Source organism: Atractosteus spatula, chromosome 27, assembly GCF_055471065.1.
Source record: "Atractosteus spatula isolate fAtrSpa1 chromosome 27, fAtrSpa1.hap1, whole genome shotgun sequence".
NCBI classification, from domain to species: domain Eukaryota; kingdom Metazoa; phylum Chordata; class Actinopteri; order Semionotiformes; family Lepisosteidae; genus Atractosteus; species Atractosteus spatula.
The window spans coordinates 7,206,345-7,783,060 of NC_142732.1; the positions used below are offsets into that span (position 1 = coordinate 7,206,345).

A 576,716-nucleotide genomic window follows, 5' to 3' on the forward strand; every position below is an offset into this window, starting at 1 on the left:
TGCTCCATGCCTCATGAACTCCCTGTGTTTTCCTGTCTTGTGGTTTCCTGTAATGTAGAAAGAATCAGATCTTGCCAGGGGGAGGAAACTAAAAGAGACATTCTTAGCACTGCAATTGCTCAGGAACGAAGAGGAAGTCTGTTTCCAAAAGCAGCTTTTGTCAAGTGCTGGCCTTTGTATCTGGGCTCCCTCAATTTTGGGATTTGCTGTCAATAGCATTGAAAAAGTCACACCAAAATCCATGGAGCTCAAACATAGTTTATCTCCCCTTTTCCGAATATACAGACATGGAAATTGTTCATTTTGACTTCCAAATGAAGTAAGTGCAGTAGACCTATAGGAGTATGTGTTTGCACATCTGATATAGATGTATGTATTGAAGCTGTTATGCATTGCTTAAAGTGTACCAACTACACAATTTTGAATTAAATGCAAACGTGAACATGTGTTCAAATACACCATTATTAAAAGTATGTGTTTGGTGAAACATAGCCCTGAAATTGAATGACCTATATGCTTGTGCTAAATTAAATGCAGGGTGTGTGGTGGGATCCTGAGATTGCTTAATGCAAATGTGTGTATCATGGCGGAAAAATGAATGAAAGTAAAGAAAGAATATGGGGCATGTATGATAACAAAGAACACATAAAGAATAAAAAGCACCACACACATGACCAGATTCCAAAGCAGTTCGGAATGCTAATGGAAGGAAGCTCTTTGTTGTTGGAAGAGCATCTTCTCTCTGTGCTGTAGTGCAGTTTCCTGCTCTGCAGTCTGCCTTTGTTCCAGCAGTGCCAATACTCCTCCCACAGAAAAAACCCTTCATTAAGAGGCTCACTGACACCAGGGCCTGGCAGTGGTACCTGACATATGCGGACTGATCGTGAGACACTAGCCAGATCCTGCTGGAAATGAATGAGTTTTCTTTGTGCACCATGAACTCCATCAGCACTGGTTGGATTATCAGTAACTGGACACATGTGGTCTAGTGCAGATTGTGTCAGCACAGCCTTACTGTTCCAACCCTCTCTGAACCTTGCTTCTCTAGAATTCCTTTACAGAGCACAGAGCTACAGAAATCCTCTGTGTATAAAGCTGACCTCCGTTCCGTGAAGGAGAGATCACAGTCCTTCTCACTCTGGTGTTTCAACTGTATCTGATCTTGGAGTCTGGCAGGAATTTAAGTCCAGATCCAAGAGCAAAAGCCATTCACTCACCCAGCGCTCAGCCCCTGCCCCTGATGTGTGGTATTACCCCGAAATCAGAAGGCCTCGGTGTCAGAGGGAAAGATTAGTATCTGGTATCTTATTTGAACCTTCAAACAAAAAACTTCTCCCGTGCATCTTCAAGCTCAGGTTTATCCTTGCTGTGAAACCCTTGTTGCAGAATTAGTGTTTTTCATACACTTTGACATTTATCCTCTCCACAGTTAGTGCTGTTTTGGGACAATCTGTGTGGTGTGTAAAACCCAAATAAATCTCCCAGTAGGCCTCTGAGAGAGCACAAACTGGGCTTTGTCTAAATACTCAGACACTCTGTTGTAGTTTCTTTTAGATTAAGCACGTTCACCATGGACACTTTGCTTGCCGAAGCTGTCTGATAAGAAAAGACTACGCTTGTTCTTTTTTCCCTGTGGGCTGTTCTGTAATGCAACCACAGTTCAGCAAACGCTTTTAGATGAGCCATGTGCTGTATGCACTCATCCCAAAGCAAGGCACTGTGGATGTTCCTCTCCCCATGGCTGAGAGTAAGGAAGTATCACAGGACTTCTTAGGAAACATCACTTGTCGATAACATAATAATTATCATTATGGTCCAGGTCAGGATCCCTTGTACTTTCATCTACATAGTTTGCACTTTGTTTAGGAGTCACAGAAACAAAATAACGTCTTTGCTTCTAAGACGTTATTGGGAATCCTAGGACTTTCACTCCTGCTCTGCACATCCTTTTAAAAAAAACTCCAGTACATTGAAATACTTTCATGTATCCTGGAAACTCCCTGAAATGTTTTCCCCATTTCATCCCTGTTGAAACGACTTGTTGTTTCCTGCTGTAATGCTGACCAGGCTATGTGGTCTTTTATTAGTTTGTTAGAGGGGGATTTGGGGACATTCCACCCTCCAGAGGCCTTAGAGGTAACAGAGATGCAAGGCCATCTTCAAAGGTCTTATCAGGTTTTCCATGGCTAATGTTGAATTAAGTGCAGCAGAGCATAGAGAAGCCAAGGCAAAGGCATATTGAACCACAGAGGGGTGTGATCAGACATTGTTCGGCAGGCGTCCACGGAAGAGCAAAGTAATTTACTGTGTAACTATTCAGTCCCCTATCTCTCCTACAGCCCCTCTGGCCCTCTCCTCCTCCACTTTCTGTACCCCCTCCCTACTCCCACACTTTCCGAGTGTCCTTCTGCCCCTTCGCTCCTCACTTTTGGAATGAACTGCCCCCAGAAATCAGACCTGCTCAGGCCGCGACCCCTGCGCCACCTGCTGTGTTTAGACAGTTCCTGTGGACTCTCAGGTGCCGTCTCCTGCATTTCCTGGGCTGGCTGTGGGGCTTGTTCGTTACGCCCGTTGGCTGTAGACGCAGAGCTCAGGCCCCCAGGCTGCCTCCACGCTGTCTGAGTGCTGTTTCTTTTTTGCCTGGAACAGCGCTCGCACAACTCCCCCAGGTTGTGTCGGCTATCTTTTTCATCGCGTTTGCTTGTCATATACTGTATACACGATCCTTACAGTACATTTCATACGTATTTTGTAAGCTGTCATGGATAAGGGTTAGGGCTGCATTGCAAATAAATAAGACCGATGATGATACCAGCAACAACAGTTAAATGTAATTCATGCATGACGTCACCCAGTGAGGAAATGCACTTGTGCTTGAGTATTGAGGAGTTGGGCAAAAAAAGCTTTGGCTTCACTTGCTAAGCTGAGGACTGACCCCCAGGCCGGAGCAGGAGGAAGTCAGGACCCCCCTGGAGAGGGAGGAGTTACCCAGGGGGCAGCGGCACAGGTGGAGACGGAGAGGAGGAGGGAAGCAGAATGATGACTGCGAGGAAGAGGGCGGGGCTTCCTGTGGTATTTAAAGAGTTTTCAGGAAGTGATGTCATGGAGAATTCCAAGTTAAGAGTAGAAGTGGTCGCTGTCATCCCTCCTGACTGCCAGTTAAAAAGCCCACTGGCAATAGCACAACCATGAGAAAGCACTGCGCAGATTGACCATGGTCGCGTTAAAGGATGCCCAGTGCTCCTGGAGAAAGGTGTTTTTCAGTTCAGCTGCTGGCTGAGAGGGTTGGTTCTTAGGCCTGGGCGTGCAGAATGACATTACCCTGTGGAAAAGCCCTACAACACAAGGGATGCAGTCGAGGGCTTTAAATTGTTAGTCAACATTATAATAATAGCATATCTGCCAGATTGAGCAGATGTGTGTAGGAGGGTATCAAAGCAGTGTCTACAAGGCACAAGGCATTGTGGTTCTCCAGCAATTTCAGTAGGTGTATTGTGAGTGTTTTGGCTGGAATCGATCCTTAAAAGACAGCTGCAGCACGCCGACCACGAATTCTTGCTATGGGGCAGGAATTCCAGATTAATCCTGGGCTCTCCGCATTCTGCAAGCATCGTGCTAGAGGATTTATGTTTATTGAGGGATCTAAAAGATTAGACAGTAGATATTTTCTTACAGATTTACAAGGTCATCGACGCAAACAGCAAGAGGGGGGCTGGCAGAATCAGGGGCTGCAAGTGTGGCTGTTAGATGTCAACGGTTTTGCCCAGTCGGCTGTATTAAAGCAGATCTTTTATCGCCTTTATGTAAAGGCGGGAGGTTTGCCAAATCTCCCTACCGTTTAAAAACAGGTCCATCTTACAATCTCTTGGTCATTTTAAACTGGATATTTCGGTGAATTAAAAAAAAAAATATATGTACTGCCTGCATTTTGGCATTATATCTCTGCAGCCTGTCACTTTTTCTTTCTAAACGTGTAAGTTTAAATATACACGGAGTTGTGAAAGGGTGATAATTGAACTGAAACCCAAGGCGATGACGCAGCATGAGGATTGTAATTAGAAACCTAATACGCACAAGCGCCTGGATTTCCAACCCAGTGATCGCATGCAGCCGAACTTGCACAGCTGATCATTATTCAGTTATATAGTCTTCTGTAAGACTTTCTTTGAGCTTACTACCACCGTGAAAACAAAATCTTTGCAGTATGCAAATTCGGTCAAAAGTCACCCACTGTCTTCGTCTGTGATTTTGTTATCCTTAATAAGAATATACTTCTTTTCAACTCGACTGCAAAATGAAATTGAAGTAGAATTCGGGGGGAAAAAAGGTGAAAATTTGTGAGCAATACTAATTGTATAAAATCCTTTGTGATGGTAATAGAATACGGGCGTTCTAACTCTAAATAAAGCGTTTATTCATTTGGTTTATTACATTTATTAAATAAACCAAAATTTATTTGGTTTCTATCTTGGTTTTTAAAAAAAATATTTTTCACTTCTACATTCGCTCCAAAGCTCCAAAAGAGGGAGACCCCCAAAAACTACATCTCCCAGAGTCCAACGGGAGGCATTATCTTAGCAACAGCTGACAGACGGTAAAAGCCGAAGTGAAAAGCTGCCAGCGAGAGAGCGGAGTCAGCAGGGCGGCTGAGCTTCGCTGCTGCTGTCAAACTAACATACACAGCAGGACTTGGGGGCTTTTTTTTTTGCTTGGACGCTCGTGTTTGGCTATTTCCACCTTCAAGTTGATGATACATGTAAACATTTCTTCGACTTTAATTCGGGCATGTGATTAAGCCAGGGAATTATTTTTTAACCATTTGTGTGTGTGCGTGCGGGGGGAAATTATTCCATTTTTCGTCTCTCTAACCCCCCAAACTACCCCCCCCACCCCTCCTCCTCCTCCTCCCCCCCCCGCCACACGCACACACACACCCCACCCCCCGCAAGCCGTGCCCAAATGCCGAGGAATGGACACCGAGTCTGGCAAAGAGGGGAACATGGTGGAGAGTGACGAGGTGCCGGAGAGGGCGAGTGGCCGTGACGAGGCGATGGCCGCGCTACAGCAGTGCGAGCTCATCCAGGACATGATCGAGATCTCCATCTCCAGCTTGCAGGGGCTCCGGACCAAGTGCGCCGCGTCCAACGACCTTACCCAGCAAGAAATACGCACTTTGGAGGTAATGAGCGAAGCCGCAGACCTTTACGCACAGCAGTTACAGTGTAGAGCCCAGTGCGCTCTCCTGCAGGAGCTGTCTCATCGCTTCATAGTCTCGCCTCGCCTGGCTCGGGGCTTTGCGCTGCAGTGTTTCAGTAATGTTGTGCAAGGTGATCGAAGATGTACGTTGAGCTGTACTTTGTGATCTTTCCGCCCTCCAAAGGGAAAACAAATCCACTTTAAAGCACGTCATCTCGGCGACTTTGTGTGTGGTAGAGAGAGAGAGATAGGATAGGTGATTGTTGGTGGATCTGAAATAAAATACCAGAAGAAGGAGAAAAAAAAAGAATGCGCTTCGAAAATATAGCGTCCCTGCGAAGTTGAGTCTTCTGTTTTGTTTTTGTGTGACAAGATGAAGATTGCGCATCTCTGCCACTGCACAGTCATTTGTCAGTTCGGTTCTTTTGCGCAAAAGACTTGCCCCGCTTTCATAAATAAAAATCGCTTCTTCTGTAAATGAAAACCCGCCCGGTCATAAACTGTAGAGTTGGCTTGTGCAAGGGGCTCCACTCTGAACGCGTTAAGAGGGAATATTAAATTCTCCGGCTATCATCAACTCTCAGAAGCCGTCCGGTAATCTTTAATTGAAGGAGATATTCTTTTATTTAAATTCGTGACATTTAGGCCCGCAGAGTCAATATCAAAGGTCTCTCCGGTTTTAATTTATTAATGTAGCTGCTCTTGTAGCAATAACCTATTAATTTAGATACTGGAGAAGCCTCTCAGGAGGAAACTATGTAAATATGTCAGGGCAGATGTACTGTAGGGGAGGTGGCGGTGGTCGGGGCAGGTGCTGGCTTGGATCAGGACAATTGCTGTATCACAGTCGGCGCAGTTGAGCTATACGTGATCTTGGCCATTACATAGGCTTAGTAAGTACGTGCAGTTTGGACCTTGGTGAAATGCGGCGCCGGTTCGTTTTTATCATCGTGATGTTATGTCTTTGTTGTATAAGGTCTCGAGGAGTCAAGTGGAACAGTTTGTTAGCTGGTTAATTTCTGCTGTAATTGTTGTTGTAATTGTGTATGGACGTCTTGATGGTCTGAAATGGGCTGAACCTCAGGGTTTTACTGGTATTTATGTCTTGCCCAGTGTTTTTGGGGTAGACCTGCTGCAGAAAAAAAAATTTGCTTCAATCAAAAGTAGTTTTGTGTAAAATCAAGCCATAGGGATTAATTCTACAGCACTGCTGTCCAGGAAATATATGCAGGTATTCTTTCAGATGTGAGTTCATTTATTAACCCTCTACCTGCTTTCTGAGCATAAGGGAGTCGACAGCAATTTTTGCAATTGTTTTAGAGTACTGCATGAGTGCGAACACCCCCGCGCACGCACACAAACACAAAATAACAAACTATTTCGACACACCGTGGTCACAGCTGACCGAGCCTCACAGAAAGTCCCAAACGAGGTGGATAAATCCCTGAAATATCCGCAAAGATCATTCCAGGAGCGCCCCCCCCGCCCACACACACACACACCGGACTCCAGGACCAGAGCCCGTTCTGAGCCTGCTCAGCAGAGGCAGGAGCAGGCCGGTGGAGAGGAGAGAACGGGCGAGTGAAACACGGCCCTGTGGCGACTGCTGTTTCACGGAGATGTTTCAAAGGCAAATGAGAGAAATTCCTCAGACGAACAAGCCCGCGGCAGTGGGAGAGCACGGTCAGTGTAACCTCTCCGTTTACGCTCAGCTCTAGAGAGGTTACGCCTGTCTTTAAATACCCGTTGCTGAGGTTTGCGGAGGAAACAGTGGGGTTCATCGTCCCGGAAAGCAGTAGGGTATCCGCAGGGGACCGGACAGCCAGTCCTCAGGGCTTCTCCAGCTGCCGCGGTGCTGTTCCCACCAGGGCGAACCTTAACTCGCGTCTGTCGGCTGGGCAGCACCCCAAAAATATTGATGTCGGTTGGCCGCAACGCTGCTCAAACAGAAACGGTTAAAATTGGGTGGGTGGCCTTGAGCTGGTCTGAAAACGCCGTCATTAGTAGCGGTGAGCCCACCTGGGGCGGGCAGACGGGAGGGGGTCATCTCCGTGGGACCTGCCTGCGCCCAGGTAACTGCAGTAGTCCCTCCAGAAACTCCCGACGCCCTCCTCGAGCACTGGTGTTGTTCCAACGGTCCTCATTGCCCCCATGCCAGAAAAGCCAGACATGGCTCTAGACAATCGAAACAATTTTTCACCCCATCTCCAACTTACCCTTGCAAAAAATCTAGAATGTGCTGTTAAAAATTCAGTGAAATAACTACCTCATTGAAAATAATCTTTTTGAACCCCTCCAGTCTGGCTTCCGACAATGTCATAGCACAGAAACTGTCCTGGTCAAAGTCACTAACAGACTTCTAATAGCTTCTGATTCTGGTTCTCTTAAGCGCTTTGAGAAGCCACCTTTAAAGGCGCTATATAAGTAAAGTCTATTTTTATTATAATAAGTGGTTCCCACTGTGTCGGTGTTGGGGCTGGCTCAGAAATGCCACTAGGGTGTGTTGAGGGTGCTGAGATACTGGGGCATTGAAAAAACATAAGAGCATTCCTTCATAACAGAAGTCTGCAGCTCCCAACAGATATTCCTCTAACAGCAAGGCCAGGCCAGTTACAGGGAGAGACTAAATATTTAGGCATTTAAGTGTGATACTAATTTATGGTTCTAAATTCTCTTCCATTCCCAAGATGCATTGAGCTTGAAAGTGACAATGTTGAGGTGGGCTTTACTTTGGCAACACTAATGCCTCATTTGGCTTTACTGTACAAGAAAAATGTTCGTTTAGGAATAAAAGGAGAAAGTAGTCAGAATAAAGATCTGATGAAAGGGCTACTTTTTTTAAATGGTTGGCACTAAGACATATTTCAGATATACTGCAAAGTCACATTAATTAGCAACTTAGGAATATCAAGAGTGGGTGTTTGTGCTTTGCTGTCTTCCCAGAATGTCTGTCCCATTTTCTGATTTGACGTAATGTAAACCTGAAGCTAGATTATTAGGAAGAATTTAGTTTTCTTGAAGTGTTCTTACATGAAAACGGGGAGAGAAAGTGTCACAGTGATTTCCTGCAAAGTGTGCCTAAGCAGATTTTTCCCAGTGGGTTTAGTGAAGGAGTGATTTGGCCTAAATCTTCGAACAGTTTTAGAATTAAACTGTAAAATAAAACATGTTTTTCAGCATAACCTGGATTTTGCCACATTGATACATAGGAGAAAGTTGGAAACTGGGATTTACCATGTAAAACTTGGGTTATGAAAGCTAAACACCAAAGCACCTTATGCTTTACATTTCTGAAGTAGACCAATTGTAAGAACATCATATTTAAAACCATTCCAATTGTATTCTTCAGTATAAAGTATGCTTGTTTCTTTTAGATATGCCTAAAAATGCACTGAAGCGCCACCAGAAACTCAGCTGTCTGTATTTATCTAAGAATTGGTCAGGTGGGGTTTGTTTGTCCCTGTACTCGTTTTGTATCTGTGTTGAAAAAAGATCAAACCTAACCTCTCACTTTATTTGTTTTGCCTGGTTTGTTGCTTCATAGAGGTCCCAACATAGCACTTAAGGCATTGAAGAGCAGGTGTCACGTTGCCTGGTGGAAAGCGAGATTTGTCGTAAGGAAATGGCTAGCGGCTGTGTCACTTCCAGGACATTACAGATGGTTCTTTCTGCCAGAACTGTAATTCATTGCCTATGAATTAGCCTGTTTCCCTTGCTGCTGAGAATCGTATGAGGAGACAGGAGGATCAGCAGCACCAAAGGCTTTGCAATGGAAGAATGGAACGGAAGGGTTAAGGCTTACAATTGCTGTCAAAAAGTTCCAGCCAATGGGCTTCGGCCAAGAAGCACATGGCCACACAGAGAGTGGGTCAGCCTAGCTTGTCCTTCAGTCTCTTGTCAGCGCAGACCTTCTGAAAGAGCGATCAGTGACCCTTGGTCTAGTCTGTGTGTGTTTACATGCTGTGTTGGCTATGTTGGTCTTGCCATAAATCGTGGCTCTTGTGGATCAAGCTGAGTTGGAACACTGTACTTCAAACTTGAATTGAAAGTCTGTTAGGCTGCTTTTACCTGCACCAGTGAGCCTTCATGCGATGCTGCAAGGCTCAGCTGAGCATACACCAATTCTTCCTTGTCTTGTAAGGACTACCTACATGCTGAACCATAATGGTTGTTAGAATAAAGAAGACAACATACAGTACAAATAAGTTATTTTTGGAGTTCTTTGTTCAAGAAGAGATGTTTAATGGACATTAGGGGAATACTTGTTTAGCTAAGGTGTCCCTTTTGTTTGCCCTAGGATTGTCATGTACGAACATGACTAGTAATAGACAGATGACTTCTTGTTAAAGGAAAGTCTTTGCCTCTTTATGATCTGGCCTGGTGGCATTTCTGGGGATGTGCAATTGGAGGAGACCCATATATGCTCACTCTCTTGGCTCATTTTGCTTTAGGGGACGAAATGAATGGGGTTGCAGTGGCAAAGAGAGATAGTTACACAAAGGCAAAACTGTTACTGAAGCATCGACCTTGCAGAAGGAACACTTTCTGTGAGGGGGCTGTTCTTGTCACAGGCGTGACGAAAGGTCTCGCTGTTCCTCGTCCTGAAGATGTCACTTTCACTTCTGCTTCCTGTTCGTGCAGGAAGTCCATCTCTTACCTGCATTCCAGAGCCCACCCCACAGGGAAATTCCTGCTTTTAGAGACAGGAAGTGATGTGGGCAGTGCTGTAGAGGGATGTGCAAGTCAGCCTCCTGGCTTGACAGTCAAGCTGAATTGAATTCTGCATTAAACCTGCCACTGTCAGCCGCAGTGTGTTACAAAATTGTAGGCCGAACCATCCCGCCCGACCTGAATATGCAACTCTTGCTTCAGAGCTCTTGTGCAACTGATCACTGCTTTCACCACCTGTATATGTCACTGAAATGCAATGCCGCACTGAAAGCAGAGTCAACAGTTAATTACTGTGTTTCTCCAGGTTCTGCCTGCTCCAAGTTGCTGGGCTGGGGAATTTACAATCAGGATTTTCCGTAATGTTTTGACACCTGTACTGGAAGAGGAGTTCCCCTCGACAGAATATATTCATGTGTTTCCTTTTAATGGATACTGCTTTACAAATCGACAGGATCCAGACCTGCTCGAGAGGTGTGTCGTAAAGTGAGGAGCCCAGAGGCAGTGTTCAGTGAGCAGGGTTTAAACAGGTGTATCCTTTTGTTAAGTGCTATAAGCAGGACATTTAAAAAATTCAAACTCCTCATAATTTAAGCTGCAATATATTGAAAAGTGTACAACTGCTTTGTACTATTAAACTACAGTATACAATCTAAAAATAGAAGTGCAGTTTGTTGTGTTGTGCATTATAATGTAAACTTTCCTCTTGGTGGTGTTCATTCTTTTTGTCTGAGAGGGTACAGACTGGTAACGGAATGCAAGTCAACAGGTGTCCCACATACATGCAACACAATGAGATCTAATTCCCCAAAAGAACACCAGACAGAATGAAGGTGGAGAACAGCAGCCAGCTGTTGATTCACGTCTGGTTTTATTGCTTTGAATTGGGCCTATTTGTTTGAGAGTGCTCTTCAGTGCACTGAAGAGAGGCTTGAACCTGCATTAAAATCTCACCAAAGGGGATTTGTTATGGCACTTTACATTCACAGTGGTGCCCTGCCTGCTGTTGCAGTGAAAGATAATTGTGCCCTTGCTCTTGAAGTGAAGTGCTACATTGTAGCTCTTCAGTTTTCAACCTTTAATCCTCCTCTAGTGGGAACATCTCTACAACTCTCCATTCCACTAAACACACTCTCTTTGTCTCTCTGTAATCGCTCAGCCTGCATCTTCCTATTGCCTCTGTGGTATCTGGTCCACTGTACATAGTGATTTTACAGGTGGACCAGGACCTGTGGGCACTGTTGAGAAACCAGGAGAAAGTGATTAGTTGGCGCCTGTGGACCAGGATGTTGTCTTCTTGTGCTAGCGTTCTTTTCAAGGTTATCGTCTGATTATGTGTGCAGTTCCAAGTGCTGTATTTATTTAAGTCCTTTCAGACCTGAGTGATGCTTTAGATCCTAATGGTGACCATCCCTGGGCATTGTAATGAAAGATGGAAAGATGGAAAAATTTTGGTTTGAACACTTAGGTTGTGCTTCTAAGCCTTTTAGAGATCTCTTGAAATGAAAGTGTCAAGACACTGTAGCTCTAGTGGGACACGGTAGATCATTCCCAACTTCATTGAGTCAATCAAAACTCACATGTGTTCCGAGTCTTTACCAATTGACTATTTAGGGGTGACCTATGACGTATGCTGGATTGTGGCTCTCTGGCACCACAGTAGGCCGCCCATGCTGTACAACATTACTTTATTTAATTAATCTTCTTAAAGAATGAGCAACTCTGGAATTGTCAACAGACAGTACTTCTTTGTATCCAAATTAGCTCATAGTATGTGTGGTGCGCTTCAGGACTCTGTTCTTGGGTCTGTCATTATATGTGTTACCGTTAGGTGAGCTTGTTTGTAGACGTGAGGGGGTGTCTTATTGTTGTGCATACACAGTCATATCTCCGTTAAACAGGCTCACATCAGTGCTTCTTACGTTTCAGGTACCCTGCTAATATTAAAATTTGGATGTCTCGGACGTAATCAAAACAGAATAAAATCCAAACCTGTAAAAAAGACGGTCAGCATTTTTACAAAAGCTTTTTTTATTTATTGTTGTTGCTTTTAAAGATTTTATTGAGTGTCAATAAGTGCCTTTTTAACCATTCGTTAATTTAAAATACAGTTCCTTTGTTAGGTGCTTTGAGTTTCTTTCGACTTGAAAATTGCCATAACATGGCCTTTTCACCTTTAACTAACCTAACCTCCTGAAGGAGGAGCAGTTTAGACATTTTGTAGATTAATATTCTGCAATCAAGATGTTTTCTGAAGTGTTGTTTGGCTATTTTTAAAAATTAAGTTCATAATTGAGTGCCCAAATGATGAAATTCCCAGCATTCCTTGCAAGCTCGGTTCACCACATGGAGCACCTGATGTATCTGCTCCTCAAGGGCTGTTGTACAGTATTTTCTAAACCAGAGTGCTTTTAATTTAACTTTTCTGCACTACGTGCAAAACTTTAACTTGTTTTACCACTACTCTACTTTTTTTCATGTTGCAATAGAAATCTGGCTTAAACCCAACCTGAACAACAGTTAAAAAACCTGACTTTTTTAATTTGGGAGTCATAAAAAAGGGATAGAGGGACGTTTAACCACTTGAGTTCTGTTTGTAGTTCTGCCCATTGAATCCACTCAGTGTGTCTTAAAGGCTGTTTTTCTTGCTTTTGCACAGACTCTTCTTTTGGATTGTTTAAGAGCCGTGATCAGTAGATGAAAATGTCTTATTATCAGTGTGTCTTCTCTGGGTGTTGAAAAGAGATTGCTGTGCGCTTGCAGTGTGGTATTGTGGCTGCGTCTATATTTAGACATGTTTCCTCCTACGCATTTTCAGGGTTCGTTGTTAAATAAAATCAAATGACGCGCACGGGGAGAGCAAGAAAGAAGGAAGAAGAGGCGAAAGTAAAAGACAGCCTTCGAGACTGTTTTTTTTTTTTCTTCTCACACATAAACAGCCTGCAGTTGTGGAAGCGCTCTGGCTGTACTGCTCAATTGCTCTCAGACTGTATAGCGAACAACAGGATGACAGGAGACACTGCATCTCCTTTCTGTCTTTATGTTTGCACCAGCGATAGGTTCAATGAACCTGCTGCCGCAAGTTAATATTTCAGAGGATTGAATTGGTGAGCTCTCTGAATAGATCCTCAAGGTTGTGTTATGGATATCAGTGAATGCATTATTCGTCTCAATGAGGCTCCTTTCTGACAAGCTAGAGTGACGAAGGACTGGCACAATAGTGCTAGATTGTGTGTTTTCTATGTGTCAGGTTGGAAATAAATTCTTATGCCCACTGGGTGGGGAATTTACCACAGTTCCAGCCTGGTAGGTACTGTGTCGCTCATGTGTTGCCCATTTATTGATATAATACTTCATAAATAACAGGACATTTGTTTTCAGGTGCCTGCAAGAAAAAAGAAGAATGATTAAAATTTACATTGAAGTCATGCAGTTCTATGTTGAAACCCACATAGAGTGCACTGAGCTAACCTTGCAATGTTTCTCCAACAGACGCTGTTGCAAAGTCGTCATTTCGGGCCAAAATGGTCTGTTTATTATTGCGCGCCATCAGGTCGCAGGTGGTAAGAGGAACGTCATTTTTGAATGTGCGTTTTGTATAAGGAAATGGCTTGTGCTTCTGAGTTTTCATGGTTTATTTGGTGCACAATGTCTGTACACAAACAAGTAATGGAAATGATTTGTGTGCTGAGGGGCTGGGCCTGTCAGGAATTTGAATGTCAGTTACTCCGCAGAAACTCCTGTCGTCACACAGGTTTGCTTGCATAAGCGGTGTCTGTCATGGGGAGTCCATGATGCCTTCCTTTCTCCATCTTGTGTCAGTGCAGTGCTGCAGCGTGTAACGATTCTGCTCTCCTCGCAGAAGTTTGCAGTGTGCAGAAACCTTATTTTAAATAAAAGACAAACCTATTACAGAAAAAGGAGTTCATTTAGAAGTGAGTTTTAGCAAACCACTCATATTCAGTTGCATACAAATGTAACGACTAGTGTTTTTACAGTGCTTACAGTCTACTCTGAGCTTTTATCCCATGAAAGTCAATTTCGTCTGGTCTGCCCCCACAGTAAGAAATGGTACAGTCCCGGTCCATACCATCTCATCCATCTTATGGGAGGGGGGTGGGAGTTGTTTCTTATTCATTTTGCCTTCACTAGCAGGTGGGGTCCTTCAGCGCTACCATGACGTGGGCTGTGTGCGCACAGTGGTCATGGTGACCACCCTGGAGAGGATGCCACACTCTCATTTATGTCTGCTTATCTCTGCTAAGTTGCACAGCCTGCAACCAGTTACCTGGGGAGACTCAGCGGGTCTCATCTGGTTAATCCAGTTGGTTTGGTTGTGCTGTAGCTCTGCTGACAATCTGTCTTCACCCTCTTCTGTGTGTTTCCCAAGAATGGAGCTGATAGCTCCTCTCCTGATGGCTTTCCACCAGCTTTAGTTTTTATTTTATTTGTATGCTTTCCATGAGTTTGTTTCGTTTTGATTTCCCCTGTAATGCATTAGAGCAGGGACTAGGGCATTTACTTTACAATGCCTTTGGGATCCATTACAATATGCTCTTGTCTGTGAATAAATCAGGTTTTCTGTGCCAGTATGGATGTACTGTACTGTACATAGACAGCCACCAAGTCTCCGCTTTCCAAACAGTGCAGGATTGTTCTGCAGGCAGGTTTGTGGATCTGCACTGCTGGCAGGTTCCCCGCTGTCCTTTCCTCCCTTCCTACATTGTTTATTCTTAAGTCAGTAGCCCTTATCAGGCTCATGGTTTCTCCTTCAAGCTTCAACTTCCTTTTTGCTTTGATGGCACAGGATGTCGAGTTTCGTAATGCTTTGTCTAAAAAAAAGAGTCATCTGTGCCTTTTCTCTGCAGCGCACAGCAGTGTAAAAAGAGAAAGAGTCTTTTGATTGTTAAATCAACACACAAAAAAAGTCTGCCCTGGAATGCGGTCCTCTTTTATTGTATCCCAAAGCTTGCACGGCACTCTAAATTTGCACCATTTTCACTTCGTTGAGAAAGGCTGTGTCTGTGTCACATGTGCTTGAGATCCCCAGAGCTATCGATGCAGAATCCCCTGGCCTCTTGTCAGCCTGTAGCCTGTGCATATCGGCATTCTTTGCAGGGAGCGTCAGAGTTAGCTGCAGTGTGCTCTCAGGGAGTTTACCGATGGTATTTTTGCAAGTTATCAGTCATTTTAAAAACATGGTTTCTGCACATGGAGAACGGCAAATATTGTGTACAGAAGATCAAATTAAACGAGTGGACTTTCTGCACCAGCTTAGTTTTAAGTGGCTTCACTGGTCGCAGCTAAAGGGGTTAGAACTAGTTAGGATTTGATTTACCTCCATCAGTCGTAGTATTGTTGTATAACTTAACAGCAATCCAGTTATTGCCGTGCTTAAGGATAACTAGTAATGTATCTTCCTAGCTCTAGAATGCTTGTATCTTCTTTTTACAGGAACTTTCGTGTGTGTATGACATTTAATTTCTGCTGGTTTAAATGGCAGCAGTATTGCAGTCCTGCAAAATGTCTTTTAAATACAGACACCGCTGTGGCAAACAACAGAACTGTCCAGTACAGTTGCCTCAGGGGATAGGAAGTGTTTTATACATTCTGGAGAAGCTGGAAGATTACAGTCTTAAAGTTTAGGCCTAAAGCATGGAGATGCAGCAGAAACTGAAGTGTATAATACTGGTACAGCAGACGTCTGAAAACTGGGACATTTACTCCAATTTAAAATTATTTACATTTGACAGGTTCATTAAGTTTGGTATATTAAATGAACTGGAAAGGGAGTGAGGATCTGTTGATTGGGAGGGGAGATTAACATAAACATAAATAAATGGCTATGTAGCGTCTTGGAAAACCAGGAAAGGCCATGGGAAATTAACCATCTATTAATCTCACTGTTCACTTTACACTGCCCCATTATCAACCAGTAAGACCAAACTACGTGTACAGATGAATAGCAAATGATTTGAAAAGTTACGCTTGAAAGCCTGCTTCATACTGGAAAACCGCTGTCACATGTTCCCCTCTGCTATATAGTGATGGTGCAGAATCAGAACACAGAAACAGCTCTAACATGTGACCACTGCTATAACACTGCTGCAGAATACAGAGACCATTGATTGATTCTCACTTTCTTATTCAACTATACAGTCTTCTGTGATCTGCACCATTGGTCTGTTTGAACTCTCCTTAAACATGCAGCCTCACAGACTGCGTGTTAATGTTTAGGTACATTACAAGGCCTCTGCAGACCTAATCTTTCTAATCTGCCTAATCAACCTCCACTGCTGCCCTTTGGTTTACAATCTACTGATTAAGTACACTGCACAGTGACAATGTCAGCCTGACTCCTGTTCACCAGGAACATGGAGATTTTATCCAACATTGCTTGAATTACCTACATCTGAAGAATTCATCCAGATACGCCATGTGTGTGTGACTCTGGTCATGTGAAGTTGTGAAGTCTGTGAAGTTGCTTTAATAGGGAAATGACAGGGTCTTAAAACACTCTTTAATATTCATTAATTGACACACCTGAAGAAGGCTCCACGGCCGAAACGTTGTGTTCTCTTTCTTCTTTTTTTCAGCATGGAATAAACCTATTAAATATTCATTAATGTCAGACAATTATAAAAAATGCAATATAATTCACTTTTATTAACAAAGAAGCAGATATAATCCACAATTTCCAAACCTCCATCACACTTCCCCAAAACCCACAAAATCATTGAAATACATTCAGCTGATGAACCAATTTATAGTACATGATCTCAAAATGAACCTGTCAAGATACCAGCACCTTAAAAACTGCTACAGGTACAGTGCACCTCTCTGTGTTCTTTCAGCTCTTTACAATCATCTCAGCATGACCCTCAATGAATTTTACAAAGATTCCTTCCCCCCAGAGACAAGGACAGTATTACTGAACAAAATCCCCAACCTAGAGAAAAAGGTCATTCAGGGCGCAGAAGAGAGGCTTCGATCTTGGACAGTGAGGGAAACAATTCGGTATGCATCTGTCAGTCCAGGCTCATGCACAGAAAGGAATTAATCGTCATGACAGTGTTTTGAACTTTCTGCTGTCATGACAATTATTTCCTTTCTGCGCAATAATTAGATCACCCACACTCTCCTGCATAATACTTCACATGATAAAAATCACAATGCTTTTTCTTAAACACTAGAAATTAGAGACATGACAGCACTTTTGCTGAAAAGAGAGATCGCTGTTTTGTGGCACAGCGGTGAATGTCTCGCATTCATGTGCATGTGTTCCACAAAAAAAGGGATTGATCCATCGTTGTACAAGAGGATCTGTAATTTGCATGCATTCTCCCATAGACATTTAAACAGGAACAACCTCCCTCAAACTGAGAGAGAGCAGACCAGAGAAAATGACAAGAATTTCAATACTTGGCTATCTAGTCAGAGGGAACCTTGGTCTGATGCCTTTGTCCCTGATTGTGCCCATTGTGCTGGCAGAGGAGGGGCAGACACTGCAGGGAAACGGTGCAGCCCTCAGGGGATTGAAGGTAAGTGCATTAGGAGCATGAGCAAGGTCACAATTGAAGACGCCAGGTGACACATGACACAGCCCTGGAGAGGAATGCTAGCAAGGCAGGTCTGTCTCTTTTGTTGCTGCTGCAATTAAACAAACCTGCAAAAAATGAGGATCCATCCACACCCTGCCCTGATGGAGCTAGAATAATTGAGCTGGGTGTTTTGTTTTTTTTTTAAATGTTGAGGAGGGCTATTCAAAGAACACGCATACAGTATGTGAGATGGTTTTTTTTTACCCAGCAAAAACCAATCAATAAATAATGGTAAAATGCAAGAATTATACCAATAGGGGAGCAGAAAAAAAATCTGGAGTAATTCCCAAGGCAAAGGGCTGACATGGTTTCAGAAGGGAAAGGGTGATTGCGTGTCCTGTCTTAGTGTGGGTTCCAAGGTTTTAAATGGTTAGAGCTTGAGATTGTGTGAAACACTGGCCTGTCTTGTCCAAAGACCTTCTTTTCAGAGATTCGGTGCTACTCTAATGCAGCTCAGTCAGGCTTTGGACTTTGGGGTGAGCTGCTGCCCTTTCTGTTTCTTGAAGAGCGCTGCAGTTAGCTGCCCGCTGATGACTGTCCCATGCAGCACTCCTGCGGAGCTGGAACACCGGGTGCTGGATGTAGTCGCTCATCAGTTCAGGTTAGGTAGCATTATTTGGTTCTGCGTGCGATTTTCCAGAAGAACAGCCCCACGGGATCAGTGTGTTTTCCAGGCGTTACGATTAAAAAAGTTCTTGATTTGTCTTAAGGTTGACCTTTTTTATTTTGTTTTAATTTATATTGCGTAAATCAGTGCTATTTTAAAGATAGGGTCTTTGCTGGAGTATTACAGTAATCATGGGGAGAAGGCAGGTCCCTATGAACTGAACAGCCAGGGTTCAAATCCCAGGTGAGGTACCAGTGAGCAAGGTTCTTCACCCGAATTGCTCCATTGAAATACCCAGCTGTACAAATGGGTGCAAATATAAGTCAGACTGGATAGGAGTGCAAGCCAAAGAAATGACTCAGACGTTGAGGTTGAGAGGGGAATAATAAGAAGGTTCTGTTCTTCACTCTGGCCTCCTGTCTCTTCTTAACACTTCTGTCTCGCACAGGGGCTATAGGATGAGCAGGGATATTTCTGTCCAAAGCATACCACTGACAAAGCTAAATAGAAATAGGACGTCTTGCTGCAATCTTTTAGTATCCTTTGTAAAAGGGTTTTACTGATACTGTGTGAAACTGGTTTCTCTTTCTGTTTCACGATGCGTACTTATGCCGATGGGGAGTGATAGCCCTTACGGGTGTCTTTCAGCGTTGTAATTCTTTCTTCTGATTTGCCGACACGGTCCATAAGCTTATGGGTCTAAGCAGCGTCTTGTGGCTCAAAAAAACGGCAGCAGTCTAGAGTCCCATCTAAACTACTTGTGGTGCTGTAGGCGCCGAATCTTTTTGGCCTTGGAACAAAGAAGACGATGAAGGGATCTGATATGAGCATTCGAAATCCTCCAAGGCTTTGAGAGAGTCAGCCCTGTGGATTTCTTCAGAATCGACAGAGAAATAAGAGCTGGAGGATCCTGCGCAATAGTCAGGCTCTTTTTAAGAAACGGCAGGATGAGATACTTGGATCAATCAGCTGCTACCTATCAAACAGGATTAGATGGGCCAAACAGCCTCCTTTCATTTGTAAAAAAGTATTTGGCGGACCAGAAAAATATAACAGCTTTTTAGCATAATGGATTGAGCGCTCAGGGGATGTTGTCACTGGAGCGATCCTGGACAGGGTGCTGAAATTTCGCCTTAATCTCTGGTAGCTCAAAATAATACAACGTGCAGGGAGATTTTTTTTCTTTCTTATTTATTAAGTTTTAGGAGCTGTGTTGCCCTCCTCATTTGAACACATATTTTTAGCATTGAAATACTAAGCATGGGAAACATAAGATGCATGAGATGCTTTTTCGCATCCTCTTAGATGTATCCAACTGAGCCCTGCTCTCTGAGGCTGTCTGTGTGGCGCAGAGGGATATTACTTCTGCGATCTTATCTTGGACAGCTTCTGAGAGATCAAGGACCATTCCCGAACTTATTCGGGCTAACAGCTTTTCCTGTTCGTCTTTTTTCACGTTGCGATGCAGCAGTTGACCACGAGGTTTCAACACCTGGTCCGCGGGAGTCGAGGGCGCCGCTCTGGTTGTGTGAGAAAGGTCTGTTTCGCTCTGCGCTTCATCCATCAGGATGTTGGGCTCAGCCTTAGGAGGTTTGTTGTGCTTTGTTGTTCAAGCGAGGAGGGCCCTTTAATTCTCATTTCTGTAAGTTATTTATGACGGGCTTGCTCCCAGCTCGCCCTGCTCTGGCGGAATGCCATGCTTTGGTCTGAACGGACTTTGTCTAAATGGGCTGCCGTGCAAACCTGGCTGTCAGGGGTTGCTTTGTGCTTCCGTCGTTGGGAGGCTGATCACCTTTCCAGCCAGACGGGCAGGGAGAGGACACGAGCGGTAAGGCCCGCTGGATAAAACTCTTCCCTCTTTCTCATGCGGCGGATAACCACTAGAGGAAAGCCACAGTCCGCCCTGCTTTGGGCTGAGCGTGATCTGCCGTCGATCGAGACTGTCACTTTTTCATTTCTGCTGTGCTTGTTTGCGCCCGGGCACGGCCCTGGATCACTGCCTCACTGACGTGTACTTTGAACATCAGGGAGTGCACCGTCACTCTTTCTGGGTCGAGTGCACTTTCTGTGCTGTGCACTTTCCATGCTTTTAAGGACACCCTTATAAGATGGAGCTTTTGTCCTTAATCCCCCCCCAGAAAAACTGATTTTGTGACCTTGGGTTGCTTCTTGGCATTTTTGCCCATGCTGATCATGTGTCTGAATTCCAGAAATGCTATTCCCTCCTGGTCTTTGGGAGTGGTTGCTTGAGATGAGATGGGGAGTGTGGCCGTGCTGTTTCTGTGTGTAACATGCCATACACAAGATTGTCTCAGCTGTGTCAAAAAAAACCCACACCCACTTATTGATAGGCACCCTATTGCTAAAAGTGAGAACTCTGGGGAACAGAACAGCAAAGCCATCTAATTTAATTGAATGGTTTCTTTTCTGACATTTTCAAGTTTTAGAGACCGAAAGAGACACAGAAAGGTGTGAGTAACACTTTTCGCCCTGAGGTTTAGTGACTCCTGTTTGCACAGTGCTACTGGCGTACAGAGCTGAGCACTTCACAGACGGGCTGGTATTTTTAACAGAGATGCAAAAGCTGTGGTTGTGCGCTTCACAATTTAAAAAACTGGTGCTGTTTCCGAGGCAGAAATCGCTGGCGTCTCTGGCAGCAGGGCAACTGCACTGCTGGGGAGGGGGCTGTGTGTGAAGGGGCTTGAGTTCCCAGCTCCTGCCAAGCCTCATAACTGCTACACAGAAGCTACTGTTGTTTATTGGAGTCTTCCTGTTCTGCTGCTGGCAGGGATAATACAGTATTACTACAGCAACACATTCTGCTCCCCGGCCAAAACTGGCCGAAGACCAAGGAAAAAAGAGCAAGAGGGAGAGGGGGGGGAGAAGAGAGAAAAGGGAGAAAAACAGGATGTTGTAACTCTGTTGCTGTTCCTGTGGAGTCCCGAGAAAGAGTCATGGCAGAAAAGGAGTCTGCCTTTGTAGAGCTGGCCCCGTTTCTTCAGCGTGGCAAGATCTGCCTTTTCGTTTTGAGAAGTTTTGTTTTTTTTGCGCCTGTGTGTTGCTCCTTTGGGCCTGCTCGTTTCAGGAGCGAATTTGATCTCCCTCCTGCTGACTGCGCTATAACGACGAGAAGCAGCCGGGCTTCTGTGCTGTCTGTGTCCCCTGTGTGAGTTTTTGAGCAGGACAATGTTGTTGGAACCATGACTGGGGGGGGAGGGAGTTGCAGCGTGTCACACTTCCTCTGTGGATTTAAAAAAAAAAAAGATTACAAATGATTAAAAAATACCGCTCGAGTCCATTTTTTTTAATTTCTCACTGATTTCCCCCCCCCCCCCCCCTTCTACATGGGTGTGTTTGTGTGGGTGGGGCGGGGGACTGGCTGAGGTTTCCAAACTGTGACCAGCAGGAGAGGGGAAGAAAAAAAAGGAAAAGCTGTAAAAATGGTTGAGTGACCCAAGGAAATTAGTTTGAGATAAGAATGCTTAGAATCTACCCCCCCCCCAGCCTAGGCAGGCTTGAATCCAACACAGAATTTTGACTGATTCTGAGGACTTCATTAGGCATTAACATTAGGTCAGTGAAAGGTCATTTGATGGAATTTTGTTGCTTCATTTGTAGCCAAGTCCTACGTATTGAGTGGTATTGATGATAGTAAGAATCTGTGACTCATGTTCTTCTTCTGGTTTCATGAGCCTGTGAACTTGTCATGGTGTGGACCTGCATTGCTTGCTAAGGTCCTCACGCCTTTCGTGGGGAACTGGGAGGATCTTCCGTGAGGGACCTTAAAAACACAAAGGCCGACGGGTAATTGCGTCCTCGGCGGGCACTCGGGTGAGTTACAAACGCTCGCTTCTGCTGAAAATATCTGCTGTTCCTCAGGAGACGCGGTGTAGCTTTATGCTGCCAATTGAAAAGAAACGCCCTGGTTGAGAAAAAAGCCTTTTCTACCTGCCTGAACAGGGGAAAAAACATTAATAAACACTGATGTCAAGAGACTTCACCTCTTTTTTTCATCCAAACAGCCAAACTGTGCTGTGACGGGTGAGGTGACTGATGTGCTGCAGATTGCTCTTGATGGGGAAACTTGGCACCTAGCATGAGACTGATGTTCCAGTCCTATCTGATAACTGCTCTGTCATGAACCCCACTGTAGCTAGGGCATGCCCTTAGCCGTGTAGAAAGGCCCCCTTTTCTGTCCCTGGCATGGCAGTGGCTGACGTGGGTGAGTTTTTGGCGCTTTGAGCAGCTGCCTAATCGCAGGCCGCCTGGGAATCGATAGCTGGGCCGCTCATCCTTTCCTCCTGTGCCTCCCCAGCTGTTGTGAAGCTTGTTGTCCTCTGGGCTCTTTTGTTCTCTCTGGGCTCTGAACGTGAAGGACAAAGCGGTTGAACTGCGGGCTGCTTTGGCAGAGATCATGGAAAAAGACTGCCTGGCCTTGGCGTTTGTCAGGCAGTGGGGGTGACCGATTTGGTTAAATCGCTGCCTCCCAGTTGTCTGGGCTGCATGCACAGAAATCTCGTTTTCTCATCGTTTTTAAACCGGTGTCTATAATTGTGTTTTTTTAGATTGCTGCTTTTACAGAACCTGATTTGTTGGTTGGCCTTCCAACCTTGTAAGAAGAAGCGGTTTATAATTTATGGTTTTTTTACGTCCTTTTCCTGAAACTGAAACGTTCTGTTGCAGATGGTGTGTGGCAGCAGTTACAGCTCACACTGAATTACATTCGGCCTGGACTGCAGGAATGAACGGTTCATTGCAAACATCGTTGAGTTAAAACTTTCAACTAATATAATCTTGCTCTGTCTGTTTGACACACGGGTTCCAGGCTGCTGTTAGTCACTCCTGCCCTCAGCCTTCACACCCTACATGGGCCTCCTAAGACACGGCATTGTTATTTTATTTCAGTGATGGCGAGATAGAAGGCAGGTGAAAGATGCTGATGCTAATGAAATGAGTGAATAACTGCTCCTGTGGGGATCTGTGCCACGTCAGCTTTTTTTCCCCCACCTCCTGACACCCCCATGGGCCTGCTGATGCCCTGAACCGCGCTAATGGAGTCTGATTGTGCAGCTGAGCTGAGCCGAGCCGAGATCCGCGTCAGGGGGGGCTTGCTGTGTCCATCGTGACGTGTTTCTGCTCACTCCAGGCTCTTACGATATAATTCAATCAGTCCACTGATGTTATACATCGACACCGTTTTCAGGTCTGTAGCATTTCACCCTTAAAAAGGAATCTGCTGCACTCTTCTAACCCGTAAGTAAATTTAAAGGTACACCTGTGAAAAATCCAGGACCACACTTGGGTTATCACCACTGCAGACTGACCTGTGGCTCTAGACCTGAAAGCAATACTTGTGTTTTCCAATAAAGCAGTCAGTAGGTTTGGTGCACAAGTGCTGAAACAGAGAAGAAAGAGCTACTGTTGTGGCCTTAGGACACCGGATTCGGACACCACTGGAGAAACGGTGGGTGGCCCAACTGTACCTTCCCATCTCAGTACATAAAGAAATAAACTAAGCTAGCTTGTAAGTCCTTTAGGTTTGGTTTACAATGTACTGTGCTCTTTAATCAACATTAATTCAATTGTTCGGAAATTTACAGTAAGCACCTATGTTTCAATATGCTGATCCTCTCTTACGGGGGATGTATTTGGTTAATTAATTACTTAATCTAAATGTCTTAACAAAGACCAGTTAAAGATCTCGTGAGAATGTAAGCCTTTGAGTATAAACGGCAAAGAAGACTGACAGGCTCCTAGTGGTTGCGATTGTCTGGGCAGAACTGATTGATCTTTAATGACAGAGGCTTCGGTTCGTAAGAAAGATTTCATCAATGTGTGCAGTCAATAATAGATCACTCCGTATGCTTCTTTGCTTGTTTTTTTATCATCAGTTTTGGAAACTGAAGCTCTGCTGAAGCGTTATAAATGGACCCTTGTAATATTGGTTTATTTGCTGGAAATCCCCGTGTGGTTTGAGAATTAGCCCCGAACAATTTTTCTTGCTTCATTTTCCTCTCTCTTGCAGCGTGACCTTTTCAGCCACTTTCTTCTTCAGCTTTGTCGTCTCTCATATCCAGACACAGACCAGCGAAAGCATTTTTTGGGCCTAAAAATACCTCTTACTTACGCACAAACGGGCACATGTCCTGAGTGCACAACAATATTTTCCACGTTTGCAATGACATACTAAGAAGCCTGCTGTTTATTAATAGCAGGCCAGGTTGAGAATTCATCTTGGAGAACTGCTGAGAGCTCCCGCTGTAGAAGCAGTCTCTATATAGTTTTTTTGTGTGCCGCTCAAACCAGTACTTAGTGTATTTTGCTTGCCATTTATCCTGTGAAGTATGTATTGACTGTCCTTTCCATTTCGTCAGCAGACCTGCAAATGTAAAAACTCTGAGTACCTTTCCTGATGTGTAGTATACCGCCTGTCTTTCCTGTTTAAATATAGACACACAAGCATGACATAATAAATTGGTCTAACTACGTCTTAATGGAAGCTGAACAGAAGCTATTAATTTTGAATGTAAGTGCCCATGCATGTGCTTCTGCGAGAGTGCCTGTTCGCAGCAGATGAAGGCTGGGCTGGCAGAATTAGTCTTGGCGTTGTGCCTCAGCCCCCCTGCCTTGCAGGACATTGCATCTGTGTGCGAGTGGGAGGGAGTGGGAGCAAAGCACAGCCTCCAAAGTTGGTTTGGTGCTGCCTCGTGCTCAGATCTCCGAAACGACGTGCCCCTGCAGGTACTTCACGCTGTAGCCCGGCTGTAGGAAGCTGGGGGCGTCCTGCGGTTGAAATAAGGGCCAGGCGCAGGACAGGTGGGACCTCGCCTGTGATCACACAGGGGCTGCTGCCTGCTAGCAATGCATTGTGGAGAAGCGTCTGCCATTCCTCGCTGAGCTAATTGTTCCGCGGCCAGCTCATCACTGGGGAAAGTAAAATATTGATTGTGTGTGCTCCTCTGACTTCTCGGCTAGAGAGCTGTCGGGCTATCAGCTGGGAGGGAAAGATGCTCTAAACTTTATTACAGCGGTTAGTATGACAATAGTGCATCTTAAGAGTCTTTGCCTTTAACATTTCGTCTGCTGTGCTGTGCTCGGTGGGTTTCACCTGTGTCGCCTGCGCATGGCCGCACTAGACCTCTGTCCTCTGCCAGTTTCTTTGAATGCTGTTGTTTCACCAGAAGACCACACACAGAATGCTCTGGTGGTGCGAGTTCCTGTCCTAGGGTGAAACATCTCTGAGGAAGGCTGTGCGCTGTCATTCAGATTCAAGAAAACGGGCTCTTGAGCCTACTTTAAAGACAGCAGTTCTTGACCGGTGTACTGTAATGAATCTGCAAGTGGTGAGAAGGATTTTGTCATCAGGTCTAGAAGCTACATCCATCATAATCCATGAATAATGACTTTATAGGATCTCACGTATAGAAAGAATAATCCCTACAGATTCATTTTTATGTATTGGCTTCTTAATACATGCTTTATGGTTTATTATGGGTTGTAAAGGGAATAAGCATGTTCTGTTCATCCTGTCCGAGACCGGGTCCAGGACTGCAGGGCTACCAGAGCTTCTTTCTACAGTTGATCAGAGAAAGAGCCGCTCAGACAGCGTCTAAATTTAGTAAGATTTAAAAAAAAAATATTCCGATATAATCTGAAAGCTAAAATAAAAACCAGTGTACACGTGGAGTTTTTTTTTCTGTGAAGCCTCACCAAGGGTGACAGGAGGTGTCAGGAAAGTGTGAGTCAGACCCTTGAGCTGCTCACCGCAACAGGCAGATACCGCCGGGCTGTCTCCTCTCCATCTGAAGCCAGGGTGATGTCACTTTGCATAGGAAAGAGTACTTTTCTACACACGTGGGGCTTCGTTTTTTTCCCCCCTCCAAGGTCAGGGCGACTTTGTCCTGAGAACCAAAAAATTACTCCAAGCAGTTAGTGAAGATCTGGGGCATCCTAGTCTGCCAAAGTCTTCAGTTTTGCTACAACTTCACTACTTTATTGATCCAAACAAACACCACTTACAGGCCTTTGAGCAGCACGGATCTGGAAGGAGACTTGTAAATCCAGCAGGAATGTGTCTCTCGAGATCCTGGCTTAAACAAAACTAGTATCGGGGCCTCTCGTTCATAAAGGGCTTTGGCATTTTAATACCTTTGACACCTAAACCCTAGAACAAAGATTTGCATTTTATAGCTGAGCGGTCAGGTGCAGAACAGTCCTAATTGCTTGAATGACCAATGCTTACATTGCATACAGAGTTGAATCAGGAAAGCACTGTTACAAAGTATCCCAGTCTGAGCCTATAGAGCAGTTAACAAGGTACATTTTTGTGCTCGCGTTAGTCCCTAAATATTTTTAAATGCTAGTATTTTTAGAAAGTTTATACTGAGCTTAACAGTCTCCGTCACCTTTTAAGATTTGCCGAGAGTCATACCATTTGGTACTTGTCCCAACACCTGCTGTGTGAAGTAACTCGTGACATCTCTTTATCCCTAAATAAAAACAATATTTATATTAAAAGCTGATTTAAAGCACTGTGTTGTATTTGTCTAGAGAAGCCGAGTAGGTGTTAGAATCTGGAAGATGCCAAACCAGAGCATTTAGGTGTCCATTGTATGCCTGCAAATTGTAAGCAGTCTGAAAATGGTTTTGCAGTTTTGTTTTCAGTAAGTTAGCCAATGGAAAGGAATGGACTTCGTGTCTGGGTGGTGGGCTTGCGTAACTGTGCAGATTCAAATGTCAAGAACAATATTCAAGACGGAGCTCTAATCTGATTATCTGTGAGCTATGCGGCGTGCCGAGATTTGGGGATTTTTTTTCTTCCTGGAGGTGGGGTGGGGAGGTTGTATACCAAATTTTATTAGAAATTTTAGTTCCCCCTAGTAAACCAGTTTCTGTGGGTAAGGTTGCCTGAACCCAACCCAACCTCAGCTCCACCCCCTTTCCATTCATTTAACAATCCATTTCTGGAAGGGGGAGAGGGCAGCATGCAGAGAATTGCATAAGGATATTTTTTCCCCCAATTTTGTGTGTAAGTGATTCACACAAAAGCAATCCAAGTAATGGGATTGTGCATCACCTTTTTTTGCACAGACGTTACAGAATAATGATCCGTGTTTAAAATCTCTGTTCTTATATGAGGTATAATATACGTTGGCAGGTCCCTGGCTGTCTGAAAGGTGACTATGAGGTCTGCTGTGTTGCAGGAGTGCAGTAAGGGTTCTTCTCCTTACTGCTAAGACTGGAGTGACCTGAGAGCACCTCGAAAAGCCCAGTGGAATCAGTCAGGGGCGGAGGGCGTACTTACCTTTGTACCATCACATACAAAGGCTCTTGGTGAATTGCACCAGGTGCAGTGTTTGCAGACAACCCCCGCCTCCTGGTCACACCCACTCTACCCCCCCTTCCAGAACCCAGTTCAGGAGGCGCTGAGGAGAGTGCAGAGTACAGAGCTCAGTGATGATCTGTTTCTCCTGCTCACTCGCTCCAGTAGCTTTATAGAACACATTACTGCACGCAGCCAGGGAACTGTCTGCTGTATCTGTCAGTCTGCACCAAAGGCAGCAGGCAACTTGCAGACTGAGTGAACAGATAGGGTTAGATACTAAGCAATCATCTCGCAGTCCGATGGCACTCCTAAGGTTTTTTTTTCTCCTCTGAGCAAGCACAGGTCTTTTTAATCCGAAAATGGGCTACCACTGTTAATGCATTTTCAAAAGTGAGAAATGAATCCGATATCCTGCCTAGTGCTTCCTGGGATAGGCTCCGGCTCCCCCGCCACCCTGTTTTGGATAAAGGGGTTTGAAAACGGATGGATCCTGCTCGGAGTTTCCAGGTGGCACCCCCTGAAGTGCGAACCGCCATCCCTGTTTTTCCCAAAACGGGCTTTTCTGCTCCTTGCGAAGGAAAAAGAGTTTTCCTTGTCCCGTCAGCTTGTTTGCGGCTTCTGCGACTGAGTGTTACAGGCTTCACGGCGCTTTGAGGTTTTTGCAGTAGCTCATGTTTCCTCATCCCGCCTTCCCGTGTCCCCCGGTTACCTAGAGACAGCGGTTGCACCTCTTTACTGTGCACAGCCAGTGAGCTCATCTCCAGCTCCACGGCTACCCGCGATGCCACAGTTTTTGCGCGCCGTGGGCTGCGGCTTTCGACTCGGGGCTGCTTGCATCGATGGGGCTTTTGCTTTCAGCGTCACACGGTCACGCTGAGAAAAGGCCGTTAGTCAAGCTCGATTGTGAGAACTGGTGTATGATGATTTAAAAAAAAAAAACCAACAACTGAACAAAGCAGACCTGGAGCGAGAGGCACTAGAGTTCACCTCTGCGGCCATATGACGTGATGCTCAAATGAGGAACTTAACTGTAAACTGAGGTACAGCGCTCTAAGAAGATGGCTCTCCTCAATGCACTAGAGAAATTTCTCTCTAAGGACTTCCATGTTAGTGGGATAAATACCAGCTCCCTGCAGTACTTGCCTGCATGATGCACCAGGCCCGGCTGCTATGTGCACGAAGTGTATGTCATTGCTCCTCACTGTTCTTGGTGTTGTGTGGCACAAACACATCTGTATCAAGGCAGGACTCTGCTAAATAAAGTTGCCTGTCTTAAATTTCTCTATAGTACGCAATACATGAAGAGGTTGTTATTATGTGGTTGTTTATTATTTGGTTATTAGTTATTAAGTGGTTGTTAATACTGCTTTTGTTAAAACTGTGCAATGACGCAGTGCCAATGATGTTTTTTTGCACATGCTTGTTGTAGTCATTTGCACTCACCCCACCCAGATCTGAATTGATATCGGAAGGAAAGTCCCTTATTTCCTGTCCTCCATCCACTACAGGGTAGGAGAGCCAAGCATTCCCAGAGCACTGATGAAATTAGACCGAGGCCTCTCATTAAGTGGCGCAGAAGAATGCATTGAGGACGGGACCTCTGAAGGGCCTGTGTGGCCTCGAGCCCTTGGTTAGCGATCTGCGTCACTGAACTGTTGAACTGACGGTTTGGAAAGAACAGTCCCAGCGGGCAAAGTCTGTCGGGCCTGGCTGCTCTCTGCACTGACCCCCTGTGCGTCATCACGCTGAGCAGCCATTGAAGGCAGGGGTGTGGGGCAGCACAGAGCGTCCTCAGCAGAGGCTGCCAAGCAGAGCGCTTTAGGTGCTTAACCACCTTCCTCCTTCAGAGAGTGGAGATTTCTCCGTGTGTGACCGGCACTAGTGAGTCCCCAGTTCGGCTCTTGAAACCGTACTGCAGTTCACCTGCTCCCTTCACCCCTGAGGTTGTGCATCAACCAGCAAGATCTACTTAACACTCTTTAAAAGTGTTAATAGTAACACTCGACCCGCCGCATTGTTCTAACGTTTTTTTTTAGCGGAGATATTTGCTCAGCTATTTTTTTTTTAATTGCAAGGCTAGGCTAGCTCCACAAAGAAGAACAAAGGGGCTGACGTGGTGTATTGCGATCAGGCAGTTTACAAAAGGTTTCAGATGAAAGCAAAGGAAACAAAGGAAAAAGGGGGACATCTGCGTATCACTGTGGTGCTCTGGCTTTGATTTTCGGCCCGGCAGTGAAACAAAGGGGCGAGTTGGGGGGTGGTCTCTGGTCAGTGCAGAGCGGTCCTCTTGTCTCCTAGCCTCGCGCTGAACTTTGCAGCTCCCGGGGCAGCCGATGATGTCACAATGGCCTGCCTTCAGCAGCAGTGTTCCAGTGACACTCGGTTGCCATGCCAGCCACGCAGACGCCCCCCTGAGAAGGCTGCAGCTCGCTGTTCTTCTTCGAATAATCAGGGCTATTTTTAGAGAGCGCCGTTTGCTTGAGGGGAAAGTGGAGAACAAAAAGAGAGCAGGATTCCTGGCAGCTCGTGTTAAGATGTGTTTTATTGTCCTGCCTCCCGTTTACAACTTAGAAGTTGAAATGCGGTTAAAATAAAAAGCCATTTAGGCTGGGCATAAGTGTATCTGCGTGCTGAAGGCAGCCCTGGAAATTGGGCTTTTGGCAGAGGAATGAAAATAACCTGTCTGTCTTCTTGGGTGTTGTGTAACTGCAGCTTATTTCTTTTTTTTAGGATTGTACAGATGGCTGAGTGTGTGAAGGTGTAGATGGAAGGTGGCAGTAATTCAGAGACAAATAACAGCTCAAAAACATGTCTCTGGTTTCTGATATTCAGGCTTCAGTGAGCTTGTAAAAAATGTGTTTTGAGACAAGAGAGGCTTTTGCATTGTCGGGTATTTTTGTTTCTATTACTAGTTTTACTGCTAATATGCAGTAGTATAGGACAGAGAGAAATGTGTCGGCACCCTCTGCACCCTGGCTGGCCTTAACAAGCACTTTGATGTCTCCTTCTTCAATGCAGAGTAGTAGGAGAACATGAAATGTGTCTTAATTTCTCATTCCTTTTTTCTGCTGTCATTGTGTAGGTGAGAATTATAGGTCCCATTAAAAGCAATTAACTTGGTATTTTGAATAGAAATTGCTCTTGCTGTGCCCTGGGAGTGTTGATGCAGGGATGGAATTGTTTTTCAGGACGGAAAGGGCTGCTGCGTTGAGCCTTCTTCAGTCACGTTAAGGTGGGGTGAGCCGTAGGGTGGTTTCTCTGTGGGGCTCACGGCTCACCTGCGGTCCCCCCTCAACTCTGTCACTGCAGTGGGCTCTGTGGCTCATCTGTTCCTGCCCAACGGTCTCCGCTCCTGTAGCAGTCAGTCGGCTCACCCATGTGACTCGTCGCCCTTCAAAGCCCCCACCCTCTCTGAGAGGCTGTGCGTTCACACGCAGGAGTTCAGCTCTGGGGAGGCTGGGGGGGTTTCCTCTGCCGACTGAATTTAAAGTCAGGGGAAATTAAAATGTTGCTTTTTCTGGTAGAAAGAATTTGCATTGACCAGAAAAGCGTGCTAAGAATGCCGCAGCTTGCATTCTTGAAGAGGCGAGCGCTTGACGCGAGGGCGAGAGGGCAAGACCGCAGTGGCTCATGGACCACGGTATCCCAGCGGCCATTACTCGCATCTGCCCCAGCTCCTCGTAGTGTGGTTTCTGCTGTGAGTGGTTGACCAGTAAGGGACACTCTTCCCTCCAGATCAGACTTTCCCACCAGTCCCCCAGTATGGCGGTCAGAAACACTGCCATCCTTCTGAGGAGAAGTTGAGCAGAGGTCCTGGCTGCTTGGTCATTAGAGATCCCTTTGCACTGTTCGTAAGAGTAGGGGGGTTAACCTTGGTGTTCTGCTAAACACAGCCTGGGCTTGTGCTGGCTGGCCTCCTTAAAACATCCCTTTAGTGCAACTGGTGAAACAGTGTCTCACTTCATCACTTAGTGCAGTGGTGGATAAAGTGTAGTCCCTCCAAAATGTGATGTACTTTGGGGTGAGAAGCACTATAGAACTGCAAGGAATTCTTCTCTTTGATAGGGTACCTTTTTTTCCTTTAGCGAAGCAGTTGATTTTGAACAGCAGTTTTGAAGTGGCAGGCATAGTCAGTTTGTGCCCAAAAGCTGATCTGATCTGCTGCTTCTGCAGATTTCTGTAATTGTGAGCCATGTAGAACACATATTTTGGTCAATCTTGGGGTCAGTGTCAAACTTGGGGTCTGTATGCTGACAAACCACCTGGTCTGTCATTTTAAATGTTATCTATCTCACATTTAGTCAATAGACCATTCATGGCTGATGTTAATTTTTAACACAAAGCTTCGCATTTCTTGTTTAACTGGTCTTAATATTGTGCAACTCCTCTTTTGCTAGATATGAAGCCTCTTCTAGTTGACATTAGCACCTTTTATTGCTTTGTTGTTACATTTAACTTTTCTCTACATGAATGATACCAATATTACCTGCATGGTCTCCATCCCTACCTGAAGCTCTTGGGTATCTTAGGTGCAACATCCTTAAGTGTCCAAATGTTGTTATGAAAAGCTGACCCTGTTATCCTTTGTCTCCCCCTGCAGGTAAAGCTGGTGAAGTACATTTGCAAGCAACTGCTGTGCAAGCAAAAAGTGCCTGCGAGTGAAAGGTCCCAAGCTCTGGACAGCTACCCACGGCTCAGGGACTGGCTGAGAACCATCAACCTGCGTTCTGAAGTCATACAGGTGTGTGTGTTGGGGGGGGGGCTGCTGGAGGCATGTGGGCTCGTGTAGACGTCTCCATTCTTGTGCAAGTACAGGTGAACTCAGGTGGTAGTGTTTCTGCTGGCCCCTGTACATCGTGCCTGATCCCTTCCAAGGGGGGAGAAAGCTTAGCAGGTATTTTGGAGGTTCAGATCTCTCGTGACTGAAGAACCCATAGAACTTCCACTTGCTGGTTGCCCCGAGGATGAAAGGGTCATTTTGAAAAGTGAGAGAAAAGAACGCTGGAGGTATAAGACGCCAGCAGCCATGTCATCCTGCAACTCACAATTGGCAGTCCGCTGAAGCCCAGCAGGTGTGAGCCTGGTCAGTACCTGGATGGGAGACCTCCTGGGAAAGACTAAGGGTGCTGCTGGAAGAGGTGTTAGTGGGACCAGTAGGGGGCGCTCATTCTGTGGTCTCTGTGGGTCCTAATGCCCCAGTGTAGTGACAGGGACATTATGCTGTAAAAAGGTGCCGTCCTTCGGGTGAGATGCAAAACAAAGATCCTGACTTTCTGTGGTCATTAAAAATCTTAGGGCGTTTCTTGAAAAGAGCAGGGGTGTTGTCCCCGGCATCCTGGCCAAATTTCCCATTTCCCTTTACCAATCATGGCCTCCTAATAATCCCTATCTCTGAACTGGCTTCATCATCTCCTCCCCACTGAGAGCTTGTGTGGGGTGTGTACTGGTGCACTATGGCTGCTGTTGCATCATCCAGGTGGGGGCTGCACACTGGTGGTGGAGGGGAGTCTTCATTACATTTAAAGGGCTTTGAGTGGAGTGTCCAGAAAAGCGCTATATAAGTGTATGGAATTATTATTATAAGAAAGGAAAAACAGAATCGGCTCTAAAAAAAAAAGAAAAACGAAGCAAGTATAAAAGGGAGTTGGGATTGTTTTGCGTTATGGTGACAGATGGGGGAATCGATTGCTTATGTCTGTTTGCTCTCAGTGCAAAACAGGAAGCGGCTGTTTGAATTTCCTGTGGTCAAATGAATGGGCTGCTCAGTGTGGGTCACAAACACTTCTGCTGTCTCTGAAATAGGATGCGTTTATACCATTAATGGACAAGGGCAGGCAGTGGTGAAGAACGTAAAACGTGGGTTACTCAGTGCTTGTCCTCAGGGTTTTCTGTTTCTGTTTTGGCAACATCCATTTTCCATTTGCATCAATCATACTCTTATTTGTGTCTTTTCCGCAGTCTTTGGCTCTCAGGACGTTCCAGATTTTAAGTGAGGTGTCTTGAAAAGTGAGACGAGGTAGAAGTTTAAAAAACAAATCTTAAGATCACCCAACTGTTCAGGACAGTTAAAGGACTTTAACCTGCAAATCAAACACTTTGCTTATGTAATGCAGATCCCAGCTGGAGTGCAAAACAGAAAATACTGGGATAATGTGAGGAACAGTCCTGGGACATGTCACACAGTATACGGAAGAAGAAAAACATTTTTTTGCTTCTGTGTAAAATCAGAGTCATTGTTTTTTTCCCCGTTTTTAAAGGGGCTCTCTCAGCATGCAGACTGAGCCCTGTGTGCTCAGATGTTGCGGGTTGGGACCTGTGTCACGTCACTGGCAGACTGACTGTGATCCCCCCCAACCAGCAGAGCACAGGGGGGAGTTATTCACCAAAATAGCTTTTGGCAAAACGAGGACTCCTTGCCTGGCGCTGGCAGCCATGGAAGAGTGTGCCAATCCTCTAACGTGTCCCAATCTGCGTTAACGCTCCTGTAAGTCACGTTGGACACTCACTCAGACTGGCATGTGGCAGAGCAGGTCTGCCCGTCCTCATTCTTCCCACAGAGTTTGTTCCTGCTAGGCTGTCTCTTCATTACTTGGCAAAGGCAAACTGGCAGGATATGTAATCATAACAAAAACGGTAACTGCAAATTAAAAAACAGAAATCCAGCGTGATTTGCCTCTTGCAAGATTTGGCAGTGGGCTTTCAACAGTTGCCGTCAGAAACAGTGGTGCAAATTTTGCTGTGGAGCAGAACGGAGAGATGTTATCATGAAGATCATAGGATCCTCCTTTCTCTAGAGCACTCAGGCTGGTTTACCTGCTGTGTTACAGGGGAAGGTCTTGCCCTGGGCTTGTATTATTGGCACTGAACTGCAGGGAATACAGTCATCAGTACAGGCAGTAATCAGTGAAACAGTACAGACAGTTTCAGGGAAACAAAGCATATTCCCACTCCAGGAAATGGTTTACTGGAAAGTTATGTTTGTCTTGGTTAAAAGCGCAATTACGATATGAATCATGGGATGTGTCCAGAAAGAGAACTTTGCAAACCAGAGATTAAAATGAGGGATGTGACGGGATTAGTGACTCTGATGATCTGAGACACCGCAGAGGACTAGGACTTGAGTAATCTTTGAAATAAATGAATGTGAAATTGAAGGTGGAATGAAAATGAATGTATATGACTGTTCTCGCCGTATTGATTATGTAGCCATCATTTCTATCACATTTCCAACATTGTGACTGCATCAGAAAGTCCTTATCCTGGTGTGACTCGCCTCACCCCCCTTTCGCATAGACAGTCTCGGAGACAGGCATTCTTTGCTGACTCAGCAGCTCCGGGCTCCCTGCCAGACCTGCAGAGAGAGGCACAGATAGGCCTCTCTCCAGAATAGCAGGCCAGCTGTTCACTGTAGGGGGCTGCAGGGCTTGTGAGATCTGGGGGGGGTTTATCCCTCTGTCTCTGCTTCAGTAAGGACTGCAAAATCCAGCGTTGGGTAAGCAGTAGAAATCTAGGTGAGTAAGGCTAGAAACAGCAGTTTTGTCTTTCGTACATTTAGGCTGTGTGCTCTATTTTGTTTTGTTTGCAGCACAAAGTATCTGCCGGCGCGGTTTTGTTAGGGCAATCAGGGGGAGAGCAGCGGTGCAGGAGAGGATTAAGCTGGAAGTCAGTGAAGTGGAAGTCTGAGTCCCTGGCGGGCTTGCCTTGGACTCCTCTCTGGGTTATGCCGAGTTGTGTAATGATTTCTGAAAGCTGGGTGTCTGTGGTCTCGGGCCATTCTTTCTGAGTCTTATGGCATCCCTCAGGGGTGACAGCACTGGTGCAAAGAGAGGTTTTTTGCTTCTGCTGCGCTTATATAAATAATTATACCGCATAAGCTGCCTTGTCATCTTCCATTTGGCTGGTTCTGTACCGTGACCAATCCAATGACGTTTGCCCGGGAGCAGTGAGTCACACTGAGATCATGCCCTGCCAGTACCCCCCTGTGCACTTGGAGAAAGCGAACACCCCACCTCCTCAGCTCTCCTAGCAGGACGCCGTCTGGGCCCGCTGGGGCTCCTGGACGTCTGACCCGTGGCAGTGAGGGTTTCCGATGCCAGCCCGCTGTCCTGTGCCTGCCTCCGCCCTGCCCCTCCCTCCCGATTTCGCGCCCGCCGACCTGATCTAGCAGCAGTGGCGAGCATTGTGTTCTGGGTGCCCCCCAGACCCCCCCGGAGACCGCGCCACTGGCGAACGTGAGCAGCGCCACCGCGGAATGTGCTGACTCGGGAGCCTCGCTGTCCTCCTCCCAACCCCGGGGGGCCTGAGCGCCGCCGCCCCCGTGATCAGCTGCCGAAGGAGCAGAGGAGGCCGGCTCTCCCAGGCGCGAGCTCTTCTGCCCGGGCTGGTCTGGGCTGCGCCAGGAGGGGGAGGGGCTCTGATACCGGTGACGGAGGGGAGCTTTCTGACGAGGAGACCTCCCAGGTCTGGCGAGTGTGTGAGAGGTACAACACCACCTGCAGCTGGTGCTTCCCCCAGGGACGGCGCTGTCTGAACCCCTGGGCTCTTTCCTGGTGCGGAGCTAGGCCTCTTGTGTCCCCCTGTCTGTGTCTCGTGAGAAAGCACAGCCCTCAGCTCCCCTCTGCCTGTTTAGGAGCTTGCTGGCTTTGACGGCGTCATACAAAATCAATTGATTTTACAATGTTTGATTCTGAACCATGCTGGGCAGTGCGACTTCCTTCTTTTAAGTTCCTGGGAAAACCCGGAACATTTTTTTTCTTTTTCTCTATATGACTAAAGTGGAGCTGTTCTTTCTTTGTAGTAGTCTTAAGAGAGGGAATTTAAAAACAAAAGCTTCCTGAATGAGAAGCCTTGATGGCTTCTGTCTGCTCCCCCCCCCCCCCTTTTTAAAAATAAAAATTCTGGAACAGAGATGCACAGGCTGCTGGCCAGACAGCGAGGCGTCTCATGCAGTCAGCCAGCTTCTTTAAGGTGGGTCAGAGGGGGCCGATGAGCACGGCCAGGGGAGATTCGACAGAGCCGAGCAGCTGCGAACCTAAAAAAAAAGAAACTGTCAAATCAAGAAAAAATCTCATGACAGATCTTGATGCTTCTTAAAACCACTTCCTGCCCTGTCCATCTCGCAATCATACATGGCACACAATGTCCTTGGTATGGGATCGTTATGCGTTATTATATCATTGTCTTTTTCACACTGGCATCATCAGAAGTCTTATTTGTGGTAAGGGTGCTGGCAGCCTAGACCCTAATTCAGAAACACAGAGAGCAAAGAAGGGCATAATCCCGGCAGGGATGCCACACGATTGCTGGGCATGCACATACACACTACAACAGTACAGTGTTGCAAGTTAGTGTCTTAGTTGGCAAGTTTTAGGGAGGCTGCGAAAAGCTGGAGTATCCAGTAAAAACCCACACAAATTCTGCAGGGAATTGAACTCAGGACCCAAGAGCTGTGAGGATCCAGTGCTACCTGGTTGCGTTTCATTCTCACCTGGTCTTTGTTAGATCAGCAAGGCAGACATGTTTAATTACACTGCACGCTGTTCTTGCACGAGATGAAAACAAAATTGCTGAGACAGTCAAGGGAAAAAATGCCAGCTTTTTTCTTTTGTATAATATTCCACTTCACAGAAACAACTCATTGAGCTGTATGAGCAATGTATGAGTTTGTGTATGACTACTGATGCATTTAAAGGGGTTGAACAGGTTGGACTGCAGTCTAATCCCTGATGACACACAGCTTCTCTGCTCAGAGGTGTACGGTTTAGGCTACCCACACCTACAGCAGGTTTAGAGTAGTTTCATCCTGATGTGTTCAGGCAGAAATGCTGTTGCAGTGAAAATGTAGCGTGACTGAGCAGCTAAGCTGGGCAGGTAGATGGGTCTCTCACCACACTGGCTCAGCTAGTTCTGTCTAACATCTGGTCAGAAGGTTTAAACCTGCAGAGTTTGATCTCCATGCCAGCAGATGGGCTTGATCAGTGTCAAGGTGAACTTTGACGTCATCCTTGTCCTTAATAGAGGGGACCTGTCATCCTCTATTGCTTTTTTTTTCTCTCAGCACTGTTGTGTAAGGACAATAGTTTGTATTCTGTGTGTACTGTGAGGTGTAGGTCATGAGGAGGTGATTGCTTTTAATTGCATGGTGTGTGCTGGAGCAGTGGCTGGAGTTCTGGGACACCGTGATCTAAAAATTCAAGATGGCAATTGACACCAGTATTCTTCAAATGAAGAGGAGTAACTGGGGACGATTTACCAATTTGTTTAAAGTAATGTAAAACAGTTACCTTTACTGGTGGCATTTTTACACTTTGCAAGTACATTTTATCTGCTATTCTTTTGTTTCTTTTGTGGTTTTATGGTCTTAATTGAGTTTAAAGTTAGTTTTATGTTGCTTACTTCTTTTTTGACCACTTAGACTTCATGCCTCTCGTTATGGTAAAGCTTTTCATTGGAGATCTCTGTTAATTACTAGGGATAATGTTGGTCACTGCTGAAGCAATGTTGTCCATGAGATTTTAGATTTAAATTTAAGGAAACGTTATTAAGAACCCGGATGCAGAGCAGTTTAATTCACCTAAGGTTTTACAAGATGCAGGGTCTTGTGAATAAGCCATCTCTAAGTTCTGGCCAGTAGACCTACATGCTTCTGAGCCTTTTGATGAAGATGCACATGAAATCTTACAGCTTTGTTTTTCTGTTTGCGCCATAGTACTCGTCGGTAAGCTCAAAACAACAGAACTGGACCGAATTGTACTGTATTTTCATCCTTGACACTGCATGTGGCCTCTGCAATATCTTTTTTTTTATATTGTGGTGACCAAAATTGTGCACTATTTTAAATGAGGTCTTACACTTGATTTTAATTCTGAGCATTTATATCTATATAATTAGGATATATACACATATATCCTAACATTCTGTATGAATTTTTAATTGTTACCTCACATTGTCTAGAAGATGGAGATGATGCCACCATTAACACCTGTCTTTTTCATAAATTTAAAATTAAAATGAATTCTCACAGAACGTGATACTTTTGACACTTCTCTTGGAGACAGGGATCCAAGTTTCCTTTTCACCTCTTATATCTTGGTTTCTTCTGCTCCACCAACCACCTTTAAAATAATAAGTTAAAAAAAGGTTTTAGCAGTGGACACAACAGTTCGGCATGTACAAGTACATGTAGAAAGCATAACATGACCACAAATAATATTGGAGTCCACTTGTAGCCTATAATCACTCGTGTGTTCAAAACCATTAACATTCAACCACTGGTTCCTTCAGTCAAATTACATTGACTGCAGTCCCCTCTGGATAGTTAAAAGACAATTATATTTGCTAGTCGAAGCAATAACAGTACTTTTCCTCTGCTGGCGTTTTCAGTAATTTTCCTCATAGCACAAGGCCGGACTTGGTCAGGTGAACTAGCTCTCCGATCATTAGCCAAGATGATGCAGCACGCTGTCACTCTTTGGCCAGAAAGAAAGAAAAAACAAACCCAGCTGAATTCTGGGTTTCATGCCTGGTGTGTTATGTCATGACTCATAACGTGCCTTGCCGTTGGAGCGGTAGATGAACTTGCAGGCTCCAGCTGTAGTTTATTCTTCACCGCTGCGCTGGCTGAGAACCAGGAAGCTCGTGTTATCATCTGCCCGGGCCTGCGCCGCAAGTCAGCACAGAGAGAGGGAGGGAGGGACAGAGAGAGAACTAGCTGTGGAATTCTCTCAGCGTGACTTGCTCCAGAAACGCCAGCTGTCACGCTTCGCTGTCTCGTTGGGGTATGCAAAGACCAGCGAAGCCTTTTCGAGACTCGGAATCCTCCTAATGGTATGTAGAATCTTTCAAAGAAAGCTCCTTCTACGCTGGGCTTGCTGGTTTCCTATGGTTTTGTCTGGGGGGTTTCTTCTGAGTTTTCTAAGAAGTTTTCTCAGTTTTCTTCTGAGTTTGTTTTCCACAGTGGAATACAAGAGTCCGAAGCTGCTCTGCTGGCGTTGCCTCTTTCCACTTGGCTCCTGCCTCTCGTTTGTGTCGGTTCAGTTTTCCGAAATAAATCTTCCTGCCCGATTGAAGTTGCAGTTGCTGAGGAAAAGTCCTATTTACATCGCGTGTAAATGTACCGAACCGTCACTCGAACAGCTGTCCGCCTCCGAGCCACCACCAGTGACGTTACAGATTCTCTTTCACTGCTGTTTTTTTGTTGCGGGTGGTGTTTTAGGCAGGGGTTCGGACATAGACCTTTTCTGGCAGTTGGACGGTGAGGTGTGGAGACAGGCCTACAGGTTACAGGTGAGTGAGTTTGGCTGTTAGCACAGAAAGGCGATACGCTGTAAGTTAAGCCAGACCCCGAGTCGTGGTTGAGAGAACAGGGTGAAGTTTTGCCTCGGCGTACTGAGTCATCTGCTCTCATTTCTTGATTTACGTCAGACGTTTTTCAAGGCCCGATAGGCTGCCTGGTGTCAGGAGCTGAGATCTAGACAAGTCCAGACAGTGCTGTAGGTATCAGTATGTGTCACCAGTTAAACTGCCAGGCCTGCTGCCTGCTTCTCTCCCCCCCCCGACGCACTCGCACACCTGTGCCGGTGTCAGCTGGGATCGTGTGCACGTGCCCGCGCCAGGCTGGCGCGTCTTCCGGTTCACACGTGTCCTTCACTGGCTGGCGTGCTCGGACTGGCTGTGATCTTTGGTACGCTTTCTTGGTAAAAATAAAAGAGAGAGAAAAGAGAAATCTGTTGGAGCAGCCATTAAAAAAAAAGGATTTCAAGGAAAAAAAAAGTGCTGCTTGCGCCGGTCGTCATCTAATCGTTGTTTCACGTTGACATTTTGTGTGTCGTTCGTGGGAATGGAGTTGCGCTTGGTTTGTCGGCCAGTGTTGTGTACCGAGTTCCAGCTTGTGAAGTTTATTGATTGGCAAAGATGACTTATCTGTCAGAGTGGAGAGTTCTAGGCAGACATTATTCAGGGTTAAATTTTTGCTTGTGCTGTCAAGCCACCTGCTGCCTTGCGAGAGCAGTTTTGTTTTGGTTACCTCACTTTTTGTGGCTGGCTCCAGATAAAGGGTAAAGGTTCCTTTTAAACAAGTATGATAAGCAGTAGTGTTTTATTGCTTTTACTTTTTGACGCCCCTTGCACAGGCGTGAAAGATTTTGCCACCTTCTGTAGAAATTGGGGCTATGGTGTTAAACTGGTGCTGTAGTGAAACTTGCGTTTTAAAATAGAATCAGTGCACTATAACGAAATCTGTCCTCACTTGATATCCCCCCCCCCCCCCGCCTGCTTATCCTCTGTGGACATTTTTTCCACTCTCCACTCCCCTTTTTTGTCTGTTTCCATGTGCTATCTGATGTGTGACCTCATAGCACCGAGTGTGTGTGGTTTTTTCTCCTCAGTGCTTTCTTGTTGTCGTGTCACTCTGGCATGATCCGTTCTCCCTGTTAAAGAACAGTGCTGTTCACATTACCTGAAACTTACTGTTAGACCTGGCAGTGATTCACTGACGTCTTCTTCCGGTGCCATCAGCGCTCATGGCCGCGTGTGTGGGAAAACTAAAGCTGGTTCAGCCTTCTGCAGTGCTGGCAACGCAGTAGGGAAATTCCTGATCCACTGCCTTGCCACCTAACCCAAGCCCTGAGCAAATACCAGGCGTACCAGTCAGTTCAGTTGCTGGTTGATGGAGATTGTCTTGTTTGTTGTTGCATCGCTTGACGATGAGCTCGGCCTTTTGACGATCATCGAAAGTGGAACGCCGAAAGTCTGGTAACTGAGCCTTTCTGAGTTGTTCTGAGTTTGCCATCTGCACTCATTTTAGGCTCCCCCCCCTGTGGGAGTTCAGTGTGTTCTGCAGCAGGTGTGCAGAGGTAATACCGCCGGGAGGCTCTCGGGCCTCGCTCCGGGTCCACAGCCTGACGGCTTCTTTGGGGAATGATTGAGTAGCTGTCAACAGAATATAAAAATAAATAATTTTTGGACACTGCACTCAAAGCGTTTTACAGGTCATGGGGACTCCCACCCACCACCCATGTGCAGCCCCCACCTGGATGATGCTCCTGTCCGTTCCCCACAAACCAGCTCTCAGTGGGGAGGAGAGCAGAGTGATGAAGCCAGTTCAGAGATGGGGATTATTATGGGAATAAGGCCAGGGGGAAATTTGGCCAGGACGCCGGGGTAACACCCCTACTCTTTTGGAGAAACGCCCTGGGATTTTTAATGACCACCCGAGAGTCAGGACCTCGGTTTTACGTCTCATCGGAAAGTTGGTGCCCTTTTACGGTAGAATGTCCCCGTCACAGTATCGGTCTGTTGCACCAGCTTGGAAGCGTCCAAGACCCCCTTCGCATCCTGGCCCTTTGCAAAACATCGAGCATCGTGGGGTTGGCATTTTTCATCTTTGCTTTCCTTCAAAGTGGATTCCTTGCTGTTTTTTTAACTAATGGCATGAGCTAGCTTTGGCTCCAAGGAATGACCACTGGCAGGCCACCTGAGATCTTATGTCCTTCAATTAGCAAAAGTTCCACCCAGTGTTTTCATTAAACCTAGTCCTGTAAGAGCTGCAGTTAAGCAGCGCTTGGCAGACTGAAGATGCCCAGCTCTGGTTCCTCATCTCGATGGCCATTATCTTAAGTCCTGCTGGTGACAGAGGGACTCGTCCTGAAAGTGGACCTTATCTGCGCTGATCCAGAGCTGTCCGGCGAATGTCATTGCATTGTCGACCTCTTCCCCGACACCGCTGGAAGAACGAGGAGGAGGTGCCCTGACAGATCAGACTAATGTTTTTGACCCTTTGTGCATGTGTGACACACTTAGAAGTGAGAACCTGCCCTTTCCTGATTGGCCAGATTCAGCTTGTGGCTTTCCTGGGGGGTCGTGTCTGGCCTGGTCTCCTGCAGTGAAAGGCCTTGAACTTTTTAAGACTCCTCCACCCCTGCCATGTGCCAGCACTCGCCAGGAGCAGGTGTAACAGCAGCAGAAGAAAAGTTGCAAATGAGGAGAGATCTTTTGGCCCATTAAGCTCCTTCTGGGTCATGCAGATTTTTGATCTAAGAATTTCGTCAGGACACTTCTTGAAAAAAGCCATTAGCTTCGACAACACGACTGGGTAGACTGTTGCACACCTCCTCAACCCTTTGTGTAAAGAGATGCCTCCTGTTTTCAGTTTTAAATGCACTTTCAAGTTCTAAATTTGCTTCATCATGCGTCCTCTGATTTGTGTTTCCCTCTTGGTGAAAGTGCAGAGGGTTGACAGTACAGTTTCTGAAAGCTTGAATCAGGTTATTGCTTCTATTTATGTTTTTTATCTCCTCATCCAGGCATGGCTTTAGATTTAGACTCTTGGGGGGGAAAAACTTCTCTAGCCAAGTAGTCTCAATCTATTGGCTCTTTACTGGCAGGCTTTTGAATGTAACTGCTGAAGTAATATTGTGCAGGCTCCAGACATAAGTAGGAACATTCTGTTTCCATATTATTTTGGTTTTATTGGATTAATTTCTGGACACTTAAAAACACTTTTCCAACATTTATAGACAATGAGACAGAAGGTGGCTGCTATTTGAATTTGTCCCTGGAGGCTTATGAGAAAACGTGGTGCTTTCTGTCAAAACGGAGCACTCTGATTAATTTTACTGCGTGGGATAACATGCTGAGAACATGTCATGCTTGGATTTTCGATAGATAATTATCTCCTGAATAGATTACTTTTTTTTGCAGTTACCTTAGATGCCTTACTCCATGAAAATCTCTTTAAAAGATTAGGCTTCCTGCAGTGCCTAGTATCGATGATGTGGATTATTCTGTGTGTGTGCTCGTGCACTGGCATGGATTGGGTTATGACTGGGTTCTGCTATATAAAGAATTATGAAGTGTATGTCTGTAGGAGGGGGTCAGCAGTAAGTGATCCACTGCTTGTATAGTCCTGGCTTTGAAGAGAGGCCATAGAAGAGAATGAGTGCTGACAGTGACACAAAGCTGGGTAGCTATCTATTAGGCTGCACAAACAGGTCACATGTCTTTGTTCGTGCGGCTGGATCTTCAATTCTGAAAACAATGCATTAAGGGACAATGGCCTTGCTGTCAAACCTATCCCCCTGACAGATGGGGACAGATGCTCAGGAGATGAGCTGGCTTGTAATTCATTTGTTGTTTCTATTGAAGGGGAATAGAGCCTTTGATTAAAGCTCATGCCTGCACCCCCCCCCCCTCCTCTTTCCACGCCCTGCAGACTCTCTGTCCTGAGCTGTGGCCCAGAATGCGAACGTTATTGAATTCTAGGAAGTTAAAACATTGATGTTGGCTGTACTCGCACCTGGGTAACTCTCTCTTAAAACAAAAAACGTCATTTTCCCTCAAAGTCTAGGCCGGATGGTTTCTATTTAAGGGTCATTCAAACAATGCTTCTGAGTGTGCGCCTTTTCATTGTATTATACACATGTGGATGTGTGTTAGGACTTTTCAGACAATCAAAACAGCATGCACATCTGTAATTGGACAAGCGGTTAAGAAGCCATTGCAGTGATTAAGGTAAATAAAAGAGAATTTGCTCTTTTCTTATGTGCCCTGATTTATTTTTTCATGACTCGATTCTGAGCTCGGCTCAGGTGACACTGTTACACTTCAACATGGCTTACAGCTGCCTGCACATCTGGCACTCCCATCCGAGATGAAATTTTCAGCGTAGGAAAGGACAGTTAAACTGTGCACTTGTTGAAACTGGGATGAAGTGAGCTGCATGGTGGTGTGACAATTCAGCACTGCCCCCCTCATGGCTCTCCCGGGTTCGAATCATTTCATTGTGTTTCCGGTGGCTGTGTTGTTTTTGTGCCCCAGTTTCCTTTTACAGTCCAAAGACCTGCTGTCTTGGATAATTGGAATCTCTGAAAATTGTCACCTACATGTGTGCATGTACAGTATGTGTGCCAAGTGATATGCTATCTTCCATCCTGAGTGTATCCTGCCTGGCTCCTGCTGTCTCCTGGGACAGACTGGCCCACCGCAGCTCTGTACTGGACTAAGCAGCTATGGAGAATTGATGATTCCAGTCCTTTAAATGTTTTTTTATGTTATGTTTTCAGAAAACCAACAGTCCTTCTATTACTAGACTGTTAGTTCTGTTAGTCTAATTCTATTACTAGACTGTTTCCCGTGTGCTGCTCTGAAATTCAAACATCTCGAAATGTTGATTTTCTTTTTACCTCCAGACAGCCACAGTTGCAAAGGTATTACTGTGATCAGTGAATCAATATGAGGACTTAAACAGTTGTATTAAAAAAAAAAAGTTTCTGCTATGTGGGCAAGAATGAGGAGAGTTTTCCATGTGTGGTCGGAGTTGGACTACGCTGGCAGCCTGTGTTGATTAAGATGTTTTTCGAGCTTCGTGCAGTTGAGGCTGTTAGAATTCAGGGGTGTGTTGCAACAGTGCTTGTTTGTTTTCGGCAAGAGTGAAGTAACTTAAAATCCTAATTAGGAGCCTGGGCCTGAGGCGAGCGATGTGCATCTGCATGCAGGCAGCACAGCAGTGAGCTCACAGTGGTGAATATGGTGAGTCTGATAGTACAGTGTGTGTGATGCTGGGGACTGGTCTTCTGGGGAAGTAGATTTCAGTTCTGTTTGGGTTCAGCCTCGCTCCAGAGTGTGTCTGGAATAGTGCTTTGAATCCAGCATCTGCGCGTGCAATATAGATCACCAGCTTCCCATAAATGCCTGAACACAAATTAATTCCCCTAGTTGCCTAATATTGGTTACTGCCAGTCCAGTTTTGTGTTTTCTGAGTTTCATTACGAGTTGCTTTAAGTCCCAGAATATTTGGGAGTTTTGAATTCAGTGTAATTCAGAAACTCAGAAAGAAATGAAGTGCTTGTTGGAATAAAGTCCAGGATCATTCATCTCTAAAGCTATGATAAGGAAGCACTAGCCTACTAGTAGCCCACTTCTAGTCAACTGAGACTTATTTTTTCTCAGCGCATTGTAAAGCTGCTTTTTGTTTCAATGCAGCCCGTGTTTGCTGAGCATACAATCACACACATTGCAGTAACAGTGAAAACGCAGTCATTTAGAGAAAGTTACCCTTTTGGATTCCTGATGAAGCTCAACCATTTGTTGCAGGATACCTTGCTCTCTACAAAGAGCAATCCCTTTCCCTGGCATGCCATTTTCTTCTTTAGTTCTTTTCACCTCTCTCCCCAAGCTCCTGCGTCTGTACTGGGAAATTCGTAGCTACAGTTTCACCTCGCGGTGTCGGCCTGCATCTCACCGTCACTCTCTCTGTTTGTGTGTACAGGCAGTGCCGGTCAAGCTCTCCCTGGATGCCTTGCTGCAGATGTCAAGCTCTCAGGTTCGAGAGACCATGAAGAGACTAGGCTCCAGCTCAGAGGAGTGCTCCCGTCTCAGTGCTGCCCTCTCCTGTCTGAAGAGAGCCAGTGAGTCAGGTCAGCTCCCGCGCCGTTTGCACGGGCTGCTGTCAGCTTTCCTGGCCGGCCTCGCAACATTACAGCCGGTCCAGGGACCTGCACAGGGTCTAGTGCCAGCTCAGCAGGCTTGATACTTGCAGCAAAGGCAGTGTACTGCTAATGTTATGATGTGCAGAGGACTCCTGATGGGATCGACCAGTAATCTCAGCGATCATGGGTTCGAGCCAGGGTCAAGTCCTTAGCCAGCTCTGACTGGTATTCCCCCAAGCAGTGATGACGGGGGCTGCAGAGGGTTGGGGTGGGATTAATGGGCCGGAGCGGTCTCGGCTCTTAGCTACACCCCCTGTGGCCTCACAGGCACTTGCAGTAACGCGGGGCTGTTTTGTGACGGGCGCACCTCTCCTCCAATCAGCTCCGAGTCTCCTGCATGGGTCGGGGCTGGCTGTGACAAATTAAAAGCCAAGTAGCTCGAAGGTGGGCGGGTCAGGGGAGTCCGCCTGCACTTCCTTATTCCCCCCCTGTGTGGGGTCCCTGGGTTTGTAGCTGCAAACCGAGACATGAAAAACATACAACCGGCTGCTCCAAACCGGGCGGGTGGAAGAAAAATAATAACTGGCAAGCCTAAATTGGCAAGCCAATTCCAGAATGAAACCTTTAAATGTATTCAATATTGCTGGTGTTGATCATCAGAACTAAGGCATTCACAATAACAGAATTCAATCCAAAATCAGTGGTTAAGTGGGTTCCTGCATCCTGAAAGAGCAGGACTTGTTTAGGAGCGCAGAATTTGCATTCTAAATGAGGCAAGTTTTAGTTTGGACCTAATTTATAGGTGGATGAGCTGTTGCACAAGGCTTGAAAGTGCACTGTGCGCGTCAACTCTTGGTAGTTATTCGTGTAGGAATGAGTGTCTAACTCATCACCTGTCTGTCGCCCTGTAGGTGGCGAGCTGAAGGAGGACCTTGGGCCCTGGATTTCGGAGCCCACGAGGAGAGACAGTAGTACGACTCCTCCCACAGAGCAGCTGCCCTGCCCTGGGGGGCACCTGCGTCCCCACAGCCCCTCGCCACTGGCTCGGCCCCCGTGCACAGCGCCCGCCCCCGGGGCCCAGCCCCGCTCCATCTCGGCATCAGCCGTGCCCTCCTCGGACTGCCTGGCTCACCCCCTCTTCGCCGACGGCCTGGCCGACCCCTTCCCACCCTCCCCGCGGCCCGGGCGCTCGGGCCTCGCCAGCACGCCGCCCGTCACGCCGCCCTCCAAGAGGAAGAGCAGGCTGAAGCCCCCCCGCACGCCACCCCCGCCCTCGCGCAAGGTGCTGCACCTGCTGCCCACCATCACCACCCTCACCCGCAGCAAGTCCCACGAGTCGCAGCTGGGCAACCGCATCGACGACGCGCCCACCAGCAAGTAAGTCAAGCGGCCGGAAGACCGCGGTCTCAGCAGCGCCCTCCGTCTCCTCCTCCTGCTCTCTCTGTCCCCCTCTGTCACTCTGGCTCGCTTCCTGTGTCTCGTCAAAGACACAATACCCTGTCCTGAACAGCTCGAGAATCTGCAGGTCACAGCATCGCTGTTTTCTGTTTAAGCTAACAACTGACTCTAAAATCAAACAGGATCCTTCAGTTACCACCTCGAGTCCAAAAATTAAAGTTCCTCACAAGGACTTTCATCTCTTTGATTTGTTATTTGGAAAGAAATAAGGCTGGAAACGTAGTGTGGTGGTAGATGTTTCGTGAATCGGGCAGTTGCTCACTGTTGCACCCCTGAGCGATGTGTTAAATCGAGCGTGCGTTTTTCATTAGCATTGCACTCACTTAAAGTTTATGTTCTGCGGTAACAGTGGAACTTGATTCTGTTTTTGTTTTGCTTAATTTTTTGTGCCCTTTTACCTTTTTACATGGCTGGGTAATCTGGAGCAATCTGAGTGGAATATTTTATTCAAGGGTACGACAACCACCTGGGGATCTGAACCAGTTACAAGTCCACGGTCCCATTAGTAAACAGAAATTAGATTTCCACCAGAGAAATGGGAGCTCCGATCACTTTTGTATTAATCGTGATAATAATGGTGATAAGTATAATAGTAATAATAAACTGGTATTATTATTTTGTTTTATGATGACTACAATGGCGTAGTGGTTAGAATTGCTGTCTCGCAGGGCTGGGGCTCTGGGTTCAATTCCTGGGGTGCTGTCTGCATGGTGTTTTTGTGTTTTGTGATTGCATGGGTTTCCTCCTAGTACTCTGATGTCCTCCCGTAGCCCAAAGACATACTGGTAGGTTACCTGGCTTCTGTGAATTGGCCCTGGGAGTGACACTGTGTGTCCTTGTGTCTGTCCTACGGTGACTTGTGCCCCAGGGTGTGCCCTGCCTTGTGCCCATTGCTTGCTGGGATAGGCTCCGGCCCCCCTTCCCCCACGACCCTGAATTGAATAAGGAGGTTGGGAAAAAGATTTTGGTAGATTTTGTGTCGTCATCGCTTATGCAGGATGGGGAGAAGTGGGGGGAGGAGACGCGTGACATTGCAAAGTTTAATTTCGAGGAGTATTTATTATTTGGTTTGAGCCCGAGGCCTGGCACAGCCCTCTGAACTACAGCCCGGCCCAGGTGCTCGTCAGCCTGATGCTGGATTGGACTTGACTCTGTGCCAGCAGACCTGCCTTGCCAGCTGGGCTTGAGGCCATCTGTCTCCGGTGGGTCCTGCGCTGTCTTGTGGCAGGGGGTGTGAGGGTGCAGCGGTGAAGGCGTTGAATCCACTGCAGACTCGTACCCTGGTCACAGCACTGTTAATACAATACTAAAGATTTGACCAAACGGGCCTGATGGGCTGAATTACTTTTTCTTGTTTGTAATCCTTCTAACGTACTTGTGTACTGTGTGCACTTCAGCTCCCTTTTTATTTTTCAGACAGTGCCCAGTAGCCAGGGCAGTGGAAACAACCTCCCCCTTCACGTACACACACATCCTTTTGTTTTGTTTCCTTCGGATCTTTTCCAAGGTCCGGGACTTTAGCTATGAAGTATAAAGATTGTGTAAAAGCGTAGGTCGGAGGCCCTGACTTCCGGGAGCTTTTGAAATCTGCGCGCCACACACAAGTGGAAAAATACTCTGGCTCGTTTCAGTTTTCTTTTTTTTTTTTTGCTTGTAAGCCGCATCAAGCTACTAAAAAAAACAACAGAGCCTTAGCGCGCGTGCGCACGCGTGTGTGTGTATGTGTGTGTGTGTGGAGCTTGAAAGTGTCTGTGGTCTGTGTGCGCGCTCCCTGCAGGTGTGGGAAGAAGAGCAAGCTGTTCCTCAACGTGCACATGAACGGCAGCGGGAACAGTTCTGAGGACTCCCCCTCCCGGTCGCCCCTGATCTCTGCGAGGACTCCCGGCGCCTCCCCCGCTGCCTTTGGCCTGCCGGGCACCCCCACGCTTCTCGAAGAGCACATCATCAAGAGTGAGTCCCCTCCCCCCCAGCCGCCCCCTCTCCGGTCTTTATTACCAAGATGACATAGATCTGGACGTAGCGCTGAAGGCAAGTGGGCGAGGGTACCCCTCCTCAGGAGACGGGCTACAGAGGTGAAGCGATCAGCGGGCCTTTATTCAAGGTGATGTTAAGGCACAATTGCATGAGAGGAAAAGAACATTTCTTTCTCTTTTTCTTGCTCTTTCAGTTTCCCCTGGCAGAGCTCTCTTTATAGCCAGTGGTTAGAATTGCTGCCTCGCAGGGCTGGGGCTCTGGGTTCAATTCCTGGGGTGCTGTCTGCGTGGAGTTTTTGTGTTCTCCCTGTGATCGCATGGGTTTCCTCCTAGTACCCTGATTTCCTCCCGTAGCCCAAAGACCTACTGGTAGGTTAACTGGCTTCTGTAAATAACAGGAGTCACAGGAGTCGCAATTCTCACAGCCCCCCCCCCCTCATCCAGCAGCTGGATGACTATCCATGCACGCCTTGCTAAGAACATCTTGTTTTCTTTAAGAGCTGCTTGCGGTCTATGTGCTGTGTCAGAATTACAAGGACATACTTATTGTTAACAAAAGAAGCATTTTAAACACACTCAAATGTGAGATCTTCGGTGCTTCGGATCACTACTAGGTTACACAAGAGAGAACAGGCATGAGATTGCATGATTACAAAGATTTTGCGATTATCATGGTGTTACAGAGAAGATATATAAAAACAGCTGCACAGCATGCAGGGAAGTGAAGCTGGCCCTCCTGTGTCCAGCCCCAATATCCTAGTGTCCCACAACACACCTGTCTCTCCTGCCTCCTTATTGACTGCTGAAGGAGAGAGAGGGTGCAGGTCTGCTACAGAGTTTAAAACCTTTGCTTGTTTCTTAATTCCTTGCAAGACACAGACACGGGGGAGCAGAAGTGAGAAGAAATGTTGGACTTGGCTTGGGGGAGGGGTCAGGGGGTATCAGAAGAAACCAAACCAGTTATCCTAACAGACTTTAAGAATTTGTTAGACGGGTGTTAAAATTCCCAAACGGTATGTCAATTAAAACAAGAGCCCCGTTTGCAGATTTCTTGCGAGGGGGATGGCCGCAGAAGGATCTCCCTGATGTGCGAGCCCATGAGAGGGAATTTGGCGCAGTGCCGGTCGGTCGAGTCTGGACAGAAAGTGGGGAAAATATTCCAACTTTGTCTTCCCAGCCTCAGTGTTAATCCCGTACATTTTCAAACTCTCAACTAAACTCTCGGCTCCATCCCCCCAAATGGATCCAGCAACCTCCTGTCTTGGTTAGAAAGAGGTGTAAAAAAAACACCCACTGACTCTGTAGGTCTGTGGTCATGGTGAAATGTGGAAGGTCTATATATCACACTGACACATAAGTACAAGAGCAGTTCCCAAGCGTTCCTTTCTGGTGATGTCATCCGGGAAAGACACAGATCTTGCTACAGACAGCCTGTTGATGCTGTAGAAAATGAATTGCATGAGAGGGTCTGTTTCTTTCCCCAAGATAGTGAATCTGTCCCTGCACATCTGCAAATTAATTAACTTCTGCTGATGTCCCGAGATGACTTGATAGCTGCAAGATACGGACTGTTGCATTTCCTGTGTGGGTGTTCTTCTGTGTGAAAATCATAGTGTTACTGTAAATGATGTTCTCTGTTAAAATACACAGTAATCCCCAGATCTGTCTTTTTTTAAGAAGACACTATATCTGATTGCAAATACATATGAAAAATGGTTAGTTGCATCTGTCATCCTTGTTATCCCTGCAAATTCTCTTCTTTTTCCCTGTAACAGGCTTGTGTGTTAAAAACATGACTCGTCATTTACTTGCGTAGGAACACTTGTAATCCCTGGAACATTACTGCTGGCTCTTGGCTCACTCCTGCTCTGTCTCCCTTGTCCTAGATAATGTAGCTGTCCATCGAGGGTCTCCGCAGGCTGTCAGAAGGGATATTGGTTTAGCCATCACGCACAGGTGAGATGTGCTATTCATTTCCATTGGCAGAGATTTTTGGGGAGAAAATCTGTACTCGGTTTCTTTGGAAAACGAGCATATTCCCGCAAGGGGTTGCATTCCACCGGCTCATTCCACTAATTTGGGCTGATGATCCCATCCACCCTCGTACAATAAACGGGCGCTTCCATCATCAGGACCACAAACATTCAAACCCTGCTTTGCCCCTGATCTGGTGCTCTGTCATTGAGCTACCACAGACCAAGGTAGTGCAGTTAGCAGTACTAACCTGTAATGCCGAAGGATTCTCTGCCTGATACTGCCTGAAGGAGTCCTAGTCCGTCCTGAACTTGTTTTGCCTGTCAGCAGTCACTCTCCTGCCTAGCACTGTGCCAGTGGCTCTGATCTCTGCTAGTATCCTGCACGGCAGCACAATACCTCTGTCTGCTTGGACCCTGATATCTGTGCTCTCATCCAGCCCTGTCCAGATCCCAATCGCCATTTTACTTCCATAATCCCTGTCTGTCTCTGCCAGCCTCTGATTCACGCTGAACCCACTGAGCACCTAGCACTTGGATTCCCAGTCTGTCGGCAAGACGCAGCTGCCTGTTTCAGCAAGCTGTGTCGTAACACCTGGTGCTCAAGCCATGCCTGGGCAAGTGCCTTTACCAATTGAGCCACTCATTTACTTCGCAAAGCCATAAACCCAGAATTACTCCTCTTTTTCTTATGAGAAAACACTGTGTTTTGTTCTCCTGGGGCCCACATCTTTTAGAGCAATCCACTGAAATCGCCCAGTGCAACTGTAGCTTAATTCCATTGACTTTTCCTTTCCATCCCTAGTTAGCAAAGCCATCCCTGGCCCCAGACGCAGTTAGCATGAAGGTCAATGAAGTCGGAAGCCTGCTGGGCGAATGGAAAGTTCCATGGAGACACGGCCATTCTGAAGCAACAGTGACGTCTCTGATCATCGCATTGTTTTTATTCTTCCGACAGGTTCTCCACAAAGTCGTGGCTGTCGCAGACGTGCCAGGTGTGCCAGAGGAACATGATGTTCGGCGTTAAGTGCAAACACTGCAAGTACGTTCCGGACCCGAGCCCCAAGGCAGGATGTTTCTGGGGCACACTCTTGAGTTTCCCTGGTGTTTCTGCCTGCGGGTATTATGACTGAGTGCGTTTTCTGCCCATTCTTGCAGGTTGAAGTGCCATAACAAATGTACAAAAGAAGCCCCTTCCTGCCGAATATCGTTTCTCCCAAGTGAGTGCTGTCGCCTCTCGCCGCCTGTCCTTTCGCTTGAGTACAAGGGGGATTATGATATTGTCATCGTGCCGCCTGCTGTCCCGTTGTTTTGCAGTCGCAAAGATCCGCAGGACGGAGTCGGTGCCATCGGACATCAACAACCCCGTGGACCGGCCGGCGGAGGCGCCGCAGTTCGGCACCCTCCCGAAGGCCATAACCAAAAAGGTGAGGCCGCCGCAGGCACCGTCTGAGAGGCAGCGGGGTGCGCCAGGGCTGGGCGTTGGGCGCCCCTGCGGTTCTTCCAGGTCCGGGCTCAGTGGGCTCTCCCTTTCTCTCTCCGCAGGATCACGCGCCGGTGCTGAACCAGCTGGACTCCAGCAGCAACCCCTCCTCCACCACCTCTTCCACTCCTTCGTCCCCGGCCCCCTTCCAGCAGAGCAACCCCCCCAGCGCCACGCCGCCCCCCAACCCCTCGCCCAAGGGGCCCCGAGACAGCCGCTTCAACTTCCCCGGTGAGTCTCGGAGCACGCCTCTCGCCCGCTCACAGACATGGCTCGTTTTACTGGCATGGACTGATGCTTGCTTGAATTCATTGCCCTTTGAGCGGTGTTTGAATGAAGCCATGCTGAGGAGTAGAAGGGGCCTGTTTCAGACAGCGGCACAGTTTGAAAACTGCAATCGAAAATGATCTTTTTCCTCGTCGCTGTCAGCGTTTTAACCAGACTAACCCGAGGCTCACTGGGAAGGGGGGGGGGGTATGTATGGGAAGATTTCTAACAGCTTCTCTAATCCCATGTGTCTCTTTCTCCATGCCTGGGGGCTTCCCTTTGTTTTCAAGCTGCCTGCTACTTTCAGCATAGACAGCAGTTTATCTTCCCTGGTGAGTTCACATTCTCCCTCTCTCGGAGTGGTGCTGCATAGACCTGTCCTGTCCCTCTTGCTTCAGCCCTGTTCCTTCTGTTCCCACTGGATCATTCTGTGCTTTGGATAACCTTGCCGAATGATTTTGTAATGCTTTGGTTTATCGCCTCACCTGCAAGCTGTTTGTTTTTTTTTTAACCGTTTTGGAGATTCAGATGTGTCTGAGCATGGCCAGGCTCGGGAGTTTTCAGCTTGCTTGGCGTCAGGGCTGAGGTGTTCACTTCTGGTCCCGGAGGGCATCTATGTCTGTAGGTTTTCGCTCCAATGCTGCCCCTGACGGGCCTCGTTCCACTGACTGCGGCTTGAATTTGAGTTGGTTTTACGGCTTTTCCCTATTCACGTGTTAATCGTTAACAGAACTAGAAAACTTGATGGACTGCAGGACTTCAGGATCAAAATTGGACACCTTGGCCAGTAGTGTGTTATTTGTATGGCTTCTTGTGGAGATTGTCAGTAAAGCTGTAAAGTAGGTACATCTCTGATTTGCACGGTACATGTGTGACCTCTTGTGGACAAATCCAGAAGTGCACTGTCTTGCCAGCAGGCGTCAGTCCAGACATGTTTACCTGTCCGTGCAGTTATTTGAGCAACTCTTTTGCAAAACTATAGGTAAAGAAAAGAGCAGAGGCTCTACTATACTCTACAGGCTGAACGTCTTGTCTTTGAGAAGAACATCTGACTCTAATCTAAACCAGATTATCCTTGTTTCCATCTAGATGTGCCCAGTTCACCACAACCAGTGATCCTACACCCTGAAGGGATACAAGACAATGTGTAAGATTGCCTGATATATGAAAAGATTGGTGCATATAAAATCTTGATCTAATTACCCACTTTTATAGATAATTAGTGGTTTGAAAATGTGCATTTTTTCCCCCACTGTTACTTAACTGCATGCGTTGACACTTTGTTTTAGTGAAACACCACATTGTTAAACTGAATCGGCATGTTTTTTCAGTAGTTCAGGTGGGTAGCTGCTTCAGTATGCGTATACTGCAAAAGAAGAAGTAATAGGTTTATTCCATGCTGAAAAGAGAGGAGAGAAAACACATCGTTTCGGCTGTGAAGCCTTCTTCAGGTGTGAGAAAGACAAGGCAGACAGCAAAGATGAAATAGCACAGAAGAACATAAGCTGGGAGAGGGGAGAGGCAGAGAGGCCACTCAGGAAGTGCAGAGTTGAGAAGGGTGAAGAAAGGTGTGAAGTCAAAACCTGCATGAGAATAGAGAAGATCACACGAAAATAAGTCTGTCATTGAGAGAAGAGGGACAGTGCGGACCTAGTTTCAGGATGAGTTTCATTTCTGTCGTTTTCCTGCTATGGGAGATGAGAAACCCTTCTTTGAGAACAGAAACAGAGAGATCAGGGTGTTCATGGCCGTCTGAGGTGAAATGAGAAACTATGGGCTTGGAGAAATCTTTGATCTTCACAGCCCTAACATGTTCTCTGAAGCGGTCTCCTAGTCTCCTTCCGGTTTCCCCAACGTAGATAGCTGGGCATTTTTTGCAGGAGATACAGTACATGAGGATGCTGGAGGTACAGGATGTCAGTCCAACCATTTGCCCTTGTCAGCACATCATGGGCTTAAATCACAACTGGTCAGTGTACTGCGCATCCAAAATATTGCTGGAATAGGCCAAAATTTTGAAAATTTTAAATGGTGTCTCACTTTTTGTACGAGAGCAACGTCACAGGTGTGGCCTTTATGTACTATAATTTGCATGGAAAATAAGTGTTTCACGAGCCACAATACCCTTCACCAGCACAAATGACTCTCACCCGCACTTGTCATTGAGCAGGCTTGTGTAAACTGCTCTCTGCCTCTCCGTTTCACCCTGCAGTGAGATGGATCCCACAGGAAAAGAGGATAGCGAGTCTCAGAGGTCCGGAGAGCAGGATGCAGGGGTACGTTGTCCGTGAGGTGGCCGAGAGATCTCGGAGCAAAGGATGAAGTGTTTTGTATTGATCTGCAAAGCCAACATTGCAGTAGAAGGAAACATTCCCACTGTGTTTTATATTAATTGTTCTGTATGAATACTCTGCCCCCTACATGGGCTTGAATAGATTTTGTAGTTTCCTGCAGATCTGATCGGCCACTTTTGTCCCGCATGACTGAGTGATCTGGTTTTGATGTTGATGATGATGTCATCCCTGACGAGTGAGCATGTCGTTTTGTGCACGCTGCCTTGCAGGAAAACGAGGAGGCCGAGGAGGAGGAGGGGGAGGAAGAGGAGGAGGAAGGGGAGGGGGACGAAGAGGGAGGGGGGAAGGGAGGCTCGGAAGGCGAGTACGAGGCCGACGAGCTGGATGACCTGCCCAGCCAGTGGAGCCACTGGAAGGGCCCCATCTCCCGCAAGGCCAGCCAGACCAGCGTGTACCTGCAGGAGTGGGACATCCCGTACGAGCAGCTGGAGCTGGGCGAGCTCATCGGCAAGGGCCGCTGGGGGAAAGTGCACAAGGGCCGCTGGCACGGGGAGGTGGCCGTGCGCCTGCTGGAGATCGACGGCAACAACCAGGACCACCTCAAGCTCTTCAAGAAGGAGGTGATGAACTACAGGCAGACGCGGCACGAGAACGTGGTGCTGTTCATGGGCGCCTGCATGAACCCGCCCCACCTGGCCATCATCACCAGGTGAGGCAGGCGGCGCGATGGAGAGAAAGTCCCATGCTTCAGGGAGAGAGGGCGGGGGCAGAGCGACTGCGAGCAGGAGAGGTTGAGGGTGGGGAGGATCTGGAAAGAAGAAAGAGAAAGGGCGTGAGACCCCTCGCCAAGCCGAACAGCGACAGACAGGGAGAAGTGCTGAGATCAACATTGCACAAGCGGTGTTGCCGGCATTCACTTATGACGGAGAGACTTTTACAGCTTTGACCACAGTGACGTGATGAGCCGGCCTTTAAGCCAAGGTTGTTAACGGAGGCTCTGCTTGAATTCTCCCCAGCTTCTGTAAAGGACGGACGCTGTACTCTGTTGTGAGAGATGCCAAAAACACACTGGACATCAACAAGACGAGACAGATTGCTCAGGAAATTGTAAAGGTGAATGTTTTTCTTTTCTCTTTTGTCGAAAGAAATTCTTGCTTCTCTGTGACTTCAAGGGGGCGTCCCTTTACACATGTCTTAGTCCTGACCCCTCTGCTGTTTTTGTCCTCCAGGGAATGGGCTACCTTCATGCAAAAGGCATTGTGCACAAGGACTTGAAGTCCAAGAACGTCTTTTATGACTCGAACAAAGTGGTCATCACAGATTTCGGGCTTTTCGGAATGTCTGGAGTTGTCCAGGAAGGGAGGTAATATCACCCTTGTTAACTCTTTGCTTTATTTATTTTGAAATTTTCTGGATGACGTTAATTCTGAGTTGGGACACATGGAGAACAACTGCTCGTCACAATTAAGGATTGATCATGATGTAGAAAGGCCAAGAAATACAGGCAAGATGTGGTGTCTTATTGTGGTAGAATCTGAGGAGCAGGGAGAAAGCTCATTTTATTGACTTTCCTGGATATCCGGAAATTAATTTCTGAGCTCTCGAGTCCCCAGTGGGATTGAGTTGAGAGGTGCTGTGGCTGTGTTGTGCATGGTCTGCAGTGGTGTGTCCTGTGTTGCAGGAGGGACAATGAGCTGAAGGTGCCTCATGGCTGGATCTGCTACCTGGCTCCCGAGATTGTGCGCAGGATGTCCCCAGGAGGGGATGAGGACCGCTTGCCCTTCTCCAACGCGGCCGATGTCTACGCTTTTGGGTACGAGCTTCACCCCTGGGTGGTGGTGGGTGGTGGGGGGGGGGTTTGTTGAGCATGATCTGCCACGCCTGCGTCTCACCTGCTCGGACCAGAACGCTTTTCCTGCAGTGGCGTGACCGCTGTCTCTCTCCCGTTTCCTGTGTAGCACTATCTGGTACGAGCTGCAGGCTCGGGACTGGCCCATCAAGAGCCAGCCCGTGGAGGCCACCATCTGGCAGGTGGGCAGCGGAGAAGGAATCAGGAAGGTCTTATCGGAAATCAGCCTCGGAAAGGAAGTCACGGTAGGATCGCCGACTGTATTCCCTGTACAATAAAGGAGAGTGGGGCCAGAGGCATGAAAGGCTCAATAAGAGACGCAAGTCTATACAGAATACACCCTAAATGCGTACAGCATGTTCGATAAGACCTCAAGAGGAAACGGGAAACGTTGTCCTCCATGTATAAACTAGCGGAATTATAACGTGTAAGCAACACGCCGGAAGACAAACCAACACCTGTCCTGTCTTTCTCTTTCCGTGTTAGGAGATCCTGTCGGCCTGCTGGTCCTATGAGCTGAGAGAACGCCCCACCTTCACCCTGCTCGCAGACATGCTTGAAAAACTGCCAAAACTCAACAGAAGACTGTCCCACCCGGGGCACTTCTGGAAATCTGCAGAGTATGTATCCTAGAGAGGCGTGTGGAGCCAGACGCTCGCGCCCTCCCCCCCCTCCTGCACGTGCTCTTTAAAATGGACCGCATCATGACCCAAAGAATACTCGGGATGGACAGGGAAGTCCTGGCTTGCTTGCAGTGGTTTGGATCCCTATATATAGCTTGAGCGCTCCGCTGTGTGTACAGGACTTCTAACATAGGGGAAGCCGCAGCCTAATGCTGGACACTCCAGGGTAGATAGAGCCACCCGAAAGGTCTTTGCAGTGATGCATAATAACATGCGGAATGCAGGTGTCCAGTGCCCCCCTTGAGTGGGCTTACAGGGATACTTGCAGCCGGAAGTAGACAAAAACCACTTGGAACCCTTAGCTGCAGGCGGTGAGGACCCCAGGAGGGTTCGCCTTAGTTGAGCCCCAGCCATGGCATCACACCGTGCAATGATCAGGACCTTGTGGCCAGGGAGATCTGCATTGGCAGCAAAGGAGCCCGAAGGCGGAGCCATGTTAGGATGAGCAGGAGGCCGGGATGGACCTGCTGCTCTGCTCCTGGCTCATGTGGTGTCCTTGGGAACAGAGGAACTCTTGGGGAATCCCTTGGGAAAATCATGTACTAAGTACTCTTGAGCATAGAATGGGTTTCTCATTCTAGTTCCTGCAGCCCTGCTTTGATCTTCTAGTATACTCAGCCATGAACTGTTCCCTCATGTGGAGGGCTCTGTCAGTATCATTAATTCAGAAAAACTCTTCCGATCATCAGAATTGTTCTGAAAGAGAAGAGGCTGTTAGGTCCATCTAGCCTGATTGGTAATGAGTAAATTGATCCAGTGATCTCATCCAGCCATTTCTTGAGAGAAGCCAGTGTACTGGCTTCAACAACATGGCTGGCTAGCTTGTTCCATACTCCCACAGAAGTGCCCCCTGTCCTAAACTCAGTCTCAGACCACACGTACAAGGGAACAGCAGGATTCATGACAGCTGCTCGCGAACAGCTCCCGAGTTGGAGTGGTGTACTGAGGGATCGGCTTAGTGGTTCTTGTGCGAGTTATGCTTGGGCCCACAGTCCCTAAGCTTGTCTTAATGAAAAACTCCTTATGGGGACAGGGATAGAGGGGTGACTAGAATCCCAGGAGTTCAGAGATGTGATAGTTAATGGTTTTCCATCAAATACCCATCCATCCTGAAGTCTGCTCTGTACCTCCTGGGTGTTTCCAGGCTCCTCTCCTCCATCTGTGCATGTCCACATAAAAGCTCACCAGCCCTCAACTGCTTTTTAACTCATTGTGTTTTTTTTAACTGATTAATCAGTTGGTTATGGTGGAATGATAGATGGACTGTATCCATACTCACCTATACTCAAAACATTATTTTAGCATTTGTTTTTTGTTTCCTATCTTTTGATTTCTGATTTATTTTTCTCCTCCCTTTTCTTTTCATTTCTGATTTGCCTCTTCTGTCTCTTTCTCAAAATTTCCCACCGGCTTTCCTCTCCCTGGGCTGGGAAATGGGATGCTGCGTTCTGGCCTCCTGGTGCCATCCTGTGCCCCTGCCTCCTGTGGACCCTGATTCGTCCTGCCTCTCTCTCTCTCTCCAAACCCTGCATTCCCCTGCTCCCCCTGCTCCCCCTGCCTCAACTTGCGCTCTTGTAAATTCTTGTTCTCCACTGGCTCCCCTGCACGTTTTCGGTCTCCCCTTGCTTCACAAACCCTGATCATCTGAAGTCGATGGCATGACTCCTGCCTGAGGGGGCACTGTTGCCAGGGACTTCATCTCTACTGTCCTGTCATTTACAAATAACTCTGTGTGAGGTGTGATCAGTGCTGCGCACCCAGACCCCAGGGATGTGGACACCTCAGTGTCTCCTGTCCCCGTTGTCCCCTGTAAACTCGGGGTGACTTTGGACTAGGCTATAACATGTCTTAATAGGTACAGTATTGGTGTCGTGCGCACCTTTTAAATCAGCTGTAAATACGTCTTACACACAGGAGTATAGATCAAGATTCAATTAAACATTTGAGTATGCTTATTTGAAAGGAAAACCAGAAGACCCTGTGGCCACCTGAGACTCTGAGATCTTAAGATCTGACATCCCCTTTCTGGACCTGAGCTGTCTTAGCCCAAAGCCCAGAATGCCAGGGTTACTGGCATTGAAGCCCAGTTCTAAATGGCAGCGATGCAGCCTATACTGTCTGTGACAAGTCTGTCCCCAGATAGCACAGGGGTATAGGCAGGATGCAGTCAAGCTTTAGTCTGATTAAGAAGGTTTCATACAGTTTTGCAGGGCATGCTGGCACATAGGGAATTTCCACTGCCCAGTGCAGAGACAGGAATTCTGTTTCTTTCGACATCTGTACCTACAGTACACTGATCACTGATCAGGCTCTCGTACCTCTTGCTCTGTCGTTTGACCAGCTGTGACCTATCTAACACAATCTAACCACTGGCTTTCCTTCTGTTTTTCTTCTTAATATAGGTTGTAGCTGTCGGTGCAAAACCTGGGTCTGCCTTGCATGCTTTCAAATCCTTAATTCTTTAAAAAAAAAAAAAGAAAAGCACTGCAACAGCTCCGCCTGAGACAGAAGCTGCTTCCACTAATCCAAAAGCCTGATCTTCCATCTGTAACTTTTGGACATGACAACAATGGCATTGTTTTTTTTCTTCTTTCGCTGCTGCTTTCTCTCCGCCTTTGGTTTTTTGAGTCACAAGCTCTTTGGCAAGTGTCTATGCTGACAATTGTAATACTGTTCTAATAACTGACCTATAATAGTTATTGTTTGTTTTTTTTGTACTAAATCCTTTGCTCTGGATTTCACCTGCTGAGGAGTAATCAAAAAAAACTAGGCCAGAAGTCTTGATCGTACATGTTGTTTTTTTTATTTCTGTTTTTCGATCAAAAAAATCTTCTCCTCCCTTCCTCATTTGGAAAAAATCCTCTTTCCCTTTTGCTAAAAGTTTGGCCCAGTCAGAGGAACACATAGCAGCTTCAGGCCTGCCTGCCTCCTTGCCTTCAAACGAATGATTCTGGGGCGCTTTTGAGTTCCCACCAAAATGGGAGCTGTGCACCTCGAGTTCCAGATGCGACATACGAGTCCGTCCGTCAGGGGACCGCAAAATTACAGAGCACCTGGTTTCTTTTTTAAAAAGCACATCTTCATCGTCTCCGGGATGTTTTTGGGATGTCAGTACTGGGAGAAAATCGCTCTTGTCATCTGCGTCTCTTACGAGCCGTAAGAAGCTTTGTGCACCTGAGATAGAAAAAGAGCACTACACGGGGATTTGTACAGCTGTGGTGGTTGCAGTTATCGATCGTGCTTCGATACTTGAACTCCGTCGGAGTGCAGCGCATCTTCTATTTCAAGGAAGCGGACAGGCTGTGCTCTCAGCCCACATTCTCTGGTGGCATGTGAAAATCATGTTGGACATGCTGTGGGATCAGAATGGGACTGATTTCGTATCAAATCAAATTTGCACCTTTTTTTCAAAGCTCAAGGCTTGTAGTACTTTGTACTAGGATGTAATTGCTTATGCACTCTTTAGGCAAGAGGGAATGCAGTTTCGTTTTTCTTTTTACAGTTCATCACTTCAGTGGGGACTTTATCTGTGTTCAACCATGGTTTGGCAAAACAGCTTTTTGCGCGAAGAAATGGTTTGTCAACAAAACTGGCCAACGTCATGACAGTAATAGTGTGTGCAACAGGTTTTGAGTGTGTACTTCAGAAAATCTCTCCTGCATCTAAGCAAAATCCAGGCCTGGCCTGGCTGTGTTTAATAGGTAACTTATTTTAAAAAATATTACCTCTTTTGTGTGTGAGTGTGAAAGTGTTTGTGTGGGTGAGAAAGTTGGTGAAGAGGATGCTTAGGGGTTAATTCTGTGAAAAATAGCAGTAATTGAGTTTTATTGAAATATCAACATTATATATATTTTTGTTTTATTTAATGTACAGCTAACATAATTCTTTTAATATTTGTATAAACATTTTATATTATACTGTACGTCATAACATTTTTAATAGGTACTGCTCCCCTCTTAATGTACAGTCTTTATATATATTTTTTTCATGTACAAAATGCTGTTGAAGATGTATTGTACATTTTTTTTTTAGAATGGGTCAATCCATGTTTTTTATGTCATGTAAGAATTCATATTTTTGTATTGCATGTAGCTACCATCCTGTAAACTATTTTGTTTTGGGTTTTCATCCTTTCAAAGACAATAAAACCAACCTTCAGACACGCTACATACTTTTGGTTTAGTAGAAGATGGCAGGTGCTTTTTTTTTTTGGGTTTAGTTTTGAAGAGAAAGTGAGGGTTTGTTTCTCTAGATTGAAAGTAGGAGAAAAAAAAATACGATGCACTGACTTCATTGATTTTACATTCTGGTGCCATCTCAGTTCAAAGCTGGCCTGACACACATGCTCTCTTACCCAGGGTACCCAGGGGGGTAGGAGTGGGATATTCAGATTAATATCCATCTGAAAATGAAGCACTTGGAAAAGAGGCACCCAAATTATCTTGGCATTGTATGGGGTAGAATGTCTTTCAGGTACAATTAGAGACAGTGAATGCTTTTTGTATGCCTTGGCTCTCAGTGATGCTTGGATGCAGAACAGGGAGAATGAGGATGTGCAGGTAGGGTTGGGATTAGTGCCTGACACATCCACCAGCCGAGCTGTTCCTCTCTGAACACACTGTAAGCGGAGGAGTGGGTCGTACGAGCCAGTGTAAGCCACCTCATTTCTCTCTGCGTCAGTACTCGGTACTGGGCTTGGCACTGTGAGTTGAGATGCACAGACGTACTGTAATTGGCAGTTCCAAATTCTGTGGGTATATAGTAAAAAAAAAAACCCTGATGATTCTAACTTGCCATTTTCCCAAGTGCTTCATAGTTCACTAATGAATGAAGTCTTTAATATACTTTAATCATCGCTGACCGACAAGTGCAGTATACGAAACTGCTACACATCAGCTGTAGGGCACCAGTAAGTCTGTTTGCATGTCTTTGCTTCCTCAAAAGAAGAAATCTCAGTAAACGGAATTTAACTTTTTGAAGCCATCCATTTCCTCAGTTTCATTTTTATTTTATTTTTATGAAGGCTTTATTGCTGCCTTTTAAATGCACTTTTATTCTATCCAGAAATTGTAAAGAGTTGAAATCTAACTGAATGGGCTGGTATCTCAAAATGTACACCTGTACAATCCACAGGCCTTATTCTAAATGTGTGTTAAACAGATGAGGACTTCAGGATTACAGACAGAGCCAGGTTTAGCTGGCTGCAGTGCCAAAGTAAAGCTTTTTGTACTTAGTATGTTGATTTTTGTGATTATTCATCAGTGCAAATCGAAGTTAAAAGGCTTTCAGACTTGAAAAAGGCTAAGCGTGGGTTTGTTCTCTTCGACATTTGGTTTTTGGGAAATGGGGTTTATTGGAATTCGGAAGTGAGATGCAGTGACGCCTGGGAGGCTCTCTGGAATTAGAGTTTAGAGGACTGCAGCAAAGTCAGTGAGCCAGGTGATATAAGACGGCTTCATCCTAAATACAGTTACGGTTTCCCTCAAGCATTCCACACGTTTGAACAAAGTGAATATGTAGATAGATAGATAAGACTTTATTAATCCTAAAGGGAAATTGATGATAGGGGAATTGATATAGGGGAAAATCTATCCATGAGCATCATATCTAAAACCTAAGGCAGTTCATTCTTAGCTCAGATGTTTCTAAGAACATTGCAGAAGACATGCTGAATGCTGCTTCATGTCATGGCACAGAGGAAGGGAGAGATGTTATGAACTGCGTCCCCCAGAAAACGTTCTACCTTGACCTTGCTTGTTTGTTTTAGATTTCCCTTCTTACTACCCACTCTTTAGAGCTGAACTATGTCAGACGCGCTGTATGGCTTAGAAAAGGGTCTTGGAAGTCTATCTCCCTGGCATCTGCCGCTGTCACTGCTCTTCCTCGTCGCCCCCGAGCTGGGATACGGGCCTACAGCCCAGCAGGTTTGAGATGGACAACGTGTGTGGATTTTCAACTCTACACAAACCTGCCCCGATGTCGGTGCAGACCCCAAACAAATTCAGCTTCAGTTCATTTATGTTGTTTGTGAAAGCGAATAGCTTAGCTGAGCATAGTCTAGCAGAAACTAAGCAGAGACCAAATTGTCACTTGGGTCCTCCTTGTCAAGGAATGGTGTATGCAAACCCCAGCGTCAAGCTCTGAGGCGTGGCCGCTGTATTTCTAATAGTTGGGGGTTTCGTCAGTGCTTCTTAAAACCATTAAAAAGGAGACGTGGTATCTGATCGAAATCGCCAGGGAGGTCTCTCCAGCTTACATTTCCTCCTCCTGTGAAGTACAATATGCAAAAATAATTCTAGGAGACCATGATGTGAATAATGTTTCTATTTAAAAAAACTTTCCCAGCAAGATTTTTTTTTGTGTGGTCTGCCGGGAAAGGTGGAGTTTGTTTGGCACAGGAGCAAAGGCGTTGTGCCAAACCGCGTAAATTCCAAAGGCAGTACAAGGGCACAGGGTTACAACAGCATCTGACTGAACAGACCCCCCGCCACCCCCCACCCCTCCTCTCCAGAGTCTCCCTGCTACTGCACAACCTCATGTAATAAAATTGAAGTAATGGGGCTTTTTAAAAATCAATTACGATGGTGTGAGGCATTACGTCAGCTGGGGTCGACATAGGAAAGGCGTCTTATTCCTGTATCCCAAATCTCCTTACACTCCCTTCCACGATATCTCACTGACGATGAGAATGGAGCTTGGAGAACCAGGGCTGTTAGCACCCGTCTTCTGAAGAAAACGCGGAGGATGTTTTTATTAAATAGGGGGAGGATGGGTGAACTGGTTTGGCGAATCTCCTGTTTTTAGAATCGTTGTCTTGGAGCCACACATCGGAGTGGGTGGGAGACCTCGCCTTGACCCAGGGGACATCGACAGGTTCTGTCACGTCCGGAAATACAGCTGTCATGTGACAGCAGCAGCTCTGAGGGAGCAGCAGTCTTTTCCTTCAGCTACAGCTGACACATGGGTGAAATGTCAGCGTACACTTGATGATCACAAGCATTATACATGAAGTTTCAATCTCCACGTGACATTCTCCGTTCTTCACCTGCAGAAGGCAGGTTGTGTCTGCTGAATGCAGATTTACAGTAACAGCCATCACAGCAAAAAAAAATGGAAATATTACTTTCTCAAACTCTTTAAGTGCAATCTTTCACAAGATTTGTGAATGTACAGTTTTCTATATGTAGTGTAGATTGAAGAATTTATTGGCACACATATATGTGGTGTATTTTTTTTACAGTTAAAGGAAAACACTTTTTTTTCCCAGAAAATGGTGTGTGAAAGGCAGGTCAGGCGTTGGAACGTTTTTGAACCCTTAACACTGAAATTCGGTGGGAGGTGATTTGAGATTGTTTAAACGTTTTTTTTTTCTTGTTTTCTGTCCGGTCATCACACGCCTTGAAACAAGGTGTTAATGTGACCTTTAAAAGAAGCAAAATGCAGTCGTGCAAAGAGATTTCTTTGTATTTTGTTTTGCAGTCATTTTTCCCAGAGCGAGTGAGTGGAATTGGCCCGTTCGTTGATGATTTTGATTTGCTTTCTGTGGTCATTTCGTGTCTTTAGAGCAGGGTGTTGCTGATCCAGTCTCCTGTGCAAGCTGTGGTTGTTTATCTGACTGTGGTAGGAAACACGCCTATAGACACCCAAAACAAATCCAGATCTGTTTGCAGTGTGCTGTTCGTACGGCACGACCGCAGAGGGGCTATCCTTCAGCGTTGATTTTGTAAATTGTAAAATTCTTTTCTGTATTTTTGTTTTCATTGTTTCTTGCTGAATGTGGTGTAAACTTTGTACAGTATAAAAATTCTATTTTCTATAATGCAGAAGTTTGTCATTCAGGTATTGACGATGTCTCATTTATATAAGACTATCAGAATTACTCTAAGTTTGTCCATGCAGCCTTGTGGAGTGCACTGTCTGAGTGGAGTTTGTACTGTACGTGTTCAGGCCACCTCTCCTGCCCCTCTCCCGCACCAATAAAAGTCACCCTGGACACCCCACCTCACCTTGCCTGGCGTCTTTTGTGCTTGGTGCTCTCCGGTGTGATAATGTAGAGTGGAAATATGATAGCTCGTCCCTCTCTGCTGAGCCAATATTGAGACAAATGGCTCACCCTCTGACTCGGTGTGACTGCCTAGTTATGATTTACAGTATATTTTCAGTTCTTTTTCTTCATCAGAGCAGCCAAGAGCTTGACTCCTGATTCTCAGACTCCCCTATCGGACTGACTTGCTTTTCCTATCCTCCTCTCCAAGGGAATTTATTATCTTAGAAGATTGTAAATCTTCATATTGGATCTGTTCTCACCTGTTGCATTTTTTAGTGCCTCTTGGTATGTGGAATGTATTCCCTATGTGTTTCCATAATCTTTTGTGTAATTTTTTTTTTTTGTGTGTGTTTAGGATGGATAACACAAACTGAAGTCTGAATATCTATAAAATTGCTATAGCCACCAAAAAACACCAACACTGCACAGAATAATGTTCAAATAACAACGGGATCTGAGCTGTGCACTGGTTAGCTCTTGCCAGAGGTGTTCCTGTAACAAGCTGGTTTCTGAGCAACAAGTCTGGAAAGAAGGGTGGGAGGAACTTCACCAAGCATGTGTGTCTTTTGGTCTGTGTTCATTTAGACTAGAGTTTCATGTGAGTCTTGACTAAAAATCCAGCTTCACCTAAATGGCACTCTTGTTCTCAGCGCTGCAGAAGGATCTGTCCTATGTTCTACAGCACACTCGCCAGAATGGACATAGTAGCACTTTGATGATCCTGGTGTGGATGTAGTCTGTTTATATTTGAAGTTGAGCTTCAATGTTCTCATACATGGGATTTGTAGCTTACAAGCACGCAGTCTGAGCAAACCAGACTTTTGCCCTGCTTCATTCAGTGAAAGAGGATGCTTTGTTTTTTAATTAAAAGAATTTGAGAGCTCAAAACATGTCAGAAGGTCAAGAGGATAGGGAGAAATAAGCAAATAGGTGCAGATATATTATGGAGAGGGGAATGTTTCACAGCATGCATCTGTAACACAGTATGTGCAGTATTACAGCATGTACATATAGTCTACTTTCCAAGCAAATGTGGTCAATTGAAATGCAATATTGCCTGTAAATAAAAAAAACATCTTCTGGAGCTGAAAAAACTGATCTAGGTCTTAAGCATTTGCAGAAGGCTTGTCTTCTTAGTGGCTCTTTAAAAATAGAACCATCACTGAGTGTGTACAAATACACTGTATGATAAAAATATCTCCATGTACTAGAAATGTACGTTGAAACTCTGTGTAAGGCGTCAGCTGCATGGGTGTGTCCTATGTACATAGAGTGCCTTTGACTTGTGTTTATATACTCCTTCAACAAATAGACATTAGTGCTTTGGTTTGGAAAACTACATTCACCTCTAAAAGGAAGCTGTAGATAACTGATTTTAGTTCTTTATCCAAAAAGTGACACGATGTGATGTATTCTTTCACAGAATTTCATAATCACACAGTCATATCCTTTCTCAACAATGATTAATGTACGTACAGTATCTCCCCACGGCTCTGCGCTGCTTCCTGCACAGTGAACGGGAAGATTTCTCCCTGTCAGGCACCAAATGGAGGCCCTGCTGCTTCCCTCAAAGTGAAAGTGAAACTGGTTTTCAGCCAGCGAGATTTCCCTCAGTGCCCCCACTCCTCTCACTGCAAGCTCCATTTTGGCACACAAAGTAAAACAAACTTTTTATTTACATTGCATTTACCCTTGAAGCTTCTTTTGACCTGTTACATACAAGGAAATATACCTCCTTCGAGCATTGCACTGCTGTTACACTGGACAATAAGATCTGCTTTCACACCAGCTTTGATTCTCCTTGTTAACATCAGCTGTAGTAAATGATGGTAAAAGCACTTTGCAGCATTACACCACAGTGAATGAATGGTAAAGCAAAATAAAAGCATGATGTGCTCGTGGTAAAAACTGAAAAATGTTTGCAAGGGTGATCAAACCTTTTCCATACCGTATGTGGTACGAACCTGCCAGCACTCAGATAGTCTCATTGCAGGTTTCACACCTCGCTGTAATAAGATAAGATCTGTGTTGGTGCACTGTGTTCCAAAACCCTCAGAGGGTTCAACACCACATACTGGACTAGCTTATTTGCTATGCCAAGATGTATATTCCTTGAGCCAAATTGCGTGTTACAGGAACACATTACAGAACACTGCAAGGTCTCCAGTTAGAGGAGAGGCTCTGTCACTATGTGTCTGATTTTCTGGTTGTCTGCTTGGTCACAGTTAAAGGTTTTGAAAGATAGTCTGCCAGTCATTCCGTGTTATGGAATTGGAAAAGGTGGGCCAATGTATTCGATTCAGAAGAGAATAGCAGTGCAGCTCTTAGCAAACGATTATGACAAGATCTGTCTTTCTAATAAATGTTAAGCTAACTGCTGCTTAAAACTTAGAAGTGGAAAGTCTTGGCCCACAAAATACTTCCACCAGAGGTCTGGCTGAGGACTCGTCTTTCAGGACTTGTCAGGCAGAATCTCTTGCTGAGAAGAACTTTTCCTGTGCACACCAGAACCCCCTGGACCTTCTGGTACTGTCCTGTCCCCCCAGGCTGTGATAAGGCGCCCATAGCGAGAAGGAGACAGAGTGTCTGAGTTAGTCCGTTTAAAATAGTTGAATTTATTCAGAGATGCCACACAGAACCACATCTCATGTATGTGACTCTGAGGCACATTAATTCCCTGTTGTTGATGGTGTTAAATCAAAGATCTGTTGCAAGATCAAACGTTTCTGAGCTCTGTGAAGTGCTGGATATAAACTTTGAACGTCTTGCCATGTCAATCGTGGTTTGGAGGCAAACGTTTTAGAAAATGGTGCCCGGAGGAGAGGTGGGTGGGTTAACTAAGACAGCCCACTCGCTCGAGTGGGTATGACTCGAGGTCGTGGAAATATCAATAACGGAAATATCAAAAATAACGAGACAAAAAAAATTAATACAGGAAATAAAAAAATAAGTACCATCAGTCCGGTGGATGGAACATATCACCTGATTTGCCTCGTGAACAACACATTTTTAAATATTCTTATCACCACCCTTTAATCCCTGTATCGGTGGAGATTTATTGCAGCTGGGGAAACGAAACTTAAGATAATAGGCTCGATCTTGCATAAATACACCCACTTGCTCTGGTGGAACTTCGCCGGACAGCAGCGCACCAACTGGATCCGATGGCTTTCTATAACCAACAGCCCTTCCTCAGCCCGGTATGTAAATCCTAACCTATCCCAAACGTTCCACAAAAACAGGAGTCGCTGGAAAATGTCCTTACTCAATTTTTATAGCCTGCGTCGTTTCTTACATGTAGAGGCAGAGCGGAAAACCCGTTGGAACTGTGCTCTGATACGTATATGTAACTGAGTAAATAACTGTGATACTGAAATATTACACTGTCCTGCTAATTAATTGAATTAGAAACGACATGTCTTCAGGGGGTTTATAAATAGGGACATCTTAAAAATGATTTTGTTTTACTAATAATGTATATTAGCTTTATTTAAAATAGCTTCCTCTTAAGTTACTTTTCTAAAAGGATACAATAAGAAGCACATGTAGAAGTGATTTATAAAGTATAATTTGTGTTGGATGCCTGTCTGGGTTAAAATTATGATATGGACATAAGAACCTTTCTCATGTTTTTACCGTGATTTCGTACTCTTTTAAGCTTGTTATATATAAAATGCACTATTATTTTAAAAACTATATCGAATGAAAAGTGTTCTAGTTATTTTAATCAAGCTTTGAAAAAATTATAGTTCTTATTCTGCATCCTTTTAAAAATCAAGTCGTTGATGTGAATTGTACTTCGGCGTATCAATATAATGCAAAATTTGTCACCGAGAATAAAGACAGTTTAAACTGCAACAAAAGCTGTTTCCTTATATTAGATATTTTTGTTTTAGCATGTCGTATTTTACATCTTTGCATAATACATTAGACCAGTCAACCGCGTTGAGGTTTCCGATCTGAAGTCTGTCACGATTTTTGGTTTTGTTAGTACAACTATAACTAATAAAACGTTTTTATTATACTTGTTACGATGGCACAGATAGCGTTTTCCCAAGCCGATTTTTTCAGGAAATGGCGTTTGGTGTTTTTTTAATTTGAGGGTGGGGAGGTTGGGGGTGTAGGTTTTGAGTGGGGGGGGGGGGGGGGGGGGGTACCATAAACAGGAAGTCGGTATGGGGGAGTCAGTTGGGGCCGGTTTTTAAATTAATTAATTTAAATTAATCTTTAATCTTTCTGTTAACCACGTGAACAAAACCAGTTACTTCTTGTTTTTAGCTTTGTGTGTCTAAGAGGGGAGAGATAAATACACGGGAACTAGTAGTAAGTAATAAGTTAATAAGTTAACAAGTAATATGAACAAGTAAATTCAACGTTTCGGCTGTGGAGCCTTCTTCAGACCCTCACCCCTGAAGAAGGCTCCACATCCGAAACATTATGTTTTCTTTCTTCTCTTTTCAGCATGGAATAAACCTATTACTTGTTCCTTTGCAGTCTACGCATGCTGACACAGCTACCCACCTGAGATTAATACACATTCTTCTTTCATTTTTTGAATAAAAAAATAACATCCTTATTTCGAAGAGGATCTTTCATATAACTGTTACAATTTATAAACCTTCCTTATGGAACATGGGCTTAATTAGGGTCCTCCTGCGAGTTATATTGCGTTTCGTAAGTTCGGCTTTGCAAAACAGATCTATGCAACATTTGTTGAAATCTGCATTTCACATGGTTTTACAATTAACAAAAGCAACAGTCAACAGTATTAGGGAACTTTTTAGAGTAATATGGTACTGCTATCTCAGCAAGAACATACTGTACTAACACAATCCATTTCTGACAATGGATAGCTTGTGAGAAATATTAGCGGTTGCATACTGAGCACTTTCAATGGGACCTTCACTGCCACAGAGTTTACTGGAAGTGGGTACTGATATGCTTTGTGGCACCAAAGAATTCTGCCTTTTCTGTTTGCATTATTTGTTGTGCAAACAGCATGGAGTTCCTTTCTTTAGGTTGTCAAGTGGAATGCATAATGCTTATTTGCAATAAAGTGAATTGTCATGAAAAGGACTCCTAATTTGCTGCACTGTGAAGCACACTGCTGTGTGTCTGGTTTTAGTGGGATTGCTGTGCTTTTAGGATTGCAGATCTCTTGGATGTGATATATCACAGTGGCTCTTCTGCTGTTAAGTGGTATTGATGTCTTTCACCTGCAGGAGTCCATTTGCTAATTGTGCCCTCTTTCCTGGATGTGATCTGACAGCCTCTTAACTCTGGTAGCAAACACTGAAGCATCTGACATTGTACATATGCCACTTCCTGGCCAGCGAGAATGACAACACAGACAACTAAACTCACTGAAGTGCCTTGATATTGCTCTGCTCTGAAGGGTGCCATACTGGTTGTTTGAAACTGGGGTGGCATGGTGGTGCAGTGTAGTTTGCATTGCTGCTACACAGCACTGAGGCCCTGGGTTCAATGCCTGGGGAACTATATGTGTGGAGTTTGAATGTTCGCCCCATGTTCGTGTTTCCTCTGGGTGCTCCGGTTTCCTCCCACAGTCCAAAGACTTGCTGGTAGGTGAGTTGTCTGTGTGCCCCGCCCAGGATGTACCCTGCCTTGCGCCCCTTGCTTGTCGGAATAAACTCCCGCTCCCCAGCAGCCCTGAGCTGGGAGAAGAGGTTAGAAAATGGATGGGTGGATGGTGGAAAACAGATTGACCAGCCTGTCCTTGATCAGTAGCTGCTGGTTCACGCTCTTCTCTCCTGCCTGTGTGTTTCCTCAGAAAATCCCCTTCACGGGCTCTATCCAGGGGGGCCTGCAGGAAGGGAAGACGATCACGGTGACGGGACGAGTCCTGCCCGGGGCCGAGAGGTGGGTCCCTCTCTCGGGGGGTTTTTTCCCATTGACACACGCCAGCAGGCGTTCGACACACAAACGCAAAGTTGTAAAGGACCAACTGGGCGAGCAAAACCACAGCCCGAGCAAATGGGCCATTTGCAGTTGCCTCTGTGCGGGAAGGGAGAAGGGGGTTTACCGTCTACTGGATCTGGAGGCAGCAGCTGGGGCCCCGGAGCTTTTAGGGTTCGGGGGTCCCGCAGTGTCACAGTCCCTGTGGGTGCGTGAGGTGGCAGCTCGAGACCGCTCCTTGGATTGGCTGCTTGGGGGACAGAAGCCCCGATCTCAGCAGGAAGTATCCCTGGAAGGGGAGAAATTAACAACAGTTAATCCTGCAGGGGATTACAGTGCTGGTGAGCAAGAGGTCTCTGCCCTCTGTTGCCCACAAATTGACAATAATTCCTAAAAGTGGATTCAAGAGACTGATAAACAGCTGTAGGAAACATCACTGCAGGTGAAGAAGGTGCCACAAGTAACTGAATGTGTATGAATGGTTTACATACAATACATATTTACATGAGGATATTTACTGAGGGATCGTTTTGTTAAGTATTCCCAGTAAAAATCCTGAGTGTGCCAGTTATAATCACGCCATCTTTAAGATTTTCACGATGATCTAATTACGTTTCAGATCTTAAATATACAAGAATGTGGGCCAACCCAGAGGCCTGAGAGACGCTTCCTCTGCGCTGTGTGTAACACACCCTGCAGTGTTAGACTAGAATATCCCTCTGTGTCAGTTTAATGCGGTTCCTCAGCCCGCCTGGCCCTGGAAGAGCTCTGGGAGAGTTCCTCCATGTTGCCTCTGCCCCTTCGACAGGTTCCACGTGAATCTGCAGTGCGGCTCCCACAAGAACCCGCGCGCCGACATCGCCTTCCACTTCAACCCGCGCTACGAGGGCTTCCAGGACTACGTGGTCTGCAACACTCTGCAGAACCAGTCGTGGGGAGCAGAGGAGCGCAAGTACGAGATGCCCCTGGCCAGGGGTACCCCCTTCACCCTCATGATCATGGTCAACCGTGACACCTACTTGGTGAGGAGAGGATCTTACAGTTCGTTCATCTTCCTGCCCGTTTATTAACTTGTGACTTTGGTCATACTGTAATATCTGGCTACATGGTGAGAGAAGTATCTTATTGTTCGTTATGTGTTATTAAATGTCTATGTTATGTCCATGTTAACCTATTTTAAATATGCTTATTTATTGTTCTGTGGGTTCTGTTATACTGTACTTTATATGGCTGGGCAGGTGTCTGTAGTATTGGTCTGAAGCTTCTAACTTTTGATGCTGTAATTGATGTTTTTATTGAACAGGATTTGGAAAACTATGATCTGAAAGATGAAATGAAATTCTATGTATTATGTAATAGAATAACATCATAGATCATAACCTTTTCTTTCACGGGGTTTTTTTTTTGTAAATGTTCTGTCTGAGCCAGACAGAGGGAAGTTTGGGCGTCGAGATGTCAGTTCTCCTCCTTTTTGCCGACTCAAGTTTCCTCTTCTTTTCCCGGTCCTTCCTCTTTGCGTGCTGTGGCTCCTCCCCCTGCTTCTGTCCCACCGGCTGAACCAGGTGGCTGTCAACGGAAGCCACTTCCTGGACTTCAAGCACAGGATCCCCATCGGCAGTGTGGACACCATCTCGGTGGAGGGCGGCGTGGAGGTGAACTCCATTGCATTCCAGAACCCCATGGTGAGCAGCACGCAGCCCTGCTGAGGGCCCGAGGGGCCTCCCCCCCTCCCCGGTCTCCTGGCCGCTGCAGTGTGGAGTATGGAGTGTGGCCGGGCTTTATACAGTACCTGCTACCTGTAGTCCATCTCGTACTTCACTCTTACCTGCTGCTTCAGGGTTGTGTGCTGAGAGGGCTTCTCGTCTGTCTGTGTAACAGTCAAGAGCACTGTAAACCGGCCAGGAGAGGTCAGGGGTCATTGAAGGGCGAGAATATGCAGTACGTGACAGCTCTGTGCTTTGCCCTTGGGATGGCCGTTGGTGAGAGGCAGTGGAAGCCCTCTGGAAGATCGAATGTTAGAAGCTGTGGGGATGTGTGACGTAAGGGACCGTATTAATTACTGTCGATAAATACAGTTATTGAGTCTAATCATTTGAACCTGTGGACATTCTGAAGGCACAGAAAGTAGGGCCAAGCTAATTGTTCTTTTTGTGTCCCTAGCCTCAGTTTGCTGCTCAGCCTTCCTTCGCAGTAAGTACATACAATTATATTGACGTCACTAAGATGGCACTGAAGGTGCTTGGCTCACATAGGCTTGTGCTTCCACTGAAGCACATCTAGCGGGGCTTTTAGTCACAGGGCTAGCTCTGATGGCACATACCCATGTCTGCTGTGCTGCTCCAGTACTGTTCACTACGTCTTTTTAATTTGCTTTGTGTTTTTGGTCCACAGTGCTGGCTGAAGGGTCAACTTGACTTGACTGTTACAAGAGCTACCACAGTGCTAGCCCCAGCGAACTGTTGTGTCTCCTGGGATCATTTTAAAATGTTGTTGTTTAGCATTCGATTTGTTATTTTTAGTGAATACCTTATATGTTTCATGCAGGTAGTTGGCTCTGGTTATGATCACACCAGCACAGACTGTTAGAATTTTCTCATTGGCCACCACGTAGAGCAAAGGCAAGAGCCAGCCTGATTGTACTGTGAACTGGCCCTGTCAGTCCGCCAGCGTGTGGAGAAATGAAGCAGTGCTTCGTGTGTAGCCAGTGGGGATTTTATTAAGTGTGCAATTTTACTTACAGGTGCTGCAGGGCAGAAACCAACCTAGAAACCGATCTAGAAACCAACCTAGAAACCGATCACATCTCAGACAATTAAGTACAATAAGGTTACTTTGTCAAAAGAGCTACTCATCTGATGTCCCTTTCGGTTCACTTGATTGCAGTACTTTGATATGACCTGCTTCCCAGTTGCTATACTGATTAAGGGGGCAGATAAATACTTAAGACATTTTCTGCATGGGAGTGGATGTGAAGTGTCACAGGCCTGAGTAGCTCTGCTGAGTCTAAGCATTCATTACATTCGGTGGAGGATTCTCAGGGACACTACGGTATACTTCCGAAATCTCACTTTTAAAGTCTGGTGGAGGTGTAAGCAATTTCATCTACTGGCCAGCATTCCAGTGGAGCGCTTGGGATACCTGGTAATAGCTCCTGCATGAAGCAGAGATCGGGGTTGTTATTGCGGATGATGGTTTGGGTTTTTTTTAACTAAAATTTCAAGGAAAGTAAAGCAATCGAAAATCATGTTCAACACAGAACTGGGCCTTGGGATTGATTTCTTACTTGATCTCTAGCTTTTCTAAAAAAAATGCATTTGTATTGATTGTTTTTTTTTACCTGTAATTAATTGATTACACCTTTTTTTCATTTTAGGTTTCCCCTGCATATGCTATGCCGGCTTATGGAATGGTTAGTATGAATTTATGAATAAAAAGACATTTAGTACTTTGTGTCACTTGTTTTTATTTTCCAGAACAGGAATCTGGAATTCTCAAAAAAACAAAACTTCTCAGTATTCAGTCCCTCCTCTACACAATACAGGTTTCTAACTTTCACGTGCGAATAGATCAAGATGTAAGTGCACAGTTGCTAATTTTGCTTTTACTAACGAGATGTTATCTGTCACCGGAAAGTATTTGAAGTTGTTTCCCTTTTGGTTTGCCTGAGCTGTTTTTTATTTTTCTTGTTTTGTCGAAGGTTGTGGGCTTCTAACGAAGAGCAAAACTCTTCTGCAGGTTTTCTGTGTCTGTCCCTGTGGTTAACTAGTAAATGTTTGTGTTGCAGGAATGACCAGAATTTTATAGAAAAACAGTTCTCGTATTTAATGTCCTTGGCTTACCATGAAGGAAGAGACTTGTGTCACCTACTGTAGCTCTTTCTTCAACAGCTTTAATTGACTGCGGTAATAAAGATACAGTAATGAGTTCTTCCTTCTCCATTGCAGCCACCTCCTGCCTACACTCCTCCACAGACCTACGTGAGTACCATTTCTGTGTTAAGCGCAGTGCCAGTTTGAGATTTTGAGGAGGGTTACCAGTTTTTACAAATGAAAAACTGGACATGTCTATTTTTCTGTAAATAACCCTGTACCAACTGGAAACAGCCAGGATCACTGCAAAAGAGCAAATGTGACCGGCAAGGTGGATCAGCTGTGTGCACTCATGCCTCACAGCTTTTGGGTCCTGGGCTTCGATTCTGTCCTTCTGTGGGGAGGCTGCATGTTCCCTGTGTGTCTGTGTGAGTTTTCTCCACACCTCCCACAGACACACTGGCGTGGATAATTCTGTCTTGTGTTACTGAATCTGAAGGTTCACATACTTATTTACACAAGGATATTAGCTGTTGTGTTAATAAACCAAATTTAGTTATTTAAAAAGACGTAATCAGGTCTTTCTTAAATTTTTTATTAAGATTTTTATGATGATCTTATTATATTTTAGTTATTCGATATATCTTATGCGTGTGGGGAGCACAAATATTTGTAACGCCCCAAGTGCTGTCTCTGACTAATCTAAAATACAGGGGAGGCACCTTTGCAATTCAAAACTCTGTATAAATGCCAGGCTTATGATAATTACTCTATATCACACCAGTACTTTGTTTTGTAAGACACAAATAAATAAGGAAGATTTCAGTGTTTTTACAGTCTCTGACCTCCAGTGTGTTCTTCTGAAATGTCTGTATTGTCAGGTTTTGGGGAAGCAGGTTTGTTGAAATACTATTGTTCAGTTGTCTGAAGGCAATGGAAAGGAGCAGTGAAAAACTCTAACATGTAGAGTAAAGAGCAACAAGAGCACTGTCTCAGGGCAGTTCCTCTGTTGAATCAGTGACTTGGACTCCACAAATTGGGAATAAGCTAGATGTTTCATTTAGAAACTCTGACTTGTTTAACATGAGAAGGAAATTACAAAATGTTTAAGGAATGAAAATGTTTGCTAAGCTGCATTGTGAAATCTTACTGAGCTGGGATCATTCAGAGGTCAGCCTGGTGCAACTGTGACAGAATGAATTTGTGAAGAACTGTGGTGAACCCTGACAATTCAAAAGAGAAACACCAGGATGATTGTTGTCCTTAGCAATACTCATGAGACAAGTTGTAAAAATATCTATAGTAGAGGGGAGCTGTACTCCAGTAATGGACGGAGCCAATCTGATCACCCCCTGTAACGCCTTCTGGCCAGACAACGAGCTGCTGCCAGACCACACTCTCAATAGCGCACCTGTAAAATGTAGTAAGAAGAAGTTAACAGCTGTCTGAGGAAGTAAAGGCGCTGCTGTGCCTTCATTGTAGCTCCAGTTATATGCTAGGACCACATTAAATCATTAGTAATGAAGGAACCCAGGAACATGAAGCTGCTCACCATCTCCACAGCCACAGCCTCCCCATGGATGTGAACACATCTTGTGGATCGGCCTGTTTCAGTGCTGTGGTTTTAACCCTGCTCGTAAGAGACACTCGTCTCTTCTGGCCTGAGGGCTTCATTCCCTTCATTTAAAATAATTACTGGCTCATTTACACCATTTCCAGTGTTTTCAGCTCTCGACACGGAGAGAGGGTTCAGGCAGGTGTTTGAATCCATGACTGACAGCTGGGCTAGAGAGGAGACCCTGAGAGACAGGGGTCTTTCAGCCCCTGTGGTAATGTTCTGTGTGTCCCCAGGCTGTGCCGTATAAGACCTTCATTCCCGGAGGCCTCTGTCCTGGCAAGACCATCACCATCCAGGGGCGCGTCAAGCCTCACGCCAGCAGGTCTTGTACCTTTTGTGTTCTTTTTTGTCCGGTGTGCAGAAGTGGCCTTGTGACCTCAGACACACGGCAGTAGCTGAAGAATTGAATTCTTATTGAAGTGGAGGACATTTAGCAGGTTTGACACAGTAACTGGATTTCAACATCCTGGTTAGCACTTGTGCTCTTGGTGAAAGCTTTTAGGGTATTCTCCTCTCCCGTGTTGCCTGTTCTAGAGGAGGGGGCTGTGTTGTACCTGTCCCACACATGTCCTGTCTCATACCCATCTCACACCTGTCCCGTACCTGTCCTTCACCTGTCCCACACATGTCCTGTCTCATACCCATCTAACACCTGTCTCCTTCCTGTCCCGTACCTGTCCTTTACCTGTCTCCTTCCTGTCCCATACCTGTCCTTCACCTGTCCCACACATGTCTTGTCTCATACTCATCTCACACCTGTCTCCTTCCTGTCCTGTACCTGTCCTTCACCTGTCCCATACCTGTCCCACACATGTCCTGTCTCATACACGTCCCGTACCCAGCAGGTCATGGCCTAGAAAGCCAGCATGGCCTGCTGCTCTCAGTCCACCGCTGACCACTACCTTCCTCTTCGCCAGGTTCCACATCAACCTGCGCTTCCAGTATGGGATCGCCCTCCACTTCAACCCCCGGTTCGACGAGAAGAAGGTGGTGAGGAACACCCAGCTGATGGAGACGTGGGGACTGGAGGAGCGTAGCGGGAGCATGCCCTTCGTACCAGGCCACAACTTCCTGGTACAGCTCTTGTCCTGAGCCTTTCTTACACGGAGCAGGGCTGCGGCTCCGAATGACCTGTTCCGGTAACCCTGGAGCAAGAAGGGCAGGGGGCTTGCACTGGGGCAGGCCAGGAGAGTGAGGTGTCTTCAGGCTTCAAACCGTATTTCCACAGCTCGTCCCTTTGATGTGGAAGAACAACATGAATTTAAAGTCCCAACTCAAACCAGTTTTGTTTATTGACCACTCGTGGTTTCACTGGTCTGGGAGATAACACAAAGCATTTAGCACAGCAAGACACGGGGAATATCTTTTTACTAAAACATACTGATGGGCATTAAAACCACAACAGAGAAGTACTGATACCCTCTGTATGTACTGGGTTGTAATGCCTCTTGATATATACCTTTAAGAGATATAATTTTTTATATAGCTATTATTGGGTCGGAAAAAAAAAAGGAAATTACAGTATGAGTGGATGGCAAGATGCTTCTGTTTTTTTTGTTCCCTCTCAGAAAGTAAAAGACATTCAGTTTTTCTGTTTCTCAGGTGTAAAACCAAGACTTATCCAAGCGCCTGTATTATTGTGTTAAGTTAGAGAGAAGACTCTTTTCCCTTGTGTTGCTCTGCCCTGCTCCTGTAGCGATGGAGGGCAGCCAGCGCTGAGCTGAGGCCTGTGTTCTGTCTCGCAGGTGCTGATTGTGTGCGATAGTCAGTGCTTCTCTGTGGCAGTGAACAGCAGTCAGGTGTTCAACTACCGCCATCGCTTCTCCGAGCTGCAGCAGATCGACATCTTGGAGGTGGCTGGCGACGTGGACCTGACCTCTGTGACGTTCTGATACCAGACTCCCTGAGCTACGGGCCACACCCCCGCAGCAAGATCAGCAAGACAGCGCTCACCGATTTCTGCAAGCAGCCACAATTATGGTATTTTTCATGCTGTATTTGTTTTGTTTGTGCTTACCTTTCTATAGTAAATCTACCAGGCTCGGCGGATTTTTGCCTTCTTCAGCTGAATAAAAGTGAAAGAACAGTTGTCCAGCTGTATACCATGGTACAGTTTTCTTTTTGACTTTTCATGTCCCAAAAAGGCACTGATCGGATGTGGGTATTTCCAATTATGGCTAGATCAGCAACTTGATATCAATGCTTGCCTCTAGGTTTTGGGATAATAATCGCGATTAAGTATGTAAACTGCATTTTGTTTCCCCCCTGATCCAGGACTGTATCCTGTTTAAAAACTAGAGCCAATGAATTTATTTTCCCAGAAAATTCATACACCGCAATACCTCAGCAGTACTCCATGCATCCTACTGGGCCAAAGGCACACAGGTCCTAGCGTTGGCCAGTTTTTAACTTTAGGGCACAGCGCCACTTACTGGCTCCAATGTGCAGTGCCTTGTCATTTGTGCTGAATCTGAATTGCAAAAAGTCTTGTCGCTATTTTTACCCTTTCTGCAGTACTATTTGGAGAGCCAGCACTTCACCCTGTGCTGAAACTGATGAGTCAGCCACAGCTGAAGCGCATGACTTCATATTCCAGTGAACAGAACAGATGGGTCTATGAGGCTGGATAAGTTAGTGATAAATAAGGTAACCACTGAGGAGGGTACAACACAACTTTATTATATCAATAGCTAATAAACATCTTTTAAGTGTACGAAAGATCAGATCTGAAAATAATCATGAAAGTACAACAATCACACACAGAACCTTCACACATTTTTTTTTTTGGAGACGTTATAGGAAATTAAAATGTTTTAATTCTGTCTCATTTATTTCATCCAGGAAATAAGTTTAGGCATTAAATCTCTGCATCTTCTTCAAAATGATTTTTTTTTCTAATTATAATTTCTAATTCCAGTTTTGTAAAAAAAAACAATCTATAGTGTCCCATTTTTTTCAGGATGCAGTCTTGTCAGTTCTTGAGTAAATGCTTAAAAACAAACTCGCAAAGAACACCCTTCTGGTTGCCATTTCGACTGTAAACAAGCGTTCTGTCTGTGGCAAGATGCTAAACTGGCTTAATCTAATATCAGTACACATGAAGCGCAAAGATAAACAGGAGGTTTTTGGAGTTGAAACGCACTGCTTGCTGTGCCAGGGGATCTATCCACTTAATGAGTGTACCTGACCCGTGTCTGAGGTTTAACTGAAGTAGTCATCGACAACCAAGGGATTTCACAGGTCACATAGGGACCGTCCCAGGATCAACTCCAGCACAAACACCTGGATTCATTACTTATTCCGTTCAGTTGTAAGAAATGATGACCCCCAATCAAACCAGTCTTGTTTTCACGGACTATACTATACGGCATAAAAGTGGTCAGTAAAGACAACCTCTGTTTAGAACAGTGACTCCCAGCCCTGTTCCTGGTGGATGCCTGTATCTGTTTTTTTGCTCCGTTTTCTGGGGCTGTAGCACAGCGGTCGAATTTGGGCTGAATAACCAGGTCTAAGCCGCCAGACGGCGACGGAGCACCAATGATCGAAATGCATACCTTTCATTCTCACGAGGAATCAGCAAACCGCCTGCACCTGCGGACGCCAGATCCCTATATAAGGATTGACTGGCGGCCGAGTCTCGTCTAGCATGACCCTCACGGTCACCTGGAGGAGTGGGGCTGCGAGTTTTAAATATCCCAGAGAGAGCTAGAGTTTTTTTTTTTGGAGGAGGGTTGTTTAGAAGTCTGAAATACTCCAATGAGGGAGTAAACGAGTTTAGACTTTTCCTGTTCAGTAGCAGCTTCGGTCGCTTTCCGTGTCGGGTCGCCGGTAAGAAGGAAGACGGTTAAAGAGCGTCCCCGGCCAAACGGAATCGACCGAGAGAGGGAATTGCCCACTGCTACTGGTTTAGGGTACACCTAGAATTTCTATTCTATTACGTTAAAAAAACTAACTTCGAAGTTACTAGGCCTATATAAGATAGGGAAGTGAGCGTAAAATCGGGCTGGTTCCCTGGATTAATTTCTTTCGCTAGGTTTTTACCGTGCCGGACCCCCTGCTGCGCTAACTTTAAAGGGTGGATCTGCCAGTGACCCATTTTTGAATTGGCTTTCGGGCCTAAAAAAAAGTTTAAAGGGATTTGAAATTGCAGAACAGCCCAGCATTGATACCATGGCGTGCTGCCTGGAAAGTATCCAACTGGAGCACTGCAAACGGCACAAATATCGTAGACTAATTGGTGCTGGGACAGTAACACTAGAGTATGCACAGTATTTTGTAAACCAAGGATGGAGTAGGGAAGTAAATGGGGCTTAATGAGCGAGTAGCTCAATGAAAGATTAATTGGCACCAGTGATTGAGTCAGTTGGAACAAAAATCAGACAGATCCCCAGCTCCAAGCCAGGGGCTGAGAATGCCCAATTTAGATGATGCAATACTGAGTGTTACACAGGCTAGTTGTAGTCCTGTTGGCTTGTACACATCCATGCTATACAGTACAACTGAATCTATAGCTGGAACTGAACTCTTGAGTTTCAATTGGACATGGATAGATGTAACTGATTTAAACCAACAACGTTGGACAGTGAAACCTACATTGTGGTGTTTAGTCCATTCAAACTGGATGTAGTAATTCATGGCTCTACATGCTAGCTGAAAAATGGAGACGGAGCTTGACAAATTCACACAGCTCCATCCTGAGCAGAGTAGGTGCTTTACAAAATGTATTTTCTTACGTTTTGCCAAGTGGACATTCCAGGTTGGTGGTTTATATTTATGTCCTTGTGCTGCTTGTACCCAATGGTGAACAAAACCATTACCAACAAAGGAGAGAGAAATTCCCTGAGAGGATACGTTTACCTACAATGTTGCATGGTGGCTAATTATTCCTATTATAATATAAAAACATCTAACTTCCACATAAAAACCCTGTCCATGCAGGCAAGGCTTTGTTAATGCTGCCCACTACAGGATTCACATAAAAACTGCATGTGTGTTTTCCACGCAAACCCAGGCTGAACAGCTGAAGTAGCCCGCAAGATTTAAGATGTGGCTCTGCTGTTCCACAAAGCAGTACCATTAGGCAATCGTGCTTGTCGCTGGTATTCCACAATCCACACAGGATTCCCAAACTCAAGGGATGCACTTGCTAATTTTTTTTTTTAAAACTGAATGGAATTTGCTAGTGTTTCAGCCCATCAAAGACAATGACCACCGTAGAGATGTTCGAGACTGTGTTAAAAAGAAATCACTCATGATCAGACATGCATGCAGTATCTGAACTGGTACCGAACGTCATATCCTCGGATGCCGGCGTAATACAAGAATTGGTTCAAATGAGAGACCGGTTGTTCGGCTCATTTAATTCAATTTTAATTAAAATAAAAATATCGGGTCCGATCACAGGAACTGCAGAGACTTTATCCCAGGTACAAACAAACATAGACGCCCTGGAAATGGGGGCTGAAGTTCTGCACGTTAAAATCGGCACAAAGTCCGTCTCACTTGAATGTTTTTTTTTCTGGCCTTTGCTTCCATCTCAGAGGATGACAGACCCACTGAATGTTCTCTACTGGTCTGGTGCCATTTTTCCAGAAATGCAGTACACAATGCACACTGGGACTGGTTGGTACAATAAGCACCATACTTAAAATTTAACTTCTGCCTGTGTGTTGGGGAGGAAAAAAATGTCCTACCTTAAAAGGTAGGACATTAAAAGGTGTGGGCTGTTACAAAATAAAGTTCACACTCATCCCATGGTGAAGTAGTCATATAAGAACTCTGTACCTTTAAACTCAGTATATAAAGTACTAACAATTGTTTAAACAATTAAAGGAAGCTTATCACAACACATTAGATACAGTTGTCTCAGTATTAACACTTGGGACAGCTAATAGTAATAGTGTCCATTTACAGAGCTGTTTTTACATGAATAAAAAAGTTCTCAGCCATCAGAATAGTGTGACAGGTCAATCTAGATCCAGTTCACTTGACAGGGCAGATACAAACAGGCCCCTGACTTCAAGATCACAATCTGGGCTACAGAATAAGAGTAATAAACAGAAGACGCTGAAGATCAGCTCCACTTTTGCTGTTACCAGCTGACAAAATACATACATGCCCTCACACAGACAACAGACAAATCTTTTGAAGACTATACAGGACGTGTGATGTGCTGCCCTGTGCCACCTGTGATTTAGTAGCTGAGTTGTGGTGAATGTCTTTGATATGGAAGACATTTTCCCCATCACCTGAGACTGAGAGCAGAAAAGACCCAGCTTCAGGTGAGGAGTCAGCACCATTAAGGACATCCTATGATGAGAGGGGTCTGGTATCAGAAATCACTGAATCATTCTGGAAGATGTAAAAAATAAACAGTCATTCAGCACCTCAGCATACTCTACAAAAGGCAACCAAACACATCTCAAATTGGCAAAGGTTTCCACCAATTTCTCAAGCCAAAAACTAAAACGGCAACCAGAAATGAGAAGCTATCGATGTAACCTTCCCAGGGACAGAGAAATCTATGATAGGCTGACCCTGGTATTATTCTGAAGAAGGAGATCCAGCAACAAACGGCAGACCCATTAATATCTGCTCTTTTGGTTAGGTGTGTCCCAAAAAAAAGCTGGAATAAAAAAAGCTTTCTGGACGGCTTTGCAAGCACCCGGCAGCTAGGAGGTAGATGTGCCTGCTTAAGAGAACCTGACTGCCTGCTCTTCCAACTGGCCCAATTTCATCGCCTTTCCTGTGCCAGTGATGTGAATGTTTTCGGCAACAAATTGCAAAGAGCCAGTCCTGATGACCGGAGTGACTGTAGCTTTGGGTTTGAGGGGTTGGGCGCACAGTAATGCCTCTGCATGCTGGGGGCCAGAGGCACACAACTTTGTTTCTCAGGGTTTAGCATACCACAGTGCACAAAGAAGGCAGAGCTCCACTGCATGCCACCCGACTAGAGCTACAGAGGCATTGCACACTCTAGTGTGCTTCTTTCCAGCTTGTAACAGCAATGCACAAGAGCTCTACGATATATCATTACGCTGGTGGCCAGTAAGGAAGCCTCATTCCAGCATGGTGCTGGGCCCTAGCCTCTCCACACACAGTGGAACACACACCTCACAGCACATCCATTTATGGGGTATGAATTTCAGGCTCTCTACAAGAGAACCTGCTACATCAGAGTCTGTTTGTTGTGCTTGGTACTGCGTTGCACACACACAATCCCCATCCTGTGCATTCAGTGCCTTAAAGAGTCTGCAGTGAAAACAAGACAGCAATATCTTTTTTATATTTTCACTTCATTCCTCTTTCCTTAGGATGGTGGGGGAGAGGGGTGCCACAGAGCATTCAGCCACATGAAACCAGCTCCTTCCTGTACAGTGTCTCGTTCAAAAGCCATTTTTTAAGTGACACTAACCTGGTTTTGCAGATACATCAAACTGTATCTTATTCATATTCACACTGCAGTCCTCACAGAGGCATGGCTCAAAGATTGGAAAGCTTTCTCCTGTCTTCTCATTTTCAGCTGAGAAATTCTTTGTTCGACTACAGAAAATGCACAGCTGTCAGTTAATAGTATTACTGGCTTTGAGCTAAAAATATAACTAGTAATTACAATTCTAACAACAATAAAAATACTTGCTTCTGTCTAATGGAACATCTCTCTCTGGTGATAATGTTGTTTTAATGATATGAAAGCTACACTTAAAAACTGTCCAGGAATATTGAGGATATGACAATGCTATTTCATCTTAATATGTTGAGTTCAACGAGTGTTATTTAGAGTGCTGGACAGGAACCTGGGACCAGCCTGCAAAAATACGTCAAAAGTGTAGATTAATGAAACTTGCACGGACCGATAGAAACACAATTTCCCCTAAACATGAGAGAGCTTTAGCTATGTTGGAATTTTAATGTACATTGCAAACAGGTGTATGGCATCTCAAGATACTTCTAAGCAGGATCCAATCTCTGACCTGTCAGATGTCATTTTGTTATTAAAATTAGATTCAGAACAGCACCTGTAGTACAGTGGCACACCAGGAGTTGAGTTTTCACCTGTGTGTAGACAGTGTCTGGCTCCAACAAAGTCAGTATCTCCCTGGTTTTGCCATCGGAATCAATCCATCTTCACAATGTTAAAAGCCAGACAAAAGATTAGTGGAACCTCACTGAATGTTACAAACTCTTGTATGAGTTTCAGCACTGATGCAGAGTGCATGGCTGCATGCATTTAATGAAAAACAATGAGAATTTACTGTCTCATTAACTTGGGCATCTGGAACACTCCCCAGATAGCCAAGGATTAAGGCTATCCCAGTAACATCCAGGCAGATTCCTGTAGAGCCTTTCTGGTGTTTAAATATGGGGTAATAACACAATTCTATGACATGGTAAGGAGTTTGCTTGATTTATATTTCAAAATCAAAGAGGATTTAAAGCATAAAAAAAGGAAAATGAAGGTATTAGTCCAGAACCAGAGAGATGCTCTGCTAGCCCAGTGCAGGGGGCTGTGGTGTTCCTTCCACTGTAGGTGTGGTAGGAAGGGTATATAATCCCATGAGGTTGCCCACGATTGGCTGGCCAGCATACAGGAGGAGGAGGCAAGTGAGCTGCCATGTCACTGCTCATAGGTCATTTTGCTGTCACCATGGAAACCCTGAAGTGGCCAGGTCAGGAAAGATCTGAAAGCAATAAGCGCAGGAAGAACCTGGGTCAGCCAGACGAGCAGAGCTTAATGCAACTACAACCAGTAGATCTTTCAGAACAGGGCCCATTTCCCTACTGCAGCATTTTAATACAGCACTGGTCGCTCTTTACTGTACAAGGGAGTGCTTTACTCATTCCTTTGAAAACGCACCATGAAGCAAAAAAGTGTAACAACACTTTTTACTTTTACCTCTAATGCTGCCTATTTACTGAGCTGTTGTATGATCATTCCACTAGTTTTGCAGGTAACTTTCAGATTTTATACGAAAAAAACCTTCGAAAAAGTGTGAAAGAGCTTCAAAGCCAAAGCTCAGTTCCCTCTGGACACCGCACCTGGACGATGCGAAGACAGCCAGAGAGCACCAGTACGCTCACCACGCCCCAACTAACAGTGGGGAGGAGAGCAGTGATGAAACCAGTTCAGACAAGGAGATTATTAGGAGGCCATAGCTGGTCAAGGCCAGGAGAAAGTTGGCCAGGGTGAACACCCCTACTCTTTTTGAGAAATTCCCTGGGATTTTTAATGGCCATGGAGAGTCAGGACCTCGGTTTTACATCTCACTTGAAAGATGGCGCCTTTTTTACTGCCCGTCACTATACTGGGGCATTAGGGCCCACTCAGACTGCAGGGTGAGCGCCTCCCTAGTGGCCAGCAGCAACTTTAGCTTTCCCAGGAGGTCTCCCATCAGGTACTGACCAGGCTCACACCTGCTGAGCTGCAGTGGGCTGCCAGTTGCGAGTTGCAGGGTGATATGCAGTAGCTGCTGATAACTGTTAAACGTAGAAATTGGTTTAATGCAGTAGCGGGCATACCTTTTCCCAAATGTGTTCACTGTCAAGCCCACCCCACAGTCCAGAGTGATGAACTGTCTGGTGTGTGTATGTGTATATGCTAATCAACATCATGGCGCCACAGATTAACCACATGAACTGACTGAAATGGGTCACCCGATCCTCAAAGTGGATCTCAAGGAGCCAGTGATGAATCAGTGCAATCGCTGCAGATGGATTAAGGAATCTGAGCTATGTCTCACCATGACAATGCTTCCTTGTGAAGCTGCTCCTCTTCCTGAGCGACTTGACGTCTTTGCTGGCCCTCTTCTTCTGGGATACAGACAGAGAGACGGGGTGTTCGGGTTAAACTCGGACCTGCAGACTAACACTTAGCTCTGCTGGCCTCCAGGGGCACAGTGGTATAGTAATGTAGTGCTACACTCTGGGTTTAGCTTTAAACAATGTAAATTGCACTGAATTCAAACGTACCAAGTTAATATTTCCCCCCCCATTTTCTCCTTGTATCCTATTTCAGATTAAACCTTACGAACAGAGAGCGCTGCATGAACTGCCCCTTGCACAAACTATAAAGAATGCTATAAATGTTTTCGGCAACACTTCGTTGACTGTTTTTGCTTTCAGCATTACCACGATGGCGATAGAAGTGGTTTAAAAGAGCCGTAGCTCAGCATTTTACCACAGGAGTTTCCTTCAACGTCGTCTAAAAGGTTTGCAGTGGAGGCTGCTGTGCCCAGCCTGAGAGTGGCGGTTAAAGACAAAAACAAAGTCAAGACAACTGACCGCTGAACATTTTCTGGTATAAACAAAGGCCATTTTAAGTGTGTCAATATGCAATACTATGACTGGCCTTCCAAAAAAAACACTATGGGCTTGGAAGGACTTTTGGAGGTCCTGATGCTCCCAGATTATAACAATGATGTTAAGATTGGCTATGAGAGCTGAAGAAAATGTGATGTGATGCATCTGATACGGTTTCAGCCAAGCAAACCTACTTCTCTTCAGTGAAGTCTACTGCTTCCATACAGTGGCTATGTGTTCTATAACTAAAATTTCAACCAGAACTGGGCTGCAACATCTGGGCAGGTAGAACTCTCTTTCAGCGCACCATCACTCTCAAAGGCAAGTTTCAGGAAGCCCCGGTCCAGCCCGAGGAGAGGAAGGAACAAGGATACGATTGGTGTTTCAGAGTTCTTCTCTTTGTCTTCCTCCTTTTGGTCTTCTCGGAGAAAGCCCTCGCGATTTCAAAAAGCTTCTTCCTGGTAGCTGCAGAGCAGAGCATTCGGTCAGACACTTTGGAGGCAATGACGGAACAGGACCAAACAGACCTCTCCTAATTGCAGACTATCCTGAAGGCACAGGCAGTATCATTTTCTCTGTAGAATTCGGTCATGCTCAGCTCTTGTGTTTAAGAGAGTTGGCAGGCAGGACACCTGTGCGACTCTGGCTTTGATTGCTCTGTGTTTAGGCTAAACATGTTTGACAGCTGGACTTGTGATGTTTTCAATGTCCAGATCTATCTATTCTGTGTCTTTCCTGTAAAACAATGTTCACGGTAACACAGGAGCCCCCTCATGCTGTATCTGCGTTATACAAAGTATGCGGAAATGGCCTACGCTTTCAGAGGTGGTCTCTGAGAGAATGACGGGGTCTCTCTGCTAAACTCTCTGGGAGGCCATTTGAAATAAAACTGATTTTAAAATTCACTGAACCCCAAAATTAACTTCCTGCACCCCTATATCTCCTTCTTGTATGACCTGTGATTGTATCCTGTAAATGTTGCGAGTGTTTGTCCACACATTTCTACTCATGATGACACAGGAGATGCGCAGTGCAATATTTTACAGGTCAAGAAAGGCTGAATTTAAAAGCACAACACAAACTGGATACTGCTTTCCTGCTGTGGGGTCCACAATCCCTCTTGAAAGCTTGACTCCTGTCCTTTCAGCCTCTTGCCGATGCAACTCGCATTTGACCAAATACATATATAAAAAAAGCAAGAAAGGAAAACTAAACCAGTGTAAGCAACCTCTCGCTAGCAAATGATTCACAACCAGAATGAAATGCTCAGGGGACTCTAGGATAAGCAGAAATAGAAAAGGAATGCATTCAGTCTCCAGACCCCAAAAAAGGACACTTACATTTTCCCATGTGCTTGAGCTTGTCTCGGAACAAGGCATCATCCGAGACGGCGGTACAGGCCTCCCCGGATCCCGAGGCACAAAGATCACCTGCAACAAACACACTAATGTGATGCAGAAATGGGGTAACAAGACACACAGGCCTGGACAACGTCAGGTGCATTTCTAGCTTTAACTCCCCATGTGTGACTGCAGGCAGCAGGAGATGTAACCCAGGTGCTGAGTGCAGGATCATTATGATGTCATAATAGCTCCCACTGGAGTCAGTTACAGAACTGGTGATCTGAGTATAAGCGGCACAGAAAAGCATTTTCCTCCTCTGAGCAAACTTTTGGTCTGCCGAGACGGTATTGACCAATAAGAATCCAGATGGAGTTGCTCCCCAGATCAGACATTCTCCAGCTGAAGTGATTTTAAAACCCGGTACATTATCAGGACAGTGAAAATGGAAGGCTGTAAAAGAGTGCATAATGAGAGCCTGGTTTGAAAATCTTTAACTGAGAAGTTCACAGGCTTAAAGATTTAGCAATTCAGGGCCGTGTTTATTGAGCTTGCTCAGCATTTATGGTTGTTAACTTTGTAAAATACATCATATAAAGTTACCTAAGCTCTATGTACTGTTTTTACTTCTGATTCAACAGTACCATGGTATGTTACACAGTCTGTGTTACAGACATAATTCAGACTCTTCCTCTTTATTTGGCGGAACTCACTAGTCTAAGGAATTAGCAACCTGACCCTAAGGATGAGGCATAGGACCCCCTGTCTCTGCAAGGAATGAATCCGGGAGCCGCTACAAGGGTGAATAGGGGGGTCAAGGGGAAGATGCACGAAGGTGGGGCCTTTGCAAAAGTTTGCAACAAATTCCTAATGGTGCTTTGCAGTAGTGAGATGCCTTTGAGACCATATTTGAACCAACTTCAGTGTGAACATGAAATACCCTCCTATTGCATGGGTCTCCTTGCCAAGCAGCATGATCTTAGATCATAAAGGTTACAAAGAGAGGAGGCCTTCCAACCCATCATTAATATCCCTCAGATCTAATGACTTTATCCACTAGTGTTTTCTTGAAGGAAGCCAAGGTATCAACTTCAACAACCGGGCTGGGAAAGCCTGTCCCACACTCCCATAGCCCTTTGGGTTAAGAAGTGCCTCCTGTCCTCATACATATCTTATGTAATGCAGTGACCAAATTGGCACAGTTCTCTAAACAAGTCTTGCCAGTGAACTGTTCTACACTTGACCCACTGAAGGTCTCTTAGAAGACCATGCAGGTGTCCTGTGAAATCAAAATGAACAATGGCAAACCCTGTGTCCCAGCTCTTTCAAGTCTTTAGCTATACCTTTATTCCACCCTTAACAGTCACAAAAGGTATGAAATCTTTAATGGTTGCACGCTAATTGCATCGGCACGACAAACACATGATGGTCCTCACAGGCCTGGGAATTGGTAAGCTTGGAAGAAATCTTAGCACACAGCGGAACACAAAAATGGGTTGTGGTACATCAGACGAAGACTACTGTGACTTATTTCTTTAAGATTTGTGCACTGGATTCTGAAAAAGGCCACCACACAATTTGGCCCAATGATCATTTAACTTTTAATATGCAAAAACTTGATATACTTGATGCGTAATAAACGTTCATATGCAGAAGCTGTGCTGCGTTTAAGATCACAGGAAGTACAGGCACTGGCGTGACACTGCAGTTTATTTGGAAAATAAAGTATCTGAGCTGCAGCGAGGCTGGGTGGTGGGCTGGAGAATTAAATGATATCTACCTGCTGTGGAATTCTCCATGCTAGCTGATGAATGATTGGATCGGGATTTCTTTGATTCATACTTCAGCCGATCTAAAACAGAGAGAATGGATGTTATGATGGCAATGACAGAACAAGACAGTGGGCAGCAGAGTCAGCAGCTCCAGGCTTTATTTTGTGACCAGGTTACAACTACGTCTGGGATCTCTGCCCCAAACGGCGCCCGTTAAAAGTGTGGAAGCTGGGTAACTGGACACCAGCGATAACGTTTCAGAAGCGGCTGTGAGTTGTCCTGCCAAAAGCGAAAGCGTTGGTCAATTTGCAACGAGAAAACGCCAGCTTAACGAAACATCAAAGCAGACAATTCGGCAATGACACTGCTGACTGCAAAATCGAATTTTTACATTTTTACTACGCAGGACGTTGAAGTGATGGGAAAGACAGACGAGACTGAAGCAGAAGGCTTGTGCGATGATGTAAACAAGACTGAACCGTCATTGCCCACTGCCTCACATCAGTAAAGAGGGCTCTCAAGCACCTGGGCTGACTCTTCTCTATTGCCAAACACCCTAAAGACAGTACATGGCAAGATGGAGCTCTGATGGGCTCAGGTTACACAGGGTGGTCCCCCACCCTGCCAGAAACCAGTGCTGCGCTCGGGGGCCCACCCCACCTCTCTCCAGCGCGATGAGGAACTCGCGGTTGCGCTGCAGCTCCCTCATGAACTCCTCGTTCTGCAGGAAGAGGGCGATGCGCTCGTCCTCCAGGTACTGCTTCAGCTTCCTCTCCTGCTCTGTAGCCACGGCCACCGGCGCCAACTGCTGTGTTACCGACGACGACGACGACGACGAAGATGACGAGGCCGGCGGTGGGAGGCCCCCCTGAGACTTCTGGGAGGGGACAGACATGAGAACTTCTCAAACGCTGGTCGAACCTCCGGCACTGTTGGCCACTGCATCACTCGCCAAACACCAAGCATGCTGCTGGTAAAATAAACCCTCTTGGATAAAAGAAAAGTTATTCAATCCTTGAGTTAGTTCTGATCAGAATCCATTTTAAGGGTTTTGCCCAAATTGGGAAAGCTTGCTCTTGTTAGTCCGACAGTATCTACTGACAGCTTCCCCTTGCACAAGAAAGAAAAAATGGCAACAATTTAGTAACGACTTTCCAACAGATGAAAAGGTACAAAGTAACAAACAAGAAGAGACCATTCAGCCATCTAGCCATTTTTTGTAAATGAGACAATTTGGGCCGAAGGATCCAGAGATTTAAAGGAGTCGCACATATCAGGAATGGCACATGCAAAGACAGCTGCAAGAGGTCTCTGGCTTTATGGAGAAGTTCTGGATGCCCCAGGCATAGAGGGTATTTACTGGAGCAAGATGAATCAAATACCTTGTTTAAGGGTATAATAGCAGCACTCCACCTTAGACTCGAATCTGCATCTCTCTGGTCCAGATTCCTAGCCAGTACACCACAATGCCTTCCGATGCATCAAAAAGCGTATTGCTCCCTGCAGAGGAGCGAAGGAACGTGGACGACTGGTACCTGCACACTGTCCATCTGCTGGGGGAGGATGCGCAGAAAGTCATCTGGCAGGTTGCCGAGCAACGGAGGATTCCAGTTCCTGTAGCTGCGCTGGGGCCGCGTGGCTGTTGGGGGCAGAGCGTCAAACCTGTGGGGAAGCAAAAGGTGTCGCTGGGGTCTCGCTACCTCTCGCTGCCTAGCAGGAGGAAGCCTCCCTGGCATTACCCTGAGCACATCGGGCTTGAACACAATTAACCCGCACTCATCACCAGGTTCTGCTTTCCCCTTAACCCCACTGCTGGGGCCTGCTCTCAGACTGCCTTCTCCCTCCCATCCTTGAACCCACTGCTGAAACAGCAGATACCTATGAGAAGGGAGTACAGATGTGGTCAGCTCTCCTCTGCAACCGTGTGATCTAGAGCTTCATTACCTGTCAGGTCCGGTGACTCATAGTGGTTATCTCTGTCACTGACAGGGCCCTCCCAGCCAGGAGAACAGGAGCTGTAATTGCCCCAAACTAACACCAGATGGTGCCATAAACAAAACTGACCTATCTCTTGGTAAATCTGCAGAGAACTAGAATATAGTTTTAAACGTCTGTTACTACTCGCTCCCTAAATACATTTTTATTATGTCTTTTTAGTACGCGTTATAATTAACATTTACATGGCCTAGTTCTGCAGTATGCAGCTTCAACATTGCACAAAGATTTGGCTAATAAGCCCATTAAGCAAAGTGAATGAAGTTCAAAATTTAAACCTCTGTTTCAGCCTTTTTCATTTCCCGCCCCCACTCTTTCTTTGCTCTAGGCCTTGGAAATGAACCTCTCTTATTCAGTTATTAATATTTCTTCCCTGCCAGCTGCCCTTCAAACTCCCTCTCCTCAGCACCTCATGGCTGTAAGCCCGCCCCTTCCTGTTTACCTGGGAGGTGGGGTGGGTGGGGCCTCAGGGTACTTCCTGTCATAGATGTGCATGTCGTAGGTGGGTGGGGAGTAAACTGGGGGGGGCTCCTCGTCAGAGCTGTCTGGCTCTAGAGTGCGCTCCAGAATCTGGAAAACATGAGAGGCACATAAGGAGAGGAAGAGTCTGATGAAGGCGGGATCGAAGAGTGAATCGAATGAGATGACACAGCGTGCTTGTCTCCAGACTGGGTGGCAGAAAGAGCTTTAGAAGCTTCAACTGGATTAGAATGAATATACTCCACAGTGCAAGCCTACAAACAAGAGACCAGGTTCAGATAAACAGCAGAGAAACAGATCCTAAGTTTACATCATATATTGATTTCTACTATTAAGAGACATGATTGACTTGAGTCTTGGGAGTGAAATGTTCCTCGCCTGTTCTGGGGAATCTCCTGAGTTTCTTTGTGGATCCCAAAGGGGCTCACAAGATAACCATCCCTGAACAGATGACTTCCGATTTACAGCCTTATAATGCTGACCTGGAACACGCATCTCTGCACATTCCGCTGCAGTGAAATCAAGGCAGAGGACAACATTCTATTTACACAGGGCCTTCAGAAGTGAGTCAACAGTGCAAACATTAAAACTGGAGGCCAAGGCAGGAAGGCAAAACCAATGCCTGGCATCTAAAGCAGTGAAGTAAGTTTCATGCCTGACTTGCGATCAAATCAATTTATTATGAACAGCCCCGCATCTCCACTCGGAGGCTCATGAAACTCGAGATTAATGCTTTGCATTAGAGTGACGTTCAGTTGTCAGGCTCCAAGAATATCCCAGAATACCTCATAATAAGCGGAGGTTGAAGGGGCTGGAGCTATGTCAGTGGATTCTTGTATCTGCAGGTATTCACAGTTGCAGACCCAGATCATCCTCATCAACTGTTTCTGTTCATGTCTCAAAGCATCGCAAGTCACGAGTTCTGTATCAATTCTCTACATTCTGCAACGTAATGTTTCATAATTAATGCAAAGGTGAACGGTTGTACATAAACACAATATTTTTTTTCTCCTGGAAAGGATCATAAATTCCTACACTGCTTCCCCCCATAACACCCAGTTTTTTCCATGTCTGCTCAGGATTGTACATGAAACAAGCTAGCTAATTAAAATTGTGTACAAAAAACCTGTAAAGGCCATCAACCAAAACATTTCACCCACCCCGAATCACCACTAACAAATAAAATGAATTGTTCCACACTGATGTTCCTGAATGAACTAATGAACAGATAGAGACAGATGGGACGCTCAGAGGAGTAGGATGGACAGCACAGCCAACTCCTGGGATAAGTCCTGAACTTTGAAATTTGGGATTTAGAACCAGAAGGAGTAGTCGGGACGTTCCACACTTTTGAATAAAACAATTAAAAACAAAACCAAAGGAACGGGTGAAGTTTCATTCCATGCTGAAAAGAAAAGAGTCTTCATCAGCCAAAATGCTGTCTCTTTTCTGTCCAGCATGGATGGGACTGAACTTTATACCTGTTCCTTAGCAGCCCACGCATTCTGACGCAGCTTCCTCGTAAACAAAGCCAGGCCGTCTTTAGGCCTCCCTCACCTCGGGGGGGATGCTGTCCTCGGAGTCGGAGCTGTCCGTCGAGCCCGGCCCGTCAATGCTCATCTGCAGCAGCTGGTCGATGGTGGCGTCCACCGCGCCGTTGTTGGCCCGGAGGACACACTCGATGACCTCGTAGTCCATGCTGGGGAACATGGTCTTGAAGTCCTCCATGGCCTGGTTGAACTCCAGGCGCCTGACCTGCCGGGCGGGCCGGCTGTTGTTGAGCTCCCCGGCGGGCGCCGCGCCGCCCCTGGAGCCCCCGCCATTGGCGCTGCCCCCGCCACCGCCGCTGCTGCTGCTGCTGCTGCTGCGCCGGAACAGGCTGGTCATCCTGAACAGCGTCAGCCACAGATCCCCTCGCCTGCTCCGCCTCCTCCTGCGCGCCGCCTGCGAAAACGTGGCGCCGAGTCCTCCCGGCCCCTCTCCCGCTCCCCTCTGGTGTCTCGTCGCGCTTCGGTCCCCCCCCCCCCAGCTCCGGCCCCGTCACCCCGTCATCCTCGCCGCACGGGCCTGCTCACCCGCTGGGAACACCGGCAAGCGCTCGCTCGCTCGCTCGCTCGCTCTCTCCCTCCCCTGTCGCGCTGGTGAGGGAAAACCACAAGCTCTTTTTTTTTACCCTCGGATTCTGCCTCTTATTTTTGTCCCTTCTTAAAAAAGGCTCCTTCTACCCGCCAAGGGAATATCGCACGGCAGGTGACCGGCCTAGTTCCATGACGTTGACTCGATCCGTTCGGTCCCCCCCCCCCCAGGCCACGCGCTTAGTAGGAGAGCGCTGCGCTTTCTGGGATACGTCCCTGGTGCTTTTGGAGGGGAAAAGATCTTCAGGCCCGAGGAAGCGTCTCTGGCTCACCCACCATCTCAGTCCGACACCCCAGCTCCTGTAAAAACAAACAAGGCCTTGGTAAAGCCAGATTCTGACACAGCAAGAGCTTTCTGTAACAGAAAAGACCTGCATCAGGGCAGAAGACAAAGGCCTCATCTTTAACCTCTGCCTGAGGACATTCTAAGAGTCTTGATGTGACCAAAAGCCACGTATCTTTTAAGACCCTTACACCATGTAGGTGATCACTGGATCCCTGCATGGTTCTGTCCCAAAGCCAACCGTGTTTTCTTCTATGGCACTACACTCCAGTCCCCCTTGTCACAGGAACCAGAAGAGGACTTTTTAAAGCTGGGAGGCTGCCTCAGCATGGTACGGTGTACAGCTTCTCACACAAAGGCATGCGGCTCAGCTGATGCAAAGAATTTGAAAGAAAAGCCGAGAAGACCTGAAAGAACTTGGGCTTTCATTCAGAAGCGGCGCCGAAGACCAGCATGCGCCGCAGGCAAGACAACCCCCGGCTCCCGAGGCAGGCTTCGCGTTCGTCTTGAGACGACTTGCGATTCGCGTCCCAAACGCGAAGCTTTCACAAACGAAGCTGGCTGGGTTTCGTGCGTGGCACAGGTGTGTGTGAAAAGTGAGCTCCAGAAAAATGACAGAAGGGGGCTGCTGCATGAATGGTTAATGCACATAAAGGGAAAAAGCAACCAGACATTCTGGAGCTGAAAGGAATGTCCTACATAGACAGGACGAAGGAACTCAACCTTCTCAGTCTTGAACAGAGAACACCATGAGGGCACCTGACTCACATATTCAAAACCCTCGAGGACACTGACAAAGTCAAACCTACTCCTGTGGGCTTCTTCAGAATCAACTGTTTAAAACAAACTTGAGAAAACAAATGGAAACTACACAGAAGAGAACTGGAGGCACTTTTTTTTCTTTTACCCCACGGTTTGTTTGAGTCTGGAGCTACTCTGTCGTCTTTAACCGTCCTGATGTCGAAGGCCGCTGCTCGGGAACCGCTGCTGGATCTCGGCGGGAGCAGGAGGGGAGCTCTCGATGGCGGAGCGCGCCGTCTGCTCAGTTTACCGTCACGCCCTCGCCTTGCGAGCGCCTGCTTCCCTAGCGCCCTGGTTTCCATGGAGACGTTTCGATCTCTGGGCACAACAAACCTCCTGCCAACACCAGCCAGGCAGAGACAAGGAGACGGGCACTGCCACTCATACAGCAGCCAGAGTGGCAGCTAAACGCAGCTCTCAGGCAGGTTATGGGCAGTAGTTTTCACGCTAAAAACGACAAGATGATTATGACCCATTATCATAAGCTGTTTTAAACATCTAGATCACTCTGACAGAAGCCATTGGGAATGGACTTAAGACCACCTTAATTTCACAACATCAAACCTTGATTTCAGTTTCTTTAGGTGGAAAAATAGGAAGTTTATTTAAACAGCAGAGTCCGCAAGAATCTGTTCCTCCTTTCTCTTTGGTAGTTATAAAAGCAGGAAAAGAGACTTTTGTCCTATACTGCCCATATTAAATTGCTCTCCCTTTTGAGAACTTTTTTTTTAGATCTGTTTTGCATCATGCTGTGCCCATCCCACTGTATTTTGTTTTTTATTTTTTGATTAGGAAAAAAAAAGCGTCCATACATACCGGGACTGCATGAAAGGTGCAAGGTACAGGCAGTGACAAATCATTACCACACCCTCCCAGTCCCAACAAGCGCTCTGTCAGCAGTTAGTCACTAACTGATCTGAGGATCTCATCCAGACATTTTTAAAAGAAACCAGAGTATCAGCTTCAACAACATGGCTGGAGATTTCAGATTTACTGAAGTCCTTCTTTCAATTCCAATTTTATGCAAGTGAGAGAAAAAGGCCATACACAACGCAACACTTTATGATTTAAGGACAAAAAACTCTGGGAAAGTTTTCCACTTCTATTATTGTCCATGGCTGATATTACTTAAATGAGCACTTATAACGATACAAATAGCTTAGCACACAAAGGTTTCCTCTGGTAATATTCATGAATAATTCAATGTATTCAAAGCTGCCAAATGGCGTTCATCACTGACATTAAGAAGCCTGCCGAACAGATCTCCCCAGCGTACACGAACATTCAGTGGGTATTTTCAGACCCAATTTTCAAAAATGAAATTCATCAGGGGAAATAAAAACTCCTGTAGACACACTTTTACAAAAACCACACACACAAGCTCCGTCTGCACACAAGACGCAAGTTAAATCATTTTTGCTTATGGTTTAACCAAGCACGTTATTAATGAGAGGTAGAAATGTTAATGGCCAATCGGATTGATCTCCCCCTCCACATACAAAACATCGATCAGTAATTCTGAAATATATTACAGCCTTCTTTATTCCCAACCTCTCCAGTACACAGAAGGATCTGGGGCGTCTCTGCTCTGGCTGGTGCTATGCTCCTTCAGAAAACATGAAACTGCGTGGAAATGTTACGCATATTTTACTGTCATAAAAACGGCATTTCATCCACATGAGACAGGTAGTGGTCTAAGTAATCGATTACCTCTGGAACAGAGGATAGACCAGCAAACAAGAGCGAAGATAAGGCTGCCCATCCTGGGAGGAGAGGAAGGCACAGGCCACTGTCACTGTCTGCAGTGTCTTCATGAAACAGGCCAAAAAATGGTGGGAAGAAAAAGCATTTGACCAGACAGCTTAGATGCAGAGCCACTCAGCGCTGCAGTGTGATGCGAATGGTACGTCCTTCAGCCATGCCCACATGGCACTGCCAGGGTCCAGCTGAGAAGACAGCAGCCAGCCTGCATCTGATTAGCACGGAATGAGGTTCCCTCACAAAGACCAGTGCTGAATGCTGATCAAGTCCAACACAATGGGCCGTGGAGAGTTGCGACTTTTCGTTTAATGGATGACTTCATTCTTTCTGCACTGTATATATGCTTTTAGGCCTTTCGGAACTGATCAGAATAAACCAACTTGGGATTTTACGTGACGGCAGAGTGAGACAAAAAATGCAGTGTAAGAGAACGATGCCACTGGACGAGACTGCATTTCAGAGTGTTTAGTAAGACGCTGTCTAGAGGGGAACTGCAACTCAAAGGCCTATGGTTTAGGATGAAACCTGGTGGGTTTTTATGGTTTTTGCTCTTAGTATGGACCTATGATCAGCGGATGATTTCCAGGATCTCTTTCGAATGAAAGCGTGCCCTTTTTAAGAAAGGCTTCTGAAACGCCCCGTCCCTAGGCCTTGCATCCAGGATAAACCCAGACCACAGACAGGCTGTCTTATTTCGTGGATGACGGCTGCCCAACTCGGATGCTCCAGCCCAGCCAGAGAGCTCGCCTGCGATTGGCCCAGATCTGCCTGCTGCGAGCGGCTGCGAGAGGCCTGCACTGGCAGCCATGGGTAATCGCTTTCATGCTTGGATGGATGCCGCCAAGCGGACTCGCAGTGCCCCCCTGTGAGGAGCTGTCGCCTGCGACGGGCCAGCCTGGGCGCTCTTCCACTTCGGAACAGGGCCATTGAGCCGGCAGCGGCAGCTGCAGAAGAGTCTTTGACTTTACTTATGGCAAACGCCAATCAAACACCCCACAACACGGAGCAGCACACTTTGGATTTAAGGCCTCTGCGTCTGTGATCACAATAGGTACAAAAGCACATGATCTAAAAGGAGAATTTACTTTTAAGTTCTCTTGAGTGGTTGTAGTTTGCCGTTTTCTTTTGGTTGGCTCCCTCCAGAAAACAGCACTTAATCAGTTTCGTGTGAGAGGATGAGGATATCAAAATGAACGAGCCGCACTTGGTGATTTTGGTATAATCGAACAAAGCACCCCTCCTCACGCTTGGCAGTTCAAATCTTTGATTATGAAAGAAGTGCAGTGTTTGATTTTCATTCTGAAGGCGAAGAGAATGCCTTTTGTTTGCACTAACTGTAGAGAATGTATCTGGTTACCATTTCAAACACCAAAGCATAATGGGTAATTCAATACTCTGAAAAGGATGTAAATACTCTGAGCTTTTGACCTGAAACCATGCCACTGTACAATACTGTATGAATTCTTCTAAGGGCTGGGGCTAAATTTTAAAAAATCATAGCATTAGGCCTCCAAAAGGGGTCTCTCGTTGTTGTTAGAAAACTCAATACTGCGGTTTTATTGAAGCTGAATCTGGATGGGTCTTCAATATTTAATTTACCCTTCTTGACGCAAACCACATTACATCTCTCCACGCTGAGCAGGAATTTACTGGTGTGGCCTACATCCTTTCCCTGACAATAATAAATCTGTCTCCCACATGTACCGTTAATGTGCATTACGCTGAATGCAGTTTCTCCTTCTCCTAAGAAGTGAAGAAATAATTGCATCTTTCAAAGGAGGAGCTGCAGAAGTTCAAAGATCAAGGCTTTCAGAGCCATTAACACTTTTCAGGTGTGTACTTGACCAAGAGTAATTGAGAAATGCATTTTAGTTCCTGCAACACAGCACTGCCTGTGTATCAAATTAACCCTTTGTTGTTTTGCCTGAGTGCACAGAATGTCCAACTAATGCCTGCACCACTGGTAGGTGATTCCGATCTGCAATGAAGTACAGTGTAAGCTATGATCAAAGTGCTTCAGAGCATGGAGTCCACCAGCTGTGGTAGGGGTGCAGCAATACGGAGGTTAAGATTGCCCCAGGGGGCTCTATTCTCGAATGGTGAATCAGCTAAACAGCTCTCAGGCTGCAGTTACCCATGCAATTTGTATCATAACCACAGCACTGCATAGCACAGGGGCTGATGGGAGAGGGCCAGCTATGCATTCTTCATTGGAACAATACACAGAATAGAAATACCCGCCACTTAAGAACATGTGGCAGCAGGAATGCAACAGCTCCCATTGAAGAAGGGTAATACTTAATGGCAGGGCACAAATCCATTCCTGTCCAACCACCTCCTGCACACCAGGGTACTTGTATTATTCGGAGCACAAGCAGGGCCACGCCTGTTCACATACAGCACAAAGACATTGAGAGCCCATTTTGCGTCTCCCTGGCATTACAGGCAGGGTGCATGTTAACCGAGAGATGCGATTCCTTAGAGTACAGCTGGAGGTGACCTGGTTAAAGCAGGCTGCTGTACCACATGACTGCACAAGAGTAACAGCAGCATGTTATCACAACAAAATAGGGGCTTCGTGCCTCACGCTCACATCTGCCCCACCATCTGAAAACTGACCTGGAGTTCTTTTTACTGATAAAGATAATGTGCTGCCAAAGAGTTATGGGACAGCTACATATATAGTATGCACAGTGTCCAGGTTGCATTCCATTATTCAGCACTGGGTGACCCTGGAACATGGGATATAGTCAGTCAGATCAATGCTGAATGAGGATAAAAGTCTGAAGGCTAAGCTCCAAATAGGAGGACATTTTGCTCACTACAGAGATTTGCAGTCACAGGCCTTGAGTCTCTACAATATGGGAACTGGTTTTATCAATGAGATGGAACCGTGTTTCAGTCTCTGAGGGGAAAGACAACACAGTACAACATAATTTAGTCTCAGTAATGTGTTCATGTAGGCCTTAATAATATTCTCCATAGACTTCAAGAATTAAATTAACTCCACTGCTTCTGCTGTCTGCACTGACGGACAACATCAAAACTCCTTGTTTTGTGAGTCATCACTCACTCATTAGATGCTTCAGGGGACAAAAAGATCGCAAAAGATGTTGAGAACTAAAGTGAATCTGTGTCCAATTGGCAGAACAAAAAATATTAAGATTTTGCACATAGAATATATAGTTGTGCAGATATGTCTTCATAATATTTGTTAACAAGTGATTCATAGTAACAGTAAACAGATGTTCTTTAATATTCCCTTTGCTCACAACTTCAGTGTTAATATTTAAACAACTGTAAGCTGTGCTTTAACATCAAAGTGCTTCCTGTTGAGAACAGAAAACTTTACTTCCTGCTCTCATTCTTTTCTTGTCCGCAGCTCAACAAGAGGACTTCAAAATAATAAAACGCAAAAGGACGTTTAATAGTTGACACAAAAGCAATCTCTGTTGGAGGAAGAAAAGACCTTTGTCGCACACTAACAAATGCTTTAGGCAGGGAGCTTTTCACTTGTTAAAAAAACTGCAGATTCCTTAGTTAAGAGCACTACGGCATTAAATCCAAAGAACTGAAACCTTGCACATACTGCTCCAGCAGCAGCCCTGCTTTGTAATTTCTACAATGCCATATTAATCTGTACCTATGATCGCGCTATATTTAGCAGCAGAATCTGAAGCTCTTTGTCCTGTGGACAAGACTATAGCTGCTTACCCACACAGAAGGACAGCAAGCTGGGCTGCCCTTGCAGAGCGTGTGGTGCAGAAGGTTATATCAATCGCCTTTATTCAACCCTACAGATAAAAGGCTGTATCCAGCTGTGAGGCTAAACAGAGATCCTATTGCCACAGGTCTCTCTGGCTTGCCTTCTGTCCTGGCCTCCAATTTATTCTCTCCAAGCTTGGATCAATATTCCTGTGTCCTGTACAATTTGTAAGGGAAAAAGACACGGAAATTGTCTGGGGAAAAAACGTCTAAAGTAGTAGTGATAGGCAGCTCTGAAACAAGCAATGGTGCGTAATGCGTTTCGTTTAAAAAAAAAACTGAGTCTCTTCATCCCCATGGTGACCTGCTCCAGTGGACAGTGTAGAGACTCTTGATCGCCTTTGCTTTTCCTTTACCAAGCACAGCTGTAGTACCCCTTTTCTGGGGGAAGAGGCTCCCCCTGGGGTAGTGCCCATTATTGCCCCCACCTCTTCCATCCCCTGTTTTCACATGACTCTTCTGAGCAAGAGGTAAGCGAATCTGGTTGCTAGGAGACGTGGCTGCGGAAGAAATTGGCGTTTTTGGTGATGGCGGACATTACCTACATAAATCTACTTGAAGCAAATCACTGTGGAAGCCTGCATCGTACAAGGAAAATGAGACGCGGCACACTGCAACAGAGGCTATTTTTCCTGATCACAGCACTGGCCGACACTCATGATTAAAGTTTAACACCTCCCCAAGAAAAATCCCTTGTCCAGGAGTGAAGGGTCACACTCAATAACAGCTGCTCTACACAGAGAGGAGGGGTGAGAGCTTCCCCCAGGAGTTCCTCCCAGAACACTAGAACATTGTTGACACAGAGGAGACACATCAGTAACCCACAGTAAATGGACATGTGGACAAAGTCCGAGTGAGGGTACCCTCTCCAGGCCTCTGCAGCAGACTGGGGGGATCCCTCAGAGAGTGACCCCTCCATTCTGCCACGTGTTCCAGGGCTGTGTGAAGACGGGCACCATACAGTATATCTCTTTTATCGTCCTCTTCTTGTATTCTGTAGATCAGAGATTCTGTCACAGCGAGTCAAAGGGAAAAAGGTCAGTGTATTTAACAGCTGATCAATCCACTTGACCAAAAACCCATTTAGAGGTGTGTTGCTGAACTAAGAAAGAAACCAGTATTATGTTTTCCTATGATTTAAGTTATGTATGTGTGTAGATGCAACTTGCAAAAAAAACTATCAATGTAGAACCTACTGTGTTCGTACTTATGATTCTGGGAATTCCACTCAGGAAATGCCATCATCCAAGCTCAGGGTCATGCGTTTAAGCCCCATGTTGGGAACCACCCATTCGGGCAGCATGGTGCGGGAGTGGCTTCCACTTACACTAGGCTAGTAAGTGGAAAGCCAAATCAAAGGATGGGCATTGCTGTTACCACGGAATGCTTCATTCCGACTGCGTGCTTGATTAAGATGGCCAGATGTGGAAATGGATAAAACAAAAGTTGCTTGGATAAATGCATCGGCCAAATAATCAAAGAAGAATAATAAAAAAACATAACCCTCTCAAAGCACTGATCGTATTTGATTGCAATGTGCAATGTGCTCGGCCAGATTTCTTCTGGCATGCGTGCATGAATTACTGGAATTCTGCTTTGTGCTGTTATCGACCTCTTCGCATGCTCCGTGTGGCCGTTTGTAATTTGATTGTTTATTGTTGTAAATGTTTATATGGCTGTGCTCTGTGTTAAATGCGTTAACGTGTCGTGGAGCCCCAGTCATGTCTTGCGCTGTCTGTTCTGCCAGCTTGTGTCAGGTTACAGAACCTGCAGCCTCCCCCTGTTAAATAAAGACAGATGAACCTGTGTCTCTGTCACACTTCCCAGCTCAGTCTAGTAAGACCACTGGCCTGATCATCAGACTTACATAAGAAATGCATCCACCTGGCTCATGCCCTAAACGCAGAAGCTCCTCATCCTTAACTGAATGAACTCTGCCGGGATCACAGCAGACAGGCTCAATGAAGTCAGGGGAAGGGCAGGCATGTCTCCACCACAAACTACAGCACTCAGTCAGAAATGCTACCCTGCATTTTCCATTACGGGCAAATTGCCCGGCTCCATAGTAAATGAATGACACTGGAGAGCCAGGGTTAAATCAATCCCTACGTGAAATGTAGCATTTTCTTCTTGCTTTCCTGTTTGATAGCGAATTGCTTGATAGACACCAAATTCAGACTTTTCATCAGACCTCTCTCAATTAAAAGGTTTTGAGACATCTAACATTGAAGTACACAGGAACACATCTTCTACACACAAGTGAGAATTTTTGGATAGCAACTTTGGATATTCTGCGCGGACAAAAGAAGGGAATTAAGAGAACACACTCAGCAGTCACATGTCGGCTCGCTCCATTATTACAACAGTATCCCTTGACAGGCTTTGAGGAAGTCACGGTAATTAGGAACGTCATTAGCATGCAAGAACCAGGCCTGGATCTTTGTCCAAAGCACAGTGTAACCTTTGATATTCATTGGAAGTCATACAGGGCATAAAGGCTTTTTTCTTCTCCAACTTGTATCCAGTGTCGAGAAATTAAGCAGCCGACCACAAAGCTTCCGTCCATGACAAGAATAAAAATGAGAAAAGGGGGGAAAAACATCATAACAGCCCACTCTTTGGCTGCAAGCCAGGAGACAACTAATGGAAAGTCCTGCTAAGCCAGATGTTACAGCTGTTTACCAAGGACATTAAAGCACCATGACACTTCTTCCACTGACAACCTCTCCACAAACCCTGAATGTAATAAAAATACACTGTGGGTGCATTTCAACAGTTCCCACTTTGCGCACACATGAAAAACTGGTTACAAATGCAGACTCAGAGGTATGTATTAACAGTGCAAAAGCATACACCTGCTATTAGAACAGCACAATGGTCAAGCACAAGCTTAATGCTTTACAATTCACCTGCTGGGTGTGCCATGCTTCATGAAAGATCAATCTTCCAATTACACAAACTTATTCCCCCTTTCAAAGAAGAGCCGGAGAAGGCGAAGAGCACAATTCAGGAGCTCTCCTCCAAACAATACTGTATCAACAGCTCAGCTGCCTAACTCGCTGGGTTTGTCAGTGGGGCTGCAAACAGCATTGCAATGGGCTCCAGTACTCAGCGGGTCAGTCTTGGCGCTGCGATCCCTGGAACAGGGGGGTCTCGTCTGGGTGTTAAGTGCCCGAAATGTGCAGCATGGGAAAACAGAGTTAACACTTCGCCAAACAGTCAGAACTGCGGGGTTTTGACTTTGAACTGTCAGCAGGAATGAAATACTGAATAAAAGGAGGAACCACAACCTGTATATGTAAAAATGCATTTTATTTTTCTACCAGCCTGATATAATGCCTGAAGGCAGTGGACAGAACCAAATTTCTCAGACAATTTGGCCTGGCCTTAAAGCTGATTTCTATTTCTCAGCAACCTACTTGGGGAGTCTTCTGGGAGGAAGTATTTCATGCAATGGATGTAGAGAATCATGCATGTTTGGAGTTTACCTCTCTAGAGTCTTGCACGTTCCTCTGTACTGGAGTTCCGACTGTCAGACGTGCACTGTTATTACACTAACCAGCTGTAAAGCAGCTCAGTGCCACGCCTGCCAGACCCTACCTGCTCTCCTTCAGGCCACATTGTTCTGGGGGATTATCCAAAGCCTTTCAAAGATTCCCATGTGGCTTTAAAGCCGGAGACAAAGGGCTGAGCCTGTGATCTTGCAGCAGCCTGCCACTGAAGATGAGCCATTTTAAATCATCTCTCGTTCAGACAGCAGTGGAAGGTCAGAGAGGGCCTCTGGGGTTCACTTGAACACACCAGACAAAGGCGTTTTTCGTTCTGCATTTCCAAAACAACGTGTCACCTCACATTACAGGAAGGACCATTGTGGACTCTTTGCGCCATTAATTAACATCTGCTCAGATGCACCTCTAAACATGAAAGAGGCACTTGAAACATGAATCTATAGGAGAAGCATGCAATTATGAATGTAAAACAGATGTATAAAGATGGACTCCATTTTTCTAAAGAAGATACGCATTCATTACATTGGAAACCAGAACTATAGCAGATCCACAATATTTTATAATGGCATACAATATGTTCTTTCTATGAATCTTGCCCTGGGCTGGAATCAGAGATTCCTCACTCCAGGGTTGTTAAAGCTAGACACCTATAGGAGCCCACTGGAGGTTGGAGGTAGATCAAGGACTGATGGGAATGAGTGTGAGTAACCACAGTAGCCCCGGCCTGTTTCCTCTGTATTTTACAAGCCATTGCAAGCCTTAGGGCACCTTCCGAATATTAATTCTGGGGCTACATATGCTCTGCAAGCACAAAGATACAACAAGGAAGACCTAAAGAGAGAGAAATCCCTTTGCCATCAGTGTAGGGGCTATCCGGTCTGTACCATGGTTTCCAGTTCAGTGCTCAGTAGGAAAATGTTCAAATCCCACCTAAAATAACCATATCAGTCCAGTACCAAATACCCCAAAACAGCTCAGACAGGAAGAACTAGGAAAACATCATTTATTTTTTACTATATCTACAAGGATTAAAATCTACTACAATCTTCTTCATTAATACACTCCTGAAAACTGCACATTCCTTAAAACTCAACGTATCAAGGAATATGTTTTATGTCATTTCACCCCCTTTTTTCACTGTCTGAAGCAGTTCTTACTGCATTCTTCTCTGTCGTGTTCTGACACCGACTTGGGCTAATTGCTGCTCCAATCTCCAGCTCAAACCCGCTCCCTCGAGTCTCCGCCAGAGCTGACTATAAGAATGTGACATGGGGGAAGTGTATTAGGGCAGGGGTTAGGATTCTGGAGTCCAGACCAAAGAGCTGTGGGTTTAAATCCCAGGTGTGACACTGCTGTTACACCCTTAGACAGATTACTTCACCCAGACCCACTAGTATACATAGTCTGGGTTTCCTGATTGTCACTGTAAATGAGAAGGTGTTTTCAGGTTGACCTAACTGGTTAAAATAAAGGAACGAAGGTCACCCACTGCCCTGAAGTCACTGATATTCTTCCACTCCTAGGACTGTGTCAGACAATCTCAGTCAAAACAGCAGCTAAGGACTATCAGTAAGATTACACACAATGTAATGGGAAGTTTCAAATCAGAATAACAGGGCAAAAAATCTTACTTCAATTACACCAGTCCTTAATCTAAGCGGACTGAAGAGGCAAGACATGAGACAGGATGCAAGACAGAAGAACTGAGCACAGCAGGGAAGTTCCTCAAATAAAAGCTTTATCACCCTGCAATGGGAAAACCTTCATCAGAAATTTGCTTTGCCTTCTAATTCTAAAGCTTCCTTCTTTTGGTAAATGCTGAATGTTCAGCTGCACTGCAGGATATAGACATTTCGCACACCAGAATTTCAGGCACTCTATTTCAGACCGGTTCTTCCCCAAAAATCTTCACTTAACCACTCAAAAATATTAGAGCTGACCTTTTTCAAAACGCAAGCAAAAAGATTTCATTTTGCTTACGTGCTTCAAAAGCCCTTTGGGGAGAAAAAAAAGAAATATGCAGCTCTCATCGCTCTGTGCGAGTAGCACTTTGGCAGCACACTGTAGGATAAGACCTAGCTTTCCGGACCCTCAAACGCGATACTATACAGTACATGTGCACTGAATCCTAACACTCTTGCGAGAGGAGTTAACAAACAGACCAGTGTCCAAGCTGAAGATGAAACATACTGGGACGTCTGCTGGCAATAATTCCAGCAGAAGGAAAGCGGCTTGACAAACAGTTGTAAACAAGCACGTTTGGGTGAAAACTGACAATCTGCCTGCCAAGACAATTTTGCATCTCCGAGCGGTGAAGCCAACTTTGGGCTTTGGCAAAAAAAAAAAACAGCCATCCAATTCAGAGCAAGAGCCAGGGTAGCGGTTTGATCAATCAATACAGGCTGCAAGTCTTGCAACGTCCACGTTAGTGCTCTCAGAGCTGCGCTGGGATAAAGGAGTGGGAAGCGTCTGCAACCCAGAGGGTTTCTAAAAGCTCAGTGGTTTGTACCTGGGTATCTAAGCCAGATCTGCATGTGCGCGGGGCTGTTTAATCTGAGGTGTGCCCCTGTTACTGTGGACACACAATTGCAGGATTGCATTCCCTGTTGCTGGGCTTCAATCAAAAATGCACTGAACCAGTTTCTGTAACTGCATGCAGAAACACTAACTTCACAAATGCATCCAGATTGTAGAGAGATGCTTTTCAATAAGGCTTAGGACTCCCTGTTCGGGCAGTATGTGTAATACTCTGGACATCTCACAGGCCTGTGTTTTAATGTTGAATATCTGAGAAAAGTTAGAAGCACAGAGAACATGTTCAAATATTTATATTTTCTAAACAACACCCCCCTCAGCATGATTTAATCACATGACAGTTCTACCAAGTATAGAAATGTACGTTGCTATGGACTGGAGAAAGTAATCTTTCATGCATATTCTTTGCAAGATAAACCACTGATGAAAAGCTTTGATACAAGTGGTCTAACAAGCAGCATCCAAAATAAAGAGGAAAAAAAAGTTTAATATTTTGTAACTCCAAGGACGGGTCTGCAATGCAAAGATGAACGACTGGAACATCTGATTTCTAAACACACAAGAGCCACCAAGATAAATACTGTTTTTAACCCTTCATTCAAAATGTATTGGGGAGAACAAAGTGGAAGTTAATAATGAGTAACATCAGTAAAGTAATTAGTAAGGTTATTGGTTACACATGCTTTCCTTTTCATAGTAAAATCCTGCAGAAACAACAGCTACAGCGTTTGCCAGCGAGATTTTTTTTAACCAAATAATATGTAGAGCATTTACTTCCTGGACAGCATTTGTTTTGCGTTAATGTAGAGCTACAGGACACACAATGTAAAAGACACAAACCGATCACTTGCATGAATTGGTCCTACAAACTGCTCTCTAGATTCCCAAGCGTCCTGCATATTGCTTTGGTCTCCGGGGATGTGGAAGATCAAGCCACTGCAAATCGCATCCCGTTCAGAAACTGGGGGAGGCACACCGTCCCCCCACACAATCCCTCAAACCAGAGGAAGAAAGGAAGGAAGTCGACAGCTCAAGTACATGAGCGGCGAATACCGGAGTGATTCAGGATATGCACCGCCACTTAAAATACAAGGTGCAGCAGCGCGTTCTTCCACGTGCAGAACAAAACGCCAGCCGCAAAACAAGAAACAAAAGGGAAAAGGTTTGACAACCTTCCGAAATCATCTGGTTAAAAAGAAACAGGAAACTGGCTGTGCCAGGAACACTGGAAACCCCCTCCTCTCCACATCCTGACTTACAGTAACTCCCAGGTGCCGGGGGATCAAGGCTCTGGACACAACCTACCCAAGAAAACAAGGGAAATGGCTCCTTCTGCCCCTCGGGCATTCAAACCCACGCGCAAGGCGGAAAAGGGGAAAACCGCTGCCTCTGTGGAAGAAATGAGTCGAACATGCTCCTTGACTTATCCCTCCTCTGAGCAGAAGCCAATCTCACAGCTGCTCTCAGCTCTCCTGCAACTAGACCTGCAAGCACTCCCTTTACGGTCACAGTGCTTGACACTCACAACAAGGGCTTTTCTAATCCAAGTCAAGCTGGAGTACTAAATGCCCGGCCTCTCTCCGTTTGGTACGCCAACCTTCTTTGGCAATACTCTGACAAGAAGTTAAAGGAATTCATTTCAACTCATTCAGCAAGCACGTGGAATGAGGGAAGCTGACAGGAAGGCGAAGTCAGCAACAGCTTCAGTGGATAAGGGCTGGGGCTTTATCTGCGCGGAGCTGAACCGAAGCTTGCAGACAGTGGAACATTGCAATATCTCGTGCTCGGCCCCAGCGTAGGAAAGTGCAGAGCACATGGAGGACAAACAGGAGCCCGGCATGGGAGAGCTTCACTCACCTGCAGAGCTTCTCTGGCCCGGCGATGATCCACAGCAGAAACCGGACGGCCACGGACGTCAAGGCCAGCACAGAGGGGAAAGGGAATTCGGGGAGGGAATGGAGCTAAGGCTGCGTTGCAAATCAAATAAAATGCATTAGTGGAAGAGGGGGCGACCTGCCAGAAGCCCCACTGGCGGCATTCGATTCAAGCACTGAAGGAGTTTCCAGGAAAGCAAGACAAAGCAAGCTGGGAAAAACAGAAGCGAAAAATAAAAACAGAGGGAGCCCATGTGGCTCAGCTGAGGATCTGCGCTGTTATGACCATGCAGGACAGCTGCATCTGGGAAGGCTGGATCGCCACTGTCTCTGCCACCTCCCCCCCACTACCCAAAAGCCTTGCCTTCCCTCAACCCACTCCCCTCCCCCCCCCCCCCCATATCCCCAGGATAAAGGAAGGAGTTCCTGGAGGCGTCACATGCCTGCTGATTACTGCATGGGAGGGGGGCAGGGGGATGAGAGGGAAATTCAGCCAGATGGGAGGCAGTGAGCCCGCCGCCTTCCCATCATCCTCCAGGACAGCAGAATAGCAGGTCACGAAGCCATATGCAAATGACGGAGCTTTAAAGGGGAGGGGAGTGGCACCAGCTGTCCGGGACAAGCAGCTGTAATTAAAGGGATGGGGTCTTCCATTAACAGACCTCCTATATCATCATTACGTGCGATCGAGGTGTTCAAATATCCACATCACAGCTCTAATGCCACTGTTGTTTAAACTGTTACAAGGATGCCCCGGGCATTATTTACTGCAATAAGACATACCTAGATTTTCAGCGGTTACACTGCAGGATTATATTAAAGCTGATTTAGTGCACATCGGTAAAAGCAAACCTGTTCTTCTTTGCTGTACTAAAACAAGCTGGGATACTTCGGCTCATCAGTCAATGCAGACAGAATGCTTGCCCACCAGTCCTGGTTTCTAGAGTTGATTTGCATTTATTTAAAAAACATGACTTCAGGCCTTTCAGTAATGCTGGAGAGGGGATTAATCTGGAGGGCCGAGAGCAAGGGGTCTGTCCTCTCACACGTTACCCCTCTCGGCATGCTGGGGCAGAGATCTAGTGCCCGCACCTAGTGAACACAGCTGAGCAGGGAGAGGAGGGGTCTGCAATAGGGTGTGCAAGCCTTCTGCTCCTGCTCCAAAGCCCCAGGGCAATGTCCCATGAGCTTGCTAATCCATTATTCAGCATGCAAACTGCCTATGGGAGCTCCCCTTTCTGTACTGCGCATGTACAGATCCAGCAATCCATCTTTTTTAATTCTCCGCTTTCCTGCAAGCACTATTCGATGGCTGGGGGTTATATGGAGATTGGCATGAGAGACCCTAGACCTGGTGGACACTCCAAAGTGAGTTAATTCATGGTCTGGGATTGTGCCTGTGCTCAGGTAGAGATATTGTTAATATGCAGCAAAGAGGGTAAAGAACTGAGGTAAGGAATAGGCACGATTCCTTTCCACATCCCAGCCCAGGGCTGAATACAGTGTTTGAACCAGGAAGATTTTACATGAAAAGGCTGAGATTTTAGAGCCACGTCATTTATGGAGCATCCTTACCTACGGTTTAATATATCTGGAAACAACATTAATGTTATGCCTTCCGTTCTCATCTCTCGATGCGGTTAGTGCATCTTCCACATTTTAAAGCAAAAAAGAAGTGAGGGTTTTGCTCTCTGAGACAGGAATACTGCTGCTATTAGAACATGTCAAGAGAAATAAAGCTTTCTCACTCAGATCCTAATCTGAGATTGCAACCTTCCACTGTTCCTCAAGCAAGCGGCCCCACAGCAGTGGGAAAAATCAAAGTGCTGTCAGCATGCTTCTGTACATGCACATCACTTTAGGGTCCACAAACATTCTTTTATTTTACCAGGTAAGTGAAATGAAAATAATTCTCATTTACAACGGTGACATGGAGATTATACTGTACGCATTGGGACATTTACTGGAGCAGTAGGAGGGAAGAGTCAAGCTCAAGAGAGCAACACCACCACCCCAGGGATTTGAACCTGCAACTCTCTGGTATGGTCCTCAGGCCGGAGCCCTGGGGTTTTTCGCTGTTATACAGGAAAGGTTCAATGCATTGGTAATAAATTCCTGTTAAAGGACAAGTGTAATCTCACAAGATGTGCTACAATCTCAAAAATTCACCACAATTACAGACTTTTCAACAAGGGATTATAACTCATTAATTAAAGGCCATTAGTGGCTTATCTCTGTCACAGACCAAGATGAACTTGCAGCATGGTCCCTAGAAAGCCACAAACTTGTCAAACAGCATCCTCTGTTCGCTCACTCATCAGCACAGGAGCCTGGAAAACAGCCCTACCAACCAACAAGTTCTGACTTCAGCCTTAATCAAACAAGAAAAACTGCAACCAGAAACGCTGTACGTCGTGTCAGGTCGTGGCAGCAAGCATAACGAGCAGGTCTGTATTGACGAGCTGCACGCTTGGCGGAGGAGGAAGGGTTGCGAAAAAGCCAGCAATGTTGAGGGCACACTGGGGCCAAGACCACAGAGAGGGTGAGAAATGAATACCGCAGTGAAGGCGATTGGTTTACACTGATCTTCAAGTCGCTGGCCCGAAAAGGCCTAGATGAATGACAGAAGTGTTCAGCAGTTCATCCAGGAAATATCCGTGCTCCATCATGCCTCACTGAGCACAACACACGCAGGCAAAAGATCTCCCCACTAAATTCCACTGATTCTCAAGGCAGCTGCTACAGCGGTGCACATTCCCTGCACGCGAGTGTTGAACTGCAGTTTGCTACAGCATGACCTACCGTAAAAGCAAGGTGTTTGCAGGATGCTTTCCAACTCTGGTGTGTTGTACAGCATGTGGGAAATTTCATTAAACCTTAATACTTTGCTCAATTATTTTGGAGCTGTAAACGGAACAGATCTGCAACGTGACTCCCGTTTGACCATAAGGAAATTCAGACACTCGCCACTGAACATAATCGGATGAATATAAATAACACATCGGTCAGCAGTCAATTGAGGACTGTTAATTGAGGAAAAAAACTACAGTACATCATACTATCCTTTTCAATTGTTTCAAAACAGACCTCAGATTAACTAAAAAAAACAGTTCATTTTTTTCTCCATTATGGTCTTTGTAAGAGGGGAGAAGCTTTTTTTTTATCTGGAAAAACATTGCAAACGCTCCACCTTTACTTCAGAAAGCAAAAAATGCTTTCCCAAAACAGATGTTCTCTTCAGACACTTCTCCCTTTGACAAACCTCCCGGTCATTTTAAGTTTCAGCTTCGGGAAAAACAACCCAAACCACAACCATTGTCAGCGATGACACACTCACACTCATGTGAAGAGGGAGAAAACAGTTTGAGAGTCATGGCAGCAGAAAAGACAGAAGTGAAAAAAATGTCCAACAGAGAAGCAGGCACTAGCACAACAGCCAAGACGCTCCAAGTCAGAACAGCGGACTCAGCGAGCAGTTTCTTCTCATATAGAAACTGTGACTGAAGTAAAAAGAAGACGAAGGTGGCACTGCTTGCCATATGCCTAAGAACTTTACAAACCCCGAAATAAGGACAGTAATTACCTATAGTCTGTCAGACCCCGTAAGGAGTCCAAAATCTGTTGTGAACTTTGGGAGAATCCTGAATAAAAATTCATGAAGTCAACAGAACCCTCCGAAACACTGGCCCACAGACGAAGGTTCACCACAAGTGTCTGTATCCTGTACTCCTAAAGCCCCCCAGCACTGCTGTGCTTTCAGCAACTGAATAGGATTGATTGAATTGAATTAACCTTTATTTCCCTGATTTGTCTTGCACATCAAGAGATCATAACCTTATGTGACAATACTACCGTACAGCAACAGTACAATACCGTGAACATTTAACCACATCGCTCAGTCAGAGCTCAATCCGCTATCATAAGATTAAAAACCCACAATTAGCTGGCAGGGTGTCAAAAACAGTTAAGTGTCTAAAAGCTGCCAGCACTTTAATGGGGACAGGATTTGAGTGTTACGGTCGGGAAGGAAACAAATGGTACTGCCTCCCAACTCACAGCAAAACAAGAGTAACTGTAAAAAAAACAAACAAAGAACGGTTCATTTCCCTGCCCCTTTCACGGAAGCTATCAGAATAATAACAATAATAATCTGTCATGGTCTTGCTCTTACCAAAGCGTTGGTGAGCACTTAAAAGAAGAATAAGTGCTCTTAGCTGATGGCACAGACCAGCACAATTAAGCTGCCAATCCATGTCAGTACTTGTCAAAGGCACAGGAGAAGGCAGGCAGCGACCCCCCCAAAAACATCCAGGATCCAAAATCCTGCTGCATGTGGACAGGCCTACACTTCCCAAGGATCCTGGGATTGACCACAGTGCACCCCCACAGACTGCCCCCCCCCAGAGCCAGATCCCCCAATTTACAGATTCACACCACTCTGGACTCGGGGCTCAAGGGACAACGGCATGACTCGGCAGCAGAGAGGAAAGGGCACGGGTTCAGTTCAGTTTATTTGTCCTGTGCACAAGTGCAACGAAAGGCTTGTTTGCACGTATGCATGCTCCAATACAAAGACATTAAAGGAATCGCCAAAAAAACAGAGACGCAGAAAAGCAGCAACAACAAGTTCAATAACATAAAACTTAAAAGTCAGACAAGCAATGGGAGAGAAAAAAAACGCGAGTCAGTGGCAGGGGTAGAGTTCAGTAATCTGACAGTTTGTGTCTCTGAATCAGGAAGTTCGTGCCTTTATGCTCCTATAACGCTTACCAGAGGGAAGGATGGAGAAAAGTAGTGATCTTTGGGAATATTTAGATTTAAACTTCTCTGACGTATCAGATAAACACGTCCTTTTACTGCAGCCCAGTTGGAGGAACAAGAGCGATTATCAGCGTTACTGAACCACAGAGGGACACTACGTGTTACAGTTGCGCCGAATAACAAAAGAGGCGTTTTTTTCCTCTTTTCCCTCAAAGGGGCAGTGGGTATAGGACACACTTCCTATAATAAGTGGTCAGTGCTATGGCTGAGGGTTCAAACCCCAGCTAAGACACGGTACTTCACTCGGGTTGCTTCAGTAATGAGGCCAGCAGTACAAACGAGCCTCAGCCGAATGACCCGTCTTCCATCCGTGCCAGAAATAGCAGGCGGAAACAGCTTTTGTAGCGATACTCGGATACACTGTCCCGTCCGAGTTCGTGCAACTCGCATTAATGGATGTTTTATAACAACAAAGCCACTCCGTGGTGGCGGACAGGCTTTGTTGCGCGACATAAATATTGCGATGTGAAACCTACCCAGATGGACGCAGGACCGTGGCCCAGACCCCGACGCGTCGGGTTTTTGTTATGAAAATATCACCTCATGTTACAACCTTTATTGTGGGCAAACATCGCAGGGAAACACGACGCCGGTGCGCTTCTGGCCAACAGAAGGGATGAAGAATATAAAAAAATGACCGAATTCAATACCATATGGAAAACGAGGACCTGCAAAATGTTGAAGACACAAAACTACTGACAGCATTAAAATCAATACTGCGAACCACACTCGGCAAACGTCTTTTGAAACGGTCAGTATTAAAACCAATTACCTAAGGGATAAAAAAAAGCACACCGTCTTTACAAAAAAAAGTCACAATTTTTCCGTTGCAATTCAAACATTTTAATTTTGCTGCTGACGATAGGCTATAATAGTATTATAGGAACCTCTTATTAGAAACTGTAAGTGGTCTACAGTAACCTCCCGTTACACTGCTGTGGAATCGAAATAAAATGTAGCAGTACTGTCAATAATTAACGGAGTATATGTAAAGCACAGAAGTAGGACGCAAGACGTTACAAATTACTTTATATATCACATTGGAAATACCGACTTAAAAATAGAAAACCACGCTGCGAATATCCATGATATATTGTTCCGTTTTGCATAACATTTATTCATACATGACATTCATAAAAAAAAACCGAAGGTATCCCAGGTTTGTCTTTTTTGTTTTTTACACTTCCAATAGACCTCGGCAAATACTAAAACCCAACGCCGGACTCTGCTGTCGTGGCCCCCGGAGGGGTCGCCGATACTCGGACGCCATCCCGAGCACACACCGCTGGAACAGCACAGGACACCGAAGGCCTCACCGATTCTGCACATTCCACCATTTAAAAAACCCCCCGGCACGACACATGAAGTCGGGCACGGCTCTCTTGCGGTGTGAAAAGATTATATATCCCCGCCTTTCTGTATAGGGATAAGCAAGAGAAAACCCCGCATTGTATCAAACGGGGTGAACTATCCGGAGCCGAGGTCTTTAACGCTAGTCCTGGTTCGATTTGGAGACGTGCATATTTTCAATTTGTGAATGGGGAGGGAAGGCGGAGGGGAACGTGAAATCTAAGGTACTTACCCAGGCGGAATGCAGAACACGGTCACTTTGCTAAAAGGGTACTTCGTGTCCTATATAGTCCACCATGACCCGGGTGAAAATGGAGGGTCCGGCACGGCTACTGGAAGGCAAACTGTTCTGGGGGACAGCGGAGACGGCGCTCGGCTCTCAAGTTTCGAGGGAGCGCTTCACCGCCGCTGTGTAAAAACCAAGGCGATCCCAAGTCCCGTCGGTCTGACTCGCGCAGGCACAGCCAGGGAAGGAAAAAAAACACAGAATAACAAAAAAGACCCAGACAGCTTCCTAGTGGAGAGATGAGGGAAATACAGATACAGCTGTTGTGAACAGGCAATGCATTTTGAAACCCAGTAAAAAAGCTGGATTAACCAGACAGGCAGGCAATTGGAAAAATAGGGGGAAAAGCAATCCGAAGGTTAGCGCTTGCTGCTGTTAAAGCGCCAGATAATGCAGATTATCTTGAAGTGTTTTCCCTTCTGTCCTGAAAAGGCGCTGTCAAAGTCAACTGCAATTATCTGAACTGGTATCATCCCTTTGTAGAACCATCCAGCGGTGGGACATTGTGCCCTGAACTACATAGAGAAAATTGGGTCCTGGCGCCTTTAAAGAGTTTTTAATCGTAACATACAGTTAGTCACCCCCCCAAATTTCCCTGGAAGGCGAACATGATGCGTCAACATACTGTAAAAACCTGTTTTGCCCATAGGTAGCTTCTTCAACATCAGCTCTCAATGTATTTGTAGTCTGCTGCTGCTGCCCGCAGGCGAGGACCAGCGCTCGTCTAAATTAAATGTCACCCTATTTGCATCCCTTCTGTTGCTTGATCAGACTGCACAAGCGAGTTAAGAGCGCGTTATTCACACCCCCCAGTAACAGTCACTGCGCAAGTTGGCACTACAAGTTGTGACGGCTTTGATCACCTTGACTTTTTGAGATTTTATCTGAATCCGGTTGAAGGTATGAAGTGTCACTCCTGCATTGTTTTCCTTCGCCGAATAAATGAGAGGCTGCTATTACGTGGTAGATCTTGCGCATTTGTCACGTACTGCCTGCATAACGTGAGTTTTATATCTAAAGACAATCCAAATCCCCCAACAGACACAATTTCCCCCCACTCAGGACATATTTATTGAACAATCCAATAATATAAAGCATATATAGAGTGAATAATATAATTTACAGCACAGAAATAAATGCAGAAGCACTTTGTTTGAAATCGGTATTTATTCCTTGAATTGGAATAACATTACAGGTGTGACGCTGAAAACGATCCATTTTTTTGTCATTTGCGATGGCGGAGCGCATCTTGACAGAGATGAAACGCTCCTTTTGGGGGGGAAAAATCTCATTTTAAATACAGACCAAAACTTCAGTTAAACACTTCAAATTGAAATTAAACATTAAAAACGTCTAAGGAATAGGGTTGCAGATTTTTTTTTAAAAAAAGGAGGAGACTGGAGTGGACGTTTAATTGAGTGAATAGGCAAGAAAAAACAGGATTTGACACAGGTCTATTGTCTCTCCAGCGAATAATTTATTCGTCGCTCTCTCTTAATCCGTGATCCTCAGGCCACATCTTGACAGAATTATCTGTGAAGAATTAGTGGAGCTGCGTGTCTTTGCCAGTACCTCGGTGACGTAGCCTCGGTGTTATAATCTGAAGCAGCTGTTCTCTGAAGGGTGAAAGGTCAACCGCATACTTTCAGAAAATAAATCCAACGTCAGAATGCGCCCGATATCCAGTACCCGCAAAAATAATATTAAAAACGATCCCACCGCTACTGAGAATTTATGATCTTAAAGCGAAATCGCCTATACTTCACATTTCTTTGATTTCGAAAAATCATACTTGCATCCTGCAAAAAAAAAAAAAAGCAGTGTCCACGCTGCAATTTTACTGGGTTACTTAAGAGACGCGGTCATCGCGTTTGTGCTGATTTTTGGAGGCAACTGCACACCCCGCTTGCTTTTGTATGCCGCGGTTTGAGCTCCCACTCCCGCCGGCGAGCTGCGAAGAGGATTGGCTGTGGGTGAATGGTGCCATTATTCCACACGTCACTGGCGTTCCGCAAGCTGTGAAGAGGAACAGCAGCTGCCCGCCTTTCACATTCCTGAGAGCTGGAGACTGGCGCAGTATGTCGGCCACCGAGCGCCGAGAACAGCCAGGAGGAAAGCAACACTTCACTAACGGCTCAGCCTGCGGGACCTCCAGATTTCTGACGTGTCTGCAGCATAGTGGGACATTAAATAAACACATCAAAGCAAAACGAAAAAAAAATAAATATTCTGCTTACTCATTTTAATTGCCTCCAGTATTTGGTGCCCCACTGTCTTATTTTCCTTCCCCGCACCTGTGTGACATCCATTCAGTCCTTAAATCAGCACACATTTCCTCTGCAAAGCAAGAGGCATGTGTTGGTGGTTTTTTTTTTTTGCCAAGGATACTTTCAAACCCCTTCGTGCTTCACGGATATTAATCGGACAATGTCGTGACAATGAGGATTGTTCTGGGGAGAGGCACCAGCATTTCCACACAGCAATGGCAAACTGCACAAATTATACCGAATGTGCATCAATCCGTTTTCTTAAGACCAGTTTGGTAAATGCATCCATTCCTGTGTTTTTTTTAGAGAATTCCTGGCACAATGTAACCAGGGAGTTATCTTTGGGTGGCAGACTGAAGTCTGAGGTCTTTTGTGGCCTCTGTTGTGTACAATACACAATTCGTCAGCTAGGCTGCTGTCCTCAACACCCTAAGCTACAAGAGGGAAAGCTTCGTTTTGCTTTTTATTATAAGAATTTTCACCTAAGGAACCCTTTTTTTTTTTTACAGTGCACATATAAGACCTCCCTTGAATTAGTTGGGTTTCGTTCTCGGTGCTGTTAAAGGCATTAGGACTTTGGAATCATGGATTGAACACAACATGGACAGAATAGTGTTTAGCTCTCTTTTCCCAAAGGGCTTCCCTGGAAGTTGTCCAGAGGCAAGAATTGAGAGCACGCTGCATTCTCCCCACCAGCCCAATCTCAGCCACTGCCTTCAACCGCTACCAATAAACAAATTACAGCTTTCCAACAGGACTTCTAGTTTGCAAGCAAGCAGGAAATAAACGCATACCTATTAGTCATTTCTAAAAATGTATGAAGTACCGTAGCATATCAGATTCACTTCACTTTGGTGGTATATGAATATTACATTTAATACACATCTTGAAACACTGCAACACCCATGAGAAACTTTGGTTAAACTGACATTGGCTCCAAGTATAATTGCAAAAATATATACAGGATTCCTTCTCATATTAAAACTATAAGGTATAAAGATGTTTTTGGCTCAATCTAACCATAATATTTCTATTCCCTCTTGGCACTTAACAGGCACTGATTATAAAGCATGACAATGCTCTAAGGACAGAGGTTTGAAGATCTGCACATGCACACCCAGAGTACAGACTCTTTACACACAGGAGTGTGAGCAATGAGGCACATCACACTCTCTTTTAATCCATTCTCCTGCATGTCAAACACATTACATTATCTAAACCCTCCTGCACTGAATCATGAACAACCCACAGTCACGTTTTATAGTTTTCTTTTATTTAGACAACCCAAATAAAAGGCACATAAAACATTGGGCATATGTTTACATAATTATTTTGACAAACATACATTTAAAAAAAATGTAGGAATGTTTTACCTTTCTGCTAATCAGAAAGCCTAGTCTTCATATATACAAAAATTACCATTGTTAATGTTCTAATACAAAAGATTTATAAAAGGTTATCTTACTTTTTTTATCTTGCACATGTGTCTATCATAACTACCACGTCCTCAGAACTAAATGGTTTTGTACAAAGATATACATTCATCTGCCTTCACAAGGAGTCCAAGATCAGCCAATTGAAAAGAGTCTGATGGGAACTGACGCAGAAGAGTGCATCATTTTTAGTCCTCCAAACTGCAGTAAGTGATCAGTTTTCTTTGTAAATAGATCGTAAAAACAAAAGTTAAAAAAATAGCCAATTTTTGTTTTTCAAAGCAAACTGCAAATGCAGAAGGAAAACATACACACAATGTATCCATCAATCCATTCTCTCTCAAGCAGAGACCTGGTGAGACAGCTCTCAATCGCAAAACATTGCTGTTGTGTCCCTTCTTAGCAGGACTGTCTTGGTTACAGCAGTGTCGAATGTATGCAGGGGAGCCTTATGAACCAACTGCACTACGACAAGTGGAGACTTCTAGTATAAGATTATATTCTGCTCATTACCCTCCCCAGTCTTTATTCACTGCAAAGACGAGTACAGGTGTGAGCCTTCAAGACCAGTGAGGGATCTTCAATGCTTTCCTGTGCCCTTCCAGCCATAAGGCATCCCTTTACAGAGTACATGATCAATTCCTATAACACCATGCAACCAGTTAATCATGACTTCACCACAGCAGTTGACATTTTGATACTTCTAGGTTTTCATATCTTCCTGACTGAAGCATTTTAGTGTTTTTTTTTTATTCTTCAACCATTATTGCCATTTAACTTCTTGAGGTTTCCCCCCCCCACCCCCAAAATACAGGCTCCTTCAAAAGCTACGCCCTAATTAGCGATCTGATACCGTTTCGTCTGCCCTGCCGAGCACAGGGCATTGTTGCAGCCATGCGAACAGCAAGCGTGACCCCATCTGCATCCTACCCCAGGGCACAAAGACCAGTACCATTTTGCCCAGGTGTCCGAATGGGGGATCTAACAAACTGACGAGGATGGACCCCTGTCCCCCCTCCTCCCTCTTGCTGTCAGAAGCTGCCCACAAGGAGGCTAATCCAGGGTTACTCTCACCCCCTTTCCAGGAGCGCTCTGTGTGACCACAAGACAAGTGCATCAGGAAATCCACTGGGGTGAATGACCAGCCAGTCACAAGCGCCGTCGGGGACGAGCAACACCACCCCATTTAACTCCGGACAGGGTTTCTTTAGTGGAGCGACCTGCTTTTCGATGGGGTTACAGTCTTTCTTTAGCTGGTAGGTGCGTACACTGTTTATTTCGGTGGGTTGATTACCAGGCATGGGTAGAAAAAGCAGTTTCTGGTACGAGAACCAGTTTGAGTTGGACGACCAGCAAGGAATGGAGCTAACAAAGCAAGATATTCAGTTTTCCCGTGTTCTTTTTTTCGTTGCTTTTCTCACATGGACGGCGGAATTAGAAGTTCTTGGATCCCTGTCCTGTGAAGGGCTTCTATTTTTCATTTCAGCAAAAGTATATGGTGTTAAATATTTACAAAGTAACGTTAAAAAGTCCAAGATAAAGTTACGTGTTAGACATTTTAGACAACCAGATTACAGGGCTACTCTCAGCAAAGTTCCTGAGTGTAAGGTCCATACTAGCAGGGTCCTCAAATTAAAAAAATAAAATAAAATAAAACAAGGGTATAAAATAACTAGCAAATCTCTACAATCCATCACCGACATGTTGATGAAAACAGGTGAACTTTGGGAGCAACCTCTCAGCAAGATTGAATTCTAGCCACTAGATGGCACTGTAATCTACAGCAAAGACTTGTTACCTAAACAAGTGAACACTCAGAATTTGATCTTTGATAATACTGCTGTTCTCAGAAAAATTACACATGGGATATGCGTTCAGTGCAAGACTCTTATTCCTCGATCAATTCCTGTAAAAAGACCAACGTCCATTTACAAATATGTAAAGGGAGCACATTCGCGCTATCCCAAATATTTTTTTTTTCATTTGTACTGTAGACAATTCTGAAAAGCAATCACCTTCGACCGTTACCAGAATTGTACTCTTTAGAAAAATAAAAATATAGCTACAGTTGTGGGTGTTCCGAAATAATTAATTATCACAGGCAACGAAGGTACAACGACTGTACCTTCATCGCAGAATTTCTCTCGTATATTTAAAAGTTTTCATGCTTGACAGTTAAAATCTTCTTCCCTCCCATTAGAAGCCTTTGTCCCTTTTATCTTTTTTTTAAAAAAACGCTTAAAACATTATTAAATACTGATTAGCAGGCTATAGTTAAAAAAAAACTACTAAAAAAAGAAAACACTGCTCCGTGTAGTCTCAGAGAACCTTTGAAACATGGAAACCAGCAAATGCACACTTATTGCAATGTGTCTTTCTCTCTGTTTTTTTTTTCCTTTTCCAACCCCGAAAAGAAAAGTCCGGGTATTGAGATGCTAAAAGCGGAGACTCGCGGCTTCATACGTGAGGGGCTTTTCTTCGCAAACTGTAACGTTGCGCCACTTGACGCACAGACTCGGGGCAGGGTGGGGTGGGGGGGGTAGGGGCAGGAGAGGAGGGGAGGGGCCCGCAAGTCCTTCAGAGAGAGGAAAAAAACAAAACAAAACCAAAACAAAAATCCCTAACTAACTCCTACAGAATTCATTATTTCATTCTTTTACGCAAAAATGCAGTCGTGCTGCAGCCAAGCAAAGGAGCAACCTTCCTCCTTGTCCCTCGGTACTAAGTAAACGTTAATATCTGGGTGGAGGACTCGGATGGGGCGCTGGGGGGTGATGATGATGATGATGATGATGATGATGACGATGGGGCGTTTTACCAGGGCGGGGAGGAAGGCAGGACTTGGGAGAGGAAGGGCATGCTCTCCATGGGCCGCATGGCTATGTTGAGGGGGCCCGTTATATTCATGGCAGTGGAGATGGGCATGGGCGTGGTGATAGCCACGGGGTGGGCGATATTCATGGGCGCGGTGGCGGGGATGTTGACCGAGGCGATGTTGACCGGGGCGGTGATGGTCACCGGGTGCGGGATGTTGACCGGCGAGGTGATGTTGACCGTGTTGGTCGTAATGTTCATTTGCGCCGCGATGGTGACGGGGTTGCTGCTGATGTTGTTGCCGCGGTTCATCGCCGTGGTGATGGGGGCGGAGGCCGTGACGGGCGTCGCCGAGGCCGAGTTGCACACCTCGCTAGTGTCTGGAAAACAAAACAAGGGTGGGGGGGGGGAGAGAAGGAGGAGGGGGGGGAAACACCCATGTGATTACGGATCACAGGTCAGAGGCACAACAGCACACTGAGGAGCTTGAGCCCACATGGGCTAGATTGTTTAAAAAAATGGACAAGAAGCTCAAGGAATCATGCCCCTTTAAACTAGTCAGATCCACAGTTTCAGCCTCTGCTCTGCCTTCATTTGAGACAGCTGTGGGCAATGTTAAAAACTAGCCAGTCCTCTGTCATTGCCGAAAATGAATTATTCAAGTCAAACAGGACCCAGGCAGCAGCCACTACAACAGGCAACGCACTGATGCCACTGGGAGACCTGATAAGCAAGAGCATCAGGATAAATGAGACAAGCGATGGCCAGTTCCAAGCTTGTGACTTATTGACACAGAAAGCACCCTTACAGTAAAGGGCTCAGCTGTCCCTTGCAATTAATACCTAAACCTTTAAATGTTACTTAGTCACAACCTCAAGCTTAACAAATGCTGCAGACACTCCATAAAAATTATGGCCTACAAATTGACAGGTTTAATATTTGGTATTCTTTTAAAATGACAAAGTCCAAATTAGGGGCCCAAGGAAAGCATTTTTGGCCCAGACAGAACATTTGAGAATTTCGGCAATGTGGAGAATACACAAATGAGACCAGATTTTTTTGGAAAACTAACAAACATGGAATGTCACTTCAGCAACTTGCAAACATTGCATTCCGTAGATTACATATGAAACTGCAGTTACAAGCACCACATGACGTTTAACTTGGGATGCCTTTTGTATATGTGACCAACAGCTGGTTGTATAAACGCAAGTGGAAGATTTTTTTCTTTCTGGTAAACAGGTAACCAAGCACAGAACCTTGCTTTATTATGCAAAATAAAATTCTGATTTCTGTTTAAAGCCACCTTTTCGTGTTTTCATTGACTCGAATTTTAAAAAGATCATGGTCTTAGGCAGTATATAAAACCCTTTTTTTTTCACATGATGTGGATTCTATACTATACCCAAGTTCTAATCCTATACCCAAACCCGAGTGAATCCCAGGGATCGCTGCAGCACTGTTCCTTAAAAATGATCACATTATTATAAAGTGCATAGGTTTTGCATTCGTGGTGAATTTAGACCTGTGTATTTATTTATTGCAACTGTTTAAGCCTGAACATAACTTGATATGCGCATGCACCTATAATTTGTATCTTCAGCTGAGTTACCCACTCACTAAAGTGACTCAGCTTTAGAATTCAATTTTAATCAAGGACACGGAATTTATTAAAGACTAGAATGCAGCTCTTTAAATAGCAGAATACTGGTTACTAACCCCGGTCCCTGCTTCGCTGGGATCACTTCCCTTACAAACAAAGCCACACTGCTTGCTATGCAAATCGCCACCCGCTGACCTTTTTGTCAGAATACAGGCCGTGTAATTACATCACACTGTAACTGCAATTCCAGTTACAGGGCCTTATTGCTGTGTAAGGCCCTGTAACTCGCACACCGTCAAGCTGCACTCCAAACGGAAGAGTTAAGGGGTGTCAGAGCAGTGACTTCGGGGAAAGCCTGGGAGAAAACGGTCAGCTTAATACAACATGAAGAACACGCCGAGACACACTGAGGCACCACCTGTCCTAAGACAGCACGCCGCACCTCAGGCGCTTAGGCTCTGTTCAAATCGAGCTACAATATTACCTTTGTGTCCCCCTGTGGTGCTCCACTGCCAGGCCCCTAGCCCTATTCAGAAATACAGACACACAGGGTTATCATTCCACTCCCCAGGCAGGGAGGGCGAGACGCTACTGCACCCCACCTCTTGAGGGCCTCGTCTTCCGAGGGGACTCAAGGCAAGGGATTGCAGACGGCAAGCCATTACCAATGGCGAGCTCCGAGAGACAGGAACACACAGCACAGTGCAAGGAATTCCTAGAACCTTGGCTTCTCTAAATTGTCATTAGCATGGTGAATGGAGAGAGAGAGAGAGTCTTCCCCCCCCTCCTCCAGTATTTACCTAATTTAGCACAGCTCAGGTGCAGAGGATAGTTGTCAAATTTTGTGTTCGTGTTTAAATACCACAGTTAAGAGTCAGGGCAGGAGACGTTTCGGAGGAAACCCAATTGCTGTCACTGGCTCTTTGGTCATTTCGTAACGCAGTTATTTCGGACCAGATCGCCGGTCACGCTCATAGGTGTAGTGTTTCCATGCAGAGCTGGGCTGGGTTTCCCAGCCAGCCGAAGACGTCCACATGAGATGTGAAAACAAGGCTGTAAAACCAGACAGAGACACAACCAGAAACCGTGCAGCGAGGTTCAGGGCTCACACAAAGTGGGCTTCGGTCATTTTGTCACTTTTGCGGGCTGAAAAAATAAACACGACATGGAAATCAAATTGGAAAAATCAGGATTATTTGGGGAATTCAGCCCATAAGTAGCACTCAGGGCAGATGAAGGACCTGCTGACAAATCTAAGGCATTTCAGGAATAAACAGTGAAAATTAAGACATAGGGCACAGCAGCCCACAGAAATCTATTCTCTTATCAAAAGGCAATTTAGAAGTATATTGAAAACTTAGATACTTTAACACTCAGTATGCTATTTCTAGGACATGATACTTGAGTGGGAACTCCGTAGGAGTGAGGTATCATAGAACAACAGATTCTTGTTAACATGAGTTGGACTGAATGACTTATGGAATAGCAGTGGGAACACTCCATTTAAGAACATTATAACCTCAATGGCTCCTCTGTGGGCACTGCATTTAAACACAATAAATGCAGGTGGAAGTGAAGCAGATTTGGATGGATCAAATACTTGCATGCACCAAAAAAAAAGAATTAAACAGTTTAAAATTCAGAACGCCGCAGCAGAGGTCTGTGCTACAGGCAGCAATGATACGCCTCATGAGAATCCCCCTCTTGTGGCACAAACCTCTGTTAAGGTAAGGAATCTCCCTCCATACCACTCGGTGTGCTAAAACTGGAAAAGATCCTGAAATACCAAAATGCACTTGCACATCCCCCTCATGGCAAAAATCTGCCATTAACTTTGCTGCAATTATCTAAACAGCAAGGGGAAACAAAATTAGACGTCTCAATTCTGATTATCGTGGAAACCGAAAGATCACCTTATGCAGACCCAGATGGAAAGAATAAGTTTCTCTTGATTCCCAGCAGATCCTGCTGAATATTCAGGACTGGATTTAGTTTCAAGAACAGCTGCATTCAGTTTGCAAGGGGCCTCCAGCCGGATTCTGAGCAGCATGTTCAGTTTTAAGCAGAATGAAGAGGTTCTGCATGCAGGCACGCGGCCTTATCTGCAAGAAATCTGCCGTACCTCTGAGGTCCCAAGCAAGAAGCGGGCAGCAGCTATGGGAAATCTCAAGAGCCCACCGGCAGTCGGCCATCAGACTGGGGCCTGGAAGAAACCTGACCTCCCAAGCTAGGAGGGCTATAGGTACACAGGTGATAGGAAACCTGCTCCCTGCCTGGCTCTGCAGTTCCTCTCTGCCCACAGAAGGAGAGTCAGTTCCTTGGAACTTAAAGGCTTTCATGGAGAGCACCATAGCTAGCCCACTGCAAGTCCTGATCTCGGTGGACTACCCCACCACCAGCTGTGGTGCGATTATGGAACAGGTTGTTGTCTTGCGAGAAGAGAGTGCCAGGGCATGCCGTCTCAGTACGCCCACATTTTGCCAGAATGCCCATCCTGTGCCCAAGGGGCTGCTCTCTGAGCGAACCTGGAACGAGCGCAGCCGAGAAGTGCTCAAGAGAATCTCCATTCCACCACTAACAACACACCCGAAACAAGCAGGAATACAAGAATGTCGACAGGAACAGATCCCGGGCAAAATACTACCCATTCAAGGGCTGCACGTTTTCCTCTATCTTCAAGGCAATTTCTCTCTGCTGAGGCTGCTTCGTATTGCATTAGAAATCTGCGCAAAGGATGACAAAATGACAAAAGACCAGAAAAAAAGCTCCTCCCTTCTCAGTTCTTTTGTAAAAAAAATGGCAGAAATGTCAGTGATCAAACTCAGCTAGCAACTGGTGGGCGTGACTCTGTAAGCAATTTAGCCGTTCAAGAATGTGTTTTGTCTTAATTCTAGACTCAAGTGAGCCAACCACCTCTGCCGGGAGAATCTTCACCTAACACCAGGGTCATGTCAGGACAACGCCAGGCAGGGTAGGGCTGTGCGGTTCACACACCTTTGTTACAGGAAGTGTTGAAGTTGGTTTGCCCATGCGTCTTTAGATGGCTGGTGATGTACGCTGCGCTGAGCATCTTGCCACAGATATTGCAGGTCACTTTCCCTTCATGTCGAATCATGTGCGAGCGCAGTCTGTCTTTGGTAGCGAAAGCAGCTGTGCAGGCCTGAAAAGCAGAGACACGAGCATGAACGACTGTCAGGTGCAGTAACACGACACTGCAGGATACTGAACTGAACCTTGGCCATGATCTGCACTGAAGTGTGGATAGAGGAAACGACATCTGATAAGGAAGGGAAGGTGCAGACCTGAGTAAATGTTAGTAAATGTTACATACCCTCATAAATCTTTTAACAAACCGCCTTGAAACACTGAAGAAAAAAGATTTCAGCAATAACCTGCCCAAGTAGACTCCTTAAACTCATATGCTGCCAAAACCTTGGCATAAAAATTTTCTTCTATAAACTGCACTTCACACTTTATCATTAAAATCCACTCACACACACACACTTCATCACCCTCCTGCAATATCTAACACCATCACAGGGCATTAAAAAAAAAGTAGCTCTTTTGAAACGGCAGCTTAATTTCGGAAACTACCGTACCTAATTTTTTTGTTACAAAAAGGCAGACATTTAATTCTGGCGTGCACTGCACCCTTGATCTCCGGTAAGGGAGCAAACCGAGGCGCCACAGCCCCTGCACATCGCTCAAAATCTGGAACTAACAGATGACTGGTTTCCTCACGAAAGGAGGGAGGACAGGAAGAGAATATGAGAAGCAAGATTTAAGCTCGAGTTTGTGGCACACATCATCCTCTCAATGTGGCACATCGCAGGTTATTTTATTCTAAAAAAAATCGACACTGGCAGAGTCAGGTTGCTAGCTCGGGTCAAAAGATCCCATCGAACACTGGAGACATCTCTGCTACTTGCTATGCTCGAAGCACTATTTCTGACAGCTTCTTTAGAAAGGCATTTATAGATTTGGAAAAAAAAACTGAAAACACTAATAGTCGAACACGCACAATAAGTTGCTATGGTTATTATATCACATCTTACTGTAACTTGGCATTTGAAGGGTCTTTCTGTGGAATGAACATGTTTCACATGACAGCTTAGATGATCAGGCCTAGAAGAAAAGAGAAAACTGAATGAACAACTTATAATTACGCTGCAGCAGTGAAACCTCTGCTGCAGTAACAGAAGGGCCACGATATGACTGCATCTCCAGTGCAGCAGTATTTACACATTCCACATGCTGCAAGAGAAGAGAGTCTTCTAAAGGATCCATTCATAGCATCCAGCGTTCCGTTTAGCAATTGTGAAACCCGAAAGACGTACACGTCTGACAAGCCACAAAACTGGATTTCCCATGCAAATTCTTCCGCTCTGATGTCATCAAGCCAGGTCAACAGAAGATAAGCGACACAGGCAGAGCAAGAAGTCCTTGCTTACTATTTTCAGGCAGCGCTGGCGGAAGCTGAACGCGATTTGTTTAGCACAAAAGTAACGGGAATAATAATTATAGTCCATTCTTCACAGGAAAGCACGGCATTAAAAGTCACGTTTACAGCTGGGAACTCTCTCTAGGATCCCTGGGATGGAGTTAAATCTTCACTGAGCTCCACCAGGACCTCAGCAAGAGTAAATAAGATTCCCTCCGCTCAGTAATGCCCATGCATACAGCTAGCTGTTTTTAAGGGATTGCTGCTAACTCTGAAAGCAACCCTGTTGAAACAGTGGAAAGGTGCCTATGCAAGGGGGGAGTTTTTGCTATTGTTCAAGCTGAAATTAAAATACTGCACATAGTTCTGCTTATAATTTAGAGAAATAAAGGTCTAAGTCTTCTGACAGGAAATGGCATGCTTATTCCAGTTGAGGGCTAAATGTGCACTGTCTCACTCTTCTCTGGGATGTACACCAGCTCCAGGCTCCAGACACCTACCACGCACTTTCAGCAGGACTCCCGTTCCTCTCTCAGAGCAGCTCTTCAGCGACTGCCGACTCCCACGCGAATAAGAGGAAACACCTCCCCTCCCCTCCCTCCCAGACTGGTACATTTCAACCGGCAAATCTTCCCGCTGGAGCAGAATCCCTCCAGGAAGTACGAGCGCACTTCAGGCACACAGCCACACAGAGATCAAAGAGAGCGACCGCGCCGCGCTGGCTGAGACTGCAGCGGCAGGCGGAACCCCAGGCTCTCTTGCGACAAAGACAGGACAATTCTCGGGACCGAAATCTCGCGCCGGGTCACCACGTCTTCCAATTCCCCGGGGGACTGGAGCAGGGCTGTCCCATGCCCCCGAGAGAGATTTCCCTTCAAGCCTCTGCCTTCGCAGATAGCACTCCTGCCGCGGCCGGAGTTCTGCCTACAAGGAGCGGGGAAGGGGGGGGGGGGGGGGGATTTCAGGAATAGGGATTTCAAATAGACGTAAAAAAGGCCAGCCCTGGCCAGGAGAATCTGCCAGTGCCTGGAGCGGGAAAACCTGCAGTCCTACAACAGCCAATCACCGAGGCCGTAGCCCACCCCAACCCATCCGCCCTGCCCTACCGCCCTCCCGGAGAAAGGGGCCCTTACCTGGAGAAGCCCTTCCCGCACACAGAGCAGATGTAGGGCTTGTTGATTCCTCCCTCGTGGGAGCGCACGTGGTAGGTCATGCGGTCCTTGCGCTTGAAGCGCTGCTGGCAGATGGGGCACTCGAAGGGCTTCTCGTCCGAGTGGGACAGCTTGTGCCTGTTCAGGTGGTAGACGTCGCGGAAGGCCTTGCCGCACATCTCGCAGCCGTGGTTCTTCTTGACCGGCTTGGCGGGCTTCTTGGGGGCGGCCTGCTGCTGGGCCTGCTGCTGCTGGGCTTGCTGCTGCTGCTGCTGCTGCTGCACGTTGGGCATGGAGGTGGGCGACATGATGCTGGAGCCCGTGGAGACCGAGGTGGTGGCGGTGGTGAGGATGCCGGCGATGGTGGAGACGTAGGAGGGGTTGGTGCTGTTCTCGCGGGGCACGGTGGAGATGAGCGGCACCATGGTGGGCGCCGTCTGCGCCGTCTTCTTTGGCCTCGACACCATCTTGACGCCCGTGTGGCACGACTCGTGCCGCCGCAGGTGGTAGCTGTCCCTGAAGGCTTTGTTGCAGTAGCCGCAGATGAAGGGCGTTTTGGTTTTCTGCTCCTTTTTCACCACCGGCACTGGGCCGCCCCCTCCGGCGCCGGTGCCGCCACCTCCCCCGCCGCCTCCTCCTCCACCTCCCCCGCCTGCTCCCGCGCCGCCGCCCGTCCCGCTGGCCACATTATCCTTGAGGAGCTCGGCCGCGCTCGCCGGGGGCTTCTGGTCCAGGGGGATGGGCAGAACTGGCTTCTGGTCCTGCTGGTCCGCCCCAGAGTTCAAGAGCGGCAGCAGGCTGTTCTGCGCCACCTGGTGCTGGTGATGCAACGCTTCGTTAGCCTGCGGGACAGACAGAAGACCGAGCTGAAAGGACCGGGCCAATCCCAGCCGGACGGGAGCGCGTTCAAGAGGCGGCCTGTCCCCCAGCAGGACTGTGGGGTAGCTCTCGCACACCAGCCGCCACGCTCAAGGCTCAAGAGGCCGGTTAGACCGCCTCAGAGGCGACCTGGCTCCTCCGCTGGCACTGCAACAGGAGCTGCGCTGCAAAACGAACACACAGATTGGCTCCAGAGCTGTGCTAACTTAAACCCCTATCGGATAACATCTGGACAGGGCCAGCTGTCTCATTTAACCCTGCTCTTTCAACGCAAGAGCCAGCTTATTTACCAAGTTGGCCATTTTGCATAATCAAGTCCTTCTACACACCACCACGTATGGCCCCATTGTCTTATCTTGGCTGCTCTTTTTACTGTATTTAGAATTCCTCAAGTCTCATACCTGACCCAACTCGGAGGAGCACTTCATAAACACTGCAAAATGCAAAAGACAATTCACTGAACCCACTGCAAACAAAGAACCTGAACCTGTGAAAGAACCATTAAACACATACATTACAAAGGCTGTGCCAGGCCTTGCCGTTCTTGTGACTGCTAATACTGGCTTTGACATCAACCTGTGTCAGAGGTAGCCTCATATGTAAGGGTGATTTTTTTTTTTAAAAAAAAAGGTACGATTTCTGCCAGGCCTCTTGTGCTACTAAAATGCCTCAAGATTAAACACTGCCAGCACTGCCAGCTGCGTGCTCATTTCACAATGTAACTCTGGCATGATTTTCTGCGTCGAGGGCTGTTCAGATCAAAGCTCTCACAGACTCTGCCGAACACTAAAAGGGAACTGAGGGGTTTACCAAAGTGACAGTGCTATAACCGAGCAAAAATAGAAAATGACTCACTTTCAGTGCCTTTGTGTTCTTTAAGACAACAATGCAGATCTGACTGCAGCCTGAAAGCACTTTAGCAGTAGCAGAAGTCAGCTGCTACTGCAAGCCTCCCTATGAGTAATAAGGCACAAGAGGAGGAGGAGGAGGGAAAACTTCATGTTCAAAATGTTTCTGAAAGGGAAAATGTAAGTGCACATTAAGGTAGGTAGTGAAATGTGCTGGAGAGATATCAATGAAAAACAAACTTCTGAAAGAAAAAGGGAAAATTACCAAAACTGTTTCAGGCCTGGGAACACAGAGCTCACACCCACATCCTCAACCCTGTGAAACTCTTTACAGACCTTTTATTTTTAATTTATTTGCCGTTACCTTGGAAGATTATAGCAAATGCAGCTCGATGTATTTTAGCTGAACAATGCCCATGTATTAAGGAGCTTTAGCCCTGCGCGGCTGCAGAGACATTGTTAGAAAGCTACAGGCTGCTGTGCAGAGTGTAGGCAAAGAGATCGCTCTGCTCTTCTGTCCTGTGAGCGAAAGACGCCTTAATTTCCTTTAGCCAGGGAGAGGACGTGACTGGGACATGCACACAGCGCGCTGCCACTCAAGACTCTAAATCCGTGGTGTGTAAACTGATCTCTCGCCGGGACGAAGACGGTTCTACATGTGACTGCGGGCAGACACGCTCTGCAGGAGGCCTGGCGATACGAGGTGGGGGGTGGTGGGACATGCCAGGAAATAAACCAGACCAGAACCCTTCAAGACCTGGGGACACTGGCAGATCACAGAACGGGCAAAAACGGGCTGGAGTTCAGGAGGAATGACACTTTTGAAACTCTAAGCCTGCCGGTTCGGATCTGGGAACGCACAAAGGGCAACAAGCCAAGAAGTTCAGGACAACACCGAGAGAAGCAAACCACATGCAGTCAGGAGAGTCACAGTGACTCATTCCTTAAGCAGGCCCTGCGTTTTTAGCATCCTATACACCCAACAGTGAGATCACTGGATTCAATCCCAATAATCCAAGGCACCTGGAAAAGCAGCGCTGATAAACTCTTCGCATTACGACACATGAACATGCAACAGCACTCTGCTCAGGCCTGACTACAACTTTAATCAGCCAGCAGGGCTTCCAGCAACACGCTGCTGACTGTCCATGAACTCCACCAGCTCCGGAAGGCATGAGGGCAGCCAGGGGCAGAAAACTAACTTCTCAGCCCTCAAAGGTCCCAACAATAAAACAAGAAACACGGCCCTTGACACGGGCTGGGGTTTAAAGTGCCAAGTCTGTGCCTGGCCCTGCAGGGAGCAAATCGAGAGAACGGATTTGGCTTGATCAGGAACTGTCTTGTCACGTTCTTTTTTTTTTTGGCAAAGAAAATCGCTGCCAGGCTGGCGTCCCGTCGTACGGGCCTGGCAAAGAGAGCGGCCACGCCGAGGGAGGCAGTCCGAGCCGCTGCAGGGAGCAGGAAACACCGGCCTCGGCAGAAAGAGCAGAATACCACAGTCTGCGTTTCAGAGCAAATCGAACTCTCCTCTGCAACGGGGCCCGTTTCTATCCAGAGGAGATTAAGAGAGGAGCTTAGTTTCCCACAGGCTGATCTTTTCAGAAACGCACTTTAAAGAGAAGGGGGCCGGAAAAAGCAAAACGCAGAGCTCAGACTCGCCGGAGAGGGATCTGACTCTTTCTTCTTCAAAGAACGGACGAGAAACACTTTCACTTTCTGTCAGTTCAACAACCGCTCCTCTCTCTTTTTTTTCCCCTTTCCCTGGATTAAGCAGCTGTTAGAAATCGAAGCTAAGTGACCACACTGCAGCACCAGGTCTGTACACACACACACACGCAATCTGGGAGCAACAGAAAACTACTGTGGGGGGGGTGGAGATTGACTGTTACTTCTGCTGCCATCTCAGGAGCAGAGAGGCAGCGAACCTCCATGCAGTTAAGGAGCACTCTGCCAGTTCTGATGTCAACAGTAACATTACCTCCTCATCACAAAGTGAAATGCGACTCCTGCAGCTTCTTAAGATGGCTCATGGCACACATCTTACGACACCGCTATTAATATCCCTTTCAAAACAATTCCACACTTTATTCAGGGTGGGAGGGAGATGGGAGACAGCTCCTGCACCCGGGCTGATCAGGTACATCCTCAAACCCCATCGTCCGTAAACCCCACCCCAGACTGAAAGCCCCCCCCAAACGTATTCACTGGGCTCATCTGGGAAAAGGCAAGGCTGATCAAAGCCACAGGTTGGAGCTAAATACAAAGGCAACAGTGACAGCAAGAGAGCTTCAGATTTGACTTAATGTGTGGAACACATTCCCAACAGAGGCGTTTCATCTTCAGGGGTCAATGGGCACATACTACCAGCAATAGGTGTAGAAATAAGATGCAAGAGATCTATAAAGCTCTAAATTCAAGACGAGGTTAATGTGTACATAACACAGCCAGCTCTGGCTTTCATTAAACGAAAAGAAAAACGCGCAGGCCGTGTCCAGGAGCAGAGACAGCTGCACTTAGGTGCAATAAAACGTCTTTTTTCAGATACAGAAGCTCCGAGTTATCATAGTCAAGCCCCCCCCCCCCACCCCCAGCAACAGAAAAACACCAAGTTTCACACAGAGTCTACGACTACGCATTAACAGGAACATTAAAAAACAAAGCACGTCAGGCTGAAGTCTAATTGTACAGGGCACATAATCACAGGAGAAGCAACAAAGAGAAGGTTCAGACGTCCCAGTTACACATTATGACAGGAGACAGGATTAACTTGATATTTCAGCTATTGATGTCAACATAAAAAACAGAGAGACTGGCGTGCCCCAGCGCCACGGTTAAGGAACGGAGCGGAGGATCTCCATTTCCACCCGACCGCGTCTGCCTGGCTCCCCACGGACATCCGGCGCGCTAATGGGCGAGACCTGAGCAATTAAAACAAAATCTCCGGCTCTCGTCGCGGCACGCAGGGTTCAAGACCCGACCCCTTCCCCATTCAAGATCGGCCACCTATCCAGCCGGCCTGTAGGGGCTATTTTATGTATAGCGGGGGGGGGGGGGAGAAAAAATCAACTCTGCTTCTTTTCCGTATCTTATGCGCGCCATTAAGACACAAATCCAAGCAGCGATGCACTTAAGCCCCTACAGGGGGTCTTTGTGAGACGCTCCAGGCGGATTGTGCCCCAGCCATTCACGGGGGCTGCGTTTGTGCAGACTGCGAGCGGACAGGGGACCCGGAGACTGGCCGCGGGCATTTAACTCCCCTTTGTCACAGCACCTGCCCCGCGCTCTCTCCCCCCCCCCGCGGTCCGGGGAGAAGGGGGAAATACCCTCACTCTCGGCCAGGATGGGGCGCGGCGCAGGCCCGCGGTTAAGATGCGCGTGGCAGGCCGGGGCCGGAGCTGGGGGGGGGGGGGCCCAAGGGACAGGAGCCTGCTGTGCGTTCATGCCGCTCCGCCGGTTTTGATCCAAATCGACTCTGAAGGCTGAGGTCATTCCAAGATAAATAACACCAAAACAGGGGAGAGGAGGAACAAGAAGCAGCAGCAGCAGCAGCAGCAAACCCCCCCCCCCAAAAAAACGCCTCCTCGAACTCGCAGATGCAACCCGGGGAATGGGTTTCGCTGCAGAGGAGCGTTAAAAAAAAAAAGGCCAGAAAGAGAAACGAAAAATGCAAGTCAAAAAGAAATCCTGCGTTGCAAAAGCATGAATAGAGAGCAATGCGACAGCACTAACACACCCGTCAGAAGACCGCCATTTCATCAGACGAGGTGTACGTGCGCTGTATTAGGACCTGGAAGGTGTTTATTGATTAAATTCTAATGTATTCAGGGGTTAAGCATCAAAGGGACACCTGCAAGCACGTGCTTTTGGTCTGCTGAGCCCTAGATCATAAAACTTTAAATATTAGCGCCAAACACTCCACCTCTTGTCCGTCCCGAGCTCCTGTGCGAGATGCTCAATGGGCAAGGTTCGGAGCTCGGGCTGTTAATGACCGAGAAACGTTACAACTGGATAGCTGGCATCCAAGATGCTCGTGGGAGGAGCAGTCGCCATGCAAGATGTGGGATCTACTTCTTGAGGCAAAAAGAAATGCAGGTATATTATTGTGATAAGTCTCTGCCTTCGACAGGAGCAATTTAGCGACTGTCCACTGCACTGCCTTTCAATAGCCTGGTGGAGCACTGTAAAGTGGCAGTCATTAATAAACAAGCCGGACTCCTTCCTTTCATATTTCCTGCAGCTGATACAACACTATATACATCCAGTACTGCAGCAATGGAACAGCTTGTCAAAACCTGTCATGAGAGCACGTCAGCCGAGTCTTACAGTGTGAGCAGGACTGCTGCACAAGGGTTTAAGTCTTTAGCCTCTTATTATTGCACCATTGTAGTGCCCGTGCCCTGAAGAGAATTCAATAAGACTGCAGACAAGTGAGGATCCATCCTGCCGAAATGAGCATGAGTCATGGGGAATGCATTACTGTGCCGTTTTAAACAAGATTTCGTGGATTTTAACAGAGTTCTTCCCTCCTTTGAAACAGCCAATCAGACATTACTTGTGCACCGATCTTAACATTAAACATACAAATGAGCTGTTCACGGTAGTGTCCGCGCAATCCAAATACTTCCAGTTTATCTGTATTGGAGGAGGGACTTAAAGTAAGATTTTGCCTTGCACACAGTACAGCTCCCTCTTTTCTATAATTTCACAGGATAGGCCCTGTAAGCCGTGTCAGTTATTTATTGCATGCAAGTTATGAATTTCAGGCAAGTCCAACCTCTGGCTGAAACTTTCCAAGTCTTTAACAGCATGACCTCATTCATGGGTTATATTCGTGGGGCCTGTAGGATCAGCCTTAAAAACCACACAGAACAGCACAGACTGGTCCATCTGAGCCTCTCAGCCTCTCTTACACGAGTTCTCTGCAGTCGAGTTCTCGCCCAAGATGACATGGCTTTTCATCGTCTGCCTTTCGGCTTCCCTTCAATATCATGGCATTCTACTGTGAAGGAGTCATAACGATCGGGTTTCTTCCACTACATCGGATTTCTGGACGGGACATCCACTTTCTCTGTAGCAATGCACCAAAATGACATCTGAGGTTCCTTTTCTTCTACACGACACACGAAACAAGAAGTGTGAACTTCTTAAACCAAAACTATTTCAATTATCAACCCTTAAGAATACAGGCCCCACTGATTTTTCTGAGCCTCATATCTCTGATGTACCTCAGACGCCTACAGGACAATAAACCACGTTCACGCAGGACTGTAACCTCGTCAAATACTGTCCTATTGATTCAATGCAAGCACTGAAATGAAAAAAAAATGGAACCCTTTCCCCACCCCCCTTCACTGCTCTTCAATTTCCGCCCAGGTGGTTATGAAATGCAAGTATCATGGGCACTTTGCTGGTGCCAATTAGCTGGTAACAGCTGCAGTTCCTCAGCAAGCAGGGAATAGTTTTACCTGCAGATTGTACTGCAGTCCGTAAGTATAATTAAAAGGGGGGGGGGGGGGGTGAGTGAGGACAGATATTAAAGTAGCACGCCCCCCCCAGGCAGTAACTTGCACCACCCAAAAGCTCTGAATAATCTGATTTGATGAATAATTCAAACAGAATGAAGGGTGGAAAACTTCGGAAGATACCGTCAACTTCAACACCCAGAGATAAACAGAGCCGAGACTAGATCAGCTTTAATATCTGGCTTCAGGGCTGCTGCAGGATGAAATTATCCTCCTCCTCAAAGACCACGATATTCCTATCAGCTCAATCGCAGGGCTCGTCTTTTCCAACCACGCTGCAGGTGTCAAGAGATGGAGGTTGATACTTCAGCTGTCCTCGGGGCTGGTAATAGAATTTCAGCTAAGACAGCTCACCCACTGCTTCTTGTTCTATGGGAACGCCGAGTTGCCACAACTGATATTTCTTCTGAAATATTTGCTTAATTTGTAATGCAGCAGGAATAAAAGACGCCCCCCCCCCACACCCCCATAATAAACACTCGTCCATGAGAATGAGGATCAGGGCCACTGAAATTGCATTTTCCTGCTAAAATCCTGAGTGGGTAATTCAGCTGCAGTTTCAAACAAGTAAAAAAAAAAACCCATGAAACCTATTCTTGAAGTTCCCTGGCATTTCTTTAACAATCCATCAGCGATGATTGATTGCGCTTGCGTTATATGGAAAACAAAAGTCTTTTAAAATTCATCGTTTCATGCGCCGACTGCTCTGGCAGCAGATCTCCGCCAAGGACACGCAGTGCAGAGAACTGCACCCCACCCAGCCCCACGTTATTGGGGTGTCAGAAGATTCAACATTAGTTGACGTTAATATTGATTCAAGTGTAATTGAGTTTTAAGGTCAACTGATCCAGCTTTTTATGAATCAAGGACTGGGCAGCACAAAACAATTCATGGGATTCTAACAGACCTACTGCTAGCGAAAAAAATCATTCTGAGCATTTTCTTCTTGTCATTTTACCCACCGAGGGCATTTACACGAAATCGCTGCTCACTACCTACTTAACAGCTCTAAGGTCAACTCAACATGGCGACCCAACTGTGGCTTCACAATATCTCTCACTTTCTCCACTTACAATATCACCCACAGGCACTGTTAAGATTTTTGTTTTATTGTAACTGGAAACAAACTGGGAACTAGGGTAGAATTTGTATCATATAGACTACAACAGTCCAAAATCCATCACAAGATCTATTATCCTATAGGTGTATGGACAACTACATAAGAAAAAAAATGCAAGACAGGCTGGAATTTGGGATTTAAAAATAAAACGGTGTCTTCTTTAGACTGCTGATGCTCACAGGAGAGACAGAGAAGATAGTACAGTGATAAATGCATCCAAATTTTATAATCCGAGTCCAGGCTGATGATGAAACCGTGCCCTGGGCCTGGTACAACCAGGGATAGCCCACCTGCAGTCGCGTTTTGAAAGCAAAAAAAGTTTACACCCTCCCCCCCAAAAAAATAAAAATTTACGCACACAAAGTACAGACCCGGCGGCTGCCGAAACTGGTCAACCCCTGACCAGCCCACCCGACTTTTAAAGTCTCCTCTGGGGTACCTCGACGAGTGCAATCTGCCCTCGCCTCCTTCTCCGGAGCACGTAGTCGTGAGTCATCTTCGGCAGCTACAGGCGGGCTTGGATTTCACAATGCCGCTACGGCATTTTTAACAGGCGCCTGGCACTCGCTCCAGATGTTGGGGAAAAAGGATTTCCCCCCCGCTTCATTTTTTTTCCCCCCTCGAAAACGACGAGTGCGGACTGCCCGTCTGGTTACCGGGGCAGGAGAAAGGTGGCGGAGCCGCGCTCCTCTCTCTTTCCCATGATCAAGAACTTGCCCAATTCCCGTTTCCCAGTCGCACAGATCAAAAAAAAAAACCGATCACCGGGGAACACCATGTAACCATGTCGCTGTCCGCACATCAAAAGCGCGCAGCGCTCAACTCCCATTTTGAAATCTGAACGAAGTTTTTTTTTTTTGGTTTGTTTGTTTGACAAAATTATCGTAGGGACGTGCAAAACCAATCCCGCTCTTATTTAAAAAAAAAAAAGGACAATCTGCCCAGGCCGATGCATAGTATTAGCTCCTTTACTGAAATTAATTTTAACCACCCCCCCTACACCATTAAGTAACACCATTATCACACTAAACAGATTAACCACAAACGAGCTTGTTACTCAGTTTGGCATCTTTTTGTTGTTGTTGTTGTTGTTGCTGCTGCTGCTGCAAAGAGCAGACAAAATAGCGGCTCTCCGCTCGCTGTTCAGGGACCAGCGTGAGCTCGCAGGGCAACTTCTCGTCCCGTTTCCGAGCCCGATTCTCTCTCATGTGGCCGCGTCAACCCGAAGGCGCCCAGGCCGCGTTTTTTGTAACAGCCCCCCGCTCACCCGCAAGCACATCTCCGCTAAAATTACAGCGCCGGACGCATAGTTTGAATTCCTCCGCTAACCCGCGGTTACATATTTCAATGAACCCGTGCAAAAGGAGGGGGGCAAAAAAGTTAAAAAGATTCGGAAGTGCGGGCTCTCCTCCACACCACCCCCCCTTCCCCTCCCCGTCATTGCACTGATTTTATTTTGGTTAGGGAAGATGCATTTTTTAAAGGGAGGGGGGAAAGAGAGAGAGAGAGAGGCGGCATTCAACCCGATCAGACAAAACCAGACCAACGGTTATGAAGGAGAAAAAAAAAAAAGAAGCGGAGAGTACTGTAGCTAGCGGCTGCCGTTGGTGGCGGCGGCGGAGAGAGAGATCATGTTTACCTTTGATCTGCAAAATAAACGCCAATACCTCCGATATTCGACTCATTTGAGCTAGATTCACGAGTACTGCAGTCTTAACAATATCAACGAAGGGCCAAAAAAACCCGAGAAAAGAACGGAGTCCAGATTTTTTTTTCCAAGCGTCATGCCCTACACCTCACAGCTGGAAACCAGGGATTGATGTACCATTGTTTTGCTTGGATAGCTTTACCTAAAATTAAACCTTTTAAAAACCAACGCGGACCGCGGGACTCGCGGGGTTTGGCTCCCGGTTAATTTACAGGGGTTCTTCCGCGCTTCGATGAGCCAGCTTACCTGAAATAAAAATGTACTCCAGCTCGGTTCCATTGCAACACTTAAAAAAAAATCTGCAGGAAACCTACAAGAAATCTACAACAAAGCAGCTAAACATGGCAGCTGCTACAACTTCCTGTAACCCTTGGGGCGAACCATTCCAAACGGATTTTGGGGGAGACGGTGCAGCTATTCCATCACACGTCTAAGGAAAACGTTTATTTTCCTCAATGAGTTCAGTCTTAAACGGCTATTTCTGAATTTATAGTACATACTATGTGGATAAATGCTGGCGTGTGGAAATATTTATTTTGAATTGGGGTTTTAAGTTACCGAAGCTCCCCTTTTTGCCCATGTTTCAGTGGTCCGGCAGGGGGCATTCGAAACATGGCAAAGAGTTAATCATTTTCAATTTGCTGTTGGGAAGGATCCTCGAAATGTTTTGGGGGTTTCGTTATTAGAAAATACGTCGAATATGTCCCCCTCTTTATCGTTTATGTATCTATTTAAATACAGAGCAAAAAAAAAAGGCCGCGTTCCCACAGTTTGCGTGACTAATGCTAAAGTTAGTCCGTGGTGACCGTTGTTTGCTGGGCCAAATTGTTTTTTTAAGGCGCGACTTGTCGGATTAGCTAAATACGTGAATATAATATAATAGGAAATACTTGGCAATTTTTAAATTTATGTTATGGAAATCAAAATGTTGTTTTGTGTAAATCGAATTAGGTTTAAAATAGTAGATGAGAGAAGATCGTTCTAATCGATAGGGGGATTTCTCTTGCACAGACGTGCAAGCGTCTATTTTAAGCGGTCTGCTTATTACAATAAATCAGTTGGCAATTTGGAGGACTGTATTCCGACATTAAAACACGGTAGAAAACTGCTGACAAAACTACGTTTTGTTAATAATTGGAGCCCTTCCGAGGTTTTTAAAGATTTTAAAATAAAAATATATAACTTTAAATCAAATTTGGAAACTGCCGCTATTTCTCTCTCCCATGTATAAACTCGGAAGTGTGTCCTATCTGAGCAGCTGTTAGTCCTTGGCTGTTCACTTTTTTCTCAGAATATAAGCATTATTTTTTTATACTCCCTGTAAAGCCATCATCGCCAAGCCTTGCACAAATAATTAATTCAGTCTGTTTGAACGCAAAAAAACCTTGCAGGTGCCTAAAAAATACATTTTCTTCCAACAGGAATTTGGGGCTAACCCGTTTTGATGTAGGTTGAAAGTAAATAAACTCTCCTTATTGTTTATTGGGAGGAGGTATAGAACAGAAGGATAGGAGCCTAGGACAGGTCATTTTCATCTCTACATTTTAATTTAAAGGAACCTAGTTGATTGCCTTTCTAAAGTTTTTTTTCCTCTCTCCTGTGAAACAGATCCCCAAAGCTGGGCAGAATTTCCAGCTCTCTTTAATTCTTCGGCAGCTCAAGATCAATAAAGATTTAAATTCATGCAGTTAAGGTTTAATGGACTTGTGGCCTTGAGGGAGCAGAGATTGGTGACTGTGTTCCCAAAGAAACCACCTGCCCAACAACATATTGTGGTTTTTGGTAACAATTCACCTCTGAAAGAGGTTTTTAGTGAATTTTACTTGGGGAAAAAATGAGCTAAAGAGATTGCCCCTGGCTTTGGTAATGATGTCAGTCTGGGCACTGTGGTGGTTCTGTGGCTAAGGATCTGCGCCTGCTGCTGGTTCAAATCCCGTGGCTGGCAGAGGAAGCCTACTCTGTTGGGGCCCTGAGCAAGATCCTTAACCCCAACTGCTCCAGGGGTGCTGTATAAATGGCTGACCCTGCGCTGTGACCCCAAGCTTCTCTCCCTGTCTGTGTGTCTCATGGAGAGCAAGTTGGGGTATGTGAAAAAAGACAAATTCTTAATACAAGAGATTGTATATGGCTAATAAAGTGATCTTATTCAGCAGAAAGAAAGGACACTTAATCACTGTGCAGTGTTTTTCCTGTAAGGACTGTGCTCCTGTCTGGACATTCATTCCCCATGTCCTGCATCACAGCCAACAGGCCCGATAATCAACAGGAGATTCGAGATGAAATCTCTCGCACTCCATTTTGTTGAGTCACTTGTATTTACCCTTTTCATGATCACATTTTTCCTTGTTACACACGACTAACAATTAAAAAATAATAATAGTGATAATTAACTTTATACATATTCCAAACCCAAGGATGCTGTACATGGTGGTAAAGGTGAAAAGTTTTTAAAAAGTCAGTAAGATGAAACAAGAACATATAGAATAAAATGGAAGGCAATCACACTTGGGCCCTTGTGAAAGGTTGAGTTTTAAGTTGAGATTTGAAACAAGTCAAACAATTTGTTGCTCAAAGACTCGGAGGAAAGGCATTCAATATCAATGGATCGGTAACAGAATAAGCACGGTCACCAAGAGCTCTAGATTTAATCCTTGATAAAGAGTGCAAAAGATCAGCCTAAAATGAACGGTATCTACAGGAGGGGGTGTACACATGGAGGAGTTCAGCACCTAATGGAGCTGGATTATTTACAGCCTTAAAAGTCAAGATCAAGATCATTTATTGAATGCATGACTTTATAGGCAACCCAATGTAGAGCTGTAAGTGGAGGAGTGATTTGCTACCAGGGTCTGATGTGAGTTAGACATCTAGCTACAGAGCTTTGGACGTATTGCAACGTACTGAGAAGAGTGATAGGGAGCCCATAGATGAAAGAGTTGCAGAAATCAAGCCTTGATGCTATGAATGCATGAATCAAGCACTCAGCATCGAACATTGATAGTAACCGCCTAATTTGGGCAATGTGTCTGAGGCGAAAAAAGGATTTAAATCACTTTTTTCACATGGGGCTCAAAGGACAGGAGAGGATCAAGTGTGGTTCCCTGATTCCCGACTACAGCTGACGCCTTTTCCATTCATGCCCTGGTAGAGTGACATCAGTTTTTTTCTGAAGTGAAGAGGCTATTGCGTTAACTTTAACTGTGAGTGCAGCCCTATAGTATTCATACTGTATCCACACGCAATATCATGAACTGTGATGAAATGACAGTAACTAGAAAAAAAAACAGCCATTAGCAATCTAAAAATCACATCGTTTCATAGCTGAGCAGCTCTTTAGATTTGGTGTCGTACATGTTTATTAAGAATGTAAGAAAGGTTGTTTCTCGAAAGACGTCAGGATATCAGCTTCAGCCCTGCTCCAGTAAAAAAACATTTCTGTAACTTCTGTTCTTTTAACTCGTCAGTTCAGGCAAATTGGCTCAAAACAAGGTCAGAAACAGTGAGGAGGCAGCGTCAAATGTTGTCTCGTGTGGAAGATCTTAAGGAGCAGGATTACGGTGCTAACACATGGTGTGCCAGCCATATCTATTCCTTGAGTGACCAAGAATAAAAACACAAGCAAAGTCAATTTTGCTGCACGCTTGGTCTGTTCCTTTTGGGTTAATTGAATTTCCCAGAAATACAAATAGAAAGCCTTGAAGGAAGCCAGATCACCAGCTTCCACAACATGGCCAGGTGACTTGTTCAATACTCACAAAACCCTTTATGTAAGGAAAAGCCTCCCTTTAGAGGAAGCACTTGTTTCATGTCACAGAGTTGATTCTTAGGAAGTCCATGGAGGTGCCCTGGAGGATTTTGAATACTTGAGGCCTTCTCTGTTCGAAGCTAAAGAGATTCAGTCCTCTTACCCTATCAGTGCAGGATATTCCTTTCAGCCACACACTATTTTCCTCTGGTTTCATTCCAGAGCAGCAGATATTTTTCTTAAGGAGGCGACCAAACCAAAATCATATATAATCATAGACAATTTTCTAAATATTGTTTTCTAAATTGTTGTTTTATATTGACTAGAGGGTCATACAAGTTTAACATCAGTGTCAAATGTCACCAGTCATGTGGAGTTTAATTCCTTTGGTACACCTGTCCAGCTTAAGCATTCATCCCTCATCTGTACTCTGGGTTTACCGTCCTTTAACCAGCTCTCAAACCAGATAGATACATTACCCAGGATGCTCTTTGCCTTCAGCTTAAGAATTCATCTTGTATGCTGAACATTATTAAAGCCTTCTGAAAATCTAATTGTACCACATCACATGTTCCTCTGGAACCCATTACTGCTGTTGCTTTTTTTCAAAGAAAGCTTACAATTTAATTGAATCCTGCCTTTTCTAACTTTTAACTAAATTGACTATCTCCTAGAATCCTATTTCCATGAGACCACAGATGATCCCCTAATTTAGTTCTAAAGACTGTCACAGGTCTCAGTAACTTTACATGTAATAGAAACAAGACCTGAAACAATCCTGTTGGTCTATAATTGCAGTCCTTGGTTCAATTTTTTCTTTTAATGGAAGGGTGATCCAGGTCAATATGTACCCCTGTCCTGAGTGACTGTTGACAAATCCTTTTTTTTTGTTATTATTGCATGTAACAAAAAATGTATTCCCAGCCCTTGGGGCTTTGAGACTTTGATCTTCTCAGATTATAAAATGATATGTTTGTTCCTTACATTGTACATCTCAGTTAAAGCAACAACAGTAATGTTGAGGAAGACCTCAAAAAGCAAATAAATGTTTCTATTTTCAAATACAGTTACATTTGGCATAAGAGGAAATCCTATACATAAATAATACAAAACATAATTAAAAATATTACATTCTCAAATAAAGGATCAGATACAATGAGTTGTTACAGTAACACATTTTAGGCCCCAGGTGTTCAAGAAGGGTTTAGTAAAACCTTTCATATTGATTGATTACTTTGATGCACTTACAGTATATAGTGCTTTTCACCCAAAGCATTTGTGTATGTTTAATAACATAATGAAATATTATTAAATACTATTCAAATAAGAAAATATTCCAGTATGATTCTAAGACAGTTTAGTCTACCAATATATTCTTGTGCCCTGCTGTTTGTAGCATTTGCTATTTTCATTCATGTCAGCTTTAAAAAGTTTTATAGTTACCCACACTTTTAATCATATTGAATTCCATAGCTTCAGTACTTGAGTTCTATAGCCTGTTTACAATTGTATGTTTAATTCTATGTTTAATCTCCCACATTGTCAACGATCTCAAATCTTCAAAAAAAAATCGTTGATCTAAATATTTTAACACGTGATTTGGTCTTACAGGTGCTTTCACGAAGTCAGTTTGCTGTTTTTTGTTTCACTTTCTTTTTACTTCTGATGTACGCTGCTTGTGCTGTTGTATAGCACACTTAGAACGCCTCTTGCAAAGCACTTGTCAGAGAAATTGTTATTATTAAGATTTTCAGTAACTGATGGATTAGAAGATTTGGGTCTCTGGTGTTTAGACTTTGAGTCAATTGCCTGTAGGAAGAAGCTGCAAGAAGCAATTCTAAGAAGGTGCAGAGGATCTCCAGGAAGGAACCATGAATTCAGATTCTGATCTGAAAAAAAGCAGAACGTATTACATACATGCACATTTCGATAGTCATTCTATGTTCCCATAATGGCTACATATACTTTTTTTTAATTTAAATCACAGCCATGTACAGGTGTGAAGAAGAAAGGATATTTCTTTCTTGCACCTACACATCCTAGACCAGGAGCTGCAAAGTCCAGAAGTGTAATATCTTGGAAATTACCTGTCATTAATTTCAGCTTCTAGCCAGACCCAAAACAGTGATTTAAGATGAGGTGACTTGAATGTCCTCCACATTATATAAAGGGATAAATGTAAATCACCCAGTAAAATGGCATGCATGAATCCTGTGAAGGATTCCTGAGCTTTTTCAGTGACACACCATTCGCAACATGACTTAGCATTTTGTGTCACATACCCATAACATCGCTGCATTAAGTCCTTCCTATATCAGACCTGAAATTAGCTGCCCTTCACACTTCACACTCTGAAGCAGCTGGTCTCTGAGTAGAGTGTGATAAATTGACTGTCTGAGCACATTGGCCTACAGACCTACGATCTTTAGGGCCTCTGTTCTTTGTACTGCAGCTTTCCAAATACCTGTCAATCCACCGTGCCCACCACCAAGACCAGAAGTGTAATATCTTAGAAATTAGAAGTAATTGATTTCAGCTTTTAGTAAGACCCAAAAAGCAGTGGTTTAATATGAGGTGACTTGCATATCCTCCACATTACAAACGTGTAAATCACCCAGTATAACGTTTTCTTACACTGAGTGCTGCAGATCTGCTAGATTAGATTTAACTTGAACAGGTCCTGCAGTGGAGGCAATATTTCACTAGAGGTCACTGTTATGCTCAACAACATGTCACTGACCTGGATTTGCTCCAGGCTACATGTCAGACTCATGTTTTTTTACATTGTAGATGTGCAGAGCATGTGGAGAATAATAGCTCACCAGGTCAGTCCTCCAGACACCACATTCTGCTACATTTATAGGTCAACAGCCATTGATTAAGACCTCTGGGAAAATTTAACACAATGCAAAAAGTCATTTTATTGTTAAGTTGACAATATTTCATATGGCAAAGAGTTGAGATTCCTTTCATGGGCACTGATCAGATTCAGTATAAAGCATGAATAACATGGGGCCAGTCCAAAAGGCATAGAAAAATAATCTTCTGCTCCCCAAAATATATCCTCAAAAGTTACTGTCTGGACCTCAGCCTTTTCTGTTCCTTTGAAATTGTTTTAAAACAGAAAGGGGATTTGGAAAGAAGTTGGTTGGTGGTGTGGTCCCACAGTGCCTTACAGCTTTTGGGTCCTGGGTTCAATATTGAACTGGGGCTCTTCCTGTGTGGACTCTGCGTGTTCTTCTTGCGTTTGCTGTGGGTTTTCCCTGGTCGCCATGGTTTCCTTCCACCTTTTAGAAGACATGCTTCCCTTGTAGGATGATCTAAATTGGTCCTGTGGTTAGCACTGCTGCCTCACAGTACTGGAGCCCCGGGTTCAATTCCTGGAGTGCGATCTGTGTGGAGTTTGCATGTTCTCCCCATGTGTGTGTGGGTTTCCAGCAGGGACCCTGCTTTCTTCCCACAGGCTGGGATGGGCTCCTGCTCCCCTCTAGTGGATAAAGCAGGATTTTCCTGTATGCCTGCTTGTATGTTTCTTTTTTTTACCTTTTATATCAAACTTGAAAATTGTCCGGCAAAGGACTCGCATCTTTTCTCCATAAAAAAAGATGCATTTAACATTAATTGACAATAAAAGAAGCATTTAACAATAATTAAAATAACTCAATCTGGAGTCAGGGCCTTCTTATTGGGGTGCCCTTTTTACATTTTGACTGCTTTGCTCTGCTTTGCCAACTGTTAGGTGTTTAGAAAACAGCTGCTTAACTAATTAGTGTAATAATTTAAAGGTTGGTTGGAGTGCAGTCTGGGGCTTGGAGAATTAGGCAAGAGGGTCTTTCTTCCTCTAATCGAGGTGTGTTAGCAGGCACGCGAAAGGAGACGAGGACAACGCGAATATTACTCTGTCGCCGCCACGCTGGGGAGATGGATTTTTACAGGGATGTGCGTGTGAAGTAAACCAGACCAGAAGAGCTCCGATTTGCAGGAGAGACAGAACAGAGAAAGCTGGAGCCCCAGGCGAGTTCTTGCACAACCGTGAAGACCACAGGGGTTATATTACACCAGGGGATTAAGGCGTGCTCTAATCAGAGTAAAAATATGCGAAGAATCCATTTTACATAATAATTCAACATGTGAGCCAAGTATTGTCAGAAGTCCAAGGTCATGGACTGCACAGCATTTGTACAACATATGAATGCATGTGTATTAACATGTATTGACAGTTATAATTACTTCTGAGTTTCACTGTGAAGTGGAATAACAGCAGTGAAAGCGCACTACAACACAACTGCAAATGTTACATCTGATCATTTCTAACCCTGAAAGGGAACTGGATAAAGTAGAACACATGCATACATTATTTGTGCAAATACAGCAGTTATTCCTATAAAGATACATTTTGACACATTATTCATTATTCAGAGAGCATATCACACTGGCTTTGTAAGCAAAATTTAAATTAATAAGTAGGTGATGATCTCAAAGCATCACTCAACAGTTACACAATGAGCTGAGTTATTAAGAGCTCTGTTTTTATTTTATTCTTCTGATGAATGCAAGCTTTCAGCTGTGTAAAGAGAGACTCTGTCATTCTTGTACAGGAAGTAGAAAGGTACAGAGAGGGCTGGACTGTAACCACTGGCTTAACACACGGAACACTTAATTATACTGAAGTAAATACACTACCCTGCAGTGTCTACTGACACAGATGAGTGTTCAGCCCAGGCTTTCAGATTAATTAACAGCTAAAAATAATAACAGGATTCATGTACTGAAAACAATATTCAGATACTGCACTGGCAAACAGCTGATACAATAATGGTTCTGTTGCTGAAAAGAGGGAGAGAAGAAAAACTGATAGACTGACATAATGATAAAGAAAACTTAGTTTGGAATATTCATATCAGAAAAATCACTCCAATCGGCAGTTTTGTTTTATTCTTTATATAGTCTTCTCTAAGTAAACATGGGGTTTTGATCAGTGGACTACAATTTTCTATTATATGGGCAGCATTACTTTTCACATATGGAGTATATTATAAATGTATTAGGCTTACTGTATACACAATGGTATATTGGTATGGTACTGCATCTTAAACATTCAATTGTTCTTTTATGTGCCTGTATTAGAGTGGAGTAGGTACTGGCATTGAACTGAGGATAGGCACCTCAAGACAAGTCTTTTGTATGAACCTGCTGTGTCATTTCTGTGACAGAAGTGATATAGCACAGTCACTCTCCTGTGACTGATACATATTTTTTAGAAAGGCACAGGGCCCAGAGATCCCTAAAACGTGAGTTAGCTGTCAATAACTTCTACTCTTCAGTTCACAGATGTGTTTACGGAGTCAGAGAGTGTGTCTTCCATCTTATGTAGCTCATTGTCTAACAGTCCCTATAAAAATGAGGAATCAGTGCTGTAGGTGCAGAAATACAAGTTAGAAAAAGAGCTTTTCAGGCTGTCTTTGTTGGTGGCCACCACACGACTATAATCTCAGCTTTGAATGTTCATTTGAAAGGAAATAAAGAAATGCACAATACACACAGTATTCCTCACACCTACTGTACATCTCTGCATGAAATCATTTGCTCTCATCTGCTACCTTAAAGATTTTTCTTTATTTTTCCCATCTCATTTGAGTCAGAATGCAAACAAACAAACAGTCCCACTGGCAAATTAGCACCGCTGTCATTTTTTCCAGCAGGTTCCCTGAACTTTGTGCCTGACAGCGAGCGAGCCCTCTGTAAAGGTGGCCCTGTGTATTTAAATACACATTGTCACACTGTACATTGAAAGCTTTTGTTTGCATACAGTACAATGAGTGTTGCGGACACAGGGAGTAAATATGTGTGGTCAGCCCATTCTCCACCAGCCAGTTCAATGGACCCCAGCAGCACACCTCCACTTCAGATATAGTTATGCAGATTGAAGCCTTTGGCCTTTTTCCAGAATTGGGTTGGAAAGATAAGATACGTTTTCCAAAGGTGAGTGCCTCTGGGTTTTGTCCAGATAATTGGTTTTTTATTCTGTTTTATGTTTTGTTGTTGGGGGGAATTTTTCTGTGTCTCTCTGGCGGGGCAGGTCTGTTGTTTTCTCCTGTTGGCAAAAAAAGCAAGGCAGATGCAGCAGTATTGGGGAGCAGCAGCAGTGACCCTGTTTTTCACAGGCTGATGCTGGGACAAGGGCAAGGCTCAGGTTGTTGCGCTGTGCTGTAGATGGACATGGTTATGCTGTTGTTTCAATTAAGATCAACATTTAGGACTTTTTTATTTTAAACATGACATAGCTTTACTGCTTTAAGGATTTTTTCCCCCTTAAAATCAGAGCAATAACAAATTAACAAAAAAGGAAACATGCAGTAATATGTATGAAACCATTGAATACCATATCAACCCATATAATACGTGATTCTGTTGCAAACAGGATGGTGACAGACACAGTGTTTACCTAGTAAGTATGGCCTTTTCTAAAAAAAGATCTTTGCTGTGTTGTAAAAAAGTAATGTTTGTACAGAAAGAAATAGCAGATGAGCACAGCTGGCTTTACAATTTCACCAGATAATGTATTTTGATCCACACTACGCTTATATAAAGTAGGTTTTTGGTATGAATTTACCTTAACTAAACAAGGAGTTCATCTGAGTTTACGACCTTCCTCTGAAAGGTACAAGGAGACTGCACGCTGTACACCTCTGGCTTTGAACTTGATTTTCTTTCTTGCTAGAGAGAAAGTCAGTTTAGAAGCAGCTCCACCTCAGACTGTGACTAACACACAATCACAGATAGGTAAGATACTGAGACAAAGTGGGGAAAAAAGTTTCCAAAGGAATTTTAAATGATGATGATCGGCGAAACAATTAAATTGTCATAAACTTTCACTACACTTTAATAGATGTTTTAAGGTATGAAGCTGATCTCTCTGCAGTGATCCTCAACCAGAAGCAAGTTTCTGATTCTGATGTGTCTGCTGAGGCTTCTTCATGACAGGAACATTATAAGGGTTACATGGGAGAAGAGGCAGTTCTTATATTGTGGCTAATGGCCATTTGGTCCCTTTTTCTGTTAGGAGTTGAAGATGTTCCTTGTTGTCGACTTACACAGAGGTTTTGTGACCTCTCATGTACATCAACACGCACTGCAGCCATGATGCTGGCTCCAGGGATCAGCCTGTGATCTCCTTGGTGTATCTGCACACACTGCAGCTCCAGGCTCCAGCCTGTGATCTCCTTGGTGTATCTGCACACACTGCAGCTCCAGGCTCCAGCCTGTGATCTCCTTGGTGTATCTGCACACACTGCAGCTCCAGGGATCAGCCTGTGATCTCCTTGGTGTATCTGTACACACTGCAGCTCCAGACTCCAGCCTGTGATCTCCTTGGTGTATCTGCACACACTGCAGCTCCAGGGATCATCCAGCGACCTCCCTGGTGTATCTGCACACACTGCGGCTCCAGGGATCAGTCTGTGATCTCCCTGGTGTATCTGTACACACTGCAGCTCCAGGCTCCAGCCTGTGATCTCCTTGGTGTATCTGCACACACTGCAGCTCCAGGGATCAGTCTGTGATCTCCTTGGTGTATCTGCACACACTGCAGCTCCAGGGATCAGTCTGTGATCTCCTTGGTGTATCTGCACACACTGCAGCTCCAGGCTCCACCCTGTGATCTCCTTGGTGTATCTGCACACACTGCAGCTCCAGGGATCAGTCTGTGACCTCCTTGGTGTATCTGCACACACTGCAGTTCCAGGGATCAGCCTGTGACCTCCACAATGCATCTACAAACTCTGAAGCCATGATGCTGGCTTCAGGGATCAAATAAGACACAGCCTCCTCTGCACATCAGCATGACATTTGGCTGGAGTGACTGGAATGTGACACTTGACAGGGGTTATCAATTGGGAACCTCCATTCAGCATTGTTTCTAGGAGTAGCCCACAAGCTGAGGGAGCTCCACAGCGGCGTCAACATCCCAGAGACACTCCTTTCTGTCCTGTCACTCAGCTCAGTCCAATAAACTATGCCAAGTGTACCATCATGCTTTTCCTGAATGTCTTTCTTAAACTCCCTTTCGCTTCCCCATGCAGCTTCCTCCCACCCCAGCCAGAGTCAGTTGCTGTTCCTCACTTTCCCTTCTGACACACAGTGAAATACTTGTCCTAACTCCTGTTCACTGCAGCCAGTCAGAGACTCTGGGACTCCACACCATTAGACCCCACCATCCCGCCTTGACATCAAAACGCTCTTGACATCAAAAATCCTGGAGTGGTCTACAAAAGAAAAACAATCCTGATGTCTGGAATATAAACAGATGCATGGAAATCTGAATGCCATTCCACATTATTTTCTTGCCTGCAATGTTAATTAAGTGCGACGTGCAAAGAGTTTTACAGCATCCTAAGAGCTATTGTTAGCCAGCCTATGACCACCAGTAGCTATGATAACTACTGGTAACGCCTGGAGAGGCGATTCCCTGAGTGCAGGACGTTGGAGGCGGAGAGTTAAGGTGCAGTAGCTCGATGCCACCTGATATTTTGCTTTTCATTTTTCTTCCTTTGTTTTTCTCCAGGTTAAGAAATGGGTGATTGGTCCATTCTTGGCCGCTTCTTAACAGAGGTGCAGAACCATTCCACGGTGATTGGCAAGATCTGGCTGACCATGCTGCTCATTTTCCGCATCCTGCTCGTTACGCTGGTGGGCGACGCCGTCTACAGCGACGAACAGTCCAAGTTCACCTGCAACACCCTGCAGCCCGGGTGCAACAACGTCTGCTACGACACCTTCGCCCCCGTCTCCCACCTGCGCTTCTGGGTTTTCCAGATCGTCCTGGTCTCCACGCCCTCCATCTTCTACATCGTCTACGTGCTGCACAAGATCGCCAAGGACGAGAAGCTGGAGAGCGCGCGGGCGCAGGCGGCGGTGCAGGGCGGGCAGGAGGCATCCTCCCGCTGCGAGGAGGAGTGGAATCTCCGCATTGCCAACAGCGTGGAGCAAACCCTGCTGGGGGAGGACATCGGGGAGGTGAGCAAGGACCCCACCCACCTGTCCAGCAAGGTCCTGCTGATCTACATCGTCCACGTCGTGCTGCGCTCCCTGATGGAGATCGGGTTCCTGGTGGGGCAGTACTACCTGTACGGCTTCGAGGTGCCGCACCTGTTCCGCTGCGAGACCTACCCCTGCCCCAACCGGACGGACTGCTTCGTGTCCCGCGCCACCGAGAAGACGATCTTCCTCAACTTCATGTTTGGCGTCAGCCTGGGCTGCTTCGTCCTCAACATCGCGGAGCTGCACTACCTGGGCTGGGTGTACACCTTTCGGGTCCTCTGCTCGGCCTGCTGCGCCTGCTGCAGACCCAGAAAGGGCTCGCTCGTGGGGGTGGGCCTCTACTCCTGCAACAGCCCCCTCTTCCTGCAGCTCGGGCAGTCCCTGCAGGAGAAACTGGCCCTCCCAGGCTCCCTGCCCTCGCCCAAGGAGAAGCCGGGTGGCCTCTCACCCTGCCCTCCCCCCATCTCCCTTGAAACAGACTCCACCACCGATCGCACGTCCAGCAGAGGCCCAGAGGACAAGGAGAGGGCCAAGCCCCACCCAGGCAGGGGAATAAAGTCCTGGCTTTGAAAAGTGTTCCTTCACCTCCCGTTAATTTCAGTTTTCCTTTCCATGGTCATTATTTTGGGTTCCATTTTTTACAGCGTCATGTTACTGCATGGTGTTAAAACATAGTTCGTTTGCAGTGCAACTTCTTAAGTGTTTTATTTTAAAAGCATTAGAATAAAGTCCAAATGGGAGACCTGCGTAGAATGTTTTGTGTAGAAATATTTATGATAATTTATGTGATCGTACATACTAAGAAGTAAGTGGACTTGGCATCTTATCTAATTTGGTGTGTATTTTAGAGATTTTATACCGATTTGAAATCTGAACACACAGGCATTTCAAAACCCTCTTCTGATGGTTTTTTTTTCACAGTCACAGTGTTTTCTGTCAAAGGCTACAGTTTCTTGCACTTTACAGCCAGCAGCTGAAAACAGACTCGTTTTTATTAAGCTCCAGCATGCTTCTGGGGGAGATTCTCTCTGCCTGTTCGACCACAAATCATTTGATATCAGCCGAGTGTAACGTGTGTTCGGGGCACATTGCTGTAAGTGAGAGATCCTGCAAACCTTTCTCTGGAATCCAGGAAGTGAGGGGTAACCCGCCTTTGTCCCTCCTCTCTGTCTTGTCAAGCTATTGTAGAAACTGAGCACTTGCAGTACATCTGTCACCAGCCACAATTGCTACATGAAAGAAGGTTTCTCTTTCGTCAGTCAGAGAGGCAGAAATGGTGCCCCTTTCTTCCACACCTACAGGTATAATTGCTGAGATGTCAGCATGGCTTTTATTCTGACCTTTCTCATTGGATAGAAGGTTTTGGTTGGACCAGGGTTTGGGACAGACTCTCTCCTCCTCTTCAGCAGCTGCTGCAGATCTGATCTTGAGTCCTGTGATCTGACTGATTCACCTTTATCTCTTCTTTCGCTTGGACCCTTTCAGAAGAAATCAAGTCCATGTGCAGTAGAGGAAGTGCAAACTGTAGAGGAGCCTTACCTGGCTTTCAAATTATATCAAAATAATCTGTGTGTGCCATCTTATTCTTTCTTTAATTTTCCTCCAAATACTTTTCAGACTTTTAACTTGTTCTCAACCACAATGGCAAACATGTGAAAGTACAAAATAAATTAGTTGTTTTGATTCTGCCTCTGACTCGAAAGGAGTGTGAGCTCTGACACTTATCTCCTGAATTCCACCCGCCTCGGATTAACCTTTAAACTAGCCTTGATCCAAAATACACCCACCCACTAACTTTAAACCATAGCCTGAATCCCGACCCTGAAAACCCTAACTCTGAATTTTACAACGTCATCCATCTTACTTAAACTAAAGCACATCGTCATTATTTATCTGTTGTGCATGCGGAGATAAAAATACAAGCAGTGTGTTGATCGGTTTTCTAAATAATCTGCGATATCACGTCAAGGACATTCACATAAATACACTAAAAAAAGTCCAGATATGGTGGAGCGATACCATATTTTGTCCACGAGAGGGCGATCTAGGGACAGAAAGCGAGCCTCGGGAAAAGAAGCTCAGCCAATACCGAAACCTCAAACAATTCTAATCCCTTTATCTATTTAGGGAGCTCTTTCAGAATTGAAATGTTTTCTTTGACTGTTTCCATCGTCTCATTCTGAAATGCAGCCGATGCATGAATTATGCCCACATTGTGGAATCGTGCAGGGGTGAATTGGATGCATCCATGTGTTCTGAATTCGGGGTACCTGGACTGGGAAACTCAATTTCTGTAGGCAGCAACCCCACTGAGACATTGCAAAGTTGCTCAATAACGAAAGGAGTGCAGTACTCGATTTTCAGAACAGTCGGCGTATAAAACCAGTTTGAACATGGTGACTTTTATTTTAGATATTTGGTTAACAACCTATAGCAGCGTTCCCCATCTCTACTGCTCGGGGTCCGGAGAACAGTGCGTCGTTTCTGTCACCTATTAACATCTGTACACCCGAGACGACCACTAAACTGACGAACTGATCTACCTCCCGTCGTCTTGCACTGCTCAGGACGGCGGGGGACACGGAAACACGTGCCGAGCTTCCAAACAGCGACGATCGGAACGGTACACTGAACGAGCGCGTCGCAAAACGCTGGAGACGGTTCGGTTCGGTCCGGTCAGTGCAACACACTGTGCGCACCGGGGCCGCTGCGGACGGGGGTCTCCAAAAGCTGAAATCCCACAACATACACTCTGGCTTTGCATTGAGCAGCGGTGGAGCAGTAGGTGGCAGTGGCACTCCAGAATTTCCATTGTGCCGTCTGCTGTGAGCCCGCATCCAACTTTTCCGAAAGAGAAAGGGTATTAACCTTGGTCTCCTAGTTAAATCCCACCCCCCCCGTTTTAAATCCCCCTTAATTCAGTAGGTGAAGCAGCGTCTAGCTTCTCTCACCTGACCCGCGGTGCTGCAGTGCCGGGCGAGAGCCGGCGGGTCGCCTCTTCTAGGCATAAAGGATCTGGACCTCGGCCACGCAGGGCGCTGCGCCGTACCAACGCGAAGGCGGAGGGCTGTGCTGGGCTTCCACCAACCGTCCAGCAGGGATCGCTGTAGGCGCCCCCCCCCTTTTCCCTCGGTCTCCGTCTGCTGCGCTGCGCCGCGCCGGAGTCGGCCCCCAGCACCGACGCGCACACAACACTGAGGCTGCCTGCGCTCGCAGCTCGCACACCGGGGCGGATTTGCTGTCAGCGAGAAGGCGAGCTCCGCACGGCAGAGCGGTGAGTACAGCCGGATCGGCACTGGCAGCACGCACGGCCTGGGCTGGCTTGCGGGCTGGCCTCTTTTCGCTACTACAAGCATTTTAGGGGGGACGTTACAATAGCTGCCGGCTAGACGGCGAGGAAATGAGGGCGAAATAGGCTTAGCCAGTGCTTTCATTAGCTAGTTAGTACTGTACAACAGCGGACGCCAGGACTCGGGAATATATACACTCGTGGTGGCTTAGTCATGATGCTCTGCTTTATAAAACGTCCCCCCCCCCGTCTGTGGTCAGAAACAATGCTTTTAGTAGCCATCGCAGCTCCCCTCTCCTTCCCCTTATTATGTGCTTGGGAAGGCAAACCACGTCTTTTTGCAAAAGGCGATGTCAGAGCGGAAAGTGGCCAGCGGGCTTTCCCAAGCACGTCCAGCCGCCGCCGCGCTTGTCAGGGAGACAGAACAATGCCCCCACGCCCGGACGCGCGGGGCCGTGGATGGGTCCTGCGCGAACAGGTCAGTCCAGCAGCCTCCCCTGCGAGCCGTGCAAGGAGAGGAGCGCCGGGAGAAGGAAGGGTAGACACAAAAAAAAACTAGGAGCCAGCGAGGGGGTTCGCGTGGGATGAGTATGGGGGGGAGGAGGAGGAGGAGGAGGCATCGAGGTTCCACGAGCGAACAAAATAACACACCCGTGCATGTCCACGTTTTTTTTTTAATATTGTTTCGCCGTGGAGTTGCGTTTCCCGAGTTAAAATTTAAAAAAACAAACCGTGACGGTGAAATTGCTAGAATTCCTCGGAAACGATCCTGAACAGCGAAGCCCAGTGCTTCCAGGAAGTGAGTCTGTCCTGCGCTGTATCCTGATTGGAAGACGGTGAGCTGCCACAGCGGAATTGCAGAGCAGAATATACGATTTATCGTCTCTCTATTTACAGTATCGCTATAGGTTCGTTTCCGGAGACGGGTGATTTATATCCTTTAGTTTCTGTGATGTGTACGTACTATCGTTTTTTTTGTCTTGGGGACGGTGTTGGGGCTGACGATGTGTGCTCAAAACCACGCACAGAGTGTGAGCGTATTAATAATATTAGGCTCCCGTGGCCTGCAGGGCTACCTGGCGAGGTGTACAGGAAGGTAGCCAGTACTGGCATCCAGTTCTGAAACAGTCAGAACGAGGTGTCTTAACACTCACTCACTCAAAAGGAACGTGTGAGTTAAAACTGTAAACGTCAGACGACTTTCATTCAGCTGCGGCACATGAAGGAGCTGCCGGTATAGACTCGCTAGCCTGCCAACAAGTGCTTTTGTTAACCCTGCGACAAAACACGTTCCAAGTAGGTAAAACAGGTATTTAGGGATTGTTTTTTTAAAGATATCACATCCTAAACATGTCCGATTAACCTCGCAACTTGGAGCGTATAGCATATTCAGGTGTTATACATGTGACGTATTCAAAGGTAGCTCGGCTTGAATTTGCATTCACCGCGTTAAAGCTGGAGTTAAACACTCAGCAGATGTCATCTTTTTTAGTGCTCATACATGTTTGTTATTAGGGAGTGAATAATGATAAATGTTCATTACGACTGAGCCCATCCTGTCCTTGTTGTTTTCTGTTCAAAAAGGATCATACATCCTTTTTGTTAGACCAGCCGACACTAATGGATCAGAACTGAAATTGAAGTGTTCAATTAATGCATTGTTTTAAAAAAAAATATGATACAACCTGACTTTGTTCATATTGTCCTGCAAAAGCGAAAGTGCATGTTTTTGAAGTGAAAGGAACCTACTGGTGTTGAGATCCTGTTTTATGTTTGGTAAGCAGAGGTTGTGTTACTAAGACTGTATCAGTGTTCTTACTGGGGAATTGGTGTGTGTTCTCTGTTCTGTTACAGCCAAGACGCGCTTCAGACACTGATGATGACATTGTGCTCTGTGTACTGGCTTGGCTGTTACTGTAGATGTTAAGTGTTTTAGTTAGGTTAAATGTTTCCATGAGCTCTGTAAATGGAGCCTTTTTGGAACCATGTTCGTAAGCATTGTTTTAATCAGAGTAGGCGTAGTAGTCCTGATGAATGGCTAGCTGTCTGTTGCAGTACACGTGCTTTGGTAGTCTGAACTGCTTCTAATTGTTTCCTTTCATAAATTATTGAGCGAAACTTATGGTCTGTATGACATATGCATGTGTGCTCTGTCATCATTTATTTTTACATTGTCCTTGTTTTTTTTCTCTGCATAGTATCAGAGAGGGCAGTTCCATCATCACCAACAGGTGGAGACTCACTTCCTTTGAACATTCTTATGGCATAGGTTTGGACAAAATAATAGTCATTACATCAGTGGCGATTGCTTGCATTTGTACGGAGCTTTTAATCCCAAAGGATCCCAAAAGAACCCACTTCAGCCAGCACCCAGTCTGCACCAGCCGCCCCACCTGGGGCGCCACACAGCACCCAGTCTGCACCAGCCGCCCCACCTGGGGCGCCACAGAGCTCCCAGTCTGCACCAGCCGCCCCACCTGGGGCGCCACACAGCACCCAGTCTGCACCAGCCGCCCCACCTGGGGCGCCACACAGCACCCAGTCTGCACCAGCCGCCCCACCTGGGGCGCCACAGAGCTCCCAGTTAGCACCAGCCGCCCCACCTGGGGCGCCACACAGCACCCAGTCTGCACCAGCCGCCCCACCTGGGGCGCCACACAGCACCCAGTCTGCACCAGCCGCCCCACCTGGGGCGCCACACAGCACCCAGTCTGCACCAGCCGCCCCACCTGGGGTGCCACAGAGCTCCCAGTTAGCACCAGCCGCCCCACCTGGGGCGCCACACAGCAGCCAGTCTGCACCAGCGGCCCCACCTTGTTTTCTGCAAGATTGCTGTTGTTATTGCACAGAGGGATTTTGAACAGCTCGTTTTTTAAAGCAGTCTTATTGGTGTCTTAACACTGGGGCCAGAGGTACTTAAATAACACAGTGCCTTTTCTCCCTCGTCACCTACGGCCGGGGGCTCGTGGCCTGGCCTTGTCAGATCAGAGAGCCTCTCAATTAGTTTCTTGCTTTTCTGCAGATGTTGGGATGGAGCCTTTGAAGTTGCGGATATGTAAACGTGTTTAAAGAGCATTTAGGGAGCCGGCCCAGCTGTCACTTTACCCTGGAATGTCGCAGCGGAATTTAACGACTCTTGCAAGTGCTCACTTGCCAGTGGTGCTTGAGTCTGACATGCTGTGTTCACCCTCCAACCTTAGACACGGCGGTCTGGTGGTGATGGTAGATGCATTGCTTTTTTTCAGTCAGCAATATCACTCTTACAGCACGTGATGTGTGCAGTGCCTGTCCTGCTTCCCTAAGGCAAATTATTAACATTTGTTAAAGCTTGCTGTGGAGGGAGAACTCTCCCTTTGTTCCCAACAGTAAAACAGATTGTCGCAAAGGAAACAATTTAATCATTACTGTAGCTTAGTCTTATCTATGAAAATAAAAAAGTTGAAATATTCAAAGCTGGGTGGACTCTTAGCATCTGATACTTTGTGCTCAACAGTAGTATTTAGTTTCTCAGGCAGCAGGGAAGGATAGCTGATACATTTGCAGTTTGTCACGTTTGCTGTGCCTTGCCTTGTTGGCCATAATTAAAATAATTGTGCTTCCATAGTCCTCATGAAAAAAGAAAGACATGGGATAGTGACTTTAAAGTCCTTGTCCCACTGCTGTCTGCTAGTCTCTTCTGAGTACAGGGGCAGAAATATCCTCTTCCTGCCGGTTTCAAAGCATTTCCATCTTCAGCAGTGTTTGTTTAGATGCTGTGCTCTCCTGCTGGTGGGAACTCGGTTTTGGAATGGGAGTTTCAGATGCTGAGGCCCAGTGACTGCTGGACAAGACTGGAGTTTTTAAGAGGGCTCCTCCTTCAGCAGCCTCTCCGACCTGTTACAGACATCGGAACGACACTCTCCTGTTCACCCCACCCTCTTTCACAGGCGACACAGTACAAGTAGTGGAGTGGCAGATGAGCTGAATTTTCTCATCAGATGAAGGGTTGGGTGTTTGTTTTTTTTTTACCGGAGCTTGTGGAAATAACATAGAAGTAAGCAGAAAGCAAAATATTTTCTGGAAGACGGAGCTGTCCGCTTGCTTGTAGAATGTACAATGCTGACAGGATTAGTACAGTGAAGTGAGACAGGTGAGCCAGTTAACCGATACTGCCAGTGAACAGGTTTTGTAAGTGCACAGTGCTGGGACACCTAGGGGTCCTCCTTAATTTAGAAACAATGTGCTGTTGTCGGACCAGCGAAATAGACTGTGAATTACTGGGTGGCTGAGTGCAGAGTGGTTAAGTACTTGAGTAGGCTCGGTGTGCGTGCTGGTTCGTTAGCAGGTACTGTTACTGTCGGCATGGAAAAATAGTGAATTGTGTCTGTAGGTGGAATATTAAGTTGTGAAGAAAAAGATATTTGACAGGCTGCTCCTTTTTTTTAAAAAAAAAAAGTAATCAGAGCCACATTGGGGAGAATGCATTTCTGTTTCCTGCGCAGTGTCTAGAATGTTTAAATTCTGTGAATATTTCCCTTGATTTTTGGGTTTGGCTGTAAATGCCTGTAATAGGAGACTGGAATGCCATCTCTGGCCAAGAGTTTAATGCTCTTCAGTTGTGATGTGGAATCTTTTTCTGTATTCTTTGCGTATTAATTAAGAGTAGCAAATATCGTCGCCGCTGTGATGCTTGAGCTTAAAGGCATTTAAAAGTTGTTTGGTTTGCACTGTAATGGAGCATTAATTATGAGCTCTATAGGAGAGAGAATAAAGTTAACTAAAATTTGTTTATTTGGAATGTTTCTTGTTCCCCTGCTGGGCTCAGACAGTTCATCCCTAAAACAGGGAATGACGTATTATTTGGAATGTAATTCCAATCATGTTTTGGGGTCATGGCGTGCTGTTAATTATTTTGTTACTGTAAATGACATCTGATTCCGTATGATTGTCCTTATTGCTGTCTGTGTCCTCCTTCAGGGTATTGAAGCTGGTTGTCGTTTCCACTGCCTGGGAAGTTGAGAGGCTGGACCTGAAGAAAGCGGGGACTTGTGTTCTGTATGGAAAGATTCTCCCCGCGTGAAGAAGTTGAAGCCAGACCGGGGGCAGGCTCTGCTGGGAGCTCGGGACCATGTTCAACCTGATCAAGAAGGACAAGGAGCGGGATGGGGCGCGGAAGGAGAAGAAGGACAAGAAGGACAAGAAGGAGAGGATGTCGGCCGCGGAGCTGAGGAGCCTGGAGGAGATGAGCATGCGGAGGGGGTTCTTCCACCTCAACCGTGCCTCCAAGCGGGATTCCAAGGCCAAACTGGAGATCTCCAACCCCATCCCCATCAAGGTGGCCAGCACGGCGGAGCTCAGCCTGGCCGACATCGACTCGGACAGCGTCAGCAACCGGGGCAGCGTCATCCTGGACGCCGAGCAGCTGAGCACGGCCAGCTCCAGCGACGACATCAAGGGGGAGGGGCTGGACGGCCACCGCAGCTCCGTGCTCCAGCGGGCCGCCAAGTTCGGCGCGCTGGCCAAGCAGAACTCCCAGGTGGGGCAGATCATCAAGCGCTTCTCTTTCTCCCAGCGGAGCAAAGACGAGAGCCCGTCGGAGGCCTCCACGCCCTCGGAGCAGAACTCGGCCGCCCCCTCCCCGCAGGTGGAGTCCAAGCTCTTCGACGCCCAGCTCAAGCAGGGCTCCCAGCAGCCGCGGCCGGCCGCGCCGCCCGCCGAGGCGCCCGCGGTGCGGATCCCCGAAGTGGTGGAGAAGGTGTTCCCCGCGGACCTGCGCCTGCCCGCCGTGGTGCCGCCGCCCACTCCCGAGCCGCGGGAGCTGGAGCTGCAGCGCCGGAACACGGGCGACTTCGGGTTCTCGCTGCGCCGCACCACCATGCTGGACCGCGGCGCCGACGGCGGCGTCTATCGGCGCGTGGTGCATTTCGCGGAGCCCGGCGCCGGCACCAAGGATTTGGCGCTGGGGCTGGTGCCGGGGGACCGGCTGGTGGAGATCAACGGGCGCAACGTGGAGAATAAGAGCCGGGACGAGATCGTGGAGATGATCCGGCAGTCGGGGGACACCGTCAAGCTGAAGGTGCAGCCCATCCTGGAGCTGAGCGAGCTGAGCCGCTCCTGGCTGAGGACCGGCGAAGGGCTGCGCAGGGAGGCACTGGATGTAAGTACCCACCCCTCCGTTTGCACACACAGGGGCCATTCCAATGTCCAGTTTATTCCCGCTGCATCTGTGAAAAACATGCGTTCGGTGTGTCGCATGAAGAAACTCGAAGCCCGTGTAACAACATGTGCTCGGAAGTTGCGAGATGTTGGCGTGATGCATTAAGTCTTTGCAGGATCTAAGTCCTTGGGAGTAGCTGTTGCATCCTGAGGGCTGCCCGCTTTTCCGCGGATGTCTTCTCTTAACCTTTCCCCACCTTTCCTTGTGTTGTCCGTGTAATGCTTTCTTGCAGGTACTTTGCAGATCTGCTAAATGCTGAACCTGCGTTGCGGAGATACAGCATGGCTGTCGCACAGTGTTCAGTTAATCCCAGTTGGGTGCATTGTGGTGTAGACACTGGTGATTTAAAAAAAAGAATGAAAGTGGGAAGTGAGATTCATGGGGGGAAAAAAACCATTGCAGGACTTCTGCCCAGACGCAAGAGGAGGACGCTTCAGAGAGAAAGAGAAATTCTCACTGTTTTCAGGATGACTTGTGTCCCATATTGCTTGTTCCCCTTGTGTGAACATTTGAGTATGATTGATCTGTGAGCTTGGAGTGTATTTCAAGGTTTATGACTTATTAAGGAGCCTTTCAATGTGTAGCCGTTTCAGCTTCTGCTTTGTGTACCTCTTGCCAAAATTGCAGTTGAAAAAAGATAAAAGTGTGGTTTGCCAGTTCTACCTGAAGTGCACTCTGATTGTAAGCCTGTAGCTGAGCTCCGTGATTTTCCCATAAGCATAGTCGAGAGCATAAAAACCTCAGAATGTGCACAGCAGAGAGGAGACCATTCAGCTTATCTAACCTGTTTGGTTGCTAACAGCCAAAGGGCCTGAGGGTTTTGTTCACCTGTGTCTTGAACAGTGTGTCTGGGATTTGTGTACCAGACCCTCAGTGCACTTTGTGCAGAAACAGTACTTTCCGTTCTTAGTTGTAAATGCTCCTTCATACTCTCCACTTACATCCTGAGATTGTCACTATCGATTTTGAAGGAGAACGTTGTGCTGACTGTGCCAATGCAGTTATGCAGTTATCTTGACGAATGTTGATACTTTAACAGTCTAGATTGTGTATTTCCCACAGTCCTGTCACAATGACAGGGGTTTGATCTTGTCCACATGGCGTTTTCGTGGGTACAAGGGCAAGGAGTCTTGAGGGATGGCAGCCGTGTTCAGACTGCTGTAAAGGCACTGAGTGTTCATGGTTAACTGATTTAGGCTGACGGGTGTTTCTCTCTGTTAATATCGGAAGTAATCCTTTTTTAACATATGTTCTGTTATATGCTCTCAGTTTCGTTTTCGGGTTTCAGATAAGAGTTGTTTCTATGGGGGGAAAAAAAGGAAGAATGAGATTTTGTTTGTAACAGCAGCTACTGCAGGTCAATCCAGACCAGGACTGTGGGCACTTGCTTCACCTTGGGAGGGTGGGAGGCTCAGCAGTGTCAGTCAAATATTCGTCTTTACACATCCCTGTTGGCTATTGGAAAACACCAAAGAATTGTTCTTACTTTGATTTACCTTTCAAAACTGTTTGAAGCCCATCATTTGTTGTTTTTTTTAACCGCTTGTTTTTCGTGCTAAACAGGGTAATTTGATGATTGAAAATCTCATTTTATTCATGAATGGCACAAAGGAAATCTCAATTTACTAGACAACCAGCTTTCCTTGTGTCCTACAGCAGAAATGTTTTTGCTTTATGTTTTTTAAGAACAAAGAACCATTCGTCCCATTCGAACCATCATTTCAGTAGCAGTGCTCTAAAACCACTGGAAAACCCCAAGTGACTGTGGGTGGCATTATTTTAGTGCGGCTGTGAAATACTATAAGTATTATACTTAATAACTATAGAGTTGAGGAGTTATGAAGGCCAAAACAGTCTTAATTCACTGTGCTCCTGGCTGATGGAGTCTATATTATGCCTGTAGAGATAGTGGCCTAGTCCAGTGATTCTGAAGGAGTGCAGTCCACTAGGTTTCATAATCATCAATGAGTACAGGTCTGGAAACAGTGATAACAGAGACTCAGTGGACTATTTCTGTTTATGACCTGCTTTCAAACTAAAGAGCATTTGGAGGTATTCATGCTTCATACTCTTTCTCACCACCTAAATTAGACCCTTTCCCTGCTAAATTAGTTTGGGAGTTCTTATTTTCTGCATGTGGTTTATTTTTGTATGTTTTTTCCTCTCATCTTTCTTGAAAAATAAATTCAAATGTGTGAAAGGTAATTCTTTTAGCAGTGCAATAGGCCTTTGTCATTGCTGAATGTGGCCACAAATAACACTGACAGTCTTTGGAAGCGAAACATCCTGGATAAGAAATTAACAAGCCTTTAAATAGTTATGTTTTTATACTTGAAAGGTCCATGAGCATAGGCATTTAAGAAGAATTTAAGTTAAGAAATGTAAGCTACTTGAATTCTTGACTTCAATTTTGTGATATTTTCAGGCTTTCTCTTCTTAAAAATTCAATTTCCTTGAAAATGTTGGGGGGTGTAGAAAAATTCTGTGGAGTTGGAAAAGACCCTTCCCACCTGTGCCTTCTTTCTTCCGTTGTTTGCTACCTGATTTTCCATTAAAAAGACATGTTGGGGAAAAAAAAACCATGTTGTTTGCACTTTGACTGCTTGCAAACATGTTTATAAGAAGGTAAGAACAGTTACAGACGATACCATATGGCCATAGCCCGTTCCTTAGTTAATAGTTAATTGATCCCAAGATCTCATTGAGCCGTTCTGTTCAAAGATACCAGGGTGTCGGCTTTAGCAACATGGCTGGGTAGCTTGTTTCAAACTCCCACAACCCTCTGGGTGAAGAAACACTTCCTGCCACAGTTTCTGCTTGCGCCCTCTGGGGAAGGCAAATTACTAGCGACAACAGCCACTATCAGGCAAAGCAAGTCGAAAATGGACATCCCCCAGCATGAGTCCAAGTGCTCCTCAAGTATAAGTAGTGATGGCATTTTTGCAGGGTCCTGGTGGAGGGATTTTCCAAGAAAAGTAGCAAACCCTGGTCATGATGTCTCATGCAGATGTCAGGCAGGGTCGTGGTGGAGACTTGTGGTGCAAAGGAACATCTTCGGACTTTTATCGGCCAGCAGCTTCTTGCAGAATTCTTATTGATTTTTAATGCATCGCCGCCTTTGAGAGTGATGCTGATTGCGTTAGCCTGACACGGATGTGCAGTGCTTTTACGCCACGCAGAGTCTCCACTAACACTCAAGAGCAAAGCACACCGTTGAAAATTGGGATTTTTTTTTACTTATCAGCGCTTTGAGTGCTTTGAGGTCTTTGAGTAGTTCTCACAAAATTGGATTATTATGATTGCTTTTTTTCTCTTTCATCCTTCTGTTGCTAGCACACTTGTGTGAAAATAAAAAAAGCCGTAATGCTAATAGAAATAATAATAACACATTTGTTTTAGCCTTTTTAATGGACTCAAATCCGAATTATACAGATGAGCTCCATGCTGTGTTTTCTGTCTACACGTGCTGGATACACTTTCGCAGACATTTTCCAGAGTGATTGATTGTGGCCAATTTCAAATTTTGCTTTGTATTGCTTCTCTTGTGCAATTGCACATTCCTGGGTCTGAGCTCAAAGGGGGGTGGCGGGTTGGGGGAACCTCTTTCTTCTCTGTCTCTGCATGCTCAGACAAACCCTTTTCTCTTTGTGCAGTGCTTTGCCTTGGGGAGACAAAGAGCAGCTGCTGTTGCGCTGTCCTGCACACGTCCTGTAGGCCACATATTCATGAGCCTGCAGAGAAATAGCACTGTTCCAGCCCACGGATGACCATCTTGACTTTGGGAAAATCATCACTATACTTGATTTCTGTGTTGTGAGCATTTTGTTCATGAAGCATGTTGCATTTGCAGAAAAGAGCAATAATAAATATCATAGTTTCCAATGGAGGTATCAGGACTGTGTAAGGTGTTGTAGTGCTTGTACTTGGATGGTCATTATTCTGATCTGGGTTGCTGCAGAATGCAAAATTTCCTTCTCATCATTGGCACTTAAGTTGCAGGTGCCAGAAGCCTTGATGAATGTTAAGGAGGCTGTTTGGAGCAGAGGAGGCGTTCACATTGCTGAATCAGTGTGCTGGGCAAGCCCATCATGTTTAACTGGTGATTCCTGTAAGCACAGGCACTTGGGTATGTGACCCTGGAGCACATTTTGGGCTGTGCTGTGTGTAAAACGCTGGTTGACCCCTAGGTGAAAAATGCTCAGTATGTCTTGGCGAGACCGAGCTCTGTCTTGGCCGGGCCGGTGGCTTTCAAGACCGCAGGGTTTGAGAGGTCGTGGAGTTTTTGTTCCATTGCCAGGTCCACAAAGCCTGTTGTGAACGTCTGTAAGTTTGGTGCCAAGAATGGAGAAGGACCTGCAGCCAAACATTCTTTCTTTTTTTAAAAAATCTAATGCCCAGTTTTATTTTTTAAAAATGGTCTGTTTCTGTTTAATGACTAATCAAGTGGAATTAATCTTCTGTTTTGCTGCATTTTTTTTTTCACAATCCCTAAGGATTCTGATTGCATTTCAAGTAAGGGGCAAATCCCGGCTATGATCAGGGAATGAAAAGCAAGGTGTGCACTTTTTTTAGAAACAGTTTAGTATTGTTACAGTTTTTATTACACCCAGCCGATGTGGAGTAGTCAGTCGTGTGTTTTCCCCCATCTCGGCTACAAACCCTGCCACCGCACACGGGAGAGAAAGAGGACGTTCAGCCAGGCTCCTCTGAGAAGGCCCATCTTCCAGCCACTCATTATTTGCCAAGTCGCGGGTCAGAAAAGCCCATGCTGGAGGTCCAGTGCTGATTGGAGGAGAGGCAGGCCCATCACTTCCAGCGGCCCAAGCCGGGGAGTACCCAGAATGCCTTGGGCCGCTGTATTGGTTTGAGCCATGAGAGCCCTGATCAACTAATTCCATCCTACTGTTGGTGGTGCCAGTTGATAACTGCCACTTGAGGAATCATGGTTACAGAATGACATGATCCCAGAGATCATAGACTTAAACTTTAAGCTTCTTTACGACTTGAGCCACTCATGAGGTCCTGTCATGTCTGTATTTCTGTTTGCAAGGACTTCACAATGATGCTGTTTGTAGTCTGATAGCCCATCTGGATAAAACTCGGATGCTAGGGTGATGGTCTTTGGTTTCTAAAAAGAGCACAGCGCTTTGCCTTGTGAGGAGATTATACATGGGATATATTCCGGAGTGGTGAGAGTTTGGGAAGTTTGGATTTCACCTTGAATATTGAATTTTTTTGAAAAAAATCTAATGTCTACGCACACTAGTTGGATTTTTCTATCTCATCTGAGATTGCAGGAAAGCCTAGTCAGCAGTTTTCAAAGGATCTGTAATATTTGTGGATAGGTCAAAGGGGAGGTACAGTAAGGATTTATGTGTATTTTGGTACAGTGATAAAGGCAGACTCATTTCCCTGTTCCTCCCACCTCCCCAGAAAGACAGATCATAGCAATGCAGTGAAATAAATACTTTCTGGTGGGGGAGAGTGTTTCCTTTTACTGCCGCAGCGAAGCTAAAGACCCGAGTTTCATGATTTATTTGTGTACTTTTGAGTGCCTCTCTTCCAGCTGCAGAGGGGCTGCTGATCGGCGATGCCGTACGCGCTGACATAAATCAGAAATGTGACCGGGGCTCTGTCTGGTGGGAGGCTGCTGGTTCCGCATTGTGCATTGAAGCTGCTCAGACGTCGTTTGCTTGCAGATAGGTGCCAATCCTATTCATCTCCCTGTCTGTCGCTCTGGGCTAACAGTTATTCAGCACTCGATTCAGCTCTACCACAAGGGTGGCACCAGTTCACTGCCCAAGAGTTGGCTCAGCTTGGGCGCTTCTCCAGAGCCCCGTGTGATCCTCAGTTATAATGAAAGGCACTGCAGTGTGTGAGTTCATTCAGTTTATCAATGAAGAGCTCTGATGTGTGAAGTACTTGGTATCTGTTAAAAGTGGTGCTCTTAGACTTCATTCTTTTGCATTATGCTGGGAAAACTACTAAAGACGACAATTAGTTTCCCTTAAGGGCGCTTAGGCAATAACAAAAATAGTTTGGTCTTTTTGTGCCTGCAGTATCTTTGGCTAGATCATCAGTTTTAAAACTTTCCAATTACTAATTTTGCTGAGGAGTGAAACACTTTGAAGGATCACCCTGTGTCAGTCCTGGTTTTAGGAGTCTTGGTATGAAAAAAGTGTAGCAGGAAGAGCTATTTTGGGCAGCTTTCTCATTAGGCCAGGAAGTGGAGGAGCAGGCCAGGGCTCCATTGCGTGGGGTGGATGTCACGATGGGGTGGTTGTTTGCGAACAACATGAGGCTGCCAAGGAAGTGTGTTACTAATGAGCTTTTTTCCAGCTGCTGGGGGAGTCCTTTTGTCTCCAAAAACAAAAAGTTGAAGTTTTTTTTTCGGATTCCGCAGGAAGCAAAGAGAAGGCTAACCGAGTCTTCAGATGGGATTCTAGGTGCTCCTAAATGACTTGGAGTTGAAAGGTGTCCAGCTGTTAACTGTTAATCAGCCCACCTATCTGCCTGTATAAGCTCTTTACTAGCAAGGTGCCACTTAAGTGAAAACTAACTGCTCTAGAGAGATTTTTGGAATTTAGTGGAATTCTTTGTTTTGGTGATCAGTGAGTGCTTTCCTTCAACTATTCTAGTAAGGATCGTACTTTATTTTGTCCACTTAAAAAAGGTTTTCCTGGGATAAATGCTATTGTTTAGAAGGTGGGACAGCAGCTTCGTACGAGGCAAGAAAGGTGCAGGAGGGTGGAAAGGGAGGCTCTAGAAATTGAGATGGAATGCTGCCTGGCAAGCTCCAAGTCTCGTGAAATAATAGATATTGTAAATAGATTACCAGGGCTGCTTTGTCCAGCGGCGAGGTCGTGCAGGGGATCCATTTACTCCTATGTTCACGAAAATATACAGTAAAATAAACACAGCGGTGCATCTGCTCTTGAAGAGTGCTCAGTAACTTTCTGCCTTCTGTTATTAGCCGAGTGATGTCCTGTGCAATTGATCTGTTATCATTTTTTAAAATTCTGCTCTGAACTGCTCAGACTTGTCTCTTGACTGGTTGGGGTAGGGGCATTTTTCTAGGTCATGAACTTTTTGCTGTGTTTCAAAGGTACACTTTCACTTTTTTTTGGCAGGGAAGGGCTCATAGAACTACTGTGCCCCAGGTCCTGTGCAATGCAGACAAGGTCATCGGTCCAGGGCCAGAGCAGAGTCCCTCTGTCACCTCTTTCCGGATGCTTTTGTGTTTCTTGGCAGGCAGAAAGCAGAGACCGGAAGTCCCTGTTTCCAGTGCTAGTAGGACGTTCAGATCGTAGATTTGAAAGATGTCGCCAATATGCAGTTGAAAATGGGTCCGAGGTTCCTGGATGGCTGTCACAGTCCATAACAAATATCATAAATGAGAAGAGGCCCTTTTGTCCATTTGCTCCTTTGGATCCTTCTTCAGTGATTCCAGGGAGTCAGCTTCAAGCTTCAACAAGGTGACCAGGGAGCTCCCATAATCCACATGTGAGAACAAGTGTTCCCTGCTTTTAGACCTGAGTGCTTCTACGTTTAATTTCTACTTGTGTCCTAATGCCCATGTGGTGTTGTGCGTATTGCTGCTGTTGCAGTCGCCTACCTTGTTTTTAGCCAAGCACACGTGTACTTTCCGTTTGCTCATTGATCCTACAGAGCTGGCTTCGGTTTCTTTTTAACGATTGTGGAGTTTTTCTGTTTTTCCTCCAGGCAGTATCTGCGTGACGGTTTGTTGACTTTGTACAGACTGAAGTCCCATGTTATAGGGCGGGCCTGTAGACCCAGGCCGCAGCTTCGAACAGGGAGGGTGGCAAAGAGAGGAAAGTGAAGGGAATTAATGTTCAGAAAAGTGCCGTGATGGATGTACAGTAAGTTCCCAGAGATCTGTCAGGAAATGACCTGGGTATTAGATTAACAGTTCTTGACAAAATGAGCCAGCAGAGCAAATAGAGTGTTTTCCTTAATTGTAGCTTTTCTCGCATTCTTAAGCCATGGTGTCATGTTGAAGCTGACATCTCTCCCTGTGTTTTGTTTGTGTCTGGCCTTAATGCTACAGCTAAACCTTTTGGGATAATGCGTGCTGAAATGTGTGCCCCAAATACTTAGAATTACTTGGTTTTTTTTGGGAAGCTCTGCTCTCATTCTTGATTGATTCCAGTTGCTCTGAAATCTAGTTTAGCCTGAAACCGTGGTTGCCATGTATGGATTTAAAGATAGAGCTGTTTATATAGGCACATAGAGGAGGGCTCTTCAGCCCTGGTGCTGGTCAGCCTCTATCCAACAGGTTTTAGAGGTCACCTTTAAAAGCTCCAGTTTCTAAAGACTTGGAATGACTTGACTGTGATCAGTTAAGCAGGAGATCTGTAAAATTAAGAGATTCTGAGATCACTGTGATTTAAGACAGTAGTAAATTCAGCTCTCAAGATCCAGAGCTGTCTTAAACGAACAGATCACCAATCCTGACATCATTCTTTTGAAAGAGGTGACCTATAAAACTGAATGGACTGGGACTCGTCTGGATCAGGGCTGGAAATATGTAGAGATATTGATTCTTTACTGCAGTGTTTGAATCAAATGCAATGCATGTTGTTTTTAGCATGAGATGACCTGGACAGTCCAGAGGTCTGTAGATTCTTCTCATGCATGGAAGAGATGAGGATCTTACCTGCGTGTTACTAAGCAGCATGACTACCCCCACGGAGACTAGCTGGCATACTGTCTGCGGAGCTTGACTGCTTTGCTTACAGATTTCACCATTATTGCTGCTGCTTCTACAGAGCCTGTGAATTTACCCACAGCTATATCAAAAAATTCCTTAAGTTTTGTATAGTTAAAGATGCTAAGAGTTCGTCTTGTGGTTCAAATTGCTGATGTCCGTAGATTTAGCTTTGTGATGTAATCATTAGGAGATAAGACTGTTTGGTACCAAGTTGTTAATTGATCTGAGGATCTCATCAAGCTGTTTTCTCGAAGAAGCTTGTTCTAAAGTCCCACAGCGCTTAGCTAGAGGCCTTCTTTTCTTGGTTGTAAATGAAACTTCTCAGAGTAGTACACGTATACACACAGTCAAAATCCAGCATTACAAATAGTATTCCTGAGTTTCTTGTGGGACCTTATGTGGTTTGACGAAGGTGGAAATCATGAAGACTTTTTGTGCTGACTCTAGTGTAGCTTAAACTTTTTTTTTTAGCCTCAACTTCTTTAATTTAAAATGCTCAGCTATAAGGAAAATGTTCATAAATCAAAAAAGTGACCTAGGAAAAACACAGACTGCTTGGTGTGATGGCGGATTTCCTGGTTATTCTAATTTGGTGCATGTTGCATTTCATAAAATTACCAATTCCTTCATCTGCTGCACAATAAGTGTCCAGGGAGGCATGAATTTGATCTCGGTCCCTGCTTCATCGTTTGCTGCCGTGTGCTCCTGTCTGGGTCGCTCAGCGTGAGTGGAAATCGCGGGCCGTCTGTCAATCCTGGCGCTGTGTTTCATAGCTGCTCTGATTTCCCTTTTAAATCCGGTGTTTATGGGTGTTTCTCATTAGTCCGCCTCCAAGTTCTGCACACGGAGGGGTGGAGGGCCGGGCTGGGAGAGGGAACTCGCAGCTGTCCGCCAGATCCGCTGCTCACCTGAACAGCAGGCGGCTCCTCAGGTCGGCAGAAGGCGACTGCGGCTCTTATGGAGGAAATGTAGCTCCGGGGGTCTCTGTCAGGCGGGATCCTGTTGAAATTCTCCTTTGCGTCTCCACATCTTACACGAGTTCTAAACTTAGCCCTTACCTTCCTCGCAGCCCCATCATGACCCCATCACCCTACCGTAAGAATGCAAATAAGGTCAGTCACGAGAGGCGGTCACTCCACCATCTAGATTGTTTGGTTCGCTGGGAGCGAGAGAGATCCCACGAGAGGTCTCGTCCAGATGTTTCTTGGAGGAAGCCAAGATATTGACTTCAGCTGCTTAGCGGGGCTCTAGGCTCTAGACCCTCCTGCCGCCCTCTATGTCAAGAAGCGAAATGGAGTCCCTCTTAGGCTGAAGATATGAAGTTCCTCTATCTTGTTTGTATAAGACTTTCAGTAAGATCCAGGAATTAACTTTGTCGCCCTTCTGTGTAACCCTGAGAACCAGTATGAATGTTGCACCTTAACCAGAGTGCTCTCCAGTAGTACCTCAGCCGGTCAGCGCAGTATCCAAGGAATGGAGTGAAGACTGCACTAGTCATTCTCAGCACAGGGGCTCCTGGGTTTGGGAAGCACAGAGGCCGTGAGGAACGCGTCGGTGTCGGGGCGGCATTTCTGAGGACAACTGGTACGTGGAAACTGCCAAAGAGGGACGGATCAAGCCATCTCAGCCCACTCACTGCGGCAGGAGTGCGGTCTCCCTGTTTTATTGTGTCCTGTCAGTGGAGTACGCCCCACCCTGCCACAACCCGGAGGAGCCGTCCCGCTGGGCGTCAGAAGAGGGATAAGCGCGCTGGCGTCGGCCCTTTTCGCATGGCCTTTACGATCCGAGGTTTCTGTGGGCTTTTCGCACCCAATAAAAGGGGCAGCGGGACGTGCGTGCTGCGGCCAGGAGACCCGGCGACGCAGTTCCCTCGCTCTCACGGCCTGCGGCGCAGTTCGAGTCAGCCGTGCGGAGAGCGCTCCCGGGTAAATTGTTTCCCTCGCTGGCGAGAGGAGAAGCAGGCCTGTGGAAGTCCTGCAGTAGGGATTTGCCCCTTTGCTCTGGGGAGGGCAGTCACGTTGTGGCTTTGAATGTTTCTACCCATCATTACCACATGGACTTGGATACACCAAATGACACCAGCACTGCAGCGCAGGAGGTGAAATGTGTTGATGATTGCTGAATCCGTATGTGCGGTATATATCTACAGTGAGAGCCCTGTTTTTCTCCCTCGGTTTTGTCCTCCTCTTGCATTAGGATGCTTGCTGTTTAGCTCTGGGCATCTTTCATTCTCTCTCTCTCTAAAGCTTCCTGCCCCCTCCTCCAGATCCTGCCCTGTCAATCCCTTTCTTATTGGCAGTGGGATATGGTATTTCCGCTGCCTTGGCATCTGTTCCGCGCAATGTGGGAACAATTTTGTCAGCCTGAGTATTCAGATATTCAGAGAAGTTCCTCGATTTGTTGTGTTGTCTTTTTGGGAGCATGTTTGTTTTCTACATATAGCCTAGCTAATTAGATCCATTAATGTCATTGTTCTCTGTTTCCAAACTGTGCAATGCTTTATGGTTGTTTTTTACTAATATATTAATTTCCTGCTAGTGCTATTATTCAGAGAAACTCACAAGGAGTACAATTCTTTTTATTTCCATGCACAGTTTTGGAAAATATTTCCCAGGTGGGATTTGGAGCACACTGGGTGAAGCAGCTGGCTCAGGGGTACGCAGTGGCATTTCCTGCCTGGGATTTGAACCCGTGATCCTCTGGTCCTTATTCCTAACCACAGTCAAGGATCACACGCTCAAATTCCAGGGAGGAGGCATTCTGCGCCCTTAAACAAAATTGCTTCACCTTGATTGCTCCAGAATACTAGACAAATTTGTGGTAGCGGTGATTCCTTTCTTAAAATGATTTATACTCACTAGAAGAATGTTGCCGGTCTTTGTATGCTGATGTTGGGATTTTCCATCACACGCTACAGCCCTAGGCTGTGCCATCCGTTGTCATTAATGTGTTTGTGGGATGATGGAGCCAACGATCAGCATCAGTTCCATTCTGTTTGCATGATCAATCACAGTCATCAATCGCAGTAGAGAAACCGGCAGGCAAATCCAGTTTTTACCTTTTTGGTGAAGTATGAATTTATTTCCCAAGCAAGTCAGGAGCACGGCCTACACCTTCACATCTGAATCCCCAAGGCAGTGGAAAGACCAACAGTGCACGCCACTTCTGGGTATTAAAATGGTTAGCGGAGGTGTTTTGTGACTGATCAAGTATAATAATCCCTCATTATACGAGTTTAATTTGTTCCTCGAATACTGCTTGTAAGGTGAAAACTCATGTAAAGGAAATTAAATTTCCATTCCTCCTGTGTCATATTTTCCGATTGGTTCCAGAACTCAAAAGTGTTCCCTTAAGCTCCCAATCTTTACCTTAATACCACACAGAATGCTGTCTAAGTATGAAAACAATAACTTTCCTAGTTAATTATTTGAGTAAAGTGCCTAAAGACTTTAGGCGATTTGTGAACTAAAGGCAGGAAAGTAATAACACACCTGCTCATTTACAGTTGAAACAGTCATGCGCAAATCCATAAGCATTAAACACTGTCTCGTACGGTACGATATGCACTAAACACACACAAGAAGTTAAAATGTAATAAAAAAATAAATACCTCTGAGAAGATGTGAGAAGAAGAAGAATCTGAGCAATGCTTTACGTGAGCCCAGCTCGCTAGAATGAAAATCTGCTTGTTCAATGATAAAACAGGTAGGAACTACCACATCTTATATTTACGAAAACTCGTATAGCGGTTGTCTCTGTAGCAAGGGATTGCTGTGGGCACCTATCCCAGAAAGACATAAAAATAGATGTATCGTCCTCAAGGGCACTGTCTCCACACAGGCAGTCTGAACCTGTCCTCCTTTCTGGTAATGAATTGAGGCCTTAACGTGTACCTAACTGGGTATCTTTGGTTCCTGTGTCTGTTTCACCCAGGCAACCTTGTTGGCGCTCCCTGGTTTTTAAAAAATCTTGCCGTCTTCACCCCCTTCCCCCTCTGCGTGGTAAATTGGCGCCGTCTTTGTTGCGTTTGGCTGAGGCCCTATTATTTCATTCTGGGAGAGAGCGAGCGCCGGTCGAGGAAGTAATCCTGATTTGATTGGCTCACGTTGTATTGAAACGTTCTCGGCATTACTGATCTCTGAACTTGAACTTATTTTTCCGTAGCTCGGAAAACCTCCTTCTCCCCCCTCGAACAGTCGGCGTTAAAGTCTAAAACCAACCCCCAAAAAACAACAAACAAAACGTGGAATTTCTTGGTCGCAGGTGGTGAAACGGAACGTGTTTTTGTTTTTCTCCTTAGATTTCACCGGATTCAAGAGAGAGTTTTCTCTCACTCTGTCTGATCAACTGCCAGTACAGTTTTAAAAGCAATGGAGTGATGCATTTTCATATATATATATATTCATATACTATCTCCTTCTGTCTGGCCTCCTTTTCTTCACTCATTCTCAATCTTTCTTACTTTAATCTTCCCTACTCCCCTTTGCTCTCTCCCTTCTCCCCCCCCCACACCATAAGAGAATCCACAGCTAAAGCTTTTTACTTAACCTGGAATTAACCTCTGCTTGCTCCTAAATATATTTGCTTATTCTGTAAATGCATTTTTAAATGCATCCCTGGGGCAGGGATGGGTGTTGAAATGCACACAACCTCATTCCCCATGTGCGATTTGTCCTCATAAGCACCTAGAAAACCCCCCCCTTTTACTCATGACGTTGTTGTGTGCGATGTGAGCATGGCAGTTGGGCTTTTGTTCCTCCTGTGCTTGGAACGGCAGATCCTGCCTCACAGAAACATTGCCATACCCGTTATGAGCGACACAATATCGCACCCCAGCAGAGAAATGCAAGGAACCCTGTGCTGAGCCTGCAGCCTGCAAGTATCTGTGGGCACAGTCTGCTCCAGGGGCACACTCACATCTTGGGCTTAGGAGAGACATTTAAAGGCCTCCCACATATCCTCGGTGGTAGTTTGGGACCCTGACAGTATAGAACCAGTGGGGTTTTGTGTCCCAGGGAGGCTCTATAGCATTTCTATGAAAAATAAAGAAGACTCCTCATTCCAGTAGCTGTCTTGCATATTTTCTGTCCTGCTTTTCAGGAAAAATCCTAGATTCGCTCACGGCCTAGGGTCCCACCTTCGTGAATGTGCACCATTGTCCTCGTTTTAAGCCTAACACCCACCATCGCCAAAAAGGGAGCACACTGCAAGTAGACGTACACTTCGCATAGCAATTGGCACGCACACTGCCCTCGTTTGATTTCCTTTTACATTGTTCTGGAACAGAGAGCAGCATTTGAAGGGGTTAGTGAGACTTCCCTGAATTCAGACCAGTCGGTTCCTTTTTCTTCTTTATTGTTCAGAATAAGAACGTTATAGGAAGCGTGTGGGGTAGATAAAATGGTCATAATAAATCAACGCTTTTGAACAGGCTGCTGCCTTTAGGAAGCAATTGAGTTTTGGCGCGGAAGTCCAGAGGCTTGGACCAGACGCCGGATGATTGACACCAGTTTTTTTTGGTGCCGTTGGCTCCTTTGATGATGCAGCAGGTGGGCTCAGCGGGTTTCTTCCAGGTAGGTGGCTGTGCTGCCTTCTGTACATGAAGGCAGTAATTGACTGGGCTGGTGTTGAGGGGCTGAGGGCACTGTTGGTGCTGTAGCTGCCAAACGCCAGAGCTGCAGTTTTGTCTGATTAGCTTTGGCACTCAGTCATGTGATTGACGCAGTAGTGAAGGGAGAGCTGCATCCGATACAGGATACTACAGGAGTACATGTAGTAACTCGGACTGAGTTATGATCTGTTTGCGGTGCACTGATAATTTCATCTCGCAGAAGGAGCGACGAGTTAGCTGAACTGGTTCAGTAAGGGCTGACGAGTGGGGAGAGTGTTTTATCTGAGGTGAAATTAATCTGTTTCATGCGTGAATCACTGGGCTATTTCTTGTTCCGAGACTGCAAGGTATAACAGGTTTAAGCTCAGGAGTTTGCTTCATAAGAGAAGAGATGCCAAACGCGCAAGGGAAAAAAAAAATAGTATTGCAAAGCACTTCTTAATCCTGAAACCAAGGGGAATGTATTCAGCAAGGGACAGTATTTCTTTATTTGTGTATTTATACATGACATTGTGTGGGTGTGTGTGTAAGTCAGAGTGGCGAACTCTGTACGGGCACTCTGTAAGGAAAGGTCCAACTTTAACACTACGACATGTAAAAGTGCAGTGAAATGAATTGGGGAAGAACGCAGTATGAGAACTCCCTGCCTACATCCCCCTCCCCCCTCCAGTGGGGTTGGGCGGCCCCCTCCTAGAAAGCTGTGTCTGGGGGGGGAAAAAAAAAAGATGTTAGCGAAATGGGAGGTTTTCTGTTGGTGAGTCAGTGGAAACCGTGTGGCGAGGCTGGCAGGCCTGGCATGAAGCCTGCGAGTGCCGGCCGCTGAAGGCAGGGTCACTCTGTATGTGTGTATTCTGGGGGGGTGCTGCGCGGTGGAGCTGTGTATTCCAGTAGTAGTCTGAATGATTCCAGCTGTGATAAGTTTCCTCCCTTAAGTTCCTTTCTGGTATTTGTGGAATCTGCTTTGGAACAAACATCGCGCTTCCTGACTCCCTCTCTGGAGAAGGCAGAGCTGGGCCTGGTGCGCTGGGCTGCGTCTGGGCAGAGAAAGAGAGCGAGAGCTTCGATCGCGCTCTCCGGAGAGAAATGAATCCGTCGGACCAGGGCTGTACAGAAAGCCTTGCCACATGGGGGAAAAAGCAAGCTCGGAAATCGTGGAACTGGCCAACTTTCCGTCGGTACTCGCACACTCATGAAGTCTGGCTGAATGGAGTCCCAGTAGTTAGGTGCCATTCCTTTTACTCGGTAGAAAAGTATCTTTTAATGCCAGATGTCAGGGAGCTTAAAGCTTAAGGTACAGTAATTCTTCCCACATGCAGAATGGCGCTCTGAGAGAGCAGCAGGGTTAAGTCTGGACAGCCTGGGATGACAGGGCCTGGCCAGGGGAACAGGTCCACATTGCTTCGACATTGCATTCTTCAGATGCTCGGACTTTTTATAAATCCAGCCTTCTTGGATTACAAACCGAGAATTGTACAATTTACAAAACGAAATGAAATGAAGCTGCTAATTCGAGGTGTTGTGCCCTGATGTGTGTTTCCTGAAAAAATAAAAACAGACAAAGGCATGCTGTAGTAAATTCCTATCTGGGTACAATGGAAAAGGATGTCATATCTGTTTGTTAATACAGAAATGTGAAATCGATCCTGCTCTGACTCTGAGTTTTTTACACTGCCAGAGAAGCATTAAACCTCAACCTTCTGGGTTTCTCTTTTTGTTTAGTCCTGCCTTTGAAACTTTAAAAGAAAACCTGAACTGCCTGTTCCTGCTGATTCCCCAGTGTTATGTGCAGTCAGAGCTGTTTGGTTTCACTCTTTGACTGTGGATATCAGGCAGAGCCCTGTCGCTGCTGGATTTAAGTCCCTCCCTCAGAGTCAGGTACCTGTGAGATGATAAGATGCCACCCTGCTCAGCAGAGACAGGCTGGGCAAATGCTGCTCTGTGTTGCTGTCATGAGTGATGCCACTCTTTGGCTCCAGGATGAATTTCAAGGAGTACAGGTTGTCAGATCTACACCCCAGTGTGGACAGAGGATTCACTGTAATGCACAGTGACCAAAATGCGGTCTGTTGTGAGTGAAGCATTTGTATTATTCCATCCTACAACAGTGAATATCTGTAATATGTATTCCTACCTGAAATACTTGTAGCCATAGGTGTGAGGGTCACAGGTATGCCACAGGATGCACTGTTGCTACTTTGCTGTGAGTTGAATCTACTGATACTGTTGTCTCTAACCCATCTCTAATGAATTTATCAAAGGAAACTCCAATTCCATTTTTTGCAGCTTTCCATTGTTTCTTTCATTATTCCTAACCTCTGCTGTAGTTTCCCATATTTTGTTTTCTCATATATTTATCATATATCTTTGTACTTTATCTTGCTTCTACTTTGCTTTTACATTACTTTGTACTTTAGTTGGGCTCTACTTTCACTGTAATCCTATTCTGGAAGGGTCATGATTGATGTCAGGTCAGTTGAGGTTAGATGGGGATATTAAGCCACACAGCAACATGCAGTGATTCACTGACACAACACATTGCTACACACCCAGAATCAGTTTTCCGAAATCATAACACTGGGCATAAATGATACTGGAAAGATGACAGGAACATCATCTGTTCAAAATTACACAGCGCATACATCACTAGGATTTTGGGAACTTGAGAAGTAAAAGAAAATAAGCTTTATTCCAAGGATTGGTGAAACATTACTAGGGGAACAAGAAAACAAAGTGGTTTATATTATTGAAAACAGTGAAGCTGTAATGCAGAGTCCTTAAAGACTGAAATTTTGCAGCATTGTGTATGAACAAGGGCTTTAGGTGGTAAACTGACCGCAGCTGTCCAGACTCCTTGGTCTGTGGAAGTGAGATTTATCCGGAAATTGGGGGAAAAAAAAAAGAGAATTTGTAAGGAAAACAACAGAAAACACAATTCCCCAGTGACTCTGTGCTTCTTAGGAAATTAACACTTCCCCATTAAGAAAAGGCTTCTCTTTCAGTGCCATGAGAAAATCTGTGAGGTCCCACTGCTGCCCTTCTTGTTCCTGCTCACAGTGGACTTATGTTCTGACTGGACACAGGCCCTGACTGTCCGGAGCAGATTAAACACCCCTTTTCTGCTCATGTTCACTCTGCGCCCATTTGTATCATTATACTGATCCTACATATTGTAGTACTGAACTTGTATTCATTTCCCAGTCAAAAATACCGTACCATTTCTATTTCCAGAGCACTTTTCTAAGGCTAACAAGAAAAAACTGCTTGGGGAAATGGAACGACACGGAATTAGAAGAAACAAGTTTGGTGTCTTGTGATATTTCTGCGTCTGTGGGTTTGAAGCATGAATTGGGTTGCTGATGTGTTTAGACTTGGTGGCACATGGTGGCTCAGCCCGTGTAGGCTGTGAGGGCCAGTCATTGTATCATTGGACAAAGCACCGTAGTTAAGAATATCTTCTTAGGGAATGGCAGGAATTTCTCTGTAAAGCTGAGTGAATCAGATTCCAGTGTGCCGTGGGTGTCTGCAGTTTTACTGCTCCGTTCCAGGAGACTTCCCTCCCCTGGAGTGTGGGCAGGAGATATAGATGTGCGGGCAGTGTGCTGACTGCCGAATTGGCAGTGTTGAGGGCGTGCTGGTATCGGCTTTGATGATAGCACAGCTCAGAACTCCCTGCACCGCTAAAACGTGAGAGACTAGCTCTGTGGCTTCTGGGATGGAAAGTCCTGAAAGCCAGCTTTTGGAAATTGCAGAGTGTGTTATTTTGTTTCAGAGCTGAAAAATGCAAATATCTGTCAAGGAATATTTATTCAAGTTTTATAAACCGAGCGCGGCCAGGGACCTGCCAGTGAAAGCTTCTTGGCAGGGACTCGGGTATGTAAGCAGGCAGACTGATGCCCACTCTGTAGGGTGCCGAGAACGTGTTCAGGAGAGGAAGCTGAGAAGGTTTATGTTGGAGACCCCACTGTATACCTCATAAGGATGTGCGTCACGAATGTTGGATGAGTCTTGCTACTTTATAATTGAGAAATCACCTATGCCAGCTTAGAGTGTGTTAGCAGTTAACCAAAGTTGAATTGTGTCACATTTTTTCCTTCATAATAAACCCTTAGATTGTATGTATACTGTCTAAGCCTATGTTTACCAATATACGTGTTTCTCCCCAAGGGGAAACATGAGACTCATGCAGACAGGTTAGGGAACTTTATCTCTTCAGTCATCACCATAGGGGACCACAGCAGACTTCACACAAGAATGTAAAATCCTGTAAGACAGTAATAGTCAATCCAGAAGAAAGCCCCAGGACTGAGAGTGAAACAAAGACCTTAAGACGTAGGTAGGAGCTACCGGGGTGTGCTTTTAGGAGTGAACTCAGGGAGCACTCATTTACACAAAGAGTTGCAGGGGTGTAGAAAAATCTGCCCAGCCAGGTTATGAAGCATATACCCCGAGATTGACAACTCACCAAGCTGTTGTCAACCACATAAGCAAAGTGGACCAATTACCTCCTCTTATTTTTAACCCTCCATCTGTAGTGAGGGTGTTATAATCTGTACTAGTGTTTGTGCTCAGATACCATGTAATTTAATTATCATAAAGGAAAACAAAATGCCCATGTTTTATTCATCTTGTTGTTTAGGGGCGTGCACAATGCAGTTATTCCTAGCTCTCGCAGATGGGTAGTGAAAATAGTGTAGACTTTAACTTTTGCTGAAAACGGTCGCTTGTGGTCCCTTGATTTAAAGCTGCTTTGCTGAGCTTCTGTCGTTTCATACATAATACACAACCCCCCCCAGTAATATTGTTTTGCAGGCTGTTAAACCTCCAAGAGCCCATGCTGTCCTCTGGCAATACTTTCTGCTGAAGGGCCAAAATAATATACTTTTCTCAGGCCTGATTACAGTCATTGTTTGTCCTGTTCATGTTTTGATTATTTTGGATTGGCCCACTGTCTAACTTATGGAATCCATCAGTCAGGAATTGGTTTTCTAATTGCGAAAAGGAGCACTGTTAAAACTGTTGACTTGTCACAGTTGGGAAATCTGAACAATAATCAGGGTGTTTGTCCGGGTTCCTGAAGTTTGGCCAGAGAGTAGCATGAGCTGGTCTGTTTGTTCACAGTACTTTGAGTTAATTGAACTGGTTGTGGTTGGTAAACGCAGACTTTGTTACAAAACACTGGGCAGGGTCCTTCTCACAAACACGCTGCCATGAGCTCATGATTATATGTTCTCTGTGAGTAACAGGGCTGATGAGTATCGTGAACACAGGCATCAGTTGGCTATACCTTGCATAACAACAACAAAGAAAATGTTAGGTACGTTTCAAAGGTGCATTTGAGGTCATATAGAAGGGTAACATACCTTCACGTCCTCTCTTGCAAAAGAAAAAATTGAAAACGCAATAATTTCGTGGATTGACCAACACAATCTAAAATGTAATGCACAAACCTAAGTGAACACAAAACTGGAAGGATGCGGCTTTCCGGTTGGTCTTCAGTGTCCAGGCAATTCTCACTTACAGTCTAATCACACATTTCATTCCATCTTCTTTGACGTGAGGCGAACTGTGGTCTGCTTTGCATACACTGATTTCCCCTGTGTGAGGAGTTAAAGAGGAATGTACAAGTGCTTGCACAACAGCAACAGGAAAATGCATCCTCTGTGCCCTCTGAGGTTTCTCTGAGACATATTTCAGATTCTTAGTAATCAGTGGACCCACGTCATTCTCTTAGATGCAAGCATCTGTCGTTAATTTGATTTTCTTGATTTAGTTTTAGCGGTTTGTACGTTTTGGAGCCAGAAGTGCTAAGATCCTGACTTCGGTGAAGACTGCTTGTTTTATGTCCGAGCTCCTTACTGGAGGAGTGCTGGCAGGGATGAACACGTCGCTATATGACCTGTAATCTTTACGCCCCCAGATGAACTACAGTCCTGCATGCTTGCTCAAGAATGTGCTAGTCAGTCAGACGCAGCGTTCGCTGCCATTAGTAAAACCATTTAACTTTTACACTTGTCAGAACTCCCTGTCTGCACACGGATGTCTGCCCTGCTCTGAGCAATAATGATTCCTCCTCTCCGCGTTCAGCAAACTGCAGGTGTGAACAGGAACCAATTAATGCAGGATTGTCTTTGGCAAAGACAGGTGTGGTGCTCTCAAGATAGGTGAAGAATTCACAGCGATAAGATTATTCTTTCATACGCGTTTTTTAAGGTGATTTTTCTTCCCTCTAAGATCAGTGCAAAGGCGACATTGTTTTTGGTGAGATACACAGGGGTGTTCAGGTTCTCTTCTGGTATGCCGAGACAAAATGTTTACAAGACTTTTTTTTTCCTTATCCATCTCCTAGTCATGTGGTCTCACTCCTGTGTTAGGGATCACGAAATCTTTACTTTTGTAACCGTTTCTTGGCGGATTCCTCTTGGTCACAGTAGGGCCAGTTCTATGTGATACAGAGCCCTTCTTCTCAATTCTGTTCTGGAACTGGTTAATCTAGGCTCTTAATTATTTAAAGGCATTTGCTGCATACCAGTTCAATAATTGAGGAGATGGCTGTAAGACAGTACACATCACAGGAGCTATCCAAATTCCCTGCAATTCATCCCGTGCTGCTTTAAGAAAACAAAACATGTTGACATCCACTTCAGATTATTGACATTTTATTCAAACCAATCAGCAGCAACTGTGAACTATGGGCTGGGTTGAGCTGAGGTGAAGACGTGTGGATGTCTTATGAGTTAACCCTAACCCTAACCATGACCCTACCTCTAACCCTAACTCATCACAACATATTCTCAACTCAGCGTAATAACCAACCAAAAACTAAAGTCTACATTCACCACGATATTAGAAAACACAAACCTCCTGAGGGAACACAAAATCATATCTGCATATAGAAAAAACAAAAACCTACAGGATTACTTAGTCCAAAGCAAACTAAAACCGATACAAAACAGATCAAATACACCAAAAGCCAAACACTTCAAACAAAAAACTACCATCCAAAACAACAAAACCAAAGAAATCTTCCAGTTGCAAAGGGCGCTCTCAGAAAACACCAGTAACGCTGTCTATGGCATCCAGTGCAAAACGTGTGGGGTGACCTATGTGGGGGAAACAGGTAACTCCATCCGAACCCGACTGGCACAACACAGGTACAACATCCGGAACCAGCGGGAAAGGAGGACTCACCTGGTGGCACACTTCCTACAGCACGGGCTGGAAGCACTGGAGGCCACAGGACTGGAGAGCAACCCCAACTGGACAGAGATGGAAAGAAAGAAAAAGGAAGCAGAGTGGATCAAAAGACTTCATACTACCTTTCCACAAGGCCTGAACATCAGAAAATAAACTGGGAGGGTTTCAGTCGTTGGAAGGAGAGTGCAACACTCCTTGTCCCAGATGGTCCCTTCTTAGGGAAAATCTGGGAGAAAGAGCTTTGTTCCCCTATCCTAACCTCAGACCCTGACCCATCTAAGACTCCACAGGAGATCTGGTAAAATAGCACACCTTCCATTCCTGTGCACTGCAGGGGGTTGAATTTACCATAGCCCGTTCATTCATTGTTTAGAAATGTGCTCATTGGCCTTTTAAAAAAAAAAAAAGACCTGCAACCTTTCTACAGTGAGAACAAAACCCATAAGCCTGAACAAACACAACATTTACACCACTGTCACTGACCTGACTGGCCACGCAAGTTTCAGAAGTGAAACGCAGAACCAGAGGTCACAAATGGAAGCCAAAGGGAAATGCATTAAAAACTGAGAACAGGATGTGCTTTCCTTACACACAGGGCCGTGGGAGTCAGGCACACGCTGCCGGAACATGTGACATATTGTTGACGCTCTTACCCTGGTGTACTCGGCTGAGATCCTTAGAGCAGTTAGCTACTAACCACAAAACAAGCTGGATTTGCGCCTCTCTATTGCCTGTACTGTAGTATGTCACGGCACTTACTTCATAAGCTGCTGCAGTCGAGCCCAGTGAAAGGACTGAAAGCGTGGCATCACGTGCGTGTGTTGCGTGGTAGGCTGTGTGAGTTTGTGTTGGGGCTTCCCTCAGGTCTGCAGATACAGTGGATTCCTTGCAGGCCCATTTATTCCGGCTTGTTCTGGGGCCTAGAGCATGGGCATTACATTCAAAGAAATCAGGCATCCGAATCGTGGAGCCAGGGGGGACCGAAGAGGTGTTTTATGTGCTGTCCAAATGTTTGTACATCATTTCGAACGTTTACAAGAACCAAAATATTTGGTCATTTTGTATATTGAAGGCCCATCTATACATGAAGTCTTTTTTTAAATGAAATTAGCATAATTAAATGTTCCAGTTTAAAAAAAAAAAACAATTTGACAAACAGGTAAGAGATTACATTTAGTTTGAGAAGGGATTTGTGCGAGACAGGTCCTGAATTTGCAAGCTGGACAGAAATGGAAGTGGAGATTGTACAGCTGCCTAAGGGACCGGCCTAGTGTTTTCTGGTCAGTGTGCAGGACTCGGCTGACCTGCTGACAGTGCCCTACCAGACAGCCTAGCTCAGAATGTTCTGTAGAGGTCTAGACGAGAGGGCAAATACTGCTGTGCAATCACCATCGAGTTTTATAGCACTCCTGCCAATGTTAAGCACATCAAAATATAATTTATATGATTTGTTTTAAAAGCAATTAGAGAAGGCTAAACTGTCCTGGAATTGATTTTTGGTTTTGCATTAGTGCTGTGACATTAGAAGTGGGATTAAATTGGCTTGTGTTCTATTTCCTTAAGACCAACGCAGTACCTTTAATTTTAGCAGTCTGTTGGCTGACACGGGTTCTGAGTTTGCACGCTGTACAGAGATTAATCTGTTCCTCTTTCCCAGTTGGTGCTTGTGATTCTTGCTCTGTTCTGTGGTTTTTGTCTCTGTAGGACTACCTCATGAAAAGCTGTTCTGTCTTGCCGGTCAATGATCTAGTGTTGGACTCTGAGCAGGAGGGTAATTCAAGATATTTTTTTTTGCTGCTCATATGAAGATATCTGTTTAAAAGGAATGTTTTGTGGATTTCCTGATGCCTGTAAATATCGTTCCTGGTCTCTGAGTTATTTCCTGTTTACTTCTACGTGCTGTCCCTTTGTTTAAGGGCATCCTCTGTACAACTCATGACCAGAGAGCAGGGTGGTCTTGGAAGACCCTTTCTTTTTTAAGCTCACAGGCTGAAAGCTGCTGCTGTGGCTCCTCGTCCCTGCCTTTAACAGCAGTGATCTGTCCCTTTTCCTCCCCTCCCTCCCTGGCTCTGTGTGTGACAGGAGAGATCAGCAGAGGCGGGGTCAGCGCTGCTGATTTGTACTGGGTTTCTGCAGCCTGCAAGCGCTGTGGTGTAGTGCTTTTCCCTGCCTGCACCCTTCCAGGCGTGTAGGTCCTTGCGTCACATCTGGCCTCCTGTAGCCCTGCCCAGCTCAAATACCAGCTCTCATTCCCCCTTGTGTTGCGGAGCTTCAGCATTTTCATCTTTTTTTCTTTGCAGAATTAATGCCAAATTACATTAAAGGGATTATGTTTCTAAAGAGGCCTTTAGTCCTTAAACCACCAGACCTAGGAGTCGGTCTTGGATGAATTGTGGAACCTCCTACAATAAAAATCGCAAGTGCAGAATTACACACTTCCCCCTGCAATATTGCAGTAGTCTTTGTCAAACGAGCCTCCCATCACCTGACCTGACTGCTCTGTTGGGCAAAGGGTTAATCTCTGACGCCCTCCCAAAATGAAACTGGTTGCCTGATTGTCACACCTCTTGGGATCTGAAAAAGGAAAGGGTTTTTTTTTATTCCAGTCTTCTCCTTTGTCCTCTACCTTTCTGTTCGAATTGGGGTTGCCGTCCCTGCTAGTTCAAGGTTACCATACTTCACCTCCCAGAGGTGAACGTGCCAGTTCAGGAATTTTTGTGTAAGTCTTGACCCGTAAGAGACTGAGCTGCCTTCAAAACGTGTTTGGTCTTGCTCACAAGGTAGTCAGGAAAGGCAAATTCAGCATGGTTGAGTAATGAGGAGCGTTCTGCTGTGCTGATGTGAGGTTCACAGTGGGATCCATACTGTACCTGGCAGGAACAGGAAGCTGTTGAGAACTCGTCAGGCTTGCTCTCTCTGTGCTTATCATTGGGATACGCCCAGTAGAAGTGTGCGTCATTCACCTAATACAGGTCTCCTGCTTTGATTGCAATCTCTGCATTCTTGAAAACAGGGCACGTGTTTGCCATTCCTTGTGCAGGGCTGTGGCTCTGCTTGTAGGTACGCGCATGTGTCTGAGCAGGCTGGGTATTGACGGAAACGTCTGAACGTCTGGCACAAAATCAGGTCAAGGTGGAGGGCTTCCTGAGGTGAGCTAGAGGTGATCTTTACTCACAGCCTTGTAAGCTGTAGTTTTCCTTTGGACTTGCTCTCGTAATCTTGAGTGGGAATGAATCAAGGTGGAGGGCTTCCTGAGCTCTTGAGTCAGAGGTGACCTTTACTTACAGCTTATTGTAAGTCCTGAACTTGCTGGACAGCGTGACAGCCACCTGTGATGTGCTGTACTGTAAAGGGCTTCCTATAATATCGACGCTGCATCGGCATCGACATTAGGCTGAATCTAGTCTTGAAGAATTTACATTCTGTGTGAAGAAAAGCACATTTAAACGGAGCTTCTAGTAAACTTTTGGGAGGAAAGAAAAGAGCCAGATTCAGTCAGCCTCAGACAAGGCGTGATGTCATTTCCTTAGCTAAAACATTACAAACATTTCACATTATCCCCTTCTCTCCCTCACATATGTCTTTTGGCATCCCTCCTCCACACCATCTCCACCTTTGCAGTTTCCCCTTTGCTCACTCCTCACTCTGCAAGGGGGTCCTGGGCTCCTCATCCTCTGGTCAGAAGGTCAGCCCTCAGCCAGGCGGGTGAAGCCAGGTTTTCGACTAAAACCCTCCATAATCCTTTCAACACGCTTAATTCCTGTCACTCCTCGTGAAACCTCCAGTTGGGGTATGGTCTCGGCTATTCTTTTTTCTGCATCTAGACAGGCTTAAAATCCGCTGCAGTGCGAGACCTCTCTGCAGCAAGCCTTTCACTGAGTCGTGGAGCACTATTAGCCGCAAAGAGGTAATGGAGCTGAAAGATTTTGCCTGCTATCCGGGAGGTAGTGCTGCTGTTTGACTGGATGCCTGATGTTGACAAGCCTGGTTTCCCAGCATCTGGATGGTGTGCTGCCCCGGATGATTTGCTTTGAGTGTTTTTCCCGTTATTTCATTTTCGTTATCACTTTTTTTTGGGGGGGGCTGGTGGCGACCCCACGGTGTTGTTAAAGTCGTGAACGCGCCTCGTTTAGACTTGTCACGGGCCTTTCGGGAATCTTCCCGTCTCCTGTTTTCAGAGCGTGACGTCCGCAGGAAGCGCGCTGCGTTTGACACTCGGCGAGAGCTCCTTCATGGCTTCTCGTGTTGCCAGGGGTTTTCCTAGCTTCTTACCAGAGGTTTCAGTGTAGTTGAAGGGCAAAACCTAAATAGACTGAATTTATCTCCTGTCTCTCTCTGACCGATGGTTTTACCTCTTAATGACAGGCTGCCTTATCCTTCAGTCTATTATGGAGCCCACAGATATTTACTCTGGGGTCAGCGGCACTCTCTCCAACATTTTATGGCACAGAGAAATAAAAACCCATTGGTATTAACCAGAGGGAAAAGAAACCTCTGACCTGAAACCCACTCGGTTATAATTGCTGCTCTTCTATTTCTCAAAGTCACTTCTGCTAAGTTGAGAATGGTTGAGGCAGTGAACAGGCCGTCCCATGGTATATGAAGATGCACTGAAGATGATGGGAAAGTGGGGGCTACACACTGGTGATGGAGGGGAGTCCCCATTACCTATAAAGTGCTTTGAGTGTCCAGAAAAGCGCTATATAAGTGTGAGGAATTTAATCTAAATATCTTGAACTGTGGATAGAAGAATATGGTTGCTGACAGCATATAAGAACATAACAAAAGCCTGCTAAGAAGAGGGGGCCTTTCTGCCCTTATTGCTCATTTGGTAGTTAAGTAGCTGAGAGAATCCAGATTTTCATCATTCATCTTCTTAAAAGTGCCCAGTTTGGGCTCCAACCAGCTGGCTGGGAAGCCTGACCCAGAGTACTTTTAGAAAAGAAGTAAAGAACTGTCTCCTAATCTGTGTCCTAAATGAAGTCTCCAATCATGCCTCCATTTTCTACTTTCACTACTGAGTGTGAACAGGTGCCCAGGGGTTGAACCTACCTACAGAATAGCTCTTAGGGATCACGTCTTTTCTAGACTGAAGAAGTAAGTTGAACCTGTGTTTGAGAATCTAAGCTTAATGCCTTTCAATTCTTTTGCCTGCTGAGCACCAGGACACTTTGCACTGTCTTTGCATTGGTTTAAGGATAGCTAAAAAAAACTCTGCTTTGTGACAGGAGATTTCTGTTTTGGTCAGTCTGTTCTGCCTTTTCAGTCCCCTTGTCCTTCTCTCTTTCTGTTGAAAACGAACGTTTCTGTGTTTTATCGAGCCTGAGGTGCCTTGACTCCCCGGTCAGCAGTGATGACCCCGGATCTGTGCCAGGCCTCACCGGGGCCGGCTCGCCCATCTCCAGGCCCGGTGACCGGGGTAATCCAGGCAGCTTTCTCTGCTTGCCTCTGTAACTTTTAACCCCTGTGAGTCTCTGGCCTCCTCTGAGAGCAGAGCCGGGAAATCCATGTAAGCTGAAGGCTGCAGGTAAGCAGCTTGTGCTTTCCACTGTTCATCCGATTAGAGAGAAGGGGGGCCGGGGGAAGGACAGCCGGGGTCAGGAGGCAGATGGGGAACCTCTGCCCCTCACCCCCACCTTCCCAGCCTTCCCTCCCTCCCCCTCCCACCCCCCTCATTGCCTGGTCGTCCTCACCGGTTTCCATTCAGACCTCTTGAACTTGGGATTTTCCTGTGTTTCACCCAATTTCCTAGATCTTTTTGCCTTTTGTTAATATTGGAGGTGGATGAAGAGTACAGACGGGTGCAATGCATGCATCTTCCATTCCCATTGATGGGGGCGCGTGTGGCACGCCCCAGTCCTTGTGCCCAGCATGTGTCTGATTTGAAGAACCAGTAGGCTGGTTTGAAGAATACGTCAGTGTTGGCTGCCCTCCCAGGTGGGTGGTGACCAGTGCAAAGCTCAGGTGGCATTGAACAGGCACGGGATGGGGTGTTCCATTTCCGATGGGGGTGTGCAGTGTGTATAGTCTGTGCTGTTACAGCAAGGGGTGTATAGCTCTAGTCGCACAGTTTCCCAGTCGGCTACACCTGCAGTTCGTTCCCATTCAAATGGAAAGGAAAATGATTCTCCCAGTTGTGCTTTAACACATACAAAACCCCAGCCCCCTACCCTGCCACATTTTCATTTTTGTAATGTGACTTTCCCCTCACGAGAGCTACAAATGAGGCTTCTTCGCACTGCCAGGATATCTTGGGAGCGAAACAAGTCCACTTAAACCTCAAGGGGCTGTGCAGCACAGTTCTAGCGAGAGGAGGTTACATTGTTCGGTCTCTCAGAGAGCCCCCGAGCGGTCCCTGCAGTCTCTTTCTCGCGTGGGTTGTTTTCACCCGGCCATTCCTACAGCACGCTGAGAAGCAACTGACATCATGCTTGCATGACAAAACCTTCAGCCGTGCGCAACAGCCGTGCAGCATAGTTGCTTTTATGTTCTAGAGCAGCGAGAATTAAAGATGAGCGTGCAGAATCGATGGCCGTCCCTGGCAGCTGTGCACCCCGCTGTGATACAGATGTGCGTTTGCTGCTTTCACTACACGTCTGCTTTCTCCCAGATCGTCCTGCCCCGTGAACCCAGGAGCTTTGCAAACTGACCTTTAACCCTGGGAGAGGTGGTGGTGGTGAAAGTTCACCAGCAGCATTAATCCCTGAGCTTATGTCCATAGTGTAAATTCAGCACTGTTTATCAGCATTCCGCACAGATTACTGCAGCTAAATAGAATTAGTTCACCATGGAAACAAACAATAATTGTGGCTTTGGAGAGCGTACGACTATGTTAATTGTTACAAGTACAGTCGGGCTTTGTGCTGTGGTACACTGCGAATCAGTCTCCATCTCACACAGGGATGCAGATTTTCAATTGGCCATTTATTTATTTTACCCACATGCAGCAAATGGTCCATTGAGATGAGAGCCTTGTTTTCAGGGTTTGGCCAAGCTGGAAAAGAACATTTCATTTTTACAGCAAATTATGCATGGAGAGCTGATGGGCAACTGCAGTTCAGTTTCTTCAGCTGCTTAGCTGCTTTACATAGTTAGCTAACCTACTGTATGTAAAGCCTAGGTAAAACAGAACAGGTTGCCATGAATCGTAACCAGGTGGTGTTCTCATCCCCAGGTTCGTCTGGGATGTTCACTGAACTTAGGAACATTGTGTATGATCAACAAGACACAAAGAAAATCGATAAATCGGCAGCCTTTATCTTGAAGAAATCTTTCTTAGTGGATGGGAATTTTTTAGGGGTGCTCTCAGACATTCCACAGACCCCATCATTTCTCTCCTGATGTATTGCACATCTGCAGATGAAGTCGCACAGCTCCCCTGTAGCGACCATGTCTGCCAGCAAGGTTTCGGGCCGGAAGGGTAAACTTGCCAAGCTTGAGAGGCGGTGAATAGAATCCATTTTCATTTTTCTGATTGCCCTCTCTTTCTCTTCCTTTTTGTAATTAGAAAATGAACTTAAGCACCACGACGCAGACAACTCCAATTACTGCATTTCCTGTCCCAGAGAAGCGATCTTATCTCGCGGCATTAGCCGGGCTCAAGATCAGAGCAGCGTGCTGTAAATCCTCCTGATGCTAATAATAGCTCCTGCTGAGGCCGTGGGGCAGTGGGATGGGGAGATGGATGTGTGTGAGGGGGGGTGGTGTTCTTAGGCCACTGCTCTTCACAGAGAAGTTCAGGATTCCCAGGCAGAGGGAGAAACGGCTCTTCACATCACTGTGATGAAAGCGACCAGACCCAACATCTTTGCACATGTCTACTTCCCCTGCTTCCAGGGGAAGGCAGGGTCAGAGGGCGGTGTGCAACCAATCCCCTGGGACTCTTCCTCTGGAGTCAGCGCAGTGGATCATGAGCGCTGAGCAGCCAGCACTGCTAGATTCCAGGGAGGAATCTTTATTACTTTAGTTTTATTATTAGCTTTTTAATTTTACTCGGGTATCTTCGATGCACACCTACGTTGGGCCCCCACCTTCAACACCCCATACATCTAAACACATCCTCTTGATGACCAACACCGGCCCCCCTCCTCTTCAAGGTAATATGATGCTGTCTGTGCATGCAGTGCATGAAGGCTCCCAGGGTTATTTTGGCTGTCATATAGTGAAATTGTGTATTGATTTTTTTTTTTCCTAGAGTGCATTTGTACTGCATCGGAGACCACTGACTTTGATCTTTGCCATTCAGATACAGTTTCGAATTGTTGCACGGATATCTTCTTGTCCACGACATAAGGCTTTGGTCAGCTGGAGGTCAGTGCAGGTTGGGTGGCAGTGCTTTAGCCTGGAAACAGCAGGTGTGGAAAGCATGGTAAACCATACCCAGTGTATTGACCAGCTTTCCCTCCTGCTGTGCCAACCGCTACCAGCTCATCTTCATTGCTCATGCCAGTGCCCTGGCGAAGACCGCGATGCGTCCACCAGTGCTATACGTTTCGGAGTGGTCGGAATCCGAACGTTGCAGTGATAATCTGCTTACTGAATTAAAGCAGTCTGGCTCTTTGAAACTAGAAGCGCGCGGCACGACTGTTCTGCTTGCTTTGTGGAGAACTCTATCATGACCAGCGAGCGGTTCTTTGTTGTTTTTTAATGGATGACAGACGCCATCCCTGCTGTTGCTTCTCCTATTGAAATCATTTTTATATTCCTAGCAGTATGCCTGGTAAATACACGACTACGACATTGTGCTAAGCTTTTCAAATCTCGGGTCTCCTAGGGCTACGGTCTTGCGCTTGAATTTTAAGGAGCGTCTGGCTCTAGTGATTGTTCTTTTGTCGGGAATGGAAAGTCTTGTCTGGAAGGACATCCTCAGGAATTTTCGTGAGGCTCAGGCAGCCTCCCTGCCCCACCCAGGATACCATCCATGCTGGGCATGTAGAGCTGTGCTTTGTTTGGTCAGAGCTCTGTTTAGAACAGGTGAGCGTGTGCCAGCCCTGTTTGACTGTTCAGACATGAGGGATTGCCTGCAATTTAACAGCCAGCTTGGGTTACTAAATAAAGAGGTGTGGTCTCTAATTTGTCACAAGTCACATTAGTGGAAGCTCACAGCATGCACCAAGTCCCGTTGATCTTGTTTGTTAGGAGTCAGTAACACCCCTGTATTTGTCACCACACTTGGCCTCTGCATGGGTACCTGATTACTAATCACAAAATAGCTGAAGGGAACTTGCTTATAGAGGCCCAGATACAGAATCAAGCATTCTCAGCAAATAAGGGGATGAACTCTTAGTGCCTTGTTTGTTTTTGTTAGTCTGGGCTGTGTGTGATGCTCACTGTGATCTCTGACAGTACATCCTGATGCTCAATTTTGGATTTAGGTTAATGGTCAGGTGTCTCGAATTTGTTTGTGACTTCAGCAGATGGATTTGATCGGTTGCATGGACTAAGAGATAGCTCCCAGTCACTTCTGCTGGACTCTACAATAATAATTCCTTAAAGAGCGCTTTTCTGGACACTCCACCCAAAGCGCTTTACAGGTAATGGAGACACTTCTCCGCCAACACCAATGTGTAGCCCCACCTGGATGATGCAACACCAGCCAAAGTGCACCAGTACGCTCACATCAGCTGTCAGTGGGAAGGAGAACAGAGTGATGAAACCAGTTAATAGAAGGAGATTATTAAGAGGCCATGTCTGGAAAAGGACCATTTTGTATATTGTTGAATATATTGCTTTTGCCAATTGCTTATTCTATACTTACCCTGTACAGGCCACTGCAGCCCAAAAGGATGGAGTATGTTGATAGTGATGCAGGATGCATTGTGAAACCAGATGCACAAATGATCCCACCTCAGGCAGATAGTAGTGATTGATTTTCCTCAGGCCTGGCACCACTTTTCAGTCCACACGGCATCAGGACCTTGCACCTGGTCTCACTGTTACTTTATCAGACCCAGAACGTCGCAGTGCAGGACTGAAGCAAGGGCACAGCAGTTTTATCATTAGTCAGTGCTTAGTGCTTTGTTTTTTACACCTGAGTTACAGCATCCTGGTTTGATTTATAGTTTTGTTCAGATGAATTCTGTTTTGAATAAGAATCGGCTCAAATCCAATGAGACCTTTTTAAATGTGCATCACAGACAAATGGAATTGAACAGAGAGCTCTTGCAGTTTTGTGGGCCAGCCTGGGCAACACTAACAAACTCAAATGTATTGGAAAGCCAATGGTGCCCCTTTGTGGTGTATTTGGGGAACTGCCCTAAATCAGGTATTCTGCTGGAGATGGGGTCTCTCTAGTGGTGAAGTGTGATTCTGCAGTCAAACGCACAGTGTGGATTTCCAAAGATGTGGCCATCTGTCGGTAATATTTAATACACAGCTCCTGAACAAATCACAAGCTGAAGAAATTAAAAGGGAAGTTAACTACCTTTTATTCTTATTACATCGTGATCATTTTATTGTAATACTTTGATTTGAGTATTATTATTCAAGTAGTTGTATGCATGAACCTGAGAAAAGGTCACAAACAAATGCAGCTTATTCTGCCTCAGCTGTTTCATGAAAGAAACGTTGTTCCAGGCTCCCACAGCACTTTGCTAATAGGAGTATCAGTAGTATTACAACAAGCTTCAAACTGTTGTCTGAAGTGTATATATGATGGACATAAGTTCCCTCCTGACCATAGACTTTGCCTGCTCAGTCTGTCCAGTCGTATCCCAGTCTGTCCACCTGGAAAAATGGTGCCTTTCTGTCGCACATTTGTGGACTTCCTAGGGGGAAACTAATGTCCTCTGCCCCACTTATCTCACGATAACAAATCTTGTTCGTTTTTAAAGTGAATGCATGCTGCTTATCGGAGTCACAAAAGAGCAGGTTTATCAGCGTTTGCGCCAACATGTTTTTCACACCCTTCTGTCTTAAAAACTTCACATGATGAAAAGCTAGTGCTTTTCTGCCTTCCTGACCTTTTAAAGAAAGTGTAGCTGTGTTTTATCGGGGCTGGCATACTGTATTTTGTTTTGTTTTTTTTCCTTCCTGTTTAAAAGCTCGTTATAAATTGCACAGCAGTAAAAGAATGTTATGAACAGTCAGGCATGAAGAACAATAAAAGACAAAATGCAATCAAAAATGCTGTGGGCTGTGCGTGAATTCTAAACAATCTGCATTTACAAGAAGCTGAAACATTTTGCCTTCTCTCATTGAATTAAACTGCACCCCTCACTTTGACATCATATTAGACATTTAGAAATGTCTTTTTGCTGCTCATTCTTCTTTCCCCACAGGAGATTTCCGTGTATAGGAAAGTGTCAGGACACACACTTCTTCATCAGTGTTTTTAGGGCAGAATTAATCTCGATTGTAATTTCTCTCCTGATCGGGGACGTTGCTTAATTTAGGTGTTCTCAATTCCTGTGTGGTGTCGAGAGACTTTCCGGAGTCCACATCCAGTGGTTGTTAGCACTTTTGTTTCCACACTTGAGTTAATTATGAAACGATAGTACTGATAAATGTAGGCCATCAGTGTGGAGGTTTAGCTAGAGCACTGGGCTCAGAATGAGAAGGTTGTGGGTTCAGTTCCCAGGTGGGACACTGCTGGTGTACCCCTTGGGTACTTCAGTCAGACTGCTCCAATAAAATACCCAGTGTAAACTGGTCCAAATTCCAGTCACTTTTGATTATATTGTCAGACTAACTAGAAAAAGACAAATGAAAGAGCACGTTCACATAAAGAATGACAGCACTGATCATCCTAATGCAGATTTCTATTTATTAGCATTTTTTCTTAGCCAGACACTTGGCGTGGATGGAATTCTCAAGTTGTTTTTCTGCTTGCTCAGCCCAAACAAATTGACCCCAAAGGTGTTCTTCCAAGTAAACTCGGCTTTTGCCAGGTCACATTTTCCAGCGGTGCATAATTGACTTTGTTAGTTGCGCTCAGTCCCTTAACGAAAAGGATGAAAAGGAAGGTGGGGGGGTGAGACACTTGCCCGCAGCTCTGTGTAACGTCCTTCCTCCTCGGGGGTCAGGAAGACCGTTAACTTGTGAAGAAACCACCGTCATTTCCTCGCCCTGCTGTTGCTCTTCACCTCTTGGGAATTCCTCTCAGCGTTGGCGTCTCTCCCTTTGCCTTTGTTTTGAGATGCATTTATATATATATACATTTTTTGTCTGTGTCTTCGTCTGCTACAACCGGCCTCGGATCCGTCTGGGGGAGAGTCACCTCCTCCCGCAGGGGCAGGGGGCAGCTGGAGCCGCGCGCACACACCGTACACGCGCGCGCGCGCTCTGCCCCCCCAGACAGCGTGCGCTGCGCTGAGAGCCAGCAGCAGCTGAAGGGAAACAGCAACTGGTGTCCGAGAGGGGAGCAGCCGCTACCCGCCTCTCCGCATTCTTGGGGTGGAGGAGGTGGAGAGGCCAGGAGGGGCTATTTTTAGTCATCCCGGTATCAGACCAGCTGTCCCCCGACCCCCCCCCCCCCCATGTCCCGGTGCAGCGTCAGGAATATCAACACTCTCCTGACCTATCACATTACTGCGCTGCTCTTCAGACGGAAGCCTGCATCACCGTCGGCTCGCTGTAGCACTTCTCCTTTGCCACTTTCTGTGCTCTTCTTGGGGGGGATCCGCTGCACCGCGTCTGCCTCTTCTTGTGGTAAGAGAGCCGGGGGGGTGGGGGGGGGGGGGGACGAGCGCCAGGTCACCCGGCTCACCGGTCTGCCTTCTCCCGGGTCCGAGGGCTGGAGGAGCCGGGTTGTAGGTGCAGGCCGGCAGCGAGTCTGGTTTTGAAATCTGTAGGCTAAGTGTGGTGTCTCGATTAGGCCCTGGTTGCCTTTGCACAGGGCTGCTGCTGCCACTATTTTTAGTGTAGCTGCTGTTGAGGGGGGGAAAAAGTTGCGACAGGCTCGTCTCCTCACGGGTTCAGCGGTGCTAGCCATTTTGTCCAGTGCTATATAGCATGTAGCTGTCTCTGTGATTTCCCCGTCTGTGTAACTGTCTTTTTTTCTGGTCTGCCATGCGCTTATTTTAAGGGGTGGTTTTCAGTCTGTGTTCTTTTAAGTTATTAAGCAACACCATATTTTTTGCAGTTCTTTGAGACTTACTCCGACGTTCTGGGGAATGAGATTTTTTTTCCCCCCACAGACTCTGAAAACAGAATTCACGGTTCTGAAACTGGGCTGTGCCCCTTGAACCAGGCGGTTTCCTCATCTTGCGCCAAACAGAACACCCTCAGATTATGAAGAGGTGTGATGCTGATAAAGGGACATCAGAGCCCTTATTTAGTAGTTGAAAAGCAGATGTTAATTACAGCTCAGGAAAGAACTTAAGGTATTGTACTGCTTTTCCTCTGCCCACGACAACTTGAATGTCTCAAGCTCTTTGAAACTGTTACCGTCTGGAGCCACTTTGTCAGACGAGCTTTTCTTTTAACAGTGGATGGTGAAATGGAGAATGAGTAATTTATAATAAATTAAATTAAAACCTGTATTTGGAGAGAAAGATGCACATGTCTTCTTATATCCTAAACTGAAAATGCAGTTTAGTGTTTAAAGTTCTGACTCTAGGCTTGTTTTACCCTGGCATGCTGAGGATGTGGAATGGGCTCCGTCTCCGGGTCTCCCGAGACGCAGTATATCTGGCGCTGCAATGCGCTGATCCGACTAGGTTGGGCTGAGGTGTGAAGTGTCAGCCTCAGCATCTGAAATAAGGGAGTTTGCCTGCCTGTGGCCCGTCGGACAGTCCTGAGGTGGAATGGTTAATGTGTTGCATTTCTTCCAGAGATTTTTTGGTACATTTTACAAAACTATGCTTGGTTGTACACCAGTTTGCAATACATTCTGGGTGGGAGCGAGGGTTGTGGCTCAAGACTGTAGGTGCCTGCTGGCTTGCAGCCAGATGAGCAGGAGCAAAACGAAAACAGGCTTGGGTGTGTCGCACACATTTCCTATCCACTTTGGTAGTGCTGAACGTGAGATGCCTCCCTTTGTGCTTCTGTATTTATGCCTTTTAATGAAGTTGGCCACGGGGGCTGAAAGAGGCCGTCTGTGGATGATCAGTTTTCAATGGAACGTTTTTATTTTCTCCTTCAGCTTCCTCCTGCATGGTGGCAGTTTTGCCATAGAGCATCACTCTTTGGTGTGAGAATCCCAGACAGTGTCATTTCACACTTTTTGTTTGCAGTAGCCTGAGTCAAGTGGAATCTCTTCCTGTTTTGCTTCCCTTTTGAGTGACTGTATAGGATTCCTTCCTGAACGGTATTACTGTTAGAGACAGTTGGAAGCCATGCTTCTGTGCTTTAAGCCTGTGTGTGTGTTTTGTTGTTCCTTTCGCCTACAATTCTAAAAATCTGGGATCTGATTACAGTGTTACTTAGTAAGTGATAAAGTGGTTTAGCAGGCCTTCACCCTTGATTTTAATTTTCTCTTCTCGGCCATTTGTGTAATAATGGTGTTGTGTTTGGTAGCCTATGCCTGGCTATTCAGAAGAGGTCATCAACAGGAAGTAGAGAGAGGAAGTGGGAGGAGCCAGACCTGCTCCTCCCACTTTTGTCAGGAGTGCCTGTTATTTTTACAGGTGCTGTGCACCTTCCAGCCCATTTCACTGCAATCTTAACTGTCTAATCCATCACTGCTGTGTGTAGTGTGTAGTGTGTAGTGTGTAGTGTGTAGTGTGTAGTGTGTAGTGTGTAGTGTGTAGTGTGTAGTGTGTGTGTGTGTGTGTGTGTGTGTGTGTGTGCATTGTCTTCTTTTTGTTTCACAGTTTGGAACGTTGATTGTCATTATCATGGGATCGTTTATTATATGTCCACTCAAGCTAGACTTCCCAAGTGCTTTTTCAGACTCGACTCTCTGGTAGAGAGTCTTATGGGGCTGGGGAAGAATGAGGCATGGAGATGTGCCCATCTTGAGGGCGATTCCTCATTTGACAGCTCCACAGTACCTGCCAGGAGGAGCGACTCCTCTCTCTGATGTTGCTATAGGCCCAGGTCGCTCTCGCACCTAAATGCATGAGGACCTGGCTGATCAGTCCCAACCCTAACCTGGCAGTGCTGAGCCAGCTGTGAAGCTTTGCTGAGGGAATCTTGGTCACAGCGCCCTCCAGTTCTCCACATCATGGAGAGAGAGAGAGAGAGATGAGATGAGAACCTGATTTGTTGAATCCAGAGTTTTGTCTGTTTTTGAATGTATGCTGTGGTACTACTAAATGACTGTGTTCGCACATTGTGAATGCTTTCCTATGTGTCAGTGCTTGTGATGTGTGTGGAGCTGCAGCTCTGGGACCTCAAGTCTTTGCTCCTGAATAAAGCTGCTTCTTCTCTGTTGTCTTATTTGCTGCTGTGTTGTATTGTGCTGCAGTTTTCTGACTCTTGTCAACTGCATTCTCATCTGGGCAAAAATGGAAAGCAGCAAAAACTGTGTGGCAGCTTCAGAACACACTTACCCTACAGATTCTGACAGACACTGCGAGTGGTATAGCTGCACGTTGAGAAATCTCATTGGTTTAAAAGGTATTTTACCAAATTATTTTAAATTTGCACATTTTGAATATTGCATTGCTTTACTCCTATAGATTAACCTTGGATGTGCTGTGCACATTTTCTAGTTATTGATATTGTATAGGTCCTCATGCCAGAAAGGTTTCAGACCAGATCTTTGTAAGTTGGCAGCAGTGTGGAGGAATGGTTGGGGCTCTGGACTCCAGACCGAAGGGTAATCCCAATCCCAATTCAAATCCCAGGTGGCACATTGTGCAGACTGCTCTAATAAAATGCCCTCTGTGTAAATGGCCTGGGTTTTCAGGTCATCACTGTAATTGAGAATTTGTTCCCATTTGACCTACATGTTGCAATGAAGGAATAAGTGCAGTTTTGCAGAAAATTCAATTTCTGTGCCTTTCAAAACAAATCAGTCAGTGTGCAGAAGGCCATCCTGGACGCTATCAGATCAAGGGGTGTCATCCTTGTTTAACCTTTTGACAGCTGTGTGGGTCTGTGCACCATCAGGTGTGCTCTGTTCTGACGCTCTGTGACTCTCCTGCTTTCCACTTTTCTCTGTACTTAGAGCTGTCCATTCCATCCTGTCTCCAGAGTGCTGCATGGTCCGAGAGCCCGGCTGGTACTGGTCGCTAGTGTGAAGACCTCTGACCCTCAGCGCTGCCGACTGTCCCCACAAAAAAACCCTCATCCTCCAGTACTCATCTCCCCTGCCCCCTGTCCTGCCCTGTCCATCCTGCCCCATCCTGTACGGCTCATGACCACAGTGCCACAGACATGGCATTCTCATCGCGCTTTGCATTCTGGGAGCAAAAGGGAAGTCTTGTTTAATATTCTTTGTGGTATTAACAAACACTCTGGCTCTAGGAACTATTATGACAATTAAAAAAACAGCTCAGTGAATTCCGGCTCTTTTTTTCAGTCCTAAATTCAAAATGAGCTTATTCTCGGTGATGAGCACATTCATCTCCCAAATGAGATTGAGAATGTGGGGTGTGCAGGTTAAAAACAGTTGGTAAGTTAGGTGCTGCACACTTTATTTGAATTAAAATGCTCAGTTGAAGGTTTCATAAACTTTCTAAAATTATTTGTACCTGCAAGTAACAATGTTTCTGAGCATAGCTGCTCATGGGAGTGCTCTGCTGATGTTTGTGGTGTATGAAAATTTTTGTCCTGATATTTTATCGTACTGAATTTATTCTGCTGATGCCTTGAAAGTGAAGGAAATCAAAAGGAGAAATGATGAGGGTTGGCAGAAGCCTGGGAACTGTAATAAGCCGAAAAGATCTGATCTGTGCCGTCTTCTGATTGCAATTCAGGAAGCTCAGCTGTAGATTTCAGTCATCCGCTTGTTCATAAGGAGTTTTTTATAACGGCCAGGTGACAGCTTTTAGTAATGTTTACATGTTTTGCTGTTGTTTGTGATTCTGTGGTCCACTGATTTTTTTTTTTACCACTATAATGTACTATACAATTGCTTAAACAGTAAGAAAGTAGCACTGTGTATTCTTGCTCATGCTCCTGGTGCTGTTATCTAAGATGCAAATGTTACTATGCAGAATAGGGAGATGCTGTCAGTACCTTAAACCCTCTCTGTGAGTCAGAGCAGGCTTCCTGCCTGGGGTGCAATCCTTACAGCAGCGTCAGCCCTCCTTTCTGCCTGAGCTTTTCTCATCGCTCAGTCCCGTGACTTCACTACCATCTCGAGAGCCAACGCGAGCTGAGCTAAGATATCCTGCCTGTTCACTAGTAATGTAGTCACTGCATTACTTTGGCTTATCTTATTAATAATAAAATGTATTTTATATAGCACCGTTAGAAGTAGCTTCTCATTACAGTGCATTATAGTAAGAAGGGAAAGATGTTTACAAGGAGAGGAGATGATTTTAACACAATTTAAAATCACGGATTTAGAATGGAGTAGGAGATACTGGAAGTCCATGCTGGGCTATCGAAATTTCTGACCCAAAAATGGGGAGTGCATTTTAGAGCGTCTTGAAGACCTACTCGCGAATCGCTATGGAATAATTTTCTTCCTCGTTTTTTTTGCTATTATTGGAAAAGACTGCAGGCAGGCTGCTGTTGCTCACTCATGACCTTATCTTTGTCTGATGATGTCATATCGCACTTCGCTGCACTTGTTGAGCTGTGTTATGGCAGCTTGGAAGCTGTAGTTAAAAACAAGATGGAGTCGGTAACCGAGTCTATCAGTCAATAGTGGTACAGGTGTGCAGTGTGATCGAGAAACACACCACATACTTGAACGCTTTAGTGAAAGAGTCTTTAGTGAAACTGAAAGGCTGAGCGGAGCCGTCTGCACTATCACACACTGTGTTGCAGATATAGAGAATTTCCTGTTCTTAAATAGACATGGTGATTTCAAGACAGGACCGTAAGGTGCCGTTCTCGGTAGCACTTCAGTGTGATATAAGAATAATTCATACTGTGTATGGCTTTGCTTTTTGGGGCTGACCTACTTTTCTTGGCTCATGCTGCACCTTTAGGTTAAGGACGAGGACAAGATCATTCCCAAGAATACGAAAGACAGCGTAAGTGTCAGGAGTGTGTGTGTCGCAACCCAAATTTACTAATGTCCTCCAGAGCAACGAGGAGTCTGGGAGAACAGGTCACAGGTTTCATGAGAGCACAGTGTAGTTTCATGTCTTTGACATTGCTCGCTCTGTCTAATAAGGCCAAGAGCCCTGCAGCTGCAACACTGCAACAGCACTTAGGATAAAGCTGAAAAGCAAAAACGTGTCTCTTTTTATATATATACAGCGCTGGCAGTACTTCATCACAAGCTTTTGTCAATTTTCAGTTGAAATGTAAAGCCTGAAAGATGCTGTGTGAATTATGTATCCTGCTCGGCTATTGACATTCTTGAGTTAGGCAATAGAAATTAACAAAAGCAAAGAATATCAAAGAGGCGGCTGAATGGACTAAATTACATTTTATTCTATTTAAAATTGATGGGAATATCACAGATAGCTATACTTTTTAATTATGCTGTAAAAACCTGGAAGCATTTTGTGGTTTGTTGCTTATAATTGCTGCGAACGTGGTGCAGTTGTAATTGCAGCAATCAGTTTATTTCCTTCGTCTGTGAGTGGAAATCAACCTACACTCTGAAGACTATGAATGGCGGGTTTTTAAGATATTTCAATCGAAGTGTAAAGGAAGCCAGGGATCAGATAAATCCCTGTTTTTAGATTCAACGCGGTACTTATGCAGTGAACAGAAACTCTAGCAAACAAAACCAGCCCTCCAGATTTTGCATTCCAATATTCTCCTTTGATGCGGACATAGACGCTAAGCCCTGACAAATTGCCCTTAATCTGATACAAGTGTTTGACATTCTGCTGGAAAAGGTTTCCAGAGACTCGCTCTTTTTGTTTCAATGAATAAATTATTATTAATCTCTGTGTAACTAAAAAAATATGCACTGAGGTCCCTTTGTATAAGAGGGATTTGGGAGACCTGGGATGTGGATTATGGGTAAAACTGTGTGTTAATGCTCACTGTTAGACTGTGGTTCTCTGTTTTGAAAGGTTTCTGTAATTTGATAAGGTTATCAGGTGAGAAGCTCTTTCTTAGTTTTCCGTGCTATAATGTCTGAAAGGTACAGATTATAGAGACAACAAGTTGTATTCCTTTATTCGGTCAAATCGTTGCAGTAATGCTTTAAATCAGGACTTTATAATATGTAACAGATTGCTGATGAAAAAAAATCAAGATGCAGTAAACACTGCTGTAGCCATCCTCACCTATAGCGATGACCCTGAAAGAAATTGGCAGAGTGAGGAAAGGGAATATTTGTTGAAACACTTAATGGGATGGCACAGAATTCCAGGAGGTCAGACAACTGATTAGTTGCATGACCTCTCAAAACTGTGAGAGATGCACCCATTTTCCAGTAGCGTGCTTTGAGTGTGAGAGCAGTCATTACTGCTGAGTGCAATTTGATATGCTGCTAATGTACTGTGCTTAGTATTTCATGAGTGTGTTAGATGCACTTGTTTAGTAATCGCCTATGTTGTAAGTATGGTAGGGGGAAGAAGAGTAATAGTTGTCGTTGCACAGTATAGAGACTGAGAAGGCCAAGGAGGTTTCAGAGCACTAAAGAGTCCTTTTGGATGCCTGGGCAAAAAAGGATGTTGTGTGTCTTTAATGCTCAGTTTCAGAGCAGCTCTTCAGTGGGTCTGCAGTGCTGAGAGCTGAGAATCAGGGCCCTGCAGTGCAGACGACTTCTGTGTCCTGCACCAGCTGCGCATAGTGGAGTTACCAGGGCAGAGTGAGGAAGGCACCCCTGAAGGCACTCCTACATCGAGGAGGATATGGAGGTCTGTTGGAAAGAAGAAACAGTATAATGGAACATTATCACCAGTAAAGGGGTCACTGATCCTCTGTGGAGCGGTCATATTAAGCTCAGTCGCAGTGCAAGAAAGGCCAGATGTTTAAATAAGAAGCATGTCTCTTTTTATTCTGTAGCACAAACTTGAGTCTTGGAGGTTGCAGTTCCTTAAGGTCTTAAACACAGTTCTTTGCAGTCATCTTACAGCTCCGAAGGTTGTCTGTGCTATTGACGGTGCTGACTTCAGCCAGGAAAAGAGGATCAGCCAGCAGGTAGCATATAGAGAGTAGCATTTATGCTGCTATTATTTTTTAAAGGTCAAGCTCTTCATGAGGACAGCAAGTGCGTTGCACGTGTGGCATGACAGTGTTGAAACGGGATGTTGCTGCAGTGCAGTATGTTACAGTAAAGATGATGGGTGGCAGTTCAGTATTCTGTTTCCCAAGGCACCTCTTGTTTCAGCGTGCAGAGCTGTGTTAGAAAAATACATGGTCATGCAAAGGTTACTTTATATTTAAATCATTTAATTTTTTAAGTTTAAATTGCTTGCATTGAATCATGCCTTGTGTTAAATGCCAGATACAGTGATTCACCTCAGTTAAATGCATATAGATAAGTGATTTGGAGAGGTCTAGCACAATAAGCTTATTAATTGAAGTGATTACGGTGGAGTTCTGAAAGTGCTAAGGAATTTGTGTGTTTTCCTTTTATATTATTTAATGCAATCCAGCATTCAATAAATGAAATTGTATTTGCATTTATGTAAGAATGATCATATAAGCATTTGCAATGCTTTTCCTGGTAGTGGATAAAGCAATTCAACTCCTAGGGAAATTGTAAAACTTTAACGCATGAGAGTTTAATTGAAGGCAGAGCTGATATAGGGTGGAAGGAGTTTTTCAGAAGACAAGAGCTGCAGAGACACACTCAGAAGGGAAATTGATCTTTGATCCCTCTTCTTCCTATCTTTGATATAGTCAGACCACTGACAACTTCTTGATCAGCTCTGTGAGAGTCTTTTTGTAAAAAAAAAAGCACAGAGCCTGCAGTGTCTTGGATTTCACTTGAGAAAAAGTTCCCAAAAAGATGATAAGCCAAAGTCTCTAGAAATCTGTGACCTGTGAACCAGACTTAGCTTGCTATACCAGACAGGAACCTCTTTATTGAGTGCTCAGACACTAACCTTTCTGTAGTATTTCCTGTGATTCACACCCGTACTCCAACTGACTGCAGAAGTAATTATGGTAATTATGTCTTACTGGTTAATAATGCATGGATCAGTGTAGCTGTAGAGAAACGGGAGTTTCCTCAGTAATTGTGCTTGTTAAAGATAATCTTGGTGTGTTACAGTACAGCGAAGAGGAGCTCTCAAATTTTGCAGGCGATGTTTACTGGCTTGTAGCAATGGTGGTAACATTTCTGCATCTCAGGGGAGAATATGCCATCTTATCTTATTTTATTCACTTTTTTTTGTATTTCTGCTCAACGCATTAACAGAGAATCCTCCTGAGAGAGGTGAGCATCAGCCTACAGTATGTCATTTTGCAGTCAGTTTCCTTAATTGAGGGGCGACTGTGGCAGGACAGAATTTTAAAACCCCCTGCGTAGGAATACATGACTAAGCTCCTCTTTTTCGTCTCAAGTCTTGTTTTGGCCATGGCTGTTGGGACCATTTCCTGGTGTTGACTTTGTCTTTCCTCTGTTGCGGTGGTAATGATCCGTCCCCTGTGTGCAGTCCGACGACACCGGCAGCGCTATGAGCGACCGAACGAGAGCCGCCAAGAGCCCAGAACCGAAAAAAGGTCCGTTCCGACCCGAGTTGCCGGAACAGGCACCCCAGAGGGAGCCTGAGAGAAGCCCCGAGCCTCTCGTGACCAGAGTGTCTTTGAAAAGCCCTGAACCCCCAAGGAACTCCCCATTCAGGAGCCCCGAACCCCCCAAGATTCCCGAACGATTCAAAAGCCCGGAGCCGGCCCCCTCCCCAAAGAGCCCGGAACGCGAGGTAAATGGAGACAGCAAAGCCAATGGGTCGCTCAACGGCCCCCTGTCCGGCAGCCGGCAGGACCTGGCCGAGGACCAGGGGCCGATCCGGAAGAAGGTGGTGAAGGTGGTGAAGCGGGTGGTGAGGAGGGTGGTGCCCAGGGAGGAGGAGGGGGCACAGAGAGAGTCTCCCCCGGCCCCGCAGACGGGGAGCGGTCCAGCAGGCCCGGCCGGCAAGCCGGCCCCGGCTCCGGAGACGCCGAGGACCCCCCAGAGCGGTGCGGGCAGACCGGGTAAGGCCCCCCCGTTCTTCACCTTCAAGCACGACGCCATCAAGAAGGAGCCGACGAAGGACGACCTCTCCGCCGGTCTCGCCAGCCTGATGGGCCGGGCCAGGACCAAGGAACACCGACCCCGTTTCCGCGCCCCCGAGCGCAAAGAGGAGCCCCCGGAGAAGGAGGAGGAGGAGGAGGGGGACGTGCGGAATCCCGAGGAGGAGAAGGCCAAGGCCCCAGTTGAGAAAGTCGAAGACCGGACCGCAGTTCCCTCTGCAGACAAAGACAGCCCTGCCTCCCCCCCGCCTGCCACCTCCCCTCCTCCCCCCGCCTCCACCTCCGCCTCCCCCCCTCCTGTGCCCCAGCCAGCGCCGCAGAGACCGGAGGTACAGAGTGTGGTGGACACTGGGGTGGCCATGTGCATGGGTTGGAATTCACAGTCACAGCTTGGTGTTTGGATTCAACCAATGATCACCTAAGTAACGCATGGGTTAGATTTCTTGCAGCATTTTCAGATTCACCTTTATCCTTCTTTAGGGTATCGCATGGCTTGTTATTGTTTCTAACCCTTCGTAGTTGTGTGGAAGGCAGAGAAGTGCGGTCTTCTGTGCATGCAGAGTGGTGTCACTAGGTCGGCAGTCAGTGCGCTCACACGGTCACGTGGTGTTGATTCATGTTCAGTTCTTGCAAGTATATAAACTGCAGATCCATCTGTTTATATTTTCAAGTATTTCCCTGATAAATGCAACTTCCTGAAAGTAATTTGGCTGTGGGAAATCTCTTTATTATAATGATCGTATTTATGTATTTCTTTCGTTTCAAAACACGTGGAGCATTGTTGCACACTCCCCCATCTCCAGCGGCGTGCTTGCTGCTCAGAATTAATTTCCTTTGCTGCGTTATGACAGCTGGGGTTGCGCTGGGGGGGATGAAGTCATTTCACGTACTGTACTGTTCCCGGTCTTAATGCAGTGGGATTCACTGCCCATTCCCCCTCATGCCACTGTTTTTTATTTTTAGTTCTGTAAGGCCTGGTCCCGTCAATCCAGGCCTGCTGCATTGTGGGCAGTAAAGCTTTGCTTATTGTGGTGAAACAGTGCAATATAAAAGCACTGTCATTCTCAAACAGGGCTGTACTCCAGAGTCCCCAGGAGCTCACTGAAGCCAATAACAACATCTATAATACGTCTTGAATGAATAATGAAAAGAGCTCAGTTTCTGTCAGTGTGACTCTGATCATGGTGCACGAAGCAGGGAGAATGTCAGGCAAAGCAGACTGTGTAAACTATTTTTCTCTCTAATCAGGAGTGTACAGCATGCTAAACCCCTGCTTTAAATAGGACTTAAGGGTCTGGTTTATTTGAAGAAGAGAGGGGTTTTGCTGTAGTATGAGGAAAGTCTGATGGCTGTTTTTCTGTTGTGTTGTGGTTTAATTTAACCCTGGGCATGGACATGTTAACAATACATGTGTTCTGAAGGAGATTAATTGTTCATGGTGGTGATTTCGTTAAGGTACAGCTTTCTACTGCTTGAAGGGGCTGTACTGGGACTAACTTTGTGTACTTGGAGCAATTCCAGATTTGCAGTGAAGCAAGTGACTTGGTAAATCAAGTAATTGAGAGGTCATTTGCAACACGATTCAGGGAGACAAAGCCCAGCCTTGGGATCGTCTCCGCACTGCAGTTGGGGGTGTCTGTCCCTAGTGAAGTGCTCGAGTCCTGAGAGAGCTCTCTGCTGTGTCTCTGTGTCCATCCTGTGGTCTGTGGCCTGTTTAAAGGAGAAGGCGGTGTCTCGGGTACCTGCGGCCCCAGCTGGGAAAACAACCTTTTCGGACTCCCTGGGTCAGCGCCGCCCTCCCGTGGCAGAGCAGGTGCGTGTGGGGAGTAGGGTAGCTGACACCAAAGCGACGGGAAAGTACATTTTTTTTTAGATTTATAAAAATAAGTGTGCTTGTCAACCATCTGATTTTTGGGCCATGGGTGAGTGTAGCAGTTTCTTTCCGACGGCATAAATTCTGCAGATTTTGCACCTCTGACCACACAGTGCTTGAATGAGTACATATTTTCTACTTGAGCAGGGAGCTGCATCAGCATGCGTAGGCTGCAAAGAAGCAGGTAAGAGTTCACTCCGTGCACAAAGATAAAGAAAAGAAGAGAAACACAATGTTTTGGCTGTGGAGCCCTTTTCAGATGTCACTTGCAGCAGTTTCCACACCTGAAACATTGTGTTTTTGTGCTTTTTTTATCTTTCAGCGCGGAATGGACCTTTACATAATTAGCTAGTGTTCAGAGCCAGAGAGACTGTTCAGTCTGGTTGTGAGTGAGCAGCCTAGTGCCCAGTCTGGGCCAGAAGCAGGCACATAGCAGACAGAGCTGTGCGACTGTAGAGTTGTGAGTACTCAGTGTCTTAATGATCTGACCCCTCTAGGCCACCCCACTGACTCCTGCTGAAGAGGCTCAGAAGCGGCTGGAGAGGATCTTCACCGCGTCTGTAATGCCCTTCTCTCTCTTTCCTCCTCTCTGCCTGTCCCTGCCACACTCCTGCTGGCTCTGAAGTCACACGATTCCTACACTAACCACTTCAGTGTGACATCGGCGTGCCCCATGTGTTGTAACCTCCAAGGATAAAAGATTCTTGAGATTTCAGTAAAGATATAAACTTACTGGAACCTCCTACACCACTTTTTTTGTGATGCAGCAGTGTTTTCCAGATGCTCTGGGAGTTACACTGCCTCACTACTGAGGTGTCTGCTGTTGAATGAGAGGGCACACAGTAGTTCCTGATCTGCACACTGCAGTAGTTGGTACAAAGGAGCAGTGTGTGTGTGTTGGGGGGCTTTTCGCTGTTTCTCTCCAGGTGGGGTGTAGAGCTCTGCTGCTCTGCTGCTCTGCTGCTCAGAGTTGTACAGATGTCAGCATGGCGTCCGTGCTGCCCCTGCGATTAACACTGATTCTCTCTCACTGCTGGGACGCTCACTCAGACATTAATCCTTTCCTGCTTCCTCATTCGTAACTCATTAACCTCATTCTGTTTTTCTTCCCTGACTGTTCTCACTCATGTATCTGACAAACAGGAATGTTGTATCTTTTGAACTCCACTGACGCCAATGACCATCTCTGCAATGCAGTGTTACTGTATAGTGTAAGGCATGACTAACCTTCAATTTCTCCTTCCTCGGTGCACACCTCTATTAAGGTTTACCATGACAAACGTGAACTTTTAAAATGGCTTTGCACTGCGTTTTACAATACTGCCTTGGTTCCATTTGTACTTAGTTTTACAATGGTTCCATTGTCTGTTAGTACATCTGACCACCCCTAGGCATGTGTTTTACAGTGCTAAATCGATGTACCATTTTAATCTAGCAATGCAAATCCAGGATGATAAAACCATTGGAAAGAATATTGAAAGCAGGGTATGTTATTGTAGATGTAGAGAGGGTAGAATATGCCATGGTAAACTTACAAGGTAAACCTTCATAAGGGCACACACCGAAATTCCGTTTCAGTCTGTTCAGTTAGTCTTTTTATCCTCTGTTCCAGCCTTTTATTTCTTGTTCCTGGGCATGCAGAGCTCAAGGTGATGAGAAATCCAATCAGTGTTTAAATGCGTTTCTCTGGGAGTCACTCACAGCTGGGTGCTTTGCCCTTTGCAGTTACCTACCTCATTGCAGGCCTGTCAGCAAAGAAATAATACCTCTGTGACAAAGAGGCTCACTCAGCTGCATTTGCGATAGTATCCTGTAGGAGGTGTTGCACCCCACAAAATGTTTGCTAGACCAGGCCTGCATTACAGAAAGAAGACCTGGAAACGATGCTGCCTGCTAATTGTATTTCTCCTAGAAATACAGCAATATGCATTTTACCTCCATGTACAATATTTAATTGGGCTGTACTTTGTACTGAATCAGCAGTTTTAAAGATGTCCCCTTTAACTGTAAATAATTAGGACAAACATATTGCAGAATTAATGGCAGTGATTTTTGTTAACTTTGCCTCTTTTCTGCGTTTTATTTTCAGCACACCTGTTTTTAATCTTTGTGCTTACACTCCCGGCCCGTGAAGGAAAATGCACGGTTTTTGTTGCGGGTGTCACACTGTTTGTTACAAGCTTGTACAGACGGTTCAGGTTTTGGTTCAGATTGATTTCTTTTACAACAGATGCACTGCAAGTGCGAAATCCCCACCTCCCATTTGCACAAGTACGTGTTGTGTACCTGTTTCCCTTTTTTTCCTCTTTCATGCATTTCTGTTTCTCATCTCTCCTTCTCTCTCTTCATTGCTTCTTGGCTGCTGCTGTCCCTGTGGCTGTGTGTGCTAGCTGGAGCCCGTGGCCCCTGTCCTCTCTCAGGTACTGTACCCCTCTCGGGACCTCGGCCCCCAAGCCAGCCGGCTCCCTGCGGCCCACGCCTGCGGCCTGTCCGGAGTGTGCGCTCGTGTGTCGTGCTGGAGTGTAAGCCTGCTTTCCTGGACTAACCCACCCCAGTTCTGCCTGTGTCGGGCCCACCTGTCTTGAGATCTACCTGTGTAACTCTCCTCTCCCAAACTTCCCCCTGTCTTTACTTGCCCTTCCACACTGACCAGTCCCAGACCGACCCCTCTCCCACGCTGACCAGTCCCACCTGTTAACCTATCCTTTCCCACACTGACCAGTCCCAGACTGACCCCTCTCCCACACTGACCAGTCCCACCTGTTAACCTATCCTTTCCCAGACTGACCCCTCTACCACGCTGACCAGTCCCAGACTGACCCCTCTCCCACACTGACCAGTCCCACCTGTTAACCTATCCTTTCCCAGACTGACCCCTCTCCCATGCTGACCAGTACCAGACTAACCCCTCTCCCACATTGACCAGTCCAAGACTGACACATCTCCAGACTGACCTCTTCCAAATGCACATTTCTCCAGACTAACCTGTGCCAGACTGACACTTCTTTACACTTCATTAATCAACACTGAAACTCTTCTGGATTTATGTGTGGAGAACTGCCTGTTGATTTTACCCATCTCAGGAAGAGCCTTTTTTTAGACTTCCCAGGCTGTAGACAGGCAGCTCTAGCCATACTTTACTCTATAAATCCCAACTGCACACCTCTTGGTGCTAGAAAAAAGTTATTTTTCTAGCACCAACTTTCTTTAACCCATCATGTCTACTTTTTCCATCTGTTGTACACTCACTGACAAATGCACCCACAGCAAGACACTCTTGTGTTCTCCTGTTATGTACTTGTATAATCCTCCAATCCAGTGATTAACCTATTGATCCTTTAACTCTTTTTAAAACTATAATCCAGTCTTTTCCTGTTCAGCCGTTCCCTATGTGTTGGCTCTCCCTTCACTTTATAAACTTTATCTTCTGCTAGGCTTGTGTTTGAAGGGCTTGATATGAATAACACATCATTAAGGCTTTTTTTAATCTGTATTTTTTTTTAAAAAAGATCTTACGCTATTTTAAATAAACCTAAAGAAATGTGTTTTCATTCAGGTGTGCTTCGTAGCAGGTACTATACTATATATATTACTGACATGTTAATCACGTCACAAAATGGTTAGCTAATGACAGACCCTACTAATGCGTATTATTCTGGCATCCCTCTGCCTTCATGATGGGGCAGATGATTCCCCTTTGGAAAAAGTATGTGATGCTAAAGCAGTGTGTGTGCGATACAGAGGAGTGTGTGGGACCCCTGGGAGTAGTGTCAGCACTGGACTGTGATTTGTGTGCGTCAGGTGCGAATGCCCAGGCTGCTGCCTAATGACTTTCTCCAGGCCTCCTGTCTCTACGTGTGCCATCTCATTGTCCATCACACCACACCCACATAACCCGCTCAGACCATCACACAAGCTCTCGGATCACCTCCCTGATGACGCCCCTCCTTATGACTTGCAATAATGCATCTGCTTGTAAAAGATACCCATCTAATTTGTAACGTAGTAAAATATCGGGTGTCTCTGGATGACACAGGAACTCCTTTGCTTAGCTTTCCTGGTGCCCTTAGGGAGCCTCTCAGAGGAGGTCCTGACATTGAGTGGATTAACACAGAAACTTCATTTCCAGGTGAGCTCTTTAAGGCTGCACAGCCCTGCCCTCACGACAGCCATGCGGCGGGGTGTTAGGGCTCTTCTTGGGTGGTACAGTTCCCACTTGTATCGGGCCTCAGCCTTGAGTCCCAGTTTTCCACCACATCGGTGGGAAAATAATGAACAAAAAGCAGGCTATTGTACTGTATTTCCAGTGATCTTTAAACACTTCACGAGATTGTATTGTTCAATATGAAGTCCTTAACATAGATGAATAGACATCCCATGTAAACAAGCCATTTAACCCTTTCTTTGTTAGTGAAATCTGTTTAGTGGATGTCACTCACCATGGAAGTGGTCTGTAGCGTCGGAGCCTGTGCTGCAGTATGAGAAAGGCTGGGCTGCGGTCTGGCCTCTGAGCCTGTGCAGGGCAGTTAGAGTGCCTGATGCCTGACTGAAAGCCCGTGGTTAATCTTTTAACTCTTGCTTTGCCTCCTCGCCTGCTTTCCACCAGGGTAAGGTAGATGAGGACCCTGCTACTGTCCTTCATGCTGCCCTTGCTGCTGCTGCCGCCGAGCCCAAGGTGTGCCTCTGCCTCGCGTTGACCGTGAGCGAGCCGAGCTTCCCATCTCGAGCCTGCCCCAGCTCCCCGCTCGCGCCTGACCCTGTGACCCCTGACCCCTGACCCCGGCTCTCCTCGTCCCCCGAGTTCTGTGTGTGGCTGTTGCTCCCATCCCCCAAACCCATCAATGAGTAGAATACTACTAAAATCACCAAAACAAAAAAAAGAGCTGCACAGACTGGCAAGCAAGATGATACGTCATATTTCTGAAGCGTACTTTGTGTTTTAAAAAAGTGGTAAATGCTTTTGTTAAAAAAAACCCACACAATGTAATTTTACAATTTTGCAAGTTTTCGATTACAAATGCAGCAGCGACAAGAATTTTCTTAAGTATTCTACACTGTTTGGTGTTTGCTGTTTTTGTGTGGTTCTGTGAGGCAAGTGCGCTCCGAGAGTGTTTCGTGGTTTGCAGTGTATTTCTAACCAGACCTCACTCATGGTTGCATGTCAAACCTGTTTTTCAGAATCGCTATAGTTAATATTATTTAAAAGCTTGTTACGCCACTCGCAAATGAGCACGTGTGGTCCTTGAGGGCTGCCAGGGTACTGGGTTTTATTCCAAAGCTAATCTGAATCACTTCATTGAACGAATTATGTGGCTGAAAAGTCAGATTGTCCGTTTTCTTTGCTCTCTTAATCATTTGCCAGTCGAAAAATACCTGTAAAACCTGAAAGAGTTTGGCCCTCAAGGACTGAAATTCCTTATCCCTGACCTCTGGCAAAGATGTGTTTGAATATGCACAGGACCAGAGGAGCTGGTGTATGCGTTTTTTGTTTTAAAGTTGCCCGTCTGCCATGAGTGGCTGTTTTATTGACGTGAGCTGTGTATGTTGTAGTGAATAAGTTGGCATGACCTTGTTTTATGGCCGACTGCCCTCTTCCTGTGCCCTCGATGGGGGGGCTTACCCCAGTGTCAGCTTGCAAGGCAGCACAGTGTCCTCATTGTGGACCTGCTCTTCCGTACCAGGGAGGTCTTAAAAGTAGCTCTCAGGCAAAAAGTCATTGGAAGAGACTGCAAGGGAAGGTGCAGAAATGCAGCATGATGACTTTTACCTGTGGCAAGAGACTCTCATTCAGGTCTTGCCTGTAATAACAGGTTTCAACCACACCTGCTCCGGTCCTCTCCAACAAGATAAAAATGAAGATGAAAACCCACTACATAATCCACACTTACCTCAGAATCACAACTACTTACACAGTGGCCAAACTGCCCGCTGTGTAAGTGCTATGATTCTTTAAAGTAGCATCAATTACCGCTTTTAACTTCCCAGACAGCAAATGTTTCCCCTAATTCCATTTTTGTAGTCTTAGCAATTTAATTGTAATGGCAGGAGCCTGAGAGAGTGTCTTTCTGTTGCGGTTCAGTATTGTTTCAGTCTTAACAGCAGCCCAGACTCTTTCCCACAATTCTTCTAAATACGGAAGGAGAGAGATGGGATTTCCAGTGTAGGGCAGGGGGTGACTTCTGGAGAGGAATGGAAACTTGGAATAGGTGTCCAGTAAAAGGAGATGCATTAATTACAAATATCGTGCCTTGTCTTTTCCTGTGTATCCTAATCCTAACCACTGGCCAATGAAAGCTTTGCCATTGTTAACATGTTCGTAAACAACAGTTTTACATTGCCAGCTTGTGATTAGCTAATTGAAGCAATTACCACTTTCACTTGTTTGCATTTCATTTATTTGCAACAATGGAAAATGGAATGGAAATGAATTATAAAAAGAATGGAAGTAACTTCTGCAAAATTGCTGGTGTGTGCAGGTATCTTTAAGTAAAAAGGGCACTAAAGAGTCCTGCTGTCTTAGGTTAAGGTGAAGAAGACTAGAGGAGAGGCTCAGGGTTTGGACAGTAGGAAATTAGTTTTCATTCCTCCTCCCACGTTTATCCCTGGGCGTGTGCTGGGTGTCAGGATGCTCTTGCCCTCTTCTCTCATGACGGACCCTCGTCTCTGTTCCTGCAGGTGAAGACGGAGGAGCAGATTGTGGCGGAGCAGGCCTGGTATGGCACAGAGAAAGTGTGGCTGGTACACAAGGATGGATTCTCCCTGGGTAATTAATAGCACTGCGGTGCAGCACAGACTGCCGTCTCACTGCAGCTGCCTTGCCTTCTTCCACTGACTGGCCAAGTCAAGTTCTCCCAGAGCGCCTGCTCTTCATGGGGGAAACCTGGGTTTATTCAAAAAGGGGGGCACAGGAGGTGGGGTGTTGGTGCAGTTTGGCCCTGCTGGTCTGCAGCAGTCTGATCTTCCATTAAATGTTTACAAAGAAAATGGTGTGCAGGAAATTTCAAATTATTCCAGAAGAATACAAAGAGCTGCAAGGCCAAACAGCTGGAGACTAGACACAGTTATTAACCGATTGCCACCTGTGTACCTGTGTAACTGCCTCGTTCTCTTCTTTTAGCGACGCTGTTGAAGACGGAGGAGGGCAGTCTTCCGGAAGGAAAAGTGAAGATTAAACTGGAACATGATGGGACAGTACTGGATGTGGACGAGGATGACGTGGAGAAGGTCATTTCCGAAATGAAATTAAACGCGATGATGTCACATCATCAGAGCTGTCTGACACACAGCTGTGTGGTGGTCATGACAGATCTCCAGATTCACTAAGCTCTGAGGTGTAGAAAACAAACAGGTTACAAAGTCCCTCTAGGGAAGGTGGTGAAATTGCAGGGCAGTGCTGTGAGGAGGCTTTTCTGTGGGATTGCCCAATTTGGCTCCCTCATCTTGCTGGCATTCTTCCGCTGTTTCTTTTCCTCAGACACGCAGCTGAATGGTCAGTACGCCTCTTTGAATTTATTCTGTGACTTTTGGAGATTCACATGACTTATTGGAAGCAGGAAGACCATGTCTTGTAGGACTGGTGAATAGAATACAACTCCTGTCTCCTGCTTGGCCCCTTGGCTGGGCTCAGCTGACTGGCCTGCAGAAATGCTCACTGATTTTTCAGGGAAGGCGTTGATTAGTGAACAGTGTTCTTCAGTGTTGGTGTCAATGGGGGAAGAAAAATACTCCAGTCCAGCCTATTTGAGGGCTGTGAGAGCTGGTGTGATATGACCTAGTGGGGACTTCAGAATCTCGCGAGTTTCTGCTTGGCAGCTTGACAAACTGAAATGAATAATTTAAGAATCTTATTAATAAACTCTGTGATTCTCTCCATGGATGTAAAGTTTCTGGTTTTCCTCTTGTTTGATATTTCCTGGCCCCCTGCTTTGATAACACAAGATCTTTTGAAACGCCAGGCAGTGTGAGTTTAAGAGTCGATACCGCCTGGGCGTTAAGGAACAGTCAGGTGGCTTTGACCCTTTCCACCCCCGCATGGTGGTTGCTAACCTTCGCCCTCTGCTTTCTCAAACAGGCGAACCCCCCTGCGTATGACAGAGTGGAGGACCTGGCTGCTCTGCTCTACCTCAACGAGTCCAGCGTCATGCACTCCCTGCGCCAGCGCTATGGCGGCAACCTCATCCACACCCACGCTGGGCCCAGCCTGGTGGTCATCAACCCCATCAGCGCACCCTCCATGTACTCTGAGAAGGTACTGCCTGCTCCACTGTCTGCCAGCCGGTTCGCTGCTAGTGGCCTCATTCATTACCCAGCCTACAATTATAAGAATTCCTTACCCTGATACAGCGCTTTTCTGGACGCTCCACTCAAAGCGCTTTACAAAGCGGCCTGCGCCTTACCTTCTCTCCTTTCCTGCCCCGCCGACAGGTCATGCACATGTTCAAGGGCTGCCGGAGGGAGGACTCCGCCCCGCACATCTACGCCGTGGCCCAGGCTGCCTACCGCAACCTGCTGACCACCCGGCAGGACCAGTCCGTCGTGCTGCTGGGCAAGAGCGGCAGCGGGAAGACCACCAACTGCCAGCACCTGGTGCAGTACCTGGTCTCCATCGCCGGCAGCACGGGCAAGACCTTCTCCGGTGAGGGCAGCCGCCCAGACACGTGCCCGTGCCCACAGGCACGACCCACTGCAGGCACTGCCAGGCCAGCATGAGGTTGCTGGCCCACCGTGCTACGTTTGCACTCTTTGCATTATTCACTTAGTAAGCAGAAGTTCAAATCTGATCTCGACATCGTTGTGTGGGAGCGCGAGGTCATGCTGTTCCTGACGGGAACGTGACAGATCATGCTGGTGCTTCGGCATGTGGCGCCAGTGGTTGGGGGCTCTGGGATCTTGACCAGGCGGCCGTGGGTTCAGATCCCTGGCAGGTCAGGGGCTTCACCCAGATGGCTCCAGGAAACCCAGTCCGTTAAATTAGTAGTTGAACTGTTCGAGTAAAAAAACATTGGTAGCTGTAGCCTCTTTAAGGTGCTTGGAAAAAAAAAACATCTGCCAAATAAAGTCATATTAATAAAGTTTGGGCAACCTATAAATAATGGAGGGCAACATATAAAAGCACATCTGGATGTTCTTGTTACAGTTTCTGATCTGTGTTTGCGTAATGGCTTGTTTAGCTGAGCTTGGTTACGGCAGGGGCTGAATGACCTCCTTCTTGCTGGTCACCTGTATGATTTTAACCCCCGTCCTCAGGTGTGAAGGAAACATTTCTCTGGCCCCTGCTGCTCTGTGCTCTCTTCCTCCAGCGTGGCAGGGTCACTGCGTTTTTTACTGCACACCAGCCCTTCCTCCTTCACAGATTGAGCCAGTTCCTTACAGACCGGAGCTGTGTGCTCCTAGCTGTTCGAATCAGGACTCAGCTGTCTGACTGATCGCCACACGCAGAGCTGTGTTTGATTTCTGTACATTTAGCAATCATAGTCATCGCTGTGGCGATGCAGCTTTCCAAGGGGGTGGGGAGAAGCCGGTAATAGTACCAGCTCATCGATCTGGTGCTTCTGTCATTGAAGAGCAGTGATGAATGAGTGGCTGGTAATGACTTGCAGAGGAGTGCTCAGATAATTAGCTGTGCTTATCAAAGTGTTTCAGTAGTTTTTAACTTTTAATTTGCTAATGAAATTGGCGGCAGTGATCAACTGTGCCGTTAAGTGATGTGTTGTTATCTGTGTTTGCAAAGGAAACAGCTGACTGTGGGCGTGAGCGCTGAGGTAGTGAAACCTAAACAGCTCTGTCAGTGGTCTGTCTGTGATGATTAGCACTAAACACCGAGGTGTGAAACTGGAAGAAGAAGTAATAAAAATAACATGACTGTGAAGAATGACCTGTTTCTGGGAAATGGGGTTTATTCCTGTTTCCTGTGTCTAGTTTTCATAAACATGTACAGTGTAAATAAGGCGTACAGAAAAATACCTTTCAGACACACAATATTTAGAAGATGACATATAGTGCAGACATATGCATTATTTGCTCAAATTAATAAAAATTGTAACCGAAACAAAAACTGAAAATCTTGTGTAGGTTTTGAGCGCTGAATTGAAGTATGTGTGAACTTTTTTTTAATCACTAAGTCAATTCAGAACTGCACCAGCCCCCTCCCTGGTTTTCAGTATGTGCACTTGTGCTGTATAGCACTGGTCTGATGTGTGTAGCCTTGCTTCACCTGTCCAGGTTTTGCAGGAGCTACACTCACCAAAATCTGCACCTCTGCACACTGAATGGCTCTCTATCATCAAGTACAAAAAACTCTCACAGAGGAACTCCAAACTGCATTAGATTTGCACAGCTGCATCATAGACTTCCTTGCAGTCTCAGCAGAGGTACATCTGCTGATGCCCTTCCACAGGGCCTGGACTACACCGTTGCAGATCTCGCAGCCAAAAGAGGCTTGCAAATTAAAAGATGCCCCTAAAGTTTGATATTTATCATGCATCATTAGCTTGTAACTTCTTCCTCACTGATCACAGTGGGAAGTGCGCCATGCTAAAGAGAGGTCCGTCTTCCTTGCTGCACAAAATATGTCTCGCTAATGTCCGATGCCTTTCCAGCGGAGAAGTGGCAGGCTGTCTACACCATCCTGGAAGCCTTTGGGAACAGTGCCACCACCATGAACAGCAACGCCAGCCGCTTCTCGCAGATCGTCTCACTGGACTTTGACCAGGCTGGCCAGGTGGCATCGGCGTCCATCCAGGTACTGTGACAGCCCAGAGGACACGCCCAGTACCCTGTGCAATCCAGTGCAGAAACTTGAAATTGGTGACACCATTGACTGAATTTGAGTTTTATCAGGAAGGCAGAGCAGATGGCGTGGTGGTCAGTGCTGTGGCCTCGCGGCTCTTGGATTCTGGGTTTGATTTTGAACTGGGGATCCTTCAGTAAGGATTTTGCAGTTCTCCTCCTGCCCCCACACATTGAAACGTGTTTTTTTCCAGGGATCTGCCCCCTTCCAAAGACATGCTGGCATGCTGGCTTGATCAATGTCTCTAAATTGTCCCTTTGTATCTGAATGTGCCTTATGATGGACTGGCATTCCACTTAGGATGTCTCCTGTAGGCTGTGGATTGCCAGGAGAGTGAAGTTGTGCCCTCTCTAAAACTCACCTGGCTGCTGAGTACTTAAGACCTATTGGAGCACACCGAATTGTGTGGCCTCACCCACAGTGCCTGTAATTGCTCCAATGAGTGCCAGCTGAAACGGCTTACCAGCCCCTGCTTCAGAGGGGGTAAAGGTGTAACTGGGTGCTGACTGGGTACCCTTGCCTTCGTTCAGACCATGCTGCTGGAGAAGCTCAGAGTGGCCAAGCGGCCCGAGGGAGAGTCCACTTTCAATGTCTTCTACTACATGATGGCCGGAGCCGACAGCTCTCTCAGGTACCCGACTGCTCGTATTCTTACGGAAATTATTTGATTTGTGGTTTATTTTTGTGTTTTTCATAGGTGCAACTGATTGTTCTGCCAGCCTATACTGTATGCTTCTTTGTGTTTGTCCAAAGTATTTATTTACTTATTTACTATTTTTTTATGTATTTCACCTAGTCCTTACCAAGTCATGACAAATAACATACGCTCATTTTACTCTGTCATTATTTATTAAACAAGAAAATCGGCAAACATTCAGGAATCTTGTGTGACAAAGTGCACCCTTACTGCTTCCATATTGGCTAAGAAGGTAATTCGAATCAGGTGCTGCAAAATGAGTGCACATGATTAGTGATTAACTCAGGAACTGCTTTCAAACTTTATTTGGTCATGCCTAGGTGAAATATCTATGATAAAGAATCATTCTAGTGAGAGAGACCAGATGACACAGTGGACAAACAACTGGCTCAGTGCAGTGTCATTCAGTGCCTTTTCCATTGCCCGTCTACACCCAGGGGGTTAAGCTGTTCGCTAGCTGAGAACTGGAGTACTCGGTGCCCCCTGACTCCCTCATGTGCAGTTCACCCCCCCCACCAGGCGAGGGCAGGGTTGCCGAGAGCCCGCGGGGGCTTGTCAGCCGGCTTTGCTGGCCGTCTGCTTTGATCCCCTCCTTGAGCTGCCGTGCATCAGGCCCTGCAGTCACGGTGCAGCGCAGCGCCTAGAAAGGGCAGGACGCCGTTTTCACGACCGTTTTCCGTTTCTCCCGCAGGACCGAGCTGCACTTCAACCACTTCGCCGAGAACAGCGCTTTCGGCATTGTCCCCCACTCCAAGGTACGGAGTCCTGCCAGCCCTGGGCAGTGGCTGTGTGCAAGGCATTGAAACAAAGGGCTGTTTTATAAAGCCTCTCACAGCCACCTCCTGTCTTGTGAAATGTGAAGCCGAGATGGAGGCTAGTTCCCGCCACACTCTGTCCTGCCGCGTTCCGATAACCAAGCCCACTCTGCTGCTGTCGTTCTAATGTTTTCTGTTTAATGAATGGAAGAAGACTGTTTTTCGTAACTGGGCCAGTAAGTTGTTATGCGGGAGCTGTCTCTGTCTTCCAGCTCTCAGCGCTGCATCCTACATGTGTGAGAAATGCCTTGCCCTGCACAGTGGCGCAGACTGCCACACATGAGGCAGTGCTCTCCGAGGCCAGACAGCAGAGCTGTCAGGCTTAGCTAATGAACTTCACCGGGGGACGGAAGTAAGCTACATTCGACTGAAATGATCATGAATCCCGTCCTCATCTGAATTTCAAATAGCTTGTTTTTCATGTGTAAGTGTGCTTGTCTGTGGCGTCGGAAAAGATGCCTTTGCAAGTTTAAAACCAACCGGGGAAAAAAAAAAAAAACCCACAGACGCACAAAAACAGTTAATTTCCATAATCATGCTTTCATAGCCTGAAGAGAAACAGAAGGCATCCCAGCAGTTCACTAAGCTGCAAGCTGCGATGAAAGTCCTGGGGATTTCGTCAGAGGAGCAGAAAGCCTTCTGGCTCGTCCTAGGAGCAATCTACCACTTAGGGGCAGCTGGTGCCACCAAAGGTAAGAGCCTCTCATCTCATGTGGCCCTGTCTCCTGGAGGGAAGATGAGAGAGTGGGAAGGCTGCAGGTGCATCCTGCGATAGGAGCCTCTGTCGCGGCACGCCAGACAGACAAGGCTGTTGTTCTGATTAATGTGCTGTGTCCCAAGATACACTGCCTTTCAGCCCCCGCGCCAGGGTATTTTGGAAGTGGGCAGGAGCAGGGCTCGTTATCACTGGCAGGAGAGACTGAATTTCAGCCAGCCCTCTTTAAAAATGGAACAGCAATTAATCTGAAATTCTTTCAAGAAAAAAAGTAGATAAACTCATACACCTTCACCATCAGGTTGTATATTTCTTTAAATAAGTGCTCCAATTACCTTGCAAATGTTTTTACCTTTTTTTTTGGACAAGGTTGTGAGTCCTAATGATGAGACTCAGGCACACTGCCTCTTCATCTACGGGAAGCAGTACTTTTCCGTGCTGTGGATGTGTTCTGATCCCAGTGTAATACTGTCGATGGCTCTCTGTGGCTAATTAGGAATGGTGTTTTCACAGGCACACAAGTGGTTAGGAGGAGGAAGAGATCTGATTAGCAATTTGTGCTTTTCCTGCTGTTAGCAAAGTACTGACCCAAAAAGCACGCTGTGTTCATTCTTGCAAGGTACTCTTTAAATGTCAGGTCACTCAAGCTTTAGTAATCTGTGTGCTCAAACCACTGACCCCACCAGAATGGTCTAACTGCAAGATAAATACGGTTTTAAGTTAAGTAAAATGATGTTCTTTCCAATTATTTTTTCAAAAAAAGCCTCCCTGAGGTGTGTTGATTTAAATTTAAATAAGATACTAACAAATACAGATTTAATCAATTACTGTATGTGTGTGTGGGGGGGGGGAGGGACACAAAGAAGACATGAGTCCTTCCTCCTTTAGGAGGAGAAAACCACCATGAAGCTCTTTTAATTTGTTAGAGTGGGCAGGTTATAGATCTGTGTGGCTGGGTTTTGGCTCAGTAGCAGCTTGTGAATGAGGAGAGAGATTTCTTGTGTTCTAATGAAGATGGATGTCTCCCCACTAGGAATGTTTATTCATAGCCTCTAATATTGCCTTTCCTGCAGTTTCGGTCGTAGACGGATTCGGTAATGAACTTTTTAATCATTCGGTTTCAGACTATTCTGTCTTTGCATTTTTTTTCCCCACCATTGTCTGTGTGTTTCATGAGGGAACTCTGTGGAACAGCGGCTTCGTGAAACAGCCCCTGTCAGTTAGCTCAGCACAGTCCCCTGCTACAAAGAGCTGCTCGTTGTCACTTTCACCTGAACAAATTCACCCCACTCAGCTTTACTGTATATGGTTCAACCTTCAAAGCTTTTTGCTCCAGTGCAAAGTTTGTCCCATGTTTTTCTTTGCAGACGTATCCTAGCAGGTGTTTTCCCCAGGATTATGGGAAAATATTTATTTTCTAGACTTTTCAACCTTTTAACCTTGCAAGCTTACTTTAGTGGCATAAGGGGTAAACCTGCTGCCTCACAGCTCTTGGGTCACAGGGTTCGATTCCAGCAATTCCGGGGTATCTTCTGTGTGGAATTTGCATGTTCTTCCCATGTGCCTGTTGGTTTTTATCCAGGTGCTATAGTTTCTTTCCTCCTCTAATTTGTGCCTGTGCTGTGTGATGGACTGCGGTCTCTTGCACGTTGTAGTTCCACAGTTCTGTAGTTCTGGAATACTGTGACCCTTGCCAGGATTAAATGGCTTGCTGACAATGGATGACGATGGCAGATGGGGACTCAGGTTTGCTCTGGTGCAAAAAGGTTTAGAAAATCACAGTTTCTACACTAAAGAAACAAGAGACTTTGGGTGTAGTACATGTTGCATTCATTGACCTCACAGCTTGCAGTCGTGGAAGCTGTGCTAGCATATAGAATACATAGACACAAATAGACACATTGCATGTGCACAAAGATTCATGCATATCTCTATATAAATCCGCCCTGTCCCTCTCAGTTAGTTGTCAATGAAATAGGCACTGTAAGATAACCTGTAACAAGTAAACACTAGAATTTTAGAGACTTTTAGACCACAGAATTCTCTTTTCCTTTTGCAGCTTTGTGTTGCACTGTATCAAATAGTTACTTGCTATTACGTGTGCCTGATGTACTGTACTTCTTGTGTATCTTGCCAGCATCTTTAAATAGCTTCTTTGAGACTTTGTAGCATTTTTCCATCAGCCCTTGGATACTAAGACACACCACTAGGGGACAGCAGTGGTCTGCTGTGTTGTTACCAGAGGGATAAAATGCTGTTTTCGTCTGCGGGAAGTTTAGTGCTCTATTCAGCTGCAGTTAAGATTCTGTATCGAACACAGGATCAAAGAACTTTGAGCAAAGTTTGTACTTTATATTGACCCTTAATTTATTCAGTCTGTAGAGTGGTGACGCTAGTGAACTTGTCATAAGTTGTACTGTTTCTTCTGTCTCCTGAAAGCATGCCCCACTTCACCTGCTTCTCTTAGGTGTGATTTTGTGAGCATTCTCAGTGCATGGCATTGTGTTTGATGTACAGAATGCAGTTTATAACTTGTCCAGACTAGCACCCTGCGTGTCTGTTTGATGTAGATGAATGACAGCCGTGGTATTTTGGTATTATTCTAACAACCTCTTTTTGCTTGCATGTTGCATGCTGCTCCGTTACAATGCAGAAGCAGACGAAGGTAAATCTTATTCCTTGTTTGTGTTTTATATTATCATTTATAACCAGACGTTTGGCCTTTTGATTTTTTTTTTGTTCTTTCATCCTGTTCAGAAACACTTTCCATGGCTTCCTAAGGCAGTGGCTGTCACTGTCTCCCATGTAGATAAAACTGCAAGATCGCAATGTTAAAATTTAAAGCCGGCTCTTTGATGTCTGCAATCTTATTTACATTCATTTTCCTGCTAATTCTGTTGGACCCCAAGCAGAAATGAAAGCTTGTCCTTTAACAGATAGTTTCTTTTTAACAATTAATTATATAGACCCAAGGGAAATACTTTCCTTTTTTGTTATTTCTTATTCTACACTTGCTCTTCCAATTATTTTTGTGCTCCTTTTCCAAATATCTTATATGAATACGAATTGAAAATTCCAGTTCTAAACCCCTGGAATCAAATCACTTGAGGTCTTGCGACTACTTTATACCTAAATATGTTCCCCTTACAGAAAGTGTTGTATCATTAACCTTTTAATACTAAATTGTTTCTGGCTTTCTAAGAAATTACATTGTTTCAATATAGCAAATAACACTCATTGTGTGTGAGCTCTGTGTAAATATTTAACGATCAGTGCCGTATCCTTATCTTGTTTATGGTTTGCAATGTAGTTTACTCTCCATTTACCATTTTCCATGGCCTGCAATTTCACTATGCATTTGCTCTTGTGGGGGGTTTCATATGTTAATGAACTGACATTGGCCGGTGTTGGTGTGCACTTGGCAGCTGGCCGGAGACAGTTTGCGCGCCACGAGTGGGCACAGAAAGCCGCGTATCTCTTGGGCTGCACCCTGGAGGAGCTCTCCTCCGCCATCTTCAAACACCAGCCCAAGGGCGCCCTCCAGAGGTCCACCTCCTTCCGCCAGGGGTCCGACGACTTGGGCTCGGGAGACGGCTCAGGTAGGAAACGGAGCGTGCTCACACCCACAGTGCAGTCGGCGCCCTGCCAGATGAATGTGTGACCTTTCGAAAGACGACCTACTGTAGGAAGGTGCCAAGCCTGCATGAGTGATTTTGTGTTAGACACATGCGAGATGCACTGTGCTGTTAAAGGAGAAGTATCAGATTTTGCTAGTATGGAGTCATGGTCATGACTTGTGCACTAGGGCAGTGTGTAACCTGCCAGTGCGCCAGTGTGTTCCCTTCACAGCCGGGTGTGCTATAGTATGAGATTGCTGCCTAAAGACAGGGATAGACACACTGTGTGCAGCTGCTCTAACCCCTACATTAACAGAGATTCTCGTTTCTTGAATAAAATATGAATTTCTATTTTGTCTACAAGTACTACGGCAGAAATTTGAGTCGTATCGTTCCCTTGGGAGTCACTTTGCATTTTCATCTGTTGTCTGCAGCATGTGATCTTCCCAGTGTTGCTTGTGATAATTTCATATTTGCCCCGGAATTATGTTTCTCTCCCCCCAGGACCCAAAATAACAGCACTGGAGTGTTTGGAGGCCATGGTGTCAGGCCTGTACTCGGAGCTCTTCACTCTCCTCATTTCACTCGTCAACCGGTCAGTGAGCAGTTGCTTTTTTTCCCGTTAAAGTGGTATTTTGTTCTTCCGCTGTGTGCTCAGGAGGCTCTGAAGATAGAAAAACCAAAACCGGCGATCTCATGCTTGGGTTAAAAAAGTCTTAGTTTCCCTCTGTTTCGTATAGCTTGCGAACGGCACAGTTTCTCTCGTTTGGCAATAGCTGACTTTAATTATGTTCCTGGTAACCTCAGGGAATATCTCAACTCCTTTCTGAGGTACATAAATCGCGGAACATCTTTCTTCATTTCCTGTTTCCCAGAAGTTTTTATTAGTCATATTGCATCCGTGTGCTGAATGTGCGTATATATATATATGTATGAGTGCCATCTTACGCGAAGCGGTGAAATGGAAATTTTAGTCATTATCCCCAAGGATGTCCTTTTTTCTTGCCGTCTTCTGTAAATTTTGATGTCATGATCGCAGTCATCTCCCCGTCTCCCCACCCCCTCCCCCTCCGCCACAGTGCTTCTTACTCGTCTCTCGGCGTCTCTGCCCCTGCTCTCTCAGAGCCCTGAAGTCCAGTCAGCACTCCCTGTGCTCGGTGATGATCGTGGACACCCCCGGCTTCCAGAACCCCCGGCTGGCCAAGCAGGAGCGCGGCGCCACCTTCGAGGAGCTCTGCCACAACTACGCCCAGGAGCGGCTGCAGACGCTGTTCCACGAGCGCACGTTCGTCCAGGAGATGGAGCGATACAAGGAGGTATCGGCTGCCCGCTGGCCTGCCATTTTCAGGCTCCCCTGGAGTAGCTGCGCAGGAAGGAGGTTAAATCCCGATCTGAGACTTGAAGAAAGGGAGTTTGCTCCTTCCTGGGTCTAGGCTGATTATACTAGATTCCCTGAGCCATGTGGGCTCACTAGTGAAGCACAATGGAACGCTCTTTCTCACAATAGAGCTTTAGTGCTGTTGGAGTCTGTCTCCTACGCACAGCGGTCACTGCCTGCCCTGGTGTGGCAATGGCCCATTGTGATGATGTGCCCCACCGTTAGACAAATAGAATGGCCACCAGGTCAAAGAGGCCCGGAGGTTGTTCCCCAGCAGTGATGATGAGCTATGGAGGGAATTCGTGGTATGTGTTCCCGTTGTGAAGTAACCTTACCCTTCAGCCGCCCCCTCTTGGCACATGCTCCAGAAACTAGACGACAACGACGGGCAGCTCTGTCCGTGACTTCCCTGCAGCCCAGGAGGGCTTTTGCCCTGCTGCGAGTCCCACCTGGCGTAGCAACGAAAAAGGTCTTCCCACCTTTTTTATCTATTCGAGTGACTCGTTGCTGAAAATGCCGCCACTGGGCTCACACAGGGAAGCGGTTCTGTTTTCCTCGCCAGAGCATGATCCTATTGCCCAGTGCAATGCAGGAGAATGGACAGGCGCACATGGTATTGTCTACTCTGGAGGAGAATGCTATATTACTTGCCATCCTGTGCTGACCAGGGAGCAGATCTGTTTAGATACAAACCTGTTTTGCAAGAATTCCTATAGGTGCCCAGTTGTGGCACCTGTGAAGCACATGAGTATGTATCCAATAGTGTTTCAAGTTGCCATCATAATAAGAGCACTGGCCGCGCTTTGCACATTGTTGGAGTTAATGTGATGAATTCATGCTGCTGTGTAAAGAAGTGGTCAGAGGCAACCCTAACCCCATTGAACTGAAACATACTTTTCCAGACCGCATTCCTAGAGAGCCACCTCACTGCTCTCGGGCTGCTGAGGCAGGCCTTTGCTTTTCCATTTCCGATGATCTCACTCCATCAGGTGCTGTGCTACTGATGTTATAGGGCCCTATGCGCAGAGCCAGGCCTGGAATCTGTTAAGAGGATTGCAAACAGAAGTTAACGCCGTCTCATTTTGAAAGCTGGTCCAAAAAAAGCCATTGTTGAATTGCCATGCCTGGGGTGCTGCCCAGGATTGTGCAGACGTGGAAATGATTATTCATGATATCCCCATTGGATCTCAAGTGGAAGACGAGGGGAGCAACTGACTGGGAAAGAGGTTCATACACGGCTGTCCCATTCTTTTAGTTGTTGGGCGTTGGCTGTTATGCAGCCAAGTGCCAGTGATTTCAACTAAGAGAGATGTGAGCTTGAGGAGGACAGATGAATTGAACGTCGTAACACCTGAAAACATGATTGTGTTTGAGAATTCCCATCCTAACTAGTGCAGTTGAATTTTTTCACAAGGTGGCAGCTAATGCATACAGATCAGTCAGTGTACTGAATCCCCCTGTCTGTGAGATAGGATAATCATTGCATGAATCTCAAAAAATGTCATTGGCTGATGTGTAACCAGATACATGGATGAAATCTTTAAACATATTTTCCCTCTTTACAGAGTAGAACAGCCGACAAGTCTTATACACCTGACAGCTATACTGGTGCAGAAAAAGTATAAACTTTGCAAAAGCTTTTTTAATTTGACTGTCTACTGTCTCTGTAAAACAAAAATCATACTTGATTTCAGTACATGTTCATAACAATGAAATAATAATCGTATGAACTGTAATTTGTTAATTTGACAATCATTTGTTTTCTGTGTGAAAATTAAATTGTTTTTTTGTGTCCCATTTATCAAAATGTTTTTCGCCGTTCAGCGGGTAAGTAAGGACAGCTTAAATACCAAGACTCAGCTTTTAATTTTAATGAGGGATCCCCCCTCAAACAAAATATTCTAAATTTCTTTTTTAATGCGATTCATCTTAATAGGCATTCATTCCCCCGCTGAAGAAAAAACCTTTTGATAACTAGGGAATTGTAGTTATATAATAAAAATGATTTACCAATGACTAATGGACTGACTTCAGCCAGAGCCATAACTTCAAATTATAATGCAATCTTAGGTACTAATCAACCTTCTGTCCCCATCTAGGAAAACATAGAGCTTGCATTAGATGACATAGAGTCCAGCACATCACTGTCTGTAGCTGCTGTAGACCAAACATCACATCAGGCTCTGGTAAGAGAGTTTCTTTCATGCCTGTTTTTTAGCTTCTGTGCAGCTCCTTTCTGCCAGTCAAACCTGCTTGCCCGCACCACAGAGACAGGGAGGGAGGGCACTTTGTTTGCTCAGATCCTCTGGGTCTCCACCCCTTCGGCTGTCATCCAGATCCACCTGTCCAGCCTCTCGTAATCCACTCCTGTGCTTCCTGTAAAATATTCTGGACACGTGCATCTCATGTCTGCGAGTGGAGCAAAACCCTGCGTGGGTCTGATTTGCAGAATATTAAGATGTTTCTTGCTTTGTCCTTTGCACATTCCCCTAGCCACATCTTTAAAGGCAATTTAATGGTGGATGTGCTTTGTCCTTGGATGTGCCTGAGTGTCTGTCTGTTCCATGAAAGATAAAATTATTCTAAGTACTGCATTAGAAGCGTTCTTGATGTAAGAGAGTAGGGGAAAACACAAGTTGCCTGACAGCTATAAAGCAAATGTGTCATTAAAACATGAGCATAGAACAATGCTGAATAATAGTGGTTGTCATCACACTCTTGTCTAATCTTACCATTCTGTCCTTGTGGCATTAGAACAGCTTTGGAGGTTTTGCCTTATACTGAACTTATCCTTCAGCTGCTGTAGCCTTCGGTTAAGGTTTGGCCATGCACTTCAGCTTGTCAGAGCTGTTGATTCAGTACCATATGTGTAAATAAGTTTTCCATGCTTCCCAAGTTTTTTTCTAGTTAAAGTTCTGATTTCGCTGCTCCGGCTGCTAAACTTTCATGGGTACAGCAACATGTTGAGAATGATTTTCTTTCTCGTAATTTCCTGAGACATGAGTGAAAACCAGCTTCTGTTCCTGTTTAGACTAAATCCAGGTTTAGTGCATCTGAAGTACAAGCTCCGCTTTCAAACTTGAAATAGAGATCTTAGCCATGCTGACTGGCTGTTAAACTGAAGTCTGTAGGTATAGTGAAAAATTGATTCAGGTGGCATTTTGTTAAATCAGGCAAGACAATGCAGTTGCCCTTATTCTATAATTCATTCCACAACTCCTCTTTGTATTGTGATAAGATAAAGCTCTCTGGTTTATCAGCATGTGTACAACAAATAATCCGTTCTGTGAATATTCACTGGGACTGAAACATCCCAAAGATGACCTTCAAGGTTAGCAACTCTTTAGAGTTATTAAATATTTTTGCATGCTCTGATGGGTTAGAACTCCTAACAGGACCATGTTTCCATGTTTAAAATGTTGAATACAAAGAGATAAACTGTGTGCTCATGTATTGTGTACATCCAGCATCGATCAGCACAAGGACTTACAAGTCCTCTTTTAATAAGTTTTTGTCTGCTTTTCCTGAAGCATTAACTGAATAAGTATTGGGAAAATACCCCAATGATCAAGGACAATTTTGGTCCACGAATCCACAAGACCATTTAGGACTAGTGTATGAATCCCACAGTGCAAAGAACTTGTCGGCAGGTAGATTGATTGGAACAGAGTGCCCTATTGGTGTCATAGTAAACACTGATGCAATTTAACTATCTCTAGGCAACTGACAGCACAGTGCACGTTTTTAAACATTCCCCTGAGACATTAAAAGACTTGCACAAAAACTGAGCTCAATATTGCATAAAAGAATGAGACAGAAATACCACACAGACCATTACTATCATTAATGGCTTAAGTGGACAGCCCGAATGTCAAGTTTATGAATTTTTGACTGCCTTTGAGCACTTATTTTAACATTACCCACTAATGACAAAGCTATGGGTTTTGCGTTTTGTTTTTTCAAAACATGGCAATCAAGTGTTTAATGAAGCTTCTTTTGTTATGCTTTATTTAAAAAAACAAATCTGATGGATCTTTAATTTGTTTATTCAAGACGATGCGTGGGTAAAGCAAAATTTTACAGGCACTGAAACCCTATATGATGTAAATGGGTGTTTGAGACGAAGTTAAAGGGTTTGCATATAGGTTGCAGAATGGACTGTTGTGGACTCTGGACTGAAAGGTTGGAGGTTTCTATGCCAGGTGGGAAGCTACTGTTGTACTTTTGAGATAGCCTGGAGGTCCATTCATACAGCTGGACATAATGACAAATGAAAATTTGCTTATCTGGCAACAAAAATACAGCTTATCCTGGCTGTAGTGTGCTGCATGGATATTTATTCAAGGATCCAGCAACACAAGCATTACAGGAAGATAGCATCTCTGGAGTGTTGCAGTATATTCAAAGTCAGAAAAAGGAGTGAATACAGTAAGTGAACAAGATGCACGAGAGTCCTGTCAAAGTCTAATCTAAGGGCTGCAGCTTCGACTTCTCTAACTCTCCGAGTAAGCATTACAACTGGATTGTCAGGCTCCCTGAGCTCTCCCTCGGTCTGTCAATGCATTCACCATGTTTTTTCTCATAAGGATCAACGGCTTCGATATTCCTGCTTCCCCGGCCTGTCCAGTTAAAATGAGCTCTCTCCAAAAGTTTCCCCTATAGGACATCCACTAGTTAATATAAACATCAGCCTTCTACGTCATTGCAAGGCGATTTGCAAGCCATGCAGAAAAAGCAGAGTTTTTTGTGGGTAGGGGGGAGGAGTGTGGCGACAGTGGTTCTTGAGCGGGGCTCGTGTGTGCCAGGTGCGGACCCTGGCCCGGACAGACGAGGCGAGGGGTCTCCTGTGGCTGATGGAGGAGGAGGCCCTGCAGCCTGGGGGCTCCGAGGAGACACTGCTGGAGAGGCTCTTCAGCTACTACGGCCCATCAGAGGGAGACGGCAAAGGTGAGAGGGAGATGGGGCAACATCCAGCAGCAGTACAGCAGCACCAGTACTGTTTAATACCTGTCTGCTTGTGTTCCTCAGGTGTGCATCACCTGAGTTAGTGTCGGCAAATATCCCAATGACTAATCTGAACATGACTTACAAAGATGCATTTGAATACAGGGAACTGAAATAGTCATAAATGAGCATCAAGAACGATCCACCTTGTGTGAACAGTAAACAATAAGTTTGTTTACTGTAAACAGTTTGTTTACCTTACTTCATTGCCTTACTCCTGCCTGCCTCATCCTTCTCTTTTCAGGTCCGTCTTCGCTGATGAAGAGCGAGAAGTCGCTTCACTTCCTGTTGGGTCACAGCCATGGCACTGACTGGGTGGAGTATGATACCCGCGCCTGGCTGAGCCATGCCAAACAGAACCCTGCCTCCCAGAATGCCGTCACTCTGCTGCAGGACTCCCAGAAGTAATAATTGTTCTGGTTCATATAGAATCTATTCACAGCCTGGCAGCATGTAATGTTGCACAAGGGTCCAGGCATACAAGGATCCCGAAAATGCAATCAAAGTGTGCCAGTCTCTGGCTTGCCCTCTCTCAAAGCTCTCTCTCCCTCCTCCGCTTTCCTTCTCGAAGGAAGAACATCAGCAGCCTGTTCATGGGGAGGACCGGCAGTGCCACGGTGCTGTCGGGCTCCATCGCGGGCCTGGAGGGCGGGTCGCAACTGGTCCTGCGGAGGGCCACCAGCATGAGGAAGACCTTCACCACAGGCGTTGCGGCGGTGAAGAAGAAATCGCTCTGCATCCAGATCAAACTGCAAGTGGTGAGTCGGAGGCCCTGCATCTGTCCACATCTGCAGTGTCCTCATGAGATTTTGCTCAAACAACAGGAATGTCTCCATTGCTTTCACGGGGAGGGTGAGGTCTTGCATGGCCACCTCTCCTTTTATCTCACAACGCCCTGCATGGGAGTGCTCAAAAATGGAGGGTTTTGCTTTTGTTGAGGAAGGTAATAGGTGGGAGCATGCATGTAATTGTGATTATTGTATTGGTGTGTACCCTGAACTGTATCCAAATGTGTCGTGTAGGACGCTCTGGTGGACACAGTCAGGAGGTCCAAGGTGCACTTTGTCCACTGCCTGCTGCCCAAGGCTGACGCGCTGAGCGGGGAAGTGAGGGTACTGGGCGGGCCATCCCCCAGGGCAGGGGAAGGGGAGCCCCATGGCGAGAACTGCGACCCTGGCCTCATGCAGCTGGACGTTCCCCTGTTGCGTGCTCAGCTGCGTGGCTCCAAGCTGCTAGATGCCCTGCGGATTTACAGGCAAGGTAGGAGTTGTTCTGGGGCTTGGGGACTGGCCCAGGGGCTCAGTAGAGTAAGAGCTCTTAGTGCTTAGAGTTCCAGTCATGGTGGGAAGTGGGTGGAGGTGTTGACGTTGACGCAGTCCAAAATGGGATTGGAAATAATGAGTTAGACCTAAAATTAGGTCAGATTTGTAGTTTGGGACTCCTGTACTGGGACTAATATAGGCCTGGTGAAATGATAGGATCGCACAGAAGCAGAAAGAGGTGTTCAAAGCGTAATGGGTGTGTCTGTGGCCCCGCTGCCCAGGTTACCCTGATCACATGGTCTTCTCGGAGTTCCGCCGGCGCTTTGATGTGCTGGCGCCTCACCTGACCAAAAAACACGGGCGCAACTACATCGTCACGGACGAGAAGAGGGTGAGTCTCCTGTCTCCTCGCTTCCTGCACAATTAGAGGCCCCTTTATTAGCCATGTTCGTCCTCCTGTTTATAATTATGAATATGCTGATAGCAGAAAGCTGTTTTGCTGATTAATGAACTGAAGAGCACTCTTGTTTTCCCATCAGTGCTACAATGACAGAGCAGTAAACCCCCACTAATCAGGGCTATGATGACTTTATATACTGAATCCTCGGTTTATTAAATAACATTTCCAATTCAGATTAACAACACTTGTAGACGGGGATAAGGCTTTAATTGTTCCAGTGCTTAGAACTCACAAAAGCCTTGAACTTTAAAGTGATCATTAATCACATTTGTGTGCTTCCAACTTTCTTTTGTTTAATCTCTTGGACAATTAGTCTGGTGTAGCTTGAGTGAATGGCTCCGGGGAGGACAGCCTGCGTTTTACTGCAGTGCTAGGAGAGGACGGCGAGCTAGGAGGCCCTATTAGTCCCTCTGAAGTAGGCAGGGGAGTTAAAAACATTGACGACTGTGGAAGAACATTATAAAAATGTATATTAAAAAAAAAACAAGGTATGTTTTGAAATAAATTGGATCTTAAAAAACATCTAGCTGGATTTCCCAGATTGCACTTCAGACTGTGCCAGCTGGCATCTGTGCCCTTTCTTCTGTAGTGAAAGAGTTGGCATGGAGGAGGTTAACATGGAAAACAGCGAGGAGCTTGTCGAAATGCTAAACAGGAGTAACTCTGTAAGCGATGCAGTGGAAAATGATACAGAAAAGGGGGAGGAGAGGCAGAGGGAGAAAGAAAGAAGTGATCCATGCGTCAGCATCTAAGGAGAGGTCTCTCTGGAAACTGAAGAAAACAAAGCTCTCAGTGAGGCTGGCCTGCCATGTCCTTTTATAGTGTAACATAGATGGGGGCACTTCATGCTGAATTCCCCCGCCAACCTGTTTACTACAGGGAGAGAGAGAGGCAGGGTGCAGGGGCTGTGCCACTGGTGTAGTTAATCTTGGAGGTTCCATTTGTAGCTCAGCTCACAAAGTAAGCAGCGTGATGGGTCTCTTGATTTATAGACTACATAACTTGTCAGAAATGAACAGATAAAGAGGGGGCCATGCTTCAGAAATGGGGGGGGGGAAACGTTCTTTGAAGACAAATACGGTTGTTTGGAAGCTCAGAAAAACTTTGGTGAAAAACTGGATTTAAAAAAAAGTAAACGGGTTTTTCTCTAAAGACAATTGTGTTGAACGTGTTTTTGTGATATTTCAGAGGCTGGTGTCTTTGGACGGTTATCATATGGTTGCCATCTGAGCACCACGCCTGTACTGGTAGTTTTCTTTCCCGACAAGAGACAGCTCTGTGTTCGACTCACAGGTCTTGATCTGTTTTTAGGCCGTGGAGGAACTGCTGGAGTCGCTGGATTTGGAGAGTAGCAACTATCACATGGGCCTGAGCAGGGTGAGTACCTGGGACTGAAGGGTTTTGTAGGACAAACAGGTGGCTTTCCCAATGAGAAATCTCAGAAATGTGTTAGCTTCTGCTAATTAAGGATTCAACTGAGTCATTCAGAAATGAACAAGACGATTTCCAGGGATTCCCAACCTTGGTCTTGGGACCACCACCACCTGCTCGTTTTTTATTCCAGCTGGGCTCCGCAACATTACTGAAACTTTCATTGACTTTATAGGATTGTTTTCAACCTTTTAATTGTTCTCACTTCAGAAACATTTTGGAAGTTCTTGATCGACCCAAACAAAAGTTTTTTGGGGGGATAAAGGCCATGCCTTTACTTTTCAGCTGGTATTTGAGATGTGGACCAGGAAAGGTGACTGCAGTGACAGCTGTCTTAAGGGATATGCTCTTTCTGCAAGGCAGCAGCCTAAGACCTTTAGGTCTTGAATTGACCTTGAATTACCAATCCGAAATTAAATTGCATCTAACCGGCTAGAAACTTGTTTACTGCCTTTATGATCTTCAGTTCTAGAAGATGCATTTCGTCGAAGTTCAAGTAGGCAGCTGTGTCGGTCTCAAACCTGAAGAAGGCTCCTCAGCCGAAATGTCATGTCTCTTCTCTTTCCCTTTCAGCATGGAATAATTCTTTACCTGTTCCGATGCATTTTGCCGACGTTTCTGCGTGTGCCTGTGATTGCTCTGGCGCTTGGCATGAGAGATGTTCTTGGATCCGTGTCGGCAGAACTTGAGACTAGGGGGGAGGAGGGAGGGGAGGGGAGAGTGCCGCTGGCAGAATGTCTTTTCTCCGCTCAAGTCCACTTGATCTCTGCACCGCTCCGAGAAACAAAGCAGCTTTATTTTTTTCCCCCCCTTTGCTTTATGCCTGTGCTGCAACTTGGACGTGGGAGGATGGGGAGGGAAGGGGCCCGTGTGTGTGATGATAATGCCACCAGCTCTTTCAGCATTGCTCAGCATTTTTCCGAAAACCCATAACAAGTGGAAGAGGGGTGGGGCTCGTGCTGGCTGAACTAGAAAATAACTTTTGCAAAGTGTTGTTTTTCTTGGTGGAGTTTAATTTCACAACATGGCTGGAATGGCTAAACTTGCTTGTCACATTTTAGACATATGTTACCTGCTGTGATTAAAAAACAGAATTTATTGAGCACTCCTCCAGAGAGAAGCTCTTAAATCTTTGCTTGGAGCCAGGAAAGCAAAAATGTCTTTTTCCTCTGCATTTCCTCCAACAGAGGCCTCAGTCTTTCACTGGAGATTCTTCTAATTTGCTAAGTGCTGTAAGCTGCTCTCCAAGTCTCAGATAGATGTCTTGTCCATCATTATCCATCATTCTGGGCTTGGGGCAGGCTGCAGGCAGCCCCCCTAAATCATGCTACATCAATCTGAATATGCAGTGATGAAATAGGCTTTTACTGCTCTTCACTGCTAAAGTCTTACATGAAATAATGTAGCCACTTGGAGAGGGGCTATTCAAAAAATAAATGTGTGCAAAGCTTCCAAGACCATTTCTACCCTTTAATCATTAGATACAGAACCTGCTCATCTCTTTGAGCTTTAATTAAGAAATTAAAAGACACTGATTAAGGATCTGCTTCAACCAGAATGTCCATGCACACTGAGTCACTACTATAAAAAAAAACAGAGCAAAATTTCACGTTTCATCTAACTTCAAGAGCTCAGTGATAAAATATGAAAAGGCTTAAGCCTACCTTTGAATACATTTTCTCTTTAGTGCTTAAAAACTTTCTGACTACACTGACACTGCTTTAGCTTCTGAGTAAAAGGGTTTTAGAATGTGGGTGCATTACTGCAGACGTAGTGGTAATACACTAATTACTAGTTTAATTAGATCTGGCAGATCACTCTTGAAGGTGGAAAAACATAGGTCTTCTTATCAGGAGCAACACTCCCTCTTCAGCCAGATCTACTAAATAACCTTTTCAGATTTGCTTTAAGCAATATGTGGAACAGCTGCATTGGATCGATTCTTTTTGCTTGTTCATAATCTAATGTAATCCAGTCCCTCCATGCCAAGAACGTCCTTGCGAAAGAGAATTTGTCTCGAGACTCTTGAAATATTATCTTAATATTAAGGGAAAGGTTAATCAGTGGTCCGCCGGTGGTTTAACAGGTGTTTCCCCCTGCCAGGTGTTCTTCAGGGCGGGCACCCTGGCGAAACTGGAGGAGCAGAGAGATGAGCAGACCAGACGGAACATCACGCTGTTTCAGGCAGCCTGCAGGGGATACCTGGCCAGGCAGGCTTTCAAGAAGAGGAAGGTAAGGCTGCCCTTCTGGGATGGCGCTGTGCGTCTTAGGCCTGGGCTGGGCTGCTGGTGCTGATGGGCCCCCTGCTGGCACGGGGAGGCGTAGGAGAGAAATTCTTCCTTTTCTAGAAGAATTATTAGCTTTTATCCTAAGTGTTGCTTTTTCCCGGCTAGACCTGGTTTGGAGTCTTCACAGTCTCGTCTCTTTGTGAGAGCCCTTTCTCAGGGGCTGGAGTTGGCCAACAATCCAGTACTCGCCCCTCAGTCATGACTTGGTAATGACTTGGAGCATGTGAGCTTCAATTAATAGAGTAAGTTAATTAGTTCAATCAGGAGTGGCCGGCTGTTGTCTCTGAGAGCTGCAGGGGGGCTGGCATTTCCATTTCAAATGCTTGCTAAACGGCTTGATTGAGGAAATCACATGCTTAAGTGGTCAAAGCCTGTTGCAGTTTTCTAGAAACCGATGATGAAAGGATGACCCCCTGGGCTGTAGTTCTGCAGAACCAGGGGTGGCCTTCCCTGCTGTAGACTATCTCCTATTGTCAGACATGTCGCCCTGTTCAGCTACAAGAACATTTTCAGCTCATTGAATTCCTTATGAAAAGCGCAATAACCTTCCTTGCACTCTACCTCTTTTCTGTCTCGGATCGTTCCCCGTTGACTTTTTTCTCCCTCTGCGCTCTCCCTTCGACCTCTCCCCTGGGCTCGGGTTCTGCCCGGTCCATGACCGCGGTCACGGTCCCGGGCCCGCCCGCCCGCGGCTGGCCGGCTCTTGTTCTGCCAGAGAGTGGAGAGCCCGTCTGGAGTTGCGTAATAATTACAGCACTTAATCACAAGGGAGGAAGCCCACCCCATGCTGAGCTCCGCAGCTCAGTTTACAGTATGGCACCCACTCTTCCCTTCCTGACAAGTCTTTTAACCTAAAATGGTCAAAGGTAGCTAAACAAGGACAAGGCGTTGGGGCTCTCTTCCTAACTCGCCCTCCTTGTGGATTGGCTGTTTTTCTTTGGTACATCCTTCGTGTCAGATCTGTCCCACTTTGATATCTCTGGCCATCCTGGTTTTTAAAGCCTTTGGCTGGCTTTAAGGTTGGTGCCTTGCTTCTCTGTGTAAGTACTATTTCTTTTTTTATGTTTCATTCTATTGACATTTTTAAGGAGCACTTCAAACAATACATGCTTGAAAAAAAAAAAAAAGAACCTTCCCTGGACTGTAAAAAGACGTTCTTTGTAGTTTTCTGGCTGGGTGCAACAACAGCTGCTGTTTAGTACAGAGCAGACTGGAGGGAGAGAGAAGAGGCAGCTGGGTTGTCAGCACAGTAGGGTTTTTAGAGGTACAGCTAATCAATCTGGGAATTGTCATTCCAAATGCTCTCTCACTTTTTTGTTAGTTACGGTGTCCTAGAAACTTCAGTATTTTACACTGGTAAAATTAGGTTAGTTTTCTTTTCTCTGTTCATTTTAATGAATACTTGGCTCCTTTTCCTAATCTGCCATTATGGAAGCGTGCACTTCTCGTATGCTTTGATGCCTAGGAACATCCATCCTTCTGTTATCAGAAAGCTGCCTGTGGCTGGTAAGGGCTGGGGCAGACCAGGGACTGTCCTGGAAGCTTAGAGCACAAGGTGGGACTCCTGATGGGGCATCAGTCCATTACAGGGCGCATGCAAGCACATAAGGACCTTTTAGAAACAAATGCATTCCAGAAATGTCTAAAAGTTTTAAGGATCGAATCAAAGTTTAAAATGAATCCTATATTGTGCATGCATATTTTATAACCTAGCAACCGCTTTGTAAATGGAAGTTGCTGTAGTGATAAGAGGTTAGTTATCAATTAACGCTGGCTGACACTGTGGTTGTCTATGGCATGTGTGGCTAATCAGTCGAAGGGCAAATTTGCATGTGGCGTTTTTCCAATACAGTCCATAGGCTTCACCTAATTAGACGAATGCCGTGGAGTGGAAGGTTTATTCCTACGTGATCAGAAACTCTCCTTGTGCCCTTTCTCCTCCTCCCGTTTGGAAAGAGATTATCCGAGCATCTCTGTCCCCGGAGTCCCCCCTTATGATAATGATTGTGTAATGGAAATTGTTCCCGTTCTAGACCTTGCCGGTCATGAAACTTGATTAGGGTCCCTTTCCATCATAATTGTGAAGTATTCTTTTCTTAATAGGAGATGCTAATGACGGACAGGAATTAATCTAGCTGATATTAGATTTGCAGTGTACTGCAGTGACGGCATTAACATCCTCTGGGTTTTTTTTAAAAAGTTTTTGACAAGCAGTAGGGAATGGCTGCTGTTGGAAACTTTACAGAACTCCACTTGATTTTGCAGAAAACAGTTCTCATGTTTGTTTTAATGAGAAAGGGATACTGTGCCAAACACTTGATGCTGCAAACAGCTTGTCTAAATATGGCTTGCAGTGCCTTGCTGTCGTCCCGGGGTGTGTATATTGTATCAGAAGAGGTTTCTCTAACCAGGAATGATGATCTCATCATGGGTCAACTTTGCCTTGGGAATTAAAATAAATATGGAAAACGAATTGCTCTTTGACAGGTGATTGCTGTGCTGCTGATGTTCATTGGGAATTAACTGATACGGCAGACGGGTGTGTGTCTAATTAAGTTATTGCCTTAAGATAAACCTCCGTGCTGGGAGAAAACAGGTGGATAACGGGAGGAGTTTCCTTGCGTGGCTGGCCTCGCTTGTTAAATGATTTGGGGGATGTCTGTGTTAGTGTGTGACAACCTGCAGGAGCTGCCCCTAAAGGAAAGAGGAGTTTTCTGTGTTTAGAGCTCTCGCTGAAAACTGTGACTGTAACCTTAAGCAGAGTTTCCTGAGATTAGAGCAGCGTGGCTTTCTCAGTAATCATCTCTGCACTGTTGTTTCCTCGATGGAAGAGCTGCGATAATCACACTGTTGTCTGTCTCGCTGCTTACCGTATCAAAACACAAAGGCTTGTTGCAGGAGCTGGAATTTTAATTAGGAATTCTCTCTTTTTGTTTTTATTGCCCTGCGTACTGTGTAATCTGTTGTTTTACCTTATTCGTTCTGGGCAGAATTCACAAATTAACTCTGGCGAATATTGTCTGCAGCACCATTGAAAGACTCCCTTGAATTTTGCAGCATGTTAAAGCTTTCGTAGTGTGACAAATTGTAATCAGTACACAGGTTTGTTCTGCATTGTACGCTGAATCCACTTGATGCTGTGAATTGTGCAGCTTTAATTGGGTTTCCAGATAATCTTCTGTTATTGGAAATGCTTGTGTACAAGCGGCATGGAAATCTTATAAAACTGTTAACCGACTGCCAAGATTTCTTGATGTTTGATTTAATTACACTCTGGAGTTGCTGGTCTTGGAACACTTACCGTCTCTGCTTAACTGTCTTTGCACAGCTTCCAGAAATCTGGTAGAGTCTTTTCAGGGAGATTGACGTGTATTTCTTTGCCTGACGAGACACATATTCGTCTGCACCCATACAGTACCTATAGCATGTTAGCCGTAGTGTGCAAAGCTGCATGTGATTAACTTCACCAAGTGTTAGGTGCACATCTTTCACAGGTTTTCAAACTGAAAAGTATTTTAAACCATTCACATTAGTTTGATTAGCTTTTTCCACATCTTCTGAACATGTATTTTTTTAAAGGCTAGGCATACTCTCGAAATCTCAGCCAAGCTATTTTTAAAAACGAGAGCACTTTATTTAATACGGTTTCTGGTGGATTTAATTGTGAAAGCGGTTCAGGGTTAAATGAAAGCATGCTTTGTGCTGCCTGTCACTTACGTTGTCATGGTGTCTGACGCCCATTAGCTCCGAGAGAGGGCAGCCCTTGTTAATGATCCTGCCTCTGCAATTAAAACAGGGGGGCTGCATTGTGGGCTGTCCAGAATTCCTCACTCCCTGAGCCTGTCTGTCAATCCTGGGCTGGTGTATCCAGGATGTCCCTTGTTCTGTCAACACTCCAGCACCCTGCCACTGTCAGTTCTACCTCCTCACCACCAGAGGGAGCCTCCAGCACTGGTTGCTGGCTTGGCTGCGCAACAGAGGCGCAGACCATGCAGACGGCTGCGTTAAGTCTTAGCCAATCACAGACTGACCAGTGTACCTAGGATTTCACACTACCCTTCCCCAGCTTTATATATTGAGTGCTCAGAGCTCTGGACAGACTTCCCTGTTTTTCCTGATTCTTTCCTTGTTCCTTACTCTGGTTCAATTGTTCTTCTTTCTTCCATTGTTTTCTCCTCTGAGTTTTTGTTCCTCTGCTCTTTGTGTTGTTTTTCCTTGTCTTGTCTTCCTGGTTTCTGATCTCGGCCTGTTCTTTGAGTTTTTGGATTTAGTCTTCTGGTTGTTACATTTTGTTCCTAGTCTGTTGGTGGCTGCACAGGGTCCACTTCCTTGGCCATCTGGGTGTCTAGGCAGCTCTTACGCCTGCCAATTGTGGTACAAGCAAATTTCCATTTTTCTGCTGTCTGGCCCTTGGTTTTCGTGCTCTTGCTTCCCTGCAGATGTGGAAACTGAGGTGCTGGAGGTCACGAAAACCTCCTGAATGTAATTACAGACTTTTACAGAGTGCCATGCGGGGAGAAGGGAGGTGAGGTTCAGTTAGTGTCACTTTGCTTCAGGAATGAACTGCTGTTTGCACAGCTTTTTTGAACTCACCTGCTCATTTCAGCCGCTGTGAATGAGACTCAGATATCTCTGGCGAATACGAGAAGTGAAAAAATAGCTGCAACAGATTTTTCTTGCTTGCAACTTCCTCACTTGGGATGAGGGTACATAGGGTGAGTACTGGTGTTTACACGTGTTTTGCTTTGTCCAGTCTAGGGAGGGATTGTCTGCCTCTAGCTTGGCATGAAGTAAAGTAGCCTAAAGATCGTGTACTTGACTGGGACTCTTTTTGATATACACCCACCAGAGTGATCCCAGGCAGAGACTGTCCAAGACGTTCCCTGGCCACAGTGTGTGGTGGATTAGCATTCCCCTTTAGGGCTGGAATAGAAAGCCACTGTGATGACAAGTATATCTTAACAGAAGCGAAATGAAAACTAGTTCATTCATTTCCTCGCTGCTCGGTACCATCGCCTCCATTCCCCTCTGAAAGAAAAGACGCTTGAAGGGTTCTCGGATTTGTTGATGTCCACTCGACACAGAAGTGGTAGTTTGAGCCGCAACATGCTAACCCAACCAACCTGGACACTGGGCTGGGCGTTTACACAGGACACTAACAGGCACAGCCCCCCTGTGCTTTTCAGATCCAGGACCTGGCCATCCGCTGCATCCAGAAGAACATCAAGAAGAACCGGGGGGTGAAGGGCTGGCCTTGGTGGAAGCTCTTCACCACGGTGCGGCCGCTGATCGAGGTCCAGCTCACCGAGGAGCAGATCCGGGGCAAAGACGTGAGTGTCCGTGGCTGAGCCAAGCTAGCTGACCCCGCGCAACAGCTCGTGTAGCTCAGGCTCTGTGAAGATGGTGTAGTGTTCGATTTTGACCTCTGAAGGCTGTAGTTTGTTCAATTTATTGATTTGCAGAACCTGCAGCCTTCCAGGACTGTAGGAGTGTGTTGACTTAAGTGAACAACATGGGTCCAAAGTTGATCAAATCTTTTCTTCTATGACACTTTATAACCTGAGGATTAAGTGTGATGTGACTTTTACCTACCTCACATCCATAGTATCAAAAGCAGCCTTAACAGTATTTAATTTTTTTTTCTCTGCTTGAAGTGGGCTTAGTGAGCCCCTCTTTTTCTAATTACATTTAACATTTCAGCTCGGCTACAGCATGCTGTCGGCTTATGTTTGTTTGGATTTCCAAGCAAAACTAAAATTGTGCTCACAGTTCTAGTTGAAATATGTCACTCTTGAGTTTTAAACCATGGGTTAAATACACATTTAAATGTGTTGTGGGGGTTGGAGATTCACTGTAATCTAAGCAAACTGCACAAATTACTCATTTCAGTTATTCCTTCATGTTTGCTGGGGATGTATTGCACAAGGGGGATGCATCTATTACTTGCGTAGTAATATTGCAAATTCGTTTTTCTGCTTTTGTGTCTCTGTGGGGAAATTAAATATACAGGCTCCGCGTGGGTCGAACAATGCAGCGATTTGATAACTAGAAAGAAAGTTTCAGTGTGGATTGGGAGCTTTGATTAGTGTTCGTACAGGAGGGTCAGCTGTCCCAGAGCAACCTGTTAGATGAGCAGAGGTGAGGTCAGAGCACAATTGCACAAGTACTAGGCAAGAGACAAGGCTTTGAGCAGTTTGTTTTTTTATATTTTTCTATACTTTTCATCATTTCATTTTTATTCAGCTTAACCAATGATTCACTTTTTTTTTCTTTTGCCTTTCTGAAACTTGCCCGCTGTTAAATGCAGATGTGGGGGGGAAACTTTTCTTTACGTAATTTTTTTTTTATGGGACAGAGATGGGAGATGGGTGGATTTAAAAAAAAAATATTTAAAAAGTGCACAGTCAATCTAAAGTGTGTTGTTGTGCCTCTTGTCATTTCAGGAGGAGATTCAGCAGCTTCGGGCAAAGCTGGAGAAGGTGGAGAAGGAGAGGAACGAGCTCAGACTGAACTCTGACCGACTGGAGAGCAGGGTAGGACCACAGCCCTGCCCACTGGCCCCTTGGCAGGGTGGGGGGTGTCTAGATCCATCTGCGTATAGTTACCACAGTTCTGATGGATTTGCAGCAGAGACTAGCAATGCAAAAGCCAATGCTGGCTGGCATTCTGTGCACAGGGTGCTGGTCAGTGAGTGGCAATCTGTGCTCTAAGATTGCTATTTTTCAGGAAGTTGTTTAGCGTCACATTGCATAGCTACAGTGCCCTGCAGAAGTATTGGGACAGTGAAGTCAAAATTGCTATACTTGCTGTATACTCAAGCAATTCACATTTGACAGGAAAATATGTATATGAGGCAAAAGTCTTCTGATTTACATCCAGTCGAGCAATTTCAACTTTCTGAAAAGAAGACTGGTGTTAGAACCCCCCCCCAAACAACAACTTCAGCAACGTAAAATGGCTGCAGCAAAGGTTTGGTAAAGCATCTCAAAGGAACAAAGCAATGGTGATGTCAGGGGTTTGCAGGTTTGATGCAGTTAATGCATGCAAAAGATTTGAGACCAAATACTAAGTTTTATACTTCTTCAACTTACTTTAAGTCAATTTGTCCCAATACTTAAGCTCACCTGAAATGGGGTGATTGAACACAAAAAGTGCTGTTATTCTGAAATTGTACAAGATATAAGCACAGACGTACCCAGAAATAAAAGGTGACATTCTGTACTTTTGCCTCATATTCGTCTTTTCATCTCAAACCTGAATTGCTTGAGTATACAGCAGAAATAGTCATTTAACTTCACTGTCTCAAAACTAACGGAGGGCACTGTGTTTCGGTGAGATGTTGTCATTTGGAACATTTCTGACATCTTTTCTCTTACAGCATTACTGGTACACAGCTGTGGTATTTTGTTGTTTTTTTTTTTACAAATTGGAAAGATTAATTTTGGCTGCTTTTAAAAGGCTGTCTCCTTTTGCACAGCCAGGATATCACGCTGCCATGTTGCCCCTGAAGGAAACCTGTGGACAAACCCCAGAAAGGGTCTTTGGGGAAAAAAAGCTTAAGAAAAGCTGGAAAATCGTTTTGATTGTTTTAGATTTCTTGTCGGGTGTAAAATACTGATATCTGGCTTCTGTTCTTGGATCTGAAAATTTCATCTTTAACCTGTTCTGAAATATTTGGCTGTATTGTGGGAGTGTGCTTATCGATGCATTGCTATGAAATGTTTCTCTAGTGAGCGAATGGCTGCATTTGATTTTAGGAGGGATGAATGAAACTGGAAAGTCCACATGATTCAGATAAGATCTTTTTCACAAATCTGCTCCTGATCAGCTGCACTCTCAGGTCTCCTGTTTAGGCCGCAGGAGATGTTCTTTAAGCTCTGGTGCTCTTCATCTTGTTCTGGGAAACGCAGCTATAGTCCCTGTTCTGTGTCAGTGGAGCATGTGCTTTTTTTGTGGATAGCGGCTCAAAAAAGCCTGCCCTCTCCTCCTCAGATCACAGAGCTGTCCTCGGAGCTCACCGACGAGCGCAACAGTGGGGAGTCCGCATCCCAGCTCCTGGAGTCGGAGACCTCGGACAGGCTGCGCCTGGAAAAGGACATGAAGGAGCTGCAGGTAAGGCTTCTGCACTCATCCACCCGTATGGTCCACTGTGCATCCCCCAGCTGTGACCAGTGACCAGTGGACAGTTCACATGACAACACTGCTCTCTCGCTCGCTCGCTCTGTCCACTACACGTGCTCCAGCTGTGACCGGTGGACAGTTCACATGATAACACTGCCCCCTGGCTCGCTCTGTCCACTACACGTGCTCCAGCTGTGACCGGTGGACAGCTCACATGACAACACTGCCCCCTGGCTCGCTCTGTCCACTACACGTGCTCCAGCTGGACCGGTGGACAGTTCACATGACAACACTGCCCCCTGGCTCGCTCTGTCCACTACACGTGCTCCAGCTGTGACCGGTGGACAGCTCACATGACAACACTGCCCCCTGGCTCGCTCTGTCCACTACACGTGCTCCAGCTGTGACCGGTGGACAGCTCACCACTGTCCACTGCTCTAGGTATGATCATCTCAACTTGTGAGCGGCATCACTCTGAACTTGTAGCTCTATTAACTCTTTATAGCCGTTAGTGCTGCATCAGGGACACAGAATCAGCCCTCTGACTTCTGTATAAGAGAAGCAGGAAGTGTTGTGCTGAGAATGACAGAGGACCAGAGGGTGTACCTGGCTTGGGCATGTGGTAGTCTTAGAAGAAACAAAAGAGTCCTCATTCAATCGTGTCATGTATACTGCAGGTGCTCATTGTGTACCCCCCTCTCTCTCTGTATTATAATTAATTGTATCATATTAAAAGCAGAATATTTTTTAAAGAAGTATGCCTTGGCAGTGAATACCAAGCTTTCAAAATAATTCACTTTGCTATGTGAAATCTGTAATCTGTGAATATAGTTACAGGGCAACTATCTGAATTCTAAACATTTCGTTAAGTCCTCCTGCCCCCTGTCTACATTAACTGGCTAGAAATGACAGATAGCATGGAGCTGGAGGTAGAGGGAGTTTATCAATGAATCCTGCATGAAGGAGACCACAGGTGGGCTGACAACAAATTTTTGATTTGAAATAAAACTGCTTAATTAGGAAGAAATCATATCATGTGTGTGAGTATCAACGCAAGCTTCTCTGAGCATGTCTCTTAACAGATGGCCCCATTATTTCCCAGAGGATCTGAGGGCTTGTGTGTGATTTCAGGCAAAGTTTGATGCCATGAAGAAGCAGATGGAGTCTATGGAGATGGAGGTGATGGAGGCGCGGCTGATCAGGGCGTCGGAACTGAACGGCGAGCTGGACGACGACGACTCCGGTGGGTCCCAGGCGTCGGTGGGCATCGCCAACCCGGGGTCTCCCTGCAGCGAGCGGAGCGCCTCTGAAGCTCATGTCCTGCCCTCATGTTCTCGTTCCTCTGTCTCTCTCAGGGGGCGAGTGGCGTCTGAAGTACGAGCGCGCCATCAGGGAGACAGAGTTCACCAAGAAGAGGCTGCAGCAGGAGCTTGATGACAAACTGGAGGTGGAGCAGCAGAATAAGAGACAGCTGGAGAGAAGGGTAGGGCACCTACCATAAGCCTCCTGTGGCCCTTTCACTCCTGTTAGTCCCCCGATATAGGCTGCTGGCAGACAGCATGGAGGTTAATTAACTTGGTTTAAATCTGATTGATATTTTTCGCCATCGGGAAATTGAATAGTGAGTTTTGTCTTGAATGCTCTCTCGGAGCCAGTCATAAGAAGCCACACCCTGTTGCCTCCTGTCTGCTGATACCTCTGTGGCGGGAACAGACACGTTGCATGTTTTGCCACGCCTGTCCCGATGCTTGGTCCCGCCGGCCCCCGGGCTGTAAGGCTGACCCCCCCCCCCCCCCCCCACCCGGGCTCCGTGCTCCTCCCTCCAGCTCACGGACCTGCAGGCGGACAGCGAGGAGGTCCAGCGCACGGTGCAGCAGCTGAAGAAGAAGTGCCAGCGGCTGACCGCCGAGCTGCAGGACACCAAGCTGCACCTGGAGGGCCAGCAGAGCCGCAATCATGACCTGGAGAAGAAGCAGAGAAAGTAAGAATGAGCTCCACCCCCTGCCCCTTCTGCCCCTGAATTCGTCCCTCTCTCTCTCTCTTCCTTCATTTTATTTCCAGCCATTCATTCTCCGCTTTGGTGCCAATCCACTGACCCCAAGGCCTCAAAGGTGTCAGGAAAGCAATATGAAAATCTGGAATCTTCCCATATCTCCTTTCACTGACCCGTTTCTCTCCAGGCAGTTCAGAACATCTCCACGGCACCCCTTGGTGGCCAAGTGAGAGCAGTACCCTTGGCCTGCCTGTCTGTCTCCTCCTTGTGTGACAAATTTGGCTGTGCGTCACCTTTAGTCACTGTTCACAGTGTCTTCTAAAGTGCAATATGGCAAAATCTTCTGGGGAAGTATTAATAGCAAGAAGAGCCTTTTTTTAAGGTTTAGGTCCTGCATCGCTTATTTTTAAAGAATTATTGTTTCAGTTTAACCTTTTTTCTCTGCCTGTTATTTGGTCCTTATCAGAATGTGTCCCTTTGATAGTTTGAGCCCGAGGCCAGTGGATTTTTATGGTTAGGCAGAACGTGAGAACAATAGCTTTTCTGATACTCGTGAACGATATTGGCTTAAACGAACAGGTCGCTCTCGTAGTGAGACGGATTGTACCACATGTAATCCATTGCTATAACAGGGCCGGCTTCGGGAGCTAGAAATTGCCGTAGCAGAACAAATGTGTGCAGGTTGATTGAAGGAGGAAAGGCGAGCTTTGAGAGCCAATGCGTTTAAAAGAAGCATTGCTGTAAGTTTGCAAGTCTGTGGTGCAAGGCGATGCCATTTATAATGATTGAAGATGGAGTGTGCTGGAGGCACTGTGCCTCAGTGTTCGTCCGGGTGGAGAAGGGCTTGTTCAGTCTTGAGCAGTGATGGCCTGCCAAATATCTGAGTGGAGTGTAGACTGCAAATCCCTCTTGAGATAACGTCCTGCTTTTCTTTTGGTCCATTTCCCAGATACGTTGCCGTACCATATGTGGTGCTGTGTTCTCAAAGCATTTACCCAGGGACCAGTGCTGTGATTTTAGTTTTTTTTGTTCAATAAAAGCAAAAGATAAGTATCATGAAAACAGCCAAGGGATCAAGATTGAGCTCTGCAGTGTAATTCCAGGAAGATTTATTGATAAAACCCGATTGTTCCCTTTTTTGGGGACAAAAAAAGATAACTCTTCATTTAGAGTAGTGGTTGTATTCCTCAACAAACGAGCGAGCATGGGGCAGTGCTCAGTCCAGGCGGGGCCTGGGCAGGATGTGGCTGCTCAATCCATGCACATTGACGAGCAGTCAAGGAGCTCTTTTGTCTATTGATTTATCAGGGAGCTGGAGTTCTGGCAAAGAGCACTGTGGGAGGCTGCAGTAAGCGCTGAGATTAGCGTGTTAAGTGGTGTGTTATACTGTTGCAGTGGATCATCGTTCATCAGTCGCCCTTTTGGTATCATTCCCCTGGGACATGTCAGGAAGGCTTTAGGAGGATATTGCTCAGAGTCTAGCTGCAGGCCTCCTCCTTTTTATTTCAGCACGTCAGCAACGCACTGTCATTGAAGGTGCTTACAGCAAGCTTACTTTTTTAAAAAAAAAACAACCCTCTGGTATGTGCTATGTGCATGCAGGTGTGCGCGTTATCAGTCAGAATGTGCTTCCCCTACTCATTTTTTGGGATAGGTTTGCCTCTCTGGCATGAGGAGCTGTTTTAAATAGAAAAACCCTTGCAAGAAAAGCAAATCAAAGCTGTCGGGAAGATGCCGTGGTGCCTCACAGCTGTTGGGTCCTGGGTTGTGATCTGGACTGGGATCACAGCTGTTGGGTCCTGGGTTGTGATCTGGACTGGGATCACAGCTATTGGGTCCTGGGTTGTGATCTGGACTGGGATCACAGCTGTTGGGTCCTGGGTTGTGATCTGGACTGGGATCACAGCTGTTGGGTCCTGGGTTGTGATCTGGACTGGGATCACAGCTGTTGGGTCCTGGGTTGTGATCTGGACTGGGATTGGCTGTTCTGTGGGGGTTGCATGGTTCTCTCCATACTTGGATGAGTTTCCTCCAGGTGCCTTGGTTTCTTCCCATTTTCCACAGAAGTGCTGGCTGGGTTGGGGGGCGTTTCCCCTTGTCCCTGTGTGCTTGTGCGTGTCCTCTGTCGCGGGCTGCTGTCCCATCCAGGATATGTTCTCGCTTGCACCCTGTTCTTCCCGGATGGGCTCCAGATTGCCCGGGACCCTCACCAGGAATTATGGATTTATGACAATGCATGGGAAAACAAAGCTCATTTTTTTTCCTACCACATAGGGCTTTTATGGGAGGCCATCTTATATTCTCTAGAGATGTCAAAAAGAAGCTGTTGTAAAGTTGCAATTACATAACCATTTTAAGAGCTTTGGAACAGTCTCTTTTTTTTCTCTAATGAGTTGCCCTCTGTAGAAACCAGTAGTTAGAAATGGCTATTACTGCAAAAACACAGGTAGAGAAGCTGCCTGATGGAGTGTCTGGCAGGGTACCAATCCTCTTCGTACGGCTTTCGCTAAAAGGCTGGCTTGGAGTGGGAGCCCGTGTACCTGCGTGGCACTTACTGTTGCCTTAGCATCGCTCAATGGCTCAATTCTTCAAAAAAATGGCTTTTCAAAATAACTGCGGTATCCCGAGCTTTAACCTTACATAATTTGCAGCGAAATCGTCCTGAACTGTTTTAAGGACAGGTCACTACAGCGCACTATTGAAGACCAAATGATTTCTGGCATGCTGCCTGTGTGGAGATGATGATGTGAGGGGGCTAATTTTGCAGTTTCTGCAAAGGAGTCCTCATAACTGGCCTGTTATTGCCTTTATTCCTCCTGGTCATTTTACCCATCTTCTGTCTGAAAAGCTTTAGTGTGGCAATGTCTGGTTTTTGAAGCAGAGCTGGAGGTCGAAACTCAAGTCTTGTTTAAGCATTATTAGAGGTCAAGAGGGCTCAGCTGAATGTTTATACATTATTCTTCTTCAGACAAAGACAATGACAACCACGACATTGTGATTTACAGCCTGACTGAGTGGGGCTCAGACTGGAAAGGCATATTTAAAGATGCCTCCAGCTTTCTCTTCCCCCCCACCTGATTTTCATCAGCACCCTGCAAGACCACAGGGTGGCGCTGCGTGACATGACACTCTTGTCCGAAAGGAGGGCGTTTTCCCCTTTGAAGGAGCTGACGGGCTTTTGTCGCTGGTGCTGCAGGTTCGACGCGGAGCTGGCCCAGGCGCAGGAGGAGGTGCAGCGAGAGAGGGCCCAGCGAGAGAAGCTGAGCCGCGAGAAGGACATGCTGACCGGGGAGGCCTTCAGCCTCAAGCAGCAGCTGGAGGTACAGGGGAGTGTAGTGGAGTATAGCGCCGGGGGCAAGCTAACATTGCATAGCAGCGCCTCGCTTGCCTGGTTCAATTGCAATACAGGACGTTACTTTAGTTCCTCCAAATACACCTGTATAGGAGCAGAATGTCTGTCTGTGATGTGCATGCAAGCACCTAAAAGTAAGCAGTAAATTCCCTCCTGTCTAAAACTGATTTTCAATGCTATTCTATGGTAAAGATATCACTAATGCCATTACAGGTACCCCAGTGAAGCCCCCATACATTTCTCATGTGTTAGAAATTGAGCTCCTGGGAACAGATCCCATAGAACACAGGTTGTAACTGCCTCTGTTAGCGCTGATTCCCTAGATTTCTGTGTGATAGTACAGACCAGAGGGCAGCACCAGCACTTCCTCAGGCTGGGCCCAGCAGGTTTTATATAGTGGGGACAGGAAACGGCTGCTCTTCTCCCAGGTGGAGGGGCAATAAAGGGGCTCAAGGTGATGCTATGCAAAGAAGCTTGCTTAATGTCTGGGCTGTGTTTCCTGCGTTTGTTAAACATGGTTCGTCATTGCTGTCTTTTTTTCTTTTCCTTGCTTGCTCCTCATCCTTTTGATATTTTCATCCAGTGCAGGTATAGAATTGCAGCATTAATGACTCATTAAATAATGCAGTACCTCCTGTTCTGTGCACCTTTCATTGTAACGGTTCTTGGATGTTTTCCTCAGTTAATAACAGTCTCTTAAATTTTTTTCAGCTGTTATTACCATCAAAATAAATACTGTAAATGCTTTGAATGCCTTACTTGCTACGTCCATCTGAAAGAGAATGTAACAGACACACCACACAGACACTTTGCTCTAATGTCTAGCATCATCTTCCATAATGTTATTCTTTGCCTGGACAATTTAAAAGTTAAATGAAGTAAATGAAGGACATTAGTGAAGATACAAGCTGTTGTTAAAAGCTGTTTATGGGGAAAAAGCAGTCACTAGTATCTACTAGTGTAGATGTACTGCTACCATGTTCTAGCCTGGAGTCTGCTCATAAAAGATATCTTTTCAGCCACATTCTCTGTATACTGCACTCATCCACAGCAGTGATCACAGCCTTTCCAGCTCAAATGGAGGTCAAGGGGTGTCTCTTGGTTCTTTCTGAAATCACTTCATCAATAATTTAGAACCAGCAAAGAAGCTGACATTGTTCAAAACATCTAGGAGGACCTTGTCAGTGGGATTTTGTCACAGAGAATTTGTGTTCAGAAAGATTGCATAACTTCTTTGCAAATCTTTAGATTGTTAAATCATGCTTTTAATTGGCCAGAGGACTGGATCTCAACCTTACAGGTTACAGCACGGTACCTTACAACCAGTAAAGGTTAATGAAGCTGTAGGTGTGAAGGGCAGCTTAGTTTTAGCAAGAACTGAGTAATGAAGAGCTACTATTTTTTCTGTGCACGTCATTTGCATTATACAGTACTATCTTTCCAAATGCTGCATATATTACCAGCACAACAATATTGTTTAGGGTTTGATTGTGTTATTAAAACCTGCAGACATGTCTTGATTCTTTGGCATGAATTTTGTTTTTAATTTAAGATCCTCCTAATTTCTTAACGGGATTTTGGCTTCTGGTGGGGATACTGTGCTTGGCTCACATCCGTCTTGTGTCTGCAGGATAAGGACCTGGAGATGTGCGCTCTGAACGTGAAGGTCGAGCAGCTGGAAGCAGAGCTGCAGGACCTCTCTTCACAGGAGTCCAAGGATGAGGCCTCTCTGGCCAAGGTCAAGAAACAGCTGCGTGACTTGGAAGCAAAGGTCAAGGACCAGGAGGAGGAACTGGACGAACAGGCTGGAACCATCCAGATGCTGGAACAGGTACAGATCTTAGGCTTCTTAGTACAGGTGACACAGCAGCTAGGACTTCACTCCAGATGTTAGAGAAGCTGCAAATGGGCTTTAAGTCCAGATGTTTCGAAAAGTATAGTTTAGTATGGCTATGTCCAGGTGCTGTGTGGTAACCATTAGCATACTCAAGCCAGATGTTCATCTGATGATGGACCAATTGCTTAGGGTGATTGTATTTGTCCATAATATCTCATCTGTCTTCCAGGCTAAGCTGCGACTGGAGATGGAGATGGAGCGGCTCAGGCAGACGCACTCCAAGGAGATTGAGAGCAAGGAAGAGGAAGTAGAGGAGATCAGACAGTCCTGCAACAAGAAGGTATGACGCCCCCTTTGCCCTTAAGGTCAACCTTGAAGTGTGTTTTAGATATAAAAGAGGAGCTTTCTGCAAGCTTCCCTTGAGCTGCACTGCACCTCTTTATCACAAATACGGTCGTAACTGCTTATCGCTGTGTGACTACACGAACAAATGGATTCCCACTGTTGTACAGCTGAGGCAGATGGAGGTGCAGCTGGAGGAGGAATATGATGACAAACAGAAAGTCCTGCGTGAGCGAAGAGATCTGGAGGCCAAGCTGCTGGCTGCCCAGGAACAGGTAGGACACGCACAGGTTGTGTAGCCCTTCCCCACATGCCGTTTTCCGTGTTGGGACCACGTGTTATTTGCCTGCCCTGCCCCAGGTGTGCCAGCGGGACGTGGAGACGGAGAAGCGGCTGAAGAAGGACCTGAAACGCACCAAAGCCCTGCTGGCAGACGCCCAGATCATGCTGGACCACCTGAAGAACAACGCGCCCAGCAAGAGAGAGATCGCCCAGCTCAAAAACCAGGTACGCGCAGGCCTGACACGCCTAAGAATGATTTAAGCGCTTAGAAAGCACTCCTCCAAGTACCAACTAACATTTCATCCTAAATAATAAAGCAGAACCAGGAACAAAATGAATCGGGCTGCTCTACTGGGAGTCATGCTTCCAAGCGATCCGAGCTTGCCTGTCCAGGTGTGCTTGTCTTTTCTGACCCCCTGCCCTTCTCCTGCCGGGCATGCACAGCTGGAGGAGTCGGAGTTCACCTGTGCCGCTGCAGTCAAGTCCCGCAAGTCCATGGAGGTGGAGATCGAGGACCTGCACGTTCAGATGGACGACATCTCCAAGGCCAAAATTGCGGTGAGTATCTGTTTAACAGCACCGCGGCGTAGATCTAACCCAGAAGCTCGGATAGCCCACTATTTTTTTTTACCAAATCGCGGCCCTTTTTTTAGGCCCGTTCCGTATTCCTCCTTCAGTTTCACAAAACCACCAAAAATTATTGACGGACATTTCGCAAGCTGCAGAGTTTAATTTTATCCATAACTGTACAGCATTTTAAAAATCCGGATGAGCCTTACAGACATCTACAAAGGACCATGTTAACACTGAAAAAGTCAAAGGCTGGAAGTATGGTTGCCACCTCAGTTTCTTTGAATAAGACCTTGACAGTCGGTTCCATCTTGCTGCAGAGGTCCCTGTATCGGGGGCAGCGGTCATAAGGAACATGTAGAAATTTCAGGCAGTCGCTCAGGGTGGTCTGAGCCTGCTGGTCTTCCCTCATGCCTCGACTCCAGGGGATGCCGAATGCAAGTGCATTTCTCCCTCCTGGTAGCAATCTAATTCCTGCAGCCTGCTGCACAGGGCACAAGTTCAATTATAGGATAGGCTGCCGGGAAATGGTTTAGCTTGTAATGGCTTGTTTTGAAATCCATTTCTAATTTGAGCAAGACATATTACCGGGAAATACATTTCGATTTAATAATGTTATCTTAGCTTGAATATTATCTTTAGACTAGGGAAAAAAGTAATTGAGTTCACATAATAGCAGGAGCTTTGGTATAATATACATATAGATATATAGATGTTTTTTTGTGTTATTTATTGAGCTGCCTTTGTTTATCAGCAGAAGGATTCAAATTCCTTTTGGTTCTTCTGTGGAGCTCAGCATCTTTAGGATAAAGAAAAGAGATTTTATACATAATGTAAATTGTAAACCATTCACTGTATATTCTAGATTTACTGTCTAATGCTGTAACATTCTTCCTGGTCTTGCATTTCATTGTTTTTTCAGAATAGAATGACAGAATGCAGTTCTTAGCAGGTCTGAAATGAATAATAAATGTTTATTAAATATTCCACCTAAGGTCAACAGCACTGTCAGATGTTGAGGTAGTGGATTCCTTGGTGATACGCTGACATTGTGTGGCACTCTTTAGTTTATTTCTTATTCATCTTGATTGTTGTACAGTGTGCAGAATTTCTGGACAGTTAACGATTGCCGCGGTTAAGTCCGGTTCATTCAATGATTGATTCAATTAAGTAATTAAGAGCGGAGGTAGGATGGAGTCCAGAAGTCACAGTGGCTTTCCAGTGAGAAGCACAGCACTAAGCCGCCTGGTAATTTCTTACTATTAATGATAGATAGTAATATTGAGCAAAGAAGAATGATGAAGGGTGTCCTTTGAACATGATCAAATGCAGCAGTCCTGGAGCATGCAGTGATCTTTTGTGATAGCGCTATGTCTCGTGAGAGGAAGGACTTGGCAGCAAGTTTCTGCTGAGTGCTGTTTTTCCCAAGTCCATTTTGTATGTCACTGTTTGCCTAAATGGATCATGGCACCACTAGGTAATTTATACACTGTCAAGCAGAGCAGTTTGTACACCTCTTATTTCAGTTAGGTTGGTTTTCCCTTGCCTATAGGGAAAATATATTTGTTTATACAGTAATCTAGGCTGCTACCTTTATATACGAAGTGTTGACTTCCAAATCTGTATTGCGATGATTTATGGAGCGGCCTTCCATGGGAAGGAAGATGAAATAAATTTATTATGTTTTCAGATGGCACCGCGGCATCAGATCCACAAGCTAAACTAAAGCAAATTCTCCTCGGAGCGTTTTGCGAGTCTGTAATTAGGAGCAAATGCACATCCATCTACTTAACAGGCACACTCATTACGACTGTTAAATTCTTTATTCTTGGAATTATCTGCTCCGAGATCCCCCCTCCTCTCTTACGCCAAAGGTTAAATGTGTTGTTTGGGCCCCGCTGACGTTAGGTATGTATTTATTCATTGCTTACAGGGGCTCTCGGTTGTGATGAGTAGGGAAAGTGTCTTTCCAACAGCACAGAGCAGCTGCACCCAATGGGATTTTGTGTCCAAACACTTGATGTCTTAATGGAACGTGATTTTCTTGTCAGGACCCATTAGCCAAACCCCCGTGCATGTGTGACGGCAGTACAATAGCTGTTTTTTCTTTTTTCTTTAAATGTGAGTGAGAGACTGTTGACAAAGGCTGCAATTTTTCCCTATCTTGCTTAAATGTTGAACTCTGCAATTATGGGAAATTATTGTGATCATTTTTTTAGGATGAGTGTTTTTTTTTTTAATTTACTGCTATAGTTAGAAATGCATTTGGGCCAAACATAATTACTAATCACTCTACTGCCTCTCTTTTTCGGTTTATTCTCCATATAAAGATCCAGAAACACTTGTCAGTGTTTGTTTACTTTTGCTTTATGACATCTGGCCTGTAACTAGATAATTTCCCACCTCCTGGGTTTACCAGCAGCATTGGTAACATTCGGCTGCTAAGAAAAAAATGATTTTGACTAAAACCAAGCAACAGAAAAAACAAAGGTACATAATAATGCTCATAAAAGAAGGCCAAAGCTGCAGATTGTTTAACAGTATCCATTTGTACCCCTTCAGAGGTGAAGCCATGATTTTTTATGAGTTAAACAACTTCGTATCATTTTCTAAATGGATTCACCTGTATAAAAATACACTGAAGAAGGTGTAGTGTTGATTGCCTGTATGGAGCTGTGTGATGGACTCAGAGTATTCCTGCTAAAAGAATGTCCCAGTTCCATGGCTGACTCCCGGCCATCACACGATCTGACAGATTTTCCTTTTCGAATGAACATTAAAAGTCCAATCTGCATTGACTTGCGTGTGTTTGAAAGCAGCCCTCACCTGGTTCTAGGTAATCAACTTTGAATGAATAATTACTTTTTTAAAATAAAATTATGTTCTATTTAAGTAGAGTTTAATACATTTAGTCCATTATACATTCCACCAATCTGTTTTTGCAACACATTAATAAGATGGATGTCATTGTGTCAGCATGTTTTAGAAGTCATTTCGTTTCCCTGTTTTTGTGCTAATGGATTCATTAGCTTTTTTTTAAACCCACATTTTTCATTCCTTATTAATATTCTCTGTCACGGGCTCCTCTAAACCCATTTTTATGTCTTTTAAGATGATTAGAGAAATAAAATTACAGTTTTAATTTTCCTGAGAAGGTAGCAAAGTGCATTGGCGGTGCTGCTTGTTAAGCCACTAATTAGTACCCCTGGTAACGACTGCTGTTGCATGTGCAAAGACCTCCCTGGATCTAGGAATCTGAGTGTCTCTTACAGGGAAGAGGGAAGTTTCACTGTGTGGCTCATTGCTAACAGTGCTGGTTCTTCCTCTGTGCACACTGAACCTATTTTACAGCGGTGTGGGAATCTCCTTTTGATAATGGTGTTATCTGATACCTTTATTTGTCTGTGGACATTTTTATGAGGTTATTTGAATCCTTTTCAGAAAGGAAAGTACCTCGCTGGCCAGCCCTGTAATGTTGGCCCACTCTCCAGTGCTAGCAGGTAGGATAGGCGTGGGACTGCACGCCTGCTGTCACGCAGTGTGCCCAGCGAGCGCGCGCATCTGAAGGCGTCTCCCGTCTCTCTCTCTCTCAGCTGGAGGAGCAGGTGAGCCGCCTGCAGCGCGAGAAGAACGAGCTGCAGTCGCGCCTGGAGGAGGACCAGGAGGACATGAACGAGCTCATGAAGAAGCACAAGGCTGCTGTGGCACAGGTACCGCCCCCCGACCTTCACCGCGGCTACCTGCTCTTCTCCCAGAATGCCTTCTGTCAGGACGCGTTGACAACACGGCCCCAAGAGGCGTAGTGCTCCATCGCTACAGTGCGGAACAGCCCTGCCGACTCCTCTCCAGCGGCAGATCGATAATTTTCGTGTTTTCAGCTTTAGTATAGAACAGAGAGCGTCTGGCCATAAGAAATTTACCCGTCGTTTTTTAACTGAGTCAAATAAGTTCCGAGCTGTGATGCCCATCAATCGCTTAATTTAGAATTGGATTTATTTTTTATAACCGAGAGGTATAGGAATGCAACCTTAAAAAGGTGTGCTAGTGGGCATTTGTACGGGTCTGTGAGTGATGTGATTTTTCTTCATTGCCACGCTGTATCAAGGACGCCTTGATAGGGACGGTCCGTAAAATTAAAAAACTGAAGTGGGAGAGAAAACTTGCTGCCTCTTGCTTCACGTACATATGTTTTCTTCACGGCAACACTGAGGATTCCCTGTGGACCGGAGAGCTGAATCCTTCATTTAGTTGAGAGCACACTTGTCTAAATTGAACCATGGATTTTATTTTTTGGTTAACATTGAAATAACTTTGCAAATGTGAATAGTACAAAAGCCTTTGTTAAACCACTGATGTGATTATTAAAATAAAAAGAAGTTGTTCTTGTGCCTTAATGAAGCCGTCCGGTTTCCAAACTATTAATTTGCTCTGAAACTTTTTTTGAATTTCATTAGAATTTTTTCAGTGATTTCAGTGATCTGGAATCATTAGCAAAGTGATTCATGCAAAGTGATTCGTGGCTCCAGCATCGATTTTGTTGTGTGTTCGGGGGGGATGTACAGAGAGCTAAGTCCCCTTTATGTTTGTAAAAGAAATTCTCTACTTTTTTTTTCCAATGCATCCTTTTTCTTCCTGCTTGCTGACAGTCGTCTCGAGACTTGGCTCAGATCAGCGATCTGCAGGCGCAGCTGGAAGAAGCCAGCAAGGAAAAACAGGAGATCCAGGAGAAGGTAAACCCACAAACCACAGGGAACAATCGTCTGTTATCCCCGTTAACCCCGTCTGTTATCCATCTGCTGCTGTGCCACAAGTGCAGTTTGCACACTCTGCAATTTTAGAGTTGAACCAGAAGAGGCAATAGGTGCAAATGATCTAGGAGTTTGTCTTCTGCTAGACAGTACAGCAAAAGGTGCCTGAATATATTAAGAGTGTAAAGTTTAAATCAAGGGGAAATTCTATCATTACATTATTCAAACCACACTTAGAATATTGGATTGAGGTTTGGTGATCCAGTAGGTGGTATAGTACAAAGGAAACAATCTCCACTAATTCCTCTTCTGAAAGGAATGGCATAGTCAGAATGAGGGAGCTGAATCTTTCAGACCCGAGACAGGCAAGACTGCGTGAAGGCTATGTTCGGCTATCCAGAATCCTCAAAGGCATGTCAATGCAGAAGATCTTGTGAAGCCAGTTGAAGTTAAGTGTTAAATTATTTGAGAGGAGATGCTTCTTTAGATAGTGGATTGCAAGAACCAGCTCTCAAACGGTGTGACTGAATCTGACTTTGTGGGACTCTTTATTAATAAAGGAAACATATAATTCTTTAGACATTATACTACTACCAACCAGAAGTGCTGAATATTTTGGACTGGTGAAAATGTGCATAGGCATGTCAGTTTTAAGCATCCTTACAGCCTGTGCCCTTATGTGTACCCCGTTAGTAGTTTAACCCATTAGACATTTTATGCATTTTAAACACATTGCTGTGCAGTGTTATTCCCAGTCCTTGGAAGCCTTTGGTGAGAACACCTCCCATACATAGTGACTTGCGCAGTTTTATAGGGTTTCTCATTTGTAGTGGTACAGTCCTCTTCTAATGTTCTGCACAGTGTCGGCACTTCTCCAGTGAGCTCCAGTGACTACATCATCTGCCTCACTGTGTTGGAGAGAGTCCTGTCTGCTACTTACCAGCTCTAGACCCAAACAGCTGGCTTTACAGCAGGGAAGTGTGGTGCATTCTGACACTCTGTGACTAATGCATCTCTCATCCAAAGTGCTGTAGGAAGGATTGATGCATTTATGCAGTATTCATCTTTCCTCTTGTTTCGGTATTAGTAAAGTTTGCTCATGGATTCACCGACTTTATCGGAATCAAAGGGAAACTGAAATGGAAAAAGGTGTCTGAAGCTTTTTTTAAATCTCAGTTTTCCAGACTGTGATGAGGGATAAAAGGATTTCAGAAATTGTTTTTTTCAAAGGCCTTACCAGTAAAAGCTCACAACGTGCACTTTACTACAAACTCTATAAAGAAAAAACAGTAGTTAAATGTCAGGGCCTTGAGTAATGAGTATCTCTGGATCTTGAAATAGCTTTTTAGGATTCCCAGTTTGTATCATTAAAATACTTGACTTCTCTTACAAAACTGGTGGTGCACATTTCCAAAAGCCTTGATGATTATCACCCTAATTGTTGCATTTTACACTGTGATTTAAATTGCCTATGCAGATGAATGTAACACTCTGCTGTTTTTCTCCAGTGAAGAGTGATGAGTTTCTAAAACATTGACCTCACACAAAACAGGGTCAGAGATTGCCATTAAACCCTGCTCCTTACTCTGTGCTCCAGATTCAGAGCAGAATTGTGTACACTCAGGCATGCAAGCTTATATCTTAGACTTGCTGTTAGGCTTTAAATTAATCTCCCTTTGCTGAAAATCAATGTGCATACACTGTTATAAAAGATGTTGGCAGTGTTTGTTTTTATTAGTTTAGTGTAGGCTTGGGAACAAAGGGATGTCTGTTTATGTTTTTTGTATATCATAGGGGCTTAGTAGGAGATATAATATGATTTTTTACATTGTGGATTTAAACAGTGTGATGACTTGGATCCCACTCCGGTTCTGGAGTGCCTGCGTTTCTCCAGATATTAATTCCAACTCTGCTGCTAATGACTTAAATCAACCTGTTAGCAGTCTAATTGAACTCATCTGTCAGCTTCCTCCAGCTCTTCAGGTGCCACTGCTTTAAAAGGACCTAGAAATAGTGTCTCTCCCTCCGTAGCTGTTGCTATGTAGTCTTACTCCTACTGGAATTCTTCTGTACCTCCCAAAGTGTATTCCATTATACGTTCTGGCAGGAATTCAACTCCCTAGAGCTGGTTTTCAGCCATTCATCCCTGGAGCTTCATGCAGTTATCCCACTAAGATCTGTACCTCCCTCCCTGATTGAATTAAGCATACAAATTCAGCATTCATTTAGTAGACTATTAATATGTCTTGCTTCAATTGGCTCATCTATCTAGTTTTAGCTTCTTTTTCTTGTGCAAAAGCATTCAGAGATTCTGTGTCCAAGGAGTTCTGTAAGTCCAGTAAATGCAGTATACTGTAAGTGCTCGTCCCTGAATTCCCATCTTTGCCTGTGTTGCTTTAGCTCCAGTCCCTGCAGAGTCAGCTGGAGTTTGTGGAGCAGTCCATGGTGGACAAATCCTTGGTCAGCCGACAGGAGGCCAAAATCCGGGAGCTGGAGACGAAGCTGGAGTTCGAGAGGACCCAGGTCAAGCGTCTCGAGGTGGGTGAGCCGAAAGATGGGACTGGTGAAATAGGAGCAAATCAAGAGGTCTGCTGCACAACAGAAGCGCTGATTTTTTAATCATCCAATGAATCACATCCAAGTTGCTCTGAAGGTCTGTGGTCAGTGGATGGTATGGATGACTGGGCAGAGAGAACACTGGTAACAAACCCGCAGTTTAAAAGGCAGGCTAGACTTCCTCTTTTCCAGTGGGACTCAGATGAAAGTTGCCTTTTCTCAGCAGTTCAGGTCTCCTCCAGAACAGCTGGTATTGTGCTCATCCCCTGCAGGGTCCAGCACATTCCTCGATGAAGAAAAGTACGCGAGTCTGAGTGATTTTTCAAATTAGATGGCACTCGAGGTGCTTATTCTTGACTGGGGTCTAATTTAAAAAACCTTCTCCAGTCCGCATTGGGACATTGTAGTTCTGGCCTGCAGTTTTCAGTACAGTCTGTATCACAAAGAGTTTGTTGTCAAGAGGGTCATTCAGATTTGATTTAGCTGGAGCTGTACCATTTTCTGAATAGCAGTTTAGAAAAGAATTAATTATTTCGTCCAGGCTACCCAGTAGGCTGTCTGTCTTCCATCAGCCTTTCAACTAATAACATATTCAGTCAATGATGTCCTTTTTGTAATTTAATCTTTTTGGAATTACATTCTATAATTACTTGAGACAAAAGGTGAATCGTTTTTCAATTTAACAAGGCTGCTGTAATTAAAGTTTGCTCCCTCAAGAATGAATCTACCCCTTCCGACGTGCACCAGCTTATATTTACCACCAGCGAGCAGGCTCCATTTCAATCACTCAACTTCATTAGTTATACAAATGCCTTGTCAGCACCAAATACTCCCATTAAGACCCTGAGTAGATTAATAATTGTGCCTTTGCGAGAGACAGTTTTGCGATTTAGGAATCATATTTTATATAAAATGTAGCTATGAGAGCCCTGTTTTGTTTAATGATTGTTGCTGCAGTCGCAGTTCATAATGGAGGCAACCTATAGTTTCCTAGAAGTACTGGTGCAATCTGGAGAAAAAATAATTCCATGCAAACTACTGTGCAGACTAAACGTGTGCCAGTGCGTGTCAGGCGGACACAGGCGTTTTACAAAGAACACATGACCTGCCAGAGGCTATTGGCTCTTAGTGTTTTGACGTATATTATTCAGTAAGATTTTTTGTCTTGATGTGCAGCAGTCAGTGCATACTGTAACTGGGAGGGTGCCTTCCTCTTTGAAGATGCTTCCATCCATCTTTCCATTTTCTGACTGCTTCTTCCAGTTCAGAGCCACAGGGGAGCAGGAGATTGTGCCAGCTCGGCACGTGCACAAGGGTGGCTGTCACAGGCCAGGCCCAATCACAGACACACACACAAGCGGGCAACAGGGCCAGTTTTCCCAGACGCCTGTTCACCTGGCATTACCGTTTTGGGCTGTGGGAGGAAAATGGAGCACCCGGACGAAACCTATGCAATCATAAGGAGAACATTCAAGCTCCACACAGAAAGCACCCCAGGTCTGGGATTGGGCCCATGGCCTCAGCCCTGCAAGGTAGCAATGCTGACCACAGCCCACTCTTTGAAGATTATCTCTTGAATTCACAGTTTGTGCTTGCTACAGGATCTTGATGTTATTTGAGGTGTTGTGGGAGCTTGCTTGTTCTTCTTGTTGATGTTGGCACTCATTTTTAACCCCCCCCCCCCCCCCAGAGCTTGGTGAGCCGGCTGAAGGAGAATGTGGAGAAGCTGACAGAGGAGAGGGACCAGCGCACTGCTGCCGAGAACCGGGAGAAAGAGCAGAACAAGAGGCAGCAGCGGCAGATCCGGGACATCAAGGAGGAGATGGGCGAGCTCGCCAAGAAGGAGGCCGAGGCCAGCCGCAAGAAACACGAGCTGGTAAGCGTCCGGGGCTGAGCCTCAAGTAACGTCATCGTGAGGCGAGCGGTTGTGGTGCCAGGAGCGGGCTCTTCTACGCTGCAGCTGGGGACAGAAGGAGTGTTTACAAAGTCAGGGCTCAGACTTCCAGCCTATTCATGTACACCTGCAGTTCGCCACCCACCCACGTGACAACCCCCTGAAGCTCAGCAGGTGTGAGCCTGGCCGGTACCTGGATGGGAGACTCCTGGGAAAATTAAGGTTGCTGCTGGAAGAGGTGTTAGTGGGGCCAGTAGGGGGCGTTGACCCTGCGGTCTGTGTGGGTCCTAATGCCCCAGTATAGTGACGGGGACACTATTCTGAAAAAGGTGCCGTCCCTTGGATGGGACGTAAAACTGAGGTCCTGACTCTCTGTGGTCATTAAAAATCCCAGGGCGTTTCTCGAAAAGAGTAGGGGTGTTACCCCAACGTCTTAGCTAAAATTCCTATTGCCCTTTACCAATCATGGCGTCTTAATAATCTCTGAATTGGCTTCATTGTTCTCCTCCGCACTGAGAGCTGGTGTCTGGGGAGCGTACTGGTGCACTATGGCTGCCGTCACCTCATCCAGGTGGGGCTGCACACTGGTGGTGGTGGAGGGGATCCCCATTACCTTTAAAGTGTAGAGTGGAGTGTCCAGAAAAGCGCTATATACTGTAAGTGTAAGGAATTATTATTGTTATGTGGGCTTTCCTTTTTAGGGGATGTTTGCATTGAATGAAAACGCCTTACAAGACGAAAATTTCAGTGTCCTGGTTGTTTTTTTTAACGTAAGCAGCATTTAAAAGAGCGGTGTGTAGTGCTGACCCCTGTGTTTTTTGCTTAACAGGAGATGGACATTGAGAGTTTAGAAGCAGCCAATCAGAGCCTACAGGCAGATCTCAAGCTGGCTTTTAAGCGGATCGGGGACTTGCAGGCTGCCATTGAGGATGAGATGGAGAGCGACGACAATGAGGATCTTATTAACAGGTACTGATGGTCTCCCTCTTTCCTTGCAGTGCCTTCATGTCCTCCCCTTTTTAACGTTGTGGTCTTTATCATGTCAGAGTTAAAAACAAGCTGGTGAGATTTTCACTATCTGACTCTGACCAAGTGTTTATGGCCTTTACTGACAGGCCATAAAGAGATTTTTGTTCTTAAGGCTTTAGAAAACAAATGACAAGACATTTGCCTGGAAGTTACAGGTAAGTTCCAGCAAGTGTCTTTCCTGCTGCTGCCATTATCATATTTGTTTAAATCTGAATAGAAATCCTGGAAGCCCAAGGGCTTCTGCTCACTGGCACAGTTCTGTCACCTCTTTTATTACGTTTTTCTGAATATAGTTGGAAAACAGCTGTCTCTCATTTCGGCATTTAAAAACCTGCTCTCAGTCTCTTGCTTTCAGGTTGGGCAGTGCCGATTTCACCTTCCTGCGTGCCCAGTAGTTTCTTACTTTAGTTTTGCCGTTCTGCTGTTTTAAAAGAGCCGTCCCTGAGAAAACTGCAAGGCAGTCCATGTGAGCTTCTGATATACTGTCACTTTCAGGCCTTCAGGAGAATATTAGACAGTCTGTTAACCAGAAGTACCAGACTGACACTCAGGATTAAGAGTAGCAAGTGTGACCTGTATTGTTTTCATCAGCCAAACACAGCTCTCAGTTTCCTTTTCCACTGTTTTGTATGTTTTTATTGGTTTTTTTTTCATGTGACTTTCTCTCACTTTTTGTCGTTTTTTTTGTCTTTTCCATCTTATCCATCTCCAGTTTACAAGACATGGTGACAAAGTATCAGAAAAGAAAGAATAAAACGTGAGGACCAGTCTGCACATCCATTTTTATCTTGTGCCCGTAAAATCGGACACTGGCTTTCTCATGATGAAGATGCAGTATCCAGTGAGCTTGTTGAGGGACTGGAAATGTATTTAATCTGCAGGGCACAATCATGAGTTATGTATTGTACATTAATGATAAATAATGTGGATTTATGTATGCACTGATCCCAAAACACTTATTTTCCTGGAAAGAAAAACCCAGAACTCAGTTATCTGAAAGCAGCTGAAGCATCTTAAATATTCAGAAGTGGTGCAGTACAAGAGTTGAATTGGCCAGTAGATCTCTAGTTCTCAAACACAGCTGTTCCCTGGCTTCCGGTAGTGTACATGTGAATGCTTTCATTAGAGCAACACCAAGACTGACTGCAGAGCTGGCTCCACTCTGTCGAAAGGGAAGAAGCCTCGTCCCCTTTGAAACAAGACAGCAGTTCTTGTAGACCTGACGAGCCTAACTGGAGCTCACCCCCAAATAGCCACACCATAGCCAGGAGACTGGTGCTGCAAGGTTGGCGATACTGCATCTCTGTCTGTGGCATGTCCATTAACCCAGGTTTTTACTTCATAAACCCTCTGCATGATGAAACATCCTGCAACACATGCATGCATCTCAGAAGATGCCTCTGTTAACATAACTAAATCCTTTGATCCCAGTTTTTCCACCTGAAAGCTGTAGGTTCAAGGAAGTAGGCAGGTATTACTGCAGGTAAAATGTCTGTCACTCAAGGTAAGTTTTGTTTGTTATTTTGCTTTTTGGTTCCTGCCTCTTTTTTTGTTACTGTGTCAAGGCAGAGATTTCGACAGGTAATAGCTGCTCTTTTAAAACATGAAGGTGCATTGTAGTAGCTGGTATTTCACTGAAGGATGGAGTTAGGGCTGTGTTAGGGATGAGGCCGTTGGCTTTGCCCCAGACCAGACGCCCTGTTGTGAGTTTACAGCTAGCTCTGCTATCTTGCCGAATGCCGGGTGTGTAAGTGCAGAATCTTTTGAGACCGCAAAGGAACAAGTAAAGGTTTATTCCATGCTGAAAGGAGAAGAAAAGAAACAACGTTTCAGGAGAGTCATTTCCCATTTCTTTTCCCATCTCACACCTGGAGAAGGCACCACCGCTACCTACTTGAATGATCTTTTAATACTGGTTAACATACAGTAGTTCCGAATCCCTCACTACTGAGCAGCTGGTACGTGACGCTGTCTATTTTTTGAACAGTGTGTTAACTGTAGTGAACTCTGCTGACAGGAATCAGTTCTGTCCCAGGTGGTTTGGTTGTTACAAGGTAACTGATTCTTGCAACTGGAACTGCACAGCGTGGATGTAATCGACCATTGTATTTTAAACAGCTGGCTTTTCTTATCCAGTTAACAAACACCTTATTTACTGTAACAAAACATTCATTATTATTGTCGCTATTCCTGTCACCCCATAATTTAACTAGTATTTTATCCAAGGAAGTTCTTAATACAGCACAGCCAGTTATAACGCTTTGTCAGGTTAGCGGAATTATGTTTGTCTTAAGGCAAAGATCCGAGATGGAAATGGTAAAAATCTCTCAAACAGCAGGCAACACAACATATCAAAGAGCATTAAGCCTGACTTTAAATGTAAAGCACTAAAATTGATTCACATAAGTATTAATTTCAGGGTGTCGCCTGCAGAAAGACTTTCTTTTATCTATCATGTTGACTTGCATAAATGGCATGACTTATTTTTTCTGTGCAGGGATTATACTTTTATATGGGCCACGTGCCTAATTAACACAAGATATGATTGGATTCACATTTAGGATAGCTTGATTGAGTTGTCGTGCTATTGCACCTGATTCAGTATTGTAAGCATGCATATCGGTTTGCTTCAAAATGATTCTCATAAGCCAGTCTCTTGAGTATGACAAGCAGGGTATTGTGGCATGGGTAGTATAGGAATTATTTTTTTATTATATCAGTAATTCCTAACAGAATTCCGTAATAAATTCTTACATGAATTGCAGTTTTAATTGATTAAAAAAATTAAACGATAATCCCAACTTTCCATCCTTCTTAGGGGGGGAAAAAAGAATTGAGTTCCCTTTATATTAAAATGAATTTGCATAGTCATGTCCTGAAAACAAAAGTAGATGGATGCGAAGAAGAACCAGGAGCTGATCTAATAATTGTATATTTTTTAAAGTCAGCAGTGTGGAGAAGTGGTTCAGGGCTCTGCTGGCAGGTTGTTGGTTCAAATCCCAGGCAGGGCATTGAACTTGTTGAGCTGTGTAAACTGTCAGCCGTACAAATCAGTAGTATTGTCAGGCAGTTGAAATTACGGGAAGGATTTGAAGATGGCTACCTTGACGATGTATTTGGTCATGTAGTGTCAGAAGTCGGCCCTGCAGCTACAGCACCAAAAAAAACTCTCCCCTTTCAAAAACAAGAGCAGGAAGTCTGCCTCTCCTCCGAAGGCTTTTCTTTTTCTTCATCCCCTACAGGACCGACTCTCAGAACCGAATTATTTGAGATTATTAAAAGAAAAGTCAGGCAGCAGTGAAGAATGTGAAAATGCAGGTGAGAGAAAAAGAAGGGGAATCCATAGATGTTAATGATAAATGTAATAGTTTCTAACAGGGATACAGAGCCAGTGGAGCCCGATTGTCACAGACAATTAATGTCTCCCCCTGCAGAGTCTCTGTTTGTTTGCTCCCTCAGGTTTCAGAACCGCTTAACTAATGGTATGCAGCCAAGGACATAAATTGTGTGTGACACAATGTGTAAAGCGCTCGATTACAAGCCTTTGTCGTCCCACAGTTTTCCTTACAAGTTTGTTCACGGGAGCCCTTTCATTACACACTGACATTTCTAAAGAGGCTTTGCCTTGCTGTCTGCCCCCTCTGTCTCAGGGGCTGTCTGCTGGTACTGGAGAGCCAGGTGCGGTCAGTGAGTGATCATGCCCACTTTGAGCATTTGAGGTGTGAGTCTATTAAGTCTCAGCTCTGTATTTCCTCGTTCTCGTTTTCTTACCAATATGTGTTTCAGTTTATACGGCCTTGGGCCTGCACTGTCTGGATTGATCAGCTGGATCAAGCATGTATGTGCTCTAGTTCTTTACCTAAAACAAATCAATTAAGTTCAATGCTGAGCTGTAGTATATTCAGTGGTAGGATTAGGGGAGTATTTTCCTATTGTATATACAGTATGAAGTGCTTTAGGGTCCTTTGGCACAATTGAAGTTAGGAATGATTAGTAGTAATATTGTTATAATAATGAGAAAGGTGTGCAGCTTGTGAAAACATGGTAGTCTCAACCAGTTAGAGGAATTAAATTATGGATCATTAACTCGTGTATAACCAAATTTTGAGAACCCCTAAATGTAAAATCATTTTCAGATCCCAGTCACCACTGAGACTTGTTCCTTTCATGTTTCCTTCTTTTTCCTGTTTGCAATGGTTGTCCTTGCAGGCTTCATGTGGTCTGTCTGATTTGAAGCAGCTCTTACTTTGTGCCACCACATGCACCTGGGAGTGGCGTGTGGTTTTGATCAGCACACGTAATGTTCATGTCTTCAGTGCGACAGAACGGGAAGATTCATCAAGCCACACGACCTCCTTCGTGGTTCGGCAAAACGGGCAGTTTCATTTCACTGCAAATCATTTTTATTTGTCTATTGCTATAAAAAATACAGTTCTTAAAACCCACGCCAAAGCACCAAGTAAACGCATCTTCCTGCGGGATAGTTCTTATTTACAACACTGGGGTGGAAAGACGTGCCAGCAGTTAGCCACATCAACACTCTGCTTTGTTCTGGACAGTTTAATAGCTGGAGCACATTGTGCGAAGTTAATTATAGCTTCAGAAGAATGCTTTACATCCTGGCCCAAAGCAGGCCTCTCTTGCTTCTGCTGCCCAATTGTAACTTATTACATGCCTCTGAGGGGGAAGGACAGTAGCTGGGCACACATTTTCATTTACGTGAGGCTTCGCGTTTGTTCTTGAGCTGGAGTTGGTGGTAGGATCGAAACAGCCCAATAGCTGTGTGAAAATTCAAAAACCAACTTTCGTTCGTGCTGCTTAAGACTGTTATCTATTGAAATCATTGTCCTGGTGTTTATTATTGTGTTTTACTTGGCATGGATCCCTGTTATTTCTCACCCTTGTCATTACCGTTCTCTTTCTGAAATGACAGAACCCTGAAAGTGGCAGAATTGTGCAGTCTGCCAGGATATGCAATCCTTTGAGTTTTTTCAGTTTTTTCTTTTCCACCTGTTTAAGGTTCTCAAAAAGCGGGGCTGTTAACACTTCTGTGAAAGTCCAGGAAATAGTTGTACCCCAGCTGTGGAGTGCTGAACATTTCTCTCCTCAGTTTTTATCCCCCCTGTGTCATCTTGGTCTCGTCCTTTGTGGCTAACAGTTTGCCCAAAGACAATTTGTTAAGAAGAAAATATTTATCTATTCTCCAAAGTGTGCACACAGAATTTGCCTTCAATGCAGCCCTTTTTTTTTTATTCTAGGGGGAAAAAAATGAAGGTTTTAATGAAAAGGCTGAAATGAGAAAATCTCCAGGGATTTTCTGTGTTTTTCCCCTCCTCTTCTTTGCACCAGCTTAACCCAAGTGTGGCTTTCAAATATAATAGATGAAACCCAGCCTCTCTCCTGTGTTTCAGACAGCATCCAGCGCGAACTAACTGCAGCCACAGAGCTGCGATAGCATTTGTAACGGCAGTGAAAATAATAAGAAACAGTTTCTCGGGTTGAAGATGATCCATCATTCCTTGCATGTGTGTTTGCTGTTCTCTCCTCCTTGGCTTCTCGTAGCCGCTCACTAACCAGCCAGCCTGCCTGCCTGGCTTAAGGCTCTCCCCCACCTCCCCATCATCCCCGTGACCTTTAACCCCTCGCGTGTCCCCACAGTGAGGATTCGGACACGGACTCGGAAGTGGAGAATCGCGTCGACGGGGTCAAATCGTGGCTGTCGAAGAACAAAGGCTCGTCCAAGAACCTCTCGGATGAAGGGAGCCTGAAAAGCTCAAGGTGAGTGCAACGTTTGGAGCACGCTTGGAGGAGGGGAGGGGGTGGGAGGTGGACACGACTTCATCCCATATCAATCAGCGTTCCTTCTCCGTCCTTCAGAAATCATCGGAAAATCCTCACCTGCATATAAATAAAGCAGGGGAGAGGCTTTTAAACTGAAGATGAGCTCAGGCAGACTGAAGGACGGGTACTCTGGTCACAGTCTGCTTCCCATTCTCTCCGCTGTCGCGGTGTCTTGAAGAGGGAGCTGTAAGAGGATGTTGCTGCTGACAGATTTATGGACATGCCCTGTAGCCAGCTGGCATGCCTACCTGATTTCCCTTTCCCGGGAAATGAATTGGTCCGCCTGATTTGCTGACAACTGTGATTGTCCTATGTTTGTCTTCTTCTTCAAAAGACATTTGCACTCCTGTGCACATTCCTCAGAACTTAAGCTCAAATGTTTCATCTGTTAAGGCGTAATAATTTTGGTGGGAACTACAGCCTTGCACATCCTCAACGCCAACCTAAGTAGTCACTGAGCTCTTTTGGCTTATGTATGATTTTATTTTACTGAAGGATTTTTCTTAAGGTGTTTTACAGTTTATTGAAAAAATGCATCTTTCTTAAAATACAGTTACCTATAAAATGCCTTCAAACCTGGGTAGATACAGTATATCTACCGTCAGCATGCATAGGCTGCAAAGGATCAAGTAATAGGTTTATTCCATGCTGAAAAAGAAGAATGAAAACCATGTTTCATCTGTGGAGCCTTCTTCGGGTGTACTTTGGCCGAAACGTGTTCTCCTTCTTCTGTTTTCAGCATGGAATATACCTATTACTTGTTCCATATGAAGAATTATGCTGTTAAACAACTAGTCCAGCTAAGAGCTAAGGTGGAACAAAACCCAGAAGACATCAGGCAGCCCAGGACCTGAATTTGTCACTCCTGTGCATGACCAACCCCCCCCCCCAGGCAGTACCAAACAGCTCAAAATCACAAGCTTCAGGTTTCAGGACTGCATCGGTCTGGTGCTAGTTTATTAAAATTGATTGATTTTCCCCTGTCTACCTCATGCTCAGTCATCCAGAGCTTATTATGCTGACTTGTTTGAATTTGATTTTGTTAAATGGTGGAGGAGATTAAAATGAGGTTTTACATCCGTCCTGTATTTGTTTTGACAAATACATACTGTAACAGGTTGATCTGAAATTCAGCGTGATTTATATACTGTGTATATATTTCACATTTGCATAAATCGGCAATTCGGGTTTGTATGCAGTTGAGCATCTTAAGCCTGTTCATTCCCTCTTCTTTGGACACTGCCTTATTTTCACCATTACTTCCCTTTCACCTGTCATCTTATTCAAATATTCAGATGTCATTCCTCTTTCTTTTCAAGTTTGCAATTCATCCATCTCTTCTCTCTTTTCTGTTTTCTTTCCTGCTGCTCCTTTCTGCCCTTCGCCCCCCTCTGTCCTACCCTGCCTTGCTGCGGCTGTTCCTTCAGATTTGCTGTAAACATAGACGCCAAAGAAGGAAAGGAAGGAAAAGAAAGTATCAAAGAAGGCAAAGAGGTAGAGCAGAGCAGGCCTGTGTCTGTAATGAGCTCTCTTAGCTATAGGAAACGCTCCAACCTCAAAGATTCAATAGGGGGTACAGGGGATGAGAGCTCCCTCTTCAGCAGCCTAAAGGAGCACTCGGATTCACAGGAGCGCTCGTTCCGCAAATCCAAGCGCAACTCCTCTGTGGACAACCAGGACGACACGTATTCCGTGAGCTCCTGGAAGAAATCCCAGGCCGGGGATGACTTGGACGACAGGGGCTCGGTCATATCGCAGGCCTACTCCGAAGCCACCAGCCGTGCTCGAAAAGGGCTGGACAGGCGGTGGTCCATCGTGAGCCCCGACTTCGACAAGGAGTCCGCCGTCTCCGTCCCCGCCAGCCGAGCCTCCACCCGGCGCGGCTTGGAAGCGGACGACGACTCCAGATCCGCCCTCAGCTTCGGCCTGTCCAGCCCCCTCAGCCTGCGGCGTAGTCTTTCCCGCCTGGACAGCGGCCGCGGCGAGACGTCGGGCACAGCCACCAGCCCCGCCCTCAGCCGCCGCTCGGGTGCCCGCAGCCCCAGCGCTCCCAGCCGGGCCGATTCCCGGCTCTCCCTCTCCCGGAGCCGGCTGAGCGAGTTCGATGACGATGCCCTTAGCATCGCCTTCAGCGAGGGCAGGTCCTCGGTCTACAGCCCCCACTCCCTGGGCCGCAGCTTCTCCGTTCCTCCCCAGCCGAAGTCGTCGGTGTCGGATGAGACCCAGCCCGACACGACGGATGTCAAACCCGTCGGGCATCGGAACTACTTGGATCCGGACCTGGAGGCCGCCATCAACGAGGTCCTGAGCTACAAACCCATCAAATTCAAGCGGAAGAGCCTGGAGACAGACTCCGAGGAGGATGAGGAGAAGGGGAAGGACGACGAGGATGACGCGAAGAGCGTGCGCAGCATGAAGAGCCTGCAGCTGGACGGAGACGCGGGCCGCCCTTCCTCCTCTTCCAGCATCAGGCGTTCGGCCTCGGCCCTGGATTTCACCCGCCCGCTCAGCAGCTGCAGCACGCGGAGCAGCCGGAGCAGCCGGAAAGGTAAGAGCAAGAGGAAGGGCAGAAGCTCGGAGTCGGACAGCTCCTCCGGAGACGGGCGCAAGAAGAGGGGCTCCTCCAAGAAGAAATCCAAGAAGTCCAAGAAGAAATCCAAGAAGAAGGAAACGGATTCGGAGTCGTCTTCGTCTTCCTCCGAGTCCTCGTCCGAGTCCTCCAGTTCGGGAGGATCCACCATCTCCTACCGCAGCTCCAGCAGCATCAAGAAGGGGCCCCGCAAGGTAGTGTCCGGCTCCGAGGAGGAGAAGGAGGCAGCTCCCGCTGAGGAGCGACCCGCGTCCAGGAAGGAGGAGAAGAAGAGGAAGAAGAAGGTGGACAGCCTGATGATGAAATACCTCTACAGACCCGAGAGCGACTAACGCAGTCAGTAGGTGCAGCCTGTTTGGAATGAGGCTTGGCAAAGCATGGTGTGCGACTAACCAGCAGCCTCCAGTAGGAGCAGAAACAACCGACCGCATCATCAAGGCATCATTTGGAAGGGGGGGGGGGTTGGGTAACTCTAGTTCTGCATGTTCACAGAAACTCCCTGCTTTTTAATTACTAACGTGACTGAAAATTAATAAGGACATTGAAAGAACCTTTTCTGTTTTTATGAATTTGAGACCCAGGTTTTCATTTTGAGACTGTAGTATAATGTACTGGAGTATAATCTGCACAAAGAAAATTAATTTTGTGATCAATTCTGTTATGGCAAAATAAAGTGCTATTTACAGGTTAAGGACAGGTTAAACCTATTGAGATCTGCATATCATTTTGAGTTATTCTGAAGGTCCTGCCTTAATCATAGTGACTATGGAAAAGACTGGGTTTTTAAGCCATGAGGAGGTCAGTGAGCGAGATGCATGTGTGTGTCATTACTAACAGGAACTGGAATGCCTTTGTGATTTATAGCTCAAAAACAAATAATTTAAAGCCAACAATTGAGCAACAACATTTTTTTTTCAGACCTTTTACCGTGAAGTATACATTACCTTAAATTAACATGAAGAATATACTGTAAAAAGATGCTTTACAGCAAAGATACCACACCTCCGGTTCACAGTATCCAGTACTGTCTGTACTATAAATAACTTGGGACCACTCTGTGGTCTTTTGGCTCAGGTCTGCGCTATTTGGAAGACTAGGTTTTAGAAGTGAGCTTGCGGTTGACAAAGTTCAAGAAGATGGAAAAAGAAAAGCAGTTTCCTTTTTGTTGTGTCTTAGAGCCTCAAGTGTGGTTGCTTTTAAAATAACAGCAACAACACCATTCAAAAAGAACTTTGAGCAAGCTTAAAAGAGCAGAAGATGAATTTGGCTAGAAATGTCTCAGGTGAAAACTGTAGTGTCTAGGTCATCTTGGGGAAAAAAACATTGTTCCGGAGTTATTGCTGAGATGATCTGAGCATCTCTCGATTTTGACAGTGAAATGAAAATAACCATGTTCCGCCGAGGAAGCTGTCTCTTCAAAAGAGCTTTTATGTTTTTTATAACCTTCAGCATCAACTTTGAGGAGTGAACATGCTAGCTAGCAAGGAGTGATGCAGACGTTGTGCTTGTCCCAGTGCTCCTCAACACCAGATCGCTGGTTTCTCTTGTGGTCCAATTCCAACCACAGCTCTGAGGAGAATGGTGCATCACCATTTAATCTGGACTGCTTGCTTTTTAAAAAGTCCTAGCAGGAGGTGGCATCTGCTATTCATTAAAAACTGCACTGTTTTGTTTAGTAATCGTTCTGACCTTGAAGGTTTCGTTCTGCCTCACACTAGGACATGACGTTGCCAATTGAGAATTGTGTACAATGGAACCTTGTTGGCAATCCTTCAGAATCTCTCTGTAAACCTAAAAATGTTTCTATGATATTGATCATTCAAGGGAAAACTTTTCAGGCACTCTTTGTTTGAATCCTCTTATTGATGTTGACAGAGAATTAGCACATCAATTTTTAAAATCACTTTAACACTGCTTTTAAATATGAAATGCAGAAGTATTCTTTTCAAGTGATTCCATGATTAAGCTCCCTAGGTATTAAACTTGGCAGCAGGGATTCTGTAAGCATTTCATTTTTATTGTTTTTAGTTAAAAGCTCTTCCTTTTTCTCCGTTTCCAGCCCCCCAACCTATCGGAGACACCTATCCCAGATGTCCGATGAGGAGGATGAAGAGGGCACGACTCTCGGCTCGTACCGCTCCCGATATTCCAGACGCAACTACCTGAACGACGGCGATGGCGACACCAAATTTCCGGAAACCACAGCGTAGCCTTGCTACATACACAACCACAGCGCGTCCGAGCACCCTTAAGACACAAAGAAACCACAGGCAGCACGAGCACTCCCAAGCTGGAAGAGATCTCAAGCCTGTTGTTTTCCACTTCCTGTCCATAAAAAAACGAATACAAGAAAAAACATACAGCAAGGAGGGTGGGTAACGTCTGTAATGAGGCTACACTGAGACACTGCGTGCATTAGAAACTTACCACTATTGTAAGACAGGAAAGTACTGATGCAGTTGTTTTCTTGCATGCCGTGAAGCATCCACCTAGACTCTGGGGTTTATAATTAGCCTGGGTTTCCCATGTTTGTCTCTTCAAAACAATCCCCCCTACTCAACCACACACACAAGCCCACTACGCTCGCCCATCTCACCAAGGTCTGAAACTGACCCTCTCAAAGGTGTTGGGTTTCAGCACATCCACAGCCAAGCAAACACACGCCATCTGCCGAGTTTCCCAGTTTCCTCCATCCCCGATGTTACTGAGCCAAAGAACTGTTTTAGTTTGCGTTGAGGTGTTTAGACACACCGTCGAATAAATACCAAAATGCCTTTGTTGCAAGTACGACTGCACTGCTCTGCTCTTTGAGTCCTCGGGTTGTCGAAGAAGAAAACCACAGAGGAAAAGTGCCATTGATTATAGACGTCTGCAGTTGTGCTACAAATCTCGTTTTTTATTTCCTCACTTGCTGAGATAAATTATTTTTTGGATGAATTTTTTTTTGAGCACTGCAACTGAGAAAATTAATTTCAGAACATCCAGTTAGTGATGAATACACAATACAATACAATTTCTTGTGCACTAATTTAAATAACGGCTTTCTTTAGGTGAGAGATAACAGTAAAGTACTGATCACGTTGTTTTCTTGTATTTGGGACCGATGCCTTCATCCTGATTTTATTTCACCTGAATTTACTAGGTACTTGCAGTAATGGTTTTGGTAAAGAGTCTTTGGCTCAGGATCGTAGGTCCTTTTTTTGTCTAATTCTTCAGTTTTCCAAAGGGAATGTACTTGGTATTGGGTACGGTGCTTTGTTGTAATTATTTTCTAAAATTTCCTCATCTCCTCATCTACTGTAGTGGTAGTTCCACTATGGACAACATTGGGCTTTCATCATCTTCTGTAGAGTTTTAATACTTGACAATTGCCTATTATAGACGACTTACTAGATGCAACACTTATTTGAAATACAGGCTTGCGCAACTTGTATATCCTTTGCTGTGAAATCCTTTCATATTCCTTCCAGCGTACTGTCTTGTAAGACTGGCCAGTGTTTTGGTCTTAGACCTCACAAGAAGCTATGAAATGTTCTGGAATTTTACGAGAAAACATGTCTGTTTTTTAAATGTTACTGGCATGCTTTGCGCTGGTGATCTTTACAAATTTATCATGAGCATGAAGAAATTTGGTGATTGCCTTCCCCACCAAAAACAATATTCATATTTGTACATGAACTGTGGCACAGGAATGAAAGGATTTCATTACCACTTGATTGTGAAGACAGGAGTTTAGATTTTTTTGTGAACATGCTTTTTAGAGATCTGTTTTCTGCACTATCCTTAAAAAGGTCTAATACTTTACTTTTTTTCTATGCATTCAATATTTGCATTATTATTAAAAGCAGGGAAGTGTTTGATGGTAATGCTTTTTCTAACGCAGTACAAAATCCAAGGCAAGAAAAATACATGCGTGCAACAGGCATAACATTACAGGCTGTACACATATAAATATATAATGTCTGTATGATTCATTCTAGCTTTCAAAATAGTTTGTTTATTTTCTGTATTGAACAAATGACCACTTGTTAAGAGTAATTTTGCAGTACGGTTTAATATATTGTAAATAAACAATGGTGATTGTTTTAGAATTGTTTTTGAATGGGGTTCTTTCATCGTGTAAGGCACACTCTGAAGACTAGAGCTGCATTGACCGTTTGAACATGTACTTCAGAAAATCTGAAACCGGTTTCCTGGAAGGAATATTTCAGGATCCTGTAATTGAAAAGGACAGGAGATCATTTTCTGTTTTCTTTGAAGTCCTGCTCGCTGCTTTTAACCTGTTACCTTTCTGGTGTCTCTGAGTGTTTCCAGTGCATTATTCTCCTGTCCACACGTTTCGGCCTTTCCAAAGGGCAGAAACATAAATTTATCCTCCGCTTGCTTGAAGTGGGAGTGGATTCCTAATCGGCAGTAAAACTGTGGTTATTATATTGTTGCATTTAAACTATCTGTACCAAGAACTCAAATTGTAGACAAGTGATAGTTTGGGAAAATTCAGCAAGCTGCATTTTTCCCACAATAAGGTTTATTTCAAAGGGGACATTGTAATTTAAAAGCAACCAAGCTCATGTTGGATTGTGCTGCACAACATAATAATTATGGATGTCACAGCCTTAATAATGAGCAACCTGCAACAGTTCCTTCAATTTTAACCCCTCATGTGCCAGCTGATCGGTAATGCAGATTTGTTAAGGAGAGTCTCTGTTATGTTGTAAATGTATACGTTTACAAATGCTAAATAGCCTCTTTATTAATTACAGTAGGTACTGGAAAACAAAACTAACTGCAACAACATAGCTATAAAGGGGATGTCTGTGATAGATACTTTAGCTTTGAGGCTGCAGTGCAGGGGTTTGGGTACCTGGAAGGTTGTAGGTTCAAATCCCAGGTAAGACACTGCTGTTGTGGCCCTGAGGCACTTCACCTGAATTGCTCCAGTGAAATACCCCACTGTGTAAATGTGTCCAAATGTAGATCACTTTGGATAAAAGTATCAGCCAAATAAATTAGCTCTGAATTTTTAATGTACATTAAAAATGTAGCCATTATTTTGATGCAGGGCTGATATCCCTATTCTTAAGATATTTAAGATACAAATAATGGAGGCTGGTAGACGGGTATATTTTAAGCAAAAGCTTCATACACACACACCCAGTCAAATGATGTGTCACAGGCAACATTGTAAGGTAAATGTTTAAAAAAATCTAGGGCTTCAGTTGCATGCCGACCCTGGAATCTCTGGGCTCCCTCTCCTGTAACACAATATGGAAGTTTCTGTTAAATTCCTGCCCAGTTTGGAAGAGCCAAATGTGTGTTAATGACATCTCATCTCATGTTATCTCTGTGACCCCTGCACATGAGGGGGGAGACTCTTCTGACACGGCCTCTTTCAAGCTGCTCTGTCATTAACATGTACAGTAGCAGCGCAGCCCCATGCTGGGGGGGGGGGGGGTCTGTGCCAATTAGCACGTCCCTCACCCCCCAGCAGCTGGAAAGGCTTGGGGAATCCTGGCCAGAGTCAGCTGGTGACCTAACTCCCACTCTTGAACCCGCAACACCTGATCATAGAGCTCGGCCTACATTCATACATAATCGCCTTTCCCTCACCGTTTTTCCTTGACACGTTGGAAACATTGAGATGGGGGAATGATGGAATGGACCGTAAGTGTTGATCGATATTTAATCTTACAAATACTTGGAGCGTTATTGTAAATGGTACCGTACGTTTTACTGTTCATTAAACTCTCATTGTAAGCATTGATGTACAAACTCCTGCTGTGCAAATGAAAAAAAAAATGTAGCTCTAGCTTCAAGTGTTCTAGTTGTATGAAATGCCGGAACAGAAAATGGGGGGGAGATCTTTTGAATTTTATTTGCCATTTTTAAAAAGAAAAAGGAGGAAAAAAACGGTTAAAATGTATTGTCTGTATTTCTGTAAGATTTTTTTGGATTATTTATGAAAAAAATAAACTCTTGGGTTGTATTTTAAACGTCAAAGACTTTGTTTTGTTAGGTAAGGGATGTTTGTGCTGTACAGAAGCTGAGTGATCTTCAGGTTCTAGTGCAGCTTTGGGGAGAGGCATCCTCTGTTCTGTGTGAAGTTCACAGATCTGGTTGAAAGTTGCATCATGCTCTGTGGCTTGTATCCTGATCTCATCAGATTCTAAGTAAGGTTGGATGTGGTCAGTGCTGGGTAAGACCTACAGTAGGAAAACTAACTGGCTATTACAAGTTGTGTTGGTGGACCAGTGCGGGGGGGGCTCTTCCCTGTGGACTAGAATTCCCAATTCCATTCTCCAGTACTGTGACCAAAGATACTGGGCTGTAAAAGAAGCCTTAACATCGGTTATTAAAAGATCCTCTGACACTGAGTTGAGTAGAGCTGTTAACCCCGGGATACAGGCTAAAATTCAGTCTGGACCCACACAGTCAGGCCTGCCTGAAGTTTTCCGCTAATTCTACTGGTGATGCAGTTTCTCACTTCTCGCCATTGTCTTTGTAGAGGGCTTGCTCGTCCCCCAGGTGGCGCTGCCCCTCAGAGGTGGACGAAATCCTGTACGTGCTTGGAGTACGTTTGTGGCTGAAAAGCTCTCTATGAAAAGGCAAGGAATTATTCCAATTAATAGAAGTTCTCTTTATTATAAATACAATGCTCTTTTTTGTTCCACATTTTGGCATCAAACATTTGCTGTCAAATGCAAGAAGTGCCCGAATAGAGAAGTGCCTGAAGGAGGTTTAGAAATGCAGGTGGGTTTCAATTGGTCAAGATTATCAGAGTTTGCGCTCCAGATGTGAACACCTGCATCTTAATTAAATCCTCCTCATCAGTTTGTGAGCAAATGTGCGGTTTCTGCTCTGGTGTGAATTCTCATCAACACTGGAAGTCTGTCTCCTTCTGTGGGATCAGTGAGACTGGAATGGCATTGGTAAGTGTTAATTCCGTCCGCTACCTTCACACTTGCACCGTTTGCAGTAAAACTGGTTCATCCGTTAAAGCGTTGGGGGCTGTACATTAAAGGGTTCTTTTTCCAACAGAATAATTAAATAACTTGAGCCACTGATCGGTGTTCTGTATTGGATCACGAACAGAGGCTGTGGTTAACTCTCCCCAGCCCATTGTTAGTTTTGCATGGCTTAGGTTTGGAGTATTACTAACATAATTTAATTTGATAGGAAATGAACGGCAATAATATTTTTAATAAAGTTAACACTAATACTGTAAGAATACAGTTCTGCTTCACTGCCAAGTGTCTGATTAAACTCCGTTTCTGATTCCTAAACAGGAGCTGCAATGTCGTTCAGCAAGCTGGGGGCACAGATAACATCAGTTGAACAAAGAGAATGGAAGGGCCTTCTGTAGTTAGATTGCTCTTGACACGATCAGGAGGAAATTGCTGCAGGAGTCCTTATCTTTTTCTCCGCACAGAGGGATGCAATGTGCAGTTTGGAGTTTGGCAGCATGGAGGTTTCTGAACTGCTGTGTAAATGGTGTTCAGCCAGCCACCATACTGGAGGAGGGAGGTTAAACCCCCCCACTTAAGCCTCCCTCTTTTTGCCCCCCCCCCCCCCACTACATTAGAATGGTTGGTGTCATTTATAACCCCAGATAACGTCTGCAGGATGGCTGTGTTCAGGCGTGATGAGATTAAGGCCATTGAAGTGCAGTAAATTCGAAATGAGATGTGTTTTCAGGCAGAGGAGGGAGTACATGCAATTGTGACAAAGTCGCTCGGCTAGAGTATGCGTGGAGTCCCGACACTTGGACATCTCCGCAGGCAACGACTGTGAACTGCTCCTGTCGACCCCTGGTGTTGGGGGAGTTTGAGATGGTTTAGGGTTGTCACCCTACAACAGCCCCATGATGAGCTGAATAGCAGCAGATTCTGTAGCTATGCTCGTGAGAGCCACATTGCTTCTGTATTTGGGGCTTTTTCTGCTGCCACCACTGTGCACATTTTGGAGGAGGTGTGCAATGCCCTACATGCCATACTTGGCTAACTCACAGCTGGTTATTGTAAACTGGGGGGTACAATAGGTGCCTTGGGACAGCCTGGCTTTCATCTTACATGAAAGCTATGCACCACTTTCCTTGATCTACATTCCTGAGACAGAAGGAGACATTTTACTTATTTACATCAAATAGATCTCGCCACCCAGCTCATTAAGACACTTGATTTTGAAACGCACCCACTTTAACAAGCTGGTGAGCAATTAATGAACATGTAATCTTGATTGAAGACACAAGCAGCTGTTGCCGGCCCTTGTAGATCGCACAGTCTTTTATGTCCAAAGTCCCTGATCCCCTTTTCCAGCGGCAAACAGAAAGTGCAGGGTGTTGCACCTCTGCATGCCCCAGTGGCAGGCTTGTCACAATCCAGTCCTCTTCCCACCTCCAGGCTCTCCTGCTCCATCTACATCTACCAGCTTCCGTTAGCATCCTCCTCCAGAGCATCTTCAGCCCTCTGCAGACCTGTCCCCCACATACTGTACCTTTCTGCGCCTGCAAGACTTCCAGCCTTGACTTGAAATTAAACACAGCAGGGGCGAAAGGTTTGTGTGCTCATTACACGGTCACATCTATGGGGGCTTTCAAAACTGCTTTGCTTTTCTTGTGTGGAATACTATTGCAAGTCAGTCGCCCATGCGAGGCCACTGTTCTTCAAAGAAGCACGTACTGTATATGATTAAGCAATATGTGTTTAGAGCTTGTTAGACAATAATGAATCCTATACTATAAAGCTCTGAAAATTGCTTGCCTAACGTAATTTACAGGTCCCGTTGTATTTAAAAATGATTTGCCTGTGTGGGCTGTGTGCTTGTGTCTCTTTCTCATTATTTGGTGTTTACACACAGGCTTGAGCTTCAGATGACCTTGTTCCTGGGTAGGGTGCCTTCTGGTGTTCCTGTTATGTGTTCTTCATTGGGAACACAATAAAGCGCGTCTCTCAGACCAGGCGTTATTCCCCACAGTTAACTCTGGCAGGCTGTTTTATGCAGCGAGTTGTTATTAAAATGTGTGATCTGTGGTCTTCCGCTGCTTCCCGCGAGGCTGGGGTGAGGAACTGCATAATTAATCGGGGAGCGAGCAGTGAAAAGCGAGCGTATGGCTTGGTTGCTCTGAGGGGCTCGCAGTTTATTTCCTCTGCGCCGAAAGCCTCCGAGCCCAGACCTCTCTGGCATCATCAGGGCAGAGTAAACATGAAGGTGCAGTACGAGCCTGTCGGAATAACATGGTTTTCTCCTGATCAGTGTCCCTTTCCCAGTGCAATCTCCATCCTCCCCGGTGAAGCCTCAAAGACACAAGGAAATGAAATCTTGATTCTCCTCGCCGCATCACAGACTCCCCTGCACCTGCTGAGGGGGAAGCAATCACGGATTTCATTAAGAGAGGGCACTCGTAGACGTCTGGGCACCTCCGAATGCCTACAGTGACGTTGGGAACTTCAGATGTCCAGAGATTTAAAAGGCAAAATGCTGATATAAGGTCAAAACTTCGTGGTAACCAAGTAGGTCAAGTCTGAACCATGACTTTTCTCCAACTCCCCCTAACTTCAAGACCCGGCCTCCCTCCCCCTGTTTTTGAAGTGTCAAGTAACCTGATGACCAGATGGGCTAGTCGGCGTCATCCTGGGCGGGGCGGGAAACGCAGGATTCGAGACCCGAACTGATTTCCCACCCTCTGGCACGAACGATCCTGCCGGCTGGAAGCTAGAGAGCGAGAGATGAGCGCTGCTCCTGCTGGAGGGCTCTGACTCAAGAGTGCCATTCCCAGCAGAGCACCACTGAGCTCATTATACTTCCAAATGGCGGATGACTTCTGTTCTGTCAGGTTTTTTGTTTTTTTTGCCACATGGTGACAGTTTATTTTTCCTCCGTTCTGCTTGACTTGTGCTCCTGTTGGCTGCATCTGAAAGGCGAGGTGTCAGGTGAAGGTGGGCTGGCCTTGTGCTTTAGGCTGGAAGGTCACCCTCTTTCCCTCACTGTCCTCGTGTACATGTAAGTGGAGAAGTCACTGGTGCCAGTGGACTGCAGATGCTGTTGGGGCTACGCGCACTGTGCGGACCACCTGAAGTTTCTTTTGACATGTGCAAATCCTGCACACCAACCATTCCTTCTTGTCTCTTTATCTGGGTTAAGAAAGCAGGACGTTGGGAGCATGCAATCAGCCATGCTTGCTTTCCCAATGAGAGAGGAGGATCCCATGACTAAGGCTGCCGGCAATAATAATAAAAAGAAGATCTAGAAGAAGTAGCTCTATTAATAAAGTGCTTTTCCAAACTCAAGATATCACTGTACATAGTGATAAAAAAGAAAAGTACAAAAAAGTAAAATAAAACAAAATAAAGAAGAGCATACATCTTTATACAGATGGAATGTGCCATGGTAAAGAGATGAGTTTTGAGTTTGGATTCGAGGAGAGTCTCAGAATCTGTCTCTCGTAGGGTCTGAAGGAAGGGCATTCTGTAACAGTGAAGCAGCGACACAAGAGGCCTGGTCTCCGAAAGTACGAGATTTAGTCCCGGGTACAGTGAAGAGTGAGCTTTTCCTTTCTGTCTTAGGACGCCATGTCCCTCAGCCGGTCGTGTGTGTTAAACAGGCAGCGTCCTGCAAAGACCGATCTGTGAGGGTCAAGGAGTCGAGCGTCTTGCATAGGAGAATAAGCTGTAATAAAGGCAATCACCCTGCACCCTCCTGCACAGGAATCACCTAGATGCATGTATGGATTGACCTTACGGGTAAGGTCAGAGAGAACACTTTTATCAGCTAATGTACAGCCTGCTCTGGCAATGTGTGATTGAAGGCGGGAAGGTCAAAAGGACGGGTCAAGCGCATGCCGTGCTCAAACATTCTCTTGGTTGATGCCGCAAAGCTCTTCCAGAATAAAGATGCGGATTTTTTTTCCCGTTTCCCCATGATGTATTGTGCCATTCTATTTTTCCTTCCCTCCTCTCCATGCATGAATGCTTCCTCAAATTGCATGACTGACTGCTAAGTGCAGTCTGCTATAAGTTTGGAGAAGCCAAAGCAATTAAAGAGGAGAATATTGACAGAGTAGGACTGGATGGGGCTGACAGCTTTAGAGAGACAATGACAGTGTGGAGCAGACTGTGCCTGCTGCAGTGTTTTTCTTTAAAAAAAAAAGCATACCCACGTACCAATGCTTTTCACTTTAGAAGGAATCAGTCAAGAAGACAGTGCTACAGTATATGCATTCCAATCACACATTTCTGAATGAATTTAAGTCTCTCATTTGTATTACAGGTCATACACAGAAATAGCTATAAGTACTGTAAATTTGATCAGATTTTTAAGAAATCAGACACATAAGAAGTCCTTGAAGCATCTGGAGTCGATCTATTTTTTCACATGACATTTTGCAATTAGGAAACTAGAAAGGAGCAATTTGAATTAGCTGTAATCTGCATTTCTTCCTTAGGAGGGCCCTTCTGGCCCTGATTTAGCGCGATGGTTGTCACAGCTGACACCTGAAGCTGGCGGCCACACTCTTGGCCGGGATGGGACACCTTCCATTCTCTTCTCGGAGTGTCTCATCCTCTCTCTGTCTCCCCTCTCACACTCCTGCTTTCCTCCTCCAGCTCTGTCCCTCTCTCTCTGCCTCTCCTCTCTCCAGGTATCGTGTTGAAGCCCAGGGTTTGACCAATAGAACTGTGAAATCCAGGGTTTTTTTTTGGTCAGGGTGTGTCTGTGATTGATCGCGGCTTTAAATTTTTGACGGTTTCCATTTTCATACAAACCATCCCGCCCGCCCCTAATTTCAAAAGGTGATTGGTATCAGTTGTTTCCGGTTTCTTTCTTTTGCAGGCGAGGGGAATTTAAAAGCCATGTTTTGCCTTGGCAGGAGCCTCTTACAGAGAATTGGTTTAGCGTGGAGTAGGATGAAAGTGTTCTGGAAGCACAGTCAGCACTATTTTCTGTCCCGGTGATAAGAATGCATTTATCACAGCTGAAGGAAATCCTGAGATGGCCACTGAGCCCACTTGGCAATTTAAAGGTGTTTTATTTCTTTTTGAAATACATGACTAAGTTTAATTGCTCTGTTTTATGTGTTGTTTTGGAGAAGTGGTCTGTATAGTTTAGGTTTTGTGATATTACACACCCTGCTGTTCTTTGAAGTCAGCTTTTTTGGAGAACACTTATTCTGAAACTCTGGTGTTTCAGTCATTAACTTTGTAACCCCAGGGTGTAGACTTGAATGGTGTGTGCACGTCCATGCATTGGGTTGACTCAAACCCAGACAGAAAGCTCATGGAGCTCTGGTCTGATTTACGAATCACCAAGACTCATGCAGTAAGATAAGTGCCATTTGTTTTCATTGGTTCTGGCAATGGAGCCCCAGTGATTCAGGGATTGGTTCAGACTGGAGCTCTGCCTCAGCAATTTCAAGTACATTCTCATCATTCCTCCAGCTTGCCCTGGAGATGCTTTTTGGCAGCACTCAGGACACACTGACCAAGCCAATGGATGCTGATTCATTGAGATGTTAATAAGAAAGTGGCTTGATGAGGCACTTGGATCAATATTTAACAAGCAGGCGCAAGGGCAAGTATCCCGCGTTCTTTATGTTATCATCATTCCCAGCATTTTTCTCAATACTTCAAACATTTCAAAGATTACAAAAGTATTACCTGATTTAATGGTAAAAGTGCAGACACACATGTGGGACATCCTGTAGAGGCATTGACATCCATTCTTTTAAAAATGGTTAGGTTATACGTTTAATCGTGCTATACATTGTGTAGTACATTTATGTAGTACATTTGCCCAAGAGAAGTCATTAAACCTCCAGTCTAGGTTGAATTCCAAATGGTCTCAGTGAGGCATATTATCATTGGCTGATTTACAATGTACTTATAATCTAAGTTTAGAGTGTGTTGTGATATGACAGCCCTCCTGCTGAAAAGTTAATTGGAAGGGCAGATTTTAAAAGATGTTTTTTTGGGGGGGGAGACTGCTGACAACAGTTTTTAAATACTTATTTATGCATTTTCTCTTCAGATCCTAGATGGGCAATGTGATCGTGGGTTTTAAACCTTATTAATGCATGTCACATTGGTGGGGAATGTATTAGTTATTAATGAGATTGGAGCATAAAACAAAATCTTTAAAGCAAAACTGAGCAAGAACAGTCCATCGACGCACGAGCGACAGTAAGCCCACTGTAGCGCCGTATCTATTAATAGTCCTGGACAGTAACTCTGCTACCACTTCCAGCAAACCCTTTGCTATGTAATAATGCATAGAGCCTCACTGATTACCATGCATATATTTTGTATTTCATTAACAAAGTGCCCAGTGAGACAGGTTTGGGGGGGAAAAAAGATGTTTCCATAGCTACATTGAATGCACCCTGCGCAGCAAGCAAGAAACCCTCTCTTTTTTTTCTGTGCGTGTGCTAATTGTTTTTTCCTTTGCTTGGCAACGTAATAACAGCCACCGACACAGCTATGGCAAACTCATTCCAGAGGCATGCGTTGTATCCTGAAATAAATAAATTAATACTCCAAAATTAATTAGGTCTCATGTTCACAAGATGATTATTGTGTTTCCTTAAAACTTAGCACGGATCTCACCTATGCTCAGATCTGCCGCTGCTCACACGTTGTGCCTTAATGCTTAGATAATACTGAGAAAGCGAAACATAAATCGTTTAACAAAGATAAGGCTCATTACATCTGCTTGCATTACTTCTGCATTAAATTCATATAAAGAACATGTATTGTAGATCTGATGGTTATTCAAAGTACAATGGTGAAGGTAGGCTGTTAAGGTTTTGCTTTAATATGAACATTCAGTTTTCTGGATTTTAATATTAAGGCAAAACAAAGCTGGAAATTAAAAACCCATCAATAAATCAATCAGAAAACCAGTTCCTTTATTTCTAAAGTGACTGAATGGGCAGGTTTCTCATGCTGATGTGTCCCCCCTGGACTAGACCCCGTGGTCTAACTGTCTAGTTTCATGGGAATAAGAAGCTCTCTGAGTTCCTGGGCTCTTGAAATGAGTTGGAGCTTGTGGGCCTGTTTCATAATGCCACAGTCGGCACCAGCGGTTTCTCATCAGTTTCTAGGCTTACTGTGGCTTTGCAGTATTTAACTCTCAAGTGTTTCCCATTTGTCCTCAGAATACCAAATAAATATAAAGATATCCATGTTTCATCCCACTTCTTATATAATACTACTACTAGTGATGATGATAACACACATGCTGTAGAGTATATCCCAAGGCATGTTGTGAGAAGAACTGTACACAACTTGCGTAGCTCCATACCATGGAAAGGCAATGGAAATGAAAGACAAATCAGATTAAAGCACCAGGTGAAAACCTGGACGGCAGATCTGCAGGCCAGTGCCTTTCATTGGGACTTCGGCTTTTTCAGAAGATGAATTTTGCTTTGCATGTTTAATGGCCTTTTAATTCTGCCATTTTCTTGTTCTATCAATACAAATTCACTTACAGCTGGAAAATGAATAGCCCCAGCGAGCTCCTGGAGGAAGACTGTATAATTTTCCCATTTGAGCTGATGTCTGCGGTCGTTCTTCGTCCTAACAGCCTGGATGATTAGTGATTAAAATGTTTACAATGGGAAAAGGTACCAACAAACAACTGTGCTTGCAGTCGGCTTTCAAAGATGAATGGCTCCAGAGCTGATGACTTTATAACAACCTGCTTACTCGGTGAAAGAGCTTCTCAACAGAGAGAGGTAAGACGAATGTGTGTGTGTGATTGCGGGGAACGCACAAAATAACAAACCAGAGCGTAATTTCTACTTTTTTTTATTGGGAATGAGATGCATTGATAATTAGACTGATAATATAAGGGCTTTGCGGTTCTTCATGCATGTCAGACCACGTGAGGGAGTCCAGCAGAGGTGCTAGCCCTCGAGTTCTGATAACGCCTGCTCCTTTCAAAAGGGACTTCGCAATAATTGAACGGAAATTCAGAATGACTCCTTTTGTTACTTCAGTTTGCAACGTGCACGTGCCTTTCCTCACGGTGGTCTGCTGCAGCCTGCAGTGGCCCTGGGGAACTATTCTGTCCTCATAGACACTCCAGTGTGCCTTCCAGTTTCTTCTTCCCACAGTTATCCCGTGAAATGAGTACGGCCAAGCCTGTTAGCTGAGTGTAGGGCAGGACAGCTCCTTGTGACCTTCCACAGGGTCATACGGTATTCAGGCTCTTCTGTACTATGGATGGGGACAGTTGGAAAGGAATACCAAGGCAATTCTGCACCATTGTAGTTTTTTCTACTTTGCCTTTGCTGAACATCTACCTTGCTTTCACAGTGTATTTCTGCACTTAACTGTGTTTTCACTGTCACTTCAGGTTTCACCATGCTTTTCATTGGATGATGTGATAGTTTGTCATACTAGTACCAGGATTGTAACTGCCCAATCAGGGTTCCATCCAGGCATCTCCTGGTTAGAGGCCCAGCTGGTTTCTGGAATGGGTTTTTTTTTGCCATTTTTTAAAAGCTAAAATTCATTATAAATCCATAGTTTCCCAGTCCAATGTTTCATCAGACCGCCTCCTGCAGAGGAGGTTTGTAACTTATAAGGACGACTTGAGGTGGGGCTGGAAGCGCTGGATCTGGAAAGGTGAAAGGTCATAGGAGGGCGTCTTATTCAGGCTGAGTTCGCAGAGGGTTTTTCCAACGACTGGACCAAACTTGAATCCGTGACCTGGGAGAAAGCAAAACCAGTTGTTTCAGAGCAGCGGAAACACCACAGGAAAAGGTTGTTTTTTTTCTCCAGTGCAGATGGAGAGAGCAGCTCTGGATCAGAAATGTGAAATCTCTGTTTTTTTTACCACAAAAGCCCCTTTGTCCCTCTCAAGGTAGAGTGATCATTTCAAACATTTTTTCCTTTTGTTCCACTCCTGTTTCCACATACTGTCAAGTGTGATTCTGTTTCAATAGCTAAAGCAAGAGCTGCCATAAAAAAGAATTTTCTGTGATACACAGCTTCAGCTGTAAAAAGTAATAAGCTTGTGGGATGCATGGCTTTTTCATATTCTCCAAAATTCTTTCGACACGTGTCCCAGCCTGACAGTAAGCCACTGAATAATGCAAATGTCATGTTCCTGGAGTCCAGACTCATGAGCCTGCTATTTGCTCTTTGTGAGTTTATATGCTGGACAGCTGGAAAGGGGCTTATTTAAGGTGATGCGGTTCACATCTCCCACCCTTTACACTGTAAATTCTCACTGGTATAGCTTGCAGCATGTGGTCTCGCATTATCATGTAGCCTGTTTTTCAAAAGTAGCCTGGGTTTCTGTGTTCAGGTGCCTGCTGACTGCATGCTGATATTGATCACGTTAGCGAGCCGACTATCTCTGAATCGATGGGTGGCGTTATGACAGCACTCTTGTCAGTACGCCACTTGACCTACAGTAGTCGCACCAGCCGGTGTCACTTACAGTAAGTCAATGAATAAAATAACTAGACCTCTTGTGGCTGTAAATATAAAATGTGTTTTATAAGAAATCATATTGCCCTGTCACGTTTCCTTTGTATGAAGTATTTACCATTACAGCCCTGGGTATCTCAGTTTAAACACGAACATTGCTTCTTAGTGCAGACCTCAGAGCAAGGAGTTCCTGTTTTCTCACAAACTGTACAAGTACAAACACTGCAGCTAATAGACCACACTGCTTTCCTCAAAAGATTTGGCCTTTCCACCCTTAACCTACAGTGTCTATCCCCGACAGTCCAGGAAAACTTTTGATGGTTGTTTTCTGTGTCTCGGCAAAATCTTTTCCGCTAAATGTGGCTCTATTGTTAATTTTACATAGGGAGTGTGGGTCAAAGAGGAACCTAATAGGAGCTGGTCCTGTGAATGACTGTCATATTCAGACAGTGAAAGTCAGAGAGGTCCCCAATTATCTACACATTCAAATAGCTGTGTGCAGGCACTTTCCTGTTTGCAAGTGGCAGGGAATCGATCTCATTTCATTTTTGTGTTACGTTAATGTACAGCATATAACCTGAAGGTTACCTGTGGGGCGCACCACATTATGGAGCTTCTCGGATGGGTTCAGAAAGAAGTCAAGTCCTGAATATTGCCCAGGCTTGTTTAAGTTAAGAAAAAAGAACACGAATACATTAACCGAGAGAGCCAAGAGCCCTTAAATACAGGCCTGCCCACTGGTGGCTGTGTAACTATGGCAACAGCTAGAACTCGTTTCGCAAACTGAGACAATTGTGCCCAGCTTTGATTACAATACATGCCAGAAACAAGGGCAAATTGTGGCTTTTTGGTTGCGTGGATTACCCTTTTAAAATCGAGCAACAATGTGAGTTTTTCTCTAGAGGAAAAACGGGCCTTGCTTTTTCAGGAAGTGAGCAAAACATGAATCATCTAAACTGTGGTCTTTGCCCTGATGCTGTTAAACCCTACCACCGCTGTAAACAATGATGATAAAGAAAGTTAATGGTGAAAAATCAACACAGTGTTATAACACCATATTACTGAATAAATGCAATAAATCCTTAGTCTTTGAAATATTAGCGCAGGGGTCAGATGGATGTACAGTAGGTGCCACAGAGACACAAACTTTGCTTACATGTTTCCGAAAACACTGTTTTAGCATGAATTCTTACATTTCAGGCTGGGCTATTCTGTGATCCAGGAATTGTGTACCTTTAAGAATACTAGATGGAACTGCATCCAAATATTACGGTATGTATCTCTATAAATTTTTTGTGTTCAGTTTTCATGCTTTAAATAGTAATCCGTGATACTACGTGCAACAAATGAGTCCAATTAGAGAAATAATCAGTTCAACTGAGTACCAGAACAGATGGAACAAAATCCTTTGGCTGTGGAGGAAAGGAGTTGTGCACCATTGGTGTGGATCATCTCAGGCTCAATTAAAGACATTAGGTAGGATAAGTGGGACCAAGAGAGTTATTCTCCTGCATTCATTGTTGGCTTTGTTTCATCTCCCAGTTACAAATAAGTAAAGAGGTTCTTGTTTTTCTCTAATGCCTGACTGAAAAAATCTTGCTTTTATTTTCTAGATATGCACTCAATTCCAGTTTGTTGGCATTTAACTTTTTTTTTCCCCCCAGCAATCGCACCATCAAATCAGGCTGTGATGAGCAGGGATGATGTGCTGTTGTGCTGTGGGTGAGTCAGGGATGGGGAGGGGGGGGGCGTTATTATTATTATCCCGGCACTGACCTGAGAAGCCCGCGCCGATGACGATGTTGCAATGTGAGGGATGGCGATCCAGGACAAAATGAGAGTCAGGAGTGACCTGCATGAAACAAGAGGCAGAGAGAAGAAGAAAAAATAAAATAAAAACTGCCGCAGACAGTCTTTCACATTTCTGCTCCACTTCAGACATTCAGATACGTTTTTTCCCTCCTTTCGTCAATGTTATGTCTCTGTGTTGTAAAGCTCTGTCCAGATCCGTTAGCTTTGAAATAAAATGGCTGAAATGTCAATTAAATTGCTTACCACCCAAAGAAGGACAAACAGCGAGTGAAAGACAGCAAAACTCTCTGTTGTTGACTATCTATGATTTATCCTTGCAGAGTTATGTAGTTTGCCATACCTCCTTGTAAGTATGATTTCTTTGCACTTTTACATTTTTGTTAAACAGTCTCACGGCACTTGGAATCATGAGCTGCCAGCATGCAGAAGTCTTCTGGAAGCAGAGCAGAGTGACCTTGGCTCCTGCGCCTGTGAACACTCCCTCCCCCCACAGACCCTGCTCACTGCAGCAGCCCCTGCCGAGCTGTAACCCACAGTGACAACTTAACAACCCACCGAAATCAACCTGCCACGATCGCTTCTTTGCTGCGCCTCTGTTCATTGCTTCTGAAGGCTGGTCGCCATTTCTGCGCTACGGTGCAACTTTTCTTGTTCCAGAGTCGGTTTTTGCTAGGGGAGGCAGAAGCCGATATGAAAACGAGGGCGCGAAATGATCTGCCCTCGCCTGTCGGAAGTGAGAGGAGTCTGTGAGGGAACGTCTCGGGGATCTGCATGTGTTAGTTGGCAGCTACGGCAGCGAAGCTGTGCTTGGAAGAAGGCTGCTGGATTCAGTGTGTCAGAGCTCGTAGCGTTTAGCAAATGGGCCGTGCTGAGCCCTCCTTTCCCGGAATATAAAAAAGGATGAAAGTTATTCTTCTTAAGCAGGAAGCAAACATCCTCAGAATCATGTGTTCTGTCCTTCTATTTCCACATTTCTCTCCACTCCAAAACCAACAAGGCTGAGATGCACAGATCGCACAGTGATAGCCAGGCTTTGCGTTGACAAAGGCCGACCTGGTCAGGGTCCGAACCGGAGACTCTGGTGTTATCAGAGCCAACCTCAAACCACCAGAGCCCTCCCAGGCCCGTATTCCACCGGCCACTGTCGTACAGCAGCGCCTCCTGAAAGATTTGCTCAGGCCCATGGTTCGAACCAAACAAACTTGGCAAGACCAGCGAGAGACGAGACCATCTGGATTTGGAATACAGATGTATTGCTCTAATTTCCAGAACTGCTCTCCAAGCCCTGCTCACCGTATACAAACAGCTCTCCACGATGGCAGGCGTGGACACCAGGCCTGGGAAACAGCGGGAGACGTATCGGGACAGGATGTCAATGTCCTCCCGGGATGTCTGTATGTCCCTCTGGTCGGCGTCGGTCTTGCTGCCGCTGTGATAGCAAATCTGAAACGACGCCAGCAAGATCAGGAATACACAGGTTTTGGTTTGATCTGACAGCCTCCAATTCTGAAATCCCAGTACATCAAGATTTCTAGAAGTGTCTTCCATCACTGGCTAACATTCACATTAATCTTTCACTAGAGAACCTTTCAGTTGGTTCACTTAAAAAGCCAGGGAAAGTCTTTGCACACTTCAGTGAAATCTAAAATACTTTTCATGCAATATTTGTTCCTTAATTGGGACTATTTAGCTAAATATTCACATTCAATCACTGAGTTGAATCAGACTGAAGATTCCTGCTGTCCTCACATAACTTGTGCTGCAGCACTGTGTGGGTTTAGTGAAGGACATATATACAGGATGAGTGGCCTGGTACAGTCTGCTGCTCCTGTACAAGCAAGCAGTTCACAAATTACTTCTAAATTGTTGCTGGGCATAGCATGTTTAAACTGAGCGTCAGAGCAGCGGAAAAACAAACAGGACCGTCAAAGCATATTAGACCAAATGGATCTCTATCACAGACCTCAGAACAGTTTTATGCTGTGAGTTTCCTAAGTGACAGCGCTAGAATTTCATTTCATCTCTGAATTAAATGAAATATCTTGTAAAAGTCACTGATGCATGTCTCTCTCCTCAATATTCTGAAGCTATCAGTTTACAGAATAAATAAAGTGCCTGGTCTTAAAGAGCTCTCTAAACAGCGAAGCCATGCTGCGTGCCATTTCAGAGCCATTGTATGTTAAATTTGAAAATTCTGATGATTAAGTATTAAGGACATTGCAATTCAGAAGGGAAGAAAATTGCTTGCTGTCGGTGTTATGTGGAAAAGTATTTCCATTTAATAGACCGTGTGTAATTTCTAAAAAGTGTATCTAATGACTTTTAAAGAGGATCTTCATCTAGAAAATCCCGCCTCATCCCTGCAAGGTATGCACTGGTTTTTCTAGAAAGACAAACAGAAAACGTTTCTCACCCAGATCTGATATCTGCACTTTGTATTTAAGCTAAATTTCTTTGAAATAGTAAGACCTTTATATACGTACTTGATGTACAATGCTGAAATTATTTCACAATTGACAACATCCAAGGAAAGTGATTTACTGTAAAATCAGAACCTCTCCATCTCCAGTTCACATCTGCTGTTGCTATTGGTGTTCTTTTAAAAATATCCTGCAGATGCTGTCCCGACATATTCTCAGCAGTGGGACTCCTACTGGGATATCAGTGTACTGGGCAACTCAGTGCTGCATGTCAGGGAGCCTCAGAGAGGTGTCTTCGTTGTTTAAAACATTCAACAAACTTAATAAACAGAGAGACATGTAAGATAAAACATAGGAGGACATACTGTACGGTAACCAGAAAAGACGAGACAGGACAGAATGTTAGTGTAAGACTTAAAAGGGAGAATTGATGGTTAAATGCAGTAGAGTTGACTTCTTATGTAAGCGTTAGGGATAATCATAGCAACAAAGATATTTTTAAAAGGGGGGAATATGGTGTACATTGGTGATGCAGGATACATGCTTTCTTCTATTAGTGTACACATGTATGTGCCTCTTTGTATGCCAAGAGAGAGGTGTCTTTGGTCACTCACCTTCATCAGACCTGGATACTCATTGGATGGAAGACCGTAAATATCATGTTTGGCTCCATGCGACTTCACCCCAATGAAGCACGGAAACTGGCTGCTGATCCCATAGGTGCCCGGGACCTTTTCTCTCCAGTAGCAAACGTTAATTCTCATCACCTGTCCAATTTAAAACTCAAGTCAGGCGCTCGGATTGAAAGGCAAACAGATAAATAAAACAAATCCAGCCTGATAAAGCAGCGCTGTTTACCTTGCATCACTTTAATTACCTCCAATCCCCCTGCAATTCCGTGTGTAGCGATGTAGCTGCATTACAATCAGGATTTAATGAAATGTGCTCAATAATTATAAAAATCAAATTTTCTGATAGCTATAGCTCTGCACTCTGTAGCTGCGCGTTTAATGAACTGATGGGTTCCTAGTAATGTAGGCGACCCGAGGAAATAGAAAAGTGACTGGTTTCCAAAGAATTTCTCACATTAGCTTTCTTGTTCCCTTTCCTTCCTCAGATACAGTACCTGCTGTCTTCGGAAAAGGCTGGCCACTAAACATTGGAAAATGTTTCCGTTGTGAGTGTTTGAAGATTCAAGAGGTTTTTTTTTTGCTCTCTAAAGCTACAAGACTTGCATGCTCCCAACTATGTGAAATCACATTTAAATCCCTATTCCTCCTAAGGAGCTGATAATGAAGAGCTTTACTGTTTGTTTTTTCACCATGCTGTGCAGGAGGGAGGGTGCTGTTTATTCTAAGTGTAAAAAGCATTGTGTTTCCTCCAGAGCCTAACGCATTCCTTCAAGGTCTGCTGACTCTATCAGCTACTTGGCTAGTCATAATTCATCGCCTATGGCCAGGGGACTGAGCTATTTTTAGAATGTCTATTTCTTTCTTTTTTCATTTTCTGTATTTCACATCGAGACTCTTCAGATGTGATACTCATTCTGCAAAGGCAGTGCTTGTGTTCGCGATTAAGTCGAGCAGGAACCAGAACACAATTTTAAAACAGTCCAGATGGAGGCAAGCAGCACCGGCACAACAAAAATAGATTGTTTTAATTAAGTTCCATTGATTTATCACTGGGTGCTGATAAGACATTCCCAGATATTCAAGACAGACTGATGAACTCCAGTTCTTTTAAGGGCAAAGTGTATGTACTGTATGCAGTGAAAGTCTCCTCACAGACACTTCTAAAGAAGCCCAAAGTCACGCCAACTCAGATCTACAGGGAACTTTCCAGTGGAACTCAAGGGTACTTTAAGTCATTACTCTGTACAGTGAAGTACACTGTCCTTCTTTATGGATCTACCAAAGTATGAAGGTCAGGCTATTAAAGTGTCATTCTGCCATGCTAAATTTAAAGTAAGACATTTATTTAGTCATTGCTACTGAAAGAGGTGCCACCGGTTACTGACTCAAAAGCTTTGGATACTTATTCGCATTAGGATATTTAGTGTTGCATCATTTATAATAATTCAGATATCATTATAATAATTGCTTACACTTATATTCTGGACACTCCACTCAAAGCACGTTACAGGTAATGGGGACTCCCCTCCATCACCACCAGTGTGCAGCCCCACCTGGATGTGACGGCACCCATAGTGCACCAGTACGCTCACCAAATAGTAGCTATCAGTGGGGAGGAGATATATCTTATGTTTTTGCGTTATTTGTTTAATCTTAATCTAGTTGAATTTTAGGCCTAAAATATACAGGAATTCAGCCCAGCTCACAAACGTTTTCTTGGCACTGTAAGAACAGATCCAGTTGTGGAGGTGTGCAGCTGTTTTTGGCCTCCAGGCAGGTACTGTACCTGTAGGGGGAGCTGCAGCCCAGTGAGGCTCAGCATGGCGTTGGTCCATGGCCCCGCAGTGATCACCAAGCTCTTCGCACTGTATGCCCCGCGGCCTGTTGTCACGGTGACCAGCGACCCAGGCCGGATGTCGAGAACTTTCTCCCCATCCCGAATCACTCCTCCTAGACGCTGGAACACCGCCTTGGGGAGTGAGGCGCATAGCAGATCAAGGCAGTTAGCAGAAGAGAAAGGAGAAGGATGAGCAGCGCATTTGTCTACGCCTGTCCTTGCCTGCTCCACTCACTGCAAGGGTCCAGACAGGCCAGGGTCCAGCTAACAGGGATAATGGTCTGCCCGTGCACATCACAGCCACAAGCCTAACAGAATCACAGTGTAAAAAAGCAACACATTGCAGGGGAACTCTATTACTGCTGCTGTGAGGAGAGTGCTCTGCGTGGCTGTAATAATGATGTTTAAAGAGCCTTTATGTCCATGGGTACAGTAATAGATCACAATATCCAAGGCCTTCCATTTGTTTTGTTTTTGTTTCTTTTTTTTGGACTATATAAATGTTCGTTTTGGAAGAAAGAACTGTAACTTCATGAGTGGGATCTGTGTGTTGTCACTGTGCTTCAATCAACAGGACAGCTGAGCCTTGACTCACAAAGGGGACTCATTGCCACGCCCAGAGAGCACTTGTCCTTAGTAAATGATTTTGGTTAATGCATGAAGTGCAGATCTGGAGACTGAAGAGAAAGGGAAAAGGAGAAAGGGATAATCTGTTGCATCTAAACACTGAAGACAGAATAGCTGTTGCCTACTTGAGATTAGTTGCTTTCACTGTCTTAATGAGTTTTCAATTACTTTGTAATGGTTAGCATTTTTTTATTCAAATTCATTTTAAAAGCTTACAGAAGTGTTTTTACTGCCTAATGAAGGGTTTGCCTATCTCGGTCCTGGTGACCGCTGCCCCGTTTATTAATTATTTATTCGTTTCATTTAAAAGATAAGATACTTTTCAGTTCTTTGTGTTCAATTCAGATTTTGCAATTGAATTCAATTCAGTCTTTTTATCCTTCCAAAAACTTTTTGGAGAGGTGTTGATGATGATTATTTCTGTGCAATTTCCTGTGCTGGTGCTGGTGGGTTTAAACTTGCAGGCTGGATTCTCGCTTAGCCTTCGAAAGGAGCACTTCAGAGTCGATTCTTTCACATTAAATTACATTTCAAAGCCGGATTCCTTTTTTGATTCGGTATTGAGACACTGCTATGTCAAATGAGATCTTCATCACTAGATTTTGTATTAAAAACTTTAAAGTCTTGTATTGACCATCATAACTAGATAGGTTATTGGATACATTTACAGTATATTCTTCACCAGAAAAATCCTTTTTTTTCTGGAATACATTTACACTTGATTCATCTCTCATGGCGTAAAGACTCTGTCTTCTCTGCTAGAGTGTGCCTCATTTTCCCTTTTTTCAAGTTGTTGAATTATTGAGAACAGATCTTAATTTTGTGGTGTAAAAAATGTTCACTTTTCATGTTATCTTAGGGTCCTCTGCAATATGGAGTAGGGGATTTCAGGGGAAAACACAAAAAAACAGTATAGTTGGGGAACACAATTGTTCTGTATGCTTCTTAAATTAAAAGAGATGTCAGCCTTGTGTTACAAACTGCATTTTAGGATTAATTGCAACTCTTTAAGAAAGCTGTATTTTTATTTTGCGCTGTGTCTATCAGTACTTCATTTTTAATTGCAGACACATTGTTTTAGAGTAAGGAGGGCTACATTATTATTTCTTTTGCAAAGCACCTCCCAGGTACATCACATCAATGATAATGACTCTATCATTTGCTGCTTTCTCCTAACAGGAATCTGACAGCTCTCTCAATCTGTTGCTACGTTGATGTTTAAAATGGATCAGAATTTATTAAGACTAGATGAAAATAAATCAATGGGCTGTAGAAATAGTGCCAAATGAGGGGCATTTGTTTCCATAGTGCTCAAGTAGCTTAATCCATATTTTGTGAATGAGCATTGATTTCTTTTTTAACATAATACTAATAGAAATACTACTGTCGAGGGATGATGGCTGTGCATTCCAGTTGCATTGTCTGGGGCCCGCAGAAACCTGCGCCTGCTGTAAACCTGAGAACATGCTCCTCTTCAGCAGATCTGTAAGTGAAACTTGGAATAAACTAGCTGGGGGGGAAAATGGCTTGATTTCTGAAGAAAGAGGCAATGTTCTGGTTTGCTAAGTAATCCTGAATGCAGTAATAAATGTGTGCAAAGCCAGCTCTGTGGAACAATTAACATTTAGATTCAAATGTAACCTTCGGCAAATCAACTTTTCAAGCTTCCTGCAGTCCTGTGCTGTTTTGTGTCTGTGTGTGGGTTTGTGAATTCCAGGACTGACTCTGACCTGTCTCATTGCTCAGTGTGGGATAGCTGCAGAGTGGGAGATGATGGGCACATCACTCTTGGCGCACTGGTGTGGGAAGGAGAGTTGACACTTCATCAGTAATTTTGTTATAGGCTGCAATAGAGTGTGGGTCATAACTTGTCAGTAACCTGCTATCTTTCCTACATGTTTCAAAACAGTGTCCGAGAGAGGGAGCACATTAAATTGGACTACAAAAAAAGATTTCACATCAAGACATTTTTCTTTTTCTGCTTCATGTGGGAGTTGATCTAATCTCCATACTGTATAGTCTTCAGTCTGTAGTCTACAGGGCTTCGCAGTAATAGGGATGTCCCCTTGGATTCCATCAAATACTTTTCTTGTGTTTTCCAGGAATTAACCTGGAATAAACAGCACTCAGATCACAGGAACACAGGGGGGATTACCTGGAACTCTAATGGGAAAACACAGCTTTCATCTGCAAAACTCGATGCTGTGATTATAAAATGTACAGAAGCCTCATATTTTTATCTCATATTATGTATACATGTTTTTTTTCAGTCGATTCGATTCTGACTGCAAACCTTTGCCTTTGCCTTTTGCTCTAATCTACTACCATGGTTTACCACTGTAAATGTAAATGATGATTTTTGATGAAAAAATATTGACAGTAATATTCATAGGAATGCACAGTGAGTGTAAAGAAAAACAAAACCTTGGTGAGTGTGAGTGGCATCACCTTGCAGTTTTTTACCATGGTAAAAGATTCTTAGAGCTAGCTCTTGACAATTGCTAAGTGCACCACATTCTTGCCTTTAGGAACAGCTGAGAACAATGCTAGTGTGCACAGTACCTGCACAGCCCTGAGCGCCCGGTCAGCAAACAGCACACCAGCGGTCTTGTCAATGAGAGCCCTGTCACCACTGATTCTCTTCACACTGGGGAAGCGCTGGGCAAACTGGACCGGGTCCAGGATCTCAGTGGGCACCCCATTCTGCAGCAGTGTGTTTTTATACATCTGAAAATCAGGCCCCTCCTCCTGGCCCATGACCAGAAGCCCCGTGCGCCTGTAGGAGAGACCAGAGATGGTGGGATTTGAACTCTTTCAAATAACTCTTAACCATGTTTCCTAAGGAAGCAAGGGCTGTGAGCAAAGCTTTTGAAAACGAAATGCAAATGACTCTTGGAGCAGCTTAACGGATCTGACCCTAGATCAATAAAGCCCGAATCTCTGCACTAACACTGAGAGGATTCGTGCAGGTTGAACGTAGATGGAAATCTAATCTATTGACAGAATAAATGATCTGGTGTTAAAATAACATGGTTGACAAATCGCCAGGATGTTCTGCACACGTATGTCAACAGCATGAGAACTGTGAACAGAATAGTTGCAATGTAATCAGCTCCTGGTGTGACTCTGCCTTGGGTTGCACAGTTCACGTTTGGTTTTTGATGGTTCCGTGAGCTTCTGCCTTTAAGTGAATCTGAGATCTTTGTGCAATTGTGACTTTAGTGGATAAACCTCTGAGGGTTTCCAGGGGCCTCCCGATAGACTCAACCAGTAAAGGTGCTCACCTGACTGCAGGATGACCTCTATTATCACAGATTCAAGCCTGGGTCATGTCACAACCTGACTATGGTTTCCTATATATGTGTCCATGGGGGTATTTTGGGATTAGTCAGCCAGGTTATAGTTGCAGGTTGGCAGTGAGGGACGTGCCTCTCCTCCAATCAGAATCGAATCACTTGGATCACTGAAGGTGGACCGCCAGAAGCTGAACAGGTCAGAAGTCCACTTCTTCATTCTCCCCGTGTGCAGTTGTGAGGTTTATAGTTACAAGCTGATGTGGAAAATATGCACAGCTGGACATAAAAATAAATAGAGATACTAAACTATAAAGGAGCAAAAATTAGAACCGTTTCTGGGTCTAAATCATGTAAACATATTAAGTTACTTTTAACCCAGGCAGGATTAGGACGGTCTTTGACTTAGGGTGAATATCACTCTTCACACGTTGTGTGTAGGCACTACTTCAAGAGGAACTTTCACATCGCAGGATGCAATTGAAATAAGAGCAAAGGTATGAGCAGCTACATTTTCTGCCTGTTTGCAATCAACACTCCATTGGTCTATTTAAAGCGTTTGGAGATGAGTTATAATTCAGCAGTCCATAATGGCTGATGGATTCATAGCCCTGTCTACAGCGTGATCTCAGCATCACTCCGGATCCGCCAGCCAGCTTGATGAATTGGCAATTTCAGCTGACATGACTCCACAGTCCATCAGGGAATTTTATGATGGCTTGTTCTCCCAGGGAAGAGTGGGGTGGGGGGGGAGGGATCAAATATGATCCATGCTCTGATGTCATACCCCTCTGAATGATTAGTATGTCTCTAGAGCTAAAGAATGGCCCTGAGTGAGGTTATAGTTATGGAGATTTGGGATATCTCTGTCTGTCCAGTGGTCCCTACCCGATTTTGAAATATGGCTCCAACACACAGAATCATTCACAAAGATATACTGACTTTTCACCACAGTTTTCATACTTCAAGCTTTCACAGCTACAGGGCCACAGACTGCCTTAAACTCAGGGCCATCATTCACTGGCACAGGATGAGAGAAATAGATTTCATAATGTTAATACTGTACAGAAAGATTTTACACTAACGTAAAGAAATCGTTCCTTTAACAGAAGGCTTATCGATCCCCTCTCCAAAAAAATCTAATCAGATGCCTGATTGCCATTTGTCCCACTGTGGGTTCTGTGGACGCAGCTGTGGGTGTGTGAGTCAGTGTGCCATCTTAGCTGCTAGTCCAGCCCTCTCTATTGTCAGGAGCCAGGCACGAGCTTGCTGAAGGGAGAGATGGAAAAATGAATGAATGAAGTCCAGTGCATTTCAAGCTTTGGGTTAGTGCAGCCAAGGTCTACATGGATACAGGATCCTATCCCTGAATAAACTGTGGTATTATGCTAATAAGAAGCCTATTGTACAGTGCATCCTACACTTTCCGTTGATCATGGAAGAGGTTAAACTACAGAAATAAGTAAAGGTTTATTCCACGCTGAAAAGAGATGAAAAGAAACACAACTTCGGGTGTCAAAATGAATGTAAAGACACAGGGCTCACACCCGAACAAGGCTCCACAGTCGAAACATCATGTTTCTTTTCTTCTCTTTTCAGCAGGGAATAAACCTTTAGTTGTTCCTTTGCAGCCTACGCATGCTGACCCAGCCCCCTGCTTGAATTACTTTAAACTACAGAAATGCCTGTTTGATGAGGTAGCGTGACCGGTCATTGCTGTAGCATTCTATTCACCAACTAATTGGCCTGGCTAACTAAAATGAGAAGCCACTCAGCAGGGTCAGGGTCCTTTGGGTTAAAGGCAGATTGATGGTGCACCTGTACAATTGCACATTAGCTTCTTTTTCCAGCTGTTCCCACAGCTGGTAGCTCTCCTCCATCATGCGAGTGTAGAACCCTTGCTCGTAGGCCTTCCGAATGATGCGTGTCTGTCCGTGTGAACTTCCCCGAGAGTGGGGGAGAACAAACTGCGAGGGGAGAGATTCAAATTACAACAGAGACAGACCTCAAAAACACAAAACCAGCCCTGAGCTGAGAATCCAGGCCACCAAACAGCACTGCCGCCGGTGGAATGAGACAAGAGTCCTGGTTTTTCTTTGTGTCTTTTGCCCCTGTGCTCCTGTGCTAGCCGAGCTCTGTCTCTCTTTCATATTTCAGAGGTGATATAATATTGGAAAGAATCGAGGTGAACATCATTCAGGTTTCTAATGCACAAACATGGGTGAAGTGTACAACCTGTGAGAGCTAGTTTATGTTTCAAGTCTTTTCCTTAGATAAATATCTCATTTATTAAGACTGATGGATGATGCATGTAGGTAGGGTCATTTTAAAATTCCAAGATTCAAAATCACATCCAATTTTCTAGCACAACAGCAGCTACATTTTATTTGCAAATGGTTAGGGGTGCTTGGTAAATCATGTATCTTCTCATTGGCCCTTATGTGTCCTCATTTAAAAAACAAAATCACATTTTTTTATGAGAAACATCTCTAGCTTCTTATTGGTGGGCCAAAACACACACATCATCTTTTAACGTTTATATTGTTATATAAAAGACATGCTATTTTTATGACATTTACTAGACATTTTAAAATGCTGCCAAAGAGCCCAGCACAGTGCTGATAAAAAATATTTTAAAATAAAATCACAGTTCATTTAGTCCTGCAGAGCAGACTGCTACAGCATACATCTGTTACCTAGTATATGGATATTAATATACCTATCATTGCAATTAAGTGCTCAAACAGAATGACAGGTTTTTTTAAGTTACAAGTAGTTTTTCCCTCTGAGTCTGTATGGAAACATGAGCAGTATGGTGGCATTTCTGCGCAGATCATGCAAACTTCTGTACAGATCATACTGTACATGAGTACGGATCGCGCTGCAATTAAACAGATAAGCATGGCCCAGCTGGGTGAGACACACGGACAAGGAGCTGCTCCCTCAGTACTGACCTGTTCAAGGAGGAGCACTTGCTTGTTACTTTTCGCAAGGTGATAAGCCGTGAAGGAGCCCTGAATTCCTGCTCCAACCACAATGCAGTCGAAGTGGGAGAGCGCCATGTTCAGAAATCTGTTCTCGCTCACGTTTTCTCCAAGTTTAAAGCCTCTCCACAGTCTTCTGGCTCCACCTCCTACCAACTGTGTCCAAAGGTCAAAGTCGCAGTTATGCAACAAGGCGTGACGTCGTGGTGCTACACTGTGCCCTACTTCTGCAGCTGCCTGAGGCAAGGCATGGGGCTATCTTACACACCTGCTCTTCAAAACTACTGTGGTAGCACTTTCGAATAAGTGCCTGTATTTTTAATGTGTTTACATATGGAATAATCCATAATTTCCTGTTAATCTGACATGCACTTTATCAAACTTTATTAAAGTCAGAGCCATCGTAGTCTGGAGAGCATCAGCTTTAATACACATTTTTTTAATATCACTGATTTCTATCCCTGTGGATATCTTAAATCTTATCTGAGAGACGCTTACTAGGACAAAGAGTCAAAGTGTCTTCCTGACAGATGTTGAAATGCTTGGTTCTAAAATGAAAAACAAAAAGCAGATGTCAGAATATTTATGAGGTTAAATAAGAAGAAAAAGGTAGTTGTCATTATATATATATTTCAAATGATGTCTCTTCTTGCTGTTCTAGACATTCTGAAGCTATTCACTCGAAATAAACTCAAATGCAGGGGGGACGATCTGTTACAGTCCAGAGTAAGCAGATGGTTCCCTTCAGTACAGCCTGGGGATTTTTTAATAGAACATGGACTGCTCAGTACACTGTGGGGTTGTTCACATGTGTCTAAGAACCTCATACTATTCCACACTGCAAGCAGCGCTTTTCATAAATAAGACTGTCTTCCAAAGAAGCTGCCATTGCAGATTATTTCTGTTTTATTATAATAAATAATAAATCAGGTATTGCCCTCCTACATCATGAAAAGCAACAAGGTCTCCTAGCTATCCTTACTAATCCATCTCTCACCTACCTAATTACACCACTAATTGGCTTAATTAGTCAACATTAACATTGTGTTTATCCATTGACTGGTGTAGCGTCTTCAGCACAGGAAACACAGAGATCTCCATGACTCAATCTAAATCTGGAAAGTTCTATACTTTTTGCTAAGTGACTTGTTAGCTTTCAGGAGTTCATGTATCCCTCCAAAAACATCTTCAGGTCATGGGCTTTAAAGAGGATCCAGAGCCACTTTTCTCCAGTTTAGGAGAAGTAGGTGGGGTTCCAATCTTCCTTTCCTTAATGGGAACACAGACGGGTGACACCCCAGTATCAGCACCATGTTCGAAGCTCCTTGAGTATTGTCTTTTGGGATAGCAGAAAACATAAGTCCTCCAGTAGGGAACATATGACTACTATTCTGTTTTGTGGGCTTCTGTAGTGCTGTAGATTTTGAAACAAGTGTTCTACTGTGGCACTGAGCAGGTTGCTCATACATGATGCCCTGAGTGCTTGAGTGATCTGTCTCTGTCAGCCATCTGGGCACTTTGACTTTCACCCACGTAGCATGCTCCTCTCCTGTTAGCTGTGCGACCACGAACAGCTGCTCTTTTCATTACGAACAGTGCTTTCTCCATCCTTTTATCTCTCAGTACCCCCCTCATCTGAGTCCCCTCTTCCCCACCTAAAAGCCTTTCTGTGGACTTTTTGCATTATGAGTCAAACAGCAACAAATAAATAACTCTGAAGTACTTGTACTTTTTTATTGTTGCTGCTCCTGTGCCAGATGCTAGTTTCTTTTTTTTTAGCCACTGTTCTGCAATCAAAGGAGCTGACATTTCTAATGCACCTTTGTGACTGTGTAGTTGACATGCATAATGTAGTTACCTTTTATTTCCCTTCTGTCTTCCTGTCAGCTCCGGCAACAGCAAAACATATCAGTAGGAGATTTATTTTCATTAAACCTTAGTTTTCGCCTTTGAATTAATTCAAGTGAACGCTTGGGTATAAGGACTTTAGTGTTTGTTACTGGCCATTTTCTTTATTATGTGCAAATTTTCAAATCACTCTTAACGTCTTTCTGTCTCGGCTCAAAGTGACGCTGCCTGAACCCACATGGGGAGAATCGGGAAGTGTAGACAATGCAAAGCTCTAATGATTTAATTGATTTTTTTATTTCCTTTCATTCTTTTTTCAATTCCTGCTTTTGCTACAGGCAGCTAGAGTGTCATTCTGAATAGGCTCATTTGCAATGGATTGATTTTCAGATCGGTTACCCTTTGGTTACAAAGACAGAAGAACTTGCAGTGTCATCACAGCTGAGATGAGTCAGACAGAACACCTGGCCCCACTATTTCTGAGCACCCTGTTGCAGGTAGGATTGCACTAAAGCATTTTTCCTGGATAAATCACTTGTGCAATATCTAATTTTGCTTGCAATTCACTGATTGCAATTGTTCATCAATTATGAAAGAACTTATGTGAAACTTTAGAAACTCTCATTCCGAACACTGAAAGTCAGATTCACGACAAATATAAGTTCAACCTTTGCCTCCTTCAGTTTGGTGATTGACGTTTCTAAAAAGATGGGCAGACAGCTGGTTTGTTGCTGCATACTACAGGTCTGAAAACTGAAAGGGAGAATACTGACAATACATATTCAGTGTGAAGCACTCTTCCGTTCTGCACTTTGCTGAATTTAATTAAGTCAGTGCAAGGCTCAAAGTTGCCAATAGTTCTGGTCATTCTCCAGAAAGGGTTTCAGAACTGTCATCAGTTCTTTCTTATGACATACTGTAGTTTATCTGACACATGTATTAAAAATATTTCATATGAATTTGAACATAAAAGTACATCTAGAACTTCTACAATAACTACCACCCATACTGGCACATTTCCCTTTACTATATATAGTACAGTATATATGCTACATTTTTACCTGTTTAACTATGCAACATGAATGTACTGTATAATGCTATTCCCATAGTGCAGAATCCCACCACAGCTCTTCTATATGAATGTCAAATCTGCTGGACAGTGGGATGTCAAAACAGCTCTCATGCACACTTTTACTGTATATATCTACTGTCTCTCCAGTGCTGCTGTGGGATATTTTAAATGTGTAATTGGTTTGACATGATGACCGAACTTCCTGTCCACCAGACACCTGCTCCGGAACGCGCAGCTGTCTCAGGTTCACTGCAGTCTCTCTCTCTTTCCCTCTGCACACGGACTCGGGAGATTAGAGAGCTGGGAGGGAGAAGCGCCTAGCTTTGAGAGGGCTCGTGCTAACCATGTGACAGCTGGCTAGGCAGATGGCTCCCAGGAAGGACTAGTGTGGGTCACCCGGGGCCTCTGTGTTCGGCCTACCTTCACACATGTCATACTAGCTCCTACAAGCCACTGCAGCTCTCTTGACACATCAACTACTGTAGGATGACTTTCTATTATGGCTCATTGAATATTGAAACATGCATGCGTGTTTCTTAACAGAAGAAATAGGGCGTGAAGGCATTTTAAAATAATTGAACTCTGTGTGGTAGATTTCCCCATTGTGTCATTCCTGCCTCTGACTGAAAAATAAATATGCCTAGTTTGTTTTTTACAGTGTCAACTGCTAAATGGCTTCCCCTCGTCTGTAAACTTTCTTATATTCTTAAAAATTGCCATAACTCAAAGGCAGAGGGACAGCACCTGTAATAGACCTGCAGGCTATTCTAACAGTGATAAATTATGAATATTGCATTTAATGTCTCTGGTTCTGGAGCAATAGATTACTGTACTGCACACGACAAGTTAGAATTTCAGTGTACTTTATTGTAAGACAGTACAATTAGCCCTTGCACCCCACTTAAGTAAATATCTATTTACGTGCTCTTATTGCCAGCCAGAAAAATTCAGTAGCCTCTTTATTTCCTCTGTGTGGGGCAATTGTATTCTTTATTTTTTATCTTTAAGTTTATTTTGATTCTTATCATTCCTGGAAGAAATGTCTGCCAAACAAAATATTTCCTTCCATTATTTTCGTATTTGATCATGAAATATTCCAAATCTAATAGAACATAAACAATGTGATCTTCAGATAGGACATATTGTGTGCAGGACAGGAGGTAATGGGGGTGTACTGCTTTGGCTAGTTTCAAAACAATAAAAAAGGTCAGTAGAAGAAATCTAAAATAACAATAAGCAGCTTGTCAGAATATTCACAAAGGTACAAAAAATGTCTGTAGCTTTGCCTTTTAGATGCCCATGTCAGATGGAAGAAATGACAAAGAAATGCAATTTGCAGTGTAGCAATGAGTTCAAATCTTTCAAACTAATTACAATCCTGAACAAGTGAGGTGGCAGCAATAATTAATCGTGTTCTAATAAAACGGGTAGATGATTATGGTGTTTCCTGATTGATCGGCTTGATCCAGCTTGTGTTGAACCTATAGAGCATCTCGGTTTAATTTATTGACTCAGGGCTTTGTTTCATGAGACTGGGCAAAATGCCCTAATCCCTGTCTGCGTGCGTGCGTCTCATTCTCCCTCTCTATTTCCAACACTGAAAACGTGAGGAGAAGAGGACTGTCTCATAGTGTTAAATGAAGTCTGGGCTATTTCAAGTTTAGAACCTGAGGTCTTGATTTCAGAGGACTCCAACATGTGAAATGAAATGAAAAGTTATAAATGAGGCGGCATATGTACAGTATGCATACATGGCTACTTGTAAAGCACACAAAAAAACCTCATTTAGTCCATCGATTTCCACCCAGGTTTGGGCAGAAAGAACAACTCCAGTCCTCAAAAATGCAGGGTTCTCAGGGTTCTCATTGCAACTCTGATCTCAATCAGATAAATGAATGGGTTATTTGGATAAGAAGGCAAATCATATGAGTTCAAATCTTTTGCTAATTAAAGGGTACGAGTAAAACATTCAGGATATTGGCCTGCTATCCCTGTGACTGCACACGGGGAGAATGAAGAAGTGTAGGAAGACTCCTTTGACTCACCCACCTTTGAGCCTCTCGGGACTTCATTCGTCATCGTCACAGGCAGCACCGCCCCATGCACGGGGATTGGTGCTCATTGGAGGAGAGGAGCGTCCTTTACCGACACCAGGGCAAGTGCCCTGGTGGCCACAGGGCTCAGCTGATAGTCAAGACCCTTGGCAGTAAGCAGCTGATTGTGTGTTGGGCAATCCAGGTCACTAGTCAGGCAATGATACGAACCAGACACGAGAATCACTTAAGACCCTGATTGGTTTTTACTACAATTTCCTACACTCTGTGTTCCTCATAGCTTTACATTTTACTTCCTCTTAGTTTCCAGTACTCAATAATAAGGATCTAGAAGTCTGTAAATAATTGTGACTCTGCATGGTGGCGCAGTGGTCAGCATTGCTGCCTTGCAGTGCTGGGGCCCTGGGTTCAATTTCTGGAGGTGCTATCTGTGTGGAGTTTGAATGTTCTCCCTGTGTTTGGGTGGGTTTTGTCCAGATGCTCCAGTTTCCTCCCACAGTCCAAAGACATAGTGGTAGGTAAATTGACTTCTGGGAAAACTGGCCCCATCTGTGAGTGTCTGCGTGCGCCCTGTGATGGACTGGTGTCTGGACCAGGGTGCATCATGTCTGTTGCTTGCTGGGATAGGCTCTGGCTCCCCTGTGACCCTGTATTGGGTAAAGTGGTTAGAAAACAGGTGGAAGGATGTTTTGGCTCTTCTTCACAGTGAAGTTGGATCTGACTGATTTCCAGCTCTTCTGGAATCTGAGGAAGCTGGGTTCTTCAACAGTGTTCCCAGTAGGGTGCCATATCTTCTGACTTGAAAACCTCTGGCTCTGGTCATCATTACTTCAGATAAAGTGCCAATTAGCCAATTGAGTGCTAAATTGTACGACAACCAGCAGACAAAACATAGGTGGTTCCCTGGGGCCTGGGATACAATTCTCCATGTTAGGGATTAGCTGGAATTATCAGCAAAAACACCGGAATCTCAAACAGTCCTCCATTAACGGTTACACGTTGAACAGCTTTCCACTGTCACATCTGGTTCATGCAGCAATTCATAAAAACGCTTTTAAGATTTTCTTTTCTTTATGAGTGGGTATGTGGGTGTTTAACACAGTAAACATGGCTTTTATGTCTAAGCTGGTTTGGTAAATAATATTTCAGGTGAAGATGAGAATGTGCTGTGTGGAATCCCTAGTGGATTGAAGGAAGCTCTGCAAAGAAATAAAATAGGACATCAGCTTGTTGTTTACAAGCACTGCGCTTCCTGGGTAACAGGCACTATGGAGAGAATTACCATCTGCCAGCAATGAAAGTTTATTTCCCAACAGCCCAGAGCACAATGCCTGAGAACCGTAAAGCACTGTAGCCTCAAATAACCTGATATACCACAGGCTCCTAGTGCATACTAGTTTGTTTTCTAAGTCTTGAGAGGCTGGGGATCGAACAGTAAAGAATCAACTATAATATTGTCAAGAGTCTTCTGATGCAGGCATTCTAGTTGATGGTAGAAAAAATACTGTTGTAGGAACTATACATATGCTTAAGTTGATTGGAAAAGTCCTAAGTAGAATAAAAAAAAACAAGTTAACTTGAATTAGATTGTTTTATTGGCTTAACTGACGTGGCTGAGGGAAAGACATGTTGACTAATGACACCTGACCTATGACAATGGAACAGTGATGGATGCTGAAGTGATGAAGAAGGCAGGTGAGCCAGCATCCTGATACCTGCTGTAGGTGAAGTGAAAGTGGGTGAGATGAGGACTTGCCCTGGTAGAAGGGGTATCAGTGACGCCCAGCCCAACCACACCTGACCTGTCACCTGACTAACGATACCTGACCAGTAACACCTGAACAATGATATCAGACCAACGACACCTGACCAATGACATCTGACCAACATCACTTGACCAGTAACACCTGAACAATGGTATCAGACCAACGACATCTGACCAACGACATCTGACCAGTGTCACCTGACCAGTGACATCAGACCAATGACGGTGGGAAGTAATGAAGCTGGCAGGTGTGCCAGAATCCTGAGACTTACTGTGGGTGAAGAAGACGTGGGAGAGGAGAGGACTGGGCCTGGTTGGGGGAGGTATGTCCCTTTGAAATGTGCACAATGGAAAAGTTCTTCCAACTATAAAGATTTGCAGTCAGGAGCTATGCTTCTATTCAGCATTGGGCACCCTGCCTCAGTGATAGTGTATTTGCTGGCTTCCAGTGCATGTCTGAGCAAACCAGTTTATGATGGTGATTATTGGCCTTCTTGCATTTGGCACCATGTTTTAAACATTCTTCAGCGTGTGTGTTCGTAAAAACTTAATGGCCCCTGATGAGTTGCATACTCAGTGTGCTCAGAATGCAAATTCTGAATTGGTTTTGCTCTGGAAAGGTCAGAACTCAAAATAGTAAATCACAAGCTCTGATACTCCGGTGGGGTAGTTTGCCATTTACCAGGTATTTCTGCACAGGTTTGCTCATTCCTTGTCATGTTTAAATATTAAGTCCTCAGTCTGCATATTCATGACTCTTAGTTAATTCAGGAGATGTTTAGCCTTGTCTAATAAATACTCCAAATGCCACAAATAATTCACAACATGCATCTTCCTTTGTTCCTCTCCGTTTCAGATGGTACTTTTGCTCCGCTCTATAAATCAAAAGTATCCTTCCTTGAGAAGCCTGACATCTTTATTCCCTGTGCAACGACTGACAATAAACAACGTTTTTCTCCGTCTTCTAGAACTATAGTAATTGCGCACTCCTGCTGTTAGTTTCAGAACAATGCTTTTGATAGCTGTATATTGTATTTAAAAATTATTTTACATCCCAGTAACATGCCGTTACTTTGTGATGCTTCTATTCTTCACTCTGCTGCAACATTTTCTTAAGGTACAATAAATAGTCCCTTTTTAAAATTACCAGTCTGTTTGCTTAAAGAACTGTCCTGATTGCTGTATTAATCAAGAACTGGTGTTCATCTCTCAGCACCGATCTTGTCTGCACCAGAACTATTTAATTGCAGCCATAAGAGCATTTATTTTTATTTTCCTTTCAGTCTTACACATATTGCAGTTTAAGCACAGATCTGCAGGAGTGGCAAGTATAGCACAACATAATTAGTTTAGAAACTCCTTATGTTTCCACATGCACAGTAATATATGCATAAACAAGCAGATACAAAACTATAGCTGCCTTGCTGCAGTATACTGTAGCAGTAATGAAATCATATAATAATGTCGCATGTCTGCACAGCCTGCTAGCAGTCTGGGTCTTTTGTGAAAAGAGAAATTCTAACTGTAATAATGTAGCAAGCTGATATGGAATGGATAGACTACTGCCTGAATTATTTATAAGCGCCAAAACTACATTGTGCGTCTCTAACCCACATTCATTAAAATATCACAGAGTAATTTGAAACACAGAGTACATCTCCTCAGCAAGATGGCTGGAATCACAGGAGGAGGAGATGTGACAGCTGTGTGTCCTCGCACTACAATCACTCCAGATGGAGTGGGACTCATTCATTGAAGCCTTGTGTAGGCATGAGAGGTACAGAGCGTCAGTGAAAATTGCATGTGTTCTTTATCATGAAAAATCATTTGAGAATTTCTGCCTTCACTTCTTCACATTCTGCTTAAAAATGAAAATTTGCAGCAAAGGGGTTTAGATTGAAACCGTTCAATTCTCATACTGATACTGTTATATTATGGCAGTGAAATTGGCTGGGTTTTCCACCATAGTTTTACACTTGAGGTGTAAATAGACTCCTACATGAATGTCTGCATCAGGCCCTGCATGGCCACAAGGGCGAACATTGAGGTGCCATTTTCTAAGTTGATTCATGTTCATGATATCTCTATGGTTGTTAGTTTTAATATGGCCTGGCCTTATGAATTTCCTTAAAGACATACATATATATATATAGCTGACTGGAAATGATAGCAAATTATACTTTCACTGCAGCCAGATGGTACTCCTTAATTTCTATCCAGATAGATGAACAATAAACATCTAAGCTCTATAATTGAGATCTTTTACTCTTAGCTCATTCATGTAGTTTGGAATCAATCACTGATGCTATCGCAGCAATGGCAGGCAAGCCCTTTTTATCCTGAATGTGGTTAAAAGAAACCTGTGAGTTTAAAATCACAGTCGACACACAAAACGCATTGTTCAGTGCTGTGGCAATTTCTTTTGAAAGAATTTCTTTGGATGTTTTTGATACTGCATTATGAGTCATTAGTAAATGGTTAGATGGGTTGTGATTATAGTGCAGTTGCTTTTATTCTCCTTAAAGCAGAAAAAATGCTCAACCTCTTCTTGAGGCCTACTTGGAGCTGCATGCTTTGCAGACACCTGAGATCGATGAGCACACTGGTTGACACTTTTGAGCAACTGCATCAGATTCTGATTAAACAAAGGTGGAAAAGGCATAGCTTTGCATGGAAAGGAGAGACAGCAACAAGCTGTGCATGCCATATTGTGTGCATGTCAAGGTATTTTTACCCAGACAATGAGCACGATCAGACGTACAGTAGTGGCTACATCTTGTTCGTATCAGAAGCCTGGCGCTATCTGCAGGAAGGAAAGAGCTGCAGTATTAATTCATTGGAGTACTCCAGCCAGTGACTCACAGCAGTGAGATTACCATACATGGTGTCAATGTTGTGTTTATTTTAGTCCCCTAAAAATCTTCCAAGTTGGAAGAAAGTAATCCAGGCACTTTCATCTTGCAAATAAATCTTAGCACTTTCGAAAAGATGCCGCTGTTGTTTATAAATACTATGATGCAGTAATGTTTTTGTTACACAGATAAGTCCATGAAAAGGGTGCAAAATATTTTATCCTAACAAGGAAGTACTTTTTAAAAAACATGCACTACCCTCCTTAAAGCATTTGTAATGCCTGAGCTGCACAATGTCGTTGCCACTGAAATGCATTTGTAATCATTTTAACTATTTGTCTTTATTTTTCCAAGTCCCTGGGATCCCCTAGGACTCCCTGAGTTTGTGGAGAGCCAGCCTTTCTTCAGTAGAAGGCTGTGCATTTCCCCTGTTTAGCCTGATGCTGAAAATTAAAATGAAAAGGAGACACATCTGAATTGTTCTGGGTTGTTCTGAAATGCATCACTGGGATGGTGCTTACTCTGATCCGTTGGGCCTAAACTGATGAATTATAAAAGACAGATGGGAATTGGTGGACAAGACCCTGCTGACATGCAGAGAGCAGGTCACAATCTCACTTGGCCTCATACATACATTGATGGGCTCCTTGAAAAGAGACAAGGTTGCCGAATGAATTCTTCAATACAAACAACCAGACACAGGTTCTGGCATTACAGTGCAGTACAATATATTACTCTGTGCTGGTTATATTCTATGAAACGCTGTACAGACAAGTTAGAGTTGATCAGTTTTGGGCTTGCATAGATGTGTTTTGATTAAAGAGCGAGCAGAAATACTAATTGTCCAATCAAGCTGTCTGGATATCTACTGGAGCATGCTTATTTCCGATGAAGTAATTTAGAACAAGCAGTTCATATGAAACAGCAATCATGCAGTTGTTTATCTGAAAATGCTTTTTATTGATGGCACTGACGAATTAAACCACTCACTGCTGTGGCTGTTACACCCTGTTCTCACTGCATGATCATTATGTTTAACAGACCCTCTCATGAATGTCACGAAAATGTCCATGAAACCTGCTAGATTCATTTCTTTAGTGCACGCTTCACATCTGTGACACACACTTCTGCTACATTATTGTCTGTAATGGGGGGTGTGAATGGGGCCAGGTGTGAGGTCTAGCCAGCAGCTATATCACCCTGCAACTCACAACTGGCAGCCCCCTGAAGCTCAGCAGGTGTGAGCCTGGCCAGTACCTGGATGGGAGACCTCATGGGAAAAACTAAGGTTGCTGCTGGAAGAGGTGTTAGTGGGACAGGTAGGGAGCACTCACTCTGTGGTATGTGTGGGTCTCAGTGCCCCAGTATGGTGAAGGGGACACTATACTGTAACAAAAGGCACTGTCCATGGTATTTCCCAAAAAGAGTAGGGGTGTAACCCAAGCATCCTGGCCATATTTTCCCCTGTCCTTTACCAGTCATAATAATCCCAATCTCTGAACTGGCTTCATCACTCTGTTCTCCTCCCCACTGAGAGTTGGTATGTGGGGAGTGTACTGGTGCAGTCTGGGGCATCATTGTGGTGGGGAGATATACATTGGTGGTGGTGGAGGGGATCCCCATTACCTGTAAGGCACTTTGAGTGGAGTGTCCAGAGAAGCGCTATATACAGTAAGTATAAGGAATTATTATTGTAAGGTCTAGGAACGATATACATGTTTTTTTTATGTCATTTAACTGTATAAAGAAGCGTCAGGCTTGAACTACTGCAATCTACCTTTTTGTTTTTATACTTATTACTATGTCCTATTTTAAATTTTAGAGTTGAAGAATGTACAATTCAGATCCCCATTTGGCTCAGTGATGCCAGATACACTGATGTCTGTCTTTAACAAAAGAAAGTAATTCATGAAAATGAGCTTATTAAGTCTTTCTGGCATTTGAACTGCAAGTAGAGGTAGCTGGGTTTTGTGTGTCTGGTTTATTTCATCTTCACAGACTCCAACAAGGGATACAGGGCTGACGTGTACAGATAAAAGCTACTACTGTGGGAGCCTGAAACAGGAGGTTAAGAACTTCACTCTAAATGCCTCAAATATTTGCGCCTGGCAAGGTGCATCCCTGGGGCCATCCTCTGTAATGGGCAGAGTCTGAAAAAATGTTAAGGTAAGGCAGAAATAAGGAGGTTTTCAGTGTCGATTAGATGCAAAAGTTTGTGTGTGAATACCTTGGGCAAAGGTGTACTGCTCTCAGTCTGAAAAGTGTTCAGCTAATAGTAACCAGTGCGAATGCTTTCTGAGCAGCGACTGGATGTGAGGCAGCCTTGCCCGAGGCTGTATCAGCTGCACAGGGGAGCTGGGCAGTTATCTTTCACTTGGAGCTGCAAGAAGTCAGAGCCAATCTCATGCCACAGCCAGAACAGAGCGCTTTGGAATCCGGGCTGTGCAATTTAAATACCGCACGCAATGCGAGTGTTAAAAGGTGAGCTGAAACGAGATTGTCGTTTTCTAAAGAAATTCTAATTTTTGCTTCCCAGACCATAATTGACTACAGGATGCTTCTCCAGCCTCCTCCTCCCAATACTGTATGTGTGGGAGGTCATGTCTTCAAGTCAGCAGAAATCCCAGGATAGAAATCTGAAGACAATGAAAATGCAAATGCTGACAAGACCTTCTGTGGACCCATGCAGACTTCTATTTGCTGTCTGATAATTACGGCTGTTGTTTTTTTTATTCCCCAATGTGAGCTCCAGTGTAGTAATGAAACAATATGGGCCAAAGTCACAGTGCGCGCAATACTGTATATTATCATTTGACATGAAACTGTGTGGGAGAGGGTCATTTTCAGCTTGAATCTAGCCAACTTTTAACACAGGAGGCATAGCCCAGCAGCATCCGTTCCCTGTTGTGTGGCACTTATCCTACTGCTTATTGTCAGCCCACCCACAAAATTGCACAGCGCTACAGTTTAAAGACCAGTCTAGGCAAAAACAGAAAGCGATAATGATCTCTCTAAAGGACAAAGTATCTCTAAAGGGTGTGCGAGTGTGTGTCTCATTGCTTTCATCGGGATTATTTCAGTGGTGCGGATCACGGATCACCAAAACAGAATATAACTGTAGGTGATATTGTTATTACTCATGTTATTATTATAAACGCCCACTCTTCTCCTCTTTCATATGACCTACACCACCCCCACTGAGGTACACGCATACCTATAATGAAAAAAAGAGGAAGCCTGCTGTTTCTTCTCTGTACACTAGGGGGCGAGGTGGACTGTATTGGGGTCTGGCTATACCTTTGACTCCCTTCAAGCCCCAGTGAAGAGGCAACATCCCACAATTCCAATAATAGGAGGATCGGCGCAGGAGCTGTGGTGGGGAGACCAACCAGGAGATCACAGCCCTGACGTCCTCTCATCATCCGTTCAGAAATCATTTCAAAGCAGATTACAACATCAAATAGGGGTCCTTTTAGTTGCAGTTCTGTTCATTTCTGTTTCTTTCATTTTCACAAAAAACACAAAAACCAGTTTGGGGGCACAAAAACAGTTTTGTTTTTTTTTTAAGACTTTTTGTTTTTTCATTTGCTGTATATATGGAATGCCGTGTGGACTATAATTGTACTTTTTCCCTTTGGACCTTGAAAGCTTTCGATATTGTATTTACTTTGTGAGAACCAAACACTCTAAAGCACAACTCACTGAATACGTCTCAATCACAAAAAGACAATGTTCTTTCCAAAAAGGTTTTCTGTTTACCTTGAAATTCAGTCTGTTTTGAATATTCTGATTGTAATTTGTTTCAGACGCACCAGCTGGATGGCTGAAGGTCATGTCCCGGCTTTTCTTCAAAGAAAGGCCTGCTGCTGAGCTCTGTTGGTGCTGAGGAATTGATAGGGTGCTGAAGTCAGAAAGCCTCCTACCTGCTTGGGAATCATCACCCCAAGATGAGGATGCAGAACCTCTGAAGACTCAGCAGCAGGGAAGTGCAGATGGAGAAGAGTCCTGTAAGAGCCTCACACGTCCCGGTGAAGTCGGACAGCTTTGTAGTGAAATCACTCTCTAAAAAAGTACCAACAAGTACAAATGCCAGAGAGAACCGCTCTTTGAACTCGTAGGATCAGGAGCAGCAGAGGCCGGAGTTTCCTCTGCAGGGAGGCTCCAGATGAAGCAGGATGAGAGGCGGGTTATGAAACAAGTTCTGTGGGACAAGGAGGGTGCAGGTATCAGCAGATTAAAGGATCCACGTGAACTTGCTCTCTGTGTGCAGCCGGAACCTGTCGCAACAGGAGGGTTACTGGAAAAAAAATGAATATGATCTCTGAAGTATTCGTGTGAAACAAATGAGTTCTGTGATGAAAAGGTGCGGGTTCAGTATTTTTTTTCCCATTTTTTTACAGCGGGGAAAAAAAATAAGGCAGCACATGGAACAATTACTCTTCGGGACAGATGTCGTCACGCTGCAAGGCCCCACGTTTCTCCAAACTAAATGGCTTTGTGTCCTCTTCATTTATCACGAACACCGAACTAACAGAAGTCAGCAGAACAAATATTCGACCACTGGGGACCTGCAGTCCTTGGAGGACTGATGCTTTGCCTTAATGCACTGGCCTCTTCACGAGCGGAGCTCAGAGTCCAGAGAGCCCTTAAGATGAGGAAGCTGTCCGAATTGAGTTCTGTTTTAGGTCATCACTGGTGCAGTGGCTTAACTGGCAGGACCAAATTATTCACCATCTCGGTGTCAACGAGAAGACAACTAAATTAACACAGCAGGGTAAGGTGATGATGTGGGTAGGAACAGTACTGCCAGATGGAATCTAAAGACATTTAAATGTTGTTTCTCAAGCGCATCATACCATAAGCGAATTTACAGACGCTTACACAAGGTGTGGGAAAGCATTCTAATGCTGGGCTGTTGAACGTTGAAAGTAGGTGTCTGAAAGGGAAGAGGAATCATAGGTGGGAAAGGAGAGTCATGGAGAAATCAAGCAGGGCTCAGCTGGCTCTTAGGTGCAGGGTCATCCTGAACTATGAGGTCATCGGTGGAATGTGATGTCATGGTGAATTCTTTTCTTGTACTGTCAGTCTACATTTTTTTTCTGCTCTGCCTGAGGGGGGCAAGCTGTCTTCCTGTCTGGGCTGCTCTGGCAGTGTAATTCTGCCGGGAGACCATGGATATAAGCAAGAGAGCGTCTGACAGGTGCTAGTATCTTCCCAGCTGCACATCCTCTCCTCTTTGGACTGACAGCTGATTCATGTTTAACAGCAGGTTGATGAGTCATAATCTTGTTTTTACATATTTTTTGAGGGTTGGGGGGTGGGGGGGGGAGGCTGAAACCCGTGACATAAGATCATCTGCTCTCCACAACCATTCAAAACGTGATACACACATTCCCAGTGAGAGATCTGGGAAAAAAAAAATGTCGTAGCCACACAAAGTTGCCTTCGTGGACCCAGAATGCAAATCAAAGCAAATAAAAACAATCTATTAGGCTGTTTTTACTGCTGCTCAGATGTCAAAAACAAGAACCCAAAAAGCCTTTTAAATCCCAAACTCTTGAAAAGTGAAAAAGATCTTCTTTTTTTTTTTACAGAGGCTGAAAAAAGCAAATTGCATTTTCATTGCAAAATAAGCAAGGCACAAATTTAGTTTACTCTATTATGCCAGCATTATTTTAATAAATTTTCCCCATCTCGGTACTGCATTCATAATGCTCATCTCTGAGAGAATATTGTCTGCCCTAAACTGATTACCATAGCCTCCGGAATGCATTTATACAGTTCCTTATCCCTGCTCAGATAGTGCACACCTTAACAGGGTGATATAATCACTGAACAGAAGGGCAGGAGCCGCATTATGAAATGTTCTACAGATTCTTACAGGTCCCTACCTCTAATCCTGTCACTGATTCTTAAAGAGCCAAACACAGGCATTAGCTGATGGTCTATTCCTACAGAACCGTAGGAAGGAAAGTTGTGTTTTGGAACAATCCATTATTTGATGTCAAAAAACTACTAAAAATAATTTTGAGAGGTCTCAGCTCCCTTTCCTATTAATACGTTTCATGCTCCGTCTTTTCTCTTTTGTAGAACTCTTGTATACCTCTTTACATGCAGACAGGAGATTTCGACTATTCCTGTTATTATTACTAACACAGAGCTTGGAACAATAAACACCATATGTTACAAATCTAGGGCTCTTGACTCATAACTAGAAGACTGTGGGTTCAAATCCCAGGGAAGCCCCTGCTGTTGTATCCCTGAACAAGTAACTTCACTCAGATTGCTACACTAAAATGGTCAGCTGCATAAACGTAGGTTGCTGTGGATAAACCATTTGCCAAATAAATTAATAATAATAATTCCATTAACCTCCAGGTCAATACATATGGTTTACTTAATATGAATCCATTCAGCTGATCACGTCTGTAGACAAGGACACCATTTTACCCACAGTTGTTAAAAGGACACAAATGGAGTTGAACCAAATAGTGTATCATCAGCATTTACAGAATGGGGCCACGGTTTGATTTCTTCTTCAAACTTGTTCTGCTTGAAATATCTTTATTGAAAGGCATAACTTACAAACTGCACGAACAGACGGCCTTTGTAACTAGAATGCCTTCATCACGAAGTGCCTGGTGATCTATCTTCTGTGCTGAATTGAAATATAGTCAGACGAAAGGAGGTTTAATGGAGTCGGTCTGCGAGGGTATTCTCTCTGAAAGGAGGGGAGGTCGAGCTTATTAAGACAAATAAGCCCTACAGCCATGGAAGTGTTTATGTGCCTTTATCTAATAATTGGGTGGCAGTGTTTTAAAAATCATTTAGATTGGAATAGAGAAAAAAAAATGCATTAATTGAAGTCATGCTTCACCATCACACTGTATTATTCAAATACTCTACCTGTATGTGCAAAGTTCATGTCCCGGCTTTTCTTCAAAGAAAGGCCTGTCGCTGAGCTCTGTTGGTGCTGAGGAATTGATAGGGTGGTGAAGTCAGAAAGCCTCCTACCTGCTTGGGAAACATAAGCCCAAGACGAGGATGCAGAACCTCTGAAGACTCCGCAGCAGGGAAGTGCAGATGGAGAAGAGTCATTTAACAGCCTCACACATCCCTGTGAAGTCAGACGGCTTTGTAGTGAAATCACTCGGTAAGAAAGTACCAACAAGCGCAGAAGGCAGAGAGAGACGCTTTTTGAATTTGCAGGAGCAGAAGAGGCTGGAGTTTCCTCTCCAGTGACGCTGGCGCTGATGCAGGGTGTTCTGCAGGAGCAGAGATAAACACTGTGGTTGAACCTCTCTGGTTTCCCCAGTGGCAGGGCTGAGGGCTGGCTATGTTGTGTTACTTAACTTATCTTGAATAAACTGGGATACACAGACATGGAGTTAAAATAATAATAAAGATGTGTATTTGCTTTCCTGTTTCACTGGTACAATTTGTGTAGTAACTTGTAAGAACCTGAAATGTATCCAGATGCCATGAAGTAAGCATTTTATTTCTTAAGGGAAATTACTAGCTGAAGGGGGTCATTTGACCTATTCTGCTGTATCATGATTTCCTCAAGGCTTATGTAATATAGAGCCCTACACCTCCAAGCTATTCATTTCTAGGACTGCCACCAGGACATCTGCTGTAAAGCTCAAGACAATCGGTCCTCAGTCATGAGGTGCAAATAGATTTTCAAATCCACAGTAGTTCATGATCTGGGGCTAAGAATGAAGCAGTTACAATTAAATTTTAAGGCAGATGATTTAGCCCCAGTTCTTGAGTGTTAAGAAGCCAACGTTTTCAAGAGACACAGAAATCCTTCTCAGTGGTATACTGTACCTGGGTGACTGGACTTGGGTACTTTGGAATTGGGAACAAGCGCTAGATAATGTGGTTCTTTGTGTTTTACCTTTGGGAACTGTTCAGGCAAACTGGCAAACCCAGTACAGTACATTACAGTTTGTGGTGGATTTCACAGGTACAGTAAGTGCAGAAAACACAAAAGGCGAGGACAGTAGCCCCGCATGTCACATATTCCTCTTCCTGTTTATATGGACTTTATTGTGGTATACAGACCTCTTGTATGCTTTCAAGCATGGCTTCATCATTAGAACCTGATGTTTTCTTCCAAAAGTGATGAAACAATAGGGAAATCAATTTTACATCTCTGAATTGGGTTCTGAAACAGTATTTATGTGTCTGTACTGTACAAGAAATGATTGTGAAGGATTTGTCTGCATAGATCCTCAAACCCCAGTCTTCTTTCTGTGGCCATGGATAGGAAAGTATAGTGGACTTGGATACACTGATATTCTAGAGCTGCAGTGACTTGACCACCTAGCAGCTTCCTATAAAATATTTAGCACACACTCCTCATCAGAGACTGTAACACCACTAGTAAATCATCCATGAACCAGTAGTAAATAAGACAGCCAGACAGGGTGATGCAAAGACTACCCAGTAGAGTAGGCAGAAGAAAAAGGTGACATTGTTTAACTTATTCAATGGGTTGATTACAAACAGAGCTTAAAGAGACCTAATATTTTTTAATAATAATTGTTTGCATTTGAGTAATCTGAGACCCATTTATTAATTGTAAACTTTACTCTAGGTGTCAAATCCCCTTATGAAAAGCCTATTGAGGGAAATCCGTACATTATTTTTTGGAGTTTTCCCTGATGGGTGATTAATTTTACCGTGGTTACCCATTTTACCATGATATACAAGTGATTACATGTTTGACAAGAAATGCATTGCTGCAAAATTTAAACAGATTTATTAAAAAGTAATTCAACCTCCAACCCAGCTGGCTTTAGGGATAAAATGCAAAAATGAATCACAGTTTGTCAGATTTCTCTCTGTGCTTTACCGTAATTTTAATATGATTTCACCGGGTTTTTACATGTACATTTTCAATCATGCTGCACTGCAGTAACTTTGCATGGGGGATCCCCAGTCCCTTTGATTTTGACCTTCAGTGAGCATGCTTAACAAGGATGGGAGTTTTGGCACCCTGATAATTGTTGGGCTTCTTGTGTTCTGAATGTGTGTGTAGAATTCCTGGGCTCTGCTGCTTCTCAGTGTCTCATTATTGCAGACATTACAAGAAGGCTAAGTGTGTCTGAACGCTGACTTGAAGAGACAGGAAAACATTAATACTTATTGCTACAACATAATGTTCACATACAGCACCAGAGCTTCAATAGTAGCCACTGGAGACTGAATGAAAACACTCATATCTCTGCCTTATTCAATTCTCGATCATATATTAGGTTTAAATAGAACTCCTCACCAGTCAGAAGTTATTAGATTTTCAAGTGCAAATCAGAGCACAAGACAGAACCTGTCTATTGAGGAATTATATGCTTATATAAGAAGGAAAATGCAGAATCTCGTTTTTTATAGCAGAATGAAAATCACATCTCTTTATTTTCTTATCTTTTTTTTTTACCAGTCCAAACAAAGGGGTTTGATATCACTATAACATTTAATGCATTTAATTCAAGCAGTGGGTGACCATCATTCCCCACTGTGCCCCCCCCCCCCCCCCCCACCCCCAAAAAAACTGACACAAATGCTTTTCCATTACAGTGTAAAATGAAGATCTTATTTCTCTGAATGGATTGCTATTTAAATATCCCGCATTTAAAGGACTCAGCTCCTGAATGCGATGAGATTGACAGACTGTAAGTGCAAAAGAAATGAACCAGACATAGTGAGTGGGGTGGTTTCTGCAGCAGACAAATGAGAGAGAGAGAAAATTGGTATCCTCAGAGTTTAAAGGATGAAGTGTTAAAAGCATTACGCTTTTCTGGATTTCCTTGTGCAATGGCAGGAATGCTGAAATATACTGTGCTTGCTTGCTTCCTCTTCTCCTTTAAACTCATTAAGAGATATTTGCACGCATTCGATAGTCCCATTTGGTCCTTTATATCCTTTTAAATCTTTGAGTGTTTTGAAAATGTTATCTCATCGAAAGACCACACAAAAATACACCTTTTTTAGATTTGCTACATGTGGAATTGAGATTATACATGCCTCACGTAGACATGCTTTATCTAAATATAATTGGAAGTATTTCCATTGTTTTTTCGGATTCTCGCAGAGCGGTCCTTAAAATGCAACTGCGACATTTCCAAAGAAAAACAAACTCCGAGGTAATTGCGGAATTCATTTCAGGGCTTTGAATCATGCATCAGTTTTATCGACAAAATGCAGCCCTTATTCTCGCCATTATTGGAGAAGCTTTTTAAAATGATGTGGTTGGTAGCACCATTATAGGGCAGAAAAAAGACAGGTTACAATGCAGATGAGGAAATGTTTCAATAAATCAATACATTGAAATGAAAAAGATAAACTTCATACTCGCTATGACGTTTCAAATTAGAATAACAATACAGAGAGCGTGAGACAGGGGAGCAAGAATGAGATCATTTGATCTTAAAAATTCTGGTTCATATTATTCAGAACTGGGTTTTTCAATCTGTAAAAGCAGAGCGGTGAAATTCTACCTTGTGGTTTCGGGTTTGGTTTTCTCCAGACATCTAGGATCAGCAGAAATATTGCGCTCATGTAGTACAAACCACTCTTTATGTGAAGGGGAACCATTATTGGCAAAGTATATGAGCTTCTTAAATTCGAAGGTTAAATCTGAGTCCCACATTTGAAAAATAGAGACTCTTAATAACATTCACGGTGGCAGCTCAGATTATTTCTGGTGTCGATCAATGCCACACATAAAAACAAAACAATTACCGACAGCGGAACTTGTTTTAGAATTCGAACTGCTACTTAGCGGCTTGTCAAAGACTGTTTTTGTTTAAAATATAGAATATAATAGAAGTGTTACTAATGTATTTATTAGTAATGAACACTCTCTATGGGTCTCTGTTCCATTATTTCATGAAGCCCCCTTTATAGCTCAGGCTCAGTTTTCATGATCAAACCTGGACAGAGCCCATCTGAGAGGTTAAAGCTGGACTAAATGTGACACGTGCAGCTGTCTCTGCCCTTGTTGAGACTCACAATGGCGCCACACAGCAGGTAACCCCAGGCTCCTCTGGCTCTACAGAGCTATACACTGTCTAGGTTTCAGAGTGTCACGCCCTCTGCAGCCAGAGGGCGCTCCTACTGTCCTGTCCCTAGTTTCCTGCCTGCTGTCCTTCTGGTCCTTCTCTTTCCCTTGGGCTATATATTTCCGGGTCTTGCACTCTGCCCGAGCTCAGCATTGACGTTCGGATGTCCTGAAACCCGCCTAACCACCCAGGTCGCCCCACGTCCGCTGCCTGAGGGCTTTGGTTTCTACCTGACTCCTGAACTGCTGAGCCCGGGCCTTTTTCCCGTTCTGCCGCTACGCAGATGGGTCTTTTTCCGCTCTCCTGCTCTCCACGGTTAGTCCCTTTGGACGTCCGTGACACAGAGGGGGTGCTGTCACTCCTGTAACTGGTAACACACACACACCAGGGCCATTTTTCCCAAAAGCCAAGTAGTCCATTATTACTGTATGTCTTTGGACTATAGAAGAAGCAGCAGCCAGAGGAAACCCACACAAACATGGGGAGAACATACTAACTCCAGGCAGACAACACCCCAAAGTCTGGAATTAAACCCAGGGACTAAGCGCTATGATGCAGCATTGCTAACCACTGTGCCCCCCAGTACACAGATATATAGTCACGAAACAGACCCACTCTGTAGTTTCATTCCATGAGTGGACTGCTGTAGGTCTTCAACACATCCAGACCAGGGGTTCTCTACTTCTACACCCGCAACAAATGAAGCAAAGAGGTCCTGTGATTATGAAGACATTTAATTCTCATACATCAGTGTCAGCTGTGGAAACGAAGGATGCTGCACTTTTTTGAAGACGCACAAAATGAAAGGGATCCAGAAAATATCCGTTACCAGCCTGGAACATGAAAATCTCAACAATGCCAGAGAGTGAATTAGTGTCTTGTTCTCAAACTTCTGTGTCAGTCTTCTCATAAAGCTGGTTTTCCAGGTTTCCTGGTTTTCAAGCATTCAGACAGAATCTGAGCACATCTACAGCATGTACAACACAAATATTCATTGCCAGGTTTTGTGTTTCTTTAAGACATTACATGTGAGTTTTCTATGGTTACTTTACTCCTCTACCAATTTAGGACGTATGTAATGAGCTCTGAAATGCGATTTTTATGTCTTCGGTTTGACACATTATTCATTAACGACAGTAGATGATTCCTGCAAAACTTCAGCAGTTTTCTGCCATTATTCCAAATGTCATTGTCTTTGGTTTTCTTTTTTAGATAGGGACTTAAATATTATCTATATGCTGTCATAGACCCTAATTCTAACTAATTCTGGACTACCTAATGAATATGTACTGTACATGAGCGATGTGTGCTGTTTTTAATCAGGGTAGGCAAAACTATCTGTCTCAGGGTGGGATAACTGTAAGAGAAAGCAACTTTGTGCTTCAAATTTCTTCCCACTTCTTATAAAAAAATTCTATATTGATATTGTGCACTGCAAAAATAAGATTAATGAATACCAAGCCTCAGCATGCACACAGTGTAGCTTTATCACCTCTTCTCTTTCGAAGAACACGCAGAATTTTTTTTTTTACTCACAAATGGCAAGGCACGGTATTTCTATTAAAGCTTTTAGACTTGTTTTATTTTTTTAAAAAAAGTCTGAAAGTGCTGAATCAAAATGTGATTGAAGTTGTTTTTCTCGGTTGTTTATTTTTTCTCCTGGGCTGTGCTGATATCTGCAATGTACTCTGAGTCATGTGGAGGCTGTCCTCGGGTCGAATCATATTTTACAAGTCTCCCCGCCGTCGCCTGATAACTCCATTACGAGACATACAGTACGAAGCCAGGCCTTCGGCTGGCAAAGGCTATGTTTTAAAATACGAAGAGGGAGAGAGAGCTCGCGATGACAAAAGGAAGTTACTGTTTAACACCATGCCGGAGATGTGATCTGCCTGTCCCTTCTGACTGTCAAATCAGGGTTCGGTCCTGGGTGTCCCCAGGGGATCGTACATGCTGTGTGATAACAAAGTAATCAAAAAAATGAAATCAGGCTTTGTTGCCACAGCCAGAAATTATATGGTACATTAAAGTACACGTCTGAATTTTACGTTCCTGTTATTGTGCCTCATACTGTATATGTCCTGCTTATGACTGCCGTTGTATTGAGCTAGATTTTGTGATAAACGTCATGAACATCGATAGAATAAGAAACTCGAATCACGTAAAAGTGTCAGGGTATCACGAGGAGAGAGGGGGGCCCGGTGTTTGTAAAATACAGTAAGTGATTATTTAAAGTGATTGATTTGTATGTTTTTTACCAGTGTCCTGTTTTAAAATTCACAGTTTGCAAGCTGAGTGACTGCAGATTCCACTGATATATATGTAATATTCTGTAGAAGCGCGTAGTAATGTCGTCGGGGGAATATCACGGTGTTGAAGAGGATAAATTACTTCTTCTGCGCTCTGTTGTAAATTCAATTCAAAACCACAGGTATGCACTCCAATTAATGAGACAGGGCTTCATTAATGCCTCCTCCGGGATTATAGAGTTTATATATGCCCTTTTAAAGAAACCGCTAATTTTGTTCATTAGTGATTTGTCTAATACTTGAGATTTAATAATGAAATGATTGTTGGCATAATAATAGCTCAAGACGCAGTCTCGGTTACTGAAACCTTCCGATCTGCTTTTCCTCCCTCCTTGCATGCGGATCAAGAATATGAAGACGGAATCATTTTTTTTTCTTGTTGTGTATGAAATCGCACTCTCTAACCCTTGGCGTCAGTAATCAATAGCCCAGAATTACATAGCCTGTGCAATGTTGGAGGCATTTTAATGAGGGCAGTATTAGGTTATGTACGGTACAAACTTTCTACAGCGCTGAAGTTGTTCCATTTGCTGACGCTAGGAGCTGTCCGCGGTGCTGAAACGGCACTGGCGCGCTGTCTTTAAGGTGCTGACAGTACTTGGAGCTAGCAATCCGCTTACTGAGCGTTGAAATTAAACATTCTCTGCCTTTCAGCTGATTCCAATTACAAAGCTGCGCTCCGCTCGACTCGCTAAACAAGCGGACCTGGCGTCGAGCGTGGTATGTGCCTGTAAGGTCTCAAGGCGAGTGGCTGGCCGGGGAAGTCCTTAGCTTTTTTTCCCTCTTATTTTTTTTTTTGTTTTGTTAGGAAAGTGTTTGTAACACAAGGGCATTTTATTCTAGAAACGGAGGAGTCTACTCCGGCAGACATGTGCCCGAAGAGAGATTACCGTCTTAACGTGTACGGTCTGCTGTTGATTTTCGGTTCTCTGCTGCCGGAGACCCGCGGTCAAGGTAAGGTATCCACTGACTGTTATCGATATTAATAATCGTTTAAGATGTTTATAATTCGACCGAAGTCTCCAGTGTTTCAATGATGTAGTGCGGTGTCGTGCACTCCCTGCTGCACTGTATGTACAACTGTTTCTTTGTCGAAACCCGCTCTCTGTTTATCGGCTTGCGTTCAGTTATTTGCTTGGACGTTCGTGGAGCTGGTTGTATGTAGATCGGGTTCGTGGCTGTTCAACTGTTCTCGAAAACTGTTCGTCTTCTGCTCCTTGGAGGCTTAAAGCTAGCTCTGTTTTCCGATTAGATCTGTATTGCATAGGATCCAATAAGTCAGTCCGAGCTTAAAATGAGGGGGGAAGAACTTCAGTGAACCCCATCGGTAGCAAAGCAATCTTAACTCGATTCAAAGGCGAAACGTTAAAACACTTTCAACTTAAATGTCACCGTGAGGCGACAGTTCAAGCATCCCGCTTATGGAGAGCTTGCATTAAGCATTTGTATAAGCGTTCATTGTGTCCCCATTGAAATGACAGTATTTACAACAAATAAACCTAAACCAAACAAGTGCCATGCATTGTTTTATCGCTATAGTTTATGAAACAGTGCACAATAAGTAAAAAAATAACCGAAAACTTTAAGAAGTTCAACAGGTGCACCATATTGTTGTGTATAATTCGACCTGAAACAATTTAATTGCATATCTTTTTCCATATAATAGTGTGTCACACGTTAAATTCAGCCGCTGTTTATTTACTTCAAAATGCTTTAAGTTTCTCGGTGTTTTCCTATCGCACCTTTTCATTATTAAACATGGTCTAACCCATAGTGCCTTTGATAGTCCACTTGTTTAACGAACGTCCGAGTTTAGAATTTGGTGTTCACTTTTTAGTTTACTGTGAAATCCGGAAACTAAAAAAATCGCTTTTCCTTCACCCTAAAAGGTATGAAAGAATTCGTCCTCGCCTGAAGTTAGTTTCTCTTACTGTGGTGGCCAACCTAGATGCTGAAAATAGTATAAAAAGTAACTAAAAATACGCTTTACGATTTACATTCGCACTACTCTCAAAGACGAATCAGAGCTTTAATCCTCATAATGAGATGCAATATTTGGAAATCCTGTTTTATGCAGAAAAAACGACTTATTTTCATAACTTTATTTGAAAAAGCGATTGAATGTAACTACAAAGTAACGTCTTTTTTATTAGCTATAGAATACATTCCGAAAAATAAAAATGTGCGAAATATAATTAGTTACAGTATGTAATGGAAACTATACATTAGCCTTATTCCCTTTGGAAGCAGGTACATTAAACATTTTAAACGGATGAATCTCCTTTATTACTATATTTTAACGCTCTCAGACGAAGTTATAGGTTAACTCGAGTCGATGTTTTGATACGCAGAAAACAACTTGACAACAAAAATGATTAACTCGAAGAAGATCTTTAGAATACATGAATTGTGCCTTAAATAAGACGACGGTTTACGATGTACGGGCTAGGGAAACATACTGTTGCGGTTGTGAATAACTCCGAAGACAAATGTAAAATGTTTTTGATCCGTAGTTCTATTGCTTGTTGTTTTCACTTGACCTCTTTAAGATTGCAGTGCGGTGCAGTTTTTCAAGCCCAACTCGAGCTTTGCACATTTACTGTGCACCAGGCTATACAATTTCAGTGTGCTCGGGACCTGCTGTATAAGTACTGTATTTCGCACCAGTCACCTTATGAAGGAATGTCACCGCCGCTGTGCCGTGGACTCCTGCTTTGTCGCAATCTCCAGCCAGACAACACCGCAATGAACGGCCTCTCCGCACCGGTTTATTCGAACACACTACCGGTGTTGTCCAGAACTTTCTGCCGTGATAACGTCCGTATCTCGGCACTGCCCAGAGAGTTCTAGACGGGATTCCTCTGCATAGAAGTTGGCGACAGTCTCCTGCATTCTCGAGGGGTACGACTTCGCTGTTACAAAAGGAAAAAAAAACAAAATAAAACCACAAAGTCTCAACGTTTTTTTTTATACAAACGATGTATGACCTGAAACATTTTTTCCTTACTGTTCCGGCTTACAGTAACCACATGTTAAAGAAAAAGCTAAGCTAATGCTAGCCCGGTATTTGTAGCAACACTCTGTCAAGGAGGGCCAATAATAAATCACCTTTTTTTTCCCCCGATTTATGCTACATTTTTCAGAAAAACAATTAGCAGGAACCTACATTATATAATGGATGTATACAATTATTACATAAATGTGAAGAAAAAGAGTGTGTGGTATGCGAACTGCTGTTGAGGTTATGATGGCCTACAGTAGTCATAACAGGCTAAACCTGAATCATACTGTATGTCATGCAAACCCATGTGGAGTTTAGCTGAATAGTTTAAATGAACAGTTAAAAAAACTGCTTAAAATTACAACACAATTGTTCAATATAGTGATTGAGAATCTTTTGTATTACTCCATAATTCGAATGTCAGTCTGCGTAAAAATGGCGAGAAGCTGTCAGAACGGCTCTGGGCTCAGATAATGTTGGCAAGAGGGGCCTTGTGTTGTTGGGAAGCTATTTTTGTTGGTTCAGAATGGGAAAGGATGTGGTAGCCTTCATTATTTGATCTCTGTGCTGAATGAAATCTTACGACTACAGTAGCTACACCGAGCAGAAGACTGTGCATTAGCTGCCCAGTAACAGCACATAGCATGTATTCATTTTGTGATCCATAAATTGCAGACCAATTAAAAACTGAGAACTCCCAGCATGAAGCTGTAGTGAAAATTGAATATAATTCATATTTAGTAAGACGGTAACCTTTAGCATTTTCCATTTGGACTGTCAGGGCTGCAATTATGCAAGGCTTGTGATAAGCATGGTAAATACCACTTTTTCTTTATTGGGTAAAGTGTAGCAAATGCTTTTTATGCTAATGTTTAGCGTGCGCAAGTTTGTTCCTCTTGCAGACAGAGACTCAAGACTTTTTTCAAAGATTTGTAACTTGAATGAACTGCTGTCATTGTTTTTCTTCGTGTTGCACATGAAGGATCTAACTCTTTAATAAAGAAGTAAAAGATTATCATACAGTAGGTCTTCAAATATGCCGCATCCCTTAGTAGCAGTTTTTGTTTTCTGGAACTGATGTATTTATTATAATAGTAACTTAGGAGTTTCTGAATTCTAAAATGTAACTCTATTGATTGTACTGTATCTTGTGCCCCTCCATCGTTTCAATCTTAAAATCTAGTTCTGTCACCTTCCATCAGGGGTTTCGAGTATCTGATATTGCACTCTACTGCAGCAATACCTTGAAAAGCACTCCAACTAATGCACATATCCATCAATCTCAACAAAGCTCTTTGAGCCTGTTAGACGCAGGCACCCTCACAGACTGATGACACTATATTGCCGTGTCAGAAATGGGTGAAGGTCAATAGGTTGATTTATAAATATCCCCTGTAACATCAGCAGAGACGAACTGAAGCTACTAAAAAGCATAAGCTCTCCGACAATGAAGGTTGACATGCTGCTTCTCTCATGTTAAAACGCAAAGGTGTGTGTGTGTGTGTGTGTGTGTGTGTGTGTGTGTGTGTGTGTGTGTGTGTGTGTGTGTGTGTGTGTGTGTGTGTGTGTGTGTGTGTGTGTGTGTGTGTGGAGTTTGTTAGAATCCACGAGCAGCAGATTCCACAGATGTTTCTCTTTGTTTCATGTCAAAAACCTAATCTAGCTCCTTGATGAATTTCAAACCTGACCCCTGAGTACCATAAATTTAAATCCTGACTGCTGCTCCAGGAAAGACCCGATAACGATGACGATGGTCACGGGAGGTGTTACAGTGCTGTGAAAAAGCCTGTGATATGAGACAGAGCCACATCGGAGAGGTATTATTGGGCACCTCGCACTCAAGCAGAGCAAGGTGACCTCACTGGGGGCTGTGGCTAAGGATCAACTTGACAGGGGCGCCAATTATTTTTAAGGTGGTCCCTGAGGAGGGAATAATATTTCCCTGCAGAACCTGTGTAGAGGACCCCCCCCCCTTCCCCAGGGAGTGCCTGACCTTTGCCCTAACATTACCCACGTCACGCCAGTGCTGCCGTTCTTGGAGCAGAAGCGAAAAGCGTGCCTGCTATCTCCCTGCCTGCACTTTTTTCCCCCACCCAATAACAACATAGGGGAGCTCTTCACAATTCTATTTCCCTATTTAGGACAGCCAGGTGTGTATTTTAAATTTTGGCTGATGGCCATGAGCCGTGAGACCTCACACGGGGGAGAAGGAGGAGGTGTGGGCAGACTGCTTCAAGCCGCTGATCCTTTAACGCCTTGCGGCCAGTGCTGCCCGGGATCTGTACCGTGTGCCTGCAGACGGCTGGCCGCAGGGGTAGACCAGGCCGACGAATGGATAGTGTGCTGCCGCTTGGGGAATCCCAGCCGCAGATGGTGAGTCGTGACCCAGCCTTGAACCCGCGATCGCAGGGCTTGGCCCCAGCTCGGCTGAGGGGATCATCTGGGACCTGCTGGGAGTTCTGCTATCGTGGGGGGGTGCCCAGCTCCCAGAGAGCCTCGGTTCAGTAGGTCCTCTACGTCACCCGTAAAATAACGATTTGGAACACATGGGTTTTGATCAATTTAATCGAGTTCAAATTGGGTTCGATTTAGCTGGGAATGGCCAGCTCTGGGCATTAACGACTGTGGGTGTGTAAAGTTTCAATTTCAAGTGCTAAATGAACTACTACTTTGAACTAATTGCCTCCTTCAGTGTGCAAGAGAACTGTTTGTTGTGTAGAAAATGATTACCAGAAGCTGAACTGTAGAACCTTCTGTTTTGTGGATCTCTATCCCTGGTCCTAATCTTAAAGGATGAAGGCAAGATGCACCTGGGACACCTCAGGTCCAGTCTGTACCTCCCGTTTGTAGGGTTGATGTTTTGCTGTTTCACTACAAGGTGGCAAGTGAAATCAGGAGACGGGTCGACTGGTTTGCATAAACATCAGAATGATTATATGCTTTGAGCAGGACACTATTGTTAGTGCTGCAGTTATTTAAAGCTTTCAAGTCACACGAGGTGAGTGTAAAAAGCGAGCCATCATGGAGCTCATCCCCTTGAATATTGCAGTAATAACTGCATTGGCAAAAAAAAGTTTAGCTTCTGAAGGTTTGCACCACATCACCCTGCTGAATCAATTTCCCGAGCAAAGCAGATGGCTGGAGAGAAAGAAAGAGAGAAAGAGTGCTTTGTGAGGGTAAATTATACGAATGAGGTTCTCGGCCAGCCCTCGCCCCACTACTGGCTGCTCCTTATTAAGGTTGAGATTGATGACCCATAGGATGGGCTGGAGCAGCTCTGGGCACTGTGCCGGTGTGGTGCCAGACTCCGGTATTGACTAACAGTCGCACAGACCACCGCGCAGCTCGACTGCTGGAAGAAATATGACCCCCGTGCACGTGTGTTTCGCTTCTATACAGCCAGTCTCCCAGGCCTGCTCTCATCCGCTGCCCCTGAGTCACTGGGGGACACCTTTCGCTGTCTGCCCCGCCGTGCCCCCCTCTGCAAAAGAGGCTCCTGTGTGAAACCGAGAGAATTAAAATAATTTGCTTCTGTGGCGTTTGATCAATATATGCGAGAGACAGGTGATACCCAGACCTGTATTTTGACGCTGGTATTTTTCTCTGTGCATCCATTTTTTTCTGATGCGCCCAGCTTTGTATTTGATTACGATTCTGTTGATTTGGCCGCTGGAGAAGGCAGAAAACAATCCAGGTCTTTCACATGCACTGCATGCATTCTATATTACAGCTTTACCTCTGAGGGAAATTCATCTGTACAGAATGAAACGCAGCTCCTGAACTTGGGAGTGCAAACACAATGCAGACTGGAGCGTGATGCACAAGTCTCCAATTTCTGATGTTGGTTTAAAGGGAGTTTTAAATGAAAGTTCAGGAGGGATGACTGCAGCCCAGTTCTCCTCTTCCTCTGCTCCCCCGATTCCTAATCCTCAATGACATCACCTGTAAAACTCTAAATACCACCGTGAGCCCGTCTCTGATCCTCGCAGTCATCATTCTACTTCCCTCCTCCTCTCCGTCTCCACCTGTGCTGCTGCCCCTTGGGTAACTCCTCCCTCTGCAGGGGGTCCCGACTTCCTCCTGCTCTGGCCTGGGGGGTCAGTCCTCAGCCAAGCCGGTGAAGCCAAAGCTGCTTAAGCCTGACTTCTCTAGAAACAATCCTACATGCTTTTAATTACTGGGTGTTATTCCTCATCAAATAATGTTGTATCTCTGACCACAGCCCTTATCCAAAAATGCAGAGGGATGTGATGCACTCCCTTAATATACTGTACGAGGAGAGCAGTACACTACTGGGAAAACCAATCGGGGTGAACGGAGGACTTTTAAAATGAAAAGGTCAAAGCAGAATACAGGCAGTATTTCAGGTGTGACATTCCTAGGCCTTTAAATGTGACTGATTGGAGGTTGGCAAGCTAAAAAGCTCAACCAAATGGCAGAGAAAAATCTCTTCTTGTCCTTTTTTTCCCCTCCTTCTCTTGAGGGGTAAGGAACATCCAGAGAGACAGTGTTTGACTCAGAGATGATCAATTACTCCCTCAAGAGCGAGTCTCATCCTTCCTCTGAGAAGGGGGGGAGGGGAGAGGTATAGAGAGAGAGGAGATGTGTGTGGTGGGTGTCTGCTAGATTGAACACGTTGTCAATCACTTGGTATTGGAATCGATTTTGGCTGGGTGAGTACAAGCATACATCTCCAGCTAACACTCAAGCATGGCAGCCTGCCTAATTGTAAAAGTCTAATTTCTACTTGCTATTATTTTTTTTTTCTTTACCAGGCTTGCACCTGACCTGAATATGTCGTATACTGTATTCGTTTCTAATTATTCTTGATACGCTTTCTTGTTGTGGATAAAACCAAGAACACAGAACGAGCACGCTAATGCAATCCCTCATCTTATCCTATCCTCCCTTTCAGATAAAGGTCGTGGTTCGGTTTCACGAAAATGTTGGTATAAGCAATTTTTTTTTAATGAACCACAATTAAAACCTTTCAGTTCCACTATGACAGTTAATGCACTGCAATATTCAATATAAATATATTTTCATGGTCCTTTTTAATTGCTAGTCTGTTTAAAGGAATGTGTGACTGCTTAATTGTTATGAATTGCGTAGACCACACGCTGATTTATGTCCCCTGTATAAAATAAACATAAAATCATTTCACTAACGCTAATGAAACCTCCCAAAATTAATAATACATTGCTACAGCTTGCGAGAAACCAATTAAAAGCTGAGGGTGCTTCATTTTGGGGGATGAAATCAAGTTATACATTTCTGACATGCTGTTTGCGCCTGGGTTGCCTCTTGTGGAAGATGTACGTGAGAGAGAATGAGCTGAGATGTTTTATGTGTCTTGATGCTCATTAAAAGAATTACGAGCCCCCTTTCCCTTTGTGAGATTCTTCTTGACACTCTAGTGCTGGTGAGAGCATTGTACTGTAGATCAAAGCATGTGATTAAAATAATGAAGCGTTTGACTGAGGTGCACAGTGGACTTTTGAGGGAAATTGAAGATTACTGCTGGATCAATTAAAAATTTGTTACACCAGCTGTTGTCAAATGTATACTTTAATAACACTGAAGGATCAAAATTAATATCAGGTGATAAGAAAAGCCACTTGTTTTAGGGCAAAAGACTTCCACACCAGCCTGTTCTGGTGGTTATCTTTTCAGACCAGTGTGATTGGTGATCTTTTTCTTTGGAAAGCCCTACAATCTGTGCTGAAGAAGCAGGAGCTTTTCCTAGTCATTAATTCTGTCTTGTTTGAATTACAGAGGGTTTTTTTAACTCCTGAAGAATACATATTTACTTAGGATGGCGCAAAAGCCCCTTTTAGTAGTTTAACAAGCATTGAGATTATTCTCATGATTAGACTCTTGTGATTTATTTAGCAAATGCATGACTGTGGAGCCAAGAGACGACGCCCTTGTGCTGAATTCAGCAGTTGCTAGAAAGCTCCTGAGTTTTAGGAGGAATTTTCTTTTTAGATGTCTGGGGGAGTCGTGTTTGCAAGGACAGAGAACCAGAGAGGGGAAATGAAAGGAGAGATCCGGATTAAATGTACAGTACAGGTTGTGTTCGGCTGGATGCCCAAGGGTTGTGTGGGCGATGCTTGTTTGACATCAGCCACTGGCGAGTGTGACAAGGCAAGGGTCCAAGGTCCAGGGTTTTGCCCCTGTTGATTCAGCTTGCTTGGTTCTGATTTATGAACTTTGACACTGTTCTCTTGTCTAAAGCTGTTCCAAACTGCATCAAGGCAGCTTAGGTTTTAACCTCTGAGCCTGCATAGAGCTGTTCAGTTCTTATCTGGCAGGGATGGAGGTGAAACATACTTCAGGCCGTTTCAGCATGACTCTGTGTGAGCCACCGTGTACTAGAACAGTATACAAGCTTTGTCAGGGATTCTCATAATCCTAGAATGATCCTAGAATGATGGAGCTTGAGCTGCACAGCAAATGTCGTCCACATGAATGAACTTGTGGGACCTGGTTGTTGGTAGGTCACCGAGATTGCAGAGAGCACAGCGTCTCAGCTAGCACAATAGCCTGTGAAGAACATTTCAGGAACTGTCACAACCCAAAGGAAAAACCCTCCATATCTTTGCCATGTGCCCCACTGCGCCCTGTGTATTTGTGGAGCCCAGTAGTGCAACACCCGTCTTCACGTTTTCTGGTGGGTGGTAAGTATTGGTATGTCAGTGCTCTCTTTCCTAAGGTGTGGTGATGAAATCCGCTGTGGAATTTGGAATTTAAGGATAACATGAGCAGTGAGGGGCAGAGCCAAGCTGTGGGCTTTAGTAGGCTCTGCAATGACTTCCATTTAGCATACCTCGTATCTTCAGATGTATCTTTGAGCCCATATCCGTTTTGTAGAAATGAACCAGCCATCCATAAGCATGGTGTCCAAGTTGTTCCAGTTGTTCCTAGCCAACTGCTTGGTCCTGAAAAGTGACACTTGAAAGCTTTCTCCAGTCCAGCGACCTCGGGGATCTGGGCTGTTATTTTGTAGGTGTTTCCGCTAGTGCTGTTTCAGCTGGTACATTTGACGTTCTTGTTTAGCGGGGCCTTGACTAGCCCTTGCGAATGGCTGGCCGTCAGGTTTGCAGTAAGAGCTGGGCAATGGCTTAGTGTTTTTATCTTCTTTCTCTGCTGGCACAGTATATGCACCATCAGCTCTTGTCACCATGTTTCTCGCCAGGGTGTGGCAGGATGTAGCTGGTTCAGTCTGCTTTTGTGAGTGAAATCCCACCTTCAGGCTGCTGATGACTGGACGGCGCAGTCGGATGCTTCCGGCTGCCTCCCTATGTGGGCCATGTGGAAACTCCTTTAGGATTTGGTTCTGTATGGATAGAGAAAGACCACTGAGGGAACTGACCCAACAGGGGTCAAGTGAATAGATCTGTAACCTTCTCGGTGTTGTGTATTAGAGAGAGGTTGTTTCTGGTAGCCTGCTGTACAGTGAGGGTTATCATCCCTGTCTGTTGGCCAGTATCCCCTGCTGCTCACAGATAAATCTTGGCAGGATGTGCTGGTCCCAGCTGGCACTTGGAGGCTCATATGATGCGATAGCTTCTAGACCCTTCCTCTGTCTTTCTCAGAACGCGGAGGAGACGTAAATTACTCTCGCCGAGCCAGCGCAATCAGCATTGCTTCATGGCATTTGGGGGGGAAAAAAAAAAGAGGACAACCCTTTTAATTAAATGACATGCTCTTGAGTTCTGATGATCATATAATTTGGGGGTTTAAAATGTTGAACACCTGTTTTTTGGATTGCTGGTGATTAACCTATTCCAGTTTGCTCCCTGGATTCATCAGAGTGCTATTCATCTTCTGTATAGCTTCCTAATTGTTTTTTTTTTTAGTCGCTTTAACTTGTTCAATTGCAAATTAGGGTTATTATACAAAACCACCCCCCTCTCTGGGAGCAGCTTCAAAATAGTTTTCTACACTTCGCAGGAGGTTCAGAGGATGTGGTGGAATCTGCTTCTTTGCCTGTCATTTCCATCTCTGGGTAATGATTTCTCATTCTTGCTGAACATTTCAAGCCGGCTGTGGTGCGAAGTGCTTTTTCCCTGTTGCCGTCATTCAGAAAACGGGCTTCCTGTAGTTTCTCCCTCTTTTCAGAAGCTTGGATTGCTTTTTTTTTTCCTTCCTGTGCATGTGCAATTGATGACAGATGTTATTCTGGAGGCTGAAGGAAAATAAGAGCGGCCAGGGGAAAAGGAAGAGCCCTTATCCCTGCTTGTCAAAGCTGATTTTGGAGAAAGTAACATTCAGATCCACATTTGTCATTTTTGTCTGCCTTTGACTTCCTCTCCTGCCACGTCATAGGAATGTCTTAATAGACCTTCACTAATATAGGCATTTTGTTTTTTTCCCTTGCCACACGTATGTAAGGGGTGTTCCAAATGTAAAATTAAAAAAGTAAAACGCAATACACCCCCTCCCTCACTAAAACAAAGAGAAAAAGTAAACATTGAAGAGATTCAGCAGCACTTATCTGCTTTGTTTTGGGTTTTTTTTACCATCAGAGTCGACAAATAGTGTCTTTGTACTTTTGTTCGGCCTCGGCTTTTGCAGATGGATGCTCAACCCTTCTTCATCTTACCAGCACGTCATCACGGCACTGGCCGCAAAACGAACTCCCAATGCAGAAAAGAGACGCATCACATTTGAATCGCGGCCTCCAAATGAGAAAACCCCCACAGCCACAGAAACCGTGCATGGAGCGGACGCGGGGGCAAAAAAAAACAACAACAACCCAAGCCAAAACCTGGGTCAACATGCTTTTTTTAAAAAAAAAATAAAAATAAAATAAAAGCAAGTATTCGCTCAGTAAACCCTCAGAGCCGGAAGGTCACTGCCCCTCTCGCAGCATACTAAACTGTAAACGTGTTCTTGTGCCAAAGGTTTCGGTTTTCTTTTTGATTTCGTGGTAGTGCAGTAGGTCGGTTTCTGTTTGTCTCTCGGGTCTGTAGTTCTATCGATTCTGCCACTGGAGAAGCACAACAGAGCGCGGCGGATTTCGAGCCTCTTGGTTTTCATGCACTGGCGGACTGCGTGCACCTTACTAATTAGGACCGGCGCCTGCTTCGTATGTAGAGGAGTAGGCACTCAGTAACGATTAGGCCACTGACATCTTGAGCTCCCCCTTCTTTCATTTGCAACGCCGCCTTTTATCTAGAAAGCACTTCATCTGGGGAGGGGGGCGAAACTTAGCCCCTGCTCTGTTTTTCTCCACCACGCGGCAGGGCAGAAGGTACTGTAATCACCTGTTTAGTAAATTGGTATAAACTGCTCCCCCCACCCAATAATTTGTTCTAAAAAAGCGGTAATCGAAATCCGCTGGAAAGCCCATGTTTCAAGTAGCGAGTCAGATAATGATGAAGCGGGGAAAGAGGAACAAAGAGATAGTGTCAACAAAACTAATTGAAAACTCGGAGCGGGAAAATTAAGCATGGAAGACGGAGGCTTGTTCTCCGGGATGCCCCCCCCCCCCTGCGGTCGCGGCGGTCTGGGGGTGTCGGATCGGCGTCGGCAGGCGAGACGCGACAACCCCTTGAATTCTCGCTCGCCAAGGGTAATGCGTTTTCACGCTAAACTGTTTCTCTGTGACATCTCGGAGCGGCAATAAATCAAAGATCAGAGCAGCCTGGCTCCAAATAATTTATTAAGACTGTGCTATACTAGCCCATCACCTGTGAGAGGTCATTAGTCTGAAGTGGAAATGTATGCACGGAGAGATGAATGTATGCAGGAGTACGGTATATTGCAGCGCGCCTGTTCAGAGACCTACAGTTGAAGAAATTGTGACTATGCAGGAGTCCGTGAAAGCTTTTGTGTGAAAAGTGTTATTTATGGCTCACGTTTGCACCAAGCTGATAAAAGGCATTAATTACACATTCATCCATAAAATATTTATTAGTTTCACACAAACATGTGAAATGATGTACAGTACCGTACGCAATTTACAATACCGGGATAATCAGGTTTTTCCCCACATAGTTTTTCATTCTGTACCTTTGGCTCGGGCAGAAGGAAAACTGTTTTTTTTTTAGATAATGCTACGGAACTAAAGATCAAAATAAAAAACGATCTTCCATTTACGCTTGGGATTTTGTGCACTTTTCTGGATATGAATGCAGTGTGATCACAGCCGTTTTTTGTGCGATTGAAGACACACCGCCTGAACGTAAAATGAGCTGTTCTGGGATAATAGCCTTTTAATGATTTACTGCTGAGGAAGCTGCAAATTAATGTTTTTGGGCTCACTGATTACTGATGTTTGCCCAGCATTTTTGCTGGTTGAGTTTCTTGGAGTTACCAGTGTCCTATACAGTATGTACTGCTCTAATTTAATACAGCTGAATGGCCGGTGTCTCTCTCCTGATTTATGCTTTTCCATTCATCCAATGAACCCTGTTGCAGGTGCACCATTTTTTTTTTAAACCTTAATTTGTCTGCCTTGCTCAATTCAGCAGGAGAACCGTTTTGCGTCGCATAGAAGGCTCGGCGTCGACTGTACGCGGCTCAATTTCTATGAAAAGTTGATGGATGAGGTGCAGGCGTAGGCACGCGGCGTGCATTTGTGTGTTTAAACGTATTTAAATTGTATTGCGTGAGCCGAATTCCTCTAGGCAACGCGACGTGCGTAATTTAAAAACGGGAACGGAGGGCCGTGGGGTTTAAAAGATTAAACACCACCAGGGTGGTGCCGGAGGAGAGGAACAAAGGGTTGTCTGTGGGGCCTGTAAGATCAGAGAGAATCCCATCTCCCACCCCTCCTGATCTCTGGCTCCCATTCGCAGTCTGAGCAGCTTTAAATTAGGGGTTACATGCTATGCATTTTGGGGGTTGAGTTCATGCTGCGAGGGGCTAATTCAAGGCAGTCTTTTTTTTTCTACATGTATTGTTAGGTTTCCCCTAACTAATCCCCTGGAGTCAGCGCAAATAGCAACACTTCTGATCTGGTACTTTTACCGTTTGCTGTAATAAAAGACTGGGTTTGAAACGGGCATGACTGCCACCATACCACAATACAGAAAAGGCTAGCCAACAGAATTCCCTCTGTTACCTTCTCTCTCGCGCCCCGAGTTGCGCGGATGTAGTTCAAGGCTTTGGGTGGGGTGACGGTATGGTAGGCACGGCTTCCACTCAGATCAACTTTCCTGGGCTTCATTCTGCCTGGGGGGCTCCTGTCTGGTGTGACTTCGTGTCTCCTCCAGTTTTGGAAAAAAACGCGTTTTCACTGGGAGCTGCGGTTTTCTCCTGCCTTCTTAATGCGTGCTGGGTATGTTAAATGCTAGGCACCCCCCTCTGATTATTTCAGCCTGCAGGGAAAGGATCCGATAACATCCCGCCCTAATCTCGGGTTCAAGTGTGGATTCATACAACACAAGTATAAGGATTTGTATGCTTGTAAGCGGCACTCTGTACAGTTTGCACCCGAAAGATTACATTGCTGTTTCCTAGAATATTAAAACTGACGAACAAATGGATTTAAATCATAGTGTAAGAGGCAGGGAACCACAGCCCAGGAGCCTTAGTGCATGAAGCTGTTGACCACTATAGCCGAATTAGTATTATTAATGTCTCACTGGGGTAAGAAGGTCAAAACCAAGAAACATTTGACTCCCACATCATTTTCCTTGCAGAGAGATTGGCGGCCTTGGTGTAGGAGTGCTTGGAAGAAACCGGATCTCTGCCTACTAGTGTCTTTTCCTTTGTGTAATATCTTATGTGGCTAATTGTATTTAATAAAGACCATGAAATCGCTGTGTGACTAATCTTTCATTTATTTTTCCTTTGCAGTCGTTTAAGTACACTAGCGTTATCTTTATGCAGGGACCATGTGTGTCAAACCGGATCAAGAAGTACTGTCTATAAGCACTTTTGCTCAAGACGAAAACTCAGGGAAGTGTTACCGGTTTAAAGATTTTGAAGGTTTCTGATTTTATGGCTTGAGTCCAGTCTTGTATTAACAAATTAATGTCATTGGAAATTCCGCAGTGAATAACACTCGGGAAGATAATGCTTTCATCTGTAATGACTACTTGTATTTAAGCTCCTGAAAGCCAGGAGACAGGGCAGTAATAAAGATGAATAGGGCACGCTGAATATGCCAACTGCTCTTTGTTCAGAATACCACTCAAAAATACAGTGAGGCAGAATCTTCCTGTGGCTGTATTGCTATAAACAGTTAATTTGATTGTGAAGTGATGTATTAAGAGCATCAACACAAAGCACAAAACTGTTAGCAGGTTGGCACACTTGGGACAGATGACGCATGAAAGCTGAGGTTTAAAATTAAATAACTGGTTCTGCTTATGTTCAGAAACACCTCTTTAAAACGTACGAAGACCAGGAACAGTTGCATTTATCCATTTGTTTTCTAACAGCTTCTTGCTGTCCAGGATCACAGGGGAGCCAGAGCCCATCTTGGCAAGCAACGGGTGCAAGGTGGGGTGTGCCTTGCACAGGATTCCTGTCCATGATGCACACCTCAAGACAATTTTACTAGAAGGCAGCTAACCTACCACTATCTTTTTGGGACTATGGGAGGAGACCCATGCGAATACATGGAGAACGTACAGGCTCCACACATACAGTGGTACCCCAGATCTGGATTTGAACCCGGGGCCCCAGCAGCGTGGGGCAGCAAAGCTAACCACTGTGCCACAGTGCCACCTGGTTACATTTGTTTTTCTGTCTATTCATTCAGAACGCTAGAACCCCTGGATGGGGAAACTGTTAGGAACATTTCCCTAAGAAAAGGTTAAAATGAGGATGGTGGGAGACCAGGGTAGGAAAAAGAAACTGTTTTTTCAGGATCATTGGTGCTGCTGAGCTGTCATGGCTTCCTCAATAAATAGGATTATTTACCACACACTGGGCAAGTATTGCCACCCCAGGGAAAATTCCGTATCTGATGAGATGTGGATATGTTGCAAACAAAATGAGTTATAAGGCTCCAGTGACCCACAAATTTCCCTTTTAATTATCTTTTTAAAACTGTAGCACATTGCAATTTTAAAATGTAGAGCGTCACACTTAACACTTGCAGTGTAATCGTGTAAGCCAGTGAATGAATTTAGAAGACCCCCTTTTATTCCTTAAGACAGTTTTAAGTCTGTATTGGTAAGTGAAAGGGTTGAAAGATTTGATCCACAGGGTGGCACTTCTGGTCATGATCATATAGTGAAAAGCTGCTTCTCTTTAATCATGCACGCCTTTCATAATAGGTGTGTCAAATATACAAGCATAGAAATATGCTTTTTATCCCTATAAGTACACAGTTCTCTTGTGTTTTAGCTCCTCGGCTGGTACTGTGTGTAAATTGGAATACACATGCAGGAGTGATGGGGCTGTTGGGCACACAGTGCTGGTTTTGCAGGAAGGAGGTGCTGGGGGGGTTGCTGTCAGATTTCTGCTGCATTAGAAGTTAGAAATAGTGCCTGTATATTTTTTGCCCTCCTATGTTGCAAGAGAAGATTTAAGCATCATTCACTGTATGGCCCAGAGTCCTGCTTGCGTCAATCCAAACAGCTCTAAATCTGCTAGGAGCAGGCTGGTGAGTTTTATCCTACAGAGATACTGAGGCATGCTAAATTGGATTGCAGAAACTTTAAGTCTTCAGGATGCAGATGCTATGGGAATAATAACTGTGTGCCTGTATTGGGCATTAAGGAACAGCATTTGGTACAACAGGTAAGTACTGTATGTGTGTAGAGAGACTGGCACAGCTGGAACAGGAGAATGGATTCAAGTTGATCTGTTTCATTATGTTCTTTTTTTTTTCTAAATGCTGCCACAAGGAGTTCTATTCAAATACAATTTGTCTGATTTTTTTTTTACATCATAATCTAATTGACATTGTTTGGCAGGTTGTCTAGAAAGCATACCGAACACGAGAGATGCAGTTGAGCATTAATGAAGATGCGCCTTTTGGCATCTATCATATTGATTACCCCTTTTACTGACAGCATTAACTGTTAAGTGTATGAATGACCACTGAAGTGTCCTTTAATCATTCATTTAATTAATTATAAACACATTGGCAAAGCGGTGTGATTGATTAATAGGGTATTTGCAAGGTTTAAATGTTACACTGACACTGCAGGGTATAGTCTACCAGACTGTGTTTTTCTGTGCGGTGCTGTGTGATTGCAGAGTCCGTAACTCAGAATAACCGAATTGATCAATGTTGAACTTAACAACAAGGATTTAGCAAGTTTGAAAAGTGCTTGAAAATACAACCAGACCTTTTAAAATGTGATGGTTAAGAATTTACCAGATTGGTTCGATTTCTGTATTTCCCCCTGACCCCTGTTTGCAGTCGCACCTAGTATGATTAGAACAGATATTGAGCATTTCTTGCACAGTTTTAAACCTGCAGGAGGATTTATTTTCTTGAGCAAAATGCTTTCTTTCCCTTAAAAAAAATCAGATGGCTGTGGGAGTTTCCTTTGCACTGGATATAGTCAATAGCATCTTTTGATCTTTGCCTCCGATATCCTCAACACACTTAACTTCACAGAGCAGCCCCAGAACTCACAATGACCTTTGCCCTCTTTACACCCACCCTCAGCAGACAAGGAACCCACAAGTTGCTGAAGTGTGAGGGGAAGCTTAGAGCCCTAGGGTGACATGTGGATTTGAATTTCCTTTCTTCTACAGCTTGTACAGTCCTAGACTAAGGATATCAAGGGATATAAGCAATATGGCTTGTAGAATAAGACACAGCTGAGCAATGCCCTTGGGCAAAACCTAGTGGCATGCAATAAAATTCACATCCCAGCAGTCTGGTTCTCATCTACATCATTCTCCCTGTCTGATTGCTGTTTAATCTTCATGGGTCTTACACCAAGCTGCTTTTTACAAGCAGCTCTATTTTCTGATCTCTTGTGAATGTTAATTGTCCTGCTTTGTAGCACGGGGGTCCATGCTTTGTGTGAGTGATATGTTGCCAACGTGTCTGAAATGCAAAACTCCTCTTCCTCCTGTCCCCTGGGAGCAGAGGGATGGTGTCTGTGATAAAAACGATGGCGGAGGAAGATACGCCAAGGCACAATCTCAACGAGGTCTTCGATGACGTTTAATGCTCTGACCACAGGCCCTCTTTAGCATTGGCCTTTCTTGGAAGAACAGAATATGTAAACCTTCATAAATATGGTAATCGGACACAGTGGACTCCTAAGGTATTGTGCTTGAAGCTTATTACATTTAAGCTACATGTTTCTTTTCTCCATAGAGAGAAGAAAAAAGCAGTGGAGTATCCATGTGTCTTCCTAATGGAAAGATTGCCCATTTCTTTTAGAAAACGCTCTTTTCTAACAGTCTCTTCTCTCACGTCCTCATCTAACAGCAGTTAAAACAGAAAAGAGAATAATGCATGGACAAAGGGCAAATCAGCTTTTGAAGAGCTTCATTATACTGGTTTCTTTTGAAGTGATATGATCTGTATGTACAGATAACAAACCCGATTATGAACAAGATCTCTCTCCGCGTGTTCTATTTCATACAAGAGTGAGCTCGGAAGGCGCTTGTTCAAGTGACATGTTTGCGTGCTTAAATCTGATGATTAAGATTTTTTAGTAAACAAATAATATATTTAAGCACAATTCTTTGTGCTCATTCAATCCTTGCTAATGGGGTTTTTATTCAGCAGACAGAGCTTGTTATTGCTATCTCCTATTCCTACAGACACTCCAGTGCGTGTTACACTCACCGAAACACACATTAGAAAACGGCTACATGTCTTTGGAGAGCAAATAAATTGCTTAGCTATTTATCCTTGACCAGATTTGTTTTTTAAAGCTTAAAAGTTGTATTTGGATGGTAAAATTAATGCTATGTAAGCGTGTTTAGCCCATTTTTTTTAGCCCAGCTGGGCAAACAGCCAGGTTTTTCTCTAAAAGGTCCAATGAACAATGCATTGTAACCAGTAATAGCGTGGAAACACCCTCCCCATACATATTACATAACCAATATAATAAATCTTTAATGCCGTTTCATAATATAATAAATTCATAATGTCAAGAGAAGAGATATCCCTTCGTTTAGGAGAATTTTCATGTGAAGATACAGTATTCTGAGACGTTTTATTTTTGATTCAACAGGACTTATGAAATGAAAATGTTTTGCTCTTATTTGACAACCTGTGACAGTTCTACATTTTTGTACTTCTTTGGACATGCCATTCACTGCTGACTTCGGAGGTATTGTCTTCACAGCTAGTGCACTTCTGTATCGGGCTGTCTCTCGGAGAAGAGAGCATGGGGGAAGCTGTGCAGCTGGTTAAGAACAAAGTTTGCTTTATTATTTTAAAGGCATCTCTGAGCCGCTGTGCTTTGGGGATGTATCCAGCTCCTGAGTGCTCTATAATTGGTCTCTGCTGCAAAAAGAATTCTGTAATCCTATTTCAATGACGATTTGGTAACATGAAAATGTTAACGAATCTGTCACTCACACATGTTCGCTGACCAGTCTGGATTAAAATGACCTTGCGTGTTCATGCAGTCTGACTCAATGTACCCTCACTGACTATTAAAATAGGCAACACTAACTAGTCCTCATCGTGATGAATGAGTTGGCATCACTAACCTCTTTGTATCCTTCAAATCCATTAATTTATTCATTGATACATCCTGCATTTCATGTACTGGTGACTTTTTCAAGTGAGGCTATGTGGTATTGACGGGATGAGATTTGTTTTTCAGTTCTTGTTCCTTACTGTAACAACATTTTTTTTTAAATAGTGCATCCTAAACGGATGAATGATTCATAGAGCTAATAGCCTGGGATTTTGAAGAACAAGACTTGCAGGCGTAGGTATAGATGTAAAAAAACAAAGATCCTGCTCATTCTTTTCTTTGCCTTCAAGGGGAAAACAACTCGAAGGTACATGCAATGAAAGAATTCCAGATAAACTTGTCATAAATTTCGCCACCTTTGTGTCATTGATATAGCAGGCTATGCAATGGAGTGGGCTTAATTTAGAAGCCACCAAATAATTGCTATTGTTGTAATTCTTTGATATTTTAAAAGATTCTCTGGTTGGGATATTTCTACCAGAGCTGCTCATCTTTGGCGCTTAAAAGACTGCTTTTTTTCTTCTCTCAATTACTTAACTGTTAATAAGTTAATTACTTAATTGGTACAATTTAATATTTCTTCCAGCTCTTTAACTAGCACAGGCAAGCCTGCGAGTGCTTGTAATGAGTGTAATGCGTGCTGCAATACTATAGGGTGTTTAGAAATAGTATCTATGCACATTGCCATGGCCAGGACGATGGGTTCGCCAGATTATCTATCTGATTGCGTCTGTCTTTTATAAACTTTGCCTTATGTATCCTACAGATACCAATGTAGATGCTTTGGCTGAAAGCTAATATTTATACCATGGAGTTAGATGTGTTATGGGAATAATTAAACAATGTCTGTGCTTGGGGGCTACAGGATATAACACAATATGACAATGCGATAGGGCTCCCTATGGTGACTGACCTAGATGTATTAGAAAGGTATAAAGTGCAGCTGGTGGGCAGTTTGTGGGTTACTGTGCCGTTTGCTCCAGAAACCGTGCCCATGTCTATCTGTTGTGTGAACCCTTATCCTGTCATATTGTCACCCAGCACAACAGAGCCGATTGATGGCTTCTTGCTCGGAAAATATTGTGGGCTTGTGAACTGTCATTTAAATTGTGCTTGATGTGCAGTCAGTCAGATGACTGAACGGGAGCTATCATAACTGGCAGCATTCCTGCATCATGAGAACCATAGGGTTTACCCTCCATTTAGAGTGTCATTTTTGTTATTCCTTTTTTGCCAAAAAATCACCATGTTTAAACAGGTGTATTCTTTTTCAGTGTATCTGCCGTTTTAAATGTAAAAGTGTTGTGATGAAAGAAGGCAGTTCTGTTCTTTCAGTGCAGTAAATTTCTGATTGGCCTCGAGTACTGAACTGAACAACTGCTTCTTTCTAAAGAAAGGTTGGAATGTTTGGAAACATACAACCTTTGTGTTTCTGTTCAGGCACGATGCTACTGAAACACAATGAAAGTGATCGGCTTTAGCCAAATCGTTTTACATCTCTATATACGCCTGTGTGCAGTTATATTGGACTAGAACTATCATTGGCACTAGAATTAAAATGGAGGTATTTGCAAATGATTAGACTAATGAGATGCCCTACTGGAGGCATTCTTCTACAAGACTGCCATCTAGTGGCTTGTAGGTTCGAAGAGGATTTTTAATTTTGTTTGTTTAGTTTTGGACTTTTGTAGGATTGTGTGCAGGAAAGGTCAGATGAAAGGTCTGTTCATCTGCTGTCGCGCTTCTCCCAGCTCGCGCAGTTCCAGAGGTCTGTGGAAATTGAGGTAAAGCCTGAAAGTAATAATGCCGGAAGGCCGACCCCCCGTCACCTTTGGAAATTCGGGGTCTGAACAGTTCAGCTCACAGGGAAATTGCCCAGCTGCTCATTCCAGCTACTCGAGCAACCTGGCAGGACCTCCATTAAACCCTGTGCCGATGCTCAAACAGCCCTCTGGGCCGCACTGTGACCATGGCCGAATGTAATCTGTTGCCACGCTGTGTTCAATGTATTAAGGCGCCCATTTCCTCCTGGGTCTGTCAGCATAGCCACGACGGAGGGGGGGGTAACATGTTCACCTTCTTTGTCATGAGAGCGCAGTGTTTTCCATGCGGTTTTTTCATTTTCCTGATCCCTTAAACGGCAAACGTGCTGAAAGAAAAAATAGCAAGCTTTCTACCCTTTCATTTCTTTGAGACAAGGCAGCCACAGAAGAGCACTACAGTACTGTTTTGGAAGCTGTTCTGTGGGTGTGGGGCTTTTGTGCCACTGACAAACCCACATAGTACTTCATTGAAGACATGATACCCCATTGTATTCTTGGGCACAGTGTAGAATAGTGCAGCTATCAGTGGTCTAGGTTCCCAGACAAGGAGATTGGCAGAAATGACTTGAACTCACAATGCTGGTGTTGTACCTTTTGACTAAGGTGCTTCACCCCATTCACTCTAGTCTTCTCGGCTGTGAAAATGGACGCCATCATTGTTGGGGGTAGCATTGAAACAGTGTCCTATCCAGGTGGGAACCACATATCCTCAGTCTGCTTGATAAATACTGCAGAAACCGGGATATGCTTCAGCCTGATGAGTCACAAGGCTCAGGCAGTAACCTGACTGTTTTGTCTAATTGCAGTACTGTAGCACAGCTAAAGAGGGATGTGTGTTACAGGCTACGGCCATCTCCTGATTTAGCTTGCCACAACAACGCCAACACCGGAAAGACCTGGGTCTTGGCGTTTCTTCCAGTACCAGAGCTCAAAGAACTTGAAGAGAAGGTCGCTTACAGCCCATCAAGCCATCGGTCTGTTGTGTTGTGGGCCGCGGTAAGCAGTTGGAGGAGGTTTTGGTGAAACCAGACGCTTCACCATCTTGACTCAGCAGGCAGAACAAACCCTGCTGCTCAGGGGGCCTGGCCTCATCCCATGAACTGGCAAGTGTTTGCAATCTCATGATTTCCTGTATCAATATGGATGGAGCTGTATTAGTCGGAGTTGCCATGGAAACCTTTCTAGACCTAACCGGGCCTGGATTGAATAATGAAATGAAGAGAAGGACTTCTGCTACGTACATAGAAGTGTACCTGGATTTTATTGCATTGTGTTGCTGGCATTGAAGAGGTTAACCGAAATCCAGAGAGCCTCTATTCACCAGAAATATTCCAGTTAGCTGCTACAGTACGTCCTTACTTGCACCACTTCTACCATTGTGCTCAGGCACGCAGTAATAGCACAGCTCCTCTCCTCTTGTCCTGGTCTGCAGGTTTTCCTAGTAATATTTTTTTAGTTTTTCTGCTGTTGCACAATTGTATAGTAGTATTGCTTCTGCAATTCTAATTAAAACGATCAGGATTATCACAGTTAGTATGAGATAATATATTAATGAGTACAACACATGTAACATGCTTAGATAGACAGTTGCAACATTCCTTTGATGGAAATGCTGGACCGGGAATGTAGGTTTAAGGTAGACCAAATGCTCTTCAGGCCGTTTGGAGCGATTCTGTCCTGTTCTCCTTGTTTGATTTTATTTTCTATTCCTCGTACTAATTCCCTGACAAATGCATGCTGCGATTCAGTGCGGGGAAAAAGCATGCCCTTGGAGTACCCTTGGTGAATTTGTTTCCTTTGACTTGAGGGCCATATTAACTACAATCTGGCAATGAGGCCTTTGCAGACCCTGGGCTTCACTGGGTCTGTTTTTGTACAGGGTTTTTAAAAAGGTCAAGTCCTGGAAACTAACCCTGCTGCTCCTCCTGGGCTTCCCAAGTCCCCCCGACCCTGAGAGATGAGATGTTCACACATGTTGACATCACAATCCCTTGACAAGCCTTAAGAGGACAGAGCAACTGAACAAGCAAGCGATGTTGCATGTTACACACGAACTGAGGCTCTCGATCTGAGGTTCTCATCCAGCTCTGTTTTGAAAGATTCCAGCTCTCCTTCCTTCAGGAAACAGCTGGAAGAGATTCTCTAATCAATTAGCTACTTGCAAGCTGATCGCCTAGGTAGGTTACAAATGAGATGAGGCTGTTGATCCCTTCTTCTGTAAATATCATGCGACTATTTGTGCCTGGAAGTTATTTGTCATGCAGAAGTAAACCGTTACAGCAGAACTGACCAACCACATGTTGTGGGTTGCTGCAATGCCTCTGCTATTAAAAACATGTATTAAAGGGGTACTGTGTGAAGTATGTTCTTAAGCTTGCAGTCAGAATATTCTTCCTTCAAAAAACTGTTTTTTTACCATGTCACTGCATCGAGGAGATAACAAGAAAAATCTGGGAGAGACATGAAATAGTAACACTTTAAACTTTTATTTCCTTGCACCAGCCTGCCCAGAGGGGCACCTATTTCTTAAAAGCTTTCTTCTTGTGTAAATATTTCATACCCTCCCATTCAACCTCTTAAGCATGAGCTTTTTGCTTGTTCTCGCGTTTTATACAGCATGTGCTCTGAAATGTCCAGATATTTGGGTCTTACACGCTGCTTAAGAGGCCCTGCTGTCAGTGTGCACCTCTGTAATCGCTTGTTTCCATCACTTTTCAAGATGATTAACGTGGCTGCGCTTAATGCAACTGAGAAAAGAAACTGCGAGAGAGCTGTTATTCAGCTTGTAAAAATCCCTCTCATGCCCTGTTAATGGAGGCCCTTGCTAGTTTTCATTATGTTGAACCTCAGAAAAGAAGCGATTTGTTGACACCCCTCCTCCATCAGAATTCATACACAAGGCCTTGATCCGCTCAATGAGCAGCGTCACAATAAATTGAATGGTATTCTGCGATGAGCTTCAATTTTTCATTATTGTGCGGGTCGTTCCTCTGGCTTTGCTTTTCTTGCTTATTTCCACCTATACAGATTGCAACAATTCATTGAGGACCGTTGGGAGTGATTCTTCTCATCAGGCGCCTGTGTTAGCCTCAGAGTTTTCATCAGCTGGAAGTGTGTTTAGTGCGGGTAAATGCATGTCAATGGATTATAATCAGACTGAGGAGCTAGGATAAAACAACACAAGGCTCCCTTTGTTTGGTAAAGGGATTCTCTCTTGATGTGTTTGGGTAGTCATATCCAGATCGAGACGTGCCACTTGAAACTCTTTGCTCGCCAAAAGAAGCCAGAAGCTGCCAATTTTTGTACAAACCAATGATTTAAACTGCTGTAGTGTCTTTTCTTTTTCTTGCAAGGCATGCATTTTCTCAGAAGCTCAGTGTGGGCAGGTTTTAATCAATTTGAGAAAATGCAAAAGCCGTCTTACTGACACGGATGCCATAAAAGCTAAGAAGGCAGATGTTGGCAGCAGAAAACGGCTCTGAATTTGCCTTTTTATCCTTCAGAATTGCTTTATCCTTTGGATTTTTCATCTTTCAGACTTGTTTGATTTTGTGAAGACAATTGCCATCTCTCTTGTTGTGCTTCTGTGACCCTTTTGCATGTGTGGCCACTGGACAGCTGGAATTAACCTGCCGTTCAATACTGCAAGCTCCCTGGCTCAGGGTAGGAGCCTGCTGCATAAACACTGCCTGTGAGAGGCGGGAGGGATCTGTAGCTCACTAGTGCTGGGAGATGTTAGAGAGGCATTGCATTGCATACAGGTGGTGGAGAAGTACAGCCACAGTCAGAATATCTTGATTTCCCTGCTCATAACATAACATCACTTTATTAGCCCTATACGATTTCTTGCATTAGGAATTCGTCTTTTCGCATACACCAGCTTGCTCTCCATGAGACACAGACACACAGAAAGGGAGAGAAGCTTTGGGTCAGAGCGCAGGGTCAGCCATTGTACAGCACCCCTGGAGCAGTTGGGGTGAAGGGCCTCGCTCAGGGGCCCAACGGAGTAGGATTCCTCTGCCGGCTGCGGGATTTGAACCGGCAACCTTCCAGCCACAGGCGCAGATCCTTAGCCACAGATCCACCGCTCCATAACTGCCGTTGTTCCCAGACAATCGCTTTGCAACGAGGCCGAAACTTGACGTGTTGCATCTCTGCAGGAAAAAAACTCTGCTGTTCTTTTTGGGGATCAGACACTCGAATGCACTGAGATCCAGCTTTTCTGGGTGACGCTTTCAAATATTTTCAAGTACACTATGGTCATGCAGATCAACTGAACCTGAATAAAGAAAAGGGAGAGATTGCCAGTGCAGCAGACCTTATCCTAGGCCATGTAAAGAGTACTTGTGCTTCTCCCACTGTAGTGGCAAACGGAGTTCGACGACACTGGAAGTGTGTTGGGGTTCTTGGTTGTGTAACAGGATTCTCTCGTTTCCGTCTATGGGCCGAAATGAAGAAAAAGCCAAGCACCAAAAAATGTGCAGCGCACCACAGTTGGGCTGCCTCCCTCTGTAAAACTCTCTTGGCATGAGACTAAAAGAATAGACATGTTCAAGCTGACTCTGGGAAGCAGTCTTGACATTTGTGGTAAATAAATGGGTATTTCTACAAACGGCTGATTATTCCCTGCAGCTCTGGTTGATCATTAATTTACAGCTCTTTCAAGATTTTTTTTTAATAATCGTTTCCCGTGCCGTGTTTTTGAGTGGAGCGTTGCTGTAATTTCCAGCCGGTAATGACTTGATTCTCTAAGCCGCAGTGCCTGGGCGTGGAGGTCAGCGAGGGTGGAGTTTGGAGATTGGGGTGAATTCGCAGCAGCCGATAGGTCTCGTCTCCGTGTGAGCTCCGTGGACGCATTGCCCCCACCCACTCCAGTCTTAATCACCAGCTGGAGGCTGTGTGTCTGGAAGGGCGAGTAATTTAAAGCAGAATTATCTGTGCTTTGCTCTCCGACCTTCTGCTATTCGGTCGAAGCCGGCGCCGTAGCTGAAGACTCGCTCACTGATTTGAGTTGTTTCCCTGCCCTTCGCGGATTATTTCAACTGTAAAAATCTAGAACAGAGAAGGGATTACTAGGGATCACAGGGTGGATTTCTGGAGTAATGAAAGCCAAGGCTTGCTCCATTATCTCAAGTAGGTCCCACATGTGAAGGGTGTTGCGGCATTTGTATACTGTATTTAACGGGGGAAATGGAATTCTGACCCATCTAGTTGCTCTGCAGAAAGTATTTCTCCCCCAAACAATCATCCACCTGATCGAATATGAGAGTGTAAAAATATATTAATACCAGTCTTTAATGATGGGGGACACATGGGTTACATGCCAGTGACTTTTGCTTATTTTCTACAACCAGAAGTGTTGAATAATCTTTCTGTCAGACGTATTCCCACCTTCCGAAATAAAATCGGCCCATATTGTCTTTGTACTGGTGGAGTTCTCCTTGTTCCTGCTTTTGTCAGCCCTCGTCTCCTCGCCCTCTCGCAGGACAGCGGTTTCTCTCACACCGAGCTGATTCGCAGCATCAGTTTCCCCCTTCCGTCAGGTGACATGACACCTTCCACAACTCTTTGCGTTTGCGGTGAAAACCAGTACATCTCTCCTGCATTATTAAAGCTGTAGGGTTGGGTGGAAATAAAAAGTACATTGAAATAAACCAAGTCCAAATCAAAAGAAACGGATCTCTTGTAACTGCAGCAGATTGACCGAGCTATTCTCTGGATCTTCGTCAAGAGTCCTGAAGGTGACCATCCTGCTGTCTTGCTAAGTGGACATACAGTATTCGTTCCCTTTCTCTTTTATTAAACCAGGTCTGGCATTCAACTGGTTAAACTGCCAAATGAGGTGATTATAGAGCTTAGGCAACTTATGTAAATCACTTGTACATCGCAGTCAATCGCGATCGTGTCCTCGAAATGACGCCCAAAGCATTTAATCCAAAAAAATGTACACTATTTTGAGAAACCTATATACAGCATGAATAGTAAGGTGCCTTTTGACAGCCGGAATCTTCAGCAGCAGGGAATTCCGGCAGGTCTGGAGGTGCAGAGAGGAGGTTTGTCTCCGGAGTGTGGGGCTGGTTTATCTCTCACAGGATGATCGCAACAAGACTACAGCAGCGCCTCACCGGGCAGCTTTGCACACGATTACGACTGTCGCGGTAGTTTTAAAATCCTGAAGGACGGAAAAATTAAGGGAAAAAAAATCCCTTTTAAAAACCGTAAGCCGTTTAGCCTTAAAACGGCTTGACGATGACTTCAATCTTTTCCATTGTAAAATATACTCCAACGCCGCTCCGTTTCACTTTCCTAGTCCAGTCTATTTAATGTATAGGTACATAAACCATTTTAGGCTATCGCAGAAAGGATCAGTTTCTCACGTCTCATAACTACGAAATCCTCCACATCTTGGTAAGCGGATGGGTATTGCAAGACCATTAGACTGCAGGCCTGTTGTTAATGTGGTATGTGCACCCTAACGGAACAATGTTCCTTTACTGAATATATTTGCGTGTCATTCAGGCCGGTTTTGGTGTGAAATAAATTCACGTCAGTGCGAGCCCTGGGGTGTGGGGTGCAGGGTCTCCGCGTTGCGCTGCTGAAGCTCTCACGTGTTTCTTTAGACTTTCACACCAACTCAGATGGACCTCCCCCAGTGTCTGTAACAGATGACGCCGCTTCAGTAAGCGGACACGGTGATATCGGTCATCCCTGGCGTGTGCGACTTAATGGGGTTGTTTTTCTTTCCTGAAAGTAGGGATTTTCTCCGTCAGCTGTCCCGCGTTGCCTACGGTGGAAATGGCCACTGACGGAAGGATTATTTTGTTTTTGGTGTTTCTAGTATCTTTACAAGACGTTAACCCACATTTTTACACACAAGGTAACTTGAGTGAGGAAGGAAGAAATGGGGGGATAAAAAGGAGCAGAAAGTGAAGCGAATTAACTTTTATTTTTGGGGGGGTGAAGGAGAATTCTGCAGCTAGTGGACGTGGTTCTCGTTTATACTGAGTGCTTCGCACAAAATGAAACGGCGAATGCATGGCAATTTCTAATCCAGAGAAGGCTATGTCACATCACAGATCCATGGAAAACACCCCAGTTTACCAGCTCATTTCACCATAATCTGGTGCTCCTAGAGCCGAAGAAAGAAGACCCATCGTGAATGCGCTGAAAATGCTGAATAACAAGAAGAAAAGATTCAGAGTCGGAAAAACTGCTGATCACGTGTGCTAACAAGAGTGTCCTCATAATGTCTAGTATATTAATGACCTGCATGTATGGATTAAGGTAGAAATGTCAAGAAGACAGGAATATTCAGCTAAATCTGTTAACAGGTTAGCAGAACAGCAGAGCTTAAGCGGTATCCTAACGTTTGTTAAAGTCATACGCAGATCTGCTTTAACAGAAAGAGATTTTTTTTTTTGCCTGATAGAGCAAGTCCAGTTTTTGATTAATCTGACTGGACAGATAATGTGCACCAGTAGGTGGTGCAAATATGTTTCTAGCTCTGGTAGAAAGTTTTTTTTTTTAGCAACAGAAGTACATGCAAATATGCACGCAGCCTCATACAAAACCATTCACACTTACATAAATGCCCATTACAAAGCTACCCATGATTAAATTAATGATGTTTTTATCTCATGCAGTATTTTCCACTGTTTTAAAGAAAAAAAGTCACATCTTGGCTGTAAAACTGAAGCTATATGGACATTTTGTTTATACTTTTGATTGTATTAGGTAAGGGCTTGAAAGACTATTCTGATAACCTTTCAATATAGTTATTTTACTGCCACAATATGAATTCTGTTCATTTTGAGTTCATTGCAACCCATATGTGAAATCTGTTCAGAAAAAAAAGCCTTAAGAACATAAACATTACAAATGAGAGGAGATCATTCAATTTATGTTTTTGATTTCGTTTTCTTTTTGGGGGGGGGGGATCCAACTGATCCAAGGGTCTCATTCAGCCGTTTCCCGAAAAAAGTCAGTATATCGGCTTCACGGCTGTGCAGCGTGTTCCGCACTAACCCTCTGTAAAGAAGCGTCTCTTTGCCGTTTAAATTATGCTTCCCTATGTTTTCCACTTGTGCCTTATGGGAGTTTGAAACACTTGAAGTGGATCTCTCTATCATACACTTTTCAAGACCAAAAGGATTTGTTCATCTTCTCATTTGACATGATTTGCTTTGAGCCTAGTATTTGCAATTTGCATTAACCTTAAACCCCTTACGCTTTCCCAAAAATAGCCTCTTCAAGTTCCGTGTTCCCATTTTGTAATTGTACTGTAGTTTATTTTTACTTCCTGCTTGTGACACCTTTTGATTGTTTTTAGAACTAACGAGTAATTTCTATCTTATCCCCAAAAAAAGAGCTGTCACTCTCGGATTTGACACATTTGCAAAGCAAACGTAAAATTGTAGAAATCGGTATTTCATATTCATCTTCAGCATACACTGGGATGTTCATGGTAATGTTGAAAATTAAAATGAATCACTCAGGCTTGGTAAGAAATTGACCTGAGGAGAACTGGAAGATGGAGTTGGGAAGATGCAGCTGTGTGCTGAACCTTCCCGCAGAAATGGGAGTTTGGCACCATTATCAAATCAATTATTGAGGACATTTAATTCAGATTGAGTCTTAATCCCAGCACACTGCAATCCACCCATGTTGAAAATAAATCCTGCAAGTGAATTTGCAGAGTGAGGGAGTGTATTTAAAAACAAGGTTTGCAAGAGCTGAAGGAAAGCTAATGGTTCTGCTTCTCTTGCTGGTAAACTACACACTGCAGGGGCTCTCGAGAGACGGGAGGCCGTGTGCTCATTTGCAGCCAATTCAGGCTTCGGCACGGAGCTTCACAGATTATCTGAGGAAGAGAGTTTTGGCCCAGCCGCTTGGTTTATAGGGATGAAGGGTGAGCAATGTCGCTCTAGAGTAACTGAAAGGTTTTAATGCAAAGGAGGCTGTTTTATGGATTTTACTCTGTTGAAGAATTTGTAGCTGCTTAAGTATCGTCTGCTCACCTGCAAGAGTGAGTCTTGAATCGGACTCTTTTTCTTGCCATGCCAGTGATTCAGAAGTGGATCCTGAGCCTGGGCTTCTAGATCTTTATTACGATCATTACCTATTTGTACCCTCTGTCCTCTTTTTATTTTAGTTCACTCTGTGCCAGAGTCACTATGCTGTGGTGGCCAAGCACTTCACATTTAGATTAATTCCTGTGATTTATACCCTGAAAGTGACAGGACCTCCATTTGCTCAGTGTGGCGAGAAAGCACTGCTTAAATGGGAACCCCAGAGTCTTGCTGGCCTGTAATAGGTGGTGCATGAAGAATGGGTTCACTAATCTTACTGAGTTGGCCACCATGAATCACTGCTAATGCTCAAACTCGAACTCCAAGTGAGACTGAACCTCACAGGCTGGGGAAAGCATGGAAAGCAATTTTCATAGCATCAAACCCCTATGAATGCACAGTTTGTGCAGATCTTAAAGCACATTGTGCTGAAAGTACAGAACTATTCCATATTCCAATGAGCAGTCGTGATCAAGAGCTCATACTACTGTGACAGAACACAATGGAACTGATGCCTGTGTATCCATTAGCTGTCTTCTGTATCATGCAGGGTCTTATGCAGATGCTCATTATCATTGTCAAGGCTGATATTTATACCTTAGGTGTGAAGATAAACTGTTCCAGTGCTATTTGTGGACAGTACATTAGTGGATCGAAACTATGGTACTGAAAAGCTTTTATTTCTTCCCTTTTCACTCTAAAATAGTGAAAAAGCACTGGCATTTTTACTTCAACACTTCAAAAAAATACTTAAGATCTGAGGGTCTAGTGTAATATTCCATTTTATTCAGAATATTTGAATAATTTTACCTACAATCGTCCTATATTTAGTCCAGAGCCTCAACCACTGCTCCATGTTTTTTTTTTCCCCCCAAAGTCAACCATAAAGCCATATCTTGGGGAAACTCCAGAACTTTTGTGGCACTACTGAAAAATGAGGTCTGTGCTGTAGCTTGTGTCCACGCACAAGGATCTGTGGTAATACTTTGAACAAGATTGGACTGCCTCTGCACTGGTGGTCTGCTAATGTAAGCAGCACCACAGCTTTGTTCTGCTTTCGGCGACTTCTGTTCTCAAATCGCTACACGAGCAGATGTGCGAATGGATTCTGACGCAAGCCCAAGGCGAAGGCCATGAGAGACAGTCCCAGCGCTGAAGGGCAGACAGGCCAATTCACATGTCTGCAAGCCCAGGTCAGCGCTGCCTGATTACAGAGGCCCGTACTTAACGGCAGCTCAGTGGCGCTTCAGCCAATAGGCACAGCAGGTGAGCTGATTTGGCCGCGGGGTCTATAGAAAATCACCTGCACTACAAATTGCATTTTTTTCCAGAGTTTTAACGGATTTTGAAAGCGAATTGGTGCTCAGTCCTGAGGGAGGAAAAGGGAAGAGTTTACCTAGGTGACCTATCGAACATGCAGCTTAGCACATCCACAGAATTAAATTTCTAATTTGAATTTACAGTATAAGTGTCTTTTAAAATCATTACATGTTGTATTTGAAAATCTTTCGGAATGTGTAAATAGTATTTTAAGAAGGATTGTATACACAAAATATAATTTTTTTTCGAGGGTAGCTTTTCATTGCTGCTACCTATTTTAATTTATTTTTCCCCCAGAAAGCAGAGGCACAGAGAGTAGTGGGCTTCATAATTTGCTGTTCTTCTGTAACCTTTTCCTTGTGTTCTGTTCTGCTGGCATTTTGTTTTTATCCCAGGTACTTTTGTGCAAACATGCTTTTTAAAATGTTTCCCTGCTACCTGCCCAGGCTTTCTGTGTGTCAGGAGTCTGGCAGGAGGCTTGTAGACGGAGGATTATGGAGTGCCACTGGAAGAGGCCGCACAGAGGATCTCTAAATCACCATGGCTGAGAGCAGCCTGATGTACTGTAGCTGAAATTAAAAATAGATTTTACATCCTTGATAATCACCCTCTGAAAAGTGGCCAGTTAGGTTACTTTTTTCTTCCTTCACTGCTGCTAGCTCAGGCATGGCCTCAGCTTTGCTCCTCTGATGGAACGTTTCTGTGTTTCCTTAGGATCGTTAAAGGTGTGCTCTCCATCCATCACCCAGCTTTAACCTCTGGTTTTTAAGTGGATTAACAGTCCTCTCTAAAACCACGTAGCTGTAGCTTGGAACAAATAGGTCTTTTGGGGCTGTTTCAAGCTTTTACCAACTCTATAAAGCCACCCCAGCCCTCCGTTCAACACCCAATGCAGAGACTGTGGCATTGATGTCTCAATAAATTTAAGTGCACTTCTTCGGATATCTGGGCCTGTGCTTGTGCAGACGTCCCTGCAATATTGCATTGCAGGTGCGGAGCAACCTGAGGGTTATTAGGCAACAACTAGATGAGCAGAGCAAGGCAGCCCTAAATAGCCTCCTCTCATCTGTAACGTCACTAAAAAGTTTTTTTGCGAATGGGGCTTGATGTGACAGTGTGGTCCTGCTCTCGAGTCTATGGAGCAGTTTAGAGGGCTCGTCGCAGGTGAGAACAGTGATTATCCTGCCTGACAGTTCTACCCCCACTACCTTACTCGGCTGACCAGCCTGAAAGACTACTCTGGGAGGCGTGCCCTGGAGCGGTCTGGAAAACTTCTGTTTGTGAGTGACAGTTTACCTACCTATCCCTGACAGCTGGAGTCTGCCGAGCAGTAGGAAAAGATCCAATTCCCCATTTTGTTTTTCCTCCTGCCTAATGATATCAGTTGCAGGTACGGTTAAGTCTTGGGGCTAGTGTGGTTTTGATTGTATTGATTTCTTTTTTTTTTCCAGGCCATGCAGAAAATGGTTTAGCTGAACTGCTGAGGTTTGTTTTACACTGCTTATTCACACGGGCTTCTGCAAAAGTGTCCGCTTTTGTTTTCCAGGAAGAATCCTTTCAGTTAAAAGTGAGAATACACTGGGCAGTGCATTTTCACAAACAAGTCCCTATCGGACTGAGCCTTGCCAAACTGCAGCTTTAACCCCCTCTGTCATGTAATACCGTCAACTTCAGGACAAAACAATATCGCAGATATAAGAGGCCATTTGTAAAAGCTGTCCTCCGGGGGGTTTAGTTGAGAAAGAGGTTGATTGAAATGCTGAAACGCCAGCAGAGTCTGAGTGGTGTCATATCTTTTCCGATACGCCCTGAAACTAACCCAGCTGTTCCCAAAGTTTATATTCTGGGGGTGAAACCAAGACTGTCCCTCATGACTGCTTGGCCAGGGCTATGCTGAAGGAAAGTTATCTTCGCATTTCATGCTACATTTCTTGTCATCTGGCTGAGAGCACATTTAACCCTTGTGCAAGGCTGAAAGCCAGGGCAGCGTGGAATAATGATGGTTTTTATACACCACGATATACAAACTACAATTAGCCTGTATTTCACGCTACATTTGCAATGTGTGTTTTTCGAGGTGGAGAAATTTCGGAGGACACTGCACAAACCGTGATCTGCGAAGAGGCGCCATCAATTTCCCATTAAGGTGTCATTAGTTGCAGAAAACTTAACGCATCTCTCTCTCTTTCTCCTCCTCCTGTAGCTTTCTCTCACACACGGCCTTAAAATTGATGCCACAAAATGTGACTGTGTGTTTGAGTAAATATTAAAATCGCCTTTCATTTTAACATATAATGAGACCTTTACAGACAATCTCATTAAGTCTTCATATTTTTTTTTAGTTTCACCTTGAATTGATTTGGCTTCTGCGATTATGCAGCTTCCCTCCAGGCTGCTATTCAGTGTTACTATTTTAATAGCATTGTTTGTCTTTAAATTACCCTAATGTCAGGAGTGAAAGAAACCCAGTTTCTACTTTGTTCTTTTGCCTTTTATTTCTAACAAATCCTCAGTGAGCTCTGTACCAAATGAGAATCGCTTATTTACACATTCTGGATTTTTATTTGATGCCTCGCACCAAGTCCATAGCCCTTCACATCTCTAGTGACATAGCGTGCAAACACAGCAAAGCCTGAATCAAGGAGCTTTCATTCATAGAATTGCAAACTTTATGAAGATGACAAGGAGCAAAGCCTTTCAAACTCATTACCATGGGGAATCTATGATTTATATGCATTTGGGGGGGTGTCTTATTTCTTTATTTGTTTATAAAGATGTAATCATAACCATGTGATTAAAAACAGGTGGATGAAACCAAGACTTGGCAAACAGGCTGGACTGGCTGACTGTCCTCTCATTTGTCTTAATCCACCTTAGAAGAAACAGTAGTGCACTGCAAACATTGTATGATTGGTATATATGTAAAAATAGTAAAGAGGATATAGATGAATAGAGGATTGATGAATTACTATCAGTAAAGCAGATTATAACTTGGGAATCAGACTAGCAGTAAAGAGTCCAAAGGGAGCTTTCGATGATGACAAAGAATACAAAGGTGGAGCCATATTGAATAAAATGTATTTATCCAACCTTGGACTGCAATTTGTTTCTCCATTCCTGTCTGCAAAGCCAGGTAGTCTGACTGCAGTTTGCTCAGAGCAACATTGCTGGGTACACCAAGAGTGGAGCACTTTTAATGTCAGTCCAAATTTCAGCAAAGATTTGAATTTGAAAGCTCCTGAAACGGGTGCGTACACAAGTAAGCAGAGACTTGCTTACATCTCTCATATGGTAGATTTGCCTCTGGAAAAAGAGTTAGCTAGTCTTTGCTCAACGATGTGATGCAAAAATGTAAATAGCATCACTCCATGTCTTGTGTGAATAGTGGATCAACAGACCACACCTCCTGCTCCACATTCCAGATCTGTCACCTGTAAGTCTTTGATTGTAGATTGATTTAAGATGAGGCCTGATGGGTGAAAATTGGTTGTGTACACTTGTGAGTTCTAGCCTTCTAAACTGGGTTACTGGGTTCAAGTATAGAGTTAATGGGAAAGAAACCTGTTCAGAACAGAGCTGCGAATAGATGAGTATAAGGGATTTTTGTGATGGCTGATTGATTATCCACTTAATGCCTTTAGTAAGGCAGTAATTGAGTTTGAGTTTTATTTAGGGTCTCTCAACTAAAAGGAATGCCTTTGATAATATTAGGATTTGCAGTCCATCCCGTAATGTTGTCCTGTAAAGGACAAGAGCTGTGTCATCATTTGCTCAGACTGACCAGAGGCCATGCGGTATGTTAGCTGTGCTCATTGCTGAAGTGCATATGAACTGTTTCTGGGCCTCTTCAGACTACCCCTACTGAGAGCAACCTGAGTGCTTGATGCCATCTTCTATTTTGACATTTCTAAAACGGAGGAATTTGGGGTGTTGGTAGAAGGTTTACGTACTCTGTGCAAACCATCTTCCTTAGCAGGCTGTGTAATGGAAACTGTACCTTGGCGAGCCAATAGCCGAAAAGCACTCGGAGAAAGACAACAAAGGAAGGTCAAGGCCCTGTATTTCAAAGTGCAACAAAAATCTGTTGTCTGCCCAGCAGGGTCTTGACTGCTGGCACTGTGCCCCTCACATTTCAAGGTAAATCGGCCCCTTGATCTCAGTTTATAAAGAGGAGTCTACTCCTAACTGCACAAATGCACAGGGAATTGAGATCAAAGCTTGCTCTTTTTCCACACAGAAGATGTCGAAAGGGAAGTGCTCAGACATAACCACACATAGTCTGTTGAGTTATTTTCGGTATGACAGCTGGTCAGGCGGCAGGTGGAGGTGTCCAAGTGCAGCTTTGCTGGTCTTATAATTCACGGCTTTCTCTACAGGGCTCTTTCCTTCTTAAACCGTTGCCATGAGCTTCTGCAATACACCAAATGTCAGCTGTGTCCAGGCTTGACCCCGTTTGTACCGCTGTAATGCATCTTAACTTGCATTCATTAACACTTCAGAGGCTCCGAATGGATGGGAGGTCCTGTATTTGAAACAGGATTGTGGTGCACATGTAGCTCATCATTATCCGGTTTGATTTTTGGGCATTGCTCATGTAAGTGTGGGGTGGATCTTCCATGAACGGCACCTTAAAAGGCATGCATATGCACAAGCGTGCTCCATGGAATCCAAGTGCAGTTTCCGGCATGTCTTTATCACAGCTGTAAGTGGTTTTAAAGGGAGGTCTTGAGCAGTACACGGTAATGATCACGGGGTTTGCTGTGGTGATGTTTACTGGCCTGCCAGTGGTGCCGCCCAAGCTCCTTCCCCAACAAGTCCCTCAACAGTGTTTAGACTTTTGTGTGGGGCTCTGACCTGCACTGCTCAGAGTGAGAGAGTCTTAGCTGAGGTCCCCTGTGCTGGGTCCCACTGCAGTAGGCCAGCAGCATGTGAGGAGCAGAGCTGTGGAGAATACTAAGAAGCTGGAGGTTAATCAGGCTGTTTATTTAAAGCCTGCTGACTGCTTGTGAGCTTTACTACTCCCTACATACTGAATCCTCTGAATTATTTACCGCTTTACCATGGAAACTGAAAGTTTAGCGGGTGGATGTGTGCTGGTTTAAAAAGGCTCGACTGCCCGCTGATTTAGAGGGTAGCTGAGAAACAAAGTGCAACCAGTTGTATTTCATTTTATTGCTGTCACCCTGGAGATTGCCACCTCCTGCCTTGCCATCGTAAAACATGTGAATGCAGGACACTAGTTCTCCCCCTCATGGCGTGGCTGCGTTATTGCAACCAGTTATTTGTGAGGAAAATGGCCGAAAATTACAACAGAGTTATTTGTAATGCATGAAATTTACATTTTCAAACAGAATATAGAATGAACTTGCATAACTGCAATTAAAAATTAATTTCCCACCCAATTAGTAAAGTTTTATGTTTTGTGAACCTGTGTGTTAGGAATATGGGCACAGGAGCTTGGGGAATTTGTTTTAGTAGAATCTAAGGCCTTGTGAGTTTTTTATAGGAAGGTATAGCAGTTCCATTTCCTGAAAAAAAAACTGTGCAAAAAGAAAGCAGGTGTGATAAACCAATGTCTTAAGTTGCAAAGTTACAGTGTTGATGTAGTGCCGATATAAACTGACTAGAGGTAATTTTGTGGTTTGTACAAAGAAAGCCTGGTAAAGGAGTACACCTCGTCCTTCAGAGAACTCGGAGCATCTGGAACAGTATTTCATTTTATTCCTGGAAGAGGAGCCCCTCGCCGTCTTTCAGAAGACATCAAATTTTAATTTTTGCGCAGGTTTGATATGCATCTGCGGAGCAGATTTAAATAATTAATCCGGATGTTGTTTGTATTAAATCTCATCTTTAAATTAATTAGCAAGTTTTTAGCTTTTCAATAATTTAGTCCCTGTAAAAAGCAAAACAGTCTTAGCCCACTGTTTAAGTGGGCCACGGCTGCTGTTTAAACATTGTCACACTGCATGTTTGATGGATGACACATTAGAAATCTAACCGCTGGCGGGAAAATTGCTGTCTCGTCTTGCTGCGACTGAAATATTAGGTCTGGCTGTTATGTGACTAACAGGCAGGCAGACGAGAAACGTGTTTGTACAGGACTTCTTGTTTATGAACCGGTGACATGAATGTATCCCGTTTGAATGCCATTGCAGCTCCTGTGGGTTTTGAGTAATTTGCCAGAGATGTGTTCTGTATATGCTTATGCAGATTTGCAAAATTCAAATTAGGGGCCTCTTACCACTGTGGAATCGAACCACTTTACCTCTTTATTTTGCATACTTGTTGGATATGCATCAGCCTTCTGCAAGAGTGTCTGCATCAGGTTCTGTATGACCAAACAATCAGAAGTGTCTCTGCTGCTTACTGCCTACCTGTTACCCAGTGCATTTAAAATTTTACCTTTTAATCTTTTAAAGCTCTACACGCCAAATCCCTGCAATACTTGGCACATCTTGTTACTCCCTGCATACCAAGCAGGGCTGTATGCTCGGCAGAGGCTCACCTTTCAAAAGTACTCTTACAGGTACAAGCATCCCCATTGCTTGGACTGAAAAAGGACAAGCACCCTTTTAAGAACTTTTTGTATTGTAGTAGAGACTGCATGGCTTGTTAGTGTGTTCATTGTGAAGTGTATATTGTGAAATACCAATTTTTTTTTTTCTAACAAACTAAAAGCATCTCGGGGCATGGACTTTCAGGAACTCACTCTTCATCAATCCGAGAACTGTAAACTACTGTATGTAAGAAGTTTTCAAATCTAGACTCTGAATCGAGATTTCTGAAGGAACGCTTTGAATTAATGTCTGCATTTTCTCCGTTTTTTAAGTTGGCTCTCTTTCTTTATTTCTGTCTATTCTGATTTCATTTTTTGTGTGCGTTTTTGTTTTTATCCTGTCAAGTGTCCCAAACACTGTTGGATGTTCTTGGGCGCTGAAATAAATCCTTGTCTCCGACCTCGGCTCTTTCTGTATGCGTCCGCCGTGCGCTGCCCAAAGCCCTGTTTACCTTGGTCACGAAGCTGCAAAAAACAACTCTCGGGTTTTTGGCTAATTCAATCTGCCTCAGTCGACTGGAGTGTGTTGACGATGCGCTCGGTGGGTAATGGCATTTGAAAAAACAGAACGGAAGGAAAAGGGACAGGACTAATAATTTTCTGGCGGAATCATAGCCGCAGATCAGTGAGCATAGCTAGGGGAAGACGCACGCAGTGTGAAGGTTAATGTACCGTCACCTTTCTGCATAATGCATTTTACTTGGATTTCCCTGGTTTTCCTTTCTTCGTATTAAGAACATCTGTTCGCTCAGACGTTTTTGAGACTGCATACTGCAGTGATTGGGGTATGTTGCTAACCCAGGTGATTAGCATGCAAAGGGCCAAGCCCGTAAGTCTTGAGAATATGCTTAAAGTTCAGCGTTCATTATTGAAATGTCACTACAGGTATCTTCCTTGTAAGTATATGAGCGGATCATGTCCTGGGGCTGGAGACAAACTGGGGAAGCAGCAAGCCTTGTGAGTCAGTGCTCTGCCTTTGCCTTTGAAAAGGAAGACTACAAAGCTAATTAAATGCTTAAAGCTCTGCAGCGAGGGCAGATTTGTTAAAGTGACCTTGGTGGTTCTGGTACAGAAGATGGCAAACATCCATGTACAGTACGTCATATAGAATTTGCAGGTTTTGTGTGAGTGAGCTCCGTGATGTTACAGCTGCAGTAGCACTCTGTCTGAAGAAACACTTTCTTGCGCTGACATCTGTGGTGAAATGTCTGGAGCATTGAGAGAACATTAAGTGGTGTTACGATATCGGAATAACTGCTGAATAACCTGCTTTCTTTTTCCTCTGTACACCTAACTGTACAGAAGCTTCCAAGGTTTTGCAAAAAGGACAATACTATAATAATGCAACAATGGGCAGCAAAAATAGAAATTGTCTTAAAACAGTTTTATGACTTTAAAAGTAACCAAATAAAATTGATAGTGACAAGGAAATGCTGAGTAATGAAAGGAAATTTAAGGAAAGCTAAATTATAAAGGCCTTTGGGTTTTTTTTAATGTATCCAATAAGATGTCCTTTGCATAAGTCTTTTAGAGGCTCTCTACCTGGAATCTCCACCAGCTGTTGTTTTGAAGTCCAGCGTTCTGGGATCAGAGAGGCAATCGAGGAACCAAGTTAAGAGATGCTTCAGAAGCTGAGATTGTATTTCGCCACTTCACAGAATGTGTGACCTCTGAAATATTGGTGCTGAAATGCAGCAGAGCAGTATCGCGGGGGTGACAAAAGCGAGTGCCTGATCGTTAAAAAACCCATTTTACCAGTACTGAGCCTGCAAGAAGGACGTGAGAGAAACCCCTCGTTTATACGTCGCAGCAAGGTTCGGAAGTGTGAACCGTCAAAACAAAAATATCTATATTTTTTCCAATCTCCATTCAACGCTAAGCCCTACCCCAGCACAAGGCTTAATATAGCACCAGGAATAGGTGATAATAACAAGACCGCTTCACCTGGGGTGGTGACAGTCAGAGGCTGACAATCTATAATGGAACAAATAGAATCAACCTCAGCTTCCCTCTCCTGCAGGTTATCGCCTTCATAGTTGTGAATGTCTGGTACCCCACACAGCACATATCACACCCCTCAGCAGTACGCGTTTTGCTAGGAACTGAAATAGCGCCCCCTAGGGACCGTGGTTTCCCAGCAGCCTGGTGCTGGCTGGCTGGGTGAGATCACGGGCCTAACCTTCACAGGTGCCGAGTGCAGGGTGCGAGCCCACCGGGCCCGGGGCCTGCAGACTCATGGGGAAAAGCAGCCCAATGGAGATCGGAGGAGCTCCGTTCTGTACATTTACATGCTGCTCAGAACACATCACTCCGTCAGGCTGAAACTGTTGCTGAAACCCACACGAGCCCTTCTATTAATTAATAAATGTTATGAATGACAAGCCTTTGATTAAAGTCGGGAAAAAAAGAAGGGGGTGAGGGTGGAGTGCCCTCCGATCTGCTGTCAGTTATTCATTAATATGAGAGCCTGCGTGTGGCTGTGATTAATAAATTGCCAATGCTGCCTGACTGCCTCTGACCGAAGAGTACAAGATGCCCTTGCTAGATTAAGCCCCAGTGATGTTTTATTCAGGTCCTGTTCCCTGGTTGGAAGGGGTCCTGCGTTCATGCTGATCAGCAGTGAAATGTGCCAACATCGGGGCGCCTCCGGGGGGGGGGGGTCACAGGGGAGGTGGGGGGGGAGGGGAGGCTGCTGAGGGACAGGTGCCAGTTTCCTGGAGCACTGGAAGCAACTCATTCAGGTGCCTTTAATGCCCCCCCCCCCACTTTGCCCTGGCATCAGGAATAGCAATGGAAGGAGCTGATCCAACACCCACCATTTCCCCATCCTGCCGTAGCTGTGTTATTTCTCGCAGGAAGAAAACTGGGGTTTTGATTGTAAATCTCACAGATTGCCACTGTGCGAGTACAGCGAAAAGCAATTAGCACGTTTCTTCCCCCCCCCACTTAAGTGAAGAGCACAGTGATCCTAAACATAACATGGGAATCTCTCGACAGTGGCATTTAGTGCTTGTTCTGCCTGGTCCCATATGGGGAAACTCGCTGTAACATACATGACAGGGATGCCTTTTATTGCTTCCTTGGGAAAGCACAGACTGTAGTGTGATTGAAACAAGGCCGTAATAAAAACCAATGCAGTGCTAAGAGGCTGTCGAGACCAGAGCCTGATTAAGTGTTTGGATACTACAGTGTTGAATACTTCCACTGGGGGAGCTTTTAGACCTGGTTATTCTTGCCGGAGCTCATTTTTTAAAATTCTCTTTACTCGAAGGTGTGCAATCAATCTAATTCTGCGGGAGCAATCAATGGCATCAACTCCTAGGGAAATCATGGGGAAAAATGCCTTTCTGAAGGGTGGAATGCAGCAGCACCGAGATGGCATCTTCTTCGCTCTCGCTATACAACAAAGCGAAGTCTGTAAATGTAAAGAAAGAATAGAAACGTTGGCTTTCGCTCGGAAGCTGCCAACCTTCAACGTGAATGGGCCTCACACGCACCGCCTCTGCTTTTCAGCTGAGCGGCGTGTACCTACACAAATCAACTCTTCGCCTGCAATCTTAAGGGATGCTTCTGTGGAAGGACCCCTACCTCCCAGGATGAATGGCTGTCATTTCAAGATGTTAAGTGCCTGACTATGAAGAGGAGAAGGAAAACGAATAAACATCCAGAACAAAACAGGGGTGCAAACGAGAGCAATAAAAATGGTTCCAACACTGCGATTCGACCTTTGCATCCTAGTTTTAATTTAAAGCCATTCTTTTAATTTTCAACCAACCATCGTGCTTTCTGACCTGTCCTCTGTGAGGCTGAACCCACTGGAGATAGACACTAGTTCCATTATTGTCACAGTGACTTTGCAATAATGAGACTGGATGGGCTCTGGGGTGACTAAGGCGCAGGCCGCAGTCATAGGCTCAGCTGGATCATTCCACTTTGTGTGAAAACGAGGGCTGCGGGTGTGAGCTGGCCTTGCCAGAGATACTCACTGTGGGAAAAACCACTAAGCATCCTTCCATTTCAGAAGACATGGAGGAAATGCTTATCTGGCATGCTGTATGTGATGGGTCATTCAATTCAGGTAGCGTATGTTGCAGTCTACTGACGAATTGCTCGCCCATTCTGAAACCTATCCTAATGAAAGTCATAATAGTGTGCAATGCTAAGATTTTTTTTTCTATCAAAATAAACTTTATTACACAATGGGCATCTTACAATGAGTACCCACTCTAACCAGTCATTAATCAATTAAAAACCATTTTCAATTGGGTGGTTGTCTTTCATCAGTCCCTCCAAGCATTACCACTTGCTTTTGTCCCTGCCTTTTCCCTGTCCCAGCTCTGAAACTGCGGTTGTCCAGTCCTCCACAGGAGCCCGAGGGAACAGGGCTTTTCAGTTCTGGTTCTGGGGTGCTGTCTGCTAGGTGTTTGTATTTTCTCCTTGTGTTCACATGGGGTTCCTCCAGGTGCTCTGGCAGTCCAAAAACATACCACACACCCGCAGAAGGCTCCACAGCCGAAATGCTGTTTCGTTTCTTCTCTTCTCTTTTCGGCACCCAGAAACCTTTTACTTGTTCCAAAAACATACTGGCAGGTTAAGTGGCTTCTGTGAAAACTGGCCCTGGCGCGCGTGCGTGTGTGTGTGCATGTCTGTGCCCTTAACCGCACCGGCTTCCCCTCCAGGGTGTACCCTGCCTGGCTCCTGTTGCTTGCTGAGATAGGCTCGGGCTCTCCCGTCACCCCCTCTTGGATAAAGAAGTAGAAAATGAATGAATGGATGGAACTCGTTTTGTGTAAAACAGAAGTGATCTTGACAAAACAAAGGATAGGAAAAATGTACTTTCACTAGAGGCTTTAATTGGAAGATGTGGTTAGAAAATGGATGGTAAGAATAGTAATAGTTAATCTTATCAACATACTGCAGTAGAGGAGGTTATGGGTTCCAAAATCAATGCCCATATGCTGTTTAATTATTTCCTATCCATGGGCCCACTCAGCTGTTTTTGAGCACAACAGACCCGTATTCCCCCACTACAGTAATGAGACAGAAATATCTGGAGATTAAAAACAAATCAAGTCAGCTAGATAAAGATCTCATTTAAGATATTTAACTACTGCTTTACCAGGGAACCAGGGACAAAAAATAAACCAATAAACACTGTTAATCATTCCCTCCTTAACGAGAAGGCTTTAATCGTAAATATATCTGTAAAGAAATGATTTGTAAATCGCCAGCAATACCTTTGCAGTAACATTCCTTATTAAGCATAATATGCTGTAACCTTTAATGTTCTCTGATGAAAACCTGGTAAGAGCTTGATGTTCAAATATTAATAATCATTACAGTTGCAGGTGAATGACGTGGCTTCAGGAAGGTATAAATGAATGGTTCTTCTTTTTCAAGCATGCGTTTATTTTAGATTTCAAGGTTTCTAAATTCTGGAGTGGGGCCAGAGAGGAAAGAGTATATAATCAAGCGTTGTGCAAAAGGAAAATTCCAATCTTGACCTATTGGTCTGCACCTGGAGCTATAGCGCCAGCGGTTATTACCCTGCAGCTCACTGAAGCTCAGCAGGTGTGAGCCCAGTCACAGTACCTGGATGGGAGACCTCTTGGGAAAGCTCAGGTTGCTGCTGGAAGAGGTGTTAGAGGGACCAGTAGGGGGCACTCACCCTGCAGTCTGTGGTGAGTCCTTATGCCCCAGTTTATTGACGGGGACACTGTACTGTAAAGGCGCCGTCCTCTTGAAATGAAATTTAGAACCGAGGTCCTGACTCCATCAGGACGGTGGGTCGTTAAAAATCCTAGAGCTCTTCTCGAAATGAGTAGAGCTGCTAACCCCAGTGTCTCGGCCACATTTTCCCTGGCCTTTACCAATCATGGTCTCCTAATAATCTCCATCTCTGAATAGAGTGCTGTGCTCTCCCCCCCACAGTTAGCTAGTGTGTGGGGAGCATATTGGTGCACTTTGGCTGCTGTTGCATCATCTGGGTGCGGCTGCACACTGGTAGTGGAGGGGAGTCCCCACTACCTGTATAGCACATTGAGTAGAGTATCCAAAAAAAAGTGCTACGCAAGTGTCAGGAATTATTTATTATTTCGTGGAGCTGTACAGCCCCCCAGTATTGAGCATGTGAGCCCACTTGTCAGCGGATCTTTACGGGCTACCCCTGCCACGGTGGGTGTTCAAAGTAATTTTCCAAATCATACATTGTGTGGTATATTCAGATGTTTACTTCATCTGAGCTAAACCAATATTGAGATATTACACCAAGTTTGGACTTATTTACTTCTCCTGACAAACATAAAAAAAAACAATTGCAAGGAGAGCCCTTCAACTCATGGGACATCGATACTGTGTTTCATGAAGTAAATAATTTTGAAGGCTTCAGCCTTTGAAGGTGAGAAAGTCTCACTGTGCCAATTTTCTTGCTTGGTGTTAGATCTCTGAGGTTTTACTGTACTGAATTGTTCAATTTTTGCATTTAGCAGACAACTGTGAACCTAAATAGTGTCTTGAAGCTGTAAATTCAGCCTTTCCAAATCTACTTGTGCTGGAATTAGTTTCCCCTGTGATGGATAGGTGTCTGCCTCCAGGGTATATCCTGTCTTGTGCCTGTTGCTTGCTGGGATAGACTCTGGCCCTATGTTGGATAATAATCCTTAAATTGGATAAAGCAGTTAGGGAATGGATGGATAGTACTAGTTTTATGTGAAGAAAGAGGGAAGATGTACAGTCACTGGAATTTTTCATGGGCATGATGAAAGTTTTCAAAGCAACTGGACTTTACTTTTAAGCCCGTAGATGCTGACATCTCCCACATCTTGTCGCCATGTTGAGCTTATACATCAAACTGACTTTCCTGCTTTTCACACCTGTTTATGCACTTGGATATTTTACAAAACATATGAAACATACAGTAAGGCAATTTTTAATCTTCCTTACTTCTTTATTCCAATAAGTATTTATCCCGGGGAAGAGACTACGAAAGATCTTCATGTACCATAAAGGAAATGTAAATGAGTAATATTGCAGCAAGTTAAATATACTGACAAATTTGCCTGTCCTTTTTTGTACGCAAGCGGTTCTTGCGTCCTGCATTTCTCATGTAGCCAGTAATTAACTGGCCTTAAGCATATTCAGCTTATGATATACAGCCTTCCTTGAATGGCCTATGCCTACTACTGTATGTATTCCTGGTAAAAAATGCTTGTTTCTGCCAAGAACACCTTGTTTCTGTAAAAATAAGAATAACCACTTGTGGATTGTCCCAAGCACCATTGTGGACAGTAACTCAAGCCTTTAGTCAAAGTTTAAAACACATTTTACATACTGCAGCCTTTTTGAGAGTGTTTAGGTAGCCCTGTCTTTGAGGTGCTCCAATGCTTGTTAAACATAACCCCCTTCTTACTGGTGATTTTCTGTGAGCAACCAGTTTTCTCTTTGGGTCCTAGTGCATTGATTGGACCTGAGACTTCAAAACTCCTCAACGCCAGTGCTAAACATTCAGCTCTGCAGTAGTAATAGAGCTTATCCGGTGTGTGTTTTTGCTTATCCTGTGGAACGAGCTTAATTTCTTTTCATATTGCTCCACATACTCCAAGCAGTCACACTAGTGCCATTTGACAAAGTGTCTCAATACCCTGTGATAAAGATTCCCAATTCTGGACCTGCAGGGCCTGTGAGTCTACAGGTTTTTATTCCAGCGCAGCTTTTAATGACCTGAATCAGCTCATTACTGGCTTAATTGGACCAATTTATCAGCTTCCAGCTCTTCAGGTGCCACTGCTTTAAATAGATTTCAAAATCCCACAGACACCAGCCCTCCAGGAATAGGATTATGAAGTCCTGCCCTACGATTTCAAAAGTCCATTTCTTTGGGCGTTATTGCACTTCCCTGAAGCTTGAAAAACCATGTGAAGACGGCACCTGTCAAAAATCGATTAGAACTTCCACTAACGCCCTCCCCACCAAAAAAAAAAGACCCACTTAAAAGTTCCTTTGCCCTTCATGGGTGTCAGCTGACCTGATCTGTTTGCTGCTCACTTCAACACTCCATTGCAGCCCCCATTCAGACAAATTCGCTCTCTGCCAGCTATCAGTTTTCCACCACACCGAAGAGAAGATTAAAAACCCAGTGTGGCTGTGTTGGGCTGTAAATCAAAAGGCGCACAGGTGTATCTCTGCAGCACGCCGGCACTCTGTTTGTCGGCTGATGTGATGTATTGCCCTTGCATTGCAATCTAATGGGAAAATGCCGAGGTCTCTTCCATTAGCTGTCTTGAGATATCCCAGATTGAAATGCACGTCGGCCTACACCCGCTGGCCCCCCGGCCATCTCATCGCGTGCAGCAGGAGAACCAGGAGGGAGAGGGAACACAGTGGCCATAAAGACATTCCCCATTACTTCCATTTAAAAGAGCTATTGGATTCACCTCATTGCCTGTTTTCATTTTGGGCTGATGGAAATCTAACAAACAGCTTCTCCATTCTGCTAGCTCTTGACAGAGCCCTGTCACAAGGCTCCCACATTGAGGGATATGAGATGTAATCTTTAGTATCGCAGTTCCAGCTTTCCGGATTAGGTAGAACTTCTAAAGAATGAGCAAAACCTAAAAAGTCGCACTCAAATCTCTTAGCCACTCTGTGGGGGTTGATGCATTTATCTAAACTTTCTAGTCCTCGCACAGCCTTCAGAACGTCCGACTAATCTGAAAGCTGTTTAATCCAAACATACTGTACGTTCTGAGATCTTCACTTTTTCTGTACAAAGCTCGGATGTAGAAACTCTCAGGAGACGTACTGAGAGATCTATAGGCGGTATAATTAATGGAAATAACTGTGGAGCACAATGACTTGGAAAGCTGAAGTCAATGCTATGAACAAGCTCAGTAGATCCGTTTAGCAGAAATTCATTTAATGAACCTGGTGTAAATGGGGGGCTCAGGAAAGAGAGAATTTAGAGCTTAAATACACATGAAAAAAGTAGAACTGAGACAATTTAATCAAGTTGCATGAGTCCTCAGAATTGTTTTTTTAATATAGTGTTAATAAGCAATGTACTGTCAGACCTACAGTACAGTAAATGCCTTGTCTGCAAAACTTGCCTGCCTCCCATTTGCTCCAGGGCCACAGGAAAATACAATTTGAAAGAAAAACATGTTTGGGGTTTTCTTTCTTTACCAGTGCAAAGTTATCAATCGAATTTCTTTTTATTAAACACCTTGGAAGAAAGGTGGTTTTTTGTTTCATCTGTAAATCTGCTGTGAAACAAACTGTATAGTTGTTCAAGGAAAGGTCAGCCATTCATCTGCTGTTACAGAGCCAGCTACAGTATTTGTCTTAAGAGTTGTGGCAACCTGAAGGCAAAACTGGGGAGCATGAGCAAGAATACACCATGAACAGCACACCTGCCTATAGAGTTGCCTTTTACTGGTTTATTTTTTCAAGTTTTTACAGGTTTAACATTTCACATAACAAACGTTTTCCTATGGCGATTCCTTATTTTACAGATTAGGGGGAAAAAAAAAGACTGAATTGTTCCATTTTTGGGGTATCTATTACATGACAGGTTTTAATAGTGTGTATAACATTCATGTCCACAGACAGCCTTGTGATGTGTTGTAGCAGATGTGCCAACATTGTACAAGTCATATTTCTGGGGCTTCTTCTGAGTCATGCATTCATTTAAAGCAATCTTAAAATCTATTTCCAGTTAAGCCAGACTTATATGTAGAAAGCAACAGCTGCATAGTAGAGCCAAGATGGGTGAGCTCCAAGGAGAACCAGATTTACTCCTCTATGGTGGTGTCAGCGGACCAGTAGGTGGTGCTCTTCCCTCTCAGGCCTGAAATCCTAATCCCCACTCTGCTTTGGGAGATGATGTCCTTTGGATAAGTAAAACTGACTACTTGGTCTCTGATAGTGCCTGGCTACATGGTACTGTTCTCAAGAGTAAGGGACATAACCCTGGCATTCTGGGTGAATCCCACTTTGACCTTATACTCTCCCCATCTGATCTGCTGTGTAACGAGGCTGTTGACGTAGAATGGCTATTGCACATCGCCCAGGTGGGGGCTGTTTCCTCTTCACATACACCCTCCTATATGTCAATCTCTGTGGGCGCCTTTAAGAAATGCATTGCTGAAGCTTTTAAAGCACAGTAGTCATTGTATGTGGAGGGTAGTGCAAATAGCGAATGGAGAGGAACCATCAGTAAACATACAATACCTTTATTTCACATGCTTTCAGTAGCCTCAACATTTTAAAAATACGTTAGCCAAATATATGCAAGATTTATTTTCCAAAACCTTGAGCCAACTGTGAACTAAAGATATTTGCTTTATAAACAGACCCATGGCTAAAGTCTTTGCAGAGTGTATTTGAGCACTAACTTCCATTAACTATGTACTAGCAGTCAGAGATAAGGTGCTGTACTACTTCACTGAGACACTGCTAATTAGCCGGGTTTTTAGTATGTAGTACTTGTTGACAAATTTTAATTATTAATTAAAAAGAACTGCTCAGATCTACTAGCAGGAAGTCATCTCTACAGGTGTGAATCTTACATGCTTAATGCCATATTGAAAAGGGTGAGTTTTTAAACCTTTAGAAATAGGCCTGTGTGATTATGTAAAAATAACTTAAATTGAACATGTCGACACTTAAACATCTCAGACCTACTGCAGGTGAGATGGCATTTGCTTAATAAATTGCAGTATAATGTGTTGTAGTCTGCAGTGCGTGATGCACAGTACTCTACAGGTGTCAATTACTTTATTAAATACACTTCACGGCTTGAAGTCCATCAAACGTTTGTTCACATATTTACAGCACTCTGCACACCTCCAAAACTGTGAAGGCACACCAACAATGACAACTTTTAATCTGCCATAATAAGAATCTGTTTCCATGTCATTTATAACTCTTGAAAGGACAAATCATTCTGTTAGTGTGCAGTTCATCAAGGATACATTACAAAATAAAAAGGAGAATGCAAAGCCATAAAAAAGACTGTTCAGAATGGCTTTACAGAATCCTGTGGTCTTGGAAATGTTATATTGTTCCGAGTCTGTACTCGGTGTTTGAGGTTTAACGTATAATTTATTGGAACAGGACCAATGAACTAATATAATAATTATATATATACTGGAAATGATAATTACAGATTCTTGACTGGGTATCCACCGTCTTTTGTGTTAATTAATAAAAAGACAATTTTGCAGTTGCTGCTTTAGCTTCTCTCCTTAATCTGCTGCTTCTTTCAGAAAGGCAGTGCCACTTTTCCAGCTATGCCATGGTTATCATATTTGTTTGAGCTGGTGCGAGAAGGAGGAGTGAAATTATTCAGGCGAAGAAAAATGTCCGAACAAACGCTGAATTTGCAGTGAGCCATTGTAATGGTTACTCTTAACTTGTGACCGCAGTGCAAGTGCAAACCACTGCCTGTCGTGACTGAAGAAATTTGTGCATGAATGGCATTCGTGACGTCTGTCCTGTTTGGCTGTATGTTAGTGCCACCTGTACGCCCCAAAACTGGCACGGCAAAATAGTAAAAGTATTGTGAAAGGAAATGTCTGTATGGTGAATTTTAGTCCCGCTTGCACATTGCTTCATATGTATTTTATTCTCCTTTTGGATAAAAGGATAAGAATTAGTTAGCTATCAAAATGTCATCGGGATTAACTGAGGGAGACAACCTAGCTGCAGTTTTCTACCCAGCACTGGCTTTCCTGTTAATCCTGGTGAGTGGTGAAAATGTCAGGAGAGGGAGCGTGCCACCTCCTTGCATTAATCCGGGCTTTAAAATCACAGCCGGCGTGCAATTTATCATCGTCGCTGCTCTTGAAAATTACCCATAAGAATGCATTAGCTTTAGAGCCCAATTTCCGAATATTTATGTAAGTTGAATGCAAGGCTGTACATAAAGCACAGCGTCTTGCATTGCTTGGCTATTTTAGGACTTGTTTAGCCAACACAGAAAAAAAGGGGAGCCGTGCCTTAAAGCGTTCTAAATATCCATAATGAGATCAGATAGAGCTGCGCAGTCGTCTTGAAGTCATGAAATAATTAGTATCGCAAAGCCGCAAAGGTTCAACAAGTTATTGTTTACTGGAGCATATAAAAAATAACTTCAATAAAAGGATTGTACAGACACTGTGCAGTGCATATGCATCTCTCCTGGTGTTTGAGCATGTAGAGCTCTTTCTGTACACAGACTATATACAACAAAATGTGATATCATTGAAGTATGTATTTGTTCATGTAATTATTATGTTAATAAAATGGTGTGAAATTGCTGTAACTATGGCAATTTAGTAGGAGGACTCTGTACATAGTATATATTTGCATCCTCTGAAGGAGAACAGCAATTGCTTGCATGATAAATTTATAATGCTGCAATTCCAATCAGTTTACTCAACCATAATTATGTGAGCGAGACAAGAAGCACTCTAAATACATTAGAATTAGGTGCCAGAGTGAAAAGGCAGCAGATATAATGACAGGCGTATGGGAACAGAAAATCTTCTCTGTTCTCTGCTGTTATTGTTAGCAGAGAAGCTACTGGAGTAGATAAAAAAAGGAAGTCAACATATTATAAATTGCATTCAAATACGAGTACAGTTCACAATGCCTGATTAAGCTAATTGGAACACAGATGAAAGCACTTAACAGAATACGGCATTGTAAATGAATAGTTTGAGTAGTGCACGTACATGGCCCTAGCTATGTCCTTGTAATACAGTTCACTGTTAACTCTTTCTTAAGTATTGTCCTTGAACTTCTGTTTTGAGACTGTCATTTCATTACACATGTGGTCCAGGGTTACAAAACCCACATGGAGTGAGCAGACCTCCCACACTGACAGTCCCTGCAGGACTATTTTGGCTTTCCAGGCAGTGGTTCCTGTTATTAATGTCCAGTCCTTTTTGATGCTCAGCCCCATAACTAACTAGAAGGCATGAGCTGACATTCTGCAGAGGCAGTGTCATTTCGATGCGTCTGTGCCCTGCAGAGTGCAATGTGCTGAGTGTTTCTCTCCTCCGGAGTCATGCACTGCGTTGCCCTGAGGTTCTCTGCCTGACACCCAGGACTAATTACTGGCAGTCCACAGACTGAAAACTGCCCAGCTGCGTGGCAGTAATTTGGGCCCCAGCGCGAGATGGATTGGAAAGGATGGACTGTGTTGTCACCATGAGGACTCCCTTATCGTACATGAGGATTGATAGATAAAGTAACACCTGCCCGTGGCCCTTTCCAATCCTCAGCTCGTTTACAGCAGATCACAGCTCTGGACTTCCTGTGCTCCCAAGACCAGTGATATAGCACAGAATACAGACATAGTGCAGTGTACCAGTGTCTGCTTCATCAATTCTAAACTCTTAAAAACAGAAAATTCAAGGCATCGAACTATGGTCTTTTTAAGTGAGGTATGAGATTCAACCCAACATTATTATTATTATTATTATTAATTTGTTATTTTTATGTTTTGTATTTTGGAACTGCCAGTTATTCACTATTTTATACCCACCCATATGGCTACCACTCCTGTACTGAGGACCTGTATACAGTATGTTACTGCTACAACATGTCCAGTGATGATTGGCTCTGTCAGTAGGACGTGCTCTGAGCTCCCCAGTGCCAAACTGAGGAGCTCCTCTCTCCAGCATCGCCACAGGCTCACAGGGGGGCAGCAGGGCAACTGGCACTTCTGTCTCCCTGCACTTGCGTCCTGGGGTTTAATTCTGTGCCAGAGCACCTTCTCGGTGGAGTTTTGTATGTTCCCCCTCATGTACTTGTGAGCTGTTTTTCTCCAGGTGATCCAGCTTCTTCCCCGTAGTGTGCAATGGATTGCCGTCCAAGTTAACTGGCACCTCGGAGTTCCCCCTCACTTGCATTTCTGCCCTTGTGAACGCCGTGCAATGGACTTGCATCCCACCCCCGTCCCGTGCCTCTGTGCACCTGTACCTTGGCATGCAGGGAGCATCTCCACTCAGCCTTGCTGCGATCATGCACATTTAACCTCGGGAATGAAGGGAAGGATTTACAGTATCTGCCCCTGGTGAATAGCAGTAAAGTCCCATTAAGCCCCTTAGATTTCCTGAGACAAAGCGCATCTCTAACTAAAGTCGTACTTCTGCCTTTGTCAGTCTCCTGTGATGGCCTGGCTACCTGCTTGTCCTTTCCATGTGCGGTTTTCAACCCCGTCTTAACGCCCACTCAACCCTGACTTAGAGTTTGCACCCCCATGGTATTTTCCCTTTCAGTCGTGGGAGTTACAGGTTCTGGGTGAGGTTTGCTGCATCAAAAATGAAATTCTGTGCGTTATCATTTTAAAGTCTAAAAGCGTGTATTTTTCTGCTCTTTTTCTTTTTCATCTCCTCTCATAAAATAAGGAGATGGGCGGTAGAAAAGGCGGGCAATCCAAAGAATGTAGGAGGTGTGTGTCCACATCATGTCACAGCTAATAATATAGCAGATTGTGTTTGCAAGGTTAAATGACATTCTGACTTCCTTAAGCGATTTGAGTTTCTGCCAGACACAGGTCCTTTAAACACCGCTGCTAGGTGATTGTTCTTTCTGGAATGTGCAGTCAGTCCTAATTGCTATGATACTGAACCTTTTAACATTGATGCTTGCTTGGTACAGTGGGCAGGACAGTCACTTGATCAGTGCTGTGGATTGCTTATTGTAATGCTGTGTCCTTAAGAAAAAACAAATTGGAAGTTTTTTTTACACACATTTTTTTTTTTTGCTCCACCCTAATGAAAACCTCAAATGTCACTCTAATGGACTGTATTTATTTCATCCAGACAATTTGACTTTGAGCAGTGGTCTGCCTTGCCGTGCAGCATGGATCTCATTATTGCCAAAGAAAAAATGAAATTGCCTGCCTCAACCCTAACCTTTTCCGATGCGGAGAAAAGAGGTGAGCCAATTATAACGGCAGAAAGGTTGCATCTGGTACAAATGCGCTATCAGCTGCTGCTATTTGGTAAAATATTGAAATGCTCTCCATCATCAAAGATATGTCTGAGAGCCTGTGGACTCTTATTTTTGTGCTTAATTAAGATGATATGCTCGAGTGTAGGAAATGGAGAAGGTTTGATAAGGTGAAAAGCTACTACAGCCACAGACAGATTTACTTAAAACTGCAAAGATCAGAGGCTTAAGTGGATTGTGCATTAGGTCTTTTTCTTTTTTTTTATCTTTTCCCTGATAAAGTTTTATTTTGGTATCAGTTGGTTTCAAATCCTACAGCGGTTTGGATTAGCAGCTGAGAGGCAAAGACCCAGTAATTAGAATTGTGTTGGATCTGAAAGACGCACGATATATCCTCCTCTTTTTGCTAAAAGAAAACACAACGTTGAACAATTTTCAGATCTGATGGATACTGGGATGCCACTCTTATCTTCATGGTATGCTAATTCTCCAAAAAAATGGTTACTGATCTAAAAATGAAACCAAATTGTGCCCATGGCTACAGTACCTTTTCACTATAGCTGATGATTATTGCAATAAGTGGTGTAGATGCTACTCTCATTCATTTTAATAAGGTGGTCAGGGGAATTTCCATAAACACTTAAGACTGCCTTCTGCTGGATCGCAATCAGTCCTCACCGAACAGCATTTGCTATTTAGCCTTACTGTCAGAGTCTGAAAAGTGCCACTGACTGCGTGATTGGATTACCGAAAGAAATTCTAAATAATTTATGAATAACGCTGTTAATAGTGATAGTGTTCAGAATAGCAGGAGCATTATGATAATTTCATTTTGCCATCACGTTGAAAATCATGAAAGCATTGAACTTGGTCATTTTTAATACCGTTGTTATTAGCCGCTATTATAGACCGCTAGAAATAGTCAAACTTCAGTCGCCTGGCACTGCATAATATAAATGTTCCTCCTCTGTTGTGCTGCTCAGTTCTTGCATCTACCCATTTAGGCATAAAGACTTGAGGGTTTTATTCAGAAGCTTCTTAGCTTTGTTACATGTTGCACACCTTGAGTTAACTCTGATTGCTTACCAGCAGGACTCAAGGGGAAACACGCTCTCACTGTGCCTGCTTCTGAAGAAAACTGGGACCACCCTCCTCTTAACTCTGGCGAAAGCCTGCGACTTATTATATTAGTCGTCGCTGTGAGAGAGAGAGACCCTGGCTCTGTCACAACGACTTTGCTCACTTTGTGGCGAGCACTCAAAGCTGAATGAGACAACTTCGCTATTTATCGCGGTCTCATCCATCACTGACAGAGGGCGAGACGTAGGGTGTACAGTATGGGAAAATAAAATCCATTTGACCAATATTGTCCTCGTAGTGGAAAAATTCAGCTCCGTCCTGCTGTCCAAGCCTGAAGCGAATGCTCCTATTATTGAGTGTGACAGCGCTGCGAGAGCTGCGTGCTGCTCTAGTCAGACTGCATGCGTGCATGCTTCTGAAATACGGCTTCATCAGTGGGTGTTTGTGTAAACGTGCAGTCTGCCTGAATCTTTTTCATCCAGTGTCATTAAATATGTAAAGGAGAGATCTAAATAAACCATGGAGCTCTCCCGTCTTGGGACTCGGAATGAAGATGGGGTTGCTATATGAAAGAGATTATAGCGCTGTCGAAGAACTAGGGTTGGTGGTTCGTTACTCTGTTAGATTTAAATGTCAAAAGTGCTTACTTAGCCTTTCATCCTCCTGCTTCTTCTTTTTAAACATCCCCCCCCCCCTCCCATGGGCACTGTCTCTGTGTTCTCTTCTTAAATACTGTAATTGCCACACTAGAATATATACAGTGTGTGCAAACAAATTGGGATTTGCTTCAGACGAGGCTTTTTCAAAGATAACTCTCCTCTAAAAGACTGCAGTGCTGAATGGTAATATTTCAAAGAACCGTTTTTGGTTTCCAGGGAAAATGGATTGTAAGGACTTCTGTTTACTTGCTGTGCCCCTTTTTGATTGGTTAATCTACGCACTATTGGCGCTTTAGCTGATGTGAAAGGGAACTGGAGAGAGAGAGGGCTCTTTCAACACTGCCTTCTTGCTTCGTTAAAGGTCCCTAAGGTGCCGTGTTTCAAAGGGTCCTGTTGATTACCTGCACTTGAAAATATGCAAGTTAGTTACAGCGACAAAATATGGTATATTTCAATGCTGACTGCCTGAATATTTCGATTTTTTAAAAAAGTATTAACCTGCATTATTTGCATGTAAGTGCTCTCAATGTATGTCTGTATGTCAAAGAGCTGGGTACTTGCTTTGTGGCCACCAGGTAACCATTCATGCATTCTTCAGACAAGCGAGAGCTCCTTTTGTTTCAAACATGAACGGGAGCCCTGCTTCAGCCGGTGAGCTCAGGGCACCTGCGCTGCAAGTGCTCGTTAGCACAAGGGCGTCGGAAAATCACTTTCCAGTTAACGCCCTGCAGCGCGGCCGATCATTTCAGAGGCGCACGGAAGATCCCGGCGTGTTTACCCAGTCCGTGTCGACCGCCGTCCCCGCTCGGCTCCGACTCCGAAGCGGCCGTGTCCGTGCCGTCGGCGTCGGCCGCCATTCGTCATCGTTCCGTTTCCCCTCGGCGCTCCGGGGAGCAGCGGAGCGGGAGTCCGTGACACGCGTCAGCTGGTAAATGACGGCTCGATTCAAGGAGAGCTGCGAACGCAAGGTCAGCCACGTCCCGGGGAGGGGAGCCGCGCATAATAAAGCCGTTTGCTGAAAGCTGTCTCAGGTGTTAACGACGCTCAAGAGCCGCGTGTTATTTTTTTTTATCGCCGAGCCCGGCCTGCTTCCTCCTCTAATGGAATTACGAAGACGGGAGCTGGAGAGGGGACTGTGGAGGTTGTCGCGGCATCTGCTGTCCTCGGAATCCAATATTGCCATCAGAGTTGACGCCTCTCTTAACACAAATTGAAGGCAGCAGACAGCACTCATTTTCTATCCGTCCATTCCTTGTTGTATCAGAACACCGCTAGAGACCCCGCTGTCATAATCACTGCTGATATTCTTAATGCTGTCGGTCTCGGCAGTGACACTGGGGAAACGGCAGCCATGCTAGCAGCGATGTTCCCTGTGCTCGTGATACGAAACGGATCGCTCAGCCGAAAGCATGGAAGGAGAAAAGTCAGTTCTGTGCTTGACCCTTTGCACAGCAGAAGTCGTGCTTGTGAACTGCAGTCAAAATAGCTGGATTGTCAGCACAACCATTTTGCAGCCGATCGTGACCTTTGAGTCGCCTAAAGATGACCTGTGGGGGACCCGCCTCCACAGTACTGTATGTGATCACAGCCAACACTGTGCTCTGTTCAGCTTTTCGGTGCCCATTCGTCCTGGAGCTTGGCTGCAAAAAGCCAGTTTGTGTACCGTGGCAGGTGCATTTCAGAGAGAGCAGTTCAGGGGGAACTGCAGGTGTCGTATCTCACAGGCAGATTAGCACGCTGTCATCGATCACAGTTAAACTTCACACGTTATCTCTGGCAACACCAGTGATCCTGCACAGCAGTTTCACGGGAAATAGCTATCTTTCCCAAAGATGCTTTCCACAAGGATACAGAGATTTTTTTAAATGCCTTTTACAATGAATTGATGCCCTTATTCTGGGGGAAAAAAAATTCAAGCCCTGAGGTTACTGCAGTAATTGCTATCTGTAGGGCACAGAGTACTATATACAAAGAGACCCCCACCACCCTCCAGCACCTGTTGAACTGAACATGAAAATCTGGAGGTGCATATTAAAAGAATTCTGAAATAAAAGTAATTGTGTGAATTCAGCTGGATGTCTTGAAGCATGCGTTTTTGTACCTGGCCTAGGATCCAAGCTCAGTACTTCCTAATGTTTGCACAGGATTATATGAGGGGGAAAAGGCCAAACGTTTTGGGGAAGGTCTTCAGAGAGAAATAACATACTCCCTTAAGTCATTATAACCAGCAGCTCTTATGAAATCCAAAGCATTCAGCTCATTGTATTATATACAGTATTTATTACATGAGATACAAGAGTAGTTTAGCCCTTTCTCTTCTTGCTTAGTCCAAAGGGGACTTGTTTTGAAAGGTCTCATTGATTTGTACTTGAAAATATTTGTTAAAGTAACAGAAGGTGGTATATTTCAATTTTCATTGCCAAAATGTTTAGAAAAAATGGATTTCTAAGTGTTAACCTGCATTATCTGAACAGAAAGTAAGTGCTCTCTATGTATGTTGGTATCATGACGAAAAGTTGGGTCATTTTTGTGCCACAAGGTAACAGTTTGTGAATTTGGGGTCTTCAGAAAAGCGATAACTTCTTTCAAGAATAGATGGTTTCTTTAAAAAAAAGTCTGCTTCGATCTATTAGCTCAATGCACCTGTGTTAGTGTGCCTTTATGGTACTGGTGACAGCAGTTTAACTAATTAATAAACCCTAATTAGCAAATGGAGCATTATTTGCCTTTAACATACATCATTTGTATCAATCTGTCAACTTGCACAGAATTGAAGAGCTAAAGAACTTGCAGATATAGGAGTTTATTAGTGGGTTAGTGGATTGATTTTAATGGAACTACAATGGGCTGAATTACTGTTGTTCTGATCTATAGACAGGCTAAGATACTGTGTAAAGGCAGAAATATTAAAGATTTATTTTTGTCTAACTGTACGTAGTACGTGGTCTTCAGGTTAGCCACTTTTGTCTCATGTGGAGGTGAACGACTCACACTGACGCAAGGCACTGTGGGAAAGTCTGACTTGTCAGAAAAAGGCTGTAATTTGGGGAAAAATCTGGTCCTACTAATTAGCACACTTCTTTCTCAATCTGTCAGGGAAGCGTTGCATGTTTCAGTGGTGTTTACTGCATATACAGTTTGGAATACTTTGATTAATGATAGTGTTTGGCATAGCCTACATTGTAAAGCACTGTTCCATACAACTGAGTGTTCATGATGTGGAAATTCAGTTTGGAACAATCTTCTTTCAGTTTTAGACAACTTTTAAATTGTTTCCTGTTGGGCTGTGACAGAGTCTAGAATTTCTTTTTAAACCAAGATAGAAAATGCATATCTGGAAACACATCAATGAGACTAGGCTTGATCGTTTAGGGGAAGATAAATACCAGATTGATTTAAAAGTCCAGTTTTTTGCCATGTCATTCTTGTTTTGTATTTGCTGGTGATTCCTCACGCCTTCTGCTTATCTCTTAATTCATGCATAGCTGTGGTTCCTCTTCGTAAGGGGGTAACTAAGAAGTTGAAATGCAAAATTAATATTTTGTTGTTTTTCTTTTTAGTGAGGATTCTAAAACTTACTTTCTGTCCTGTATCGGGATTGTTGTGACCAGCAATGGAGCCGATGTATCTTGCCCTGTGGGTGTTGCTTGCTGGGATAGGCTCCGGCTTCCCCCGAATTGGATAAGGCAGTTAGAAAATGGATTGATGGATTTTAGGAGTTTGGTGACATGGCATTCCTATTAAAGAGGAATATACAGTATACAGTATGTAGAGAGAGGGTGCCTCTGAAGTGAAAAGGAAAGTAAGCTCTGTTTCTTGGATGTGCTCCCAGTTTTATCTGGGACTTCGGGGAGGTGTTTATGATAACAGGAGGTATCAGACAGAGCAGGTCTCTGATAAATCGCAGAGATTGGCAGGCAAGTTTTATTGCTCCAGAAAGGTCACTGTTACTATAAATGAGCGGCAAGGTGCTGGAGCTGATTAGAGCAAGCAGGTAGAACTCATAACTTGCCTAGGCACTCGGCGCCGACACCCGCATGATCCCGCGCCCTCAGCTATCTAGTGATCAGCCGATTGCCTCTTCAGGAGATGTCTGCAGTGGGATGCAGGGAGAATCCTTTGGGAAGACCCCGGGATTCAGAAGAAAGAATAGGAAGGGGCGGTCAAGAATGAAACTGTTGCCGGTTGCACCAAGATGTCACAGGGCGATGAACTAGGCTTTCACTGGGAATGTGTGAGGCCCAGGAAACAATGCAGAGTTTTAGCTACAATGAGCAGCCAAGCTAAGAAAGTGTAAGAAGCACTGGTTCCTGGGTAAGGAAGGTTTTTTGATAAACTATTCAGATCCGGCTTTCTTGGAGAACCCGATTAATAATATTATACAACAGCGAAGGAAAAAATCCCTGCCCTCCCCAACACCCGAAACCTCCGAAATCCTCTTACAGTGGCATTTAGGGACGAGGTCAATGAGGATTTTGTGATATTGTCTGGCGGGGCACCCCAGCTTCAGACAGGTCTCTCCCTGGCGCTTCTGCCGAGCACAGTGGAGAGCTCCCTGTGTATGACGTCAAGGGACAAGAAGGGCACACCAGGATCCAGCTTTCAAACTTGCGTTTGCCAACTACAGTTGTTCAGATCCTACTGTGTTTGAAAAATCTGCTATTTTAAACCTAAACGGAAGGGAAGATTTTTTTTCCCCCTTTCTTGAAGAGCCCAGGGTATATTGACAGAATTTGCGCTTCTGTGCTCTCACAGCACAAAACAAAACAAACAAAGTGTTTATCCCAGAGCTCCCTTTTCTCTTATTCTTTCCGGTGCCCGGAAGCAGCCGGCTCAGTGGCTCACAGTTAAAATCCCTGGAAATACTGTACAGTGTGTGATTGGGGGGGGTGGAAAATCCCACCTATTGGGAGTAGAACTTTCAGATGCATCTTTCTGAACTTCATAAAAGGAGAAAGATCTGTCTGGAGTTGTCTCACAGCCTCCATTTCAAAATCTTTCTCAAGTGTTTCATGTGTGTGAGTAGCTAAGCAGATTATAAACTAAGTGCCTCTTTCCCCTGTTCCACCGTACAATCTCCTGTCTGGCAGGGCTCTGAAAGTGGGACAGGGGAGGGAAGAGTCTGACTGTAAAACAGCGAGGGAATCGGGCTTTGCTCTGAGCAGTCTCTGAGACCCTTTTAACTTGTTGTCAGCACGCCTTGAGCACGGTTATTACTTTCCTCTTCTGCAGTGTGAAACCACGGTGGTTTCTCCACATGCGGACAAGGGATCCTGTATTTCGCGCTCCCCAGAGGAACGCGATGAGCGAAGAAGCCGAAGGTCTTCAGTGTTTAAGGGAGCTGAAGGAAGAACTGTGCAAACTGCAGCAGCCTAGGAGAACCAGGCTGGATTTGTAAGAAAAATATATTGTTCTTTGCCACGACATTCTCGGAAAGGTTAGATCGGGCAAATGAAGATGTCCCTGGGGGGTCACTTAGAGCTGACATGGGAACTAATGACGAGGATGATGTACTGGCACTGGCAGAGCCATCGCTCACTCTAATGCCTCCATTATCAGCACAGGGAAAGGTCTGGGGGTATGGAGGCCAGCAGCAGAGACATATTTATGCCTTGGATTTTGACTTATTTCAGGTGGTAAACTCTGAAGACAAGGACATCCAGGACTATAACTGTTTTACTAAAGTAAAAAAGGCCCCATGTAAAAACTTCCCAAGTTTCCTCACTTTAGAAGAACACTTCCTATAGCCTTTGTTTGTAAGTTGCATTATAAGTGAATAAAGATACAACAGTAACACTTCAATCCTGATCAATGTTTTTTATTGTAGTAAACCTGTAGTAGACTTCAAAATTAATAATGCTTTGAACAATTAGAGTATTGCAATTTATCATTGTTGTTGTTTATAGCAGCAACAAAGTGAATGTTGTATCTTTACTGTTGTTCTAAATGTTTTTGGTAATATGTAAGCTTTAGTCTGTAATTAATATAATGTTTCTAATAACTTAGAGCAGGTCCCTAAAGTGTTATTAAGCTGACATACATGCAGTCAAGTTTGTGTTTGTATTCTGTCATTATCTCATGTATCTTCCTGTAAGACTCTTTATGACATGGGCTGTAGGAATTCTCTTTTCACAAGTCAGATAGGAACTCTTGGTATATTGGCAAATCATTCTCTGAAAGAACTCTGTGATATTTGGGTCAATGTTATTCTATTAACAAAATCCTACCGATATGCAGAGTGATGAGTCAGACTTCTCCCTGTATTCTTCAAGGTTAGTTCAAATGAACTGCTTACTATTCAGTTTTGTGCCAAAACATTATTAGCCAAATGTATCCTTAAAATTCATTTACAAAGTGATAAATTCAGCTTTTATTTTACACTTTGCAAACTTTGTGATTTATTATCTTCGGTAAAATGCGTCTCAGCACCAAGTGTTATTGAAGGTTCACTGAGAGCTGGTCCACGCTGGACGGAAGTTCAAAAAGAGCTTGTGCCTGGGTTGAAGATCTGCCAGAAAGACCCATTATAATGTAATTAATCAACCCTCAGTTGCTATTTTTTGCCAGTATTAACTGCATTCACTGGACAGCACAGGCTCCCCACAAAACAGACAGTCCAAAAACCACACGTGGGATTTATGAGCCTGCGAGTCATTACTTAGTTACTGGGCAGTGGATACTAAGCCTCCACATCCATATATGAAGTCGATATACATCACAATTGCTTTAATAGCATTAAGGAGAAAATCATTCAAGGTGATTTATCTGCTAGAGGTTTGGCAAGAACTGAAGAGTCAACCTGCCTTGACCTATGATTTTGTATCTGCTTGTCTGAGAACAGGCACTCGCCCTTTACAGGCCAAAGATGTCTGGGTTCAATGTCTGTGTGTGTGTCTGTAAAAGGGCTGCCATCTTGTATGTATCCTGCCTTATGCTCAGTGTCTACCAGGTTAGACTCCTGTTCTAAGTGGATATTGAAAGTGGAGGGGATGACATGACTCCAGCATAGTTAAGCACCATAAAGTGTTAGAAAACTGCTGGATGTCCATGCTTGTACAAGATACAGCTTTCACCCTTCACTCAAATCAAATGGGTTTGTCAGCTTGTTGATTTTTTTTTTTGGCAGACCTGTTGTTTTCAGAACACCAGGTTGGGAAGTAACCCGAGCAGTTTGTTTGTTTATTAAAGCAGCAATTGCTTCCAGAGAGAGTGCATATCTAATTTCAAGTGCAGAACAACACAAGCAAAAAAAAAAACCAAACCTGACACATTGCTCATGTCTGTTGCTTGATTTTTGTTGTTGTGGTTGTCTGCTGTTCCTAGCATGATCCCAGCTGAGACTCTTAACAAACAGCCTGCTTTATTCAGCGGTAGTGTTTCTTGGAAGCTCCCTGTCATTTTAGCGCAGGGAGACCCTGCTGTGTTGGATAGATTCAACAAAATTATGAGATATATGAAGTCGGATTTCCATTCTCAATTGGATCAATGCTCGGGTCTCCCAGGGTTAAAAGTAAGAGCTGAAGAGAGTTGTTCAAACCCACAGAGAGCCCTGGCGCTTTGGCAGTAATGAGGGGAGACATTTTCTGAACATTGTATCAAGCTGAGTAATTAGCAGAGAATTCTATACTTTTGCTGGTTTTTTTAGAAAGAACTTGCCACTGCAATTGAAATTTCATGCTGGAAAATGTATTACTTTTCCTTTATCTAGATATTGCTGTAGCAGTAAAACTCCACCTTTGTGTTAGCATTGCTCAAAATCGTGTTCATAAAGAAGGGACGTCATTACCATATCCCACAGCTCGACCTGCAAAACTGCTATTTTGCGACACACCTGTTAATGTCCCAGTGGCTTGAAAGATGTGCAAAGTAGTCTTTCTTCCCTCTTTCTTAATAAAAGGTGCTTTTGGGAATTACTGTATACCAGGGATGAGGATGTACTGGGAAAGGCCTTCTAGAACAGACTTGTTTTGCGTTTCTCCCTATTCAGTTTTCCAATCTGAATATTGGCACGTGCTTTCCTAATTGCAATATGTCGCACCAGGATATAGTCAATTTGGGTGACAGAGCCGGATCAAGGAAGATGCATTTGTTGTTAGACCTCCTGTGTGAAGCATCAGCCAAGGATATTGGTTAGGAACACTAGTTCCAGCTCCTCATCTTTTACATTTTTATTTTACAGAACCTCTCACGATTCACCGTCTCAATAAAGCAACGCGACAACAAAAACATCCGCTGAGATTAAGTTGCGTTCCGTATCCATTCCCGAAGGACATTTGTAATCCCGCCTACAAATTGCAGTCTCGTCATTGCAGAAACATTTGTTGCACGAGTTTTATCATTAACAGGGTTATTGCTTGTTTCCACATTATGAACCGATTGGAACCTAAGGCAGATGTGAGCAATGAGGTCAACATAAACTATGGGAAAACTAGGAGGGTTTTTACCATATGGACTGTCAGCATGCAGGATTAATGTCTCAGCTGTTTCAGTGGCATTGTTGCATAAGGATCTGTTAGCATGCTGGATATCTCCACCCTCCCAAGTCACCATTTGGCAGCAGGAAGACCTGAATGCAGAACAGCGTGGGGCATCTTCAGTAAATGTGTGTCAAAAATAAGGGAAATGAAGCAGCTCCAACAAAGTAGCACACCTAACGCTACAAAGAAAAGCAGAAGGTGGCTTCTTAATTGTTTTCAGTGAGTGGGGTAGAAAAGGAAGTCAGTGTGTTCTTGAAAATGGGGCTTTTAAATTAAAGGAGAGCCAATTGAAATCAATGGGGTAGAGAGAGAATAAATTGACGGAGATGTCTTAATGCTTAGCAAGAGGCCTGTGCCTAATTAAACTCCCGCTTTTCCTTTGTCTAAAAAAAAAGTAGGCTTTAAAGTGGCTGAATGTCCTGTTGCTGTGAGTGGCATCCTGTGGCCACTGTTAAAGGTCAAAACAATTAGAGAGGCCGAGCAGGAGATTTCCTAAGAGTATGGCACCAAAGTCTAAGGGCTCACTTAATTCTTTGCTGACACGTATTTTTCAGAATTGCCCTTAAAAACAAACCTGTTACTAGAAGTATTGCATCCGATTAATTTGATCTCAACAAACATGATTTTGCATGTGAAAGCCATGTGTGGGCTTGAAAAAAAAATCTACCTCCTCCTGAATTAAGAGGCTCTACTGTCTCGCATTAATGCAGCGTTTATATTTCAGCCATTGGATTTTTATGCATTTGTGTTTGCTGCAGAAGCCCGGTGTTTGTGCTTCTGTAAATGTTTATTTATGGACTGGAGACCAGGTAATTGGCCAGCTGCATTCTGTGAAAGTGGGGCCATTATCTGTGGACAATCCAGCTTCACAAAGAAACCATGGTCAGGGAGTCAAGGAGGGGTCTCGTACTTCACTTGTGTTGTGTGCACGCTCCGTGGTTTTACGCCTTTTGCGTGTTGTGTAGCGGCAGTCTGCTCGGATGCTTGCAGGATTGTGTCGGTGTGACTCTGGGAGCACAGTGGCCTCCGTAATCTGTGTCTCTTTGAATCGCCCGGCGTGGCACAAAGAGCCGAGCCTCCTCAAGGCAGGAATAATCAAGCCCGCCTGGCATTCAGCGACAGTTACGATGCGTAGGTGTAGCCGCTACAAATAAAACATCACTCAAGGCTAAGGCCCCTCTTCGTCAGCGGATCTACAGAATCAATCAGTTCGTTTATTCACATCTTTTTCTTTTCTTCAAGCTGAGCAGGCCTTTCTGCTTCTCCAGACTGTAAATTCCATTTTCCCCTGTTCTGTGGCGGCATTTTCCTTCCCTTGATCCTTGATTGTGTGCCCTTTATTTAACTCCACCTTTTGAAAGATCAGGTCCAAACCCTTCATGTTAAAAATGAGTTATTGTTATCTCCAGCACCATCGGGTCCTGCTGTAATTGACATTCCCTTAATTTGCCCGACATTCAGATGCTCCGCATAATAGCTTTCCTGTGTGTCAGAATGTAAAAAAGAGGTTGAATCCCATCACTGAAGAAGCTAGTGCCTTTTCTAGTTACAACTAAAATTAAGTGCTGTTTTGAGATGAATTTATATTGAGGCTTTATATGATTAAGTCTTGGATGTATTAAAGATTTAATGAATTTGACAAAACAGTGTCACTTTTGGTGGCCAGAGAAATTGTCTGTATGAGAAGGCAATCAAAGATGAATATAAGCTGGGACAAGTTAATTTCCATATAAGTACTTTTAAAATCACCAGACCGACTCAGGCAAAGCCTAGATATTAGCAAAGCTCTGTGTTAGCCCTATAGGAGCAATGATCAAAATGCAAGAGGCCAAGTGGATCAAGAACTGCTTTAAACCTAGTTTTTTTTTAGAAAATACATTCCTGTTCCATGCAGTTCCCCAAGCATTTAATCAATGGTCTTTAATTCCTTGTTCTCAATTTCTATTGATTTTTGAATTTGATATTGAATTTGTTTGTTATAAGTTAGAGGACCTTTTATTCCATGGGCAGTACATTTGTATTAAAGATCAGACCTTCCACAATGCTATGAGTTATTTTTTTCTTTAACAGATAAGATCTGTTAGTCTTCAGCCATAGTAAAATGAAATAAAAAGGTGCATACAGATCTGCAATTTCTAGATACAAGAGCATGCCTAACAATAGATAAAGGACCATTGTATATGCATAATACATGAAGCACAGATGTGTGCTTTACTCTTTCTGGAAGCCTATTTTGTACTGTTTAAGTGTTTATTGTTGAAGAGAGATAGTGAGGGGATGGTGTCTGTTTGTATAATATTCCTAAAAATAACTATTTGTGTTAATGCAGAAAAGGAAAGGTATCTAAGATGTAAAAAGAATTGCACACAAACACTTCTCTCTGATGTGATTATTCTAAAGGGACTGTATCAATGTTGCAGATGAATAGGGGGCCCGGTCATACATTTTTAATATGTATGTTAGTTTTTTTCCTACTTGTTTGAAGTTGGCATCTCTCAGAACTTTCTGCCAGAAAGAACTCCACATCAGTGAGAAGTTTCACGTCTTGCAAACAGAAGAATTAATCAGACTACCGTCAATCTGAAGCAGAGGGTGTAGAGAATGTAGGCACTGTCCTCAAGAGGTGCAATTGCATTTGCTTTCTTTGCTTAAGGTGGTTCTGCAATTTCTTAAAGTGTTTTGGTTCTGTTTTGCAGTCTCCTTCCACCCCCCTTCTGAGGAGAACATGCACACTATTCATACACTATTGCTCTTAGAATTTCAAAAGCAAATAACATTGGAATAGATGGTCTTTTCCCTGCAGTTCAATTTTTAAATTCGGCTAAAAAAAAACAAGCTTGAAGTTCTTGATGTGCTTTCAGATTCTCTATGCCTAGGGTTGGGTCGAAGGTTGTTCCCTTGAAATGAGTGGATGTGAACTGTGCGCCCACACACTAAAATCCCAGGAACCATGGATTAAAATCAGGGGAGGTCAATCCTAGAAGCAAGATTTTTGTTTTTCTTTTAAAAAAAAAACTTTTTTTTTCAGTATAGCATACTGTATATTCACATGGGCAGTGCAAAATTGCAGTGGAGCTGGGGAATGTAATCGCTGGAATTACAAACCGCTGTATCCAGGGTGGGCTCAGTGTGCCCTTTGTGAGAATCATCTAAGGAAGCCTGCATGTCTTTGGGATCACTGGCAACAGTCTCTGGAGGTGAATCGACGTGCTCCAGGAGATTGAGTATCTTGATGAGGGGAGTTAGGAATCTAGAATTGTTTTTATACCCTAAAGCCAGTGACGGGAAGGACCTAGGGCAGCAGCTACTGTATGTCACCCTGCTACTCACAACCCACTGAAGCTCAGCAGGTGTGAGCCTGGCCACTACCTGGATGGGGCTCAGGTTGCTGCTGGAAGAGGTGTTAGTGGGACCAGTAGGCGGTCTGTGTGGGTCCTAATGCTCCAGTATAGTGATGGGGACACTATACTATAAAAAGCCATCCTTCGGATGAGACCTGGTCCTGACTCTCTGTGGTCATTAAAAAACCCAGGGGAATTCTTGAAAAGAGTAGGGGTGTTACCCTGGTGTCCTGGCCAAAATATCCCCCTGGCCTTTACCAATCATGGTCTCCTAATAATCCCCATCTCTGAACTGGCTTCAGCACTCTGTTCTCCTCCCCGCTGAGAGCTGGTATGTGGGGAGTGTACTGGTTCACTATGGCTGCTGTTGCATCATCCAGGTGGGGCTGCACACTGGTGGTGGAGGGGATCCCCATTACCTGTAAAGCACTTTGAGTGGAGTGTCCAGAAAAGCACTCGCATAAGTGTAAGGAATTGTCATTCTCCCCCTGAATTTGCTTTTTCTCTTGATAATACACATGCAACACATTTGCTGGTCGACTACAATAGTTGCAGACAGAACTTTAACATGAGCAACACACACTAGTGTGTAAGATTCAGTGAGGACTGTTACAGCTGTGTTGACTTTTGTAAGCCCGGAGCCTTTTAAAGAACACCCTGGTCATATTTTACTACACCCAAGCAAAAAGGGTGTTTGTTTTCTCTTTCCCTATTGCTGTGCAGTGGATGGGAGTCAAACAGGCATACAGACAATGAATTGCATTAATGTAGCTGCAGAGCTGCAGTTCATTCCCTGATTCTCACTGATGGAAGTCCATAGTGTTCCTTGCTTAGTGTCTGCATTGAGGCACTGGGTGCTGGGTGTTCCTCTTCTACTTTTTCCCCTCTGTGTTTTAGAGAATATTGAATATTTCAATAAGATTATTTCAATAAAACCACTTATTGAAAACCCTGATTCAATACGGCTCTAAGCAAAAACTCACTGCCTCATTCAAGAAGAATGAGTCATGAAAATCACAGACGATGTTACCTTTGTTTTTGTCTCTTTTACAAATGACTTTTTCTGAACCGCAAAGCGCAGCATCACCTTGAGCTGACAGAATCTCAAAGTCAGAACCTGTGACCAGACGGGTTTAAGAATTTGACAGTCCCCTGCAACATTTTTAATCATGCCGTGCCAAAAAAAAAACCTTTGTGTTGAATAAGTAAACAAGAAAGAAGGGGCAAGCACCTAGGAGAGAGAATTCACTGAGCTTTCTCGTCTCGCCTCTTTCTTTCTTCCGTCTTCATTCCAGGGCTCTGTCTTAGTTTGACAAGTTATTGCTTCCTTTACCTCTTGTCCTTTTAAAAATCTCATGAATAATTCAGGCCTTTAAAGCCTTTGATAGCACAGATGTCAGTCTAAATCACTTTGAAGACAAATGGAAGAAAAATCTCTGTACTAAGCGTTGTTTTCAGAGCCCTTGTTAAAACCCCCGATTGGCATGCAGTGACGAAAGCCTTCGTATTAGCTGTGGCAATGGCGGCGAGTATCTGAGTGGAGCTGCTTGTTGAAGGAGGTGTGGGGGTAGCTGTGCTCATGAATACTACAGCTGCACTCTGGAGACTGGTAGGCAATATTATCCCTTTTGTTTGTAATATAGACTGGCAGCTCAGTACAGATGGTCCTCATAGTGTTACCAGCTTGCTTCTGTTTAAAACATTACATACACTGTACAGTACTCTAAGCTTACATCTCTTTGAGTCCTCAGTGAAATCCCAGCAATTGGCACTCTTGGCGTTGTTGCAGACGCGTATTGAACCCCTGTTAGAGGCTGACTTGAAAGAATAAAATGAAGTGAATATGCAGACTGAACGGAGAATTTTGTATGTGATGTGTGCCTGCTGTGAGAAAAGAGTCGCCCTTATCATATCCCAGCATAAACTGCACTTGAGGGAAGGAGGCCGCGCCGCAGACTGAGGCCCTCCTGTGTCACTCAGGAGTGGAGTTTGCCTGCCGTGTGAAAATTTCCCCCAGGAGTAATGGGTAGCTCTTGATCTACAGACACTGGAGTGGAAGAGCGCTGATGAACAGCCTTAATTCTTTTCTTAAAGTTTTTTTTGTTCTCTTTATTGCATGGAAGAAAATCATTAGTACTGACTACTTTAGTAGGAGTGGTCAGCTCCGTCCTGCTCCATCCCCTCCATGTGTTATAGGGAAGCTTAATTACCTGCCACCACTTAAGTCCTAGGGGTGGACTGTTCTACTGACCAGTGAAGTGAGATTTATTCGTGTAATGGCGAGCTGTAGCGAAGTTGACAAGCTGCTGTTGCTCCCTAGGGGGACCCCAGGAAAATGTGCCAGAGAGAGAGAGATGGGCCGGAACGACTTCCGAAGATGGACGGTAATGTGGGATGAGAGGATTATAAAGAGTCTCGGATCGTTTAGCTCCCGGCACAGAGCCGCCGATGTGCACCTGGAGAGCCATGGCAGCGAATTAGGGAGCTGTTAGAGAGATGAGCACAAACAGGTTTAATGAATTAAGGTGGAATACGGACGTGGCGCGGAGCATGATAATTATATGTGAAGAGTAATCAGAGCGGTGTTAATTGATTTTGGAACCGTGTTTGTTTTCTTGAACCAGGATCGGGGTTCAGCTATTTAACTTTAATCAAGCTGGTGTCACTGCGCACGTGCGTGTTGACAGCAACAGCTGCAAAAAGTATTTTTGTTTAGTTATCGATTGATCTGCAGAGGAGAAGCCGGGGATTCTGGTGGTGTAAGAACGCAGCAACTGCCTGGTTTAAAGAGCAACAAGTGAAGCGATGAGGGGGAGTGCAGCCCGTCTCTGCACCAAGCCGTGAGACGAAAGGTTAACTTTAAAGTGTAAATAAACTCCAGGGTTTGCGTTTCGGTGGAAGCGGTCTGTGTTTCTGGCCTTGTAATAACATTTCGCTGGTACATCTTGACATTTCTACCGAGGAGGGGTGGAAGCAGGTTGTGGTGGCAGCACAGGGGCACACAGATCATGTTTACAATTTTCCTGAAAGTGATTTTTTTTTCGGCGCTCCTCACCTTTTCTGTAGAGCAAACCGGGGGTTGTTGACTGTCAGGGCTGCCGCGTGGTGCTTCCTCTCAGCTTGCTTTGTTTGCCCGTTTTTTTTTAAAGAATAATATCGACGTTCTCGTTGCACAACCTATACAGACCCTTTTGTGAGCTGCTGTTCACACTCTGTGGACGCGCACTCTTGGCTGCGTGTCTATCGGCCCAAACCCATTGACACAAACACTGACGTTTCAACTTTTGGTGCTGACCGAATCTGTGAAATATCTCGTTTTCCAACTAGTGAATGTATTTTGTTTTTATCCATCGTTCTAGTTTCTACCGGTCTAGTGTTGTTCATTGTAGCCCTTTTATTCAAGCCAGTTCCATTTATACGTGTGGGCACTTAAGAAACAATTTGAGAGAGACACTTAGTTCATGAGAATATCATGACTGTCCCTCCTGGGATTTGAACCAACAACCTGCCAGTAGATCCAGAGCTCTGCTTGTTATTTCAAACTGCAGCCAGTCACTGGAGCCCAATAGTCCGTCAATGCATCTTGTTTATCCCCACAGAATGCATCTTGTACATCCCCACAGAAATACTGTGCTACGGCTCTGGACAAAGATGGCGAGTTCAGTGGATTACAGGCCTGTCCTCTCCAGAGTCCTTGTTTCAAATCTTGTTCAAGCTATATCGAAGACCATCATTATGTCTGTGGAACAGAAGCACTTAGAGAGACAGAGGTAGTCCTTATTATCCTCAAGGGGCAATTTGGTTTACAGCAGCAGGCAATATAATAAAAGACCCACACAAACAATACACACATACATGCACAAGAGAGTCAGTTGCTGAGCAGGGTTATGGCCATGGGTATAAATGAGACGTTAAGCCTGTACAATATGTTTTTAGATTGGGAAATCTGTATCTGCCATCTGAGGGGTGTCATTGGAATTCATGAAACAAAAGGTGTGAGGGGTCCTCTAGGATGGAATATGCTTTTCACAAAAAAAAAAGATCAGCTCCAGTGACTTTCTGATATAGTTTGACCATACTCCCCAGTTTGTTCTTAGTCCTTGCATTCAGAACCCCAAACCAGCAGATCAGGGCAAAAGATAAAGCTGATTCAATAACAGGCTGATAAAACATGATCAACAACACATTATCAACCTTAAAATGTATAAGCTTCTTTAAATAAAATATACAATAAAATCGACACTTGCCTTATTTAACTTGTGGTCCACAACAGATCCTAAATACCTACATTTGTCTACCATTTCCCCCAATGCAGGTTTGAATGGGGGCCTGAGGGATGCTCCTGATCTTAGATTTGTTCCTTATTCAAATAGTTTTGCTGACACTAAATGGGAAAACTCATCTGCAACTGGCCCATGACTCCCACTCAGCTGCTTGGAACAAAATGACAATATCAGTCAGTCTGCAAATTTAATTGTGTCCTGAGTGGCGATATCTCTTACAATCATTTGCCAGCATCCTGGAGAAATCCTGCTTACAGGGTAAAGGCAGAAAGTGAGTGGATTAAAAAATAAGAAACTGAATGGAAACTGAATCTTTTAGTGATTTCTACAAACTTAGTTACATTTTAATCGAGGGTGCAGTGCGGTTTTCTTTGATTATATTTGCATTGTGTGATGACTTATTAGTCTGCAGAGCAATATCATTTTTATTATGTTCAGCAATTATTAATATCTTAAAATTTAAAACAAGAAGCTCCGAAACAGAGCACACAATTTGTTCTTATGGGTCGGCACTCCGAAAGCCTACAGATGTAATGAGAGGTTTTGTTGGTGATCATTTCTCATTTGCATAATTAGTCAAATCAAAAGACACCCAAAGCTTTTACAGTGACATTAAGGCTTTTTATAACAGATATAGCATTTACAGGAGCTAATGAAACTGTATCAAAATATTAGTTCTCCAGATCCGCTTTGTCAGCACCAATATAGTGCATATGCAATTTTTAATCTCTCTTCATGCTGACGTTTGGTACTGATTGGGCAAATTGCCACTTTTGTCTCGGATGTATAACTAATCTTTTTTGACATGCGTTTAGAACACTTTACTATGAAGAATATCTCAAAGTTAAAAGTTTCAAAAAGTGAAATAAGTATTGATTTACCTTTTGGGAATCATATATTGCCATAGCGTTATGCAGTCTTAATGTACAGTCTGCCATTTCAGATCTCAGGAAATGAAAACATTGTGTCCATTTTCAAAGGACTGGAGATGCATTTTTCCCATCTACCTAAAATACACATGCGTACACCAGAGATGGGTTTCTGGGCAGGCAAGATGTAGCAAACCTTTTCTCAATGGATTAAATAAAATGGCAAAATGAGTATGGATTATGCAATTCACCTTACTAATCATGAGTGCAGAGCTATTGGAATCATTACGCGAGATTTATTCGCTGAGCATTTTTCTCAGTTTATGTATTAATTAATTCATCAGTTTTCATATTGAATTTGTAAAGCTCTTGAAAGGTCACGGCTTTGGGTTTTAAGATCTTTATTATCCACATGAGCCAAGGCCTTGTATACTATTAAATCTCACCATTCCACTGAGAATTGGTCCCCACACATCAAGCCAGCTGTACAAATGCTAAACACCAGTTTGCTGTTCCTTAAAGGAGGAATGGTATCTCTGCCTTTGATCAGCTTTGATCAAGGGTTTTATACTTTCTCAAAGGATAAACTCCACCCAAGGAAGACTCTGGGGAATAAGTTCTGTGGGTTTTAAGGAGACCTTTCTGTTAAACAAGCCCCATTGGGGTTTGGTTATTAGCAGAATCTGAAGACGGCCTGCATCTAAATCAAAATGCTCTCAGGCATTTTTGAACAAAGAACCAACCCATTGCCTGGCGACTCGGTTTCCATTGGGTGGAAGCCTCTGTCAAAATACAAAGCTCCCATCAAATGCCAGATTTGCGTTTTGCGGTCGGTGGTTGAATCTGGGACCAGCTTCTACACGCACACACACATGCACATGCGCACACACACACACTGTTTACAAATAAGACTAAACAATTGGCTTTGGTGCTGAGAGACACACAATGAAAACTTGATCACAGTACTTTATTGTGCCTGCTGTTCTGTGGTGCTGCCCAGTAACATTCATTAACTTGAAGCCCCCAAGAAGACTGCTGTATGACTTGCACACAATGTCTCCCCCACTTTTGAGTCTTATTCCATGTGATCAAGACCATTTCCTATTCCTCTGTGTCACATAATCACTTTCAAAGCCTCCAGAGAAGTGGCATGCTTTTTTTGTTGTGCCCGTTCTTGCCTGGGTAGCTGGTGAGAGAGCCTGCAGAATTTCCAATGTAGCACACAATCGATCACGGCGTCTCAACATTCAGATTGCTTCCAACGCAAATCAGAAGCCAAGAGCTTTCCAAAAAACGTCAATAGCAGGATTCGCTCCACAATGCACAGACTAAAGAAATTGCCCCTGAAATTTTGTTTTCAAATTAGCAGCTCATCCAAGGAAAATCTATATGGCCTAATCATGATTCACGAATTGGGTGAATTGGAAAGGCAGATATCGTCTGGGAATCTGTGAGAGTGTATAGTATTCAGTTTTAGTTTTTTTTTCCATTACACTTCATCAATTCACAGCTGCCCTGAAAGTCCTGTTGGCAACTTTTACATTTTCACTGTCCGGAACTGCATGAAGTTTTAGAGACCTGTTAATTTGTTTTGCGATCACAGGAAACGCTGATGACATAGCTGGCTAACTTCAAAGAACATGACTCATCCCATGATGAAAATACCGTATGTTTATTGCAGTCACTAGCAGTTATAGATAATAAATGGCAAAGCACTAGATAGAACTGTGCATGTTCAGTCATCACATGATCCAAACAGACTTTATAATTGTGCTGTCTCAACCTTTTTTACCTTTTTGTGGGCTTTTGTAGGAATATTCTGTTGCATTGCAAGAAGGTTGCATTCCATTACTGAGCCACATACTTAAAATATCTTTTGATATTAAGGCTGGGAAGTGTGTGATCTTCCGTTAAAATAAATTTTCATGTCTGATCTTGCATCACAGGTGTTTTGTGTCCGTTTGTGCTGCGAAGTGTGGTAACCTTTTCAGGGAAAGTTAAAGAGGGGGATCGGGGAGCTGAGATGAATGTTGCCTGAATTGAAATTGGGAACTTGTGGGTTATCAATATCTGTCATAGCAAGCTGACACTCTGAGAGACTGTGTGACTGACATGCAGTCGAAAAGACAGTTAAATTGCGATGTGTGATGCTCAGTGTATATCAGAAACTATTTCTTGATTTCCTCTCTCTCCAGATGTCGTATTTTATTTTGGAAGGGTGCAGGGGATCATGCTCAATGATTGTTTTTTTTAGGTGTCATATTTTGGTTTTATTTTACCGTGGTAACAAGTCAGCCTTGCTGTTAAAGGCTTATTTTTTCCCCTCTGTTCATGGAATAAACTCTTTGAAATGTATCTGCCCTTAAACCAGACCAGCAAGCTCCTCCTGTCCAACACCGGAGCCATCGCCTCTGAAACAAGCAGTCAGCTATTGCTTTTGTCTCCTTGGCTTCGGAAAACAACATAATGAATTAATTGATTGATTAAGGCTCTGTATGCCTCCCCCATAAATTACTGTCTTCCTTTGCAGTGCATGTGGGTTCAGGTCAGAATTGCAGCAGTCTTTGGGTTTGCCTGAGGCCAGGAATTCTACCCCCTGCTCCTTACATTACATCTAATTTAAATTCCATTTCTCATACAGAATGGGTTTTGTTCTGAATTTTTTAATCACATTTGCGGAACATTTCCATCTTTATTCCAGCTCCCTCTTCTCCAATTCAAATTATGAAATGCTCTCTGTATTGCCTTCAGTCACATTTTTTTTTGTAGTTTTTGTTTCTGTTTTGCTTTTGTAATGCTTTTTCCCCCTCCCTTTTCTCAGCCAATTTAATGGTAATACAGCCACATGGGAAATTAAGAAAAAGTACCACTCCAGGTACTAATGAAAAAAATGAAAGAGAACAGCAATTCTGTAAACTCTTTTTTTTTGCTATTGAAGATCTGCATTGTTCACATGTGGCTGAGCTTTCAGCATGTGGACACCCTATTGCTGAAGTGCAGTGAGTTTCCTTTTCTGCCCAAGCATAAGAGAGGTTATGGACAAGAGAAGGCCATTCAGTTTGTATACAGGTAGCTTGGTAATCCAAGAATCGCATCTGTTTCCTGATAGAAGCCAGAGTATCTGCTTCCACAACATGGCTAGGCAGTTTGTTCCATACTCCCAGATCCCTTTGTCTAAAGAAATGCCTCGTGTTCTCAGCTTTAAATGGTCTTCCACATTGTCTCCTCTTGTCTGGATAAGCACTCATAGATCTCACACTCTTTAGCATTGGGAATCTCTTGTCAGGACAGCCCTGTAGATAATTTTGCCCTGGTGGTGTTATTAAGTGCCACACACCTCTTAATAAGCCACTGTTAAGAAGGATTCGTTGTTAGCATCTAAGGTTAGTAGCATGGCCAAAGTGCAAACTGAATGGGCAAAGCAAGCTATGCATCTTAGAGCTCATTGCCTTGAACGTTTGGTAATGTAACACCTGTCTTTGCCCAACAGTAACTAAGCATGACGTCAGGTGAGGCCATGTGCTGTGTGTTCAGGAATCCCTCGTTGTAGAGGTTTTCCTGCTTTCACCTTATTTGTGATTCATCTTTTGCTTCAAGTACACCCATTTGACTTCGTTTACATGGTTTTACTGCAGCCCTGGAGTGACAGGAATAACATAGGCAGATGGCGAAACAGGGTTTTTCATTACCCATTAATAATGCATGTATAAGAGCATTATGCATGTGTGCTATAATCTTTATTAAGAACTTTTGCATGAAAATTAGACTTCTACATCTCTCCATACAGAGTTAGCCAGGCTTGAAAAGCAATTTTGTTCCTTCTCTGTAACAAAAAATGCCTATTAAGCTGACATGATTCCTCTCATTATGGTTGAGCCAGTAAAATTCTATGGTGATATGTTGCTATCTCTTCCTAATGTGCATAAATGTATTTAATAGTGGGTTACGAGATGCTTGTAAATGGATTCTTCTGCTAAAGCATGTCCATTCTCTGATAGCAGCCCTGTTGCTGCAGAATGCAATGTGTGTTGCTGTAACACTCATCTACTGTGAGATTGGCTCCCCGTTTGTCAGAAACAGCTGCTCCCGGTGAAGTGTCTTTGATGGTATCCTGTATGTTGTGTACTGTATTTTCTATTAAGTGGTTCTGACATCTCTTGGCAGCCTTTTTTCACCCTTTTTTATATACCCATCAGTTAAATTAGATCAATTCAGTGTTCATCTGTGCATCTCTGCCCGTGAATTAATTTCAATATATTTGATCTCTGCGTTTATGTACCGCGCTGCCTCGGCTCCTGAAGCGAGGCGAGAGAGGCAAAAGCAAGGGGGAATGGGATGCACTCTGATCAGACACTGTACAGCTTCATTTAGCTAGAGTGAAGGCCACGACGCTCCGATGTTTCTGTTTGCAGTCTGCTGCTCGTTAGAACTAAACAAAGGTGCTGTTGAATGTGGGCAAGACATTTAGAATGTCAAAGAAAATATCCAGGTAATTTTTGGAGGCATCGTGCACTTCTAATGCGTCGAACTTTCATGGAGTGCAATCAGCAATCCCCTTAACCCAAAGCATGACATTAACCTGTCTTGCTCGTGCGTGTTTGCCCGAGAACGGATTTTTCCATATCATTCGATTTGCTCCCCGCCAGAGGACTTGTCAGTTCTGCATTTGCCACACTGCTGGCAGCTGGCTCGCAGAGAGAAACGAGTAATCTCGGAGCCTCTCGTTAGCTCTCATTTACAGAGCTGCTTTTGGTGCATTACAGCCTTTTCCCCTGCCTGAAATGAAAAAAGACCCATCCCTGTGCTCATCTCATTCCTCTGGAAAGCAGTAAACTCTCATTTTTGTTTCTGTCAGTTTATTGAAGCCAGGCATCCATGTGTAACAGCACTATCGGCTACACATTCAGCTGCAAAAACATAGCAGCTCGCCCGTTATGTAAGATATTTCTCACCCAGCTCATTGGGAACAATGTTATTTCTTCTCACACTCTGCCACATATTGATTCAGTGGTTATGTGGTGGTTTTTTTTTTCAAACCCAGTGAAATTGATTTTTCTCTTTCTTTTTTTGCCTGGTACTCCGACATGCCTGGAAGGTGGAGCTCGCTCTCTCTCGCACAAGCCAGAGAAATCAAGGAAGACAAAAGAAAAACCATGATACTTCCATCCACGTTGAAGGAACTGGTTCTGAAAACAGCTAGGACCACAAAAACCTTGCTTTGCAAACACGTAAAGTGGGACACAAAATTAAATGCAAAAACCTCAGTGGGGTGTCACCTTAAGGATGGTCTTAAGACCATTTCTTTGTGCTCAAGTTGTTCACTTCTCCTGTCCTTAATCTGAAATGTATCTTCTGGAGTTATCTGGTGCTTCTTGAGACATGTTGTGTTACACTGCCTGAGGGGACTGTTTTCAGATCACACATATTTGGAGAACGACATGACTGTGTTAAAAACTTACTCCTCCTTGAAAAAGATGTGGATCTTAATGAGCTGTGTTCATCGCCCATTCTGGTAGCGCTGTTTCTTAGAGAGCTGGCCATACTACTGTATATTGCATATGAAAACACTTCTGCCACTAAATCTGTGAGTTCTTGTACCGGTAAACCTAGTACCAGGGAAGGTATTACAGAGGCTCAATTCCTAAAATATGCATAAGAGTAACATTCAGGTTTAAACTCTCAGCAGTTCTGTTTTTCTTTGTCTCCTACTCACAGATTAAAAGACAATTGTAAAGTTTGTTTTTGTTAGTTGAATGTTTGATTTATGTCCGGTTGAAATGACCAATGTCTCCATAGTCAAAATTGTGTTTTATATGGAGACGGGCAGAAAATCTTTTTGCTCCTCCAAAAAAAATTTTTCATGGTGGCAAAGAGATTCCTGACGTACTGTATGCAAGGTGTCCACTAGGTAACGAGTATTACTGAGTTGTAAACTGTGCCAATGCCAAGAGACTTTAATCTAGTGGAATTTCAAGTAGTAACATCAGTGATATTACAGTGTGCAATAGTCTTTGCTTTCATTTGAAATAGTTTCTGCCATTGTGTTTTGTAGCCAAATAGAAATTGGAAAAAACAGTGGTTTTCTACACAACAGACTGACTGTGCCGTCCTGTTCCTCCCACACAGCTTAGGACTCTTGTCTGTGTTGAATGGCACAATGTTTCAGCTGAAGAAAAAAGTGAAATGTGCAGCGAATGAGGAAAAAAATGTTCTTTTGTCTCAAGTAAAAGCATGTTATCAGGGTTTGTTGCCCACTAGCACAAATCTTTGAGAAAATAACCATCAACGTTAAAACATGTCTCAGGTCTCTGTTAAAATCCTTTGAATGAATAGAGGTGGAACTACAGGCTAATGCAGATGCCCACTGACTTGGCCCATTCCACCACATTCAAGGTGTGGGACCCTATCGCACCATACCCTAGTCTCTCTCCTGGCTGTCACTCTGACTACTGTTATAAGCTCTTTCTGTTGAAAGCTCTCTCTGAGACTCAGCAGAACAGACACACTCTGATAGACCCCGTCTTGCCAGCCAAAAGGTTTCCATTTCATCACTCAATGGCCCCGGGAAATTGCTTTCACTGCTGGAGAGATGGTATCTCCAAGGTTTCCACAAACAAAGAGGACCAGCAAGGGTGGAGCAGGCCAGTGACTGTGAAACTAACCCACTCCGATGCCTGCACGGCACTTCACTCCTCTCTCTGAAATTAAGAACACCTCTGTCATCAGAGAACATGGAAAAATTAAAACGGGAGAATTGTCAAGACAAAAAGAGTATGTACATTTGTGTAATTAGGTCATTGTGTTAATTGACTGACAACAGATCAGTTCAGAGCTCCGGGACTTCACTTGGGACCCCCGGGGTGGGACGCCGGGACATCACTTGGGTGGGCAGGAGCCATGGGGCTGAACCACTCCAGCAGTGTCTGCAGTAAGGACTCAAACCCGCAACCCATCAGTCATGAGCCCAGAGACTTATGTTATTCTGCTCCCTGTACTTTCATTGCGCTGGACCAAAAAGAGATTTCACTGCAAAATAAAGAAACAAATAACAAAGCATCCCGTTATTCAGGCAAACACACTTGTGTGTGTGTGCGGGTGGTATATTTGTGATGCTACCTCCCGAGAAACAGTCTTTGTGAAGATCGAGGAGGTGGCTGTCGTAAGGAAAATTACTTTTTTTTATATAAATCAAAATGGCTTTCAAGTCCGAAAGTGCCGAAAAAAAAGTGCATTTTTTGCAGGTCTACATTCGCCCGGTGTCGAGCATCATTTCTGTAGAGTATAAAATGGAAAATAAAAATAGAACGAGAGCCGAGGTGGGGGGGGTCGGCGGGGGTACAGACATGCTAAAGTGTTTGTGAGCGCTTTGGGGCATTGTGAAAAGGTTAAAGTTTCAGTCAACGCCGAGTATCTGTTTTCTCTCAGAATAATCTGTTCTTTTTCCATGAGATTAAAATGCTGGCACTCCAGCCGTTTATTTTAGCAAACTGCGACATCTACAACAGGCGATAATGTATATCAGACTGCAAGAGCTCTGACTGCTGGACCTTCCATAAACCTGCCAGCCTGCTGTAGGTCTGCCTCCCCTATTGATCAGCCTTGATATTCCTTCATTTCATTGTCTTGCAGGCCGTCAGGATGCAGTTTGCATCCTATTCTCAATGTCGGTGTCCACTTCTCTATGATAGCGAGCCTCCTGCACTGGGCAGCTCAATGCCTGCGGTCTGAAAGTGACTCTCTCCTCTTCCTTTCCCTGTTTTGATTTGCACAAAGCCATGATCCGTGATTCTGAGTGCCGCGTTTTGCAGTCCTGTTCTCTTTACCTGGCTCCTCAATGAGGTCTGCTTCTCGGTAATGATGCACTGATTTCCGTGTCTGGTCTTTGCTGGTGTGGTGAGGTTGCAGCCATTGTTACGAGCTACAGTATGCTCAAGATCTCATTGGCTGGCACCACTGCTACTGTTTAGATCTGAAGGAATCTGTGTATGTTGAAGGTTTCTGTACTCGTGCTAACCACACATTTATGGACCTATAGGAACATACCCAGATACATAGATTTTGATTCCAAGGCAAACAATAAATGGCAGACACTTTTATCCAAAGTGACTGCTAGCATGCCATCAAGGTGCAAAGTATGCATATAACAGTAGGTTTATACTGTATGCAGAAGTTATGGTTTGTAGACAGTGAAATTCACAAATTAATTCTCCCCAGATATTAAATCTCATCTCAAATGTTGCAATTGTGCAAACATTGAATGGAGTAAATTTTCCCCAAATAACGGCAGTACAAATCCATCTGGAAACTTCACGTAGCCGTAGAGTAACATGTATCCGGTTCGGAACATCTCCCTTTCGGAAAAGGTAGCTGCAAAGCCTGTGGTCTGACAGGTTATTATTTCTGATGTTTGCGTGTGCCTGTCGATTGTGGATTTTGCAGCCCTGATGATGATGCCTGGCAAGGATGGAACAGGGGGAGGTGTGATTGAGGGCAGGGGACGAGAAAGCAGCTCATGGTGGGTGTGTGTGAAGACGTCTAAAAATGAGCAGATGAGTAGGCGACCAAAACCCATCTCTGAGAATGGCCACAGCATTCACTTGGGTAAAAAAGTAGCTGGGTGTTTCTGATGTTTCTTGTGCCAGTGCAAGTTCTCCTCTATGTCCGTGTATTGGAACTTTGGGGAAATCTGCATTTTCTGAGGTACAGCATTTTTACACGTTTGCAGTCAAAACAAACAATTCAATTCCCTTCGCTTTGTTATGAAATGGCCAAAGGAAAAAAAATAGCTCTTTGCTTATTACAGATAGCAACATCCTAACCAAGTGTTTTTCTCTTGTGAAAGAAATGACTCAGTAAAGATGCAATCAAGAGAATTGCAGTCTCCTTACCAACCCGTTTCCTCTCCAGTGAAGCACTTAAAAAAAAAATGCTCAGTGCAGAAGCAACTGCCCTTAAAAAGAGGGTTTAGAAATGAGTGGACAAACTTTCTCTTTTCAAGGGCATGTGCTGCAAATGTAGCTTTAAATGTTAGATGCACACAAAACATTTGCTAGGTTTGAAGTCTACTTTCACGAAGGTCCCCTTTCGGGCTCGATGTACTTAGCCCTGTGTTCTCCCAGAGGCTAATCTCTTCAACACTGTTGCTTTCATCATAATAATCTCCGTTCACGGCTTTTTGCTGTTCTTGTCCTTTGGTGCTTCGTGCATGTGTAGCATATTTTGTTTTTGCTTTCAAACCGGTGGAGCGTAATGGAAAAAATCGCTTTCCCCTTGACTGAACTGGGCAAATGTGCACTGGCACATTAGTAAGAACACTCATGAGCTGTTTTGCTGATGTGCTGTCGAGTTCATGCAAGTTTGAGGCCTGCTTGGGAAACATGTCGGGGACGTCTTCCCTTACAAAGAACAGAACAGTTCTGCCACAGCGTTTTCACCAGTGTTAGTAATGCTAGACCACCTAATGTAGTAGTTCATAGTGATTTTAGGTGTGCTCCAAACACAGTACAGTAACAACGATGATGACAAAAACACAAATACTTTCTACGTTTCTGCAGCCAAGTGTGTTTAGGACCTAAAGGATCCTACAGAATCATCTGCTTTCTGCTCTCAGAATCTCCCTCCTGTTGTAAAGACTGGTGGTGTAGCACTCCAGATCAGGCATTGCCTCTGGCTGGGTTGTCTGTATTGGTTGAGCACGGAGAACATGAAGTACCTGCCACTTTACACTATATGTCCCTCGCTTTTCAAAACACTGCGTTTTTTTTCCTCTGCCCATGCTGTCATCCTAAGCTGAAGGACCCAGCAAGAAGACCCGCACAATGACGTCTGGTGTCCATCAAAGTCACCTTCCCTATTTTGTCCTGCAATGCTTCCATTAGGCAGGTAGCATTTTTATTTACGACGTTTATTTTTTCAGACAGGCTGGTTTGCTCTGAGCTCATCTCTCACCAGTGCTGAGAACAATGAAGTTGTCCGTCATCTTCCAGGACTTCCTGTTTGGCTCAATTAACCCAGAAAAGACCATGAAGGACTGATGCTTAATCTGAGTTTGAAAAAACTCAATTTCACTGAATTTTGTTGTTGTTCAACAACATATGAAGTGGTAACAGCTGGGGGCAGAATTATACCCTGCCAATTACACATTGATTAGTTTTCATAAAATGTATGTTTCCAGTGGTCACAAACCTGGATCATTCTATACAAGATAGCTCCCCCTTTACGTCTGTATACATCTTTGACTCCTGCATTACAATTAACTTGCTTATTAGTCAGATATTTAGCCTGTTTTACCTGGTTTACCTTTTCTGGTCAACAGAGGACATTAAATTTAAATTGACTTCAGTTAACTAATAATATTTAATGTTTAATACATTTTATAATACATCATCATCAGGAGCTTAACAACAACACTAATCCAAAGCAGAAAAATAATAATCCTAATTTAATAGATGAAGCAGAAGTAAAACCTACATTCTAAAAAAAGTTTAAGCATTTAAGGGCTGACTGACATGCGGTGTATAAATAGGGACTTGTTTTTTTTTTTGACAGAAGCAAGTTAAAATTGAAAATGCGCAAGCCAATCTTTTTCTCTGTCAGGCTCCCTTTCTCACGTTGTGTTTGCAATGCGTGGTGTTTAGAAAGCAACAGAAGCCGTATGAGTAAAACACAACTTGCGATTTTGGGTAGTTGCTGTGGTAACTGGTTCCAGGTCTCTCCTGGGGACAGTCAACAGTTAGTGCAGCACAGCCAAGCGCTGACATGTTCACATTGTGAGTTGTCTGTGTGATGGAAGCAGTATGTGAGCGCGCACTGAAGACATCAGGGAAACTGTGCTGCTGCCAGACGAGCATGTTTTAGGGGGTTGGAGGGGGTAAATAGATTCATCTGCTGTTAGTCTGTGCCCAGTACAAATCTTCTGTGTAACGCTGCCCGGTTATCACTAACGGATCACTTTTTTTCCAGCAGATGCTGATACATATTATAATTCCTTCGTAACTTCTTGAAATTGCTCACAGTCCTCGTGAAGGTGCAGAATGTTAGGTGGCCATTAGTTTCATTTTTTCCTGGAGTTTTTAAGTTGCTCTAAGACTGAGGAATGACTACACTAAGCACTAGATTTGTGTTGTACGGTCTTGTACAACAGGTGGACAAAATTCACCCAACTGATATCTTTAAATTATTTGCTGTCAGTCGCCATAATTTAAGAGTTGTCTGCTCAAATGTAATCATAGAGCTAAGTAACATGAGTCTCCAGATCAAATACTGGTAGAAGGGCTGGTCTTGGTCTGAGCAGTGGCAGGATTATTTATTTAGTCAGCAGTAGTGTAGTGTAGAGCTTATTGCTTTCAGTTGTAGAGCAACTTCAAAAGCCTCTCTAAAGGTGTCTGGCTTTGCAGGAGCCCAAGGAGCACCTGAGGAGTAAACTGCATGTAAGATACAAATTGTTTTATTGTTGACAGGTGTGCAGTACAGTAGGGTCTTGTCATCTGCAAATGTAACATTTACAAGTTTGCTCATTTGTGATTTGACCTGGCCGAAGGGGTCTTGAACAAAAGAATAACAGAGGGGGATGAAACTGAGGTGAAGCCTGTTAACCACAACTTTCAAATAAGCTACAGTACAGTCGCGAGACGAATCTAGCCAGGGGGCAGGCGACAGGAGGAGGCTCGCTCATGTATCTGCATCTCAACGCGGTCGTGTTTTTTTCAACGAACGCTCCAGGTTCTGTGTCAGCAGCACGGGGAATAACTGGGGCTGACTTTACAGGCTCACTGACAGGTTTTTTTTCACCTGTTTCATTACAGTGCAGCGTGTTAATCACAGAAGCAGAGAGATAAAGTGCAGACTGGCTGCAGAGGAGAGATTCACATTGTTTATTTTAACTGATTTACTATAACCCCGTGATTACTGTGTGTTAGTTGATCAATGTTGTTTAACTTTAAGTGAAATGGTTTTCGTTGTCTATTTACCATACATACTATAAACATGTGACGGTATAGAGGTGGACTTGGTTACTTTATATGTGTATATTTGTCTTTTCTTTATGGTTTTCTACACGGAACCCTTACGAATGTCAAGACCCTACTGTACTCAGTCTGTAGTCTCTCACCATGCTGCTTGCAGGAGTGAACTCCTGTGTAAATAAGAGCAGCAGCCACTTCTTGCATAGTACACCCATCCATCCGAGCACAAAAAGGCTAAGACCCCCCTTTACCCAAGACAGCCAGAGAAAAACTCCTGCCTTCTGTATTCTACAGGTAACAAAGGATTCAGGGGTGGAATAATGTCAGCAAATAGAAGAGATGCTGAATAATCAATTGAAATCCCTGGTTGCCTGGCGTGGGCAGGCAGGCAGCAGGAAAGGTCAGGCAGTCTGGTCTGTAAATAAACAGCCCTTGCGCTCATCCAGTGAGGCAGTCACAGGAAGGTTAATGAACCCCCCGCCTTGATCACAATGGCGCTGCGTGTCAGGAGAAAGCACAGCAAGCAGAGCCCAAGATCAGAGCACAGACAGACTGCTCTGATTTTTAGGGCTCAAGCAAGTGTCGGGTCCAGACTCGAGGCGCTCTTGGCTCGGGTTCCTGCATGAGAGGACCCCTCTGGGTGAGGCAGAAGATCTCCTAATGGGAGGGGGATTTAGTCGGCTTCCACAAACGGTGGTGCTGTCCAAACCTCAACACTTTTGGATGTGAAGCCATTTGTGATAAAAGCCCTGAAGCTGCTAATAGTGGAACGTGGCCAAGGTTCAGCTCATTCAGATTGACGGCATTAAAAGATTAAGGTAAAAAGCACCTAAAAACCCACAAGCCAAGAAGACCGTTTTCCATCACAGCAGGGAAGAGGCTTCCGTGAGCGATACAGCAGTGACCTAAAGGACTGCCTTTGTCTTTTAAAAAGCAATTACCTTCTGAGTTTATCCCATATGAAAATTTACATTTTCATGTAAACATATTTCCCGCAGAGCTCTTGTGAAGCATTTGAAGAAGATAATTTGAGGATATCAGCTCATCCGTGCCCAGGTATATAACAGCTTTCCGTTTAGCATAATAATTCGAGAAGAGGAAAGGAAAAAAGTGAGACATTTTAGGAAAGCGAGGCAGCAGCAGGAGACATAGGGTGATATTACCCATTATCTGAAATAAATGCTCTTGTGTTTAACCGGGAGTTTCTTGGAAAGCACACATTTTGCTGTTAATGTGGCCGACCGTAGTTCGTGAAGTGCCGAGCTGAATAAAAGTTGATGATATAAATATTTTATCCATGCCCCCAAGAGCTTTTTCCTTAACAGTGCACTTCATTAGTTCTGCTGACCACTGTGATTTAGCCCTGAGTAAACAGACATAAATAAATAAACCCCTTTTTTTAGTTTAGAAGCTGCAAAGGCTGCAGAGAATATGGTAAATAAAGCAAAAACATTTGAATAATGCAGTGTCACTGCACCATGTGGCACTTTCTTGAATGCATTAAGGAAGCCATGCTGGAATTCCTTCAGCCTAAATGGAACAGATCATCACCCGATATCATTGATCAGAGAGGTGTTGACATCTGTGCTGTATGTGTATTTAGGCCTCCTGCAGTCCTGTCCTGTTTGGAACAACTGTTTGGCACATTTCCAACTCTAAATTTGGGTTTTTTTCGTCCTCCCCGTACTTCTGCTGTAAACCTAAAGGCTTATGTGGAGTTTATAATGAAAGTTCAGGAGAGATGACAGCAGCCAACTTCAATTGGCCTCAGCTGCCCTAATTCATGATCATTCCTGATGTCATTTCCTTACATTAAAAAAATAATAATCTTGTATATCTTCCTTTTCGCCTTCCGCCTCCCTCCTCCACCCAACTCCACCTGTGCAACGACCTTTGGCCAGGAGGTCGGCCCTCAACCTAAACTACTCAATCTTTGTACTTAAATGCCAGGTGGTGTCATCCCAAGTGCAGTGAATTCTTTTCCTCTCCCAGTCCCGGCCAACGGATATCGGGCTTGGGAACTGAGTCACTGAGGTTGTTCTTACCTGGTAGCCCAGGAGAGACAAACGCACGAGGTATTCATTTTTTTGTTTCCAGAAGAGAGAGGCTCCCTCCCTTGCAATTATCCAGCAGTTCCTAGGCACAGAAGGAAGAGATGAAGAAGAAAATGCAATTTCTTTTTTTCCTGTTCCAAGTGTTCTACCTCTCAGTTCAGCGAATGGAAATGAATAATGTTTATCTGTGCTGTTCTCTTTAACAGAGGAGGAGGGGGGGGGGTTAACTTCAAGCCATTGAACCTAATGAAAATGTTTTATTGCCTATCATTCGGCAAAGCCCCCCTTGGCTCTTCAGTGGCGAAGCATCTGCTCGTGGCGTATTAAGGATTCAGATTGATGCCTGTGAGTAATTAAACCCTGAACTGAACACACTCTCTTGGAGTGAAACGGAAACCAAATTGTGCCTCTGCTGCCGATTTGAAAGTAGCTACTCAGAGCGTATTGATACCTGTGACCTTCAGGGCTCTGTGAACTCCAGAGCCTGCCATTGAGCAGTTTTTTTCCGAAGGACATCATCATCCTAGGTTTGAAGGTTTCAGAAGCATGAAGGATGTGAATTGTGAGTCGTTCTGCATCATTAGCTGAGGTGTGAAAATGGCTATGTTTATTTAGAACCATTTCATTTATGTTTTAAATTGCTTCTGCTCAAGAACAAAGACGAGGATCAAAACAAGATGACCTGGATGTGGCGGAATTGTTTCAGAAAGGATAATGGCAGGTATCTAAGAGCACCAGTCATAAATACAAAAAGAAGAATTCTGGCAGGATCTGTGTTTTTTTTCTTTTCTTAATAACTTTCCTGGTGCAGTAGTCGCACGCTGTCGAGCAGGTAAATTCTGTTGCTCTCTGCCTCCAGGGACTTCTGTCATGGATGGTGGTATTGTCGTAGCCCAGACAGGTCGTTCTGGGTTGATGCCTTCCATCTGCTGGCTTTTTGGCTACTTTCCTGCTTTTCTCCAGTCTACTTGGTTGTATTTATCCTAAATGAGAAGAGAATATGCACACAAAGTAACTGAGGAGCTGGCCCACAAAGATCAATCAAAATAAAGGAAAGGGCAGAACACGCTCTGCTCCATAATAACTTATTATACATTGTCAAAGTTCTGGCTCAAAAAAGCCTTCATTAGGGGACACACAGTTTGCTCAATATACTGTATATAATAACTTATTCATTTAAAAAGTATGCCATGTGAAAAGAAGCCTTCTTTTCCAATTAAATATTTAAGTGGTGTATTAATCAATTGTATACAACGGATAACTCATTAATCCATATCATCTAAATGTAGAGAGCAGTAAAACGTGTACACAATACTTAAAAAATGCAAAAACTATTGCATTTTTTTGCAAAACTGCAGTACTGCTATTTTTATTTCAGGGTTGGAAAGAATCAGCATTGATGAGTGCATTTTAATCTACAATAAAAGTAGAATGTACAGTAACTTGTAAAATCTTAAATTTGCACAACAAAATAGACAAAATTTCCAGGTATGCACAGCGCCACATTCTATGATTCAGAATGAAGTAACAACTTCTGGTGAGATGAAGCGGCCCTATCACGTTGTAAACAAGCAGGCTTGTCAATACTGTACAGGTACATCTCTTTTAATCCAGTAGGAATGTTACTCTCGATTTCGAGACGGTTTTGCTGTTAAATGAAACTTACTTGTTAACTCTGCATGCAGATCACATTGGAAGCTTTTGGCGGTGAAATATCTGCTGCGCAACCTGTACTTATTCGCTCGGCCATCACATTACATGAGTCCTTACAGTGACTAGTGAGCAGGAAGGGCCACTTCATGTCACAATTCCTATGAACGCTTGCTCTCGCCGTGGCGAGACCAGGGGCTTTACGACAACATGGCGACTTACAGTACTTTCACAAATTTCGCAGTTTTGTGCTGAACTTGAAATATGTAAATTTCTCTATTGCTCCATTTTAATTTCTATGTAAGAGACCGGACCCACTCGTTGTCTCATCCACATCGTGTTCATTCCTCCCATTCTTGTTTCTGCTGCCTCTGAAGTGAGGAAATCGGTCTCGAAATTCCAGGGATTTCTGAGCTGCTGCAGGAAAGCAATCTACTGTATAGCCAATACAGTTTTTTGGCCGGAAAAAATAAATTGTGCTGTTATTCGAAATGTAAATGGGTAGGCTTTCAGAATCTCCTGGAATGGTGGCACTGATTACAGAAACCAAAACTCTTAGCTCTAGCAGTTAGTGGCTCCTGGTCTATAGTTCAGTGTGCTGAATTCTTCAGATATGCGTTATCCCATTGTAGTATTGAGGCACAGGACTCATTGAATAATTTCTAGGGGCTTTAGAGCAGTTTTCTCTTTTCATCCCTAACTGTTAATCAGTATTAAATGAACATTATTTCTTGTAATGTGTGGTTGTGCTTCCCAGCATTTTCTTACATTGTCTGCAATGCACAGAAAGGGAACTTAAGGGGTGAGGGGCATTCTTCAGCGTGTGTCTCTTCACAGCACTGATAGTGGGACTGCTGTGCCTAGCTAGACAGATATCCCAGAGAACAAATACCTTATTAGCTGGAGGGGGTTAGTGAACATTAGCAGACGAGTGTGTCAGGAATTCTGATTTAAAAACTCAGAACGATAGCTTTTGATGTTTTATTTAATATTTTGCTTCCTGTGTTGATTCTTAGCAGACTGATTAATCATTTAGAGAAGAAAATGCATAAATGCCTGGCTCCTAGAGCTTCAGATAACGATGCTTTATAATCTCCATGTGCAGGCCTTTCTAATACATTTGAGGTATAAAACAAACATTGCATAATGTAATAATGATTTTTTTTCCACCATCAGAAAAGGCTAAGGCTGCTCAGAAACAAATGTAATCGCTAGACCTAGTTCCCCTGATTCCTCTTGTAATTGCGTAGGTATAAGGACTTATTTTTGCTATTAATTTTCAAAGAATTTTCATAATCGCTCTGCGATCATGCACAAGTGTCCTAGCTATATCATTTTACAATCTGCAGGTGACCAGTTATTATAATGTAATTACATGTTATATGCAATACAGTGCTCACAATGCATCAAATGAACTGGTTTGATGGTGCTGCCGACTCCTTGTTGCAAAGCAGGCTTGTCATTTTTGATATTTTAATGCGCTCACTCTTATTTATTGAGCTTTTGTTAGAACAACAGAGTCCTTTGACTCTTTTTCCACCTCCCTTAAAGCCCAACTCATGTTTACAGCAGCAGGCTTCCCATTGGTTCACGCAGAGAAACGGTCTCGCGCTCGAAGACAGATCAGCTTAATGAACACAACGCATGCAACGATCTCTAGGTGATTTTGCTTTAATGGGTTGGTTAATGCAAAGCTCTGTCTGTCCCAAAGCCCTTCAGTATCTCTGCCACAGCAAAAAAAGAACCAGGGAGGTAATGAACCTTGAGAGGAGACGATTAATAAAGTATTGTGGGAGATGCACGCCAGTGTTAATCCTGATTAAAACATAAAAGGAGTTTTGGCAACCCCCTCTGAATAAACTCATTAACTTTTACAGGGAAATAAATGAACCATATTAGGAGCTGTGGGTTTTTTTGCAGTGAGTGTCTAGTCTGCCTGCTACTACTGCTGCCCTCAGAGTTCAGAAGTTAAAAGGCGCTGATTTTGCACCGGGGGTAAGTGTGGGTGTGGGGCAGATCCCCCGCAGAGATTTGCACGAGGGCATCAAAGCACAAGCACACGAGGAGAGCTGCAAACGAGAGGAGCTAATCCGACGCTCCTGCTCATTCTGGTTGCTGTCTGCAAATTGATACCAAAATCTCATCCAGCTGTTCCTTGAAAAGTCCCACTGAGCCAATTTGTACAACTTGGCAGGGTTTTTTTGTACCACAAGAGAAAAGTTGCTGCCTAGTAAAGTACCTAATCTTAAACTATTCAGGTATATCACCCTGCAGCTCACCACTGGCAGCCCACTGAAGCCCAGCGGGTGTGAGCCTGGCCAGTACCTGGATGGGATCCTGGGAAAGCTACAGTTGCTGCTGGAAGAGGTGTTAGTGGGGCCAGTAGCTGGAGCTCACCCTGCAGTCTGTGTGGGTCCTAATGCCCCAGTATAGTGATGGGGACGCTATACTATAAAAAGGCGCCGTCCTTCGGATGAGATGTAAAACCGAGGTCCTGACTCTCCATGGTCATTAAAAATCCCAGGGCTTGTAAGGGTGTAAGCTCTGGTTTCCTGGCCAAATTTCCCCCTGGCCTTTAATAACTGATGTGTGGTGAGTGTACTGGTGGCCTTTAGCTGTTTGAGTGGAGTGCCCAGAAAAGTGTTACATACTGTAAGTATAAGGAGTTATTATTATTTTTATTATTGAAAAATAATTCATTAATAGGCATTAGCCAGTTAGAGAGCTCTCTTTTATTGCTCAGTGCTCTGCATTGTTGCTGTAGCTGACTTTACATGGCCAGAATGCAATCTGTACTATATCTATAAAACTAATGTAGTGCATAGTGCTGTACTGTAGCTTCAGCTAATAAATGGTCATATCTGATCAGGCTATTACAACCATTAAGATGCAGTTTGCTTTAAGTGCTGCTGAAGGAGACGCTCAATGAACTGGAAAACCTAGGGAAGAGGGGATAAGCAAATACTGTTCCAGTTCCAGGGAATGAGGTAAATTAATTCCTTTGACAACAGGATGTTGATGGGGAGAATGTGTTGTCTACTGAAATCTTGCCTTAATAAGCCATGAGAGCCTGATTTTCGTCTCCTCCTTGATTCAATCAAGGCAGTTTAAAAATGTTAATTCCGAGACTTGGCAAACCTCGGATTCAACTGTCAGTATCATTATCATTTTCCCGCAGTTTGTATTTTAAGCCACGTTTGACCTCATGATGTTGACCTGTAAATGCTTTATAGATGAGGACCTTGTGATCCTCTTCTGTCATGTAATATGAAGGTAAGTGGTTGCATCTCTCAAGAATGCCCTCTAAATGTCAACGGTTTTTGCCAACTGAATATAGATCTAAAATGCCACCAACAGCCAACAAAACTTAGCAATTAACTTCTAAACCTCTGAGGTTCTCAGCCTCTCTCCTCTGCCGTTTTTTGTCTGTGGGCTGGGCACACTACAGTTCAGAAGACCAAAAAAAATGGACATTTTCTAAAACATTTTCTATTTTCTAAAGTTGAGCTCTCTTGAGCAACGAGTTTGAATGTGTTTTTTCCCCTTACCTCTATTCGTCAACTGCTTTTAGCTGGTTTTCTGTGTTTACCTGGAGATCATGTGAGATTTGTAACTGTTTCAGTGCACGCTCGTTACTTTTTGTAGATCGTGGATACAGTAAGCACTTTCTTAGCTAGTGTAATTGTCAGGTCACACTCGATCAATCTCGCGTTTCTATAGTTTAAAAGCTTAATTGCTAGAGAAGTTTTCAATGGAATGTTTGCCAGCTGCCAAGTGAACTGCCGAACTTTAAAGAAAAAGGTATTCTAAGTTGCCATCTGGAAAAACAGAAAAGTAACTGACATTACCAATCAGGAGTGGTAGAATCTTACTGTGAAAAGAAGTGATTCTTAAAATAAACATCACATGTCACATTTGCACAAAAATAAGGTATTTATAACAACACTCTAGTTTGTTAAAACCTAATGAGAGAGTACAGTATGGGAACCACACCTTCTGAGAGGGAGCTGAGCTCTTGTTTAGGATGAGAACTTAATGGTGTAAATTGATTATACATGTGGGGCGAAATCGCTCTTTAATGGATCTTTTCATTGCTCTCTTCTTTTCATTCCTGCCTTCAAAGAAACATTAAGTGCTGCAAAGCCTATTATGTGGTGTTCAGCTGCCTTTAGAGAAGCAGGAAACCAATATCGTTGTGCTCGCTTTTGCGTCTAAGACAAGGAAATAGTCTTGTTATTTTTATTTTTATTTTGCTTTTGCATTCTTGGAATAATAAGATAATGAAGCCTGGAAATTAGCAGCTTAATGCCATTCAATGGCTTCCTCTGAGCATTGCCTAACAGGCGTGATTAGTCCTCTTTCTATGTGAAAGTGCTCATTGACAACCACATTAATATGCAGCTAGTGTGTTGAGTAAAAACCTGCTGCATATTCTTTCTGAAAACAATAACAGCACATAGTCTCCTGAGGGTGGTTACACACTACTTTTGCATAAGTTTTTCTAACTAAGGGATGATGGGTATGATGTGGGGAGGTTTTTGCACAATGTCACACCTTCATTCACGTTCCAGCACGAGTACACTTTGTGCATACTGCCAACCTGCACCTGAGCTGACCCCTCAGGCATTCGCTTCCAAGCTACCCGATTATTTTAATTACTTCTCTATACCTTGTTCCAAGGTAACATGCCAACCAAAGCTCGTCCAAAAAATACTTTTCATGCATTTCAACTCCAAAAAACGCTCCGTTTAAAACATGCGTGCAGATGGTTTGTGGCTTTGCATGTTGGCTTTGAACACGCACGAGTTTAAAGCTTAACAGCTGCAACACAGATCTTGAGCAGTTAAGTGTGGAAGGTTACTTGGATACCCTTTGGAAGAGAATTCATGGCTGCTCTCAGACTTGCGTCAGTCGGCAATGTTCTATAAAATGGAGACTATTCAGCTGTGCTCCTTCAATCACACATTCAGGGCTGAGTGCACACTGTCCTTCTGAAAGTCCCCTGTTCTCCTGACTGAAGCTGGTTAACAGTGAGAAATCTAGAGATATTACAACATCTGCTGACATAGCTCCTAAAATAAATCTCACACTGGTGTGCAATATTATTTTCTTCTGTTGTTTTTGGCAGGAGTGATATCTTGCTGTTTTGGGATGGCATAAATAAAAAAAAAAGAAATGGAAGCATGCTTGGATTAAAGCTCGTTAAGGGAGGGAAGTCCTTAATTGATTGGTACACAATGAGCTAGCATCGCTAAGCTGGCGCTCAAGGGTAATGTTTTCTCCATCTGAATAAAAATGAAAATTGAAAAGGCTTTCAGACATCTTAAAGGAAGCCTTGGCAATGACTGATGTGATATAGTCTCTTTTTTTTATTAAACGTTGTTAACCCTTCACAAGAAGCTGTATTGTTTGCCTTTTCAAATGTTCTGCTCTGTTGGTCTGTGCATCGTTAATTTGCTTGTGGCTTTTTAATTCTGCTGCTCTGCCTCCCAGAGAGAATGAGAATGCTGCGGATCGGCATAACATGACACCTTATAGCTCTCATTGAGGGATGCAGGTGCTCCTCGTTGTACTTGCTCTGTCTTGCTCTCTGCGGAGTGTGCTTCAATGGAATGTATCTTTTATTAACAAAATGAGCCAAGTGTATGGTAGCAGATGCTGAAACTGCAGTTGCTACTTGCAAACTCCTCTTGCAAAAGAGCCCTGAGAGTCTTGTGCATGGGCAGAACAGCTCCCTAGTCCCTGCTCTCCTCCCAGACCTGGCCTTTCCACAGCTTGTTTAACTAAGGCTCTGCGTGACGCAAGAATTTTGTTTTGCAGGCAAGACTGTTTGTACAATGGAATTGTTTTGTAGTGTAACTAGTTAAATCAATGTGGTCTAAAACTCATTCTGCCTCATTTCCCCGTATTCCCTCCCTACAGGATCCTATGCCACAATTATGTGGTGTCGGATATGTTGCTCTGAAAACGGACAAGCAGCCTCTTCCGCTGAATCTGTTCAGCACACCTGCCGACCTTAAGTGACATAGCTTAACTAGCTAGGGTCCATTAACTTGTTCAGGGGAATGAGTATTGAGTTGTTTGTGTCCTTCCCACTGCTCTTGAAATGATCCCATCCTCCTGAGAGTCTGTAGCAGAAGGGCTCTTGTAGGATGAGGGTGAGGGAGACGATCAGACGCAAGATCTGAGTCTTTCATCTTTCCTGCTGTAACTTTGATCAGATAAAATTGCACAACACCGTGAAAGCCATTCGCCAGTGGACAAGCATGAAATCAACAGCCTTGTAGATCAGTTTACAAGTCCAGTGGAAAACGAATTCAATTTTTTTTTATTCCTCTTTCTCTGAGAGCATTGCATGTTTTTGATACGAGGCACCACAGAACTGGAGTGCAAAAGGCATCAGACTCAGGAAGGGCAAATATCCACTTTCTAAACTGATGATGATCCATATGTTAGTACATTTCTAAAATATGATTAGTGGAACAATCTTCTGCAAGTAACCCTGGGGCTAAGAAGTGTGATTCAAGCTACGGTCAGGGCTAAGGCTTTATTACTTAATTTGCACTAAAGGTTGGTCATCCCAATTGTCAGTCTTTATTTTAAATATTCAGTTTCTAAATGGCATTTGCACACTCTGATCTAAATTGCTACCAGACGTTTAAGTGCATTGTGGAAAATGTCTGTATCATCATATAGTTCTGTCATAAACTGCAATTATGAAAGAAACTAGTATGATTTATGTTCGCATCAGGAGGAAAAGATGCAGCTCGAGTGGGAAATTAACATGAACTGAATCTGCGTGCGTGAATGAGGCTGGAGGCAAACGGAGTCCCCCTACCAGTTAGATCTCAATATGCCCACTGTTTAAGCAGACAGCTTCTCCTGTTCTCCTGGAGGTTTGGACTTCACCCAGAACTGCACAAGGGCTGTCAGATTTGGAACTGTTCTGCTTGAGGTTTACAGAGGTCGGATGGGCTGAACAGTGCCCGTTTTAAGACTGCTCTGTGCTCGGCTCTATTGAAGAAGTCCCGATAGTCCCAGCGACATCGTGCATGTCCCTTAATCTCTTTGTGATCATGATTTCGTTGGAAATCCGTGGCAGTGTACCTCAAGGCAAGTGACTCATTTAATGTTCAGCCTGCACGCTGAGCGGAAGAGATCTTCAGAAACAAAAACGGGAAACGTGATAGCCTTTTGACCTTTGGAAATCGTCGATTTAAAGGAGCCCAGCCATGGCCATTCCTCATGGCTCCTTCCTGTGTGCACCCTTGAGGTGGGTTTCCTCTCCACAGCGCACCACTGCAGCAATCCAGCACCCTGCCTGACCCCGTGCTCCACCTACGGGGGGGGCCTGGGTCTGGGGTTCGTTCAGCCCCCTTTTGAATTTGGCCGGATCTTAATGCTTTTGTGCTGGCCTACCTGGAAGCGGAGTGCGATTAAAATCTGCTTTGTCGTTTTAAAAAAAAATGCCTTCCTGCCTAGCCATTGCATTTTATTTCGATAGGCTTTCAGATGTCATCGGTGCACAGATGCGTTGTTAAATTTTCATGCTATTCAAATCCTAAATTAAATTGGGCGGGCATTGGTGGCCTAGTCTGGCCTTATGCTGCATGATATCGTATTTCTGTGTTGGGAGAAGCACACTTTAGTCATTCATTTATTGTACTTTAACCGGAAAGCAAATATTTTGCTTGTTCTTGTTGCCTTGGTTTGTTTGCTTCATTTTTCTAGCGCAGACTGAATAGTTTATGATGTACTTCTAAGAGCTTTAAGACTCATGAATAATGCTCTTCACACACTGCACAAGCGTTTGAACCAAGGCGCTTTTAATCTTATTCTAAATTCTTTATTGGAGACAATTGTCATGCCTCTTGGCAAATGTGCAGAAGGAATAGACGCTCAGTGCCGGCTTCTCATTACAGGTTCCCACCTTAATTTTTAAAATAAAAAAAACGATCTGTCTGGAAGAACACTGGAAGGCAGACTGCATAGCTGGGCGCTTCACAGAAATGGATCAATGCAGTGCAAGAGATAGCAGGTGTTGTTGCATTGATTTAGGCTGCTTGTTTGCTTCCATTGTCTCTCAGGTCATTATGGAAATGAGATAGATAGTGACCTTTTCCTGAGGAGTTTTGGGGGAAAAAAAGGCCTATTTCCTGGGGATGTGGCAAGAGTTTAATGAGCAGCAGCAGTATAAAATATGCATGTCCTTCCCCTGTTGGTTGGGTCAGTGCTCATGTGCTGTGCACATTAAAGATACTCGCTCTGCTCTCCAGTTCTGGTCATCGGGCCCAACTTTCGTTCATGCATTGCTTGATGTTTGCAACAGAACTGATCAAAGGTGAAATGCTTTAAATGCAGTGAAAAAGGTCGAGCGTGTCAAACCTTGTAACCACTTTCTGGATGGCTTGTGACTCCACTTTGTTCATGTCTGCTTATTCTTACAGATGATTTGGAGGTATTGTACAGCGTTCCAGGTGACCAAACCCCATGTTGCACCACAGTCGCTTAACATTTCCCCCTACGATGTTGTGATCTTTAAACACGTCTTGTGTGTCGCTGCATTTGCCCTTAAAATTATCGATGTATCCTTGTCAGACCAGCATAGCACTGAATGCCCCCTGTACTTAGTGACACTGCCTCTGTCATTCCAGGCAGCGCTCGGTTAGAATGCCTTGGGGTGGGTTTGTAACTTTGTTTATTCATGTGGCTGGATTTTGGAAGTACCAGCATACTTGCAACTAGAAAGAACATGTTCCTAATTTACAAAAATCAAAACGGCATCTTGTATTCCCATGCTGGTTTGCCCTGTTGATTGAGATTGGTCAATTACTGTGGAATGAAGAAAGGTAGTTTTGATCGAACTTGGTGTTTGGGGGGGGGCTAGTTTCAGGTTTTCTAGTCTTTGAATTGGCATGTGTGAAAAACATAAATTTGGTCCTACTTGCTGTTACGCTCCAATTCATTTGTTAGTTTAAGAATGCATTTGGGGATATTTTTATTTTCTTGTATTGATCGATTAAGGAAAGGTGCCTTGTGAGAAATTTTACATTGTACCCATTATTTTTTTCTATTTTATAAATAGTGAAAGATGTCAAATAATCTTAAGACTGCTTTTAAAAACTTTGGGATGCTTCTTGCTGTGACAGAATAAGGCTACAGGAAAATGATTGTTTTTTTTTTCCCCTCAGTTTCGAAAGAACCTTGAATTACTTCTGTCACAGAGGAAGATTAATGAAGTCTTTTGAATGTGTCAGGAAAATCTAGCTGCATGTGTCTGGCTCGTGTCACAGTGAAATAACTTTTGTGAAGAAATAGTTTATGGTGGTGCTTGTATTGAGCAATTAAACTTTCTATAATAGCTTTTTCAGTGTTCAGTTCTAGAAAGTGCAAAAACAGGGGAACAATAGATTTTTTTATTTTTACAATGGGAGAAGGTGTTGTAATAAAAGGCTGGATAATGACACCTTTTCAAATAGCCTTGGATAAAGGCATCACCCAGACAAACTCTGACACACAGCTCAAACATCATGCATATGATCTGAAAAGGTAGGGTTAAAACCCAATTTAACTCCATTGTTGAACGTTATCAAGGATCATGTGCTGTAGCTCATATATACATTTCCACAACCTGACAAAGCAAAATGTGGTTGCTTACGTGATGAGTGTGGCTCTGTGCCCATAGCAATTTGATTGCATCTGTTCATGGGCACCTCTGCTTCAGTCATCCAGCATAACTCCCTAGAAAGCAGAGAATCCCCCTATACCAAATGGACAGGCCTCCTGCTGCAGGAGAATTCAGGAGCTGTTCAGGAGCCAAGGGGATGATGTCACTTCCTGTAACAAGCTTGGTGCCACTCGAGCCATATTACAGTATACATGTTATGAAAACGTATTAATAGCTGTCATACAAAGACTTTACTACTGCACGTTTTGACTGACTGCAGAATGTTTTGTACCATATTGAGCACACAAGACATTTAAGGACCGATGGGCAGAAAGGTTTCGGTGCTCTCACTTCTCTCTTGTGTGTGGGGTGTGATGCAGTATGGACCAGATCACACAGCAGATATGCCTGCGCTGGTGGGCAAGCAGATTGATTCTATGCATCTCACTCAAGAGCACAACTCCCAGATTAGTTCCTGTTGTTACAGGAGAGAGAAACCTAGAGCTTTGTCCTCTTTACTCCCCTACGAAGCCTCACTAATCACCCCGCTATCTTGACATGATGCCTTCCTACCTTGTCACTAAAAATAATTGAGAAATGGATACCTACAGGCTCAGTTACACTGAATTAATCTGATAAAAAGAAGCCGCAAATGTAATCCTGTTGGCTGTGTGACTGTACTCTAGTTACAGCCCATTGTACTTTTTTTTTTAATCGTATAAATGAATTATTGAATATCGGTAGAGATAACATGATCTTATCAGCCACGGGTTAATACAGGTGCTGATGGAGGCTTGAGTACTTCGGATAGCGGATGTCTCTTCAGAAAGCTCTGTGCTCTTCATTGCTTGCTGTTCCTGCCAGAGCCCTTTAATAAATTTTCCTCTGCCGTAATTGATGTTTAGAATTGGTTTGCAACCTCTAACAATGTAATTGACTAAAGAAATTGATACTGCTCGACATTTTTAAGAGTGTACAAACTCAAGTGATGTATAGCTCTGGTGGTTAACATCATTTGAATACACCGAAATACAAATCCTTAGAAAATACGCTGCAGCAGCATTGGTTGGGATAGTTACTAGGACCATCTGCTGAGGTGCAAAATAAAAATGTCTTCCAAATCGCCTTTGACCAATAAAATATCAACTTGGCTTGGAGCAAAAGACGTTCAATGTAATGGGCTCAGTGACAGGAAGATTAATAATTTACATTAACTTTTTTTGTTTTGGTTATCTGTGGAAGAGGTATATATTGCAATCTATATAAACATGCCATGGGAAGGGTATTAAAATCATTCATTTAGATGAAATAGCAATCAAGGCCATTTTGTGGAATAATTTAGCGATCAATGGATCTATAAGTCCACAGTTGTGTACTTATACCTTAACTGCTTCCACAGCACCAAATATGCATCACTGTCTGCATATCTAATCCTGCACTCACCTCCTCTGTTAGCCCTAAGTTCTGTGCCACATTTAGGACTAACCTTCCTTTTTGGGGGGAAAAAGGCAATCGGCTTCCCAAACCTGTGATGCCCATCCTGACAGAGGGCAGCTGAATGGCATCTTGTTGTTCTAAATATTACGTTTAATGTTTAATCTCAGGCAGTACCCGTCTTAACCACCAGGTTGTCGTCACCACCACGAACGGTGAATTTGATTCTTCCCAACTTTATACGTCGCATGAGGTCTCTGATCCAATGGGGGTACGTGGGTGGGGCGGCCGACCGTGAGTCTGTAAAATCAATGAGGTGGCACTCGTTTTACTCTCATCACAATGAAAATACAAATGGAGGTGGGCTTGGCTTTCATGGCCTAGCGTGTGTTGCTGTGGATGTTGTTCAAAGATCAATAGGAAAAAAAAGAATATTTCAAGTGTGAGCATTTAGCCTTGGGCTTAATTGGATTAAATGTCTGGGATTCTTTCTGTGGTAAAGAGAGTGCTTCACAATCGATGCAGAAATAAAGGCTTTACGATCTCTGATCTATATGAGTGACACAGCACACATTCTGAGTCTAACGTGTGTGTCTATAACTCATTAGCAATTTAAGCCAGTAGACAATCAAGTAACCCCAGGCTTATAGACATAGTTATTTGTACTGCACTTGATATTGAGAAAATGTGTGTATTAACAATCTATTGCAGACACATTTGCTTGATGGCAAGTTTTGATGCATCCAGAACATCACTTGCAATCCGTTTCCTTTAGATCAATACATTACAACCGGCTAGACAAGTCAGATGATCAGAATGGCTGTGTCTGGTTTCCAGCCTTTTCTACATTCTAATGCCCTTAATTAAAAAGTGCATGAAACTCAAATACAGTAACGTGGAACTCAACAGCCAACCAGGGCTTTACTGCATATCTAGAGCTCTGAGGCTGACATACAGTATGTGAGAACTATTATATCAGTGGTTCTGGTTCTAACCCCGGTGACCCACACACCTGCTGGTTTTCGCTCCATCCCACCTTCATTAGGTCTTTGAAGCCCTGCATGATCTAAGAAGTTGCTTAATTTATTTCACTTAGAAACCACAATGGCTAAAGCTCCAATATACTGTATGTAAGAGCTGGGAACAAACAGGTCAAGAGTCTTATAATTAAGTCAATGAAGGGTTTGATTGTGTAAGTTAGGGCTGGAACAAAAACCAACAGGGAACCATTGTATTATATGGTCAACTATGTTACAACATGAGTTTCTAGTGAACTCATTGGATGCAAGGAACAAATAAAAGTTAATTCCACACTGAAAAGTACAGTAGAGAGAGGGTATCAGGTGACATGACATGAAAATGTTCGATTTATTTTTTGTACTATTCAGTTAACCTTTACATCTATAACTGCAAAAAAACAAAGTTGTTTATTATCCCATAATAAACCATAGTCTTAAGGGCTTAATTCAATTTGTGTTGCACAAATACCACTGGGACTTCTGCATGCTATGAAATGTTCATAAAGTGAATTTGATCAAATTCCCTATGTATAAACTGACATTTGCTGACCGCGATCTCAAGCATTATTTGATCCCTGTAAAAAAATCCTTTTACTACTATTACTATTACTTGAAACTTCCCATAGAGAGCACTACACTGATCTGCCATTTTTATCTTCAAGAAAGATCTTCATGAGGGGGATGATTTTAATATTGTACTAACTGTCCCATTTTTAAAGGGTCCACATTTCAAAAACCTCCTTAGAAATCACTTTTAAGCCTGATTTGTTTTACTTTTGCTATTCTTGCTTAAAGTTCACATGAATCTTCAGTCTTCATTAAGTGGGTTCCTGCTCCATTGCTGCCTGTTTATATGAGCCAGGATCTTTTATCATCCTCTTCTTGTATGAAAAATTAAGATGATAATGAAAGAAATTCTAACCTTGTTAATGCCAGCTGCCACTCGCTGTATAAAATTCCTATGAAAAAATCACTTCACACTGTTAATGAGCTGATTCTTATGTGTTATGAGTCCTGTAATTAAAATCCAATCTATCATAAAAAGGGGAAACTGGAAAATAGGAGATTTTTAAATGGAAGCCAGGTGGAACATCTTGCCCATCTGCATACCTGTGTCAGAGGAAATGCTGAAATATTTTCTCTTATTTTTCCCTTCATCCAAAAATGAATGAATAACAGTCACTGCAAATGTAGAGAGACCCAGTGCAAGAGGGAGTTAGGTTCTGCTACAGTGTCTCACTGTTTATAAGTTTATTTGTTAAAGATAATCAAATGTACTGTCCCAGTTTTACACTGAACACATACAGAGTAAAAGCTGTGACTAGTTTCATAGATCAAGCTTACAATAATATATTTGCTCCTATCATTAATCTGGTTAAGCTCTTAAAATAGCTAAAACACTGAGCACTTTCTGTTTGATAAACAAAGCTTCTGGGGTTTTTTTTTGTTCCAAATACTTAAGTGAACTGATTCTTTCCTTCATCGGTCTCCATTCACAGGGCTTGTGGAATTAGTTACTGAAGCGGGCTAATTTGTAAGCTTTATATGAAAGAGTTAAACTGTGAAACCTAGAGTTGCAGAATTCTTTCTCATGCATTTACTGTACGATGCTAACGTTTGACCAAAGGCTGGAGAAAATGAAGCCCTTTCTTTGCACTTTGGGATGAGGAAGCTTTTTCCACCCTTCTTCGGTGAAGTTGGTGCTCGGCAAATTCCTGCTCTGCCCTCCTGCAGGAATTTCTCCACTGCAGTCATTTCAGCCCAGCAGAACCGCAAGTCAAAAGTGAGGAGAGGGATGAGAGATCCTAGCATCCCTGCAAACTATAATAAACCCTGTGCTCGAGAGATGATTACATTACTGCACTCTTCGTTCCTGCTCTTTTACCAGGCGTAATTAGAGCGGGATAGAATTGCACGGCCAGCACAGTGCCCTAAAAGCATGATTAATTAGGAAGCATTGAATCTGTTATTACATAGTGGGGAAAGGTGATTGTAGAGAACAAACAAATCAAAGAAATTCAATTTGAAACAGCCCATTTTTTCTTCTTTTTGTTGCCTTATTCCAGGAGGCTCTTTTAATTTATTACTCATGATGGGATTGTCTTTTGTAGAATCGCTTTGCATAATTCTTCATTATGGCAAAGGGGGGGGGGGAGGGCGCTTTGTTGGTTCTTGGGGAGCTGCTGCTCCTTCTATCGAAATATTATTTATCTGGCAGCACGCTTTGTCATCTCCTAGCTCGTTGTCTCAAGACAAGGCCGGGGCTTTCTGATTTACAGTGGGCGTGGGGGATGAAAGTCCCAGCAAGGAAAAAGGGCAGGGTGCGAATCTCTTCAGCTGATCTCAGCGAAATCTCAAAACCAGCTGTGGTTCAGACCAGCACAAGCTACTGAGCCTCTCTGGACAGCTGAGGATTCGTGTGCATAGTTTTCTGAATTGTGGTGAGCCATAAAGTCACGATCATGACCTAAGATCCTTTTCAGCATGTTGTACAAGGTAGGGACAAGACACTCTAGCTGGGCAAACAGAGTACATCTCAAGTGAAACCCGTGTGGGCGTCAATTCTAGATATGCTCTATGTCTTATACTGCAGCAGTGAATTCCAGCCACGGTCCAGCAGAGCCACAGTCCAGCTGGTGTTTTAGGTTACCATTAAATCTAATTTCTAAAGATCTGGAGCAATTAATTTGTGATGAAGTTAAGTAGGTGATGGGTAAAGTTGAGATCTGATCGCCTTTCAGCCCTCAAGGACTATAGTTTCCTTAATTAGAGCACCTCACTTGATAAGTATATCAACACTCGATAGTTATTTTCTGAGATAAATCCATGAGTTTGTTTCTCTCTGCTGTGGCTCTTCCATATTTCAGCCATCTTTGTCACAGGGCCCACAATCCTCATGCAAAGCACTGCGTCAAAGAAACAGTAGCAGGAGGATTTGAGTAGCGACTTCATGGTCTGTTCAAGATAAGCCCACTGACAATTCTTCAATTGAAAACAGTCATGGATAAGCATCAGTTTTATTTCAGGCAATCCAAACATTTTCAACAGTCTCCCCCATAAATGGCAATTGCTGACAGTGAGTAGGAAGCGGTCTTGTCACGCAGTTGTACTTGCAGCAGCTCCCATAAGCCTTCAGTCCATAACCCCACCACATCCAAAATGTAGATCTCTAACCCGCACCCCAGTCTATGACACACGGGTGTCATTTGTGTTGGATGAGGGTGTAGAGCTATCCAAAAAGCAAAGGAAATAGTCAAGCTGGTGGAGGAAAAAAGAAGGCTGATGAAACCGAGCAGCTGCCAGTTGCTGCCCATGTTGTGGACAGTCTCCCTCTGTGTAGCCTGTCCGCCACCCCAGGCCCAGCGCAAGGGGCTCCAGCCCTCGCCAGCTCCCCAGAGGTGGTCACTCATGCCTACAGGTAGCCCACTGCTGGACTGGTCTCTCCCAGATCCCCTAGATCAGGAATTACTTGGGTGTCACATCTCTCGTTTACGTTGTCGTCGTCGTCGTCCTCCTCCTCCTCCTTCCTCTTCTCTCAACCTGTTAAGCGGTGTTCTTCCGGAAGGGCCACGTGACTCTCCTTCCCTGGGTGAGTGGGCATCTGTGCTGAGAAGGCGACCGGCAGCAGGGGGATCAGCTGTTATATGTGGGGCTTTGAAGAAAGCAGTGTGTTGTTAGTCTCCTCCTGCATTATTGATGCTGTACGTACAAGGAGAGGAACTCTGCTGTGCAGTGGTTTGGGTCCCTCTAATCCTCTCTGTGTGTTACGGCTTGCAGCCTTTTCAGATGTGGAGCTTCTCTGCAATATCCCTGCCAGCTTTTATTCCCCCCCCCTTCTTCAGAAGATATCAAGGGAGGGGAGGAATTGCTGCCATCAGTGCAAGCGGGGCTGGAGAAAATCGCGTTGACAATAACGGCTCCATCGAAGGGCAGGGGTAGCGTCTGAAATTATTTTCGGAATTGGAAGCCTCTCCTATTTTTCTAATCCTGCCGCACACACACAGTGACCGGGAGCCCCCTTCCTTGGCTGGCTGATCCCTCAGCTTCCTCCATCGTGCAAAAAAAGGCGCGGATGAACTATTTCTAACAAATACTGGTAACAAATGACCGTGAATTGGCCAGAAGTAGCTCTCATTTAAATCGAGACCTTCATTTGGTGAAAGAAAAAAGGTTCGTGTTTTGGGCAATGCATACTGCAGCTGCATGAGAGGAATATTGAGAACGAGTTCACAAAATCCTGAGAGTTATAGTGATTGAGGGCATGTTGAGTGGATGTGCAGCTAAGCCCACAAATTGCAGCCTTGCAATGAGGCGACCATGTAACCCCTGAAAGGTCATGACCTAGTGGATGGTTCATGAGCGGAGCTCCAGTCATGTCTGGCAAGTCTGTAAATACGTGACCTGGGAGAGTTCCAAGCTGATGGAGCTGTAGATAGGAGTCACTGCTCCTTTTCGGAACCTTGTACATCATCCTCCATTTAAGCTGGGATCTTAGATTTATTTGGTTAGATTTTTAATTTTAATTTTTAATTTTAATTAATTTTATCTTTTTTTTAAGGGAAGATTTGGGGAATTGGAGGCTTTGTTCACGGGAGTGTGGAGAGAAAATCATTAAATGTTCTCTGCACATGCTGGAAGGGTGGATCTCTTAGAAAGTACTGTGGAAGTCTGAAATTTACTCTCTTTGGTTGGAAAGATCAGCATCTTTACATTGAAAGCTATGGACAAGAGGTTAAGCCCTTTGATTGCAAAGAGTGGCATAGGAGAGCTTTACAAAGTATTGTTGATCCCTGCACAGGAAAACATTTTCATTTTTTTTGAATAATTTCCTACATCTGTTGACAATTACGCGCTTTAGTGACAGCACACAATTTTCAACAGAAGTAGGATTGTTTTTTAATCCCTATATTGTTTTGGAAGAGTCTTCTGCAGCTGTTACTGCTGTTCCTGGCTTACATCAGTGTTACAAAGTGACACCAAAAGAAGAGACGTATTTCTGTGCAACCTGTTTGTGCATCCTGTGTCATTCTGCATTGGGGGCTGGGGGGATTTCTGCTAATTTGAGCAAAGTGTTGCATCAAATAAATCTGCAATGGCTTCTCTGAGCAAGGTGGTAAAGTATTTTCTGTGCCGTTTTAAATATTCACAGATCTGACTTGTCCTTCCCGTATGTGAAATTGAAACTGTGGTCTAAGCAGGAGCTAAAGTTTGTCATGCAGAGCACATACAACATGATACAAAACAAAAGTAGAGGTTAAACAGCGGGAAAGCTGTGACATCAACTACAAAAGAAACTCGGTCTCCTGTAATGGCACTCTAGCACAGAGTTTTTTTTCTGGCTATTTGTTTAATAAAACCCTCTGGGAAACCAGGAGGAACCTACAGAGCAGGATCAATACTATCATGCAGGCAGCAATGTGGACCAGTGGATAGGGACCTGGACTTAAAATTGCAAGGCTGTTGGGGCTGAGCAATTCCCCCAAGTTACTCTAGTAAAATACCCATCTGTATAAATGGCTGCAAATGTAAATTGCCTTGATTTAAAAGCCCGAGCCAAATAAATTACTAAAAAATTAGAAAGTTAGTATCCTAATCCTCACCCCAGATGGGGAGTGGATCAATGTTGTTCCAGGAACATGAGAAACATTGCAAACCAGAGGAAGGCAATTAGCCTTTAGTTCTTGAACTTCATCCAGCAGGGATGGTCTGGTCATGTGCTCCAGACACCTTTTGTCCATTCTGAATTTCTTTATGGCTCCATCTCCATGTGTACCCCTATTTGGGCCTGGGTTCTGTGCTGGGGGTGGATATTGACGGGTTTTGGAAGCAGACACTTACTGTGTCTACTTTATTCAAAACACATGTCCCAGATTAACTGTATGGACCAAAGAAATCCTTTTTTTTTTTTTTATCGACTCAGAAATCTAGACAAGGTACAGTTTTAGTACTGCCTCTTTTGATTTGACTATAAACCCTTTTTCATTACTCATCCAGTCATCCTTTTTCTGCACTTTTGTAATTGCTTCCCAACGTTAAAGAGTTATGTAATTACAAAATAAAAACATGCAATTAATCTTGTTAAACAAACTTTGAAATCAGACACTCCGTAAATCTAATTGGAGAGGCACAGAGGGATTACTTTTGCCTCCGTCTGTTTTAATACTGAGGTTGTGCAGCACCTGAAAAGGTAAAGATGCCTTTCACCATATGTGACCAGTGCAGCTCTCACTGCCCCTGTCCCAGAGCAAATTTGATGCCACTCACCAGTGAGCTCTGAGCATAGTCAGCACCACTCCCTAGAGAGCAGGTAACTGCCAACAGACTGTGTTCTCTGCTGTGGCAGAGACCTACAGTAACTTTCAATTGGGTGGGACATGAGTCCGGTTAACTGTGCGTTTTAAGGACAACTCCATTCTCCTCTTCAGACAGGTCCTAGTCTCTGAGTCTGCTGTCTGGAGCCATTTAACACAGCTTTTCTTTTTCTGGCCTCCACCCCATTCCTGCTGAAGTGTCAATCTTGCTCAGGGCTGCTGCTGCTTTGCAGGCAAGCAGCTGTGTCATAGCTTTAGTCTTAATAGCTGAACATGAAATTCCATCTTTTCGTGTACGAGTCAATATAAAAACCACTTGTTCTCTTCTCTGAATTATCCTGATCTGCTGGGAGATGGCTGGGCTTTATCGCGCTGTGATGTACAATAAATATAAAAATGCAGAAGCTTGACAGATACAATTCTGTGATCTTGCACGCTACTTTGAGGAAATTGAAACGCATTTATTTTGTAGCCATTCCACAAATGTTAGCCTTTATTAATCTACTAAAGGAGTTTATGCTGCATGTGAGTCATAAACCAAAAGGGATCCCACCTGCTTCTCCAGATGAAGCTGGAGTGCATGATATCCCACAAGTGCCAAATGGCTGTGCTGTGTTCTTTATAGTGGGGAAGCATCTTTCCATTCATAAGAGACAGGGTACACCTTGCCTTGAGAAATGTCAAACACTTGATAAAGCATCTGGCAATGGACCAAGCTACATGTAATACTGTATGCTCCTGTCTTGTGAGAAATCAGGAAAAGTTATGGAAGGGTAAGGCAAGGACACACTTCTTATGTGGTGAACCCAGTTCTAATGTTTGGGGGAGATACTGCATGCATAGTAGAATTCCTACTCATGATTCCATTTCACTTAATTTCTGGACATGACCATAAAATTTCAGAAAACCCTAGACTATGGATTTATACCTGCTGGACAAATCTGACTAGCGAAAGTGCTCCAGTCCCCATGATGGTGAAACACAAACTTTCTTTCAGAGAGCTGTCTTGTTCTTATACAAGCCTGAGCACACTAACCTCCTCCTCAGAGCTTCCAAGTATACCAGCTAAACCGATGTGTAATTCATTACTAACCAGAGGCGTCTCTCTGGGATGCCTTGAATTTGTGCTTCATTGAAATGGGGTGCCTTCTTCTCCAGCATATCCTATGACAGCCCACGAGATTTAAAGAGAGTCGGTCTTCTTCTTTTCCGGAGAAAGACATCTAATGATTTTTAGCACAGGTTGCCAGAGGTGGTGGACTTCAAAGAAAGAGCTTTACTGATGGCATGTCCAGATGGGTGGAACCGTTTTGATGTATACCCACGTGTTTGAACTGGACTGATTTAAGGCAGCGGGAAGGCAGTGTGAAAACAGAAGGTTGCAGGGGAGCAAGGAACAAAGAAAATTTCAAAACAGAAGTCTTAGTCTGCATAACAGCCTTGAGACACAGACCCCCACCACCACAACTGCAGTGCTTGCAAAGGCACTGGAAAGCTGATCAAAGGTGGGAGCATTTCCCTTTCTTGTTGCATCTCTTCTCTCAGGGACCTGGGGCTTAAGATGATAATACAGAATAATGATAAGGAACTTAAGAAAGGCAGCAAACTGCAGGAGGTCTTTCAGCCCATCTAACCTATTCGGTAGCTAGTAGTCAAATGATCCAAGAATCTCAGCCATCTCTTTCTTGAATGATGAATTTTGGATAATACAGAAAATGACCGCCCAAACACAAAAGGTTTTCTGAGCGCCTCCCAGGAGTGTTGTGACCAGTACAAGCCGCGAAGTGCCAGACTGATACAGTATGTCCAGGATAAAGGAGGGGGGTTCGAAAAATAATCCATTAACTTCAGACAAATGTTTTGGCTCAGCAAAACCCAGAAACGGCATGTAGGAATCTTTCATAACAAAGTGAGGGCACTGTGTCAGCAGTACTGACTGCAATGTCAATTAGCCCGTTTGAGTGTATCTTATTCCTGCTTACCAGAGAAGGGATCCTCTTGATAAAGCAATCAGCATTATCGACGGAAATCGGATTCAATTTAGTCACGGATGTTCCACTTTGTTGCCTGAAGGCAGCTTTGAAATGTTGCTTGGCAGTTAGCTTTATAGTGTTTGCTTTGGAGAAACCAAATTTGTTTCTGGAGCCACTCACACCTCTTCATCAATGTACACAGATGTTTTGCAGTGAACCTTTTTAGCACCTTTCCATGTTCAAGTGATTTGATGGACTGCTTTTTGAACTCTTTTAAGCGGTACATATAAATAATTTGCAGCAAACAATTGTCTATCAGCTTGCTGACAATGTCTAGCAAAAGACTCATGCTGTGAAGTGTCTCTGTACTTTTTTTTTCTTTTATTTGGCACACTTTAGTGCTTTTTTTTATTGCTATTTTAAGTTTCTTAGAATATCCAGGGCAATTTACAATGTTCAGAAATTGTTACGTTAAGTTCAGATAAAAAAGGAAACAAGGTATATGACCACAAGAAAGAACAAGGACAATAATGCTGGCATAGAAAATAGAAAATGCATGTTAACAAACTAAAAGGATACCTAATTTTAGTTTTCTGCACCATACCAATTGTAAGCAGTGTAGATATAAGGCCATAATGGGGACACAGAGAAGGTGTGTTCCCCACATTTCAGGTGTATACAGTACATCCAACAAACTATTAAAATGGGTCATAAGAGTAGAAATGGAGTTCATCAAGACTGGGTGTCCTTCATTATAAATTCTATTCCTGTGTTTTGGGATTATGGTCAATTTATGGCATAAATTTGTCCTTAAGATCCTGAGATGTGTCACGTCTAACTCAGAGATGGTTCCATTAAAATATTGATGCCCGATTAGGATTCTATAACCAACTTATTCTGTCGCCCTGTAAAGGAGAGTTAAGAAACCTGGATGGTTCTGATCAGTTTCAGAACTCCTCCTGAATTCGGCTCCTCAGTAGAGATTGTAGTGCAATTGAAGCAAGGAAAGAAAATCCCACAGGCCTGAGATTTTTGCAGAGAAGGGGGGGGGGGGCACTATGCAGCATTTTTTCTGCGTGAGCTTTTAATTCATTCTCCTCCTCTCTACCCCCATGGCTTTATAATTGCAAAACACAGCCTGCTACCCTTCAGTGCAATACCGACAAGTGTCCCCTTGCAGACTGCTGGGATTTAACCCAAAAGATTTGCCCCCTGCTTTATAAGCCTTGCAAGCTGAAATCCCTCCTGGCTAACAAATAAATACATGTAGCAGGCCTCGGCTCTGGAGAGAGAAGAGAGAGAAACAAACATGCTGGTCTCTTCTGATAGGAATTTGCACAATAGAGCTGCTCTAGGATTTTTCCCATAGTGTGGCTGGCCTAGATTAAAAGGCTGACGTTGAGGCTGCACTTCTTAAGCTTTTTTGGAAAGCATAAGGATTGCTTCAAATCCGCAGTGTCCTGCAATCATGGTTAAGTCTGCCTGGTATCTGAAGTCCTTTTTTATATCAGCATCTTTGAAAAATCCAGTAGAAGCCCTCTTAGGCTGTTGTTGTTTGTATGGACTACCACAGTTCAAAAGTTTACCATATGAAGAATTCAGTAAATTTTATATTGGGAGAATCGTTTTGTTTTAAAAGACGAACAATCGAAAAATGACCAAAAATGTTAAGAAATGAGGAATGGCGATCAGTTGCATCTGTAAAGAAAAACAACTGGGGAGTAGGGGAGAGTTCAAATGGACCTTTTTGGGGTTTTTTCTTCTTGTGCATGTCACCTTTTCTAGCTCTGTTTTCAGCAGCACAAATTATAGTCAGATCAGCAAATCTTCGTTCCGAGGAGTAGCTTAGAAATCCAGGGATCTTTTTTTTTTAAGAAAAAGCACACATCGGTTTCAAAATGACATTCTGGTGCCAAACTTTGAAGAACTAAACAATTTAAAAGTCAAATCAGCTCTGCGGAACATACAGGTCTAAAGCTATGTTCTTTGATCACAGAGCAGAGGCAGTGCGTCTCTGCAGCTCACAAATGAATGTAATGGATAAAAAGAATAAGGAAGCTTTCTCGAATTTCAGCTCTGCGCTGGTTGTGAGAAAACACAATCTGTGTTTCTGTGCAGAGAGAGCTATTTTGGCATCTCTCATCCAATTCAGTTTTCATTTTTCTCAGAGGTCATCCTGGGTTCTGAATAAGACCTTTTTTTCTGCATTGGAGAAATTGTTTATCTCTGTATGACTTCACCCTTGCCTTATTTTATTTATATTGCGTACTGTCAAGGTTGTTAAGCTCGAGGAGAGAGTTTGTGATGGGGGTGGAAAAAGTTTTAGATGCAGTCAGTCACTTTGTCATTCCACGATAAATTTTATTGTGGGAAGTACTGGGAAAATGTTTCTGTTGTCACTTGGAAATATTTCTGCAGTAGTCTCACTTCTTGAACACATGAGGTTTTATTTCATATGCACAAAAAAGGTGATATTTCTTTACTAAATGGAATAAGGACACAAATCAAGCTCACCCGGAAACTTACTGGCTACACATAGCCTGTTTTCATACAGGGAAGTGCTGTAATTCAGTGCACAGGAAGATCAACAGACTCTAAAGTGTGCCATCACCTACACAGACTAATTTTCTTGCAATTTAATACGCACACAAAAAAAAATATTTTAAATACACGAATCTGAAGTCTGTAAAATGCTGGCATGCTTAATAAGGGGGAAAAAAAAACATTCAGGTAGTCTACAAAAGAATAACGGTAATCCCAAATCTTTTGACACTTCAAATATTTGTTATATCAGCAATGATCCACACCATGCTGTATTCCCAAGCTATGAGATTCACAATTTAGCTGACATGGAGAAGGAGAAGAAAAAACAAACTGGTATTGTCTCGCTGATTGCTTTGAATCAGCTGAAAGGGGAAAAAAAATGTTGATCCTTCAGAGAAATCTCAGCGCTCTGCAGGGAAAGATTTGTGCGTTTACATCTGACATTCCAAAAAAAATAGGCTTTATTGCATTTGAGAGACCATCAGTCATTTTGAACGTACTGCATTTGGACTAGAAATGTTCTAAGGGGGAGAGTGAATGTGGGTTTGAGTGTGTGTGGGGGGGTACGCTATTAGTGTTTGTAGCATTCCACAGGGCTCTTTTACAGCAGCAGAGATACAATGGCTTTCATTGTCTGAAGCAGATTGAGTTCTATCAGAGCTGAATTGAATAATTGTGAAGAAATCAACATGTTCTCTGGCAGACACTAGTCATCCTGAAGGGCCTCTGATTAGATCTAGCTTAGGTGCAGGTGGGCATATTTATTTTCATCCTTCCAATTATTATATTTGCTAATTAAAGCAGTTCAGGGCTAACTCTTTAGTTTTATTAATTGGAGAGGGGAGAAGAAAAGCTATTCAAATGAGGAGTTATTACGAGAAAAGGTTATCTTTTCGGCTTCATGCGCAGAGCATCTTTTTGAAAAGGTTGCAGGTCTCAATTCATCTACTTTCATTATTCGTGCTTTTACCACTTCCTTGTCTTAATTTGTGAGCCCCATTTAATACAAGAGGCTGAACAGACGTTTAAATTCCATCACCTTTTATATCCGTCACACTCCTTGGTACAGTACCTCACAGACAGTTTTCTACCTTTCTGGTTTTAAATGAAATTCATCAATTTTTTTTTATTGTGCACTAAAAAACTGAGAACAGGAGGTGCTTCTTCACGAAAAGAGTTGTGGGACAGCAGGACAGGACTAGCCGGATGAGTTGAATTGGTCTCCTCTGTTTTGTAACTGTTCTTATGAGATCGAAACAAACAACAAATGCCCATTTGGCGAGAGTAAGTCGTTCAGCCACAATAATACTTAACGGGTCCAAGGATCTCACCCAGCCAGTTCTTGAAAGAAGCCAAGGTTTCGGCTTCCAAAACATGGCGGGGCAGCCTGTTCCAGACTCCCACAGCCCTCTGGGAGAAAAAGCACATCTTGTTCTCAGATGCACTCAAATGCCCTTTCGCATGCTTTCCACTTGTGTTCTCTGGTTGGAGCCGAACTGATGATTCTGAAGAAATTCACTGTGAAAACGTTTTCAGTGCCTTTGAAGATTTTGAATACTTGAATTGGGTCCCCTGGTAGCCTTCTCTGTTAAAGGGGAATTGCAAGAATTGGCGTTGATGAGTGCATTTCAAACCACAATGAAAGTAAAATGTGCACAGCAGCTTGTAAAACCTACATTTATGAACCTGCATTTATAAATGGAATGGATGAATTTCCAGGTATGCACAGCGCTATATTCTGCGATTCAGAATGAGGCAACAAGACTTCCGGTGAGCTGAGGCAGCCCTATTACATTGTAAGCAAGCAGGCTTGTGAATACATCCCTTTATTCCAACAGAAACATCGCTCTCGGTTTCGAGACGGTTTTGCCGACAAATACAATTTTCTTGTTAACTCTGCATGTAGATCATGTTGGAACATTTCTGCACCACCTGTACTTATTCACTCGTACATTAGTAATTACAGGGACTAGTGAAGGAACGTACACCTGTGAGGAGAACAATTAGGTCCTCAAGTACTGTTTTACTGTTTCGGAGAATCCCGGCTGGCCAGGTGTCTTCAAGGTCTCTTCAGTGGAGTTGTAACTCATGTATCATGTGTGATTTAGCAACATGAAAGTGAACTGGGGTCTTAGCTGATTAGGGTTTTGGCTAATTACTGACCTTGTTAACACCTTGTATGGTAAGAAACTGCTACTGATCCATCATAAATATATGTTTTTTGTATGAAAAGTTTGCTTATTTTCAAGAATAAAAGCCTATGGCTGTCCTTAGGAAAGTGAGTAAGAGAGGAGGTTAACCTGTGAACTTCGCCTGCCCCCCCCTTCTGTATTGCAATAAAGATATCTCCAGCTTGATTTACCAGAGTCATGTGGTTTATTGAGAAAAGGGTCAAACACTAGTGAGCAGGAAGGGCCGCGTCACGTTGCAATTCGTGAGAGCTCTCCCTCTCGCCCATGACGAGACTGGGGGTTTGGGACAACATGGCGGCTTACAGTACTTTCCCGAAGTTTCCTTGTTGTTAATACTATAAATGATGTTGTCCCCCCAGTCTAAGACGCAAAGGCATGCTCTAGTTTTTCGGGTAGTAAAGCAGAAATCGCACGCTCTTGCTTGCCAGGATTTGTTGTGACCTCTTCGTGTGTGTGCTCCGCAGGGAAGAGCGGGAACAGTGGCGGAGCCGCGCGGGCAGCAGGAGGGCACAGCCCGTTTCCCACAGCGCAGGATCCAGAAGGTGAGATCAGCCCGGCCACGACAGCTCCTCCGATTAGCTTCCACAACCACCACCACCCGATCCTGGAGGAGTTCATCCACGAAAGGCTGCTGAAGAAGGATTTCCTGGGCCAGCAGCATTTCTTCTCCAATGGGGAGGCTGCTGGGCATCCTACACTTCCCACAGCCGACTCGTACGCGGGCGGAGACCCCTCGACCAAGCTGGTGCCACACGAGGATGCACCAGCCTTCTCGGACATTGCCACTACCACCACCATGGCCACTACTTCCCCCATGACCACGATGGCCACCACAGCCCAGGAGTCTGCAGCTTCCCTGGCCCAGAGTGGAGCAGGGAAGAACCAGGGGAGACCCACGGAGATGGAGATGGAGAGGGTGGAAATGACCTTGGAGTCCCTGACCACCCCCGTCATCCAGCTCACTGCCTCCAACGTCCATGGCAACAGCCCCGCCCTTGCCACACCCACTGGGGAGGGGCCTGCCAGTACCGGCGGGGTAACCGCGGCGACCAGCCTTGCCATCTCAGCCCTCACCGAGTCAGTGAGAAGTGAAGCAGCTCACACCCAACAGTCAATCACGGAGCAGAACATGGGTACCGCCAGCGAGATCACAGCAATGACGTCGTCCTCCTCCTCGGGGGAGACCGACGAAGAGACCACCACAACCACTATCATCACCACCACCATCATCACCACAATGCAGACGCCAGGTACGACTGTCCAGATCAATAGAAAAAACATTTGCACTCCCAAAACTCAAGCATTTTATTCTTCTGTATAGTGGTAAAAAGATACATGGCACTGATGTAGAAATTGCTCCAATAGCTCTATAATAGCCACAGGATTAAATATGCATGTTTTAGATGTATTGCATAGTTTAAAATTCTTAAAAGTGACCTAAGTACAAACATACCGCATTAAGTGCCGAAGTGGGAGAACTCTTAATAAACTGATTCCCCTCTGACAGCCATCAAAGATGTTTTCACTTTCCGTGGTATTCAAAGCCACAGTCCAGTCGGACACGGATTCCTGCCTCTGAAAACCACAGGCACAAACTGCTTTGAATTCCCTGCGTTTGTGCCGTTCATATCTAAACAGCCTTGGGGCTTAAATTAATTATAACATCAGTATTCTGGCTTCACTCAGCCAGTTTAATCAAGTGCTCCTGTAACGTAATGGAGGAGACAAGATTGCAGCTTGTGATCTTTAGCCACCTTTTTTTTTTTTAAAAAAAAAAGTTCCATTGCGGAACAATCCGGAATGTCGCTGGATTGAAATTAAATTAAAGCGGTAGTGGTGGATGGGGGGGGATCTTAATTGATAGTTTACCCACTAGGCCTTCAAACTGTCCTCGAGAATTGGACATTTTCTTAAGAATGAAGCTGGGGAGGGAGACGGCGAAATGAGACTGCAGAGCTGAAGTGGCTAGCCTGACAGCCCCCCACACGAGTGCGAGAGCTTCTGTCCTCTGCGGGGCTCCGTCACGGACGTGACCAGACGGGAGCCAGCACACCGTGTGGAAACGGGAGAGCGCTCCTGGGACAGGCGCGCGAATCGGAGTGCGCCACTTCGCTCAATCCATTCGAAGGTCTCCAGCGAGCACCTCTGAGTTGAAGTGACGTTCAGGAAAAACATGGCGAGGAGCGCGTTTTCGAGAGGCTGTATTCGAGGCTGCATCTGTAGGCCTAGCGGCCATTTAAATATGTTGCTGTCCTCAAGAGTTAAGAGAAACAAGCTTCTGCAGAGTGTCAGTTGATTATTTTGTTCTCAGGCTAAAAATGAATCCAATAACCAGGAGAGGCCTTTTATAACAGATTCGCTATACTGGAAATAAAGGGTATATTCCCTGCCACAATAACTTACACTTTTATTTCCAAAACAAGGGCTTTCCAAAATTAGTTTTATTTGATGGAAAAAGTTTCACATTAATACAGTCCCATGTGAGAGAGACCTTGAAAAACAACACGTTGAGGACCACGCCAATGGAGGAACGTGGCTAATGTTATTTTACTGTTCTACTTAAACTCTGGGGTGTGTCTCCACTACAATAGAAGTAGGGCATGGATATCCCTCTTCCTTAACAAGCGAATATTGACCAAAGTTCACATGTGGTAAAGGTGCTTACTCAGCCTCACCATGACTGGGCTATAGTTCTGGAGGAGGTTCCAGAAGTGGTAAGACTTCCTGTTTGTAAGAGCTACTAAGCCGTCCTGTAGCTCCCCCTACTGACACCTATGTGCTATCCTCCTAAAAACAGAGCAAACACAAAACAGCCTAAAGTGCAAGATTGAGAACAAAAACTGATCAAGAATTATGAGGCTCTACACTTACATACGCCCCTGCGCAGACAGCAGTTGTAGATGCAACATGTAGATTGCATTTAATTCTAATGCAGAAACCCCAAGTTCAACAGAAGGGATTTTTGTAGAATCTAAAAAGAGAAAATAAGCAGGGATTTGTTTAGAAAGTAAGAATAGACAACAAGAGAGTCCTTATTGTTTTGAGTACAGGACACCTTGAAAGAGGTCCATGTGGGGCCAGTGGGGAGGTATGAATGGATCAGGGAAGTCAATAACTTTCATTTCCTCTCTTTCCAGTTCCCTGTAATTCAAACTTCACTGCCCCAGAGGGCTACATTGAGTCTCCCAGGCCGTCCAGTGTCTGGTACTACTCCAGCGTGGACTGCACTTACTCTGTCACAAGTTTCCTGGGATACGGAGTGGAAATCCAGGTCAGTGGTCCTTTTATTCCTCCTTTTTTTCCTCCCTTTCCTTCCCTCCTCCTGGCTGGCAGCCTTGTTTATGACAATGAGGGGAAAGGATGTGGCTCGTTTCTGCAGGAGGATGGCAGGGTGTAAAGGCTGAACACCTGAGCACAGAGTCTTTCCTTGCAAACCCTCCTCCCGTGACCCACTTACAGCACCTGAGCGATCCCCCTTCCTTCCATCAAGAGCATTCCTGAATGGTAAACAGCACCACATGCTTGGTGCATGTTGGCTTATTTTAGGTTGTGTTGCTGCTTATCCTTTCAAAACCAAACACAAGGTCCCTGGGAAATCGTAGCTCTTCGGGTGATTGTGTGCAGAGCAGTTAGTAAGCGGCCATTTGCAAGGGCTCACATAAATGGGGAAAGTATAATTCACCTAACCGTGCTCCCCATTGTGCTTTGTATTCCTTTGGCAAAAACACCCACATTTTCTCATAGTTTCCACATCATTTAATTGGAAAATACAAAATAGGATGAACAGTTGGTGCCTCTTGTGCTACAGAGCAATGCATCCACCAGCATCATGGTCACACACCTTATCTTTTCAAATCCTGCCATAAGGCCATCTGCCTACAGTACATTTCCACAGCCGTTGGCCTGCACTGAATTAATCCACTGGCTCCTGAACAGTAGCGTTGTCTACTGCGAAGCTCTGCTGCAACAGAGGTGAAAAGGAGAGGTAAATAAGTGAATTCAGCCAGTCGAAGTAATTAGTTGCAAGCAGGAGTCAGTCAGGAAAGATAAATGCTCATCTACACGGTAAGAGCCCTGGAGATAATCGGTGTGACCCTGCTCCAGTTTTCAGAATGACGTGGAAGGCGATGGCCTATCAATAAAGCTGGTAGCGCAAACGGGATTAAATTTAATTTCGTTTCACTGTAAAGCAATTGACCCAAAAAGAAGAACTGAATTGATTTGACGTGTAAAACAAACAGTCAAGGCGTAGTTCCGATGTCGGCATGATCGCAGCGCAAAACTAGCGCAAGCTGTGCCGTGAAGAAGTCCAGACTTCCCTGCCGTTGAGGTCTCGAACAGCTGAAATGGTACTTGAGCAGATCCCTGATTATCAGCTGAAACAGACACCATTTACATTACCCTGTGTGCATGTTGCCACTCCGACTACACCCTGACAACCAGTAATATAATCTAGTCATGTCCAGAACAGCTTGGGCCTACAGAAACATGCAGGCACACTTTCCTCTCCTCTACTTTAAGCTTATAGCTGGTTATTTATGGCTGAGGAGCACCACATGATACCGAGTTTTAAAGAGTTTTATGAGGCCGACTGCATGATGGACATTTTCCAACAAGCTAAAAGCCGTAGGGGTCCCATTCTGTTCCAGAGGTCCATCAGCAGTGTGATCTTTATGCTGTAGTAAAACTGTGTAGACGTGGCGTGACGTAGTGCTTTCATTGGAGAGTGCTTTTTCACCTCAGCCTACCCCTTTCTCCATGATTAACTTGCAGACTCTGCCTTGCACTCAGAAGAGTCGGCTCATAAAATTTACAATAGCTATTACCCCTTTGACCTTCCAGATGGTTTGGCTAATATATTTTGGATGAAGAGGAGTGTGTACTGTAGTGCCTCACCAGTGATTCATTCCAGCAAGTGATGCCTTCAGGGTAGCTGAAGACACAAGTCCAGAATTATGCAACATCTCCTTCCCCCTGCTTGTTAGCAGTGGGATGCAGTATAAATATCTTGCACCTCTTTTTTTTAATCATTCAAGTGCCTGATACGTAAGAGAGGCTGCTGAGTTTTGCCCCTAATTAATTGCTTATGGATTAGCTGTCTGCTCCCTTTGTTTGTTTACGACGCACTTAAACATCCTTCCATTAAAACGCCTTTCAAGCAACTCTTTACTTAATTAAAAAGGCTTGGGTTTGGAACCAAGAGACACAAAATATTTAATTCGGAGATAATGTAAAGGTCACAATTGCATTTAAGAACACTTCGTGACCTACTTTAACCAATTAAGGCATTTGTATTTACAGTACATGGGTTAGAATTGATTTAACCTTCAAGGTGAACCTACAGCAAAAGGTTTTTCTTTACTGCAATTTCTGAAGAGACTCAGACCATTGGAATACCTTTTTTTAGAGAACAGCACGCGCGGTCTCAGTTCCTTCATCTTACTTATTTCTGCAAAGCAGATGTTATATGTCTGAGCAAACACACTCTACCCAAACAGTGAACACCGCCAGATGTGTAAGGTTTGTTTGGTTCATGCATGGCACTATATTTGGCACAGAAGTTTCAATATTAATTGCAGAGCAACTGGAATATTTAGCAGTGTATTTAGGTCTAACAGAAACACATTTCACAAATTAAATGATCAGAGTATTGCTTTCACATACTTTCTTTTAGTTTGGTTCTTTTGATAAAAACTGCATTCAGAGAACTGTTGCTCACGGCCCACTGTTATTCTCACCTGCCAGATGGAAGCTTCTTTCCATTTCTTGGTTCAGCCAACAGATGGTTTGGTTTATGGAAAACCAGCAAATCACTTTCTTGGAGGAGATCTTATCAGCAGCATTTGTTTTCGTTTTTGTTTTGCAACAAAGTAAAAATCATAAATTACCAACAGGGGTTGACCCCAAAACCGCCACCAAAATAGTAAGTCCTCACCTATCTCGCCTTGATCAGCCCTCTGGGTATGTACAGCAATTACTGGAGATAACCCTAAAAATCAGGTCAGTGAATGAACACACTTTATAACGGAGACCTTAAGGAAACCTAGATTCAGGGAAACACTCCATCTGAACAACACAGTCCACTCTAGCTTGGCAGCAGTAGATGGGAAAGAAAGGCTTATCTGGTACACACCTCCATGCTGGACTTTCCAATATCATGCAGATCTAACTTCACTCGTGCCACCCTTATGTTCCACTCACCATATGGGCACAGGTTCTCCATACAGCTCTGCTGGCTTGGCAGAAGGGTCTTTTGTCACACTGTTTAGGCCTTAGGGGGTTTATGATGTACCTGCAGCACCCAGCGGGAAGAAACTTTGCCAAGGATATTTTTTCCCCTTTTCTGTCTCCTGCAAATTCCAGCTGTTTGTAACTAGTTGTTTAAAAACATTACTTTTTTGTGTCTGGTCTGCTGTCTGGAGAGGGTAAAATCAAATCAAAATCTCAGTACAATTCTAAAGAAATGTTTCTTTAATTTCACCCAGTGCTAAGGAGTTGTTAGCACAATTAGCAATAGGCCTTGAAAGTACTGTAATTTGTGTATTTGGATTGCAAGCAAGCAGAGTACTGTACAGATAAGAGGGAACCAATCCTAATGAAAAGGGATGAACAGTAAGTAGTGCAGTGCCACAGGGATCTGTATTTGGAACACTGCTCTTGTCGATTTGTATCAATGAGCTAGATTCCTAATACACAGCACCTACTACACTAGTGAAGTTGGCACTTCACTAGTAAAGATCATGCCAAATGGGTAATTCAAAAGGGTTTAATTCAAGACAAGACAAATGCCTGGCAGATATTTCATCAAGTAAGGAGTTCTACACACAGGTAACAATGGGAAACTCTCATTTTAAAGAAGCAACTTATGAATAAGACTTAGGTATTTGTGTAGACACATCATTTATATCTTCTATACAATGTGGAAAAACACTAAAAAGAGAAATGTAGGATTTACTTGAAATCAATGGATATTGAAACCATACAGTGCAGCAGGAAATACTCATTTGCAAATTATTGTTCAGTTATGGTCACCACATTCTGCAAAAGATGTTGCTGCTTTCAATCAGTTCAGAGAAGATAGATTTCCAGGTGTAAAAGGAATGTCTACAAAGTCAGGCTAAAAGAACTCGATCAGTCGGTACACTGACTTACTTCAAGAAACAGATGGATGAGATCTTGGGATCAATTCGCTCCCATCAACCAAACAGACCAGATGGGCTCCTTTTGTTTGTAGCTTTTGTGTGATTTTATGTTAGAGGAGAGAAAAAAAAAACTAGAGCATACTGTATTTAAATGAAGAACCGTGAAATGTTTCTGTTTTTTAATGCGGTTTATTTAAATGTTAAAAATACAGTGTAAGAAATTAATAGCATCCACTGGTTTATCAACAAATTTCAACCTGGAAACAGTCTATTTAAAGCAAGGTCTATAGGGACTGCAGTTGCCTAGGTCTGTTCTGAAGGACCTAGATGAGTTGGAAGCACTTGTTTACTTGAGTATGTTATTTTTCCTGTGTTGTGTTTAGTCTTCTGCTTCTGTACAGACATGATGAATGAACCTCCCAGATCAGAAGCATCCCTGCCTTTTGTGTAATTACTTCTCCAAGATTAGTCTTTCCCACTTCACCTCTCTTGTGAATGTGCCGGTTTGTGTAATCTTTTGGCTGAAGTGATTTTATTGCCTTTGAACCAAGTTAGAAAGTGTGCAAAACTTTGCTAGTTTGTTCCTACTCAAGGTTTCTAGAAACCAAGGGTGCAAAGCAGGTATCTCTCATGCACATGCAGTACCAATACATTCCCATGCAGAATTTAGTTTAAATTAGTCCCTTGTTAATAAACCAGGCAGTAACCAGACAATATTTTGTAACTCTGGAAGGGATGGGCCTTTATTTAGATTAAAACGTGTTTGACGTTTGAAATGTAATGGTTTGCAACGTCTTAAAGATATCCTTTCAAAATCTGTCTTTTTACTAGCACAGCACCTATGATGATGATCATGTCGTATGTAAGGGTATAAAATGCATGCAGAAATGTCCTAAGCTTTTAGAGCTTGACTTTCTGGAAGGCCTCCCATAACTTATTTCAACACTGCTATGACTTCTTGCGTCTCCTACAGCCCAGAGTCTTGAAAGTGAAAAAAATTCAAACAGTTGTTCAGTCGGTACTAGTGTCCTAGAACAGTAACAAGTAGCTTTGTCACAGGTGCCTCTGCTGTCTGACAGCTGGGTTTGCCTGTAATTAGCTTGAGACTTAAATTGTAACAATGGGGAGCCACAGCCGCAGAAATAAAGCTAAAAATGCCTTCAGAGCTGGGTCAAATGAAAGAGGCGAGATGTTGCTTGCAGAAGAAGTGCTTAGTGTGGGCTTGGTTGGTTGGTTCAGTGTTAAAATTGACATTCATGCCATCACCCAGGTGTCCAAGCATCAGATTGAGTTCCTCCGAGTTCCAGGTCCCCAAACTGGATTATAGAATGAAGTTTTGTCCTTCTCCCCATGTTTATGCTGGGATTAGCTCAGCTGCATCAGGTGCCTCCAACCTCCCACAGCCGTGCAGGTTGGCAACTTTAATTTCTTCTCCCCGCCCCCCACCCAGCACTATTCTCCTAAAAGCTTCCCAGCTCATGACCTGCCCCCAAGAGGAGAGGCATTGGAGACGCCCTTCCCCTGCTCTCAACTCTGGTTAATGTGCCACATGGATGGAGGAGATGTCAGCCCGTAGGCATACAGCTAAAATAATATCACAAAAACCGGGGAAAAGCAAAATGGTGCTGAGAAGCCGCGACAGGGGAATGCAGCTAATGAAACTCATCCCAGTTGGGGAAAACTCTTCCATGGGGTTGTAAAAACCCACTGCTCTCATAACTGTTCTTTTAGTTCAGCCTTGCCTGGGATAGTGCCCACCCCTGGTGCGGATAGCAGTGTTGATTTTCGCAGTTTCCTTTCAAACGTTCAGGGATAAGCAACAGCCAGCTTTTCCACCTGCGGCCCTCTTCCCCTACTGCGGAGGCAGTTGAAGCCAAAGGCAGCTCCGACAGCAGGCAGCCCTGGAATATTTGTTGAGCGTGGCTGTTGTTCGCAGTGTGATCTGGGGGCGCTCCTGACACTGTGTTCCGCAAGCCTCTACACTGCCCTTGCCTTGTTATCTCACAAGTTTAACTCGCAAGGCTCCATTTGGCGCAGACAGCTGCCAGGCCAGATATATGCACATCCTTATACGAAGATTAAGTCTGGAGGAAGCACAGGCCAAAAGGTGCATCTGCTGACTGCATAATGCCGTTCCTCCAAGGTCTGGAGTTCACCTGAATTATTCAGGGCTCATAAAGTGTCTATTTACAGTAAGAAGGACAGCTGCAATCAGACAGACTCCGAGGCTACATGTGGAGCGGTGGGGGAAGCAGAGAACTGCACTCCTGCTGACCAAATTAAATTCACAATGGAGACAGGATACTAGAAAAAGAATAATACTTCAATAATTCAAACCGTCAGAAAACTTAAAAAAAAATCTTCAGTTTTCTCTTGCTCACCAGATGGAGTCCTAGAAGAATAACCTTCAAGAAGCTGTAAAGATAGTACAGAACCTGCTATTAAGATTCTGTTCTTGTTCATTGTTTATTTTCGGTGTAAATGCGTATAATGATCCCGTCACTTTAAGAGCCAAAACCCTTTCAATACAGATGGGGCTGACCTTTGGAGAAACTTCACCTCACAATGGAAATGGCTGCATGGACACTTAGCAGCTTGCTTGACATCATCATCCATTAACAAATTCATATCAAGATCCCTGACTTTGGAAAGCTGTGCATTCATTAATACAGGGAACAGCTCAACTAACCCCATCTGCCTGAAGACTGATTTTACTCCTGGGCTGCCTGAGCTACAGTACAGCCCAAAGGCTCATATCAAAGGGGTCTCCAGCCTCACAGAAACGGCCACACTGGGCCCGCTGTTCTGAATTAGCCCAACTTGTATAATTCTAGCAGTGTCAAATTCTAGCTCTTTGTTTAGGCCGAGTTGTACTGTTCATTTTGTCCACCTACCACAATTGTAGCTACTGGGAAAACACATAGTTCTACATTGCCATCTTCGGCTTTACATCGTAAGTCTCCAGTTTTTAACATGATGTGCAATTGTATGAGAGGTTAAGTTGCTTTATTGATAAATTATGGGATGAATTTGTTTTTAGGAAGGCTTTGCACTCCCTCACTTGTACTGCAGGTGACGTATGTGTGTAGCCTCTGCTTGCCTTTCATTTTTACTTCGAGAAGACTAGGGCCACAACAGGGTTCGTTTCAGCAAGCGCTGTGCTGCTTGTGGCTCAGCGTTATCCCTTCTGGAGATAGACAATTACCCTCCTCCGCAGCCTGAATCAATACCTCTGGACACCACGCGTGCATCCTGATCATTCACAATTAGATCAGATCACAGCAGCTTAAAGTAAATCAAAACGAGGGCTTGTTAATTACCTGTCAGAACTCAAAGGGAGTTGTACCTTCTGCGAATGAGAACAGAGAGAACAGAAATAAGAACCCAGTCTACTTTTCTCTTGTAGCGCACTCTACCTCTGCTTTAGCCCAAGTTCTTCAGGGGAAAAATGTATTACAAGCAGTATTACTTGTCCTCTGCCAGTCATTTTTAGTACTACTTTCATGTCTTTGAACCTTGTCATGGCTCATCACATATATATGGCTGGCCCTTAGAGTAAACATGGCCCCTTGTAAATTTCTGCACGACTTATGTAATAAAATTTTAAAAATGACCCGTGATCAACCTTTTAAAATAAAAATAAAAACCACCAACAGCTACCAAGGGGTCCAGGAATAGAATTAAAACACAAGAGACAGTGCCCTCCGCAAAGCTAGGAAGAGCTAAAGCTTTAAAGCCGTGGAGGTGGAGGATGAAACTTGAGAGGCTTATCAGTCTGTGAGGATTTGCACGGAGCAAAACTGCAGTTAAAAATGAGACAAAAGCCGGGGGAGATTAGGATCTGTGAACCTGTGAATTCTGAGCCAGGGGAAGGGACAGCTTGTTTCGGTTCTGACGCTAAGTGGGAGCTGTGCTGATGCACATGGTGGGGGTGGGGGGGGAAGCGTTCCCTCTGCAGGCAGGGTCCGACCTCATCCCGAGGGCTCTGAGTGCCAGGGACTGCACTGAGCATTGTCGGGAACAAACAAAAGGAGCCGAAGAATGAAAAATGTGCTTCTGTTCAGGGAGAATTAAATCCTGCAGGCACCCTTCTCTGCAATTATTTTTCTTGCAAATAATAAACAGCATGTTTACTTTCCTCCTATAATCCACCCCTCTCTCCAGCCTACATTTCTGTATATACATCAGTGGATCAGGGCATAATGTACAGTAAAATAAAGCCCTCATCTAGCTGCACTCCCTTTTAATTCCAGGCCCATATATGTCTACTACTGATTGGCCTTTTCAAGCCCAGGTTGAGCTCCGAAGGATTATGAAATGCTGTTTTGTGCAGGGCAAAGCATAATAGAAGCATGGTGGTCCCCCAAAAACTGGATTTTGGGGGTATCCTTGCTCTAAGGAGACTATCAGTTCCCCTCACTCAAAATATTAATTGAGTCTCTTGGCCAGGGAATGTGAATGAGTTATCATGAAAAGGGGAATGTAGTGTGAGGGATTTGCTATCCTCTTCAACAGGGGGCAGATTCTTCTCTTCTTGTGTAAAATTTCCCACATTGAAGGGTGAAGCGTTACGGTTGCCCTTCAGTGCAGTGCTCCCCAAGCCTCTTGCTTGTGAAATGTTTGCTGAGCTCCCCTCGTCTGTACACCCTCAGCTTCCTCATTCTCATTGTTTTAGAATAAGGTGAAGATTCACAGAAACATGCAGAAATAACCCGGTTTGTTCCTATGCATTTCAATACAACAACTTTAGTGCCCTAACGTAAACTCAGACTGATTATGCTACTTACCACATGCACTAACCACTTATTATTCTAGCTAATGCTTTTTATTTTGCCTTCCAGCATCACAGAAGGCCCCAACAATAGTTTTTTTTTCTTTGCACTCTGACAAAGTGAGTGGTTCTGTGAAAAGAGCACGTTTACAGGAGCATTACTATCCAGTGTTGACTCGCTGTGTAGGCGAACGCAAGTTCAGATCCATCCTTATAACCTGCAGATACCCTTGACACCACCGGTACGTCACCCACCACTTGACCTAAATTAATTCAGAGCGGACAGCATTAGAATGCATTGAAGACCTGAACAAGTGGATACAGTTCATTTATCAGTGTCCATCTGAATTAATTACAGAGAGGGCATTAAAATCGCATGCCCGATGACTCATTCAAATAGGGCGCACATTTCTGGGGATAAGCCAATCACTGAGATAACAGGCATAGTTCTAAGTCTTCAAAATGACACACTGCCGAGCCATATCGTATCAGATCCCTTTGTTAATTAGGTTATTTCTGGCAGTTTTTATTGCATTATAGTCATTTCTTCATTCCTTTGTAACAAATCTATTTGCAGTCACAGAGCAGGCATCACGCCATGCTTGAACAGACACTGTTGCCATCATCTCCCTATGTCTCCAGAAAGCTGGAGTTTGAAGGTTACCCTGAGTATTTTAAAGCCCCTTTGATATAGGGGATAGCCCCCTTGTAGTCTGTCCAGCCTTCTGGGCTGTTGTGCATAGAGTCTGTATTCTACATGTCTTTATAGTGTGTTGTCATGGTCCTGCTCTGTGCAGGTGTGGAAGTGTCTGGTTGTGTGTGCTTGAGTATTTCAGAGTTATGTTATCAATGCAGTGTACGTAATTTGTATCTACTGTAAGCATTGAGAGATCAGGGTACTCGTAACAATGCACTGAGATCTTATACACTGTGTGTGTGTCAGGTGGGGGCAACAGGAAAAAGGGGAGAGTGAGGGGGTGAGTGTGCATACTGTGTGATGGAGAGACACGGCTGGGAGATGTTAATGAAGTGTCATCCCTCTCTGCCTCTCAGCGCTGCCCTGCTGATTGCTATCCCAGGGGCTGGGAGAGCTCTTTCTGCTCCATCTCCAGACTGACAACATGGAGCAGGATTGATGGAGCTGATGGAAGGGAACATGTGTGGCTGGCAGGCTGCTGATAGTTACTCATCACAGAGGAACCTCTGTGCGCCGCACTGACTGCGGTTTTTCAGGAAAGGGAGAGAGAGGTTAGATACCGTAATTCTGGTGAACTCGGAACACGGATACATTTTTTTCCAGTCTGTTTTTTAGTATTATTTCTTTGTTCATGCCTCTGGTCATGTTTACTCCAATTCATAGTATTTTGTTAGCCTTTAGCTTTGTCACAGAAATACTGAACTCATGGGCTTCATGGTCATACGTAGTCGTTTGTGCATACTCTAATGGGAGAATAATTTTAAAATGAGGTGACCTTTAAAGTCATGAGTTTTTCCATTTGGTTCACAATTTGGATTAACAACAAAAATGTACTCTAGCTACAAAAAACCTCAACACAGCACTATTCTGACATGCTAAGAGCTGCTGAAGTGCGCACTTAAACCTACTTTATATTAAGTTGTTTGTTGCCATTTGTCATCTATAGCATAAGATGTTTTGTAACTCATTTAAATTGCTTGTATCCTGGATCTTGAGCAGAAATCCCTTTTTTATTATTTATTATGGAATCTTGTGTGTTGGAGATCAACTACACCTCCACTGTTCTTTGTGTTCAATATCGTTTCATTTTGGTCAATGGTCCTGGCATTTTTCCCCCCCACAAGCAAGCAGCTGCTGCTCTTTCAGCCATGCCTCCTACAGGGAAGACCGCTTCCTGTATGACCGTCTCGGGTCACGAGACCCATCCTGCCGAAAGGCACCTCTGATTGACCTTGGCAGCACGGCACTGAGCCACTCTTGCACTCTTGAGCGGGCCAAGCGATGAATGAGAAACCAGGACACGCTGGCTGATATGGTTCATCCTGGGTCCTTCGGTTCAATCGCTGATGCTGGGAACATCCACATCAACTTCCGGATCAAGCTGAAGAGATCATAGCTGGAGCCTGCTAATTCAAGGCCACCTTATACTGCAGTGGGTTGGCAGGCAATCCTCTCTGCACAAGTGGAACGTACCTGCTGACCATTTGATTGACAAATTAATGCTCAACCACTTACTGCTAATGGCATAAGGCATGATAGTGACACTCCATGATGCTGAAGCAATTTAATATGAGATTTAATGTCACACTGAAGAAATGCCAATTCATAATGAAGTATGATGGAGCCGGTCCTTTATGTGAGCAGAAGGCTCAATTCTACATCTCATGCTGCTACCTAAAATTCCAGAGTTCCAGCAAAAGTTTAAAATCTGCCCCTTGGCCTTTATAGCTGCAGAGAAGAATACTTACATTTGGAAACAGATTTGGAAGATATTTCTTGATTCAAAAAACTGCATTTCTGTCCAGGAATCCACTTCTTACCAGCTTCTGAGCATGGATGGGCCATCGGCTTCTTCTAGACCCCGTTTCAAAGACGAACAAATGATGAGATTATGAGATATTTCATGACGGTCTAGTGTCTGGGTGGAAACGCATCCCCTGACCTGGCTGGACCCACAGGGAATTCACATTTACTTAAAAGACTGCGTACAAGGAGCAATACAGCGCTGCAGTTGGAACAGGAAAAATGGCTAAGTGCTCATCAGATTTGACAGATCTTGAGAAAAGGTCGAAAAATGTGGCTAGGAAAGCTCAGCAGGCTACCATTGCATTTCCAATACGACGCATAGAAAATTACCTTAAAGTGCTTAAATGATTACATGTGCCAGCAATACATTTTAGATGGTTTGTGGGCGAATAATATTGATGTGGCTGCAGTTCTCCAGCTCAGAGTTGTCTGATATTTTTTAAATGGCACTTCCCAAATATGCTGTAATCTTACAGCTAATGTATGCTGATTGTAGTTACTCTGCTCTATACAGTATGTTCTTGCAGAGACATGGGAACTAGTTTTTCTATTTATGACACACTGGATAACCATATAGTGATTTGCTCCGGAAGCTGCTAATGGGAAATTAATATCTGCAATAAGCCACGTTTTCTCTCTGTCACTTCCTTCCAGTGTTTTACAGCGAGTTATAAATAAAACTATTTTCTCAGAACTCGGTAACACTCAGAATTCAGCTGCCTGGTTACATATCGTCTCCTGCTGTCTGCGTCCCTGACTGAGACACCAGGAAAATCATTGCAGGGAAGAGAACATCAGGCCCCTGATCTCACTGGAAATGCAAAGTGCAATTGTTCAAAGACATTACACAGGCTGTGTGGAGCTTAAGTTTAACCTTCAGCTGGATCGTTCTAGACAGAGTGGAAAGAAGCACCTGGACTAAGATATGAAACTTCATAATAGTCCCAGCTTTCAGTTTCGCTGTGTCCCACTAATGTATGGATAGTGCTTTGATGGCCTTTGGGGTGAACAGTTTTGTTCCAGTGGAAGAAATAATAAAAAACACTATCTCAATGTAATTAACTTGAGCTCCTTTAAAAGCAATCATATCAATATAACGGCAGTCTTGTGTTTTCTGGTTGTGATTCCAGTCGCGTGTTACTTAACAGACCTTTAATTAAACTCATGACTTATTTTTAAGAGACCCGTTCTGAATAGAAAAAAACGGTTTTCAGCAGACGTTGGAGAAACATGCAACAGCTGACCTTAACACAGTGGGAAAACAACTAAAAATGTTCTTTAAGGCTGAGCACCAGCAAATGCAGGGGCTCTGCAGAACCAGGAGAAGGGAAAACTGATTGAGGCTATAGTTGGAGATGCTGTCTGCTGCAGAGCTATCACCCTCCCATCCTTTGGTATTCATGTCACAATATGCGCAGGCTTCTGTTTGTGTATGTGTGTGTGTATGTGTGTGTGGGGTGGGGAACCCTGTTGTACTGAACAACAGCATCCACACCAGTTCATCATTAGAACAGCAGATCTCTCTTGTTTCTCTTGTCGGGCAAGCTGTCTACCCAGCTCTTGTTCACAAACGCATCTTCCCCAGATGAGAGCTTTTTGCTTTTCTTGTTCTGCTGTCCCTGACTGAGAAAAGGGCCTGCCCAGGAGGTCTTTCCTGGGTTCGGAAAGGCTAAGTAGAATATCACATGCTGTACGCACCACATGGGGGGAGAATGCAAACGTGACGATGCACTTAAGCGCAGTGGCTGCTTTGATCCTGACAGGCTTGTCCTAATGGTTCTGGCTGCCTGTCCCAATGGGTGCATCCTGCGCTCCTGTTCAATGTATCTATCTAGCCATGCAGTAGAGAGACGGGGAATGCCTTTGGCGTCCAACAAGCTCTGTGAGCTCCAGCAGTGTGGAGCCTGAGCCCCTGTTGTTGACAGTGATGTAGAATCAACCTGACACCGATCAGACCAAACCTAACCGCGGGCTTTGGTTGATCATATCGAAGGCACGTTCCGCAGTTCCAAACTTACTTGCAAATAAACACAAAGAGGAGATCATGCAGCTGATCGATCGTGAATTTATACAAGTAATACCTAGGACACAGTATGATTATGAGTTTCAGTGGTTTAGCCATGCTTTTACAGTCAGACCACCAGCTAAAGCTTGTCCCTGTCTTTACAAATATTCTTAATACCTATGGTTTAATGCAAACACTAATGCAGTGTCATTGAAGAGCATCCATTAAGCTGAGCTGTACAGTATCCAGAAGAGACCTTTTGCACTTTTCTTTGCTAGGCTTTATCCTTTCCAAAGACCTGAGGCCTGTAGTAAATATTGATAACACTTGTCTAATTTCTTGGAGAACTTGCTGCAATATGCCCTTGATTACCTCTTGTATGAAGCACTGCCATTTGTAGATTGTCTTTTACATTTAAATATCACAAAATTACAGGGAGTGCAGGAAGCAGGGAGAAACAGAGGGAGCTGACATTGAAGAAAGTGTATGAAGCATCTTGTGTTCGTGTTGGGCTTTTCAATAAGAATTGTTTTTCTTCCTAAAATGTGGATTGAATTGTAATGCCATGCATACAAAAAACTTAGTAAAGGTACAATTTTAATTTTACTACTTGTGGTGCAAGGTTAAAAATACTTGAGCTGATGGATTTATTTTGTAACAGAGTGAACTGAACATAGATGGGTCATTTCTCTCCTTTCAGAGGCAGCACAAGTTTTTTCCACAGAGTCCTGGGAGCCAGAGTCATTGAGATCACATGCTTCTCTCTATTCACAAGCCCAATAGCCCATTAAAGTTAAGCCTATTAAGCAACAGTGGTAATGAACCACTCTGTTCAGATAAGCATATAGTCTTTAAGACACTCAAATTTGTAACTTGAATGCCATTATCCCAAAGAACAATTTATTACAGTTCCCTGGGCTTGCAGGCAGATGTTTTAATAAAATCACACTAAATAAAACATTTGTCCAGAAGTAGATTAAATCAATACTCTATGGTATTCATTTACCATAGGGTGAGGGGGTTTGATTGACTGGATTATTTGCAATGAACTCTGCTGCATCACTTGCTCTCCTATATTAGAAAGGGGGAGAGCCATTGGACCCCTCAAGCTTGTTTAGTAGGTAAGAGTTGGTAAGATTCCATCCAGCCATTTCACAAAAGAATAACGATGATCGTTTTTATTTTAAACGTGCCTTTCCATACCCAAGGACGATGCACAAACAAAACACAAAAAAAGTGAAAAGAAAAATCAGTTTATACAGATGGAATGTAGGGCAAATGGACACAGACCTTGGTAAAAAAAAAAAAAGAAAGTTTGGGAACCCATTCTTATTTTGTTTTTCATTGTAAAGGGCAATTGAAATTACTCTTATGGAAATTAGACATTGGTGAGAGGAAAGTTTTAGGGTTGGAATTTCTTCCTTTTAGAGTTTGGAAACCAAAGAAGCCAGTGTGTCAGCTTCAATAACATGGCTGGGTCTCTTGTTCCATACACAGTCTTTGGTTGAGACGTGCCTCAGTTTTGAAATACTCTTCCACGCAATGTCTTTTATTCTCTTGCTCTTGCGTAGGACATTCCCTGACCTCTATAATGTACAGCATGCGATTGCTCTTCCCAAGCAGCAATATATTTTCCGCAGTGTGGTGGCCAAAACACTGCACAGCCTTCTGAATGAGGCCTTCCTGGTGCTTCATGCAATTTTAACATCCTTGGTTTGAATTCTGCCCTTTTGACTGTCACAACATTTTGTGTGCCTTCTTTATTGTCTTCCAGCTCAGTGTTTCCCATCTTGTATTTAGATCTTGTTCTGCAGCCTGGGATGCAAAAACCTGTCACCCTCAATCTCAGCGTTTGCTAATCCTGCTAATTTGGAATCGTCTTTGGAATCTGTCACTGTGAGTCTAGGTTGTGAAATTATTGGGATCACGTTTGCAATAATTCCAGTTTCTTTTCAAGGAGAAAAAAATAAGATTGGCTTGATTTTGCTGGCGCTGTTTTCGGTACAACCTAATGACATCTCCCTTTCTGTAAGCTGCTTACTCTCAGTTCTCTAGTGTCTAGTGTCTAGGAGCTTAGTTATAACAGTGTGAATATTGTTTATCCCGTCTGATTATGTGACATGTTTGGAATTTCAAAAATGTCAGCTTTAGTTACTTTTCTTTTAACTAGCACTATGTATAGTACATGCATGTATTCATTTATCTGTTATTATGTTTTAAATTAGCTGCTAAGGTTTCTAATTATATAAATTATTTTCATCATTAGAATCATTTTCAAGGATGAAAAGCATGTAAACATCTCTTGAACATCTCCACATCATAAATATCGTTGTGCCCTTGTTAGTGCATGACAAAATAGATTGCCATATTGCCATATAGTTTGAAGAAGCTACGCTATTTCTAAGCTGTTACCACACCATTTATATTTTTTTCATCTTTTTAATCTTGCGCAGAAAAGACTAAGGTGCCCGTTTCATGTTTTGCCCTGATCCCCAAGGGCACTGAAAATGACCACTCCAAGGACCTCTTCAGTGTCACCAGGGAAACAAAAATGAAATGAAACAAATGGAAATGGAGGCATTTATAAGGGGAGGTAGTACTTTGCACAAAGGGTTGTGGGGGTGTGGAACAAGATACCCAGCCAAGTTGTCAAAACCGATAGCCTAATGTCTTTCAAGAAAGGGCTTGACGAGATCCTTAGGTCAGCAGGCTACTGACCAAATGAGCTGTAGAGGTTGAAGGGTCTCTCCTGGTTTGTGACCTCTCCTAATGTTCTTATGTATTGAACATGAGAGGCTACGTATCTCTGCCCAGCCAAAAAACCTGTCTGACGGGGATTCAATTCTGGGAGCACTAATTAGTGTTCTCTGGGCAAAGATGGAGCAAGACTAGTCAGCTGAGATGAAAAGTTTTGAAAGACTAGTTTATTAAGCCATTAAACTGCCTCACTCTCCTTCGCCCTGGCTTTTTTCTACACTTTGTTATTGTTGGGAGGGAGTTTTAAGTTCCTATAATTGGCTTCTAGAAGGGCTTTTAGTGCCGGAGAGCACTGAATCGGCTCTGAAAGCCTTGTTTTCTCGGGAACTTCAAGCTGCCCTGGCAGGTCAGCTATCTGCTGTCGCCAGACCTCATCGCTGTCTTTGATTTATTTTTCTCAGATGGTCCTATCTCTGATTCCTCTCTCTCTCTCTCCTTCATCCTGCAAGATTTCTCTCGCCTTTATTTTGACTTAATAAAAGAGGGGGAAAATGCACCCTCTGAGAATCCTCTGTTCCTGGCTGTAGGGAGAGAGGGGAATTAAGAAAGAGACAAGAGCTGAGCTTACAGTGGAGGGAAATTGAGCACTATATAGGCCAGAAAACACAAAAAGGCCGACTCAAGAGGCTTCCATCAGCTAAGGGCAGTGTAATTTACACAGAACCTGAGTGGCGAGAATGAGCGATTGCGACTTGTTGATTTCAGGTCAAGGAAATCTCATCGTGCAATCAGGCTATGAACAGTCCTGGCCAGCTGCTGTCTCATCATGAAAGCGGTGCATGAGCAAGCCTCCTTTATGTAATCACCCTTCCTTTCCCTCCCTCGCAGGATCAATACATTGATCGATTTTCTGGCTCTTCGCAGAAGTGCACCATGGGATTTCTCTTGGGGACACAGGTGCCAATTAAAATGGAGCTTTATCGAACCTTCTCAGATGCAATTCTTCATTTTCCTCTCTGGTATAAAGTCGTTATGCCTTGGGTGAGAGATGTCCCATATGTTCCCCACTCCATGAGGAATTGATTGGGAGAATAATAATAGCACGCACTTGCGGAGCTTCTTATCCCTAAAAATCCCTCAACCATTTACCTGTAAGAGGGAACCCGGGTCATCCAGCACTAAAGTGCTGCATCCGCCTGTATGACAAGCTGCAGATCAGCTGGAGATGTGAGGGATTCCTTCTCCAGCTGAATCAAGGGGGAAGTTGAAGTACAGTAGGTCAGCTTGAGCAAGGCCAATGTGGAATTAAGCCAGCTGACTGGAGTTAACAAACCTGCTCTTCAAATCACAGGATCTTAAATGACCAAGTAGTCAGGACCCCGATTAAAGCATCATCTGAAGGACAGCACTTCCTGTAAGCATGATGTCCCCAGGTTACCTCTGGATTGTTGGTTTGAAGTTCTCTGGTCCAGAGGGAAGACTACCTGCTGCTGGATCAAAACACAGGTCTCCCATCGCAGTACAGATCAGACTACAAGGCAGTAACACCTTGGTACAAACCCCCTGCTGAGAGTATCTCCCTTTAGTCCTTGTCCTGTGCTTTCCCAGACCTCTGTAGGGATGATGACTTAGATGACGTGGCTTCAGTCGAGCCCTTTATAAAATCTGTTCTTTTCTTTACGGTAAGAGAACAATCTCTTCCACCTTAAACTGAAAAATAACAACGGGACCTCAGTTTTAAATATTTGAGAGCAATATTGTTAAGATCAAGGATGGACAGCTCCAGCCCTCAAGAGCAAGAGCCTATTGCTGGTACCTTTCCATCTGCAGCTAATTAAAACCAAAAATCACAGTGGGCTCAGCTTCTAATCCAAATAAATAGTTGAATAATTAAGATCAGAGGCAGAAAGAAAATTATAGGAGCCAGAGAGCCTTTGGAACTGGATTTGCGAAGTCTTGAGTGTCCCAGCACAGTTAAGAGAGAGTGCAGCAAGATTCTAGTTCACTGCACTGCAATTGTATTTGCCCGACTTAATACTTAACTTATTAAACTTATTTAGCACTTTACAGGTAATGGGGACTCCCCTCCACCACCACCAATGTGCAGCCCTACCTTGATGATGTGAGGGCAGCCATAGTGCACCACACACCAGCTCTCAGTGGGGAGGACATCAGAGTGTTGAAGCCAGTTCAGAGATGGGGATTATTAGGAGACCATAATTGATAAAGGTCAATGAGAAATTTAGCCAGGATGCCACGGTAACAACCCTACTCTTTTCAAGAAATGCCCTGGGATTTTTAATGACCACAGAGACTACAAGGTGAGCGCCCCCTACTGGCCCCACTAACACCACTTCCAGCAGCAACCTGAGCTTTCCCAGGAGGTCTCCCATCGAGGTACTAGCCAGGCTCACACCTGCTGAGCTTCAGTGGGCTGCCATTTATGAGCTGCAAGGTGATACTCACCACTTTCAATAGCACTATTCTATTCTCACGCCTTAACCTTCATTGAAGACAATTTTCAGTCATTTGTGTGCTTCAACCTGATTTGTACCACATGTATTACATTACTAGCTGGCTGACCTAGACTCTTGTACTAGCCTCTAACCCACTTGCCACATGTTTAAAGCTGAAAGCAGGGGGCAAGAATCTATGTCTGGCACCATGTGGAGCCAGCACCCTGATGGTTGGGAGTTCAATAGCCCATTGCTAATAAACATAGCTGCCCTTAGCTGACAAAAAGAAGCTTCTTTTTAATGCGGGACGAATTGCTTTATCGATTCAAGCTCTTTCATTTTAATGCAGTCCGTTCTGACAGTGGAAGCTAAATGTGTTTGGCATTGACCTCCCATAAAGCTGTGAGAGATGAAGAATAAAATGTGGCAGGGTTTGTCAGTGATGTACTGCTCTCCTTTCGGTAAACAAATTAACGGGGCGCGACTGCGGAAGAGAGGTATCTTTACACTTGAGCTGCAGCAGAGAGCAGAGCTGTTGAGCTGTGTTTGAAAAATCAGTTGTTTTTACAGTTAATGTGCAATCAGGAAAAGTGGACTGATTGCCATGGAAAAAGTGTGCAGCTCCCTGGGATTGTGGAGTTGCGTGATGGTGTGGTGCAAGCTTCTGACTGGTCTGAGAAAGAAGATATTGTCAGGTAACTCTGAGTTATGGGCTTGACATTCTCACATACTGTACTACAGCATATGGAGAACCAGTGTAGAGGCTATGGCACTGAAGAAACCATGAGAGAAATTGTATGAAGTGATCTGCTCTGTTTTCAGAATCACCGACATTGGAAAACAAACATGTGGTATTGATCTTTGTTAAAGTAATCACGCATTTCCTGGGAAAGCAGCATGTTTAGAATGAGTTTGGGCCGTGTTTTTCTCTCACTCCAGTCCTGGCGTGCAGAGAGAGGACCAGGGCTGGTTATTGACATCGGTCAGTGGCCTGCCTTACTTTATTTGTGCAAAATGATTCCCGCTGCTGTGTGCTTGCTCTCTAGGTGCTGCCTCTATAAGTGTCACGCATGTGGCTCTGCTCTGTGCTTGTGAGAATTTGATCACTTTAGCTTTACAGGCTCAGAGAGTTAAACTAAGTCCAGAAACTGCGCTACACCAAACGAGCAGGTCCCCTGGCCCAGCAGAAATCTAGGTTTCAGCAGGGGTGACATCACTTCTGCAACGTGCTTAGTGAATGAGCTCTGTTATAAAAGCACCCCACACTTTCCTTGCACTTGCATGCGGCAGGGTGTACAGGCTGAACCGCGAAGTAAGAAAGCAGACACCCAAACTCCACCACAGAATCTTTCATGTCTGGACCTCGGCTTAATGTCACCGCCAAATGATGGCACCTCCTGCTGACAGGTCACGATAATGGGGCATTAGACTGGGAATTATGGTTCAGAGGGGTTCCATAGAAGTCTCCAATCCCAATACTGAGCACAACCCTTGCTTAGCTTCCAAGATCCAGCGCTTGAAGAGATCTGGCATCTGAAATCCCCTTCCCCGAAGCCAGAGTGTTCATACATATTTAACACGCTACAGTGCTATCAATGTCTACACTTACAGAGGCCTTGAGGCAGTGCGACACTTTCTGATGGGCTGCCTGACAACCAATGACACTGTCGCATGTCAGTGCAACAGAGTGTCAGGCAACGTTTCCATTGGCACACAAAAGGTATTAATTAACAGTGCAGAATCTGCATTGTATGCCCAGTTTTTCATAATTATTTTCAGTACAGTACGCGTTTTATTTTCTTGTGAAGCTTCATCCAGACGCGCAATACTGCAATTTCGTTAACCACAGAGGGCGTCCAAGCCTCTAACAGCTTCACAATGGACCATGCTATTATTTATACAATGCAGGGCATTTGCATTTTTTTAAATAACCCCTCTCTTGTTTTGACATATCCCTCTCCCCCCCACCTCCTCCTCTCCACACTCCTCACATTTTGCCTTTTTTTTATTCGAGCGCATCGCGTAAAACCAATTTTCTGTGCGGCGTGCGGGGATTGCGGCGATAATGAAAAGAGAATTGGCGAGGTGAATGTTAGGACGAGATAACCGCGGCCGTGGAAAAGAGTCTGAATGCACAGTCCGCCGGGAAGGCCGCCTCTGTGCTGCAGGCACCGCGCAGGCTCCTCCAGGAGCGGAGCTGGGAGAGCAGGGGGAGGCTAATTGGAAACGGATAGGGTGGGTGACACGGGAGCGTGTTTAGCATGTGATAAACATTGGGATGCACGAGGCATGTGATGAATGTGCTCTGATCGGAGGAGGTGTTATAAGCACTCGATAATGGAAATGCTCCTCGCTTTGCAGAAAACCATTAACCCCGCAGTTCTGCACCTTTTGGATTCAAAAGCGGAGCTGATTTTCCAAACAAAAAAAACAGAAATGAAAACTTAAAAAACTCGGGAAATGCAATCCAGAAGCGTTTTGCCAAAAGCTTAAAAACCTTAAATTAAATTGCATGTATTAAGATTCTGAAAGGCCAGAAAGGATGTTGGTAAATCGGGGGTATATTAATAATTACTACTAATACTGCCTTAATGCATGATAACGGAGGAGAACTTAAGCAGAAGTGGTGCGGTATTATAACACCCTTGATACCTGCGCTCTCCCTCTCTGAAACTGCAGCCAAACAGGGAGCCCCACTCCTGTCAGTCACTACAGTATCTCCTCTCCTACTGTAAAGCTCATACAATTCAGGGCTGTGCTGGTTTCACTATGGCTAAGAAGAGCAAACTGTAGTGAGTCATATCGCCCGCTGTACTCTGTGTAGCGCCAGCAGCTTTGTGTGATGAGTGTTGAGATAAGGCTGAGCTTTAGTCCGATACAAAATCCGGCCCCTTACTTATGCCAGTGTGTGAAATGGAAATGTCTGCTTGCGGACCGGTAGGGCAGCGCTGCCCGGCCGCACTTGAAGGAGGTTTCTGCTGTGTAAAAGGTGTGAAAATCTTTTTATCTTGCTCAAAGATTCAAGATGCATAATTCAGTCCATTGCTAAACAAGCACTGCATTTCACTGACAGAAGGCAGTTTAATCACGACCTGCATGGCAAACCTGCGCTGAAGATGTGGATAGTGAGGGACTTCTGGATGATCTTCTGGAATCGATGGCTAAAGAGAGGGAACTGCATGATCCCAGCGTCCCCTGGATATATTCGTGATTGCTGATCTAGAACTGCAATAAAGTCAAAATCGTGATAATTTTTTTTTATCAGATTCATTTCTCGGGCTCACTAATCACTTTGGAACTGGAAAAAAAAAATGATTAGACTATTGTTTTATTCTACGCTGCTGCATACAGATAAGCAGCAACAATTATGCTAAACTGTGTCCTGGGGTTTCTTGATCCGGTCTAAGACTTAAGCACAACTTTCTTTTCAGCGTGACTCATGGGAGGCAGGCTGTGGATCGGGGTGATATTATTGGTGAGCTTTTTTTCTGCTGGGAAGAGAAGGCATAGGCCCAGTGTCGAGAATCCTATATTTAGCAGCTTGGCATTTACCTCTTTCAACCTGTGCGTTTAGGCTACAGGCCGAGTTTCGCCATGTCCCAGAACTGCTGATGGAACAGATGCTGGTGGTGCTACATCATTTAGTCCGTTCCTCCTTAATTGCACCCTTTAATTAGCAGTCTCAACGCTTTCTTACGCTCTTGCTATTTCCCACTGGGCCCCTTGTTCTGCAAGAACTGGACTGGTTAATTAGCGATTTGTTTTTTCCCCGACCAAGAAAAAGGAAAGGAGCACAGTTAGGGTCACAGAGGCTGCAGGAACGGTGCGGAGAGCTGTCTGGCACAGGAGGGGGCGTGCGAGGAGTGTCGCGTGATGCTCGGGGGATTTTACACCATTAGACAATAAAACAAGAGGAGTAGGTGGGAGGAGAGAGCTGGTGCCGGAGCTTTTCAGCTCAGAACAAAGATTTATATAAGGATCCCTGCTGATTTTTCACTGTTGGGATTTTAAAATCTGCATCTTTGGTGGAAAAGACGACTACGGACGCAATATCTCACCAGCAGGCATACCATTAATATTATTAATAATAATCCTTACACATATCTAGCTTTCTTCTAGACACTTGACATGTTTTACTGTTAATGGGGATGGCATGATGGGGACTGGATGATGTGACGGCAGCCATAGTGCACCAGTACGCTCCCCACACACCAGCTCTCAGTGGCGAGGAGAGCAGAGGAATGAAGTCAATTCATAAATGGGGATTTTTAGGAGGCCATGATTAGTAAAGGCCAGTGGGAATTTTGGCCAGGACACAGTGGGTAACACCCTTATTCTTTTGACAACCCACTGAAGCTCAGCAGGTATAAGCCTGGTCAGTACCTGGATGGAAAACCTCCTGGGGGAAAAACTAAGGGCAGGCGCCGTTGTGTGATGAGCATGTGGTGTGGATGAGCTCACCTGTGCTGAACACCACGAGGAGGTGCTCTTCACTGTATAGGGTCCTCCTTTTCTAACCTGGGAAAAACTAAGGCTGCGCTCACCCTGCGGTGTGTGTGGGTCCTAATGCCCCAGTGATAGGGAAACTATACTGTAAAAAAAAGCCAAATGTAAAACCGAGGTCCTGACTCCCCATGGTTATTAATATGATCATGTTTTGCATACCACTAAATAATGACTATAGCTCTTTTAAAAAGCAAATTGGTACTACTGGTCTGTATGACATTTCTTATAAGTGACCAGTGACTGCTGTGGCAACTCAGCTCCTTCGCTGTGCCTTCATTTCCTTCGCTGTGCCTTCAGATACCACAGTGAGTCGCACACGATGGCACATCACTCCATGGCAGCTTCGTGCATAGAGACGTAGGCTGAGGGCAGGGTGCAATGGGGAAAGCAGCTGATCTTTGCCCGACACACGTGCCAGCGAGGGCAGGGCTCTTGGTGCTGTCTGCTTGCATTGACAGTCTGCAGGCTGAAGGCTGCCCCTCTTGGCTAACCGCAGCCTGGCAATGCCCACTCATGCGGAGGATGGCAGGGCATTGCACGCCTGTCCGGGAGGCCTTCATGTCACTTGCAACTTGTAATAGTTTGACTTCCTGAAACAGCTGAACTGCACGGTGCTTTGTGATCCTTGTCAGCGGAATGCGCTCTAAGAAATTGCAGGTTGTTCCGATTGTTGCTTTATCTGCCTGCCGTCCGTCATCTTGTTGACAGCGCTCATGATGTCTGCGCAGACTAATGAACACTGGGATCTTTATTCGCCTCTGTGGGTAAAGTGCCCACTTCGTAGTAATGAATCGGGACAGGCAGGTTGCTCACAGTGGGGAAGTTCAGCTCCAGATGATGCTAGCCATGGTTTTGAGAATCGCTGGCCTATTCTTTATTCTTAAGAATATAAGAAGTTACAAACATGGCTTTGCTCGTTTGGTAGGTAGTACTCAATTGATTCAGACATCCCCTCTAGCTGTTTCTTGAAAGTATCCAGGGTATTGGCTTCAGCAACACTGCTGGTAGCTTGTTCCAAACACAGCCCTTTAAGTAAAGAAGTCCGTGCTGCTCTCAGTTTTAAATGCTCTTCCCTGTAGTTTCTACTTGCCTGCTTCTGGTTCACGCATTTCAGTGTTCATTCTGAACCAGGTAGGTCTTCTGGGTTGAGTTTGTTAATGACTCGGCGGATTTTGAATATTTGTATTGGGTCCCGTCGTAATTGTGCTGTTTTCAAGACTAAGCAGGCTCAGTTTCCTCAGCCTGTCAGTGTGGCACGTTCCTTTTCAGTTGACTTCCTAGCAGCCTGAAACAGAAGACCTTAATCCAGCAATGGCATTTTTACTTTAGATCCTCTTTGCTCATCTGTAATGCTCAAGGAAGGAAGTTTGGATGGTGGGGATGATGATCGTTTATCATCTATGCCAAAATTTCAATTTATTTTGGAGCCGATGACAGTGAAATAAGCATTCCATAAAAGCTGTGTGGTCAAGCTGCGATTCTTTTAAATGGCAGAAGATCAGAGCAGAAAGACCGAACAGAGTTCGCCAGCAGAAGCGGTATTGTCAATGTGTGCCTGTTTCCACACCGTCTCTATCCAAAGCTTTAGTAGTTTAGACACCACCCCACCCCCCACCCAGACCAAATGAAAGAAGCAATTGAATCAGATTGCAATTTCTTGGATTAGGCCCCTGGGCTGAGGAAACGCCGGGCAAGCTGTAAGGATGAAGATATGCGATTGGCAGAGTGTTTTTTGGGCTACGTGCCCAGGTTGAAAGTGACAATGTGCGGACAGGTGTGCTGGAAACCTGAGGCCTCTGCTCAGGTATGTGGGTGAGACATGGGTGAGATTTGGGGCTGTCTTCCCCCCCAAACTTTCATTTTAAAGCCCCATTTAGGAACACAAGCCTGTTTATTTCACCCCTTGTTTTCACTACTGTTGGATATGTGACTTGTAGGTGTGATTTCGTAGAGTATATTTTTATATGAAAATCTGGAGCTGTTCTCTGGTTTAAATTGGGCACCACCAGTTAGTGAGTCGCAGAAGACTGATTTAGACCAGCAGGAAATGAGAGATTACGAGGGAGGGCTCGAATTTGGGTGCCTGTTTGAAGGTGAAGCTTGAACAGACGAAGAGCCTTTTTTTTCCCTATGTGGCTTTTTCTGCCGAGCGGCTCAAAGCGCATGAAAGCTGTGGATTTAGGAAATGAGTAAAATGGCTCGCTCTCTCCCACTATCTTAGCCCCAGGGGAGCGCTTTAGCATTTTCCGAACAAGTTGTCCTTGTCATTTTCAACATCGCTAGTGTCTACTGACGAATTGACGCGATTTTGTTTGGGTTTTAAGAAATAAGTAGCGCAAAGGAATGTGCTTAATCTCTTACTAAATTTCAGAACCAAAAAATGACTCCCAAGGTTATGCGGTGCTCAGTGTTATCCACCGTGACAAGGTCTCATTATCATTAAGTCGCTATTTAAGAGTGAACAAAGTTCTCATCTTCCTACATCGAGATTCTGGCGGACTTCTATTTTAACACAAACCAGTGCGGTAAATGAAATTAGTGTCTTCAAGTCTTTGCATCCTCCGTGAAATAATTTAGTATAGAAATATTTCTAATATGATATTATGCATGTTGAAGCTATTTCTGCTTCCTCCTGTATGTTGTTTGAACTTTAAAACCTGTCCCAAACATTTGAAGGCAGGGTTCCTGCGCCTTGCTGTTGTGTTACGATTTATTTGTTAGTTAAACGACTCATGTTCTGTACTACTATGATGCATTGTGAGTTTAACCACAAATCGACCTCAATTTATTTCAAAGTTGATACGTCCTTTCTCGTATATGAAAAGAAGAAAGAAAAAGAATACCAGAGAGACCTTCATACCTGCTCATATCTGTTTTTTTTCCTAGGGATATTTTTCCGAAAGCACCGCCAAACCTTTTAGTCCTTCAATTTCACTCGATCATGTTGCAGTTCTAATGACATTGTGCAAGATGAAAAGTTGCTGTTTGGATGGAAATCTGATTTATTCTTTTTTTTTCCCACATGCTGATGTCACATGCTGTGCTTAAACAAAATCTCAATTTTCTTTCTTGTGACACTGGTACAGCAATATAGGAGACAGCTGGCGGTCTGGGCAATGATATGTATTGTTCCTTGTGAATAATCCCAGACTGATTTTCCTCTGTTTTTATTAAATTGAACTACTGTCACCTGGATTTGGGCTTGCTGGCAAATGGCCAATGGTACTGTGCATTTCATTTGTGTAATAATAAAACTACACTGTTTTTTTATTTATTTTTTATTTTTATCATTGCAAATATGCCATCAAATTAACTGCAGCGCTTCTTACCACCATAACATCTTATATGTGGTGTGCAATATGTATTATGTCACACGCTGTGTAATTAATGTAGTTAATCTCGGCTATAATACATTTTGTTGACGTGTTGGGCCAAACCAGCTACTTAACAGAAATGTTTGGAATAATTCTTCCCAATAAGTCCAGATGTGCGCTTTATCATAACGACAGAGCCGCTTTTGCTCCTACTACTCTGGTAGTTTTTAAGTCTCATTTTTTTTTTGTTGGCATCCACCTGATGATTCATAATTTAAGCGGGACAGGTGCTTATGGCTGCAACAGCAGGGTTGCAGGTGTAGGAGAGATAACGAGTCCCCCTGCGGGATCTGAGCCGTACCATGCAGACGGCAGCTCTGTGCCAGTCGGTCCCAAAGGAGCTTTATGTCCGCACTCAGCTTCTCTGAGGACAGGTAGCGCTGCTGAACTGAGGAAGTGAATGGCAAACCGCTGCCTGCATCTGCTGTGGGCTGCCTGTGAGAAACATTGCTGTGGAAATGCGAGTCTGTTCTCCGGGGACAGTCTGTTAAAGAGTGCCCAAACCTCACACGCACACGTGAAAAGTAGCTGGAATTGGAGGCTGAAATTCTTGAATGTGGGATGTAATGAAGTATGAAAATGTCTTCCCTCTATAGCGTCTTTGAGTGGCTGCAATGTGCACCCCTCTGTAATTCAATTCGGTGAACCTCTTGCAATCTGTGCTGTGCTGGTAAACCAAAAGTTCAAAACATCACAAAATAAAGTCCGGTGATGGCGATTTCCTTATTCACAAGCGTCATTAGGAGAGTAAAGGTGCAATCGTTTTCAAGTATGAATATTCATTGTGCAGTTTTATGAGTGGAACTGACGGGCTCTGATGTCTAAAAAAGCAATTACAGACCCTGTCAACACATGAAGAAACAGCTGTATGCCAGTCATCATCTACTGCAATATTAATCCAATGGGCAGCTTATCTGAGCTGCTAAATCAAAGTCAGACACATCAAGTGTCCTTAGCATCATGGCTGATTACCAATACACCGTTTGTATTGTCAATATCGTGTTAGTGAAACCAATTCCAAGTGTCCTGTCGGAAGCAATTATGCTTAAAAACAGCCATTTAATTTGCCTTATAGCCACAAGGGATTACCCATCAAATGGAATTTGACTTCTTGTGATGTTTCACTGTTCCAAAATAATGAAGAAATACATGCCTTGCTCATAATGCAAAGGATGTTATTGCAAAACGTGCTGCATACATTTATTTCTGGGTGTAACAGAAAGATTGTTCTTGCATATTAATTCTTACCACTGAGCTTCATATTCAACATGCTAATGTTGTGTACTCTTATTCAAACATTAAGCAAACTGTCATACAGTTCTGCAGTGTGTTACATTATGTATGAATGGCAAACTAGCACTTAACAAATGATGAGCACCAATGTAAAGGCTGGTTAGGTTCTTATTACATATCTTTCAAGTTTCATCAATAAGGCTTGTATTAAGCTTCTGCTAGCTCTCAACAAGCTGCGTTTCACTAACAGAGCAGGAATGTGCAGGAATGCAAGACCTTCCGGCCGTGTGTTCAACATTAAACATGCCTGTATGGGGGAAAGGACAGAGAGAAAGATGTGATTCATTACTTTTAACCTCCTGGTTGACCCTCACATTCTCCTAGATGCTTGCCTTCCGTAATTACATATTTATTGTTTTTAGGTTTTAAGTGAGTTAGGATTCAGCAAGCAGCGATTTTCAATTTTTGTCTCAAGGTTCTTCAAGTCGAAGCTTTTTCATATTGCACACGAGACTTGTGAACTGCTCTGTGCGACTCCAGGAATTAAATAGTGCGTTCTGTGACCAAAATGATTATGAATACAAGCTGAACCATTAATGTCCGCAAAAGTTTCTCAAGCAGTCACCTATGTATGCCATATATCATTTCAGATCTGAGGTAAGATGAAATGGTGTCCTTTCGTCTTTTTTTAATGAAATGTTTAGAAGATGCTGTCATTTAATGGCATTATACACCTGCTATGGCAGTACTGACACAACACTATATCGTCATGCAGCCACACACATGATCCAGCATGCTGGTATCTTTTTAAAACCCACTTTGACACAAAGCCCTCAAGGTGGATAAGTCTAATATTACAGTTTCCATCAAAAGTGTCATTATTTTCTGCTGAGCAGGCAGAATGTTCTCATTGTAGAGACGGAAACGAGGCATTTATCATACTACCGGGGTAAAAGACGTGGGCATTTCCAAACAAGTAACCAAGCATCTCGCTCTGTTTCTGCAGTCAGGAAATAGAGCTGTTCACTCTCAGGGTGCTGTCATTGTCTTCATCTACGACATGTGGCATGCTGTCGCATCACTCGGGCTCATATGATAAATTGTCGAATAAAGGGCATTTGTCTGGGTCATCTTCCGAGCCATTTTAATTTATGGCTGCCAGACTGGAGACAGTTTCATTACACAAAAGGAATTGGTCCAATCAAGGATCTCGTTCCAAGCAATGACAAGGATGGGAAGTCATCAATTTCTATAAACCATGCAGCAGTCCAGCAGATATGTATCACGGCAAAGACAGGCCTGTGGTGTATGCATTTGTTTATTATTATAATTACTTCTACATGTTGTCTCTTTGCATTTATTTACAACTGTGTGTGGTGTGAAAGCGTTGTTATTTTAGACCATTGCTTTCACATTTCTTTTCGAAACGTATCGAAGCCTTGTAGGGGGCCTTCTTCATGAGTTGGCCCAGCAGGGAACACATGCAACAAGAGAACAAGAAGAGTCTCTTAGTAAATGACAGCAGCAGGCTTGCACCAAAGTGATTATGGGGTGGCTATTCAGTGTTATCTAGTCTTGAGTGAGTGCATGTCTGAAACGGTTTTCAAAAGAGAAGACAGCAGCTCTAGGGGACAGACATGCTCCTGCCAGCTGGTTGACCTCTGTATTAAATTATTGTGCTGGGAGCTGGAGAGGTGCCACATTGGACTGGGGTATTATCCACAGACAGCAGTGCAGCAGCTGGAGTTCTGGATGGCACTGTACCCATGTGGCACCACACTCCTTACTACTGGGCACCACTTCTGAATGCGGTGAAGATGGCAGGTAGCAGGCCCACGCTCTCTCTTGCCCTTATCGGTCTATGGCACTGTTCAGAAAATACATTTAAAATGAGAGGGGCCGGGTGGCGCCGTGATTCGCATTGCTGCCCCGCGGCACTGAGGCCCTGCGTTCAGATCCCATGGTACTGTCTGCGTGGAGTTTGCATGTTATCCCCATGCTTGTGTGGGTTTCCTCCAGGTTCTCCGGTTTCCTCCCTCAGTCCACAAACAGACGGGTAGGTCAGATGGGTTCTGGAAAAATTGGCCCAGTATGTGTTTGTGTCCATGTGTCTGCCCTGCGATGGACTGGCGTCCCATCCAGGGTGTACCCTGTCTTATGCCCGTTGTCTGCCGGGATAGGATCCGGCTCCCCCCGCGACCCCGACCTGGAGGAAGTGGTCAGGAATGGGATGGATGGAAGGGTGACGGATCTGGTCGTCTTTGTTTTCCCAACCTGAAACAATCCACCGTTTTCAAACAGTTGTTGTGCTGCGTCATCTACTCATCCAAACATGGGAGAAGCTGAATAAACATATCAAATGAAACTGCACCAGATGCCATTGGATTGAATTTACTCCTAGGAACTCTCAAACCTGCTTTGCTTTTAATTATTTTTGAAATACATATTTTGCTTGCAAATTTCCACAAGTACCAGAACTCCAATTAGGGGGCCCACATCACCAGCTGCAGATGCTGTAGAACTGTTGGGGACCCATGCAGCAGCTGTGGAGAGGAGGGGGCGGTGAGGGTGGCAGGGAAGGGAGACGGGTAGAGGGAACACAGGGCAGAGAGGGAGGGCATGTCTGTGACTCCTGGCAGAGGAAGAAAATGAGTCGGCCATGAAGGAGGGCACTCCGCCACCTGCAGCTTTCTCCTAGAACAAAGAGGCAGTGTACTAAAAAGGCAGACCACGTATACTTCCCAAATTACATTCCTTTATAAAAATGGACAAAAAAGATTTTTTTTTTTCAGCTGCTAGTTTATTAATGGAAATCTAACAGAAGGGAGCATATCTCAAGTGGCTCATTTCTTAAGGCAAACATTGAGCGAACTGTCTGGGATGTAAAATGAGCCCGGTATGATGGGGGCTGTCATCTGAATTAATATCACACGTGAAGCGAAGCGCGACAACATGAATTACTGCGATGCAAATTTAACAGCTTGTCACATGTGTTTTGCTGAATTGGCATCCAGCGTTCGGCTGGGGGTGACAGGCATACAGAATTGGGCCTGACTGCAGGTACATTTCTGATTTGTTCAACAAACGTCAAGCTGTTTTGTGCATCTGGCAGGTGAAGTGATGCAGAAATGACAGCAGAGGCCAAGCATGTTTTCCTTTGTTGTGTGTTTTGGGGTTGTGTTGATGTCGGGCATGCTGCTTTTTCGTTGGCTATTCGAAAATGTCCCCCCTGGATGGGACTGACCCCCCAGCTTGGCTGTGGTTTTGAATAACCTTTTACAGCCTTGTAAAACACCCCAGTGAACACACAGCTGCAGCTGGGATAGAGCAGACCGGCACTGGGAAGGTCACAGCATGGGTCACTGCTTGGGATATGTTTGATTTTTTTTTCCCTTCCATCCTTTGTGCTCGGAAAGAGTCCCAAGAAACCCCACTACAGCAGTACAGCCATCGTTGTAGGTGAACTTTCAGGACATATTGTGCGACTGGAAATAGCGGTGCTCTGCTTTGTCCTCTTGTCTCCTTCATTATTTTTGCTGTTACTCTGAAAGAGTTAGTTTTGCTATCTTAGATTTGGGGGGAGAAGGATTGTATTTTGATTTCACAAAACATGAACCGCAGCGCTTGAAGCACCAGGTGCAACAACCTGTCACTTTTTAAAACACACTTTGCTCTTTTTGACATCCTGCAAATGGAAATACACCTTCACGTTGGATTTTAGTGATTTTGTGCTTTTTATTTTCTTTTTAGTCCTGATCTCCCTTTGCGCATTTAAGTCCCTTGTGACTACCTGTGCAATTATGAAATGGATGCACTTCAGAAGATGTTTATAATTGCTAACCCTAATTACTCCAGTCTGAAGCATTTACTAAAAATAATAGGCTAACAGTTTTATGCGACTGGAATAGTGGCCAAGTTATGTAATCTGGTGCATCAAAGCGTGTGCTTCATTGAACATAGTAATTCCCTTGATGACGAAGCTGCACAGTTTCATAGGTGTGCTGGTAGAGTATTGTAGCATTGCTAACACCTACAGTGCAGTGAGCGTGGGTGTATATTCGTCATTGCAGAGTGATTGTTTCTGTTACAGGGAGCTGCCATTGCATATCCTGCCTGGGAGCTACAAATTATTATTTATTTGACAGGGACACCATATATTTTTTTTAACATTGGTGGCAGGTCAGAAGGCACAGAGTGTTGATGTTTCAGCTGTAAGCCATCTGTTGTCGCAAAGCTTGTCTGCAAGTCTTTATTAGCTGAGAAGAAATCGGAGAGCCCACACAAGCACTGGGAAGAACATGCAAACTCCACACAGAGGCTCCCATGGATAGAATGCAGACCAGGCACTTGTAGCTGTGTGGCACTGTGTCACCCCCACACCCCCGCCCTCTGGGTGACGTGTTCTCGCTGTTGGCAGGTGCTGAACGTCAGCCTGTCCGAGGGGGAGACCGTGACGCTGGAGGACCTGGGAGGCCGGGAGCCCTCTGTCCTGGCCAACGAGTCCATCCTGACGAAGGGGTTGGTGGTCCGCAGCTGGAGCAACCAAATAGCCATCCGCTTCCAGAGCGAGCAGCAGCCTCGACCGGGATCCTTCCTCCTGCGATACCAAGGTAAGGATGTCCCTCCTCATCCTCTTCCTGGGCCTGCCAGCCAGTCACTGTTTTCCCCACTAGATTCTTTCCAAGAGATTCCAAATCATTGCACTTCCTGTCCATGCAGTTCAGCAGCTTCCAATCTGGGATTAGATTTAGGGTGTTAGCAGTGGGATTAGAGTTATATTTAGGGCCCTGTTCCATGTAGAGATCTGTGGATGCGTCAGGAATATCCATGCCTCCTGTAGTATCCACAGCCAACCCTTACTATGGACCAGACCTTGACCATTAAGTGTGCACTCTACAGGTGCAGCGGATATTTGTTTCTTAGAGACCAGCTGAGCAGCCATCTCCTCAGTCTTTTTCACTCAGCCTCTTTATCAAGACAAAAAGCATGTTGCTCTACAAGGCTGCAGCTGATTATCAAATTATTTAGACCCGATTATTGTAACTTTTTGTTTCGGCTAATCAACTTTTACAGTAAGGCAAATGAAAACAGCAGCAAAATGCGCGGTTGTCGGGCCTGTTATTTCCCATTACGAGGAGCTTTTTCGAGGGGTAATGGGAAAAAAAAAATGACTCAGCGCAAAGCCAGATTCTTTTGTTTCTGTTAACTAATGAACTATGACAGGCTTGTAGCGGAGTAATACAATCTTACACACCACTAATGTGCCTATTGAATAAGAAAGCAATTTCTCTCTCCATAGCTAACTGCGTAGGAGGCAATCAGTTGTGCGTGATAGGCGATATGCTTGGGTTTCATGGGTTAATGTGTGAGCCTTTCATCCCTCTATTAACTGCATCACAGTCATCTGCCAAGACCCCGGCTTTACAAGACAGATAATGACTTTCTGTTTCTTTACAAAACTTCCAATTACTTCACACTGTGGCCCCCCTCCACAGCAGTAAAATGTAATATTCTCCGAGCAGCGCACCACGCCGGCTTGTGCAGCCGGAATGCCTAATGTCAAGCAGTATTATATTTTCCCTGTGTCAGACGAAAATAGAACGAAACAATGTTTCTTTTGCCAGGAAAAGAAAGGGAAAAAAAGACATGCTTTCCGAAGCTTTGCTCGAACGGTGACACGACGTATATTAATATTCGAGGCGATTCCAGTTGCAGAGCAAGTTAGGCCATCGGGGTCCAGCAAGAGAGAATATCAGCTCATGCTGTATGTATGAGGACCTTATTATGTAAAACTCAACTGAACGAGTGTTGGAAGATTTTTAACAACCTGGGGAGTGGGGACTGACTCCATGCACATACAGTCCTTGTTTTCATGGAGTGCAGGTCCTGTGTTTTGATGGATTCTGTAAGACCCCTGCGCTCACTTTGAGGCAAGAGCTTGCTTGGGAGAGGCTCAGCTGTGCTTGATTGTACACCCCCTCCAACACACTCCTTTCTCTAAGGCTACGTTGGCAATTTAGAGACCCATCCCATTAAACTTAATTACCATCCGATGTTTGGGCAGTCCCCCTCCTGATCAAGGTGCTCGGGGATGGCACCCCTGTGAAGGACCCTGCCCACCCTCCCGCGCTGATCCTGTCTTCTCTGCTCTGTGTCTGATGAGCAGCTGTGGAGTCGTGTTGCCAAGATCCAATCTGCTGCAGGTGCATGGCCTTAGATGCTCTGATTTCTGCAAACCCAGCTGAGCAATTTGCTTCAAACTAACAATCTAGAAAACTGTTCTTTTAAGAGATTTAGTTGTAATTCAGTTTTGCTATTAGTATATTACTGTACACGTATTAAGACCAGTTGGTATTAGTATCTTAATGAAATCTTTGCAGCAGTCACCTAGTGACATCGTAACAGGCTAAATGGGTTGAATGGCCTGCTCTAATTCGTACCAGCTCCTGTTGTGACCTGACATTGTTATATTGAATTTAACTGATGTACTGATTGATTAACCTATTGATTGGAGCATTGCTAGCCTAAACCAATATTTAAAAGTTGTTCATAAACTCTGAAGTAAGGTTAATTGTAGCTGTAGTGCTCATGTGCTCTTCAGGAGATGCAATACGGTTCTGTTTGTTAAAGAAAACGCAGTGCAGCCACCAGAAAAAGGAGAGCCGTGGAGTTTTCCTGGAGGGTTTCTTTTCCCCCATCTGCAGCAGCTCAGACAAAGACTGAGCAGATTTCGTCCTGGTGTGGCTGTGGCCAGGTGTTCTGTCTCCACAGGCCCCTCATCTTCATCATCCCTTCCTCTCCTCCCGTTCCGGACAGAGAGGGTCGACCACTCCCCATTCGTAGCTAATCGGCCGGGCTCTGTTGCTTAATAATAATAATAATAATTAATTATTGCTTACACTTATATAGAGCTTTTTTGGATACTCCATTCAAAGCACTTTTACAGGTTATGGGGACTCCCCTCCACCACCACCTGGATGATGCGACAGCAGCCATAGTGCGCCAGAACGCTCCCCACACACCAGCTCTCAGTGGGGAGGAGAGCAGAGTGATGTGGCCAATTCATAGAGGGGGATTATTAGGAGGCCATGATGGGTAAGGGCCAATGGGAAATTTGGCCAGCACGCTGGGGTTACACCCCTACTCTTTTCGAGAAACGCCCTGGGATTTTTAATGACCACAGAGAGTCAGGACCTCGGTTTTACGTCTCATCCGAAGGACGGCACCTTTTTTTACAGTATAGTGTCCCCGTCACTATGCTGGGGCATTAGGACCCATGTGGACCGCAGGGTTAGTGCCCCCTGCTGGCTCCACTAACACCTCTTCCAGCAGCAACCTTAGTGTTTCCCAGGAGGTCTCCCATCCAGGTACTGACCAGGCTCACACCTGCTGAGCTTCAGTGGGCTGCCAGCTGGGAGTTGCAGGGTGATTAGAGGGACGAAGCCCCTGAATTGCAGAGTAAGGCTCTGATGGAAGGCTGCCATTTCAGTTCTTGGCTGGCATACCAAGCTGATGTGCGGAGTTAATTATTAGGCCGATTGCCCCAGCGGAGACAAACTACTAAGGTCAAAATCAATGACACAGCTAATCAGGGCCCAGGCAGGGAAGGTCCCGAGCTCTGACGGCTGCCTGTCACATGGCACTAATTAGAACATTATGGAGGTGCGACCAGGTTGACTTGCTCATGCTGGATTTCCACCCTTTTATTTCTTTGCTAGTTTTTCCTTGTCATGTTCCAGGTGTCCGAAAGCCCTGATATTTAAAGCGAAATATACAAGACCATGTCGGAGGCGCACAATCTAATGGGCGGCACATTTCGGCATGCCACCCTTCTCGGAGTTTCGCCAATTAAAAATTGAAACCTCTCTGCAATTGACACAGACAGGAGGAAGCCGCCGAAAGCCGAGTATTGCTAAAGGTTAAGTGCAAATAATCCAGCTGCTCGGGCTGGGAGCATGGAGACTGTGAATACAAACCAGGTGAAAATGAGCTTTGGTGTGGGGGCTCTCCTGGGAGGAACAGTACAGGAGGTGGGGTATTGCTGGGGAACAGAACGACGCATCCTGCTGCCTTACAGACCTCCAACACAGCAGGCAGAGTGGCCCAAAAGCCAGGGAAACAAACAGTGGAGAATTCCATCCTGAGATGCAGCTGTGTTTGTAGGTGCATTAAAAGCACATTTTTTAAAGGAATAGTATTACTGATACTACTCCCAGTAATCTAAAAGACTACAAAAAAAAACAAAGGAAGTAAGTAGTAGAGGAGTTTATTGCCATGTGTGCAGGTACATTGGAATTCTTATTCACAGTGATCTCTCTGACATACACGGTACAGCAGACAATACAATACAGCAGAGAGCTCTTTACAATGTAGGCAGTACATGGCAACATAATAGATAATAACCACCAGGACAATAAATATGTACAGTAGTAGTGAAAGGAAAAAAAAACGTTTATCCATGCAAAAAGTGTGTAGTGCAGACATGCATTGAGTCTGAGGCAATGCAGTTAGCTGTTAAGGATGCGTACTGTAGCAGGGTAGAAGCTGTTCTTAAACCTGAGTACCGCACAATTAAAGCAAAGCGGTCTGTGCTTTAATAGTGCAGTACTAGCCAGAGTGCAGGGGAGAGAACATCAAAGCAAGCTTGCGATCCCAGGTACCCGGAGCATGAGCTGCCTTTAGTGACAGGTCGACACCCACCAGCAGACTGTCTCTCGCCACACATGGGCACTGCAGCTACACAAGGAAATCTGCGCTGTGGTTGAACTCACTCTGAGCTGGATCCAGTGTAGAGACCGGTCCAGAGGGCACCGAGATTGCCCACTGAGATTCTGAGTGTTAGACTCGGACACGCGCGCAGAGAGATGCCGGTGATGCTGTGAAATATCAGGGGCTAAGGCATTTATGACATCCAGGAGAAAGTAAAAAACCTCCCCCACTTCCCGAAGAATCTTGAACAGCACGGACAAGACAGGTTGCTTGCCTTGTGTCCTCTGGAGTCGTGTATTTCTTTCTTCTTCCAAATAGTTCTGTGCCACTCAAATTCCACTGTGTGTGAGCCAGCACCTATGTGTGTATGTTTTATATATGTGTATCTGTGTATGTTCACTCCAGCATTTTTATTTTTCTCTCACACACCATTACACTATACAAGACAATACATACAATACGAGATACAAGATGTCTTGTCAGAATCTAGAGGATCAAAACTCTGGTCCTGGTGACCCCACATCTCCTGGTGTTCTGTCCAGCTGAGCTACTTGATTGAATCCTTAACAGAAGCAGCCAGCTGCTTGACTGGAACCTTCTCTGGACACATTGAGTGACTTTAGTTATAATGCGGTAGGTCAAAGGTATCGTCCAGCATGTTCAGATGCTGCAGATTAAAGTCACCTCAAGGTCAATTAGGAAGACAATTATTTACTTGACCGCTCATCTGGAATAATTACCAGTAGCTGTGGGGATGCCCATGACCAGTTCTGGGAATCTCCGCCATAAACAACTGATCTGGTCCAGTTGTGCTACATCAAGGAACCATGCCCATGATGTTTCCTGTTTCGAAATTGTTGCAAGCATGTTACAAACTGGGAATACGAATGAGAGATACGGAGTAAGATTTAAATTGGGCCTGCGCTGATCCATCATGCCTGCAATCTGAGGAGTAAAGCTGTTCGGAAATGAATTCAGACCTCAAAGACATTGGATGAAGGCAGTGTTTTTAATTAGAGGAAATGGACATGAATATCATAGACATGACTCTCAGGGCACGGCTGATAATTAGACAGTAATTAGGTGATCTTAATTACTGGTGCATTTAATCTCGGAAGAAAAACTGACAGCTTATTAACATTTCAAAAAAAAATTGTGGCGGGTTTAGTGGGATAAAAAATATTTTAATAGGCCCTGCTGGTACTGTACTGTTGACAGGACTATGACTTGGAGTGCAAGCAGACTAAGGGTGACTGTGCTTGTTCTGAACATTTCACACATTAGTAGTCACAGCACTGCAGTGGGGTGGGGAGAGCCATTATATCTCTAGTCACCTGAAATCTGCAGCTCTGGCATTGCATGAAAGCAGATTTTTCCTGGGATGTGTCCAAAACTTGTGCCCAATGACATCAGCCAATTAAAAACCACGAACCGTTCCTTGCCCTGCCTCTGTTGCCGCGGGCAACGCTAAAATGGACGGGGAGCCCCTTTTCTCTTGGTTTAGCTGGGACCATAAAAATTTTAGTTTTCAAACGCTTGAAATCAGTTTGTTTTTGACTTTCAGTTTTCAAAAACATTTTAGAAATTGCCAGCTGAATCTTGATTTTTCAGCTCAAAAAGTAATCATTACAGTGTTTCAGGCATATATTTGATCATCTTGGATTGTATATTCAACTATATCTGGAAATATAAAAACAACTGGAATTTGTTCTTGACAACAGTACGGTGCAGACTCTCCTGGACAGATCACAAGTGGACAAAGTTGCGAACCTGAATCTGTTGAACTTTTTAGGTACAGTATATCCTACTGCTAGTATTATGCATCTTCATTACACAAAAATCATCCAAAAGTTCCCTCATTTCTCAGCTCTAGCACAGCCCAGCAAAATTTTGGCTTTCTCAGCCTTCTGTTTTAAGATGGATTTGCCTGTCTGCTTAAATCTACTCCATATTCCCTCAAATGCAATCACAGAAGAGGTACTCTCATTGGAATTTTTTCTTCACGGAGAGAACCTCTTGTGTCTTTGATTGATAAGCTTTCTCAGCGTTGTCGTAAAGCCGGTATAAAATGCTTTTACGATCTCACCATTAAATCCCGTCTACGTGCTGACAGAGCTTATTTTGACCGTCACTCCCATTTTACGAGGCTGCTTTAAAATTACTGGAATAAAATATGTATAAATATACACTGTAGTTTCTGCCTGATATCATTTCATAAAAAAACACGAGGGCCCATAAATTATGTTCAACTGCACGGACATGGACACAATAAAATAGTATTTATACTTCATTAAGTTCCCAGCTTCCATGTTTCATTGCTTGTTTTCTTTATTATCTCTAAGACACAAAGCTTCACATCTCGTCTGCTCTGCTTTCCCCTTTGTGAGGAGTGATCTGAATACGGTTTCACAATCGCTCTGTAGTGCCACGCACCCTGAGACCGCCTGAGCTGAGGCCCGGTTTTCAGTCACTGAAGCGGTCAAAAATAAAAGGAAAGGCCTTATAGGGTCTGTTATTGGAGGAGCGTGATTGGTCACGTCTGTCCACCAGGACCACCACAAGATTCGACGACCAGGGATCTCTGAAAGGATGCTATGGCCCCTGTTCTTCATTGGCGAGTCTCTAGTGGCTGTAAGTCTGTTGGAGATGAGGCCATGGTCAGGACATAAATCAGGATAGAAAAGTCATTAGTGAAATGATTTTTTTATGCAGTTCTTTAATTTTAAGATCAGCAGGTGGAATTTAAACCTATAGACCACTGTAATCTGCCCCTTTTTAACCTGCACCTTTCAGCCTGGTACTTGTATTACTGGAACATTAATTTTAGTGCACAGCAGTTGGAAAATGTTTTGGCCAGTGGCTTAACCCAGTTGCTTTCATGAATTTAATCTTTCATCAGACTTCACAGGCTAGTAAAGAAGCAGACTTCAGGATGCCCGTCTAGCGGTCTTGACGAGTTCATTGGTGCATTGAGCAGAGTCAGTGCCCAGTTTTCTAAGATCTGTATAGTGAGCTGTAGCAGTGAGAGTCGCTCACTGATGGATGCAGGTGTCTTTCTGCAGGGCAGCTGAGGGCTCTGTCTGTCTGCAAGTTTTTATGTTAAAGTCAGGAAGGAGCACACCACACTCCAGAGAGTCGTTTCAGCAGGAGTAGCGGAGAATGATGGGAGGTTAAAACCCTAGAGGCACTTCGGGGATCTGTGGAAGAAATGGAGGCCTTCCACCTGCCTGCTAGCAATCCCACACATACTGTGGATTTTCCATCTGCAAAACGCCATTGTCCTGCACAGCCCAATTCTGTAGGAATGAAGGTGTAATATAATAATAAACTTTATTTTATATAGAGCCTTTAAAGGTTGGTTCTAAAAGCGCTTTACAGAATGCCATCAACAAATAAAAAATAAATACCCAAGATATACACAATAAAAATACACCATGAGAGGAGACGGTAGAGTAGAGTGTGTCACTTTAAGTCTCCTTCAGTCATGATTCTTCTTCTGTTTTACATTTCTTGCACTGGAACAGAGCAGAGTGAAGTCATACCTCTTGTTTGTGGGCACAGGGAAATCAGAAAACATTCACCTGCTGCTTATTCCCTGTTGGGGGTAGGGCAGCCCAGAGCCAGTCCTTGGCAAGGTGCCCAGATGCCAATTTGGAGACCCCAGTTTCCCTAGCAAGCACGTCTTCGGAAAGTGGGAAGAAACTAGATCAGCCAGAGACGATGCATACAAACATGCAAACTCCACACAGTATGTGCCCCCAGTACTGCCCAGAAAGGACACTGAAATCGTGTTTAACGCTGTTAATTTGTTCTTCATAGTTTTTATTGAACTCCGCGGGACTTCACAGGCTCTCTTTCATCCATACCCTACATGCGGAGTGGAAAAACCCATTACTGAGAATTACCTAAATCTGCACAGGAGGGGAAAAATCAATAGCAAGTTATTAGTGGTTTATCTGCATCTTAATTTTGGCATATAATAAAAAGAAACCCTAATTGCATGTGAATTGCTGTTTAGCAGCAGGTAATGATATAGTAATGCTATCATCCGTCAGAAATACAGCTTTGTTGGCAGGTTGCGTGGGGAAGAACTGAAATTAAACTACAAGATTAATGGTCCAACAATAAATAAAAAAAACTTTACCTTTCAGAGCACTATGTAAAGGACCTGCTACAAGAGCAGGTTCTGGTATGTGCTTGTCAAGTTAGACAAACTTAACCCTGCGCTTAATTCTCACAGTTACACAAACTGTGGTTCAAGAAAAAAATAATTGTTCTGTTTCCTGTGGGGGTGATTACTATTTTGAAGGCTCCTCTGCTGCATTAAGTGGTCTTTTTGTAAATAAAATCACACATTTTACCAAAAAAACAAATATTTTGCTGTGTTGCATTCAATTTTCTTCCTGACTGGATGCATCTCCTCTCTAGCACTTTCTGAGCAGTGCCAGTTTATTGGGTAACAGGCAGAGATGTTACCTCTTCCTCCCTGTGGTGGTGACTGGCCTGCGTTACCCTGGTTATACAAACATCCTTTAGATAAGTTCAGAGGAGGAAGCGACTCGCTGGCAGAGGGGTGGAAGGGAGGGTCTGTTTGACAGCTACAAGCGCCCAGTCTCCCAGGAGGCCCTGGGCTGTCACTCAGGCTGATGGCTCAGTCCTGTCAGGCACAGCTGTTGGTGTCACCCCGCGTATCAGGTAGTTGAACGGCCAGCCCATCGGGGAAGTGGAGCAGTGCTGTTTCCTATTCCCAGAGCTTGTCTTCATCTTGTTGCAGCAGGGTGGGAGGTTTCTCTGGGAATTCTGGAGGGTTCCTAAGGACAGAAAAATCCCAAAAGGTCTTATGACTACGTATGTCAAAAGATGGCCATTAAATCTTTTTTTTCCCCCTCTAAGTTTTTCTCCCCTCTCTTACAAATCACACACAGGCAGGGACACACCCATAGTTTCCTTGCAGTTTCCTTGCAAGCCTAGTTCCTGTGAGTCTACTGAACACTCACCAGGGCACATGTATCTCATTCCTGAGGCTTTTTAAGCACCGGGAGCAGGTTCTGCTAGTAAAAGAGCCAGCTTCTTCTTCTGGTCCTCTGAACTGCATAAGGTGCTGGATTCTAGTTCTGGGTTTTCAGGTTTGCATCAGTTTTGTAGATTCTTTCATCCCTTCCAAGATCTGGAATTGCTTCTCCTGGAAAAGCAATCCTCAAACGGGAATTATCCTAGAATATCAACACAATATACATGCAGGATTGGTTAACTGAGCCCACATACAGTATGAGCCCAGAGGCCATGTTCCTTGTGTCCTTATAATTAGCATCATTGCTACCATTACCGTTAACAATCGTTAATCAATTAAATAAACATTAAGCAATAAATAAACAGAAAGCTGGGTTGCACTGAAAACCACAAGTTTCTGTGCACCCTATAGCAATGGCTTTCTCCCCCAGTGCAGAGAAGTTACAGTATGTACGCAGTGGCCTGGAAACGTTATGGAGTTGACCAGCACCGTGGCCTCCTGCACTCAGATCTGTCCAAGCATTCTTGTTCATTTGGCTGGTTTGATGTTGCAGTTTTCTGTACAAATAAACTTCGAATGGATTACAGAAATGCTCCGTTTTTTGTCAGCGCAGTGACACGGTAGCTCAGCTAACAGTTGCTGACAGTGCTAACGTGCCATAATAATTGCCCCTGAATTCAACAGAAAAGGCCTTTGACTGCATGCCTGTTTAAAGTTTAAATAAGCAACAGCGCACCTTGTCCATTAACATCAGGCAGGCCCCGTGCTTGACTAATAACCTCCCTCCTCGTACAGCTTGTGCTGTTTTAATAAAGTCAGCAAAAACAAAAGAGCAGATGTTAAAGTGCGCAACAGTGTTTTGTTAATTAAAAATGAAATTAATGACTTCAGGTGTGAACCACATCTAGAAACCCAGCGATTATCCCACAGCACACATCATAAAGAGTGGGGCTCACATTACTGAGCTTCCTAGCCACCTTGGGGGATGAGGGAGGGGGAAGCTAGATAGAGGATAATGGCAGTTTGCTCACGAGTATTAGCTAGTATTATCACGAGTAATAGAGTGTTAGCTCTATTTATCTTTCTTTTGGAAGAAGTGTTCTCAAATGCAGGAAGCCACCATCTGAATCCTCCACCAAAAACTTCTAGCTTTCCCCAAGCAGAGCCTGCAGCAGGAATTGTGCTGATTGTTTAAGAAACTTTGCATATTTCAAAAAGCTTGTACTTGGAATAGTTTTTTTTACATATAAAAGGCTCCATGTTTCAGATGAGACGTAAAACTGAGGTCCTGAATCTCCATAGTTATTAAAAATCCCAGGGTGTTTCTCAAAAAGAGTAAGGGTGTTACCTGGTTGTCCTGGCCAAATTTCCTTCTGGCCTTTACCAATCATGGCCTCCGAATAATCCCCATCTCTGAACTGGCGTCTTCACCCTGCTCTCCTCCCCACTGAGAGCTGGTGTGTGGGGAGAGTACTGGAGCACTATGACTTCTGTTGCATCATACAGGTGGCAGCTACACACTGATGGAGGGGAGTCCCAATTACCTGTAAAGAGCTTTGAGTGGAGTGTCCATAATAATGTCCTTGTTTGCAGGCCTAATATCTTCCAGTTGAAATAATAATGATAATAAAGACCACTAATAATGACCGATTTGAATGGGGGGTTTGCACACAGAAATGCATATACAGTTTGTGACGCACACAAAGAGAAGCAGAGTGCTTTTTACAGTCATAGGAAAGTCCTCAGATCTGCGCTCCTGCTCACACATAAACGCATTCACTCCTGCAAACAGTTTTATTATCCAATTCTGAGCCGAGTTCATTTTAGCTTATCACAAAGTGAGACCGTTGCAATGCCAGGAGAACAGTTTTATGTGGTAATTTTGCCTTTCTAATGAATCAGTCTGGTCTGCGTGCAGGCCGCTGTCTGGGGTGAGAGTGGGCAGACCAGCAGTGATCCTGCCTGTGTTGCCAGTAAAAAGCGAGCTGAGCGTGTTCGTGCTCAGCAGCCCCTCGAAGGAAGGACCGCAGAGACCGAGGCCCTCTCATTTCTGAGGGTGAGGAAGCCAAACAGATGGCATTTCAATCTGAGCCCTGCTCCACATCTCCACAAACCGCAGGCAGGACTTCAGACTTTATAGTACTGGGCACCTCTTAATTGCAGAGTAATAGCTCTGGAAGTCTGCATTCATCAGAGCACAGACGACAATCTGTTCCACCTTCTGCTCCAGGAGGGGCAGAGCTGCTGTGGTCAGAATGGCCTAGTGTGAAAGGGAGCCTGCAGCAAGAAACAGGACAGTAACTGGACTGCAAATAAACAATTCGCTAAGCGCCCTTATTTACAGTAGTAAGAAAATACAAGCAGTTGAAAGCCAAAGACATAAGAAGCTCTGTGAGGTGGGAAATACCAGGATGGAGAAAGCAGCATGGTGGGCTAGTCCTCACACCAAACTAATTGTCACCCTGTCAGATCCCTTCTCACTGCAGTATTCTGTCGAGAAAGGTTAAATACTAGAGCAGCTCAATTCTCACCCCTGTATCTGATTGAGAGAGGCAAGCACTAGACGAGACCACTTCTCACCGCAATCCTCTGCTGTCCAGAGGAGAGTCCAGTTCTCCGCCTTGCCTTCTGTCGGGAGAAGTTCAATATCGGGTCGGGTCGATTCAATTCCTGCCAGGTGGGGGCGAGTGTTAGGGAAGTCCAATTTTCACCCCAGTGTTAACCCACAACAGCAATAGCCCCCAGTAGCTGATAAATACAGTTTGAGATATTTATTTCATGCCCTATGAATAACCATTGCAGTTTCTCACTTCTCCTGATCTGCTTCGTGAATGGGGCTGCTGGTGCAGAATGCTGTATGTTATCTAGGTGGGGCTGCACTTCAGTGCTGGATGAACTGTCACCTCCTCCTGTGTATGTAAAGCCCTCCGTGAGCTTATGTAAATGCATGTAAAATGCAAGGAATTATGATTGTTGTTGTGTATCGTTTGCTACATATAACTTAGTGCATCAAAAACAAATTTCTCCATGATTGTGCTGCTTCATGAACATCTCTTTGTTACGTTGTTGTAACAGTGTATCCATTGAGCCTTCGTTAGAATTTTGTGTTGAAAGACTGAAGGTATAGATACTTTTGTTATTCTTAGACGTACTGTAGGTTACTGTAGAATAACTGCACAAGCTCTTTGCTGCCACCTGTTGAGTGGTTTGTTGCCCATTTTATTGCACTTGCATCTGACATTTTAAGTCGATGTATGTGAGAAAATGAAGGAGCTTTTCACGCAGATGAAAGAGAGAAGGGATGAATACTCGGAAACTGTTAAGAAACTGGCGGGTGTTTCACCGGTGTCGTAGGAGAGACAGATTTCTGATTTCAGTAAAAGCACATCAGAGTGAGGAGATAGCTTGTCAAGTGTCTGATGGCAGTGTGACTGTGACAAGCTGCATTTGAGTGTCTCTTTACCGCCATCTAATCCTCTGACAGCATGACCTATATGCTCAAGCACTGTGTCCCCGTGTTTAAGAAAGATGCACTTCACAGGCTTGGGGACACACATTCCTCCATTTCCCCTCATTCCTCCACCCAGAGCCACCCAGAGCCCAGAGGGAAGATTTGTAATGAAAGCGGGGGCAATGCCTCAGCATGCACTGTAGAACTGTACAGCAGACCGCAGTTAAAGAACAATTGTTGAAGCAGTTTGGTGGAAATTGTATTTCCTCTGTTGTCACTGTGTAACTGATAGGTGGAGGGTGATTTATCTACCTCACAAATTTTTCTTCATGTACACTGCCGTATAAAACTCTAAAACAATCAGGTATATGTTTGTTATGAGCATCACGGATTTAATTTAAAGTCCCACTAGTATTCTCTGCCATTTGAAAAGCTTAGTTTGGGTCATAAGAAACTAAGCTTGTCCTTTAAGCAATCTTTAATTTACATTGATCAGACTCTTCACAAACTTCAAGGTCAACTACACATGAGCAAGCGGTAGGAAGCGTACTAGTAGCTCAGGAGTGTGTGTAAGGAAGTTTCCATTCCAACGTAATGTTCTATCAACTAAAACTAACAAACAGAACCTAACAAACGTTTTACTGCAGGCTTTGACGCCTTTATTGCAATGATATAAACATATTTGTCTTGGCGGACATGATTACATGTGCAGCATAACAACATGTTTTAACAAGGTTGTATTGTCCTCGAAAAACATACAGTTGCAATTCCTTTCAGGTGTGAATCACTCAATTGTAATGATGTGGTGGCCAGGTGTGGCATAAATATGGTTTTGATTGCCCATGCCTATTGTTGATAATCATGCTTACTGTGGAGGGATCTGGTACAGTATACAGTATAGGGTAACAATGGCACGTTAATAGTTGCGGTGTAAATTCATTACTTTACCAAGTTAAATGGTGGTAAATATGCAGCCTGCTTGAACTCCCATGTCCGCTTATTAAATCAGTGATCCAAAAAGTCCATAAAGATTGTTTTCATTTCAGACCAGCAGTTCATTCTCTCCAAGGGGCGCACAATTTATTCTAATAATCCAGGAGGTGACTCCGAGGCTAAGGGGATATTTCGTGGTGGTGGTAGTGGGATTACATTTTTCTCTTTCCTTCAGCTTACGCAACAGCGAAATGTCAAGCATGGGCCTACCACTGCACCATGTCCCTCTCATGTAGGACGTGTTCGTCTGTGGCCTGGTGCTATCACGTAGTGGAATGCTTCATAATCAAGGCTGAACAGCTCTACTGCAGAGTGTACACCTTCAGTTCATCAAGTCGCTCTTGTTTCCTAAATTACTGTTGTTTGAGCGGCTTGTGTACTATTTCTTTATGAGATGTGGATTTGCAGCATTATACTAGTTTCTCTGATTTATAATTGCATTGCTTTGCCAGGTATTGATTGGTTTGTTTTCTCTAATGAAATTACTTTTACTGGTGCCTGGGTCGCATTGGAATAATTCACAGCAGGACGGTCACATTAAAATTGCTGGAATCTACAGTTAAGAATGAAAAAAGATATGAAAGAGATAGCCAGTGAGGAGAAATATCAACAACAAAATCAACAACAGATTTTTGTGTCATGTTTTAGTTGCGATTTCGTTTGGAGAAAGTTGCCAGGGGCTGACGGGTTTTTTTAAAAATTACAGAGGGGTTTTGTTATTTCCATGGGAACTAGAGGCGGACTTCACAGAGTTCCTGAAAGCTGTGGTTAATTATAAATGTCACTGTGACTTTTTCTGTTTATTAATTTTTCTAGCTTTGTAATGATCATTATAGCAGCACAAAGAAAAAACCTCTGAAGGTAAATGACTTTTTTTCATCTCTGGTTCCACATTCTGTGCCTCCTGTCCCACGTCCAGTCCTCCGTGAGAAGTTCTGTGAAACAGCTTGTAATTAAAGACTCTCTCAGAGGAAAACTGAAGACCCACCATTGCGCATTAACCTGTTCTTACTTTGTGTGACCGCCAAGAAATGATCTGATGTCTGGAGCATCTGATCACACAGCAAATGTCTGACAGGATAAGGAACTTGAATTCTCCCGGGACATGTCAGTACTCCCAAGTGTGCAAAGCAATTAAGAGCAGCTCAGATGCAGCAATGTTACATTAAGTGTCTTAAAGGAAATTCCTCCGCTATAAAAACATATGTAAAAGTATGTGAAACCCTGAATTTAATTTACAAAATAAACCCAGTGGACTTCTTCAGTATCAACAGTAAAAACACAAAACTGAGGTCACAAGAGGAAACTACATGAACGTGTGCTTAGATCTGAGAACAGGAAGCTCTTTCTTAACACAAGGGGCTGTGGGAGTGTGGAACATGCTAACTTTCCATGTGTTGAAGTTGAAATTCTGGCTTCTTTCAATCAACAGATGATGAGATCCTTGGATGAATAAGCTGCTATTAATGAAACACTCTCGTTTTTAGCAGTTCTTATGTCATACGTCTTATAATTTACCTTTGCCGTGTTAAATGCACACCATTCCAAGTTTTCTTTCCTTTGTCTTGATTTCCCAAAGTCTGTACACTGATTTCACTCTGCTGTTCTACAGTATTCTATGTTTTCCCCTAGCGAAAATCTCTGGTTTGTTCTTAAAAACATGACTGTGATAATGTCGCCTTTTACTGAGACAGCAGGAGTTTGTTACGTCAGATACCTAACACATTTAAAAAGTAGGGTACCCCCCAGACTCTATACAGCTCTCAGACGGTTGTCCAGACTTTTTTCCAGTCAACATCTCCTGATTCCATGTATTAAAAGATTAATTATCCATCTATAACTAGGCATCTAGTTAATACAGTTTCAGCAGGAGGTGGGAGGAGTGCAGTCTTGTTTGAACACTGACTCAGTGTGCTTTGCAGGTGTTTACAGATCAGTTTTGTATAGCAGACGGAAAGAGAAACACATTAATAACTCAGCAGTGAGAACTTTGTAAAAACCATCTCTCCAAATGTATGTCTTTCAGGCAGCACAGTAGAGTGTATCTTGTCCATTTGCCTTGTGCTGCCTCTTTGCCTGTGGTTGTGCTGTAACCTGCATGATAGTGTTTTACTGAACGTCAGCTCTCTCAGCTACCTGTATTTCTGAATGTATCTATGTTTTGGTGTCACTGATGGGAAAGGAGAGACGAGAACACAGGCACTTATTAACGGGCTGAGAGCAAGAGGCCTTCCTGACTGGCGGTACTCTCTTCCTATGTAGCTGCTTCCAGAATTTTGACAGAAAAGGTTTTCCGTGTTGCTGGGAGACAGAGTATAGAAAGTAAATTAATCAGCAGATTGAAGCTCTTCTGCACTTGACAGTTGTAGTTTTAAGGCTGTTTTTAATTCATGTGCTCAATTTATTTGTATTTTGTTTCCCTTTTTTAATTTATACAAAGTATTAACTTTTTAATTTAATGCCTGTGCCAGAGTTCTTTTTACAGCAGGAGGTAATTAATTTTTTCTCAAATGTGCACCAAAGAGTACAGTGTGTAGGAAAAGTGTGGGCAGCTCTTAAAAATGCTCATTTCATTTGAGAGTCTCTTCAGCCCATGAACTAATCATACCTGAGGCTGGTCGTTAGGATTTTTGTGTAATGTCTCAGGTGGGAGGACTGGGGTGCACCTAGTGATCACTGGCAACTTAATAGATAGAGACAGCAATGCTATACTGCTCTGAAAAAGGTGAACTGAAAAAGGTCTCTGTTAGTAAATCTGCAGTCGGTGCATTATCTGACTTTAGCTGACATTAGTGACTTAGCTGACCCAAAGGGGTCAAGGGTCAATAAGGGTCATCGCAGTGTCAGGAAGGGTTCAGCAGGCATTCAAACGGTGAATATGTATGGAGATCTCTGTTAGCTTCTGGTGTAAAGCTGGATCTATTGCTTTTACACTAGATTTCTTTTTGTATCTCTCGCACCATCTCATTCTTCAAATCCAAAACACGTTTTTAATAACTTGAAGTGCGATCGACCCACGGCCTTTTTGTTATCATCCTTTCATCCTGCTTGCTTGTTAACTCGGTATTCCCCAGCGGGGATGAAATTGGTTAACTGGGGGATCAGGTTGCAAGGTTGAAGCCCCGGAGACACCTGGGCTGGGAGCAATGAAGCTGTCTGCCCCTTGACCACCACCACCACCTGACACCTCCTGGTGTTGCATCCCAGCTGAGCCAAGAAGTTGGTTTTTCATCAGCTTTGGAGATCTCGAGTCACTTATGGAACACTGAATGGGAAACCATCAACACTTCTAAGAGGTGGCAACAGAGAACTCACATGAGTCGGATCGTTAATTTGATTAAGGAGTTGATTACAGAACCAGCCCCCTCCGTGGGGAAGATGACAAGCAGAAGGTTGCGTCCCCAGGTCCAGGACAAAGAGCCCCAGCTCTGGAGCATCACGAGTGTAATGCATGCGATTCCTGCTCTGTGCGCTGTGGTTGAAGGTTCTGCGCGTGCCCCCGCAGGGATCCCCCAGACCTGTGCGGCTCATCTCTTTTATCTTCACATGCCTTCGCTCGCATTGCGCAGGGAAGGTTAATGCGAGGTGGCATGAAACCCGATCCTCAATTGAAAGAGATTTCCCATATGCCTGTCCTTTCAAACCGAGCCGTCACTCGCAATTATCTTCCATGAGGCCTGAAGAGCCTGGCGCTGATACATTCCCTCTGTGTTTGATAATTAATGTCTTAGGCAAAGGGTGGGGGAGGGATGCATTTTTCATCAGGTCATGCAAAATACAGGAGTGTTAATAGACAGATCGTCTGTGCAAGGGAGAAGGTGGCTGGCGTGCTTCGCTCCTGCGTGGCGGAGAGTCGGGTGTCTGCGCTACCCATCTGCGTTCCCCTGTTTGAGAAAGCAGCACGGGCCGAGCTAGCAAGACTGGCAACAGGTGTTTGGCTTGTCTCACAACGTACTACAAAGCAAGTAGCGTAGGACTGATCCAGCGCTTGCATTCTGTTTCAGCAAAAGGACTCCTGCTTTTCAGTCAGCATTGCCTTCATCAGAGTGGGCAGCCTTACGATAAAAAGGAGAAACATGCTCAGATGTACTTCACATGGGGATCTGCATGAACAACAATATGTATTAACGTGTGTCGTATTTGTGCTTTTTCTGGTTACTGACAAAGAAATTAACCATCACTACAGTCCACAGTTTTATATATAAGAACTATACACAGGACACTTGGAGCTCTTGTCTGATTAATGGATTAATAATAAGAACTTTTATGTAACTTTATCTAAGATTATATAATTGACTTTCCCAGCAGCAGGCTTAAGAAAATGCAGCTGTGGTGGTGGCAACAGTATTTTTATCCACTGAATGCACCAAGCCCTAATTTACAGTACCTGCGAGTCCTTTCTCTCTGTATCTCCAGTGAAACATTACCCTTAAACAAAGATCAATAACGCTATCCCTGGGAAAAGAAATTAAACTGGGGGAGCTTTACTACAATGCTGCTGTGATGTATTGATATTGATATGGTTGGGTTAAACACTCAATTGAAATGGTCAACTGCTCAATAAATGCTATTAAGGAAATAACCATAGACCTCTACAAATCCCGTTAATGAAGACTGCTTTGTTTTGACAAGGACTAGCAGGCGGCCTCTACCTGTTTGGAATGCGGCCTTCCTCTTAGGTTATTGTAACTCATTGCCCGTCTGGAAATTGATTCAGGGTGGAGGCGACGCAGCGAGAGAGAAAGAGAGAAAGATTGCTCACGTCCGCTTTTGTCCACATTTCTCACTCCTGGCCCAAAGCTGTCCTGCACATTTCATGCACCGTTAGCCTCTGACACTGCCCCCTATGCAGCTGCCCTTTCAGATTCTTGAACGACTCAGTTCGACCTGCGTTGAAATACACAGCTGGGCTCAGGTACAAAAATGTATTTAGTTGCAGAACGCTGCTTTGCCGCTGCAAATAGGTGAGGAAAAAAGTCAGTAACTTGATTATCTAAAACATATAGGACCTGTAGACCTTGAAACTGTATAATCCTCCATTGTGTTGCAAGATATTTCAGTAGCTTTTTTGTACAGAAACCTGTCATAGCTCCTTACCAGATATTGCAGTTGGTCGCTGCATGCTCTCCTTCTTCCTCCTTGCATTCATCCTTCATGGCTCCTGTGCAAGGCTTGGAGCAGATCAGCCTGAGCTAACTTGACACTGTTGTCCACTCTTGCTGCTCCTCTTGTCCAGGCCCTTCTTTCCTTTTATACTAGCCCCCTGTAGGAAAAGCCCAGTTTCCCAAGCTCTCATACTCTGTCCTTCCTTTAACCTGGGTGCCCATGTTAAAAGTGCGTTGAAGTAATTAAAATGAAACTCGGATATGAACCAAATTCTCATCCTACTCTTCGGAAGGCCAGGAATCAGGGTTTATCTCTGGGCATGAATGTGGGAGAGATGGAGGCACTGAGGAGGTCAAGTTGTCTGATGATGCGTTTCCTGTGAGGCCAAGGGGAACTTGGAGAGGAAGTGACTGCAGGAGACTCTCAACGGTGCTACCTAGGGCTGACCTGAGACCACAACGGTGGTCTTCATCGTACTTCTGAAGACAAGCCCATTGGCGTTGGGTGTGAGATAGGGAAAGTCATGTATGTAATCAGCTCCTTCGTACAAGCAACAAGAAAATTGGCATCCCTGGGATGGGGATATCCATAACTCTTGGATTAAAGAGACAGGCACCATGGTTGGAACCATCCTGGGGTCTCCTTTCTCTTGCATTTTGTCAGGGCTGCACAGATTGAATTCCGCCCAATCACAACTGGGCTCTGCGTATGCAAACCTTCACATTCCGATGATGGAGCAGTGGCAAGGATTGATAAAGCTGATCTCCCTTGGCCTCGTTGCGCTGCATCCTCTCGTAAGCAGGATAGAAGCTTAGCTTATTAGTCCTGGCGCAAGGCTTGCCCCTGGAGGGGCAGGAGGGCAGGGGTTAAGGGCTTTCTGGAGAAAGACATACATTACTGTAGCCTCACTTCTTGCGAGCGCCGCACTTCTTCTCAGGCAAATAATGGGAGACATCAGTTTGGCGTCTTTTGCCTGCAGTTTGGCCGTCTGCTAATCTCCCCGACTCCAGTCGACAAGGCATCATTAGCTGTAATAGCAAAACAATAGCACTTTATGGGCTATAAAGCTGCAAGGCTACAATGGAATGGAAAGAAGGAAGCGTCTGCAATTTGATACCAGTGGGACTGGCTAAACAAAGTCAGCCCCGTGCCCCCTCTGTATTAGTCTAATTGAAATGGATTCGATGATGTAATAATGTTACAATAACAAGCCTGATGCCAGGCTGTGTCCTGCTGGGCTCTTATCGTAGTAATAAACTATAAATAAAATGGATTGCTGAGGGGGCTGTCTTAGCTCTCGCAGGCTGGCTCCTTTGCTCAGCAAGAACAGTTTCATTTTGTGGTAAAATTAGAAAGAGCCTGCAGTTCAGGGGCAGGGAGAGGGTGGGGGGGGGTGTTCCGCACCTTGATTTCGTATCTTTTCTTGCTGTTGTTCCATTGCTGGAAGGAGGACACAACAGCTGGATCATGTAGTCTCACCTTCAGGAAGACCGTGGTTCCCAGCCCTGGTCCAGGAGGAGCACTGAATCGTCAGGTTTTTGTTCCAAATGAGTTCTTACTCGCAGGCTATTTCTTTTTTTTAATTTGAAGCATATTTGCACATTTGCTTTCAGTTCTTTAAAGGTTAAATAGGATTTGTGCTTGGTACCAACACTGCTCCAATTTCAGAACTACCCTGATTCAGGTGTCCTGCTTGCCTGAATTGGATCTTTGCCGAGGGATAAAATGCATTGTGGAAGTGTCTGTTAAGTGTCACTACCACTGCAGGCGTGCCTAATACAGAGTCACCTCCAATTATGGGCGTGTTTTAATACAACGTTGCTTCCTGGTGTGGGCGTGTCTAATACAGTGTTGCTTCCTGGTGTGGGCGTGTCTAATACAGTGTTGCTTCCTGATGTGGGCGTGTCTAATACAGTGTTGCTTCCTGGTGTGGGCGTGTTTTCATACAATGTTGCTTCCTGGTGTGGGTGTATCTAATACGGTGTTAACCCCCCAGTTATGAGCTTGCCTGCCCCATTGCCACTCTAACTGTGGGCTTGTCTTATATACTGTAGTCATTCCTCCTGTGTCAACTGATCACCTTGATCAACTGGTAGGACCTGGTAGTCAGAAATAACAGTAAATACGGAGAGGCCGTGTAAAATTCTGTGACTTGGAAACTTCAGTCGGGACTGACTAAAGAAACTATTTCAGTAAAAATCTAAACAATCAAGCAGATCAGGTTGGTGATCAGGTTGGTCACCACTGCTGCAGGGAGCACAGTCATGTCTTGTGGTACAGACTGTTGTCTTTGGAGGAGAAGTGCATTATACTGTGAAAGGAGAGTAAATTAGGTTGCCCTTTCACATCGTATTAAATGATGCTATCCCCAGGTTCCCACACCTGTCTAAAAGTTTGGCCCAAACTGTCACTTTTTTTTTTGCAGTGTTCCCACCACACCACGTATTTACTTTAAACCGCTTTGATCATGCTTTAACAGGGCAGGCAGATGTCCACAGTAACAGCTGCAGCTTATGCTCAAATAAAGCAGAGCATGTATGAGCACCTGGTGCATGAATCTATTTATAGTGTAAAAGCTGGCACACCGCACAGGAACAGCAGACTAATCTGGTGTCAAGGAGTGCTCAGCAAGAACCAACCTATCATCACCCTCCACCTACTGTATATGAAGCAGCAAGTAAAGATCAGGTTATTCTTTTTAGCATAATTTTGTTTTTAGCATGACTCTGTTGGGATTCGTACCAGGGCCTGCTGATGGTGATGATCCTCTAACCTACCTGCATAGTAAAACATCTACTTTCATGGCCCACATACACAGACGTCTATTTACCCATTAGCCACAGTTCCTTCATCCTGCAGAGCAGTGGTTCCCAACTCTGGTCCTGGTGACCCACACACCTGGTGGGTTTTATTCCAGCTGAGCCCCCAGTAACACAATTAGACCCTTCATTTGAGCTGTTTGTTCCCAGCTCTTAAACGTGCTGGAGCTCTACCCTTTGTACCAAACTTGTGACTTGAAACAAAAACACAAATATTCCAATGAAGCAACTTCTTAGATCAATTCAGCCTTCAATTATCTAATTAAGGCAAGCCAAAGTGAAAACCAACAGGTGTGTGGGTCACAAGGCCAGGATTGGGAACCACTGCTATGGAGGATGATGGTTGGCCAGGAGAAACGACACCCTGCATAGAATCTTAGTCCTTTGAAGATGGATTAGAACTCAGGACAGAAGAGCTGACAGGCTCTCCAATGTACTGTCCATTACACACACAATGATTCAACTAACTGATGCACTCAGTGATGGGATGCCTTTATCCTGAAAAGCTTTCAGCTCATTAGAGGTGCTCTGCATTGAATCCCAGGAGATGTGCTTTTAAGGGTCAATGCATGTTATGGCTCACTCTTTCTTGCGCTGTCTTTGACGGTGCATGAATTTGAGTTGTTTCAACCCAGACACGTTAGCTGATGTCTCACGGCTTTAGTGAAGAAAAAAGTCGGTCCTATTTATCAAGCTCCATCTGCTGCTGAAAAGGAAAACCAGGCAGCACAACGCACCTCCACAGTCAGACACAAACCTAAGCTTTTATTTTCTTTGACAATGTCCCCCACAGTCACCACGGGTCAGGGGCTGCAGCCATGGACACACTGATACCAACCGAAATTCTCAGAAGAGCTGCCCCATCCTGTCGATGAAGGGAACACTGCTCGTTAAGACAAAAGCCCTAGACATTGTTCGACACAAAAGCTACGTGAAGCTGTCACAGAGTCTCCCTTAGCTCATATTAAAAATTAAGAAATAAAATACTGCCATCATTACAGAGTGACAGTAAAAACACTCCCACAACATAGTGTTACAGTGATTGATCTCATAAGATTGCAGCTGTTGATGTGCGAGAGAACTATATTAACAGATCAGAACTGCACTCTTAATGGCACAGTGATAAATATGCCTTTGAGTGTATATTTCTGCATTATACAGTGCAAGCTTCCAGTATAAGTTAAGGTCTGTGATTGATGATCTTCGAATTTCTCTGAAATTTACTAAAAGCTCTTCAGTGTCTCTTAATACATGGTTAAGTGAGTGAAGGGCATACTTTGAGAGCAATGATTTAAAAATTAATCCAAAGGCATTGCTGATCCACAGCACTTACTAGCAAAACATATTTCATTGCAGAAGAACTGTGCTTTATACCTCCGTGTGTTGATATAATAGTTGTGAAAAGGTCCTGGATTTTCCATCTCATGCTGCAGAGTAATTGAGATAAGTCTGGTCAAAGGTTTTGATGAATCACTCAGTTCACCACGGTAAGGGAGTTTCATGTTTCTGGAAAAGCACTGGTGACCCAAAACTACATGGTATTGTATTGCACTGAGTACTGAATACACACACAAACTGTCAGCATATTCTGTTCAGTTGCGTTTCTAAATTATTGAAGAGACACCATAACAAAAAAAAGCACAGCTAAGCATGTCTATTCTGACAACTCCCACCTTTTTACCTTTAAGTTGAGTTCTCAGGAAATCTGTGCACATACAAACCCAGGATGACAGCTGTGTCAAGGTCCAGGTGTCCTCCTGGCCTTATTTTAACACTTTTTTAACACAGTGTAAGGAAGCAAAAGGCTATAAGAACAATGTACCATTTACTACCTAATACTGCATCCACAACTACTGTTTCCATGCACGAATTCTGCAGCAACTGTTTTCAGTGGCCATCAAACACTTCTGCGTGTGAGACGTGTGTTACCACGATGGCTTCATGTGTGGGTCCAGGATGGGATGGATTCACACCAGCTTTTGCAGAGCTGTCTTGCCCTTTGATTCTTCTCTCTCTGACAGGCGCTTTTTTTCACCTTCCACTCTTTGGCTCGTTAACCAGTTATTGGATGCTGGGGAGCGCACCTTAACTTCCTTCTTAAAACGTTACCAACTGTACACAAACCTGAACATTTATGGTGTAGGTATTTTTAAGTCATTAATTTAATGAGTTTTAACTGAGCGCCGGAATGAAAGTCAAGGCTTATGAAGAAGGCTTGAAGGCATGTTAAAATGGAAGTGCTGCCATTTTGTCAGTCACTTTAAAGTCCGGGGCACTCGCTGGGTAGGTCTTGTCAGACTCGTTATGGTTCTTAGACTCGTTTCAAACGTGTCCAGGTAGGTGCAGTATCTCACTCACAGCCTAATTAGCGAGGCTGAAAATAAAGCAAGAGTGAGCCCTTATTCATACTCGGTGATCAGTCAGCAATGAATAAACGTCTAGCAATGTAGCCGCAAAGCACGAGATTTGTGAAGAGCTAGGATGTCACCAGCGAAGGTGAAAAGCGAGCCTTGGAGGAGGTTAGCAGATGCTATAATTAGTGCTGCCTGATGATCACAGGCGTGCACTGGCCCTGATGTTGCAGCAGCCGAGCCGAGCCTGCCGCGTGTGTCCAGAACTCGGGCTGTGAGCCAGAAAAGAAGGAAGCGGATCAGCTGTAGGATGTTTTTTTTTTTTTCCCCCGTACAACCTGCTGTAAAGGCTCTCGACGTGATCTGCTGCTGCGGTATATGTCCAACTCGCGGGGTCCTTGTGTGAGCGCAAGCGAGAGGTGGGCTGCCGTGGAGCTGAGCAGAGAGGAGCCCTCCTCTGTGAGCCGCCGCAACTCCAGGGCGCCGTCTGCAGGTCCTGTGGCAAGAATGTCAGCGTGGCCGGGCCGCTGTCGGACAATTACCGTCACGTCGGGTGTGCGCATCACGACAATACAGAAACAAGTGTCGCGCCCGAAGAAGGCTCCACAGCCGAAACGTTGTGTTTCCTTTCTTCTCTTTTCAGCCTGGAACAAACCTTTACTTGTTCCTTTGCAGCCTCCGCATGCTGACGCAGCTCCCTACTGGAACTACTTCGGCCCACTTCTCTGCCTTCCGCGAAATCTTTTGCTAGATCTCTTCGTCGTCCCTGCCCCTCCTCTCACCACCCGAACTAGCGAGATTCTGCTCCGCACGTCCTGTCGCACGCCGTGCAGTCAGAGGGAGAGGCAGCTGGCTCCCCTGGCAGGGAAGGAAGCAGGTTTCATAGCTCCCATTAGGGACGCGCCACGCATAATTTATCATCCCGCGCAACTAATGAGTGCCACCATACATCCCACCTGTCAGAACCCATCCCAGGGCCGTGACAAGACCCCCGTTACGCGTTTCTGCTAATTCATCTTCCTTTGGCGGGGGATAGCGACTGCTTGACGGCAGCTCATGTGCGGGGATGTCCCCGTCCTCGTGCCTCTGGGGGGGGAGACGCGCGGTCTCCAGAGACAGCGAGGTGGCTGCCGAGGAGCTCGGCGACGAGGGTATAAATAGCAGTCAGCTCTGCTCTTCAGGGGGTTCACCCCCGTGATCAAAAAAAAAGAGGGGAAGTTCACTTCCAAAGTGAGTGTAAAGAGTCTTCGTCGTTAGGTTGGCGTCTTGACGAACGGGAGTCGTCCGCCTTCACAAACTCGAAGTCAGAGCTTTCACAGAGGCGGCAATGTCTGTGGCAAGGCCTAGGCCAGACTGAGCCATACTCTTTTGGACAGAGAGGACAGTTCAGCGCTGTGCTTTGGAAGAATAGTATGCTTGGGTCCAGAGCTTGATGTTGAAGAGCATGGTGAACCCCTTCCTACTAAATCCTGTTTTTGCCTTTGCAATGAATTGACCCGGGAAGCCTGCAGCTCTTTCTGTTGTGGATTAGCCCATACTAACCTACTCATTTTCTTTTCCCTCCTGCTCTCCCCCAGCCTACATGCTGAGCTGTGCCTTCCCGCAGCGGCCGGCCTACGGCGACGTGTCGGTGACCAGCCTGCATGCCGGGGGCGAGGCCTTTTTCTACTGCTACACCGGCTACCAGCTGCAGGGCCCGGCCACGCTCACCTGCCGCAACGCCACCACCCCCTACTGGAGCGGCAAGGAGCCGCAGTGCCTGGGCAAGTATCAGGAGCCAGCAGAGGCCTTGACACTGAGGAAGGAGTTAGCGTTCCAGAATCCATCATCAGCCCCTTCCCAAATTCCCATGCAAACAGCCACCCAGCCTCCTCCGCCTCCCTAAACGCCCTCCTGTCTGCAGGGCCCCCACCCTGGAGCCTTCATAGGCAGCTCGATTTGTCCATGAATACGGACGTGAAAAATGTGCCGCGTGTCTGCAAGTAGCATTTAAGCAAATTTTCCTATTAAAGCGTTCGGAGCTGAGCTGCGATAAAAGTAAGGTGATGATCGGGAAGATGTATGTTTTAGGCCATAAACAGTGGGCTTTACACATTTGCAATTTACATTTATGGCCATACACATGACTCCAAAAATGATTGATCACATCCTATATACTGTATGTGTTTCATGTTAATAGTGTGCTTTTTATGCATTCACAACAGATAATCTGTCACAACTCAATCAGTGTCTCTGCAGTGTTATTGTACCAGAATTATGCAAGACTGAATTGATTTTCATGGGAGCAAATAACATGAATTACCTTTAGCTGCCATAAATCTGCTTGGCTTTGAAGTCATATTTCAATGGGGAAGATCTGAGCGCTTTCACAGGGAGCTCTTGCCTGACTCTCGCAGGAAGCAGCTGCAGCACACCAGCGATCCCCGGCCTAGTCATCAATAAGCCTTTTGAACTACAGGAGAAACTGATAACTGAATAAACATTTTCAGCCGTGCTGGAGTAATTAAACTTGATTCAAATTACCTCTTATTTATTTGGCTTCTTTTTCTTTAAAAACGCTAATTGAGGTTTAACGATTGATTTCAGTCTAAAATGATGTCAGCTGCCTGTGTGTGCTTTAGAGCACGGCTTGCGGGTCATCTGCAATGTGTTTTTGCTTGTGTGTTCCTTGAGCTTCAAATGCAATGTGACCACCTCCCATGCAGTCCAAAGATTGTGCTGGCACCATTGCCATATCTCCGGAGATATCTGAAACTACAGTTACTCCTGCAGATGTTAAACCATTCTGAGCCCAGAGCTGGGCATGAGCAGGGGTGGTGACCTGGCTTGATCATGTTATTTGATTAGAAACTATTAATAACAACGTTTTGTTACTGAAAGTACAGGAGCACCAAAAGGAGCGGGTCGGACCCTGCAGTAGATTTTCTTTGACCTTACAATGCCCGTGAGAGCAGTGGGAGGGGTAACAAGAAGAAATCCTACTGACCCAAGCTGCAGGAGGAAGTAAAAAATGGGCATTATTTTCACTCGCCCTCTTTGGCTCTTCAAGAATTAAGCTAACCTGATCACAGGCGAACGCAAATCGGTAGTGGAGTATTAGAAAGGTTAGTGTTTTTAGCACGCTTTTGTGGCTGAAGAGAGAGATTTCCTTGGCAAGCCTGCTCGGACCTGATTAACGGCACGGAGAGTGCCAGGGAACGAGCCAGGACAGCCGATCAGCAGAACGGCCTTAATTAAACGCGGTCTGGGTGGGTAACCTTCACCTGCTCTGCCGGCACGCTGGGCGCCTTTCCCTCTGCTGGTTAATTTCCTGCAAGCTGTTTCTTTCCGATACCGGTTACTCTTCGCTCAGTTCACCTGGAGTCCCGTCGATGAGAATCTGACTGCAGAACGTCACGTATCGCACAGATTTCAATGTGCTCCGCATCCCATGCTGCTGGATTTTAGTTTACCCAAGAATTCCCATCCCTTCTTCCTCTTTTTTTCCTTTTATGGCAAGGTTTTGAGAAAAAGCGTTTGTTTCTTCTTCTTGCACGAATGCCACCCGCACCCCTGAGACGAAGGAGAGAGCTCGTTTGTTGATTTTTTTTACTTTTGACGCCCCCCCCCAACCTCTCTCACACCCACCCCCCACCCCCTTTCCTTGCCCTCTGACCCCTGCAGCCGCCTGCGGGGGCGTCGTCAGGAACGCCACGGTGGGCCGCATCGTTTCCCCCGGTTTCCCCGGCAACTACAGCAACAACCTAACGTGCCACTGGGTGCTGGAGGCGCCGGAGGGGCAGCGGCTGCACGTCCACTTCGAGAAGGTGGCGCTGGCCGAGGACGATGACAGGTAGAGTCGCGGGCAGAGCGGTATTCTGTGCCACACGGGCCTCGCGTCCTCAGTCTGGCACGGAGAAGAGGGCCACTCTGGTTGTACAGGGGCCTCAACAACCCCCATAACCCTTATCTCTTAACCAATCTTAAAGGTTTGTGTGAGGAAAGTACAACAAAAAATCTTTGTCAGCGTCTAAGCGTTAGTGTGTCGACGGGGCGGTGATTGTGTTGATGGCACGTAAGAGGACGCTTAACAATCCGTTATTCTCTTAATTCACCCTCATCTGAGAAAACGGGAGCTCCTTTTCTACTTGAATCCAAACCCCGGGGAAGCGCATCCGTAATCTGCGCTCGGCTAAAGGAAACCGCCTAGCAGAACCGCCGGTTGAGCCTGTCCAGACGAAGTTTTCACCCTAGGCGCACCCATGACTCATCTGTGTCCCAGCGCTGTTTCGTGCCTTGCGGCAGGGCGTGTGTTCAGATCATGATCACTTCTCGTGCTTTACACTTAATATTCAGCATGGTTCAAAACCCACAGGACTCCTGGAAGGATTCAAGCAGCTTTACACCCTGCTTAAACCCTGCTTAAATGAGAAAGGGAATTGTCTTTCCTCAATAAAGAAAGAAAAGCCATTAAGTGCGGAGAGCTGTGATTTCCTGTGTTTGTAGACAGCGTGGATAACATCCTGAAGCTACAGAGCACGTGGCCTTGTCAGTTTCTTAGGATGATCTTATTATAATCTCGTGACACTGTGACTAAAGCGCAGCCCTGGGCTGGGAGGAAAACACTGGCCAAGTGGGACATTGGCGGACGACTCACGCTTTGCTACTTTCTTCCTCAGAGGCGCGCGTGTTAAATAATAAGCCGCAAACGCCGTGTCCCACTTCTCGTTTCCAGGCTGCTCATAAAGAATGGGAACAACATCGACTCGGCGCCCGTGTACGACTCCTACGAGGTGGAGTACCTTCCCATTGAGGGCTTGGTCAGCAGCTCGCGGCACTTCTTCGTGGAGCTCACCACGGACGGGGCAGGAACGTCCACTGGGGCCGCTCTCCGATACGAAGGTACTGGCCAGCCACTGGGCTGCGCGCCGGCTCCGTGTCCTCGGGCTCGGTCGCCTCGGTCCACAAGGGCCCGTGTCAAACTAAACCGAGTTATCATTATCCCAGGAATGCCTTCCGCAGTTCTCTTCCTGGCCGCTCCAGGAGGCCCCTGGAGAACACCTATTGCATGTTATCAGTTGCCTGCTCAAACACTCCCCTGAGTGATCTATCGCAGGCCCAGTGCGACAATGGGATTCTACTACCATACAGTGCCTTGCGAAAGTATTCGGCCCCCTTGAACTTTTCAACCTTTTGCCACATTTCAGGCTTCAAACATAAAGATATAAATTTTTTATTTTATGTGAAGAATCACCAACAAGTGGGACACAATTGTGAAGTGGAACGAAATCTATTGGATTTTTGAAACTTTTTTAACTAATAAAAAAATGAAAAGTGGGGCGTGCAAAATTATTCGGCCCCCTTGCGTTAATACTTTGTAGAGCCACCTTTTGCTGCGATTACAGCTGCAAGTCGCTTGGGGTATGTCTCTATCAGTTTTGCACATCGAGAGACTGAAATTCTTGCCCATTCTTCCTTGCAAAACAGCTCGAGCTCAGTGAGGTTGGATGGAGAGCGTTTGTGAACAGCAGTTTTCAGCTCTTTCCACAGATTCTCGATTGGATTCAGGTCTGGACTTTGACTTGGCCATTCAAACACCTGGATACGTTTATTTGTGAACCATTCCTTTGTAGATTTTGCTGTATGTTTGGGATCATTGTCTTGTTGGAAGATAAATCTCCGTCCCAGTCTCAGGTCTTTTGCAGACTCCAACAGGTTTTCATCCAGAATGGTCCTGTATTTGGCTGCATCCATCTTCCCCTCAATTTTAACCATCTTCCCTGTCCCTGCTGAAGAAAAGCAGGCCCAAACCATGATGCTGCCACCACCATGTTTGACAGTGGGGATGGTGTGTTGAGGGTGATGAGCTGTGTTGCTTTTACGCCAAACATATCGTTTTGCATTGTGGCCAAAAAGTTCGATTTTGGTTTCATCTGACCAGAGCACCTTCTTCCACATGTTTGGGGTGTCTCCCAGGTGGCTTGTGGCAAACTTTAGATGAGACTTTTTATGGATATCTTTGAGAAATGGCTTTCTTCTTGCCACTCATCCATAAAGGCCAGATTTGTGCAGTGTAAGACTGATTGTTGTCCTATGGACAGACTCTCCCACCTCAGCTGTAGTTCTCTGCAGTTCATCCAGAGTGATCATGGGCCTCTTGGCTGCATCTCTGATCAGTCTTCTCCTTGTCTGAGCTGAAAGTTTAGAGGGACGGCCAGGTCTTGGTAGATTTGCAGTGGTCTGATACTCCTTCCATTTCAAGATGATCGCTTGCACAGTGCTCCTTGGGATGTTTGAAGCTTGGGAAATCTTTTTGTATCCAAATCCGGCTTTAAACTTCTCCACAACAGTATTATGGACCTGCCTGGTGTGTTCCTTGGTCTTCATGATGCTCTCTGCGCTTTCAACAGAACCTTGAGACTATCACAGAGCAGGTGCATTTATACAGAGACTTGATTACACACAGGTGGATTCTATTTATCACCATCAGTCATTTAGGACAACATTGGATCATTCAGAGATCCTCGCTGAACTTCTGGAGTGAGTTTGCTGCACTGAAAGTAAAGGGGCCGAATAATTTTGCACGCCCCACTTTTCATTTTTTTATTAGTTAAAAAAGTTTCAAAAATCCAATAGATTTCGTTCCACTTCACAATTGTGTCCCACTTGTTGGTGATTCTTCACATAAAATAAAAAATTTATATCTTTATATTTAAAGCCTGAAATGTGGCAAAAGGTTGAAAAGTTCAAGGGGGCCGAATACTTTCGCAAGGCACTGTATACTGTTATCTCAGCTCTACACCTTTGAACCAAAACTGGTCTCGGGTGATGCTCTGATTGTCAACTCCATATCTCGTTGTCTTGTTCTGGAACAGGAGATAGTGTCCCAGTTCTGTTAGAATCTTGAACAGCTGGGAAATGAAACATCTTTGGGACTGTGCACAATTTGTTTTTTGCTTCTTTTCGGTCAGAGCTGTAGAGCAGGGTATCCATTTGACACGATGTGGTCCATTAGGCCAATGGGCTCATCGGAGCTGAAAGGCCTTTGAGCTGACAGGCCGGTGCAGGCTGACAGCTGGGATCGCTGGCTTTTCGGTAGGGCAGATCAGCAGGGCTCATGCCTCTTGTGTGCTTTTCAGCCTTTGCCCCGGGACACTGCTACGAGCCCTTTGTGAAATACGGCAACTTCACCAGCAGCGACGTGACGTACCCGGTGGGTACAGTGGTGGAGTTCGCCTGCGATCCTGGCTACACCCTGGAGCAGGGCTCCATCATCATCGAGTGTGTGGACCCCAACAACCCTCAGTGGAACGAGACCGAGCCAGCATGCAGAGGTGGGCGTCCCAGGGGGTTTCCCCCTCGTTACAGTTTCACCAGAATCATTGTGCACCTGTACTATAAAGTGTCACAGAAACCTGCAGCTAAACTGCACTTCAACCCCTGTTGGCTGTCTGATGTGTCTTTCTGACTTGTCACACATTGGGAATTTGATTCTCCTTCTTGGGGAAAAAATACGGTATCATTCTGTGCATTTGCAATGATCTAAAATCTCCAGGGACCTGGTGAAAGTCAGAAAAAGTCAGTATGTCACAGAACAGCATTTAATTTATCATGTACTGTAGTTAACAAAAAAGGAGGAAAAGATAGATGTACTTATTTTAGGAAGAAGAAATGATTACTGTTTGCTGTCATCAAACCCCTCCCATTTCATGTAGAGACAGTGAAAATTATCCACAAAACTCCCTATGAGCTGTGTCCTTTAAGGTTCCTTTCAAAGTGTTTAATTTGCTTCTAATTCCTTAATTACCGCTTCCAGGTGTGTGCAACACTCTCCACTGTTGCCACTACACAAAAAGACACCTGACATCTCTTTGTCAGAGGTGGAAGAAAGCAAGAACTCTTGCTGTTTTTAGACAGAGAAATAACAGACAGTTTTTAGACAGAGAAATAACACAATTTTTTCTCAGCGGTCAAGTCTTATTGCTACAGAATGCTGGTGAGCTTCTTCATAAGCATGAAGTGGTGATATTGGAATGAACATAACTATTTAACTAATTCTGCTGTAATGTCAGGAGTATCCCATGTGCTGTGTAGTGTTTACAGTCCACTTGTGCTCTGCAGGGGTTCATCACACAAATTAAGGCACGAACAAATTAAGGTATCTCTCACGCTTGAGCTTGAGAAAAAAAAAATCCGTTGCATTTCTAATTTTAATCAGAAATTAAAACAGAAATACTTTTTAGTGGGAGGCTTTTTCAGTCATAATCCCACGGATGGCTGCTTCACACCATCAGCTCCTCAACCAAGCACAGACACCCAGTGTCTGGACCTACGGTTTCTCTCATACTGTGCAGGGCTACCTCAGGATCAGCTGATTTCCTCGAGATGCAGAATGACTCCCTCCCTCACCCCTCATTACCATTCTCCTGCTGTAGTCTGTGGGCTTGCCACTGGCTGGCCCAATTCAACTTGTAATCATCCCTGGAGAACTAAGGCACCTGGTTGCTTTGTGCTCTCAAGATTAAGACCATGTGACAAAGCTTAGACTGCACAATAAATCACACTGTCACCACCATGTATAGACGTATCTACTGCAAATAACTGTCCAGGCATAGTGAATGGGCTTATATTCCAATCTGGACCTACATTGGGTCAGTGGCAGCCAACTACTATGTCCCACACAGACAGACTGGAGGGTCTGAATGAGTTTACCAGGTGTTTTGTTTCCTTCCTGTGTTATTTTGGTGTCCAGGCTGCTCGTTACAATGAGACGGGATGTTGTATATGTGAATAGGAATTCAACAGGCTTGAAAATGAAGCCACAGCCCTCCACTAAATGAGCAAACAAAGGCATCGAGAGCTGAGGAGGGGCCTCTCTCCACTGTAAGAGGTGAAACTCTGATGGTTTTAAATAGGTATCAGAGCAGCTGCTTTTTCAGGAAAGCCCTTGCGTAGTGAGATCTACTGTACACCTTGCTTAATCACACCCTTTGTGGGTTAAGAAAGTGCTCATCAAATGCACGAGGAGCAACTGTGGCTGGCAGTTTTAGTTAATGGCAGTCATCAAGACTCAGCCCCACCTGCTTCAAGAGATGGTATTCCCATAAGCTTGACGTTTCTGAGCACAGCTAGGAAAGACGAATTCAACAGAGTACAGCTGAAAGCATGATCCCTTTTTCCGAGTCTCTCCGACTCTCCTCCGCGTTAGCCTTGCCCTGTGTTTCCCAGCTTGAGCCCATCCTGCACGTTTCCTGAGGTGTTTGCTTGTGTCTTGGGGTGACAGCGGTCTGCAGTGGGGAGATCACCGATTCTGCAGGAGTGGTGCTCTCTCCCAACTGGCCAGAAGCTTACGACAAGGGGCAGGACTGCATCTGGGGGATACACGTCGAGGAGGACAAGAGAATCATGTTGGACATCCAAATGTAAGTGCAGCACCACGGAGCGAGACTGAAGCTATTCACTGTGCCCAGCTAGGAGGGGAGTCTGTAGACACCACAACCATGCAGACTCCCCCGATATTGACAGCTGCCCTGTTCCAATGCTCCTGTTCCTCCAGGTTTCCTTTCCTCCTAGGTGATGATGTGCAGGAATTTTAAAGAATATTCCCAGGTAATGTCACAGCACATAGACTGGTAGAAATTACAGTTCATGTACAGGCAAGCGTGCGATAGCAGTGATGTTTATTTTAGTCATTTTTCAACTTTGAGCCATTCCTCTGAGGCTGAAGTAAACAGGAGACCTTGTGAAAACAATGGAACAGGTGGAGAATTTCCTTTTTGTAGAGGATTTTGGAGAGGGGACAGACATTTGAAATAATGTGGCAGCCAGGTTAGAGGTTAGGTGCTGTATACATTAATGCAAAGATGAACGGACTGCTGTTCTGTAAAATACAGTAGCTCTCCAGTCCCTCCCCAACCCCTCTCACCCCAGTCTGTGGGGTGAATGCTCTGTAACTGCTCCTCGAATACCCTATAGTGTGTTTAGAGCTCAATTTGCATTGTGAGTGTTTATCTCAGCGGGGCATCGACAGTTTAAGAATTTGACTCCTCGTATACGTTAGAAGCTTTGAATTCCTCAACAGCACTATGTTTAGAGCTTCTCATGAGAAAACCACAGACAGGATTTCTCTCCGCTCTGTTCTCGGTGAAAATCCCCAGGGTACGGATTTTAATAAAAAAGCAAAAAAACGTACTTTTAGTTATGTATATATTAATAAGAAATGAGTTCAACTTGAGTATGTACTGTATATGTAAGACTTGTGGATACACATATGAGATACATATGTATTTATAGGTCCTTTGTAGGATAAATTAACCTTAAAACATCGGAGTGAGAAAAATCCAACCACTTCTCTTTGAAACGGATACCCAGGCAGCTGTCAGGATAGAGGAGACTGCATCCCTGACAATGCAATAGCTCAGGGACTCGTATTAATGTGCCACTAAATATACACTTCCACTCAAAAGTTCTCCCTGCCTTCTCACAGTTTGGCTGCACTGTTTCATTTAGTCTGCGGCTGTTTAGGATGCAGAAGTATACAGTAGCTTTAATGTTCTGTTTTGTTAGATGACACCAGCCAGCAGGACCCCGATTTCCTCCACACACAAGCTTTGACCATTTGTGATTACTTTGCACAGTTGGTACAATGCCTCAGTTCCCTAAACTTTTGTTTTACATGCAGTTCAGAAGCCGCGCGGTCTGCATATGCACCTGTTTGGATAAGGTTTGGCTATAGCCGGACAGTCAAGGTCCAGAATTCAGCACGTTCTTTGTGTCTCATGAAGTTAGGAACAGCTGTGGACCTGGTAGACCAGCTAAAGTGATGCAGTTAAAGGTTAAGCAGACCAGTTCAGCACTTCTAGCCAGCTTTGTGCTGATTTAAAGGAACATATGAACCCTACTGGATTCCAGTCCCCAGGAGCAAGAGCTGAGACTCTGGGCTGTGTGGTTTTCGGAAACCTTCCCATACAGTCATTGAGCAGATGAAAACTGGGACTGTGTGACCAAAGCTCCCGTGTGGAGGAAATGTAAGTCATGCTGGGCTAACTCTCCTGGTTAACGTATAACAAGAGGAGTATAGTCCTCCCAACTTTAATGAAAGATGAGTCTGGGAGAAAGGGAGCAGTTGCAAAGGTGTAGATGAGGTGGAGGCAGGGGTGTGAAAATGAACCATGCACGTATAACATTCAGAGATAGGTGGGCAGGAGGGCTAAGATTAGGGTATGACCTCCCCCCAGCCTTTTCATTACAATAGATTTGCTAAACTCCCAGCCATGTTTTAACAGTAATAGTGTTGCGGGACAGTAGACTACAGTACTCAACATTACAGTACAGTAATCAACTGACATGTTTTAACAGTAATAGTGTTACAGGACAGTAGACTACAGTACTCAACAGTACAGTACAGTAATCAACTGACCACTGGGCTTCCTCAAACACAGCCCTGTGGAAAGTGTCCACAAAGAAAACAATTTGATATCACACTGGTTTAGTGCAGCGACTTGTCCCGAGGAACTTCCTGCTGATCTAGGAGCAAAGCAATAACACCTCTAAGCCTTTAAACGGAAAGAGATTTTTGCCAGAGCCTTAATTAATCTTTTGCTAACCTGATCCCTTCGCTGACTGTACTTCAGAGAGGAGGAGATTGCTGTGTGCTAACAGCAGCGTGTCTCAAAATAAAGAAGATGAAAAGAATATTTTGCACATGAATGGGGCACATAAGTACCCGCACACAGAGGTTAATAACTAACTCTAGAGGAAACTAATTATTTTATTGGGTTGTACGAAGGTAGTCCTTTTCCGAATCAATTATGCCGGGCACTGAAATGAGTGTTTTCCATGATTGCTGTGTCAGGTGACAGTTTAGAACAGAGTGCCCTGCTGTGTCAGTTTGTGATAGATTATTCGTGCGTTCAATAATTTGGCTCCCTTAATTAAGATTCACTCATTTGCATATGTTTTTTTTTGCTAGCGATAGTGTTACATTGTATACTAGTATAATAAATGGCATCTTCAATGTTTTGCACAAGGAGCTGTCAACATAATTAATTTCCTTTTCGTTTTCAGAAGAAAAACATTGTGCAAGATACAGCAACTGGGGACGTTGGGCTGTGTTCTGCCAGTTCTCTGCAGCACTGATATGATTTTAGCTGCTTGTCGGCATGACGCTTAGTTAAAGTTAAAAAGGGAAACTTCGCTTTTCCATGCTTTGGCCTTTGTCTTCTTCCTGCGTTCCTGTGGGAAGCAAACGATTTCAGGAAGGATTTTAAAGAAGGCTCTGCTAGACAAAGGCAGTCCTTCCTTTAGGATTTATCACTCTGCAATCAAAGGCAAAATAGGAAAATGCGCAGTTAGATACATAATTTTTAAAGTGCAAACAAAATTAAAATGAATTAACTGTAGCAGATGGAGTCTGTGCCAAACTATATAAAGCAACCCTCCTTTCCTCTTTTGTCTCTGAATTGCCAAATCTGTCAAACGAAATATGCACCCCAAATGATACAAGTACAAGTCTCATCGTGGGGTGCACTGTGGATCAGTGCTTGGGGTTCTTAGCAGAACACATTGTTGAGCCCAGTGTCCCCGTCTGATAGCAATCGGCTATTCAGAAAAGTACGTACGTTTTGCACAGGACTGCATGGCGTCTTGAACAGGTAAACTAAATAAAATAAAAAAGAAAAGTAATCTGCACACCAGGGCTGTTTGTGCAGGACAGACTTTATATACCGAAGTCTGCCATACAGACAGGCTTTGTCTTTAGTGGGAACATTACTTTGCTTGTCTGCCTCTGGTCTCCTGTCTGTCCCCCAGGCTTGTCTACATACTATGGGTGACAGGGCCTTCTCCTGCTGCATCCCAGAGCTCTGGAACTCTAACCCCAAGGATATCACAGAGTCCCCTTCTCTGACACTTTCCAATCCATACTCAAAATCTTCATCTTCAGAAAAGCTTTTACTTAATTAATTTGCATCTTACACTGCATTCAAAACCCTAGATCTATTTTTTAATGCGATAACTTTTTATCTCCTATTACTTTCATCATATTCTAAAGCGCTCCAAAAAGCTATTTTTAAAGGTGATATTAAATAGTATTATAATAATAATAAACTTCTACCATGTGGCAGTGTGCACAGAGGAGTCTCATTACAGGGGTTTAAGATCACTTTCCCTAGTAATGAGACTGCCTTCATTCCTCCATAATCATTCATCACTGTAGTCTTGCACGCAATTACAAGGGAACACAGTGCGTAATGACGGCTGATTAATTAATTTAACACAAACAGGAGGGCTCGCCTGGCACTTAATAAGCTGCAGCTTTGCTGATGAGGAGCCATGCGGAGCAGAGCAGGTGACAGCAAAGCAGAGCACACCTGTGTGCACGAAAGCAGACGAATGCTTTAGAACGTTTTTGTAATCCTGGTACGTCAGTGGTTTCAAGTATCAAACCCATTTCTGTATCCTCTGTTAATGGTGAGCTGCTTCATTTCAATCCAGTGAAAATTTAAAGTGTTTTCATGCTTAAAATGAAGATATAAAGACAGAAGGGAAAAGGGAGTAGAATGATAAATAAGGAGAGTGGAATACAATCATTTTTCCCCAACCGGAACGGACTTCTGTATGGTACTCGTTTTTAACTGCTGACAAGGCTCTGGGGTGGTAGAGCCCTCTGGTGGTCATGTCGTGAAGAACAGGCAGTATTTGGATCCGTTTCACCGGGTATAATGTAAATCTAGCTGCTGCTTGAAGAACCCTTGGTGCTGCTCTTAATCCTATTCATATACGGTGTACATAGACACATTGCTGAAGAAATTAGTGTGTTTACCATCTGTCTGAAACAAGAATATTTCCTAATACTGTTTCTTGAACTGGACTAATGACTGATGCTCCATGTTCTATGTTTATGGAGGTGAGAAGACATTCAGCAGACAGTCAGCTGTGTGGCCACACAGCTGGGAGTTGCGAGGGGTGCCGCAGGGGAACTTTGTGGTTAGACTGCAGGACAGTTATTCATCTGATTAATCTTATTAATGAACTTCCCCTCTGCCACCCAAACCAGGCAGTGTGCCAAGAGATGGCTCCACTTTAAAACCAATATTGAACTTTCTAATTTAAAAAAACATCTAAGTTCATTTTCGTGTTTAAATGACAGTAATGCACACACGGTACAAAAATTAAATTGTTCCGTGTTCACCTGTCATTTCCAAAAGCCAACAGTATCCGTCGCTAGGTGATTGACCTTTCCAAGCTTGGCTGTTCTGATGAAAGCTCAGTAATTCAAACAGAAGCTCTGCTGCGTCTGAGGACAATAAGGAGATTTAGGACAAGGACCTCCTCTAACAGGTTCTCAGAGGTGTCACGCTTATCTAAACACCTGGCCCAATGTGCTTTAAACCCTCCCCCACGTACGAACACACAGCTCCCACTCAAATTGAAATTTCCTCATAATGCTCCAAAATGCATTCAAGTTTTGTTTTTTTCCTGAAAACGTTTTTCCAGGACAATGTATTCCTTCCAGACACACCCCTTCACACTGATGCTGTTCAGCTCTACTGTAAGAAGACCAGATTCTCAAAAGGTCAATGTTCCAGATGTTCCAGTAGGATGTGTTTGGACACAGGCTCAGGATAAAGGAAACCATTCTTCACTATAAGAGAGCAGTGTAACTGGAATCTCGAATCAAGCCGGACAGGAGTGGCATATGCACTAGAAACATACAGTATGTGTGTTTAGACAATCACATCAGAACTGCTGAATAAAGCAGACAATGGGTCAGATATCTCTAGCGAGGTCAGAAGTCTTAAGCAAAAGATGATTTAGGGTGATATACAGTTCAAGACTTTCAGGACTTAGACACCCCAGGATGACACCCTGAGATTAACATTATGGGTTCATGGGTACAGGACAGAGCCTCGTCTCACATTTGAAGTTCTCAGCACATGGTCTGGCTGCTGGCTTGTCCTCCACATAGTCCAGGTTAGTGGTATATAAGCCCTTACAAAAGCCATTCCAATTTTGTCCGCCTTTCTGGAAGACCTTGCAAAAGAGCAGTGAGACTTCAGAAAGAGGAGTAACTCCGTTCCTTGTATTAATATTGTATGTGTGGTTTTTTTTGTATCATGCAGTTTTTTTAAAAGCAAAGGAAAAAAAAGGCCAAGCACTACAAACTGAGTCCAGCGAGCTCTCTCGGTTACCTGCTCATTTCTGGCCAGCCGGTGTTGCCGCACCAGTGAGAAGCACAGCGTCTCTGACAGCTCCCTCAATACAGCTCCACGCCTCCTCTCTCAACAGGCCACTGCCTTTTCAACAAAACAATAATAACACCCTGTTCGCCGACAAAAAGCCTGCGGATTGCATCCCGATGGTACCTTCTCAGAAAAGTATTGTTCAAAGCACTATCTGGTTTTTTTCTTCCTTGAGAATGCATTTCCTCCATTCATCTCAGGCAGCTGTAAGCCATCCTTGCTTTCCAGCCTGAGCTCCCTGCTGTTTGAAGACATGTCTCAAATCCTCCACCCTGCTCCTTCCAGGAAGATGGGGATGGGGGGGGGAGGAGAGAGGCATTCTCCCAGCTGTTTTTTTCAGCCTCTTTTGCAAGGAATCGCACATAATGGAAGAGCAAGGAAAAATTCTCGGAATGGAAATCACCCAGTTTATTTCCTCCCTAATCAATTTGTCAGCCAAAGGTATTTATTAACGAGGAGGAGTCAGCAGAAGTTCCCTGCTATGATTTTGTCACCAGTGTCTGCTTTGCATTTCATAGTAACATTGTCTCATTCTATGACAAGTGTGACTCAGATCCACACAAACCCCTCTGTTTGAATCGGCACACCTGTGAGAAAATGATAAAACTATTTTGTACAGCGCTTTTAAAAGAACTTGTCACAGCGCTTTACAGAAAAGTAAAAAAAAAAAAGTTAAATTAATGGAAACAGCAATAAAGATAGGAGATAAAATCAGTACAAAGAAGGGTTTATAATTCACAGAAGATGCAAAGGGGCAGACGCAACAATTAAATAAAAGGCATTCTAAAGAAAAGGCCTGATTGATTGATGATGATAAGCTACAAAGGGAAAAGGATCAGCAGTTATATCACCACATCTCACAACATTAAAAATCTCTTGAAAAGAATAGGGGTGTTACCCTGGTGTCCTGGCCAAATTTCCCCCTGGCCTTAACCAGTCATGGCCTCCTAATAATCCCCCTCTCTGAACTGGCTTCATCACTCTGCTCTCCTCCCCACTGAGAGCTGGTGTGTGGGGAGTGTACTGGTTCACTATGTCTGCCGTCGCATCATCCAGGTGGGGGCTGCACACTACTGGTGGTGTGGAGGGGATCCCCATTACCTGTAAAGCGCTTTGAGTGGAGTGTCCAGAAAAACACAAATGTGTAAGGAATCATTAGTAGTAGTAGTAGTAGTAGTAGTAGTAGTAGTAGTAGTAGTAGTAATCAGACTCTGCCCTAACACAGCCAGCAGCAAAGAACTGCACCGTCCCTACTATTCCCTAATTGAGAATACCGCTGACCGTCAGGGTGGCTGAGTTCCAGGGGGATTGATTAGAGATGTGATTGCCGGCAGCGCAGTCAGTCAGGTAGATTAATCTACGGGAATAAAGGGGGGAGAAAATCCTAATGACCATTAAAGATTGCTCCTCTGGGTATCCATTCCTCAAAAAGTCATGTGCAGTCAGTCATGTAAATGCAATCTGGATGCTCAATAAATCTTGCCCAGGATTTTCATGACAGATGATTGATTGGTTACAAGCAGGTGGCCCGATCTGATGTCTCCTACTCAGAGGGAGAACAGCGCCCCCCGCAGGAACCCCAGAGTGCTTTCACAAAGGTGTGCAGAATCTTAATTTGGACCAGGCTTAGATTTTCAGGCAAAGCTACTGGGAAGCAGGATGCCTGCAGCGGGGTACAGTGGGAAATTTGATCAAGCACATTGAAGGTACCCGCCAAGAGCTGAGGCGAGCAAAAACCTTTTACTGCTTATTTTTCTCCTTTTTTTCTTTTAAATAAACTGCGCTCTTTCGCAGGCTTTGTTCTTGCTCCAGGAATGGAAATGCCTTCCTAACTTTACCATTTTTAAAGGTTAATGCGTTTTGAGAGGAGGCACTGGCAGCTCTGCTCGCAAACCAAGTCAAGCTGAGCGTGTTTTTGATTATATAAAATTAAATTACTGCCACCAAATGGAAAACATGATTGATTTTCACCGCAGATACGGTGAACAACTACTTGCGGCCTTGCTTAACTTTATCAAGACAAATCCAGTGTGAGCAGGGGGTGATTTTCTGTTTGAGTTTTGAATACAATATTGTGGTTTCAGTCTCAATAGAGGTGAGCACTCCCAGAACATCATTCTCCAAAAGACACCAGACTTTAAAGGCGCAGAAAGAATGAGATGCAAGGTTAAAGGCTATCCTTACATGTCACTAAATTCTCAGAGCTGGAATTCATGATGTGGCTGAGAGTACTGTGGTCTGGCATGTCTTGGGTTGTGGAGTTTTTGCTTTTTTGGTATTATTTTGTTTCACTTTCTAAATTTAATGTTTTTTCATAGACCGCTTGGCTAACATCAAATACACCTGAAAGGCGTCTTGTCAGCTCCTGTTCATTTTTGTGATCGTAAAATGACTGGGCTTGTGGTGGGGTTTTTTCCTAGCAGAATTGTAGATTCGAACAGCACTGTTGCCCAAAGCCCTGTGCGCTGAGTGATGTTGAAATTAAAGCTTATCAACTGCTGCATCACAGCTAGTTTGTTCCTCTCCAGGATTTGGTTTTATCACTGTCTCCAGTTAATTTGGACCGATGAAGATCAATGTGCTTATTAACGAATTGGTGGAACTTAAGTCTTATAATGGAAGAAATAGATGAGAAGAGCCAGTCCCGTCTGTCCCCACTGTGGCAGGAGGCACAGAGGAGAAAAGCCACACTGCTGTGGGCATGGTGTGCTGCAGGTGTCTGTAAGATTTATGGTCCTTCCCATGATCCTCGCTGGCAGGAAGTCAAGCCGGTGGCACTCTGCAACATGCCGGGCTGAGCTGGACAGGGGTACAGCACTGTGAACAGCCAGCTTTGGAGCAGATCAATGGAGAGAAGGGTTTAACTCTGGAATTCCCAAGATCCTCCTGTTTTTGTCAGCTTATGTTTTTTACATAATGAGCTCATACTCGGAGGGTACTTATTCATCCTTTTCAGCGCAGATCTCAAGAAGCCACATAGCATCTCGGAAATGCACATTCACTGGAAAGGCGCAAACATACAGCCCCCACCCCTTTAAAACAAATTCCCCCCCAAAAGACTGCACTTCTCATGCTTGTAAGAGCAGCGTACTGTAGTCTCAGTGAGAAACTAAGACACTTCACTGCAGCTTCACTATACGGCCTTCAGGTTCTGAATTTTTCCATTTTTCTGTTTGTTGTTAATTTTTGAAGGACTAAATATTTCTCTGGTAGGGGAAAAATACAAAAATGATTTTTGGCCCTTTCCTTCATGCCTGTATCTGAACTCCACAGCAGCTTTGAAGTAAAATGTGCGTTGTCAGTTTCAGGTTGACTAATTTTGACAGCAAATACAGTCATAGCCTAGAGGTTTTGAGAAGAAAAGTTGTTAGGAAAATAACCTATTATCGATTTCATTATCTCGGGGAATTAACACCATTGTCCGAGATATTTAGGGCGATTCATTCTTAATTTGTTCTATTAACAGAATAGTTGCTGTGTCAGTAAACGTGACTCTCTAACCTTGATAAATCTCATACTTAGCAGGCAGTTCACAGAGTTTCTCAGCTTCTTGCTATCTCTGAAGTGTTACCCATCCTCATATTTATGTGTGAGAATAAAGAGTGGTGCTGAATTTTCTGACTTTAAAGTTTGCTCATTAAAATGATCTATGCAAAGATGGGGTCGATGTTTTTGAAATCACGTATTCATGAGCAAAGCTTTTGTGTACAGTAAATTAATGATAAATTATTCAGCCTTATCTAGAATTTTCAACAGAACAATATTTTTAAAGAAATCCAGCTGCATAACAGTATTCAAATCGCTGCAGGCAACTGGAGTGTAATGTGTTTGTCTATATTAACAGCTGCATTAGCTTAGCTGTCCCTAAAAACCCCTCAGAACCTCCTACCTCTGTGTGTGAAGGCTGGAAGTGGATAAAAAAAAGAAAAGCTTTTGTCAGTTTTTATAAAAACAGAATCAAAGACTTCAGTTGCTAGTCTGGAACAGGGCATAGGCCTCTTAACTTTTCACTCCGACTTCTTGTGAAAGTTTTTCTCTGGTACCTGAAAGCTCTTACAGTAGCTCCATCATCTGAGCAATAAGTGTTCCTGTCCTTACACAGCGCCGAGAGAGAGGAGGCAGGAGAGGATGGGATTAAGCAGAGCGCCCTCCTGGGTTAGAAAGGCAGCCCTCCTTCTCTGAACTGCAAAGGGTTTGTTTGGTGCTTTCCAGAGATACTGAAAGGCAGGTGTATTTAAGGAGAAGATGTGTGCAACAAGGGGTAAGAGTCTGTCACAGAGTGCCTGAAGTGCAAACTGTCCATAGGAGACACAGCTGTCTTTATTCTTTCTAGTTCCTGTCAGTTACCAGGCAGATGTTTTACATTTCACTGTCTCTCTCACACTCTTTCATTTTCTTTCCTTCTCTCCCTCTGGCCTGGGACTTGCGAATAGTGCTTGGAGGACGGCAAAACTGTTGAATAATTGTTTCTTTAATGAAGCACAGTAGGGAGATTAAAGCATTAACTAAGAGCCTGTGAAAAAGGAGCATTCGTATGAAAATATTCAAATAAGGTAGCAAATATGGTCCAATAAAGTAGGTGAACTCAGCTGTAAAGGTAATATCAGTATCTTTAACTGTACTGGATTCCATTGTTGACCCATATACTTCCTGTGTTATTCTTCAGGAGCTCAAAAACCAGTTTAACACCATTTAGACTAAATCTCTTTTGTTGTCAAGTAGTATTTTCCATCTTAGAAGTGACTTTTGGGCTGACGTTAAAGACAGTGATGAGAAGGCGTTAACTGGAAACTTGTGGTTTGGCCTGAGCTAGGGTTAGGGTTGGGGGATCATTAGTCATCAGTCTGAACTGATCTCTGAACTGCTCTCTGCTGGAAATTGTGACATGGCCATTTTTAGGGTTCTGTTTCTGACTTAATCTAAGAAACCTAAATCTATATCAGATACAGGCCAACACAAAAATATGCAGGTAATCCTAGCTAAATACTATTGCTTAATGCCAGAGTGGAATAAAAAATAGAGGAGCAGTCCCAGCCTGAACCTGTTCAAATTCCAATTACAGGTTCCTGCACCTCACACTGTGCCTACTTCAGGCACAGACTTCGGCTGCACTGTTTCTGCTAATAATTTCAGTTCCAGGAAGCATAGCAGACACCTGATAACAGCACACTGCAGTGTGAATATCTTAGGAGCGAATGGAGAAAGACAACATTCTGTGAAGGTGAAAAATACTGCTTCCGATTTCCAGAGCGGAGAATTTGCTGTTTCCTGGAGTTTGCAGAAGAGTAGTGCTAAATTGCTTTATAGGGGGCTCCAGTATTGTGTACCACATATAATTGATTTTCTACCCTTTAATAAACACAGAGGGGAAGTAACCCTTGCGTTAATCAATGTGTATAGTACTAGCAGCACCTAGGTGACTTGGATCACATTCTGTCTGTCTGCAGAAGATGAAGAAAAAACCCATGGGGTTGTCTATTGTGATCCTGACATGGCTCCGCTTGGGAGTGAGCAGAGCTATTGTGATTCCACAGTCGCAGATCCAGAAAGTCCTTCTAAAAGGAGGAACGCAAGAAAGGGCGGACGAGACATCTCTCGGCAGAGATGCCAGGAAAAGTTGGGAAAAGTGTTTTGCATAGTTTTGTAATTGCGGGAGATAACATCCTGATTCCTGAGACGGTATCCTGTGAAAAGTAAATTAACCAAGGTGCCTAGCATAGCGTGCCATGTGTCTCCTTTAAAATAAAAACGCTGTTCACTTCTTCAAACCGGCAAAAATCCACTGAGGGGATCTTGATGGTAGTCTTGAGAATCTGTAATGGCCCAACTTGCCATAGATACATGTTTGCATGGTAATAGCTAAGAATGAAGCTCTTCCTCTAGGAATGCAGGATCAAACTGTGTCTGAATACACTCTATCACAACTCTCAGTGCCTCTGGGTCCCGCTTTTCACCTTGCACGATCTTTATAACACAAGCATTGCTGGAATGAATAGGACGCTCGTTCAAAGACCTTTGCATGTTGTCAACAGGCTACATGTGGGGAAGAACGACGTGTTGACGTTCTACGATGGAGATGACCTGACAGCGAAGATCCTGGGACAGTACAGTGGTACCCATGGCCGCTTCAAGCTCTACACCTCTATGGCTGACGTCACCATCCAGTTCCAGTCTGATCCTGCCACTAACATCTTTGGCTACCACAATGGATTTGTCATCCACTTCTTTGGTAGGGATATACATTCGATTCCGTCCATCCTGTAAAAACAGAATTTAAGTGCAATTCTTACTTCTTTAATATGATTGTCATATAGTAGACAGAGCCACCCGGTGGCCAGCAGGTGTAAGGCCATCCGCAGTATTTAACATGCAGTAAAGGTTGGATGATGGAGCCATGAATGTAGGGTGTGTGGTTTAAAAGCAGTGAAAAATGAAAAATCATGAGAAACCGAAGGCAAAACAATAAGGCATTGCAGGGAGATTGTTCTCTTATTTCAAATCGCATATTAACATTTGTGCATCTGAATCTTAATAAATCATGTAGAAGGGTAATAGCATTGACTAGCACTAATTGAGCACAATTACATTCTCCACATAAAATGTCCCAGTCTTCCAGCATTGTGGCAACAATTCACAAAATATTGTGTAAGAGCTAATTAAAGTGAAGTATTTAATTATAAGCTCATTACAGAAATGGCACAAAGCACTGTAGGGAGTTCCCTCGAAGTACAGGGATTCATTGCAGTGGTGCCGAAGGACTCGCCTGTGTCAGCGTGTCTGCGGTACTCTATAAGAGAACAAAAGATACGTCGGCCTCCAGGGGGCGAGAGAGAGGACTCGGGCCAGATGCTGGCTGTGCTCAGGGCGATGCGGAGCTCGGTGCAATCATCGTAATGTGGGCTGAATTACACAGTACCGGGGGAACGATGCCTTCCTCTGAGCTTCTGGAGCTTTGCCAATGTGAACTAAAACAAACGAATGAGAGGTTGCAAAGGCAGGATAAAGAAATCGCGCAGGAAGATGTCAGAAACGGACTGCGGATCACCAAACAGAGAGGGTAAAATGCTGATCCATAATTCTACTAGACAAGTGGACACAGAGGTTAATTCCACGCTGTAATAAAAGTACAAAGAAGGAAGAGGAAACAAGATACTTAGCAGTGGAGCTTTCTTCAGGTTAGCTTTTAGCATGGAATTAACCTGTAGTTGATCCTCTGCTGCTTGCACACTCTAGCCTAGACAGACATCCAGCTGGGGATCAGAGTTTAACAGTGCACTAGAAGAGTCATTTTGTTCAGAACAATAGCCTCCTTTGCTATTCTTCTTTTCTGCACATCCGATCAGAGCTGTTAACCTTGTCCTCTGCAGCTACCTTGCCGCCTAATGTGCTTGCTAATCAACACAGATTCAGGAAGGACAGTTAGGGAAATAAACATTTGTCGTTTTATCATCTATTTTGGGGCTATTTTCCCCCCCCCGGCTGAACCCCACCCACCGGACCGGCGTCACGTGTCTGAAACAGACCGCTGTCGGAGGCAGCTACAGTGGGGGGCGGAGTGACAGATTGGATTCGCACCCTCAGCCCCAGTGAAGAGAGATGCACAGGACTGTCTGGATACAGGCAGCCAGGAAGCCCGGCTGTTAGGAGGAAAAGAAAAGGAGAGAGCTGCAATAGCAGAGGGGTATAGCTGAGCAACTGCAGACCGAGCTCCACAGATGGGCTGCACTTTGTATTCTTTTCACAGTGCACACAGGCAGACTGAATTATGCAGGTGCAGCGGGTTACGCACATTAAGAGTGCAAACACAATTACAGTGCGTGTTTGTCAGTATTACCCATATTTGCTCGGTTGCGTGCCCATGCCACCCGTGTGCGCCTCTGCTTGGGCAGTGGGTCATGCCAAACTGCCTGGCACCCCTCCCCTGGCACGCAGCAGCCCTCGCAATCACACAGATCAGTCTCATCCTTTTTATTTGTTAATTTGCAGCAGCTCTCCAAGCTTCTAGCATTTCATAGTTCTTAGTGTCTGTGTGGCCCCTTTCTTCCCAGAGGGTTTTGTATACGGGAATGGGGATCCTGCACCCACCTGGCTGACACAGGGCAGCTATTCTGTGCCACGCAAGCCCTTATAATGCAGCAGATCTGGTGAAGAAGAGGGAACCTGGTTTACTAGTGGAGTTAAGGGAGAGATTGTGCAAGCCCAAAGCGCAATTTAATTGTCCTGCAATTCTCCAAAAACACCCTGCTATTTGCTGTTATTCATGTGTCCTGACACAATCAGAGCCTTTGTTCCTAGTGGTGAGGTGATACACCAGGGCTGGCGGTCAGCTCTGTGGAGACAGCTGTTACTAATCAGCAGAGAGAGCACCGTTATCTATCATAAAGCCCATTTGAACAATTAACAAGCAGAGAAAAGGAGATTCCATACCTGACAGAGAGAGGAGTCAATATCCACCAATCGATTAAACTCATTGATGCTCCACTTTGTCGGCCTTCTGCTGTGAAACAAAACGCACAAGATCGTGAGTCACGCAGTCAGGGTGACCTGCTGTATGCACTGCACTGTACTGTGGGTGCTGGCACACACGCTGTACCAAGGCACCAAGGCAGCAGAGCGCTCGACAGGAGGGGGAGTGTGATAGATGTGAAATTTGCAACAGCTGTCCTCTGTCTTGACCCTGAATGAAATGGAAAACCTATGGTGCTGAGACAGGACAAAAGAATTAAATTGGTCAATTGAAGGCACAAAAAAAAACAGCATTGTTAGTGTATGTTTTAAAAGCAATGCTTCGTTTATCCCTCCTGCTTGCTGTGAGACTGTGTTTGTCTCTTTTTGAGCATGGTTTGCATGTGTAGCACTCGAGTATGTTCTCAAAGCTTTTGTCTGTAACCGTTTTCACCTGGACTTGCAGACATCATGCCTATCAGGTGACAAAGGGGTCCGTGTGGCCCCTGTCCACAGTGACACAGCAGGTCACCCCCTCTCCTCTCATCCTCAGAGGTCCCCCGAAATGACACCTGTCCAGAGCTCCCCGAGATTCCCAATGGCTGGAAGACCACCTCACACCCAGAGCTCATCCATGGCACAGTCGTCACGTATCAGTGCTATCCTGGGTACGACGTGGTGGGGACAGAGATCCTGATGTGCCAGTGGGATCTAACATGGAGCGGGGACCTGCCCAGCTGTGAAAAAGGTAAGGGAGCTTCCACAGATCCCAGCTATAGGAGCTGTATTTGAGCTGTTAATCCTTTCACTGTAATGGCTCAGGCTGGACCCCTGCCAGGGGAGGCCAGGGGAAGAGGCCATGCTGTCGGGTGGAGAGTGTGAGCAGAAGCAAGGCTGTGCCCTTCTGCCTTGCAGTTCTGTGCCATCCTAGGGGTGGCATTGCAATGGAATTGTGGGGGGCAGGTGTTTAACAGAGCTGGATCCAGGGTTCATTGACTTGGCTGTTATGCATTTCAAAGTGCACAGAAATGCACTGACGTGCTGCTTCAACAGGGCTTGCAGATGCTGCTCGTCACATCTTATTTAAAAAAGCATGAACTGGAGGGTGGAGCGCTAGCTGTTTTCCCCACAAGGCTACCAACCCCATTCCAGGAGATCAGAAAACTGCAGTGTTTGTGCATGCTCTTTTTTTGTGCCTGGTGTTGAATGGCGTATGTCATTATAACACAGCAGGGCACTGCATCAGACAAGAAGAAAGAGCCAGTCCCCAGTTGGGTTTTTGTGTTGTGCGTGTTATTTGCTTTTATTTGTTTCTTTTTATTTCAGATTGTCAGATGTACGTTTTACTCCCATGCATTTGTTTTCTAATTGAGAATATCCGCTCTGTCCGTCACCCACATACCAGTGCCACCCACACGCCAGACGTTTTAGGTTGATGAGTGTTTTCTGGTTGATAACACAAACTCAACTGCAAAGTTACAAAAAAAAATACAGGGAAAGAAAATTCCAATCACCAAGCAGTCGATTCGCCATCAGTCCCTGTGTGACATGCCGTTTTTTTTGGAGCCCCACAAGGCAACACTTCTATGCATCTTTTCAATAAGTCTTAACTCCACCGCTTGCAATCTTGTAATTCAGACACACAATGCGGCTTTTGTGAGGTTTGGGTCATTCTATTTCAGATGTCATTCAAAAAACATTTTCTTCCTTCACTGCCACTGTGTAGGCCTTTAGGAACTACACAATACAGTGCAGAATAAAAACAACTTAAGTCAGCTATCCAGCTGTTACTGGACATATTGTCATTTTCCTTGTGAATTTGTATAAATCTATAGCCATCATGTGGCACACTCCTGTTTTCGTGACTATTCTGTTATACCCTAGTGGTGTGAGACTGAGTAACTAATAAATAAGTCCAGACAGATACCTTAGCTGCTGCTCTTAGCACCTGTGCATCCCCTCCATTGTCTCTCTTAGCTGAGAGGTGATTACAGGAGTTTGACATTGCTGCCAATCTCATTACATTTTGCGGCAGCACAAAGGCAAATGTGAACAGCTGACTCGCACTCAAGAGACTCCAGCTCAATATCATCACTTCCTGTACCAGCATTTTTAATGCACTGGCTCTCTCTTGCTGATCAGAGAAATGGGTTCTGGGCTGCAGCTGTGAAACCAAGACTGAAAGCAAGGTAATCTCTTTATTCTGCTGGTCTGCGTTTGTTGGGGTCCCCTGCGCCTCGCACTGGCCAGATGCTGCCTGTTGCTCTCTGAGAATGAGGTCCCATAGCTCCTGGCTGAGGCAACATGGAGAGTTGTGTGGCTTTCTTTAAGGAAGTCCAAGGTCCAAAAGGATTCAGTGTTCCCACTCAGGCCTCACTCCTGCACACCACTCAGAGCTCCTGCGATGAAACAGGGGTATGAATTGTACTTAACGCTGGAATGCTGCCTCCTTGAGCTGAGATGTCTGGAATAAATCAGTACATGCTCATGAAAACTCATAAAGCTCAGTCTACTATTTGCATTGCAACAGGCAAATTAATATGCAAGAACATTCTCAGTCTCAGAACATACCTTTTAGCTTTCAAACTGCAGGAAACCGCCCGGATCTTAGTTGCTTTGCACTGCCATTCCTGCTTAGCTGTTATGGTAAGAAATGTTTTAGCTGAGACAGGTACAGTCCTTTGCAATCATTCAAGTAACCCCAGCCTTCACGCTGCTGAGTGGATATGTCACTGGCCTGCAGCTCAGTCCTGAAAGCATAGACAAGTAGCTTCTCCTTCACACTACTTCATTGTAAAAACACATCATGGACTTGGTTTAAACACTGATCCCTGTATAATTTAATACATGCTTTAACAATGTTATAACCATAAAATGTATGCTTAGTATAAAACAATTCTGTTGTACTGACATTTACAAGGGTACACAATAGACTTCAAATTGGCCTGCATGCTTGTTCTACTATAGTAGCTGAATAGGATTTACATCTGCAGCCCTGGGCTGTGTGCTGTAATGTATGCAGCGCTCAGTAACGTGTCCTTCAAGAGCCAAGCAAATGAGTGAGAGATGGATGAAGAACCATGTGCACAGTGCTCAGCACTGCTGAGGAACAGAAGGATGCCATTTCTCTCCCATTTCGCTCAGGGGTGCAAGGCGATGTCACTACCTATGTGTGCAACACCTGTTGTCCCTGACTGATGTGAGCTTGGGGGGGGGGATCTAAGATGTTTTCCATTTTCCACCGTGCAAGCCCCCCCCCCCCACACACACACACACACACACACATACACACACACAACCAGCCCCTTTCCAGTTCATGCTTTTTAAATAAGATGTGACAAGCAGCATCTGCAAACCCTGTTGAAGCAGCATTTCAGTGCATTGCTGTGCATTTTGAAAAACATACCAGCAGAGTCTATGAACCATAGATCCAGCTCTATTAACACAGTTATACACCTATCTCCCACCCACCCTTCCATTGCAATGCCACCCCTAGGATGGCACAGAACTGCAAGGCAGAAGGGCACAGCCTTGCTTCTGCTCACACTCTCCACCTGACAGCATGGTCTCTTCCCCTGGCCTCCCCTGGCAGGGGTCCAGCCTGAGCCATTACAGTGAAAGGATTAACAGTGTTGACAAGGCCATTGCAAAGCACCGGGGGCACAACTCTTCATTTTTTTCATTATGGCTTAAAGTGTTTTATAACCATACCAAAGTAATTTATGTCAAAACAATGGTCACGCTGCATTTAACAAGCAGACATTTAAAATCAAAACGTTAATGGAAAACCGTAAATCATTTGGGTATGCCTAATTACTGTGGTGGAAACGCAGCTTGCCGATGCACTTTTCTGCTCTGGTAAACTCAAATGGCAGGGGCGCCACCTTGTGGTCATATGATGTACTACCGGGCTTTTCCAACATGGATTTGACATTTTCAAGACTTAAAAGTCCTGAGGCAAACGCCTGGGTTCCACATCTGAAACGCTGAGTAATAGTGAGTTTTAGAAATAAGTACTGCATTAGAGTACATCAGAGGATGGGAAAACACTGTTCTTGTTAAAATATAGATTTAGGACATGTAGTGCAGTAAATGCAGGGTCACGCAGTAAAATTGCAACTGTAAGTCCAGAAACAGGGTCCTCATATGGAAAACAGAACCCTGGGAAACTAGAGCATGTATGCTTTGTCTACCAGGACTGATGAGGGGATGCAATGGCTATAAAACAGGGGAGCAAAGTGCACTTTGGAGCTGTAGGCTTGTAATATTCTGTGTTGGAGCGATGCTCGCTTATGCTTTAGATACCTCCTCACTCCCCACAGAGCAGGCAGAGGTGCTTAAATCCCCCCACTGCAGGGCTCGGCCTCTTCAGTCCGCCTGGGCCCCTGCTGGGTCTGTGTATCTGCGGCTCTGCCACCTCCACCTCATACCAAATTCACACACTGGAGGCAAAGTGGAGAGTTTGCAAAACCGAATTTCAGAACACTTACAACCAACAGGCCATTTACCCCATGGATCCCGTTTGGTCGAGAGCAGCTAATTGATCCTAGGATCTCATCCAGCTATTCCTGGAAAGAAGCCAGGACACCAGCTCCCACCACCCTCTGTGTAAAGAAGTGCCACCTGCGCTCGGTTTTAAATGCCCTTCCGGTAGTGCCCACATGGGCTCTCTGGTTCATGTTCCACTGTTCGAAATCTACTGGACCAACTTTGTTGGTGCCTTTCAGGACTTTTAAACTGGAAACAGGTCCCACGTCATTTGCTATCAAAGAGAGTATGTTCTACCCCTTGCCACAGCAACTTAATCCAGAACATCCTTTATTTAATTCAACTGTTTTTTTCTGCTTGGCTCAGTTAAGTAAATAAGTAATTAAGGAGGTGACTGAAAACAAGCAAGTTGTGCAGCAGAGCAGATTGTGAGCGTGTGCGTGCGTGTGTACATGTATGTGCACGTGCATGTGTATGTGCATGTGTGTGCACGTGCATGTCTAAGCATGTGCACCTGTATGTTTGTGTGTGCATGTGTGAGCGTGTTTGCACCTGTATGTATGCGTGTGTATGTCTGAGCGTGAACGTGAGTGAGCGTGTGCGTGTGCACGCGTGTGCGTGAGGACGGGTCCACCTGCGGAGCAGCAGCAGCAGTGAGGCTTGTCTCCCGTGTTTGTGCTCCAGTGGTCACGTGTGCAGACCCCGGGACTGTGGAGCACAGCCGCAGAGTGATGTCAGGGCCCCGGTTCACGGTGGGCTCCACGGTGCAGTATGTGTGCAACAAGGGCTACGTGCTGTCGGGCAACAGCCTGCTCACCTGCTACAGTCGGGATTCTGGGAGCCCCAAGTGGAGCGAGAGACTGCCCAAGTGTGTTGGTAAGTGCGAACCCCCCAGCCCAGACCGGGGGCGTCTCAGGCAGAGAGGGGTGGGTGTGGATCCCATGTGTAGCTGCTGTGGTGGTTAAAATGAAGAGACACCCTTAAAGATGGAGGTATCCATGTTATTGACATCCACAATGATGGGGGTATCTGCTTTATTAACATCCACAAATATGGGGGTATCTGCTTTATTAACATCCACAATGATGGGGGTATCTGCTTTACTGACATCCACAAATATGGGGGTATCTGTTTAATTGACATCCACAATGATGGGGGTATCCGCTTTATTGACATCCACAATGATGGGGGTATCAGATTTTGTTCACATCCACAAAGGTGTGGGTATCCAATGTATTGTACTGCAAAGGGTTAGGGTGTTCTGGCGATTCAGGCTGTGAGCCGAAGGCTATACAGTAACTGCTCTAACCGGGAAGAGGCTGGCGCTTGTTATGTCAGCCATGTGCTCTGATCATTCCGTGTCAGCGCGGCTGCGGATGGAAAGAGGAAGCAGGAGGAGACAGATCCCGGGCAGGCCTGTCTGCCTCACTCTCCTGTCTCACGGTTCACACAGCAATCTCACGAGGGCAGGAACTAACATTTTAGGAAACAAACACAAGGCTCTGTTTTCCGAAAGTGCCGGCAAGCACTGGTTTGAGCGGACACCCTTTCCAGCATGCCTTTACCACTCCTCGATGCCTTGATCCTGCTTCTTTCCACTGGGCTGAGCTCTAATTAAACAGCTCAGAGGGCTGTCGTGTCTCTGATAACAGAACCCAGCACCTCTAAAATCAGTCCCGAGGACAAAACAGGCTTGTGGCCCAAGACAATTGTTGGTTGCTAAAGTCTTTATCTTCACTCTTCATTTACAAATGGATTAAATGAATGGAAGGTACAGCCAGTCGTACCTTTCTCTCAATAACAATTCTGCCACCTGCTGGACATTAGAGGTACAACACTCACTTCTGTGAAAGATTTTTCAATAACCGTTCAAGCGACTGACTGCAGAACATGAGCAGTTGAACTGGAAGGAACGTAATGTTACAGTAAGGACGGGAGAGATTGAAAAGGAAAACAAGGACAGATATACACCTAAAATCCAGAAGAAATCAAATCCAGGCATATTAATAATAATAATTCCTTACACATACAGTGGTGTGAAAAAGTGTTTGCCCCCTTCCTGATTTCTTATTTTTTTGCATGTTTGTCACACTGAAATGTTTCAGATCATCAAACAAATTGAAATATTAGACAAAGATAACACAAGTAAACACAAAATGCAGTTTTTAAATGAAGGTTTTTATTATTAAGGGAAAAACAAAATCCAAACCTACATGGCCCTGTGTGAAAAAGTGATTGCCCCCCCTGTTAAAACATAAATCAACTGTGGTTTGTCACATCTTTGGAAAGCTGAGTTCAATTTCTCTAGCCACACCCAGGCCTGATTACTGCCACACCTGTTCTCAATCAAGAAATCACTTAAATAGGACCTGCCTGACAAAGTGAAGTAGACCAAAAGATCCTCAAAAGCTAGACATCATGCTGCGATCCGAAGAAATTCAGGAACCAATGAGAAACAGAGTAATTGAGATTTATCAGTCTGGAAAAGGTTATAAAGCCATTTCTAAAGCTTTGGGACTCCAGCGAACCACAGTGAGAGCCATTATCCACAAATGGCGAAAACATGGAACAGTGGTGAACCTTCCCAGGAGTGGCCAGCCGACCAAAATTACCCCAAGAGCACAGCGACGACTCATCCAAGAGGTCAGAAAAAACCCCACAACAACATCTAAAGAACTGCAGGCTTCACTTGCCACAGTTAAGGTCAGTGTTCATGACTCCACCATAAGAAAGAGACTGGGCAAAAATGGCCTACATGGCAGAGTTCCAAGACGAAAACCACTACAGAGCAAAAAGAACATAAAGGCTCGTCTCAGTTTTGCCAGAAAACATCTTGATGATCTCCAAGACTTTTGGGAAAATACTCTGTGGACTGATGAGACAAAAGTTGAACTTTTTGGAAGGTGTGTGTCCCATTACATCTGGTGTAAAAGTAACACAGCATTTCAGAAAAGGAACATCATACCAACAGTAAAATATGGTGGTGGTAGAGTGATGGTCTGGGGCTGTTTTGCTGCTTCAGGACCTGGAAGACTTGCTGTGGTAAATGGAACCATGAATTCTGCTGTCTACCAAAAAATCCTGAAGGAGAATGTCCGGCCATCTGTGCGTGACCTCAAGCTGAAGCGCACTTGTGTGCTGCAGCAGGACAATGATCCAAAACACACCAGCAAGTCCACCTCTGAATGGCTTAAGAAAAACAAAATGAAGACTTTGGAGTGGCCTAGTCAAAGTCCTGACCTGAATCCGATTGAGATGTTGTGGCATGACCTTAAAAAAGCGGTTAAGGCTCGAAAACCCTCCAATGTGGCTGAATTACAACAATTCTGCAAAGATGAGTGGGCCAAAATTCCTCCACAGTGCTGTAAAAGACTCATTCCCAGTTATCGCAAACGCTTGATTGCAGTTGTTGCTGCTAAGGGTGGCCCAACCAGTTATTAGGTTTAGGGGGCAATCACTTTTTCACACAGGGCCATGTAGGTTTGGATTTTTTTTTCCCTTAATAAAAACCTTCATTTAAAAACTGCATTTTGTGTTTACTTGTGTTATCTTTGTCTAATATTTCAATTTGTTTGATGATCTGAAACATTTCAGTGTGACAAACATGCAAAAAAATAAGAAATCGGGAAGGGGGCAAACACTTTTTCACACCACTGTATATAGTACTTTTCTGGACACTCCACTCAAAGAGCTTTACAGGTAATGGGGATCCCCTCCACCACCACAAGTGTGCAGCCCCACCTGGGTGATGCACTAGTACATTCACACATATACCAGCTCTCAGTGGGGAGGAGAACAGAGTGATGAAGCCAGTTCAGAGATGGGGATAATTAGGAGACCATGATTGCTAAAGGCCAGGGGGAAATTTGACCCCTACTCTTTTCAAGAAACACCCTGGGATTTTTAATGACCACAGTGAGTCAGGACCTCGGTTTTACATCTCATCTGAATGATGGCACCTTTTTACAGTATAGTGTCCTGTCACTATACTGGGGCATTAGAACCCACACAGACTGTAGTGTGAGCGCCCCCTACTGGTCCCACTAACCCCTCTTCCAGCAGCAACCTTAGCTTTCCCAGGAGGTCTCCCATCCAGGTAGTGGCCAGGCTCACACCTGTGGAGCTTCAGTGGGCTGCCAGCTGGGAGTTGCAGGGTGATGTGGCTGCAGGCTGTGAACATTAGCTCATGGAGAAGGAGCAGCCTGTTGGCCTGTGCCCTTATTCTCTCTCCCTCTCCCCCCCCCCCTTCTGTAGCAGAAAGCTACGAGCCCTGCAGGAACCCCGGTGTCTCGCCCTTCAGCGTACAGAGCACGGAGAAGCGCTTCTACCAGGCAGGCGAGACGCTGCGCTACTCTTGCCTGAATGGATACGATCTGCTGGGGGAGCCCTCCCTCCGCTGCCTCCCCGGCCGCCCCTCGCAGTGGAGCAGCCCGCCCCCTTCCTGCAGAGGCAAGACCGGCCAGCCTCCGCCGTCACTTCCTCCCCGGAGTGATCCTCGCGACCACGCTCTGAGCTCGTTGGTCCTTCGCAAAGCGCGACACGTTTCCCATCCGAATTGCGTGCGCAAATTCAGTAGCTGACAAGCAAATGAAATTCTGTTTGATGTGAGAAATGATGGATCTGAGGGGACAAGATAGCCCTGTTCTTTGCTCTTTAAACAGTTTAAGTTTGCAATTAATCAGCGGATTGAGACCCATGCATAACAGATGCTACTTGAGCCTGTTTTACGTTATGATCTCTAAAATATGCATTAATAATTATGAAAATAATCTATTGTGCACAACTATGTAGTTTAATGATTAGTAAAGGCTAGTTCTTACCATGGTATTGACAGTCTTTTTATGATCGGTTTATGCGTTACAGACTATAAAGAATTCAGAAATGGATTTTGCTGTTGTAAAGTTTTACCAGTTGTATTTAACGCTCAAGCAGTTTACCTTGACAACATTAATCTTTCACTTTATTTCACTTCATTTTCCTCTGTGCTCACACGAGTCTCTTTGCTCCTTTCTAGCTTCCAGTTCAGAGTATTTAAATGAACGGAGATTAGACGGTAAGTAATTGATAATCATTTATACACCTTGATCTACAAACACAATAAATGCTCTTGTCATAAAGCCTTGAATAACAGATCATAGAGTCATTAGATATTGAAGCACAACTTTTTTCAGATGGACTGGTCACCTCAGTCATAATACTGAGGTATGATATCAGACAGCTCATGTGACGTGTGATAAATAGTATATCAAAATAAGCACATTCTGAAAGATAATCCTAATAACTTGGGCTGAGATGGCATTGGGACTGCATGCAATTAGATATAAACTTAAAAAATGTAAGACAGATACAGTTTATAAAATAAACATAAGATAGATAATCAGACAGCAATTGGTCAATTTTTTGCTTATCGAACCAGTTGCGAAGGCATCAGCTGACTACCCTATGGAGGGGACAAACATCGCGATTGCAGTCCTCATTCCGGTGGCGATCATCGCCCTTCTCATCATGGGCATGTACCTCTACTTCTCAAAGTAAGTGTCGCCTCTCTGTATTGTCTCCTGGTGATCCGACATCAGCAGGACTGCGGCCTTTTCCACACACAGAAACAACCCACACCAGGTCAAATTCAAACAGCTTCCGCAACATGGTTAAGTAGCATTGCCAAAAAATGCCTTATTCTTTTTCTGCAAAGATATGCGCACCCTTCTTAAAAAAACACACACACACGGCTGCACTTGGCTACAGTTGTGTGTGAGGCCTCTGTCACACAAGATGCTGTGAACAGCCACAGAGTGAGTTACTTACGATCACTATCGCTGCTTCACGATGGAATCAATTGTCTGGGTTGGCTTTGTTCACGTCTGTCAGGATTTAGGCTCAGAACACTGTAGTGCAGTCCCCACTTAATTTCAGAGGAAGTCATCTGCATGCCAGCTGTAAATTCATGATGACAGGTTTCCTTGGGGTAGCAGGAGATGTTAAATGGAGAGCTGCCATCCAGCACAATAATGATTTTGTAGTTCAAGTAGGGAGATGCGTCAGCATGCGTAGGCTGCAAAGGAACAAGTAAAGGTATATTCCATGCTGAAAAGAGAAGAAAAGGAAACACAACATTGTGTTTTTTATCTTCTTTTTTCATAATGATTTTGCATTCCTCTTTCTCTCTCCATCTCGGCTGTGCCTCAGGGTCCAGGGCAAATCCTTAAGGCTTCCTCTGTCCACCTCGCACCCGTACGACCACATCACAGTGGAGTCGGCCTTCGATAACCCCATCTACGAGACTGGAGTAAGTACCGACTCTATGCACCTGAGAGATGTGGACTCGCAAAACACCATCGTCCTGTCTTGATCACCCCCTCCGCTGCCACTGCTTGCTGCCTGCCTGCCATCTCAGGGCTGAACAGCAGAGGGCTCCACTCACTCACACCCCTGCATGCTGGTCAGCTGCGGAGGTCAGGGAGGATAATCCAGCACGGGCTCTGGCCAGCGCAGTGTTCAGCACACAGCCCCAGCTATCAGCTCCCTTGTCGGGCATCTACCATCCCCATCGGAGGCACTTTCACCTTGTCATTACAGGCATTGAGTGTAGCCTCATGCCTTCACAGCATAAGACAAGACTTTTTATTAAATCTTCCCTCTACTGCTGCCTAATCTTTATTTTAATGCCAGATGTGGTTGATACCTTTTGCAGTACTTGTACATGGTGCATTCATAGCTTGTTCTGGATGCTTTTAGCCAAAATTGTGCCCCTCACTCTTGGAGCAATGCTTTGTCTCAATAATATTAACACCCTTTGCACCGGAGCAGACTTTGGGGATGTGCCTGATGTTCTGCACAAGGCAATTCTCTATGTATTTTGTATGTGTGTGTACAATATGTGCCCTGCAAAGGTTCATTCCATGAGTATGTCCATGGCATAGTCCCACCTTGTGCCCCATATTTCCCAGAATAGGCTCCGGATTTCTGCGATCCCACAAGGAATATGGAAGCAGTTATCCAATAGTGCTTGGATGGGCAGTATACAGTGCCTTGCGAAAGTATTCGGCCCCCTTGAACTTTTCAACCTTTTGCCACATTTCAGGCTTCAAACATAAAGATATAAATTTTTTATTTTATGTGAAGAATCACCAACAAGTGGGACACAATTGTGAAGTGGAACGAAATCTATTGGATTTTTGAAACTTTTTTAACTAATAAAAAAATGAAAAGTGGGGCGTGCAAAATTATTCGGCCCCTTTACTTTCAGTGCAGCAAACTCACTCCAGAAGTTCAGCGAGGATCTCTGAATGATCCAATGTTGTCCTAAATGACTGATGGTGATAAATAGAATCCACCTGTGTGTAATCAAGTCTCTGTATAAATGCACCTGCTCTGTGATAGTCTCAAGGTTCTGTTGAAAGCGCAGAGAGCATCATGAAGACCAAGGAACACACCAGGCAGGTCCGTAATACTGTTGTGGAGAAGTTTAAAGCCGGATTTGGATACAAAAAGATTTCCCAAGCTTCAAACATCCCAAGGAGCACTGTGCAAGCGATCATCTTGAAATGGAAGGAGTATCAGACCACTGCAAATCTACCAAGACCTGGCCGTCCCTCTAAACTTTCAGCTCAGACAAGGAGAAGACTGATCAGAGATGCAGCCAAGAGGCCCATGATCACTCTGGATGAACTGCAGAGAACTACAGCTGAGGTGGGAGAGTCTGTCCATAGGACAACAATCAGTCTTACACTGCACAAATCTAGCCTTTATGGAAGAGTGGCAAGAAGAAAGCCATTTCTCAAAGATATCCATAAAAAGTCTCGTCTAAAGTTTGCCACAAGCCACCTGGGAGACACCCCAAACATGTGGAAGAAGGTGCTCTGGTCAGATGAAACCAAAATCGAACTTTTTGGCCACAATGCAAAACGATATGTTTGGCGTAAAAGCAACACAGCTCATCACCCTCAACACACCATCCCCACTGTCAAACATGGTGGTGGCAGCATCATGGTTTGGGCCTGCTTTTCTTCAGCAGGGACAGGGAAGATGGTTAAAATTGAGGGGAAGATGGATGCAGCCAAATACAGGACCATTCTGGATGAAAACCTGTTGGAGTCTGCAAAAGACCTGAAACTGGGACGGAGATTTATCTTCCAACAAGACAATGATCCCAAACATACAGCAAAATCTACAAAGGAATGGTTCACAAATAAACGTATCCAGGTGTTTGAATGGCCAAGTCAAAGTCCAGACCTGAATCCAATCGAGAATCTGTGGAAAGAGCTGAAAACTGCTGTTCACAAACGCTCTCCATCCAACCTCACTGAGCTCGAGCTGTTTTGCAAGGAAGAATGGGCAAGAATTTCAGTCTCTCGATGTGCAAAACTGATAGAGACATACCCCAAGCGACTTGCAGCTGTAATCGCAGCAAAAGGTGGCTCTACAAAGTATTAACGCAAGGGGGCCGAATAATTTTGCACGCCCCACTTTTCATTTTTTTATTAGTTAAAAAAGTTTCAAAAATCCAATAGATTTCGTCCCACTTGTTGGTGATTCTTCACATAAAATAAAAAATTTATATCTTTATGTTTGAAGCCTGAAATGTGGCAAAAGGTTGAAAAGTTCAAGGGGGCCGAATACTTTCGCAAGGCACTGTACATGAAGGACAGTACCAGACAGAATACAAGTAGAGCACAGGCCTAGGGATAGGGAGAATTTTCATACAGTGTTGTAGAACAGTCACTGACGGCTACAGAAAATCCGTATTTAATAATGCTACTTAGCATGACTAAAGCACACTTGTAAGCTGATATAGTTCACCTTCCAGAGCTGTACTGATGTAATCATATTAGCTGATCTATGTCAGCCTTGGTCACCCACAATGCATGTGATGCAAATTGTGTTTACAACTGAGCGACAGCCCCTAACATTGACCTCTTCTACTGTGCGACCTGGCTTGTCTGTTCTGTGGCTTCACAGTACTGTCCTCCTGATTTGTTCTTACATTGTCAACCTGGCACCTTACAGATCTGCTACAGTTTTTTTTTTATCTTTTCAAAGTTATCAACCCCTGCAGTAATCTGGAGCAGTTTCTGGAGAATGCTAGTTTATAGGTAGTACAGAGATTGATGTTTCTAAAAGTAATATTAGAATATTTAATTAAAAAGTACAAATGCATTTTCTGTAGTATGTAATCTTGAAGAATTGATTTGCTATGTTTGGTAAAACAGTATTTGTGCAATATTAAATATACTTAGGTTATATCATGCAAGCATTAATGTATATCAGAAGTGTAAGTAATATATCTCTTATAAATTACATATTTTTGCAGTCTAATTTTGTAGTTTTGCTTAAGATTTGATTTTTTTGTTTATAACAGCAATTGAAATGTCAGTTGCTACGAATGTACTGTATTTTGAAACAGTTGTTGTATTAAGACTATCTCTGTGTGTTAAAGGGATATGTTTTCTGTGAGTACTCCTAGGAAAGGATTTTTAAATTCTCTGCTGTGTGGCGTGTTATGCAATAATTACATTTTGCATAGATGCATACTCAAAATCAGCACTGTGGAAAGAATATGAAAGTGTTATAACAAATGCATATAAATTAAACTGACAGAAAACTGAGCAGAAGATGGTACCATTTTAACTGTAGAGTCATCCTCCTTGTAAAACAATATGCTTGCTGTCTGACTACTGAAGGCAATCAGATCTCAGAAGCTAAGCAAACTGGGCCTGGTCAGTACTGGGATTGGAGACCCAAAATGGAACAAGACCAGATTTACTGCTACATGTAGCATTGTCAGACCAGCAGGTGGCGCAGTTCCCATTGGATCAGAATTTACCTCATTATTATTTACCTTTAATAACCTCATTATGGTGAAAGAGGCCACTGTGCTGAAGGTGTTACCATCTTCAATTGAGAAGTTGAACTGAAGCCCCAGCCGCTTGGTCTTTAAAGATAACATGGCACTGTTTGTGACAGTAGTGGGATATTAAATGCCGGAGCCTTTGTCCAATTCTTCTTTGGACTTCTGCAACCTGACCTGCCTAGTGTTGCTCCTCATTTCAACCGGTGGAGTCATTTCACATCTCTTCCACCTGATCTGCTGTGCAGTTGAGTTGCTGGCGCAGAACATCTGCCTGTATTATGTATTTGCTATATGTGAATAGCTTTGGGATACAAAGTACTATGTAAACATAAGCTGCACCTTATACTGTAAGTTACTATTACTGCTGTTGTTATTTGTGGCAGGAGACCAAGTGCAATTTGTGAGATATAATTAGAGAAGGGAAGGAAATGCCCTTTTAATGACTTGAACACGATGTTACCATTGTGCTCTCCGCCAGGGTCATGTTCCTTTCAGGTGCCGTCTTTCAGGGATATGTGTCAGCATGTTGCAGACTCACCATCCAAAAATAATTCGCTACAGTGAGCCATTCAGGCGTTCGGCAGTGTAAAGACTCAGGAAGGACATTTTTATTGAGCTACTTAAATCGGCAATGCCAGTACTGACATCCACCCTGGCCACATTCTTCCTGTAGCATTTACTTAATATTTTCCCTTAACTTCCGGTTTAATATTAAATAGAAGCCTGGATGCTTATGCAATACATTTACAACACCAGAATACTTTTACAAACCAGTGACACAATGCCATGTAAGGTGTATTTGTCTAAGGCTTGTTGAGTTTGGGAGGAAAAAAGAATAAATCACCTAACTGCTTTGCCATATAAGCTGCAGAGTTAGGGAGAATTCAAGCTTGGTTTTGCATTTGTTTATTGAATTGCAACAGAGTGCGTGTGTAACATTTTTGAACACACGGAAAAGAAAGGAGAAAAATCAGAGATGAAATTTTGAGGGAGGAAAATGACATCAAAGCATTCAAATTTCTTTGAACCTTATCAGCTTATCTCCCTCATTCTGTGACTCGTGAGCATCGTGCCTGTTCTTCCACATCCCATTTCAACCAAATGTTTTCAAGTATATGTTGTTGACTGCGCCATGCCTCTCTCCCTGAGCTATATTGCATTACTGATTCCCTCCGACTCTTGGCTGGTGATTTCAAGTCTAGATCACTCACTGCTCCACCCACCATTCCATTCTTCAAAGGCCCGTCTCAGTCCCAGGTTCCTGCCTCTTTTGTTAACGACTGTGTCTGTTTGTTTCTCTGCGGCTGGACCACTGAAGAACAATGAGGTGAGATAAGTTACTGGTGCAGCGTTTCCAGGTTAGCCATCGCCCACTCTCTCCCCGCAGTCACTCGTGTCTGTTCTCCTGCCCTGCTGCTGCCCAGACTGCAAATGAAAACTCCCCCTCCCCCCCATAGCAATCCCCCACCGCCACCGGAGAGCCTGGGATTTCTGCAAGAGCTTCCTCAGAAGCCATCGCAGCAACAAGGGCACCAACAGACTGACTGGCGGTCTCTCCTCAGGCTTGATACAAATGTAACAAAGTCGGCTTGTGCGTCTCTGCTGCTGGCTCAGACCGCGAGATCCAGCACTCAGCAATTCAGGAGAAGCTAAGGCCAGCAATCCCAGTCAAGAAACCTTGTTGCTTTCCATGCATTTTGCAAGCTTCCTGTTTTATTTTACAGCTGTGTGGCTCCCACAGGTGCACTGCCCTTTTGCAGGTGAAGTGGGCAGACCACAGCTGTGTGTTAATGGAGAGCAGCCACCCAGGCAGGATTCAGTCAGCTTTGTGTGGGTCCTAATGTCTCGCCTGGGGAGTTGCACATGTGAATTTAAGGAGCAGGAGGGCAGGAGGGCAGACCTGCTCCTTCAGGTGGGACACCAGCAGTGGCAAACCCAGAAATGGGCATCCCATCGGAAGAGCCTGGCATGCGCAAAAGGGCACGGGGCGTGTTGGCATCATGCACCTGCCCCTTGGGGGGAGTGGGGGTGGGGGTGGGAATGAATTATGCCTCTCTGGAATGTCCTCTTGTTTTACATAGCCGTGCATTTTTTTTACCATGTTTTTCCACCCGTGATGATCAGAATAGTCTGCCCCAGGCCTGTGTGATCAATGTGCTTTTCAGTTCTTGTTTTCACATCCAAATCTCTGCGTGTTATTTCAATGTAATAATTCAGTATTAAATAATATGTTTGACATGTCCTGTTATTTTCTCATTCCTTTTTTGGCTTTATTATTATTATTATTATTATTATTATTATTATTATTATTATTAAGTCATCAAAAGCCTAGTGATTTCTCTCCATCGGCATGTTGTCTGCATCCACCCCGTGTTATTCAGTGCTGAAGAAGAGGTCTGCCATGGTCATCACCGGACAGCAAGTGCAAACGCAGTGCAAATCACGCGCTCTCCAGAACTCACCTGTTTAAGCAACACATGTGAAGGGCTTCAGTCCCTCCGGGACAGGGGAGGAGGCCATTCAGCCCTCTGGCTCGTTTGGTTGATGCCATGAATTGATCAGAGCATCCCAGTGAGCCAGCTCTGGGCCTCGGCAACACGACTGGGTAGTTTGTTCCCGACAGGCACAGCCCTCTGTGTACAGAAACGCTTCCTCCCGTCTGTTTTAAACACGCTGCTAGGCCGTTTCCACTTCCGCCCTTCGACTGTGCCGACCGTGAAGAAGTCCACCGGGCCGACTTTCTCAGCGCCTCTCAGTCGGGATGCTCTCGTGGTCTTCTGTGCTCAGGGCTGAAAAGGTTTAGTCCTTACGGAGTTAACCGACCCACTCCCCAAAGTCCCTGAGCAGAACAGCTCGGTTTGAATTGTTCTAATGCAGTTGTAGATCCAGTTCCGCAGGACTGCGTTGACAAAAAGATGAAAAGTCACAGGGAAGGAAAGTGTGCCTGTGTCTCGCAGGTGACTCCTGCTGTATTATTTCAGCATTACTGTGTAGCCAGGCTTGATGAAATGGTAGCAACACAGGTGAAACTTTATATCACACATTTCTGTGCTTGTTTTTTGTTCCATCGTTATACCTCAGTTTCTATTAATTTTCCTGTTGTTTTTATCATGTGAGGGCACATTCGGAAATCCACCCTGTTCATGTTTCTATGACGCCCAGGAACAAAAAAAAAATAAGCGGGTGTAGTTGTAAAACCCCCTTTCACCCTGGGCTGAGGTTTCTCGGCCTGTGCGTGATCTGCAGACGTGTGTCGTTTGGATTTCTTCCAGGAAACGAGAGAATACGAGGTTTCCATTTAGAGACGAGACACTTTTCAGCACTGGGGTGGGAGAATCAAAGCCTTTTTGCCTTGTGGGACTTGCTCAGCGCCTTTCTCCTCTTCTGTGACTCAACCGACTCCTGTCTCCCGTCCTCCTCTTCTCTCTCCCCCCATCTCCTGTCTGCTGTAAATACTCTCCTCTCCTGAAGACTCCTGGGAGCCCCCCCCAAGAGCAAGGACAATGTGATGTTTTTCGTAGCGCTTCAGTAGCAATGCCTAGCTGCAGTAATCTGTACTTCGTTTCCAATACGATCCTGTGGTAAAGCTTATGAATACAAAGTGTTACCTAAAGGTGGGAAAACAGTTTTCTTTCTTTATTTTTTCCCCATGTTTTAAACAAGATCGGTTATCGTCCTACTAGCTAATGAGAGATGCCTGATTATTGGACTGATTGCTCCATACTCAAGGGTTGTTTGGTGCAGAGCACATGTTTTCTGTGAGTGTTTTATTTCAGCACTGTGTGTAGGAGATGCAGTACACACAGTGAACAAGGCAATAGAACTTTCTCTAAATTTTAGAGAGGTGTATCATGGGATACCTGCATGTGAATTTGTAGTTTTGCATTGTACATAAAAGCCGTTTAATTTGTGGATGATGGATAATGGGGTGGGGGGGAGGGATTTGTACATAATTCGTATGGTGGGAATAAAATTCAACTTCCTCTCTTTTTGAAAGGCTTGTCCTCCAGTCTAACTGAAGATCCCGAAGTCTGTTTCATCCTGGTAGTGGAACTGTGTGTATGTAGACCTGACATGCAGTCTCATCTGCAAAAACCAAGCAATGCTATATTGTGTGCAATGACCACCAAGATGGTGGTCTCCAGACTGTGATAGGGAAGAGGAATTAATCTGGCATGATGTTTTTGCATCACCTGTAATTTACTTCCACTTGTTTTCAAGGGCTGTTCAGTGGACAGAGGGTGGACACCCTGTTTTGCCAGTCAACACCTTTGACCCTTATCCTACAATGGAGAATTATATAGCAATAGTTAGGCACTATTTTTATATCGCACCACATGCAAGAAACTCTATATCCACAAATCTACTTTGCAGTGTGATAAATCTCCTATAAAAAGATTTCATATACAATTGCTGAGTCAATTAAAATCTAACAAAAACTAAAGAAGAGATAAGGTTAAATTGAGAAAGTTACCACTGCAGTGAGAGCAGCATGGCATAGTGGCCAGGTCTATGACTCCTCTCTGATGGGTTGTGTGTGGGTTTGAGTTGTGGTTTCTGCAGACACTGCTGAGTTGAAGCACCTTGAATGAGGTACCTTACCCCAGTTGTGATCATCGGGTGATCATTTTTAACGTTGGACCAGCCAGGGGTCTTGCTCTCTGGTTACCTTAACAGTACAGAAACCAGGATGAGTTAAGGTCCAATGAGCCAGTGGGGCTCTGGCCTGGACTTCACTTTGATACCAGTGAAGTATTAGAGAAACAAACGTCTATACTACAACTAAATCTAAGCATATTAAATGTGGAGCAGGCATTAAGGTCTCTGGTGAGAATCTTCCTAACTCCGTTAGCTCCTGATACACACGTTGTCATTTAGTAGACACATTGCAGAAATATGGGAAGTTTCTGTGGCTCACAAACGTGCCGGAGCTCAGAGATTTATAAACCGGAAACAGAATCTTCAGCTGGAATCTTGCTAGAAAACGTCAGCTCTTTCAGAAAGTAAGGGTAACATTCGCTATGGTCGTGTATCACTTTATTTCCTAATGGCGTGTGCTGATGCGTGAAAAAACCTGTGACCAGTCAATGAAGCACCGTCATTGTTTTCACGTGGGCAAAAAACCTTAATTACCCACAGCCAGCAGCTGTGACCGTGGGGGGTAATCGCAGAGGCTGGTAAGAAAATAAAAATTCTTACATGAATCAAGAATGGTGTAGTATTCTTAAACAGTGTTGTTAAATAGGGAGAGAGACGATTAGTAAAAAAAAATGGGAGGTATGTACGAATTTTGATGTTTTTTGTGCAGTTACAAACGGGTGTGAGCCTATCTTTTGCTTCGGGAGTTTATTTTCCCACGGGCGGCTTCACCATGCGTACAGTCGAGCGCATCGCTCCGAAACTGCCACCCTGTTCGTTTCCTGCCACCCTCCTGTCAGAACCACGTTATCTCGAGGGCTGTTTCCTGTGACTTGCAAACAAGGCCGGGAAATGCGAATCGAAACCATTGCGACAAGCATATCAAGTGCTCTTAAGGTTACACAGCGCGGCGCGATCTTTTTGTTCAGCTCGTGTCCCGCGTGTGCGTGTTTCTTTAAACTCCGCTAATTCACGGTGCCGACGCCCTGCGAAACAGACACTTGAGGAGATCGAATTCCGACTCGACCTCCCAGGAAATAACCCCCCCGGCTAATGTTTAAAAAAAATCGCAGGAAAAAAATACAAATACTCTCCCACGAAAATCGAGCCGGTGACATCACATGAACCAAATCCAGCATTGAAGGTCCCAGTACACCCGAGTAACTTGTCTTGTGCAAGCCGAGACACAGCTGTGTTCGGGACGGGCTCAGCGCATCGCACGGCGGAGTTTCCACTGTCCGGCTGCGCAAGAGGCAAAAAGCGCGATAATGCAGCGCAGCTTCCACACCGCTTTGAAACCCGCCCTCAACTATGTCCTGAACCGCAGAGAAAACTTAAATTGTAAATATGGAAACAAGAAAAGGCAGCCTACAGAGTACGAGAGAGAGAGAGACAGATTAAGTCCCCGACAGGAACTATGCCGATACGCTCTGCAGAAGATTACCGGGACTGTCACAACACTAGTTCTGTTAATAGCGTTACCACCGTACTCTTTCCTGTAACTCATATAGAGCACTTAAACTTGCTTCGTTTCTCGTGTTCCAGCCTCGGCCTGTGGCGGCTATTAGCGGTAGCGTTATTGCTTGTCGTTGAAAGCTCCGAGCGTTTCTTCCCATAGTCTGAAGACAGGCTGGTAGGTGGGTTCATTGGTTTCTGGGAAAACTGGCCCCGGTGTGAGTGTGTATACCCTGCATCCCGTCCAGGGTGTGCCCTGCCCTGTGCCCGTTGCTTGCTGGCATAGGCTCCAGCTCCCCTGTGACCCTCTGTTGGGGAATGAGGTGAGAAGATGGATGGACAGGATGGGTCTGTGAGTTCTGCCATCCTCGGGCTGCCTGGCACGACACGCCCTCTCTGAACCGCATCCACAGATACATACTGTACAACTGAAGACCTTATCACACAGAATGGTTGAAGACGCATTTTACTTGCAAATAAGATTTTTTTTATGATTGGGGAAGGAAAGGGTGACAGAAGCCGTGATGTTTTTGAAAATATCCCACTATCTATTACATCAGAACAGATCTTTTTGTAACCTCTGGGATGTTTGGGAAATATGTGCGTCATAGTTAAATTTTTTTTATTTTAATGGTATGACAGCCCTGATAGATCGTGGTGTTAACTGGAGTAACGAGAAACATCTTTAATATCTGATGAAAATCTTCTCATGCTCACACACTCTTCATTTCAGGGCATAAGCAGTGCAGTCAGTTGTAGTCTATAACCCTGTACACCAAAAAAGAGATGCTGTGCTCAGAATAATACCATGTAAAGATGTCATATATTTTATTATTCAGCTCCTCTTTCTGTGGATTTAAAAGGGCACTGCAGGATATGTTTTCAAATGGTATTGTAAAATATTTTCTAAAGTGACAACAACAAAATGCTGGTTAAACAGAAAACACCACTATATTCAGAGGTATTCAAGGACTTTTTTGTTGTTATTCGGAAACAGAAAAGACAGGAAGTGCGGCCAAGTTCAGTCAGTAATGAAATCATTACGTTTAATTAACTGTTCCAAAATGTTTTTTATAATGACTTGGGGGAAAAGGAATATGTAGAAACCACAAGACAAACTGATGATGATGAAAATGACAATTCTGTATCTATTTTTGATTCATTGTACAATGTAATGACTAAACCACATCATGGTCAAAAAAATCTCTTAAATAAAATTTTAATTCTTGAAAACAAAGGGTCTTAGTGTTTCAATGTCAAAATCACTTTTTCAATGCAAAAGGCACACAGTGAAAAGGAAAGCCAGGATACAGTGACCTGCGATGACCTGGGTAAGGTTGCTGGTGGCTGTTCTATGCTTTTTTTTTTGCTACCTTACTAACCACTCAAGATGCTAAGATCCAGCAATTGAGAAAGACGTTCGACAGTTCAGTTCAGTTGTCATATGCACAAGTGCGAATGCTTAACTGCATGTATGCTCCAATACAAAGACACTAAGGAAACACCAAACTGAAACCCAGAACAATAGTAGCAATACAAACAATGTTAAATAACACTCTACTTAAAATTCAGCACAAGCAATTGCAAAAAAACCTCAGTGTGAGTGAGTGGTAGGTAGAATTCAATAATCTGACAGTTTGCAGGAAGTATCTGTCTCTGAATCTGGAATCTTGTGCCTTCATGCTCCTATAAAGCTTACCAGAGGGCGGGGGAGAGAAAAGAGAGACACCAGGATGATTGTTGTCCTTAGCAATACTCCTTGTGAGACGGCAAATATTAAAAATGTCCACAATTGAGGACATTGTCCATTACTGAGGGACTCTCTCAAGTGAGAATCCCTCAGTAGTGGACACACACAATCCTCACATAGCCCTGTGATGTGTATTAGATCATCAAGTGTTCTCAGATCCAACCCTGGAAATGAATACACAACACTTAATTTTTTTGTGGAATATGCCTATAGGAGGCGAAAAATGCTCGCATTGACTGTGGAGGCAAACCGACACCAAACGCTGACGTCTTTACTGGTTTCACAGACTGGTTCGTCACTCTGTTTTGCTGCCTACTCTCCTACTCTTGCAGTGACCTCAGCAGTAGGTCAGCTTCATGGTTAGAAAACATTGAGGTGTCATTCATTTTAAGAAAAAAAAACTTTTATTTCCAAATAATCTATAGAGAATGGTTCTGATTTTCCATTCTGTGCCAGTCTTAACTTCTTGTATCTCGACAAAACACGACTGAAATAGAAGTCCCTATTTAATCTGTTTCAAGGTGCAAATGCTTTTAATATCATACTACCACAGATGGATTCAAGGCATTGCAATATGTCTACGTGCAGAAAAGACCATAACGGGTTTTCTTGGAACAGTGTTACAAAATAACCCTACAATTGTGGCCACGTTATTTGTAATCCGGCAAAGTGCGAAACTGCGCTAGTATTTCATAACTATCACAATTCTGTAACTTGTTTTCTAATATAACACCGTTTCTAACTACACTGTTTTATATTACAAGAGCTTTTCGCGCGTCTGACGCGTCACAGGAGCACAACCCTAATTGTGCGTTAAAGCGCACCCGGTCCGCAAAACTAGACGCAGCAGCTGCGCCGGGAGCGAGGCAGGACGTCGAGCGTGCGTGAGAGGCTGGTCAGCGCCAATGGAGGGGGAGCCGAGATGTCCTCCCCATCGGCCTGAAAAACACAGTCATTTTTACTTTCCCATCGTTCGTGTAATCTGAATTTTCCACCATCGGCGGGTTAGGTACGGTGGTCCCCCTTAAGTGACATTTTCTGTTGACCTAAGTCGACTGTTGGTCTTCGACTCTGAAATTGAAGTACGTCACTGTTTTCAGAACCGGTTTTTTTTTTAATTCCTTAGCGACCATTAAACAGTAACTGGCCTTGAAACGGGTTTCGCCTTTAAGGGCGAAAGTGTTATGCTTCTTTTTCTTAAACATGATTTAAATAAAAAGAGAAATCGGGGATATTCATATTTTTTTCACGCTATTTACAAAGCAAAACCGGAAAGGACCAGGCTCTTTCCCTCTGAAGTAGAAAGCACTTCCGTTTTAGAGTATGCCACCGCAGCAGGGTCTGTGCCGTAAATCGTGTTTCGGCCCGATAAGAGGTCACAGCTTTAAATCCCCTGTCTGCAACACGGAAAGTACAAAGCTTGTATTGCCGTGCTTGTCACTGTTTTGTAGGACGAATGACAGTTAAAAAACAACTGCCAAAAAAAAAATGCACCTCCACAGACGAGAAGGAATTTGCCATTACCAATATGGCGTCTCCGACCTTCAGTGGCAAAGACGCTAAGCGTCTGCGCAGTGGTGGTAAATACCCGGATGATGACGACATAGATATATGTGCGGAATCTTCCTATTTTTAAATCTTACAGTCGGTCCTGTTCCTGCAAAATATCCCCCTGTCGGGTAAATAAAGACGAGTAAATTAGAAACATTCCTGTGGCCTTAATGGTTGTTTTTGTAAAACGGAGTGAAACGTGTTGTTTTGTAAGCCATTTGCTGCAAGCTCAAGCGACACGATACCCTACCAAGATGGCTACCGGAGACTTCATCCACCATTACGGGACTGCGCATGCCCAGACGGCGCTTTGCTCAAGTTTGCGCCAACTCCATGGAGAGGATGTTAGCAGTGTCGGGGATAGATGCACAGGATTGATTCACAACAATAATATTTATCTCGCAATAACGGCAGTGATCAGTGGAAAAATAACAACAAGGGTATCCCCGATTGCAGCCACGTGTGGTCGGCCTATCGATTACCCTGGTGCATTTTTATTGCTTTTTAAAAAAAAAAATCTATTATGGAAGGGAACGGTTCTGCCGATCTGAAGAGCATCTTTGCTAGCAGCAGCTATAATTGCAGGAGCAGAAACAAGAACCATGTAGGTTAGGCCTCACAAAGGCCACGCTCTTGTATTCCTGTGGTTTTCTTTCTGCTTTTTATGGTTGGACCTGGTGCCGCGACCAGCACCTTCGCCATTGTGAACTGGAGCCACCGGGAAGCGTGGAACTGACGGAATTTCGGGCTCCGGTGCTTTTTGGGGTTCGCTGGTGGATTTCGTCAAGAAAGGACTCGCCGCCGTGCGATAGTCATCCGAGGGGGGGAAAAAAATATTGCATATTCTTGCGTTTGTAAACAAACCCGCTTAATCCACGGATTGCGAGCCCACGGTGGGACACGTTTGCGGGTGAAAATACTGCTGGCCATTTGGATACTTTTGTATGTTGGGACCGTTGCTTTTTACCTTACAAAGCCGCGGCGTTCAGTAAGGATTCCGTTTAATACCGAAGGAACTGCCTGCTGTATGAATGTGGGACAAAATGGAGACCCCAACGATTGTATACGATTTGGATACCACTGGAGGTCTGATGGAGGTAAGGCCTTAAAGAATATCCTGGCCAAGTGCGTTTGTTTTATTTAAAGAAAACAGCGTCGTGTGTAGAATTGGGATTGATAATTTGCATTAGAGGTAGGCAAAAGCGGCTAGATTGAAAAGTTCGAATCGGGATTAGGCGTGCAAAAGTGATACAAACCTGCAGGTGACACGAATTCTCAAAATGTAGTAATTCCCCTAGAATTTTGTCTCGGCTTTGACCGAGTGACAGCTATTAAAACGGCACATGTTGACAGGGCAAGCTACGTTTTGCTCGGTCTGGACCATCACTGGCGACTGTGCTCCTCCGGGCCCATAGGACTACGCACCCGGGCCAAGACCCGTGTGTCGGACGGGTGTTTTTAACTTTTTAATCTTTGCACATTTAGACATTCGCTGAATGGCACTGAGCCCCCAGACGGCAAACGGCCCTGTTCATTGTCTGTTTTTCTGGGTAACTCAAAAAAAGTGAAGTTCGGGCATGTCAAAGTCGTGGTAATTTCTCTCTTCAGCCCTTACAGCGGCAGTAGCCGCGGTCTGGTAATCGATACGTGCGGCTACATATATGTAGGAAATCGCAAATGGAGGGACTGGTTCGCCTTTCCCCTTAACTTTTGATCCCCTCTGTGTCTGTGTCCCCGTCACATTTCAGCAAATCCAAACCCTTCTCGCTCCCCCCAAATCCGAGGACGGGGAGAAGAGGAGCCGAAAGCCGGATAAAGAGGCTCGGAGGAGCGGCAGGGCCACCAACCACGACACCTGCGACAGCTGCCGGGAGGGAGGGGACTTGCTCTGCTGCGACCACTGTCCGGCCGCCTTCCATTTGCAGTGCTGGTGAGGCCCGCTGACCGGCTCGAGCGCCGCTCGCGAGGAGGGATGGGGGGGGGGGGCGACGGCGACGGCCCTTCCGCCAGTCTCGCGCTGGCGGTGCGGCCGGCTCTGGGCTCCGAGGCAGCCGGCGGCCCCTGCCTGTTCGGCCAGACGGACCCTCCCCCGTCCCGTCCCGTCCCGTCCCCCCCTTGTTTCGTTTACCAAAACAACACACTGTTTCAATTTTAAGGCTGGGGACGCGGGGGAAGAGGGAAGATACGGGCGTGTGTGGAGGTTGCGTTTCAGGGGAGTCGGGCGGGGGGGGGGGTGTTGGCGTTCTGGGATTTCAAGGTTTCGGCCGTTGAGGTTACGGAAAGGAAATGGCTCCGTTCGGTTGCCATCGAAACGCCGCAAGTGGACTTTTGCCCCCGGGGGTGTGTGTATGTGTGTGGGGGGGCAGGTTTCGAGCTCCAGTGTTTTACGTGCTAAGGCTGCAACAGTCCCTGCCGGAGCGAATCGAGCCTCCTTATCTCGAAACCGAATGATGTCCACCCATAAGTGAAATATCAGTCACTTTCATTTTGTTTTTTAATCAGTGTTGCGTGTCCGCGCCCTTGCTTTAATCCCCGGGTGTAGTTCTCGCCCCCTCCCCTCCCCTCCCCTCTCCTCTTTCTTGGCCGGGGCTTCACTGAACGGGGCTTTGGCAATTTTGGGGGAAAAAAATGGAGTCTGCGCTGCGGTTCGCCTGCGCTTGTGTTTACAATATGGCGACCTCCCTTTAAAATGTTTTATTCCAGCGCCATTTTGCTGTCATTCTGCGTATTAGTGTTATTTATTCGAAAATAGTGACAGTGTAAGGGGTTTGTGAGATACTGTGGCGTGTCTGTGGTGGTCTGGTTTAGAAGGGACGTGCCTTCCGTGGCACCAGCTGACGTACACAGTATACAGACAAATCTGTCCACACTGGAAACTCCGTATAATTACCTACTAAAATCGGAAGCTTCGAATTTGCAGCACATCCGAGTTAAAGTGCAGGGCAGTTTGGCCTGTTTTTCTCAAGAGAGAAGCCCCAGTGCTACAATACATGTACAGTGACAGCGTTGGTAGTGACGGACCTAGTGGTTTCTGACGAGACTGTCCGATTTCATTCGGGTGTCTTAGAGAAAATAACGCCTTCTGTTGAGTTGGCAAGTTGGCACAGTCGCTTGATCCAGGCAGTGGTCTCTTTCATTACACTACGGTTTGTTACGTTTTTTCACCCCCCAACTACATCATTTCAAGGGCAGGCTTTTCTTTGTTAATCCGCCTGTCACAACTGAAATGAGCTCTACTTTGCAACATGTGATCAAATGTAATTGGCATTTCACGCAACAGTAATAAGACTTTTTTTTTAATCTTTGACCCTTAACAATGTCAGAGAAAGTAGCATTTCTCTCAAATGTATATGCTGTTTTTTTCGATAGCTTTATGGTTGAATCTGTGTAAAGCTGGAGGATGATAACCATTCCGTAGTACTGTATCATGCAGGCCGAGCTTCGCACATTTTGTACAGAACAGAAAGGAATCTCTGGCTCTTGCCTGGTTTCAATAATGCAAATTTGAGGAAAAAATGCTCTTTATCCACAAAACCCACTGTGCCAGCACAAAGCACGAGAAGCAGACGCAAGCTGCTAAGACGCATTTTAACAATCCTTGTGGGTTTCATTAATTTCTTTAAAAGAACCTCTTTTCTGCTGGCGTTGGGCATTGTTATCCCGTTTGGTTTTTGAATTGCTCTTTGTATATTAATCTGAATCGCCAATGAGGCTTGTAAGGTGCGGGCAGTAACGCGAACTGTCGCCTAGGAGGTGAATTGAAAGAAGACGGCTGCTTCAATCATTTTATAATGGCGAGTCAGAATTTGTTTTTCCCTTTTCACCTTTGGGGAAGGCTGAGCTGCAATTCGACCGGTGGCCACGCGGGGGCGACATCACTTTTGCTGGTCACCGCTGGTTAGAAACGGCAAAGACTGGCTTTGTGCTCTTGCCGGGTTTAAGCTTGCGTAATGGTCGGTCCTGTGTGCCTCAAAAGAAGCTGTAATTGAAACTCGAAGTAGCACAGGAAAGTGGTGGTGAAGAACTGACTTTGTTCTTTGGGGTGATAAGCACGTCTCAAAAAAACAAACATAAACTGCGTACAGCTGGTATACTTTTTTTTGTGGTTTGTTCTTAAAGTGATAGTTTGCAGACATCTGTGCGATGCAGTGTGCTCTGTCAAGCGAGACCTACCTGAAACCCTTTCTCATTTGACCCTCGGGCCCTTAGAGTTATCTCTTTATAAGGGTGGTATCGGGATATTTTTTTTTTCTTTCAGGCCTGTATCATGTCGGTTTGTCTGGGCTCGGCTGGAGTCAGTTTGTGAGAAGTCTCTCTGACAGCACAGCCTTTCAGCAAAGGCAGATGTACCACCTCGTACTTGGCAGCTGTTCGGTTCAAACGTCGCTGTCAGTCCAGAGCAAGCCTCTGTGATGTGAAGCCGTGCAGAGTTTAACTTGTGGGGTACTAGAGATGTATCCCGCCTGTACTGTACCCCAGGAAGTTTTAAGGGGAGGGGGCTTCTGACTCCCTGGTTTCAGTAACAGGCTCCTGACCATGGGAGCTTGATATAAGGTTCCTGGGTTAGGACAAATGAGAGGCATAGTGGCTGGGTTAATAACCATGAACCATGTGGATGTAGTGATTTCTCTGCAGGCTGAATGCTGAACTACATTTGCTGGTTTTCCTAAACCCAATAAGCCAATTAAGAAAAAGTTCTCATTCCCAGTTTGCGCCTTTGAGACCCATTAGTACAGCTGGGATTTACTGCAGCAGTTTGAGTGAAGACTCTTGGGGGAAGTGAGGAACTCTCTCCCAGTAGCACCAGTCCACTCAGCTGTATAAGTGGAGGCCAGCATTGTTGGGGGGTGATCCCCAAGATTGGCTGGGGTGTGGAGGGTGCATTGTCTAGTCCATCGGTCCAGAACCCAGGATGAGCTCTGGTGTGGTGATGATGATGATGATGATAATAAACTTTATTTTATATAGTGCCTTCTCGGGGAGATTTAAAGAGAAGCACACAAGGACAGGAAATAGCAGAATTACTACAATGAGCCTCTGTCCTTTGAAATGGAGTTTACATCTTACCTTGGCTCAGGAATTCAATAGCTGTGTCCTAGTTGGGATTTGAACTCGCAACCCTATGATTTGGAGTTTAGAAAACCCAGTCTGTAAATGCGGGCCTGGTCATCTGTGCAGTGAAGGTTGTTGATTTTGTTTTCCTTTCCTGGTTCTATGGTTTTAAGATCTTTTCGGAGGCTGCATATTTGAAATTCTGAAGCCTTGTTTTGTTTCTAAATAGTTTCTTAATTGAAATAAAAAAAGATCTGAGTTAATTGAAGTTCCTTAATTCTTTTGAAAAGCTGTAGAATTGTGCCTTTAAAAAACAAGGTGAAAAAAGAAACAGCCCTTTATAAAATACACATCTTTTACTGTCGTCACTCAGATGTTTTTAAATTTCTTGAAGTCAAAAACTGATGTGAAATTCCTGTGCTGCATTTAACAGTAGATGCTTAACAGGTTGAAAATATTCTTTGGTTTAATTGTGGGTCTTGGGGTTAAGAAGGGTTTGATGTACACCCTAGATTTCTAAGAAAATCCAACTAAATGTGTTTAGTTTTGCCAAAGTAATAAAATGCCACCAAGCTTGGTTCTTTCATGTGGAGCTTAGGTACAGTTCATTTTTATCTTGCACCGACAGCTAGTGACTCATAGGGGGCGTCTGCGCTTTTCCCAGTAGGACTGTATTTCATAAGAAATCTAACTCATGACGAGTCTTTTCTGCTCATCTGGCAAATTTAACATACTCGTAAACTGGACTATGAAATCCTAAACCTTTTTGTTTCTAACATCCATTTACCTTATCCGATTCTTTTCAAAACGTTCTGATTTTGGAGCATTTAACAGTCATGCCTTAAAAGGAAATGTGGTTCATGGTCCATGTGTAAGATGTCCTCAGAGCAACTGTGTCTTTTGCTAAATGTCAGACCTGGGCTATACAGGATTTGCAGCTCAGTCTTCTCTTTACATCAGACTGACTACACATTTTTTTTTGCTAGAAGGAAAGGAGGCAATAGCTTGGTTTTCTTTATGGAACGTTTCATTGCATTACGCCCTTCTGCAGTTTCTTCAAATTTTAGAAGTGCAAACTTGGACAATGCGCTTGTGCAGAGGTGACGTTTCAGCACAGCCCCAGGGCAGTGCGGGCTTAGCTTGGGTGACTGCACATGTAGCATTCCCAGCAGCTCTGCAGTGCAGTCTGCAGGGAATCCTGGGACATCCTCGAGCGTCTGCGCCGTCCGAGCTGATGTACCCCTCAGCCTGATTCCTGCGTCCTCTGCCTGGAACCTGTCTGCCTGCCCTGGCAGACAACCAAGGAATTCGTGAGCATTGTTTCAACCTGTGCAGAAGGCATGTAGTTGGTGCACTGAGAGCTGTCACAGTGGGCTCTTCTGTGCATTCCTGTTGTAGAAGGTCTTCTGGTCAAAGCAGATGCATTTGTGTGCATGACTAGAGGGTATTATTTTTGGCTCCCTTCATCATCTCCTTTACAGTGTATGACCTATCAGTGGTCCTCAAATCGCATTTAAGAGCTTGTTCTTTTGTCTACAGGACAGTGAGACAGAGCAAATGGGTGTGCAAGGTGGTGATTATAGTCTGTCTTTCTCCATAACAGTGAAGCAGGATTAAGGAGTAAACTCTCTCTAGTACTACAGCTTAAAGGTTAAGCCTACAGTGTGTTCCAATAATGGTTTTAATGATCCTGACATGGAGTCTCTCCACAAAATAAAAATGTCAGTTGGGTTATCAAAGGAGAACTGCAATGCTATTTTTATATTTCAGGTTTAGAAAGAAGTGGCATCGATAGTGCATTTCAATCCACAAAGAAAGTAACATGTACACGGGAACATGATAAACCACCAATTTACATCACAAAATAGACTCAATTTCCAGTATTGCACAGCACCATATTCTGCGATTCAGAACGATGTAGCAAAACTTCGGTGACTTGAAGCAGCTCTATTACACTGTTAACAAGCAGGCTTGTGAATACTTCTCTTTTAATCCAATAGAAATACTGGAAATCAACTTCGAAATGATTTTGCTGACAAATGCTACTCGGTTGTTAACTGTGCATGCAGGTCAGGTTGGAACATTTCTGCGGTGAACTGTCTGCTGCACAACCTGCACTTACTCGCTCGTACATCTCATTGCATTTGTCATCACAGTGAGTAGTGAGCAGGAAGGGCCACCTCATGTCACAGTCGTTGCAAACTCTTGATGACACAGTGACTATACAGTAATTTCACAAAGTTTTCACAAAACGCAAAACAAAGTTTAATTAATTTTGTTATCAAGATTCTATAACCTGTCTGAGAAATCGAGACTGCAGATCCCCTTTAACTGTTTTTTTTTTTTTAATAATTTAAGAGGTTATACTCAGCATTGCATCAGGAGCAGTGACTGCAGTATCAAAGAATAAAGCTGCACAAATTGTCTTGACCATGAGGGGTTTGACCTTGAGTGGACTTGGGGAGCTTGATATCTGTCTGATCCTCTTTGATTTTTCTACCCACAGTAATCCCCCCCTCAGTGAGGAGATGCTGCCACCTGGTGACTGGATGTGTCATCGCTGCACAGTGCGCAGGAAGGTAAGCCTGCTCTTCCACACAGCACAAATGGGCCTCTTTTTCGAAAGACAATTCCTTACACTTGTATAGAGCTTTTCTGGACACTCCACTCAAAGTGCTTTACTGGTATCGGGGATCCCCTCCACCACCACCAGTGTGCAGCCCCACCTGGATGATGTGACGGCAGCCATAGTGCAGGAGTACTCTCACCACACACCATTCGTCAGGATCACTGAATTGGTTTCTAAACCTTAAACTGTATTTCTGCTTTTCAAGCAGGACAGCCCATCATTCCAGTGGCTTGGAAACTGCAGCTGAATCCTTTATCGAGAAATAAACATGCGCAGCACCTGCGTCAAGCCAGCTAACCACACGTTGGCACAGCTGACGTCACAGAGATAAGCCACTGGTGACATCAGCGGTGGCATCAAAACTCGCCCATCTCAGCAGGTTTCAGGTGCTCAAGGTGTGAGAGCTTTGCCACCCTACCAGTTGACTGATGTCAGTTCTACCAGGGCACACTGATGACATTGCTGACATGAGCACAGGGCTCAATAAGAGGAGGTGAAAGAGACAAGTGTGTCAGCTGCTAAGCCTTCTTCCGGCCTGATGTGAAACGATGTAGATTTCACAATAGAGGGAACTGATACTTAGTGGTCCCCAGGGTCTGGAGAGCCATACAGCAGGGGTTAGAGCTGTGTGTCTACAGCTGGGGACTCCTTGTTTGTCATGACGGTGCGAAACACTGTGATGCAGAAAAGATCTCTGGACTGATTTCACAGCAGCTGTAGGAGCAATCGGATACACTGGGGCTTACGGGGAATATCCCACACTTCCCTCAGCTGCTTCCTGAACCTCTTAGTCATGGACAGAGGGGACTGCGAGGACTCAGTCATGGGAGGCCCCGACAAAGCCAGCCCGGCAGATTCCTGCAGGATCACCCGTGACACACGAGCCAGAGGACACAAGCGGAATCTTCATGGAAGAGCATTTAAAACCAGAGAACAGGAGGCATGTGGCCCTGGAATAACCTACCCAGCCCTGTTTCTGAAGCCGATGTCCTGGCTCCTTTCAGGAAAATGCTGGATGAAATCTTGGGATTAATAAATTACTATCTGCTGGAGGATCTACATGTGCCGAAAGGCCGCCTGGTGTTTGTAACCATTCTTGTTTATTAAAACCGAGAACAGGAGGCACTGGCCTGGTGTAATGTACCCGGATGTGTGTTTGAAGCCGATGTCCTGGCTCCTTTCAAGAAAATGCTGGATAAGATCCTGGGATTGATGGCTGGTCACGGGTGATCCTGAAGCAGTCTGCTGGGGTAACTTTGTCAGGGCCTTCAATGACTTTGAACTACCGCAGGGGCTAAACGTTCTCAGTTTCGATAAATAAGAAACAGGAGGCACTTCTTGACACTGAAGGCCTGGTGTAATGTACCCGGACATATTTTTGAAGCCGATGTCCTGGCTCCATTTAAGAAAATGCTGGATAAAATCCTGGGATGAATAAATTAATAACTACCGAAGGGGCTATATGTTCTCGGTTTCTGATAAACAAGAACAGGAGGCACTTCTTGACACCGAGGGCCTGGAGTAACGTCCCCGGCCCTGTTGTTACCTAGTCCTGACCGCTGCGCTCCCTGTTCCCCCCCTGCAGAAGCGCGAGCAGAGGAAAGAGCTGCAGCAGATCAACGGGCTGCTGGACCGCCAGCTGCTGAAGCGCTCGTCCTCCCCGGCGGCGGAGCTGGAGCTGGGGGCAGTGCGGCTGGACGCGGGGCCGGGGGGCCCGGGGGCGGGGGGGCTGCGGGTGGCCGTGGCCCAGGTCCGGCTCCTGGAGCGCCGGGCCAACAGCCGCCCCGGCACACCCACCTCCAACGCCAGCACGGACACGCCCACGCCCTCGGAGCAGAACGACGTGGACGAGGACCTGCTGGACGTGGAGGACGAGGCGCCCGGCTCGGAGCCCGACTGCGCGACCCCACACCTCAAGAGGCCCTTCGAGCTGCTGATCGCCGCCGCCATGGAGAGGAACCCCACGCAGTTCCAGCTCCCCAACGACCTCACCTGCACCACCGCACTTCCAGGTCAGGCCGGCCGCTGCAGGCGCCCGCGATGCGCCGGGATCGAGAACGTGTGGGTTCACTCTGTCCGCCTTCGTTTCATATACATGGCTATCCCAGTGTGCACTGGGTTGGCATTCCGCTGTGTCGAGAAGTGACGGATAACGACTCTGTTTCCCCCATGGGAAAGAGGAGGGTTGGGCTTGGGGGCTCAGAAATAGTCCACACGCTCACATAAGTGCTTTTTGGGTCCTGCTTCTTGACTTCTTTAATACAGTAGCATTGCGTTACTTGTACAGGTGCACAAAATAAAAGTTTTTCATCAATGAAAGTTTCCATTGATGGTTCATACATAATATTTCATCCAGAATTAAAGGCTTTACACTATAAATAACACTTGTGCTTATCTACAGTACCTTGCATCCTTATACTATGAAACGTTCCTACAAAGTCCACTAGAGTATGAAACTGCAGGTTAAGCACTGTGCTTCCAATATGATGCGAAGGTCGTCTTTTGTGCCGAATGCATCCTTATGCCTTGATTGTCAGAGTGTCAGACTGCAGAAACTGAATGTTGGAGTGTAGCGTTAATGTATCTGCGAATGAAGAGAGGAAAAACCTGAGTGCTGGTCACTCTTCACTGACGTGAGATATCTGAGTTCTCGGTGTTAAATGTGTAGCCTTGTTCTGTCATTGCATCAGGTAAAGCTCCTTTCCCTGTGGAAAGGTAAAGAAAAGAAGCACACTGTTCCTTTGAAGCCTGTGCATGTGAACGGAGCTCTTTATTTGACCCTCTTTTTGTGTCATTGACTCGCACTCTCCCCTGGGTTCTGATGAGTGACGCTGAGGGCGCGAGTTTGGTATTCAGTGGCAGTGTCTAAGGAACGTGTTGTTGCTCTTTTTTTTTTTAGGAACCAGTAAAAGGAGAAGGAAAGAGGAAACAAGTGGGAAGAATGTTAAGAAACCTCAGCACGAGCTGGACCACAACGGGCTGGTCCCACTGCCGGTGAAGGTGTGCTTCACCTGTGGCAGGTAAGCCAGGCGTCCTCGCTGCGCCCAAGCCCCGCCTCTTCCCCAGTGGCCAATCGCGCGCTGCCGTCTGGCGCGTGCGCCAGTTGCGTTTTGGTTGGCTGTCGTGTTAACAGTAGCTCAGAGATTCCAGAATGAGAGGATGTGACGATGGGTTTATTGCAGTGCATATATAACCACATACACCCGAAGAAGGCTCCACAGCCGAAACGTTGTTTCGTTTCTTCTCTTTTCAGCGTGGAATAAACCTATTACTTGTTCCTATATAACCACATGCCTTCTAGAATCCTCTTGAGATTCTTGAGACTTGTCTTCCAGACTTGGAGTTTCAGCCTGGGTAAACACACACACATTTTGTGTTTTCATTGTAATTTCTGCAGTAGCCAGATAATAATAATAATTCCTTACACTTGTATAGTGCTCTTCTGGACACTTTACTCAAAGCGCTTTACAGGTAATGGGGATCCCCTCCACCACCACCAGTGTGCAGCCCCACCTGGATGATGCGACAGCAGCCATAGTGCACCAGTCTGCTCAACCACATGCCAGTGTGGAGGACAGGGAGGACAACAGAGTGATGAAGCCAGTTCAGAGATGGGGATTATTAGGAGGCCATGATTGGTAAAGGCTATGGGGACATTTAGCCATTACACTGGAGTAACACCCCTACTCTTTCTGAGAAACAACCCGAGATTTTTAATTACCACAGAGAGTCGGGACCTCTGTTTTATATCTCATTGAAGGACAGCGCCTTTCTACATTAGTGTCCATTAGTGTCACTATACCAGGGGATTAGGACACACACAGACCACTCAATAAGTGCCCTCGACTGGCCCCTCTTCCAGCAGAACCTTAGTGTTTCTCAGGAGGTCTCCCATTCAAGTACTGACCAGGCTCACACCTGCTGAGCTTCAGGGGGCTGCCAGCTGGGAGTTGCAGGGTGATATGGCTGCTGGCCAAGATTGATGCTGCCTTGCGTCAGATAAGTGAAAGGGACAACTGGATGATGAATTTGGGATGGGACACAATTTGCAGGAAGAGATTATTCCTGGGTTGGAACTTTACTTTGAACTTCAAAAAATGGAAAAGATAAAACTAGCCTTTTTTTTTGTCTGTCGAAGTGTGATTGCATTTTAAACACCCTTTTAACCCATTGCATTTAACAAAGTCAAACAAATGATTCGTTTCCTTTGTGATTGCCAGACAATTTGTGCAATGTTTCAGAAATCAGTCATATATCCTGTCATACCCGTGTGACATATAAATTGAATTTTACAGGATGCGTAAAAGCCATTCCGATTGCAGAATATTGTGAGGACTTTTTCAGGTCCAATCGTTTACATCCCAAAATTGAGTTTTTAAGTGATAAAGTAACAGCCGTGTAATTTAAATCATAATTCTAAATTTTTTTAGGAGACTTTACATGGATGTCTAATTTGAAAGTCCACTCTGGCACAGATTGTTTTACGAATCGTTCTGTTTTTTGCGGAGATGAGAAAAGGTTACATTAATTTTATTTTAATAAAATGGAGCTTTTAGCCCTTTTTAAATTCATTTCTGAGTAGTAATGGGAAGCAAAAAAAAACAGTATTTGCAGTCCTCATTCAGTGCAGTTCTGAGCTTACCCACAGCTTTTTGCTGCTATTATAAACTTATGAAAAATGCATTAAAATAATTGCATGATTTAACAGGTGTATCAGAAAAGTGTACAATATGTAATTTATTTTTGAAATTGTAGACTGGTGTTTTGCTAGCTGGTAAGTAAAGCAATCAAGCAAACGCTGACTAGCGCTGAATTGCTTTTGGATAAAAGAGCTGTAATTACAGGGAAAATTGCAAACTCTTAAAGAGAGAGAAAGGAATCATACAGGCAATCATCTTCCAGGGAGCATAGCCGATACAGGGGAGGCCGGCGATCGCGCCCGATTTTCCCTTTTTTATCCTCGCTCTTCATCCTCTTCGGGTCAGTGGCCCTTGCTGTCCTGGGGGATTCAGTAGACCCTTCTGAGTTCTGCTGATTTAACTCTTGCTCTGCTGGAGAACGTGAAGCTAGCATTTCCATCCCGCACAGCTGCTTGAAAGAAATGAGCGCCCTTGTAGGGGATCCACAGCTCGTTAGCCTTAATTGCTTCAGCGTATTATTTGAAGGCTCTCTATGGGACAGCCCCTGGTTTGGGCTGATTGAAGCAAACTGTCGTGAGCAGCTCTGGCCTCTGGTTTGTTTTTTTCCGCAGCAGTGTGAATATAATCTTTTGTTTCTGCTTTTACTGTATATGCCTTTGTGCTTAAGCCTGTGTTTGAGAGCACCATTTCCCAGCTTGTTGCCTTTGCGGTAAAACTCCTCTTGGCATGGTATTCTTCAGGCTTTGCCAATGCAGGAGAGCACTTTTCGTGGGTTTGTGCCACCGGTTTCCCAACTCCTTTGGCAGCGGATGTCCCCTTGAGACACAGTCCAAATCCCCAGAAACGCAGCCGAGGGCTCTCTGGCACCAGTGCTTGTTGGGCGCCACTGTAGCCCTGGCATGTGGGCGCTGTAGGGGTGACAAGCCTCTGAACTGCAGAAGGAATCCTGGGGACCGCAGACCCGAGCACAAAGGAAAACCTGCGTGGAGTATTTCAAATTTCCAAGTAATGTGTCCTTGGACGGTTGGTCTCGCAGGCTGTTGGCCAGAATGAGCTGAATACCTGAGGTTTTCCTGCCACCCAAAAAAAAAAACTCTGGCTCTTAGACGTGGGGCTGAAAATCTGTGGTGTGCAACAAAAAGTAGCTCAGGTTGTTAAATCTGTATTTAAAGGATCTGGCGATGGCGCTCGAGAATTCTTTTTCTCAGGAATGGGAAGTGAGGTTTAGATAAAGGCTGAGGGATTCTATTGGATTCCACGTTTGCAGAACTTCGTGCCGAGCTCAGCAGGACCCCCCCCAGTTGGCAAATCGAACGTTTGGGTTCGGTTCCTTGCCTGATCCCGGCAGGATGAATGTTCAGAAGGCGCCAAACCCTTCTTACACCATATCTGCCCTGCAGGGGGTGAAAGAAGACCAAGTGTCAAAGCTCCAGCGGATCACAGCTCAGCTCTGCAGGGGGGTGAATTGAAAACGCAGGAGCTTGTTCTCGGGCCTTTCGGTTGACCTGAACGGAATAGAAGCCTCCTGCCGCCATCATGACGGTGCTCCTGGCGAGACTGGGCTAACGAGGGGTGTTCTCTCCTTCCCCAGGAGCTGTCGAGTGGCACCGCTGATCCAGTGCGATTACTGTCCCCTCCTCTTCCACATGGACTGCCTGGACCCCCCCCTCACTGCCATGCCAACGGGCAAGTGGATGTGCCCCAATCACATCGAGCACTTGGTGGTAAGTTGTCCCAGCGTTTGCATCTGACACCATGAATGGTATCTGATTTCCTGCTGCTGTAATTACTTGCTAACTGTGAATGGAGAGCACAATAGCTACTTTCGGTAAGTGGGGGATAATTATGCTAATCCTCTTAACCTCAGCTTATAGAAATTGACAGGTTTCATGTTTATTCAGGAGGGAAACAGTCAAGAACTTTTGACCAAACAAAAGCAAAGAGTCTTTTGAAAAGTGTAAATTGATCTCAACTGTATAGAACTGACGACGTTACAAAGAAGGGTTATTATTCTGCTACTTGTCTGTGCAGGACCTATCCTTCAGGCTCTGTAGCACTAGTGTGATGTTTATGAGTGCTAAATATTCAGTTTGGCAAATCTTGGTGATTTCTTTTTTGTTCAAGTGAACAGTTGAAGTTCCTAGTGTTTCAGCCCCAGTTGTTTTTCTGGCTTTCGGCTGCGAGACGAGGAGGTTTGTGCCGGTCCTCAGTTTTCTGGGCGTCTGCTGCTGTTTCAGCTGAATCAGAAGAACATGACGCTGAGTAACCGCTGCCAGCTGTTCGACCAGTTCCAGGACAGGATATCGCAGCACGCTGTGAAGGTGGACTTCCTGCGCCGGGTTCACCGCAAATACCCGCCCAACCGCCGGGGCACCCCGTCCAACAGGAAGAAAACTCTCAAGGTATCTGACCCACGACCTGCGGGGGCGCCACTCAGCCAGAACGAGCCCTGAGTTTGTGCTGAACCGCTGTCCTCTGTGAGAAAAGAGGCCCTCGTGCAAGCGCCTCTTTTTCCATTGCAGTGAACATGCTGACGCTGTGGTTTGAGCTGTGAAATATAGAGGACAGGGGCTCCATGTCAACAGGTTGCTGGCATTTAGTTATGCAGGGGTTATCTGTTGTGTACAAAGTTTCAGAATGAATGATCCTCCAAACACTGACGGCTGTGGCAGCATGCACATTGCGTATTAAGAACTCTCGCTCTGCTGGGTAACGTGCACTCACGCCGCCCCCCCGCCCCCCCCCCCTGTTCTCTCCCCGCAGGTTCCCGACGCCATCAAGTCTCAGTACCACTGCCCTCCTCCCCTGCTGGCGCCCGCGGGCATCCGAAACGGGGAGCTGATCTGCAGCGGGGGCCCCGGCGCGCCTCGCCAGCACCTTTCCCTCTCCCAGCACTTAGCGAGCGAGGCCGAGCAGCAGGAGGTACGGGGCTTGTTCCTGAGCCGGCCGAGCAGCTGCCGCGTGCGCTTTAAAACGCGTGCAGTCACCGGCGTTCTTTATACACTGCTTATTCTGTCATTTGTCTTTGCACAGTGTCTTTTTATTTCATCTTAAAATGCAAAATGTTTCTTGCTCTCTTTTTAATGAAATTAGAAGTTGGTTGTGTTTGTGATGAATGCCACTTCCTGAGCCTTACCTTTTTTTTTTTCTCCTCCCTCTTATTGCATAGTGGCTTCGCAGTGTCATTGCACTCCAGTGCAGCATTTTCAGACATTTATCTGCTAAGCAGATGCCGTCTTCTTACTGGGACTCCGAGAAAACGGAGAAGGCTGACGTCAAGCCTTGCGTTAGAGGCGATGGGAACAGCTCTTCCGCCCTCGGCAGCTCCTTCTGCGCCCCCGACAGGACAGTCCCGACCGCCTCCTGCCCCAAACCCTGCAGCACGGCCGTTGGCCCCCAGGGGGCCCCTGTGCTGAACTCTGTCGGCCCCGCCGAGGAGCGGGGGGGCTGCGGCGCGTGCTTGGAGAGGCCCTGCCGGAGCTGCGGGACACCCAATGGACCCCTGGAGCCCCTGGTCAGGGTGAACGGCCCTCACCCCTGCAGCGACGGTCCTGAGGCCTGCAGGCAGGGCGAGCTGCAACACAGACTGAGCAGCGCGGGTGGGCCCGGGTGGTCTCGGCCGCAGACGCCCTCGGCCTCGGGCCCCGGGCTGCAGAACCACGTTGGGGGACCCGTGATAAAGACGGAGGGCTCCGCCGGCCGCAGTCCGTGCACCCACAAAGGAACCACGGTCGCCTCCGTTTCCTGTGCCAACCCGGACCCCCCTGTCCCCCTGCAGCCCCACGGGGCGGCCCCCGGCTCAGGGGGCGGTCAGGCCGCCGCGATGATGAGCCGCAGCGTGGCGTCGCCCACCGCCGGGACCCGAGCCCTCACCCCGCCCAGAACCGCCCTGGACTCCGGCACCGCCAGGAGGCTGAGCTCGTCCACGCCACCCTCAGGTGAGGCTTGCAGAAGTGACCCAGACAGCGAGTCAGAATCGGAGGCTGGAGAGGTACCCCAGAAAACCTGAAGCGGGGAGCTGACGTTCTGATTGCCTGCGCTTTTGATTTCCAGATGGAAAAGCCAGTCCCCGTGCAGTCTCTCCCGGGAGTGGGACTCCCTTTCCCAGCTTTGCCGCCTCTGCTATGGGAGACATCAGCAGCTCCATGAAGGAGGTGATCGAGGGCGATGGGGGTGAGTGTCTGTCTGCGTGACTTTCCTTTTCCTCTGTATAATCACCTGCGTATTGCCAGCCTTCAGTGTCTACACCTGTGTTAGTGAGGTTTTTCCTGTCCACTTCCTGCTTTATAACCATTGAGGAACCTTTGAGAGTGCAAGAGGTGATCCAGGTGTAGCAGTAGCAGAAGACCGAAAGCTAGGAAGGCAAAGACAGTATGAAGGAGAAGAATAACTAGCGACAGTTGATGTTTAATGCTGTTTGAGTGTCTCAATATCGGGGCATTGTGGAGCAGCATGGGTCTAGGAGGGGGAGCCTTTCCTCGCCAGGGGAATTGTGCAGGTGTTTATTGAGGTTCCCCACTTTCAGGAGTGTTGTGTTTCAAGCCCTTAACGTCTCTGTCGTTTTTATCTGTGGCAGAGATCGAGCTGAACAAGCTGGACGAGCAGTTCATTAAACTCCTGGCCTGGCAGAGGATCCAGCAGCTGTTTCCTCCCTCTGCGCCGCCTTCCCAGACCAGCTGCGCCAGCCCCCCCTCCTCTGCCCGCGCCGCCACGCCGCAGGCGCTGCACGCTGAAGGTAGGGCCCCCCCCCGTGCTTCTCTGCGGCGCCCTCTCACTCGCTTGCCGTCACCCCGCTTGCCCAGTGCGGGCCGTGCCGCCACCCTGGGGAGAACACTTGCTGGCACGGCTCGGGGTGGCACCTGAAATCTCTGATGCCGTTCTGTCTGTTTCCTGGCAGCACAAAGGAAAGAGGTGCAGGCTCGGGCAGTGTTCTACCCCCTGGTGGGAAAAGGAGTAGCTGTCAACATGTGCTACAGGACCCTGTACATAGGAACTGGTGAGCTTCACACCTGGGGGACCGTTTGATCTTTCAACAGGGCGTCTATGTGCTTTGATTGGTTTGTTCCATGGGCTTGTCTAGATTCTTGTAACAGTCTTGACTTCTCTTTCAGGTGCTGACATGGACGTGTGCCTTACAAACTATGGTCATTGTAATTACGTATCGGGAAAGCACGCCTGTATTTTTTACGATGAGGTAGGCTGTGAAATCCTTTACTTCGTGCTCCGTAACTGATCAGAACAGGACGCCCGAGCCTCCTATCTTTATACTGGACGTTCCTGCAGGAAATGATTTGATTTGCATTTTGATTTGTTTTACATTTAGAATGCTTTTTGTGTTACGTTCACACCTGATTGGCAATGATAAGTGATGTGTTTTTCCCTTCTCTGCTCATGGGTGTGACCCTGTAGCCGCACACGGGGAAGAGTGACAAAGTGTATGCCCCCCCCCCCACCACACTCGACCTCCACCTGCTCCTCTCTTAAACACATCACAGGCACCACAGCCCCGTGCAGGGCGTTCAGCACCGAGTGGAGGACAGGTGTGCCCCCCGCCAACAGCACCGCATGGGTGCAGTACTCAGTGGGATTGCAGGGGGTGCTGTGTAGCCAGTCCCACCCTTGGGGAGACTTGGCCAATGTCACCATCACCTAATAGGGAATCCCAAGTCACAGTTGGCTAGTGACATGCCTGCAACATTATAGTTAAACGTGCGCTCAGACAAGCCCCCTTACTGGCTGAGCCAATCTGCAGCCCTGCAGTTGTTTTATTACTGAATCGAGTTTGTTAACCCTTTTTATTGCTTTATTCCTATCCATTATTCACACTAAAAAGAAAAAACAAACCTTTTTCATGTATAAATATACTGTCGTACTTATAGCTTCTGGAATTTTTGTACTTTAATGCATGTCAGAATTTCCAAGTGGCCTGCTTCTAAATCCAAAGTTAAATGTCCATAATAATGCATTATTACAATGTAAATTGTAAACTTGAAACCTTGTAAAGATCCAAGGTAGCCTTTAATTTATGTAACTCATTCAGTAATATTGCACAAAAGGGCTGTCTTTCCGAGTTAAACCAGAAGATGCCTGCAGTGAAGAGTTGGTTTCTCTGAGTGCTGATACTGAGCGAGTTTGTTCGCGGTTTCAGAACACAAAGCATTACGAGCTGCTCAACTACAGCGAGCATGGGACCACCGTGGACAATGTGCTGTACTCCTGCGACTTCTCAGAGAAGACCACTCCCAGCCCCTCCAGCAGCGTCGTCTCCAAAGTGCAGAGTATTATCCGTGAGTACTGCCATTCTGAAAAAAGAAAAATTAACTTCATTATCCCAGATGGGAAATTTGCTTTCCAAGCAGGAAAAAGACATAACAGAATACATTATACGTGCAACACAACATAAATCCGTGAACAAATAAGAAACATGCATGTATAGATGACAAAAGCATAGTTAACAGCTAAGGTAATCTTCACCATTTAGAAAAAAACAGTGAACTTGGGTCATCGATGTGTGAAATGCATAAGATACATGCATGGTTTAAAAATAAAGTAAAATATGCAATCCGTTATGCAGATTAAACAGGTTGATATCTTTGAGAATAAAGAATTACTTAGTTCTATTGCACTTAAATGTGGTTAGTAGTTTAGCATTAATTCAAGTTTAAAACCACCTCTCGGTGAAATCAAGACCTTAAAAATGGGGCTTTTCTGTTCTGGTAAATGTGATACTCCTGCATGTGTGCGTGTACGTCTTGTCGGCTCGTGTTAATACAGGGGTGAGCAATCCTGGTTCTGGGGGGGCCAGTCTGCCTGCAGGTTTTCTAGGGCTCTTCAAAGCCAGCAGCGGATGAGTCGCTGGGGGAAGCTGTTCAACCGATGCCATTGAACCCTTAATGAGTCGTTTTAAATTAAGAGCTGAGTTTCCTGGGGAAAAGAAATTCAGCCAGCAGACGCTTGCCCTGCAGGACCAGGCTCGCCCGCCCCTGCGCTGGCACGCCCCCGATCGATCGATCGATCGATGGGCGCGACCCGCGAGCGCTCTGACGGCGTGTGTGTGGCGCAGGGCGCTGTAAGAAGAGGAAGCAGGCGGAGGAGGAGTGCGCGGCGGCGGCGGCGGTGGCGGCGGCGGCGGCGCAGGAGGTGGGGGTGATGAGCTGCCAGGCCCAGGGCGGACGGCGCCACCCCTGCAACTGCAAGGCCAGCAGCTCCAGCCTGATCGGGGGCGGCGGGGCGGGCTGGGAGGGCACCGCCCTGCTCCACCACGGCAGCTACATCAAGCTGGGCTGCCTGCAGTTCGTCTTCAGCATCGCCGAGTTCGCCAGCAAGCAGCCCAAAGAGGAGGAGCTGGCGCCGTCGGCCCAGGAGGGGGCCGAGCTGTCCGACAAGCAAACACTAAACCCCCTGCAAGTGCCCGTGCTGCGCTCCAACTCGGTCCCTTAACCGCCCCTCGGACTGCCCCCCCAGCCCCCGCGGAGATCCAGAGACCAGCCGCAGCCGGACCAGGACGGCAGAACAGTTTTTTTTTTTTTAAAGAATCGTTCATACATTTGCATGATATGAAGTATTTTTTTGGGGCTCAGATTTTATGGGCAAGTTGCACATAGAATTTCTATTTTTTTTTTAAAAAAGCGAAACTTAACAGTTACTTAGATTTGCATAAAAAGGGATTCTTTCATCGTCCTCAACATTCTGAACTACGTTGAGAAGAGAAGTCAGTTTCCATTATACTTGTAAAGTAATCAAAAGACTTGGTCTATTTTGTGCCAGTAAGGATAGTTTTTATATAAACATGCTTTTTTCATAAGCAGAAACATTTATTTACTCTTTGTCATTTTTATTTAATGTATGTGAAATTATGCTATCAATATTTTTTTCTTGCTACTTTTGCACTACAGGTAGCTACCGTATATTGTTATATATATATAAAAAATCAACAAAAAGAAAATTCAGATTTTCTTTGATATTTGTGAATTATCGATTTCAATAAGAACAAAGAAGCTTTGGATTCCATGTATATACACCCTAAATGGTGTTTTGTTGGTTTTTAAATGTGTACAGTGCTTCAGGGCTTTAACATGGGCTCCAGTCGTGATGTTTCTGTAGCGTTTAAAAAAACATTGTCGTAAAACTTGTACCAAGTCCTGGTTTTTCAATACTGTAGTTCATGTGTAAATAGTGACTGTATTGTTTTAGATTTTACATTTGGACACTTTCATGAAAATCCTGTACATATATAACAAACTTTGACTTCTGTTTCTGCCTGTCTGTTATAACAGTGTAAATACATAAAGATTTTTTTAAGAACATGTTTCAAACCACGTCTGGCCTTTTCCTGATTCGGACACAGCAGGAGCTTCCCGGCAGTCGCTCGGCCTTCCATCTCCAGAAGGAGGAGAACATCCTGCGTCCTGTTGCTTCTCTTGAAGATCGGCCCTGGACAGTCCGGGCATCTGGGAGGTGTCGGGATTTGTGTGTCCCGGATGGATTTTTGTGGAGTGAAGTCTCTGAGAAGCAGCAGGTTAGAGCTCTGGACACTAACCAGAGTTCAAGCCCTGGTGGGGATGTGAGTGATCTGATTGACTCTGATGGTCCTGAGTCCTGATGTATGTGCAGCCAGTGCCAGCATTGCTGGGGTTTCCATTTGGAGTACAGCTGGGTACAGTGTGTACAAGACTCCCCGCAGGTGGGACAGTAGACTTAATTTATTGGACCTGACAGAAGCCGCATTGGGCCAAGAGGTTCCTGAAATACTTGAGCCTTCACCTCACTGAGAAATGGGGAAAAAATGTTGTTCTCTTTTAACAAACCCATTGGCAACTATCGCAGTTCAAGCCAAAACCCCTTCATTTTCATAGGACTGGGCAGTAAGAGTGTGGAACAAGCTGCCCGACCATGTTGTTGAAACCGATACCCTGACTTCTTGCAGAAGACAGCCGGATGAGATCCTGGGATCGGTTTACTAAACGGCCACCTGGGTTAGATCTGGGTCTCATGGCCTGTCTTTTGGAACCATTCTTGTGTTCTGCCAGTGGCATTTGGTGTAAGACTGCATTGGGATTGGCTTGCTTTCCATTTCCTTACAGAGGAACAGCTGTGCTTACCCCTGTAGGAGCCCCAGAAGCTGTGGCTGCAGCCCCAGTTTCTTCTTACTTTATAAGGTAATGCACTGCACGCTTTTAACCACAGCAGTTCCTGTGTGTTAGCCACCCCAAAACCTCACCTGCACATTTAGCCTTTTTGTTCTGTGCTGAGCCAGTTTCTTAATGCAGGTACTCTTTCATCACAGGATGCACACAGAGCAGCCGGCAAACTGCTGAAGTGTAACTCTCTGAGTGACGAGAAGCCAGTTTGGCACGTTGGCATTACTGAGTTCAGTTCAATTCAGGCTGTGTTTCATTTGTCCTAAAATCAGTGGCCAGCTCCTTTGTTTTAAAACGCTTACCTTCAGAGAGAACTCGTTACACCATTTAGTCAAGTCATTTAGAATGGGTCCATGGTGGTTTTCTGGGTCCCTTAAAAAGATGACCAGGGCTGTGACATCGGCAAACTTAATGAGATGTCTATTTGTGTGTTTGCTTTCACAATAGTTAGTGTACAAAATGTACAGTAAGGGGGACAAAACGGAGCCCTGTGGTGATCAGTAGAAGTATAGAGAATGTCAGATAACCAGTTCTTCAATCTGACCTGTTGAGTTCTCTTTCTTAAAACGTTTAGAACCCATCTTATCGAGTTACTGTTTAGCTTGAAGTTCTCTGGGAGTTTCTGTGCAAGCAACAATGGTTGTGTTGTATTAAAAGCAGAGGAAAGGTCAACAAAAGATATCCTTACAGGTGACCTTATTTAGTTTAGTATGTACTGTTTGCGTTCCTTTTTTGTGGAGCTTTTTAAATGATTAGGCTAAACAACACAACAACTTTAATTCACTAATCAAAACATTTTGTTTGTTTAGCTTATCATACACGCACAGCAAGGAACAGCGAGGCCTGTGTTCACTTTCTGAAAGCTGGTTTTGAACTTCAGCAGTATAGCCTTTGTAACACTAACAGTGCAGCTGCAAGACCGGGCCTGTCCGGTAGATGGCGATCTCATACGCTCGTAAGCAAGCTGAAGCAGAGAGCTCTGCTTTTCCATTTTTTATATTTGAATTTGCCGGTCTATGTTTAAACAGTGCAGGAGGCAGCTTGTACAGAGGTTTTGCTATGCAAATTCTTTGTCAGGCATAGGTATGTCTGGATGGGACAGGAAATTTGCTTCATGATCTGTCAAGTCTTGTCATTATGAAATGTCTCCACCTGGCTCTTTCAGGGTCTTGCATGGGGCAACGCTACATCATTTCTGTCTTTTTCATGGCTAAGAGCCATAGCCTTTAGCTGATTTTACACTGGAGTTGTCCGTTTCTACCCCTAAGGACTCAAAACAAGTGGTTAGATTTGAAAAGGCCAGGTTAATTGTGCTGTTACACTGTTAAAAGCCTGACCTTTTTTAGGCATTTAAAGGTCAAAGGTTAAGACCCAGTAACTGACTGAGAATCCATTTTCCTAACATCAGCGATCTGAGAAAATGTGCCGAGTGAAGGTGTTCAGCCCCGCTTGCCTGTGCAGTTGTATCACATTTATTGTTATATTAACAATCCATCATGGTCCACATTGCACTGCCCTGTCCACAGTACCCCAGCATTACACCTTGACAGAGTCGGGCTGCTGTGATTTAGGAGTGTTTCAGTTTCGTGTACTGTAGCATGTACACAGTGCCCAGTGTAAGGCCTGCCCAGGCTCCTGTGGGACCATCAGACCAGAAAAGCCAGGCTAGCAGTAAAACCGTTTCTGGCTGGTTTCCTTCTTGGGGCTGAGACTGGGGTGTACAGTACACATACAGCACTCTTCACAAAGACGTTTGGTCTGGTGGAAGACTCTGGTTGCTCCAGGTAAGTGACCTTCTGTGTTTGCTGATGAGGAGTGAGTTTATTTTTGGCAAAATTGTTAGGATCCAGAGTACAGTCACACCTCCCAGCCTGGAATTTTCCTGGAAAATAAATTGGCTGTACCTTCCAGGGTTCTTTGGCGGCTGAATACTTTGGGAATTCTTAATTAAAATGTATATAAAAAACATTCTTTGACTCATTTTGGTCTGAAATACGTTATATTAAATTAGAAATGGGTTAAGGGAGTAAAATACAGAATTCCAAACCCGTGCAGATCTTAGAGTTTTTCATTATGAATTCAAACTAAAAACAAATATAATTAATTTAAAAAGTAAAATGAATTATACGTAAATGGCAATAATTATGCCAATTGTTTTACCTAGTTTGTACTACGAAAATAACAATACAGACACCAATTTCGACTTTAATATTATAGTTCCTGAATAAGGATATAGATTCCTAGGATATACTGTATATGGATGAGGGTAAAGAGTCTTCATTCACCAGAAAAATGACGATATTTGGTCAAGATTGTATTGTTATATAAACTGAGATTGATGCGAACGCAATACAAAGATTTAAAATTTTTTTTTTTTTATTCAGGAAAAACAACTTCAATACGGGGCCGCGTTTACTTTTAATCGAACAGTTGCTTTGAGAACAGGCCAAAATAAACTTTTGTAATCCTGGGGAAGAGTTCATTCATTGACCCAGGTATGAAATTGGACTGAGGGGGGGGTGAAGCTCGTAGACCGCGGCTCAGACAGCAGGTGCCACTGTGACTAATCGAGCAAGAATTTTACGCGGCTCCGCTTGGCGAGGCGTGGGGCGCGTAGCTCTTCGGGACCGGTTGGGCTGCAGTGCTGAGTGTCTTCACAGAGGGGGTCATCGCAGATTGAGAAACTGGTAAAACGAGCCAAACGCGGACGAGGAAGAAATCTGCCCTTCTTAAGCAGGTGCGCAACGTCCGTACTGCGTTATGGCGTTACCGGGAGAGCTTCTGCCTGCCACAGAGCTGGTCCTCACTGCGCAGAGAGCGATGTCGGCTTTTGTTATAGCGGCGGGACTGGTCGGCATTTACTTTTTCTTGCAGCAAACTCTCTTCAGGAGGGCTAAATGCAAAAGCCCCGTCAGGCTGTCAGGAAAGACTGTGATTATAACAGGTGAGAGCATACGCGTGGAGCCCGAAACTGATTTCCAGTAATTGTCTATTTTAAAGGCTCTGTTAAAAGTCGGAATCGCTTACCCAAGGCGAAACACTCCGGACTTCATCGTCCAGGCAATAATATTACACTGAAAGGCCTGCTTAGCGTCTTTATTCGTGCGAATATGTCCTGCTTATCCTCGCATTACGGGACGTTGCCAGTGTAGTGATTAAAATGGTTGTGTCAAATTGATAAAACGCGACTAGTTATTTCAAGAAAGTCTCTAAAGAATGAACCAGTTGCTTCATGTGAAGAAACATCCTTGTACTATTGCTCTATACAGCCCCACGGGCGATCATCCTGTAGCCGGCGTCTCGTCAGTCTTGTCCGGCGGCGTGTTTCTTATGAACGCATCTTGTAAATGTCAAATCTCTCAGTATCTCACGATGGCGTAACTGTGTTAGCTTGAGTAATAAACTTGGGACGACTTGAGTCACTGCGTTTTCTAACCCTTGAGATCAGTCGATGGGGTCTGGCGTCTTTTGAACGTCACGTAGGAACTTGCAGTTACGGGAATAATACTGATTATTTTTAAAAACCGGTCCTGTTTTTTTTTATTAATCACAAGTTATACCAGTGAGCTCTAGCGTCATACAGTCATTACAATAAGCGAGTACGTTTCTTTTGAAAAGGTTAAGCAATCCGTGCCGAAAGAAAAAGGCCATATTTTTGGGTTGTTTGCATACTGTGCGATTTAAGAGTTAACGTTGTCGGAGGCCCCTGATAAGTTTCTTCACTGGACGGATTTGTCCAGAAGCGGTGCATCGTGTAAAGAGGGAAGGATACGGGTCAGAGGTTTTGTTGAGAAGTAAGTTTAGCGAGCGAGAAGCACAACAGCGGAGTTGACCTCTGACCCCTAATGACCTGGGTTGCACTTCTCCTCCAGGTGGCAACACGGGGATTGGGAAGGCCACGGCTCTGGAGCTGGCCAGGAGAGGGGCCAGGGTCGTCCTGGCCTGCCGCAACAGACAGAAGGCAGAGACGGCCATCTGCGACATCAGGAGGGTAAGAGACGCCATTCCGAGGGCTTCAGTCGGCACAGGCGTGCAGCCTTGCAGACAGGAAGTGCTCGTTCAGCCCATCTCGCCCGATGACCACACAGGGCCTGCTGGATCTGTGACAGTCTCTGGGCCTCGCTGCCTGGACACACGCTTGTCTTTCAGGAAACTGGCAACAGTGAGGTGGTGTTCATGGAGCTGGACCTGGCCAGCCTGCAGTCTGTGCGCTCCTTCGCCGAGACCTTCCTGAAGACGGAGCCCAGGCTGGATCTGCTCATCAATAATGCAGGTGGGGCCCGGGGGGGAGGAGGAGGAGGTGGCTCGGCCTCGCTGAGCAGCACGCTGGGATCTTCGCAGAGAAACAGGATATCGCACTGCACTGCAGCAGAGGGGCAGCAGCTCCAGTCCAGTTCCACTGGGTTTCCTGACTCATGTTCTTATCCTTTCTGAGCTTCTAATTACTTAAATGGTTTTTGTGTTTACACCCATTAACCCGGTTAATGTACAGGTGTGTGGCTCTGTTGGATCTTAGCTGAGGGCTGCAATGCTGTAGTATAGTTTACAGCGGTGGTATGCAAATCCAGTTCCGGAAGATAGCAGTGTGTGAAGGTTTTCACTCCACCACTACACTTAATAACTAAAGTGAGCTTCTTACTAGCTTAGCTGGACCAATTTAGCTCTTGTTTAAAGGTCTTCAGGTGTTGATGACCCGTTACCTGCAAAGTGCTTTGAGTGGAGCGTCCAGAAAAATGCTATATAAGGATATTAATGTACAAACATGAATGCAGAACAGCAGCCTCTGCTGGCCAGGTGAACACCATTGCAGGGGCTGCATACATCTTGCACTTTCCCTCTTGTTAACTGCGATGCTGAAGATAACTAAAGCCACTGAGGTTTGCTGGCTTGTGTCATCCTTTGCTCTCTTCCTGTCCAAGGGCTGGTGGCTGATGGGCGCACCACAGATGGCTTTGGGGTGGAGTTTGGGGTCAACCATCTGGGGCACTTCCTGCTGACCTGCCTGCTGCTGGACAGGCTCAAGGAAGGAGGCTCCGGCCGGGTGATCACAGTGTCCTCCATTGCCCATATCTGGGGCAAAATCAACTTTGAGAACATGATGAACAACAGAGACCTGGGCACGGGCAAATATAGCTGGCAGTTCTTCCAGGCCTACTGCAACAGCAAACTCTGCAACGTCCTGTTCATCCATGAACTTGCCAAGAGGCTCAAAGGCACTAATGTCACCTGCTACTGTGTTCATCCAGGTCAGTGTGGATCTACTAATTATAATGCATTGGGTTTCCCCTGTGATGCATTAAATATCTGTTTCAGTAAAATTAAGTAAACGTTCTGCTCTAATCAAATTCTGCCTCTACAGAGCACGTCTGACATAAATGTATAAACAAGTTTGGAAAGTGTCCTTTATAGTCATGGATCCTTGCGCATGCTTGTCGCCCCCAGGGATAGTGAGAACTGAGCTGTCCCGGCATGTCAGTCTGTGGCAGAAGGTGTTCATCGAACCTGTGGCCAGGCTGCTCTTCCTGGACGTGGAGGCCGGCGCCCAGACCACCCTGCACTGCGCCCTGCAGGAGGGCATCGAGCCCCTCAGCGGGCGCTACTTCTCCTTCTGCTCCGTGCAGGAGGTGGGGGCCAAGGCCCGGGACGACGCGGTGGCCAGGAAGCTGTGGGAGGTCAGCGAGAGGCTGACCGGCCTGGCCTGACTGCACACAGGGGACAATAGATGAGCTGGCAGGAGGCAAACTCCAGTTTCCTGAGAAGAGGGCTGACGACATATTTATGCGTGTCTATCGGAGGACAACGTTTGAATCATTCTTTTGTTTTGAAACACTTTTCTGTGACCGATCGAGGCTGTTAAAGAAATGCATTTATTTTTTGGAACCGCACAAATGTTGACAGCTGGAAATGTATTATCACAGGGGGAAGAGTGAGCTGCCAGTGCAGTAATAATATCTCAGATCTGGGGAGCGATTGCTTGGTGATAAATGTTTTACAAGTTTTTTTACAAATCCGCCAGCATGCAGTGGACTAACAGTGCGGATCACACCTTGCGTTTTGTCCCTGGTTCTGCTTCAGCGATGTCCGAGGCTGGGATTCGCGGGCAGGCGAGTCTGTAAGATGTCTGCCGGTCTCACTAATGTTGCGTCCGACTGTCTGTGATCTGTCCGTCTGTTTTTTTTTCATTTCAATCCAAGCCGGGGTTACTGGCGCCGATCCTGGTGCCCGCCTCTCACTGTGACACAAGTGCTGCCAACGATGAACTGCCGTGCTCTGCCATGCCTTCACGAACACGCTGCTGGCGCCTGATCGGATTTATTGATCGGGATGACGACGCCGTAGCAGAGCCTGCGCGGTAGCTGGAGGCATGGGTGGGCCGAGCCCCTCTGTGATGGGCGCCCACAGTGCCGTTGAATCTCCTGAGAGCCGTCCTCTTTGTGACGGATGCCCTGGACGATGTGGGGGACCCGGATTTTGCCAGGGAGCTTGCTTCCCACGCCTTCTCCAGTGAATGAGAAAAGGATGTTTGGGGGAAAAAATTCACATCAGCACAGGAAGTGGGAAATCGGATGCGGTGTGTTTGAGATCAGTTTGATTGACGCAGGTTCTTCCGAGCTTCTGTTTTGTTGAATCGGGTCTGGTTGCTGTGTGTTCATGTGAATCCATTATTGCAGAGTCACAGCAGTGAATGTGCAGCACTGTTGCTAGTAATCTTTACCCTGTTTTTAGCAGTCAAGGCACCGGGGACATTAATGATTGTATTTGCCACAGACGACACCTTGATTAAATGAGGCACCTGGGACTGCATCCTCCGCCTGAGGAGAACCACTGCCAAGCCCTGCACTCTGATTTTTGTTTTTTTTACGTGCTGTTGGTATCTGAGCTGCATAGTTGTGTGTTGATGTCATTCCCTGTTTCTCCCGCTGCTGTGAAGTGACCTCCCCTTGCTACTGCCACAGTGTGGGGTGTGTTAGAATTGTGTGGCTTCCATGTCTGCTTGCTGGCTCAATAAATATTTTCTCCTCTTTGAAAAATTTGGTTAATAAGACTCATCAAAAGTCTCTTCCACGGTTAAAGCTATGATGTTGATCATCACGCCCTGCACCATGGTTCATTGTGGTCTTTGCTATTCTGGGATATACCAGCAATACACTGGCTTATTCATTCACCATGCAGCATAGCAATTTAATTCATTAAATGGTGTATCTGAAGTAGTGGTAGATCTTCGACTTAAAAACATCGATCCGATTGCACAGAACCGTTTGAGGACGAGAACCAATTTGATTTGCCTTGTAAGACTTTTTGACGGGTTTAAGTGCCTGTATTCAAATCGATTCTATTGAAGACTTGTGTTTGCAGTTGTGTTAAACGGGATTCATCAAAATCTCGCGAAGGAGCGATTACTAATCAGTACTTGAAAGGGTAGCCTTGAAGTGTGAAATGGTGACATCTACTGGAGAAAAGCGGTGTTACACGTAAATAAAGAGGAAAACAGGAAGTGAATCCGAGACTCGCAGAGAGGTGGTTGTAAAAGTAGGAGGACAGTGTTTCTGAAATAACCCAAACAGCACAGTTAAACTCTGCAGCGCGGGGTCGGGTGATTGAAGAGCCGAAGGAGAAATGGCCGCTTTTTTAACTGCGATTGCCCTGGTGGTTTTTGTTTATTTGCTCATTTATTACGGCGTGTTTAAAGGTCAGGTGTGCAAAAGCACCGCGGTGCTGAAGGGAAAAACCGCGATTGTAACAGGTGAGGCAAGCTGTTATTAATTATAATGCCAGACGCGTGAATGAGTATTCCTATGACCAGCTCTCCAAAAAGTGAAGAAAGCCCTGATGCCACTCTCTGTGGTTTCCCCTTACTTCAGCCGTGCTTTCCTGTTCTCTGCAGCGTGTTGTTGTTTCTATAGCTAGATCGCGTGTTTTCACCTCCAAAAAATTCTTAGTTCATTAATTAAAACTTTTTTTCTCAGTTTTTTTAGGATACAGGATTTTTGTATTAAGATTACAAGATGTAATGCGAATATTTTACTCCCTGAAGCCCATGGTCTGTTCAGTCAGTGGTGATCTTGTACTTCTGGAAGATGATATTGTACCTGTGCAGTTGAAATGGTAGCTGTAGTGTTGAGTGTTTCTGCTGACATGAGTCATGTCTAGTGACCCATTTACGCGCCCTCCTTTTCTGAGGACCGCACAACCTTAAAAATGTTTGTACAAAAACGCAACACAACCCGCAAACTTGAACATAACCTTTCCAGGCTGGGATCTAGCAAACTTTTGCAGCACTGTCCGTTTCCACTGCACGCATTAACAAGGGAGGTAAGTCTTGCAACGGTGTCGATGTATGAACTCTGACCTTTGACCTCCCCCCACCTCTGATTTCTGACACCTAACGTCCTCGGTGTGTTTCTCCTCCAGGTGGCAACACGGGGATTGGGAAGGCCACGGCTCTGGAGCTGGCCAGGAGAGGGGCCAGGGTCATCCTGGCCTGCCGCAGTAAGCAGAGGGCAGAGGCGGCCGTCTATGACATCAGGAGGGTAAGAGACCTGGTCTTTTCCTCTTTGTGTTGTCGGGCAGTCTCACACAGCAGTGAAAGGGAGTGAAGAACTGCACTAGCTGGGAATTTGTTACAGGAATTCGGTGTGCAGTAGTTCTGTCTGGGTTGGCAGTGCGCGTTACAGAATTAAGAGTGACCCGTCCCGTTGTCAAACCCCCTGACCGGAGGGCCTGCTGGATCTGTGACAGTCTCCGGGCCTCGCTGCCTGCACACACGCTTGTCTTTCAGGAAACCGGCAACAGTGAGGTGGTGTTCATGGAGCTGGACCTGGCCAGCCTGCAGTCGGTGCGCTCCTTCGCCGAGACCTTCCTGAAGACAGAGCCCAGGCTGGATCTGCTCATCAATAACGCAGGTGAGGCCCGGGGAGGAGGTGACCTGCAGGGACTGGGCTCGGCCTCACAGACACAGCTAGGCTCCTGGAGGGGTAGAGCCGCACTTTGTATTGCAGTACTGCCCTTCAGAACACACCGCTCAAAATAGGTTTCCACCACAGACACGTGAGCCAGGGACATGAGGCACAGCTGTCTGTTCGGTCGAAACACTTCCAGTCCGCTGCCCTTCCTCCAGACAGGCAGCGGACAGTGTGCTGGGACAGAGCTCTGCCGACACTCTCTGTGCTGGCAGTGCATGAGTTCAGCAACAGAGCAGAAGCACGCAGGGCCCACCCATAACATGGAAATCTAGGCTGCTTTTGCATGCTTTGGATGTTTCTCCCTGTACTCGAACATCATGGTGCAATGAGACCGTATGACGTTGCTTGAAAATTAGAGGGTAATTTAAGATACGACCACACATCCCTGTTCCAACTACACAGATACTGAAATTAGCTTCTGGGAGATGGGGTATAGAATAAGGTCAAGCTACCATACATAAATCAGCAGTATGTAAGGATATGTGTCTGTGTATTTAACAGTCTTCCCATGGCTTTCTGACTGCCTCAGGTATGATGGGTCCAGGCAGGACTGCGGATGGTTTCGGCATGGCCTTTGGGGTCAATCACCTGGGTCACTTCCTGTTGACCTCTCTCCTGCTGGAGCGACTGAAGGAGGGGGGTCCGAGCCGCGTGGTCAACGTCGCGGCGCTGCTCCACCGCCTGGGCGATATCGACTTCGGCACCCTGAGCACCCACAAAGACCTGGTGCCCCACCAGTCCGCCTGGCAGAACTTCAGGGCCTACTGCCATAGCAAGCTGTGCAACGTGCTCTTCACCCGTGAGCTGGCCAACAGGCTGGAGGGCACCAGCATCAGCTGCTACAGTCTCCACCCAGGTCAGTGCAGTCCCACCATGCCCACTGCTCCAAATCTGCTTTCAGTGTACTCATCTCAGCTCTGCAGCGCTGACGCCATCCGCCAACACACTCTGTTCTGAGTTGAAAATGCAATGTGCAATGTTTTGTGCTTAAGTCACAGGGGTCTATGTAACACATTTCACTGTGTAACACAGTTTTGACGACAAATACTACTTTGCTGTGCCTGCAGATCATGTCGGAACGTTTCTGCAGTGAAATGTTGGCTGCACAACCCATACTTTTTCTCATACATCTCATTACATTAGTCATCGCAGGGACTAGCGAGCAGGAAGGGCCTCACCTCACATCTCAGTTCACATGAATCCTCTCACTCGCCCGTGGTGAGACCAGCGGTTTCCAACGACATGGCAGCCGTACAGTACGTTCACAAAGTTCACGACTTTGTGCTGAATTCAGAATTTGTAAAACTGTGCAATACCATCAATGAATTTTATTTTGTAGCCCAGATTTTCTGCAATTTCCCTCACGGGATCAATAAAGTATCTATCTATCTTAATAGCCGGTCTGAGAATCTGGGACTGCAGCTCCCCTTTAACGTGTGTTTTTAAATAGCGGCTGTTAAGGATAGCAGAGAGTCTCGGCTGCCTGACTTCTGTTAATCAGCCACGAACAAAAGGACGTTTCAGCGTGTTCGTTGTTGCACGAGAGATAGAAGCGTAAAACGAAGTCATCTCGTTTTCAGTGCCTTGGGAGGTGCTTTCGTGATGCGGTCTGCAGTCGTGGTTGTGACGTAGAGGGCTGACCCTGCTGTCCTGTGCTTGCCGGCTGCAGGAGTGGTGGACACAGAGCTGGCCCGCGGGGTGGTGCCTCTTCTGCTGCCCGTGGCCAGGCTGTTCTTCCTGGACGCGGAGGCCGGCGCCCAGACCACCCTGCACTGCGCCCTGCAGGAGGGCATCGAGCCCCTCAGCGGGCGCTACTTCTCCTGCTGCTCCGTGCAGGAGGTGGGGGCCAAGGCCCGGGACGACGCGGTGGCCAGGAAGCTGTGGGAGGTCAGCGAGAGGCTGACCGGCCTGGCCTGACTGCACACGGGATCTCCAGCGCAGAGGAGGGAGAGGAGAGGGCGTCGGGATTTGGCCAGAGCTCGGTTTAGGGTTAGGAAAACTGCAATGCTGTGAGCAAAACTACTCTCCCATGCGTGTTCAAATGCTTAAATTGAGAGAGTGTGTTAGTAGACTTCTTGTCAAACATGACTTGAATACATCTCTGGGGTTTACATAGGAACATTTCATGATGAGAACAGGCTATTTGGACCTTAAGAGTTTCCTAAATGCTGAGGACCAGATTAAACGAGCAAAGTTACTCCGCTGTGTGCATTATAAAGCATGGATGTAGTGATGCAATTACTGCACTGATTCACAACAGGCTTGGCCGATTCTCTCACAGCCTGGAGCTGAATTCTGGACGATCTCAGCGCCCGCAGCCCCCGAAATGTAAATGAATGAAACGTTTTTTCCTTCCTCGTATGGATGGACTTTCCTTTGCATGGTGCTCTTGTGAAATTGGTGTGGGGGCTAGGTTTCAGTAAGAGTGCAGAGAGGCACTGGGACAAGTATGGGAGGTTTTTCCGGTTGTGCTGGACAGGCCTGTAACACAGGGCTGTTCAAGGGATGGGTGGCACTTTAAGAAGAAT

The 576,716-nt window shown here is 44.7% G+C and overlaps 11 protein-coding genes across 32 annotated transcripts in view; 8 read left to right on the forward strand and 3 right to left on the reverse strand.

Moving 5' to 3' along the window:
- Positions 1-4,954: 4,954 nt before the first annotated feature.
- myo18ab (myosin XVIIIA b) lies at positions 4,955-277,424 on the forward strand. Of its 15 annotated transcripts, none has more exons than XM_088907084.1 (48): positions 196,329-196,437; positions 199,844-200,089; positions 201,778-201,824; positions 205,362-206,267; positions 207,659-207,751; positions 208,309-208,371; positions 210,202-210,231; positions 212,418-212,510; positions 214,487-214,574; positions 214,929-215,035; positions 215,883-216,059; positions 216,236-216,446; positions 218,410-218,552; positions 219,131-219,231; positions 219,989-220,052; positions 220,660-220,804; positions 224,253-224,426; positions 224,949-225,039; positions 225,568-225,760; positions 227,922-228,008; positions 230,628-230,769; positions 231,071-231,230; positions 231,398-231,584; positions 231,849-232,086; positions 232,370-232,479; positions 233,860-233,925; positions 236,083-236,211; positions 241,454-241,597; positions 242,711-242,800; positions 244,260-244,379; positions 245,520-245,631; positions 245,744-245,871; positions 246,215-246,369; positions 249,578-249,701; positions 251,364-251,564; positions 251,800-251,910; positions 252,083-252,187; positions 252,273-252,419; positions 252,639-252,752; positions 256,358-256,474; positions 257,411-257,494; positions 259,913-260,050; positions 261,759-261,944; positions 262,792-262,931; positions 263,704-263,748; positions 268,650-268,769; positions 270,260-271,762; positions 273,482-277,424. In XM_088907084.1, exons 2-47 carry the CDS (start codon positions 200,053-200,055, stop codon positions 271,752-271,754), a joined length of 7,758 nt encoding a protein of 2,585 aa, XP_088763210.1. In that variant the 5' UTR covers positions 196,329-196,437; positions 199,844-200,052; the 3' UTR covers positions 271,755-271,762; positions 273,482-277,424. The 15 variants fall into 15 exon arrangements, with proteins under 15 accessions (XP_088763221.1, XP_088763219.1, XP_088763224.1 ...); XM_088907085.1 differs by having other exon boundaries at positions 270,260-271,758; XM_088907086.1 differs by having other exon boundaries at positions 212,418-212,486.
- On the forward strand, positions 38,969-61,973 carry LOC148814297 (kinase suppressor of Ras 1-like). The gene is made up of 18 exons (XM_088906858.1): positions 38,969-39,223; positions 45,663-45,810; positions 46,734-47,199; positions 49,058-49,230; positions 51,140-51,209; positions 52,185-52,268; positions 52,385-52,446; positions 52,544-52,653; positions 52,772-52,940; positions 54,066-54,123; positions 55,189-55,252; positions 55,540-55,979; positions 56,287-56,383; positions 56,500-56,633; positions 56,952-57,083; positions 57,229-57,364; positions 57,606-57,739; positions 60,205-61,973. Exons 1-18 carry the CDS (start codon positions 38,969-38,971, stop codon positions 60,209-60,211), a joined length of 2,739 nt encoding a protein of 912 aa, XP_088762984.1. The 3' UTR covers positions 60,212-61,973.
- Positions 68,951-79,299, forward strand: LOC148814298 (galectin-9-like). Of its 2 annotated transcripts, XM_088906876.1 has the most exons (11): positions 68,951-69,049; positions 71,641-71,729; positions 72,574-72,787; positions 73,328-73,447; positions 73,926-73,955; positions 74,506-74,577; positions 75,139-75,174; positions 75,710-75,742; positions 77,426-77,514; positions 78,110-78,266; positions 78,938-79,299. In XM_088906876.1, the coding sequence occupies exons 1-11, from the start codon at positions 69,014-69,016 to the stop codon at positions 79,082-79,084; spliced, it is 1,023 nt and encodes a 340-aa protein (XP_088763002.1). In that variant the 5' UTR covers positions 68,951-69,013; the 3' UTR covers positions 79,085-79,299. The 2 variants fall into 2 exon arrangements, with proteins under 2 accessions (XP_088763002.1, XP_088763003.1); XM_088906877.1 differs by lacking the exon at positions 74,506-74,577.
- On the reverse strand, positions 82,544-118,018 carry cuedc1b (CUE domain containing 1b). 3 transcript variants are annotated; one of them, XM_088906852.1, is made up of 11 exons: positions 116,145-118,018; positions 94,636-95,513; positions 93,041-93,168; positions 92,139-92,265; positions 91,264-91,480; positions 90,612-90,683; positions 88,832-88,921; positions 87,866-87,956; positions 87,370-87,428; positions 86,933-87,002; positions 82,544-85,873 (listed from the first exon to the last, which is right to left on the reverse strand). In XM_088906852.1, coding segments are annotated over exons 2-11 (1,185 nt in total). In that variant the 5' UTR covers positions 94,966-95,513; positions 116,145-118,018; the 3' UTR covers positions 82,544-85,872. The 3 variants fall into 3 exon arrangements, with proteins under 3 accessions (XP_088762978.1, XP_088762980.1, XP_088762979.1); XM_088906854.1 differs by having other exon boundaries at positions 86,933-86,999; positions 116,145-116,364; XM_088906853.1 differs by lacking the exon at positions 116,145-118,018 and adding an exon at positions 109,725-110,147.
- LOC148814300 (vascular endothelial zinc finger 1-like) lies at positions 119,720-140,319 on the reverse strand. Of its 4 annotated transcripts, none has more exons than XM_088907021.1 (6): positions 140,231-140,319; positions 129,890-130,749; positions 128,371-128,440; positions 127,310-127,475; positions 124,800-124,841; positions 119,720-123,092 (listed from the first exon to the last, which is right to left on the reverse strand). In XM_088907021.1, the coding sequence occupies exons 1-6, from the start codon at positions 140,261-140,263 to the stop codon at positions 122,713-122,715; spliced, it is 1,551 nt and encodes a 516-aa protein (XP_088763147.1). In that variant the 5' UTR covers positions 140,264-140,319; the 3' UTR covers positions 119,720-122,712. The 4 variants fall into 4 exon arrangements, with proteins under 4 accessions (XP_088763147.1, XP_088763146.1, XP_088763149.1 ...); XM_088907020.1 differs by lacking the exon at positions 140,231-140,319 and adding an exon at positions 138,716-138,971; XM_088907023.1 differs by lacking the exon at positions 124,800-124,841.
- Positions 152,301-153,338, forward strand: LOC148814301 (gap junction delta-2 protein). The gene has a single exon (XM_088907100.1). The coding sequence runs from the start codon at positions 152,301-152,303 to the stop codon at positions 153,336-153,338; it is 1,038 nt and encodes a 345-aa protein (XP_088763226.1).
- Positions 277,425-286,207: 8,783 nt separating the features above from the next.
- On the reverse strand, positions 286,208-301,609 carry pipox (pipecolic acid oxidase). Its single transcript, XM_088906550.1, has 8 exons — positions 301,428-301,609; positions 300,292-300,440; positions 297,743-297,956; positions 294,503-294,685; positions 292,699-292,851; positions 290,958-291,107; positions 289,629-289,704; positions 286,208-287,126 (listed from the first exon to the last, which is right to left on the reverse strand). The coding sequence occupies exons 1-8, from the start codon at positions 301,533-301,535 to the stop codon at positions 286,996-286,998; spliced, it is 1,164 nt and encodes a 387-aa protein (XP_088762676.1). The 5' UTR covers positions 301,536-301,609; the 3' UTR covers positions 286,208-286,995.
- A 23,683-nt stretch (positions 301,610-325,292) lies between these two features.
- On the forward strand, positions 325,293-530,909 carry sez6b (seizure related 6 homolog b). The gene is made up of 16 exons (XM_088906912.1): positions 325,293-325,377; positions 437,704-438,489; positions 440,377-440,510; positions 472,344-472,536; positions 497,944-498,129; positions 500,030-500,198; positions 501,081-501,247; positions 503,485-503,679; positions 505,629-505,767; positions 517,620-517,816; positions 520,586-520,780; positions 525,205-525,396; positions 528,775-528,969; positions 529,535-529,573; positions 529,937-530,051; positions 530,707-530,909. The coding sequence occupies exons 1-16, from the start codon at positions 325,293-325,295 to the stop codon at positions 530,867-530,869; spliced, it is 3,150 nt and encodes a 1,049-aa protein (XP_088763038.1). The 3' UTR covers positions 530,870-530,909.
- Positions 530,910-544,101: 13,192 nt separating this feature from the next.
- phf12b (PHD finger protein 12b) lies at positions 544,102-564,392 on the forward strand. Of its 2 annotated transcripts, XM_088907135.1 has the most exons (15): positions 544,102-544,861; positions 545,513-545,694; positions 551,323-551,395; positions 553,031-553,457; positions 554,345-554,465; positions 557,677-557,809; positions 558,323-558,487; positions 558,849-559,007; positions 559,255-560,023; positions 560,139-560,258; positions 560,662-560,820; positions 560,983-561,081; positions 561,197-561,279; positions 562,234-562,372; positions 563,149-564,392. In XM_088907135.1, the coding sequence occupies exons 1-15, from the start codon at positions 544,796-544,798 to the stop codon at positions 563,523-563,525; spliced, it is 3,072 nt and encodes a 1,023-aa protein (XP_088763261.1). In that variant the 5' UTR covers positions 544,102-544,795; the 3' UTR covers positions 563,526-564,392. The 2 variants fall into 2 exon arrangements, with proteins under 2 accessions (XP_088763261.1, XP_088763262.1); XM_088907136.1 differs by lacking the exon at positions 545,513-545,694 and having other exon boundaries at positions 544,818-544,861.
- Positions 564,393-567,966: 3,574 nt separating this feature from the next.
- LOC148814305 (dehydrogenase/reductase SDR family member 13-like) lies at positions 567,967-572,256 on the forward strand. Its single transcript, XM_088906725.1, has 5 exons — positions 567,967-568,169; positions 569,098-569,216; positions 569,375-569,498; positions 570,145-570,471; positions 570,668-572,256. Exons 1-5 carry the CDS (start codon positions 567,986-567,988, stop codon positions 570,925-570,927), a joined length of 1,014 nt encoding a protein of 337 aa, XP_088762851.1. The 5' UTR covers positions 567,967-567,985; the 3' UTR covers positions 570,928-572,256.
- Positions 572,257-572,701: 445 nt separating this feature from the next.
- Positions 572,702-576,716, forward strand: part of LOC148814306 (dehydrogenase/reductase SDR family member 13-like) — a 4,522-nt gene continuing 507 nt past the window's right edge. Inside the window, exons 1-5 of the mRNA XM_088906726.1 lie at positions 572,702-572,969; positions 573,638-573,756; positions 574,005-574,128; positions 574,718-575,044; positions 575,858-576,716. The exon at positions 575,858-576,716 is cut by the window's right edge and continues 507 nt beyond it. Coding sequence (XP_088762852.1) covers positions 572,843-572,969; positions 573,638-573,756; positions 574,005-574,128; positions 574,718-575,044; positions 575,858-576,105 — 945 coding nt within the window. The 5' untranslated portion in view covers positions 572,702-572,842 and the 3' untranslated portion in view covers positions 576,106-576,716. The remainder of the gene's footprint in view (positions 572,970-573,637; positions 573,757-574,004; positions 574,129-574,717; positions 575,045-575,857) is intronic.

What these genes read in the sequence shown, in the direction of transcription:
- LOC148814297 (XM_088906858.1), top strand. Translation starts at nt 38,969, where the DNA reads ATGAACTTGCAGGCTCCAGCTGTAGTTTATTCTTCACCGCTGCGCTGG. An exon ending in GACTCGGAATCCTCCTAATG is followed by an intron (nt 39,224 to 45,662) that starts GTATGTAGAATC and finishes TTGTGTGTACAG; the next exon opens with GCAGTGCCGGTCAAGCTCTC. An exon ending in GACGACGCGCCCACCAGCAA is followed by an intron (nt 47,200 to 49,057) that starts GTAAGTCAAGCG and finishes CGCTCCCTGCAG; the next exon opens with GTGTGGGAAGAAGAGCAAGC.
- LOC148814298 (XM_088906876.1), top strand. Translation starts at nt 69,014, where the DNA reads ATGGCTTTCTATAACCAACAGCCCTTCCTCAGCCCG. An exon ending in TTGCATTCCAGAACCCCATG is followed by an intron (nt 73,448 to 73,925) that starts GTGAGCAGCACG and finishes TTGTGTCCCTAG; the next exon opens with CCTCAGTTTGCTGCTCAGCC. An exon ending in CTGCTCAGCCTTCCTTCGCA is followed by an intron (nt 73,956 to 74,505) that starts GTAAGTACATAC and finishes TTTTACTTACAG; the next exon opens with GTGCTGCAGGGCAGAAACCA.
- cuedc1b (XM_088906852.1), bottom strand. Translation starts at nt 94,965, where the DNA reads ATGACCAGCCTGTTCCGGCGCAGCAGCAGCAGCAGCAGCAGCGGCGGT. An exon ending in AGGACAGCATCCCCCCCGAG is followed by an intron (nt 93,169 to 94,635) that starts GTGAGGGAGGCC and finishes CATGTTTTCCAG; the next exon opens with ATTCTGGAGCGCACTCTAGA. An exon ending in AGAACTCTGAAACACCAATC is followed by an intron (nt 87,429 to 87,865) that starts GTATCCTTGTTC and finishes CGCCACTCTCAG; the next exon opens with GCTGGGCACAGCAGCCTCCA.
- LOC148814300 (XM_088907020.1), bottom strand. Translation starts at nt 138,772, where the DNA reads ATGACTCACGACTACGTGCTCCGGAGAAGGAGGCGAGGGCAGATTGCA. An exon ending in CCTTCAAATGCCAAGTTACA is followed by an intron (nt 127,476 to 128,370) that starts GTAAGATGTGAT and finishes TCTGCTTTTCAG; the next exon opens with GCCTGCACAGCTGCTTTCGC. An exon ending in CAACACTTCCTGTAACAAAG is followed by an intron (nt 124,842 to 127,309) that starts GTGTGTGAACCG and finishes ATTTCTGAATAG; the next exon opens with GGCTAGGGGCCTGGCAGTGG.
- LOC148814301 (XM_088907100.1), top strand. Translation starts at nt 152,301, where the DNA reads ATGGGTGATTGGTCCATTCTTGGCCGCTTCTTAACAGAGGTGCAGAAC.
- myo18ab (XM_088907084.1), top strand. Translation starts at nt 200,053, where the DNA reads ATGGCATTCTCATCGCGCTTTGCATTCTGGGAGCAAA. An exon ending in TGGCATCGGCGTCCATCCAG is followed by an intron (nt 218,553 to 219,130) that starts GTACTGTGACAG and finishes GCCTTCGTTCAG; the next exon opens with ACCATGCTGCTGGAGAAGCT. An exon ending in AATGAGGATCTTATTAACAG is followed by an intron (nt 262,932 to 263,703) that starts GTACTGATGGTC and finishes ATCCATCTCCAG; the next exon opens with TTTACAAGACATGGTGACAA.
- pipox (XM_088906550.1), bottom strand. Translation starts at nt 301,535, where the DNA reads ATGGCGCTCTCCCACTTCGACTGCATTGTGGTTGGAGCAGGAATTCAG. An exon ending in AAGTGCTCCTCCTTGAACAG is followed by an intron (nt 300,441 to 301,427) that starts GTCAGTACTGAG and finishes CTCCCCTCGCAG; the next exon opens with TTTGTTCTCCCCCACTCTCG. An exon ending in AGTATCCAGGTCTGATGAAG is followed by an intron (nt 291,108 to 292,698) that starts GTGAGTGACCAA and finishes GCGTCGTTTCAG; the next exon opens with ATTTGCTATCACAGCGGCAG.
- sez6b (XM_088906912.1), top strand. Translation starts at nt 325,293, where the DNA reads ATGTGCCCGAAGAGAGATTACCGTCTTAACGTGTACGGTCTGCTGTTG. An exon ending in ATCATGTTGGACATCCAAAT is followed by an intron (nt 505,768 to 517,619) that starts GTAAGTGCAGCA and finishes TGTTGTCAACAG; the next exon opens with GCTACATGTGGGGAAGAACG. An exon ending in AAATGAACGGAGATTAGACG is followed by an intron (nt 529,574 to 529,936) that starts GTAAGTAATTGA and finishes TTATCGAACCAG; the next exon opens with TTGCGAAGGCATCAGCTGAC.
- phf12b (XM_088907135.1), top strand. Translation starts at nt 544,796, where the DNA reads ATGTGGGACAAAATGGAGACCCCAACGATTGTATACGATTTGGATACC. An exon ending in GCCTTCCATTTGCAGTGCTG is followed by an intron (nt 545,695 to 551,322) that starts GTGAGGCCCGCT and finishes TTCTACCCACAG; the next exon opens with TAATCCCCCCCTCAGTGAGG. An exon ending in CTCGTCCACGCCACCCTCAG is followed by an intron (nt 560,024 to 560,138) that starts GTGAGGCTTGCA and finishes TTTGATTTCCAG; the next exon opens with ATGGAAAAGCCAGTCCCCGT.
- LOC148814305 (XM_088906725.1), top strand. Translation starts at nt 567,986, where the DNA reads ATGGCGTTACCGGGAGAGCTTCTGCCTGCCACAGAGCTGGTCCTCACT. An exon ending in CCATCTGCGACATCAGGAGG is followed by an intron (nt 569,217 to 569,374) that starts GTAAGAGACGCC and finishes CTTGTCTTTCAG; the next exon opens with GAAACTGGCAACAGTGAGGT. An exon ending in CTGCTACTGTGTTCATCCAG is followed by an intron (nt 570,472 to 570,667) that starts GTCAGTGTGGAT and finishes TGTCGCCCCCAG; the next exon opens with GGATAGTGAGAACTGAGCTG.